The sequence below is a fragment of the Bubalus kerabau genome, chromosome 2 (genome assembly GCF_029407905.1).
Source record: "Bubalus kerabau isolate K-KA32 ecotype Philippines breed swamp buffalo chromosome 2, PCC_UOA_SB_1v2, whole genome shotgun sequence".
Taxonomy (NCBI): Eukaryota; Metazoa; Chordata; class Mammalia; order Artiodactyla; family Bovidae; genus Bubalus; species Bubalus kerabau.
The window spans coordinates 80,072,798-80,649,513 of NC_073625.1; the positions used below are offsets into that span (position 1 = coordinate 80,072,798).

General features: G+C 36.4%; 1 protein-coding gene across 1 annotated transcript; it reads left to right on the forward strand.

The window, feature by feature from the left end:
• Positions 1-111,605: 111,605 nt before the first annotated feature.
• On the forward strand, positions 111,606-397,563 carry CADM2 (cell adhesion molecule 2). Its single transcript, XM_055570073.1, has 10 exons — positions 111,606-111,617; positions 113,461-113,647; positions 208,490-208,642; positions 211,075-211,212; positions 237,685-237,855; positions 262,222-262,312; positions 290,921-291,099; positions 317,189-317,305; positions 395,665-395,790; positions 396,601-397,563. Exons 1-10 carry the CDS (start codon positions 111,606-111,608, stop codon positions 396,717-396,719), a joined length of 1,293 nt encoding a protein of 430 aa, XP_055426048.1. The 3' UTR covers positions 396,720-397,563.
• Positions 397,564-576,716: the final 179,153 nt, after the last annotated feature.

Below are 576,716 nucleotides of genomic sequence, written 5' to 3' on the forward strand. Positions count from 1 at the left end.
ATACAATCTTACAATATTTTGCTTAACTTTAATGAGGTTATAGAAATGACAGGAGAAGATTGACTATTATAGATAGACTTGCCCAAAAGACACACAGGTTGCTAGTGGATGAATTAAAAAATAATCAATAAATAAGGTCAACTGTGTGCAACAGTTTATTTTGTGGGACAGTCTTTTTGTTTGTTTGTTTTGAAACAGCTCTCTCTAGCTTTGGATTCTAATGCCTAATGCAGTTATCAATTTCATGTAAATTGAATTTTCATGTAAAAATTTCTCAATAAGTTTAACTCAGTGATATTTTATATTAGTCAGAACTAGAGAATTATTCATAACATTTGTCCATAATACGTAGTAAAAATTTAGCTCCCCACATTACCATGATCTTTAAAAAAAGTGTTATAATGTTTCCAAACATTTGATATTTTGCACTTAATTTTGGCATTTTAGTTTATAACTTTACCAGTGTTTCCAGTTTTCACTAAGACTAAGTTGATGAATTAAAGCCACATGTCCTAAACTAATTGGCAGTGTATTCACCTGTTCCTAAAAATAATTTTTGTTTAACTTTTAAACAAAAAATTATTTTTTACAATATCTCTTGGCATTCAAGCAGGTTAAAATGTTTTCCATCCTCTTCTATAAATAGCAGTGAAAAATGCAAAGTTTGAACCAGTGACACTGTATTACACTCTTTGAGTGTTTTGCTGCTTTACATACAAGGTTTTCCTTATAGTTTATTTCTCCCTAAGAGACAGCACTTTGTTAATATGGCTGTGTACAATTTTCTGACAAGTGCTGAACCTACGATAACAAAAAATGGTTCTTATTTGTGATATGTCAAATTACTGTTCTGAGAGTAGACCTTTTAGGTTGCATTCAGCCTTTAATTTGACTGAATTTAAATGGCATAAAACGCCTTTTAGTTGGGCCTTGGCTGGCATATCATATATCTCATTTCAATGAAAAACATTCACATGCAAATACGGTTTGTTTGGAGTGAGGACAAATGTGACTATCATGACTGATGAAGGCTTTTGATCACAGTTCTACAAACTGAAACCTTGAAAAAGAAGAGGCTATTTGGACTAGCATCTGCAATCCCATGAATTATTTAGTTCACATTATTCATAAATCTCTTTGAAGAGAAGGTTTTATGAGGTTTTAAGGAGAAGTAGTCATAGTGGTGTTGCCGGTGTCAATGTATGCTGTAACTGCCTGCATGCATATGAACACTTCCTTTAAACATTAGGTGTTCCAGAGACTGTAAAGTGCATTATCCGAGTACTCAAGCCAAGCTGATCTTTTAGAAATGGAATCCAATGCCCAACCCTTCCTTACTCCATCCACCAATGGGTCTATTGGAAGAAAAAGCTGACTTAGCATAATATGGAGCAGTTCACATAGATGATGTGTAGAAGTGAGTGGTGCCCATTAACAGAACGCCCAGTTTCCACTCCTGCTTTGTAGCAGAGCAAGCTAAAAACCTTTCTTCCACTAACACCGTGATTCTCCTTTCCTTAATACTTTTGCATGGATGTAGCTGCCTGGAAAATCCTCTCTCCTCTCTTTTTAGATTTCCAACCAGTTTTCTGTAGCTGATTGTTCTAAGACTTAAACCACTATTAGTAGTTTTATACTAAATCAACTACTAGTAGTTTTATACTTACATTCCTTTCAATGACTCGCTTACATATTTGTTTCCCTGAGGACAAGGATCTTGTATTAATCACATTCTTTGTTTCAGAGCAATAGCATCCCTGTAATTTATAGGACATGCTCAATAAGTGGATGTTAGATTATCTTGAATTACCCTCACACTGTATCTCCTAAACGGAACAACAGATGTGTCTTATATTGCTTCCAGGTTGTGTAAAGGACTATAACTTCAAAATTATTTTAATATTTGAAATATTGTTAATATTGGTTGTGGTTTAAGAAAAGCATCTTATTTAGGGATCTTCCGTTCACTTTCAGCTGGCATAGGGAGCTCATGTTTAGACCTAGTTTTTAGAGAGTGAGTCGAAAGGCTTAGTTGTAATTTGCTCATTTCAGTTTGTAAGCAGTGCTTTAGAGTTTTAAAATTAATGAACAGTTTCAGTTTATACTGTTGAATAAATGTCTCTTCCCCTCTATTCAGAGTGCACCATATTTGATAATCAATGCTACAAAGGAGGTTACACCACATAATCTTTAAAGGTATCATCTATCTCTGAGATTCTCTGCTTCTCTGAAATCATCCTAGGTGGAATTTTAGGCTTAATGGGAGTGGATTCAAATGCAAACAACCTGAATTAATTTACTTACAGTTTGACCATTTTAAAATCCTGTGAACTGATTTTATTTTCTCTTTAAAATATATTTCCCTATAAACTGTTGGGACTGTTCAACATTTTTATTAATATGTACATATAAAACTATTTGTGAAATTATGAAGATAGCATTATGACAGGAATATTTCTTTCCTGGGCAGATGGATTATTGTTCCATAGATAAGAAAAATCAATACATGGGTACTAAAAGTCAGGATCTATGATGTGAGAGGAAAGCTCTGTACTAGGAATTGGAAGATTCAGAACCTTCTAGATTCCCCTCCAAATAGCTAATTAATTCTGAGAAAATCTTGTACTGTCTCTCAGACCTTCATTTCCACATCTACAATTAGGAATTAACAGGCTCTGACCTCAAGAGTTTCTTTGTGAATTCTGTGCAGTTATAGATATGGAAACTTAAAAAAAAACATTAAATTACTTTTATAACTGGGAGATGTGCTAATATCACCTCTACAAAATTTATGATAAAATATTGTATGTAAAGAAAATTTTCTTATTTTAAGAATTCATTTTCAATTTGATTTAATGAAGTTGTTGTTTTAGGTTTCTTATCTTTTCTAACTCACATTTTAAACCCCAGTTGAAAAAAAAAAATATAAACCCCAGTTGGTGTGTTTGAATATATCTGTCATTCAAGGAGATCATATAACATGTCAGTGTTAAAATTATCACTTTTTCATTGTGAACGTGACTATTACAGACTTTGAAGTAAAATGTACCAGCTGTAAAAAAAAAAAACAAAAAACTGTTAATAACCATGATATTCTTTAACTATTAAGTATCTTATTAAATATAAACTGTTTAATATCATTATGATTATCTTGTAGACATATTTAAAACTTTATAACTAGTAATATTTGATATGTAAAATGAGCATATTATCCACCAACTGAGCATTATGTTACAATTCCAAACTAGCAGCTAACCTATCTGTAGCACAGTTTGATGTAATCTTCCCACTTGTTCTTAGTAGCAATGTGGCAGGTACCAGGAAAATGAGGATTCAGAACATATTTCTGTGTACTTGTCTTCATCAAAATGTATTTTGTTCCTCTTTTCAGGGAAAAGGCTCATTTCAAAGGGCAGTAATTTTAAACTGCCTGGAAGTGTGAAAGTGTTAATCACTCAGTCATGTCTGACTCTTTGCAACCCTATGGACTGTAGCCCACCAGGCTTCTCTGTCCATAGAATTCTCCAGGCAAGAATACTGGAGTGGGTAACCATTCCCTTCTCCAGGGGATCTTCCAAACCCAGGGATTGAACTTGGGTCTTCTGCAGGGCAGGCCGATTCTTTCTGATCTGATCCACCTGCTGCTGCTGCTGCTAAGTCGCTGCTCAGTCATGTCCGACTCTGTGCAACCCCATAGACGGCAGCCCACCAGGCTCCCCCATCCCTGGGATTCTCCAGGCAAGAACACTGGAGTGGGTTGCCATTTCCTTCTCCACCTGGGAAGCCCCAAACTACCTGAATCAAAGTATAAAGTAAGAACAGTTTTCTTAAGTGGATCTTGAAATCTAGATCACTGCTTTGTATTTCTAAGCTTTTTTATCTAGTCTTTCTCCTAGCATTTTGCACTACACTAGACATGACTATTCATGACATTCTAAGGTATTTGTAACCTGATTTGCTATCATGGCTCAGTTGTTAAACAATTTGCCTGCAATGCAGGAGATCTGGATTTGATCCCTGGATTGGGAAGATCCCCTGGAGAAGGGAAAGACTATCCACTCCAGTATTCTGGCCTGGAGAATTCCATGGACTGTATAGTCCATGGGGTTGCAAAGATTTGGACATGATTAAGCGACTTTCACTTTCACTTTTGGAGAAAGGAATGACAAGCCACTCCATTATGCTTGCCTGGAGAATTCCATGGACAGAGGAGCCTGGATAGGCTACAGTCTCTGGGGCTGCAAAGAGTTGGACGCAACTGAGCAAGTGATACTTGCTTCTATATGTGAAATACAAAGTAGCTTGATTAGTACATTGTAATTATGCATTTTGTAATTACAGGGTTTTAATTTCTATGTAACCCCCTCTGCCATTTTGCTAAGACATTTAAATAACACTGTTACAACTAACTTTGTCCCAAGATACTCTTTGGGTCAGAGTTAAGCATAAAGTAAAGTTTATCCAAAACTGATATGGAGAAGATCATGCAAAATACATCAAATAGATTTTCTGAAACTGAATTCCTAAGACCATTTTTCCATTTTATCTCCATATGATCCAATTAATACTACCTATCAGCATTTTCCCAACTGAGGCAAACTATGTTTGAAAGATGTTTTCCTCCAAATACTGAAATAATTATCACTATTATACTCCATCCAGAGAGTATTTGTCAGATGAAAGTATGTATAATTCAGATGATATCAGTCTTTTTTTGCAATTAATATTCATGCATATTAAGACTATATTTGACACAGAAGTCTGGACATGTTGAGGTTTTTTTTTATCTGTTTACATAATAATTTTAAAGTAAATTTTAAAATACACTTTCGAAAGTATCTCAAATTCCTGAAGTGGTCTGTATTTATGGTATATTTTGTTTCCATTCTTTGTGTGTCTTAAAATAGAGTTTTGAGACCCTCATCATATCTCTGAGGGTTGTTACCTGTGTCACTCTTATTCTGGTGAATTTCAAAGAAGATGTGGTCAAAGTAGATCCTTAATTGCTCAACATTGGTTATTATGTATTAAATCAAATGTTAACCATATCTTTTGAACCACCATCCTTACTCTAAAGTTCATGTTATAATTAGCATTAGTATATCAAAGTAGAATGATAGTATCTATTAGCCCATCTATTAACCAAGAGAGTAATACCACCTAATGATTTTTCATGCAAAATAAATTATACAGAAAAAGCTTACTATATCAATATGAAGTAAGAGTGTTAAATAAAAGGCAAAAGCAGAGAAACATAGGAAGAGAAGTTACCATTGATATTCTCTGTAGAACACACATGCTGCTGCTGCTGCTGCTGCTGCTGCTAAGTCGCTTCAGTCGTGTCGGACTCTGTGCGACCCCATAGACGGCTGCCCACCAGGCTTCCCCGTCCCTGGGATTCTCCAGGCAAGGATACTGGAGTGGGTTGCCATTTCCTTCTCCAATGCATGAAAGTCAAAAGTGAAAGTGAAGTTGCTCAGTCGTTTCCGACTCTTAGGGACCCCATGGATTGCAGCCTACCAGGCTCCTTCGCGTGGAATTTTCCAGGCAAGAGTACTGGAGCAGGTTGCCATTGCCTTCTCTGAAAACACTCATGAGTGTGTGCCAAATTGCCTCAATCCTGTCCAGCTCTTTTTGACCTTATGCACTGTAGCCCACCTGGTTCTTCTGTCAGTACTGTCAGTAGACAGTATTCTCCAGGCAAGAATACTAGAGTGGGTTGCCCTGCCTTTGTCCAGGGGATTTTCGCAAACCAAGGAATCCAACCTGAATTTCTTTCATCACCTACATTGGCAGGTGGGTTCTTTACCACTAGCACGACCTGGGAAGCCCTCTCCATAAAACCCACTGTGACAAAATATCGACATACCAGTACTTATTTATCAACATAACAGTACCACCTACTTACTGTTCAATCAATAATGAAGTTATCTTGTCACTCATTATGACTGTAAGTTAAGTAGCATCTATGTGTCTGAAAACCTTAATTGTATAATATTACAGTAAAATCTACAAGAGATCTTATCTGAAGAATTTGAAACTGACGTTTCTAAGTGGTCACATTCCCTTCCTTTGCTATAAACAAGTGATGTACAATAGACTTCTAAGTGCTTCTTAATTAGTATGCCTTAGCAATCCACTCCAGGACTATTGCCTGGAAAATCCCATGGACAGAGGAGCCTGGTAAGCTACAGTCCACGGGGTCGCAAATAGTCGGACACGACTGAGCGACTTCACTATATATCACTATAAAATGCATTAGGAATGTATGGTCAGTGTACGTATCCTGGGTCTGAGCTATTGTAGTGTGGACGACTTAATTTTAGGGAATCATGCTTCTTTCTGAAGTATGAGTCAGGATGAGATCATGGGAGCAACAATGTCTGATCCACAACATTCTGGGAGTCGCCTTTCACCTTGCTTGAGCTCCTCATTGGGATGATTCATCAGCGGTTAAAACCAAGTATTTCTTGATCATATGCTTATGCATGGAGAAGCTTGACGGCCAGCCCACTGAAATGATTGCCCTTGGATCCCTTGGAAACTGAACAAGTTACCTGCTCTTATGCTGAGGCTGATTAGATAGATTCTCTTAAATTATTGCTAATAACGTTCTCTTTTTTCACAGCTTTTCCAGAATTAACCCAGTATCTAGTAATTAGGAGTTAGGGTACATTGAGTTCATGTTTACTTCATGACTATTTTCTTGAATGCTATAGGCCAAATCAGTACATGGTGCTGAGTTTCACATCACTCTGTATTTATACACCTTTTCAAAAATATCTCATGAAAACATCTGATTATTTCTGTCATTTTTTTTTCTGTTCCAACCCCTTGACCCATTTCCTGTCACTACTCTGCTGAAGTCCAAGCTGTAAAGTCTTGAGGTCCATGTAAATTCCAAGTGGTATAAATTATCTCCCTTACATCAGTGAATCCCAGTCATTTATGATAATGATTGCAAATCTGCTATCAGTCAATAAATATGTTTTCTTGGATGCTACTTTGGTTCTCTGGTTGAAAACTGTTCTCAACACTAGCACAGAGTCCAGTTATATTTCTAAATAAAGAGTAATAGGTATCAATAATATAATATGAACTGAGTAAACAGTTATATATGCATAGGATTATACAAAGCGATTACATAATATTGTATTCCGTGTACACACACACACATATACACCCAGGACTTCCCTGGTGGCTCAGCTAGTAAAGAACCTGCCTGCCAATATAGTAGACACAAGAGGCACAGGTCTGATCCTTGGGCCAGGAAGATCCCCTGGAGAAGGAAATGGCAACCTGCTCTAGTATTCTTGCCTGGAAAATTCCATAGACTGAGAAGCATGGCAGCTACAGTTCCTGGGGCTACAAAGAGTTGGACACGAATAAGCTCACACACATGCAAACAGATACATACACAGACAAGCACACACACACACACACACACACATAAACACAAACACACATGGAGAGAATGTTTGTGTCCTATTATTTTTCTCATGTCACTGTCTGCCTTGGAATGTGAACTTTTATTGATAGATGCCATAATATTATTGGTTCTACATGAGAATTGAAGAACTTTGATGGCTCCAAAAGTATTCAACATTATACAGTTGCTTTATTATTTTACCATTACTATTTATGGATTAAAAAAAGGATCATTTACTTGAGTTCAGTTCAGTCACTCAGTCATGTCTGACTCTTTGTGATCCCATGGACTGCAGAACGTCAGGCCTTCCTGTCCATCACCAGCTCTCAGAGCTGACTCAAATTTGTGTCCATTGAATCAATGATGCCATACAACCATCTCACCCTCTGTCATCCCCTTATCCTCCTACCTTCAATCTTTCTCAGCATCAGGGTCTTTTCCAGTGAGTCAGTTCTTCACATCAGGTGGCCAAGTATTGGAGTTTCTGCTTCAGCATCAGTCCTTCCAATGAATATTCAGACTGATTTCCTTTAGGATGGACTGTTTGTATCTCCTTGCAGTCCAAGGGACTTTCAAGAGTCTTCTCCAACACCATAGTTCAAAAGCATCGATTTTTCTCAGCTTTCTTTGTAGTCCAACTCTCACATCCATACATGACTACTAGAAAAACCATAGGTTCGACTAGATGGACCTTTGTTGGCAAACTCATGTCTCTGCTTTTTAATATGCTCTCTAGGTTGGTCATAACTTTTCTTCCAAGGAGCAAGCACTTTTTAATTTCATGGCTGCAGTCACCATCTGCAGTGATTTTGAAGCCCAAAAAATATGTAAAACTAGTAAAATAGAATATATTTTTAAATAAATTATTGAGCAGAAAGTCTCTAATTAATACAGTAAATTAGTAGAAAAAACTGAAAATATAATTACAACATCTAGAAAATAAGACATATGACCAATCTCACTGATGTTAAAATTTAGTTTTCTAAGTATCTGTTTATAAAACATTTCTTAAATCTAATAGTTTTCATGTACTTAGCAACAATCTGGGAGAAGGCAATGGCATCCTACTCTAGTACTTCTGCCTAGAAAATCCCATGGATGGAGGAGCCTGGTAGGCTGCAGTCCATGGGGTTGCTAGAGTCAGACACAACTGAGCGACTTCACTTTTACTTTTCACTTTCATGCATTGGAGAAGGAAATGGCAACCCACTCCAGTGTTCTTGCCTGGAGAATCCCAGGGACGGGGAAGCCTGGTGGGCTGACTTCTCTGGGGTCGCACATGACTGAAGTGACTTAGCAGCAGCAGCAACAATCTAAGGAATGTATCCTAAATATACTCATTAAAATTAGCCTCTGAGGATTTGGGTACTAATCGAAGACTAATCTTCAGTGCTATATTTTATTCCAGTTATAGATTTAGGATATTTGTAAAATAGCTTCCTGGTTTAGTAACAGACATAAAATATAACTTCAAAGGATGCCCATGTACTTTATATATTGAGAACCTTTTATTCTGGTATTGCCTCAAAGCTTTCATAATAATATATGACTGATACATCTAACAGTTTGAAGTTATTTCTCAGTATCTTCTAGAGGCATGAGTTTGAGTCCAATTTTTTTTTTTTTTACAAAGTCTTGAAATCCTCTTCCTATATTTATTAAGGTAAAAGTCATAAGCCTCTGGGCAGTATGGAATATAGCAAAAGAAAAAGAAATTTATAAATTGGTAGTGACTCATGAAGTTTAAAGAGATTCTTGACAGCAAAAGAAATAAATATAAGATAAAGTAGTATAAATATTTAATATATAAACTATCAGTGCTAGAATCATCAAAACAGCAGATAAAAAGTCTTAATACAAAATAAGAGTTATTTTGATACATATAATTAATTCAGCATTATAGGCTGAGGAAACATGGAAAAGAAATAATTATATAGATCACTTAATTCTCAAAATACACATGAATAATGTAGTTAGAAGCTTAAAATAAGCTTCTGCTTCATTTCTGTAGAAGCAAAATGGTTATTTCACAGAGGAAATTACTGTGTCCCACATTTTGGAGACTGTTTCATACACCAAAATTATTTTGATGGTGCATGTTTGCCTTGCATATAACTAAAATTTTACTTACATGAGGAAATGATCTCATTCAATACAAATATTGATATATAACCAGTACTGCTCTGTTTTATATATGCTATAGCACGTAATCATATTACAGCAGCACTGATGTCAAGAAATAAAGCTAGATTTTAAACATTTTATTATCAGAAGTTTCAATCATCTACAAAAATAGAAAACATCATAAACATTATGTATGTCAAGATTATATTGAAAGGAAACTCAACAACTGATCTATTTGGATATTTAGAAAAGGTAAACACTTAAATGGAGAAGGAAATTGCAACCCACTCCAGTGTTCTTGCCTGGAGAATCCCATGGACGGAGAAGCCTGGTAGGCTGCAGTCCATGGGGTCGCACAGAGTCGGACACGACTGAAGCGACTTGGCAGCAAACACTTAAAAATAAAGTTATTATAAGACATTAAAATCTTCATTAATGAAATTTCACTTGATGAAAATGAAAGAGGAAAGTGAAAAAATTGGCTTAAAACACAACATTCAGAAAAAGAAAAACTATGACCAACCTTCAGTTCAGTTCAGTTCAGTTCAGTCGCTCAGTTGTATCCGACTCTTTGTGACTCCATGAACTGCAGCACGCCAGGCCTCCCTGTCCATCACCAACTCCCGGAGTCCACCCAAACCCATGTCCATCGAGTCGGTGATGCCATCCAACCATCTCATCCTCTGTCATCCCCTTCTCCTCCTGCCCTCAATCTTTCCCAGCATCAGGGTCTTTTCAAATGAGTCAGCTCTTCGCATGAGCTTCAACATTAGTCCTTCCAATGAACATCCAGGACTGATCTCCTTTAGGTTGGACTGGTTGGATCTCCTGGCCGTCCAAGGGACTCTCAAGAGTCTTCTTCAACACCACAGTTCAAAATCATCAATTCTTCAGGGCTCAGCTTTCTTTATAGTCCAACTCTCACATCTATATGTGACCACTGGAAAAACCATAGCCTTGGCTAGATGGACCTTTGTTGGCAAAGTAATGTCTCTGCTTTTAATATGCTGTCTAGGTTGGTCATAACTTTCCTTCCAAGGAGTAAGTGTCTTTTAATTTCATGGCTGCAATCACCATCTGCAGTGATTTTGGAGCCCAGAAAAATAAAGTCAGCTACTGTTTCCCCATCTATTTGCCATGAAGTGATGGGACCCCATGCCATGATCTTAGTTTTCTGAATGTTGAACTTTAAGCTAACTTTTTCACTCTCCACTTTCACTTTCATCAAGAGGCACTTTAGTTCCTCTTCACTTTCTGCCATAAGGGTGGTGTCATCTGCATATCTGAGGTTATTGATATTTCTCCCGGCAATCTTGATTCTAGCTTGTGTTTCCTCCAGCCCAGCATTTCTTATGATGTACTCTTCATATAAGTTACATAAGCAGAGTGACAATATACAGCCTTGATGAACTCCTTTTCCTATTTGGAACCAGTCTGTTGTTCCATGTCCAGTTCTAACTGTTACTTCCTGACCTGCATACAGGTTTCTCAAGAGGCAGGTTAGGTGGTCTGGTATTCCCATCTCTTTCAGAATTTTCCAGTTTATTGTGATCCATATAGTCAAAGGCTTTGGCATAGTCAATAAATCAGAAATAGATGTTTTCATGGAACTCTTTTGCTTTTTCAATGATCCAGCAGATATTGGTAATTTGATCTCTGGTTCCTCTGCCTTGTCTAAAACCAGCTTGAACATCTGGGAAGTTCACAGTTCACGTATTGCTGAAGCCTGGCTTGGAGAATTTTAAGCATTACTTTACTAGTGTGTGAGATGAATGCAATTGTGCAGTAGTTTGAGCATTCTTCGGGATTGCTTTTCTTTGGGACTGGAATGAAGACTGACCTTTCCCAGTCCTCTGGCCACTGCTGAGTTTTCCAAATTTGCTGGCATATTGAGTGCAGCACTTTCACAGCATCATCTTTCAGGATTTGAAATAGCTCAACTGGAATTCCATCACTTCCACTAGCTTTATTCATAGTGATGCTTCCTAAGGCCCACTTGACTTCATATTCCAGGATGTCTGGCTCCAGGTGAGTGATCACTCCATCGTGACTATCTGGGTCAGCAAGATCTTTTCTGTATAGTTCTTCTGTGTATTCTTGCCACCTCTTCTTAATATCTTCTGCTTCTGTTAGGTCCCTACCATTTCTGTTCTTTATTGAGCCCATCTTTGCGTGAAATATTCCCTTGGTATCTTTAATTTTCTTGAAGAGATCTCTAGTCTTTCCCATTCTATTGTTTTCCTCTATTTCTTTGCACTGATCACTGAGGAAGGCTTTCTTATCTTTCTTTGCTATTCTTTGGAACTCTGCATTCAAATGTGTATATCTTTCCTTTTCTCCTTTGCTTTTCACTTTCCTTCTTTTCACAGCTATTTTTAAGGCCGTATTAAAAAGCAGAGACATGACTTTGCCAACAAAAGTCCATCTAGTCAAAGCTATGGTTTTTCAAGTAGTCATGTATGGATGTGAGAGTTGGACTCTAAAGATAATTGAGCACCAAAGAATTGATGCTTTTGAACTTTGGTGTTGGAGAAGACTCTTGAGAGTCCCTTGGACCACAACGAGATCCAACCAGTCCATCCTAAAGGTAATCAGTCCTGAATATTCATTAGAAGGACTAATGCTAAAGCTGAAACTCCAATACTTTGGCCACCTGATGCAAAGAACCGACTCATTGGAAAAGTCTCTGACTCTGGGAAAGATTGAAGGCAGGAGGAGAAAGGGACGACAGAGAGTGAGATGGTTGGATGGCATCACCAAGAAGATGGACATGTGTTTGCGTAAACTCTGGGAGTTGATGATGGATAGGGAGCCCTGGCGTGCTGCAGTCCATGAGGTCGCAAGGAGTCAGACCTGACTGAGCGACTGAATGAACTGATTGCACTTAAGTATTAACAACAGTTCTTAAATACTTTGAACTATTAAGCATTCAAATAGGGATCCAAAGTAATCTGTACATGTCATTTGTTCGATTTGTCTCTAAAGTTGCCCCTTAAATTGGTATTTTTTATCTCTAATATCTTTCTGCTAAAGGAACAAATACTAAAATATCTTGCACGTGGTTTCCACATTCAAGGTTAGACTAACTGCATTGACTTAATGCGTTTTTTGTTCCTTGTGTGCACTGGACATTGGAAGTTCTATGTAGAGGCACAATTGTATCCAGAGTTGGTTATATTGCAAAAAATATTTCTTAAATGGTATTGGGTACTTCCAAGAGTCTGATAGTCTCCATTTTAATGATGTTAACTTTATGTATTACTATGTATCTGCCTAAAGCTTACATATAAAAACTTTTTAAAGATTGTAGAATGGTGGTTTTTGAGTTATATTATTCCTCTTTATTTACTGACTGGGATAGTAGTGTGAAGAGAAGTTTCCACTCATTAAATATTTGATTACTCTTGAATATATCTCCTTCAACAAGCATTTCTTTCTCAAACATCGTTTTTACACATTTTTCTGCTGTGAAATGTGTGTAGTTATTAAGAAAGAAAAACTTGTGACAGTGATTAGATAAAGTCACGCTTTTTAAAGTTTTCAGATTCTAATGAGTCTTAGAAGAAAATTCTCATGTTTAGATGATGTTAGTTGATAGCTAAGAAAAATTTTATTTTAAATAAATCTCAAGTGATTAGTATAAAAATGTGTTTAACTTTGTTCTGGTTAGTTAGTGAAGAAGGGAGAGATGTGGGTGGTTATCTAGCTCTGAAATGCAATTATTTTAATTTCTATATCTTGAAAAGACTATAATAAGGTGGTAAGTGTCTGATAAATCAGATATAGTACTTTTAATATCAGTGTGATTTCCTCCTTTGTAAAAAGGAATAAAACTCACCTGTTATTGGTTTGCATTACATTGCTATACTATATCTAATGATTGCATTTTGATACAGTGGATTTGGGGGCTTCCCCAGTGGCTCAGCTGATAAGGAACCTACCTGCCAATGCAAAAGATGCAAGAGATGTGGGTTCAGTCCCTGGGTCAGACATATCCTCTGGAGAAAGAAATAGCAACCTGCTGCAGTATTTCTGCAGGGGAAATTCCATGGACAGAGGAGCCTGGCAGGCTGCAGTCTATAGGGTGGCAAAGAGTCGGACACAACTCAGCACATGCACATACACACAGTGGATTTTAAAATATACATGTTCAGCATACTCTTTTGTTTGTAATTTTACTACCAAATAGATCTGTGAGCTAGAAAAAGTCACATCTCTGCTTCCCAGTTTTGTAATATTATGGATCTCTTAGTTTTCACTTGGAAGTAATGCAGTATATTCTCTCTTATTTTTTGTAGTTTGCTCATATGTCTATAAGAGGAACTTTCTTATTTTAAAAATTATACTGTGCAGTGTCTTTCAATGGCAATGGGATTTTGTTTGTTTTGTCTAATTATAGATTAAATCTTGGGCAGGGAAAAAAGTAATGTATCTGAGTATGAAGTTACAGATGTCAAGAACCTCTGTCTCCTTGGAAAGTCAAAGTACTTGCTAAGTTTATTGCTTATCTATTAAGGAACAATTCCCTAACTATAAATTTGTTTATGGAAGGAAGAATAAAAAAAAAAAAAACACTGGGTAAAATACCAAAGTATTTTTTAAAGGCTACATAATATTAGAATAAAAAGATCCATAATATTTTAGTGTTATTTCTGTGAATAAATTCCAGTTATATCTTTGCTATTTACTAAATGTTTTATTGCTAAGTAACCTTTCATAAAACACTTCTAAAGGCAACTCCTAATCTAGTATGTTCTATATTATTCAGACATTGCAAACACTAACAAATATATCACCATTTTGTTATGACATTAATCTTAAAATTAGAGTAGAAATTAAAGAATATGTGACTAGGTCATACAAACTTTGAGGTAAGTAAAATTCATCTAATATCCTTTGGATATGCCCATTGCCCTACTTCTAGTTCCTATGCCTCATTTTGAGAATCACTGTTTTAGATCACCAATTTTCTGCAGAATTATTATTGGTATCTTTCAAATTGACAGTTGATTAATATAATGAACTAATTAATTGGTGACAATCAATTAATTGTATTTTTACTTTTTGATCATCTGTATTGGGGATTTTGAAGATAAACCTCACTAATATAATGCCTAATATTCATTAACTATTCAGCATCCATATGTAAATAGCTGATGTTTCAATCATTATTATCACATGATTTTTCTTTAAAAAATACATACACAAATTTTCACATTATTAATATAATGATTAGCAGTTGCAAATTTAATATTATAACTAATCATCTCTGGAAAACAGTGTGACTGACCATAATGTTATAGTTATAACTTGCTTTTATCATAAGGGTGAAGAAATGTTAATGTTATATCTAAAATTTTCTCTGGTCAAAGTACCTTTACCTCCTTTCTTTTCATTTTAACTGTGAACTACTAAAATTGTATTTTTTAAATAATTTTCAGTCACTTTTGGGTAGTGTGCAATGTGCACTTTACAATTGACTTATAATTGGACTGTGCTGACATTGGAAAATCTTACAAGTATTGAACATGACATTTATGACAGTCTTGCTGTCATCTTGGCTTCTTTTATTGAATATGCAGAGAATTATAATTGGGCTAACAAGCCTGGTAGCCTGGCCCCTTTCCAATTATATTAACCAGCCTAGTCTAATATTAGCTGCCTGAACACACACAGAAACAGACATTGAACTTTTGTTTTTCTTTCCTTTTTATTTTGTTACTTAACCAATAATCCAAGAATAAAACCACCTGTTTTCCTGTAATGTTTGACAACTTTAAATAATTCATCTTGATCCCCCTGGAAATGTAAAGATTGCTTTCTCTATTTTTATGTCACTGATTTTTAATAAAAAGCTGATTTTTTGTGTGTGTGAAAGATTAGTTGTATCTATTAACATATTTGGTACTGTTGCCTCAAAAATTTCTAAAGTCTTTTGGCAATTTTACTTTCAATTTGTGCTAAAAATGTTAAGTGGTGAATTTGAATTTGGTATAAAATTTCTTTTCACATGAACAATTCAATATACTGATACATTGAAATATTTTCTTTGAAATTTAGTCAAATAATATTTTTTCATAATCTAACAGTAAACCCTTCAGCTTTGTGTGATCTTTGAAATAACACAATTTAATTGAAAAGCAAATATTAAAAAAAGTTAAATGAAATAGCTTGTGGTCTAAAAGGTCTGAGAACATCCCAGTGTAGCAGTTATTTGGAGCACTAGATTCTGTACTTTTGTTTGTTTCATTTTGCTGGCTTCCTCTTATTTTAGAGCATATAATATAGTTGCATATTTTTATCCACACTTCCTCTACAGTTCCATCAGCAATATTTAAAGTACTCTTCTTTGTCAGTGGTTAACTGGATAGAAATATTTATACGAAAATAACCTGGGAATCTGTCCAATGGAAGCAAAACACCAGTATGGTATATAAGGGATATGACACAGACTGTGTTTTGCAGCATTGTTATTAGCAGTAAAAACAAGTGAAAAAACCTAAAGGCAACCTGATTTACTATAAATAGGGAAATAGTCCTATACTTCATACACATTATAGGAAAATATACATCTATTAAAATTACTGAATTAGAACTCTGTGTGTTAATCTGGAAAATGTGCAAAAAGCAGACTGCAAAGAATTATGTATAATATGATCTTGTTTTTGGAAACAAAATACACAAAGTATATATGTTATATTTTTTCTTTGTAAGAAAAGCAAAGTGAAAGTCTCTCAGTTGTGTCCAACTCTTTGCAAACCCATGGACTATACAATCTATGGAATTCCCATGGCCAGAGTACTGGAGTACATAGCCTTTCCCTTCTCCAGGGCATCTTCCTAACTCTCTCCTGCATTGCAGGTGTGATTCTTTACCAACTGAGCTATCAGGGAAGCCAAAAATAGCAAGGTTTTTGGCAACTAAGTAAGCATTGAATGAATGCAAGTGGTCTTCCCTTGCTTTTTATCCAAATGTTATGAATTGCATTTTAATTGTTAAATAACATGAAATATATCTAAACTATACTGGTATTTTAATTGAATTATTAACTAAAGTTTAGTTAAAAAGGACAGAGAAAGAAAGATGAACAGTTCTTAAAAAGAATTCTGTGTCTTGCAGCGTTGCTACTTACAATCTGTGGCTCCTATCTAGTTTACTCTTTCTTTTCCAAAGACTTTAATCATATATTAACAAAATATAACCAATTGTCATTTTCTTCATTATAAGTCCTAGTCATCTGAAGTATGTTCATCATGTAATAATAAATGTATCATTTAAGACTTTAATAGTGATAACAAATCTCTTTTTCTTGTTAGACACTATCTAATATACTAATATGCTTGTTCTCTTCTTGTGCAATCTTGCCTTGGTACCAGCGGCTGCTTCAAAGAATAAAGTTAAAGGTGAGCTACTGAGCAACTTTCCATTCTGCATGATTCACCATGTTTGTTTTCTGCTCAGTCTTCTGCATCCTCTTAAATAATAGAGCCAATTCTGTTCATGACAATACCAGTTCTGTGTGTAGATATTTGTAAATTTCTACAAATATATATTAATTATTTAGTTTCTGATACGTGCCTGTGTTTGCATGATTGTGTACTTATTTTCTTGTTTTACTTTCCACTTTATTCCAAGTGGAATAAGCTGCTTTTATGCCCAACATTTTGCCTGTTGACTTTAGTTTCCTTGATAAAATTGTGAATTGGAAAAATACAGCATAAAGTAAAGCTGATGGAAAGTCTCAGAATTGAACATGCCTTTATAGAATTATGTGAAAAGAAAATTTTATCCTTTAAAAATTGAATATTATAAACTCCAATTTTCTATTTATGGCTTTTCTTCTATTTCATAGTTATATTAAGTTTTCATTTGCTAGAATCCTGAAAATACACTTTCATGAGAGAAGATGTGCTTGCCTAATACCAGAATGTCTCCCTGCGAGAAAAAGAATTTTGGCTTGATGTATCGAAGTCTTTATGACTTTTAAATAATTCAAATGTGTGTGTGTATATATATATATACATATACATATAAAATACTATGTCATAAGTTTATAGCTTGTGTGTTTCAATTTTATGTTCTCTAGAACAATCTATACATTTTAAAAATGTTTTCTCCTTCTTATATTCCTAATATATAATATTTTACCTCTTTCATTTATTTTTATTTAGCAACACTGTAATAACTTTATTAGTCATACATTTGTTATTTTAAGTTTTCTCATCCACAGAGTGTGAAAACAAATAATTCAAAAAGTTGTTGCAAGGATTAAGTAAAATATGTAAAATAACTCATAAATTTCCTGATGCTACAAGCATTTAAACAATGCAAGCTTCTTCTGTCTATTCTTTGTGGGGAATTTCTGACTCTTCATCATTCCATATTGCCTTGCCTAATATCTTCCCCTGTGTTCTCAGGAGGAATGACCAGAAGGTTTTGTCTCTTTCTTAGCTTGTTGTAGTCAGACTTTTTTTTTTTTTTTTCTTAATTTTAGTTGGAGGCTAATTATTTTACAATATTGTAGTGGTTTTGCCATACATTGAGGTGAATCAGCCATGGGTGTACATGTGTTCCCCATCCTGAACCCCACCTCCCACCTCCCTCCCATCCCATCCCTCTGGGTCATCCCAGTGCACCAGCCCTGAGCACCCTGTCTCATGCATCAAACCTGGACTGGCAATCTGTTTCACATATGATAATATACATATTTCAATGTATTCTCTCAGATCTTCCCACTCTTTCCTTCTCCCATAGAGTCCAAAGGACTGTTCTATACATCTTTGTCTCTCTTGCTGTCTCATATAAATGGTTATCATTACTATCTTTCTAAATTCCATATATATGCATTAGAATACTGTATTGGTGTTTTTCTTTCTGACTTACTTCACTCTGTATGATAGGCTCCAGTTTCATCCACCTCATTAGAACTGATTCAAATGTGTTCTTTTTAACAGCTAAGAAATATTCCATTGTGTATATGTACCACAGCTTTCTTATCCATTCATCTGCTGATGGACATCTAAGTTGCTTCCATGTCCTGGCTATTATAAACAGTGCTGTGATGAACATCGGGTTACACGTGTCTCTTTCAATTCTGGTTTCCTCGGTTTATGTGCCCAGAAGTGGGACTGCTGGGTCATATGGCAGTTCTATTTCCAGTTTTTTAAGGAATCTCCATACTGTTCTCCATAGTGCCTATACTACTTTGCATTCCAACCAACAGTTTAAGAGGGTTCCCTTGTCTCCACACCCTCTCCAGCATTTGTTGTTTGTACATTTTTGGATAGCAGCCATTCTGACCGGGGTGAGATGGTACCTCATTGTGGTTTTGATTTGCATTTCTCTGATAATGAGTGGTGTTGAGCATCTTTTCATGTGTTTGTAAGCCATCTGTATGTCTTTTTTGGAGAATTGTCTGTTTAGTTCTTTGGCCCACTTTTTGATTGGGTCGTTTATTTTTGTGGAATTGAGCTGCAGGAGTTGCTTGTATATTTTTCAGATTAAATTCTTTGTCAGTTGTTTCATTTGTTATTATTTTCTCCCATTGTGAAGGCTGTCTTTTCACTTTGCTTAGAGTTTCCTTCGTTGTGCAAAAGCTTTTAAGTTTAATTAGGTCCCATTTGTTTATTTTTGTTTGTATTCCCATTACTCTGGGAGGTGGGTCATAGAGGAGCCTGCTGTGATTTATGTCAGAGAGTGTTTTGCCTATGTCTAGGAGTTTTAGTTTCTGGTCTTACATTTAGATCTTTAATCCATTTTGAGTTTATTTTTGTGTATGGTGTTATAAAGTGTTCTTGTTTCATTCTTTTACAAGTGGCTGACCAGTTTTCCCAGCACCACTTGTTAAAGAGATTGTCTTTTCTCCATTGTATATTCTTGTCTCCTTTGTCAAAGATAAGGTGTCCATAGGTGCGTGGATTTATCTCTGGGCTTTCTATTTTGTTCCATTGATCTATATTTCTGTCTTTGTGCCAGTACCATACTGTCTGGATGACTGTAGACTGCAGCTTGTAGTATAGCCTGAAGTCAGGCAGGTTGGTTCCCCCAGTTCCATTCTTCTTTCTCAAGATTGCTTTGGCTATTCACCATTTTTTGTACTTCCATACAAATTGTGAAATTATTTGTTCTAGTTCTATGAAAAATACCGTTGGTAGCTTGATTGGAATTGCATTGAATCTGTAGATTGCTTTGGGTAGTATACTCATTTTTGCTATATTGTTTCTTTTGATCCATGAACATGGTATATTTCTCTGCCTATTTGTTTCCTCTTTGATCTTTCATCAGAGTTTTATAGTTTTCTATATATAGGTCTTTTGTATCTTTAGGTATATTTATTCCTATGTATTTTATTCTTTTCATTGCAATGGTGAATGGAATTGTTTCCTTAATTTCTCTTTCTCTTTTCTCATTGTTATTATATGGGAATGCAAGGGATTTCTGTGTGTTAATTTTATATCCTGCAACTTTACTATATTCATTGATTAGCTCAAGTAATTTTCTGGTGGAGTCTTTAAGGTTTTCTATGTAGAGGATCATGTCATCTGCAAACAGGGAGAGTTTTACTTCTTCTTTTTCAATTTGGATTCCTTTTACTTCTTTTTCTGCTCTGATTGCTATGGCCAAAACTTCCGAAACTATGTTGAATAGTAGTGGTGAGAGTGGGCACCCTTGTCTTGATCCTGACTTTAGGGGATATGCTTTCAATTTTTCACCATTGAGGATATTGTTTGCTGTGGGTTTGTCATAAATAGCTTTTATTATGTTGAGGTATGTCCCTTCTATTCCTGCTTTCTGGAGAGTTTTTATCGAAAATGGATGTTTAATTTTGTCAAAGGCTTTCTCTGCATCTATTGAGATAATCCTATGGTTTATCTTTCAATTTGTTAATGTGGTGTATTACATTGATTGATTTGCAGATATTAAATAATCCTTGCATCCCTGGAATAAAGCCCACTTGGTCATGATGTATGATCTTTATAATATGTTTTGGATTCCGTTTGCTAGAATTTTGTTAAGGACTTTTGCATCTATGTTCATCAGTAATACTGGCCTGTAGTTTTCTGTTTTTGTGGCATCTTTGTCTGGTTTTGGTATTAGGGTGTTGGTGGCCTTATAGAATGAGTTTGGAAGTTTACCTTTTCTGCAATTTTCTGGGAAAGTTTGAGTAGGATATGTGTTAGCTCTTCTCTAAATTTTTGGTAGTTTTCAGCTGTGAAGCCGTCTGGTCCTGGGCTTTTGTTTGCTGGAAGATTTCTCATTACAGTTTCAATTTCTGTGCTTGTGATGGGTCTGTTAAGATTTTCTATGTCTTCCTGGTTCAGTTTTGGAAAGTTGTACTTTTCTAAAGATTTGTCCATTTCTTCCAAGTTGTCCATTTTATTTGCATATAGTTGCTGATAGTAGTCTCTTATGATCCGTTGAATTTCTGTGTTGTCTATTGTGATTTCTCCATTTTCATTTCTAATTTTGTTGATTTGATTCTTCCCCCTTTGTTTCTTGATGAGTCTGGCTAATACTTTGTCAATTTTATTCATCATCTCAAAGGACCAGCTTTTAGCTTTGTTGATTTTTGCTATGGTCTCTTTTGTTTCTTTTGCATTTATTTCTGCCCTAATTTTTAAGATTTATTTTCTTTCACTAACCCTGTGGTTCTTCATTTCTTTCTTTTCTAGTTGCTTTAAATGTAGAGTTAGGTTATTTATTTGACTTTTTTCTTGTTTCCTGAAGTAAGCCTGTATTGTTAGGAACCTTCCCTTAGCACTGCTTTTATAGTGTCTCATAGGTTTGGGGTTGTTTTGTTTTCATTTTCATTCATTTCTATGCATATTTTTATTTCTTTTTTGATTTCTTCAGTGATTTGCTGGTTATTCAGAAGTGAAGCGCATTGTTTAGCTTGCATATGTTGGAATTTTTAGTTTTTTCCTGTAATTGACATCTAATTTTACTGTATTGTGGTCAGAGAAGATGCTTGGAATGATTTCAATTTTTTTGAATTTACCAAGGCTAGATTTATGGCCCAGGATGTGATTTATCCTGGAGAAGGTTCCATGTGCACGTCAGAAAAAGGTGAAATTCATTGTTTTGGGGTGAAATGTCCTATAGATATCAATTAGGTCTAACTGGTCAATTGTATCATTTAAAGTTTGTATTTCCTTGTTAATTTTCTGTTTAGTTGATCTATCCATAGGTGTGAGTGACATATTAAACTCTCCCACTGCTGCTGCTGCTGCTAAGTCGCATCAGTCATGTTCGACTCTGTGTGACCCCATAGACGGCAGCCCAACAGGCTCCTCTGTCCCTGGGATTCTCCAGGCAAGAATACTGGAGCGGGTTGCCATTTCCTTTTCCAATGAATGAAAGTGAAAAGTGAAAGTGAAGTCGCTCAGTCCTGTCCGACTCTTAGAGACCCCATGGACTGCAGCCTACCAGGCTCCTCTGTCCATGGTATTCTCCAGGCAAGAGCACTGGAGTGGGGTGCCATTGCCTTCTCCAATTATTGTGTTATTGTTAATTTCCTCTTTCATACTTGTTAACATTTGCCTTACATATTGCAGTGCGGCTATGTTGCTGTTAATGCTAAGTCGCTTCAGTCGTGTCCGACTCTGTGCGACCACATAGACGGCAGCCCAACAGGCTCCCCCGTCCCTGGGATTCTCCAGGCAAGAACACTGGAGTGGGTTGCCATTTCCTTCTCCAATACATGAAAGTGAAAAGTGAAAGTGAAGTCGCCCAGTCATGTCCAGACTCTCAGCGACCCAATGGACTGCAGCCCACCAAGCTCCTCGATCCATGGGATTTTCCAGGCAGGAATACTGGAATGGGGTGCCATTGCCTTCTCCGGTGGCTATGTTGGGTGCATATATATTTATAATTGTTATATCTTCTTGGATTGATCTTTTGATCATTATGTAGTGTCCTTTGTCTCTTTTCACAGCCTTTATTTTAAAGTCTATTTTATCTGATGTGAGTCTTGCTACTCCTGCTTTCTTTTGGTCTCTATTTTTGTGAAGTATCTTTTTCCAGCCCTTCACTTTTAGTCTGTATGTGTCCCTTATTTTGAGGTGGGTCTTTTGTAGACAGCATATATAGGGGTCTTGTTTTTGTATTCATTCAGCCAGTTTTTGTCTTTTGGTTGGGGCATTCAATCCATTTAAATTTAAGGTAATTATTGATAAGACTCAGCCGTGGCCACAGGACTGGAAAAGATCAGTTTTCGTTCTGATCCCAAAGAAAGGCAGTGCCAAAGAATGCTCAAACTACCGCACAATTGCACTAATCTCACACACTAGTAAAGTAATGCTCAAAATTCTCCAAGCCAGGCTTCAGCAATATGTGAACCGTGAACTTCCTGATGTTCAAGCTGGTTTTAGAAAAGGCAGAGGTACCAGAGATCAAATTACCAACATCCACTGGATCATCGAAAAAGGAAGAGAGTTCCAGAAAAACACCTATTTTTGCTTTATTGACTATGCCAAAGCCTTTGACTGTGTGGATCACAATAAACTGTGGGAAATTCTGAAAGAGATGGGAATACCAGACCACCTGACCTGCCTCTTGAGAAATCTGTATGCAGGTCAGGAAGCAACAGTTAGAACTGAACATGGAACAACAGACTGGTTCCAAAAAGGAAAAGGAGTACGTCAAGGCTGTATATTGTCACCCTGCTTATTTAACTTATATGCAGAGTAAATCATGAGAGACCCAGGCTGGAGGAAGAACAAGCTGGATCAAGATTCCCAGGAGAAATATCAATAACCTCAGATATGCAGATGACACCACTCTTATGGCAGAAAGTGAAGAGGAACTAAAAAGCCTCCCGATGAAAGTGAAAGAGGAGAGTGAAAAAGTTGGCTTAAAGCTAAACATTCAGAAAACCAAGATCATGGCATCTGGTCCCATCACTTCATGGCAAATAGATGGGGAAACAGTGGAAACAGTGTCAGACTTTATTTTTTGGGCTCCAAAATCACTGCAGATGCTGACTACAGCCATGAAATTAAAAGACGCTTATTCCTTGAAAGGAAAATTATGTCCAACCTAGATAGCATATTCAAAAGCAGAGACATTACTTTACCAACAAAGGTCCATCCAGTCAAGGCTATGGTTTCTCCCGTGGTCATGTATGGATATAAGAGTTGGACTGAGAAGAAGGCTGAATGCCGAAGAATTGATGCTTTTGAACTGTGGTGTTGGAGAAGACTCTTGAGAGTCCCTTGGACTGCAAGGAGATCCAACCAGTCCATTCTGAAGGACATCAGCCCTGGGATTTCTTTGGAAGGAATGATGCTAAAGCTGAAACTCCAGTACTTTGGCCACCTCATGCGAAGAGTTGACTCATTGGAAAAGACTCTGATGCTGGGAGGGATTGGGGGCAGGAGGACAAGGGGACGACAGAGGATGAGATAGCTGGATGGCATCACTGACTCGATGGACGTGAGTCTGAGTGAACTCTGGGAGTTGGTGATGGACAGGGAGGCCTGGCGTGCTGTGATTCATGGGGTCACAAAGAGTCAGACAGGACTGAGTGACTGAACTGAACTGAACTGAACTGATGGTCCCACTGCCATTTACTTAGTTGTTTAGGTTCGCCATTTACTTAGTTGTTTAGGTTCGAGTTTATACACCCTTTCTTTGTTTCCTGTCTAGAGAAGATCCTTTGGCATTTGTTGAAGAGCTGGTTTTGTGGTTTTGAATTCTCTCAGCTTTTGCTTGTCTGTAAAGATTTTGATTTCTCCTTTATATTTGAATGAGATCGTTGCTGGGTACAGTAATCTGGGTGGTAGGATTTTCTCTTTCATCACTTTAAGGATGTCCTGCCATTCCCTCTGGCCTGAAGAGTTTCTATTGAAAGATCAACTGTTATCCTTATGAAATCCCCTTGTGTGTTATTTGTTGTTTTTCCCTTGATACTTTTAATATTTTTTCTTTGTGTTTGATCTTTGTTAATTTGATTAACATGTGTCTTAGGGTGTTTTGCCTTGGGTTTATCCTGTTTGGGACTCTCTCTGTTTCTTGGACTTGGGTGACTGTTTCCTTCCTCATTTTTGGGAAGTTTTCAATTACTATCTCCTCAAGTATTTTCTCATGGCCTTTCTTTTTGTCTTCTTCTTCTTGGACTCCTATGATTCGAATGTTGGGGTGTTTAACATTGTCCCAGAGGTCCATGAAGTTTTCCTCATTTCTTTTAATTATTTTTCCTTTTTTCCTCTCTGGTTCATTTATTTCTATCATTCTATCTTCTACCTCACTTATCCTATCTTCTGCCAACATTATTCTACTGTTGGTTCCCTCCAGAGTGCTTTTGATATCATTTATTGCATTATTCATTATTGATTAACTCTTTTTTATTTCTTCTAGATCCTTTTTAAACATTTCTTGCATCTTTTCAATCCTTGTCTCCAGGCTATTTATCTGCAACTCCATTTTTTCTTTTTTTTTTCAAGATTCTGGATCATTCTTACATCAAATTAAAAAAAAAATCATTATTTTGAATTCTTTTTAAGGTAGACTCCCTATCTCCTCCTCTTTGGTTTGGTTTGGTGAGCATTTGTCATGTTATTTACCTGCTGAGTGTTTCTCTGCCTTTTCATCTTGTTTAGATTGCTATATTTGGGGTGGCCTTTCTGTATTCTGGCGCTTTGTGGTTCTTCTTTATTGTGAAGGTTCCTCCCTGTGGGTGGGGTTGGATGAGTGGCTTGTCAAGGTTTCCTGGTTAGGGAAGCTTGTGTTGGTGTTCTGGTGGGTGGAGCTAGATTTCTTCTCTCTAGAGTGCAATGAAGTGTCCAGTAGTGAGTTTTGAGATGTCTATGGGTTTGGTGTGACTTTGTGCAGCCTGTATATTGACGCTCAGGGCTACGTTCTTGTGTTGCTGGAGAATTTGCGTGGTATGTCTTGCTCTGGAACTTGTTGGCCCTTGGGTGGTGCTTGGTTTCAGTGCAGGTATGGAGGCTTTTGGATGATCTCTTATTGATTAGTGTTCCCTGGAATCAGGAGTTCTCTGGTGTTCTCAGGTTTAGGGCTTAGCCTCCTGCCTCTGGTTTTCAGTCTTATTCTTACAATAGCCTCAAGACTTCTCCATCCATACAGCACTGATGATAAAACATCTAGGTTAATGGTGAAAAGATTCTCCACAGTGAGGGACACCCAGAGAGGTTCACAGAGTTACATGGAGAAGAGAAGAGGGAGGAAGGAGATAGAGGTAACCTGGGGGAGAAAAAGGAGAGTCAAAAGGGGGAGATAGTAATCAAGCCAGTAATCACACTCCTAAGTAAAAATGGGTACTGAAGATTGGATTCTTAAAGGTACAAAATTGATAACAACTACCAAAAAGTAAAGATTAAAAATCTAGAGTAGAGGTTAGACTCTCAAAAAACAATATTTAAAAAAAATCACAAAAATTATAAAAAATATATTTGAAGTTTGCTTTAAAAATAGGGTCTTTTTTGTTACAAGGTAATAGTAGGTTATAAAAATGAAAATTAAAGGAGTAATAGAGGACTTAAAAATACAAATAAAACATGTTTTTTTAAAAATGATAATAGTAAAAATATATCTAGGAATTACTCTGGAACTGTTGTGGGCAGTATGGGGTCAGTTCAGTTTCAGATAGTTCCTTGTTCCAGCTTATACTTTTGAAGATCTATAGGCCCCTTCCAGTGTGCTGCTGCTACTGCTGCTAAGTTGCTTCAGTCGTGTCTGACTCTGTGTGACCCCATAGACAGCAGGCCACCAGGCTCCCCTATCCCTGGGATTCTCCAGGCAAGAACACTGGAGTGGTTGCCATTGCCTTCTCCAATGCATGAAAGTGAACATGAAATCATTCAGTCATGTCCGTCCTAGTGACCCCATGGACTGCAGCCCACCAGACCCCTCCATCCATGGGATTTTCCAGGCAAGAGTACTGGAGTGGGTTGCCATTGCCTTCTCCGCCCTTCCAGTGTAGTCAGTGCTAACTACAGGGTTTTAATCTGTTGCACCTGTCACTTCCAAAGTGTTTCCCTCTGTTTATTTTGGCTTCTTCTGTTTGCAGGTCTCTTCAGTGTCTAATTTCTGCCCTGACACAAGGGGGCGAAGGTGATCACTTATTTAGGTTCACTTGTTTAGTCGTGCTGTGGGGAGGGAGGAACACTGCAAACAAATATCACTGGCATATGAGGGGAGTGCTTGCAGTGTCTCAGCAACACTGGGTTTGCCCCCACCCATGGCCTGTGTGCTTTCCCAGTCTACACTGCTCAGTCTCCAGGTTGCTCTGCATGTGAACTGTCTAAAATGGGCCCTGGGTTGCATGCACTTCCCAGGTCTAAGCAGTTCAGGTTCAGGTTCTTGGGTACTCCCCAAAGGTGCAGACTCAGTTGGGCCTGTGTTTTGTGCCCTTCCCAGGTCCGAGCAGCTCAGGCGACCAGGTGCTTGGCGAGCACACTCTCCAGAGGTGGCAGGTGCATCTTATCACCTCCCTGGTCCCAGCTGCTTGGTTTCCTGGGTGGTCACAGTTGCGTCTTCTCCGGTGTGGCCAGTGTCTCTTCTGGGGAGCTGATATCTGGCTGCAACCCTCCCGGCGGATGTCAACCATCCAGAATCCCAGGAAGTCTTGGTTAGCAACCAGAAGCCTGCCTGCAGTTTGGTAGGGAATGCCATCTCTGGGGCCGAATTTGCCACTTTCTGGCTCTGGCTGCAGCTTGCCTGCTTCCCTGCCCCCAGCAGAGGATGGGCCAATTCACAGCCGGCTAGCTCTCCTCCGGTAAGGCTCAGTCCATTGTTCTGTGAGCTGCCGGCAGTGCCTTAGGTTAGGGCTTTTTTGTTGTTGTTGTTGTTAGGGCTTTTAGTGGGATAGTTCTCTCTTTCTCTCTTCTCTTTCCTCTGTCTCCCTCTCTGGCTATCCCACAGTTTGGGTTGCTATCTCACATTAGCTCCCTGAGATTGCTGTCAGGGCATTCAGGCCTGGTCCTTACCCTAAGCAATGTGGCCTGCTCCTCCCTGTTCAGCCCCCGCTTACTGGTGGCCTATGTGAGCTTCTGAGCTACTTCTCTGCTGGGAGTTGCTGTTAGGCATGTAATCTGAGGGTTTTATTTATTTGTTTATTTATACATTTTTCCTTCCCGGTTATGTTGTCCTCTGAGATTCCAAAACTCCCTACAGACCCACCAGTGAGAGGGTTTCCTGGTGCTTGGAAACTTCCCTTTAAAGACTCCCTTCCCAGGACAGGTCTCCATCCCTAACTCTTTTGTCTCTCTTTTTATCTTTTACATTTTGTCCTACCTCCTTCCGAAGACAATGGGCTGCCTTTCTGGGTGCCTGATGTTCTCTGCCAGCGTTTACAATTTGTTGTGGAATTTGCTCAGCGTTCAAATGTTCTTTCAATGAATTTGTCAGGGAGAAAGTGGTCTCACCATCCTATTCCTCTGCCATCTTAGGACCACCCCTCCCATATTCAGATCTACCACAAGGCCACCCATCTGTATTATCCCTTTCTCTCTCTCAGGTTCTAATTTTACAGCTAGTTTTAGTACTGTGCATAGATTTATCTTTGGAGTGTTAACTGATCCCTACTTATAAGGCTAGGGCTTCCCTGTAGCTCAGTTAATGTGCAAATACTATTTTCTTAGGAATGTATCTTTATCTTAACACTAAAAATATAACAGATGAGATGGCAATTTTTTTAACCCACTATTTAATCCTCCACATTTATCCTAGTCTCTTTTGCAATAAATGTACTGAAATTAGCCAATTCTTGATGTAGTAATTTTCTATGGACAAAAGAAATGCATTCACAAAACAAGACATTACTTGATAATGAATATATATTTATGAAATATATTACATAATAAGAGATTAAGATCTACATTTTAGAAATGAAGAGTTAAGAATGATGTAAAATATAGTACATTAATTGTGGAATATAGAATTTGAGTATAAAAGGAGTTAGCAAGATATACATATTGAAGTTGGAGTCCTTGTTCTCGGAGAATGCTTTATGTGAGAAGTGGAGCTTAAACTGATTATTGAAGGAAGGGTAGAATATATACACAAAAAGTAACACATAGAACAGGAAAACAGGAATTTGAAAGCATAAGTAAAGGTATAGAGGCAGGATTGAGTATCATTTATTTCATATAGTGAGGACATCTTTTAAAAGAATAAGACCTGTTTTTATGTGAGTGGAGGAAATTAAATTTGATGATGGAATGATCATGAATTATATCTTCTCATAATAATATCTGTATTCACTTTATAATTCTTAAAAATGATGGACAATAATTACAATATGCAGGAAACCAATTCACCACTGAAAAATTACAGCCATACATTGTAAGTGTCTGCCAAGTCACATTAGGACTCAGACTGACTAGGATTTTGCATTATAAACATATTTAAGTGTTTGTTGCTCAATCGTGTCCAACTCTTTGTGATCCCATGGACTGTAGCCAGCCGGGTTTCTCTGTCCATGGAATTTTCCAGTAAGAATACTGGAGTGGGTTGCCATTCCCTTCTCCAGGGGATATTCTAAATACAGGAATAGAAACTTGGTCTCCTGCATTGTAGGCAGATTCTTTATCATCTGAGCCACTAAGGAAGCCCATTGTGCCCCATTTAGGACATCCACATTGTCACTGCCTTGTCCCACACCTATCCACTTTATCTGAATTTCTCTCTCTCTCTCTTTTTTTTTTTTTTTAATGTCTGTGCTAAATTGCAAGGGGATCTAAGACATAGTTTACCTTGTGTCTGCATTTTTGCATCTACAAGATGTTACAGAGATAAGAAATAACTCTAAAATGAACTATGCCTTGAGAAGAAAATTGAAGTTTTATTTCTAATGATTGCTACAGGTGTGTATTAGGTAGATAACAAAGAGAACTACCCAATGCTCTTACTGTCCAATTTCTATGTCAAAGCAAATGATCTTCAAACAGGAAAAAAAAAAATGTGGATAATAGGAATAAAAATCCAGGATAATACAAGAGTAGGTTACTTAAAAATACTAAATTTCTCCTGATCTACACAGAATATATTCTAGGGCATCTGAGGAAGTTTTGTAGAGGTTTACAGTTCATTCATTCACTCCTATGGAATCATGCAAATGTGGGGAGCTTCTGCAATATTGGACAGAGACATGTGCTCTACTATTTTTTAAGGACAATGGATTATATTTGAGAAAACATAGACTGGTAAATTTGACATTAACTTCCCAATAAAATTATTAAACCCTTTAACCAATAATTTGTGAGTGCTTAGATTAAAAGAATTCACTAGGAGTGAGTTAGCTGTTACTAGTCATGGCATACAAAATTTCCCTAACTTTCCCCATCTCCTTATTTTTGGGGGAGGGCATTAAATATTATACCAGTGTCTGAAGGCAATAGTATCATATTCAAATAGTATACTATTAGAATTTCATCAAAACATGTAGCAACTCATTCCTTATTTTTCAGAAAATGTCATTCTGAAATGGTCAAATCCAATGTTGAGTCCTCAGTCCCCAAAGTAATCATTGTTTTTCTGCTGAATATAACATTTCTTTTTATTTTTCATTTCCTTTGGTTTCAGTGTCTCTGTTAGAGACTTAATTTTCTTTTTAACTCTTCTTTGCTTCTTTTCTTTATTTTTTTTTTCCTTTTTCCTTCTTCTTTTCTATCTTGTTCTGGAATATAGGTTTCATTCAGGTTTTATCTTTGATCCCTGAAGAAATCACTTCTTTCAGTGTTGCAAGTCTCCAGATCCTTTTTTGGAAGGTGGTATTTACTTTCTACAACATTTAAAAAGCAACCATTTTATGCATGATTATGCACCCACAGCTAATCTCTCTCACTGTTGTTGACTGTTAAAAGAAAGACAAATAATTCAGATTCTTCCTCTAGAAACTTAACAACTGAGAAGAAAGAAAGGGGAAAGGGAAAGCCAAAAGGAACAAGAGAAAGGAAGAGAGATGGGAAATAAATTTTGTTATACTTTATAGCCATGAATTGTTTATGTAGACCAAACAAGAAGATGATTTAATTCTGAGAAATAAAAGAAGAATGATGCTGGAATGTAAAAAGAGGTTAAGAAAGTGCCCTTCATGGTGTTTAAGTCCCTTGTTCTAATAGAAGGTTCTATTTGACTCTTGCCCTTTGGGTCTCTGACACATCTCTCTTTTCATTAAAATATTTGGATAGGTTTCTCTTGCTTGTAATCAAAAGACAACTGATTAATATACTTTTTTTCTTTCTCTGTAGTTTTCTGAGTTGATTACAGTTATCACTTTTCAAGAGGTGCTCCTACTACTAAGCTCCTACTGATATTCCTGTCACCCTGTTGAACATTTCTAACTGAGTATTAAAAGCTGAAACTCATTTTTTTTTTGTACATCAGAACACTCATGATTTTATTTTTCTTCCAGTGAGCAAATATTTAACTAATTCTTTAGTTTAAAAGACTGGAAATATCTTTGACTCCTTCATTTTAATGGTACCCATAACCAACTGATTATCAAATTATCCTAATTTTAAGAATTAAATTGTCCTAATTTTACTATGGGAATAGAAGCATTTCCATGGATCCTTCTTTTTCAAAACACTCATTCCTCAAAACTTGCCTGGAGTAGTTCTAACATTTTTGATTGAATTCTCAACACTCCTACCTTCAAATCACAGTAAATTCATATATCACCATTATAATCTATCTACATTCAGATATCAATAAGACCATCAAGGCTTTACCACTTAGAGAGAGAGAAAAAGGTAACAAGAGTATTTTTAATTCTTCAGTATAAAATGATTTTATTTAACTCTATTACAAATGTGTAGACTAAATGTAACAAAATGACTAAACTGTTCCATAATTATGCACAATTTCTAAATGGTTTTAATCTAGTAAACATATTTTTAGTGTCCAGCCTAATTTCTGGGCTTTAGTTTTGATTCAAAACAATGACTTTAATGGGGAATAGCATTTTATGCCATCACTAAGATACTAGCTATTAGCTATTTCAATCAAATAATCATACATTAGTGCTTAAATAAAAATTAACACAATTATTCTGACATTATATAAGCATTTAAAGATAATACAGAAGACTCAGCAATCTAAACCGAGATATATGTGGTCTAGAGAAAAATCAATATTGCAATGTACTGTATTTAAATAATAGCCATACAAATATTACTAAATAAGTGATTTATTTAGTTATGAATATAAAAAGTCTGCTGTTCAACCAAAATATGACATTTAGTGTCCCAGGTTTCCCATCACATTTTTCAAGGGTACATTGAAAGACACATATGAGTTTAAAACTGAGGCATTGCTTTGAACTATTGTTAGATTTTATCTTAAATAAGACAACTATATTTCAGTTTGTACTATATATTAAGAAGCTCCATTTTGCAATCTGAATTGCATAGATCAAATCCTGGTTTTTCAACTTACCTGATTTCAACACCTGAACAATTTGATTACATTCACTCAGCATTCAGTTGTTGTGACATTTATATGTGATTATGTATAAAAAGATATTAACCTATGGAATGGCATATAATAAACACTCAATACATTTTATCTCATTATTGTTATTATCATCATTATTATTTAAATAATGTCTGTAGAGATTGAAAAACCACGTAAAGCCAAGTCCCAACTAAAATGTTTCTTTGGATATTAACTGTATTTTATTTTTATGGTGTCATTCAGATGTTTATATTTATTCTAACATAAAGTAAACATACAATTTAATGTGACGCATCCAGTAAGCATATGCATTTTTCTTTCTTCATATTTAATTAAAATCCAAAGTATATAAATGATATCATTAAAGAATTTCAACTCAATATCAGAAGAAAGAAAAATTGCAAAAACTGTGTCCCAGAGAAGTTTATATAATGTTTCAAATGTAGAAATTACTTGCTTTTATTATCTGTGAAGAAATTGAAGAATAAGGTTCTATATAATTTTTTTGGAAAACATCTAAGCTCGTTTTTCTTGAAGCTTTGTTTGATTTTAATTTAAAAAAATGCAAGGATTTATTCAAACTCTTGTGTAACAGCTACAAAATCTTCATAAAAAATAACTCAAGAAACAGTTATTGAAGCTTATGTTTGTTTATCCCTAAGGGTAATCTAAGGAAATATGTTGGACATGTTAGAAATATATAAGGAAATTTAAAACATGTTATGTTTCTATAACATACACAAGGGTCCCAGGTGGAAGGCTCTGAGATGGTACCTTTTATAAAATTAAGAATGTTTTCATTTTTTTAATAAGTCAATTTTGTTGAAATATAGTAGATTTACAAACATATTAGTTTCTACTGTTTCAGCAAAGTGACTCAGTTGCACATATAAATATATGCATTATTTTTCATGTTTTTTCCATTATGGTTTACCACAGGGTATTGAATAGTCCCCTGTGCTATGCAGTAGGATCCTGTTGTTCAGTTATTCTATATATAATAGTGTCCATCTGCTAATCCCAAAGTCCCAATCATTGCCTCCCACACCTCCCCCACTTAGCAACCACAAGTCTGTTCTCTGCGTCTGTGAGTCTGTTTCTATTTCATAGGTAAGTTCATTTGTGTCACATTTTAGATTCACATATAAGTGATATCATACGGTATTTGCCTCTCTCTGACATACTTCAGTTAGTATGATAATATCTAGGACTATCCAGGCTGCTGGAAATGGCATTATTTCTTTTAATATGGCTGAGGATTATTCAGCTTTGTTTCTATGTCTTGAACTATTGTAAATAATGCTACAATGAATACTGGGGTCCATGTATCTTGTGGAATTAGAGTTTTCTCCAAGTATATGTCCAGGAGTGGGATTGCAGCATCATATGGCAACTCTATTTTTAGTTTTTTGAAGAACCCCCATACTGTTCTCCATAGTCAATGCACCAATTTACATTTCCATCTCCAGTGCAAGTGGATTCCCTTTTCTCTGCACCTTTCCCAGCATTTGTTATTTGTGGACATTTTAGTGGTGGACATTCTGACTGGTGTGAGATGGTACCTCATTGTAGTTTTGATTTGCATTTCTCTAATAATTAGCAATGTTGAGCATTAAGATTCTTTTCTCAATCCATTTCTAGTTTACCTAACTTTATGAAAATTGCTGAAGTCATCACTATATATGATAAATCACTAATGTTTTTAAAGATATAAATTTATTACTGCAATTTTTCTCTAGATAACAACAATAATTATAACTGCAAATACATTTCCTATATGCCAGGCATTACACTAAACATTTGTTATGTCTTTTCTAATTTAGTCCTCCTAAAACTATTTGAGATAGGTGCTTTTATTATGCTCATTTATAAAAGTAAGGAAAATAAAACAAAGGGTTAAGAAATATGTTTAAGCTAACAAAATGATTAAGAGGCAGGGGAACAATTCCAAATCTGACATACTGACTACTGAGTTCAAGCTCTTAATTTTTTAAAACGTCTAAAGATGTCAGGTTAATAAAACAATTCATCTAATCCTATTCATTTGTTTAAGTGCATTTATCTAGGTTCCATCCACCCAGGTAAGGCTGGGGATGGGAATGGCACTAAAGCAGAATAGTGATGAGCTCTTATCAGGGGAGAAAAATGAATCGGACTTACCTTGTTGGGTATATTGGTGTAGAAAATATTCTCCCAATACACTTTTAGTTGTTTTCCATTCTTATTATTCTTTCTTTTGGTTTTCTCATTCATTCACCTCATGTTAACCTCACTTATTTCTTCATGCGAAAGTGAGAAGGTAATTAGTTTTTCAATAAGATGAATAATGTTCTAGGAAAGCTTTAGGCATAACTAATTTAAAATGTTTTACTCAGAAGAGGGTAGCAGGGTTAAAAAGTATATTCATGAAATTTTATTATAAGTCAGTCGGTCAAAATACAGATAATTTTACTTGTTTTTAAACTGAAGCTTTATTTGACCTCGTTTCTGGTTTTTACTTCTCACGGTACAAGGGCTTTGACTATATTTGCTTTGTGGAGTTTCTCGGTATTTTGTTTTTGCTGTTCAGTCGCCCAGTCTGACTCTTTGCTACCCCGTGGACTGCAGCATGCCAGACCTCCCTGTCCCTCACCATCTCCTAGAGTTTGCCCAAGTTCATGTTCATTGCATCAGTAATGCCATCCAGCTATCTCATCCTCTTATGTCCTCTTCTCCTTCTGTTCTTGATCTTTCCCAGCATCAGGGACTTTTCCAATGAGTCATCTGTTCACATCAGATGGCCAAAATACTGCAGCTTCAGCATAAGTCCTTCCAGTGAGTATTCAGAGTTGATTTCCCTTAAGATTGATTGGCTTGATCTTGCTGTCCAAGTGACTTTTAGGATTCTTCTCCAGCACCACAATTCAAAGGCATCAATTCTTTGGTGTTCTGCCTTTCCTTATGGTCCAGTTTTCACAACCATGTGTGACCACTGGGAAGATCATAGCCATAACTACATGGACCTTTGTCAACAAAGTACTTGCTCTGCTTTTCAACATACTGTCTAGGTTTGTCATCACTTTCCTGCCAAGAAGCAATTGTTTTCTGATTTTGGAGCCCAAAAAGAGGAAATCTGCATTCTCAGTATTTACTACTTTATAATTGCCCCTCTTCAGGTTGCACACTACAAACTAGTACGGCTCAGGATGGAAAGAAAATTCTATTTTCAAATTTAAAAGAATGTTATTTTTCACTTGATGTAATGAAGCTTCTTTATCCGCCTCTCCTTTCTTCTTAAAATTCAAATACAGTCTTGAGTTTTCTTGTGGACATGTGGATAAACTTAACTCATTTGTCACCAAAACATGGTACAACTTTGTACAGCAATTACTTTGTGCACCATTACTTTAAGTTTATAGCCTCATTTTCATCATAAATAAATCATTGTAATACTTTTTATTCTATCTAAACACATTTCATCCAAAAGGCAAGATCTGGGACGCTATTCAGTTGGCTCGTGTCATGTTAGTAAAATTGGTATTTACTTATTCTAGAGCTGTTGTATGGTGGTTTAGAAAGTCTGTAATTAAAATCCCAAGGTTTGTGGCTTCTTACAGGTTTCTAAACAGAAACAATCTGTAATAAGGAGAAATACAGTGATCAATGTATAACAGTTAGACATTTGGGGGCATTTTCAGAACAAGTGCTATAAGGCTAACAGCTAAATTACACTAAAAATAAATTCAAGTATATTTTTCAAATCAGTTAGAGTGATTATTATAGGCTTTTAATGGAAAAAAATCCTTTCACTTGACAGCATAGTGTAACATATTTATCAGGAGCAAAGTGTGATGTTAAAGGCTTTGGAGGTTATCAGAATACCTGGGTTTTAGTATCTCCTCTTCTACTTATCTTATACCAGTAAAATAGGGATAAAAATATCAGTATTACCTATGTTATAGAGTTACAACAATCAAAAGAGTATATAAAAGTATCTTTAAAACAACAAATTAATATCCAGATATAAATTTTATTAATTATATAAGGTAATTTTAAATTTTTTTATATTTTAAATTTTGTTAGGGTTTGATTGATTTACAATGTTATGTTAATTTCTGCTGCACAGTAAAATGAATCAACTATACATATATCCACTTTTTTATATTATTTTCTCATATAGGTCATTACAGAGTATTGAGTAGAGTTCCATGTCATCTACAATGGTCCTATAAAATTGTGGTTTAGTCTCTAAGTCATGTCCAACTCTTTGCGACCCCATGGACAGTAGCCCACTTTCCAGGCAAGAATATTGGAGTGGATTACCATTTCCTTCTCCAGAGGATCTTCCCCACCCAGAGATCGAACCTGGGTCTCCTGCATTGCAGGAAGATTCTTTACCAACTGAGCCTCCAGGGAAGCCATGCTATACAATAGGTCCTTATTAATTACCTATTTTATATATAGTAGTGTGTGTATGGGCTTCCCAGGTGGTGCTAGTAGTAAAGAACCCACCTGCAAATGCAAGAGACGTAAGAGACCTGGGTTCAATCCCTGGGTTGGGAAGATCCTCTGAAAGAGGGTACAACAATGCACTCCAGTATTCTTGCCTGGAGAGTCCTGTGTACAGAGGAGCCTGACGGACTATGCTTCATAGGGTGACAAAGAGATGAACATGACTGAAGAGACTTAGCACACACACATATATAATAGAGTGTATATGTAAAGGGCTTCCCAGGTGGCACTAGTGGTAAAGAATTCGCCTGCCAATGCAGGAGACACAACAAACTCAGGTTTGATCCTTGGGGTGGGAAGATCCCATGGAATAGGAAATGGCAACCTGCTCCAGTATTCTTGCCTGGAAAATTCCATAGACAGAGGAGCCTGGCAGGCTATAGTCCATGGAGCCACAAAGAGTCAGACATGACTGAGTGACTGAGCACACACATATGTAAAACTCAATCTTCCAATTTATCTTCCCTGTTTCCCCTCTGGTAACCATGATTGTTTTCCACATTTGTGACTCTACTTTTCTTTTGTAAATAAGTTCATTTGTACCATTTTTTAAGATTCCACATATAAGTGATAATATGTCTTTGTCTGACATACTTCATCCAGTATGAAAGTTCTTTGTTGCTGCTTAGTTGCTAAGTCATGTCTGACTCTTTTGCAACCCCATGGACTATAATAGCCAGCTAAGCTCCTCTGTCCATGAGAATTTCCCAGGCAAGAATTTCCTCCTCCTGAGGATCTTCCCTGACTCAGAGATTGAACCTGCATCTCCTGCATTGGCAGGCAGATTGTTTACCACTGAGCTACCAGGGAAGCCTATGACAATCTCTAGGGTTATCCACGTTCCTGCATTATTTTGTTCTTTGTTAAGGTTGAGTAATATTTCATTGTATGTAACTGCTACATCTCCCTTATCATTCCTCTGTTAATGGACTTTAGGTTGTTTCCATGCCCTGACTGTTATAAATAGTGCTCCAGTGAACATTGTGGTGTACATATCTTTTCAAATTATCGTTTTCCCCAGGGATATGCCCAGGAGTGGGATGGCTTTGGTGTCACAGCGATGGCGACATACCATGGGATCATATGGTAGCTCTATTTTTAGCTTTTTAAGGAACTTCCCTACTGTTCTTCATAAGTACAAAGTGAAGTCGCTCAGTTGTGTCCAACTCTTTGTGATCTCATAGACTGTAGCCTACCAGGCTCCTCCGTCCATGGAATTTTCCTGGCAAGAGTACTGGAGTGGGTTGCCATTTCCTTCCCCAGGGGATTTTCCCAACCCAGGGATTGAACCTGGGTTTCCCACATTGCAGGCAGATGCTTTCCCTGAACTACCAGGGAAAACTACATTCCCACCAATAGTGTAGGAGGAATGCCTTTTCTCCACACCGTCTCTAGAATTTATTGTTTGTAGATTTTTCATGATAGGCAATCTGACCAGTGTGAGATGATACCTTATTGTAGTGTTGCTTCACATTCTTCTAATAATAATAATTTTTAATGCTGAGCACATTTTTACTTACCTTTTGTCCATGTATATGATTTCTTTGGAAAACGCCTATTTAGATCTTCCACACATTTTTTGATTGGAGGGTTTTTTTGTTTGTTTGTTTTCTGATAGTGAGCTGTGTGAGATGTTTGTATGTTTTGGAGATTAATCCCTTTTTGGTCACTTTATTTGCATATATTTTCTCCCATTCTGTGGGTTGTCTTTTCATTTTGTTTAGATTACATCTTCTTTCCTTAAAATAATTCATATCTACATTTTTCATTCTTATAATTGAAATGCTTCACTTATAAATAATTCATGGAGGATAAAACATTATTAAAAAAAAAACTTTTGAAGAATAACATGCTAAAAGTCATACAAGAACCTGTGCATCTTAATTGCATATTCTAGTTATTATTATTTTTTAACATACCGGAATAAACCTACTTATGCATAGATTCTTGAGTATAATTCAACATGAGGTTATTTTAGTAACATTAAAGTAGTAATAAAATGTGTGGCATAAGCTAATTTAGCTCACTACTTATGTACTTTTCCATCCTGGGTAAATAAAAGCCATCTACTATCCCTGGTAGCTCAGACGGTAAAGCATCTGCGTGCAATGTGGGAGACCCAGATTCAATCCCTGGGTTGGGAAGATCCCCTGGAGAAGGAAATGGCAACCCACTCTAATACTCTTGCCTGGAAAATTCCATGGATGGAGGAGCCTGGTAGGCTACAGTCTATGGGATCGCCAAGAGTCGGACACAACTGAGCGACTTTACTTTGTACTTTTGTACTATCAGAGTAGGATTCCAAATTTTTTCCATGTAATCTGTTTTCTTCAAAATGGGATAATCATCTGATGGACATTGGGTTCACTTAATAAACACTCTCTTTAGATACAAGGCAGGAATACTGTTTAACTTGAACAATTACCGAATAGTGCATAATTATCTTCCATCTTAGCCAAAAGTCATCTTGGAAAAGATGGTCAAATCTCTTGGCTGCCTAACCAGAGTATAAGAATCCTACTAATGTATTCTCAATGGCACATGAACTAGTTTCTGATAGCATATTCAAATGGATACTTTGCAATAGGCAAATACCTGTGTATCTGAAAACACCCTAAAAATACAGATATTATTATGTAATCTGATATTTGACTCATTGTAAACTAGAAATTTATCTTCAAATAAAATGTTATGCTTCATGCATGAAATAGTTTCTTCGTTATACAACTAGGGATAAATTTAAATTTAGGTGAAATATAGCTATACAGCTAAAGAGAGATACATTTAAAAACTCCTTAAAAGCCTTTTGGAAAATATTAACAAAAACTTTGAGGTTTTTCACATGCAAATCTTATTTAATACATCTATCATAGCGAAGAGATCATTTCAGCATAATAATTTGACTTCATATTTATTAGAGCAAAATATGTTAATGAATATTTCTTGTATAGCTATTTAAATCATCGTAATTCACTTCAACTAGTTTTTTTTTTTTAATAAAAAGGCAAATTGGGAGAAGTCAAGTTTTAAAAAGTCCTAGCAATTTTTAAGTTGGAGAAGGAAATGGCAACCCACTCCAGTGTTCTTGCTTGGAGAATCCCAGGGACGGGGGAGCCTGGTGGGCTGCCGTCTATGGAGTCGCACAGAGAGTCAGACACAACTGAAGCGACTTGGCAGCAGCAGTAGCAATTTTTAGGAGATTTCTTAAAACAAACACAAATATGCTCACAGCCTAGTAGAGATATACTGAAATAAAACGTATATTCCTTATAAACTGCAATTGTTCTGTTTTAAAATGTAGCAACTGGAAATGTATTTAGTGATGCATTCAATCACATTTAATTATTCTTCTATTCATTTCCAAAATATTTGTTGAATGTGTGTGTAAATTACTAGTTAAAAATAATGATAGCATATTTTATGTATAAAGTAAAATCTAAAATATTAAGACATGTTCAAAAATGAATATATCTGTAGGATTTATTTTCAAAAGATGACACTGATTTTTGCAAAACTTTTCCCCAAAAGGTAAACATCACAATTTTGCCCTAGAGTATTCTATTTATCATTGACTTCCACATAACATAATTGAATGGAAGATTGCATTATCAGTTTACATATTTTGTTATTAAACTTTGACTAGTACTGATTTACATACAAAAGCAATTTTGAAAGAATAGAATCATGTTGTTTTTGTTGTCAAAAAATTCTCTGTGGCCTTAAAAGAAACTATCATCTTGAAATAGGTTGGAATATGGCCACTAAGTTTTAAGATATCAATCATATTACCACTTCTAAAACTGGCAGAGAAATGACTACACTATTGTGGTTTAAACAAATTAGACAGGATTCATTTACTTTTAAAATTATATAACTGCCTCACTTCATCAGTATTTTGTACAAATATATATGACAGATCCAAAATTAACTTGGACATATAATTGAGAAAGAGGATAAAGTAAGGGGAAATAATAAAATGGCTGGAAAATGAATAAGATGACAATAAAATTATTGAAAAAATATATAAAATGTAAGTTGCATTCATTGTGGGGAATACAGTGTCAGAGAATGTTCTTATTTTGAAGATAATAAAACTACTTTAAATTTAAATGTCAAAGCACTTACATTTACAGGTGAGGAAGTACTGAGAATAGGTAAAATCAAACAATTGCCTCAATATGAATAAAAAATTAGATACCTCATAAGAGAATCTATTAGAGGTAATTAAAAAAAAAATGTGACACCCAAGCCTTCATTCAAAACAATTATCAATTAATTTATTTCAGTTATTAAGAATCATGAGCACAGGGCAGATGAGATCTCTGATATGAGATGAAGACATTTAATTCTTACTCTTACAAATAGATTTAGCTTAATCAGATAATTTTACCTTGGAAACAGCGCTGCTACCTATAGATAAATTGTGCTATTCCTACTCACTTTAATTTACGGAACGTTTTACTCTTCCAATAGATAAGCAGTTTGTTGTGGTTGCATGCTTTGTCCCAGTGAGAGCTGTACTAACAAACTGACTAGTTTAGTCCAATAGCTTAAGTCATAAATTAGGTGTAATAAATGTTTTCTGACAATGTGGACATCAAATAATTAACTTTTTTTTTCACTCTAATTCCAAAGGTTTGCTTCCGTGAGTATTTTTTCAGTATACAGTGACTTTCCTTTATATTTGTTGAGGGACTAATTTTGCTCCACTTGGGTTCTTACCATACCAATTTCACTGTCTTTTTATTCTCTCTCTTCATTTTTGCTTCTCCCCTGAAACTATAAGGAATAGGAGGCCCTAATTATCTTGTATTGTCTGGCTGTTTACCAAGGTTTTCTAGTTTTTCCAAATTGCCATAACAATTCACATCACTATGTATGGACAAGTCCCTAGTGTATGCAGTATCTTATGTAATGGAAAAAGACTGAATCACTTTGCTGTACACCAGAAGCGAACACATTATAAATCAATTATACTTGAATTAAAAAAAAAGAAAAAATTTAACAAAAGAGATTTCAGTTCTGTAAGTCAGCTGTCTTCATTCCATTAATTGCTCTTCTCCTGTAGAAGGCATTTGTCCCATGATTCATTTCAGTTCAGTCACTCAGTCGTGTCTGACTATTTGTGACTCCATGGACTGCAGCATGCCAGGCTTCCCTGTCCATCACCAACTCCCGGAGCTTGCTCAAACTCATGTCCATTGAGTCAGTGATGCCATCCAAACCTACCACTAAATACTTGAAGCCAACTGCCTTCTGGCTTTCTTAAGTAGTTCTGTGGTTTCCCAGCTCAGATTAATTCCTCATATCTAATATTGATATGTATGTTTACTTTTATGTCTCTTCTCCAGTGTGGCCCTTGCAGACTGGACATGGATGCCTGAGGCATCCCGCTTGAGATGCCCCTCCTTCCCACAGTAATAACAAGTCCATCCCTTTTCACCTGGGTCCCTCTGGGCATTTTTTCTCAGGCTGTTTCAGAGTAGATCTAACAGCCATTCTGGGGCTTCAGTCTTTTGCCTGGTTCTTTTTCGCCTCCTATTTTCCTGCTCATATTCTCTACCATAATATACCATCTAAGCCAGTTGCAACAGTTTTTTAAAGACTGATTTGATCCAAATGCCTATTTTCATAACTTACAGCAGATATCTGGAGCTGACTAAGTGAGAAATCTATCTTTTACGATCATTTCTCCCTCTGCACTTTCAGGATCAGCGTCATTAAACTTGCAGAGAGCCTCCCGTAGTCTATCTAGGAATTTACCAGGAGTTTCCTTCTCTCCCTATTCTATGTCAATCAGCTTAGCATAGTCTAAAATTTTACTGTGTGCTCACTTGAGTCCTTCAAGAATACATCTGAAAAACAGGCTCTGTTATGGGAACTGCTTGGCTCCCAGTAGGGAGGAAGGCTATTTCATGTTCCCTCTTTCCACTTGCCTTCAAACCATTCATCTCCAAAAGTAGTAGCTTCCCTAAAACTCAAGCTCTTGAGTAAGGAGTCAGCATCTGTCCCAAGACATACAATACATCTCTCCAAGTAAGCTCATAAAATAAAGGTAGTCCCATAAAGGTTTCTCTGCAATTTTTGGATCCTTTAAATAATCTAGACTGCAATTGGGACTGTTTGAATTTCTACCAAGACTGAGGCAACCCTTCCTGGAAGGGTGTCCTAATTCTCAGCCTGTTCAGTTGGGAGCCCCAGATACAGGGGCAAAGTAAGAGAACAGGAGGCAGCTTAATGTTTCATACCCAAATCTTCACCCTTAGGACATAAGTCTGGCATATCTCACAGAGAGAAAGAGCAATTCATATGTCACCTCTACCCATTTCTCTTGTTTTCTACAGAACTGGTCTAATAGTAAAACAGTATTATAATTGAGACCTTTCAACAGGCCAGCATTTCCCATCTTCCAAAGGATACTGTGGCCATTCAGTATCACAGAAGAAGATCAGGTGTGTCTTTTTTAAACTCTGGGGATCAAACATCCCAGTTTTTTAAAATACATTTTAAAGAAGTTGTTCTGGAACTGCTAGCTCCCATCTGTAAGAAAGAAAAAAAGTGTATATGTATGGCAAAACCAATACAATACTGCAAAGTAATTAACCTCCAATTAAAATAAATAATTTTATATTAAAAAAAAAGAAAAAAGTGGCATCCACAGCCATGGCTTCTTTCCACTGGAGTCATCCCTCCCTGCTCTAGATGGGGCGTAGACAGAATTTCCACTGAAGCTTTCCTTCCCTGGTCGAACCTAGTCTGTCCCTTACTGATGCAGGCCCCTTACTCATCCCTCCTGGTTCTACCACCAAGGTGGGGTGGAGATGCACCAGGGATAGACCTGATGGCATCCCAAACTGATTTATTTCCATAATACCAGGACCTTTGTCTGATTTTTGCTCTTCCTCTGATGCCACCTGGAGTGCAACAGAGTAGCCTTCCAGAATGCCTCCCAAGCTTGGACTACTAAGGGAAGCATCCGTGTTCTATGTGCCTGTGCACATTCTTGAGTACAGTCTTGACTGCAATAGAAGCATTGAGTTATAAAGGGATGAGCAACAACCAAGATGTCCTTTCTGAGTGTCACCACACCAGAATGGCAAAAGAGGTGATGGAGAGTTGGCCAGCGAGGAAAGAGTGATTTTTATCCTCAAGCTATTAGGGCCAATCCTTCCAGTTCATTACCACAGATTCCACAAAAGGAATATCTAAGGACTTCAGACAAAAGCCATCAGAGAGCCTCCTCTGGTCCACTAAGAGCTAGAGTTACCAAAGGAACAAGCCCACTGTATTTCCAATCTGGGATTCTCGACCTAGAAACCTTGTGCTTGCTAGCAGCAATTCCATCCATATAGTTTGGAGGCCCAGCTATGACAAGGACTCACTTTTAGGACTCTGGCCCCTGAGGCAGGCAGCCAAGAGAGTGACTTCTAGCCTGAGAGATGTCTCTGGAGCTAGAGCTCCTCCTTGCTCCCAGATGTGCTCTTAGCAAGCCTGGGTTCCCCATGACTACCAAGTTTGGAGTCTAAGTAAAAGTACACAGCAATAGCATGTATCACAAGTCCCTTGGAAGTCTATGATTTGACAGTTTAGATTAGTAGTTCTAATTCCCCATGCAATTATGAAATGGTCAGAGACCAGGAAAAGCTGACTGAGAAAGGAAAGTTTGGTCCATACACTCACCCATTTCTGGCCGCTCCCCTCACAGGGACGTTGGGTGTCTCTTGGCATTGGCAAGCTGATATAAACTCTTGACAAAGCTCCTGTTGTTGGGGCTGCCTTTGGTCATTATGAGGCACCTCAAAACAGCACAGCAGGGCTCAATGCTTGCTTCAAGCAGGGAGTGTCATTCATTCACACAAGCACACTGTAGAATTAGTAAAGTAAAGCAGAAAATGTGTATACTGAGAAAGTAGAGAGGCTAGAGCTCTTGAGTGTTCTTACCTTGTCCTGAAGATCCCAGATGAGCCCCCAAGATGATAGTTTATGGGGAACAGTATGGGATTTGTGATCTCCGAAGAAGGTTTAACTTTGGGACAAGGGACCAGGTTTGATCACTCAAGAGCATTTGTGTAGCCATGTTTTATTAAAGTGCAAAAAGGGACAGAGAAAACTTCTGACAGACATCTGAAGGGGGATGGAGAATGCACTCCCCCCTGCCCTGCTAGTCTTAGTAAGGGAATTACATACTTTGTAAATTGGTTATTACAATAAATCAAAAGATTGTCTCAAGGTTGTAAAGATTTTACTAGACCCAGTTCCATAATATACACTTTAAGATAACAGGATTAGTCAGAAGGTTCTCAAGAAGGAGAAACATGTCCTCAAGCAGGACACATTATTGTTATATAACCCTTACTAAGACTAAGGAATATAGAAAAAAAAAAAATCTATCCTTTCCTCCTCCTTGAGAATTCCAGACCCTTCTCTCCTCCTCCTCCTCCTTCTCCTTGGGGACCCAGGACTTCTTATCAACCTACCTAGGAATTGACTTTCTCAAAACTTTTCCAGAAGAACCCAAATAAGCATCAGTAAATTGTCCAGGGAAAAAATTGTTCTTCCCCTTTGTATAAGTTGACAGAAACTTTGTGTCTTCATATGCCCTTCATATAGCTACTTACTGAGATACCTAATGTCACTTAGTACGACTTAATTGAATGTTGCTATGAGCTTTGTTCAATCCTAATATATAAATTAATAGAGCCATGAGCAAAGAGTTGAAATTCTTCATGCATGTGACCTAAGCATCTTGGAAGTTTAGACTTTTTTTTTTTTTTTTCAGTACAAGATCATTTCAGCCAACACGTACGCTGTTTCTATTTTTAAAATTTCTCCATATGATTGATAAGTGCATTGGTACAAAGTCACCTATTCCTGTCTCAGATAATTTATTTTCTCTTAGAGAAAAAAAAATAAGAGTGACTCTTATTGTTTGATTGCAAAATAACAAATTATCTCACATATGGAAAATTCTCCTACCTCTGCCAGGACCACTTATACTATTCAAACTGAGATTTAAAAATTTACTTGTTACTCCCTTCATTTGAGTTATATTCTTTCACTTACTTAGGAAATACAACTGAAGCTAAAGTATATATAATTTACTTTTCTTGAAAAGTTATCCTGTAGCTCATAAAGACAACTGGAAACCTGTGTTTCATAAATCATTTGAATTTTAAGGAATCGTGTAGAGGATTTCTAAATCAAAACACTTCTTTCTACAAATTATTACTTCCTTAAAAGTTCTTGAGGGATATAAGATATATATTTGTATAATAAGTTGATTATCTATTATGTGTTAAGCACAGGTCTAGCAGGTACGAACACAAAGGGCTTTGTCTACGAATATCTAATACTCTCTCATTTCCTATTACTAGATTATAGAATGCAAGAGCACACACTGATATTTCAAGAATTTTAAAATGAGTATACTGTTATTTTATTTTCCTTGTTAAAGTCTTGGTTTATGGATCTACTAGCATTATGACAGTGTCATCTAGTGGTTCCTACACCAGATCATAGGCACTTGCCTGTATAGGTGTTTTACTTCCAGCCAATGAATTTCACCTGATAAAGCAAGTTATACATGTTATACATACGTATCTTTCTATACACACTAACCTTCCTAGAACCTTGTATTAAAAGCCACTATAAAGAAACATTCTCAATAGGCCACTTGAATAAAATGATCTGATTGCATCTGTCTCTCCATGCTATAAAGCCCATTGCGAACCTTTAAGAATTAGATGAAAATACAAGTTGAATTAGTATTTTTAAATTAAATATCATTAACTTAAATTATAACTGTATTGTAGTTTTTATTGATACTTTATTGATAACATTCAAGAGAGTGTATATGCATTGCATAGTTGCTTTGGTCATGTCTGACTCTTTGCGACCATATAGACTGTAGCCCTCCAGGCTCCTCTGTCCTTAGGGTTCTCCAGGCAAGAATACTGAATTGGGTTTCCATGCAACCTTCTAGGGGATGTTACTAACCCAGGGATTGACCCTGTGTCTCTTATAACTCCTGCATTGGCAGGCAGTTTCTTTATCTCTAGCACCACCTGGGAAGCCCATTCAAGAGAGTGATTACTTAGAACTTTTAATCCTAGTAATTATTTAGGATTAAAACACATAATCTGGGACATTATGAAAACTATTTTTGCAAAACAGATCTGAAATTTATCTTTTCCACATTAAAAAGTACGTAAGTCCCAATACAGTTCTAGAGTTTCAATCAGCAATCCTGTGACACCCTCAAATCCAAAGATAAAGGTCATCTACAGAACATAGATAAAGCTTTGTAATAGGGGCTTGTTAGAGCAGTTCTAAAAGTTCCTGTGCAGCACCATCATTCCACAATGTTTTCTTTAAAAGATAATATATTTTTGCGTGAGATTTCTCTTCTCTGTCTGCTTTTATGTGCCTCGTTAATTTTGTTCTACTTGCTATGTGATTGCATTTTTTTTTTTCCTTCTTGTTCTGAGTATACCAGTTTCTGCAAAGTTATGACCTGAGCAACTCACATTACTCTCTGGGTGGTTTATGTAAATAATAATAATAAAAACCCCTGAAGCTTTATCCCTGTTCCCAGTGGTATCCCACTGACCTCTTTTCAGCTTGAAAAGTTTCTATCTATGGCTGCTTTTTTTTATTTCTTCCCACTGGCAATTTTCAGCCTACTCTGCTTCTTCATCTGATTTCTTGACTCTTTCTTGACTTAAGAATTAATTATTGAAATGTATCAGATGCACTCTGAAAATGTAAGTGTATTTAGTTGGATTTACTAAGAAGCACAGCTTTTCAGCCAACATGATATTGGAACTTTATTTCAAGTAGTGCTTTTCTTCGCACATCACTTTCACAGGCAACAAAAAACATAATGCAGATGATCTACACCATCTCTGAAAAGGTCTGTGTGGTAGAAAGCCATTTGTCTCTATCACTTTAAAGCAGAATGTTTACCTTTGCATTTTAGTGCCTTTTTTTCTCATTGAAACTTTAATAAACACTTTGTATAGAACTACAAGAGACTCACAGAAGCTGTCCATCTATCCTCCAGCCTCCATACCAGCCTGTAGCTAATTTAATCTGTCCAATTCAGATGGTTATTGATCCTGGTATAAAAGGAATCCACACTCTTTCTTGTATTTGGTGGAATATTCTACAAGCCTATTCTCACCAACTCAGACATAAGAATGCATACACTGAATAGTACAACAAGGCAGCTTGAGAGTGAAAGCAGTTTAAACACAAAGATTAAAATCACCTGAAGAGAGATGCAAATGCATTTATTAAAACAGTCTAGGTGTGGGTTTAAGAAGGGAAGGGCTGCTTTAATTTATAAGACATAATTTTAAAAGAATATTAATAAGATAATGTTTTAAAGAGCTTATACTTCATACTTATTTATTAACTTCTAAAGTAATTATTAGGCACATGGCTACCCACTCTAGTATTCTTGCCTGGAGAATCTCACGAAAAGGAGTCTGATGTGGAACCCATGTGGTTGCACAGTCTGATATGAATAAGCACAACCCCCAAGTCAACTGTAGGCCAAGCTCTGTTTCAGGTGTTTCATTTTCACTGGTGTATATCACAAGGGAGAAGAAAATCTCTATCCTTACAGAACATATGTTCTAGTGGAGATGGCGGGTAGACAAGTGACAACACAGCAGAATAAGGAAACAGTATTTGGAGAAGGCAATGGCACCCCACTCCAGTACTTTTGCCTGGAAAATCCCATGGACAGAGGAGCCTGGTAGGCTGCAGTCCATGGGGTCACTAAGAGTTGGACACGACTGAGCAGCTTCACTTTCACTTTTCATTTTCATGCACCGGAGAAGGAAATGGCAACCCACTCCAGTGTTCTTGCCTGGAGAATCCCAGGGACGGGGGAGCCTGGCGGGCTGCCGTCTATGGGGTCGCACAGAGTCGGACACGACTGAAGCGACTTAGCAGCAGCAGTAGCAGCAGCAGCATAATTGTGTTTGCAGGTGATTAGTATATGAAGAAAACAGAGGCAATGAGGTTTAGATATGCCTGGAGGTGGGAGGATTGCTATTTTTTTGAATTAATTTTTATTGAACCACAGCTGCTTTTCAATGCTGTGATAAGCATTGCTATTTTAAAATGAAGTAGTGAGGGGAAGGCTTTATTGAGAAGATGACATCTGAACAAACTGAAGACAGTGAGGGATCAGGCGGTGAGGATATTGAGGGAAGAGGATCATGTGTCAAGGAAAAGACCAGAGCAGAATGGTTCAGGATGTGTTACACTTCCATACTTAAGAGCAAGGAAACTGGTGTGGGTAGAGCAGACTGAGGAAGAGAAAGAAAGTGAGATGTTGAAGGAGTAGAGGACATTAGATTGGCCACTGGACCTGTTCACGAAGGATTTTGGTCTGCTATGGACCAAGCTTATGGTTGGTTTATGGACTCAACTTTTAAACTAAATTTTAATGGGAAAGCATTGGAAGTGAAGAGTGACATGGTCTGCCTTATGTATTTAAAAGATAAGCCTGGTTGCTGTATTGGGGTGGAGATAATAATGTAATATTACAGGAAAGAATTGGTGGTGGCTTTTATCAAGTGTTAGCATGAAGGTGGAGAAGAAATCACAGTTGGTTTAAAAAGATAGCCAGTAAAATGTTCTCATAGTTTGGAGGCAGAATACTAGAGAAATTAAAGAGTCAAGATGTCTACAAGGCTTTGCTCTATGCCAAAGGGAAGATGGCTTTCTGATTTGCTGAGGTGGAACGATTACAAGAAATAATGTACAAATATATATATGGAAAAGTTTTTAGTTGATATCCTATTTTCATAGCTGAGATAAATAGCCAATATATGCTATAGACATTATTCATAGATATATATGTATCTATAATATATATGCATAATATTAATAATTATACAAAATTATATAATATTTCATAATATTAATAATCCAAAATATTTCCCAACTCATAGGGAAATTTATGTTGTTTCCTCTCTCCTCCTTCTTTATACAAAGTGCTTCAATAAAGGTGCTTTAAATATATTCTTATATTTCAATTTTTTATTTCTAGGAGTACCAAGAAGTTAGGCTGCTGGGTTAAATTATACAGCTATTTGTAAAATCTGTTTTTACATTATTCCAAATTACTTTCATATGAGATTGTGAAAATTCACTTTTTTACCAACACATATTCACAAATGCAAGAGTTTCCACTCCCTTGAATCTTAGCTAACATCAGATAGAATCACTTTTTAAAAAGTATTTTGTCTAACTTGATAGCTAAATAATATTACATTCTTGCTTATATAGTATCCTTGTGTACCTGATATAATTAACTGGAATTCTCAAAGCGTTTTTGAACCATCTTTCTGAAAGTAAATAATGATTACTCAACATGTGCTTCTAGCAAATTAAATTTTAAAATATCCTCTTGTTTTTTAAAGTATTTCAAAGAGACAACAATATTTGTTAGAGTGCTAAGAACTTAGTAAGTTTTTTAAAATTTAATATAATATTTACAACTGATATCAGAAGGTTTTATATTCATAGATTAAGAGGTTGAAAGAATGACAAATTATACATTCTGCTCAATTATATATTTATTGTTAGTTTACATTGGCTGATTTTTAAATACAGAATTATTTGTAATAATAATGATAGGAAAATTATGTAAATAATTTTAGATGAAATTCTGTGAAATTAAAATTAGAGAGTTTCCATTAGTAGAAAAAGAAGACTATGAAACTCTTTAGAGATTTTTTTTTTTTTCCTCTATAAAACTCTTCAGGAACATTCCTCTTCTACACTTCAAAGCCTTTCTCTTGTTATACTGTTCTTAATAGGTCTCAATATTGTTAGATTTTAAAATACAAGCATGGAAAAGTTCATTGTATTCTTCTTTTAATCAACTTTATCTCATTTATGTCTAGACAGCCATTAAAAAAAATAAGGACACAGTACTGCCAAAAGAAAATGAAGCAGGCAAAATAGCTTAAATTGTCCTTGTCTCTCCTTTCTAGCCAATTTATTTTTCTACCCAGGTTTCTGTGTTTGTGCAGGAACTCTGTCTGTATCTACTCCAGCTGAATACTCACTTATCTGAGTCTAATAACATCAGGGCTCTAGATGCAAATGGGATGAGGAGACTAGGAGAAAGAGAGATTGTGTTAGTCATACTACATATGGCTCAGTTTTACTTGATCTGAAAAACCTTCTCTGGCTGGTTTACTCAGCCTTTCAGCAGCTGTCCTCAAGCCCTTCCCAATTGGGTGGCTTTCTTTTATTCACTCTCAGCATCCCCTGTCCTTCCTCTCTCATAACACTTACCACAATTGATTGTCTCTATTTATATGTTCCTTTAGCTTCAAAAACTGAAAGAAATGCTACTAGACTCTAATGCAGTGCCTAGTAATCCCTAGGTATTCACTGTATGTCTTCGGAATAAATGACTTATGAGGATATTCAAGTAGCACACATAAATAAATCCAAGCCTAAAATGTGCTATAAATATAAGGCTAAAAGTATCAATAATGAAAACAATAATAGCTAACTCTTATTGAGCACTTACTAAGTGCAGATGCTTTCCTAACCACTTTCAGCTATTATGTCATTTTATTTTTATTACAGCCATAGAAGAAAGAGAATTGCTATGAGCTTCATTGTTATGAAAATAATTTGCATGATAATTGTTCTTCTCCACTTTCCTAGTATAATCTATTTATTTTTCCTACTTATCTTCCTATTATTAAATGCTTTAATGAAGTTCAGATCAATTTTGTTATAAATTGCCAACCTAAAAAGAGTATTACCTGCTCTAAAATAGATACAATTTAAGATATATCTGTATCTTAGAACACTTTGTAGAAAATGACATTAAAAAAAATGTTGGCAGGGAAGTCCATGCAGTAAGTAAAAGAATAGACACATTTTGTGTATTTCTATATGATGCACTGGAAAGAAGGCATGTGACCACAAAGCCACTATCATTAAACTCAGAATGTTTTTATATGCAGATGTTCAGAAATCTAGTTGGGATTAAAATAAAGTAAATGTATCATGATTCCATCATTCTATTTTTTTCAGTTCCAAATGCAAACATTTACTTAAATTATTTCTGTTTGTATAGTTAGAAGGATTTGAAGATATATTTGATATCAGCCTTTTACTGCTGTTGTTAATATTTCTTATTTGTTCTACTTATGGTATTTGTTTTAATATCTAACTGTTCTGTTTTCTATTTATTAATGATCATGAATCAAGTGCAAACCTGTTTCTTTAAGGTGAATTTTTTTTCTCCACACACTACTCTTGTCATCCTCTATTAGATATGATTGTAAGCACTTTTAAAACTATATTCTGAGAAATTTGTTGAACTATCTTATGACACTTTTTGTGTTCCTCTTCCATTTAATATCAAAGTTCAACCTTAATCATACATTTTTATTTTGCTGAAAATGTCTAGTGATTTTCTTGATAACTCCATATATTTCGGGATGTGTTTTCATATTGAGTGAGTTCTTTTTGACTCCTGGGTTAGCATTTTCTGAAACACGAGTGCTGTTTTCTCTGCTACTTAATTTTGTGAGGTCATCCCCTAACCTTTCTAAAATTTTCTACTTGTCCTTCTGTCTTTAATCCTGCGCATGTAAACCTGGGAACAAAGCTAAATTGTTAGAGCATACAGACTGAGCACACACTCTTCCTTTTTTTTTTTTTCATTTTTTGTTTTTGGAGTGTTATTTGTATCACCATTCTATGCTAATTTGGGGGGGTTTTGTTTTGTTCTTAAACTGTTTATTTTATGTTGGAGTATAACAGCGTTGTGTAGCTTCAGATATACAACAAAGTGATTCAGGTATACGTATGCATTGCAGGCCGTGTCTCCTGCACTGGAGCCAGATTCTTTATCATATGAGCTACAGGGAAGTCCCATACATATACACGTATCTGTTATTTTTCAAATCCCTTACCCAATTAAGTTGCTACAGAATATTGAGCAGAGTTCTCTGAAACACTCTTCCTCTTGATTTCTTGCCACATTTGAAACATTTTGTAATTCACTGAAGATTACTTTGAGTTACAGCATTAGGCATTATGGCAAATATATTCAATATTCAATTTTTATGTTCTTAAAATATACTTGTAATACATATGAAAAATAGAATGAGAAACATTTTTATTATTTCTTTTTCCGGTGGTAAAAAGAACTACATCTTTCAGCTAGACAGTTTTATAGTTTAATAAATCTATTTTATTAAGCCTATTTTAAAGTTTTATTAACCTATTTTAAGGTTGAAAAAATGTCAAATGCAGTGGTGCAAGATAATTAGAGTTTTGGACACTGCTCTGATGTGGCTGTGACACGGAGAGAAAAAAAAAATTGGACGATTATTTTATCTCCTAATCTACTAAGCTACTTTCCCCCCATGCTATCAGCATGATTATCTATAGGAGAACAAACATTAAACTTTAAACAACTCATAATTTAATAAGCTGAGTATAAAGTTTATTCATGGCATGTAAACACAGCTCTCTTTCTCAGAAGACTTATTACAAAATTAGATATAAATATTGAATTTGGAGTTCAAAAAAGAGAGAAATTCAATATTAACTAAAATAAGGGCAATACATCTTTTTAAAAAGTAATTAGTAATTCTTGAGAAAGATTAAATTTGGAAATGGTAAACTATGGAGATTCAGTCAGAACTAAGAAACTCCACAGCTGAGGCAAGAAGGGAGTAGTGAGTGGCAGTGAGTGTGAAAAGGCATCTAAATTTCACCCTCACTTTAACCCCTAGCCCTAACATCTAACCCTAATCCTGTCCCTAGTCAATGAACCTAAAACTCAGGGAAGCAGCATGTCTGGGGAGGAAAAGGATGAAATATGCCTGATCATAAAGTGAGCCAGTTGTAAACTGAGCTTCACTTTTCCAAAAGAAAGTAGTTTTCAAATGTTTCAGTATTTTGAACGTTAATCTCTTAAAGATATTCTTGTCATGGTTAGATATGTTCTTGTAGTAGTTACTTATCAGTGTAATAATCCATATATATAAATCAGTATATTTTATAAAATCCATTAATAAATAGTACTTTATGTATAATTCTCCTAGTTCAAAGATGTCAAAGTTCTCAAGTATAATTTACCTTTGATGTCAGAGTCTTGCTGTCACTGAAGCCACCTGAGTCATCTAGCATGATTATCTTAGAGCACATCTTCACATTTATCCAAGTTATTTAAGATATTACAAAACATTTTGATTTGATCCTAACACTGGAAATTTTAGTGCCTGTCTAAAATATCTGTTACTCATAATTTACATAAGGTAATCACTTAATATGGGCTTCCCTTGTGGCTCAGCTGGTAAAGAATCTGTCTGCAATGCAGGAGACCTGGGTTCGATCCCCGGGTTAGGAAGATCCCCTGGAGAAGGGAGATGCTACCCACTTCAGTATTCTGGTCTGAAGAATTCCATGGACTGTACAATCCATGGGGTTGCCAAGAGTTGGACATGACTGAGAAGCTTTCAAAATCACTTAATATATTTCTTAAAGCCACTTTTAAAGAACTGACAACCATTCCTTGCAATTATCATCATAGGCTTATGATTAAGTCCATGTTAAATTCTACTTTCATTGTTCTATTCGTAAAGTTTGTGTCAGGTGATTTCCTTAAGAGTTCAGAATGAGCACTGAATGAGATTATTTGGTAAACATGTAGAGCCTTTACAAGAACTACTATCCACAGTGTGTGAGTGTGAATATTGCTCATTTGTGTTCAACTCTTTGTGACCCCATGGAATTCTCCAGGCCAGAATACTGGAGTGGGTAGGCTTTCCTATCTCCAGGGAATCTTCCCAACCTAGGGATGGAACCCAGGTCTTCTGCACTGCAGGCAGATTCTTTACCAGCTAAGCCACAAGGGAAGCCCAAGAATACTAGAGTGGATAGCCTATCTCTTCTTCAGCAGATCTTCCTGACTCAGGAATGGAACTAGCATCTCCTGCATTGCAGGAGGATTCTTTACCAACTGAGCTATTAAGGAAGCCCACAGTAACTTTTCTTTTTTCTTTTTTTTTAATTGAGGTATAGTTGGATATGGGCTTCCCCAGGGCTCAGTGGTAAAGAATTTGCTTGCCAATGCAGGAGATGCTGGTTCAATTCCTGGGTCAGGAAGATGCCCTGGAGAAAGAAATGGTAACCCTCTCCAGTATTCTTGCTTGAGAAATCCCATGGATAGAGGAGCCTGGTGGTCTACAGTCCATGGGGTCACAAAAGAGTCGTCCATGACTTAGTGACTAAACAACAAAAACAATAATTAGAGGTACAACATTATATATGTCAGGTGTATAACATAATGACTCTCAGTTTTTAAAGTTTACACTCTATTTATAGTTATTATAAAATATTGGCTCTATTTCCTTTATTATACAATACATCCTTGTAGCTTATTTATTTTATACATAGTAGTTTGTACCTCTTAATCTACCCCTATCTTGATCCCACCCAACACCCTCCCCACTGGTAACCACAAGCTTGTTCTTTATTTCTGTGAGTCTGTTAACAGAGGAGTGGATAGTGTGTTGGAAAATCATAAGGGACTTTGTACTACCCCATGGTTGGTAACAGGAAAGTTGTTATCAACCTTCAGTCTTAAAATGAACTAGAGAAGATAATGATTTCCAAGATAAGAAAGAAACAGTACAGGGAGGTCCACCTTTAAAAGTGAGAACTAGCTGGATATGACTCTATTGGAAGTGAGATTCTGACCTCTCTCTCCTTTCTTTGCTCTGATTTCCTGGAAGGGTCCTGTATTTGTCTAACTTAAGTAGAAGCCAGAGCCTAAAAGCCCAACCTGTAAGCCAGCCTCCCAGGGCAGAAACAGGATAAGAATAGAATGTGAGCTAAAGATCTAGGTGTGGATCTCTCACAGGGAAAATTTTAATCCCTCTTCCTCTTTGAATGTGTGTATGTGCCGCTGTATTTCTTTTCCATGGGGATGGTCTTGCTCACTGTCTTCTGTACAATGTCACAAACCTCTGTCCATAGCTCATCAGGCACTCTATAAGATCTAGGCCCTTAAATCTATTTCTCACTTCCACTGTATAATCATAAGGGATTTGATTTAGGTCATAACTGAATGGTCTAGTAGTTTTCCCTACTTTCTTCAATTTAAGTCTGAATTTGGCAATAAGGAGTTCATGATCTGAGCCACAGTCAGCTCCCAGTCTTGTTTTTGCTGAGTGTATAGAGCTTCTCCATCTTTGGCTGCAAAGAATATAATCAATCTGATTTCGGTGTTGACTATCTGGTGATGTCCATGTGTAGTCTTCTCTTGTGTTGTTGAAAGAGGGTGTTTGCTATGACCAGTGCGTTCTCTTGGCAAAACTCTATTAGCCTTTGCCCTGCTTCATTCTGTATTCCAAGGCCAAATTTGCCTGTTACCCCAGGTGTTTCTTGACTTCCTACTTTTGCATTCCAGTCCCCTATAATGAAAAGGACATCTTTATTGTGTGTTAGTTCTAAAAGGTCTTGTAGGTCTTCATAGAACCATTCAACTTCAGCTTCTTTAGCATTACTGGTTGGGGCATAGACTTGGATTACTGTGATATTGAATGGTTTGCCTTGGAAACGAACAGAGATCATTCTTTTCTGAGATTGCATCCAAGTACTGCATTTTGGACTCTTTTGTTGACCATGATGGCTACCCCATTTCTTTTAAGCGATTCCTGCCCACAGTAGTAGATATAATGGTCATCTGAGTTAAATTCACCCATTCCAGTCCATTTTAGTTCGCTGATTCCTAGAATGTCAACGTTCACTCTTGCCATCTCCTGTTTAACCACTTCCGATTTGCCTTGATTCATGGACCTAACATTCCAGGTTCCTATGCAATATTGCTCTTTATAGCATCGGACCTTGCTTCAACCACCAAGCACATCCACAACTGGGTACTGTTTTTGCTTTGGCTCCATCGCTTCATTCTTTCTGGAGTTATTTCTCCACTGATCTTCAGTAGCATATTGGGCACCTACTGACCTGGGGAGTTCCTCTTTCAGTATCCTATCATTTTCCCTTTTCCTACTGTTCATGGGGTTCCAACCAGTCCATTCTAAAGGAGATCAGTCCTGGGTGTTCATTGGAAGGACTGATGCTGAAGCTGCAATACTTTGGCCACCTCATGCGAAGAGTTGACTCATTGGAAAAGACTCTGATGCTGGGAGGGATTGGGGGCAGGAGGAGAAGGGGACGACAGAGGATGAGATGGCTAGATGGCATCACCGACTCAATGGACGTGAGTTTGAGTAAACTCCAGGAGTTGATGATGGACAGGGAGGCTTGGCGTGCTGCAATTCATGCGGTCGCAAAGAGTCGGACATGACTGAACAACTGAACTGACTTATTGACTGACTGATGTGCCTATGTGATAACAAAGTACCTCAGGCTGTTCACAAATTCATTGATAGTTGGGATTTGGATTCTGGCTATATTAAATTTTTGACTACAGAAAGAGAAAAGGGAAAGAATTATCTGGGAAGGTAGCATCCATTCTTTTGCCTCCTGTCTAGTAAGCCACTCTAAAGCATAACCACCTAACTTCAAACACTAATAGCCAGATTGCCCCACCTGTGAAAAGGAAAAGAGTCCTGGATGTTTTATTCTTCAAGAAATCATGTGGTGCAAAAATAATTGCGGTTTTGCATTGCTGAACTTTGCTTGTTTGATATTGGAATACACTCAAATAAAAGTATTTATGTTATGTACAAATTTTTTTGTTATGTACAAATTTAATGCACATATCTCACTTTATGAATTATTTTGCTAATAAGATTACTTGCTGTTTATATTTATTTTATACTATAAAAATGATATTATCAGTTCAGTTCAGTTCAGTCACTCAGTCGTGTCTGACTATTTGTAACCCCTTGATCTACAGCACGCCATGCCTCCCTGTCCATCACCAACTCCCAGAGTTCACCCAAACCCATGTCCATTGACTTGGTGATGCCATCCAACCATCTCATCTTCTGCCATCCCCTTCTCCTCCTGCCTTCAATCTTTCCCAGCATTAGGGTCTTTTCAAAGGAGTCAGCTCTTTGCATCAGGTGGCCAAAGTATTGGAGTTTCAGCTTCAGCATCAGTCCCTCCAGTGAATATTCAAAACTGATTTCCTTTAGGATGGACTGGTTGGATCTCCTTGCAGTCCAAGGGACTCTCAAGAGTCTTCTCCAACACCACAGTTCAAAAGCATCAATTCTTCTGTGCTCAGCTTTCTTTATAGTCCAACTCTCACATCCATACATGACCACTGGAAAAACCATAGCCTTGACTACACGGACCTTTGTTGACTACGTAATGTCTCTTCTTTTTAATATGCTGTCTAGGTTGGTCTTAACTTTCCTTCCAAGGAGTAAGCGTCTTTTAATTTCATGGCTGAAATCACCATCTGCAGTGATTTTGGAGCCCCCCAAAATAAAGTCTGACACTGTTTCCACTGTTTCCCCATCTATTTGCCATTAAGTGATGGGACCCGATGCCATGATCTTAGTTTTCTGAATGTTGAGTTATGCCAACCTTTTCTCTCTCCTCTTTCACTTTCATCAAGAGGCTCTTTGGTTCCTCATCACTTTCTGCCATAAGGTGGTGTCATCTGCTTATCTGAGGTTATTGATATTTCTCACGGCAATCTTGATTCTAGCCTGTGCTTCCTCCAGCCCAGCATTCCTCATGATGTACTCTGCATATAAGTTAAATAAGCAGGGTGACAATATACAGCCTTGATGTAATCCTTTTCCTATTTGAAACCAGTCTGTTGTTCCATGTCCGGTTCTAACTGTTGCTTCCTGACCTCCATACAGGTTTCTCAAGAGGCAGGTCAGGTGGTCTGGTATTCCCATCTCTTTCAGAATTACCCACAGTTTATTGTGATCCACACAGTCAAAGGCTTTGGCAAAGTCAATAAGGCACAAATAGATGTTTTTCTGGAACTCTCTTGCTTTTTGATGATCCAGCGGATGTTGGCAATTTGATCTGTGGTTCCTCTGCCTTTTCTAAAACAGCTTTAACATCTGGAAGTGCACGGTGCATGTATTGCTGAGGCCTAGCTTGGAGAATTTTAAGCATTACTTACTAGCATGTGAGATGAGTGCAATTGTGCGGTAGGTAGCTTGAGCATTCTTTTGCACTGCCTTTACTGATGTTATACAGAAAGCAAATTTGAGCAATTTTTTTAAATTTGAGTTCAAAATGGCAATTGAGACAGTTCAAAACATCAACAATGTATTTGGCCCAAGAACTGTTAACAAATGTACAATGTGGTGGTGGCGCAAGAAATTTTGCAAAGGAGACAAGAGCCTTGAAGATGAGGAGCACAGTGGCTGGCCATTTGAAGTTGACAACAACCAATTGAGAGGATCTTTGAAGCTGATCTTACAACTACATGGGAAATTGAAGAACTCAATGTTGATTATTTTATGGCATTAAGCATTTGAAGCAAATTGGCAAGGTGAAAAACCTTGATAAGTGGATGCCTCATAAACACTGCAATTCAAAAATATTGTCATTTTGAAGTGGCCTCTTCTCTTATTCTATGCAACAACAATCCATTTCTCAATCAGATTGTGACTTGTGACCAAAAAATGGATTTTATATGACAACCAACGAAGACCAGCTCTTCTCTGGGATGGACCGAGAAGCAGCTCCAAAATACTTCCCAAAGCCAAATTTAAACAAAAAAAGACAAAAAAAAAGGGGGGGGGGGTCATGGTCACTGTTTGGTGGTCTTCTGCCAGTCTGATCCATTACAGCTTTCTGAATCCAGGCAAAATTAAATTGATGAGATGCACAAAAACTGCAACTGCAGCCGGCATTTGTCAACAGAATGGACCCAATTCTTCCCCATGACAATGCTTGTTGCACAATCAACGCTTCAAAAGTTGAGTTAATTGGATTACAAAGTTTTGCCTCTTCCACCATATTCACCTGACCTCTCACCAACCGACTACCACTTCTTCAAGCTTCTCGAAAACTTCTTGCAGGGAAAATGCTTCCACAACCAGTAAGAGGCAGAAAATGTTTTCCAAGAGTTTGTAGAATCCAGAAGCATGGGTTTTTATGCTACAATAACAAACAAACTTATTACTCATTGGTAAAAATGTGTTTTGTTGTAATGGTTCTTATTCTGATTAATAAATATGTGCTTGAGCCTAGTTATATTTAAATTTCATGGTCTGAAATCTCAATTACTTTTTCATAGCCTAATAAAGAAAAATTCTTTAAGTTGGTTCAGATGGTAAAGATCTTGCCTGCAATATAGGAAACCCAGGTTTAATCTCCAGGTTGGGAAGATTCCCTGGAGGAGAAAATGACAATCTATTCCAGTATTCTTGCCTGGAGAATCCCATGGACAGAGGAGCCTGGTGGGCTTTAATCCCTGTGGTCACAAAGAGTCAGACAGACTGAGTGACTGAATATACAAATAAAGAGGTTTCATTGTGTAAATATAGAGTTTAGGTAACAAAAATAATTTTCAAAAATAATTTAATTATTCAGTTATCGAATGTGGAAAAAAAATAATGTGGAGAACGCTGGTCAACTAAAGTAGATAAATGAAAAGGATATCAAAGCAGAGGCTGAATAACAAATCAACTTGAAAAAATGAGCAGTGGACTTTCCAGGATTGCCTGTGGTAAATTATTTTTTTACTGAGTGCTGCTGCTGCTGCTACTAAGTTGCTTCAGTCGTGTCAGACCCCGTGCGACCCCATAGACAGCAGCCCACCAGGCTCCCCCTTCCCTGGGATTCTCCAGGCAAGAACACTGGAGTGGGTTGCCATTTACTTCTCTAATGCATGAAAGTGAAAGGTGAAAGTGAAGTCGCTCAGTCGTGTCTGACTCTCAGCGACCCCATGGACTGCAGCCTACCAGGCTCCTCAGTCCATGGAATTCTCCAGGCAAGAGTACTGGAGTGGGGTGCCATTGCCTTCTCCATTTTTACTGAGTAGGTACACATAATAGTTGTGCATAGAGATATTTTTGTCATGCAGCTGTAAAAGTAGGCAAGTCTGCTTCCTATGATTGATGATATTGTTTTTCCTTTTAATATGACAGAATTTGTTAAAAACAAAACAACTGTGCTCCCAGGGATATTGGAAGTTTATGTAAAAGATACACGGTTTGTGTGCGATATTCAACACACAAAAAAAACTTTTAAAATGCTGTGCTTTATTAGAAAAAGGTGTAAGACAATCCTGGCTTTGATGAGGCAAGAGAAAGAGCAAGCTATAAAGAGATGTAAAATGAGATACAAGGAGGAAGAGCTTCCATGCCTTCTTACATTCCACCTTATAGCACTGAGGTAGTTAGCAATCTGAAAGCTCCCAAACCTGTTGTATAAAAATTTTTATTGAGACTTCATTAGGTGGGCACGATCAGTTAAAGACTAGCCACGTGATTGAACCCTTTTAGATGTTTCTTATCCACTGGAGGTGACAAAGTGGGGCTAAAAATTCCAACCCTCTAATCATTCGGCCAGCCCCTCCTTTGAAGAAGTGCCCAGTTAGTTGTTTTATTAGCATAAACTCAAATAGGATTGAAAGAAGTTTGTTTTGAAAAACAAAAGAAATGTATGTCATTCAGGGATTTCAAAATTCCAAGCATTTTTGAAGTTTTTCCGGTAGGTTCCTGGGACAAGGATCTATATCTATATCTATATATATAACTATATCTATATCTATATCTATGTACCACAGCATAAGAAGGAACTTATGGGTTTAGAAGCCTAAAAAATCCAGGCTCAACCTGGCTTTAGACATAACTGTTCACATAAGTGTTCAAACAATACCATTATCATTGTATCTCTCTCTTTAAAATATTTTAATAATTATATTTTTATTTTTGGCTGTTTTGGTTCTTCGTTTCTGTGCAGGCTTATCTCTAACTGTGAGAGATGGGGTTGGTGTCTAGTTACGGTGTGCGTGCCTCTCCTATGGTGGCTTCTTTGGGTGTACGGACTTCAGCAGTTGCAGGTTCTTGGCCAGGTAGCTGTGGCTTCTGGGGTCCAGAGCACAGGCTCAGTCGCTGTGGTGCATGGACTGAGCTGCTCCCCAGCACATGGGGTTTTACTGGACCAGAGATCAACCTGTGGCCCCTGTACTGTCAGGCAGAGTTTTCACCAGTGAGCCATCAGGGAAAGCTTGTATCTCTTTCTTGGCAAATTTTAGCTCTATTTTTTGCTAACTTTACTTTATTCTTACATGATCTCTGACCATAGTAGGGAATGATGGATTCTTATAGTTCCAGGTTACATGGTTGTCTCTCCCAAAGTCAGAAAGTCAAAATGAGATAAAATCAGATTCATGCCTGTGCATGCACTCTCCTCTCTCTTTCTCTCTCTTTTTCCTTATCTCCCCCACACCTTCCCTCCTTCTCTTTGTGTGTTTCTATAAATCTCTGAAGGCAGAAGAAAGAAGGGAAAAACGCTACACCATTCAGGTATGACCAAAATCAAATCCTTTATGGTTATACAGTGGAAGTGACAAATAGATTCATGGGATTAGATCTGATAGACAGAGGGCCTGGAGAGCTATGGACAGAGGTTCCTAACATTGTACAGAAGGCAGTGATGAAAACTATCGCCAAGAAGAAGAAATGCAAAAAGGCAAAATGCTTGCCTGAGGAGGACTTACAAATAGCTGAGAAAAGGAGAGAAGCAAAAGGTAAAGGAGACAAGGAAAGATACATTCATTTCAATGCAGAGTCCCAAAGAACAGCAAGGAGAGAGAAAAAAACCTTCTTCAGTGATCAGTTCAAAGAAATAGGGGAAAACAGTAGAATGGGGAAGACTAGAGTTCTCTTCAAGAAAATTAGAGATACCAAGGGAACATTTCATGCAAGTTCAGTTCAGTTCAGTCGCTCAGTCATGTCCGACTCTCTGCGACCCCATAAATCGCAGCACGCCAGGCCTCCCTGTCCATCACCAACTCCCGGAGTTCACTCAGACTCACGTCCATCGAGTCAGTGATGCCATCCAGCCATCTCATCCTCTGTCATCCCCTTCTCCTTCTTCCCCCAATCTCTCCCAGCATCAGAGTCTTTTCCAAGGAGTCAACTCTTCGCATGAGGTGGCCAAAGTACTGGAGTTTCAGCTTTAGCATCATTCCTTCCAAAGAAATCCCAGGACTGATCTCCTTCAGAATGGACTGGTTGGATCTTCTTGCACTCACATCTATACATGACCACAGGAAAAACCATAGCCTTGACTAGACGGACCTTTGTTGGCAAAGTAATGTCTCTGCTTTTGAATATGCTATCTAGGTTGGTCACAACTTTCCTTCCAAGGAGTAAGCGTCTTTTAATTTCATGGCTGCAGTCACCATCTGCAGTGATTTTGGAGCCCAGAAAAATAAAGTCTGACACTGTTTCCACTGTTTCCCCATCTATTTCCCATGAAGTGATGGGACCAGATGCCATGATCTTAGTTTTCTGAATGTTGAGCCTTAAGCCAACTTTTTCACTCTCCACTTTCACCTTCATCAAGAGGCTTTTTAGTTCCTCTTCACTTTCTGCCATAAGGGTGGTGTCATCTGCATATCTGAGGTTATTGATATTTCTCCCAGCAATCTTGATTTCATGCAAAGATGGGCACAATTAAGAAAAGAAGCTGTTAGATATGGACCTAATAGAAGCAGAAGATATTAAGGAGAGGTGTCAAGTATACACAAAACTATACAAAAAAGGCCTTAATGACCCAGATAACCATGATGATGTGATCACACAACTAGAGCCAGACATCCTACAGTACAAAGTCAAATGGGCCTTAGGAAGCATCATTATGAACACAGCTAGTGGAAGTGATGGAATTCTAGCTGAGTTACTTCAAGTCCCAAAAGATAATGCTGTGAAAGTGCTGCATTCAATATGCCAGCAAATTTGAAAGACTCCGCAGTGGCCACAGGACTGGAAAATGTCAGTTTTCATTCCAATCCCATAGAAAGGCAATGCCAAAGAATGTTCAAACTGCCACACAATTGCACTCATCTCTCATGATGCCAAAGTAATGCTCAAAATTCTCAAAGTTATGCTTCAACAGTTCATGAACTGAGAACCCCCAGGTGTTCAAGATGGATTTAGAAAAGGCAGAGGAACCAGAGATCGAATTGCCAACATCCGTTGGATCACAGAAAAAGCAAGAGAATTCCAGGGAAACATTTACTTCTGCTTCATTGACTACACTAAAATCTTTGACTGTGGGGATCACAACAAACTGGATAATTCTTAAAGAAATGGGAATACCTAACCACCTTACCTGTCTCCTGAGAAATCTGTATGCAGGTCAAGAAGCAACAGATAGAATCAGACATGGAACAGTGAACTGGTTCCAAATAGGGAAAGGAGTGTGTCAAGGCTATATATTGGCACCCTGTTTATTTAACTTTTATGCAGAGTACATTATGTGAATTTCCAGGCAGGATGAAGCACAAGCTGCAATCAAGAAAGAAATATCAATATTAAAAAATATTTTCTGAAAGAAATATCAATAACCTTAGATATGCAGATGACACCATTCTCATGGCAGAAAGCAAAGAGGAATTAAAGAGCCTCTTGATGAAAGTGAAAGAGGGGAGTGAAAAAGCTGGCTTAAAACTAAACATTCAAAACAGAAGATCTTGGCATACGGGCCCATAACTTCATGGCAAATAGATGGGGAAAAAATGAAAACAATGAGAGCCTTTTTTTATTTTTTGGCTCCAAAATCACTGCAGATGGTGACTGCAGCCATGAAATTAAAAGACACTTGCTCCTTTGACCCTAGAGAGCCTATTAAAAAGCAGAGACATTACTTTGTCCACAAAGATCCATATAGTCAAACGTATGGTTTTACCAGTAGTCATGTATGGATGTGAGAGTTTGACCATAAAGAAAGCTGAGCACCAAAGAATTGATGCTTTTGAACTATGGTGTTGGAGAAGACTCTTGAGAGTCCTTTGGACTGCAAGGAGATCAAACCAGTCAATCCTAAAGGAAATCAAATCTGAATATTCAATGGAAGGAGTGATGCTGAAGCTGAAGCTCCAATACTTTGGTCACCTGATGCAAAGAACTGAGTCATTTGAAAAGACCCTGATGCTGAGAAAGTTTGAAGGCAGGAGGAAAAGGGGATAACAGAGGAAGAGATGGTTGAGTGGCATCACCGACTCGATGGACATGAATTTGAGCAAGCCTCAGGAGTTAGTGATAGACATGGAAACCTGGCATGCTGCAGTCCATGGGGTCTCAAAGCATTGGACACGACAGAGTGACAACTCAACTGAACTGAAGGCCGATTTTGGCCACTTCGGGCCATGTGTCTTCTCTAGACTAACTACCACTTCAGAAGAATTGGGATTGTTTGCTTTGGAAGGAATCAGAAACAAATGATTGCCTTCTGACACTCCCAAGCCCTATCTCTTTTGATGAATTTCTGTATCTGAAAGTAAAGGATGCTAGGGAGAATAGAAATTAGTAAATGTCCACTGCAAGTCTTTTGGAAATATTTCCCTGAAGCATCATTTTTAATGAAGAAAATAAGGCAGTAATAAGACACTGAGCAGTATGTAGACCTTGCGGCAATTAAAGAAATAGAGAGTAAAACCTGGAGTATTAGTTAGTCATTAAATATTAGTGAGAATAAATATTTTATAAATATCTCTCAGTTATTTTTATAAAAAGCTACAAAAGCATGTTTTATTGCTTCTAACAGTCTTCTTCTTTCCAGAAATTTTTAAATGTCTTTGTAGAAATAAACGTGTTACTAAGTAGCCACTTCAACTTCAAGATGAAATCAATGTTTTGATTTTAAGCTTTGCTTTAAAATTAGAAAAATAATTTCCCTCAGTCTTTGAAAGGAACTGTTAATTTAGCATGATAATTGAACAAACTGAGACTTATGTTTCAACTCAGCATGTGATGTTTCTTGTTTATAAATTTGTTTTTAAGGATTTTTGAAGGAGCTGATTAATTTTGATAAAATCTTCTCGATCTCTAAAGATAGGAGGGTGAATCTTTCTTTCCATGAGTCCTTCAACTTCTTATTTCAAAATGACATGTATTTAATGACTTGTAACAATTGGGGTGTTTATTTTTTTCTTTTAAAAATAGATTTCAGTGAATTTTTTTAATGTGAAAAACAGCAAGGTATGTAATTATATTCATTATGGTTTGGCAATAAGATAGCAAATGTAATTTCTAAATGACAAGATTGTTACAAGATGCATAATATTTGAAAGCATTTAATGTGGAATAGACATGAATAATTTATTCAACTACATTGATCACAATAATTCTACTTCATATTATATTTATCCAAGTATGATATTTGTAAAAAAGTCATGTGATAATTGCTTGATATTTTGATCTTGACATTATGTCGTACATTTATTTTTCAGATATATAGACACTATATTAAATATGAAAATTACCAGACTAATGTGAAATAGCTGCTATTCTTCCAAATTGTCTTAGCATAGATAGTGAGATTATAAAGTTTTTTAGTCTTCTGTTATTTTGATCCATTTGAACATTATTGAATAGTTCCCTGTGATAGAAAATGGATTTCTGTTTTATTTTTAAATTCTTTAACTCTGTGATTTTAAGAACTTTTTTTAAGGTTATTCCCAAAAGTTAAAAGTGTAAAATATGGGAAAATTTTATATAATTGAATCTCCTGCACATTAGAAAGAGTAGGATATCATGGTTTTAATAAAAATGTCATTTCAGATAAATCATTGATTTAGGTTTGGGTTAAATGAGCTCAAGAGAGGATTATCTTCAGTGGAAATTGCTGAATATTAGCTGCTTATGGCTTCATAAAATATTAAGTAAATGATAGTCTCCACTAATAGAATTTGCCATGTACTTAGACTTAAATACCAGAACAACAATTAGAAGATTAACATTTATATTGTACTTGAAATATTATATGAAAGGAACTAAAGATAAAAGTTTGACTTGTATATGTGTATTTCTTCATCCTTTTCTGTACTCATGCATTCAATTTTTTTTTTTTAATTAAGCAGCTACTACATGAAAGACAAATTGTGCTAAGTCATTGGAGTATAAAAGTAGAGAAACAGTCCATATGTTTCAGGAACTACAGTTGAAGTGGCATAAAGACCTTGATTTTGACTTTATGAAGCAAATAATATGATCAGTGAGATAGATAATTAAATGGATAATTCAAATAAAGTGTGATACATTTTAGAGATTTATAGTCATTGGATGTTATAGAAACAAAAGTAGAGGCATTTTTTATAGACTGGAGTAAGTGCTTGAATAAGAGGAGTAACAATGAGTAAGCTTTGAAATTGACAGAAATTGAGACAAATACCAAAGGAAAGGGCTAAAGAAGACACATGCAATAGGAAAAGTCATAGTGTTGTAGATTCTGGTGACTTTGATTTTTTTTTTTATAATGACATAATTCATTTTTCACTTTCATGTATTGGAGAAGGAAATGGCAACCCACTCCAGTGTTCTTGCCTGGAGAATCCCAGGGATGGGGGAGCCTGGTGGGCTGCCATCTATGGGGTCGCACAGAGTTGGACACGACTGAAGCAACTTAGCAGCAAGTGTATGGAACAGAGAATAGAATGAAAGGAAAAGAGGCTGGAGAGTGAAGGATCATTCAGATACGAATGGAGGATTTTCAATTTAGTCTTCATAATCCATTGTTGTCATTGTTGTTCAGTCTCTAAGTTGTGCCATACTCTTTGTGACCCTATGGACTGCAGCGCACCAGGCTTTTCTGTCCTTCACTATCTCCCAGAGTTTGCTCAAACTCATGTCCATTGAGTCAGTGATGCTATCTAACCATGTCATTGGACTCTTTTCCAATTTTTAGCTCTTGGCATCAGGTAGCCAAAGTACTGGAGCTTTAGATTTAGCACCAACCATTCCAATCAATATTCAAGGTTGATATCGTGACGAGTTTGACCTCATTGTCCAAGGGACTCTCAAGAGTCTTCTCCAGCATCACAACTCGAAAGCATCAATTATTTGTCATTTAGCCGTCTTAATGGCCCAACTCTCATATCCATACATGACTTTCAGAAAAGCCATAGCTCTGACTATATGGACATTTGTTGGAAAAGAGATGTCTTTGCTTTTTAATATGCTCTCTAGGTTTGTCATAGATTTCCTCCCAAGAAGCAAGTCTCTTTTAATTTTGTCACTGCATCAGCATCCACAGTGATTTTGGAGCCCAAGAAAACAAATCTGTCACTACTTCTACTTTTTCCCCTTCTATTTGCCATGAAGTGATGGGACAAAAATGCTATGATTTTAGCTTTTTGAATGTTGAGTTTTAAGCCAGTTTTTTCAAGATTAATTTTTTTTTAATTAGTAAATGACCTATTCAAATTGCTTCCCTGGTGGTTCAGATGGTAAAAAATCTGTTTGCAATGCAGGAGACCCAGGTCTGATCCCCGGGTCAGGAAGATATCCAGGAGAAGGGAATTGCTGCCCACTCCAGTAATTTTGCCTGGAGAATTCCATGGACAGAGGAGCCTGGCAGGCTACATTCCATGGAGTTGCAAAGAGTCAGACACGACTGAACGACTAACACTTTTCAAATTTATGTTTTAAAAGGATTTCTAGGTAATAGAGGCTTGCTTTATCCTAGACCAACCAAATTTAGTAAGTGGAAGTTTTATTTCACCAGGGTGTGGGAAGGATGTAAACTACTGCAGACCAACAGATGGAAAAGTATAAAGTTGAGTTGCTTTATTTGTTTTTTAATTACTACAAATATATTACTGGCTTGGCAGTACTCACTTAGAGACAAAGGAAGGTGGAAAAACAATAATGGACAGGGATATATATGTACATAAACTGAAGCATTTTCTTGGCAGCACAGAGTTCAGTAAATTAGCATCAGGTTGATACTGTCACATAATTTGCTGGTAGGAGTACAACAGAGCAGCTTGTAAGAACAGATGAGCCAGGGCACAAATAAAGCAATGAACATAAATCAGAGAACTTTAATTTAGCATTGGACATCTAGATGGTGGTCAGTGAGCTGATCATTATTACCATACTGCCATGCGCAGAGGAGACTCAAAAAATATTTGTTGATGGTAATTATAAACTCAGAAAGAAACATGACTAGCATTTCCCACCCCCATTTAGGCTGTATTGGTCCAGGAAGCATTTAGATGTTTATTGTGATTAGTCAAAGGTGCTTTGCAGAGAACTGTTTTGATGATTATCTGGACTGTAAGGTACTTCAAAATATCATGTGTTTCATTTGAAAACAGAGGCAAATTTATTTATGCAGTTTATTTTATTTCCAGCAGAATGTCTTATCAGTGCGTGTTTCTGATGATTCAATATTTAGTTTGGTTTTATTTGAAAAAGAGGTTTATGTATTCAGTCCATTGAATTTAAAGATAAATATTGCTAAATATGAGTGAGACTTTCAATGTAGCAATAGTCTCACCTAGGATTAATCTCTTTGACTTTGCCAAATAACTTGCCAATTTAACTTGTCAATCTCACATTAATTCCTCATTTTTTTGCCTGCACTGCAAGTCTTAATGTTCTTGCTTGACTGTTGAAAATTTTACCCATGTGTTTCTTTATTTTCCCAAAAAAATATAAAAATTATAAATATCATTTTAATGCATGATTCTGAGCATGAAAATAGTAGAGTAGAGGTGGATTACAAAAGCTAAAGTAAATCATTTATATATGGTAAACTCAAACCTAATTAAATTTACTTTAATAATAAGAAATAAAGAGCACTATTAAATATGTAGCTCAGGCTATTATTTGGGACAGATTCTCAGTTGCTGTTTGACTTGAAACTCAAACAAAGGCTGATTTCATTTTTTTTTTTTAATCTGGGGAAAAAAATAACAATTGCATCAATTACAATAAATGCTCTGACTTTAATCTTTTTCATTATTATTAGAAATTTTTATCTGAATATAAAGGCACTGTTTGAATTCCTCTTTTATAGTTGTTCATTCCTGCCTAACTCTTTTCTTCATTATCCCAACTTTCCTCAAGTACAACCATTTAAAACTCAAGTAAGGAAAAAAAAAGGAAATATAAAATTTAAACCATTTGATTGTGGTGAAATACAGTATACTAAAATACCACACAACACAGTAAAGTAACTTACACAATTTTATAAGCAGTCGTAATCACTCTTACATGTACATTTAGAAATACTGATCTCTAGAATTTTTCTGGTCTCTATTCTATCATTGTAGATGGAAATTAATTGTGGCATCAAGGAAGGGATAAATAGGTAAGTGGAAGGATTTGTATTCTGTTTATTCATAAGTTCACATAACACTTCTGCTTATATTCCATTAGACATAACTATATCTGCATGTCTATACTTGCAAGAGAATCCCAAAATACGGTGTTTATACTAGGAGTCACATGCCGAGATAAAGCTGGAGAAGGGAAAGCAAATATTGAGAAATGATTAGCAGTCTCTACCACATATATTGCCTTGGGAATATTGTGTCCTCCGACTTTGATGTTTGTTTTCTAGTTTTTAAACAGCAGAATTACAAACTCTTTTTCCCATGGATTTTCTCCAAACTCTATTATAAATATTTCCTATGAGAATAAAAGATTTATGGTAAATAAATGTACATGGTAAATATAAAAACTTTAAAAATAACAGATAGATTTATGAGAAAGGAACCCAAATACTTCTTTTCTGAGTGTGTTACTATTTCATAAAATATTATAAAGACCTTTTGTGATTTATACTAGAGTGTTTTTTATAATTTCATTTTTATAAAAGAATCATCCATGTATAAAGTCAGATTTGTGAGAAATACAAAGTTTTCTGAACTCTCACTGCTCTGAAAGAAATGCTTTTCTAAAAATAAAACATACATGTTGGGAAAATGTTCAAATCAACGTGCTAGTAGTTATGTTCAAAATTCCATTACTGTTAATGAGATTTGCAGGCATAACTTGCACTGCAAGTTTCTTTGAAATTTTTCCCAGCTGTGTCCTTAAAAGATGCCTACTTCTTCTTTTCCTTCTTTTTTAATTCATTTTATCAGAGCAGTTGCTTTTCAGTGTATCCATTTGTCTGTCAGTGGCATTTATCCTACATAAAATGTTGGACTTAAATGTAAAAGAAAAATACAGTGTGTGTCCACTACATGTATATGAGTCACAAACGATTCATTGACATGAACTTTAGCACCTTAGCATAGTTCTGGTATGGAACTACTGCATAATTCATTATAAAAGAACATGAAGCAGTCAGAAGTCAGTATTCATTCAGGGATGCACTAAAATATTAGCAGCACAAGGAAATATGCTTTTTCTATACATAATTTACACAAAACAGCTGATACATTTTATGGTTCCTAATAGAGTTATTTTGGTCCCTTTACAGTTTTTTGGAAATATCTAAAAAGTAATAAATTAAGAGAAAGTATATTAAAACCAATTTTCATGGCATATCTTATTATTTTCTGTTTTGTATGCATTTCCTTGAAGGCATTTAGTAGTGATTAAATTCATATTTCTTAAAAATATTTTTTAAATGTGTGATATAGTCACATGATCTAAAATGCAAAACTGTAAAAGGTATATAGTCTTTAAGATTTGTTAACATGATTTTTAGCTCATCATCTTTTTCTTATACCACATCGACTTGCTACTTCCTAAGAAAGAGAAAATTGATTTATATCATTCACAAGTCCTGCTGGAAATATTTTATATTATCAGAGTTCATGCCTTTGGCCATTATTTTAACTTGATTCTTTACAAAGCAGAAGCAAAAGTAGGAATAAGAATCACCTACAGAAACATTTGCAAAACACATCTTCACCACTACCACCTTCCCAAACTCTGCCTTACTGAGCCACACGTTTTTATCATAATTAGACATTTTGTGTTCTTTTGGTTTGGCACATAAATAGGGCTGGGAACTTATTTTCTAGAAACTCTAAAACATGTTTATATTTTCCTTATAAAAAAATAATTACCATATCCTTAAAAGGCAAAATATATATAATTTTTCTCCAAATGTTAGTAGAAACACAACCAAAGTAAAAGCAATTAGTTCTATGAATAAAAACTGTTAATCCTATAAAACAAAATCTTGCAGGAAAGACATTATGTTAGTAACAGCATAATGAGTCCAGCAACATCATTTTACTATCTTCCATACATATCAGGTTTCTAGTTCTTATGAACTCTGCTCTCAAGGAAATTGACATCTTCAATGCCCTTATGATGATCACTGAAATATAAGTCAAACAATGGACAATAATCTATATGGCCAGATAAGAATCTGAAATGAATGAATGAAATGAAGTCGCTTATCGTGTCCAACTCTTTGTGATCCCATGAATGGTTGTTAAATAAATTAAATATTAGATAAAAGCAATGCACTAAGAATTTAAATTACATATCCTAGTAGAAAGGAACAATAACATTTCCCCAATGGTGGAATTCTCCAGGAAAGGACTCTCAGAGGACTCTGAGATAGAGCTTTGCATGCAAAGGAAGCAGGATTGGCCAGAAGTCAAAGTTGAAATGCAGTCACAGCAAGTCTCAGCTGATCCTTCCAGGGGCATAGAGCTAGGCTGACTTTTAAAAGTTGTCCTTTTTGTAGTCCTTCATGTGCTCGTGGTTGCAGGGTGTGTGTGTGACATCGGTGAGTTAGCTTCTTTTGACTGAAGACAATTCCAATCAAATGACTCAGTTGAGAGTTGCTGAGTATCCAGTTGGTGGGGAACGAGTGCCTCAGGTGTGATGTGGGATCTGGTGTGTGTGTTAGTCTCTCAGTCATGTCCGACTCTTTGTGACTCCATGGACTATAGCCCACCAGACCCTTCTATCCATGGGATTCTCCAGGCAAGAATACTGGAGTAGATTGCCATTTCGTTCTCCAGGGGATCTGGGATCTGGGGGATGCCCATTAGTATCTGTTCTCCCTAGCTTACTTTAAGATAGGGAGATGTTGGGCTTTTCTGGTAGCTCAGATGGTAAAGTATCTGCTTGCACTTCAGGAGACCCAGGTTCAATCCTTGGATTGGGAAGATTCCCTGGAGAAGGGAATGTCTATCCACTACAGTATTCTTGCCTGGAGAATTCCATGAATAGAGGAATCTGGTGGGCCATGAAGTGGCAGTGTCGGACGCCACTGAGCGACTAACACAGGGAGTTGTGAGTGAATAACCTCTGTTTTGAAGAATTACACAGTGAAAGGAGGAAAGCATCTTGATTTGGGTTGGAAAGATTGTTCAAATAACTAGTATATAATTTAAAATTTTAACACTGGAAATCTTTTACATGTGCCAGTGAACCCAGGAACAAGTAATAGATGGTGGAAGAAGATAAGTTGTAGTCCAGTAGGAAACCCAACTTCATAAAGCAGATAGGTAGGAAAGTCTGTAACAAATGAAAAAAGAATCCGGTTAATAAACAAGAGATGCCCTGAAGGCCCTTTACCATTTGGTATCAATTATATATCTTCTTCACTGTTGCTTTTTTGACACCACTCCAAATTTTTTCTTAAGCACTCATTATTTACTGGAATGAACACTAATTTCACAAACAAGATATTTCTCATGCTGCATTTCTACCTCCTTTTCTCCATTTCAAGTCCTCCCATCCTTCAAGTCCTATGTCATTCCACATTTTCTCCCAATCCTTTACTAGAATCCTCCCTTCTTGAAACTCTCCTCCATTTCCTAGTCATTGAGTGCATGTTCCTGTCTCTTTTCCTTATCCTTTCCTCTCATGTCCTTGACTTTGATTTTTTTATTTCTTTCTTTCTATAGATTCATAATCTACACATCAGACTGGAGAATAGCAGTGTCTATCCAAAACTTTTCTTCAAAGAGCTTTACATTTGTTTTCTCTGTCCACACCTCTAGCTTCTTTGCTGATGTTTCTTGGTGATCTTAGTCACTACACCCTTTTTCACAATTATTATCTTTTGCCTTCCATTCTCTACTATGCATTATCTGACTTGTCTTGCAAGAATTCTGTCCTCCTTTATTATATTTTAATAAGCATATTCTATGATTATGTAATTTTGATATAAATAGAGGGAAGTAACAAAAGAATAAAACAATTTTATCATCTAAGGATATCTGTTATCATTATGTTGTTACTGTTGTTTCAGTAGCTAAGTCATGTCCAGCTCTTTAAAACCCCATGGACTGCAGCACACCAGGCTTCCTTGTCCTTCACTATCTCCCAGAGTTTGTCCAAGTTCATGTCCATTGAATTGGTGATGCTATCTAATCATTTCATTCTCTGCTGCCCTTTTCTCCTTTTGCTGTCAATCTTTCCCAGAATCAGGGTCTTTTCCAATGAATTGGCTCTTCTCATCAGGTGGCCAAAGTATTAGAGCTTCAGCTTCAGCATCAGTCCTTCCAGTGAATATTCAGAATTGATTTCCTTTAGGATTGACTGGATTGATCTCCTTGCTGTCCAAGGGTCTCTCAAGAGTCTCCTTCAGCAACATAGTTTGAAAGCATCAGTTCTTCAGTGCTCAGCCATCTTTATGCTCCAACTCTCATATCTGTACATGACTACTGGAAAAATCATAGCTTTAACTATATGGATCTTTGTCAGCAAAGTGCTTTCTTTGCTTTTTAATACACTGTATAATCATTATGTTAGTATGTTTCTTTTCCTCTTTCTGCATTATGTTAAAAATTCAATCCCAATTTTATGCCTAATTTGTATTTTTAGGCTAAATTATTTAATTATTTTTCATATACTAAAAGTGCTTGTGAATGTCATTTTTCTAGAAGAAAATAAAAGTGTTTGGAGATACACTATACAGTATTCCATTCTATTCTGAAATATAATTTAAAATGAAATAATAAGCAATAGGATTGAAAAATTCAGGTAATCAGTTAAAAAGTATTAATGATTATCAGTAATAAATGGAGTCATCAAAAGATAGGAAGTTTGAAACTACAAATAGAAAGACATCATGAATAAGCATTCTGTGTATAAGGAAAAAGTAGATAATTTGTTAAGCAGCTAGATTATAGCTTAAGAGGAACAAAAATGAATGACTTTATATACATAAAATTGAGCATGACAATCTGTGCTCAAAGTCAAATCTTTAGTACCAAGAGGTACTTGTTATACAACCAAACCTAAATTTAGCATTTGAAAGACTTAACTACTCAATGAGGATTGTTTTCCTGTGTGACTTGCTTATTTGGTTCCATATTCCTTATTCATTGAAAGAAGTATCAAAGCACCACAAATAGGGTCACTTCCAGAAAGAAATGTGAAAATGACTCTTGTTCCTCTTAAACAATTTGCAAGCCCAGAAACGATTAATAATAATTCCTTACATTTATATAACAAAAGTGTTATAAAATCACTTTCATATTAATTATCGCCTTTTATGCTCACAACAAAACTGTGAAGCAGGGTATTATAATTATTCTGTTTATAAATGGATAAACCAATGTCAGAGAAGTTAAATGATTTGCTGAAGGTGGCACTGTTAGCAAAGGGCAACCAAACCTTAACCCGATTCATTTTGTTGCTATTGTTGTTGTTGTTGTTATGTTTCTCTACTAATGTTAGGGAGGTGAGCTTTGTTGAGTTGACAAAAAATATCATATTTTTCTAATAAAGAAATTTCAATCTTAAATTCTTTATACCAATTTCCTTCTTGGTTGTTGGTATATGTCCTGGTATATAGGAAATAATATATTACTAAACTCATAAATCGGAGAAGGCAATGGCAACCCATTTCAGTACTCTTGCCTGGAAAATCCCATGGATGGAGGGGCCTGGTGGGCTGCAGCCCATGGGGTCGCTAGGAGTCAGACACGACTGAGCAACTTCACTTTCACTTTTCACTTTCATGCATTGGAGAAGGAAATGGCAACCCACTCCAGTGTTCTTGCCTGGAGAATCCCAGGGAAGGGGGAGCCTGGTGGGCTGCCATCTATGGGGTCGCACAGAGTCGGACACGACTGAAGTGTCAATAAATTTGTTGCAGCTGGTGGGATTATGATGACCTCTTATTTCATCAACTGATGTGTAATCTTCTCTGTAGCAGATGTCACTTCTTCCAGGAGAAAGGGGCAACTTACAACGTGACCTTGTAGCACTTCCACTTTCCCCCAAACCTGAAAGTGGCATTACAGAAACAGTTTTAACACTTGCATGCACAGAAAAGCCTCTGGCCTCATTTCAAAACATATTAGAAGAAGATAGTCCCACTTGCCTTTCCCTCTTTATTCCTGTTGCCTCCAGAAGTCTCACCAAAAATAAAACATATAAGACATCGGTAGTAGATCTCTGTGGTTTAAAAAGTGGTCAAAACAGATGTTATTTTTAGGATCCTAAACTGATATATCTTTTTTAGTCTTTCACATTTAGTTCTTTTATTAAAAATAATTTTATGTAACGCAAGGTGTACAGTCTTAAATTTTTTTATTACATTGATTATAATTTATTATTGTCCAGAGGATTATGCATCTTTTTTTGTTTTCAGTGCTTCTTTCTTGTTTAGCTTCTATGATTATTCATCAGTTAAAATTTATACTTACTCATTTACCATGAGATAGCTCATTAACAAGTGGTTTTCAGGTGATGTGGATATAAATAATCACTGAGGTAAATAAATCTATTTAATATGTCATTTAAACCCTTAAATCCTCATTATTGATAAGTGAAACATAGGATGAGAGCTGTTTAGTATTTGACTAATATGCCATGGTAACTGGTTTCATTCAAGGTCACAAGAGAAAAATTGTGTTTGTGGCTTGCTTTTTCTTCTTCTTCTTTTTTCTTTTCTTGTCTTTTCCTAACTTGGAGAAACCAGCATTTAGCCAAACTTCTTGGCCAAGTTGTTAACATACATCAAAACAATCAATATTAAATTTTAACATGCATATTTTAAAATTATCTTAGTTCCTAGATTGAAAATTATTTCTAGATATCTACATGCTATGGAAACTAGGAGGTTATTTATAAACACATATATAGTATATTGTATATTATATTTAAGTAAATCATCTTCCAGTTTCCATGTATATGTGTATGAGTATATATGTGTATGAATGTGTATATATATACATATAAACTGTTTTTCTGGTCCAGATAATACTGTTATACCATTGATTATTATAAAAGTTATGTAAAAATACTTTACTAGGACAATGCTGTATGTTCTGTGCTTAATCTTTTCTTCTAGATATTTTATACATAAATTTGATATTTCACATGTTATTAAGAACTGCATCTTTATTTCATTTTAATAGACAACAATGCTTGGTTTTGTTTGATTTTCTCCTATTAAAAAAAAAAAAAGCAGTATTTTGTGACATCTACATTGCAATGCCCAGACTACAATGAAAAGAAGAGGGAGAGAGAAAAAAAAAAGTAGCAACTAGCTTTGTTTGATATTTTGCTGTTAGAACATAAAATATTGATGGCTCAATTAAAAATATGAGTTCAATTGAAAAGTACTTGCTCACTGGAAATTTATATGTGATTCATAAAAAAGACAGCTTTTCTACAGCCTCTTTCAATGGGATGTTGTAGAAAGAGGATACTGAACAGGGAAGCTGGGAACTCGGGCTTCAGCCAGCTCTCCCAGTAACTAGTTGTGCCATGGTGGCAATCACTGAGCCTCTGGAGGCCTGAGTGTTCTCATTTGGAATATGACAAAATAAAACTGCACAATCTCTAATGTCACTGCCAGATGAAAACCCAATGTTGTGTGTTTATTTGGAAAAGAGGCTAAGGTTTCAAGTTATCTTCACACTGTTGTACAAACCACTAAAATTGAAGCTCCAAATATAATAATTTTATACAGTAGTAAGATGAAACATGAAGACTGCTTTATGATTGTTGTTCTGGAAATATGTGAAAATCACAGCCAGGTAAAAGTAGCAAGAGTATGGCAGATAATGGGAGACATATCTGGAGTATCTTTTCTAATTCTTTATTTGCTACTGCTACTGCTACTGCTGCTAAGTCATGTCAGTCCTGTCCAACAGTGCAACCCCATAGACGGCAGCCCACCAGGCTCCCCCGCCCCTGGGATTCTCCAGGCAAGAACACTGGAGTGGGTTGCCATTTCCCTCTCCAATGCATGAAAGTGAAAAGTGAAAGTGAAGTTGCTCAGTCGTGTCCTACTCTTAGCGACCTCATGGACTGCAGCCTACCAGGATCCTCCATCCATGGGATTTTCCAGGCAAGAGTACTGGAGTGGGGTGCCATTGCCTTCCCTACTAAATGATATTATTCCCTTCTTGTCGATACTCTCATTCAAAACCAGCAAATGGCTTTCCACTCCTCTAAATCTAGGCATGTTTTTCCATACACTTTGATAATGTGTTGCATAGCAAGGGCAGGGATGCAGTGTTCTTCATTTTGCAATGAAGTAAAGTACTGTTTGGGCTTCAGGTCAGTGATAAATGTGCTCCATTATAGATGTCATTTACAATATGTTCCTCTATGGCTCTGCTAACCCTTTTCTCATACAGAGTAAGACAGTCCTGTTATTTTTATGAATTAGAAAACAATAATTCTTCTAGTGAAGGTGTGTGAGCCCTGAAAGTGAGCACTTTATCAATCTAAATTAGACCCTAAACATTTTGTTCAGTGAAGCATAGATTACAGTTTATTGGTTCAGTAACATTAAATAATTATCATGTTAGAATAATAGCACTTCCTGAACTTCTTAAACTCATTGGTCAGTCCATGAATCAATCCATATCGTTCTTTAGAGAAGTGGGGTAAAAATTAATGCTTATATGGATACAAAAGCAGAATATGTCTTTACTACCTTAAGTTTGAATGAGCTGAAAATATTCTCAAGGGATATTCTAGAATTTAGTATTTTTGTGTTGTCTGGTTAGGGGAAACATAGCTTATAAAGATTATAACTTTATAGCTTATTTAAAAAAACATGGTTTATACAGCACTGTAAGTTATTTGAGTAAAATATATATCTGCCTGAATTTTTCATACTTATATTTTTAGTCTGGCCTCAGGTTTGGATTCTACACTTACATGTTACATGATTTTAAATATTATGTATATTTTTGAAGGAAAGTTTTGGGGAAAATGAAGAAAAGAGGTAGATGAGAATGAACAAAAGAATCAAAAAGGGCTCTTCCTTGTCCAGTAAATATTCAAAAGAATTGGAGAACGGGTCAGAAATTTATGCCATGCTGATAGAATTATGTCCTAAAAGCTTTTTTTTCTCCAAAATGAAATGTCTCTTTCTTCATGTTCCATCTATCTGGATAGTGGATCTATAATGAGCTGAAGAAGGGATTTTGATCTTTCCTAAGAGTGTTTTGTCAATGATCAGAAAGAACTAGTTCAGTTTCTTTCCAAGTTGAACCAGAAAGTCAAAAATCAAGAAAGGTGAAGTTTTTCAGCAAAGGGGTAGTAAATGCACTAAACCTTTACAAGTTGGTATAGTATTGCATTTTATTTTTTGGTATATGTGTAAAATGTATTGATAAAAGGATCTGTGCACCTCTGACAGTATTGGAGGCAAGTGGAAATATCATGCGGAGAGAATGAAGTTGAGGTTAGCAGGATCATTCCTAACCAAAGCATATATAAAACATAAAACAAGTTGGACCAGTTTTAAACCTGTGCTAGTAAAGCATGTATATTCATATGGAAAAAGAGAAATTTCATAGTGTTAACAGAACTTTTTTCTTCACTAAATCTCTTTCCAATCATTTTTGGTTTGGTATTTTGCCTTTGTTAAAATTTTCTTTAATTTATTTAAATCTATATTTAAGTGATATATGTTGAAAGTATGTGTATGCTATCTTTGTCTCATATGAATATGTGTTTATCTAAGGAAAATTAATGGAATACCTAAGTTTTAAAATTTAAACCATGAATGCAGATACAGATTTTCTTTCAGAAACAAAGGACATTGTATATTTCTAATTCAGTTTCCTATCTTGTAGTACTGGTGACTAAGTTGTTACTTAGCAACTAAGTATAGCCCCAGGTATATTTACCTATATTTCCCCCCCTTTGGTGTCCAGTGGACTGGCATTTGTTGTTGTTTAGTCACTAAGCCATGTCTGACTCTTCTGTGATTCCATGGAATGTAGCCCACCAGACTCCTCTGTCCTTGGGATTTTCTAGGCAAGAATACTGGAGTGGGTTGCTAGTTCCTTCTCTAGGCTATCTTCCCAAATGAGAGATTGAACCATGTCTCCTGCATAGGTGGATTCTTTACCACCAAGCCACCAGGGTAGCCAATTTTTGTTTGTTTTTTTTTTTGTTGTTTGTTTGTTTTTTGGTCATACTGCCCAGTATGCAGATCTTAGTTCCCCAACCAGGGATCAAACCCACGTTCCTTTCATTGGAAGCATGACGTCTTAACCTCTGGACCACCAGGGAATGGACCACTGGCATATCCAGTGGATAAATAAGAAACTTAGTTTAAGAGAGGAGGATACTTAGGCAGACCTTAAAGTACAAGGTGCTATTGAATGTCAACAAGTATCTACCTGCATTCCACTTCTATCTTGTCTAGTGTGTGCTTACATGCTTAGTCTATCATGGACTGTAGCCCACAAGGCTTTTCTGTCATTGGGATTTTCCAGGCAAGAATACTGGAGTGGGTTGCCAGTTCCTTCTCAAGGGTATCTTCCTGATGCAGGGATTGAACACACATCTCCTGCATCTCTGGTATTGCAGGTGGATTCTTTACTGTTGAGTCATTGGGGAAGTCATCTTGGTCTAGTCTGGATTCCAGATTTTCATTTTTCTCTTACTTTTTATGAGTGCAGTCTTTATTGTTTGGCAGTTGAGGTCTCCTTTTGATCTATTTTCATCCCCAATTTTATTCATTCTTCATCCCAAATTTTCATCTTTGTTTTTGTTTCCATCTGAACATGTGCTGTTTTCATTGGATGAGTCTCTCATAAATATATTTATTAGGCAATGCTATGACACATAGACCCCAGGTTGTAGGGTGACTTAAACACATATTCAAGGTATTTTTTTTTCTTGTTCAGTTATTGATCTAAGCTGAGTGTTCCTGATCTTAGGTATGGTCCTTCTCAAAAAGGTTGAGAGAAACAGAAGAAACTGGCCACCAAGGGCTTTGTCATCTTCTAAAAAAAAAAAAAAAGAAACCTCTTAGATTGTCATCCCAGTCAGCTTCAAAGAGAAAGGGGAGAAGGAGAGGAGAACACAGCAGAATGCTGTAAGACTTTTTAGTGTATCAAGCCTACAAAATAATTCCATTGGTCACAATTCTTTGCTATTTACCCATTTGGTCACATTTAATTGAAAACTAGGACGGGCAATGCAGTCCTCTATAAGAACAGAAAGGGAGGAAGAACATTAATTTCTCTGCATAAGAAATGACCCTAAGTGCTACTTTTAGTCCACTTAATTCTGCCAAAAAACACCTATATCCCAAATCTATATTTTCAGATGAGAAAAATGATCATTAAAGTCTTTTGTTTCTGTATACAATATAGCAATATATTTTTTAACTTTAAAGGTTAAATATGCTTATGTGTTGATTACTTCAGTTCAGTTCAGTCGCTCAGTCATGTCTGACTTTTTGCGACCCCATGAACCACAGCACGCCAGGCCTCCCTGTCCATCACTAACTCCAGGAGTCTACCTAAACCTGTGTCCATCAGGTCGGTGGTGCCATCCAACAATCTCATCCTCTGTCATCCCTTTCTCCTCCTGCCCTCAACCTTTCCCAACATCAGGGTCTTTTCCAATGAGTCAGCTCTTCGTATCAGGTGGCCAAAATATTGGAGTTTCAGCTTCAACATCAGTCCTTTCAATGAATACCCAGGACTAATTGGCTTTAGGATGGACTGGTTGGATCTCTTTGTAGTCCAAGGGACTCTCAAGAGTCTTCTCCAACACCACAGTTCAAAAGCATCAATTCTTCTGTGCTCAGCTTTCTTTATAGTCCAACTCTCACATCCATACATGACTACTGGAAAAACCATAGCCTTGACTGATGGACCTTTGTTGACAAAGTAATGTCTCTGCTTTTTAATATGCTGTCCAGGTTGGTCATAACTTTCCTTCCAAGGAGTAAGCGTCTTTTAATTTCATGGCTGAAATCACCATCTGCAGTGATTTTGGAGCCCCCCCAAATAAAATCAGCTACTGTTTCCCCATCTATTTGCCATGAAGTGATGGGATCGGATGCCATGATATTAGTTTTCTTAATGTTGAGCTTTAAGCCAGTTTTTTCACTCTCATCTTTCACTTTAAACAAGAGTTTCTTTAGTTCTTCTTCACTTTCTGCCATAAGGGTGGTGTCATCTGCATATCTGAGGTTATTGATTTCTCCCAGCAATCTTGATTCCAGCTTGTGTTTCTTCCAGTCCAGCGTTTCTTATGACGTACTCTGCATATAAGTTAAATAAGCAGGGTGACAATATACAGTCTTGACGTACTCCTTTTCCTATTTGGAACCAGTCTGTTGTTCCATTTCTGGTTCTAACTGTTGCTTCCTGACCTTCATACAGGTTTCCCAAGAGGCAGGTCAGGTGGTCTGGTAGTCCCATCTCCTTCAGAATTGTCCACAGTTTATTGTGATCCACACAGTCAAAGGCTTTGGCATAACTAATAAAGCAGAAATAGGTGTTTTTCTGAAACTCTCTTGCTTTTGGAATTTAGCAATTCACTTTTTGTATCCAACTGTATTGTTTTCAGGTACATTTATGTATGAGATTTGTCCAGTCATATAGAATATCTTTCAGAAAAAGACTGGAGACTGCTGTGTATGGGTTTAATGTCCTTGATTTTCTCATACTTTAAGTTAAATGAATGCTAGGATCCATTTCAATAATGATCATTTTGATACCTAACATTAAAGAAGACGTTTTGTTCATGGTAAGCACTAAAATGATATGTATGAATATGTATCAAATGTGCAAAATACTAAAAGTTGATAAAATGCAGTTTAAGTGATAGCTATATTATTAACATCAATAAACTGGATATTTCCCTTTTAAAGGAATGATGTTATACCTAGCCAAAAAAAAGCATTGCATTAGTTTCTGAGGTGATAATTCTTGTTTTGAAAGTTACCTTGTATTTATGGAACCTGTCTTTGATTATCCTTGGTATGTAGCTTTTGCAGTCTCATTACATTCTTTGTCTGTGTTTATCAGCCTTACACCACTCTTTTTCTTACATCTTTTTACCGTCTCCAAAAAAGAGAAAGAAATTTTTTGTCTCTATTTGAAAATATATCAGAGAATCTATTAATAAGAACAAACTTGATAGACATTGCCTATCAACAAACAAATGTATAGTCTCCTAGTTTAGATGGACAAAAGAAAATATCATTCAGTTGATTTATATGCATATGGATGTTTTAAATTAATGTGAGTAGCCTGAAGACATTTTATACAGTGTCATTCATGGTGAAATTTCTTGTCAAAGAAAGAAGAAATTAATAACAGAAAAGCAACTATTTTCACTAGTTTAAAGAAGATCTTATAAAACATTTATATATGTTCATATGGATACCATATAAAAAACAGCATACACAAAGATTCATTTTAATGTAAAGATACTGAGGAAGTGATTTTCACTTTTAAAAACAGCTCTGATGTATATTTTATTTAATGCCCATTCTTTGTTACCTTCAGTTGCAAAAATAACACCTTTATGAAACATTTGTACCAATCTTTTGAAACCAGACAGGTTCCTGATTTTTTCGTACTATGAAAAAGTAAAGTTTTCTTTAAGACTTCATTTTTAATCTTTATTTTCCTAAGACAATGAAAACTGCTATTCTAATAGATCATCTTATTAAAGTCCGACATAGAATCATGTGATACAGTAACTTTGGATTACATTAGAAACTACTGTCAGGACTAAGAAGACTATGAAAAACCTTGGAAAGTAGCTGAGCTGAATAGTTTAAATGTGATAGTCAGTAGGGCTTCCCTGGTGGCTTTGATGTAAACAGTATGCCTGCAATGAGGAACCCCTGGTTCTATCCCTGGGTCAGGACGGTCCTCTGGAGAAGGGAATGGCGACCTACTCCAGTATTCTTGCCTAGAGAATGCCATGGACAGAGGAGCCTGGCAGGCTACACAGTCCATGGGAGTCACAAAGAGTTGGGCATCATTGAGAGACTAACACCCAAGAGGCCTACCAGCCTTAGTATTATAAATCTTCATGGTATTCAAAAATGATTTAAGAAGCTTCTACTCAATTTTTCTGCATGTTTTGCTAAATTACTACCATTCAATTGAACTTAGAAAATATATTATGTACACACATATAATTTTATACATGCACCTAAGCACAGACACCCCCCCATAACAATGAAGATAAATCCTTCACTATAGAAATTCCACCATGTGATTCTAATAAACCTACATCAAAACTAAGTATAAACAAACTCAAATTTAGAAATAAACAGCATATTTAACAATCATGTACTTATGGAGGCATCTATATAGAGCAGGGCTTCCCTAGTGGCTCAGATGGTAAAGAATATGCCCGCAAAGCAAGAGACACAAGTTCGATCCCTGGGTTGGGAAGAACATCTGGAGAAGGGAATGGCAACCGACTAAAGTATTTTTTCCTGGAGAAGCCCATGGGCAGAGAACCCTGGCAGGCTACAGTCCATGGGGTCGCAAAGAGTTGGACACGACTGAGGGACTAACACATTCACTTTCACACTATATAGAGCAGTAAGGAGGTTAAGTGCCAAATATTGTTGAGACCCATTCACCAAAATTGCTTTGTAAACTTTATAATTATTTCAAATCTTAAAGAGAAGTACCTTTACATTTTTTCAAAACAATTAAAATCATCCTATATAAAAGGTTTTTCACAATATAATAGTATAATGGCATTACTACAGTTGCTATTGGTTCTATTAATTCAAGGAATAATAATATATTAGCACCTGGCTCAGGTCTTGAATATGTAGTTTAAAAAATTTGCCTAGTATTCAACAGAAGGTGATGATTATTTTGTAGCTTTATAAACCTGAAAAATAAAATCCATTCAGAATGTTTATTAAGATAATCATTTTCATTCAGAATTATATAAACTGGTTTTTCTGTTTATCTATGCTGACTTCTGTTCTTTAACACCTAGATATTATTGCTTCCTCCAAATTCGTCTCTGTAATATAGATTCAGTGATACACTAGGTGAATTTGTCTATTACATGATTACTAGAAGTTGGTCTTCCATTATTTCAGTTATATGCAGTCTGATACAATAAACTTACTCACTGACATGCAAAACGAATTATGCTCTCATTTATGAGAAAAGCATGCTCCAACACACAGTTACTATTCATATAAATCCATTCATGTCTCCATGTTATTAGGTACTAAATTACCTTTAAAATAATTCAGTAATTTAAAAAGTAGAAGATTTTTATTAAAGGATTTTTAAAGCAAAAGAAGAAATGTAATTTTAGTACAGGCAACCATTTCTAACATGAATTCACTGATCTAGAAAATTACTTTAATGCACATATCAATATACAAGCCAGTTGCTTATATTTCAGTAATTTAAAAAAAATCTATGAACTCCTTTTTGGCATGTAATGAAAATATATGAGAGATTTTCATAGTAAAATAATAATTATGCATTCATTATTTTATCTCAGTAAAATAAAAATACAAGGTTTTACTTAATTAAAAATTGGTCAATATTTTTAAATGGCAAAAGAATCACTAGATTTACTATAATCATCTTATATTAAAAAAATTAAATATGCTGATAGAAAAATACATCTTCCACTTTTTTATGATAAAAAGATTTGGTAGCCACTTAAGACGTGAAAATAGGGACATTGCAAACTTCAGAACACAGGAGAGAAAGAAAGTCATGGGAAAAATGAGAACAAATGCTCTTTTATTAAATATCTCTACTTGGATTTCTCAAATTCATGTACAATATTAAACTCAAATAATCACTTTTATTTTTAATATTTTATAACTTCATGCCTATCATAATGTTTGTCACACAGTGGACATTGAATAAATTGGTTCTGAATGGAGAGTTGAATAGAAAATTATTTCATAAAAGACCTAGTTTGAAATTTGTATTATGTCATTCTTTGTTTACTTGTAGCTGTTCACATATTATTTATCTTAATTTATATTGATGATGACAATAATATACACCTTTATATTAATTGTACTCTTTAATTATAAAGAAATATATTTTTGTGCATTAGAGAATACTGTTTCAACAAAAATGGTAAATTATTTTTAACAAAATATTTGATTTCTAATATCGTATATAAACTCTTATTGGTAATTGTTTTAACTTTCTGATCATTGTGATTTTATCTATTTAGCTGAAGATTTCCACATTGAAATGTAAATATGAATCACAAATAACTATAGTTGTATAGTAAGTATTTGAAATCCAGACTGTATCTTTGATATGCCTAAAAGTTCTGCTAAATAATATGATTTGATTTGATATGGTCTTTGAATCACAATTTAATTCATTCCTGTTTATTTGTTTTTCTGTTATATACCACGTTATACATTATTTATTCATGTTTCCTTTTAAACCATCTCAAAGTCATTGCTTCTTATATTTCCAAAATGTACATAAATATGCATGTATTTCTTTCTCTTTCATATACTTATGCAAATTTTTCATTTTATATTTCATCATTATCATTTTCATAAGCAAATTTTTATGACATTCTTCTTATAACATTCCAATGTATCCACTGGATACATTGTGTATCCAAACACATCCAAATGTATCCAGTTGCCTGGAACATATTTGCTATATTTTAAACTCATATTTTCATGGTTGGCTCTTCTCTCACCTTTGCTCATATTCCTCTGCTATTCCTTGTATCTTCTAACTCTCTCTCATTTCAATATGACTAATTTAAGATGAAATTTAATTTATGAAATGCCATTCTACAATTTATGTTATTTAGTGTAAGTGTCTAAACTCAGTGTTCAGTAAGAATTTTATCTCAAAGTATCTAACTTATAGGCAAACCAATTTTTAGAATGGTTTTATAAATGCCCCAGTCTGGGTCGAAGCCAGTCTGGGTCATGAAGAAATGCTGAAAAATCTTTGTGAAGCAAACTTTGAAATCAAAGTGGATGAACTCACCAATGTTATATCATATTCATTTTAATATGCACACCCTGTAGTTGCCTACACAGGATTGTGTGTTTCTATCACATATGTAAAGAAAATCAGATAGAAGTTGTACATATGTTAGAATTGTTAGTCAGTGAGAAACTGCATTTCCTTATATTTTCTGTTAGATTTCTGTGTGTGTTTTTTTTTTTTTTTTTTTAAGATTTATTTATTTACTTTTGGCTGTGTTGGGTCTCTCTTGCTGTGTGTAGGCTTTCTATAATTGTAGCAAGCGTGGGGCTTCTCTTGACTGCGACGCATGGGCTGCTCATTGTGGTGCCTCTCTTGTTGAAGAGCAGGGGCTCTAGGCCTGTGAGCTCAGTAGTTGTGGCTCACAGACCTAGTTGCTTCACGGCATGTGGCATCTTCCTAGATCAGGGATTGAACCTGTGTCCGCTGCATTCACAGGTAGACTCTCAACCACTGCACCACTAGGGAAATCCAGATTTCTTTAACTACTCATTTCTTAAGAATGAAAGGAATTAATATAATATCTGGTTAATAATGATTAGGCTGGTAAAGATGTAAATAACAAAGTAACATCTAATGGACTGATAGCATTTGACTCCCACAAGAGACTGAGCAAGTCCTGCCTGCCTGTGAATGTTTGGGAGCTTCCTGTGGAGGCATGGCTCAGCAGTGGCCTGCTGTGGGGACAGGAGCACTGGAAGCAGCCGTCTTGGGAGACACAGCGTGTTGGCATAAGTCCTCTGGGAGAAGGTTACCATTAGCCCTATCATAGAGCCTGCAGAATCCAGGACTGGGCTGCCTAACACCAAACTACAAGGAGGGAGCACAGCCCCATCGATCAGCAGAAACATGAACTGAAGATTTACTGAGCATGGTCTTACCCTCCAGAGCAGGACCCAGTTATCCCCACAGTCAGTCCCACCCATTAGGAGGCTTGCACAAGCCTCTTATCCTTACCCATCAGAAGAGAGACAGAAGAAACAAGAATTACAGGCCTATGGCCTCCAGAATGAAAACCATGATCACAGAAAACAGTGAAAATAATTGCATGGATCACAGCCTTGTATAACTCAGTGAAGCCATGGGCCATGCCATGCAGGGCCACCAAGACAAACAGGTCATGGTGGAAAGTTCTGACAAAATGTGGTCCACTGGAGAAAGCAAAGGCAAACTACTTCAGTATTCTTGCCTTGAGGACCCCATGAATAATATGAAAAGGCAAAAAGATATGAAACTGGAAGATCAGCCTCCCAGGTCAGTTAATGTCCAATATGCTACTGGGAAAGAACAGAGAAATAGCTCCCCAAAGAATGAAGAATCTGAACCAAAGCAGAAATGACATCCAGTTGTGGAAGTATCTGGTGGTGAAAATAATGTCTGATGCTATAAAGAACAGTATTGCATCAGCTCAGTTCAGTTCAGTTCAGTCGCTCAGTCATGTCTGACTCTTTGCGACCCCATGATTTGCAGCACACCAGGCCTCCCTGTCCATCACCAACTCCCGGAGTTCACTGAGACTCACGTCCATCAAGTCAGTGATGCCATCCAGCCATCTCATCCTCTGTCATCCCCTTCTCCTCCTGCCCCCAATCCCTCCCAGCATCAGAGTCTTTTCCAATGAGTCAACTCTTCGCATGAGGTGGCCAAATTACTGGAGTTTCAGCTTTAGCATCGTTCCTTCCAAAGAAATCCCAGGGCTGATCTCCTTTAGAATAGACTTGTTGGATCTCCTTGCAGTCCAAGGGACTTTCAAGAGTCTTCTCCAACACCACAGTTCAAAAGCATCAATTCTTCGGCGCTCAGCCTTCTTCACAGTCCAACTCTCATATCCATACATGACCACAGGAAAAACCATAGCCTTGACTAGATGGACCTTAGTTGGCAAAGTAATGTCTCTGCTTTTGAATATGCTATCTAGGTTGGTCATAACTTTCCTTCCAAGGAATAATTGCATAGGAACCTAAAATATTTGGTCCATGAATCAAGGTGAATTGGATGTGGTCAAACAGGATACAGCAAGAATGAACACTAATATTTTAGGAATCTGTGAACTAAAATGGATGGGAATGGGCAGTTTAATTCAGATAAACATTATATCTACTACTGTGGGCAAAAATCCCTTAGAAAGAATGGTGTAGCTCAGCCCTTATAGTCAACAAAAGAGTCTGAAATGCAGTACTTAGGTACAATCTCAAAAAACAACAGAAGTATATTGGTTTGTTTCCAGGGCAAACAATTCAACATCATAGTCATCACAATAATCCAAGTCTATACCCCAACCACTAATGCTGAAGAAACTGAAGTTGAATGCTTATATAAAGACCTACAAGATTTTCTATAACTAGCAACATCTATAATGAAAAGATATCCTTTTCATTATAGGGGATTGGAGTGCAAAAGTAGGAAGTCAAGAGATACCTGGAGTAACAAGCAAGTTTGGCCTTGGGGTACAAAATGAAGCAGGGCAACGGCTAATAGAGTTCTTCTTGATGCACTGGCCATTGCAAATACTCTTTTCCAAAAACAGGAGATGAATCTACACAAGGACATCACCAGATGGTCAATACTGAAATCAAATTGATTATACCCTTTGCAGCCAAAGATGAAGAAGCTCTATCAAAGTCAGCAAAAACAAGACCTGGAGCTGACTATGGATGGCTCAGATCTTGAACTCCTTATTGGGAAATTCAGACTTAACTGGAAGAAAGTAAAGTAAACTACTAGATCATTCAGGTATGACCTAAATTGAATCCTTTATGATTATACAGTGGAAGTGACAAATAGATTCAAGGAATTACATTTGATATAGTACATGAAGAACTACGGACAGATTCATAACATTGTATAGGAAAGGGTGACCAAAATTACCTCCAAGAAAAAGAAATCCAAGGAGGCAAAGTTCTTGTCTGAGGAGGCTTTACAAATAGCTGAGAAAAAAAGAGAGGTGAAAATCAAAGGATAAAGGCAAAGATATACCCAGCTGAATGCAGAGATACAAAAAATAGCAAGGAGAGATAAGAAAGCCTTCTCAGGTGAGCAATGCAAAGATATAGAGGGAAACAATACCATAGGAAAGACTAGAGATCTCTTCAAGAACATCAGAGATACCAAGGGACTATTTCATGAGAAGATGGGTACAATAAAGGGCAAAAACTGCAAGGATTTAACAGAAGCAGAAAATATTAAGAAGAGGTTGCAAGAATAAACAGAAAAACTGTACAAAAAAAGGCCTTAATTACCTGGATAACCACAATGGTGTCATCATTCACCTAGAGCCAGACATTCTGGAGTGTGAAATCAAGTGGGCCTTTGGAAGCCTTACCAAACAGTGTTAGTGGAGGTGATAGAATTCCAGCTGTGGCTATTTCAAATCCTAAACGATGATCCTGTTAAAGTGCTGCACTCTATACGCCTACAAATTTGAAGCACTCAGCAGTGGCCACAGGACTGAAGGATTTTGATCATTTACCTTGCTTCCATGTGAAATGAGTGCAATTGTATGGCAGTTTGAACATTCTTCGGCATTGCCCTTCTTTGGGATTGGAATAAAAAAGAAGGGCAATGCCGAAGAATGTTCAAACTACCATACAATTGCACTCATTTCACATGGAAGCAAGGTAAATGATTAAAATCCTTCAGGCTAGGTTTCAACAATATGTGATTTGAGAACTTCCAGATGTAAAAGCTGGATTTAGAAAAGGCAGAGGAACCAGAGACCAAATTGTCAACATCTACTGCATCGTAGAAAAAGCAAGAGAATTCCAGAAAGACATCCACTTCTCCTTCATTAACTACACTAGAGATTTTCACTGTGTGGATCACAAAAAATTGTGGGAAATTCTCAAAGAGATAAGAATACCAGACCACCTGACCTGACTCCTGAGGAACCTGTATACAGGTCAATAAGCAACAGTTAAAACCAGACATGGAACAACAGACTAGTTCCAAATTAGGAAAGAAGTACATCAAGGTGGTATATTGTCTCCCTGCTCATTTAACTTATATGCACAGTGCATTTTGTGAAATGCTGGGCTGGATGAATCACAAGCTAGAATCAAGATTGATAGGGAAAATATCAGTAAACTCAGATATGCATACGATACCACCCTAATGGCAAAGAGGAACTAAAGAGCCTCTTGATGAAGATGAAAGAGGAGAATGAAAAAGCTGGCTTAAATTTCAACATTCAAAAAACTAAGATCATGGCATCTGGTCCCATCACTTCATGCCAAATAGATGGGGGAAATTGGAAACTATCAGACTTTATTTTCTTGGCCTCCAAAATCACTGCAGTTACTGAAGCCATGAAAATGAATGACCATTGCTTCTTAAAAGAAAACTTATGACTCACATAAACAGTGTATTAAAAGGCAGAGACATCACTTTGCTGACAAACATCCATATAATCAAAGTTATGTTTTTCCCAGTAGTCATGTACCGATGTGAAAGCTGGACAATAAAAAAAGGCTGAATGCCAAAGAATTGATGCTTTTACATCATTCTGCTGGAGAATACTCAATAGTCCTTTGGACAGCAAGGAGATAAACCGGTCAATCCTAAAGGAAATCAACCCTAAATATTCATTGTAAGGACAGATCTAAAGCTGAAGATCCAATGCTTTGGCTATCTGATTGAAAGAGCCAAATCATTGGAAAAGACTCTGATGCTGGGAATTATTGAAGGCAGGAGGAGAAGGAGATGACAGAGAATAAGGTGGTTGGATGGCGTCACTGACTCAATGGACATGAGTTTGAGCAAACTCCAGGAGATGAGGAAGGAAAAGGAAGCCTAGTGTGCTGCAATCCATTGGGTGACAAAGAGTTGGACACAACTTAGCAACTGAAAAACAACAACATACAATAAAGAAGAAAGGAAATATTTCGTGGCCTTTCACAGCACTTGAGAATGAATGTGGTGTGTGATTAGTTGCTCAGTCATGTCTGACTCTTTGAGACTCCCATGGACTGCAGCCCACCAGCCTCCTCTGTCCATGGGGATTCTCCAAGGGAGAATACTGGAGTGGGTTACCATGACCTCTTCCAGAGTATCTTCCCAACCCAGGGATCAAACCTAGATCTGCATTTCAGGCAGATTCTTTCCCAACTGAGTCACCAAGTAATTTCAAACTAAAGACATTATTTAAGAGAGATTTGCAATGTTAGGTCATGTGTAAATATTCTAATTAATATTTGCTTTCCTGATACTTTGTATTTTTAAGTTCCATTAATTTTATCATGCAAAAAAAAAAATAACAGTGTCACCGTTAGTCTAGCACTTTTGTTGGAAGAGGACTATGCTGTCTAGACTTATAACAATAATTTTCTACTGGTGTAAATATATGGCACCTGTTTTGTAGTGCTTGTCTTGAAGTGGTAGAACAATGGTCCTAAATCCTCTCACTCTTAACAGTCAGTCTGGTGTGTCCAAGCAAACATATGTGAAATATTTATTCTACAGAACAGACAGAAGTCAACTGAGTCTCACTGATGCTATGTAAAATTAATGCTACTAAGTCATATGAAACGTAAACAATAAAAGAACAAAAATCTCTCTCCAAGCTCTATAGTCTTCTGTGCTTGTGTTATGCTTAGTCGCTCAATGGTGTCCAACCCTTTGCAACAAATTGACTGTGGCCCACCAGGCTCCTCTGTCCATGAAGATTTTTCAGGCAAGAATACTGGAGTGGGTTGCCATGCCCTCCCCCAGGGGATCTTCCCAACCCAGGGATTGAACCCAGATCTCCCGCATTGCAGGTGGATTCTTTACCCTCTGACTTTTGTGACATCTATTGTGAAGTTTTTTGAAAAGTTTTGGTTACATTTAATATCTTCATTTGATCATGTCTCATTTACTTCCTAAAACACTGTGTCCTGCTTTCTGTTTGTATTTTTTAAGTTAACCTCTTCATAGGAAGACATACTGGTGGTCAGTCCCCCTGGACAAATGTCTGACTTTTTATAAACTTGATTTTCCTGTGACATATGATATATAAAAATCTCTTTAGTTCTTTTTTTTTTTTTTTTTAACGTTGGGATATATCACTCTTCTTTTGATAATCAACTACTTTAGTCTTCTTATCCAAGAGCTGCTGTTTTGTTCATGTTACCCTGTATCCTTTTCCTTGGGTAGTCTCTTTCCACACTGACCCTGGGTTTGACACTGTGATTTGTTTGGGCCAATGGGATGGTAGCAAATTTAAAGCATGAAGAGACTAGAAAAATGTTTGCTGTACTCAGTCAAGCAAGAGCTATGAAATCAAGCCCAGTCATCATTGGTCACCACTGCTGATAGTCACCCTTCCCTCAGAATTAGAGCCCCCCAAAACAGATAATTGGCAACTATAGAAATGTTAGGAAGCACAGCTTAAATCAAAAGTACCCAGTGGAGCACTATACAAATCACCACTTCATAAAACTGTGAATTAACCTCAAAAGTGGTTATTGATATAAGCTATTATGTTTTGGATTGATTTACTGAAGAGAAAAATTTAACAGATATACTAAGTTCCCTTTTATAACTAAACCTTAATTAGAGGCATCGTTATCTATCCTGTAGTCTATCTGGACATCCAGGGTCTTTCTCAATTTTTTTTCCCTATTTTTCTCCTTCATCTCATAGGTTTTAAAGTTGTGCTACTATTTATAAACCTCAAATTATTTTACTACTTATATGATTGAATATTTTATGAAGTTACATATTTTGATATGCTAACATTATTAAACCTCAATAATTAGAAGTAGAATGATTTGTTTATTTAAATATGGATTTAAATGCCTCTCTCCCTCTTTAGATTATATATTCCACTTTCTCTTTCATAATACACAGCATGTCTGACTGCCTTATACAGTACAGGTATGAGCCTATTATTAATTCTTTTATTTTATTTGTTAGCTAATTAATTCTGAGCCTCTTAAAGTTTTTTGTAGACTCCCTTCTAAAAGATTATATAGAGAATGAAAGTATAGTCTATTTGTTGTTTTTTTTTTTTTTTTCATTATAAAAACCAGAAATTTTGCCATGGTTGTTTCACTCAGATGTGAAATCTCCATCATCTCGATTCCTTGTTTAACCAAAGACTGTTTGGACAGCTTGCAAAGAATTCCTCAGTAAGAAATTGATCTCTATAGTGTCTCTGTCTCATGGCTGTGTTTGCCAGCTTTCTTGCCCAGAATTATTCCCATTCACAAAGCTAAGTATTACCCACAAAATCCTTAAAGGAATTTAAAACTAAGCTTCTGACAATTAGAATAAAAGAGGGAAAAACTGTTAAATGTCTGGCACTCGAAACTTATGAGTAAATATCTTTTCTAACCACACCTTTCATAAATGCTACACACAGGAAGCATTTAAAAACACTGCCAAAATTATTTTAGCTACTTACACTTTGCTATTTTGCTCAAAACAATATGCCCTTTCTAAAGCAATCATGGAAACAGATGAAACAGGCCCTTTGTAGGGCAGCCTCTCAATATGGCTTTTGGAGTTGATTGAATGCATTATAGGACATTGTTAATGCTGACTTTATTGAAGCAACTTCCATCAATTACTATACTAAGTTGTGTGCTTAAACATTTAGTTATTTCTTTTTACTTGCTTTTAATGTGCCTTACTCATAGTAATATTCAATCAACAAGGTTAGAATAAATGAAAAATGAATCAACATTGTTATTTTTCTACTCAAATTTCTTCCATAACATTTTATCCCTTTATCAGCGGGAAATATATCCTGATGTGTTAAAATAAATTGAGGCAGTATATAGTTTTAGAGTCTAAAATATACCTCTACCTCTTTTAAAAAATGTTCTCTCTCTTTATATTAGTGTATTAGTTAGAGAAAACTTGTGTAGGGGCAAAGTAGAACTCTAAATTATAGAATTTGAATATGTGTGATAAAAATCTAAATCATACAAAATTGATGGGCACTCCACTGGGTCAATGTAATTGAGTGTGGGGAGATGGAGGGAGAGATGAGGGACAACTACATGAATTTAATCAAATTGTGTTCTTAAGAAAGTACATTTAAATTAAACTGAATAAGAATTATCCTTAATGAAGAGTCCTAAGCTTAACCCTTCAATTCGTTTTTCTTGGAAATTTTTATGGAAACTGGGCCTATTATTGCTATTTTTAATATGACATCAAAAAATATAAATTAAGTTTAGTAAATTACAAGTTACAATTAGGTGGTTTTTCTATATAGATAAGAAAAATTATTAGAAATCAACAATTTTCTTACCTTATATATTCATATTCTTGGTGTTTTTTTTTTTTTTTTTTGGTTTGAATCTTGAAACAACTAGCATATTCAAGGATTAAATTTATAGGTTTAAGGTAAACACTGTTATGTAAGAATATAAGGGTCTGTAGGGATTTGGTTAAATAGCAAATGCACAGAAATAAGCCATTAAAATGGCTCAATCATCAATTCAAACCACAGATGACTGCTGTTTATGGATAAGAGTGTACCCTACTTTCTCACCAACCCTTCTGCTTCCTATTTGGTCTGCATCCAAATTTCTGCTGTGTTAACATTTGCTCCTGGGAGGAGATGAAGGAAAAAGGTCCATAAGGTTTCCATTGGCCCAGATAGTAGAAACATCTGCTGAATTCACTAGCAGCTTGCTGGTCCAAGTGAGGAGGGAGAGTTGATCCTTATCAATATTTCCTGTGCCCTGGGGCTACACCAGCTTAATCAAGAAAGAATAAGGAAGTGCATTACATGTCAGAATTCCTTCATTAAACAAGCATGATATTTTTTAAAGTAACCATCATGACATTATAAATTACATGTTTAGTAGTAATGAAATTCAAATTTTAACAAATAGCTGCTTATTGGATCACTTTACCATTAATTAGATCATTTTGAGTAATGATGGACTCCATGCTTCAAAACTTTGCTTAGAGAGATTTGACCCTTAAACTGGAGGAGATGGTTATTGTTCTCAGTGAAAAGAAGTATGATGGAATAAACATGTATGATTTTTTTCTTTCATAAGGTCATCTAAATAGATAACTTTAAGATTAGCTGGTCAAAGATTCTAATAATGAGAGTTGGGATTAATGTCCCCAGAGTGAGTTTACTGAATTGTTACTAGATGTAATTGTTAATTTTAACACACATATGCATACACTTGCCATTCTGAAAGTATTTTCATTTAAAACTATAAACTTATTCCCATGTTGCTGCCAATACGCTAGTCCCTTGGAAATTTTTACAATTGCCCGTTGAGTCTGTGCCTCATCCTATTGAGTGACCTACATTTGAAAATATTTGATAAATCATTGCAATTCAAATGATTTATTTAAAATTTTGAAAACATAATATTTTAGATATTTAATGTTGAGCTATCAGATGAATCAGTTAAGACTAATGTATACCAGTGTCATATATATGTGAGTATATGTATATATATAATTTATAAATATATGATATATTTATATATGTGTGTGTATATATATATATATATAATTTATAAATATATGATAGCTTATGGTGAACAATATAAGATTTGTGATCTATGAAGAAGGAGATTTAGCTTCAGGACAAGGGACCAGGCTTCATACACTCAGAATTTTGTGTGGCAGAAGTTTTATTACACTGAAAAATGACAGAAAGCTTCTGACATAGACATCAGAAGGGAGACAGAGAGTTGCCCCACTGTCTGTCTTAACAAGACACTAGTTTTATCAAGCCTTATACACTTTTACCAGACCCACTCCCACAACATACACTTTAAATTAACAAGATTAGAACTAACAATAGAAAGGTCTTACCAGACCCACTCCCACAACATATATCTTAAAATAACAAGATTAGTCAGAAGGTTCTTGTTAAGAAGGAGAAACATGCCCTTGAACAATTATATTGTTTTTATATAATCATTAGTACAGAGCTTAAGGACAAACATACCCTTGAGCAAGATGAGTTGTTTTGCTGTATAATCATTAGCTCTGGGCTTAAAGAAAGTTAGTCTTAAAGACTGCTGTCATAACAACTCAGAGTTTAAGAAAAAAACACCTTATGAGACTAAGACAAAGCAATGTAGAAAAAAACTTTGTCCTTTTCTCCTCTTTGAGAGCTCCAGACCCCTTTCTCCTCCTTAAGGGCCCTGACTCTTTATCAACCTACCTAACAGTTAAGTATTTCATATAGCATATTATATATATGAAGAGAAAGATAGCTACATCTCTAAATCTATCCATCTATTATAACACATATTTTGATTTCATATCTATCAAACATATGACTAGGATTTTGAGATGGTAATCTGTTGTTGCACACATTGTATATAGAATTCATGAAGTATGTTATAGTCTATTTAGCTCCAATCAGATATAGAAAGGAAACAAATAGGAATAGTTTTGAGCATGAATAATATGAAAGTGAAAGTCACTCAGTCATGTCTGACTCTTTGTGACCCCATGGACTATACAGTCCATGGAATTCTTCAGGCCAGAATACTGGAGTGGGTTGCCATTTCCTTTTTCAGGAGATCTTCCTGACCCAGGGATTGAACCTAGGTCTCCCTCATTGTAGGCAGACGCTTTACTATCTGAGCCACAGAAAGGAAACTAATGGGAACAGTTTTGAGCATGAATAATATGAGTACTCCTTTTGAACAGCCTTTACTTCTGAAGACAGGTATACATACATTTTGACCTTTGTTAACTTGATGTTTCAGTCACAATGCCCACTTTCCTAGAACTACATAATTCTTGGTTTCTTATATATATGATAATGCTCATGAGACTCAAGAAGCTATATCTAACATCAGGTTTACCCAAAGGTCACAAGGCAAATGGTACAAGGATGCCAAGAACCAGCAGAGACTTTATGCCCCACTGAAATGCTTCTGCATAGGCAGTCACTCCTTACTAGACTGAATTTGTGTGGGCTTTATCATCTCAAGAAACCTCCAGCTCTGGAATCGCTTCAGCTTTTATGCCTTCTCAGGATTATGCCATCAGTTCCCATTGTTTGATACAAGTTCATCTGATCAATATTGATAATTCATTATTAAATAAATATTCTTGAGAGTGAAATGTGGATGCTTAGTCCAGTACATAGCAACTCATTTATTTTAGACCTAGGATATATCATGAATTCTTTGAATAGCAAAGACAATTCAATGAGAGTCAACTTTCTAGGATTTCCTAAGACTAGAGAAAAGACCAAGAAACATCTGTTAACCTTTTCTTTTCAACATTAGAGTGAAGAGGCTGTCGGTTTTGTTATGGATATATTCCCCATTTATCATTTTGCAACAATCTCTCCAAAACATTGTTCAGAATTAAGGAGTTAGATATTTTAAAATTCCACCTCAATTTATTTTATCAAAGTTTAGTTTTAATAGTTTCTACTGAACACAATTTAATTTACTATTATTTTCTAATTAACAGATTAAAAATGTAGTAACCCCCAGAAAGGGTATAAAAAGATAGTATTAATTTGTTATTTGCCTAATCAAATATATAATTCTTTGAGGTGAGTTATCTGTATAAATCTATACAAAGTATCAAGTTTCATTTAAAGTTTTCCCACAGCAGTTTTCACTTGCTATCATAGGGCAATGTTCCCCTAGATCTAATGTGGCAGTACAAAGGACTTGAACATCAAAGCATGTAAACATGGACAAGATGGGTGAAATCAACATTAATGAAATCTTTGTGCATTCAGAAATGATCAAACAGTGAAAAACACACCCTATTAACCACTGTGTTATTACATTTTTTTTCAAAAGGGAGCTTGTTCCTTAGGGAACATTCCAAGTTGATTCATAAGTTACTGCATATTGATCAACACTTAAATAATTATGGTGATATCATTTTGAACACAGTGTTCTTGTGTTCAAAACTATGCACCCACAATGTTCCAGGCAATTTCTTAAGCTCCTTGGAGAATGAAAAGTGATATGCTTCTACCTCTGTTACGGAGTTTCAATATGTCTCAGGTTAATTAAGTTGGGCATAAAATTTCAGTTATTGGAAAAGAAAACACTTATTTCTATGATATTAGTCAGAACAATTATGCTATAAAGTTTAGAAAATACAGTCTTAATCAGGAGAAAATCTCAAATATTTTGTTTCCTCACTTTTGTTGTCTTTTGGGAACTCATTATTTATTTGATAGCATAGTATTGCTATCCACTCATGGAAATATATTTTTGAAACAAAGAAAACTCTTTTAACTGTAATATTTACATCTGTATATCCCAGATATCTATTGCAGCTTTAAAAACAAACAATGACATGAAAGTCCTTCATTATTAATAAGAGGAACTTCTCAAGGCAATGACATTTTAGGCTGAAAGTAAGAGACAAACTGTCCATCAAAGAGTAGGGATTCTTTGAAAATATGGGCAACAATCTTGTTTTAGTATAAATTCAAGTCAATAAAATATGGATCTTCATTTACTAAAAAGTTATTTACAGTGTAGCATGAAAAATTACCAAGAAGTTGGTTACTTCTACAATGTATCCTCATGAATTCATGGATTCTTTGCTACTTTCTCAGTAAAAAAAAATACTCTTTATTGTCAATTCAACTCTTACAGTGATTCATCTCTGAGATTTAAAACCTTTGATTTAGGGATCATGATTAAGTAGGAGAAAAATCGTATCTTCTGAGAGTATATATATTGAGCCATGGCACTTTCTGCAATGGCTTTCTTCAATGCAATTGAATGTAGAATATGTATCATCTTCTTATCATGATATAAAAACCACTGCATGATTTGTCTTAACCTTCTTTCTACCTCATCTTGAGTCATCTTATCTGTTTCTCCTCATGGTTTGTTTGTTTGTTTCCTGTTAACCAATTTGAAATTTTTGCAAATTGAAATTTCAAATTGACCCTAGCAAACAATTTTAAATTATTGAAGGAATAGCCAACTTTTTCCTGCCTCTGGCTCAGGACCTTTATATCAGCTAATTTACTTTTTGAAATACTGGTTCCCTCTCAGGTATTCTTGTCCTCTAGCACTTTTTAAATGACTGTTTTTTTTTTCTTGCTATTTGGATTGCAGCTGAAATATCAACACTATTTTCCATTTATATATTTGCATTTTCTTTCCTTCCAGCCTTTAGGCTGTAAGCTCGAAAGCTAGAACTTTACGTCATTTTTCGTTTTCACAGTTTGTCCCCAGCGCCTACCACGTGGAGCATTCTCTAGCCACAAAATGTATCTTTGTTGTATAATGTCATGGAAGTATATTTTGTAAGGCCAAATCCATTACAAATGGAAAGATAGGTTTCAGAAAGCAATACGAACAATGTATATGTTTATAATGTAATAAATAATGGTTAACCATGTAAATTTGAAAATTTCACTGGCTTTATTAGGCAATTCATGAATGGGGCAGCATCCCATTAGCAACAAGAAGGACACTCTCAGGGAGTAGTACAAAATGGAAGGTTTTTATAAGAAGAAGTGGCACAAGGAAGTTGTTAGCAAAAGCAATTAAAGGATTATTCTTAGACTAGGCCATCTTCTTTTGGGTCCAAGGGGCCCTGAATGACTTTTATCTGTAAATCATTTCTTATTCTAGGGACTGGCAGGATGGAGAGGGCCCATGTGACAGATTACTTCATTGGTGCTGAGCAGAAGATTTCAAACTGGTTGATTAAGACTTTCTGAGGAAGGTCAAAACTACAATTAGGTTAGGTATTAAATTTGGGTTTAATATCCTTGGGTTTAGCATAGGTGATGATATTTTGGGCCTGTATTTTTTCTGTTGAACAATATGTATATAGTTCATATGCCTAATATAAGCTGATTATACATGATTAAATGACAAATATTTGATATCACATTTTTTCTCACCTGTATCTTGTAACAGTGCCATCTCAAAATTTCTTATCATATCCCATAATCCAAAGTTATAATCTATACATCTATGTCACTCTTTTATATGAGTATCTCTAGACTCATTGGAAAAGACTCTGATGCTGGGAGGGATTGGGGGCAGGAGGAGAAGGGGACGACAGAGGATGAGATGGCTGGATGGCATCACTGACTCGATGGATGTGAGTCTGGATGAACTCCGGGAGTTGGTGATGCACAAGGAGGCCTGGGGTGCTGCAGTCCATGGGGTCGCAAAGAGTCGGACACGACTGAGAGACTGAACTGAACTGATTCAGTACACCAATGCAATTATTTAATACATGAAAAAATATTAAAGTATAGGTAACTTGAAATAGTCAATATTATTTTATGGTTTCAGAGTTTGCATAGATGTGATTCAACCTAAAAGAAAGATGTTGCCAAAATATATCTACTGAATGTGAGTCAAATCATTAATTAGCAACAATATGTTAACAATTAAAGCTGGTATCAGAGAAGGCGATGGCACCCCATTCCAGTACTCTTGCCTGGAAAATCCCATGGACGGAGGAACCTAGTGGGCTGCAGTCCATGGGGTGGAGAACACAAGTCGGACACGACTTCACTTTCACTTTCACTTTTCACTTTCATGCATTGGAGAAGGAAATGGTAACCCACTCCAGTGTTCTTGCCTGGAGAATCCCAGGAACGGGGGAGCCTGGTGGGCTGCTGTCTATGGGGTCGCACAGAGTTGGACACGACTGAAGTGACTTAGCAGCAGCAGCAGCAGAGTTGGTATAATTTTTTTCTTTTGTTTTAATTAGGGAAAACTAGCATGAAAGCAAGAGAGAAGTCAATATTTTCTCAGTTTAGAACTTTTCTCACTATACCTTATTTTGCTAGTTATGTATATTTGAATCTATGCATATTTGAAATTAAGATTTGGTATACTGGCTTTATTTTTTTACCTTTTATTTTTCCATTTGACTTGTTCCTAGAAATGTTACTTGAAATTTAATTTTCCTTGAGATTATAAAATACTTTAAAATGTGCTGCAATTTAAGTTGTTTTTTGTTTTGTTTTTTAAAAATATATCAATCTTCTAAAACCTATTGAATACAACAAAATATATGAATTATTTCTCCCCTTTTTAGTATCAGATTGAAGATATCCCCAGGGATTTAAATTTTAAACAGTTATGTCCCACCCAATCCACTTTTTTTTTTTGTCTCCAGAAGATTGATTATTGTATGTTCAGCATTATATTACTCACCCTGTCTTCAGAAGAGTTTTACCATCTGTGTGTTCCTTTCCAGAATATTTCCTCCAGGTTGACATCTCAATTTAGAATTTAGATATGTGATTGAGCTTCACTGTGAACCAGACTGTGATTGTGGTCATAAATTTCTTTTCTCTGGAAGGCTGCCTCTCAAATGTTCCTCAGTTAGCAAGTAAAGCTAGTCAGTTCTAGGTCTTGCTCATTCACCCTGAAAACAGTATTCTAGAAAGACAAAATGACTTTATGCACACATGATAATTACCATGAAAGCCTGTTTTGACTTTATAGTAAAACCCTCTTATTCTTTTATATTGCCTTACAAAACCTAGAGTTTCCTTTTCATTAAAAAATTATTTCCTTTGGATTTTATTCTCCTACATCATAAACTTGAAGATCTATCTCTATAGGAAGAAAAGAATATAAATGTGAACAACTCTAAACTTCACTTTTTCCTTGAAAAATTGTATGTGCTCATTCAAAAAATTACTGTTTGAATTTTTGGGAAAAAAAATAAAACATGTTAGGGAATGAATTTGGTATGGCTAAATTAATGAAAACAAAATATATTTGAATTTTTTAAAATTAAAATCAATTTTGGTTGTAAAGCCAGATATATTTTTATTTAATTTAGTTTACGAGGTTTATGGTATGTAAGCAACTTTTTGTTTATTATGCATTTTGGCAGGGTAATAAACAGAAAAATAAGCTAAGATATGAAGAACGGAATTTGTATAGATACATGTTAAAAAGGTGTTTGGAAAATTTTTTTTAATTGAATAATGTTTTAAAGCATGATAAAGCAATACAACCACTAAGCAAGAATATAAAGCAGCAATTAAACATGTTTCCCAGAACTTTATAAATATTCTCTGCAGCTCAGACTTTTTTTTTTCACTTAGGATTGTTTAGGGAAAACCTATACTATGTGATATGATGTAGCAATATAAAATTAATGGAAGAAACTAAAGAAGCTTACTTTATATAAAAAGAATAACTATGCTGGAAATATGTATAATACAAAAGGCTGAGGTATACAATCACACAAAAACATTTTTAAAATGCAAAGGAAGGCACATGAAATTTTATTTCATCTGTATTGGAAATTGCTCTAGGACTAGCTTTGATCCTGATAATCAAGAATTAACTCTAAATTATAAATACTGTAATAGATGCAGCAGATGGTAACTAGTCTTGATATGTTAGTAGTTAGGTGGATCACCTACTCACAGTCACAGTGTAGGTCAATTGGTAATCATCCTATGGCTATCCCATAAGTTTTTTGGTCTGCTAAGAGTGTCCAGGAAAGCCTATCATCGTAGTCTGGAAAAGAGAAAGGTGAAATTTCTGCAGGAAAATTATGATTCTTTGGTCAGGAGCTGTAGGAGCCACTGTAAATCTGAAAGAGCCTTTTGTCATGGGTCAGAAGCCAACAAAGGACTAGGGCCAAGCTTTGGGTACACAAGAGTTTCTGCTCCACGAGTTGGGAGCAGAATGGGTCTCTCACAATGGCCATAGTGAACACAGGATCTAGTCTAACAGGATTGTATTTCTGAAGCTTCCAATTTGGCACTGTTACACTCTGATACCAGGATGAAAACGCCCTTCCAACCTTTCCTGGCCTTCCAAGACCCACTGCCCGCCAGCTTTGTTTCTTCCCTGCATTGGTCTGGCAGTTGCAAAGGAACACAGGTCTCCAAAGTACTTCCTGTCTCTATGGAAACTGGCAAGCAGCACCAGACTGATGGCTATGTTCCATAGCGGCTGGGCAGAGAGGTGGCACAGAAGGTGGATACCAGGTGTTACAATCTATAAGGCAAGCTGAATCTGAGAGAATGAAGTAGAGTCAAAGAAAAATAAATTACTTGTGGTAGCCAAGGAAAAGAACATACTTAAACTTTTTTTTAGACAAACCTAAAAGTTAGAATAAATGAGGAAAGAAATAACTAGAGAAGTCTAAGTGTTTGAAAGAACAGAGCAGCATTCCCAAAGTGGAAACATTTTGCACTAAGTTATCAGTCTTAATTTTTCCTCTAATTTCCCTCCTCACATGATGGAGCATTCATTGTACTTCTCCTGAGAATTATAAGCCTACATTAATGACATCTGTGCTTTTCAGATCAATACGCTTTAGTATGCAATATGTGTTTCAGTCCATACAACTACTGAGCTACAACTTTCATTTTAGAAGTTTATTTGTTTAGAATGCCTTCAGTAACTTAGTGGAAGTAATAGCATGCTGTGTGTGCATTTAGATATATTTTTAGACTCTAATTTAAGCAACAAGAATAATCTTGAACTTTCTAAAATTCAGGTTCTTTGTGTAAACACCCAGAACCAGTTGATAGAACAAATGAGGGAGAGAAAGGAGCACAATGCTAAGAATAGTTGAAGGGAAGACCCTAAATAGTAGTAGGCTATCGTTGTATTTCATTTATTTATTTTTTTAATTTTATTTTATTTTTAAACTTTACAATATTGTATTAGTTTTGCCAAATATCGAAATGAATCTGCCACAGGTATACCTGTGTTCCCCATCCTGAACCTTCCTCCCTCCTCCCTCCCCATACCCTCTCTCTGGGTCGTCCCAGTGCACCAGCCCCAAGCATCCAGTATCCTGCATCGAACCTGGACTGGCGACTCGTTTCATATTGAGTTACCTATTTCTGTCTTTTCTTATTGAGGTTGATATTTAAGAACCTTTAACCTATTTGGTATCTACTGACCTATCTGGAATTTGGGCTTTTATAACCAAAATAAGGGAATCTAACATGAGACCTGTATTCTACATTTAAAATAGAGCTCTTGAGAAAATACAAAAATATTTTAAAAGAAAGCAAAGCATTATGTATGTCATTTGATGCAGGTACCAATACCTTGTAGAATTAAGTAAATTTTTAAAAAGAGTTGACAGTTTTTGCTATATATAAATGTATTCCAAAAGGAAGAATCAAAATATGTAGCATTTTTTATCTCATGACAAGTTTGCACTTTTTTATTGAAAAATTGTATCTTAAATTCTCTTCATATCTTGTTGTTTCCATTTACCCTTTTAAGTGTGATTCTTCTTTGACAAAGTCTTGCTCATTTTCAGGAAGGAAAAATAATGAAGTACACAGTTCCTGTTAAATAACCCACAAAATTTGATCATGTACCCTCAAAAATCATTGACTGTAACTCCCTCTCAGATGTGCAGGGCCTCAACCTCTGCCTGTCTGTCTAGATATATCTCAGGTGATTATTGCCCTTAGTAAGCAGGCACTCAGGCACAGTGTGCACTGATCCACTGTTGCGGTCCACATTTAATCTTTAGCACAAGAAAAGAGCTGGAGAAACCCATGGCTTTCACTCATCATCCATTCAAGAGATAGCAAGGCTTGAATAATGCCATTTATGACAGCAGAGCCATGCTTTGGCATCAGTGTCCGAGCATGCATCTTCACCTGTCTGCTCTCTTTCAGCAGTACTGTTGGCTTCAAAGATCTCTCCTCGCTGTTATGTTTATTGCTTCTTTATGCTAATGGCACATCACAGCCTGCCACCAAGGTTGAGGTGCCCATAATCTTGGAATTTGTCTCTTTGTGTTCTGTGCGATAGTGTGCTAAACTCTTGGTGGGCAGACAAGAAGGCATGCGTGCAAGTAAAAGACAACTCAACTAGCTGAGGTCAGCAGGAGTCAAGTTTTAGTTCACTTGATTTTGAACTTGGTAATTCCTAATCTAGACAAAGAAAAGTTTGAACAAATCCTTTCCTAAGTGTATGACAGGTGGAAACATTGAAGGAATAATGGGAACTATTTAAAGACAGGGTCAGGAGAGCTATCTTTTCAAAATATTGACTAATCATTCTTCATTAAAGTGTCTTTCACAGAAATAAATTAGAAAATTATTTACATAGCATTACTGAAAGCATCCTAAATGGTTTTCAACTACTGACATAGTTAGAGAGGAATAAATTCAATAATCTAAGTAAAACTGTCAGTTCAATGAAGGGAGGGATAAATTAGGAGGTTGGTATTAATATATACACACTACTATATATAAAGTTGGTAATGGACAGGAATTTAATATATAACACAAGGAACTCAATACTCTGTAATAACCTACATGGGAAAAGAAACTGGAAAACTATATATATATATACACACACACACACACATACAAGATCTGGAGCTGACTGTGGCTCAGATAATCAGCTCCTTACAGCAAAATTCAGGCTTAAACTGAAGAAAGTAGGGAAACCACTAGGACATTCAGGTACAACTTAAATCAAATCCACTATGATTATACAGTGGAGGCAATGCATAGATTTAAGGGATTAGAGCTGGTAAGCCATGCATGAAGAACTATGGACAGAGGTTTGTAACATTGTTCAGGAGGCAGAGACCAAAACCATCCCAAAGAAAAAGAAATTCAAGAAGGCATAGTTGTCTTAGGAAACTTTACTGATACCTGAGGAAAGAAGAAAAGTGCAAAGCAGGGGAGAAAGGGAAACATATAATCAACTGAATGCAGAGTTCCAGAGAATAGCAAGGAGGGAAAAGAAGGCCTTTTTCAATGAACAATGCCAAGAAATAGAGGGGGAGGGGGGGGGGGGACAGAAGGAAAAGATGAGAGATCTTTTCAAGAAAATTGGATATATCAAAGGAAAATTTCATGCAAAAATGGGCACAATAAAGACAGAAACAATAAAGACCTAACAGAAGCAGAAGAGATCAAGAAGAGATGAAAAGAATACACAGAAGAACTCCACAAAAAAGGTCTTAATGACTCAGATAACCATGATGGTGTGGTCACTCACCTACAGCCAGACATCCTAGAGTGTGAAGTCAAGTGGGCCTTAGGAAGCAATGCTGCCAATAAAGCTAGGAGAGATGATAGAATTCCGCTGAGTTATTTAAAACCCTAAAAGATGATGCTGTGAAAGTGCTGCACTCAATATGTCAGCAAATTTGGAAAACCCAGCAGTGGCCACAGGACTGGAAAAAGTCAATCTCCATCCATTTCCCATGAAGGACAGTAAACGAATGTTAGACTACTGGACAATTGCACTCACTTCCCATGCTAGTAAGGTTATGCTCAAAATCCTTCAAGTTAGAATTCAACAGTACTTGAATTGAAAGCTTCCAGATGTGCAAACGGGATTCTAAAAAGGCAGAGGAACCAAAGATCAAATTGCCAACATCTGTTGGATCATAGATAAGGCAAGGGAATTCCAGAAAGACATCTATTTCTGTTTTACTGACTCTTCTAAAGCCTTTGACTGTGTGGATCACTACAAACCGTGGAAAACTCTTAAAGAAATGGTAGGATCAGACCACCTGGTACTCTCCTGAGAAACCTGTATGCAGGTTATGAAGAAACAATTAGAACCTTACATAGAACAAATGATTGGTTCAAAATCAGGAACAGAGTATGATGGGGGTATATATCGTCACCCTGTTTATTTAACTTATATGCTGAGTGCATCGTGAGAAATGTTGGGTTGGATTCTTCACAAGCTGGAATCAAGATTCCCAGGAGAAATAACAATATCAAATAAACAGATGATATCATTCTAATGGCAGAAAGCGGAGAAGAACTAAAGAGCCTCTTGATGAGAATGGAAGAGGTGAGTGAAAAAGCTGGCTTAAAAGTCAATATTAAAAAACTAAAATCACAGCATCTGATCCCATCACTTCACGGCAAATAAAAGAGGAAAAGGTGGAAGCAGTGACTATTTCTCTTGGGTTCTAAAACAACTGTGGATGGTGACTGCAGGGAAACAATGGAGACACAGACATAGAGAACAGATTTGTGGGACACAGTGGGGGAAGGTGAGGGAGGGACAGATTGAAAGGGTAACGTTGAAACATAAACACTACCGTATGCAGAATAGACAGTGGGAATTTACTGTATGACACAGAGTGGAAAATCCCATGGATGGAGAAGCCTGGTGCAGGCTACAGTCCATGGGGTCGCAAAGAGTCGGACACGACTGAGCGGCTTCACTTTCACTTTTCAATTTCACAGGGAGCTAAAATCTGGTGCTCTGTGAAAACCTAAAGTGGTCGGATGGTGTGGGAAGTGGGAGGGAGTTTCAAGGAGGGGGGCAGTATACATATACCTATTGCCGATTCATCTTGATGTAGAGCAGAAACTAACAATATTATAAAGTAATTAAACTCCAATTAAAAATATAATAAGGAAAAACTAAAAACAAAGATATTATATATATATTTTTATAATAGCTGCTGAGTCAGAATTAAGTTCACTTTATCTTCAAAGTAATTCTAAGGCTAAGCATGTTAGGTTTGAAAACCGAGGGCAAAAGTTTAATACCTGGCTGCTGTACTTTCTAGCCACATGACTATAACACATTGTTGAATGACACTTTGCATCAGATCCCTGTCTTCAAGATTGAGATAATGACAAGGTTACATGGAGATTTAATCTTTGATACTGGAAATGTACTTAGAATAGTGCCTAGCATATTGTGAACGCTCAGTGAAGACTTGCTATATTTTTCATATGTTTACTGCTGGCTTAGTGATGGTTGAGCAAAGATTTAACATGGGAAGGGCACAGAAAACCACTAGGCCATTCAGGTATGAGCTAAATCAAATCCCTTATGATTATACAGTGGAAGTGACAAATAGATTCAAGGTATTAGATCTGATAGGAAGAGTCCTGAAGAACTATGGACAGAGGTTTGTGACATTTTACAGGAGGCAGTGATCAAGACCATCCCCAAGAAAAAGAAATGCAAAAAGCAAAATGGTTGTCTGAGGAGGCCTTAGGAATAGCTGTGAAAAGAAGATAAGCAAAAGGCAAAGGAGAAAAGAAAAGATATATCCATTTCAATGCAGAGTTCCAAAGAATAGCAAGGAGAGATAAGAAAGCCTTCCTCAGTGATCAATGCAAAGAAAAAGAGGAAAACAATAGAATGAGAAAGACTAGTGATCTCTTCAAGAAAATTAGAGGTACCAAGGGAACACTTCATGCAAAGATTGGCTTAATAAAGGACAAAAATGGTATGGATCTGACAGAAGCAGAAGATAAGAAGAGGTGGCAAGAATACACAGGAGAACTGTACAAAAAAGATCTTCTCAACCCAGATAATCATGATGGTGTAATCACTCACCTAGAGCCAGACATCCTGGAATGTGAAGTCAAGTGGGCCTTAGGAAGCATCACCATGAACAAAGCTAGTGGAGGTAATGGAATTCCAGTTGAACTATTTCAAATCCTAAAAGATGATGCTGTGAAAGTGCTGCACTCAATATTCCAGCAAAGTTGGAAAACTCAGCAGTGGCCACGGGACTGGAAAAGGCCAGTTTCATTCCAATCCCAAAGAAAGGCAATGCCAAAGAATTCTCAAACTACTGCACAATTGCACACATCTCACAGGCTAGCAAAGTGATGCTCAAAATTTGCAAAGCCAGGCTTCAACAGTACGTGAACCATGAACTTCCAGATGTTCAAGCTGGATTTAGAAAAGGCAGAAGAACCAGAGATCAAATTGCCAACATGAGTTGGATTATCAAAAAACCAAGAGAGTTCCAGAAAAACATCTGCTTTATTGACTATACCAAAGCCTTTGACTGTGTGGAACACAGCATACTGTGGAAAATTCTTCAAGAGATGGGAATACAAGACCACCTGACCTGCCTCTTGAGAAATCTGTATGCAGGTCAAGAAGCAACAGTTAGAACTGGACATGGAACAACAGACTGGTTCCAAATAGGAAAAGGAGTACGTCAAGGCTGTATATTGTCACTCTGATTATTTAACTTATATGCAGAGTACATCATGAGAAATGCTGGGCTAGATGAAGTACTAGCTGGAATCAAGATTGCTGGGAGAAATATCAATAACCTCAGATATTCAGAGGACACCACCCTTATGGTAGAAAGCAAAGAACTAAAGAGCCTCTTGATGAAAGTGAAAGAGGAGAGTCAAAAAATTGGCTTAAAACTCAACATTCAGAAAACTAAGATCATGGCATCTGGTCCCATCACTTCATGGCAAATAGTTGGGGAAACAGTGGAAACAGTAGCTGACTTTATATTTTTGGGCTCCAAAATCCCTGCAGATTATAACTGCAGCCATGAAATTAAAAGATGCTTGCTCCTTGGAAGAAAAGCTATGACCAATCTAGACAGCTTATTAAAAACCAGAGACATTACTTTGCCAATAAAGATCCATCTAGTCAAGGCTATGGTTTTTCCAGTAGTCATGTATGAATTTGAGAGTTGGACTATAAAGAAAGCTGAGCACCGAAGAATTGATGCTTTTGAACTGTGGTGTTGGAGAAGACTCTTGAGAGTCCCTTGGACTGCAAGGAGATCTAACCAGACCATCCTAAAGCAAATCAGTCCTGAATATTCATTGGAAGGACTGATGCTAAAGCTGAAACTCCAAAGCTTTGCCTATCTGATGCAAAGAACTGACTCATCTGAAAAAGACCCAGATGCTGGGAAAGATTGAAGGTGTGAGGAGAAGGGGACAGCAGAGGATGAGATGGTTGGATGGCATCACTGACTCAATGGACATGAGTTTGAGTAAACTCCAGGAGATGGTGATGAACGGGGAGGACTGGAGTGCTGCAGTCCATGGGGTCGTAAAGAGTTGGACACGACTGAGAGACTGAACTGAACTGAACTGAACCATCTCATCCTCTGTCACCCCTTTCCTCTCCTATCCTCAATCTTTTCAAGAATCAGGGTTTTTTCCATGAGTTCACTCTTCACATCAGGTGGCCAAAATATTTTGAAAAATATATTGAGGATAAATCCTTAGGCTGGTAACACATTAATTTTTCCAATTGGGAAAATTAGTAACGTCTTTAGAAAGGCTCTCTGAGATTGAATTAAGTGACAACTTTTGAACTTTAAGGAAGGAGGGGGTTAAAAGAGAAAAGTAGCAGCAAACTTGATGCTGTCTCCAGGTTATAAACAGAAATAAAAGGCAGTATAAAATCTTTGAGAAGTTTGGCTGCCTAACACATTGGTTTTTGAATTGATTTGGGAAACCACATACCCTAAGGGTATTTAGGATTAGTAAATTCTCAACATGAGTTTGCTCTTTGGGGAGAAACTAAATTATTTAACTTTAGGGATTTTAGGATGCAAGATTCCAGGGAACTGAAGTCATAGTACTTTAAAGTCTGAACCCACGTGAGGAGAAGATGGAGAGGAGCCATCCTGATGGCATACTTGGAAGGATAAGGTATAGGTGTGCTAGAGTCTGTATAGTCCCTGTAATGTAGAACACCCTGAAAAATATTAGTTTCTTTCTTCTGTGGGTATATAAGGAAAGACTGAAATACTTATCAAATAATAATTTCTAAATAAGATAGGATATTGAAAGGAAATTAACAATGGCATCCTCCCTTATTTGATCTGAAGATGTAGTTCAGCTAGGTATGAATTCAACGTTTTTTGCTAAAAGAATATTCTTTTCTTTTTTTTTTTCATTGTTATCTAACTCACATTTAAACAAATAGTGATATGACCCAGCAGCCTTTGTGGAAAAATAAGAATAAAACGTTGAACTTTCAGAACAAACCCCAAATGGTTCATTGACTCCATTTCACCATGGAAAAAAATCACTTAACCTCCCAGTGTCAGTTTACCCATCTGTGAAATGAGAAGGATAATATTTTCTTATGGGGATGTTTTGAAAATTATTTTGCAAATGTAGTGGATGAAATTGTTGCAAGCATCACTGCTCTTTTTCCACGTCTTTGAAGAAGCAGACAGTATTATTTATGTACCAGTTGATAGTCAAATTGTCATCTGGGATGAACTATGTATATTTATTAACAGTTGTGTGCTTTTTATTTCTTAAAGGATCTCCTCCCTTAGACTGCTCAGTTTATGCATTATGTCAATAGCTGGGCACCTGAGCAAAGTATCTTAAAAACAATTTGAACGTCATATTTATGAGCTGCTAGTATGATATCTTTGGTAATTACTCCTTCCTTCTGTTTTAGCTCATGTTTTCTCTGATGCAGTTTTTCACCTCACCTCACTTCACAAGATTGATAGTTCTTCATGTTTCCCTGCTAGAGGTCACCTCTGAGCTGAAGGCAAAACACATCCCATTCTGGCTCCTGTTGACTTTCAAGTCAACTATCAAAGAATTTATTCCAGACATTGCCTAACCTCAATTTAAAAGCTCCACCCTAAAGATTACAGGGAGATATCCTGGGGAGTTGCCTTAGTGACTCAAAGAGGTTGGCATTGAGGAGACAAAGCTACTGATAGCAGATTTTTATACTTGATAGGCTTAATTATATAATGTGGTCACGAACTTCTGTGCTTGTGTCATTTAGGTCTGGAAAGAAATTTTCCCCTTCAGGCTCTTCTCTCTCTTACAGTGCCAATCAACAGGCTTCTTGGTAATAAGAATCCTTATGCCAGTAGCTCCAGTATAACCTCAAAGGGTGCGTGTAGTAATGACAGAATCATTACAAAACTAAAGAAGAAAAGGAAAATATATTTCCTGGGTGCTATTAAGTTATCATAATATTCTTGCATATGTAAATTATCCTTGACTTAATGAACTACCCTGCTCACATAATAGTATTTTAACCTGGCTTTAGACAGTCGTTTTTTACCCATGTTGTTAATTGTTTCCAGACTTGGCAGAGTTCATCTCCAGATCATCTTGCTGAAGTGAAATTTATATATTATGTTTCTATGTGCATGAATTTTAACTATTAGAAGTGCTTTTACTAAGAAATGTTATTACATGAATTAATAATAAATAATAAATTAGTATAACACTTAAGAAGATAGAAAACTTGAATACATTCTAATAATATCCAAATTGCCAATGATCATTTATAGATATTTTTTCCTTGATTGCAAAAGGGATATATATTCATTGGAAAAAAAAAATCAGAAAACTACAGAAAGAAACAAAAAAGAATATTATCTCTATGTCCTGGGCTAGAGTAATCACTTTAAGATTTTGATGGATATTTTATAAGATGAACACTTGTTTTCTCCAACACATTTTGTATTTCTAAAAACAGTTAAGTCTGCAAGAAACCCTGGTGTAAGAGGATTCTTCTTTTTTTAACTTTTTCTATCAGAAGTTGAATCTAACATTCTAATATCCATATTTTATACACTTTATTCAAAATTATAAAAGCTACAAGGGAAGTATTTAATGTATTTCTTCTGCTACTTTAAAGAGTTATATTCATCCAGAATTATTATCTTCAAAAATAGCCAGGTCTAGCAATGGCACCCCACTCCAGTACTTTTGCCTGGAAAATCCCATGGAAGGAGGAGCCTGGTAGGCTGCAGTCCAAGGGGTCGCTAGGAGTCGGACACGACTGAGCGACTTCACTTTCACTTTTCACTTTCATGCATTGGAGAAAGGAAATGGTAACCCACTCCAGTGTTCTTGCCTGGAGAATCCCAGGGATGGAAGAGCCTGGTGGGCTGCTGTCTATGGGGTCGCACAGAATCGGACACAACTGAAGCGACTTAGCAGCAGCAGCAGCAGCAGCACCATATAATTAATGCAAGGCCAAGGGAAATTAATGATAATCATGTTACTGTTTAAATATACATCTTTATGTGTGCCTAGGAGGAGAAGAAGGTTTTCTGGAGCATGTGAAGGAATGTAAAGAAGTCCTAATAGTATATCACACTGTTGTCCTCTATTTAAAGGTTTTCAATTATCTTGCCTTTTTTCTTATGTATAGTTTTGCTGTTGTTGTTTGGTTGGTTTAGATTTTACTTGGAGTGAGAAGTTAAGTTCATGTAACTCTTGGAAAGTTAATCATTTTATAAGTTTCATTTAATCAACCTTTTCTTTAATCCTTTTTTAGGCAGCCAAGGGCAGTTTCCACTCACACAGAATGTAACGGTTGTTGAAGGCGGAACTGCAATTTTGACCTGCAGGGTTGATCAAAATGATAACACCTCCCTCCAGTGGTCAAATCCAGCTCAACAGACTCTGTACTTTGATGACAAGAAAGGTGAATACATTTTCTTTTAAATGTTTTAATCATATTCTAAAATATCCTAATTATAATGAATTTATTTTTCTGAGATGATTCAAATTATTCCTTTTGATTACCAAACTGCTGATGCTTGTATTTAAACATGTTAAATATTAAATACTTTAGTTTGCAAGTCATAAACACTAAAGATAACCTATGTCAACTTTTTAATAAAATAAACAGTTATAATTCTGTTTCAAAAATAGTTTTATATCTTCTCCTAACAATTATTTTCTCTCCAGATACCACATGCTTTTGTTCTCTTTTAGATGTTTTTTGTATAGATTGAATATTTTTTTCCTCACTCCTGGCAATAGGATGTGTTCTTTTTATTTACTTTAATTAAAATATTTAGAAAATACTATGTAACTTTGGAAAGTTTTTTGATTTTATTCTCATGAATTGAGTTTAAAACTAAGAATTGTAAAAATGGTATTATTCAATAATAAGGTTAAGTCACTCCATTTTTCTAAAATAAACTCAAATTAAGAAGCTGTATTTACACACTGAGTTGGACTTAACTGGGCTTTCTAATTGGGTGATAGATTTTGATTAAGTGTTCTTAGAGAAATAAATCACATTACATTTTATAATTCTAGCAAACAACTAAAAGCATATACTTAATGTTTAAGCAGTTGTCCACTGTTATAAGCACTGGGAGAAAATTAGTTCAGGAACTGTAATGAAAATATGGATCTATTGCTTTAGATAAATATAAATATTTATATCCAAATATTCAACATCGCCTTAATATCTTTATTCCTTATGTATGTATGTAGATAATAGTGAAATAATTTGAAATAGGATCCAATAATTGAAGTGTAGTCAAATTAGTTCAGTAAATGTGTCCATTTCACCTAAAATATAAATTCACTATATTTTGTGCATTTCTATACTTTCCCTCTTTGATGTACTTTAAATTTAAAATCAAATACTCTATTTTAACCTTTAGTATATGAAGGATTGGTTAAAAATCTAATTAATTCAACAAATATATTTTGAGAGTTTCTTTGTACAAGGCATGAGAATTAGAGAACAGACATAAAATCCCTGCCCATAGAGGATATACAGTCCAGTGTGGAAGCCAGACAATTAAACAAGCACATGAACAAAATATATTTTAGAGTACATTGACAGGAGACAATTGTTCTCTTTCTCTCTCTCTCTAGATAGCTGGTTAGCTAAAATAGATAATACATACATCTACAGAGGGAGAGGGAGAGAATTAAATTAATATTTAGAAATTGGCACAAGTGATTGTTGAAGCTGGCAAGTCTGAACTCTGCATGGTAGGACAGGAGACTGGAGACTCAGGGAAGAGTTACATTGCAGCTCAATTCTGAAGGCAGTCTGGAGGAAAATCTCTTATTCAGGGAACCTCAGTTATTTTTTGTTTGTTTTTATTTTACTCTGAAGGCCTTATACTGATTGAATGAGGCCCACCTGCATTTTGCAGAGTGATGTGCTTTACTCAAAGTCTACTGATTGCAATGTAATCTCATCTAAAAATACCTTCACAACAATAACCGGACTGGTATTTGACCAAACATCTGGATATTGTGGCCTAATGAGTTGACACATAAACTTAACTATGAGAAAGGGTTAGGAATGCTAGCATTTCTGTAGAACTTTAATATTTATAAAGGGTTTCTATTTTGCTGTCTGAAAGACAGAGCAGTTATCACTAAGGGCCATTTTCACAGAGACATGTAGAAGGGAGGGGTTAAAGTTCTCACAGCGATGTGAGATTTAAAGACAGTATCATGACAAATATTGTGACTTAAATATTGACTAGACTTAAAGCCAATAATGTGATGCCATCTTTATGTTTTGTTTTGAGTGTTTCATGTGTAATCATTCATGTTTAACAGAGACTTCCAGTCATAGAGTTTGTTCTTTTTTTTTTTTTTTTTTTTAGTATTTAGGGATATCTTTAAATGTCTGGAAATGGATTTTTAAACATCTATTTGCTAAACAGTTAATATAGCAATAATAATATAAATTGAATCCTTATTACTATTATTGATTACTTAATTATTCTGATTAAGATGTTTTTATTCCATTGTGAAAAATTTTAATCCTGCTTTATGAGACTGTAAAGTGACTCTTTTTCACAACTTGAGAAATAGCTAAGGGATATCTAATTTGATATTTTTAAGCCTTTTAAAAAATATGTCATTCAAGAATTAACAGTTAATTTTATGGATTAATTAACTGTTTCCAAAAGTCACATGTATAATCCACATAATTTAGTTTATACTTCAGCTATATTCAATGGAAATAAAAGCTGTATAAATAGAAAATAAAACTTAAAGGTTTCTTTTGATTTCATTTTTTCTAGCAAAAATATATTTAAGTTTTATCATACTAATATTATATAAGCTTTATGGTTTGATCATAAATTCCTAGTGCTTTGTGGATGGGAAAGGCACATCTATATATACATGAAAAGAAAGTTCTAGTGTTTATTTCAGTTCTTTATGGTGGTGTTTAAAGGAATTTTTTGTTGTTTTAAATCAAGTGATCTATGTTGCTTTCCAGAATGAAGTTCTATTAGTTAAAAATTCAAATACATAAGTCACCACCATACACAAACATTTAACAGCTTCTTTGTGCTCATGGCAGTAATTGATTACAAGTATTTGTAAATAAATATTTCAGACATATGTGCCCAAATATAAAAAGACTCCAGTTTTAATAAAACCTCTCATTCGCCCAATGATGTAACACAAAAGAAAATGTTTTGGGAGACAAGAGACTGTTAGGGATGCTCATGGAACAATTAAACATATAGTACACTATTTAATTATCAACTTGATTATATGTACATATTTTAACTGGATTTTCCTGGTGGCTCAATGGTAAAGAATCCACCTGCCAGTGCAGAAGATATAGGTTGGTGCCTGTTTCAGAAAAATTTTCTGGAGAAGGAAATGGCAACCCACCCCAGTATTCTTGCCTGGGAAATCTCATGGACAGAAGGGCCTAGTGGATTATAGTCCATGGGGTCACAAAAGAATCAGACACAACTTAATGACTAAATAGCAACAATAACATATTTAAACTAGTATAAAAATATATTAATTTAGCAATATTGCTTTTTTACACCCCTGCATTTAATGAAATAATCTTGTTTAGCAGTACTTTTGAAAAAGTATAAGATACTGTCAATGAGAAATAAGTTTCAATCAACTGTATTTTTTTTAACACTAGGACAGTTTTTTTGCTGTGCATTCATCCTGCAGGATTATAATAATGATTTCCACTATGTAACAACTTATTGTACTGCTTTTTAAGATCTTTGAGAATCATGTGTACAGTGACATCTACAATTGTGAGGTCAAATCCTCAGGCGCAAAACCAAAATCTATATGAAATGTCATTGCCTCCTCTTTTAGTGATTCTATAAAATATTCTCTACAGATTGGCTAAAATAAGCATTGATTCAGAGTATTTCAAGTTAATGCAACTTTGCTGTGGAAAATAGCAACTTGTAATACAGATTTGCAAAGACTTTGTTTCCAGGAAGCTCCTTTTTTTCTGAAGGACAGTCCTGGTGATAAAAACCCATCATGGTATATCTGGGATATTTAGCAATATTCCTATATCTTTACACTGCTACAAAATACACCTGATCATATGAATTGTTGAAGCATTCTTATTTTTCTTTTATATTTGCTTAACAAATTAGATTTATGCTGAAAAAAGCCTCTGTGTGTGCATTTGTGTGTGTATATGTGTGTAGTATAATAGGTTTCTATTTATGTTGTTAGGCTTTTTCTATTTCTGTTGTGGGTTTACCATCAGTTGCAACAGAATAGCAGAAAGTATTGAATAAAGCAACCTTTCATGAATGACAAACTAACATGCCTGTTCCTTCACAAGTCCTTGATTCGGTTCCTTGTAATATTGTAGTGGAAGGGATTCTTGATGGTGATGTCCCTCAAGTGCAAGGGTTTGAAAATAAAAGTGTTTTTTGAAGATTTCGTATCACAATTTCCACATACTGTCTTTTGTCTGCAGACAAATGTGCTAAATTTTGCCAGTCTAAGTGTAGAATGTACATTGGTTAGCGTGACTAGAGTAACCCATATGTCTTGTGCAAGTGAAGGGTTTGAAAATAAAAGTGTTTTTTGAAGATTTCATATCACAATTTCCACATACTGTCTTTTTGTCTGCAGACAAATGTGCTAAATTTTGCCAGTCTAAGTGTAGAATGTACATTGGTTAGCGTGACTAGAGTAACCCATATGTCTTGTGCAAGTGAACAATAGAGAAAATGAAAGCGTCTGTGTCACTGATTGCACCAGCTTCTACAGGTGGCTGCCACTGTTAATGGCTTTATCCATAGTTCTGTTCTTATTTCTGTCTCATATTTTTTTGCCAGTTGTTCTCAGGAGCTTTCCAAACAGTCTTTCAGGCATATGCAGTATCACAGAGTTTTAATTGTGTCTCAAATGATTATAAAATACAGCTGAGGTTGAGAAGCGTTGGGTTTAGCAAGTCAGTTCTCACCAGAGTTCTGTATCCCTGAGCTTTAATTTCTGTACTGACATGGAGTAATGAGAAGGACGGAGGAAAGGGACAGAGGGAGGGAAAGAGGAAGGAGGAAGTGGGCAAGTTAGTCAGAACAACAACACATGTGCTTCTCATTGATATTGCTGTTGCCACTATAAGAACCAAAAGGCATGATAAGTAGCTTTTCCTGCTACACAGGTCTCTGACTCTTCTGGCTGTGGGGTTTGAACAAGGATCTCAAGACAGTGACCCGTTGGTTCAATTAAAACTAGAAAACCCCTCCTTGTTTACTTGGAATTATTAGCTAAAGAAAAGCATGCTGTGAGTGGGCAATTGATGATCTGCTAAAGGAGAATTAAGCTGAACTCCTTTTCTTAGTTTTTCTCAAGGTGGTTGAATGTGAATATTCAGGACTTTCTTCACAAGGGAGATAAATGTCCGGGGGGTAATTGGCTAAGTGAAGCTAATATTACAATATATCTTATTCAGGTAAAATAAACAGGGCAGTGATCTGAGGCTTTTGCTACTTTGAGAACATTTATTATGTGATATGTGAATATTCTATTTATAACTGGAGAAATTGAGTCAAACATTCAAGGAAAATTTGTCTACAGACATTCTGCTAATGACTGGCAGTGAAGGAATTTGAATCCAGGTGAAGCCTATGGTAGTTTTAACTAGAATGCCCCTGAGAACAAAGGTATCCCAGCACCAGGTCACTTTAAGTATAACCCAAGTGGCTTCTGCCATTGATCTTAGCAGCTGCCTTTTAGTTAAGAACAGCAGTTGCTCCCAACTGTTGAAGATGTACATACAGTAAGACCGAGAGATGCAGTATAGTCAGCACTGCCTGGTAGGACTTTCCGCAATGATGGCAGAGTTCTATATCTGAACAGAACAATTCTGTAGCCAGTGTCATGTGTGGATACTTGTCAATTTTAAAATAATTAAAATTTTGTTTTTTTTTAGTCACATTAGCTGTATTTCAAGTACTGAAACACCATGTGTATTTACTATTTTGGAAAGCACATCTCTAGACAATGATTCACTCTTTAGATGCCAAAATAGACCTTGCCTAAGTCCAGCCTTGGCTGCAGAATATGCATTTTTCAACTGAGAAAACCACAAGTCATCATAAAAATGAATCAAATATTAAGTAAATGAAATTTTGCTGTTTAAATTGCACAGATTTAATGGGGACATTAAAAGAAAAGAGACGGGAATACAGACCACCTGAACCTGCCTCTTGAGAAACCTGTATGCAGGTCAGGAAGCAACAGTTAGAACTGGACATGGAACAACAGACTGGTTCCAAATAGGGGAAGTAGTACGTCAAGGCTGTATGTTGTCATCCTGCTTATTTAACCTATATGCAGAGTACATCATGAGAAATGCTGGACTGGGATGAAGCACAAGCTGGAATCAAGATTGCTGAGAGAAATGTCAATAACCTCAGATATGCAGATGAAAACACTCTTATGGCAGAAAGTGAAGAAAAACTAAAGAGCCTCTTGTTGAAAGTGAAAGAAGAGAGTGAAAAAGTTGGCTTAAAACTCAACATTCAGAAAACCAAGATCATGGCATCCGGTCCCATCACTTCATGGGAAATAGATGGGGAAACAGTGGAAACAGTGGCTGACTTTATTTTTTGGACTCCAAAATCCCTGCAGATGGTGATTGCAGCCATGAAATTAAGATGCTTACTCCTTGTAAGAAAAGTTATTACCAACCTTGAAAGCATATTAAAAAGTGGAGACATTACTTTGTCAACAAAGTTCCGTCTAGTCAAGGCTATGGTTTTACCAGGGGTCATGTATGGATGTGAGAGTTGGGCTATAAACAGGGCTGAGGGCTGAAGAATTGATGATTTTGAACTGTGATGTTGGAGAAGACTCTTGAGAGTCTTGGACTGCAAGGCAATCCAACCAGTCCATCCTAAGGGAAATTGATCCTGGGTGTTCTTTGGAAGGACTGATGTTAAAGCTGAAACTCCAGTATTTTGGCCACCTGATGAGAAGAACTGACTCATTTGAAAAGACCCTGATGCTGGGAAAGATTGAAGGCAGGATAAGAAGGGGACAACAGAGGATGAAATGGTTGGATGGCATCACTGACTCAATGGACATGAGTTTGAGTAAACTCTGGGAGTTGGCGATAGACAGGGAGGCCTGGCATGCTGCGGTTCATGGGGTTGCAGTCAGTCAGACACGACTAAGTGACTGAACTGAACTGAATGGGGACATTGTAGCACAGGAGACAGGGAGTCAGATTTGACTTCTAATTCTGCTTCTGACACCAACCAGCAGAGAAATAAGAGGGGTTTATCAGCACCGCCACCAAATTAGATGTATTCGTCTTTGGATCAGAACTGCATCTTTAATATTTTCTCCATCTACTTTGTTTGCACCTGAAAACCAGAAATCATTAACCTATGAAGTAGATAGTTAGTTACAATTACATTTCATGTCTGCATAGTTTTTATATGAAGTTTTTTTTTCTATAACCCTTAAGAGCCTGCACATTTAAATAAAAATAAAAATCAAGAGGAAAATTTACAGGTTCTTATGGATCAGAGGGACTTAAATCAACTGTTGTCACATATTCTGGCCCTCATCTGTTTATTTTTATATGAAGTTTACTGTTCTGTTATAAACAGTATGTAAGCATTTGGAATAGAGTGGGTATAGGGAGATAGAGGGTCCTTCCCTGGCAGCTTAGCTGGTCAAGAATTCGCCTGCAATGCAGGAGACCCCAGTTCGATTCCTGGGTTGGGAAGATACGCTGGAGAAGGGATAGGCTACCCTGCAGTATTCTTGGGCTTCCTTGGTGGCTCAGATGGTAGAGAATCCACCTGCAATGGGGGAGAACTGGGTTTAATCCCTTGGCTTGGAAGATCCCCTGGAGGAGGGCATGGCAACCCACTCCGTATTCTTGCTTGGAGAATCCCCATGGACCAAGGTACCTGGTGGGCTACATGCAAAGAGTCAGAAACAACTGAGCGACTAAGCATAGCACAGAGAGATAGGGAGAGTAGGGAGCTGAGTTCACTGAAACCTTATATTAATACTCTGTGATATTTGGCAATAGAAATAAAAAAAAAATCAATTAGATCATTGTGTCTGTTTCTCTGCAGGTGTGGAGAAAAAAAAACAATTGAAGTAGTACAATCAGATCACTTAATATTTAGGAAAGAACACTTCAATTCCATTTTATTATTGACAGGAAATACTTTGTACAAACACCTCCAGGAGTGCATAGTATAGTATATGCATTTAACAGACATTTCTCTGTGTGCTTGTATGTGTTTTTATATAAAAATGTAAATGCATATCTGTTTGTGATATTTCTTTTTACAGTAGTTTTGCTTTTTTGAATTATACTTCAATGATTCTCAAAAATATCTTGAAAGAAATTTTATTCCTGAATGAGTGAAAATAAATTTTATTAAGGGTATAGCCAAAAAATATGCTGGTGTTAATTTTCTAATTATTCTGCTGATAATTTTACATTAATACTGGGGATGATGGGAGAGGAGTAACATGCATAAGATATCCTAGAACAAGCAGTAATAAAGAGAATAAAAATGAGAGGAACCTAAAATAATGATACAAGTTCTCCTGGCTCCATGCCAACCAGTGCCATCTGAGTGTCTTTCCCCACAACTAGTTTCAATCAATATGACAGCCTTGAAAACAGCAAATATTAAACTCTGTAAAGCAGATATTTAAGTGGTCAATTTTACCCTTCCTTTTGCTTTCTTAATTAAAATCAAATATGATGTATAAGTTATAATAAAGACATGAAATCAGTGATGACAACTTACAGTTGCACAAGGCAATTTTTAAATAACTTCAGCATAATTAACTTTTCTCCTTGGATCTACAATGACCTATTGTAGTGACCTAATGACCTTTTGACCTAATGACCTAATGACTAAATTTTTTTAGTCAATATTCCCATTTTGTTTATGAAGAAACTGAGGTTTACAGATTTGAATGACTCTAGTAGTAAGCACGGAGAAGGCAATGGCACCCCACTCCAGTACTTTTGCCTGGAAAATCCCATGGACAAAGGAGCCTGGTGGGCTGCAGTCCATGGGGTCGCTAAGAGTCAGACACGACTGAGCGACTTCACTTTCACTTTTCACTTTCATGCATTGGAGGAGGAAATGGCAACCCACTCCAGTGTTCTTGCCTGGAGAATCCCAGGGACGGAGGAGCCTGGTGGGCTGCCGCCTATGGGGTCACACAGAGTTGGACACGACTGAAGCGACTTAGCAGCAGCAGCAGCAGTAGTAAGCAACAAAATGATGATAAGACATGAACTTTTTTAAGAGAAGCTTAATTCACTTCATGATATATCATACTATGAGGACTTCATTTTATTGCTTTTTGAATTTTATAATTTTTTACTTTTCTTATGAAATTATCACTTCTTTTAGGTCTTTACTCCAAAGTCATCATCTCAATGATAGATCTGAAGACATCATCTCTCATAGTTAATCATTTTATTTGTATTAGCAGATGTGCTAGCAAATGCATCCATATTAAATTAGTAGGAATCCATTCCCACTAGGAAATAAAGGATACACTTGAGTTAATGAAGTATGGAACACACTGTTTACAGATGTGCAGCCATAATTAAGGAAACTCATCAAGATGATACACCACCCAGGAACCAGCAACAGTGGGAAACCATCCTACTCTTGGGTCTGAAAGGGCGACAGAGAGAACTAAAGCTAAGTTTTGGAAAGAAGGCTTCTGGTTAGAAGCTGAGACTGTTTAGGAAGGAGGGATGTGTGGAAATACATAAATTGACTTCTCTTTCCTCCTACCCTTTGATCTGACTTCCACAGGCTCAGCCCAGTTGGAAAACACAGGTCAAGGGATCCTAGGTAGTTTAGTCTCCCAGAGCAAAGAGCAGAGTAAGTAATGGATCTGAAATGATAAGCAGAAAGTAGCCAGCACAATTTACCAATTATAAATAGATATTTCTCCCTCTCCAATTTTCAGTAAAGATAATTTCCATCAAAAACATGTGCCACTCTATGTTCACAAGTACTTTCCATTGAATTGCTTCATTTTGAGAGAAATAAGTTGCAACAGTGCAGTACCCTCGCAAAACACATTTTTTCAATGCTATATTCCTCAGATTTAACATATATGTTAAAGTGTATGCTATGAGATCTTTTAAAGAAATAACTTGCTTTCACTTAATCTACTAATAATAAAGCCATCACTATAAATTCTCACTAAGCATAAGCAAAATTTCAGTTGTATATTATATGATTACTATCTTCATCTCTCTATACTAAAGTCTCAACATCGTTAAGAAAAACATAAAAATAATCATGTGCATTATCAGTTCAGTTCAGTCACTCATTCGTGTCCAACCCTTTGCAACCCCATGAACCGCAACACTCCAGGCCTCCCTGTCCATCACCAACTCCCGGAGTTTACCCAAATTCATGTCCATCGAGTTGGTGATGCCATCCAACCATCTCATCCTCTGTCATTCCCTTCTCCTCCTGCCCTCAATTTTTCCCAGCATCAGGGTCTTTTCAAATGAGTCAGCTCTTCGCATCAGGTGGCCAAAGTATTGGAGTTTCAGCTTCAACATCAATCCTTCCAATGAACACCCAGGACTGATATCCTTTAGGATGGACTAGTTGGATCTCTTTGCAACTATACACTATAAATTGTATTCATTTTGTGATATCTGTATCAAGATTTTTGACATTCAAAGCCACAAGTATGTATCTGAAAGTGTTCAGCAAATTTTAATTTGAGCATTTTATGATTCAGCATAATTTTCATACTTATTATTACATTTTAGATAAATTAGGTTCCACTAATATTATTAATTTTTACAATACTTTTGTTTTTGACCACTCTTCACAGCTTGTAGAATCTTAATTCCCAGGCCAGGGATTAAATCCATGCCCTCAGTAGTGAAAGCACAGAGTCCTAACCACTGGACAGTCAGGGAATTCTCTGTAATGATTTTATTTTAAAATAAAGAAAAATTTACTGCAAATAAATCAAGTGCCTCTGTGAAATAACTAAATTCCTAAATTAAATCTTTTTAGTTTTTTCACATTGCTGTTCACCAACTTTTTTTTAGCCACACCTCATAAAAATGGAACTATGTGCTACATTTTTCTGTATTTTCCAAGTCTCCTGTAAATGTGTTATCATAGTTTCATAATTTAAAAAATATAGTTAAAAAAAACTCATAAAGAGAAATGTTATTTCTACAACACTGAACTATTTTATTCCACTTTCTGATGATTAACTTGTATATTTACTTAATCTTTCATTCAGCAAATATTTGCTGACTATTTACTGTGTGATAGGCACCGTATTCGGAGAAGGCAATGGCACCCCATTCCAGTACTCTTGCCTGGAGAGTCCCATGGATGGAGGAGCCTGGTGGGCTGCAGTCCATGGGGTCGCTAGGAGTCGGACACGACTGAGCAACTTCGCTTTCACTTTTCACTTTCATGCATTGGAGAAGGAAATGGCAACCCACTCCAGTGTTCTTGCCTGGAGAATCTCAGGGATGGGGGAGCCTAGTGGCTGCCGTCTATGGGGTCGCACAGAGTCAGACACGACTGAAGTGACTTAGCATAGCATAGCATAGGCACCGCGTTAGGTGGTTTGTAGTTATTGTAGCTCATTGATTTTTGAGGAGTCTATTCTACATTGAACAGAGCTACCTGAAAGATACCTTGACCTGATTAAAATTTGATATCCTTTCTCTACTAATCATGTATGCTTCTGGGAACATATTTTATATATATATAATCCTGGTAAGACATACAGAGTCAGCACATAGTCAGCAAACCATCTGGGGAATGCCACTTTTTATGTCATGATAGTAGAAGCGGGATGATGCCTAGAGCTAGACTGGGTGGATAGCCATCACCATTGTGCCATCAATTTCCATCCCCCAAAACACTTTATAAAATGTAAGCAATGACCAACCACTTTCTTGGTAATTGCCTTGATGTCTTTTGTGATATTTTACATCCTCAGTTTTGGGAATCAATAGTCATTAAAGAAAGAAGACTGTTAGGTAAATGTTCTTAATAGGTAAATATCTAAGCATGTGCTGTGCTGTGCGCTTAGTCACTCAGTTGTGTCTGACTCTTTGTGATCCCACAGATCACCCACCAAGCTTATATTTAAAAAAGATTTTCAAGTCACAATTTCAGTTCTATTCTGTGAATATTAGTAAACTGGTGCTGTGTTTCAGGAATTATGCTGGGCACTAGGACTACTAAAATAAATAAAACATGGATTTTGCCCTTAAGGAGCAAGTTGATATATATCATTTATACATTGGAATGGTGGAGTAATAGAGGAAAAGTAAGGGCTTCTGTGGTGATTCAGATGGTAAAGAATCCACCTGCAATGCAGGAAACCTGTCTTCAATTCCTGGGTTGGGAAGATTTCCCGGAGGAAGGCATAGCAACCCACTCTAGTATTTTTGCCTGAAGAATCCCCATGGACAGAGATGCCTGGCAGGCTACAGTCTATGGGGTTGCAAAGAGTCAGACACAACTGAGAGACTAAGCACAGCACACCAAAACAAGCTGTCATATATCATCTATATATTGGAACAGTGGAGTATATAGAGGAAAAGTACTAGGTAAAGCATTTTAGAGATAGACAAATGTAATTCTACTTGTTGCATAATAAGCCTCATTGTAGAGGATCAAGATGCCCAAATAACTGGTAAAAAAAACCATATATTAACCTAGGAAAAAGATGTGACTTGAAAATACATATGATTAAAAACATACTTTTTTGATAAAATTATTTTTTAAAGAAACAACTGTAAATAAACTAGAAATACTATGTGCTATTTGTCTAATTTAGAAAGTAACAATGTGCTGTGCATGGACCTGATTTCCTTGTGATATATTGATATGGTCTCTATGTTAAATAGCTTTTTTATGAGGATTAGCACAGAGACTATGGAGAATTTAAGATATTTGTAAGTTTCAAAATAGCATTAGTGTTATAGCTCCTTAGTAAGTATAAGAAAATCTGAACAGGATCAAAAATAATGTCTGTAATGTATATGTTTAATTTTATTTATGACTACATAATTTTTATTCATACCAATATAATTCTATTTTAAATAAAATGTAGTGTTTAAAGCTTAACTATTTAAAATTTTAGTGCATTTTTTCGTTTTGTATTTTTTTTAATATTTTACATCAGACTTTGAAAGAGTCATACCATTCTATGATGGATCTACATTGCTGAAATAGTGTTTTAATTGAGGCTGATGAAAACTTAGGCCTAGAAGTGTGACATAAATGTCATTCTACTCCAAAACTTAGAGTTCACTGCATTACTCTGTTCTTATTTTAAGTTCCTAGGAGAGAGAAATTAATTGGTTTATCTTATCCTATATTCTTCTACTGTGCTTTAAGGTATAACCAGGGGTGTATGGCCAGTGAGCCCAGGAATCACAATAATTTATATCATTCAATGACAGGCCCATTCAATAACAGGCCTACTCAATAGGTTCAATATATAGAATCTATGCAGAATTCTTTTGTCTTTGTAGCATATTTATATGAAAATAATTGCAGCTTGAAGTACAGAATTAATTAAAAAAAACTCATTTCAGCATTATTACTTGGATTCTTTAGTAAGTGCAGTCTCTTTTTAATCCCAAGGATCTTTTTTGATAAGTAATTTGGAAATGTTGGTCTAAGTACCAAAAAGTAGAAGTAAAAACACACAGTATTTCATTAGTGATGGAAAAGTAAAAGAGTTAGTCACTCAGTCCTATTCAACTCTTTGCAACTCCATGGACTGTAGCCCACCAGGCTCCTCTGTCCATGGAATTCTCCAGGAAGAATACTGAGGTGGGTAGCCATTCCCTTCTCCAGGAGATCTTCCTAATCCAGGAATCAAACCTGGGTTTCCTATATTGATAGTAATACTAATTAAAATACTATTAAATTATGAATTTGTTGTGATTAAAAATTTACTGAGCACGATCTTTTCAATTTATTTACTTGGTTTTCTTCAACTATTTTAGTTATTTCCTATATTTATAAATACTGAATATTTCTCCTGCTCCATGACTCTTCAGGTAACATTTTTCTGCTATTCAAACAAAATAATACAATTTAGAAATACTTTTTTCCTGAATAAATATTTTTAATATATTGTTTGCATTGTGTGAGTATTAAGAGTTATAAATTAGAGTACTCTACTTTCCTTAATTTATTATTTTTTAGTCCCAGCAGGCTCTTGTAAGCAATCCTTGGAAACAGCAGTAGATGAACATTTTGCAGCTCTGTGAAATGTAGGAGGCAGTGTTATTTTAGTACTGGGGTGTGGGTGATTGTAAGAATTAAGTCTTCTGGTTTTACAACTATTTATATTGAGGCTAGTAGGTGGATTCAAGTATAAATGGAAAATGGGAATGGGGAATGATGCTGACTGACTGGTGTGCACATTCTACAGTACTCACTTTTACACTTTAGAAAGAATGGTTGTAATTTAGAAAGAATGATAGTAGTATGAATATAGATGTTATATATTGTGCTTGGATTTCGAAACTTTCTTATATGTACAGCCCACCTTGTCTTTTAATGCTGAAAATTGCACGGTATGAGATTGAATTGGGCTATTTTCTAAATCATGAATTATTATAAAAAATATCTTTTAGGAACCAGAACTGTGTTCTCCTATGGAGATGATAATAGGTTATTAGTCACGTATTTCTTTGTAACTTAAAATCTTACCTCACAAACATTTGCAAACATTATAGATGAGTTGGATGCTTGAGCTTTACATGCCTGGTAGTCAGCCGCATTTGAATCCTAGTTTCATTATGGATTTGTATGTGATCTTGAAACAACCTTGAGGAAATACATAAACCAATCTTGGTTCCAGCTCGTAGGTCTCTTGAGGCCAATGAGTTGTGAGGGGCCACCTGCTTCTATGTCCAGTTGTAATGGCAGAAACTCTTTTCAGAGGTTTTCTTTGTGTGTATTTGTGTGTGGTTTGAGATGTTTGAAAATCGATACTGCAACATCGAACAAAATAAAAAGCCAAACAAAAGTCTGCCAAATGTCATAAGCACTTTCTAACAGGAAATTGAGATCTTAAACACTACTTTCAGACTGAAAGTGACTGTGAATGGGTAAATACCTGAAGCAGGCCTTTTAGTTACTGAGACATAAAGCAGAGACTCTGTATTTAAATAGTAATATTTAGCGTCCACATTTCCTAGGTGTTGTAACTATGTTGAAGGTGAAATGCAATGAAGGTTTCTAATATGGAGGCTGTGTCATTATCCTCAGGGCTTTGGGGAAAAGAATACAAGTAAGGATGAGAGAATGTAGGATAAAAAAGAACTCTCTCCCTGCCCTTCTCAGCTCACTTATGTTATTTTTTTAGTTGATTTGCAATGTTATATTAGTTTCAGATGTACAACATAGTGATTCAGTATTTTTATAGATTATCCTTCATTTAAAGGTATAAAATATTGGCTACTTTCCCTGTACTGTACAATATATCCTGGTAGCTTACTTATTTACATATATATATTTTCTCCATACCTTCTCAAAACCTTTTTATTTAATATATGATTATAGTCAATCAACAATGATGTAATAGTTTCAGGTGGACAGCAAAGGGACTCAGCCATACATATACATGCATCCATTCTCCCACAAACTCCCATCCCATTCAGGCTGCCACATAACATCAGAGTTCCCTATGTAGCTTATTTACCTTACACATAATAGTTTGTGTCTCTGCCTCACTTCTTTTTATGTTGAGTGTGAGCTCTTATGGTGTGAGATTTTTGTAAAGATCTGAAAAGGCTATTTCACCTGCAGAGCTGCCACTGAGTCCATGTGACCAAGAGTAGCATGGAGCTAGTATGAAAACCAGTTCTTGTGCCCCAACACTGGCTGCTACTTGAACTGATGGCTTTGCCTCCTTTTATATACTGATTGGTTTTCTAGCAAATAAAAATGCACATTTCTATTTTGTTTATTACCTCCTTACTAGTTCTAATAGTGGTTTGAACTTCTTTGGGGGTTTCTCATTATAGTAGCCTGTGTTATCTACAAATAACTGCTTCTGAGTTTTCAATAGCTACAGCTCTCCTTTTGTTTCCTGCCTTAGCATATCAGATATAATATGCATCCTTTTAAAATTAGGGAAATAAGAGAAAAAAAATATCAGTACTTTATGTACAACTGTGGGAAGGGAGGCTTTGAGTAAGAAAGGTAAAAGGAGAATGAAAATGATTTTAGCAGCCAAGGTGTAATATGATAGTGACCTGAAATAAAAAGAGAGCCAAGGTAATAGAGAGAAAGAATATATTTGAAAGGTGTTCAAGCAAGGAATTGACTAGGTTTGGTCAACCAAAAATTAATTTCTAGTCTTTCAAACCAGGAGCAAAGGAGTCTAATTTTGAGTAGTCACATGATTGATTATATTACTAATCTACCACCATCTATTTATGTCAGAGGAGGTGTGACAGAGAAAATTAATTTTAATTCTCAGCTTCTAAGGGATACTAAGACTGTCAATTCAAAATAAATTAATAGACATCCATTTAATATGTCTTTACAATTTGACCCTATAGGCACCTTAAGTGTAATTAAGATTCAGCCATTCATTCAATAACACATACTGAGCTACTTTTTGCCAGAAGTTGTTCTAGGCTTTTTGATATAGTAGAGAACAAAACGGGCAAAACTCTGCCCTTGCGTAACTTACATTCAAGTGGGAGAAAAGTGACAATAAGTAAAAGAAGTAAGTACATATGTAGTTTGTCCAAGGGTGATATATTCTAAATTTTATTCTAAAGAATAAAATTTAAGAAAAGGGAGAGAGGAAGTGCCATTTTAAACAAGGTATGAGGGAATGTCTCATAAAGCAAGTAACATCGGAGTAAACACCCAAGAGAGAGTAAAGATCTAGACATGCCAACACTTCTGGGGACAGAGAGTAATGCAGAGGAGCATCTAGAATGGATGCTTTCTGGATATATTTGAAGAATAGCTCAGCCAGAGTGTGCGGATCAGCATAGAATAGAAGAAATGAGGGCAGAAAGATAAGGATACAGGAAGTGTGAGCAAGTGAGGGCATTGAAGGATGGCTTTATCTCTGATTAAAATGAGAAACCACTGAAGGTTGTTGAACAGAGCTAGAAGGTATGAGGTGAGCATATGAACATTTTAACAGTATCACTCTTGCTATTATGGGGAATATAGACTATGGTGATAAGGGATGGGATGAGAAGCAGAGAGACCAGTTAGGAAACTATTGCAAATAAACCAGGTAAAAGATAAAGTTGATTAAAATGAAGAGATAAAAATGAATATGATGAGAATAACTGGAATTCTCTGTGTACTTTTAAAGTATTTTGACTAGCTAGTGGCCAGAATGTGGGGTAGAAGAGTGAAAGAGAAGTCATGTATGACTTCAAGGGTTTTGATGTGAACACATGAAATAATTTGAAAAGGAGATGGGCAGGATTGCAAGGAATAGGGGTGATGACTATATTGAGATAGGTTCTGATTTGGTCCTGTTACATTTGAGCTTATTACACATACAAGAGTGGTTATATAGTAAGCAGTTGGGCATATGAGTTTGGAATCCAGTGACTGATTCAAGTTGAAGATCTTAAACACTGAATATGTATATGTCATCAGAATGGATGGTTTACCAAGAGAGTCTAGGGAAGAGTAGTCCAAGAAATGAACCCTGGAATCCACCACTAATTAACTAACTAAATAACTATATATATATATATATATATTTTTTCTTTTTTTTTTTTTAAGTTTACAAAAAAACTTTCCCTATATTATGGCACAGTATAGCCTATGGAATGATTCTGAAAAGCACATAGTGATAGGACAGAAATTTGATTAAAATTTAATAGTTGCAAGTTAATAGTTGCAAACATTCCAACTTTCATTTACTTCCTTTCATGATTATTTACATTATATACATGCCCAGAAAATAAACTAATGCTATTGTGGTTCTCTGCATATGTCTTGTTTCCATGTTTCTTCACACTTATAAGTATCTTAGGTGAGGTTCTTTATCCTAAGTGTGCCCTTCCCTGTTTTATTCACCCTCAAAATCTTGTACTGTTTAGCCAGGAAAGAAAGCTGTGTCCTGTTTCCCAGGGAGACGGACATCAGTGACCCTGATAGAGAAACAACATCTAGCAGAAGACCCTGGACATCCTCGAATGCTTCTAAGAACACCTGCAATTTACTATGGGATTGAACCATCTACTTCTTACTCTTTGGTTAGCTTAAGTTTCCTCCTATCACTGAAAAAAAAAAAAAAAAAAAACAGTAAGAACAAGAACAACTATAGCAAAGCAAAACATTCCCTCAATACGAATCTTCCCTCAGCCTAATCCAGTGTTCCTATAGGAAGTAGAAAGAAGGGGAGCTGTTTATTTTTGTTGCATACAGAGGGAGTTAGAATATGTTTCCTGAAACTTTCAGAGCAAGGTTCCAGGTGGGGAGCTGGACCACAAGAAATGAACTCTGTCCTGGAGCCCCATCAGTACTTCTGAGTCCTCTGTGGTGAGGGCCTTTTATTTTCCCTAAATCAAGAATAAGTTATACTTTTGTAAAGCACAGTAAAAATAGCTTATTATAAAGTAAAAAAGTTTATTGGAACACGGAAAAAAAAAAAAAAAAAAAAATAAAGTAAAAAAGTAAAGCACACAAAATGAAAGTTCTGACTTTTTATTGTTATGTCTTATAAACATGGCATATGAAAAGAGAACAGAATTGCAAAGTTGTATGTATGCATTGAGTAAGGGGATATTAGGGCAGAGAATTATTATAAGGTTTTTAATTTCCTTTGTAACTCTGTATTCAATGCAAAACAAAAAGTAATAAACAGTAATTGTCCATGTTATCAACCTGTATGCACACTTTGATTGAACATCATATATATCAAGTATTTATTTTACTGTGACATATGCTTCTTTCTTATTAATTTATCTAATCTCCTTGGATTGGTTTTAGAATTTTTTTCAGGGAATAATGCACAGTCTAAACTACTTCCAAGCTTTATATTATCAGAGGTATATATTATCAGCTTTATATTAGTCAGAGTAGAGAAATGAATCTCACAAGAGTATGTTGGCAGGAATGGAAGAAGAGATTTTGAAGCAATCTCAGTGGTCTTAAACCAAAATGAGGCAAATTTTGCTGTATTTTCAAAATTCATTTTCATTTCTTTATTAGTGGCCAGTTCTAGGATTTAGCCTGTAAAGTTATAGTTAAACACATTTTTTATAAAATATATTTCTTTAGGATCTATGAATATATGTGGATCTGTGTGATGGAATATATCATACAATTTAAAGTATTATATCAGTATTGTAGAGTCTGTGATAACTTTTTGTCAATGAATAATATCAAGATTATTATCATATTTTACTGACAACTGTGCTAAGCTTATGAACTGTATCATAAATAATTATATAAAATCTGTTCTTTTAAGCTTTGGGCTTTTACTTTGTCCTTTGACTTTACCTGCCATTACAAAACATATTGCATTTCTTCCTTGTAAAGACTGTTAAGATTATCAAAACACCAAACATATCAGACAAATAATGAAGGATGGCTGTCTAGCTCACACATATAAAATTTAGAAATGGGCTGATTTCTTATCTGGCAGAAACAAGAGTTTTTGTGTTGTTCAAACATTCTTGACAGAAGTTCTCACATCTAAAAACTTTTGTGCCTCAGGGCACAGTAGAGATGTATAATCAACTTCTATCTTGTCTAAGAAAGAGGATAATTTTTCATTTAATGAATTAGCTTTAACATAATTCACAAATTTTTACCACATTGCTAAGAATGTTGGTATTCAGCTGATTTTTCTTTTACTATGTAGCAAGACTTTTTTTGATGACAGAAGAAGTACATTAGTTCATGGTCTGCATTTGCTCTATAATCACAGTGTTCCAAAATGTTTCCCTGCCTTTGTAGCTGCCAGTCTTTTTCTACAGAAAACTTAAGGCACAGAACAAATTTGTTGACAACGATCACACACTCGGAGGTCATGGCAATGTCAAATTGCTGTAAAAGTTTCTAAGCATTTATTCTGAACTTCTGTAGTTATCTCTATGCTGGTAAGTAATAAACAGTTTGTAACTGGCACTTTGAAAAACACTGTTGTGTATGAAATGGAGATAACAGCTACTTTGCAGAGGTGTGGTTAAGATTACCAATCATCTTGGAATAGCACCTATCAAGTAGTAGGCATTTGATTGAAAAGAACTATTAAATCACATTATACCATATACTCCATTTTAAACACATCTAAATTTGCAAAAAAGTCTATCTGAACTTAAAAATGTGGACAGTCTTACAGAGAAATGTATTTGTCTATCTATACCTATGCATCTATATGTAGATATATAAAGATATAGGTAAAATATTGAGTGTCTCCTGTAAGAAAAATGAACAGACTACTAGAGAATGGTGACAGCATATGCAGAACGATTACATCAAATTCGAAGGATCAGAAGAAACTCAAAACAGAAGATGGATTTTGAGATTGGCTTAAAATGATGGCAGAGCAAGCTGCTGCAATTTAAGTCAAAGCTTTCTATGAGTTTTGCTGCTTTCCTCCTTTCCTGCCACATTCTTCTCCATATAGCAGATACTGGGGAAATCATGGGTGGTCTATCTTATCTGAGAGGGTTTGAAAAGTCCCTGGTGGCTTGGTGCTAAAGAGTCTGCCTGACAATGCAGTAGATGCGGGTTCAATCCCTGGGCCAAAAAGATAACTTGGGGAAGGAAATGGCAACCCACTCTAGTATTCTTGCCTGGAAAGTGGCATGGACGGAGGAGCCTGACGGGCTACAGTCCATGGGGTTTCAAAAGAGTTGGACATGACTTAGCAAAAAACTAAAGTCTAAACTATAAAGTACTCATATTGGAGATATTGTTATGTGCATTTTACATATAAAGATACTGAAGCAGAGACAAGTTCAATCACTTGCTTAAATGTGCTATGTAGGCAGTGACACAAGTACACAATTCTTGGCAGTGTGACCTCACTTACAGCCTGTGTGGCCCAGCACATTCCCCAGAGAGTGCGCTCTCCTGGGGAATAAGTGGGACTCGAGAAAGGAAAGGTTGGAGTGAATTTACACAGGGAAAATAATGGGCAAGGGTTTGTTCCAACACAACTCAAGGTGAGTTCATGGTAGACAAGGTAAGCTGTGAAAGATAGCTGAGGGAAGGAGGCATAACTGTCCTAGTGCTGGGACGGTCAAGCTGGCACTGCCACATGTGAGGAAGCAGGGCTACAAATGAAGAGCTAAGAATAAAAGAAGGATGGAGTCTCATTTCATTCCTTGGTTAGGTCTCAAAAGTACATGAAAGTAAAAATCAATTTTAAGTTTAAATTGTTTGAAGTCATGAAACACCTGAAATCATCCCTGAATGTGAGAAGAAAGACTAGATGAGGAAGGAGCAGCTCTGAATCCCTCATATCACACTTCCACTTTGGGTTATTGGCTTGCTGAGTGGAGTGGCAGCCCTTCATATTTGGAGCAAGGCCAAGTAACTCAACTGAGAAGAAGTAAGGACCCAAACTACCCAAATCAGAGAGCAGAAAAAGAAAAGAAAAAGAACTGTGAGGAGCACTGAGAACTTTGAATTTATGTTGGCAATAAGCTGATCAAGTGTATGATTTAGAGGGAGTTGAGGGTAAGAGTCAAAATAACCAATGGTAACTCAGGTCTCAAACTTCTGTGTATGAGATGCTCTAAATAGGAATAAAGACTTTAGAAGAAGATGAATGCAAGGATAAAGAGTTAAATTGATGAAAACAGAGAAAATAATGTTTTTGAAAACCCTTTAAAAGAGAGTAATTTGTATTGAAAATTATGATTTGCATACACGAATGTATTATTGTATAGACTGAAGTATGCTTGGTTTGCGTGTTTAACAATAAAAAACTAATAAGCATTTAAAGTGAAATTACCTTGAGAATATGTGGTAAAATCACAGCAGAAAATGCATGGCATCATCAAAATGTTCGAACTAATAGGGTTTAATAATGAAAGTACCATTACAAAGGTGTGAGAAGGCTTAAGAGAATCAACGAAAGGCCAATGATTCAGGGACCGACAATGTGAGAAGCTACCTCTAAACCTGAAAGGGCATGTGATGTAAACTGTAACCAAAATTGCAGCCATTTACAGAGCCAAAAGAAATACCCTGCCTTGCCCTTCTTCACCCCTGGCATCTCCTGCCATTGCCTTTCTTTGGGTGAACTTACTTGTAAGCCTGAGGACAGAGGCTGAGGACTGGGTATTTGAGGAAGCACATTCCAGAGGGGTCAGTTGCTCAGGTCATGTAGAGTACAGAAGATAAAACTGGTGAAATCAGACATAACCACAATAAGTAGCAAAATTATTCACTGAGTAATCTTAAAAAGGACTATCTGTTGGATTTGGAATATATATTTTATTAATGTTTACTAAGTGAACTTTATCTTTTTTAAAGTCACTTTCTCAGTTACTTTGAAGTATGGTCAGGTATTAAAGCTTATGTTCAATGCTGTAAATGCCTTTTAGGTGTTTTCTTTACTGGTGAGAGAAGTGAACTATATGTAAATGATTTAGAGTATTAGTTATTTTAATTAATAAATGTTGTGTTTCACAATCCGAGTCATAAATCTTTGGAAGTAAAATAATAAAGCTAAGAGATTAGTTTTGTAATTGTATCAAGACAGTATAATTACTGACCTTTTGTATTATCACATACTTTTATAGAAAATCAGTATAATTAAAAAAAAACCCTCATTCTGATATGACTCATTTATTATAAATTTTCCAAGTACAGTATCAATCATTTGGAACAATATACAGTACTAGTGAGTTAATCATGGCATATGTATAAATATTGGCAAGTCTAACTCTTAATATTTTGTGTAAAGTAGCCCCATACTATTTTATGAATAGCCAGATGTAGACTTACTCATAATTTGCACTTACTTCTGTTAAAATAATGACAAATCACATGTTCATAGTTGAATCATTAAAATAACAATAACAAAATTAATGGCTTTCTTGATTGTAGCTTTTATTATAGTATTTTTTCCAAATATTTTTCATATCACTTATATTTCATGATTGGCATATATGCATATAGTAGGGATTGTTTAAATAAGCAGAAATTGTTAAGGAAAGTGTGAAATACTTCCTCTTTCTCTTAATTGCAAGATGAAAAAAATACCCCTACAGGTACCAAATGAGAGTAGAGAAATGAAGGATAGGCTGCAGAGAAGAATAAATACTTCTATTTCGATTGAGGGGAATTTCTGGAAGATTTACAATGATATTGGCTCATTGATTACTCAGATGGCAGAAAGATACTCTCAGTGTGTGCTCCTTTATCCAAATGAAAAAGGCTATTAACCCACCTCAAAATGTGTATCGGAAGTTTTATTCTTTTTGAAGGGAGAGCTCTGTTTAACCCATTTGGAGAATTGTACCTCTACTTGAAAATGAGCTGCCACTTTTAAAGAAGCATCACTACAATTACACATCGTGGAAGTGTGAATTGAGATAGTGTTGTTAAATTCAGATTGCAAGAAAAATGTAGTCAGCAATCATTGAGTTCTTTATGTTCCAGAGATTTTGCAGACTAATTTCACTAAGTTATCCCAATTGACCCCAAAATAGAAGATCACATAAGCAGGCTAGAAAATGCTTCAAGGATTCTGAAAAGCACCACTAATACTGCGTCTTCCAATGACCTTAAAGTGAGATTATTAAGGAAATCGCAGCAGGTTTCATTGAAATCATTCTCTTTCTTGAATAAAATTGAACATTTAAGTAAATGAATAATCATTTTTGATAACATAATATGAAAATATATGACCATGAAATCTTGATGGCCCTCCAGTAGTGCTTGTGGAAATTTCAATCTCTTACAAATGTTATAGTGGCTGGTAACTCAGTAGAAAATTATAATGGCTGTCTAAATTCTAGTGCATTTCATTTCTAGAACATTTCATAAAATATGCATTTGTATTACTTTACCAGGTGGCTATTAGTAATGTATATATACTACATTGGGCAGTGGGCTATGTAGATTCATAGAAAAATATTTTATCTAGTATCAAAAACTTTTACAAGAAAATTATAAACTTTTGAAATTCAAGTGAGTCTCAGTAAACTAGACACTTGGGAGATAATTTTATTTATAGAAAGCTTAATTATTTTCAACCCATTTTATCACTGTAGAAATTCATTTGTCTTATTATATAGGAGTTATTCCAGATGCTACTAAAGGGACAATTGGTTAGGGAGGATCACATGAAATGTTTTACTTTATTAAGAAAACAAAAGACTGAAAATAGAGTTGCTGTGATTGTCAAAGATTTTGTAAAGGCAAAATATCATGGATTAGTACTGATTTACATTTTTGCATTTGACTCACAAAATAAGAGAAATTTTTACTATATTCTCACAAACCTTTTAATATTCACAAATGTTGCACTACTTGTCCTTAAGAATCATAAATCTAAGAAAAACAGGCTAAACAAACAGTGTCCTATATGCCAGTCAAAGATTTCCATGGGACTTTTAATTGGTTAGAGTTTTTAATTAAATGGCCTTGAGAAAACTGGCTATCACACAGAAAAAAAATATACAGGTTAAAAATCATCAATTAATGAGATGAATTGGGATATACCTAAACAGAAAAATGCACTTTCTACCTCTTAATCACATTTATTTCATATTGTGGTTTTGTGATATTTTAATATACTGGGGGCTTCCCTGGTAGCTCAGATGGTAAAGAATCTGCCTGCAGTGTAGGAGACCTGGCTTTGATTCCTGGGTTAGAAAGATCCCTTGGAGAAGGAAATAGCAACCCATTCCAGGATTCTTGCCTGGAGAATCCCATGGACAGAAGAGACTGGTGGGCTACAGTCCATGGAGTCACAAAGAGTTGGACAGGACTGAGCAACTAACACTTTTACTTTTCACTTTCTTTTCCAATTCACTCTGTGTCCATCAACTATTTTTCTGGAAATACTGATATAATTTTTTTCTCATTAGTGCTCACTCCTTTTTTGGTCCTCTAATTCACATCCTGAGTTTGGCTTGTAATTACAGTCCCTGAGGCAATATATGTGTTAGCTGCTCAGTCATGTCTGACTCTTTGTGACCCCATGAGCTCTGTAACCCACCAGTCTCCTCGGTCCATAGGCTTTTCCAGCAAGAATACTAGAGTAGGTAGCCATTCCCTTCTCCAGGGGCATCTTCCCAACTCAGGGATTGAATCCAGGTCTCCCGCATTGCTGTTGGATTCTTTACCATCTGAGCCACGAGGGAAGACTCCTGAGCCAATAGAACATGGTTAGTCTACAGGACACACAGGAAGCAGAATGCTTGCAACAGTGACCTCATTTGAAGGCTGAGTACTACTTGCTCACTTCTCTCCATTCCTTGTATTGGAAAAGAAGCTTGGCCTTGGGTGTATGGTAGTGGAATTAACATTCCCAGATGATCTCTGCACATCACAGATGGTATTGAGTTTTCATAGACAACTGCTTATTTCCAGTTTCCTCAGTTTGAGAATACAGAGACCCAGAGAAGTTAAGTAAGTTGTGAAAAGTAACAGAACTCTTAACAGGCACAGTCAATATATAACCGTATTAGCCAAGAAATTAAAATGAATTTGTTGGATACGCACACAGTGTATGGGTGTGTGAGTGTTGCAGCACACAAGAATGCACGTGTGTGAATGAGGAAATCACAGTGTGCACGTGTGCTAAGTTGTTTCAGTCCTGTCTGACTCTTTGTGACCCTATGGACTGTAGCCCACCAGGCTTCTCTGTCCAAGGGATGCTCCAGGCAAGAATCCTGGAGTAGTTGCCATGCCCTCGTCCAGAGGATTTTCCTGACCCAGGGATCAAACCCGAATCTCACGTCTCCTGCATTGGCAGAAGGGTTACCACTAGCGTCACCTGGGGAATCTTCATCCCACTGAGATGATGCAAATTAAAATCAAAGACAATTTAACTCCTTTGAACCTGCAGTGGACAAAGAAACAAAAGAAAGGAAAAAGAGAAAAGCTTTACTCTGCCTACAGCCCTAGTACTTTTGTTGTAGTTGCCTTTTCTTTTTCCTCATATCCTTGTGATTAATGTGTTGATAGACATATTTTGATAGCTTTTAAAAAGCTACACTTTAAAACTTGAAATGTGTAAGAGGTAGCTACTATAGAACAGTTTCTGCTTCATTTTTTTCCCCTGACTTGTTGGCTTTATCCTGTTAATCATTGTTTACACTGAGCTATAGGGAAATAATCAAAGATTGCCTAAAGTAGAGATTATAGGGGCATTTTTCATTTTGGAAACTTCAAGAAGCTATGCTAGGTACTGTGAACCTGTAGGCAAAGCAGAATCACTAAAATTTTTGTGTGAATTCTGAATGAATTTAGCTTTCCCTGTACATCAAGTGTATTTTAGACATTTATAATGTGTTTTGTTAGTTGTTTTATCTAAGGAACCTTATACACTTTGTGTGTTATTCTTTTCTTAGCACTTAGGAACTTCCAGTTTGATTCCTGAGGGCGGTTGCAGAGACCTTGTTTGTAGACATAGCAAGTGTCATATGTGTATAGATTCCTTACTCACAAAGAAAGACTCAGTATAGACTGATTTTACTACAGCATATTATCTTTGGCATCAACTTCTAACTAGTCAATTTTCCCTTTAATTAGGGTCTTTCATGTTATTCCTTTTATTTCTACTGAATGTCATTGTATTCCTAGTAACTCCTGGATAAAGCAATGCCTGCATTTAAAAACCCTCAGTGAAGAAAATATTTCCCTATACTCTCATACATACAGATATTTTAAATATCATAATTGCCTACAAATTGTCAGTTCTGAATAAAAAGAGTTTTAGTTTTGAGAAGCCAAGTGGAATAAAATTGATATTATTGACTTGTGGTGAAGGGATTGAAGCACACTGATAGTATCTGACCTTTTATCATCATCTTTCAAAGAGCCTTCAGGGGAGAAAGAGAAAACTCCCTTTAAAGAGTATAGTAACTTGCTAGTGAAGTGCATTTTCTCCTAGTGTAGTGAGCTGAGAATAGTCAAAGGAAAAGCCCAGAAGGCATGATTGTAAAAATGACCATTTGCTAATTGTGTAGATGATAATTTATTCCACTGAAGGAAAAGAGAATTTTGTGGTCACATATGGCTTCAGGTTCTGATGCCCTCTACCTTCTGCTGACTGCTAACAATAATTAGAAATTTTTAGAGGCAAACTGATCAAGGCCTAGAAGATCAGGTTGCTTCTTCAAATGTCAATAGCGGAGGTCAGGATTAATTTGTTGCTTTAAAATGTGGAAATTGCTCTCTGTGTTTGAGAGCAGTATGTGGCACCCCTTAACTACATGATAAAAAGGGCCTTGAATTTCACCGTATGTGTGTGACATAAAGGATATCTATTTGGAAAGATTTAATGGGTCTGGAATAGAGGGTAATAGAAATTGAACTGAAGTAATTTTTGTTGTGCACCCAAAGAAAGTGGTCTGGGAAACTTCAAAAAGGATCCCTCCTGCATGTCTGAAGCTGAATAGACATTTACACATTATCTTCCTTTTGCATGAAACTAAGTATCAATCTTTTGACTCCAGAGTTTATACCTGTAAGGATTTTGATATGAGCAAAGTGGCATTGATACAGCTGTGTCAGTGGCTGACCAACTAAAAGCAAGGGAGCAAGTGTAGTTCAGATAACAGGCACACTATTTCAGGTGCCTTCTAATTAACCTTTTGAGAAAGAAACTGAACTTGTTGATCATGATTATCTTTAGAGATACTGTTATCTTCCTCATCCCTGAAAATGAAGGAATGAAAGTTTCAGGTCCATATGGCATAGTTCAATAAACTAAAAAAAAATAAAAAAGTAAATGGCAAAAACAACATACTATTCTCTGAATTGGTTAATAAGAAACATTTTATGGTCTGAGACATGATAAGGAATATGTACAAATCTTCTTTGTTTTAGAATATTCCTCATTCTTCATATAACACAAATACAAATTAACATAGATAATTACATTTGATTTTATGTTTATTTACTTAAATTTGGGGATCTTTGCTTCATTCAGTGATGTGAACTACTGCCATGAAAATAAAGTGAAGATAAACATGCTATTTAACTGAATTATGTAATATTTCCTGCTTCTGAAATAGAAACTCATCTAAGCATTTATAATAGTCTTTATCCTTTAGCCTAAAATTCCACTAGGAAAATAAACTCAGATACAGAAAAATTCCACAGCTTTAATGAAAAATAATTCATGGTGGTAGATTTAAAGTGATAGAATTTGGATGGAGTGAAGAGAGCAAGTGAAAGAAAGACACTTTTGTACACACTGTTTTTTATTTTTATTTTTGCTTTTGTTTTGTCAAATGCATGTCAGCTATGTCTTATCATCATTCTCTGGAACTGACTGACGTGCTTTAGCAATCATTTTTGAGATTCTATACACACGAGACTCTTGGACAAGAACAAGAAGCATTTCTTAAAAATATCTAAGTGAATTCAGACAAACACTAGGCTATTTAACTAAAACATACCCTACTCTCTCGCTGTTCTGTTGGTATATAATTTTATAGGGGGTATTGTTACCATAAATATGACTTCTGAAATTAGACTTTATTAAAAGATAACAATTTAAACATGCTGTTATCCTGTCTTTTATTTAACTGAGATACTGTGATAAAAAAAGATTGAAATAAGTTGTCTTCCTGATGGCTAATTCTTCATATAGTTCCTTCCTCTGGAGCCTTTATAAGCTATATCGTACTGGTATAACATACATGAATATTAATTCATGACTGTTGTTATTAGCATGTGCTAAGTCACCTCAGTTGTGTCTGATTCTTTGAGACCCTATGGACGGTAGCCCACCAGGCTCCTCTGTCCATGGGATTCTCCTGGCAAGAATACTGGAGTTGTTAGCCCTTCCCTTCTCCAGGGGATCTTCCCATCACAGGGATCAAACTCAGGACTCCTGCATTGCAGGAAGATTCTTTACTAACTGCATCACCAGGGAAGCCTGTTCAGTTCAGTTCAGTTCAGTTGCTCAGTCATGTTCGATTCTTTGCGACCCCATGAATCGCAGCACACCAGTCCTCCCTGTCCATCACCAACTCCTGGAGTTTACTCAAACTCATGTGCATCAATTCGGTGATGCCATCCAGCCATCTCATCCTCTGTCGTCCCCTTCTCCTCCTGCCCCCAATCCCTCCCAGCTCTTTTCCAATGAGTCAACTCTTTGCATGAGGTGGCCAATGTATTGGAGTTTCATCTTTAGCATCAGTCCTTTCAATGAACACCCAGGGCTGGTCTCCTTTAGGATGGACTGGTTGGGCCTCCTCACAGTCCAACGGACTCTCAAGAGTCTTCTCCATCACCACAGTTCAAGAGCATCAGTTCTTTGGTGCTCAGCTTTCTTCACAGTCCAACTCTCACATCTATGCATGACCACTGGAAAAACCATAGCCTTGACTAGATGGACCTTTGTTGGCAAAGTAATGTCTCTGCTTTTCAATATGCTATTTAGGTTGGTCATAACTTTCCTTCCAAGGAACAAGCGTCTTTTAATTTCATGGCTGCAATCACCATCTGCAGTGATTTTGGAGCCCAAAAAAATAAAGTCTGACACTGTTTTCACTGTTTCCCCATCTATTTGCCATGAAGTGATAGGACCAGATGCCATGATCTTCGTTTTCTGAATGTTGAGCTTTAAGCCAACTTTTTCACTCTTCTCTTTCACTTTCATCAAAAGGCTGTTTAATTCCTCTTCACTTTCTGCTGTAAGAGTGGTATCATCTGCATATCTGAGGTTACTGATATTTCTCCCGGCAATCTTGATTCCAGCTTGTACTTCTTCAAGCCCAGCGTTTCTCATGATGTACTCTGCATATAAGTTAAATAAGCAGGGTGACAATATACAGCCTTGACGTACTCCTTTTGGTATTTGGAACCAATCTGTTGTTCCATGTCCAGTTCTAACTGTTGCTTCCTGATCTACATATAGGTTTCTCGTTATTAGCATACATAAATCAGATAATATGGTTGGTCATTTAGATAAGCTTCAAGGTTTATTGTCCTTTCTTTTTTGGCAACTGTATTTTCTAATGATTTAATCTATGTGCTTAATCTGAATTTTGAGTGACTGAGGAACCAGTCAGTGAAGCCAAATATCCAGTGTGGGAATCTCATTGCATCACTTAATAACTTTGTGAATTTAAATAATGAACTTGAAATATCTGCGTCTTTAAAAGAAAACAGAAATCAAAGTCTTGATTTCATGGATCAAGGGAATGATTGCATGTAGATCAAGACAAGCTACTTAATCTGCAGGTCTCTACAAAATTGAAAATGTGTGGCCCTCTGTTCGAAATTCATGACCAATTTTAGGTAGCAACAACATGGTTAGCAACCATTGACAGCAGTCTTTTAGCCAAGCATGGAGCCCTTCTATGCTGTGAGACAAAGCTTGGAATTGTGAAGATTAAATGAGTTTATTGGTAAAAAGACATAGACTATTTCCTAGCACATATAAAGCATTCAAAAATATTTTTAATCATTTTCTTCATTTTTTTAATCTTCAGTGCTCTATTTTTTTAAAGTACCTTAATTTTGTTTTTGTTTTGAAATTTTAATGCTATTGTAAGTGAACCAAACTACTATCTCAGAAAATCCAGGCTCTTTCAAATGAAAGCTGTTATTCATCCCAAGGAGATGTAAAGAATAGGAAGAGGTGACAGATAAAGCAGAACTCAGCTTCAGTACAAGGGTTTTTTGGGGGGAGATCTTTACAGGAAAGCAATGTTATCATGGGATGCTGGAGTATAGAAAGATTACTTAGATCAAGAATCTAAGATCCAGGACTATTTTGGGCACAAGCAATGGAAACCCAAGTTGATACAGGTACACAAATCAGAAATATATTGGTAATATAATTTGGAGGATTGCAATGAAGTTAGGCCTCAGAATCAACTGTAACCATGGACTTAAACACCACTTGCTCTCTCTTTCTTAATATTGTTACTTTTTTTCTGCTTATCGCCTCATGTTCTCAAAATAGTCACTGGCTTGAGCATGAAAAAAAAGAGTTCCCAACAACTTTGATGTTTATATCATTTGCCTTCCAATAGCAGAGAGGAATTTATTTCCCATTTTTGCTTTATGGAAAAGGTTTAAGAAAAGAGGTATGATTCTGTTGTATTTGGTCATCTATCCAAGTACTACACACAGGACTGCTAAATTATGGTTGAGTTTTAGGATAATAGCTTTTAAGGTATGAAAAGCATGGATATTGAGAATTGAAGCTGTGTCCAGAGTATGGCAACCATTGTGAAGCCAGACATGCTAATTAAGTTCCAAAAGAAGCTAAAAACTTCTCTGAAGAAAGGAGAAATTAACCTAGAGATTTAAAATAGCAACTGAGTAAAATTTGGAAAAAAAAAAGTGTCAAGTATTGTCATTGTAGGATAGCAGAGAGGAAGGGAAAGTGCTAGGTCAATCAGAGTCTATAGTAATTAAGTTTATCAGAAATTTCAAAAATTCTTATTAGAAACTTATTACTGTTGATAGATTTCTCCAGCTATCCTACTGTCATTGACTCTCCATCTCTGCTGTGCCTCTGTATCACCAGGGGGAGGTTTAAAAAAATTCAGATTTATAGGGCTTACCTCCTGAGATTCCAATATGATTGGTGGAGCACTAGAACTTTAGACATCGCCCTGGAGAGCTTGATGTGCAACCAAGATTGACAACCCCCAGGTATTTGTCTAAATTACTTCTCATTGCCCCTGTATAATGTTTTTATATTTGAAATATATAGAATACCTGTCATAGATTTTTTTTTAAAGCCTTTGTTTTTCACTCAGTTATAATAATAAAATAAGGATGGGGTTATGAAGGTGACTGAGGTGACTTGAATGGTACAAAGGTGAATAAACAATTATTGTTTTTAAAGGACTTATAACCTACAGCTCGAACATAATTGAAAGGCCTCTACAGCAAATCCACTTAGGAATGCTTATTAAAATTTCAGATGCCTTGGACTTAACCTGACCTACTGAATCAGAATCTCTGAGGACAGGCCTCAGACTACGTATTTTACCAAGCTCCTCTCTTGAACATATGTGCATGAAAGTTTAAGAGCCATGGTCTAGTGCCACATGCCTACTCCTCACAGCTATTTTTTTCCTGACCTGTATCTAACAGCTGAGACTGTAGTGCCTTAATTAGCATTGCTGCTCACCTGGTGACTATAACTCATTGTGTAGCACAGTGCCTTGGAGGAATAAAAAAAATCTGCTTTTTTTTTTTGGTTTGACTGGCTGTATCAACCTCTTTTTAGTTGTTGAAATAGTGCAATTTCCCTTCTATTTATTTAAAGATAATTATTCTGGATTATATGGAAATTGTTATTTTTATATACCATTGTCCCAGTTATCATATTTACGGTAATTATTCTAATGGGCTATATATAGTTTTTTCTTTGCACTTAGGCTTGAAAAAAAAGGGCTAATAATGAATGATGATAAACAATAAAAGCCTGTGGTTATTATCCTTTGCCCTTTTTCTGTTTTAAGTTTACAACTATTTCTTTATACTAGCTATTATGTGGTATATGTTATGGAGCTCAATGAATGCACATTGCGATTGGCATACTTACCTCATGTGCGAAATTCAGCTTTCTATGTAATTGACATGAACATTTCTATCTAATTGACAGGAAATGAGACTGAAAGAGTAAAGGCAATCATATTTTATAGCCTCAAATATCAAAGTCAGGATTATTCATTTCATGGTGAGAAGGAAAACATCAAACTCCTATGTCTGTGCATTGCTCATTCAAGAAAATTACTGAATTCAGTTACCATCTCTTAGATTAAGTAAATGGCTATTAACTCTTTACTGATACTATGAAATAGTTCATTCAGTCAAAAAGAACCATTTTATCTTTACCATTTGGGAGTTCCAAGTAATTATAGGTAATAAAAGGGGAGTAATAAAGGATAGCATCATTTCTTTCCCTTTCTTATGACTCATGGAGACATACTAACTAAAATCGGAATTCTATTAGAAATTGTGTGTTTCAACTTTCTATTTGTGCATAATAAACCAGTGCATTTTATGTTTTAGCCTTTTTCTGTAATTACTTGAATTTTATTCCACGTGTGTCCTTTTGTGACAGCGATGTTACTTTAGTTCAATAAATGTTATCAAGCATTCTTTGACTGTTCCTATTGCATCAACCTTAATTAGTTTTTGATTATTCTTAATTTCACAGCATTTTCCTTTTAATAAGTTGCATCAAAATGCTTTCATTTCTGTTGCAGCAAGTTTAATTAGTTTTTGAGTCTTGTTTCTGTTTTCCCTTCCATTTTTACGAAAAAAAAAAAAAAGATGACACCCACTTTCTTTGTTTCTATGAGAATATCCATGACTTACAACTTGGTGCTTGCCAGAAGCCCTCACCTAAGACTTGCAGTACAAAGTGATGGTGACTTAGAGCCTTTTCATTTGCATTAGGAATATTCCCATGTACTTACATATTTATAGTTGCTTCTGATTATTAAAAAAAGTAGTAGACTTGATTTTCTAGTTTAAAAGGACTGCTGCTGCTGCTGCTAAGTCGCTTCAGTCATGTCCGACTCTGTGCAACCCCATAGACGGCAGCCCACCAAGCTTCCCCGTCCCTGGGATTCTCCAGGCAAGAACACTGGAGTGGGTTGCCATTTCCTTCTCCAATGCATGAAAGTGAAAAGGGAAAGTGAAGTTGCTCAGTCGTGTCCGACTCATAGCGACCCCATGGACCACAGCCTACCAGGCTCCTCCGTCCATGGGCCTAAACTTAGTTAAAACAAATCTAGGATTCTCATTGTCCATCAATTTAGCTAAAGTGATTAGTGCTTATGTATTCAGTTATATGACATGAAATATCTGTATTCTTTGTTCAAAAATGTATTATGCATTTTGCCTTGGCAAACCAAACTGTTACTTATAGTATCCATTAGATAAAATAATACCCAGAGGTTCCTCGGTGGCTCAGTGATAAAGAATCCACCTGCCAATGCAGGAGACATGGATTTGATGCCTGGTCCAGGAAGAACCCACATGCTGCAGAGTAAGTCAGTCCATGTGCCACGATTATTGAGCCTGTGCTCTGGAGCCCGGGAGTTGCAACTGCTGAGCCTATCTGCCTCAACTACTGAAGCACATTTTGTCTAGAATCCATGATCCAAAACAAGAGAAGCCAGGTCCGTGAGAATCTCGTGCACCACAGCTAGAGATGAGCCCTCACACCGCAACTAGAGAAAAGACAACATAGCAACAAAGTCCCAAAAATAAACAGCCAAAAATAAATAAATAAAATTATTTTTTAAAATGACACCCAAATTACTTTTTGTAACCGAATGCTAATGAGTCGTGATTTTTTTTTAATGTTTTGAATGTATTTGCTCTTTTTAAATAATATGTATACAAGTATTAGGCTAGTTCAAACATAATTGCTATTTCAGACCATGGATTTTAAATCATTTCAGACCTAGGCTCAAACACATCTTTGTTAACCAAAATAGGAACCATTGCAATCAACACATTTTTGCCAACAAGAAACAAGGTTGTTTATTCCTGTAGCATAAAAATCTATACCTTGGAATTTGACTAACTCTTAGAAGGCATCATCTGCCTCCTGCTGGTCGTGGAAACATTTTCCATGCAAAAAGTTATCAAGATGTTTGAGGAAGTCTTAGTCAGTTGTGAAGATGTCAGATGAATATGGCAGATGAGGCAAAACTCTGTAGCTCAATTCATTCAACCTTTGAAGTGTTGGTTGTGTGCCCTATGGTTGGATGCTGTCATGGAGGAGAATCAGGCCCTTTCTGTTGACCAATGCCAGCTGCAGGTATTGCAGTTTTTGGTGCATCTCATCAATTTGCTGAGACTCTCAGATGTAATGGTTTTGCTGGGATTCAGAAAGCTGTAGTGGATCAGACTGACAGCAGATCACCAAAGGCCATGACTTTTATTTGGCTCAAATTTGGCTTTGAGAACTGCTTTGTATATTCTTCTCAGTCCAGCCACTGACTTGGTCATTGCCAGTTGTCATATAAAATCCACTTTTCATCACACATCATAATCCCATCAAGAAGTGGTTTGTTGTTGCATAGAATAAGAAAAGATGACACTTCAAAATTATGTATATGTATATGTATATGTGTATATATATATATATATATATATATATATATGTATATTTGGTCAACTCATGAGGTACTCAGTTATCAAGCTTTTTCACCTTTCAAATTTGTTTCAAGTGACAAATGACCATAGAATGGTAGACACTGAGTTCTTCAGCTACTCCTCATATAGTTTTAAGAGGATCAGCTTCAGTGATTGCTCTCAGTGGGTCATTGTCAACTTACGATGGCTGACCACTATGTTCCCCATTTTCAAGTCTCTCGTCTCCTTTGCAAAACTTCTTGAACTGCCACTGTACTGTACGTTCATTAGCAGTTCCTGGGCCAAATGCCTTCTTGATGTTGCAAGTTGTCTCCACTGCTTTACGACCCATTTTGAACTCAAATAAGAAAATTGCTCAAATTTGCTTTTTGTCTAACATAATTTCCTTAGTCTTAAATAAACATTTAAAAAACAGCAAGTAATAAATCACTAGGCTTCCCTGGTGGTTCAGCAGTAAAGAATCTGCCTGCAATGCAGGAGCTGCAGGAGACGGGGGTTCAATCCCTGGGTCGAACATTCTTACTATATATATACACACACACATACACATATACAGTTAACTGAAGCTGAAACTCCAATACTTTGGCCACCTGATGCAAAGAGCTGACTCATTTGAAAAGACCCTGATGCTGGGAAAGATTGAGGGCAGGAGGAGAAGTGGATGACAGAGGATGAGATGGTTGGATGGAATCACAGACTCAATGAACATGAGTTTGAGTAAACTGTGGGAGTTGATGATGGACGGGGAGGCCTGGGGGGTGCTGCAGTTCATGCAGTCACAAAGAATCAGGCACAACTGAGCAACTGAACTGCACTGAACTGGAGGAAGACATTATACATTCATACTATATATATTATTAACTCTTTCATATTTTTTATGTGACTTGAATTATGAACTAGGTCACCTCTGAAAATTTAAAATTTTCAAATACTTCTCCCCCCCAAAAAAAAGTAATAAATAAGAGCAAAGTATTTGTGCCACAATCATTCAAATACTATGAACTGTTATGAATTGGTTTGCAATATTCTATATTGCAATCAATATTGTAATAATTTTATCAATAATAATCAGTATAACATAATTATTGTGTTTCAATATAAGAAAAGTAAATGCTCAGAGGATTGATTAAATGGAACATTATATTATGCACTCTTGCTAACATGAAACTCTACAGAGAAACATTTCACAATTGCAAAACAAAAGTTTGAGCTTTGCAGGTAATTGCAACCATTTGGTACATATTTAAATGTGTTTTCCCAAGCGAGGCTAGAATTATTTGTCGGAAGGAGGGAAAGGAGAGTAATATAACAAAATAGAATTACAGAGATGAGGAGCAACAAGTCTAGTACCATATGAATTTAGTTTACCTTGCTTAGAAAATATGAATCCTGGTATTTGAAGGAGCTTAAAGTTCATCTAGACATAACTTCTTTCTATTATTATTATTTTTTTAATTTCTGTATTATTCTTCCAAATGCTCCTTCAAATTTTAGCTACATTTCTATTAGAGAAAACTTCCTATCTTTAAAGGTAATTAGTTCATACTATCTTCAGCTAGTCCTGAAATACTGGTTTTAAGCTAATATCTGTGATGTTTTTACACTTGAGTCCCAACTTTACCCAGTCAACCCATATTGGTAGTAACTGATCTGGCCAGGGAGATACAACTAACTGTTCTAGAGCTGTGTGCTTCAACTTTTTGCAATCTCAGGGACCTACCAGGGACTGTAGCCCACCAGGTTCCTCTGTCTATGGAATTTCTCAGGCAAGAATACTGGAATGGGTTGCCATTTCCTACTCCAGGAGATCTTCCCCACCCAGAGATCAAACCCGTGTTTCCTGTGTCTCTTGCATTAGCAGGCAGATTCTTGACCAATGAGCCACATGGGAAGCCCCCTTTTGCTCTAGTAGGCACTACATAATTAAGGTTCAGAATAGCATGATAATTATTTAGATTAACAAACTTTATTAATAACTACATATCAATAGAGAGATTATATAGCAATAGAGATCTATGCCTATGAAATCTTTCCTTGTTTCCTATTTAGGCAGAGAGTCATAGAATCTGTTACATCTTCCTTTGACCTCAAAATGTTTCTAATCTCCCTAATTTCATTGAAATGCCTTTATTAAGAAGCCCTTATAATAGTGTTCAGAGAAGGCAATGGCACCCCACTCCAGTACTCTTGCTTGGAAAATCCCATGGACGGAGGAGCCTGGTAGGCTGCAATCCATGGGGTCACTAAGAGTCGGACACGACTGAGCGACCTCACTTTCACTTTTCACTTTCATGCATTGGAGAAGGAAATAGCAACCCACTCCAGTGTTCTTGCCTGGAGAATCCCAGGGACGGGGGAGCCTGGTGGGCTGCCATCTATGGGGTTGCACATAGTCGGACACGACTGAAGTGACTTAGCATAGCTTAATAGTGTTAGAAAATTTTCAGGGTATGTGATTTGTAAAATCAACAATTTCTATTTTGTAACTAATTTTAATATATGTTTATTTTCTATAATAAACCCTCTATCACACACACACACACAATACTGATGTTATGTCTTTTACGTGTTTTTTTAAATGTTTAATTGCTTTAATGCACATATTTTTCAATCCTGCAGCTGCTTCAGAGGTTAAAAAAAGTCTACCAAGAAAACATCCTCGATGAACCAGCCTGATTAGTGCCTCTGCGTATTGCTCCAGAGAAAAACAAATTAGCACTAGAAGGAAAATCTGTTCTAGGAAGTCCCACACTGCTGGTGTAATGGCCTATTCCCACAAGAGGATTGAATAGAATAGATCCATTGTGACTTTCCAAATGATCGTGGCTGGCAGCCTCTGGGGATAAGGAACAACAGCTGAGGTGATAGAGAAAATAAAATGTTCTGCTTGAACGCAAGTGATATTTGCCTGCTTTCCCCAACCCTCTTTCAGAAAACCTTGCCCTTTCAGACCAGGACATGGGCTTTTTTTTTTTTTTTTTTTGTCAAAGCTTTGTGGCAAAAGCTAGACTTGGATCAATGAGACTTATCTTATTGGGTCAAATAATTTCCTGTTCATGGTCACTTAAATTCATCTCAAATATAAATTTCTTTCTGAAAGCTCTCCTATATACTAGGCCCCTTTACATGTCTTCTTGGCAAGATAAGGGAGCAAGGAAGCCATGTCTCTATATGCCTTCTTCTCTCAGCAAGTCCCGCTGAGAAAAAGGGAGGATAAAGAGAGGATGTCACATATGTTTTAATTCAACTTCCCTTCTGATAATTGAACTCATCCTATATGTCTCTTTCAGTTGTCATGATTTTGCCCTTACTGTTCGCTTTTTGCAGAAGTCAGGATTCAGATTTTCATAAATTGTTAGAGTAGATACTGTAAACAAAAATTATTTAGCATTGATCTCTATACTTTAAATAGCAGATTAAAAACTATAAAGATATATCATTGTGACCATGCATTCATACAGCAGCTAGTTACAGGTGCTATCTGTAAGAACCCAATGTAAGTGGCTAACTGTCATTGTGTACTAGTAGTACCTGTGTACATTTGCAGAGAAAATGGGAAAAGGAAATCATACAACTATGATGAAATGTTTAGTACAGTCATGGCTCTGGAAACTGCCATGACCTTTAAATAAACAAGAAGCATCTTTTTAAAAATGTATTTTGGAAAAACACATAATAATAACCAAAACATATTGTCCTTTAGATCACATTTATAAAACTGAGAAATCTTATGTTGTGTTGAGATAATTTTTGTTTTTTAGCTGACTTCAGGTATATGAAATCAAAATAATAGCAGAGTCTTTGCCTTCTAACTAAAGTTATCTTGATCTCTTAGGACATGATTGATCTCAATTTCTCTCTCTTTCTCTTTTTCCTCCTCTCTTTTTTCAGTCCTTAGTATAAGTTTATAGGAGGATATATGGTAATTCTTTAAATTGTCATTATGAAGTAAAAGGTTAATTATAACTTTAAAAAATCATCATGTATTATTTTGCTGTTTAAAAAAAAAACATACAATAGAAAGGTTTTTTAAATTTAGATGAGGTTTTCTAATTTTCTAACCATTCCATTTTATCTTGACTTTCAAAGATAATACATATATAGCTTCACTTTTTCTCAACAGTTGAATAAATATGAGGAAAGTACCATCACAGAAGTGGGAGGGAGGGGAGTGTTAACTAACTATAAGCAAGATTATCATTAATAGACATTTAAGCTGGCTTTTTGCCAAAACCCAGCAGTGCATTTGAAGGTCACCTCAATCCTCCTGGTAAACAGCAGAAGCTGAAACTCCAGGAGGAACTCTGATGCAAATGTGCTTTATAATTTTCCAAAAATTAGGCTTGAACAAGAGTTTCTATTAGAAATGTTTTCAGAAAATGGTTCACTTGTATGTGTGTGCCTCAAAAGCAGTTAATTAAAAAAAAGCACCTTTATGTTGTTATTAAATGTAGTCCTGTTCTTGCCCGCTTTCTCATGGATGCATGAATGCATGTTCAATAGTGTCTGACTCTCTGCGACCCATGAAATCTAGCCTGCCAAGTTCTTCTGTCGATGAGATTTCCCAGGCAAGAATACTAGAGCGGGTTGCCATTTCCTTCTCAAGGGGATCTTCCCAACCTAGGGATTGAACCCGTGCCTCTTACATCTCCAGCATTGGCAGGCAGGTTCTTTACCACTAGCGTCACCTGAGAAACCCAGGCCCTATACGTCTGTATTTTTTAAATACAGACTCTGAGTATTGACTTTGTGTTAAAATTAGGTTTTACTGGTGACTCTAAAGCCAAGGTCCTAGTTGTGGGAGTAGGGAGACTGGCTGGACAACCCCAGGTCCTGCCACTGTGTCACTGGAAAGGGGAGATTCTATGTGATGAGGAAATCACAGATCATTTTTCCCTTAGGAGATAAATATGTTAATGGAATAAAACATCATTATGATAGTATTATATATTCTGGAAATCATTAAAATGCCGATATCTTATATATATATATATATATATATATATATATATATATATATATGTTGTTGTTCAGTCACCCAGTGGGGTCTGGCTGTTTGCGACCCCATGGACTGCAGCATGCCAGACTTTCTGTCCTTCACCATATCCCGAAGTTAGCCCAAGTTCATGCACTATTGGCTTTTTCTTGGTTTCTTAATTTTTCAGTCATAATAAAATATAAAAAAAAAGTACATTTTATTTCACTATTTTTTCTAAAAGGTGCTTTTTTTCTTATCGTTTTATTGAGATATAATTGACATATAGCACTGTATAACTTTATATATATATAGCACTGTATAACTTTAAGGTATACAGCATACATGTTTTTACTTACATATACTATCAAATGAATAACACAATATGTTCCGTCAATACCCATCTTCTCATATAGATACAAAATAAAATAAAAAGGAAGAGAATGCTTCTCACGATGAGAACTAAGGATTTACTCTTCTTAACAACTTTCATATATAACTTACAGCTGTGTTAATAGTGTTAATCCTGTTGTACATTCTATCTCTATCTAGTACTTACTTATAACTGGAAGTTTGTTCCTTTTGGCCATCTTTATCTAATGCCCACCCTATACCCCTCAGGCCTCTGGTAAATACAAACCTCATCTCCTTTCCTATGAGTTTTTGTTTGTTTGTTTGTTTTTTGAAGGATAATTGACCTACAACACCATATTAGTCCTGCGCTCAAGAGTTATTTGACATTTTGATGTGTTACAAAGTGATCACCACAGTGAGTCTAGTTACCATATCACCCATACAAGATAGTACATTATTGTTGACTGTTTTCCCCATACTACATTTCATGCCCATGACTCATTTATGTTGTAACTGAAAGTTTGTCACTCTTAGTTTTGCACACCTATTTCACTCATTTAGTAATGTTTTTAAACAATTCCCCCCACCCAGATTGGAATATAAATTTAGAAAATACACAAAACAACTAGAATAAATTATGGATTTTTTTAAAAAACTTTATTTAATGAACAACTTCATCTGCTTACTATTTGCCAGATGTAACTTGTTGTTATTCAGTTGCTAAGTTGTGTCCAACTCTTTGTGATCCCATGGACTACAACAAGTCAGTCTCATCTCTCCATTATCTCCTGGAGTTTGCTGTAATTCATGTCCATTGAGTCAGTGATGCCATCCAACCATCTCATCCTCTGCTGCCCCCTCCTCCTTTAGCCTTCAGTCTTTCCCAGCATTAGAGACCTTTCTAGTGAGTCAACTTTTCACATCCGATGGCCAAAGTATTGAAGCTTCAGCTTCAGCTTCAGCAACAATCCTGCTGACTAATATTCAGAGTTGATTTCTTTTAGGATTGCCTGATTTGATCTGCTTGCTGTCCAAGGGAGTCTCAAGAGTCTTCTCCAGCATCATAATTTGAAAGCATCAATTCTTTGGCACTCAGCTTTCTTGATGGTCCAACTCTCATATGTACTACTGGAAAACCACAACATGACTACTGGAAAACCACAGCTTTGACTATATGGACCTTTCTCAGCAGAGTGATATTGCTGCTTTGAAACATGCTGTTTAGGTTTGTTATAACTTTCCTTCTAAGAAGCAAGCATCTTTTAATTTCATGGCTGCAGTCACTGTTTACAGTCATTTTGGAACCAAAGAAAATAAAATTTTTCACTGCTTCTACTTTTTCCCTTTCTATTTGCCATGGAGTGATTGGACCAGATGCCAAGATCTTAGTTTTTTTGAATGTTGCGCTTCAACATTCAAAGGAGCTTTTACACTCTTTCACCCTCATCAAGAGTCTCTTTAGTTCCTCTTCACTTTCTGCATTAGAGGGCCAAGCATGGTCTGCTTTATTTAGTCCTCATGATGAACCTAGAAATGAGGTCTTTTATTCGACTATGTTACAGATGACAAAACTGAGCCTCAGAGAATTTTAATAACTTTACTAAATTCACATAGTTGATGGTTTGGCAGAGTCGATATATGAATCCAGGCCGTCTACACTTCTCATAGCCTATTTAGTAAAAATGAATCATATGATCCAGAGAGATGAAAGCAGATTGGGGAATATGGTCTCTGCCTCCTAGAGACAATTCCACAGAATTGTAGAAGACCCTGCATTTTAGGAGGGCAGCCAGCCATCTGTGCCACTGTCATGCTACCTAAACATGAGCCAATACTTACTTATGTATAGGGAAATGCTACTGGACAGTTCATTGATTAGATTCAGTCTCAGCAGTATTATGAAAGATCAGTTAAGATTGCATGCTTTCATAGAACCATATGGTTTTAACAATAATCATGCTGTTCTCTATTTGAACAATGACTGTTACCTTGGGAAGTATATACACCACTGATTACTGAATTTGTTAACAATCCATTTTCTGAATAAGTCTAACCCTAAATGAATTTATTTTAATTAAAATCAGCATTCTTGTAAAGCATATTTTGAATTTCAAAATAACCTTTTCCCAAAGAAGTACTTCTGGCTTCAAAATTTGGCAACAGTTACACATTGTTTAAGAGTTGATGAAATATATATCACACTCAGTTAAAATTAAACCCTGTTAAAATAGCTTTCTATATTTTTTATCTGGTCAGCTCACCAGGAGCAGTTTTGACTATCAATAATCACACATAATCCAACCCAGCTGAGGTATTTACTTAGCACTAAGATTTCCAAATTCGGGAAATTATTTGTTGTTTTGTTTGGTTTTGTATTTATGGAACAATTTTTGGCCTTAACAGATATTCCCTGAGGTAAATATGTCCAAATTTAGTACATACTATACTCAAGAGAGTACATACATGCCATACTCAAGAGACAGAGAAGGCGATGGCACCCCACTCCAGTACTCTTGCCTGGAAAATTCCATGGATGGAGGAGCCTGGTAGGCTACAGTCCATGGGGTCGCGAACAGTCGGACAGGACTGAGCGACTTCACGTTCACTTTTCACTTTCATTCATTGGAGAAGGAAATGGCAACCCTCTCCAGTGTTATTGCCTGGAGAATCCCAGGGACGGGGGAGCCTGGTGGGCTGCCGTGTATGGGGTCGCACAGAGTCGGACACGACTGAAGCGATTTAGCAGTAGCAGCAGCATACTCAAGAGAAGGCAATGGCACCCCACTCCAGTACTCTTGCCTGGAAAACCTCATGGATGGAGGAGCCTGGTAGTCTGCAGTCCGTGGGGTCGCTAAGAGTCAGACATGACTGAGAGACTTCACTTTCACTTTTCACTTTCATGCATTGGAGAAGGAAATGGCAACCCACTCCAGTGTTCTTGCCTGGAGAATCCCAGGGATGGGAGAGTGTGGTGGGTTGCCGTCTATGGGGTCGCAACAGAGTCAGACAGGACTGAAGCGACTTAGCAGCAGGAGCATACTCAAGAGAGTACAATAAATTGATTATGAACGTGACTTAGAGATGTTCTCAGGTGTTTTTGCACACAAAGTATCACCAAGAAAACGATTTTATTGATAGATGTTTCAGTTTAGGCCACACTACTCGTCTTGAACATACCTGAATGTGTTTTAATTAATTAATTAATTGTTTATTTACATTGTATTATTTAGTTACTTATTTTTGGCTGTGTGGGGTCTTGATTGCTGTGAGAGCTTCTCTCTTGTTGCAGCAGATGGGGGCTGTGCTCCAGCTGCGGTGCTCAGGCTTCTCATTGCAGTGGCTTCTTTTGTTGTGCAGCACAGGCCCTAGGCTGCTCAGGCATCAGTGGTTGCGGCTCCCAGCCTCTAGAACACAGGTTCAGTAGCTGTGGTGCACAGGTCTATTAGTTCCAAGGAGTGTGGGATCTTCCCAGACCACGGATTGAACCAATTGGTCTTGTGCATTGGCAGGCAGATTCTTTACCACTGAGTCACCAGGGAAGCCCCCTGAAGGTGTTTTAAATTCAGGCATACCATCAAAAGCATTAAGGATGACTGAATCTATAATAAGTAATGAAAACTTCATATATTGTACTGTCCATTAGCTCAATGCTTCCCAAGTGTTTCCCTGTCTTGGCTCAGATAGAAAATGACAAAATTTATATGGCACATAGGGGTAAACAGATAAGGCTGCTCGTGGCTGGAAGTTATGGGTGACAGGCTCTAGCTTACCCATAGCTTCCAACCACAAGCAGCCCTGACTGGGGCTGAGGGGATTATCATCACTGTGTTGGTCAGTCACATTAGAACAGGTGGTATTTCCCAACAAAACTCAGGCAACGTCTAGAACAGTGAGGCTGTGTGACTGCTCTCTGTGTTGGTGATTTGATTGTCATTTTCCTGTCATACGATGCATCAGTCATTGGATACTGCACCCTGTGCCTTGTGTGTACCTTTGAATTATTTCAATTCAAATGTGTGTGTCTTTGAATTATTTCAATTTGCAGAGAGTTGAATAATACTGGGTTATTACTTATTGCATCTTGAAATGCTGAAAGCTCTTTTTCCCGCTTGCCATGTAGCACGTGAACTGCACACACCTCAGACGTTCCCATAGTGTCTTGTGTGGCCTGAAGGTTCATCTTAAATACAAATTTTATTTTAGGGTCCTGAGAAAGCTTTGTGAAAGCAAAGATTCCTTCCAATATGTTCTGCACAAATGTGGCTGCTTGCTGCAAAACACTGGAAACGGAGTGTGGTTATTCTGTTGTGCTCATCTGAGTATCAGAGGTCTCATTCTGGTTGCTGAGGCTTCCAGCACATTGTAACAGAGGGGCATTTAAAATCCTTTGAAGAAAGGATCTTACTTCTAATTTAATCCAATTGAAAGTAGTCCTCTCTTCAAGAAAACTGGATATAGCGGCATTTCCAGTGTAACCCTGGAAATAACTTCCTCCCCTGTAAACTTTTTAATAATTTCAAGCTTTATAGAATACACTAAAACATTTGGGTTGTGTTCACAATAAAATAATGGTTTGGATTATTTTATGGAAAAATTTATAATCGAATGAGCTATTTCATGGTTAAATTTAGAGTCTAGAGGACAGTTGTGACATTTTGTAATTGTTTCTTATGATTAATTGAAATAAGCGTAGGGAGGCAAAGATTCTTCCCAGCTGTGACTTCTCTGTTGGTGTGATTTTTCTTAAATTACACACTGTTGTTCTACTATTTGTCTTTTCATGTAAACTAATTTTACAAATAAGGGGGAAAGTTCAGCCACTTACCATGTCCCCAGATTGTAAAATAATTCATATCTCTTCCTAGCAACTAGAATAGATTTTATGAACAAATCTTGTACCACTTTATAAACTCCAAAGGTAACAAAAATACTCCTATCCTAGTTTATCATTTTTCATGAATTTAATTTCTACTGTAAGCACAGCTTAATATAAATTTCCTGAAATCTATATCCTACCATCAAAGGTTTTATCATTCAGGCAAATGCAAATTTTAAGTTAGATATCACAACCCAGATACATATTAACAGTATCTGTAAAGATATTCAGATTTTACAAAAATAATATTAAAAATCAAATCTGTACCTCTGACTATAAGTGAAGTCTCTCAGTCGTGTTCAACTCTTTGTGACCCCATGGACTGTAGCCTACCAGGCTCTTCTGTCCATGGGATTTTCAGGAAAGAGTACTGGAGTGGGTTGCCATTTCCTTCTCCAGGGGATCTTCCCAGCCCAGGGATCGAACCCAGGTATCCTGCATGGTAGACAGACGCTTTACCATCTGAGCCACCAGGGAAGGCTACCTCTGACTATAGAACTCCAAAACCAACCATCTGGTTTGTATAAATTCATGTTTCCTTATAGTGACGTTACAATTGGTATGAATGGTTTCAAATATGAGCTGATTAGCCAGTTTAAAAAGTAAAAATAAAACAAAAATAATTCTACAAAAGAGGTTTTAAATGATTTGGTTGCTTCTAGTAAAGTATATATTTTCTATAACCAAACCTATTTGTTCATTGCCAGTGTCATTCTATACTGCAGATTATTTCCACCATTACTTCAAAAGTGATCCCTGCATTTCTGAGTATGTGTGTTTATTTATTTTTTTTTTCAATTTTTTATTTATTCATTGTTTTGGTTACATTGTACAGCTTATGGGATCTTAGTTCCCCAACCAAGGATTGAAGTTGGGGCCATAGCAGTAAAAGTGACAAGTCCTAACAACTGGACTGCCAGAGAATTCCCATTTATTTATCTCTTTGTCAGGATTAGGTTAATCTTCCTAAAACATTTTTTTTTTTTTCAGATTATTTCAACTTCTGTAAAATCTCCAAAGCCTTTTAAATTGCCTATTTGCTAAGTACTTCATTCTACTTTTCCAGATTCTTTTATTTTTTAATCATTCAGGGTCTGTTTCACACCATTTTTCAAAGAAGAATCTCCTTTGTTCTCCTTTCCTAGGCTTTAATACCATATGCCTTCAGGGGATAATGGTTATTTTTGCTGTCCACTATTCAAACACCTTTCCTCCAATTTCCATCAAGCCTTAGTCCTTTTCTTATTCCCAGGGTGTAGATTCACTTCTCAGTCATAACTTCTAGGAAAAACTTCTGCACAGGCTTTGTTTGAGTTTCTACAGGAGTGAAAAGTGCCCATTTTTTGGTGTCAGTTCCTAATTTTAAGTGTTGATGGTCATTTGCTCATTGAAAATATATTTATTGATTAAGTCTAATGTTTGAGTACACACGGTTGCAGACAAAACAGTAGTGTTCTCTCCTTTCAACATGTTTACAATCAGTGACAGAGACAAATAATAAATACTTATCACAAGGAAGTGGCAACCCACTCCAGTATTCTTGCCTGGAGAATCCCATGGACAGAGGAGCCTGATGGGCTCTAGTCTATGGAGTCGCAGAGCTGGACATGACTGAAATGGCAGCCCACACATAGAAACCCTCTCACATTAAATACAACTGTAAATTGTGAGACGTGTTATCTTGACAAAGAGTCTACTAATGTAGACTAAGGGAGAATTTGGCACAAGCAAGATTATCTTAAGAAATTACATTTAGCTGAGATCAGAATAAGAAATAGCATTACTAGCTATTATTAGCTAAACTTATAGCATCAGAGTGGCAGAGGGGATAATGAGAATAAACAGAATCAATAGAGATTTTGAAAATAGAATTTATAAATTTTGATGAATATAGGAGATGAAGGGAAGAGAGAAATTGAAAATTTCTAGACTGAGGAACTTAGGTGGCTGGGGTGGTATTTAGTGAGATAATAAAGGATGAAAGAGAAGTGTGTCAAAGGTGGAGGGGAGGTTGAATAAGTTAGTGTCTTGTTTTAGTTGTTTCTTAAGTTTGAGATTCCTGTAATATATATCTCATGGAAGTTTCAGGTAGGTTCATGAGTCTAGATGTATGAACTTATCTGCAATACTCCAGTAACCTTCAGAATAACTGGTATTTCTCTCCATGTGTAATCTTTGCCATCTCCTGTAATAAGTTAGATTTCCATTTCATCTGTCCAGAGTGCATCAAATGCTAACTGTATTTGTTTGCTTATTAAATGCACTATCTATATGTTTGGCCCCTCTAACCTATTTCCTTGAAGATAAAAAATGTTGCCTATAACTGCTACAAGTATATAATGGACACTCAGTAAATGTTTGTTTCATGCATGAGTGAGTGAATAGATAAACAGACTAAAGATTTCAGTGAGTCATGTATATTTGTCTTTTCTTTCTCCAAAAGACTGATAGCTAGATGCAAAGATCTTGTCTTAATCTTCTTCTAGATCTATTACCATGCGTAACACACTAATGGACATTAAATAAATCCCCATTGATTCATAGATATTCAAGTGAGATACACCGGTTCAGTTGAACAGTTCCAGAATCCATCTGCAAAGAAAAGGCCATCTAATTTACTTTTTCGTATTTCATACAAAATATGTAAAGAAAAAGTGTTAATATACAGAGATAAGACAAAGATACAGAAAAGTAAAGGTAATGAACTCTAGGGACTGGCAATGTTAAGGCATAAAGACAAAGAGCAGAAGTTTGTAATAATGTCTGTGCAAAAAATTGCATCTTGTGACATTTTGTTTCAGCTAAAATAATCTAATTACCATTATTCTTTGCACATAAGAACTAAACACTTTGTGCTCTACTTATTTGCTTATAGATGATTTGCACAATGGAGTGCAAATTACTACTCTCCTAGTAGCCCCAGCACATGGCATACAGCAGTCAAGGAATACTTTTTTTTTTCTGACTGAATTAGTGAATGCTTACTGCCAGTAAGCATTCATTTTCAATCTAAAAATTTAGCAAAAATCCTGGATACAGGTAAGAATTATTTTAAAATCCCAACTGGCCAAGTGATTTTAATTTTAAGCAATCTTTCTAAAAAATATTCTTTCTCTGCCAGCATTGTCGTTAGAACATTAGCGGTAATTAAAACCATAAGTGGAAGTTCTAGATGACTGGGCAGCTGAAAAAGAGCAATTAAGCATCATAGGCAGGAAGGAATTTACATTTTCCACATAATCAATTGTATAGGTATTAAAAGAAGCTTTGGAGACCAAGAGGAGCAAAACCCAAAATACACAGACAGAAAGACATAAAAAATAATGATAATGAATAGGAGGCTTATTTTAAGCTTTTTCATTTTTTTAAATATACGATCCAAAATTAAAGGCAATTAAGCAAAATTTATATCAAAGCCTTAATATTATTAAGCTAAAAACATAAGCTAGATAATTCTCTTACCCTTGTGGTTTATGAAATTACTAGAATGACCTGAATAAAATGGCCTTGACACGCATGGTTACTTTTCTTTTATCCCTCTTGTAAACATGTAATACACCCAAAGAGAAAGAAAAGAAAGAAAGAATGAGTTACTTAGAGAAATATGAAATATTTCTTCAATGCAACAGGAACTGGAAACTATGCAGTGAGATTGAAATAAATACTTGTACAACTTTTTTTTAATTATGAGAAAATATACAGTAGTTTTTCTAATATTTAGATATTTTAATAGAACATTTTAAAAAGGAGGTATTAGTAAAACAGGTAAATGCTATTGGTAGTTAGAATAAAATAATGCTTGATATTCTAGTTTTATAAAACAACAGAATATAATTTTCTGAGTCATTGCTCAAAAACTAACTTCTCCAGGAACCAACCTCCTTCTTTAGAGTTGGCAAACTTTAAATAAAATAAATAAATAAATGTAAAAGATCCCATTCAGTGGTGATGTCATTAAAGATCTTAGAACCCAATGAACCTAATGAAGGAAACAGATGCATACATGGGCAGTTGACTGTAGAATTACATAGTTTCTAGGATACAATAGGAAATTATGTTTTATTACAGAAAAACAATGTAAAGCTCTGCATAAAATTTACCTGTTTTTTTTACCTTAGTCATTATATAAGTGTAAAGCAGGAATATCTTCCCAGATGCCATATTTCACCATCGCCCTGAAATTAATTCTAAAATAATACATGTGTATATCATGGCTCTAACTCAGATATCCACCTACAGTCCTGTTTTGTGGGGTTTCTTTGTTGGTTGGTTTGTTGGGCCCCTTCAGTTCAGTTCAGTTCAGTTCAGTCGCCCAGTCATGTCTGACTCTTTGCGACCCCATGGACTGCAGTGCTCCAAGCCTCTCTGTCCACCAGGCCTTTGGCCCCTTAACCACGTGAATATACCTTAGTAACTTCCCAGATTGGCCCAGACTACTATATTTTATGAATGTACTGTGTAGAATTTACCAAGTATTTTGTAGTAAAAGGGGAGAAGTTTATTACACCCATGAGAAACATTTTATCAGATTCCATCAAAAGTCCTTCCCCTTTCATTCTATCATGAGTTTTTTTCCTGATTTCTAACCTACGCTCCCCTCTCACTGGGGCTTCCCAGGAGGCGATGGTGGTAAAGAACCTGCCTGCCAATTCAGGAGACATAAGAGATGCGGCTTCCATCACTAGGTCAGGAAGATCCCCTGGAGGAGGGCATGGCAACGCACTCCAGTATTCTTGCCTGGAGAATTCCATGGACAGAGGAGCCTGGCGGGCTACAGTCCATGAGGTCACAAAAAGTCAGACACGACTGAAGCACCTTAGCATACTTCCCCTCCCATACATCTTCTCCTCCACTATCCAGACTTACACAGTTTTATCTCCTTAATTTCTTTCCTACTCCATTCAAGTTGCTACCCAATGGATAGAATTTAGTGAAATCACCACCTGTAGCTTTCTCAAGCTTGCCCTTGGGTCTCTTTCCACAGCCCAAGCTGCTGCTAACTAAGTCTTAAAGATATGTGCTCTGCTCTTCAGAGGAGTCTGACAAATAAGATATGCACATGTCATTACATGATGATTATGTTTCTCTTCTCTTGTTAATTTAAAATTTCGTATAAATCCAGAGGGTTCTGATTCAGTGATACATGGATATCCAGCCTTCCCTTTTCGAAAGAATGAGGGATTTATTCCAAAGGGATTTGGCAATATTTGCCATTTTTTTCATTCCATAAAGACTTCAAGGAGTTTAAAACAGTTATCATTTTTTCATTTTTAAGGATTTTAATCTTAAGCAATCATACACTACTTAAATGCTGATTAAGAGAGAGATCAGTGCAACACATTACATTAGTTCAAATTTATCCTTTAATTTCCTGCTTCTCTTTTACAATTCTTGGAATTGAAATATATTACATTAATAACAGAAATTATTTTCTCTTTGCTATAGTCTAGTTGTCATTGGTAGTGAGAAAAATATAAAGCTGTGTACTTCCACTTAGGTGAACACTATAAAAATGATATCTTTTTAGATGTAAATTTTTAGCCTGTTATTGCAGCAATATTTTACATTCATTCCTTTCAGAAATCTGTTACTCCATTTTTCTCCAAATATACAGATGATAAACCAATTATTCTATAATTATTATATAGGAAAATAGCACACATTTAGTTAACAACTCTGGAGAAGGCAATGGCACCCCACTCCAGTACTCTTGCCTGGAAAATCCCACGGACAGAGGAGCCTGGTAGGCTGCAGTCCATGGGGTCGCTGGGAGTCGGACATGACTGAGCGACTTCACTTTCACTTTTCACTTTCATGCATTGGAGAAGGAAATGGCAACCCACTCCAGTGTTCTTGCCTGGAGAATCCCAGGGACGGGGGAGCCTGGTGGGCTGCAGTCTATGGGGTCGCACAGAGTCAGACACGACTGAAGCGACTTAGCAGCAGCAGCAGTTAACAACTCTGCTATTAAGTCACTCAGTCATGTCTGACTCTTTGCGACCCTATGGACTGTAGCATGCCGGGCTTCCCTGTTCTTCACCATCTCCTGGAGCTTGCTCAAATTCATGTCCATTGAGTCAGTGATGCCATCCAACCATCTCATCCTCTGTTGTCCCCTTCTCTTTCTGCCTTCAATCTTTCCCAGTATCAGGGCCATTTCCAATAAGTCAGGTCTTCCCATCAGGTGGCCAAAGTATTGGAGCTTCAGCTTCAGCATCAGTCCTTCCAATGAATAGTCAATTGGTTTCCTTTAGGATTAACTTGTTTGATCTCTTTCCTGTTCAAGGGACAGTAAACAGTTTGAAAGCATCAATTCTTCGGTGCTCAGCCTTCTTTATGGTCCAATCCTGAAACGGTAAATGACTACTGGAAAAGTCATAGCTTTGACTAGACGGACCTTTGTATGTAAAGTAACGTCTCTGTTTTTTAATATACTGTCTAGATTTGTCATAGATTTTCTTCCAAGGAGCCAGTGTCTTAATTTCATGGTTGCAGTCACCATCCCCAGTGATTTTGGAGCCCAAGAAAATAAAATGTCACTGTTTCCATTTTTTCCCTATTTGTCATGAAATGATGGGACTGGATGCCATAATCTTAGGTTTTGGTTTTTTGTTTTTGCTTTTGTTTTCTTTAATTTTGAGTTTCAAGCAAGCTTTTTCACTCTCCTCTTTCACCTTCATCAAGAGGCTCTTTAGTTCCTCTTCATTTTCTACCATAAGGGTGGAGTCATCTTCATATCTGAGGTTATTGATATTTCTCCCCACAGTCTTGATTCCAGCTTGTGCTTCATCCAGCCCAGCATTTCTCATGATGTACTCTGCATAGAAGTTAAATAAGCAGGGTGACAATTTACAGCCTTGACCTACTCCTTTTCCAATTTTGAACCAGTCTGTTGTTCCATTTCCAGTTCTAACTTGCTTTTTGACGTGCATACATGTTTCACAGGAGGCAGGTAAGGTGATCTGGTATTCCCATCTCTTTCAGAATTTTCCAATTTGTTGATATCCACTCTGTACTCTTTCATAAAAGATTTATTAGATTTTGGCCAGTTTCTACAAACTTACTGTGAGCATGACTTATTTAACCTAAGGTGATAAAATACTTTCCCTACAGTAATGCTGCTTAGTCGCTTCAGTCATGTCCAACTCTGTGCGACCCCATGGACTGTAGCCTACCGGGCTCCTCCGTCCCTGGGATTCTCCAGGCAAGAACACTGGAGTGGGTTGCCATTTCCTTCTCCAATGCATGAAAGTGGAAAGTGAAAGTGAAGTCACTAAGTCGTGTCTGACTCTTAGCGACCCCATGGGCTGCAGCCTACCAGGCTCCTCCATCCATGGGATTTTCCAGGCAACAGTACTGGAGTGGGGTGCCATTGCCTTCTCCCTTCCTTCAGTAATAGATTACCTCAAACTGTATACCAGCAGTCCCCAGCCCTTCTGGTATTAGGGACCGGTTTTGTGGAAGACAGTTTTTCTACTGACTGGGGTGGGGATTGGTGAGGATAGTTTCTGGATGATTCATTTATTGTGCATCTTATTTCTATTATGATTGCATTGTGATAATGCAGTAATGTGAGCCATGGGAGAGCTATAAATACAAATGTAGCTGCACTCTCTCATCTACTGCTCACCTCCTGCTGTGCAACCCAGTTCCTAACAGGCTGTAGACCAGTACTGGCCTGTGGCCCCAGAGGTTGGGGATCCCTGCTGTATAACCCATTGTTTCCTCAGGGACATCATAACATACTTAAAATTTTCTTTTCTGTTATGGTCTATATCATTCACTCACTACTGGAAATGCAATCAAGGATTACAGGCATCAACATATGCTTAATCATGAATTGTTTGGAAAAGGTTAAATGCAAAACTTAAGATGTTGACTTAGGTTTTCCTCCTTCTATGATGAGATGGGCAAAGCAGTGCCCTGAAGACTTTTTCTGAAGGATGTTGAGGTCAAAGGGCAAAATATAAAGCCAAGCCTGAGAGTCAAGATTCAAACCAAACTATGGTAGAAAAGCTCAGGGAATCTAAGATTAATGTGTTGATGTTTGGTAGAAACCAGCACAATATTGTAAAGCAATTATCCTTCAATTAAAAATAAATTTAAAAAATAAAAAAAGAAGGGGAGGTGTAAAGAACACTTACAGCTGAGTGCTTGGTGCCTAATATAAATTCTTTATTTTCCTTATATCCATATCAGGATCTCTTGTATAGTGAGTGCCTAGTTTACTTAAAGGGAGTAAGAGAACAAATTGGGCTTCCTAGGGGCCCTAGTGGTAAAGAACCCAACTGCAAATGCAGGAGATATAAGAGACATGGATATGATCCCTGGATCAGGAAGATCCCCAGAGGAGAGCAAGGCAATCCACTCCAGTATGCTTGCCTAGAGAATCCCATGGAAAGGGGAGCCTGGTGGGCTACAATCCATAGGTTCACAAACAGTCGGACACGACTGAAGAGCCCTAGCTTGCACAATGCACACAAGGGAACAAGTCAGTGCTAACAAGATGCAGTCAGTTCTTTTAACAATATTTTCATGACTTTGGAGCTTAATAGCATTTTGACACTGTTTTAGAGGCTCCTGGCATCAATGTTTTCTTGATCATTAAAATATTTTAAATTTAATTAAATGTAAGTTTTACTACTGGATGTCATCACCAACTTGATAGACCTGAGTTTGAGTAAGCTCTGGGAGTTGGTGATGGACAGGGAAGCCTCACGTGCTGCAGTCCATGAGGTCGCAAAGAGTAGGACATGACAGAGAGACTAAACTGAACTGATCATCAGAGACTCCTATTAAAGGGAAATAAAAACCCTGTTTACTTACACTTGCATTATCAGCCAAAAAAAAACAAAAATGTCTAATTCATTTCCCTTATTCTGGAAATTGTATTAAACTGATAATTAGAAAAGTATTGACATATTTGTAAAATTCACTCTTTTCATTATAAATGAATTTTTTATTCATTTATCTTTCCATTTTCATTTAACCTAGTCATGAATTAAATTTTGAAAACATATCTTGTTTCTCAGTGTTATTTTTATTAATATTTAAGTGAATATTTTATCTAATGTATCTTGAACTGGATTGCTGTATTATGGATCTATAGACATCTGTGTATTTATAATGAAGTGTAGAAATTGTTGCTGCTGCTGCTGCTGCTAAGTTGCTTCAGTCATGTCTGACTCTGTGTGACCCCAAAGACTGCAGCCCACCAAGCTTCCCCGTCCCTGGGATTCTCCAGGCAAGAACACTGGAGTGGGTTGCCATTTTCTTCTCCAATGCATGCAAGTGAAAAGTCAAAGTGAAGTCGCTCGGTCGTGTCCGACTCTTCGTGACCCCATGGACTGCAGCCTACCAGGCTTCTCTGTCCATGGGATTTTCCAGGCAAGAGTACCGGAGTGGGTTGCCATTGCCTTCTCCAAGAAACTGTTGAATTCTATATAACTGTAAGAGTTTCAGCATATACTAAGACATTATTTACATACTTAATAGAAAGTTCATTCATTCATTCAAAAATATTTCTTGATTATTTGTTGTATTACCATGCTCTCTTCTGGACGCAGGAGTTGTAGAAGTGGAAAGAATAATAAGGTTATTTATTGACCTTATCATTAAATTTCAGTCCTAATCATTTTACTTAGTTTTGTGTTACTAATGAAGAAAAATCTGATTACCCATCGATTTGATATAAACATATTTCATTGAAAAATTATAATCTGCACACTCACAATATCTATGACTTTAGATATGAGGGATGTATCTTTCTAAGAGTGAAATATTCTAGGTTGTGAAATGCTTAATTCCATATGCTTGAGTGCTAATTAATAGGGCCTCCATGTCATGATATTGCAGTTGGCGAAATATGCGGTAAGATAGATTGTTCATTAACACCTCAGGAATTATAACTTTTGTTTGTTCAATTATATTACATTTACCACAATTTTCTTGTTGTAAAATGCCATCGGAATATCCATTATCATTTAGACATAAGCAATTTAATGAAAACATTAATGGGCTTAAATTAGTAAAAGTCAATGGCTTTCCAAAGTAATCTAACACTGCAGAATTACTTTCCAAAATGTACAGAACAGTTTTTTTAGAGTCTCCTATAAAAAATAGAAAAAACAGTGAAACTATATTCAACTCCTATATTTCATTCACATATCTTGCTTGTATACCGCCCTGAGGAAGCCCAGATGGCTGAAATGTAGGCAGGTTTCTGCACCTGCAATGATAATAAACTACTCTGTTATTACCCAGTGTACGTGAGCTGAATAAAGTAACACCTTACTTGCTGCTGTATGCAACTGGCAAGTCAACAGTTTATATTGTATTTTTATAGGATTGGCAAATGTGTCTTGCTGGATTTTGCTGAGTTCACTTTACCCATAGAATGCCAAAGACCACTAAAGCATCTTCACGTTGACACATTAATCATGTGCTGAAGCATGACATGGAGTGTATTATCACCACTATAAAATATAGAAAAGAACAACTAAATGGGCTATTTGATAGGCCAATAAACAAATGGATGCTCCAAAGGAATGACTTGACTGTTATAGTTTTTATCTAATACCAATGAACAAGAAGAATGTGTTTGAAGGTCTCAGCCAAAAAGCTTTCCATTTGCAACATTTTTAGTATAAAAATAGAACCTGCTTATTGTATTGTATTTGAGAGGTACAGAAATGATGAAAAGGAATAAGCATCACCCACAATCCCTTCACTATGATACAACCTCTGTTCACATTTTAGTGTTTTTTTTTTTTTTTAATTTCTTCTTTTTTTACATTTAAACATCACTGGGGATTTATATAGGTTATATTGTACTTTTTTATGTAACAAAACCTTCCCCATGCATTAAACATTCCTGTAAATCCTTATTATGAGGAACCCTCCTTCACCCTCAAACACATTCAACTTGTTAACTCTTAATTTCTTTCTTCCAATCCAAGTTCAATCATAACTTTCTCAGGAGTGATTCTCCTGACTTCCCTTGCTAGAGAAGTTCCTTATAGTAAATGTCCTTAGAGGAAATGAAACATTTTCTTTGTAGTTCTTGTGTCAGTTTTCATGTTATGCTAATTTGTGTGAGTTTTTGAAAAATAAAATCGGAGGGAATTTGGCTGGAATTATGTTAACCTTTAATTAGGAAAGCATTATCATATATATGATATTTATTCTTTCTATTTCAAAAGTGAATTTTCCATTCAACTTTTTTTCTGTTTCCACTTAAGCCATCCATGAATTAAGTTTTGAAGGCTTATCCTATTCCTAAAATATTGTTTGTATATATGAGTGAAACTTTTATTCATTATATCTTGATCTTGTTGGGATTATTATCTTGTGAATCTATTGACATTTGTATATTTATTATGAAATATAGAAACTTGGTTGAATTCTATCTATATTTTAAGAGTTTTTATATAAACTCTTAGATATTAGTTACATACTTGTTATCACCTGACCTACCTCTTGAGAAACCTGTATGCAGGTCAGGAAGCAACAGTTAGAACTGGACATGGAACAACAGACTGGTTCCAAATAGGGGAAGGAGTATGTCAAGGCTGTATATTGTCACCCTATTTATTTAACTTATATGAAGAGTACATGATGAGAGATGCTGGGCTGGAGGAAGCACAAGCTGGAATCAAGATTGCCGGGGGAGAAATATCAATAACCTCAGATATGCAGATGACACCACCCTTATGGCAGAAAGTGAAGAGAAACTAAAGAGCCTCTTGATGAAAGTGAAAGAGGGGAGTGAAAAAGTTGGCTTAAAGCTCAACATGCAGAAAAATAAGATCATGGCATCTGGTCCCATCACTTCATGGGAAATAGATGGGGAAACAGTGGAAACAGTGGCTGACTTTATTTTTCTGGGCTCCAAAATCCCTGCAGATGGTGACTGCAGCCATGAATTTAAAAGACGCTTACTCCTTGGAAAGAAAGTTTTGAATATGCTGTCTAGGTTGACCAACCTAGACAGCATATTCAAAAGCAGAGACATTACTTTGTCAACACAGGTCTGTTTAGTCAGGCTATGGTTTTTCCAGTGGTCATGTACTGATGTGAGAGTTGGACTATAAACAAAGCTGAGTGCCGAAGAATTGATGCTTTTGAACTGTGGTGTTGGAGAAACCTTTGAGAGTCCCTTGGACTGCAAGGAGATCCAACCAGTCCATCCTAAAGGAGATCAGTCTTGGGTGTTCATTGGAAGGGCTGCTATTGAAGCTGAGACTCCAGTACTTTGGCCACCTGATACGAAGAGCTGACTCCTTTGAACAGATCCTGATGCTGGGAAAGATTAAGGGCAGAAGGAGAAGGGGATGACAGAGGATAAGATGGTTGGATGGCATCACTGACTCAATGCACATGGTTTTGGGTGGACTCTGGGAGTTGGTGATGGACAGGGAGGCCTGGTGTGCTGCGATTCATGGGGTCGCAAAGAGTTGGACATGACTGAGTGACTGAACTGAACTGACTTATTAGCAAATTCATTCACTCATTCAAAAATATTTCTTGATTACTTATTGTATACCTTGCATTCTTCTGGATACAGGAGATACACAAAAATATTGTCTCCCATGAGTCTTATATATGACTGAAGATGTCAGGTAATAAGTAATAATTATATGTGCTATGGAGAAGGCAGTGGTAACCCACTCCAGTACTCTTGCCTGGAAAATCCCATGGATGGAGGAGCCTGGTAGGCTGCAGTCCATGGGGTCGCGAAGAGTCAGACACGACTGAGCGACTTCACTTTCACTTTTCACATTCATGCATTGGAGAAGGAAATGGCAACCCACTCCAGTGTTCTTGCCTGGAGAATCCCAGGGACGGGGGAGCCTGGTGGGCTGCCATCTATGGGGTCGCACAGAGTCAGACACGACTGAAGCGACTTAGCAGCAGCAGCAGCAGAAGTATATGTGCTATAATGGTAAAGGTTTTATGGATAAAATAAAGTAGGAAAGGGGAATATATACTTTTGGGGGAATAAAATGGTCAGGGAGGTCCTAAAGGAAGGGAAAGAAGTTGTTTTGTGGCTATCAGGGTAGAAACCATTACAGTATAGGAGAACAGGGAGTGCAGAGCTCTGAGATGGGAACATATATACTGTGTTCTGGAAACAGCAGCAAGGTCAGTGTGACTGGAGCAGAATGAGCAAGAGGGTGTGATGGAAGGTCACTGAAGTAATGGTAGAAAGGAGGCAGATTGTAGAGGGTCCAGTGGGCCACTGTAAGAATTTGGGGTTTTACTTTGAGTAGGACAGGACGCCATTGGAGGTGTCTGAGCATAAGAATGACATAAGCTTGTTTTGGCGGGATCATTCTGGCTGCTGTTTTGAGAATAGACCATAGAGAGTGTATTACTCAGGAGAACCAACAGGAGGTGTTTATTTATTTATTTGTTTGTTTATGTATTTAACATCTTTGAAACTCAGCAGGACTCTGTGGGACCCTTCCAAATACAGAAGCCTTTTCATGTTCCATTTTTCTTTTTGTACGAAAAAGGGTTCAACCTCCCATACTTTCCCTGAGTTCCAAAGAGTCAAACAAGTACTAATTAGAAGAATGAGGGACTGCAGAAAAATAACAGTGCAATGATGGGGCCTGGTACTGGGTCCTCCTTGGGGTATGTGCATAGCAATCTGATATATGATCTCTGAGTTCTTCTATGGGAAATAGGGTCACCACCCAGCTGGAAGATGGTAACTTCAGGCTGAACACAGGTGTAGACTTCAGACTGGTTGGGTCCAGAATACTGATGATTGAGATTCCTGGAACATCACCCCATTAACTCACCACCAAGCATTCAGAAGAAAATCATGCATCTTGTAGCCATACTCCCAAATTTTGTCTAAAAAACCTTTTCCTCATTGGGAAATTCAAGTCTCTTGAGCATATGCCACCTCATTCTCCTTGCATGGCTCTTGCAATAAGTCTCTTTCCATTCCAAACTCTGGTGTTTCAGTTTATTTGGCTTCACTGTGCTTGAGGTACATGAACTTGGGTTTGACAACATCTAGGCTTATGTAAATTGAGATTTATTTTAATCATTACAATTTTTTTGCATATTATTTTAATCTACTCTGTTAATTGTCCCATATGAGTGATACCAGACTTCAATCTTATAGAAAGTAAATAAGAGCCACTGTATAGCAAACTATTCTTTATAGATTATTTTGATTACAAGATGAAATGCAATATACATTAGTTAACCTCGATTTGGTTTTTCAGTGACTGAGAGTATTCTCCTATTCTGGTTTTTTTTTAATATGCATTTTTAACCGAGATTGTTTTTATTTAATTATTGTAAAAACTAGTTTCAGTTTATTGAAAAAATATATTCTGTGTTAAAAGAAAGAAAAGCATTTTAGAGAAGCCAGAAATCAACAATGAATTATTTTTGATGATGAATATAATTTCTCAGTTACTTTGTATTTTAAGTTATTTTAAAAGTACCCAAAATATAGTGAATCATATAACAAATATCAGTGTTTTCCCTATCCAGCATCCAATAAAAATTGTTTTATTCTGTAATTTATTTCACATTTTATATAGAAAAATAAAATATCCCCAAATGAAGTCCCCTGTTTCTTCATTCCTCATCATGTTATTTTTCATTCTCTCCACAAAATAGTCAAAATTCTTTACATGTTTATCATTTCTTTGTGAGTTTTATGTTTTTGCTACATATGTATATATCATAAGCTCTATTACTTTACATTTTTCAAATATCGCAAATAAAAACACATTATATGTATTTTTCTGAAATTTTACTTTCTCATTTTGTTGTTTTTTTTAGATTTATCCACATTAATTTAGGTTTTACATTCATTAATTTTTACTATTTTTATTCCTATAGAGAAAAATACCATATGTGCCTATAATTTGTCCATAAAAATAAAAAAATAAAAACTTTACACTAAAACAGTATTATAAGGAAGGTTCTTATACACGTGAGAAGAATCTCTATAGCATATTTACTTGTATTTGGGAAACGGTTATGTAAAAAGTGAGACTGTCTTCAGCTTTTCTAGATATTCACTAGTTATTTTCTAAAGCATTTATATGAATTTACAGTCTTTCTAGCAAAGTATAAGAAACCAATGATTCTGTACTTTTGTCATTGTTTGCTTATATTTTTAATTCAATATTGCCAATCACAAAAGTGTATAACTGTTAATTTATATTATGTAGTCAACTTAACAATAGTCTCTATGTTTTGTGCTTTGTGTTTTAAGAAAACTGTTACTATCTTGAAGTTACAAAGATATTTTCTACATTTTCTTCTAGAAGAAGTATCTCCCTGCAGGCAGTTTATTACTTATTTGCTCATATCTAATTATGTATGGACACCTTGTCTGCATTAAGTGCTATTTTAGGTACTTAGGCATTGTTTGTGAACATAAGAAAGACTTTGTCTTTTTAGAACTTGAATTCTGCTGGATGGAGACAGAAAATAAAGGAGATAAACAATAGTCTGATGATAATAACACTAAGGGGAAAAAAGACATGGAGAGAGAACGTGAAATGGGAAGGAAGGAATTGAAATCTTGGAAATGGAGACAAGAGAAGTCTTTACTGAAGAGGTGGAATTTAAGTAACGATCTGGAGGGCATGGAGTTACTGTTTCCCAGTAAAGATCTAATGAGAGAGAAGGTAAAGTGGCTGCTGAATGAACAAAGATAAAGTAACAAGACAGAATAAAGCAGAACAAACAATGAGAGCCTTGAATATCAAAAGAAGGACTCCTAAAATTCCTCTAAGTGAAAGTTCTTGAAGTGTTTTGAACAAAAGAGTAACATACTCTTGATTTATGTTTTAATGGAATCCTTCCAGTTGCTGCATTGAGAACAGATGGAAGAGGGAAGGGTAGAATCAGAGATGTGTTTAGTAACCAGCAAAGATATCAGGGTCACTTGGTCCATGGTGAGAAGAGTTAAGGTGAGCAGTGGTGAATCTGGGACATATTTTGAGTATAAAGCTGTTAACATTTGCTGACAGATTTGAAGCTTTGTAAGTGAAAAACAGAGGCAAAGGAACAGCTCTATATATATATATATATATATATATATATATATATATATAATTACTTTTTTTGGTCAAAGCAAACTGTTAACTGGAGTTGTTAACTGAGATGTGGATGACTGAAAGAGCTGATTTGAGGAGGAAATGATTTGAGGAATTCTGCTTTGGATCTATTAATTCTAAGCAGATTTGAGACATTCAGTAGAGGTGTCAAGTTAGTTGAATAAATAGGTTGTAGATTCAGGAAAATAAGTTCAGTTGGGAGATATAAATATGGAAATTGTCAGCATATTAATGGTGTTGAAGTCATGAGACAAGATTAAATCATTTTATATGCAGATTATAGGCATGAACAAACTAGACTGAATTCTACTCAAGAATCAAGTGTGGAGATACTGAAGTAAACAAGATATGAGAAAGTTGTGGGTAAATAACAAGGGAGTGATCTTGGTTGTAGATATATCCCCAGAGATCCAAAATAGCACTTGATAATGGAGATTCGCTGAGTGAGTAAATTAAGAAACTGACTGTTTCTTAAGCTAGGAAGAGGGGAATGAAGAAAATATGTAATGATGAAAGCATGGTAGGATCAAAGGATTTAAGGCTCTGGCTAAATTAAAGGAGTCCCAGAGGGATGTGCTCTCTGGGATGAGGAGCTTCCTTGGTAGCTCAGACAGTAAAGCATCTGCCTGCAATGCGGGAGATCCGAGTTCAATCCCTGGGTTGGAAAGATTCCACTGGAGAAGGAAATGACAACCCACTCCAGTACCCTTGCCTGGAAAATCCCATGGACAGAGGAGCATGGTGGGCTACAGTCCATGGGGTCACAAAAATTTGGACACGACTGAGTGACTTCACTTATCACTTATTATCAAAGGGATACACTGGGGAAGTTATCAAAAAGTAGGATGTATAAAACATATAGAAGGGCTGCACGTATTGCACATTATGGAGAATTGAAGAGCACACCCACAAAGAGGGACTGAGGAGAATGGAGGACGAGTTTTTCAGAAGGGAGGTGATGAGGGAACAATGAGCGTGATAGGAATGATCATCTATGTGATAATTAGAATCACCAGTTCCCTTCTATCTCAAGATTTAAAAGTTTTACCATGAATGTTAATAATTTTATAAGCTACTCTTATGCATTTGAGGATTTTTCCTCCTTTATATTTAGTGATATGGCTAAATACAGTGTTTGATTTTTCTATACTTATAAAGACTTTGCATTATTGAAATAAACCCAAATAGGTAAGGATATATTATCATTTATACATACCCATAGATTCAGTTTGTTAATTTTTCTCTATCTCTTTTTAATATTCTTTACATTTATGTTCATGAGAGATTAGTTTGTAACCTCTTTTTAAAAAGTATTTATTCAGTTTTGGTAAGGAATAGATGTTCTGTTAGACATATGTTGAGGGTTCTCAGTGTAGCCTCTGCTTGTTCAAATACTGTCACTTACATATGTAAATGTCTCTGTTTTTCTGAGCTATTTGCCACTGAATTCCTCAAAAGTAGCTACAAATCCAATAATTCCAGTTTTAAATTTCAGTGACTGTATTCTAGTAGTTTTTAAATTTTTTTTTCACATTGACCTGTATATTATTTTTTCATTTCTGACTGTTTTTGTTTCGTGATTTCTTACTTTTTCTTAATGGAAATTAGAGTTTCATTTACTATTAGCAGCATCTTATACATACTCATTTCATATTGCTTATTCAAATAAGACACTGTATATATGCAATTTTGTTTTGAATATTCTTTGGAAGTGGGGAGTTTTTTTTCCTCAACATCCCCCACCCCACAACTTTTCCATCTCCTGTGTTTACCCTCTCCAGTCTTGAGGTGATATTTTATCTCTTATCCCTGATCTCCCTGGGCCCTCTGCTTAGAACCACTTTTTTTTTTTTTTTTTTAATTAAGGCATTTCAGGGCATGGTGATCTAGTTAGAAAGCCAGCTTGCTCAGTTCTTGATTAAAAGGCTTTGTCTGTATGTTCACAGTCTGAGACCCGCAGGTTATTTGAAGCCGCAGCCCAGATGGTGATGAGTTTTATTTTTAGCTTACTTTAGAGTTGGGGAACCTCACTCCAGGCCTTGGCTTCAAGAATTTTCTATTCCTAGTCCTGTTTGTTTGAGAGCACTTAAATCCCTTTTACTCCAAAGGAGCAAGCTTCAGACCTGAAGCTGAGCTACCCTGCAGCTTCGCTAGCACTCTCCACTTTGTTATATGGTCCTTCTCTGCTTATTTTATTTGTAGGGCCAGCTTCTTTTTTTTGACTGTTATTATGTGCTTGCAATAAATATGTGTGTCAAAATATGAATTCCTGCACCATCTTACCTGGAAACCCTGATGTATTTGAATCAGTTTTTCCTAATGGGTTATATGTTTGCTGGTAAAATATAAAAATGTGATACTAACAAATAACTTCTTAGCTATATTGATGAAAAACAGTTTTGAAAATATTGCAGCAGGATGTTGAAAAGAAGATTGATTTCTGTTGAAAGGAAGATTTATTATAATGATAATAAGAATATAATATTTTTTAGTTGTTATAGAATATCTTTTTCATGATTTTTATTAGGCTGTGAGGTGGACAGAGATGAATCAGGCACATACAAAATATCACTCTTAAGGAACTTAAAGTAAATAAGAGACTATATTAACATAGAATTATAATATAAAAATTGATAAATCACAAATTAAAACTATATTTAAAAAATAAGAGAAATAGAGCATCTTAATGAGATTGGGAAACATAACTTCTGTGCAGAGTTGTTTGATAGAGACAGTTTTTCAAGATAAAGAAGATATGGAATTATCAGTTTTGTAGGGGGACACCCCAGACAGAAGGAGCCGTGAGAACAGGGGACCAGAATAGGACAAGTTTGTAGGTGTTCTGGTAACTACTTACATTTAGCTGAGAAGGCATGGATGAGCAGAATAGGTATGGATAAGCAAAAACCAGAATGTATTTATGTTTGTAGAAATACTCTTTTTCTGGGCCCACCCACCCTGTACACTGAGACTGTCTTCCTTTTGCTGAAGCTGGTTCTCTGATCTTTGTCCTCTTCTGCTTATAGCTGCCAGTCTATGCGTGGCTTATCCCCATGTTCAAAGTTTCCAAAATAGTTTTCTAAACTCATTAGATTCCTATTTAATTACTTGCTCTCCCTGGCTCTGATTTAAGAACTTTTCACTGCATTATTATTCACTTGTTTTCATGTTCCTTTGCAATTATCACTTACATATTTTATATCTGTACGTTTAATCTCCTCCAAATAAATTGCAAGCTCTTAAAAATCACTACAGGCACTTACTACTTCTTTGGAACTTCCTCTATACATATTCAGTGTTTTGAACAAATGTTTTAATTAATTTTGTATTTGGAAGAAACATATACTAGAAGAAAGAATCCACATCTGAGGTATTTGTTTTTGGTTGTTTTTCTCATTTGTCTCTATTTCTCTGTGCTTCCTCACACTAGGACTCTTTTACTCTTTCTCTGCCTGAATATTTAAATATGTATATAAACATATATACACACACATGCATGAGCACAAATATAACATGTTCAAATAGTTATGTCAAGGAGGGATAATATCCAAGCAGGATAATGTATAACTTTTATACATTAACTATATAATTATTATAACTATATAATCAAACTATCAGTTCCTTTATTTCTCTTTTAGGTAAAGACAGCATCTTAGGAAGCTAGAAACATAAGGTGTCCTTAAAACCACCAATACAATACTTTTATATGTATAAAAGGTAACAACTATATGTCTAAGACCGTATTTGTGTCTTTGTGCCATCAATCACCTCCTCCTTCTATTAGTCTCAGATAGAAGATAAACAACAAGACTGACAGTTTTGTGTCCTTTGCCGTTTTCACCATCACAGACAAAGGGTATTATGTCATCATTTAAATCTGTCACATTTGGTGTATTCTTCTATTTGTCTTTAAGACTATTTTCCTCATAATCTTCATAAATTATGAAAACATTTTATTATATATTATTTTGTCAGGGAAATATTTTCCTACAGTATGTTGTTTTCAACCACAGATGAGAGCATTTATGTTGCTGCCAAAGCCTGCAGAATATAGAGGTGTTTTGCTTTAAAGAAATATTTCCTAAATAAATGAAAGCCTAAATAAGATATGGATTTTACTTTTCAAAATTCTATCTTACAATAAAGTTGTAAAAAAGTTCTACATTTCTGTAACATGTAAACCAAACAAAAATTTTAATACTTTTGTCATAAACCCATGAAGTGTTTAGTGCTACAACAAGAAATACTTTTTTAAAATTTAAATTACATTTAATTTATGGGAGGCGGGATATTTCTTTGAATAACGTATATTAGTTCAGAAAATGGATATCTGAGCTGTAATAATGATAAAATGGCAAAGTAGAAAGTATAAGAAGACTTTAATATGATTAATAAGATTATAGTAACTTCCTCTTTTTTTTCTTTCTATTTTCTGGAGTGTCATCTACTTTGGTCCTGCTTCCATATATTACAATGAGATTTTTATGGTGTGTTTATTGCCAAAAAGCAGCCTAAATAAATGAAGTGTCCCTATAATTAGTTAATAACCAATTTCAATAACCATATAATAAAGTACCAAAATATCATTGCTATTTATTCTGTATTTTCTAAAGTTTAATATTTTTAATATAGATGTGTTAGTTGATGGAATGAAAAAATTCAGAAAAGTACAAAGTAGAAGGAAAATAAGTCATCCAAAATTCAAACATTCCATTAGGTACTTTAAAATTTTATTTTATCATAAAATTGTTACCATACTGAACATTTAATTTTGCATTCTTTTCTTTTCAATTAAGTTTATATAATTTCTCTTTGTTAAAGGTCTTCATGTATATAATTTGAAGGCCTTTTCATACACCATCAAAGTTTGTTACCTAATATTGGATATTAAGTTTATTTATACTTTTTTGTTATTATAAATAATGTTATAACGACTAGTTTTTCAGCTTACATCTTGGTTAAAATTGAAATGACTTTCACTTGGATGGAGAGACTAGGTCAATATTCCCCTATAATAGACAACTTGTTCTCTTAATTTTCTTCCTTTCTACAACAAAATATTTTCAAATGGTTTCCTTAAGAAAAGGAAATATATGGTAGTTTACTAAGACCTTGCATATCCAGCATTTTTTTCTATTGCAATGTCACGTGGGAGACAAATTGGTTGGGTTATACAGTTTTTGTTTTATAACCTTTCATTCTCAAAGTTGTAATGAGATTGCTCTTTTGTTTCAGAGATTTAATTACTTGTAGAATAAAAACACAGGTTAATTTTAGCCACAGAAATTATTCTGCAAGTATAGATACAGTTGTCAGTGCTTTATTTTTCTTACTAATTTCTCTCTGCTGGTACAGTCACACATATACACACACCACCAATAACAAAAAAGCTGTATGTGTAATTACCCTTGTTGCTTGTATCGCCTTTTCTTCTGCATTCTGATAGATCTCAAGATGGTCATCTAACATCATTATTTCCATTTTCACTCTATTTATAATAACTCACCTTCTAGAACAGGGGACATAGACATATGGGTTTGATCCCTGGGTCAGAAAGATTCCCTGGAGAAGGGCATGGCAGCTCACCCCAGTATTCTTGCCTGAAGAATCCCATGGACAGAGGAGCCTGGCAGTCTACAGTTCATAGGGTCAGAGAGAGTTGGACATTACTAAATGACTTAGCATCCGTGCATGCATATAATTTGTACTACTGCCTTTGCTTTGGACTTGAATTCTTTTGTATTTTAAATCTATCTTATTGCTTCTCAGCCTTTGGCGAGGAGCAACTGGATTTTAAATCCATCTTCATCTTCATCTTCATTTTTTCATTGTATCCTGTTTTCCTTATATTTCATATTCTTTTCCCCAATAACTTTCTTCCTTTTGTAATGTTTGTGTTTTCTTATAGCCTACGGAGGTTTCTTAACACCTGTCTAATATTTTTTTCTGGTTTCTATAACAAATCCTACAGTAATTCTTTGGCATTATGTCCCTTTCTTTTGATCAATAGTGTTTTTCATTGGAATCATATTATTTTTAACAAACTCACAAATTTCAGAAGTTAAAGGCAATGGAATTTTACTTTTCTCTGAAGTACTCAGTACAAAAGTTTTTTTTTTTTAAATCATCTGTGACCTTTTACTCTGTGAGGACTCAGGGATCCACAATTCTTCAGTTTTGTCGCATTTTCCTTTTCCAGTGCTTTGAAAACATCCACTTCAAAACAGAAGGAATATTACCATATGTAAAATAGATAACCAATGAGAATTTGCTGTATGACTCAGGGAACTCAAACCAGGAATCTGTAACAACCGGGAGGGGCGGGATGGGGAGGGAGGTGGTAGTGAGATTCAAGAAGGAGGTGACAAATGTATACCTATGGCTGATTTATGTTTATGTTTGGCAGAAACTAACACAATTCTGTAAAGCGTTATCCTTCAATTAAAAAAAAAAAAAAGGAATAAAAGAAGCTCTGCCAACTTCTTAAAAGCCTCAGTAATGAAGTGTAATATATCACTTCATTCACATTTCATTGGCTTTGCTGTGCTGTGCTTAGTCACTCATTATGTCTGACTATGACCCCATGGACTGTAGCCCACCAGGCTCCTCTGTCCATGGGGATTCTCTAGGCAAGAATACTGGAGTGGGTTGCCATGCCTTCTTCCAGGGGATCTTCCCAACCCGGGGATCTAACCCAGGTCTCCCATATTGCAGGCAGATTCTTTACTGTCTGAGCCACCAGGGAAGCACCTTTCATTGGCTAAATCTAGTCAAATTGTTTTAATCCAAAATAAGAGGTTGTTGAGACAACACCTGCACTGGGCAACTACCTTCTTGATTTAAATGTGCAAAGGAGAACACTTTCTTTTGGTAGAAAACTAGTCATGTTAGCCTCTGTCATTGGTTCACAGGGAGAGTTCTACCCAGATCCAATGCATGAGGCCATTCAACATCTAAATATTTCTCTCAATTCCCTTCTTATTTTACAGCTGGATGGTAGATAAAGATGTTATCACCTAACACAGTTCTTAGTCTCTAACTTGCTTAATCACAGGTAGCCTTGTTGATCTTAGATGGTATCTCAACTGACCTAATTTATCTGGGATCTCAGTACCACTGCTTTTCCTGGCATAATTATAAAACTCTCCCTGTCTCTATCTTCTTCCTACATTTAACTTGTGAATTCTGAACCTCCTTGTGGCAACCCTGCTACTACCAAGTTGGATGTCAGGATATTGCTTTTAGTTTGCCAAACTGGTTATTATAACATAAGATCTCTAGGACTCAGTGGAAACATAATTCTGGCTGATTAAAAAAGTAGGACTTACTTAGTAATTGAAGACCATTTTGGTGTCTCCAGCAGAGAAATCCCAGAAAGTATTCTCACAGTAAGACTGCTCCAAGTGTGCTGTGGAAGGTAAGGAAATACAGTTTTGTAGCAGATTATATCTAAAACACATATTTTTCTTATTCTCTCCTGCATTGGAAGGCTGTTTCATACTCTCTTCCCTTTTATATGGTACTCATTATCTCAGTGAAAGCTCTCCAAGAGAGAGCCAGGATCTTTTTCACAGGGTAGGCTGGTTGTTGGGCAGCCTCAGTCTCCAAAGCCAAGTCAAGCTCAAAGCTGTAAGTCCAGATCTCAGAGCTTCGTAGGAAAGCTGGGGAGTCAGGAAGTATAGGAGTCTTTGAAGCAGTGCATGTCACACTATGGATCTCCCTCCTGAGAATTAGCAAGAGTAATGTGTGGTTGTACTTTCTCTATGGGTTTCAGAAGGCACCTCCACAGTGTATCTCAATTCAACCCAGCTACAAAGTAGGAGTTCAAGGTTACTGCTGAACTATTGTATTTAATGCAATAAAACACAATGTACTCTTTTATTATAGATTTAACATGATATGTCTAATTTGATGTATACTTTTTCTCATCTTTTCAGTAAGTAGTGGAATGTTACTTGTATGAATTACTGACAAAAAGTCTCTTTCCATACTCACTCCTGAAAGCCTTTTATCAAATTAGCTTTCATCAGTCACTCTTCATGTGCCCTAGGCTTCTCAGCTTCAATCATTTTAGTTGTACAATGGATATTTTTCCTACTTTATTTTAAATTGCCTTATTTATTTTATGATTATTCATATACACATTGTACATACACATTGTATGTGCTTATATAAATTACATGAGCTTATATATACAATATAAATTATTGTGTACATATAAAATTATATATATATGTATATATATATAGTAGACTGTAAACATGTGAAAATTTTCAAAAATGTTAAACTTTAGTTGCAGTGACTAAAGTGAAAGTGAAAGTGAAGTCGCTCAGTCCTGTCCGACTCTTTGCCACCCCATGGACTGTAGCCTATCAGGCTCCTCTGTCCATGGGATTTTCCAGGCAATAGTCCTAGAGTGGATTGCCATTTCCTTCTCCAGGGGATCTTCCCAACCCAGGGATCGAACCCAGGTCTCCTTTGTTGTAGACAGACGCTTTCCCATCTGAGCCACCAGGGAAGTCTATAGTAAGACAAGTTGTATCTTATTTTTTAGCCACAGAATTTACCTACCTTTTGCTAAAATCAATTACAAGCAACATTTGAGTGCCATATATTCTTTACACATTCAGATCAGATCAGATCAGTCGTTCAGTCGTGTCCGACTCTTTGCAACCCCGTAAATCGCAGCACGCCAGGCCTCCCTGTCCATCACCAACTCCCGGAGTTCACCAACACTTACGTCCATCGAGTCAGTGATGACATCCAGACATCTCATCCTCTGTCGTCCCCTTCTCCTCCTACCTCCAATCCCTCCCAGCATCAGAATCTTTTCCAAAGAGTCAACTCTTCTCATGAGGTGGCCAAATTATTGGAGTTTCAGCTTTAGCATCATTCCTTCAGAAGAAATCCCAGGGCTGATCTCCTTCAGAATGGACTAGTTGGATCTACTTGCAGTCCTAGGGACTCTCAAGAGTCCTCTCCAACACCACAGTTCAAAAGCATCAATTCTTTGGCGCTTAGCCTTCTTCACAGTCCAACTCTCACATCCATACATGACCACAGGAAAAACCATAGCCTTGACTGGACGAACCTTTGTTGGCAAAGTAATGTCTCTGCTTTTCAATATGCTATCTAGGTTGGTCATAACTCTCCTTCCAAGGAGTAAGCGTCTTTTAATTTCATGGCTGCAGTTACCATCTGCAGTGATTTTGGAGTCCAGAAAAATAAAGTCTGACACTGTTTCCCCATCTATTTCCCATGAAGTGATGGTACCGATGCCATGATCTTCGTTTCTTGAATGTTGAGCTTTAAGCCAACTTTTTCACTCTCCACTTTCACTTTCATCAAGAGGCTCTCCAGTTCCTCTTCACTTTCTGCCATAAGGGTGGTGTCATCTGCATATCTGAGGTTATTGATATTTCTCCCGGCAATCTTGATTCCAGCTTGTGTTTCTTCCAGTCCAGGGTTTCTCATGATGTACTCTGCATATAAGTTAAATAAACAGGGTGACAATATACAGCCTTGACATACTCTTTTTCCTATTTGGAACCAGTCTGTTGTTCCATGTCCAGTTCTAACTGTTGCTTCCTGACCTGCATACAAATTTCTCAAGAGGCAGATCAGGTGGTCTGGTATTCCCATCCCTTTCAGAATTACCAGACTTCTAAATGTTAGCATATTATTGAATACTAATTAGAGCTTTTCAAAAACCAGTGTTCATAGTGTTCATGGGATTCTCAAGGTGAGACTACTGAAGTTGTTTGCCATTCCCAGTGGACGACATTTTGTCAGAACTCTCCACTATGACCCATCCATCTTGGGTGGCCCTCCATGGCATGGCTCATTGTTTCATTGAGTTAGACAAGGCTGTGGAACATGTGATCAGTTTGTTTAGTTTTCTGTGATTATGGCTCTCACTCTGTCTGCCCTCTAATGGATAAGGGTAAGAGGTTTATGTAAGTTTCCTGATGGGAGTGACTGGCTGGATCTTGTTCTGATGGGTGGGGCCATGCTCAGTAAATCTTTAATCCAGTTTTCTGTTGATGGGCAGGGCTGTGTTGTTTGACCTGAGGCCAAACTATGGTGGGGTTAATGAAGATAATGGCAACCTCTTTCAAAAGGACTTGTGCACACACTGTTGTGTTCAGTGCTCCTGACCCTGCAGCAGACCACTGTCGACCCACACCTCCACAGGAGATGCCTGGACACTCACAGGCAAGTCTGGCTCAGTCTCTTGTGGGGACATGGAGATGCTGTTCCTTTCTCCTGCTGCACACAAGGTATTGTTTGTGCCCTCCAAAAGTCTGTTTCCCCAGTCCTGTGGAAGTTCTGTAATCACATCACACTGGCCTCCAAAGTCAAATTCCCTGGAGGTTTTCAGTCCCTTTGCTGGATCCCCAGGTTGGGAAATCTGTTGTGGGTACTAGAACTTTCTTAACAGAGCAATAATTTCTTTGGTGTAATTGTTCTGCAGTTTGTGGCTTGTCTGACTTAGTCTCTCTGTGGTCTCTTGGTACTGGTGTGCACAACGTTTTGTTTGAGCCCTCCTAGTGTCTCTGGCTGGAGAAGGCAATGGCACCCCACTCCAGTACTCTTCACTGGAAAATGACATGGACGGAGGAGCCTGGTGGACTGCAGTCCATGGGGTCGCTAAAGAGTCAGACACGACTGAGCAACTTCACTTTCACTTTTCACTTTCATGCATTGGAGAAGGAAATGGCAACCCACTCCAGTGTTCTTGCCTGGAGAATTCCAGGGACGGGGGTGCCTGGTGGGCTGCCACCTATGAGGTCGCACAGAATTGGACACGACTGAAGCGACTTAGCAGCAGCAGCAGCAGCAGCAGCAGTGTCTCTGGTGAGTATAGGGCTTGACTCTAAAGGTGATTTTGCCCCTCCGACTGGATGCTGTAAAGAACAATATTGCATAGAAACCTGGAATATTAGGTCCATGAATCAAGGTAAATTAGAAGTGGTCAAACAGAAGATGGCAAGCGTGAACATCAACATTTTAGGAATCAGGGGATGAAAATGGATTGGAATGGGTGAATTTAAGTCAGATAACCATTATATCTGTGGGCAAGAACCCCTTAGAAGAAATGGAGTAGCTCTCATAGTAAACAAAAGAGTCTGAAATCCAGTACTTGGGTACAATCCCCAAAATGACAAAATGATCTCTGTTCATTTCCAAAGCAAACTATTCAATATCACAGCAATCCAAGTCTATGCTTAACCACTAATCCCAAAGAAGCTGAAGTTGAATGGTTCTATGAAGATCTACAAGACCTTCTAAAAAGTGAAAATCACTCAGCTGTCTGACTGTTTGTGATCCCATGGACTATAAAGTTCATGGAATTCTCCAGGCCAGAATACTGGAGATGGTAGCCTTTCCCTTCTCCAGGAGATCTTCCCAACCCAGTGATTGAACCCAGGTCTCCCACACTGAAGACGGATTCTTTACCTGCTGAGTCACAAGGGAAGCTCAAGAATACTGGAGTGGGTAGCCTATCAATTATCCAGTTGATCTTCCTGACCCAAGAATCAAACCGAGGTCTCTTGCATTGCAGGAAGATTCTTTACCAACTGAGCTATCAGGGAAGCCTGATAGCAAGACCTTCTAGAATGAACGCCAAAAAAAAGATGTCCTTTTCAACATAGGAGAAAGAAATGCAAAGTAAGAAATCAAGAGATACCTGGAAACAGGCACATTTGGCCTTGGAGTACAAAATGAAGCAGGGCAAAGGCTAACAGAGCTTTGCCAAGAGAACCCATTGATCACAGCAGACACCCTCTTCCAACAACACAAGAGATGACTCTACAGATGGACATCACCAGATGGTCAATACTGTTATATTGATTTAATTCTTTGCAGTCAAAGATAGAGAAGCTCTAGACAGCCAGGAAAAATAATACCAGGAGCTTACTGAGGCTCAGATCATGTATTCTTTATTGCCAAATTCAGACTTAAATTACAGAATGTAGGGAAATCCACTAGACCACTCAGGTATGACCTAAATCAAATCCCTCATGACTATACAGTGAAAGTGATAAATAGATTCAAGGGACTAGATTTGATAGACAGAATCCCTAAAGATCTATGGACAGACTTTGTGACATTGTACAGGAGGCAGTAATCAAACCATTCCCAAGAAAAAGAAATGCAAAAAGCAAAATTGTTGTATGAGGAGGCCTTACAAATAGCTGAGAAGAGAAGAGAAGCTAAAGGCAAAGGAGAAAAGGAAAAATGTATCCATCTGAATGCAGACTTCCAAATAATAGCAAGGAGAGTTGAGAAAGCCTTTGTCAGTGGTCAATGCAAATAAATGGAGGAAAACAACAGAATGGGAAAGACTAGAGATCTCTTCAAGAAAATTAGAAATACCAAGGGAATATTTCATGCAAAGATGGGCACAATAAAGGACAGAAATGGTGTGGACCTAACAGAAGCAGAAAATATTAAGAAGAGGTGGCAAGAATGCACAAAAGACCTATACAAAAAAGATAATACATCTGTATAACCACGATGGTGTGATCACTCCCCTAGAGCCAGACATCCTGGAGTGTGAAGCCAAGTGGACCTTAGAAAGCATCACTATGAACAAAATTAGTGGAGGTGATGGAATTCCAGCTGAGCTATTTCAAAACTTAAAAGATGCTGCTGCTAAAGTGCTTTACTCAATATCTCAGCAAATTTGAAAAACTCAGCAGTAGCCACAGGATTGGAAAAGGTCAGTTTTCATTCCAATCCCAAATAAAGGCAATGCCAAGGACTGTTCAAACTATTGTGCAAGTGCACTCATCTCACACAGTAGCAAAAATACTCAAAATTATCCAAGCTAGGCTTCAATAGTATGTAAACCAAGAAGTTCCAGATGTTCAAGCTGGATTTATAAAAGGCAGATGAGCCAAAGATCAAATTGCCAACATCTGTTGGATCATAGAGAAAGCACGACAGCTCCAGAAAATTATCTGCTTCTTCTTTATTGACTACACCAAATCCTTTGTGTGGATCACAAAAAAAACTGTAGAAAATTCTTCAAGAGATGCGAATACCAGACCACCTTAGCTACCTCCTGAGAAATCTGTATGCAGGTCAAGAAGCAACAGTTAGAACTGGCCATGGAACAACAGACTGGTTCCAAATTGGGAAAGGAGTACATCAAGGCTGTATATTGTCACCCTGATTATTTAACCTATATGCAGAATACATTATGGGAAATGCCAGGCTGGATGGAACACAAGCTGGAATCAAGACTGCTGGAAGAAATGTCAATAATCTCACATAAGCAGATGACACCACCTTTACAGTAGAAAGCAAAGAGGAACTGAAGAGCCTCTTGATGAAAGTGATATAGGAGAGTGAAAAAGCTGGCTTGAAACTCAACATTCAGAAAACTAAGATCATGGCATCCAGTCCCATCACTTCATGGCAAACAGATGGGGAAACAGTGACAGACTTTATTTTCTTGGGCTCCAAAATCACTGCAGATGGTAACTGCTGCCTTGAAATAAAAAGTTGTTTGTTCTTTGGAAGAAAAGTTATTATCAACCTAGTGAAGAGGAACTAAAAAAGCCTTTTGATGAAAGTGAAAGAGGAGAGCAAAACAGTTGGCTTAAAGCTCAACATTCAGAAAACTAAGATCATGGCATCTGGTCCCATCACTTCATGGAAAATAGATGGGGAAACAGTGGAAACAGTGTCAGATTTTATTTTTTTAGGCTCCAAAATCACTGCAGATGGTGACTGCAGCCACAAAATTAAAAGACGCTTACTCCTTGGAAGGAAAGTTATGACCAACCTAGATAGCATATTCAAAAGCAGAGACATTACTTTGCCAACAAAGGTCTGTCTAGTCAAGGCTATGGTTTTTCCAGAGGTCATGTATGGATGTGAGAGTTGGACTGTAAAGAAAGCTGAGGGCCAAAGAATTGATGCTTTTGAATTGTGGTATTGGAGAAGCCTCTTAAGAGTCCCTTGGACTGCAAGGAGATCCAATCACTCCATTCAAAAGGAGATCAGTCCTGGGTGTTCTTTGGAAGGACTGATGCTAAAGCTGAAACTCCAATACTTTGGCCACCTCATGCGAAGAGTTGATTCATTGGAAAAGACTCTGATGCTGGGAGGGATTGGGGGCAGGCGGAGAAGGGGACGACAGAGGATGAGATGGCTGGATAGCATCACCGATTCGATGGACATGAGTTTGGGTGAACTCTGGGAATTGGTGATGGACAGGGAGGTCTGGCGTGCTGCAATTCATGGGGTTGCAAAGAGTCGGACACTACTGAGAGACTGAACTGAACTGAAACAGTATATTAAAAAACAAAGACATTACTTTGCCAACAAAGGTCCATCTAGTCAAAGCTATGGTTTTTCCAGTTGTCATGTATAAGTGTAAGAGTTGGACCATAAAGAAAGCTGAGTGCCAAATAATTGTTGCTTTTGAACTGTGGTGTTGGAGAAGACTGGAGAAGGCAATGGCACCCCACTCCAGTACTCTTGCCTGGAAAATCCCATGGATGGAGGAGCCCAGTGGGCTGCAGTCCATGGGGTCGCTAAGAGTCAAACATGACTGAGCGACTTCACTTTGACTTTTCACTTTCATGCATTAGAGAAAGAAATGGCAACCCACTCCAGTGTTCTTGCCTGGAGAATCCCATGGACAGAGGAGCTTGGTGGGCTGCCGTCTATGGGGTCGCACAGAGTCGGACACTACTGAAGCAACTTAGCAGCAGCAGCAGCAGTTGGAGAAGACTCTTGAGAGTCAGTTAGACTGCAAGGAGATCAAACCAATCAATCCTAAAGGAAATCAGTCCCGAATATTCATTGGAAGGACTGATGCTGAAACTCCAATATTTTGGCCACCTGTTAGGAAGAACTGACTCATTATAAAAGACCCTGATTCTGGGAAAAATTGAAGGCCAGAGGAGAAGGGGATGACAGAGGATGAGATGGTTGGATGGCATCATTGACTTGATGGACAAGAGTTTGAGCAAGCTCTGTGAGTTGGTGATGGACAGGGAGCCCTGGTGATAGCAAAGTGTTGGACATAACTGAGCACCTGAACTGAATGGGAAAACTAATTTAGATAACTAAAGTAAACAATAATCAAATTATATGATGTAAAAACAGAAAAATCAATGCCTTAATTTAAACATAGAATTTAGGATGTCACTTTTTAATTCTACATAGTAAATTGTGATTTATTTTTTACTAGGCTGAGATTTATTATATCTCCTCTGAATGTTGATTTATATAACAAGACATTTTAAAAACAATATTCATGGTCAATATTTATTGGATGACTTTTCAGAGATAATATTTAATTTCTAAAGATTCACATAAACCTCCTCCACACAAGAAGGGGAAAACAATATCAAGCAGAGAAACTGAGACCTCATGAACAGATGCAAGATCAAAGCTAAGTTCTTAAACTTCCACTAACAAATGTGCTGTAGAAATGAAAACTATTAAACATGTCTCATAGAAATATATAGACTAGTATTAATGAAATATTTATTATATTGATGCTTTTTGTGATTGTGCCTGAATTTCAATATATAAGTGATTTTCTTAAATGTACTAGCAGGTTTCTAGATTTTCAAAGTTCGTGTGCCATAAAATTTATTTCATTAATATTTTCCACAAAAGAAAGGCAAAGCTGAAAATTTAAGCCAAATTTCAGGTTATAGGAGATGAGACTTTGGGATTATTGGAAACATGCACAACATAGTCTTGAGTCATTTTCTCCTCCTATTTTACAAATAGCAATGCAAGGCTTTTGCAGGGTATGGGGTCCTGTAAAGTTGAAAGATGACAAATACTAAAGGCTAGTTTCTGTAAGGAAGGCAAATGTTTCCCATTCCCAATGTACCTTTGTGTATGCATTTCCATAATAGCATGGCATATAATCTTCTTGTCTCTGATATAAATGCTTGATGAGAGTAATGTCACATGGCCACATATGGTGGTTTTATGGTGGGATGTAAAAAGTAAATTTCATATGTCAATGAGGAGACCAATATATTGTAGGCTGTTGGAAAGAATGAGAGCTTACAGAAAGTGTTCAGTTCAAATACCACATAATTTTCTTGTTCTCTGAATCCAGGCAAATAGTGAGCTATATCAAATACTGAAAGATATTTTCTCAACAAAAATAAGAAATAATGTGACAAACACCTAGAGAAATATTGTTTTGCAGAAGCAAACAAAATATTCACAGACTTTTATTTGTAGGAGACAGGGAAACAAGTTTGTATAAGACCTTTGAAAATGTGTATCAGAATTTTGTAGTTGTTAAATTATGATGATTATCTATTACCAATAATCCTTCATACAACTACCCATATTTTATATATGTTAAGTGCAATTGTATGGTATTCATTTTAGGATAAGGCTTCTAGTAAAGCCTTCTGAATAAATGAATAAATGGTCTTTATTTACCAGACTGCAATGTAGTTGAACATATATCAGTATCTGGGCATTTAGTATTAGTAACAAATCACAGTTTATGATTTCAACAACCTCAGATAGGCAGATAAAACCACTTTGATGGCAAATAATGAAGAGGAACTAAAGAACTTCTTGATGATGTTGAAAGAGGAGAGTGAAGAAGCTGAATTAACACTTAACCTTCTGAAAACTAAGATCATGGCATCTGGTCTCAACACTTCATGGCAAATAGATAGAAAAAGTGGAAACAGTGACAGATTAGATTTTCTTGGGCTCCAAAATCACTGCAGATTGTGACTTCAGCCATAAAATTAAAAGACACTTGTTCCTTGGAAGAAAAGCTATGACAAACCTGCTGCTACTACTACTAAGTCGCTTCAGTCATGCCCGACTCTGTGTGACCCCATAGACGGCAGCCCACCAGGCTTCACTGTCCCTGGGATTCTCTAGGCAAGAACACTGGAGTGGGTTGCCATTTCCTTCTCCAATGCATGAAAGTGAAAAGTGAAAGTGAAGTTGCTCAGTCGTGTCCGACTCTAGCGATCCCATGGACTGCAGCCCACCAGGCTCCTCCGTCCATGGGATTTTCCAGGCAAGAGTACTGGAGTGGGGTGACATTGCCTTCTCTGATAACAAACCTAGACAAGTGTATTAAAAAGCAGAGACATCACTTTGCCAACAAAGGTCAGTATAGTCAAAGCTATAGTTTTTCCAGTAGTCATGTATGGATGTGAGAGTTGGACCATAAAGAAGGCTGAGTGCCAAAGAATTGATGTTTTTGAATCATGGTGCTGGAAAAGACTCTTGAGGACAACAAGGAAATCAAACCAGGCAATCCTAAAGGATATCAACCCTGAATATTGTTTGGAAGGACTGATACTGAAGCTCCAATACTTTGGCTACGGGATGCAAAGAGTTGACTCATTGGAAAAGACCCTGATGCTGGGAAAGATTGAAGGCAAGAGGAGAAGTGGGTGACAGCGAATGAAATGGTTGGATGGCATCACTGACTCAATGGACTTCAGTTTGAGCAAGTTCAGGAGATGGTGAAGGACAGGGAGGCCTGGTGTGCTGCACTTCTTTGGGTTGAAAAGACTTGGATACAACTTAGCAACTGAACAACAACAACAGAACAATGAATCATAGTTGATATATTTTTATATATCAACTATTTATAAATTTTTTAAGTTGTGAAGAGAATTCTTAAGACAAAATTGGACTTTGGCACTTATTTGCAGTATTTTTTTTATTGATACGTTAGTACTAGTGATTTATTTGACTTTTTTTCAAATGCTTCATAAACAAAATGATTTTTTGGCATTCAGTTTGAATTTCATAAACTGAGTTTCTATTATGTTCTTATGTCATCTGACAGATGGTATATTATTATCTCCTCAACTTATTATTAATATTTTTTGCAGAACGATACACTATTATTAATAAGAATGAAATACCTCTAATTTTTATCCAGCAAGATGGCATTGGGGAAAAGGAATCATCTGATATAATACATTTTATATATTGCAGTTTTATATACACACACATATAAACACATTTATTATTTGGGATATGGACACAGATAGAAAGACAGAGGCATTCAACTCATCCAAAATGGATTTAGTCATTTAGGATTTCACCATAACCAACTAGACATGTCTGTCCACTCTTTCATAATTTTATGCTGCTCTCCTCTAAATACTTACTTTTGTATTTATTTAATGAGAGTGCTCGGAGAAGGCAATGGCACCCCACTCCAGTACTCTTGCCTGGAAAATCCCATGGACAGAGGAGCCTGGTAGGCTGCAGTCCATGGGGTCGCAAAGAGTCGGACACTACTGAAGCGACTTAGCAGCAGCAGCAGCAATGAGAGTGCTGACATCTAGAAGAAACAAAGCATTTTGAGTGTATGTTTACTAATTTTCTAAAGATGGAATTTTGAAAAATATTTGCTTATTTGAGCAGTTCTTTGTGGAATAATTAACTTATAAATGACAATATTTTCAGCATAGAGGTCAGTCTGATCACAAATACATACTGAGCACAGAGTGTAAATCAGTGTGAAATGATTTAAAAATGCAGATTAGTAATTAATTACTAATTTATTAGTAATTAATAAAATTAAGGTATAACTCACTGAAGGCAACTTAATAATCCACTGAAGCTTTTTAATAGATAAAAGCATACACTGAGTATAATATACCATTGAGTTAGTGATTCCTGGTTACTAAAATCAGAACTTATTTGCCATTGAATAAATATATGAATTCAATTTATGATTGAAAGCATTAACTGTTACTCCTAAGTAAATTTCAAAAATAGATTTCCTAAAATCATTATAAGAGATTTCAAAAGTCACTCAGGACATATTCTCATGCAATGAGAGAAAGACATTTAATCATTCCTGGCAGGAGATCCAATAGCCATTAATTAAACAACTTTTTTGACAGAGCTCATATCTCATAAGTTTGCTCAGTACCAATTGTGAAGAACTCAGTAAATAGAAAGACAGTCTCTATATTAAACCCAAATCAACATCTCAGTAGCTTCTAACATTCAGTAATTTGAACAGCATAAATATGATCTCATATTCAGGTGCCAGTAACCACTTAGTCTATTCAGTGTTTACTTTCTCAGTGAAAATGTTCCCAGAATGAAATATATATATATATATATATTTATATTTATATGTATATGTATATTTTGAAAAATACTTAATTATCTGAGCTATATATATATGCTTTGTAACATGAGCTTCCCTAGTGACAGTAGTTGTAAAGAATCCAGTTGCCAAGCAGGACAGAAAAGAGATGCGAGTTTGATTCCTGGGTCAGGAAATACCCTGGAGGAGGACATGGCAACCCACTCCAGTATTTTTGCCTAGAAAATCCCTAGGAACAGAGGAGCCTGGCACGCTACAGTCTATGGGGTCTCAAAGAGTTGGTCACAACTGAAGCAACTTAGCATGCATGCAGAATATATATATATAGTTTATCATATATGGTTTATAGATTTAGAACTACGTTTATTCTCTATCAAAATGTACTATAAGGATTGGCCAAGAGATGAATTTAGTACATATTGCTAATATATGGGTGAGGTATATGTATCTGTATTTTCTTTTCCAGAAGTTATCTTAGTGAAATTTTATTTGGAATTTTCAAGTAAAGTGTTCACATTTTAGATGATTCCATAATTGTATAGAGCATTTGTAGAGTTTTTCTTTTAAAATTGAAGTGGAGGTGTATTATTAGTTCATTTAAGAAGATATATAGAATTTTATTTCGAATTGATGTCAGAAATGAAATAAACATTGAATATTTTAATTGCCAAATATATATGTATACATATATGTGCCTAATTAATATACATGTATAATTTATATAAACCATGCTGGATAGTTTTTATTCTAAAAACATAATTTAGTAAATAATACACAATAATTCACCTTCCATTTTCTAAAACTAGGAATATGCTTATCACTTTGAAAGTTAACAGAAAATGACTATAGTGTTACTTCTATTGCTATTTCTCCCTTGCTGAATCTAACTAAGGTAGCATTGAGAAGATGTTCATGAAAAATAAATTTATAATTCTTTTTAATAATTTAGTAACTAGGTAGAATTTTTGTACCAAACACACTGAAATTATAACTATTTTAGAGAAAATATATTATCTATTACTTTCTATCATTCCTGGATACACTGATTTTTATACAGATGCACTAACATATATAGATGTAGTGGTACACATAAGCCTGCAGTATCAAGGCAGAAGGTATCAACTGCTCACTAGTATCTCTCCTTTCTATACATACAGCCAGACTGCATATACCAGTCTCCCTTGAAGTATGGCTGTAGGCTTGCACATGGAATGGTGTGTTTGTGCTATCTGTGCTCCCAGGCCTCTGCCATTAAAATTTTGTACACATGCTTCCCCAGGCTCACTTCCACTCAGAAGACATTCACAGTCTCAAGATGGCAATGTTAGCATATGTTACTGATGCTTGTGGAGTGTACCTCGTAATCCACCAATGGCCTTGAGTAGTCCTTTATTGTTACATGTTAAAGAAATGTATGTTGTAAGCAACTGAAATGCAACATTTAATCCATACTGTAAAATTAGTGGGAATAATGATGGCTAGATGGCTATCTAGAGATATAAAAGAAGACAAAAGTGTATTTGCTTTGGTTTTACAAAGTTCTTGCCATATGACATTGTGAAAGTAGGAATAAGACAAACCTAGTGAAAGTGAAAGTTGCTCAGTCGTGTCCAACTCTTTGTGACCCCATGGACTGTACAGTTCATGGAATTCTCCAGGCCAGAATATTGGAGTGGATAGCCTTTCCCTTCTCCAGGGCATCTTCCCAACCTGGAGATCGAACCCAGGTCTCTTGCATTGCAGGCAGATTCTTTTACCAGCTGAGCCACAAGGGAAGCTCAAGACAAGCCTACTTACAATCTTAAAGACATCGAGTAAGTTTTCAGTGTCTGAATCCATAGGTTTAGAAGATTTATAGGCATAGGCCACTATAGAGTTTAGCATGACAATTCAACTGTCTTAGATCATTTTAAATTTCAGTTACTTAAGTCAAATTATATATCTAGGATGTGGTCTTAGAAAAATGAGTTTTGTTTGAATTGTAAAATATCATTTTATTTTTAAAATTTTGATCCCTATTAATGATATTTTGACAATACAAAATGATAAAACTAATCTAAAGATTTAAAAACTAAAAATCAAAATCTCAAACTCCTTTTAAGTCAAATTTTGCAAAATGAAAATATATCATGTCTATGCACTGTGCTGTGCTCAATTGTGTCCAACTCTTTGCAGCCCCATTGACTGTAGCCAGCAAGTTTCCCCTATCTGTGAAATTTTTCAGGCAACAATACTGCAGGGGATTGTTGTTTCCTTCTCCAGGGGATCTTCTGACGTGGGAATCAAACCCTTGTCTCCTGCATTGACAGGTGGATTCTTTACTAATGAGCCATCAGGGAAGCCCAAAGGGTACATATGAGGAATGTACATGAAGTTCAACAATAATCTGAAATGGTATACTGCTGCTGCTAAGTCACTTCAGTCATGTCGGACTCTGTGTGACCCCATAGACAGCAGTCACCAGGCTCCCCCATCCCTGGGATTCTCCAGGCAAGAACACTGGAGTGGGTTGCCATTTCCTTCTCCAATGCAGGAAAGTGAAAAGTGAAAGTGAAGTCGCTCAGTCATGTCTGACTCTTCGCGGTTCCATGGACTGGAGCCTACCAGGCTCCTCCATCCATGGGATTTTCCAGGCAAGAGTACTGGAGTGGGATGCCATTGCCTTCTCCGGAAATGGTATATATCAGCATATAATTAATGGACCATATAATGTTCATTTTTACTCTTTCATTTTGTTCACAGTCGTGTCCAACTCTTTTCAACTTTATGGACTGCAGCACACCTTCACTATCTCCCACAGCATGCACAAACTCATGTCCATTGAGTCGGTGAAGCCATACTGTCTCTTTCTCTGTCATCCCCTTCTCCTCTTGCCTTCAATCTTTCCCAGCATCAGGGTCTTTTCTAATGAGTCGACTCCATATCAGGTGGCCAAAGTATTGCATCTTCAGCTTCATCATCAGTCCTTCCAATGAGTATTCAGGATTGATTTCCTTTAAGGTTGACTGGTTTGATCTCCTTGCAGTCCAAGGGACTCTCAAGAGTCTTCTCCTACACCACTGTTCAAAAGCATCAGTTCTTCAGTGCTCAGCCTTCTTTATGGTCCAACTCTCACATTCATATTCTGCTCTCTCATTAGCTCAACAAATTATTATTAAGCTTCATGCGAATTCCTCCCGTGTGCATGAAGGAAGGGGTGAATGTGTCTGCAGGTGGACAGCATGAAAAATTTTATCAAGAAAGCAATATGTTAGATAGCTTGAGTGAAAAGTCTGATCTGGAGACTTGCAGAGGGAATATATGCCTTTAGGTAAAGAGGAATGTATTTCTCACCATATTTGAACAAAATCTTATGTGTTTCTAAATTGTTAGGCATTTTAAGGAGGGATGGGGAAATGGGCTAGAAAATTAAACATGTTTCTGATATTTAGGGCCTTATGTTACATGGCAAACAGTTTTAAAGTCATCTTACAAAAGAGAAAATTGGGTAGGGATATAGATGTATAGCAGATCCCCCACAGTAGGAAATACTCCAGTATTCTTGCCTGGAAAATCCCATGAATAGAGTAGCCTGGCAGGCTACAATCCATGGGGTCACAAAGAGTTGAATACGACTGACTGCACACATACACACACACACACACACAGATGTATTAAGGATGCAGTCTCTTGTTCAGGGCTTTAGGAATTTAATAGAGTGAAAGAATAGAAAGGTTTCCCTCAGGATATGTCATGAGGAGGACACTGAGGAAAAGGGGCAAGCTTTACGAAGACAAGGAAAGGGAAAGTAGAAATGCCATCGACTCTATATTCATTCCTCAAACATATTAATACATTTTCCATACAAAAGATTATTAATTTGGGGTACATTTTCGTTAGGTATGGCAGTATTTTTGCTTTTTTAAATGTTTCATCATAACAGATTACAAATATAGAGAAGAGAGTAACGAATATTTGTTTTTATACATTTGAAGTAAGTAAAGCTGTGGTTTAAAACTGAAATTCTACCGCTTGGAAGACGTCTTTCAAACAGTGACACAGTTTCCAGATTTATTGCTTGGATTCTGTTCACATTTCTTTTCTAAAACTCCATTTACTATGGTTTCAGTAAAAATCTAGTCCCAGCAGAAACTTGGTATACCAAATATCAGCTCTGGAGCAATGGCTGTTTTTACCAATTTTCCAGGAGATTGATTTAGATTGTTTTATGTTGTATGACTGTAAAAGAACAAAGCAGAAAAGGATTCACTAGCTTGTGATTTATTTCATCTGTACGTTTAACTCCTTTATTTCTGGCAGTCCATAGTACAATTACAATTAACATATACTGAATGTAATCAGTATATGCTTATGCTATTAAGAAATAAAACATTGTGGCTATTAACCAAAAAAAGAAAACTACATAATAAGAGTAAGAATACCTCAATTTCCTTCTTTGTCTTTCCTGTTTACAATTTCTAGAGGCATATTTTGACATTATACATGTCAATACACTAATTTTGAGGTCTGACAAGAGTTAAGCCTTGAATATATGACCCATTTAAAACTTTATTAGAGCTTATTTGACTTATTTTTCTTTTCTGATTTATTAAGATACAGATTTAATATTAAAAAGCAAACAAACAAACAAAAAAACCTTCTGGTATACCAAAAGCCTTGGTATTAAGGCTTGGTCACTGAAGCCTTAATTACTCATCCAATTCTTACCCTTGGGGACAGTAGATATTTCATCTGAAAAAAACAGGGTTGGCAGATTGCCCAAGCCAATTTAGCTAGTGATCAGTTCTAGAGAAATCAGTAGGGTCAAAGCCAGAGTAGGCAGTTAGCACAGGTCTAAGTGGATAATGTGCAGAGAGAACAGGCCTGTTGCAGAAGTTGGGACACAAAGGTGAGTGCTGGTCCAGACAACCTTAACACAACAAAATCAGAATCATGAGAAGGACTGTATTATTAGTCAGCAGACAACAGTGAAGCTTGGTATTGAATCAAAGGCTATACACAGAATTCTTAATATTTCTTCCCCTAGGCAGAACTTGGCTTGCACTGACATATCTAAACTCCCTATAAGAATCAAATGGGGACACCTGGATGGTGAGGACTTGAGCTGAGAACAAGAATGAAGAATGACATTATCTATGGTTCTTGAAATCTCATCACACCAGTGATGTTAAACTTACTCTACAAAATGAAAATTACTGATTGGAAAGTAACATGTTTAAAAATTGTTCTAAGTCTATGCAGTGATAGCTTTGAGTAAAGCCTAGTGTAGGGTGGTATGCTCTTGGAAATATATGCTGGACATTGAGAATTTAAGTAACCAAGTTGACACTTGAAGTGTCTTCATGTGGGACCATGTGTCTCCCAGCTGGACAGGAGGTGGTTGGAAAATATACTATTTTTAAACTCCTATTTCCCTATGACATCTAGCATGGTGTCTGGCATATCATGGATTCTCAACAAAAACTTGTCAGTTGAATCAAATTTGGTAGCATAAACGACACATAGAGTGAGACATTTTATGCTTTGTTTCTCTAAATATATGGACAAGTATGTGTGCTCTTTAATACCCATGCTGGGGAACTCTCCTGGATTTTTATGAGATTAATAAACATCATTTTGATGTAGACTTTTTCTGTTAGTACTTTTTCTATAAGATATAGTGAATTATAATAATAAAAATCATTCAATATATAATACTTAATACTTGGAATTTTCTAAAATGATGTTAATATGTATAATAATAGGACATTATTACATACAAAAGACTGATGACCCACATATTTAATTTAATCCAATAAAACTTAATGGGCATCTATATATACCATGTTATGTATAAAAAACTGTAGATAATATAAATATTTATGAAAATAAATATAAATATAAAGAGATAATCCTGATCTGGTAAAGTTTTAGGTCAGACGGATGAATTAGGAAAAATGCAAACACAATGAAGGCATTATTTGCTGCATTTTAATAGTCTCTTAAAAGTGATTATATAGTAAAATATGCTTTTTATCATTAAGTAAGCACCCTAAAGTTTGATATAAATTATTACTCACTGGGAATCAATTTAAAGATATTTCAAAATGTGACAACCTGGCAAGAAGTTATGTGACCATCTTTATAAATATCATCTTTATAAACATCACCTTTATAAATATCACACTAAAGGAAGGAGCACTATTAATACAAGTATACATAAATTTCTATTTGGTTCTTAAATGAATAATGTCAGACAAATTCAATAGTACTAGTGTTATTAGTTGATTTGGTTTAAAATGAATTAATAAACAATTTATTAGCTATGCCAGTAACCTTTGTCAGAAATCAGTATAAAATTTGTCTAAAATTCTTCATGTGATCATCTTAGGAATTTTTATTTTACTTAGTATGAATCTCAAATATGCGTGTATGACTGATGAACCATTTAGAACCAATGGTATATTGGGAAAATAATTTTTACCCTGCATTAAGTCCTATTTAATGATTCTTACTCATTGGTTACTGCTTCTTATTTGCAGCTAAAATTAAATTCTCCAGAGGTCAGGGTTTTGAACTCTTAAGTCAACTCACCATTGGGTGGCAGGCACCTAATGACTGATGAGGTGTGACCTCAAAGTAGCTGCTTGGCTCATTGGCTCATTTTAATCTCTATGGTGTGTGAGCAACTACCTTTCTTTTATTCTACACACTCATTTGTTCTCTTAATTGTTCCTAGGGTAATGTTTAACTATTTTTTTTCAATGAAATATTTGAGCTTTTATTGTTTAAAAAAGATATTTGGATAACCATGAACATTCTCTGTTCCCAAACTTCAATTTTTTTAAAGATTGAATTCACTTCAACCAACAATATTATATTACAATTCTTTATTCAGGTTCAGTATCAATATATGGAATTTACTATGGAGAAAGTGGGGATTATTTCTAGGTATCTACTACCTTTTGTGTTCATTTGGAAACCATAAGGTAACATGACAATAACTTCATGGATCACTCATTTAGTACTTCAAATAATTGTTCAATGAATGACACTTCGTTAAAAAAAATGTGAAGCATGTTTCTAGTTCTTCTATGCTAAACAGTGTCTAAACATGACATCCTTTTTCTTCTTTTTTTGGGCTTTTTTCCCTTAATGGATCCCATGGAGATTTATCGAAAAGGACTTCTTAATTCATTTCTTTTTTCACTCTGCTGTTATCATAAACAGACAGTTTGGCTCTCGACTTCAATTCAATACTCATTCACTGAAAACCTCCCGTGCAGATAGTAATGGTGCAGAGAGCTGAGATGAGCAAGACAAGGATCCTTCTCACAGGGAATCCTTTGAGTCATATGACATCCCTCTTTGGACTTTAAAAGGTTTCCCTTTATTCTTTCATACTTAAAGTGCTGTGATAAAGTGAACTGCAGATGGCATCCTATTTACAAAATTGAAAAGATAAACGGTGTGGATGTAGGATTTGTTTAAAATGTGCAGTCCAGTGAAAATCTCCTCAGGAAGCTCTTTGTGTTTTTGACAAATGAATTATCAAGGATATTTACATGATAATAAAATATCTTTACTAATTGTGTCACTTTCTTCCTCTTTGAGAATATGTTTTCAGGTTTTGAATATATATTCATATATTCATTTCTCTAAGACATATCCCTTATATTTTTCACTCGATTATTATCTCCACTTAACACTCAGCAAACTGAGGTGCACAACAAGTGAATCACATAAATTCATACAGTAACCCAAAAAGCTTACAATATAGGTATTCACAATATAGGTGTTACAATATAGGTATTCTACTTTTCAGAGCCTAAATTTTAGTCAAGACTGATAGCAATTATAAAGCAACTCAAAACATTATAGGATTTGGTAATCTCAACCAGTTGAGACATTTCAGACAAAATATTTGGTTTCTCATCAGGATTCCAAATACAAAATATTTTAGCATATCATTGCAGATTTGTTTTAAAGTACTTTGTATGTAACATGATATTAAAGTTCTCATCATAATCCAAAGATAGAAATGAATCAGGAATTATTATCCACAGGAAACCTAACCTTATATAACTGCCTAAAGCAGATCTTTTGATACCAAAACCTGTGATTTTAGCCTTGCTCCACACAAATAATTTAAATATGAACATTTAATATCTGTATGTATTGGCTTGTATATGTAATTATACTACATGTATATGTAATAATATTGGAGAAGGAAATGGCAGCCCACTCTAGTATTCTTGCCTGGAAAATTCCATGGATGGAGGAGCCTGGTAGGCTGCAGTCCATGGGGTTGCTAAGAGTCGAATACGACTGAGTGACTTCACTTTCACTTTCCTGCATTGGAGAAGGAAATGGCAACCCACTCCAGTGTTCTTGCCTGGAGACACCCAGGGATGGGGGAGCCTGGTAGGCTGCCATCTGTGGGGTCGCACAGAGTTGGACATGACTGAAGTGACTTAGCCTATGTAATATATCAGCTTGACTTTGATAGTATTATGTAGTTATATAGCTTATATATGCATATATATTATTCAGTTTTATTACATATGTTGGTTAATGTATGCATCACCAGGTCAAGATGCAAAACAGTTCTATCACCACAATGATCCCCTGTGCTCTGGTTTTCTAACCACATTCATGTCCCTTCCACTTTCCTCCACCTCTTACTAAGCTTAACCCTTGGTAAGAATTAATCTTTTCTCCAGCTCTATAATTTTAGTTATTTCAAGACACTATATAAGTAGACTTAATCTTTATTTATATAGTTTTTAAATATATCATTTTGTATATTTTCTTAGTAGTTGCTCTAGGTATTGAAATCCTATACAAATATGACTTATCACAGTCTACCAGTTTTACCACTTCTAATAAAGCATGAAAAAATTACTTCTTTAGATCCCTTTGCCCTACCATTTTTTATTTGCTTTGACTAATCCATCTTTGCATGTTGAACACTGCATCAGTTGATGGCATAATTTTTGCTTACCTATCATATAATTAGGGAAACACAGAAGAGTAGTCTACATTGTATTTCCTTTTTTTTTTTTTTTCTGTCACTTGTTCTTTCTTACTTCTTAATGCTTCAAATTTTTATCTTTTCTGTTTGAAGAACTTTAACTTTTCTTTAAGACAGATCTGCTAGAGGAACATGTTTTTTAGTTTTCCTTCTTCCAAAAATACATTTATTTCCCCCCTGGTTCCTGAATGGTGGTTTCACTGGATAAGAATTTACTATCGATATTTTCTTTCAGCACTTGAAAAATGTGCCACTGCCTCCAACCTCTATAATTTCAAGTGAGAAATATTAACATAATGTCATTTGAGTTGGTTCTTATAGGTAATATGTCTTTCTCTGTGTCTGCTCTTAAGGTTTTATTCATTTTATGTGGATTTCAGAATTTTAATTTAGCTATATCTTGATATGGACTTTTGGTTTATCTTATTTGAATTTACTCTTCCTCTTGATTTTTTTTCCTTTGCCTAAGTTGTGAAGTTTTTGACCATTATTTCTTAAATTATTTCAGCCCCACTCTCTTTCTCATCTTTTGCAACTCATATGGTAACATTGTTGGATACTGTCATTTTTCCCTAAGGTTTCTAAGATTTTGGGGTTTTTTTGTTTGTTTTCCAATCAGTTTTCTCTCTCCTGTTTGCATCAGGTGAATTATATTTCTCTGCCCTTAAGTTCACTGATTATATTCTCTGTTGTCACCATTGTACTATTAATCCAAGCCTGTGAGTTTTTGTTTTGATTATTGTATTTTCGACTTCTATAATTTCCTTTTAGCTCTTTTTTAAATACTTCTTTACTTTGCTGAGATTTTCTATTTTGTGTTGTTACAAGATAATTAGCAATTGCCTGTTAGAATAAATTTACTATGACTTCTTTAAATTCTTTTTGTCAGATAATTTTAACATCCATTTCAACTCAGTGTTAGCATCTGTTGCTTATTTGTTCTCATTAAAGATTTGATTTTCCTAGTATTTGGTGTGACCGGTAATTTTTTTTTTTTTTTTTTAATCAGCTCCTGGACAGTTGGCTATTATGTTAGGAGAATCTGGATACTATTTACATCTTCTGTTCTATATATATTCATCACACAGATCCTAGCTTACATTTGTGGTCTATGGTACCACTGACAATTTAGTTTTCAGAGATTTTGTAGTGCTATTTGGTCAGTTTGAGCTGACCTGGGAGTTGTTTTCCCTGGTAGTTGTACCAGTCTTATCAAAGATCACTTCAATGGGTGGGTAATTGCTTTAGAATTGTTATAGAATTATCCGCTGCCTGTGGTGTCCAACTGAATGCTGATTCTCAATAGGAAAGGGAAGGGCTTCCCTGATGGCCAGCCAAGGGAGAAAGAGATTGCTTTCCATGGGAGCAGTACTTCCGCTTGATTCCCCTTGGAGGTGGCCTCATCTCTCCCAAAGTTCTTGGTGGGAATCCCCTTTAATCTGCGATAAAAGCGAGTCCACCTAGGCCACCTTTTGTTGCTAGATTTCCATTAGGAGAAGCCGAGTCTCAATTGCCTTTTACAGTTGGGTGAAGAGGCCCTGTATGTATTGTTCCTTGGGTCCTAGTTATATATATTATAGGGGACTGGAATGCAAAAGTAGGAAGTCAAGAAACATCTGGAGTAACAGGCAAATTTGGCCTTGGAGTATGGAATGAAGCAGGGCAAAGGCTAATAGTTTTGCCAAGAGAACGCACTGGTCATAGCAAACACTCTCTTCCAACAACATAAGAGAAGATTCTACACATGGACATAACCAGATGGTCAACACTGAAATCAGACTGATTATATTCTTTGCAGCTGAAGATGTAAAAGCTCTATACAGTCAGCAAAAACAAGACCAGGAGCTGACTGTGGCGCAGACCATGAGCTCCTTATTGCCAAATTCAGACTTAAATTGAAGAAAGTGGGGAAAACCACTAGGCCATTCAGTTATGACCTAAATCAAGTCCCTTATGATTATACAGTGGAAGTGAGAAATAGATTTAAGGGACTAGATCTGATAGACAGAGTGCTTGATGAACGATTGGATGGAGGTTCATGACATTGTGCAGGAGAAAGGGATCAAGACCATCCCCAAGAAAAAGAAATGCAAAAAAGCAAAATGGCACTCTGAGGAGGCCTTACAAATAGCTGTGAAAAGAAGGGAAGTGAAAAGCAAAGGCAAAAAGGAAAGATATACCCATTAGAATGCAGAGTTCCAAAGAATAGAAAGGATAGATAAGAAAGCCTTCCTCAGCAATCAATGCAAAGAAAAAGAGGAAAACAATAGAATGGGAAAGACTAGAGATATTGTTAAGAAAATTAGAGATACCAAGGGAACATTTCATGCAAAGATGGGCTCAATAAAGGACAGAAATTTTATGGACCTAACAGAAGCAGAAGACATTAAGAAGAGGTGGCAATAACACACAGAACTGTACAAAAAAGATCTTCACTACCTAGATAATTACAATGGTGTAATCACTGACCTAGAGCCAGACATCCTGGAATGTGAAGTCAAGCGGGCCTTAGGAAGCAACACTATGAGCAAAGCTGTGGAGGTGATGGAATTCCAGTTGAACTATTTCAAATCCTGAAATACGATGCTGTGAAAGTGCTGCACTCAATATGTTAGCAAATTTGGAAAACTTAGCAGTGGCCACAGGACTGGAAAAGATCAGTTTTCATTACAATCCCAAAGAAAGGCAATGCCAAAGAATGCTCAAACTACCGCACATTTGCACTCATCTCACACGCTAGTAAAGTAATGCTCAAAATTCTCCAAGCCAGGCTTCAGCAATACGTCAACTGTGAACTTCCAGATGTTCAAGCAGCTTTTAGAAAAGGCAGAGGAACCAGAGATCAAATTGGCAACATCTGCTGAATCATTGAAAAAGCAAGAGAGTTCCAGAAAAACATCTATTTCTGCTTTATTGACTATGCCAAAGCGTTTGACTGTGTGGATCACAATAAACTGGAAAATTCTGAAAGAGATGGGAATACCAGACCACCTGACCTGCCTCTTGAGAAACCTATATGCAGGTCAGGAAGCAACAGTTAGAACTGGACATGGGACAACAGACTGGTTCCAAATAGGAAAACAAGTACGTCAAGGCTATATATTGTCACTCTGCTTATTTAACCTATATGCAGAGTACATCATGAGAAATGCTGGGCTGGAAGAAGAACAAGCTGGAATCCAGATTGCCGGGAGAAATATCAGTAACCTCAGATATGCAGATGACACCACCCTTATGGCAGAAAGCAAAGAAGAACTAAAGCACCTCTTGATGAAAGTGAAAAAGGAGAGGGGAAAAAGTTGGCTTAAAGCTCAACATTCAGAAAACTAAGATCATGGCATCCGGTCCCATCATTCCAGGGTAAATAGATAGGGAAACAGTGGAAACAGTGGCTGACTTTATTTTTCTGGGCTCCAAAATCACTGCAAATGGTGACTGCAGACATGAAATTAAAAGAAGCTTACTCCCTGGAAGGAAAATTATGACCAACCTAGACAGCATATTAAAAAGCAGAGATTACTTTTCCAACAAATGTCCGTCTAGTCAAGGCTATGATTTTTCCATATGGATGTGAGAGTTGGACTATAAAGAAAGCTGAGCCCCGAAGAATTGATGCTTTTGAACTGTGGTTTGGAGAAGACTCTTAAGAGTCCTTCGGACTGCAAGGAGATCCAACCAGTCCATCCTAAAGGAGATTAGTCCTGGGTGTTCACTGGAAGGACTAATGTTGAAGCTGAAACTCCAAAACTTTGGCCACATGATGCAAAAACCTGACTCATTTGAAAAGACCCACATGATGCTGGGAAAGATTGAGGGCAAGAAGAGAAGGGGAGGACAGAGGATGAGATGATTGGATGGCATCACTGTCTCAGTGGACATGAGTTTGGGTGGACTCTGGGAATTGGTGATGGACAGGGAGGCCTGGCGTGCTGCAGTTCATGGGGTCGCAAAGAGTCGAACACGACTGAACAACTGAAATGAACTGAAGTGAACTGGGTCCTAGTATTCTTAACCAGTCCTGTTTCCTCTTCCTACTTTTCAAATTATTCCCTTAGTCACCTCTTGCTTAGTTACTGATTTTATAGCTGTACTTAGTGGAGAATATAATAATATTTAAACTTTAATGATTTTTCTAGAATGATTTAAAAGGAGCATAAATCCGCAAGTTGCTAAGAGATCTTCTGTGAAAACAAGTGTTCTGTATAAGAAAAGATGATTTGACCCAAAGAATATTTTAAACCCTGGTGGCTCAGACAGTAAAGAATCTGCCTGCAATGTGGGAGACCCGTGTTTGATCCCTGGCTCGGGAAGATCCCCTGGAGAGGGGAATGGCAACTTACTCCAGTATTCTTGCCTGGAAAATCCCAGGGATGTAGGAGTCTGATGGGTTACAGTCCATGGGTCACAAAGAGTCAGATGCAACTGAGAGACAAAAACAACAACAACAACAACAAAACAGATACTACAGCATAGGCAGAAACCAATCAGAGCAAAGACATATCAGGTATCCTCTGGGTGAGCTTCCCTAGTGTCTCAGTGGTAAAGAATCCACCTGCCAATTCAGGAGATGTGGGTTCGATCCCTGGGTCCAGAAGATCCCTTGCAGAAGAAAATGGCAATCCTCTCCAGTACTTTTGCCTGGGAAATCCCGTAGACAAAGGAGCCTGGCAGGCAGCAGTCCGTGGGATCATAAAGAGTCAGACACAACTTAATGATGAAACAACAACAACAACAACCCTCTGGGTCCTTTTCAGCTGAAAGTAAGCTCTGGATTAAAAAAATAGTTTGACAGGTGTCTCTGCTGCAGAGAAACTTTCAATATGCTTAGGTTCATTGTTGGTTTCCTAGAAGGAAATGAGCAGTCATAGCTTTCCCAATTTTGTCTGTGCATAGAAGTTAATGATTTTGTTTATAGCTTTTCTTAGTACTGGTAACTCATGAAAGACTTTGTGAAGGAAAGCCATTTTTATCACCATCAATATCTACCTCATCCAAAGCATCATATATACTAGATCCAATCACTTAATTAAAAAGTTTTTTTCTGAGAACATTAAGGAACACAATTCTTTGATTTAAAAAATCTGATTAAAAATTCAATATATGTAAACATTAGTTTAAAATGTTTCAGGAAACAATATTTCGACATACTCATGGCCAGGAAGTCTTCCCTGATAGCTCAGTTGGTAAAGAATCTGCCTGCAATGCAGGAGACCCCAGTTCGATTGCTGGGTAAGGAAGATCCGCTGGAGAAGGGATAGGCTGCCCACTCCAGTATATTCTTGGGCTTCCCTTGTGGATCAGCTGGTAAAGAATCTGCCTGCAGTGTGGGGGACCTGGGTTCAAGCCCTGGGTTGGGAAGATCCCCTGGAGAAGGGAAAGGCTATCCTCTCCAGTATTCTGGCCTGGCAAATTCCATGTACTGTATAGTCCCATGTTCGTTATGTTGTGCTGAAAATATGTGGTCTTACAGTACTGACTTTGTCTACTGTTGTAATTCACGTTTTCAATATTTTCTTTTTTTCCAGCCTTAAGAGACAATAGAATCGAGCTGGTTCGGGCTTCCTGGCATGAACTGAGTATCAGCGTCAGTGATGTCTCTCTGTCTGATGAAGGACAGTACACCTGTTCTTTATTTACAATGCCTGTCAAAACGTCCAAGGCCTATCTCACTGTCCTGGGTAAGTGCAAGGGACTAACACTATGTGATCACAAGCCAGAGAGATGTGTACAGATACAGCAACATGATTCAATAACAAATCTACACTGTGAGGATTATCAAAAGGCTTTTTAAAAAATCACAGTCATTTCCCCCACTTCGCAAATAGGTTCAAAGAGGTGTAAAGGTCTGTATAACTTCCTAAGAGCACACAGCCATTTTGTTTCTTAGCCAGGGATAGATAACAGGTTTTTTGATTTTTAAGCTAAGTTCCTTTGTGTCAAATCAGCTCTTTAGTGTATGTATGGTGATCCTTTTATAAAGTGATAGAATAATGAGCATAATGAAATCAATGTGTCTATGTGTACTCCTCCATCTTATCATCAGTCACCTGATGGGCTCCTCCTAATATTTTTTGACTTCCAAATATGACCCTTTGTGTATCTAAGTGCATTTAAATGACCCTGACATTTCTATTTGAATTCTTGCTTTTTAACTTTGTACTTTTCTAGATAGCTAAATGAAATGAAATTAAGTTGCTTGTGTACGCAGTTTGCAACTTCTATGTTTTTATTCTCTAAGTATTGGGCCATTTTTCTAAAGGTTATGGTGACATCAGAAAGCAATACATTCATAGCGTTTCTGGGGAAATAAAGTTGCAGCTCAGAGCTCTGTGATTCCACAGACGTCAGTGGCCCAATCAGCTGAAATTGCTGCAGTTCTTTGAAACACACCTGTGTAATGAACAAGTTAGACGAATTTAAAGATTGATTTTTTTTTTTTTTTTGCCTCAGCTTGCCATCCTTTTTTTGATAGATAAAGGCATAACACTGTATTTAAAGTAACTAATGCATGCTGGGTTTTTGTTGTTGTTGAGAATATGAAAGTTAATCCAGCTAGTGAATTTGTTTTATGCATAGGATATGAAATATGCTTCTTTGCAAGTACCACTGGGATGATTGTATAAAAATCTTCACAAGTTTGCCACTAAGGACAAAATATACCCACTAAATGGAGTATTTCAGGATAGCAGATGCCTAAGGTTAATGCATTGCTCTATAGAGAGCCAACTTGAGACCCCAAGAAATAGGCAATTGCCTACTTTCAGTTTATTAAATGGTGATGTAACATAATTTTTTTTAAAGCAGTATGAAGGTGAACAGAAAAAAATAAATAAATAAAGCTAGCCAGCTAATGAAATATGTCGATTGGTCATTTATCTTTATTGTTCTTGTTGTTCTTTTAGTTTGCATTTCTTTTATTGGTGACTTCCAACATTCCTACATTTTATTCTTTTCAAAGTGAATTAAGTAGTACAATAAAGAAGCTTTCAGCCTGCTTTTATTATTGAACACTTTTAGAAGAAATTTTAATAAATCTCTATCATGACAGCAGAATATTATTGTCTCCAAAATGTGTAACGTTCTATTATTTAAGTCATCCATGTCTATCTCTGCATATTAGCCATATGTTTATTCACTGGATGATTTGGACTAGAAAAGGTAATAAGTGGCTAGCATTAACTAGCATTAAAAATAATACAGATCATGTTCCACAAAACTATAATTGTATTTCTAATACAAATGGTATCGAGACATTCTTTCCCTCAGAAGAATCAGAAATATAAGTATAGTTGCAATTACTGATGAATCCCTTTTTCCAAAATGCATTTTCTAGAAAAATGTACACAGAGGAAAACAATATCTTTTAAGCTCTAAGAATTATGAAATCAGGAATGAAAGGTGCTGTTTTGGTTAAATCACAGTTTCCTAAAGAATGAAGAAATATGGTTTGCAGATTTTTTTTTTCCTGATGCAAGCAATCTCCCTTCTTAAATACACACAGTGTATTTAAGTACACTTATGTGTACTTTTATGTACACATATGTGTACATTTATGTACACAGTGGTAAATCTTAAGATACATTGAATATTTGTTTTAAGATTTACAATGAGTATTTTTAATGGTTAATTTTAATTAAAAAAAAACTACTTGGAATTAAGTGCATTTTAAACGCTTTCTGGATAATATACACACATATGCATATTTATACAGACACATACATATGTGTTTGTATGTATGTATGTATGTTGTTGTTGAGTCACTGAGACGTGTCTGACTCTTCTATGACCCCATGGACTGTAGCCCACCAGGCTCCTCCTTCATGGGATTCTCCAGGTAACAGTATTGGAGTGGGTTGCCATTTCTTTCTCCAGTATGTGTGTGTGTGTATATATATATATATATATATATAGATATATATATAATATATATCTATATCTATATTATATATATTATATTTAAGTAACTTATTTTATTATATAGCTGTTTTTTATTATGTTTTATTTTATTTTTCTTGACTGAAGTTATTGTTGAACACCCAGTTTAGCTTGTCATGAAAACAAATCAACATTGGAGATTAATGTTCATTTCATCCATTTGCCTAAATTTCAGGTGTTCCTGAGAAACCTCAAATTAGTGGATTTTCATCCCCAGTTATGGAGGGAGACTTGATGCAGCTGACTTGTAAAACATCTGGTAGTAAACCTGCAGCTGATATAAGATGGTTCAAAAACGACAAAGAGATTAAAGGTAAGGATTGGGGGAAAGTCTCCTAGTCCATATTAATATGTTGAAACTAGCATGAAGTGTTAGATCGACAGAGTTTTACATTTCCTTTTTCAAACGTAGTCAGTTTCTGATTAAGTGTAATTTGAACCAGATTTATCTTAAATTGGGTAATTTTACAAGGTATGTGGATACCATTTCTGTTTGCTCCATTTTCCTCTTATGTAAAACAGTTTTTTTTTTAATTTTATTTTATTTTTAAACTTTACATAACTGTATTAGTTTTGCCAAATATCAAAATGAATCCACCACAGGTATACATGTGTTCCCCATCCTGAACCCTCCTCCCTCCTCCCTCCCCATTCCATCCCTCTGGGTCGTCCCAGTGCACCAGCCCCAAGCATCCAGTATCATGCATCGAACCTGGACTGGCAACTCGTTTCATACATGATATTTTACATGTTTCAATGCCATTCTCCCAAATCTTCCCACCCTCTCCCTCTCCCACAGAGTCCATAAGACTGTTCTATACATCAGTGTCTCTTTTGCTGTCTCGTACACAGGGTTATTGTTACCATCTTTCTAAATTTCTAAATTCCATATATATGCATTAGTATACTGTATTGGTGTTTTTCTTTCTGGCTTACTTCACTCTGTATAATAGGCTCCAGTTTCATCCACCTCATTAGAACTGATTCAGATATATATCTAGTGGGAAAGTTGGAGAAATAAATGAGTTAATATACAAAATCCACATAGGTTTGTGCTTGACAGATCGGATCAGATCAGATCAGGCGCTCAGTCGTGTCCAATTCTTTGCGACCCCATGAATCGCAGCACGCCATAAGTATTTGTTAGATGTGGCCATTTTACAACTCATCTATAGTATTTAGATTACAGACAGAGAAATTCCATGAATTATTTCTTCAACTTGTTGGTTCTGAAAATACAAATTTCTGAGGATAAAACTAAACATTAATAAATTTGTTTTTCAGTAGTTCTCACAGAGGGCAAAAAATGTACTTGTCTCAGTAAAAATGCATAGAAATGTAAATGTTAGCCATAGTTCTGCTCCTTCATACCCTTAAACACACACACACATACACACACTCTTTTAAGGTGGAATAAGTTTATAGAGGAGATGGCTATTAAGGTTAGTAGTAATTTTTCTTTTTTACCCCACATACAAATATCTTGGACCTGAAATCATATGTCTGTTAAAACCCAATTATCAGTTCAGTTCAGTCACTCGGTCGTTTCTGACTCTGTTACTCCATGGACGCCAGGCTTCCCTGTCCATCACCAACTTATGAAGCTTCTTTTTAAATCCAAGTATAAAAGTCATCTGGGCTTCCCTGATAGCTCAGTTGGTAAAGAATCCGTCTACAATGCTGGAGACCCCAGTTGGATTCCTGGGTCAGGAAGATCCACTGGAGATGAGATAGGCTATCCACTCCAGTATTCTTGGGCTTCCCTTGTGGTTCAGTTGTAAAGAATCCGCCTGCAATGCCGGAGACCTGGGTTTGATCCCTGAGTTGGGAAGATCCCCTGGGGAAGGGAAAGGCTACCCTCTCCAGTATTCTGGCTTGAGAATTCCATGAACTGTATAGTTCACGGGTTTGCAAACAGTCGGACATGACCGAGTGACTTTCACTTTAATAAAATCATCTATTATGCTTGTTGAAAATGTTTCCTATTTATATAGCAATATGTATTATTCTCAGGGTAACCTTCTCAGTTCAGTTCAGCCTCAGTCGTGAGGGACTCTTTGTGACCCCATGGACTGCAGCACACCAGGCTTCCTTGTCAACCAACTCCCAGAGCTTGCTCAAACTCATGTCCATTGAATCAGTGATGTCATCTAACCAGCTTATGCTCTGTAGTCCCCTTCTCCTCCTGCCTTCAATCTTTCCCAGTATCAGGGTCTTTTCCAGTGAGTCAGTTCTTCGCATTAGGTGGCCAAAATATTGGAGCTTCAGCTTCAGCATCAGTCCTTTCAATGAATATTCAGGACTGATTTCCTTTAGGATGGATTGGTTTGATCCCCTTACAGTCCAAGGGACTCTCAAAAGTCTTCTCCAACACCACAGTTCCTTCTAGGAGATAGGTTTATGCAAACCATTCTGATTATTTTAACTTGCAATTCATGTATCTTACTTGGACACGGAGGTCTAACAGATAGAATTGTCTATAGTATTGGGTTGGCCTAAAAGCTTAGTCAGGTTTTTCCATAATTCTTGCCTCTTTTCTATTTTAGTTACTCTTTCTCTCTGTATATATATTTTCCCAAAACAATAGGGATAGGAGCTATCTCTAATTTATCCATAATCACTGTCTTGGCTTTAAAACTTTTAGTAAATACATTTTATTGGACTAAATTTAGAGAAATACAAGCACCCAATTCACAAGTCAGATACATCACTTTGCTAAATTAAACTTGCTCTTATAGTCTGCCAGGGCTCAGGACCATTCATTCTAATTCTACCCTTAGGGTTTATTTGTTTAGGTATGCGTGTTAAATGTCTGGTCTTGATTGGAGCTTTTCTAAATGAACCCTCTATACTGCTTCCAGAGTTATCTTAGTATGACAAGGCTCTAATCCAGCCACTTTTTCTGCATAAGCATTTCTTATTGAAAACCCTAACCTGGAGGATACGTTTAAAATCCGATTTCTTTGGCCTATAAGAAAGCTCCAGGCAGTGAATTCTTACAAATCAGATATTTTTCTATGTGATAGACTCAGTTTATGCTAGAATGTTCTTCTTAAATACTTTCCTTTAGTTAAATTATTACCCACATGCATCCTTTTCTGAATTCTGACATTAAATTAGTGAATTAGTCAGCTTCTCCTAATTTATTACCATTTTACTTGTGTTTTAGATAAATATATCCTCAGGGAAATCAGAGACTAACATACTAATCATTAATATTGATTGATTGTTTTTAACATTGTAGCCTTATGAGAAATGCTTGGTATTTTCATAAAAATATTTTTATAAAATATCTTAATTTTTGACAAATTTGGCATCTGCTCTGAATACTGGATTTGCTCATAGACTAAGTAGAGAGAGGACTTTTGTTTATATTTAAAACATGAAATTTTGATCTTATAAGTACCATAGTCCAAAATCATCTGAATCAAGACTAGAGTGAAAATCAAGACAAAAAAGTATAACAGAATCAGCATATGGCTCTAAGCTTGGTTCAGAAGTACTGAAGCTTTCTTTTTCCTATTCTCACCAGTGCATGGCCATTAATAGAGCATTTGTTGTTCCTATACTTGCATTTGTTTATATAGCTTTTTATTTGTTTATGACTCTTCTTTTGCATGCTTAAATAGTTTGTCTACATGATGATACAGTGAACTTCCTGAGTCCTCTAAGCTCTTTTAATAGGAGTATACGCAAATTATGCTGTATGTAGTACTTGATACAGAATGCACATTCATTACTATTGCTTGCTCTCTACCTGGGAAATGAAAATATACTCTAAAATCCATCAGCAGACGTGTCTCCCTAAAAGGAGTGTTCCATCCTTATCTTGCACTCTTGTCTTTTCAAATATCAGAATTTGACTTCCTATTACCATATAGCAGTTTTTACTACAATATCACTTGAGACATTTTATAAAGATGCTCCCTAGTGTAAAGAATGGGAATAGAGAGGCTAATCAAACCTAGCTAAATTCAATTCAATAAGAAATTGTTAAAATATCTCCCAACTAGAATTATGGCACATGAGTGAATATCCAACTAAAGAAAACAAGAACTTTGACCTGGAAATGTTTAAGATGCCTTTGGTATGATAAAACCAGATATGAGGAATATTTTCCTATAAACAGGAATGTGTAACATCATGTACAATAAATCTCAAAGTAGCTATATTGTCAGGGGAAAGGACTATTTTCCATATTTTAACTAAATGTTGACCAGTTCAACATATTGACAACTGTGTTAAATTTCAAATTCTATTTAATAGAGTTGTGAGCATTAAAAGTGACTTCTGATTTCAGGAGGAGTCATTTTTCTATACATTGTTTTGCCATTATTCTCTATCATATGAAATCAATTACCAAGTTTCTAGAGGAAAGTTGTTTCACACTCTTAGCTGATCACATTTTCTTGGCCAGGGTATTTCCATATTAGATTATAGAGCCATGGTCCTCAAACTTTAGCAGGTACTATCACTACCTCCAGGGCCTGTTAAACCTCAGGTTACAGGGGTCTGACCCCAGTTTTTATGATTGAGTAGGTCTGGGTTGGAACCCAAGAATGTATATGTTAAGTAGTGTGTTGAATTTGTGAGTGGTGATGACGCTCCTGTTTGGGGGCCACATTGCTATAGAGAACATAATGTTGAGAAGTATCAGTAACATATAGACGTCTTGCCTCTGTCTTTGAACTTTAGTTTCTCAGCCAGTACATGAGGATTATAAAACTTGCCTCAAGGTGCTATTGTAGGGATTCTATACAAACCAACTTGTATGACAAAATTTGACACTGTATTAAAAACCAGAGACATCACTTTGCCAACAAAGCTCCATATAGTCAAAGCTATAGTTTTTCCAGTAGTCATGTATGGATTTGCAAATTGGACCTTAATGGAGGCTGAGTGCCAAAGAATTGATGCTTTCAAACTATGCTGCTGGAGAAGACTCTTGATAGAAGGGACGTTCCCTCTCCAAGGGAGGACAGCAAGAAGATCAAACCAGGCAATACTAAAGGAAATTAACTCTGAATATTCATTGGAAGGACTAATGTTGAAGCCGAAGCTCTAATACTTTGGCCATCTGATGCAAAGGGCCAACTCATTGGAAAAGACCCTGATGTTGGGAAAGAATAAGGGCAGGAGAACAAGGGGGCAACAGAGGATAAGATGGTTGGATGGCATCACCAACTCAATGGGCATGAGTCTAAGAAAACTCTGGGAGATAGTGAAGGCACAGAGAGACCTGGCATGCTGCAGTCCAGGGGGTCACAGAAAGTTGGACATGACTTAACAACTGAAGAACAATGATATGTATAAAGTATTTTCATAGTATAAGGAATCACTGCATATAGTTTAGATATTATTGTTATTATTGCTATTGTTCTTATTACTACCTTGAGCAAACCATTATTGATGAGCTGTAACAATCCCTGAATTAGTCCTAGAAATATAACCAAAACAGAATTACTCCTTTAAGGTATTCATTTTGGGGGGATGGACATGTAAACATAAAATCTAACAAGTATAGTAAAAAAATTATGAACTGGCTAGTTTTTGTACAAAACAAGAAGCAGAAACAAGCCCTACTTTGTGGTAGAGGTAAAGACAAGTGTTTATTGATGCAATGTTGGTACTCAGTAAATGTTTGTTAAATAAATAAGTGGATCTTAAGGGATGAATGGAATTCACCATATGGTTTGTGGGTAAAAGTAGGTGGTATAGAATTCTAAAGAAAGGAACTGTGTCTTTATGGAGAGTAAAAAGAATTTGATTGTTTGAAGGAACTGAAATTTTCTGTGTGGTACAGACATGAGAGGTAAATGGGAAGATAGGGAACAGTTAAATCATGGATATTTTATTCCAGATTAAGGAGTTTGAAGTTGATTCTGTAGGCAGTGATGAGACATTTTCTGCCATATGCTTTGAACAGTGGAATGAACAAGCATAATTTTCTTCTAACTGTTTTTCCTCCCCATAAGTCTGACTCAGAAATCCTTTGGTGCCTCTGGGCAGCTCTGTATGCAAAACTGCAGGGAGTTTCACTGTAGCTTTTAATCTTCTGTGCAGTTTTGAAATCTGAATATCTGCCATTTAGTATAGGGGAAAAAATGTGTATTGCTTTCCTAAATCTGTCAGCATCCTGAGAATTTATACAAACTTTCCATTCCATGTATAAGTTTAGTAAATTGTAATTTGAGCAGTTGTCATCGTAAAATCTTAAGATTTTCTTTTCCAGCCAACTAGCTTTTTCATGAATGTGTTAGGCAGAATTCTATGAGAACCCTCAGTGACCCACATTTTTGTATAATCTTTTCCCCTGGAGTGTAGAAAGAACTTGTGAATACATGTGATATCACTGCCTTGATCATGTCACCTTACATGGCAGAAGGGATTTTACAGATATAATTATGGGTCCTTTTTGAGTTCATCAAAGGGAGATTATCAAGGGAAGCCCAACATAATGAGGTAAGGCCTTTATAAAAGAATGAAGAATCAGACATTCTCCTCCCGGCCTAGAAGACATCAAATAGTTACGTGTGAACTGACTGTAGGGGCTATGTGACAAAGAACTATGGATGACCTCTGGGAGCTGAAAATTGTTCCTGAATGACAGATGGTAAGAAAATGGAGACCTTGGACATACAGCATCAAGGAAGTAAATTTGCCCACAATCAGTAAGTTTGTAGAGGATTTGAAACTTTGATGGAAATCACAGCCTCAGCCAAAACCATGATTTCAACCTGGTGACACTGGGAAGAGGATCACATTAAGTTCTATCTGGACTCATCATCCATAAATATTGTGAGATAATAATGTTGTTTTACGACACTAAACTCGTCATAATTTATTATGCATCAATAACAGGAAGCTGATATCTAGAAAGGCAGAATGATTTCTCATAGTCGTATATTTGACAAAGACTGAGCTTGAGTATTCTGATTCTAAGACCCAGTACTTGAGTCTGGGAAGAAAGTGGAAGGCTAGAAGAATATTTAAGGGACATTTCAAGTATGAACTAATATAGCCCTAAAATAATGGATGAAATAGAATTTTTTTAAATGGATGGATTTAAGAGAGAAGACAAATTTCAGGTGAACTTGGTGAATGAATCTGGGAGATGCAGCAAGGATCAGAGACAACAAAATTTGGGTGCCTGAGTGATTTTGTTAGTAAATATGTGGAAATAAGGCATTAGGAGAAATTACTTCAGAAATAAATGATAATATGTTTATAATTTGAGGTTGAAATAATTATATAAAATCTAAAACTTAAGCTTAGTAGGCTTTTGGAGTTAGGTGATTTATTATTAAGAAGGGAATTTTTTACAATACAAAGGTCTACCATCTCCCAATACAGGACATTTTTAGTTTTAGTCTTTTTAAATAATCACCCTTTGCTTGTGCAGCACATTCCCAACAAAAACCCTCTCAGGTCATTCTGACGCTGAAAATACTGCTATGCTGTAACCTGCGTATCCATCAAAGTTTAACTTTGTGGGGAGTCAATGAAGCTTGTCAGTTCCTGATAATATTGCCTGCATTCTGTAAGTGTTATTTTACTTATTAAACAACATTTGTTTCAAATGTTGGACCACCAAGTTTAAGCTGATTTCAGCTGTGTTTCCCTGTGTGAACAGGAATTTTGATGTACACTTTAAATGTTAATTAAAAATAATGTCACAGCTCATTTTCAAGTTGGCTACATATAGTGTAGTTGTACTATAAACTACTAAGTAAATAATTTTTCAGCATTTGGAAACATGAGAGTGAATTTCTGAAAGCTGTGTTTTTCAAAAGGTAGCCTCAAAACAACTTAGAATTAGAATCACCTGAGGTACAGTTAGAAAAATGCAGGTTCTTGGTCTCAATGAAGACCTTTAAAATCAGAATTCCTGTTGTCAAGCCCAGAAATGCTAATATTTATGAAGTAACTCTGGCTCAGTTGGTAAAGAATCCGCCTGCAATGCGGGAAACCCGGGTTCAATCCCTGGGTTGGGAAGATCCCCTGGAGAAGAGAAAGGCTATCCACTCCAGTATTCTGGCCTGGAGAATTCCATGGACTATCCATGGGGTCGCAAAGAGTTGGGCATGACTGAGTGGCTTTCACTTCACTTCACTTCTATTGATCCTTAGGCTCACTATAGTTTAAGAATGCCTAAGATTAGAAACCAGCTAGCCAAACATTAATCGATAGTTAAAGAAAGAAAGAGAGGAGACCTAATCCATAAGTTTAGAAAATCATTTGATATTCTGTGTTCTTTAAGTATCTATTCTTAAAAGAAGATTCTCTAAAACTGAATCAAAAATGTACTTTAGTGCTTCAACATTCCCGAGAATAACTGTAAAAGTTCCATTAGCCAATATCTTAGCAATATTCTTTGGCTGGATGATTTTAAAAATTTGTGTTTCTTGCTTTGAACTCTGTGGACTCTACTTTGAGAAATGGTAGGCTAAATATTTAATTTAAATACTCTCTCTGGTATTGTAAAACAAGTTTTGGCCTAATGCTTCATTTAATGTCAGTTGCACAAAACCTTAATTAATTAATTTATTTATTTTATCCACTGGTTGTAAACTCTTTATTATTTTTCCTTTCTTTGTAGTTCTTTTTTTTAATTTTATTTTATTTTTAAACTTTACATAATTGTATTAGTTTTGCCAAATATCAAAATGAATCCACCACAGGTATACATGTGTTCCCCACCCTGAACCCTCCTCCCTCCTCCCTCCCCATACCATCCCTCTGGGTCATCCCAGTGCACCAGCCCCAAGCATCCAGTATCGTGCATCGAACCTGGACTGGCAACTCATTTCATACATGATATTTTACATGTTTCAATGCCATTCTCCCAAATCTTTCCACCCTCTCCCTCTCCCACAGAGTCCATAAGACTGTTCTATACATCAGTGTCTCTTTTGCTGTCTCGTACACAGGGTTATTGTTACCATCTTAAATATTAACATATTATACAGAGATTGTGAATTCCCTGGAGCTAAACACAAAAGAAAATAAAAGGGAAATACCTGTGTCCCCTGAGTTTAAAGCTCCTCTATCATGCAGGATACGGATTAATTAAAAGTGTTGTCATTTAAACTTACAGTGTACACCGTTCAGTTCGTTTCCTTTCTGTTGCTCAGTTGTGTCCAGCTCTTTGCGACCCCATGGACTGCAGCATGCCAGGCGAGATCCCTGTCCATCACCAACTCCCAGAGCTTGCTCAAACTCATGTCCATCAAGTCTGTGATGCCATCCAACCATCTTATCCTCTGTTGTCCCCTTCTCCTCCTGCCTTCAATCTTTCCTAGCATCAGGATCTTTCCCAGTGAGTCAGCTCTTTGCATCAGGTGGCAAAGTATTGGAACTTCAGCTTCAGCAACAGGCCTTCCAATGAATATGCAAGGTTGATTTCCTTTAGGATTGATTGGTTTGATCTCCCTGCTGTTTATGGGACTCTCAAGAGTCTACTCCAACACCACAATTCAAAAACATCAATTCTTTGGTTCTCAGCTTTCATTATAGTCCAACTCTCACATCCATATGTGACTACTGGAAACACAATAGCCTTGACTAGATGGACATTTGTCAGCACAGCAATATCTCTGCTTTTTAATATGCTGTCTAGGTTGGTCATAGCTTTTCTTCCAAGGAGTAAGCATCTTTTAATTTCATGGCTGCAGTCACCACCTGCAGTGATTTTGGAGCCCAAGAAAATAAAGTCTTTCACTGTTTCTATAGATCAATGAATTTTTGAGGGTTTTTTTTGTCTGTTTGTTTAAAGTTACCACTTTGAAAGTGTCCTTACCATTTAAATCTGGGTCATTCTGGACCCCATATTAAATCGGAAAAAGAAATAGCATTTGTAATACCTGTAAGTGAGGCATGTGTGTGTACATACAACTTGGGGTTTTCTAAATGCTGTTGAATATATTAGCTCAAGATTCTCTCAAGATACAATGAGAAACATAAGACATCTTTATGGAAAGAGATAAAACAATTGTTTCATCTGAGTGTGAATAGCTAATGAAAGCAAATGATAACCAACAATCTTTGAGAAACTTTTCCTTTTTAAAGTTTCTTACTTTTTAAAAGCAACTATTGAGACATAATTGACAAAAAGCAATCCACACATATTTTAAGTGTCCATTTTAGTATATTTTCCCCATGATCAAGATAGTGAACACATTCCTCATCTACAAAAGTTTGTTCATACCCATTAATAATTCCTTCCTGCTGATCTTCTTTGTCCACCGTTCCCTCCCCCCCACCACCTCATCTCACTTCCAGGAAATCACTATTCTACTTTATGCGATTATAGATTACGTTCTCTAGAATTTTATATAAATCAAGTCATATAGTATACCCTCTTCTTTGATTTATTTCTCTCAGGATAAATATTCTGAGACTCATCCATATTGCATATAGAAAAGCTTTTGTGTGTTACTCATAGGTATTCCATTGTATGCATCTGTATTACAATTTGTTTATCCGTTTATCTGGTATAGACATTTAGGTTGTTTACAGTTTGGGGCCATTGCAATAAAGCTGCTATGAACATTTAGATATAAGTATTTGTATATAGTTCTACTTTTACTTCTCTTGGGTAAAAGTCTAGGAGTAGAATGGCTGTGTCATACAGTAGACACATGTTTAATTTTTAAAGGCATTTCCAGACTATTTTTCAAAGTGGTTGTACTACTTCATGAAGTTCAAATTCTAAGTTGTATTATTATTATTTTTTTTACTTTTATGAATCATGCTTTGGTATTATATGTAAGATGTTTTTGCCTAATCCAAGATCAGAAAGAATTATTTCCATAAATTTTATATTTTTAGGTTTTATATGTAATTCGAGAGCTTTTACATTTTCAATGCCCTTGTCTTTTACTTCTCTCAGCTATATTATTTCTAGGTCAGTTTCAAGAGATTGACTGATCTCATTATAGATAATATTTTCCTTCTTCTTTGAATGCAGATTTATTTCTGACTGGATTAGGGACATTAAAATGTTCACCTTTTTGGTACTGAATATTCTTCTAATTCTATAAGAATTCTTAAGTTTTGTTCTGGTTAAGTAACTTAGAAAGAGTTTAATGCTTTCAGAAGTGAATGTGTTAGGTGCTCAGTCATATCCCCCTCTTTGTAACTCCATGGACAATAGCCTGCTAGGCTCCTCTGTCCATGGAATTCTCCAAGCAAAAATACTAGAGTGGGTACCCATTCCCTTCTCCAAGGGATCTTCCTGACCCAGGGATAGAACCCAGGTCTCCTGCATTGCAGGTGAATTCTTTACTGTCTGAACCACCAGGGAAGCCCTTTCAGAGGATCCTTTAAATTTCTTAGGAGGGACAGAGCAGCTTTTATTGTAATAATTATTTGAATCCCATTGTTGTTGTTCAGTTGCTAAGTTGTGTCTAACTCTTTGTGACCCCAAGCACTGCAGCACACCAAGATACTCTGTCTTTCACTATTTCCCGGAGTTTGCACAAACTCACATCCATTGAGATGATGATGCCATCCAACCATTTCATCCTCTGTCACCCCTTTCTCCTCATGCCCTCAATCTTTCCCAGCATCAGAGTCTTTTCCAATGGGTTGGCACTTCATATCAGGTGGCCAAAGTATTGGAGCTCCAGCATAAACTCTTCCAAAATCTTCTGAGTGCTCCAGGTACGAAGTATGAGTTTTGATTTTTATTTTTTAATCATGTTAGTTAGAACAGGCACTATTTCTCTGTCCTATGTGACCCTCATGTACCATTTCCTCTAATTTTTTTCTGATAGTTCTTGTCCTAGCTTCAAATGCTTTCCTCACACAGATACACTGATCAATAATTTCTTTGCCAAATACTGTGAGGGACACAGCAGACATCTGGAGTCATCTCTTCATGTAGCTCTTTCCTTTTTGATATTCTGTCCTGTAAATTCTTAGAGGCTTCCCAAGGAGTGACAACCCACTCTGGTTGTCTTGCCTGGAAAATCCCATGGACAGAGGAGCCTGCTAAGCTACAACCCATGGGGTCACAAAAAGTCAGACATGACTGAGTGAGTGAGCACACAACCCTATAACCTTTAGCCCTCTGGGCTTCTTAGACACCCAGATCTATCAGTATAACTCAGGGAGGCTGCCAGGTTATACATAGTTTTCCCTCCACACTTCATTGCCTAGAAAATCTCTCAAGGCATTAAGCAGAGACAAATTTTAAGGTTCATTTCATTTGTTTTCCATCTTCCTGGGGTAACAGTCCATTATTATGATGTTCAATATCTTGGAAACTTGTTTTTTCCAGGTAAGAAGTAAATCCAGCCTTGTTACTCTGCTAGGCTGAAAGGAAATGTTATTTTACCTACGTTATTGAAATGTAGAGAAATAATACTTTTATCTAAATGGTGTTTTAATTTTGTTTGATTGCTTATTTAAGATTATACAGTATAATAACTTTAAGAGGATGAACATGATTAAGTGTAAAATGTATTCATACTCACATTGGCAAAATAGTTTAGATTAATAATTCTGTGAGTTTTAATGTCAGAAGTTACTTTAAATAAAATAGCAACAGAAATTCAGTGCTGGTATATGTTGTTCTGGGAATGGAAAGAGAAGTTCCAGCGTGTATATAATGATATCTTTGACTGGATTTCACTTATTGTTAAGAAGGAGAATTATATCAATATCAAACACTGTTTTATTGCTTATTAATGCTTTTAGTCACTATTTTTAACTTGTGTTAAAGAAAGTGCAACTCTCACTCATCAGTGAATTATCAGCCAACAAGCAGTGTTGAGATACTATAATAACATAAATATTCAGATCTACTAACTGTTTAGCTCACATCTGCTAATGGAGAGACTTAATTACTGTTCACAATCTCCTCAGGTTCTTCTCAAAAGATACTTTATGATTTCTCCATGTGCTAAGGAAGATGCCCCTCCCATTCAAGAGCTTTGGATTTTTCATGAAAATGTAGTTTCTTATGATTTCTGTGCCATATAAGGAGAGATGGTCTCATTACCATCAGCTTTAGCAAATGATCTTCTTGGGACCCAGGAAGATATTTTATGAAGTTTATGAATCAAATCTTTCTAAAAATGATTATTTAATTCTTTGATCAGACAGCATACAAAAGTACACACATCATTTTGCTGGCAAAGGTCAATATAGTCAAAGCTATGATTTTTCCAATAGTCATGCATAGATGTGATAGTTGGACCATAAAGAAGGCTGAGCACTGAAGAATCAATGCTTTCAAACTGTGGTGCTGGAGAAGCTCTTGAGAGTCCCTTGGACAGCAAGGAAATCAACCAGTCAATCCTAAAGAAAATCAACCCTGTATATTCATTGGAAGGCCTGATGCTGAAGTTGAAGTTCCAATACTTTGGCCACCTGATGCAAAGAGCTATCTCATTGGAAAAGATTCTGATGCTAGTAAAGATTGAGGGCAGGGGGACAAGGGAACAAGAGTGGATAAGATGGTTGGATGACATCATTGACTCAATGAACATCAGTCTGAGCAAATTCCAGGGGATATGAAGGACAGGGAAGCCTGGCATGCTGCAATCCATGGGTTCACAAAGAGTTGGATGCAACTGAGTGACCAAACAACAAAGAATAATGGACATCTTTGAGTGTGAGTCAAATGGGCCTTGCTGCTGCTACTGCTAAGTCGCTTCAGTCATGTCCAAATCTGTGTGACCCCATAGATGGCAGCACACCAGGCTCTCCCGTCCCTGGGATTCTCCAGGCAAGAACACTGGAGTGGGTTGCCATTTCCTTCTCCAATGCATGAAAGTCAAAAGTGAAAGTGAAGTCACTCAGTCGTGTCTGACTCTTAGCGACCCCATGGACTGCAGCCTACCAGGCTCCTCTGCCCACGGGATTTTCCAGGCAAGAGTACTGGAGTGGGGTGCCATTGCCTTCTCTGCAAATGGGCCTTAGGAAGCATTAATACCAATGCTAGTGAAGGGGACAGAACTCCAGCTGAGTTATTTAAAATCCTAAAAGATGATACAGTTAAAGTGCTACACTCAATATGTCAGCAAATTTGGAAAAATTAAAAGTGGCCACAAGACTGGAAAAGGTCAGTTTTCATTTCAATCCCAAAGAATACTCAAACTACCCAATAGTTGTGCTCATTTCACAAGCTAGTAAGGTAATGGTCAAAATCCTTCAAGCTAGGTTTCAACGGTACGTGAACTGAGAACTTCCAGATGTATACGGTAGATTTAGAAAAGGCAGAGGAACCAGATATTTAATTGCCAACATTCAATGAATCATGGAGAAAGCAGGGAAGTTCCAGAAAAATATCTACTTCTACTTCATTGACTAGGCTAATGCCTTTGACTGTGTGGATCACAACCAACTGAAAAATTCTCAAAGGGATAGTAATACCAGACCACCTTATCTTTCTCCTGAGAAACCTGTATGCAGGTCAAGAAGCAACAGAACTGCACATTGAACAACTGAAAGGAGTACAGCAAGGTTGTACATTGCCATCCTGCTTATTTAATTTATATGCAGAGTTCATTATGTGAAATGCCAGACTGGATGAATCACAAATAAAAATCAAGACTGCTGAGAGAAACACCAACAAACTCAGATAAGCAGATGATATCACTCTAATGGAAGAAAGTGAAGAGGAACTAAAGAGCCTCTTGATGAGAGTGAAAGAGGAGAATGAAAAGCTGGCTTGAAACTCAACATACAAAAAAATAAGATTATGGCATGCAGTCACATCTCTTCATGGCAAATAGAAGGGGGAAAAGTGGAAGCAGTGAAAGATTTTATTTTCTTGGGCTCCAAAATCACTGCAGTTGGTAACTGCAGCCATGAAATTAAAAGACCCTTGCTCCTTGAAAGAAAAACTATGACAAATCTCAACAGCATATTAAAAAGCGGAGACATTACTTTGCTGACAAAGGCTCATATAGTCAAAGCTATGATTTTTCTAGTAGTCATTTATGGATGTGAGAGTTGGACCAAAAAGAAGGCTGAGGGCCAAAGAATTGATGCTTTTGAATTGGAGCTTCAGCTCCAATACTTCGGCCACCTGATGTGAAGAGCCAATACATTGGAAAAGGCTCTGATGCTGGGAAAGATTGAAGTCAAAAGGAGAAGGGGGGAGGGACAGAGAATGAGATGATTGGATAACATCACTGACTCAATGGACATGAATCAAGCAAACTCTGGGAGATAGTGGAGGACAGAGGAGCCTAGAATCCTGCTGTCCATGTGGTTGAAAAGAGTCAGACACAACTTAGTGACTGAACAATAACAATAGAATAAAGGAAGAGTAAATGAAAAATAGTACTTTATTTATGAATACATGAATTGTATTGAACCTTATGAATGTTCCAGGGTGTAGTTAGAATTTTAAAATAGCGTGTTTCTCAGAAAACAAGATAAAAATAATCAGTGGTAGTAGACAGTAGAGAGAAACTTGTATTCAGAAGGGTGATGTCACATTATAGATGTTTTACTGATGCAAATGACTCATTTTCAAAATAGGTTGATAAGGAGTATGTTACATTTTCTGGATGCTACAAGATCTCATAAACTGAATTTTTGATAGCTAGAAAATTACATAAGTGTTTCAAAGGAGTCATACTTACCTGCTACTTATAGAATTTACTTCAATGGATAGATTTTTAAAAATTTTCTTATAGAGTTTTCTTTAGCTCATGGGCTTTTAAAAATATTTCTCCCATCTTTTATCATCTTTTGGGCCTGCATTAAAACACTATGTTAATAGAAAATAAGAGAAATCTTTCAATCTTCAATAGAAGAAAGGACATTATAATCTGTGCAATTATAGTGCCTACCTTAAGGCATCAGGCTTAGAATTGGGCAATCATTTTTATAACATTTTTCAGTCAGATGGTATTATATTTTTGAGTCAGCCTAAGGATATAGTGCACAAAATATAAAATCTTTTCTTAGAAGAGGTTACAAGTGATAGTTGACTTTTCATGTCTAAACTTTTGTTTAATGGCCCTGAGATTCACTCAACCTACTCTCAAGAGAAAGAGGTTATTATAAGGTTTTTCTGGCCACTGTCAAGTGAAAGGAACACAAGGGAACCTATTTATTACCATAAAGGTTATTCCCTGGATATATAAATAGTTCACTGATTAACTGGCTTCATAGTGACTTAGTTTCTTTGGTCTGTAGGAACACCCTGCTCTCTCCTTTTTCCTCTATTTTGCTCACATTTTCTGTACATCATTAATCATATTCTCTCATTAGATCAGCTAAATCATGGCTTCCCTGAAATTAGCTGTGGTATATATGTGTGCCTGTGTTTGTATACGTGTGTGCTCAAGTATGTGTTTTTACCTCAATTTCTTTAAACTCTTCAGGGTTTTAAATCACAGTGAGATATATGAGAGAGACTCTGAAACAAGCTAGTTAACTACACTGGTTCTGTTTGGGAGTAAAGTTTCATACTTTCTACCCTGGATATTATGCACCTGGGAGTCAGGTACCTCTTCAGGTTTAATTACATCTAACTGGGGGTCAGATATGTCTTCAGGTTTAATCACACCTAATTTAATTAGGCTATAGAGTATGGCAATTTCTAGGTAAGGAATACCTACAAAAGAAATTACATTGGAGAGGGATTTACCATTACAAAGCAAAAATCTGATTATGGAAAACATTATGAAGTCAAATTCACCAAGTACAGACACTATAGAGGGTTACAGATTTATTTTCACATGTTGATATAGCTTTTAGATTTAATTACTATGATTCTGTTAAATACAAAATATTAAGGAGTCTCTAAAAAAATTGTGCTCTGGGATTAAATATTAAACAAATGTTTCTATTTCTCTGTACCCTACCTTCTTCTGAGGTTTTATTTGTGAACACTTGATAGGGTATAAACTAAGCCTAAAGTGCACAAGATAAGTTCCACAAGTTATGCTGAGTATATTAATACCTCAAAGCTCGTGACAAGGCAGTAAGTCAGAAAGAGGGAAATTATGCTAAAATGGCAAACTCTGGTTTTCAGCTCATTACATTAATGGTACAGAAACAATAAGTAATATTCATATTGCTACTGGATATTCAAAGAATGTGCTAATAAAATTAAGATTTTCTTGAGAACCAGCTAATCTGTCTCTTGGGCAGTAGCAATTAAGAACTAATTTCCTAAGTAGCCATTTTTTCTAAAATAGTCTATCTACTATATTTTTTTCAAAAGAGGTATCTGATAGGGTGAAGATCAGGGAGTTTATCTGATTATTATGAATCTTTTTTTTTCTTTTTTTTTAATTTAATTTTATTTTTAAACTTTACATAATTGTATTAGTTTTGCCAAATATCAAAATGAATCCGCCACAGGTTATGAATCTTTAAACTGTTACTTTCTTTGGTATTTTGAACACACTAAAAGTTCTTTCAGTTCAGTTCAGGTCAGTCGCTCAGTCGTGTCCGACTCTTTGCGACCCTGTGAATCGCAGCATGCCAGGCCTCCCTGTCCATCACCAACTCCCGGAGTTCACCCAGACTCACGTCCATTGAGTCAGTGATGCCATCCAGCCATCTTATCCTCTGTCATCCCCTTCTCCTCCTGCTCCCAATCCCTCCCAGCATCAGAGTCTTTTCCAATGAGTCAACTCTTCACATGAGGTGGCCAAAGTACTGGAGTTTCAGCTTTAGCATCATTCCTTCCAAAGAAATCCCAGGGCTGATCTCCTTCAGAATGGACTGGTTGGATCTCCTTGCAGTCCAAGGGACTCTCAAGAGTCTTCTCCAACACCACAGTTCAAAAGCATCAATTCTTCAGTGCTCAGCCTTCTTCACAGTCCAACTCTCACATCCATACATGACCACAGGAAAAACCATAGCCTTGACTGGACGAAACTTTGTTGGCAAAGTAATGTCTCTGCTTTTCAATATGCTATCTAGGTTGGTCATAACTTTCCTTCCAAGGAGTAAGTGTCTTTTAATTTCATGGCTGCAGTCATCATCTGCAGTGATTTTGGAGCCCCCCCCCCAAATAAAGTCTGACACTGTTTCCATTGTTTCCCCATCTATTTCCCATGAAGTGATGGGACCGGATGCCATGACCTTCGTTTTCTGAATGTTGAGCTTTAAGCCAACTTTTTCACTCTCCACTTTCACTTTCATCAGGAGGCTTTTTAGTTGCTCTTCACTTTCTGCCATAAGGGTGGTCTCATTTGCATATCTGAGGTTATTGATATTTCTCCCGGCAATCTTGATTCCAGCTTGTTTCTTCCAGTCCAGCGTTTCTCATGATGTACTCTGCATATCAGTTAAATAAGCAGGGTGACAATAGACAGCCTTGACGTACTCCTTTTCCTATTTGGAACCAGTCTGTTGTTCCATGTCCAGTTCTAACTGTTGCTTCCTGACCTGCATACAGATTTCTCAAGAGGCAGGTCAGGTGGTCTGGTATGCCCATCTCTTTCAGAATTTTCCACAGTTTATTGTGATCCACACAGTCAACGGCTTTGGCATAGTCAATAAAGCAGAAATAGATATTTTTCTGGAACTCTCTTGCTTTTTTGATGATCCAGTGGATGTTGGCAATAGCTACATATCTGTCTCTCCCAACAGACTGGGATTTCTTTCTTTAAGGTTTCACATGCAAAATCTAGCATGTCATCTAACACATGATATGAGCACAAGGTTTTCATATGGAGAATAAGTGAGTCATTTAGGTTAAATTGCTCTCATGTTATTAAATTGTTTAATAACTTTAAAGGAGGTGACTCCTCTACTGAATGCTTTCCTGGACTGAGCAAACCAATTCTTGGTATTCTTGTAAGGTGCACACCACTAAATAGAGAATTAAATAAATATAAATATAGAATTAAATGTAGAAATAAACAATTACTTGGGGGAAAGTGATCTAAGACTATATACCTCAATAATCTTCAAGGAAGATGACTCTGGGGATTTCCCTGGAGATTCAGTGGTAAGGATTTTACCTGTCAGTGCAGGGGGTACAGATTTGACACCTGGTAGGGAGCTAAGCAATGGCACCCCACTCCAGTACTCTTGCTTAGAAAATCCCATGGATGGAGGAGCCTGTTAGGCTGCAATCCATGGGGTTGCTAAGAGTCGGACACGACTGAACAACTTCACTTTCACTTTTCACTTTCATGCATTGGAGAAGGAAATGGCAGCCCACTACAGTGTTCTTGCCTGGAGAATCCCAGGGACGGGGGAGCGTGGTGGGCTGCCATCTATGGGGTCGCAGAGTCAGACACGACTGAAGTGGCTTAGCACAGCACAGCATAGCATAGGGAGCTAAGATCCCACAGGCAGAAAAGCAAAAAGAAATAAAAAAATGAAACAAACCAGAAGCGATATTGTAATAGATTCAAATTAGACTTTAAAAAAATGTTATACATCAAAAAAACTTTAAAAATAAAAATTAAATAAAAATTTAAAGAGAAAAAAACTCTCCTTCCTGATTATTCTTCTAAATGGAGCAGTATTCTTCTTAGTGATGTTCTAAAGTAATCTTAATAGAAATTTTCTATTCAAATATTTAAATTTTCTGAGCCTTCAAGCAATGATTAACTATATCCAATGTTTTTGAGGGAAAGTGACTCATACCTCATATTATAGAAGGATTTGCATAAACACAAAATATACTTATAACATAAAAGGTAATATGAATGAATTGATACATGAATATGATACAACCGCTAAATTATTGCAGAAAAATAAGATGAAAGCTAAAGTGAAATCAATAAGCGATCTTGTTATAAAGGTTTTCACGTTTTCACATTTGCCAATGGTGAATCACAAGCTTTAATTAGTACACTTAAATGGTATAAAAAGAGAGACATGATGAATTAAGTACTATGTTCACAAACCATTTGTATAAGAGATCTGACATTTCATGGTTCCAAGAGTCAAGAGAATTTCTCTCTGAGTTCATATGTTTTAGGCAAAAGTCTATATATTGAAATAATTTGACAATAAGTTCAGTCAGTAAAGAATCTACCTGCAATGCAGGAATCCATTGGGTCCAGAAATCCCCTGGAGAAGGAAATGGCAACCCACTCCAGTACTCTTGCCTGGAAAATCCCACGGACATAGGAGCCTGGAAGGCTACAGTCCATGGGATTGCAAGAGTCGGACATGACTTAGCGACTAAACCACCACCAAGTTATATACAATAAATATCACATAGTGGGTCCTTATAGCACCTCTGAATATATACCTGTGGGGTAACATTTAAGAGGAATTTGATAGACTGTAACATTTGACTCATGTGAATAAAGTTAAAGCAATTTTAGAATATTTAGATAAATAAATTATGCCCCCTTCATCAGTCGTCTGTAAATATCATTTTGCTCATCTGAGCTTTTGAAATCTATTAACAAGAACCAAGCTTCAGTAAAATTCCTTGTCAAGTGAAACAAACATTTTGCATTGCTAGTGAATGATAGAGCCACAGCTTTACAAACCAGGATTATGAGTGGCACCTTCTTATAAAAGTAGACTATTGCAAAAGGGATTTGTAAAAGTTTGATGCATTGTAATTGGAGTTGTATGAAGGAGTGTGTGTGTGTGTGTGTGTGTCTGTGCGTGTTAGTGACTTAGTCATGTCTGACTCTCTGTGACCCCATGGACTGCAGCACACCAGGCTCCTCTGTCCATGGAATTCTCCAGGCAAGAATACTGGAGTGGGTTGCCATTTCCTTCTCCAATGTGAATTTTAATAGTAGTAGTTTAGTTGCTAAGTTGTGTCTGACTCTTGAGACCCCATAGACTGTAGCCTGCCATGTTCCTCTGTCCATGGGATTCTCCAGGCAAGAATACTGGAGTGGGTTGCCATTGCCTTCTCTAGTATTAAGGAATACTCATAGGCATTACTGAAATTTGCTTCAAGAGTTTGTTTTGAGGTCTTCTCCAGTGAACAAATGAAAGTGGTTGCCAGACTTTAAAGTTTTATTATATAAGACATGGCCTCAGTATTTTTGGTCTGGAGAAAGTTTGAAGCAGATATAAAACCAAATGCTTACCTTGAATAGTAAAAAAAATAAATAAAAGATGGTTTGTAAAAAAAAAAAAAAACCTGTTGTACACTTAAGCCATAAGAAAAGAAAAAGTACCAATAATCCCTTCAAGACAAATTAGTTCTAAAATATGCATCTATGTTACTGACTGAGTTAACTAGGCATAGTTACTTTATGTCATTTTTTTTAAGTGATGGAAGAGTTGATTGCCTTCTAAAAATGATGCGTTCACTTTTATAAATTTGGATCTATACAGCTTCTTTTAAACAAGAATTATATAACATACCCATTTGTCCAATATGGTCACTCCAAGTTTTTGGCAATAATAACAAGTTAACTTATTTAACACTCACATTGTTTCTCCTGTATGGCAAGAAGACCTTCTTTCAGCTTACTAACAATGGTGTCATTTAAAGCACCATTAGTAACAGTGTATGGATTCAGAATAAATTTATTGAAATCTCTTGTTGAAACTGTTATTTGATTCTTCAAAAATCACCTACAAACACAGACTCTGAAAATAATAGCAGAGTTCATATTCTACATAAGCATAGAAATTTGGGGTATACACTAAGATCTTACAACTTTGCTGATGACCAAAACATGTAAAGCCCAAATAGTTGAGGAGAAGTCACAAAATATATTACAAAATTCCAAGAGCTTTATCCCAGTTATGAGAAGGTATGATCCTTCTAGTATTGGCAACAAGACAGAACTGTATTTAAATCCCAACCTTGTTCCAAGTGTGGCTTATTGGCTTTGCAATTATTTAAAAGGAAACTGGTCCTCTTCAGGTGCAGGTCTGAAAGAAAGGGCTAACCTAGGGTTCAGGACAAGATTTCCTTTTATAAAAATGGGATTATTTTGTTCTGGATCTGTTTAAGGGGAATCAAAGTCACTAAAGAGCAGAAAGGAAATACATCACAAAAGTTCAGATTACAATGCTCAGGGTGATTGGAACCACTGTGGAGGCAAAGTAACATCTGAAGAAACTTCACATTAGAAGGATATTCCTTCTAAAAGTCTAGTACAAAGGTGGCCAGAAGCTCCAGATACAGAGGCAGGTAACCTAATCGGGCTTCCCAAGTTGTGCTGGTGGTAAAGAACCCACCTGTCCATGCAGGAGACATGGGTTGGATCTCTGGATCAGGAAGATCTCCTGGAGGAGAACGTGGCAACCCCCTCCGATATTCTTGCCTGGAGAATCTCAGGGACAGAGGAGCCTGGGAGGTCAAGGTCCATAGGGTCACAAAGAGTCAGACACAACTGAAGTGACTTAGCATGCATGAAACCTAATATTATAAATCTGGGGGGAAAAAATGGATCTAGAGATATCTCCTGAGATCTGACTTTTTTAAGAGATTTGAATGTAGAAATGTCCAGATGGCCTTTTGTTTCATTCCCTAGATAACTTGACTCAGGTTTTATATTTATTTAATTTTTAAATTTGTATTTAAATATAGCTGATTTACAATGTTGTGTTAGTTTCAAGTTTCAAATATTCAGGGTTGATTTCCTTTAGTATTGACAGGTTTGATCCCCACATAGTCCAAATGATTCTTAAGAGTCTTCTCCAGCACCACAATTCAAAAGCATCAATTCTTTGGCACTCAGCTTTCTTTATGATCCAGCTCTCTGATACAGATACATACTATAAATATTGATAGAAAATCTTTAGACTTCACCATGAAAGTTTGAAGAAAATAACTTTCATTGAGAAGCATCCTTGAGGAATTTTCAGGCAGATATTTAAAAACAGTTCTTTATAGAAGATTTCTAAAGCATGCAGTGTAAACACAGTAGTATAATGAGACATTTTGCAACTGTTAAGTTCCTGTGCTCAACAGTGGCACACACTGAGGCCAAACAAACTGAAATGTCAGAGTTTGGAGCAGAGACATTTTTATTGCATGGTCATGCAAGGACATGAGATGACTCATGTTCTAGAAAGCCTCAAGCTCCCCCAGGATTCAGCAAATGTTAGTCCTTATGTACTCTTGAACGGTGATGTTGGACAAGACTCTTGAGAGTCCATTGAACTGCAAGGAGATCTAACCAGTCAATCTCTAAAGGATATCAATCCTGAATAATCATTGGAAGGACTGACACTGAAGCTGAAGTTCCAATACTTTGGCCATCTGATGTGAAGGGCTGACTCATTAGAAAAGACCCTGATTCTAGGAAAGTTTGAAGGCAGGAGAAGGGGATGACTGAGGATGAGACGGTTGGATGGCATCACTGACTTGATGAACATGAGTTTGAGCAAGCTCTGGGAATTGGTGATGGGCAGGGAAGCCTGGTGTGCTGCAGTCCATGGTTGCAAAGAGTTGGACATGACTGAGCCACTGAACTGAACTGACTGATGTGCTCTGGGTCATCAAATAGTTAACATCTTCCATTTGGTTGAGGGGGGTAGGAGTTTACATCTGTAAAAGAATTCAGAAAATTTGCATCAAATGCTATTATCTAGGTACTTCAGAAGGAGAAGGCAATGGCAACCCACTCCAGTACTCTTGCCTGGAAAATCCCCATGGATGGAGGAGCCTGGTGGGCTGCTGTCCATGGGGTTGCTAAGGGTCGAACACGACTGAGCGACTTCACTTTCACTTTTCATTTTCATGCATTGGAGAAGGAAATGGCAACCTACTCCAGTGTTCTTGCCTGGAGAATCCCAGGGATGGGGGAGCCTGGTGGGCTGCCCTCTATGGGGTCACACAGAGTCGGACATGACTGAGGAAGACTTGCCACCCCACTTCCCCAGTCCCCATGGGATCCTACTGAGTTACACAATCACCACCAATCAAAAGCAATCACATTTCTAATTACTTGAGAGCAAGTGCTCACATGTCCATAATCTCCTTTGGAAAAAGATAGAAGGGTGACTTCAAGGATATAATGGAAAGTAATCCTACAAATTCCTGTGTTTAATGTTTGCCCTTTGCTTCACTGGCCATTGAACCAACACATTATCTAATACATGACATGGCTATCTTCAAAAATGTAAATTAAAAGGAGAAATATATGTTGAAATAGTGAAAGAACATTAAGCTTACAAAGAGTGGCAATAAAAAGAGAGGGAGAAAAGTGAGTAAAGTTAGTTCCAGTATTCACTCACCTTTGGTCATATCACCTACAGTGATGATGCATAGATTATACCCTTGCTCTCGAAAATAATTCTGTTGGCCAACAACAGACTTTTAGACTCTACCTCACTGCTATTGAATCAGAATCTGCATTTTAACAAGATTCAAATATGATTCAGATGCACATTCCATTTTTGAGAAACACTGTTTTAGATCACAAAGCAATGAAGTAATGCTGTGACTTGCCAAAGAAGAAAAAAAATAAAAACTCTTTTAAACAATACAGAACATGAAACAAGAATATATATGGAATCACCAGATTAACTATGCCATATAAAGAAATTTCTATTAATTCTGTACCTATGTAATACTTTATAAGTTACTTTATAAGCTAGGAAGCAAAATGAAAATAAATTGTAAGTGGTATTTCCTGTTTGGTGAGGAGGATGTCAGCAGAAATATGGGCAAAGATATTACAACTAGCTCTTCTCAGTACTTTTTCCTGTTTATCTTATGCCTTCTAGTAACCCTATAAGATGTCACATAAGCTAATATTAAAAGCAACAAATTATACTTTTACTTATTCTGCTTGAATGATGCTCATTAATATTTTATGTTATATACAATTGCTATCAGATTTTATGTGTCCAATTAATATTACATACAATGATATTTTTGTGAAGAAAATAGCTGAAGGAAGCAGATGTGTGGGTTCTTAAAGTGCAGCTGTTATTAAAATTAAAGAATATAAGCAATATTTTGGAATAATTTCTTACATATTGTGTAACATAATTATAAAAGTATTTTGTCAAGAGATCTAAATTTTCTTAAATTTCTACTGCTTGGAGCTTTCAACAAGAAAACATTGGCATAGATTTATAGGCAAGGATACAAAATATAAAAATGAGGCAACATTTTGTATAAATTTATGAGACACTGAAAAGTAAGAGAACCTCATTTTTTTAATATACCAAAGAACTATAATACATCTGTATTATCTTGGCATATTTTGACTAAAAGAAGATTGTTTCATCTTTCACTCTAAAATTTTTTAACTGAAGTTTAATCTAATTTTAAAATGAAAAAATCTCAGAAATGACTTTGGTTAACAAAAATGAGATATTTCATAGTAAACATGTTGATAGAAAGCCTTATACCCTATATGATTAATTTATAGTTAAAAAATAGAGTTGAGATACTATGCTCTTTCTTCCCTTTCCAAATGTTAGAAATTCTTACTCTGAAAAACTGGCGAAATCTCATAAAACTTTTTGTGGTAAAAATTTTAACTTAGATATTTCTGAACAAAATCATAAACAGATATTTTCCAAACAAGACATGGGATGTTTACCTAGGCTTATCCTTTGTTATGGCTTCCCTGGTGGCTCAGACAGTAAAGAACCCGCCTGCAGTGCGGGAGACCTACATCCCATCCCTGTGTTGGGAAGATCCCCTGGAGGAGGGAATGGCAACCCACTCCATTACTCTTACCTGGAGAATCCACATGGGCAGAGGAGCCTGGCAGGCTACAGTCCATGGGGTTGCAAAGAGTTGGACACGACTGAGTGACTAAGTGCATCCTTTATTAATTTTACTTTATTTTTTAAAATCAATAAGATAAAGACATTCTTCTCTGGAAAAAAGTAAAACTCAATGGACCATGCAAATATCTTCCTGTCAAATACATAAAATTCAATATCCTTTTCAAGTCAAGTCTTTGCATAGAGCACAATAGAAAAGCTGAATTTATGTTAATTTGTTATCATTGATATATTTTTAAATAGCTTTAAAATATTTAATACATGCTAGAATCAAATATTTTATGCAAAAGAACTCTTTTCCTAAAAATATCATTGTTCATTGAATTGAAACACTAAGAAATTGGAACAACTTTCTCCCATAACTGTACTTAAGATCTTGTTAAAATGATATTTTAACCTTAGACTATCATTTTGATTTCTAATCCGTTAAAATTACCCTCTTATTATCAGCTACTTTAGATTTGAGAAATTCCAAATTAAATGAAAATATTATTAAATCTCTTTTCCATAGAGAACAAATAATCTCTAAGTGCACTATTTAATGTTGAATCTGAATCAGTGCACAATAAGTTTAAATACTGATATGTGAATTCACATCTTGAGGGAAGTGTTCTCATTCAGGCTGAAACAAATTCTTCAGCTAAGTGAAAACCATTTATCTCAAAAGAAATTTCATTGCAAATATATATATATATAGAGAGAGAGAGATTTGAATATTCAAAATGTTCGCATGAGTGTCCTCCTTCTCTACCAAAGATGACAACTTTCTCATCTTAGGTATTTTATAGCAATTATGTTGACCTCACATTGTTCATGTTAATCATAGCTCAAATACATGGTTCAGAAAAAAAAGATTATCTTTTAATAAGATCTAAATCTAAAGAAAAAAGACTAATATTGTAAAATGGCCTGATTTGTTTAATGGAATATTTAAAAAGGGGCTATGACTTGCCTTTTTATTTCTGCATTTAATTTTTAAAATATGTATCTGAAGTAGTTTTAATTCTGTTTACTTGAAATGGGTTAAATGTCAAACTAACAAATATTTGCTTTTTATAATTGGATAAAGATAACCAGAAAGCACTTCCAGTGGTGTCTTGAGTAAACGAGATCTGTTACATTTCAAAGAGAATTTCACAGAATTTTAAGTTTTATATTTTATTTTCAGATGTAAAATATTTAAAGGAAGAGGATGCAAATCGCAAGACGTTCACAGTCAGCAGCACACTGGATTTCCGAGTGGACAGAAGTGATGATGGCGTGGCGGTCATCTGCAGAGTAGACCATGAATCTCTCAATGCCACTCCTCAGGTGGCCATGCAGGTGCTAGAAATACACTGTAAGTAAATGCTATTCCATAACTCTCTATCGTGGTGGCAAGTCTCCGCATCTACATTTGAAATTATTTTAAAATTACCTGGAAATTACAGCAAGTGTGCAGCAAAATCTACAGCCAAATGAGCTAAAACTAACCTCTGTAATATTAATCACACTCAAAGGAAAGGAGTTCTTGCCCATTCTTGACAAAGTAGAAAAAGAAAGGAGATATCAAAAGGTTAACACTCCTAGTTTTCTTCCAAATGTTGACCAGGAAGATCAGAAATTTGGCAATCAATGAGAGGTGGAAATCTGAGAAAGCCTTGATGAACTTTCTAAATGCAACATTATTATATGCAAATATGACTTCACATCTGTTCTTTTAAAATAGGACATTTTTTTCTATTTTTAAAAATATACTAAGTCTTTATGAACACAGGGACATATCTATTATGTTTTTTTAATCAACATAATTATTGTTCACAAGTGATAAGAACATAAATTGGATGACTCTGGTGAGCCTGGGCAGTACTGAAATGCTTTGCTGGCCTTATCTTAACGTGTATTATCTTTACGTTAGGGCATCAGCATAACAGCCTGATGAACAGTCACTACTCTCTTTACTCAGTTTATGAATAAAATCACTGAAGATTAATCACTTGGCCAAGTTCACACAACTAGCAAATGATCAACTTATGATCATGCCACTTTGGTAGTTAGCAATATCCTTGGGATATAGCAAGTGATCTATAAATATTTATTAAAATGAAGAGGAATGAATTGAAATATATAACAAAGTTGAAAAGTATAGCACAAATAATTATGTTTCTGAATCCTACTACTTGATTTTTTCCAATATTAGAGATTTTTTTTATGGAATTTTTTATCTGTGATAAATTATAGTTTTAGTTTAGGATTTGTGTGCGGAGAAGGCAATGGCACCCTACTCCAGTATTCTTGCCTGGAAAATCCCATGGACGGAGGAGCCTGGTAGGCTGTAGTCCATTGGATCGCTAAGAGTTGGACACCACTGAGTGACTTCACTTTCACTTTTCACTTTCATGCATTGGAGAAGGAAATGGCAACCCACTCCAGTGTTCTTGCCTGGAGAATCCCAGGGACGGCGGAGCCTTGTGGGCTGCCATCTATGGGGTAGCACAGAGCTGGACACGACTGAAGCGACTTAGCAGCAGCAGCAGCAGGATTTGTGTATGTGTGTGTGGTATGAAATTACATTAAATCTTAAATGTTGTCTAGGTACTAGTCTTCTATGTCCCATATTTTGTTTTTGTTTATTTATTTAATAAGAATATATCTACCACCTTCTGTGTTCTGTACTATGTAGGCAATCCATTTATCATTCCTGGTCACCCTTCAAGGGTCACTTAAGTTCTTTCTTGTCAGACTGTCCCTGACTTTCTCAACCTACAGGGATCCTTCTCACTTCTGAACTCCTGAATGCTTTATGGTTTCTACCACAAGCTAAACTTCTCATTATTACCAAACTTATCTTTAATTCCCCTGGTGGATACTGATAATCAACTAGATTTAGGACTTGTGGATATAGGCTTCATCTCATGGTAGGGAGAGACTACTATCTGCCTTTTTAAAATTCTTCGTGTTCTCTGATAGAGGAATGGATAAAGAAGATGTGGTACATACATACAATGGAATATTACTAAACCATTAAAAATGAAATAATACCATTTGCAGCAACATGGATGGACCTCGAGATAGTCACACTGAGTGAAGTAAGTCAGAGAAGGAGAAATATCGTATGACTTCCCTAGTCCATTCTGAAGGAGATCAGCCCTGGGATTTCTTTGGAAGGAATGATGCTAAAGCTGAAACTCCAATACTTTGACCACCTCATGCGAAGAGTTGACTCATTGGAAAAGACTCTGATGCTGGGAGGGATTGAGGGCAGGAGGAGAAGGGGACGACAGAGGATGAGATGGCTGGATGGCATCACTGACTCGATGGACGTGAGTCTCAGTGAACTCCGGGAGTTGGTGATGGACAGGGAGGCCTGGCGTGCTGCGATTCATGGAGTCGCAAAGAGTCGAACATGACTGAGGGACTGATCTGATCTGATATGTAGACTTTAAAAAGAAATGATACAAATGAACTTCTTTCCAAAACAGAAACAGACTCACAGACTTGGAGAATGAAATTATGGTTGCCAGGAGGCAAGGATGGGGGCATAGTTAGGGAAACTGGTATAAACATGTACACACTGCTATATTTAAAATAGATAACCAACAAGGGCCTACTGTATAGCACATGGAACTCTGCTCAATATTATGGATGGGAGGGGAGTTTGGGGGAGAATCAATACATGTATATATGGCTGAGTCCCTTCGCTGTTCACCTGAAACTATCACATTGTTGTTAATTGGCTACACCCCAATACAAAATAAAAAGGTTTTAAAAAAATAAGAATATATCAAGTACCTACTATGAAACAGGTGTTCTTTTGGGCACTGGGGTTACAGAGGTGATCAAAAAAGTACAACTTTAACAAAACAAGTTGAGACTGTCTCCAAGTGTCAAAATCACCATGATCGCAAACAGCAACAAATTCCAGTTCCCTTATAGCATCTGTTCTAGGTAGAAGTGAAGGAAAAGCAAAATAAATACAACATACAGTATAGAATGATACATATTAAGTGTGAGGGAAAAAACAAAGCAGGAAAGTGATGAGGGTAATTAGAATGGAAGTCAAGGACAGCAAATGTGTGTTTGTATTAGTACGTAACATATATAATGCATTTATATATAAATATATAATTTGTCACATATAATATAACATCAAATTATATCATTATATACTATATTATATTATACAGTATTAACACATTATTTAATATAGTATTAGAAATATGCAAATATATTATGATATATAAAATTTATTTATATACAATATATACATAAACATATTTAAATAAATATTTTAACTGAATTAGTATGTTTAAATTTTTAATAAATACATATACATAAAATTAACAGAGAAGGGCGAGTACAAATGTCCTGATATAGGAACGTGTGAGTTGTTTTTATGTTTCTAGAAATAGCAAGGATATCAGTAAGACCAGACTAGAGAGTAAAGTAGAGAGTATCAAGAGAAAAGATCAGAGGAGTATCAGGAGGATGAGATGTTTTTTAATTTGTAACAGAGAGAATATCAATCAGATCACTATTTTAAATTATTGCTCATATTATTTTATTTATTCTTAGTTTCACTTCAGTTCAGTTCAGTCGCTCAATCGTATCCGACTCTTTGCAACCCCATGAATCACAGCATGCCAGGCCTCCCTGTCCATCACCAACTCCCAGAGTTTACCCAGCTCATGTCCATCGAGTTGGTGATGCAATCCAGCCATCTCATTCTCTGTCATCCCCTTTTCCTCCTGCCCCCAATTCCTCCCAGCATCAGGGACTCTTTCAATGAGTCAACTCTTAGCATGAGGTGGCCAAAGTATTGGAGTTTCAGCTTTAGCATCATTCCTTCCAAAGAACACCCAGGACTGATCTCCTTCAGGATGGACTGATTGGATCTCCTTGCAGTCCAAGGGACTCTCAAGAGTCTTCTCCAGAACCACAGTTCAAAAGCATCAATTCTTTAGTGCTCAGCTTTCTTCACAGTCCAACTCTCACATCCATACATAACCACTGGAAAAACCATAGCCTTGACTAGATGGACCTTTGTTGGCAAAGTAATATCTCTGCTTTTGAATATGCTGTCTAGGTTGGTCATAACTTTCCTTCCAAGGAGTAAGCGTCTTTTAATTTCATGGCTGCAATCACCATCTGCAATGACTTTGGAGCCCCCCAAAATAAAGTCTGACACTGTTTCCACTGTTTCCCCATTTATTTCCCATGAAGTGATGGGACCAGATGCCATGATCTTAGTTTTCTGAATGTTGAGCTTAAAAGTTATTAACTTATTAAAAATTTATGACTACTTCCAATAATATTAGGTTCATTAATTTTCTTCCTGTTCTCATTGAAGTGGATTTGAAGAAAAGCATATTTTAGAGCCCAAATTGAGATTATTTCCAAATTTCCAAATTTATTTTCAGTGAGACCTTGTGACAATTACTGAAAGTGCTTGAGCTTTGATTATAAATTAGAGAATATCTGTTAGGACCAAACTAGACAACTGAAGCTTATGGCATTCAGTAAGCCTTAGATAAATACCAGTTCTCTTTTTTCTTAGTTGGTTCAGGCTGTTGTAAAAAAAAAAATGCTGTTGTCTGGGTGGTTTATAAGAAATAGATATTTATTCCCCATAATCCTGAGGACAAAAAATTGAAGATCAAGGAGCAGGCACATTCAGTGTCTGGTGAGGACCCTGACCTTGTCTCATAGTCGACCACTTTCCATTAGGCACGTGGCAGAAGAATCTCTGGGATCTCTTTTGTAAGGATGCTAATCCCAGTCATGAGCATCCAGTCTTTACCTTCTAATAACATCACATTGGGGATTAGGTTTCCACATGTAAACTTTCAGTTCATTTCAGTTCCATTGCTCAGTCTTGTCCAACTCTTTGCGACTCCATGGACTGCAGCACACCAGACTTCCCTGTCCATCACCAACTACAGGAGCTTACTCAAACTCATGTCCATCGAGTAGGTGATGCCATCCAGTCATCTCATCCTCTGTTGTCCCCTTCTCCTCCTGCCTTCAATCTTTCCCAGCATCAAGGTCTTTTCAAATGAGTCAGTTCTTCCCAACGGGTGGCCAAAGTATTGGAGTTTCAGCTTCAGCATCAGTCCTTCCAATGAATATTCAGGACCGATTTCCTTTAGGATGGACTGGTTGGATCTCCTTGCAGTTCAAGGGACTCTCAAGAGTCTTCTCCAACACCATAGTTCAAAAGCATCAATTCTTTGGCACTCAACTTTCTTTACAGTCCAACTTTGACATATATACATGACTACTGGAAAAAGCATAGCTTTGACCAGATGAAACTTTGTCTGTAAAGTAGTCTCTGCTTTTTAATATGCTGTCTAGGTTGGTCATATCTTTTCTTCTAAGGAACAAGCATCTTTTAATTTCATGGCTGCAGTCACCACCTGCAGGGATTTTGGAACCACAAAAATTAAATTCTCTCATTTAGTTTCCATTATTTCCCCATCTATTTGCCATGGTGATGGGACTGGATGCCATGATCTTAGTTTTCTAAATGTTGAGTTTTAAACCAACATTTTCACTCTCCTCTTCCAGTTTCATCAAGTGGCTCTTTAGCTCTTCTTCGCTTTCTGCCATAAGCATGCTGTCATCTGCATATATAGGGTCATTGATATTTCTCCCAGCGATCTTGATTCCAGCTTGTGCTTCATCCAGCCTGGCATTTCTCATGATGTACTCTGCATATAAGTTAAATAAGGAATGTGACAATATACAGCCTTGATGTTCTTTCCTGATTTGGAACCAGTCTGTTGTGCCATGGCCACTTCTAACTGTTGCTTCTTGACCTGCATACAGATTTCTCAGGAGACAGGTCAGGTGGTCTGGTATTAGCATCTCTTTAGGAATTTTCCGTAGTTTGTTGTGATCCACACAGTCAAAGCCTTTGGCGCAGTCGATAAAGCAGAAATAGATATTTTTTCTGGAATTCTTGTGATTTTTCTATGATCCAATGGATGTTGGCCATTTAATCTCTGGTTCCTCTGCCTTTTCTAAATCCAGCTTGAACATCTGGAAGTTCATGGTTCATGTACTGTTGAAGCCTGGCTTGGAGAATTTTGAGCATTTTTGTTAGTGTGTGAGATGAGTGCAATTGTGCAGTTGTTTGAACATTCTCTGGCATTGCCTTTCTTTGAGATTGGAATGGAAACTGACCATTTTGCCTTTTTGTGTTTCTTTTTCTTGGGGATGGTATTGATCACTGCCTCCTGTACAATGTCACGAACCTCCGTATATAGTTCTTCAGGCTCTCTGTCTGTCAAATCTCATCCCTTGAATTCATTTGTCACTTCCATGGTATAATCATAAGGGATTTTATTTAGGTCGTATCTGAATCGTCTACTGGTGTTCCCTACTTTCTTCTCTTTAAGTCTGAATTTTGCACTAAAGAGTTTATTATCTGAGCCACAGGCAGCTCCCAGTCTTATTTTTGCTAACTGTATGGAACTTTGGGGAAACATTAGCATTCATTCTCTAGCTCCTTCATTTTTCTGTGTCTTCTTACTTAATATATCATTCAAAATATGAAATGTTATGTATTCAGTATATCAAGAATATCCTGATCATCAGTATTTAATTTAAATTTTATTTTCACCTTTATACAAGGCCAAATAAGACTGTTTAAAAAAATAATAAAAATTGTCATAAAGAATGTTAAAGATTACCAGCCAGAGATCACCAGAAACCTACCAACACTCTAGCAAAATCATACAGGAGATGATTTGAATCTTTGGTTGTATATAAAAAAGAGTTAGGAGAGATTTGTTAGAGAATTTAGGTTTGTCCTAAATATTCTGAGGATTTCCCTGGTGGCTCAGATGGTAAAGAATCTGCCGGCAATGCAAGAGACCTAGGTTTGATCCCTGAGTTAGGAAGATAACCTCGAGAGGGAAATGGCAACCCACTCCAGAATTCTTGCCTGGAAAATTCCATGGTCAGAGGAGCTTGTTGGGCTACAGTTCATGGGGTCGCAAAGATTCAGACACGAGTGACCAGCAAACAGTTTAAGTATTCTGAAGAGGGTTCTGAATTAGATTCTGTCAGGATTGGGGACAATTCAGTAATGTGTATGCTCATAATTTTTACCTACAAAGCACAAATATTAAAGCAGAACTAGATCTGCTATTTGGAGAAGGAAATGGCAACCCACTCCAGTGGTCTTGCCTGGAGAATCCCAGAGACGGGGGAGCCTAGTGGGCTGCCCTCTATGGGGTCCTACAGAGTCGGACATGACTGAAGCGACTTGCAGCAGCAGCAGCAGACCTGCTATTATAAAGACATGTGGTTAATCATGCTAATTTCTATAATTGCTAAACATATTAGTCTCTGTCCTCTTTTAGAGCTGGTCATAGAATAAACTTGCCTTTTCTTTTTCTACCCCCCAAGCATTGAGTGACTTTATCTGATTGTTGTTTAGATTCTAGAGAATAGTTTATGACTGTTGAGATTATTCCAGGTAGCTGTAAGATGCCAGTTGTTAGCTTCCAAAGTCCTTTTCACTTTCTTGGGGGTCCAAAATGGAATTATTACATAAAAATGCCCAGAAAGTATATACTTTCTGGGCATTTTTAGGTGTTTATCACATTTCAGTGTGCATTATTAAGCAAACTTCATCTTCATGGAGAAACACAATTGAATTGCCTAATTTTTATTAAGTTTTACATGACAAATATTATACTTGATGGCCAATTAAAAATAAAAACTCATCTGTCATGGTTTAATATGTAAATGGTTAGAAGGCAGAGGCCAGATCTATTTAAATTATTTTTTCTAGCATCTCACATACTATCATTCAAGTATGTGAAGTTAATTAAAACTAACTGATGATAATACTGAATGTTCCTTTAGGGATGCAGAACATTCCTCAGGGATGAAATGAAGAATGAAAAGTGAAGAGGGACATTTAATACCAGTTTGTATCAAAATTAAAGCAAACTGATCAAATTGGATGTGGTCTTCCTAAACAACTATGAATAGTGATTAAAGGATCTCAGTAAATACTTCCAGAGACAACAGATCATGACTTAAGGCCACATGTGCAGTATGCATGATGTGGAAATTTTATGGATGCAAGTGGGGGAAAATAGAAAGAAGAATTGAAAAAGTAAAAAGGTGATGAGTCTAGACTTTGTGGGACATAAATTTAGAAATTCCATAAATTTTACAATGTTCCTGATTATGACTAATTGCAAAGACTGGCCTGAATAGAGGAACAGCTTTTGGAATCCTAGAGCAGAAGAGATGCCATTGTTTTCTGTGGCGACTGACAAGAGTAGGTATATATTCCTCACTTGGGAAGTTATGACTACACCTGAAATAAAAATTCTGTGTTATTGTGGAAAGGCAAGTTTGATGAGAAATAAGACATAAGTATTCAACACATAGTGCTAAGGAGCAAAATGAGAACACATTGGACGAGGACTTACGTTCCTAGAGCTAAAGGTTTTAATTCTGTAACACTATGACATAGAGTTTAGTAGGACTCAGCCTATTAAATATGTCACAGCAACATTCATTGCTTTATAAAATATTAATCTTAGGTTTTAATGTCATATGATGGAAAACAATTTAAACTTGAAATTTAAGAAAATATAAACTTTTCACTGTGTACCACAAGTGCTTTCAAATTTCAAATAATAGGTAATAGCATGTGTTACACCTGAGCAGTGGAAAAAGTCACTCTTTTTAAAATGGAAATTCCAATTCATCTTACTATTTTATACAAATCGCTTTAAAACAATAATATTTTATTTTTCTGATTCAAATTTTAGATGAATAGACTGTATGAGTCATATTTTGTTTAATTCTCAGTAAGAATATGTTATCTCCACTAAAAGAACTATGTAAAAGCACAGAAAATAAGAAAATAACTAAACATTCATTTTCTGTGTGTGATATTGACACAATTATGTAAAAATCAACTGTTATTGAAAATGAAAACAACAAGAGACAGATTAGTAGAATATTTCAGAATAATGAGTGTTTTGAGAAAACATTTTAGTACTGTAACACTGAACTGCCAATATGGATAAATAAGAGCCCAGGTTTTAAATGTTATGTGTATATGTGTTGTACAGTATAAATATACATAATCATTGAGCCATGAAATCTTATGCTATCAATAATATTTGTTTAATATTTTTATTGTGGAACAGTGCCATGGTTTGCCTATACAAGAAGTAACTATTCACATATACACAGGCCTCAGCTTTTAAAACAGTACAGAGTTTAAGTTATAGAAGACCTCCCCGCTTGTTTGCCTAAACAAATTCAGTGTGAGAATTTGTGAGAAACCTAGTAAGAAAAAAAAAGAGAGGAAGGGAGGGAGAAAGGGATGGAGGGGGTGACTTAGGAAGATTCAGTGTTGAAATTGTGTGTTTAAATGAGATCAATTAGGTTAATGAGTAAAAATAAGAAACCCATTATGTACTTTTAATAGCCAAAAAGCTCCTGGATTCATTTCCATAATAATGTAAGGAGTTAAATGGTCAAATTACAGTCCTGATCTTTACCTTCTTGAGGCTTTTATTTCCATTCTAGTTAACATGCAAATAAATAATACAATTAATCCTTTTTCTTTTGAACATGTTATATTAAAATTTTGTATTTCTAAAGAGTTTCCTTTCTTATTTTGGTCTTTTAGAGAGAATTACTTTGTTCCTAGAGGAGCTGAAGTCTTGACTGTATATATCTACTATTTTCTGGGACCATCTCTTGTACTTGATCAGTTCTACTTTGATTCTACTTGTTTAAATAAAATAGAATAAAAAATAAAACTCTTTATAGTAGGAGACATTGAATACAGATAAGCTTGGAAGCTTTGATTACTTTTTGTTTGTAACTTTATTTCTGAGGAGAGCATGGCAACCTACTCCAGTATTCTTGTCTGGAAAAGACCATGGACAGAGGAACCTGGTGGGCTACAGTTCATGGGGTTGTAAAGAGTCAGACATGACTGAAGTGACTTAGCATGCATGCAGCATGAACCCAACTTCATTTCCACTGTAGAGATACATGAAACAGAATAGAAATGTTTTCAAATGTAGGCAGAGATTCTTCATTAACTGTAGACTTTGGCATTTGTCCTTTTTCATTTGCAAAGTAATTAATTCCCACCAATTCAATCCTTCCTACACAAACCTATATATACCTTTAACCCAGAACAGTTTAAGTTGTCCCGTGTTAGTTGTATCAATTATGCTTCCACTACATTTCTATTTATTATAGAGAGTGCTTGATTAAATGTTTCAGGCTATATAAGTTCGTTAGACATAAAGGTGAATGTTACAAGTTGCATTTTAAAGTAACATCTCTCACTCATCTGGCATCTTAATCTGTAAAATGTTGGTTTTCTAATTATCTTATCTACCACAAATTTTCTATAGTACAGAAGCACAGTTATAAATGGAGAACTGTCAAAGGTGAAATGAAAATTATCTTTAGGTTAAATTTTCCACATAAAGTAAAGTTATTTTGATTAACAAAATGCCAATTGATGCATGAAAGTGCTTTGGAAGTATGTTTAATGGAACCCAAAATATTTCATAAAACTCATAAAACATGCACATGCTAGAATCATGAAATGATCTATGTGTGTGTATGTGTGTCACTTAGAAAAAAATATATTTAATTATATTATTAAAATTGGCCTAATGTACAACCCCTATTTTTCAACTTTTTCAGGGAAAATGCATTCATTTAGTATGTCACCTATAGTAATGTATTACCGGCACATGCTGCTCATGAGTTAATTTTTTATATATATGTAATGGGAATGTTTTATTTAGTTCCTGCAATACCAAAATGTTATAAGTAATTGGATCACCAGATATTTTAAGTGATCTAAGTGCAGAAATTCAAAGTGTTACTGTAAAATTTATATTATTAATGGAATTAACATTTCTTATGTTATTAAAGCCCAGTGAAGAAGAATGTATATATTTGTAAGTAGAGATTCCATAATTTAAAAACATAACAAATTCATAGGTCAAAATAATATAGCCTGAAGTGGTCTTTCTTGGATCAAGCTTATCATAAAATACGTATGTATAAAACTTTTTATAAGTTTTAACATTATTTTAAGCATACAAATTAATTTCATAAAAATATGTCAAAAAGGGTCCCCAAATGATATGATTCAGGTATAATATAGATGTTGGTGTATCTTTTGAAGATAACTTTAAGTCATTTTAATAGAGAATAAAAATTGGATAATAAAATGAGACAAATGATTTGGGCAAGTAAAACCTAATATTGAGAAAATAAATATAAATCATTACTACCTTGTATTTTAAACTTTCAATTTAATAATTAATTCCATTTTATCAAACTCTTTTCCTTTACCTTTTTCTTTTTTTATTAATTATGGCTGATTTGGGTTTCCCTGGTGGCTTAGATGGTAAAGAATCCACCTGCACTGTGAGTTTGATTCCTGGGTTGGGAAGATCCCCTGGAGAAGGGCATGCGACCCACTCCTGTATTCTTGCCTGGAGAATCCCCATGGACAGAGGATCCGGCAGGCTACAGTCCATGGGGTGGCAAAGAGTTGTGGACACGACTGAGCAACTAAGCATAGCATGGTTGATTTATCATGTTGTGTTCATTTCTGTTGTACAGCAAAATGATTCAGTTATACATATATACATATATATATATTCTTTTCCATATTTTTTATTAGGATTTATATAGGATATTGAATATAGTTCTCTGTGCTGTACAATAGGTTCTCATAGTTTATTCATTCTCTATATGATAGCTTGCATCTGATAATTCCAAACTCCCTATTCATCCCTTCCTTAGCCCCCATTCCCTTGGCAACCACATATCTGTTCTCTATGTCTGTGTCTGTTCCTGTTTTGCAGATAAGTTCATTTGTGTTGTATTTTGGATCCATACATAAGTGTTATCAACTGGGAGATTGGGATTGACATATATACACTGTTGTGTGTAAAATAGATTATCTAGTGGGAAGCTGCTGTACCGCACAGAGAGCTCAAGTCAGTGCTCTGTGATGACCTAGATAGATGGAATGGGGGAGTGGGGGTGGGGTCCACTAGAGAGGGGATGCATGTATACATATAGCCAATTCACTTCATTTTAAAGCAGAAACACAACATTGCAAAGCAATTATTCATTGAAAAAAATAGATATGTCTATTTTTAAAAGATAAAGGCTTATTTTTTTAAGAGACTGCCTATTCAAGGTCCCAGTACTTTCAGATTATGCTAGCCCTATTTTCTGAATGAACTATAATACACACAGAGATATTTCTTAGAGAAAAACATACAGTTAGAAAACTAGTATAATCTATTGATATATTCAGCTTTATTGTATTAGCTGTTAATATATCAACAGAGATGGTTTTCACTCTCTGGGTTCACAGACTTTTGTTTTTTCTTTTAAATCAATAGGCTTTATTCTTTAAAGCAGATTTTGTTTAACAGAAAGATTGATTGAAAAGCAAAGTTCTCATATACACTGGTATCCCACCTCCTCACAGTTTCTCCTATTATTAAGATTTTGCATTATTATAGTACAATTTTTACAGCTGATGAACTAATATTAATAGATTATTGTTAACTAAAATTTATAATTTACTTTATTGTTCATTCTTTATGTTGTATAGTTCTTGACCAATGTATAATGCCATGTCGCCATATTTACAATATCATAGAAAATAATTTCACTGTCCTTAAAACCCTGTGCTTTATTTCTTGATTGCTCTTTTGCTCCCCCAGATTCCCTGATAATCATTGATATTTTAATTGACAGTGGTTTTGCTTTTTTCTAGGATTTAACTTAGTTGGAATTATATAGGATATAACTTTTTCAGACTGTCCTCTTTCATTTAGCAATATGCATTTAAGATTCCAATATATCTTCTTGTGACTTGATAGCACATTTCTTCTTACTGCTGAATAATATTTCACTGTCTGTATGTACCAGTGTTTCTTTATCCATTTGCCTACTAAAGGATATCTTGAAAAAGTGAAAGTGAAGTCGCTCAGTCATGTCCGACTCTTTGTGACCCCATGGACTAAAGCCTACCAGGTTTCTCTGTCCATGGGATTTTCCAGGCAAGGATACTGTAGTGGATTGCTATTTCCTTCTCCAGGAGATCTTCCCAACCCAGGGATTGGTTACTTCTAATTTCTGGCAATCATGAAAATAACTACTACATATATTCATAAGTAACATAAACATAAATTTTCAACCCCTTTGAGTAAAGTTATTTGAATTTTAATTAAAACACATTTTAGTGAAAGAGAAATAAATTAAGTGAATATAAAAAGTAATAAGTTTACCTTGTACTACATACATGATATTATGGGAAGGCATGCTTAGTTTTCAGGAAGCTGCAAACTATTACCTAAAGTAGTTGAACCATTTTGCATTCCCATCAGCAGTGAATGAGAGTTCCTGTTACTCTAACTATTCATCAGCATTTGGTGGTGTCACTCTTTTGGATTTTGTCCACTCTGTATAGTGTGTGGGTTTCCCAGATGATTCTGTGGGTGAAAGAATCCACCTGAAATGCAGGAGATGTCAGTTCAATTTCTGGGTCAGGAAGATCCCTTGGAGGAGGGCACAGCAACCCACTCCAGTATTCTTGCCTGAAGAATCCCATGGACACGAGGAGACATGCAGGCTAGAGTCCACAGGGTCCCAAAGAGTTAAACACAACTGACTAGACTGAGCACACACACACACAGGCAAATAATGTGTAGTGGTATCTCATTGTTGTTTAAATTTGCAATTCCATAATGACATTTGATGCTGAGCACCTTTTCATATGCTTATTTTCCTTTTGTGTATATATTTGTTGAGGTGTCTGCTTAGATCTTTGATGATTTTTTGTTTTTTAATTGGGTTGTTTTGTCTTTCTTTTTATTGAGTTTTAAGAGTTTTTTGTACATCTTGGAAAGCAGTCATGTGTCACATCTTTTCAAAAAATCATTGTTAAAAATAGAAAATCCTTTCCACTGGATCAATATCTTTACTTTGATTCAAATACTGAATCACTCAAATAAAATAGGGGGTATCTTTACTTCTCAAGTTCACAACAATTTAAAATTTTTTGCATAATAATTTAAAAGCTAATCTTTTGTCCATTAATCTGTCTCTTGAAAGTAACTGTGCTTCTTTATAAATGAGACCTGGTAGCTCAGCTGGTAAAAATCCACCTGCAATTCAGGAGAACCTGGTTCAATTCCTGGGTTGGCAAGATCCCCTGGAGAAGGGATAGGCCACCCACTCTGGTATTCTTGGGCTTCCCTTGTGGCTCAGATGGTAAATAATCTGCCTGCAATGCTGGAGTTCTGGGTTCAATGCCTGGGTTGGGAAGATTCCCTGGAGGAGGGCAAGGCAATCCATTCCAGTATTCTCGCCTGGAGAATCCCCATGGACAGAGGAACCTGGCAGGCTACAATCCAAGGGGTTGCAAAGAGTGGGACACAACTGAGCAACTATGCACACACACATAAACCTAGAATCTTTCAGATAAGTAAAATAAGTAATACTTTAAAAATGTGTGTTTTAAAACATCTTTAATTTTAAAGACAAATGCTAAGTATAATATTTTTTTCCTATAAAAAAAAGCTTAGGGAGGAAACATTACCCTTTAAAGTATCTGCATATTTTGCTTGTCAATAACTACTGAAAAATAATTTGTAGATGAATGACTCTATCCCTATATTTTATATACTCGTGCAAAACTTCCTCACTTGATTGCATTTTGAAAGAAGTAAGAAATAACTCATTCATATATTCATCTAACCTTTAAAGAACTCTTCCAACGTAGCAAGCATTTTGTTAGGATCTGACAACACACAATCGACTAGGTTAAGGTCTTAGATTTTGATGTTCAAAATGTGATGAATGAAGAAGACATGTGAAAAAATACATATTTTACTAAGTACAGTGTTTTATGATAGCAATATATATCCTGAAATAATTTAAATCTAATTATTTACTGTTCCCTGTTATTCATCTGTATGTATATATAGTAACATATGGTAAACATTACATATTATATGCAATAAATATTATATTACTATATGCATAAATTTATGGTTAATAAATATGATATTGTTAGAGTTGGCTTAGTTCGATGGTTCTAAGACATCTTAAAAACAACATGGAAATTTTTACTTTGCAAAAATCTGAGTTTAACATATAGTATAAAGCAAGTGTGAATTAATAATGGTAATAATAATACATTTCTACTAACTCCCCGTTTTTTTAATGTTTAATTGGTATAGTACAATACATTATATCAGTAATTTAAAAACAGAACATCATCCACATCCACAAAGTATTGAAGAAAACGATAAAGTATGTCTGTTTTGTGAAGATGTGGAGCAGAATGAAATGCAGCTCACATTGCACCTAGACTGGAAAATAGAGAGATTATTTCCACAGCAAGCATGGAATTACTGTACAAGTAAACTTTGTTTAAAATACGGGGAGGGAAGAGGGAGGAGGGTTCAGGATGGGGAACACGTGTATACCTGTGGCGGATTCATGTTGATATATGGCAAAACCAATACAATAAAGCAAAAAAAATAAAAAAATAAAAAATAAAAAAAATATATTTCCTATCTTTTTGTAATTAAAAAGTACAACCAAGAAGAAAATCTACAAATAACTTATGTATGCTGCTGCTGCTAAGTCATGTCAGTCGTGTCCGACTCTGTGCGACCCCATAGATGGCAGCCCGCCAGGCTCCCCCATCCTTGGGATTCTCCAGGCAAGAACACTGGAGTGGGTTGCCATTTCCTTCTCCAGTGCATGAATGTGAAAAATGAAAGTGAAGTCGCTCAGTGGTGCCTGACTCTTAGCGACCCCATGGACTGCAGCCTACCAGGCTCCTCCCTCCCTGGGATTTTCCTGGCAAGAGTACCGGAGTGGGGTGCCATTGCCTTATCTGAACCTAAATATGGACAGGGGCAAAAAAAAAAAATGCTTTTTTTTTTTCTTGGTCGCACCATGCAGCATGTGGTATTTTAGTTCCTGTGACCAGGATAAACACATGTGCCCTGCAGTGGAAGCATGTAGTCCTAACCATTGGACCACCAATAAAATCACTGTAATTCTTTATACTAACTTGGCAAAGACATGCATTGAAAGGCTTGGACTACTAGTCATATCTGGATTATAAAAAAGATAATGGCATAATATATGCATAAGTTTGAATACTATTTTAGAATATTACTATTTATTGTGCATTGTGCTGCTACTGAAAATTTCCCATTTCTTTTAATATATAAATAACAGAAAAATATGTTTACATTGGGGTTGCAATTATTAAATATCTTGAATAAATCCTGGAAACATGATTCTTAAAATTAAATCAGTTTTTGAGATGACTACAGTTTTTGTTTTGTTTTGTTTTGTTTTGGTCTTTTTTGTTGGCTAACAGATTTCTGAGTATGAATAGGAGTTCTAAACTAATTTAAAGATATTTCTAGAGTGTTATTGATAATTTTCTAACAGTATTTAATCAGCTTCTTATGGACATAATAAAGTGAGCAACGAAAATATAATAGGAATCGTAATGATAGAGAGATTTGTTATTAAGTAAAAATCTCATTAAAGCCCAAGTGATTTCGTGTCTTTAAAAAAGAATATTTAAGAGTCAGTTTTGGGATAGTAATCACATTATTGTAGTTTTGGTGTGGTAAAATGTAATTTGGAGTACCTAGAAAACTTGGAATGTTTAAACTGAAATAGAGAGATTTCATGGAATTATAAACTAGAATTTTGACTGATTCTATAAAAAAAAAAAATAACTCCATAATTGAGAGTCAAAGTCTTGTCAAAGTCAGATGAGGAGAGAAAAGTCATTTACTTATGTGGTATATACATTAAAAACAAATTGTCATTTGTATAATCATGGAAAGTTGTTATCTAATATTATCTAATGTAGAAAATTTATACCAGGAAAATAATCAGCAGTAGACAATTAAATTAAATATGTGCTAAGAATAAAAACCAATCTAAGTTTTGTGACATGAACATTTAAGATTAATTCTACATATAAATGCAGACCTCAATAACGTTTCAATTAATCACTTTGTTAATATTTTAAACAATGTATTAAAGTGATAAGGAAATAAATTTAATGTGTTTCTTCATTTAATAATTTATTTATTAAGCACAGATTCTGTATAAAGCACTATGCTAGACACTGAGGATACAGCAATGCCTTTTAAAAATTGCACATGTGTGAAATAGAGAAAATGCAACAGAGATATCTGACCTAATATAAGGGTAATAAATGTTTGTCCATAGTAAATGATGTTTGGGTTAAGGTTTAAAGAGTTCAAAAGGCAAACAATCCTCCCCAAATGAAGCATTTCACACAATTTATATAAAGTTAAGATGAAACATATTCATTAAAGTACATGGAAGAAAATATAATTACCTGGAATTCAAAGAATGAATTGAGTGTTACAAGGTATGAGAGTAAAAACCTATGTAGATCAGGAGAGGACTTAAAGGTCATGCTGGTTATTTTGCTTTTATTCTTTTTTTTTTTTTTTTTTTAATTTTATTTTATTTATTTTTTTTTTTTAAATTTTATTTTATTTTTAAACTTTACATAACTGTTTCTTAAGAGTGAAGACTTAACACAAAAATTGATATCATCAGGTATATGTTTGAGAAAACAATTTTGTTTAGTTCTAGAAGTACAATTTAGAGGTATAAAAAGTTGACACAGGAGGAGACCATTCACTGTTATGGTAGACTAGATGAAAGAAAGGTTGTGGAGCTATAAAAATTAAATGAGTAAATTTCAAAATTAATTAAGAGATAGGTTAACCAGACAATGGGGTCCCAAAGAGTAAGGCATGACTGAGCACCTAAGCACAGCACAGCACATTATACGACTTGATTTTGCTAACTTATAGATTATTTAGTGATCTTCCTAAAAGTTTCATAAAAATACTTGCTAAACATATTATCTGCTTTTACATTTGCCTATAATTCATATTCTGTATTTTGGATCTAGAGGGAATGCTGAACCATGTTTCAGGGGACTGTTCAGTTCAGTTCAGTTCAGTCGCTCAGTCTGTCCGACTCTTTGCAACCCATGAATCCCAGTACACCAGGCCTGCCTGTCCATCACCAACTCCCGGAGTTCACTCAGAGTCACGTCCATTGAGTCAGTGATGCCATCCAGCCATCTCATCCTCTGTCGTCCCCTTCTCTTCCTGCCCCCAATCCCTCCCAGCATCAGAGTCTTTTCCAATGAGTCAACTCTTCGCATAAGGTGGCCAAAGTACTGGAGTTTCAGCTTTAGCATCATTCCTTCCAAAGAATACCCAGGACTGATCTCTTTTAGAATGGACTGGTTGGATATTCTTGCAGGCCAAGGTACTCTCAAGAGTCTTCTCTAACACCACAGTTCAAAAGCATCAATTCTTTGGTGCTCAGCTTTTTTCACAGTCCAACTTCACACCCATGCATGACTACTGGAAAAACCATAGCCTTGACTAGACGGACCTTTGTTGGCAAAGTAATGTCTCTGCTTTTGAATATACTGTCTAGGTTGATCATAACTTTCCTTCCAAGGAATAAGGATCTTTTAATGCCATGGCTGCAAACACCATCTGCAGGGATTTTGGAGCCCAGAAAAATAAAGTCTGACACTGTTTCCACTGTTTCCCCATCTATTTCCCATGAAGTGATGGGACTGGATGCCATGATCTTCGTTTTCTGAATGTTGAGCTTTAAGCCAACTTTTTCCCTCTCCTCTTTCACTTTCATCAAGAAGCTTTTGAGTTCCTCTTCACTTTCTGCCATAAGGGTGGTGTCATCTGCATATCTGAGTTTATTGATATTTCTCCTGACAATCTTGATTCCAGCTTGTGTTTCTTCCAGCCCAGCATTTCTCATGATGTACTCTGATGTCTCCAAAGAGACAACTCTTTGCATGAGGTGGCCAAAGTACTGGAGTTTCAGCTTTAGCATCATTCCTTCCAAAGAAATCCCAGGGCTGATCTCCTTCAGAATGGACTGATTGGATCTCCTTGCAGTCCTAGGGACTCTCAAGAGTCTTCTCCAACACCACAGTTCAAAAGCATCAATTCTTCAGTGCTCAGCCTCCTTCACAGTCCAACTCTCACATCCATACATGACCACAGGAAAAACCATAGCCTTGACTAGATGAACCTTTGTTGGCAAAGTAATGTCTCTGCTTTTGAATATGCTATCTAGGTTGGTCATAACTTTCCTTCCAAGGAGTAAGTGTCTTTTAATTTCATGGCTGCAGTCACCATCTGCAGTGATTTTGGAGCCCGGAAAAATAAAGTCTGACACTGTTTTCACTGTTTCCCCGTCTATGTCCCATAAAGTGAAGGGACCAGATGCCATGATCTTCGTTTTCTGAATGTTGAGCTTTAAGCCAACTTTTTCACTCTCCACTTTCACTTTCATTAAGGGGTTTTTTAGTTCCTCTTGACTTTCTGCCATAAGGGTGGTGTCACCTGCATATCTGAGGTTATTGATATTTCTCCCGGCAATCTTGATTCCAGCTTGTGTTTCTTCCAGCCCAGCGTTTCTCATGATGTACTCTGCATATGAGTTAAATAAGCAGGGTGACAATATACAGCCTTGACGTACTTCTTTTCCTATTCGGAACCAGTCTGTTATTCCTTGTCCAGTTCTAACTGTTGCTTCCTGACCTGCATACAGATTTCTCAAGAGGCAGGTCAGTTGGTCTGGTATTCCCATCTCTTTCAGAATTTTCCACAATTTATTGTGTGTATGTTATACAAATTCTCACCTCTAATAAACTGTGCTGTGCTGTGCTTAGTCGTGTCCAAATCTTTGTGATTGCATGGACTGAAGTCCACCAGGCTCCTCTGTCCATGGGCATTCTCCAGACAAGAATACTAGAGTAGGTTGCCTTGCCCTCCTCCAGGGGATCTTCCCAAATCAGGGATTAAACTGAGGTCTCCCACATTGCAGGTGGATTCTTTACCATCTGAGCCACCAAGGAAGCCCCGAAATACTGGTTGGGTAGCTCTCCAGGGGATCTTCCCAACCCAGGAATTGACCCAGGGTCTCCTGCATTGCAGGAAGATTCTTTGCCAGCTGAGCTGCCAGGGAAATGCCTCTAATAAATTACTTAGAATTAAGAGAAATGAAATTATATTCTGTTTTCCTCTCGTCTAGCAGCTCCTTGCTACTATGTATTTTACCTCATAGAGGAAGATACTGGGAGGACACCCATATCCTTTTGATACACACCATTCCTGTGCACTGTGTAGACCAGGGGTGCCAGGAAACTAACACCCCCAGAAATCCTGAAACAATCTCTAATGAGTATTGGTCAATATTCCCTAAATACTCCTCTCCCTTATCCATCAAGTGGGATGACTTTGCAGCATGCCCAAATCTGTCTGAGTTCCACAGCAGGACTGAATGCCAAGTGCCTACGGTGTAGTCGGCTCAATAACACACGCTTGATCTACTTCCTTCTATTCCTGTCTTTCCAATGCACCCTGAGGTCATTCCCCATAAAATAAATATCTCAGAGTATGTTTATAAGGATTTTATATTTGTCAGGATTCTACAGAGAAACAGTACACATTCTGAAATGTGTAGGCTGAATTGGTGAGTTAGAGACCCAGAAGAGCTGATGACTTAGTTCTGATTTTGGGTGGCCTTGGCATGCAGTGGCTTGAAGAAGGGCTTCAGTTCCCAGCCAGATATTGAGGTTGGATCACAATGATAAGAGCACAGAACCCTAGCCAATAGACTAGTAGTCAGTGACAAGGCCCTGACCCTTTGACTTAGCAGAAAAAAGAATTCCCAAGAAGAGGAAAAGTAGTGAAATAAGTGAAATATTTATTAGGAGGAAAAAGAGTACAGGTGTGTGGATAGACAAATGGTGGACTCAGAGAGACAGTTGTACCTTCATGGTGGTTTCAGTCACTTTATGGGGCCTTTTTTTCCAGGTTTCCTTTTCCAGTTATTTTGATTTGCCTGGTTGTGAGTCTGCATTTTGTATACCTTAGGAACCTCCCATTTATGGATGCTCCTCTCTTAGCCAAGATGGATTGTAATGAAGAGGCTTATGGGTAGTTGACATCACTATGAGGTGATACCTCCTCCCTTTTTGACCTCCAAGGAGCTTTTCTTCACTTGTGTAGTCATGGAAGTCACCTTGACTTTGAGAATGAGAAATATATCATCTTTTTTCTCCTACTTAGGCAGGGCCCAGCCTCCTCCATCATCCTGCATTTACAGAGTTTCTGCTATTATAAATTTCTGTCCACAAGGGAGAAACTGTTCTGCCTGGATCCCACCTATCTCCTGCCTCAATTCCAGTGTGAGTCCAAAGGTCTAGAGAAACCAGAAGAGATGATGCTATAGTTCTAGTCTGAGAGTCAGTAGGCTCAAGTCCCAGGAAGAGCAGCTATTTCACCTTGACCTGCAGAAAGAAAAAGACTGATGTGCAAGCTCAAATGCTGTCAGGAAGAATTATCTCCTATTTGTGGGAGGGTCACCCTTAAACCTCATCATTTAAAAAACTAAGATAATGGCATCCAGTTCCATCACTTCATGGCAAATAGATGGGGAAGCAATGGAAACAGTGAAAGATTTTATTTTCTTGGGCTCCAAAATCACTGCAGTTAGTGACTACAGCCAGGAATTTAAAAGATGCTTGCTCCTTGGAAGAAAAGCTATGACCAACCTAGACAGCATATTAAAAAGCAGAGATATGACTGTGCTGACAAAGGTCCATCTAGTCAAAGCTGTGGTTTTTCTATCAGTCATGTACAGGTGTGAGAGTTGGACCATAAAGAAGGCTGAGCACTGAAGAATTGATGCTTTTAAATTGTGGTGCTAGAGAAGACTGTTGAGAGTCTCTTGGAATGTAAGGAGATCAAACCAGTTAGTCCTAAAGGAAATCAACCATGAATATTCATTGGAAGGACTGATGCTAAAGTTGAAACTCCAGTACTTTTGCCACCAAAGTATGTGGTGGCCAAATACTTTGTGAAGAGCGAACTCATTGGAAAAGACCTTGATTCTGGAAAAGATTGAGAGCAAGAGGAGAAGCAGGCAACAGAGGATGAGATATTTGGATGGCATCATGGACTCAATCCAGTGGATGTAACTTTGAGCAAACTCTGGGAGATAGTGGAGGACAGGAAAGCCTGATGTGGTGCAGTCCATGGGGGTCACAAAGTGCCAGACCTAACTAAGCGACTGAACAACAATAGCCTTTTTGTTCTATTCAGGCCTTAATTTTATCAGATAAGCTTCACCCATATTATGGAGAGAAATCTGCTTTACTCAGTCTACTGATTGAAATGTTAATTGCTTCCCAAAACACTCACTAGAACACTCAGAATAATGAATGTTTGGTCAAATATCTGGATACAGCATGGTGCAGTCAAGTAGATATGTAAAATTAATTATCACAGATACACACAGAGGTACACTTTGCCAACAAACGTCTTTTAGTCAAAGCCATGGTTTTTCCAGTAGTCATGTATTGATATGAGAGTTGGACAATAAAGAAGGCTGAGCACCAAAGAAGTTATGTTTTTGTACTGTGGTGTTGGAGAAGATTCTTGAGAGTCCCCTGGACTGCAAGGAAATCAAATCTGTTAATCCTAAAGGAAATCAATCCTGAATATTTTTGGAAGGATTGATGATGAAGCTGAAGCTCCAGTATTTTGGCCACCTGATGTGAAGAGTTGACTCATTAGAAAAGACCCCGATGCTGGGAAAGATTCAAGGCAGAAGGAAAAGGAGAAGGGGAAGACAGAGGATGAGATCAGTTCAATTTAGTCACTCAGTCATGTCCGATTCTTTGTGATCCCATGGGCTGCAGAACGCCAGGCTTCCCTGTCCATCACCAACTCCCGGAGCTTACTCAAACTCATGTCCATCAAGTTGGTGATGCCATCCAACCATCTCATCCTCTGCTGTCCCCTTCTTCTCCTGCCTACAATCTTTCACAGCATCAGGGTCTTTTCAAATGAATCAGCTCTTCGCATCAGGTGGCCAAAGTATTGGAGTTTCAGCTTCAGCATCAATGCTTTCGATGAATGCTCAGGACTGATTTCCTCTAGGATGGACTGGTTTGAACTTCTTGCAGTCCCAGGGACTCTCAAGAGTCTTCTCCAACACCACAGTTCAAAAGCATCAATTCTTCGGCGCTCAGCTTTCTTTAGGGTCCAACTCTCACATCCATACATGACCACTGGAAAAGCCATAGCCTTGACTAGATGGACCTTTGTCTGTAATGTCTCTGCTTTTTAATATACTGTCCAGGCTGTTCATAGCTTTTCTTCCAAGGAGCAAGCATTTTTTAGTTTCATGGCTGCAGTCACCATCCGCAGTGATTTTGGAACCCAAGAAAATAAAGTCTGTCACTGTTTCCATTGTTTCTCCCTTTATTTGCCAAGGAGTGATGGGACCAGATGTCATGTTCTTTGTTTTTTGAATGTTGAGTTTTAAGTCAGCCTTTTCACTCTCCTCTTTCACTTTCCTCTTTCTTTTTATAATTTCAGTTCGTTGTTCTCTAAGGACAAATCTGAATAATACTTTCCTGAATAAGATAAATAACCTAAAAAGTACCCAATTGATTGATACTTATTTAATTGCCATCAAAGTCAGAGTATGGATATAACCTAAGGATAGTTCACAACTAAGGGAAGGGTGAGAATAGCTGTGAGTCCATGGAGCATTCATAGCTTACTTTGTTTATTGTTAAGGATATGGAAACAAAAGGAGAGAGTTCCATGCTGACTGGGAGCCACACAAAGCTAGGGCCAGCAATGTCTCATAAAGAAATGAGCCTGATTGATTCCATAATGTAATTATGATGTAAAAACAGTGACTGATTGATTAAAGGACATTACATGACATAACTCAGTGGGTATGAATTTGAACAAGCTCTGAGAGTTGATGATGGACCAAGGCTGGCATGTTGCAGTCCATGTGGTCGCTAAGAGTCAGACACTACTGAGTGACTGAAATGACTGACATGACATAAAAGTTATAAATATAAAGTCTCAAGGTATTTTTGTATCTTCTTCCACCAAGGATGATTTTATTGTTAAATGGAAATAACTTTCTAACAATTATGTTATAGCATATACAACAAAATTTTAATTTTTATTAATGTTTTAAATAACTATTTCAGATACTTTATTAACTGTACTTTAAAGCAAACAGTGTGTGGTAAGGGCTGCATCACTGCATTTTCAAAAAGATTCTGCATAATTTTTGTGAGACAGTGGTCTCAAGTTCTTTTAGGGTTTCTTATTGTGAGTCCTTGGTATTCCTGCAACAATGAGAGTGTTGTTATTCAAATGCACATAAATGCATTCAGTCCATAATAATAGTATTCATAGCCATCTATAATAGTTGAAGAAACAATTGTATGAAATGCTTGATATTCATCTGAACTATTTTGCAATTTCACTTTTAAATTCAGATTTCAGAAATAATACAGCAATGGCCCTTATAAGATACTCAGATATTTTTGTAAGCTTTTCCTGGACAGGACGGTAGCTTCTTAAACTTCAAACCCTATTTCACTAAGAGACCTTTTATAAATATATACAATTATAAGAAATGTTTTGAACATACACCCTGATGCACAGTTATTAAATATATAGCTTTACATGTGTTTAATGACCTTTCTTAATATTCTTTTTTTTTCTAGATACACCATCAGTTAAGATTATACCATCTACTCCTTTTCCACAAGAAGGACAGCCTTTAATTTTGACTTGTGAATCCAAAGGAAAACCACTGTAAGTGATATAATGAGCAATAAATTTTTTTACTTTTTATTCTATCTTTCTTTGATTGCAGGCTTTAACTGCAGAAATCCACAATTTGTGTCTTTTCTTGCTGGGCAAAATGATCTCAGAAAAAAAAAGCCGCCTGAACCATGTCTTCATTAAGTGTCTGTGGAAGATTGGTCTTGTATTTTATCATTTATTGAAATTTCTGGGAAGATTTCCAACTGAGATTTCTTTCCCCTTTTTTCCCCCCACTATTTCAACTTGAAAGGAGTATAGACTTCATCAATCACTGTTTTTACATCACCAGATTGAAAGAAGTTACATATGCTGAACTTAATTCTCTCATGAAAAGCTCTGAAAATATTGAATCCTCAAAATATGTCCATGTTTTAGTTACATGGAAAATCATTTTCATAGAGAAATCAAATCTACACTTTTAATGTAACCCCATGAGGCATAATTTGTTGATGTGTTATAATTGGAGGTAATGTGAATGAAAGGGTCACAGACTGAACATTTTCAATTAAAAAGAGATTTCATTGTTAGAATAATGAGTTCTAACATCACTTTGACTCTAAAATTTTATGTTTGACATTCATGTTTATAAACAGTTAACTCTTGGAAATATATCAATAGAAAATATATTAATAGAAAATTAAAGTATGGAATATCAAATAAGGATTATTTCTTTGGAAAGTGCTTTGATCACTCTGTGGTAACACTCTACTTGGAACTGAAAGTCATTTGTTTGATCTTTTAAGATATTTCCATTGATTTGCATTTCTGTTTAAATTTTAATAGGAGTAATTTAATTGTTCTCTGTATGTAACTATAGGCTTCCCAGGTGGTAAAGAATCCACCTGCCAATACAGGAGATGCTGGTTCCATCACTGATTCAGAAAGATCCCTTGGAGAAGGAAATGGCTAACCACTCCAGGGTTCTTGCCTGGGAAATCCCATGGACAGAGAAGCCTAGCAGGCTACTATCCATGACTCTTAAAGAGTCAAAAACAACTTAGCGACTAAACAACAACAAGAAACATATATAACTGTATGGGATAGTTTTTGTGCAAATCAAACTTATTTACTAAAAATTTGTTTCGAATAACATTTATATTTAAGTGTAGATTTCATAGTAACACATGTAGAACTTTTCTAAAGTAATTTTAATACAGAAGCCTCAAATTTCAGCTTCCTGAATTTTATTGTCTTATACTTTTTAACACACTATGTGAAATCATGCTTTTGTTGTCACAGAATTAATATTTTAGAACTGTTCTGTCTTCCAGTAATTATTTTCTAAAGATTAAAAATATACTGACTTAAAGAACATTTTGCAAATTTATCTATTTTTTATTTTAAGAAACATTTAAGGCATTTTAAGTCTTGAAAGAGAGGAGTTTTTTTTCAAAGTAGCTTTACTCTATATATCCTGTGCATTTCACTTTCATAGTTCCTACCACTGATAAGCTTAAATTGCTTATAGAAAACACTTTTTAACTATCAACTATTTCAACTAACAACTATTTCAACTAAAAGTCACATTTAGATAGTGTGCTATCTAAATGTGACTGCCTTTCAGTATTACAGTTACAGCAGAGCTTTTAGCTATAAGTTCAGCACTTTAGGGGCTTCCCTCATAGCTCAGTTGGTAAAGAATCCGCCTGCAATGCAGGAGACCTGGGTTTGATCTCTGGGTTGTCATGATCCGCTGGAGAAGGGGAAGGCTACCCACTCCAGTATTCTGGCCTGGAGAATTCCATGGACTCTAAGAGTTGGACTTGACTGTGACTTTCACTTAATCACTCAGTACTTTAACTAAGAAAGAAATGTAATCAACTCTAGTCTGCTTTAGACATAACGAAATCCAATTTCTTTACTGCCAGTTCTGTATTTCTCATACCAGAGCTTCTTTCCTAACTTTTCCTTCCATTTCCTCTCTTGTTCCTTTTGATTATTTTTTCCCATCTCTCCCCCCTCCCTTCTCCCTGTCTCTCTCTTTTGCTTCTGTTTCTCCTGTAACCTCAGAGGTCAGCATTTGAAGATATGATAAAGAAATATGATCAGGATCAGGGCATAGCAAAGGAGTTTGACTTTTACCTTCTCTCCATAGTTCTGCCCCAAAGTACATATGTGTACATGTAGAATATGTGTACAACTTAGGCAATTAAATGAGGTGAAGATGGGAAGTATAATATATAGAATGTTTGGGAATTAATACATTCCTGCTCAAATAGCATCTAGTTACCTGTCAATGGTTTTCTCTTTAATTCTATATCCACTTTCACTATCTTTTTTTTTTCTTTTTGGTGAATACTTATGTTGTGATCTATGTAGTTAGCTACGTGAGTAATCCATTTTCCTCAGCTCAGATATGGTTGAATAAAAGTGCCTTATTGTGGGTCTCTGTTTCAGTTACCTGGAAATAAGCTTGGATATGCAATAATCCTTTGTACTGCAGATGAATGAAAAACAATAATCTCATATATTTATTTTATTTAAAAATAAAAAGGCCCCAGAATTATAAGAAATAGAAAATATCATCTTTCTCAGAAAGATCCTGATTAATATCACTTTGCTATCACTAATGGAAATAAGAAGGCTTCTCATTTTACAGAAAGGAAAACTAAAGCTCAGTGTTAACCAATTTTCCCAATCCATCCAGATTTTAAATGGATGAGTCAGGATTTAAACTTAGTTCAATCATTGCCCAAAGATTACATTTCTTCAGCTATTTTCTGCTATTTCAATTTCTGAGTCTAAATTGTCACATATTAGTCAAAGTCACTTTTGAAAAATTAGGATCAGCCCTACTATAATGAGCAGCACTGACGTTGAAGCTCTGGATGCTTGAAGGTGAAGAACTGGCTCATCTCAAGACACATTTCACTGTTGCTATTTTTTTTGTATCAGGCTTTCTTCTGTATTTGTGCCCATCCTGGAAACTTGCCAAATTCCTACCAAGCTGACCATTTCTAGCATAGTTTACAGTCATATAAAAAATTATCTAATTAGTATAGTATCTTCTGAGCAATTAGCTCCTAAGCTCCGTATGGGTTAAAATGATTATTATATTCAGTCTTTATCATTATAGATCATACTGTTTTATTCTATATGCTATGGCCCAAAAGTAAATGTACATTGACTTATTCACTTGTATTATATTCTTATTCCCAACTCTCTTTTACCATCTTCTTTCCTTGTAGACCTTCAGGCCATTGACATTAAAGGTATAGCCAAATTCTCTGACTCCTTTTTGCCTTTAGACCACTACTTCTCTTGAGTCCTAATTATGTTAAAATCCACTCTTCTGCATTTTCAAAGTAACTATCATTTCCAACAAATGAAGATATTAGCATCTTTAAAGACAGTCCCATTGCTAGCCTCTCTAGTTTACATTCCATCTCCAACAATGCCAGATGAGGCAGATAGGACCAAAAAAAAAAAAAAAAAGAAACAGAGAATACTATTTCTGATTATGAAGAAAACAAGTCTCACTAGAGCAAATAGAATAGAAAGCAAACTGAAATGGATTAATCAGAGAGTTATTATAGTCAAAACTATGGTTTTTCTAGTAGTTACGTATGTATTTAAGAGCTGGACTATAAAGAAGGCTAAGTGCCAAAGAAGAACTGATGCTTTAGAATTGTGGTGCTGGAGAAGACTCTTGAGAGTCCCTAGGACTGCAAGGAGATCAAACCAGTCAATCCTAAAGGAAACGAACTCTGAATATTTACTGGAAGGATTGTTGCTAAAGCTCCAAAATTGGCCACCTGATGCGAAGAGCCGACTCACAGGAAAAGATTCTGATGCTGGGAAAGACTGCAGGCAAAAGGAGGAGGGGGCAGCAGAGGATTAGGTGGTTAGCTAGCATTAGCAACTCAGTTGTGATGAATCTGAGCAAACTGCGGAAAATCGTGAAAACAGAGGAGCCTGTTATGTTGCAGCCCATGGGGTCACATAGAGACAGATACAACTTAGTGACAGAACAATAACAGCAACAATCAGGGAGTTAGGTGATGGGAAGGCAAAGAAAATGAGAAGACAACCCATTTTAGAAAACGAATCATGAAAATTGAAAAGGGCTGAGAAAAGAACGCCGCATCAAACAAAAGTTTTAAAATAAAAATAATAGTAGAGAGGCTGTTCATATTTTAAGATAGGATCGAAAGAGCCTGTAAAGAGTATGAGTAAAAATGAAGTTGTAATATCACATTTACCCAAGAGTCAGGTTAGAATTTCCTATTTTATTCTGTTAATCACAAAGGTCTCCATTACACCTGATTCCTCATTCTGTTATCTTGGATTCACTGAGAAGCAACATTGTGCCTTAGCTTCTAAGCTTCTAATTGACTCCTGAAGTACCTAATTTCTGTTATTATTACCATTTATCTGATCCCCCTTTAATGAGCAGGTGAGAATCAGGAGTGGATAATAAATCTATGATTTCTTCACATTTTGTTGCTGACTTCAATGATTTCTTTAACCCATGAACAAATCTTTATTGTTTCTTAAAAATATTTGACCAATATATGATTTCCTAAAGAAGGAATCAATTAATGGCTATCAGGCAAGTTGATAGACAAAAAACACACCACTGCTTTTTGTATAAGTCACAAAACAATGGTGCGACTCATCTCATACTAAAACTCATGTTCCTAACCTGGCCTCCTGTATGCTAATGCTGTTTTCTTTGTTCTAAATGTGAGGGCCCCAGTGACTGTTTATGAACAATCATGCCTTATTTGCCTGCTTTGGACTGAAGCCTTTGCTATTTTCCTGTGGAACAGCTGCATAACTTGGGCCAGGATCAAATTGTTCCACTTGACATTACTATAGAGGCATTCTATTCTTTCTTTAAAAGAGAGATTACTGTACATGTCTGTCTTTTATTTTAATTTTAGTTTAAAGTGAGGACCAAGCTAATGCCAGCTACTTTTCTTTCAAGTCCCTAGAGTTTTTGCAACCTCTTCTTTCCTTGGCTGAATTCCCAGACAGCTTTCAGGCAGCACTGTTCTCCATTTATAGAAGTACAGGTGGAAAAAAAGCTGTTATATTATATCAAAATTATGACTTTAAATGGTGTGGGGTTGCCCTCTACATGCTATAGCTAAAGAATCATCATTCATTTTAATCAAATGTCTAAAAGACTCTAATAAGTAGGCCAAATAAATGTATATTTGGTATTTATTCTATAAAAGAAAATAATTATAAGTATTGATAAATTTTTCCATATCTCCAGCATTCTGTTTATGTTGTATTTATTGTTTTTCCTCTGGTAACCATGATTTTTTTATGTTCTTGGTATGACTGTAGTATATGTAATTGCATTGCACATACCATTGCTATTCTGTACAAGAGGAAAGATTTTAATCCTTAAGAAGACAGATCACATGTTATAGTGAGGTGTTTTAAGGGAATGCTTAGAGGAACACATCCATTTTCAAAATGATCTAGAATTTAAGAAGGAATCTGTTAAGAAGGTACTGGTGCATTGTCCTGTTAGCATAACAGAGATTTAAAAATGTGATGTACATTAAGGCAAAACAGTTTTATATCATCTGTTTTTTTTTTTTCCCTTCAGTCTAATTTGTACCTTTTTACAAATCACAGATTATTTCCTGTCAACTAATCCAATCACAGCCCAAAGAAATAAGGAAAACAACCAGGAGTTAAAGAAAGCAATTTATGCAAAATGAAATGTTCTACCCCAAAACAGAACAAAATTTGAATTTGTCAACTGAAAAACAGTGCAGAAGGCTGCAAATAATAAAATAGTTTATTTGGGATCTTAGAAATTGCAATTCAGTAGACAGAGATTCTGGTTAAACCAAAAGAGTGTTCAGGTGAAAAGAAAGAATCAGGGGCTTCTAAAGCCAAAAAGCCACGAGGCTGTTAAAAGTTGCCTGGTGAGAACTGTAATTGATTCTGATGTGAATCAGGAAATAATTGTACTTAAACACGTATTATTTTAGGATAGTTGAATAAGTAGATAGGCTGCTACAAGTTATTTTAGGATATGGATCCAATAATTATCCTGAGTTTCTAGCTGATGGTCTGTATACATTAACTAGGACAATAACAGATCAAAAGGTTAGATCCCATTCAGGCTGAGATATGTAAAAGCCACACTTCTTAATAGCCTCCTGGCTCCACTTTAGGGAGCTCTGTCAGCAATACAGGCTCCATTTTGATTTTTCTTCCCCAAATTTTGAGAAAAAGAATATGATCTATAGTGATAACAATTTAATATGATTTGACCTAATGCCTAATAGATGTTGAATACACAATAATTGTCTCTCTCCTCCCATCTGTACTATAGAAAGCCTACTAAATAATCATCTAGGTCTATGTTTATGTTCAGATATAATGCCTAAGTTATCATGCTCTGGGGCAGAAAAAGCTGTGTGAGTGGTAGAAAGAGAAATAGAAGTAACTTTGAATTATAAATCTGTAGATATCTGTGGCCAGAGTGGTCTTGAAAAAGTCACATAATCAAATCAATTTTTTTTAGTTAATAAACTTTACTTTTTAGGTTCACAGTGAAATTGAGTGGCAAGTGCAGATTTCCCATGTGACCTTCATCCCCACTCATGGACAACCTGTCCTCCTATTGACATCCCTCATGGCAGCGGTACATTTATTATAGTGAATCCATATAAACCTATCATTTTTACCCCAAAGCCCATAGTTTGCCAATGTAAATACACCAAGTATGACATCCCTCATGGCAGCGGTACATTTATTATAGTGAATCCATATAAACCTATCATTTTTACCCCAAAGCCCATAGTTTGCCAATGTAAATACACCAAGTATTTTTTATTCTCTAAAATTAGAAAATAAAACCTTATAAACAAATTGCACATATATTTTCATATTTAAAGCACTTTCAGCCTCCAAGTAATTTCATAATAAGTAATAGCCATGAGGATGAGAAGTTATTATTTTGTCAAAAATACATAGTGTACCTCACCAACTTTTAAACTTAGAAGTCTTAATTATGTATTTAATACATATGCTGATACTGGGCTACTATGGCAACCCTGGGAACAGAGTTATTATCTCACACTTCTTCCATGGTTCTGATATTCAAGGTAATAAGCAGAATAAACACATCCTAGGATGATGATCTGTGACTTTTCAAAGCATGTTTGAACAGCAAAGGAATCCAAACTAAAGTCATGGCAAAACTGGCAGGCAGCATGGCAGTTTTGTTGAGGTTTAATAATAGTAATAATGATAATAATAATGAGCTATAGAGAAGAAAGACAGAGGCATGAATAGTTGTTAAGGAGTAAAATGTGGCTAGAAATGAGAAAGTCCTGGGACACAGAATAGCCCCTCCATACTGTTATGGTAGAAAAAACACTTAGAAAAATTGGAAAGGACTAGAATGAGTAGAGAATGAGTTCTGGTTCCCCAAAGTGGAAAAGTCTATGCTATGAAGAAGTTCAGCTGGGATGAAAGAGATTAACCAGTTAGCTAGTTTGAGAGAAAGCTAAAGAGATCTGGAAGGTTTTAAGAAACCAAGACTAAATGAATAATATGGTTCATGAGTGGTTGATAATCCAGGGTTTACGATGTATAAAGCCTCCTTCTAGTATAAGTTTCCCAGTTCCCTTATGCTAGTCTTATTTTAACCACAAAATTATCCTGTTGTAAAAGATTTACAAAGACCCTTAGACTGCTTTCATTTTATAGATAAGGACAGTGAGCCTTGTGGAGGCTATATGACCTTTTCTAGTCACACAGTAAATAAATGATAGAATGGGGATTACAAAAACACATTTAAAAAATTTTAACATTACTGATGGTTACATTTTCTTATTTTCACAGTATTTTCACTTCTGTCATGCTGGCTTTTCAGGATAACCCAGTGAAGTTGACAAGAATGAGAAAGTTCTTATAAACTTTAGGAATGCCTATGTTTTAGTTAATTACAGAAGATTAGCAGTTATGAATGAAACCTGCATTGGCATATCCAAATATTATATAAAGAATTTCTACATATATCTAAATAGTTCTGCCTAGATTTTATGATTATATACATAGTAAGTCCATTATCAAATATGTTTGTTTTTAAAAAGCTAACTATATTACGCTCTTAATTTTATATATTTGAAATGATTAGGCCTGCACATCGTAACTACAAAACAATACCAATGCAAAGATAATACCAATATATTGGACTACAATGCACAGCCTCAGGGGTTGACTACAATAAGCAGGAAGCTCAAAGAGAACACTCCCCCAAAGTGAGTCTTTCTTGCTAAAAGCAATGCTTAATATGTCACCAAAATAATTGGTGTAATAAACATAATGAGGAACTCATTTACAAACTCACAGTCAGCCCTTCAGTGATAAATGTTACAGAGCACTTAAATCGTTTTTTTTTTTTTTCTTCCCCACTTTGTGTCCTGATATCTAGAGAGATATAAACTTGTCTCAATTAATTAATTAAAAATTAAAGGCAGTATAATCAGTTTTTTTCTAAAGTGTTTTAAAGAAATAATACTGGGTAATTAGTTCTAAGTGCTCATAATTTAAATATATATATATCCATGTGCTGTCCTTTTCACATGAGTTACTTTTCTGAGGCCCATATGGTCTTTTGCTTCCATCTCATGGCTTCAAAATTTAATCACACATTGACGCTCTGGAAACACACAAGTGGTTATCTTGGAAATGAGACCGAATATATTTGGTTTTGTTTTTGAAACAAGAAGCTGACTCCTGGTAATCTCCACTGCTGTTATTTAGGCTGGGCATCTGTGGTGTGCTGGGCACTCAATCATTTTCAATTAAATGAGCCTATGTCTCATGAAAGTCGCACAAGAGCTGCAGAATCATGATTATAGATCCATAGAGGAAATGTACTTTTGAACATTTCCAGGTAAGCAATTTTCTTGCAACAAAAACCCAATTATTTTGAGGGATTATGTAAATGTTCAGTGGAAAACTCCAACACTAAAGCATCCTTACTACTTTTAACACATGTATACCTGTGGCGGATTCATTTTGATATTTGGCAAAACTAATACAGTTATGTAAAGTTTAAAAAAAAAAAAAAAGACCACATTGTGGAGTGATGTTGTCATTTACTTGATTAGATTTTTGAGCTCATGGACTTTAAAATCTGTTTTTTTGATATATTAATTATGAGATTGCATCTAAGCATTTTACCCTTTATTTAAAGCTCTGTAAACACTGCCTTTGTGTTTATATAAAACAGTCATCAAAATGGTAATTGTAGAAAAAAATGTAGAAACAAAAATCACTCTTAATGTATAAAAGTTGAAATATTATACTTCATCCTTGATTAAAAAGCATGTTAACCCATTACTCAACAAGTGCCATTCAATAAGAATTGCTTTTTCTTTTTGCATTTTTCCCCATAATATTATTTGTGTCATAAAGCTAGAGTTATTAATAATATCCTTCTGGTGATCACCAGTTAGCTTACTCTGAAATGCATTACTTTGTGCTTGTGGTAAATCTCTTGACTATAATTTCTGCAAATAAATGTAGAGAGCAAAATGTGAATTAACTCAGAATCACTGAATATATTTAGTATTATTTCAATTAATGGTGCAACTGAGAAAATTTTTATAATGTTAAAAGCCATTTATTTGAATGACCTAAAGAAATTTTCTTGCTGTATATGTGTTTTAACACAGTATGGTATATAGTGACTCACTTTTCTAAATATAACTTTAATCATTCAGGAACCTCTGAAGTTCAAAATTTGAAAAAAATTTAAACAGCAAGTTCCCAAACTGTAGAAAATATGAACATGTACAAATGCCTCCAATTAGAATGAGGAGAATCTGTCAGTGATTGTTGATAGCCTTGAAAGCTGAACTCTTTCAAATACAAAGTACCAGAAATCTCTGGGAAAGTTTAAGAAAAGGAGAAAGCAGAGAGAGAGACAAAATAAAAAAGGCAGGATAAAAGGACAGACTCTTGTGACTTGTGATCAGCAGATTTTCCTAAAATGGTGAGCTGTGATGGACTTCAGCACTACCACTCAAAATTACAGTACACAGATGAACATAGGTGACCACAAAGAAACAAGATTAAAACGATAATAGGTTTCCAGTTTAGGGACAAAGGGGCTTTCCCAGGTGCCTCTAGTGGTACAAAATCCACCTGCCAATGCAGGAGATGCAAGAAATGATGGTTGCAGGGACAGAAGAGCCTGGTGGGCTACAGTCCATGGGGTTGCAGAGACATGACTGAGCAACTGAGTATATTGCGTACTGCACATAGGCACAAAAAGACCAAGAGACCATAGGAACTCACAGTAGGTCACAAATTCGAACTTTCAAATAGTGACATATTAATGAGTCATCAGATTAATTTTAACCACCACCCCCCACTTTTAAATTCTGACAGGCGTACACTTGAAACTAACAGAACATTGTGAATTAAATATACTTCAGATTTAAAAACTGGATTGCATTATGTCCGACTCTTTCCAATCCCATGGATTGTAGCCTGCCAGGCTTCTTTGTCCATGGAACTTTCCAGGCAAAAATACTGGAGTGGGTTGCCATTTCCTACTCCAGGGGATCTTCTCGACTCAGGGAATGAACTCATGGATCTTATATTTCCTGCATTGGCAGGTGGATTCTTTACCACTGGTGCCACCAGGGAAGCCTAAAAATCCTTTTTAAAAGCCAAAAATACAATGGAAAAATAATATTGGGCTGGCCAAAAAGTTTGTTTGGGTTTTTCCATAAGCTATTACAGAAAAATATGAATGAAATCGAATAGGAAAAGAACAAGCTTTTATTTCTTGTACATATGCTTATGCATCATGTAAAGTTGTAAAATATATTTTTTCCTGTAGGATTTGAAAAATGTTACATTAACCCCAACTGTGGTGAAACTAGGTTTTGGGGACAATCAGGAAAAGAACAAGCTAAATCCTGAGCATTTTAGTTCCTCTAAAACTATCAGTACACAAAAATGTGTGTTCTAACTGAAGAGATCTTAGCTCCAAAAAACCAACTGAATGGCACTAAGTATGTTATGATTAATAATGCAGAAAAATTTCATCCTTTGAGAAGGATTTCATTCAAATGATTAAAATATACTTGCAAATGTTTTCATCTTAAATTTCAATTATCCCCAGCATTTACTTACATGGAGGATTTAATTCCCCAGTTACCAGATAAATGATGTGCACTTTTACTTTTCCAAGACCATTGGTTTTAATATTAGCAAAGAAATAAGTCATGGAGCAGAAGCAGTTCTGTAATGGTGACACAGTGTTTAACATAAGTATTAGATCTCATAAGGGTAATTAGCACAATTTTATAGTAGTGAAAGTAACGGATTGTAAAGTAACTCTTATATGGAAAATAGGACCCTCTCATGGCAACATGCCCTTTAATCTGAATGATTTTCACACATCTGACTGAATAGAATGCTTATAGATACATTTCATAGGGTATCAAATTGATTTTATACTATACACAGGTTGAGAAAGTGACAGATTCTGAGAAACTCAGACTCATAAGTTCTTGATTTAAACAACATGAAAATGTTCCAAAGTCTGTCTTAGTCAAAGGAAGTTTCTAGGAATTACTAAGTTTCAAAGACATTGACTATTTTCTTAAGAAAATATTTTTTTTAAATATCATAGTGATTTTAAGCTTAATATACATACACAGAGGTTCTTATTATTGTTTGGATGAGGGAATGAATGTTTACTCAAGATTTCTTGATCTTTTAACCAGGAATTAATATTCTGTGTTTACCAAAGCGGGGGAAAAAATGTTAAGTGTAGACAAGGGATTGGTAATTGTTTTGCTTTAGCACAAAGTCCTTGAGAGATTAGCTTAAGCATTTATCACAATTTTGAATATTTTTCCTTCAGTGCTAAAATCTGTCATTTCTTTAGGATCATAGCAATTTTATCTTTTCTGGGGATACTCTTTTATTTGTTGTGCCACAAATTGTCTGGAATTATACAGTTTCTATTGTGAATTCTCTGTTTCTCAAAAGTGTTACAATAATAATCAGTGAACACTACCTTATCAGTAAAAAGTGGTCCAGGATTTCACAAGCACTCTAAAAAAATGCCATTATTTTCAAGTTGTCTAAAGAGCACTTACCTCTTGCATATAGGTTATTTTCTATTTCTACTGCAAGCGTCTAAACTTGTAGGCAAGAAGTACCTTAAAAAATCAGAAATAAGTAGCATATGCTCAGATTAATCAGGATGGAAGAAATCCGTTTTATATCTTCTCTTGAGATTTTAAGTCTAATGATGAAGTTAACATTGATGATATTGTCCCATCTACATTGAATCTTTAATGTAATGATATTCCTCCTACTTGATACTATATTAGTACAATCATTGATTTCCAGAATTTACATGAGTAGATACATTCAGAATCAGACTTTCAACTTGCAATTTAATGAAACAATCAGGCTGGATTTTCTGCTTCAAACCGACTTCATTCATCACCACATTAAACACCTTTGACCCTATCAGGCAGAAATACTGATGATTTTTGAAAGGGAACTTCATTGTTGAGTCTTTCAACAGGAATCACTGGGATTCTCAAACTGCAATAGAAGGGAAAAATTGCTTTTCATAGAAAAGAATTTTTCAACTATGGGAAATATGTTTATTCTGAGCAAGAATTAAGGGTTATAGCAGGGATATAACAAGAGATTGAAGAAAACACCCAAAGATGTCTAAAATCAAAAAGAGTAGAGACCAATGAAGAAGAAAGCTACAGAACCCTTTTACTCTCTCTCTTTCTCTCATGCACGCACAAATACACAAGGACATATTTATTAAATGAGATGCAAATAACTTCAACAAGCTAGAAGTACAATGGAAATTTACATATTTTAAGGAGAAGCAGTTAAAGAATTTTCTTTAACTGTGTAATTTCAAGTCATTTTTTTTTCATTTTTTTCCCTCTTTGCTTACTGTACTATTCCAGCCCTAAATATTTGAAATGTTAGGACAGAGCCAGCTTAACAGTTGATGATACCAGCTGTATCAAAATATAGATTTTGCAAAAATAAATATTTAAAATATTATGTTAAAGAGTTAGAAGAGGCCGAAATGTGTAGATATAATCATATTTTAGTCATTTATGATAATTCTTGAAGCATATTTCCACATATCAGAAAAACAAAACTATTTTTTTAGTCATGAAATTCTCAAAGACCCAGTAATGAAATTTATTTTGCTTTAAAATCGCCTTTCATTGCTCTTTGTGTGCATTCTTCCATGATAATTTCAAGAACAGTATTTTTAAAACAAGCCATTCACCTTCTCACTCATTTTTTTTTTTAAATTAGTTTAGATATTCTGACAGAGAAGATAGAAAAGTTGGTTTCATTAGGGCTGATAATTAACCAGTTAACTACCATGGATGGGAAAGGAAAAAAAGTATTAATAGCATAGTAATACTAATGAAAGACAGAGGTAAAATTAGGAAGGGATCAGAAAATAAAGGTAAATGGTGGGCTCAGTAGTTAGGATTGGAGGCTTTGATGATGAACTGAATAGTGAGCTGAAAAGATGGGAGATTGAGATTGAAAAAAACTGAAATATATAAGGAAGTGAAGGAATGATAATGACAAAGTTTAGTGCAGGGTTATGGCTGAGTAGTGCTAACAAAAGATTATTGGAAATGAGAAGTTTGGGGAACTGAGAGGTCAAGATATTGGATGTGATATAACTGTAAATATGTAGGTCAATTAATATTTAAAGAAATTCTTTTTCATTCCTATGACATCAGTTTCTTTTGACTTCTCTCAGACATACTGGATTTCATTCTCGCTTTTCTCATTTCCTAAATAAAAGTATTCTAATGTATCTGGTAAATCTGTTCTTTTGTGTTCTTTTCTCAGCTTGGACACTTGCTTGGCTCCAATCTCTCTATAAAAAACTCCAGTCCTGCCCTATGCTTGAATTTCCAATTTCTCATTCCCTTATTGCTGGATGGATATGCATTTCTTAACTTTCTTCTAGCACTGAATTTAGCTTTTCTCATTTGGTGCTAGTGATAAAGAATCCTCTTGCCAAAGCAGGAGACATAAGAGACCCAGGTTCAATCCTTGGGCCAGGAAGATACCCTAGAAAAGGAAATGGCAACCCACCCTAATACTCATGGGTGGAAAATTCCATGGGCAAAGGAGTCTGGCAGGATGCAGTCCATGTGTCCACAAAGTCAGACAGGATTTATGACTAAACAACAAAACAACAAATGAAATTATCAACTTTTCCATTCTGCTGTACCTGTTTAGTTTCCAATCTGGTTTGTTTGGCTAGTTTGTCTTTTATTTGATTAGTTGGGTGGTCTTGCATTATTATTTTTTTCCTATTTAGGACTAGAACTGTACTTATGATATAGGTTAGACTCTATGAAGAGAGTTTCTCCTCTCTTTTCATTCAGTTGTTTAGTTACTCAGTTGTGTCTGACTCTTTGAGACCCCAAGGACTGCAGAACACCAGGCTGCCCTGTCCACACCAACTCCCAGAGCTTGTTCAAACTCATGTCTATGAAGTCAGTGATAGCATCCAACCATCTCATTCTCTGTCATCCCCTTCTCCTGTCTTCATCTTTCCCAGCATCAGGGTTTTTCCAATGAGCCGATTCTTTGCATCATGTGGCCAAAGTATTGGAGCTTCAGCTTCAGCATCAGTCCTTCCAATGAATATTCAGGACTGATTTCCTTGAGGATTGACTGGTTAGATCTCCTTGCAGTCCAAGGGACTCTCAAGAGTCTTCTCCAACACCACAGTTCAAACCATCGATTCTTTGGCACTCAGCTTTCTTTATGATCCAACTCTCACATTCATATATGACTACTGGAAAAACCACAGCTTTGACTAGATGGACCTTCGTCAGCAAAGTAAAGTCTCTGCTTTTTAATATGCTGTCTAGGTTGGTCATAGCTTTTTTCCTAAGGAGCAGGCATCTTTTAATTTTATGGCTGCAATCACCATCTGCAGTGATTTTGGAGCCCCCCAAAATAAAGTCTGTCACTGTTTTCCCATCTATTTGTCATGAAATGATGGGACTGGATGCCATGATCTCAGTTTTTTGAATGTTGAGTTTTACGTCAGCTTTTTCACTCTCCTCTTTCACTTTCATCACGAAGCTCTTCAGTTCCTCTTTGCTTTCTGCCATAAGGGTGGTGTCATCTGCATATCTACGGTTATTGCTATTTCTCCTGGCAATCTTGATTCCAGCTTGTGCTAGATCCAGCCCAGAATTTCACATGATGCACTCTGCATATAAGTTAAATAAGTAGGCTGACTATATACAACCTCGACATACTCCTTTCCCCATTTGAAACCAATCCATTGTTTCATGTCTGGTTCTAACTGTTGCTTCTTGACCTGCATACAGCTTTCTCAGGAGGCAGGTCAGGTGGTCTAGTATTCCCATCTCCTTAGGAATTTTCCACAGTTTGTTGTGATCCACAAAGTCAAAGGCTTTGGCATAGTTAATAAAGCAGAAATAGATGTTTCTGGAACTCTCTTGCTTTTTTGATGATTGACTGGATGTAGGCAATTTGATCTCTGGTTCCTCTCCCTTTTCTAAATCCAGCTTGAACATCTGGAAGTTCATGGTTCACATCCTGTTGAATCCTGGCTTGAAGAATTTTGAGTATTACTCTGCTGGCATATGAAATGAGTACAATTGTGCAGTAGTTTGAACATTCTTTGGCATTGCCTTTCTTTGGGATTGGAATGAAAACTGATCTTTTCCAGTCCTGTGGCCACTGCTGAGTTTTTCATATTTGCTGACATATTGAGTGCAGCACTTTAATAGCATTATCTTTTAGGTCTTGAAATAGCTCAGCTGAAATCCCATCACCTCCACTAGCTTTGTTTTTAGTGATGCTCCCTAAAGCCCACTTAACATCAGATTACTGGATATCTGGCTCTAGGTGAGTGATCACACTATTGTGGTTATCTGGGTCATTAACATCTTTTTTGTATAGTTCTTCTGTGTATTCTTGCCACCTTTTCTTAATATCTTCTGCTTCTGTTAGATCCATTCTGTTTCTGTCCTTTATTGTGCCCATCTTTGCATGAAATGCTTCCTTGGTATGTCTAATTTTCTTGAAGAGATCTCTAGTCTTTCTTATTCTATTGTTTTCCTCTATTTCTTTGCATTGATCATTGAGGAAGGCTTTCTTATCTCTCTTTGCTATTCTTTGGGACTCTGCATTCAGATGGATATATCTTTCCTTTTCTCATTTGCTGTTAGCTTCTCTTCTCTTCTCAGCTATTTGTAAGGCCTCCTCAGACAACCATTTTGCTTTTTTGCATTTCTTTTTCTTGGGGATGCTTTTGATCACCGCCTCCTGTGTAATGTCAGGAACCTCTTTCTATAGTTCTTCAGGCACTCTGTCTATCAAATCTAATCCCTTGAATCTATTTCTCACTTCCACTGTATAATTGTAAGGGATTTGATTTAGGTCATACCTGATTGGTCTAGTGGTTTTCCCTACTTTCTTCAATTTAAGTCTGATTTTGCAATAAAGCATTCATGATCTGAGCCACAGTCAGCTCCTGGTCTTATTGTTTCTGACTGTATAGAGCTTCTCCATCTTCAGCTGCAAAGAATATAATCAATCAGAATTCAGTATTGACCATCTGGTGATGTCCATGTGTAAAGTCATCTCTTGTGCTGTTAGAAGAGGTTGTTTGCTATGACCAGTGCGTTCTCATGGCAAAATTATGTTAGCCTTTGCACTGCTTCATTTTGTACTCCTAGGCCAAACTTGCCTGTTTCTCCAGGTGTCTCTTGACTTCCTACTTTTGCTTTCCAGTCCCCTATGATGTAAAGGGCATCTTTTTTTTTGGTGTTAGTTCTAGAAGGTCTTGTAAGTCTTCATAGAACTGTTCAACTTCAGCTTCTTCAGCATTAGTGGTTGGGGCATAGATTTGGATTTCTCTTATATTGCATGGTTTGCCTTGGAAATGAACGGAGCTCATTCTGTCATTTATGAGATTGCACCCAAGTACTGCATTTGGACTCTTCTCTTGACTTTGAGGGCTACTCCATTTCTTCTAAGGGATTCTTACCCACAGTAGTAGGTATAATGGTCATCTGAATTAAATTCACCCTTTCCAATCCATTTTAGTTCACTGATTCCTCACATGTCTTTTCATTTACACCATATATTTTCTGGTTCCAAAAAGTTATGTTTATTTTCCCAAGGGCTCTCCTATTTTATCCTATTATTGTGTTTTCCTTTATTATTATTCCAAAATTATGTAAAATTTTGTTTTCTATCTTCAGAACTCTGTATACTGTCTCTTCATTGAATTTTTCTTTTTCTGATATTTCACACTGGTATATTTAAATAAATTAATAATTTTATCAGATATATTATTTGATAACATAGATATCTCCTATCAGAAATATTTACTTCTTAAAAGCCTTAACAAAGTATTTTTATTTTTCATGAATATCTGGATTTTTCTACATGATACCCAAAGACAGGGTTGAGTGCCAAGCTAACTAATATACCATTCTAAATGTATTGTGTTTTTAACCTGCACATTTCTCTTCCAAACTTTTCAGTTTCTTTGCCTTTTTTCACCCTTCTCTTTATGATCAGAATTTTCTCTACCACATTTTATTTTGTCTCTCATATTAGTGGCTCTATCAGTCTTCTGGTCTAATACTAAAATAATACTTTTTCATGTTTAGCTTTATATCCTATTAACTTTGTCTTGGATTAAGCTTCTTAGCATATTTGATCCTATCCCTTAATATCAACTTATATCTTGGCTTTTGATTTTATTACTTCCAACTCAGTCATTACATCAAGCACTTTTAATTTTGCCCTTTCTAAATTTGTTATCTTAGCCAATAACAGTATCACCTATTAACTCTATACTCTTTCCTGGAATTCACCATATTTAAATTCATCTCTTCAACAATATGGCCCCTGGAAGGCAAGTATCCTAACTAGGATTCTGACTGCTCTTGAGTTGGCATCTTCCATTTTTAAAACTTAAAAATCCTACTATAATTTAAGACATGAAGCAAGAGGTATATCTTACTATGCCCTGCCAAATACTATGCTTGATTATATATATCTTATATAAACTACTGAAATGTAAATCATAGAGAACAGATATTATTTTATTTTCCTTATATCCCTCATAATTCCTGGTTCAAAACTTGCACTGATTTGTTTATGGATCCTTATTAGATAATAATTGTGCAAACTTATGAAGTAACTAGTCAAGAATATGTAGGCATATTTTAATTAACAACAAAAATATTCATTGATTTCTTATGTGTGTTAAGATATAAGTGTAAGAGTAGGACATTTTCTGGTAATTAAACCCTTCGAGACTCATTGAAGATTACTATAAGCATGTCTGAAGTTTTGTTTTGCCTTAAGCAAAACCATATCTATGAAGACAGACACATAAGTCTTTCATGGATTATGTTTTTGAAATGAACCTCAATTGTGACAAGTAAAACATTCAAAGTTAAGTTGGCTAATAGTAAAAGTTATTTGATGTTTTAAGAATTGCTCCCTTGAAAAGTATAAAATCAATATCAGAAAAAAAAAAAGAAAACAAATTTCATTATGATTAAGTTGCACAACAATCAAATCTGAGGAAAAATCACAGCTTGATGTATTCTCCAAAGGCCTAGATCTATATTTTTACAATAATTAAGAATATGCCTTTGCACGAGTACCCCAATGTTCATTGCAGCACTGTTTATAATAGCCAGGACATGGAAGCAACCTAGATGTCCATCAGCAGATGAATGGATAAGAAAGCTGTGGTACATATACACAATGGAGTATTATTCAGCCGTTAAAAAGAATACATTTGAATCAGTTCTAATGAGGTGGATGAAACTGGAGCCTATTATACAGAGTGAAGTAAGCCAGAAAGAAAAACACCAATACAGTATACTAACGCATATGTATGGAATTTAGAAAGATGGTAACAATAACCCTGTGTACGAGACAGCAAAAGAGACACTGATGTATAGAACAGTCTTATGGACTCTGTGGGAGAGGGAGAGGGTGGGAAGATTTGGGAGAATGGCATTGAAACATGTAAAATATCATGTATGAAATGAGTTTCCAGTCCAGGTTCGATGCACGATACTGGATGCTTGGGGCTGGTGCACTGGGACGACCCAGAGGGATGGAATGGGGAGGGAGGAGGGAGGAGGGTTCAGGATGGGGAACACATGTATACCTGTGGCGGATTCATTTTGATATTTGGCAAAACTAATACAGTTATGTAAAGTTTAAAAATAAAATAAAATTAAAAAAAAATAGAATCAAAAAAAAAAAAAGAAAAAAAAAAAGACTGTGAACATTAAAAAAAAAAATAAAAAAAGAATATGCCTTTGAATAAATATAAAAAGTTACTTACAAACTATGTTCAGAAACACCTTGTTTGATCCTCAGTAATAAAATAACTCTATGTATCTTTAAATTTGAAATGATCAGCATAATGAATAACTCCATAAGTAACCCTTTTCAATTTCTTAGTTTATATACCATGTCCTTTGCCTCCAACTGAGACTCACTATAACATTATAGTTTGAAGCAGTTTCACAGCTTCAAGAAAGGCTACTCCTTGAACTTCCTTTGTGTTTATATTTTAATTTTTAAAAAAGGATGAAGCAACCCCAGCTTCTAACTGTTTTCATATTTTCTTTTTGTCTTTCTCTTCACTTGGTTGATATAGTTTGACTGAGGTTTATGAATGTAATCACCATGTACCCAACAGAGATTATCTGGGCTAGATTTTTCTCAGAATACTCCCTATAGGAATCCAATAAAATTAAAACTAAACTTGAACCCAATTTTGAACCCACTTGTTGATTAATTTGCATTTAATTTCTCTCCTTCCAGTTCTCTAAAAATTTGATAGCATGAATACTGTGGTTTTAAAAACAGACTCTGTGGTATAATTTCTTGATTAAAAAGTTTATTTAAAGCAGAAAAAAAGAATCAAGATGTTTATATAACTCTCACTACCTTCTTTTGCATTAGGGTAAAAATATGATAACAATTAGAGGGTAATTAGGCTTAAAAAAAGTCCACATTATTGAAGCTTCAATCACATTTACTGCCACCTGTGGAATTTCTAAACTGAAATAAAAGCATCAGTCATCTTCATGTGCCATAAAAGTGCATAAGGTCCCAAGTTATTAACTATGCATTTATGTTTTGTCTCATGTTAAAGGAAGTGCAAGATGTATATAATTATAATATGCAATTTCTTTCCTTTTCTTTGAACCAGAACAAGATATTTACTTGAATGCTATTACAGTGACTTTTGTTTGTTTGTTTGTTTTTGCTTTCATCTAGAAAAAGTTAATTTTCATAGGATTAATTTTAAAATTAGAACCCAACATGCATTGTGCTTTTGGAGGAAAAGTCACTGCAGAATTCAAGGGGGATATAGCCATTTGGGAAAAAGAAGATACTAGAGCATATATCCATTCCAAAATCGGAAGATATTTTACTTTTTATTTTCACTTTTTTTTACTTTATTTCCACTTTTTAAATTTTTCTTTGTTTTTTATTTTACTGGGTCTTCATTGCTGTGTGGGCTTTCTCTAGTTGTGGTGACTGCAGAGAATCACCTTTTAGTTGCAATGTGTGGGACTCCTGTTGCAGAACATGGGGTTTAGGGTGCACAGACTTCAGAAGCCGTGGCACATGGGCTCAGTAGTTGTGGCTCCTGGGCTCTAGAGAACAAGCACAATAGTCGTGGTGCAGGGTGATTAGCTGCTCTGCTCCATAGCATATGGAATCTTCCTGGATCAGAAATTGAACCCATGTATCTGCACTGGCCTGCAGACTCTTTACCACTGAGTTACCAAGGAAGACTCCACCTTCCGTCCAGATTTGTAAGGATATTAAAATTCTTTCCTTAGAAGATCTGTATTGTGGGATGGATATTTCTATAACTGAACTGCTTATTCTTTATTCTTTTTGAGCATTAAAAGGAAAAATGGGAGCTTTGAAAGCAAAACTCATCAATAGACTCAGCAATAGGTGTTCTCATCCATACCTAAGGAGTGAATGAGTCCATGTACTGTGGGAGAGTTAGAGGGATTGTTACTGTGGCCTTTACAGAATAAATATCTGAATGACTACCTCAAGAGTTTGGGTGGATATTAGTAATCATGTTTATATCAAGGTCAAATATTAAATAAACCAGTAGTCTGAGAAAGTTGTGGCAATTCCTTCCAACACTAATCTATAAATAAGGAATTGTTAAAGATATGAGATTCTCCTATTCAGTTCAGTTCTTTTCAGTCACTCAGTCATGTCTGACTCCTTGCGACCCCATGAATTGCAGCATGCCAGACCTCCCTGTCCATCACCAACTCCTAAAGTTCAGCCAAACTCATGTGCATAGAGTCGGTGATGCCATCCAGTGATCTTATCCTTTGTCGTCCCCTTCTCCTCCTGCCCCCAATCCCTCCGAGCATCAGGGTCTTTTCCAATGAGTCAACTCTTCTCATGAGGTGGCCAAAGTATTGGAGTTTCAGCCTCAGCATCAGTCTTTCCAATAAATACCCAGGACTGATCTTCTTTAGGAGGGACTGGTTGGATCTCCTCGCAGTCCAAGGGACTCTCAAGAGTCTTCTCCAACACCACAGTTCAAAAGCATCAATTCTTCAGCGCTCAGCTTTCTTCACAGTCCAACTCTCACATCCATACATAACAACTGGGAAAACCATGGCCTTGACTAAACGGACCTTTGTTGGCAAAGTAATGTCTCTGCTTTTGAATATGCTATCTAGGTTGGTCATAACTTTCCTTCCAAGGAGTAAGTGTCTTTTAATTTTATGCTGCAATCACCATCTGCAATGATTTTGGAGCCCAGAAAAATAAAGTCTGACATCGTTTCCACTGTTTCCCCATCTATTTCCCATGAAGTGATGGGACCAGATGCCATGATCTTTGTTTTCTGAATGTTGAGCTTTAAGCCAACTTTTTCACTCTCCTCTTTCACTTTCATCAAGAGGCTTTTTAGTTCCTCTTCACTTTCTGCCATAAGGGTGGTGTCATCTGCATATCTCAGGTTATTGATATTTCTCCCGACAATCTTAGATATCTACAAAACAAAATAGTGAATTAATAAAAGATTTTTTAAAGTCTGTTGAGGTAAAAGCAAGTTAATAAGACTTTAGAATACAATATAGTAAATATACAATCATATTTGGTTCCTTTTTTTAAAACTAATTTTCTTGCTATTTTTCTTCTTGCCCTAGGAAGAAACTGCTACACAGCTATCTTTAGGGATAGAAGAAAAACAAACATCTTTTCAGCCTTATAGATTTGGTAGACAGAACATAGATCTAGCTTTATCTCATATGAAATTTTTCAACTTTTAATTGAAAGTTAATTGCTTTGAAAGGGGCAACCCTCCGGATTGAGGATGTTAATAGTCTTGCTGTGGAGTTATACGTGTGGAGTTACACAGTGTTATCTGATGCCTGATGCTGTGTTGCCGTCCTGTGACTCCTGGTGTCTGCCTCCTACTCTTTCTCAGCTTTATCCCAGAGTAACTGTAGACTGGAACCACTTTTTAAATGATCTTCTTTGGTCGCCTGAACAGCAGGGAAGATTTTTATTCCTTTGCAGCAAGAAACTCAATCATTTCTAGGTTCCAATTAGAGAAAGCCTAGGGGTTCTTTTTATTAAGATGAAACACAAATTGTATCAAGACTTGCTAAACCACTTAATATTTTTATGGTGATATTAAGTAGCTTGAGCATTTTAAGTACTAATTCGAATATGCGTAGGCTATTTTTAATTGATGCATAAACTCTAACCTCCATTTTGTTAAAATTTCATTTTATGGTGTTAACTTTTTTTTTGCCACCTTGAAGATTTATGATACAGTGTATGATAGAGAATCCTGCAATGTTCGGTGTCAGCAGTGACTTATACTGCTAGAATCTCCTGGAACTATTTGTCCAGGTGTTGTTCATTATTTCTTAAATGGGAGAATTATCTTTTTTAGAAGAAAACTTTTAAATAGTAACAATGAATAATTTTTCTAGATCTTTATTTTATACACAAATTTAAAATATATATCTAAATTTAATTACATATTTACAAGCTGATATGTTTAAGATGTGATTTCAAGCTTACAAACACTAACAGAGAAAAAATTATGACAGTTTGTATTTGGGGAGTATAATTTACTTATGGAAATGCATAGGTATGTGTGTACAATTATCAGTGTGGTTAAAAATTCCAACTTATACATTAAGAAAGCATTGCCTCTTAATATAAAATACTTCTGTTGAATAGTATTTTAAAGATTAATTTTCTAAAATTCAAATTATCCTTAATGTAGCCGTTATTTTAATGTTGGTCTTATGTGGCTTTGTAGAAAGGACACAGTTTATAATTATTTGTTATATGCAGTAAGTCATAATTTTATTGTGCCAGCTTTTTTCTTCAAAGAATGTTAAGGATGAGAATGGTTCAAGATTTTCCCGTCCATCAGTTTTAAAATAAGAATTAGCAAATTAAAATAGCAACAATAAAATGTGGGATATATGAAGAAAGTTGAGAAGTATTCAGGTTTGATTTATTAAAGATGCTATCATAATAAGTTATCTATATAACTGGATGATGACATAAATTAGTGTATTATTCTAACGTTTTTGGAGAACAAGTTTTTACTAAGACTAAGTGATTTTTCATCACATTGATGATTTGCTTATTTTAATACAATTTACAATATTTATTATTAATTGTTTCACAGCTTTTGTCATTTTTGTGAAAGTTTACAGAATAAAAAAATATTCTTCATCTTAGAAAAGCTGCCAGGGTCATAGGCACCACTATCAAGACCTCAGTTCAGTTCAGTTGCTCAGTAGTGTCCAACTCTTTGCAACCCCATGAATCACAGCACGCCAGGCCTCCCTGTCCATCACCAACTCCTGGAGTTCACTCAAACTCATGTCCATCGAGTTGGTGATGCCATCCAGCCATCTCATCCTCCATCGTCCCCTTCTCCTCCTGCCCCCAATCCCTCCCAGCATCAGAGTCTTTCCCAATGAGTCAACTCTTCGCATCAGATGGCCAAAGTACTGGAGTTTCAGCTTTAGCATCATTCCTTCCAAAGAACACCCAGGGCTGATCTCCTTTAGGATGTACTGGTTGGGTCTCCTTGCAGTCCAAGGGACTCTCAAGAGTCTTCTCCAACACCACAGTTCAAAAGCATCAATTCTTCGGTGCTCAGCCTTCTTCACAGTCCAACTCTCACATCCATACATGACCACTGGAAAAACCATAGCCTTGACTAGATGGACCTTTGTTGGCAAAGTAATGTCTCTGCTTTTGAATATGCTGTCTAGGTTGGTCATAACTTTCCTTCCAAGGAGTAAGCGTCTTTTAATTTCATGGCTGCAGTCACCATCTGCAGTGATTTTGGAGCCCAAAAAAATAAAGTCTGACACTGTTTCCACTCTTTCCCCATCTATTTGCCATGAAGTGATGGGACCAGATGCCATGATCTTCGTTTTCTGAATACTGAGTTCTATTAATAAATATATTCACAACAACAAAACAGAAGTTCAGTTTTTCACCAAAATAAACAAATAATTAAAGCTTTTTCAAAAATAATTTCCAATGGTAAGATAAAATTATGTTTAAAGTTGAAAATTTTGACATAGAAGAACTAGGAAAATATTCATCATGTTAGAATACAAGGGGTAGTGGACAAAGCATTGACTGTGCAGTCAGACCAGGGTTTGAATGCATCTCTGATGTTCTATATTAGTATCTGCATTACATTTTTTAAAAACCTTGTTCTTATGAGGATTATAGAAACTACGTAAAGTAACTAGGATAACTACCATTATCAAACACAGTGATCAATACTAATAATTATTTCTATTGTTAGTAATTATGTAAGAATGAAATCTTTGAAGACAAATTCGTGATTCATTTATCTTTTCTTCCCTAAAAGCAGGTTTTGAGAATTCTTTGCAAGTATTTGATTAAAGGATAACTGTCCATTTCTATGAGTTCAGGTTTTTTAGGTTCCACACATAAATGAAGTCATATAGTAGCTGTCTTTCTCTGTCTGACTTTTTTACTTAGCATAATGCCCTCAAGTTTCATCCATATTGTTACAAGGGTCAGAATTTCTTTCTTTATGAATGACTGAATAATATTCCATTACATTTGTAATTTATTTTCTTTCTTTTTGTAACTACTCAAGTATCTTTTATTTTGCATTTAGGGCCCTCCCTGTCCCCTGTACTTTCTTTATTCATTCATTTGTCAGTGGATAGTTAGGTTGGGTCTATGACTTGGCTATTGTGAATAGTGCTAAAATGAATATGAGTACAGATATCTCTTTAAAATAGTGATTTCTTTTCCTTTGGATATATACCAACAAGTAGAATCACTGGATTATCTGGTAGTTCTATCTTTAATTTTTGATGAATCTCCTGTGTTGTTGCTTAGTCACTAAGTGTTGTCCATCTTCTTTTGCAATCCCATGAACTATAGCCCACCAGGCTCCTCTGCACCTGGGATTTCCCAGGCAAGAATACTGGAGTGGTTTGCCACTTCCTTCTCCAGGAGATCTTTCTGACCAGGGACTGAACCCACATCTCCTGCATTGGCAGGCAGATTCTTTACCACTGAACCACCAGGGAAGCCCCTGAGGAACCACCTTACTATTTTTTATAGTGGCTGCACCAATTTATATTCCCACTAATGATGTAGGAGGATTTCCTTCTCCCATATCCTCCTCAACAGTTATTATTTCTTGTCTTTATGAAGATAGCCATGTAAGTATTATCTCATTCAGGCTTTGATTTGCATTTCCCTGGTTATTAATGATGATGCACATTTCTTCATGTACTTGTTGTCCATTTGTATGTTTTCATTGGAAAAATATCTCCCGATTCTCTATTTTTAATCAGGTCATTTTTTGTTATTGACTTGAGTAAGTTATTTTTTTTATTTTGGATATTTACTTTTTATCTTATTTACCTACACATAATAGTTGCAAATAACTTCCCTCTTTCCATAGGTTGCTTTTCACTTTTTAAGTGGTTTATTTTGCTATTCTGAAGCTTTTTAATTTAGAGTGTTCCCATATGTTTATTTATTTATTTATTTTATTTTGTTGCCATTGCTTTTGGTGTTAAATCCAAAAAAAAATCATCACCAAGATCAATGTCAAGGAGCTTCTTTCCTGTTTTAGGTTTCCAGTTTTACATTCAAGTGTTTAACACATTTTCAGTTGACTTTTATAATGCAAAAGAGAGGCCCAGTTTTATTCTTTTGCATGTGGCTATTCAGTTTTTCCAGCCGCATTTACTGAAGAGACTGCCTTTTTTGCATAGTATATTCCTGCTTCCTTTGTAAAAAATTAAATGCCTATATATGCGTGACTTTATTTTTGAGTTTTCTATTCCATTGATCTATGGGTCTGTATTTTTGCCAATATCATACTGTTTTAATTACTATATCTTTGAAATATCATTTGAAATCAGGAAGTGTGAAACCTCCAGCTTTTTTCCCCTTTCTCAAGATTACTTGCCTGCTGCTACAGCTAAGTCGCTTCAGTCGTGTCCGACTCTGTGTAACCCCATAGACGGCAGCCCACCAGGCTCCCCCGTCCCTGGGATTCTCCAGGCAAGAACACTGGAGTGGGTTGCCATTTCCTTCTCCAATGCATGAAAGTAAAAAGTGAAAGTGAAGCCGCTCGGTCGTGTCCGACCCTCAGCGACCCCATGGACTGCAGCCTTCCAGGCTCCTCCATCCATGGGATTTTCCAGGCAAGAGTACTGGAGTGGGATGCCATTGCCTTCTCCGGATTGCTTGCCTATTTGGGGCTTTTCGTTGTTCCATACATATTTTAGGATTGTTTGTCATTTTTATATGAAAAGTTTCCATTAGAATTTTGATAAAGATTACATTAAATTTGCAGATTGCTTAGGGTACAATGAACTTTTAATATTAATTCTTTCAATCTATGAGCGTAGATTATTTTTCTATTTATTTGTCCTCTTCAGTTTCTTTCATTAATATCTTATAGTTTTCAGTGTATAGATCTTTCACTTTCTTGGTCAGGTTTTCTTTGTAAGTATTTTATTCTTTTTGATGCAATTGTAAAATAGGTTGTTTTCTTAATTTCTGTTTCCAATGTTTCATTGATAGTGTTTATAAATTTAATTGATTTTTGTATATTCATTTTGTATCTTGTAACTTTAAATTCATTTATTAGTTTTAGCAGTTCTTTCAGTGGAATTTTTACAGTTTCCTATGTTTAGTTGCTAAGTCATGTCTAAGTCTTTGTGACCCCATGTAGCCCACCAGACTCCTCTGTGCATGGGATTCTCCAGGCAAGAATACTGAAATGGGTTATATTTCCTTCTCTAATATATGTTCTCATGTCATCTGCAAATGAAGACAGTTTTACTTCTTCATTTCCAACTTGGTTGTCTTTTATTTATTTTCCTGCTTAAGTGCTATGGCTAGGAATCCCAGTACAATGTTGAATAAAAGTGGCTGGAGGCAGGGTAGGGGTCGGGGAAATGGGTGAAGATGGTTTAAAGGTACAAAATTTCAATTGTAAGATAAGTTCTGAGTATATAATGTATAGTATGCTGACTGTAATTAATAATATTTGATCATAAAAGGTATTAAGAGAGTAGATCTTAAAAGTTCTCATCAAAAGAAAAAAATTATAACTATGTGAGGTGATGGGTATTAAGTAAATTTATGTGGCAATCACATTTCAACATTTATATATATATCAAATCATTATTCTGTGTACCTTAAACTAGTTCAATGTTATGTGTCAATTATATCTCAATAAAACTAAGGGAAATAAAAAGAGTACTTTCAGGAATAAAAGCCTCTAGGGACATGAGAAAACAAGAAAGGTAAGAGGGAGAAGTTTCAGGTGGTTTCAGGCAAAGTTGTGCCATTATGGCAGCCCCAAATGCAAAGGTATAATTCCAGGTACTTCTGTGGAAGTCTGCTCCAATAGCCCAAAGGCAGTCTTCCAGAAGCCAGTAGGTATGAACGATTTAGCCACAGAATCCGGTCCCAGGACCTGTAGTCTATTGGTGACTACTCTAATGACTCCATTAATTAGTTCTTAATATATCTCTTTTGTTAAGGAGAAAATAATTAAATTATAATTGTTATATCTCCAAATCTTCTGAGTGAGTGTATTATGGTTCTTTTAGTGTCTTATAGAAGTTAGTAGGGCTTCCCTGGTGGCTCAGATGGTAAAGAATCTGCCTGCAATGTGGGACACCTGGGTTCTATCCCTGGGTTGGGAAGATCCCTGGAGAAGAGCATGGCAACCCACTCCAGGGTTCTTGCCTGGAAAATCCCATGCACAGAGAAGCCTGGTGTGCCACAGTCCATGGGGTCACAAAGAGTCAACACGACTGAGTGACTAAGTACAGCATAGCACAGAAATTAGCAAGCACATTGCTATCCACAAAATGGGTGTTAAATAGAAACTGTTTGATTTATTTGAGTCACATGTAACATTTCGTATATATATATTTTTTTATTATTTTTTTTGTCTATATGTATGTTTAAATCCAATAGGCCAGAACCTGTTTTGTGGACAAAGGATGGTGGAGAATTACCAGATCCTGACCGAATGGTTGTGAGTGGTAGGGAGCTAAACATTCTTTTCCTCAACAAAACGGATAATGGTACATACCGATGTGAAGCTACAAATACTATTGGCCAAAGCAGTGCAGAGTACGTTCTCATTGTACATGGTGAGTACCTTTTTGACATTATTATGCATGTAAGAATGAATGACCTGAAAAACTGCTAAAATATATAAAAATCTTTATAATAATAAACACATTTAAACAGGTTTTCATTTTCTTTCAGAAGAACTTCTCATAAGTATAAATATCTCCAAGATTCACAATTAATATGTTTTGAATCAAAATAATAACATAAAATTAAAGCATATATTAGGAAATAAAAACAGTTTTGTTAATGATTTTTTAGTTGTAAATATACTGTGTATTGTTTGATGGTGACTAGTAAATCATATTAATGGTTTTCTTTATGCTTTACAAATAAATGCTTTTAATAATAAATCAGAATCATGAAAACTTTCCTTAAGTTAATTTTGGAAATTATCATAAAAGCGTATTTTATAATCACTATTAGTAGTTTTACAAAGAATGATAGTAGGTCATCGAGATGCAGCAAAGACAGAGGTATACAGTACTAATGACACCTGCATGGTAATTTAAAACGCCCACAAACATTTTTTTTTCTCCTCTCATTAGTCTCATATTTTGAGTAAATATAGGCAAAATTGCAAAAAGACATGCCAATTCCCAAGATTAGAGAGAATTTCTATTTTCTGTAAACTCCAAAAGTCAGGACAGATTTTTCATGAAATAGCTTTAACATATTGTTAAATGAAGATGAACTTTTATGAAATTGGTAAATATCACAATAAATGAAGTTAGTTATGTTTCTTTATTTCAAGACTTCTCAGAGTTTATTTACAGGGTACAATGTGAACCTCAAAGAGAAAAAAAGCATTATAGAATGTAAGATTTTTCTCATATATTTCACCAAGAAAACATTTTCTAAAACTAATATGTTCTACATAATGTTACAGTATTTGAATGAGTGTTGTGTAAAATCTATACAAAGCTGTAATAAATCTAGTGGATCTTAGAAGTTACAGAGTACATTTATTTGAAATGTTACTCATGAATATAAGTATAAAATAACTGTAAGAAACATGGATTAATTCTATAAGTTTCCAAAAAGAGGAATTTGGGGGTAAGTTCTAATTCTTTGTAAAGTGATTTAATTTTAGGGGGAAAATAACCCCGTTTGTTTTTCCAAAGATACTTATGTTGTTATGATACAGGCCAAAATAATATATTAAATCAATTTATAAAACTGTCTTATTTTTGAATTGCTTTAGTGTCTACCATTTCTCAGCTGTTAGCAACAATTTGCTCTTGAAGTTAAACAACGGCTTGTGCTGAATAGACTTTCCACATATAAACATGTTGAAAACAGGAGAGCTGAGAGAGTAATTTATGGTATCGCATGAATTGTGCAAATTTCAGTTCTGGGGAAAGTTCAGCCTGATCAAGTTAGACTGATAAATTGGAATTAAATGTGGTAACCCCCTGTAGACAAACCCTGCCAGGCTCACTGCCAGAGAGAATATAACAACCCTGAGTGTGTCAAGAAGATAAGTTAGATCCTTAGAGCAGGATCCAGGAGTCACTTACAGTTACTGCTGACCTGGATGTTTAGATACCACAGTCATGGAAGTGAAGTCTGATTCACCCTCAACTTCAAGTGCTTGTCTCACCTCACAATTTTTGGGAAACTGAGGGATGTTGCATAGCACGTCACATTGTGTTGAAAGCGATATGACATAAAAATATAGACAATTAGAAGGGAAGTGACAGAAGAAATAATATACTTTGATGAAAAATATGTCATTCATTTTTTTTTAAGTAATTCGAGTGGGGGAAAATTCATATGTTTTCTCAGTGTTTGCAAGCTAGCCAGCAGTATGATTTCTTAAAGAGCCAAGCTACCTTTAGGTAGTTGGCAGTTGACATATTTCTAATAAATATTTCTCTGAGCACTTTGTAAGAAGTCATTTTTGGCTTTGCTTTTTGAACTACAGTTCATGAAAAGCACCCCATAGATTAGTGCTATTCACGCTGCTAGATAAATGCTGTGAAGTTCAACACTGGTTTACCTAGGATTATTGACACAAGTAATGAGAGGCTCGATGAAACAGTGAAACCACATTACACTGTGTTTTAAAAGGGCTCCAATTGGGTTCATTACAAAATAAAGTTTTGTTTTTTTCTCTCCTTTCACACAGGGTATAATGCCTCATTAGTCACTGGTTGTATAAATATAAAAAGCTACTCTCTTCTATTAATGGTTTGGCTGTTTCAAAACCCGACTCAATGATGAAATTTGAGTGGCATTTCGATCTATAATGAATGCTGTATGCATTTCGGATTGGAGTGATAAGTGATCGTTTGTGAGAACTTTACCCTTTTATCTTTTACACCAAGTTTGATTTTGCATTAGCTGTGATAATTTAATATAGCTCTAGCACAGAAGGGCCTTTCATGAGCTGAGACCATCTTTGACTCTACCACAGTTACCTAAGTTCTCTTGATTCTTAACTTGATGAAGGTTGGGGCACTTTGCTGTGAAATCATCTGCTATCTAGTGCCATCCTAATAGATTTTATTCTTTGGGTGTCAGTGCAAGAGCATTGCTTAAATGTTTTCACATTTAATTGTTAACAGCACTGATGTTTTGTGTCATCAACACTGGAGGGTCCCCACCCCCCTCACTCCTTATAATGACCCCTTTGGAAATTAAAGCATTAGAACTACAGACAATAATTTGAAACTACCAGTCTGAATCTCATTCTCAGTGAAAGGCCTAACAAAATTCAGTATACAAATACCTGTAAGATAAAACATTGTACTTTTGAAACATTTGTACTGTAGAGATCCCATTAGGAAAAAAAAAAATAGCATTTTTCATTAACAAGCTCAGCAGTGGAAACATTAATCTGTTAAATTGTTAGCCATTGTTATACTATGAATTCCTGTGACCACAATAGTTTTGTGTTTTCTGCTGCTATGTAAAAATATTGAAGTTAGTCTCATATTGTTATTGTTATCATGCTATTTATTTCTTTTGAATGGTTAATTATGCCCATATTAATGGTCCCATATAAATGGTATGTTGTTCTATTGCTGTTCTTGCTATTTGAAGAACTCAGATCAACAGAAATATTTCTTCAGTAACCAAATAAATATTTAGCATTTATCCACTGAGTGCAAATTCACTATAGGAACAAAAGTGAATAGCACTCAAGGAGTTTAAACATGGAAAATAAGCATTCAAGTGAGTATAGTACAAAAATCAAAGAGCTCTAGGAGGATGAATATACAATAGTGTAAATGTCAGGGTTTGTGACAACATGGCTCAAGTGTCTGGAATTAAAAAAAAAAACAAAGTAACATTAGTACTCCTGGATTATTCATAAACAAATGGCATACAACACAAATAGAACTGTCTACCAGTGCCAGTCACATAGATATAATAAATCAGAGTTTTACTATTATAATATTGCTAGTGGAACCAGAAATCAAATTGCCAACATCCACTGGATCCCAAAAAGCAAGAAAATTACAGAAAAACATCTACTTCTGCTTTACGGATTACACCAAAGCCTTTGAGTGTGTAGATCACAACAAACTGTGTGTGGAAAATTTTTCAAGATGGGAATACCAGACCACCTTACCTGCCTCCTGAGAAATCTGTATGCAGGTCAAGAAGCAACAGTTAGAACCGGACATGGAACAACATACTGGTTCCAAATCGGGAAAGGAATACGTCAAGGCTATATATTGTCACCCTGTTTATTTAACTTATATGCAGAGTACATCATGAGAAATATCAGACTGATTGAAGCCAAGACTGGAATCAAGATTTCCAGGAAAAATATCAATAACCTCATATACTCAGATGACATCGCCCTTATGGCAGAAAGTGAAAGGAACTGAAAAGCCTCTTGATGAAAGTGAAAGAGGAGTGTGGCTTAAAACTCAATATTCAGAAAACTAAGATCATGCCATCTGGTCCCATCACTTCATGGCAAATAGACGGGGAAACCATGGAAACAATGACCAACTTTATTTTGGGGGTTCCAAAATCCCTGCAGATGGTTACTGCAGCCGTGAAATTAAAAGACACTTGCTCCTTGGAAGAAAAGCTATGATCAACCTAGATAGCTTATTAAAAAGCAGAGACATTACTTTGCTGATAAATGTCCATCTAGTCAAAGCTATAGTTTTTCCAGTAGTCATGTGTGGATATGAGAGTTGAACTATAAAGAAAGCTGAGTACCGAAGAATTGATGCTTTTGAAACTGTGGTGTTGGAGAAGACTCTTGAGAGTCCCTTGGGCTGCAAGGAGATCCAACCAGTCCATCCTAAAGGAAATCAGCTCCTGAATATTCATTAGAAGGACTGATGCTGAAGCTGAAACTCCAATCCTTTGGTCATCTGATGCGAAGAACTGACTTATTGGAAAAGACCCTGATGCTGGGAAAGATTGAAGGCAGGAGGAGAAGGGGATGACAGAGGATGAAATGATTGGATGGCATCACCGACTGGATGGACATCAGTTTGAGTTAGCTCCAGCAGTTGCTGATGGACAGGGGAGCCTGGCATGCTGCAGTCCATGGGGTTGCAAAGAGTTGGACACAACTGAGCAACTGAACTGACTGACTGACTGAGTAGTCTTATGATACCAAAAGCAATCTCAATCCAATCCTCTGGTATAAAATTTACCCAAGAGTTGTATTCAGTTTGCCGTCCATTATCTTCCCTGAGTGGTACCCAGAACATAAATTAAATTATCTCTATTAAAGAATGAGGAAATTCTATATTCTTATTAACTAAGCAATAGAGAAGATCATAAAAACATCAACACTACAGCAAATTAGTAATATAGAGAGAGCAGAGTGGAAGTTATAACTACTCTTGTTCCTCTGATGCAACATCAAATTCAGAGAGTATAGATAAAATATTCTCTCCCCAAAGAGAGACTACCCAGACCTGCATCTTTTTGTATAGATACAGAGATCATAGAAGATACCTATTCATCACATAAAGAACTGCTGCCAAGAATTGCAGTTGATTAGATACCAGTCTTATTTTGTGCTTGGAAGCAATTTAAATTCTTATATTTATTTGTCATCCACTGATTTAAAAATATTCTTTTGGAAGTGTCAGAAATATGCAGTACCTGGCACAGTTTGAAAGAATATCTCTGAAGAGTGAAAAACACAAATTACCCTTCCAAGTCCTAAACTTCTTCCTCCTTAACTATTCCAATGCCTTTGACCTCCCTGCACATTCATACTAGAGAAATGCATAAACCAGCATCTTAGAATACAAATGGAAGATGGACAGAGATGTTGGAACTCTTTTACTATCATCTCTAGTCTCAAAACCCTTCCCAGAATTCGGGAAGAAATACAGTAATATAAGTAGGGAAAAAACCAACATGAGTAACTTATTTCTTCTTCAGCCTGTAGCTGCACTAACTATGGCAGGTCCACACTGTAGAGGGGAGTAACAGGGATTCCAGTCTGAGTTTCAGTGGAGAACCCACTCCACCTGGGACCCAACTCAGTGCTGTCTCATATAGTCGTGGCAGAGTCGAGATGCACTGTTCCAGAAAGTTTTTCATGATATTCTCCATCTGTCTTTGAATTTACTTTTCACATTACCATAATCACTCTTATATGAAATTTAAAACTATTTTGCCACTGTTTTTGTTCCATCACTTCATTGTTTATTGACTTATGTAAATAAACTTTTATAACAATTCATCACTTCTTCATTATCTTAACTCTTGCTATTCTTATTTTGAGTAAAATTGCCCACCTTGCACCTTTCCACATTTTTAGTTTTCTCTATATGTACGTATTTTGCTTTTTCTAGCAAATTTCATCTTTATGACAAGTAAAACTCTCCATAACTAGTATTATCATAGTAGAAAGTGAAATAGTGTAAAAAGCTTGTTTATGTAATCTCAACAAGTTTACTGACAGTTGCTGGCTTTGTATCCCTAAAACATCACTTGACAGGTACAGTTTGTTTTACATATTTGTTCATGTATCTATTGAAATAAATACTGGTGAAAAATGTGATATTGATTTCTTGTTTGTTTCCAGGATAATTTACCTCAGAATAACACATATATAGAATAAGATCTATCACATTTTATCATTAGCTAGTAAGAACAATTATAACAAAGTGTTTCAAGTTTTTAATTTTTATAGTAAGAGACAATATTACTGCTAGAAATGTCTATGTGTTTTGGTTTAGTGAAAAGCATCAAGCTATTAAACATGCCTTTACAACTTAGAAAAATCAATATAACTGCTATTTTCATTTCACTCTGCTTTTATTGTTAATAATAAATGTCAGAAATGCAGAGAGACAGAAAGTTGTACACCAAGATTTTGCAGGTTTTTGCATCAAGACAAACTTTGAAGCTATGTTGTTTATTTAGATATCTGTTTCTTTCAGAGACTATAGGTAAATGCAAGTTCACTTACCATTTTAGGTGCTAATTCTTCCTTTCAGTCAATTTGTTTATCATGGGAGAGAGACAAATTGAGTCATGGAGCGTAGCCTTTCTTTCATTTTAACAAACATTTCAAAGCCATCTGTTATCTCCTTCAAATATTTAAAAAATGTGAAAAGTATATATTCAATTGCTTAAGAGTTATTAGTGCCTGATCCTAAAGTTAGCAAAATAAATAATACATATATAGATGCATGCAGTACTAATTATGAAACAGATTAGGACTACTATAAAGTAATATCCTAAATTTGTTTTTAAATTTGTCTTACTCTAGAACTGAACAAGTATACATACTTTCCCAGTCTTATGCTTCACATATTCCTGCTATGATTATCAATGTTTTGAGAGCTAATAAGAACTCTCATCAATTATAATTAAAATGCACCTCAGTTCTTCATAGTAAATATGTAGCTAGACTAAAAAGTCGGCAGTCACACCTACATTTACTGTTATAATTATCCAGCAACAAAACATTTGGAAACATTGAGAATCTGCACGATTTTTTTTTAAACTTAACTGTGCTGTTAGGAAAGGTGATACAGATCAGAATGAAAGTAAGAGAGTGAATCTTTGAGCTCAGATGAGTGGGTGGGGAGCAGGAAAGAGAAGACTGGATTATGGACAGATGTACAGCCTAGCTAACATTCAAAAGGAATTCAGCTAAAATCTGTTTCCTCATATAGAAACAGACCTGCCAGTTGGTAAATTAATTCTGTGTGCTCATAATGAGCATTTTCCTTTGGAGAAGTTTTCTTTAGAAGTATAGATGGAAAAATATACAGTGTAGGAAGCAAAGGGTAGAAAAGACATCCATATGGAACAACAAGCAGTGCACTAATGGAAGAGCCCTATGGTTGCTGCTCTCATCTTCAGTTGAGAGTTTCCAGACAGTAAACTAGTCGGACGACTCTTAAAACAGTACCTTCTTTAATCGCTGAGATAAAACATAGCATCTCTGGACATGAATAAGCAGGGAGAGCTGTGATGCCTGTGGGAAAGGCATACCTCTGACTGGATGAATATGCTGTTGAACTCTACAGAGAGAAGTGGAATGGATCAAATAGTGGAGACAAGGGCACTGCTTTCATTATCAAGCTTTTTGAAAGGTGAATTTGTGCAAGCATACTCAACATGGAGCTGAGGCTAAATTCCATCTCTTTAAGATGAACATAAAGTGAATAAAGTTTCACTTTTCAAGACAAAAATTCGTTCAGAGATACCACTCTGCAGTATCAATAAATGTGTCTATGGTACCTAGATGGGTCACTGACTAAACTGTCCATGAGGAAAACCCTCATTCCTGTCTGAAGGGATGAAAGACTTCACCACCCAACAAATGCAACATTTAAAATATTCTCTCTTGCACTCTTTATATATGATTTTTTCCATCTACTGCAGTAAGGTAAGCCAAACAGAGTATTATACCTGTGGCATGTAGGCTTTCTAGATTTTTTTTATGTGCAAAAAAGCCTAGATTATAGCTTTATAAAATGCATGGAACTCTTCTCCCTGAGTATATATGCATTCAATCATTAGCAAATTCAAGCAGTATTCAGTGGCCCATGGGGGACATTTTTGGCATTCCTTTTTAGAAGCAATGGTATTTTAAACTAGAGGAAGGTATTACATAAAACCTGCTTTATAGCCTCTTACAAAAATGTAGTTTTTACAAATATTGTAACAACAGATCATGTACTTATTCCAGAATCTAAGAATTATCCTGTAATTTTCTGTCTCCCTTTCCAATTCAACAGCATATCCTGCTGACACTATTTCCTGACCATCTTCCGAGTATGTCTCCTTTCCACCATCCTCTCTCGCCTAGACTATTGTAACATTGCTAATGGGTTCCTTGCTTCCCCTGCCCCAATCTAGTTCTCACATGGATGCAATATATAAATATTTTATATTCATAGTCTTCAGTCTTACCCTATTTAAATTTTGCCAAAAGCATTTCATCACACTTAGTATAAAATCCAAACCTTATTATAGCTTATCAGTCCCTGATTTACTTGTTATTGTTGTTCAGTTGCTAAGTCGTATCTGATTATCTGTGATCCTATGGACTGCAGCACACCATGTTACCCTGTCCTTCACTGTCTCCTGGAGCTTGCTCAAATTCATGTCCACTGAGTTGATGATGCTATGTAACCATCTCATCCTCTGCTGTCACCTTCTCCTTTCACCTTCAATCCTTCCTAGCATCAGGATCTTTTCCAATGAGTCAGCTCTTTTCATCAGGTGGCCAAAGTATTGGGATTTCAGCTTCAGCATCAGTTCTTTCAATGAATATCCAGGGTTGATTTCCTTTAGAATTGACTAGTTTGATCTCCTTGCAGTCCAAGGGACTCTCAAGAATCTTCCCCAGCACCACAATTCAAAAGCATCAATTCTTCAGTGCTCAGCCTTCTTTATGGTCCAACTCTCACATCCATACATGACTGCTGGAAAAACCATATCTTTGACTAGATGGACCTTTGCTGGCAAAGTGATGTCTCTGCTTTTTAATAACTGTGAAGGTTTTTCATAGCTTTCCTTCCAAGAAGCAAGAGTCTTTCAATTTCATTGCTGCAGTCACTGTCTGAAGTGATTTTGAAGCCCAAGAAAATAAACTCTGTCACTGCTTCCACTTTTTCCCCTTCTATTTGCCATGAAATGATGGGACCAGTTGCCATGATCTTGGATCTTTGAATGTTGAGTTTCAGGCCATTTTTTTTTACTCTCTTCTTTCACCCATATCAAGAGTCTCCTTATTTCCTTCCTCTTTATTTTCTGCCATAAGAGTGGTATCATCTGAATATCTGAGGTTGTTGATATTTTTTCTGGCAATCTTGATTTCAGCTTGCGATTACATACATCAAAAGGATTCTATTATTAATATACTTGCACAAAAAGTATTTAGTAAATAGCTCTTTTTAGTTTTGTTAAATTATAGGAAAATGGTATAATAATAATATTTTTGAAACATTCCCCAAATCACCTTTAATTTTCATTTAAATAAGCTTCTATATTGCAACATTAAATATTATATTTGAATGCATTTTATTCAGTTCAGTTCAGTTCAGTCACTCAATCTGTCCAATTCTTTGTGACCCCATGAATCCCAGTATGCCAGGCCTCCCTGTCCATCACCAACTCCCAGAGTTTACCCAAACTCATGTCGTTGAATCGGTAATACCATCCAACTATCTCATCCTCTATTGTCCCCTTCTTCTCCTGCCCTCAATCTTTTCAAGTGTCAGGGTCTTTTCAAATTAGTCAGGTCTTCACATCAGGTGGCCAAAGTATTGGAGTTTCAGCTTCAGCATCAGTCCTTCCAATGAACACCCAGGACTGATCTCCTTTAGGATGGACTGGTTGGATCTCCTTGCAGTCCAAGGGACTCTCAAGAGTCTTCTTCAACAACACAGTTCAAAAGCATCAATTCTTTGGCACTCAGCTTTCTTTATATTCCAATTCTCACATCCATACATGACTACTGGAAAAGCCATAGCCTTGACTAGACGGATCTTCATTGACAAAGTAATGTCTCTGCTTTTTAATATGCTGTTTAGGTTGGTCATAACTTTCCTTCCAAGGAGTAAGCGTCTTTTAATTTCATGGCTGCAGTCACCATCTGCAGTGATTTTGAAGCCCCCCAAAATAAAGTCAGCCACTGTTTCCACTGTTTCCCCATCTATTTCCCATGAAGTGATGGGACCAGATGCCATGATCTTCATTTTCTGAATTTTGAGCTTTAAGCCAACTTTCACTCTTTTCTTTCACTTTCATCAAGAGGCTTTTTAGTTCCTCTTCACTTTCTGCTATAAGGGTGGTGTCATCTGCATATCTGAGGTTATTGATATTTCTCCTGACCATCTTGATTCCAGCTTGTCCTTCTTCCAGCCCAGCATTTCTCATGATGTATTCTGCATGTAAGTTAAATAAGCAGGGGTACAATATACAGCCTTGATGTAACCCTTTTCCTATTTGGAACTGGTCTGTTGTTCCATGATCACTTCTAACTGCTGCTTCCTGACCTGCATATAGGTTTCTCAAGAGGCAGGTCAGGTGGTCTGGTATGCCCATCTCTTTCAGAATTTTTCACAGTTTATTGTGATCCACACAGTCAAAGGCTTTAGCATAGCCAAGAAAGCAGAAATAGATGTTTTTCTGGAACTCTCTTGCTTTTTTGATCCAGCGGATGTTGCCAAAATTTGATCTCTGGTTCCTCTGCCTTTTCTAAAATCAGCTTGAACATCTGGAAGTTCACAGTTCACGTATTGCTGAAGCCTGGCTTGGAGAATTTTGAGCATTACTTTACTAACGTGTGCTGCTGCTGCTGCTGCTGCTGCTAAATCGCTTCAGTCGTGTCCAATTCTGTGCGACCCCATAGACGGCAGCCCACCAGGTTCTGCCGTCCCTGGGATCAGCTTGTGAGATGAGTGTAATTTGCGTAGTTTGAGCATTCTTTGTCATTGACTTTCTTTGGGAATGGAATAAAAACTGACCTTTTCCAGTCCTGTGGCCACTGCTGAGTTTTCCAACTCATTCATTTTATTACCCGTAAGCATTGATCAGACAACAAATAGGTATGTGAAAATTAGAATTCATCAAAATAAATGCTGCGAAATAAACTCCAATTTAATGACAACATTTTTCGACTTATACAAGTTAGTAACATAGTAGAGTAGCACAACTTAGTTACACCTTAAGGATATTTGGTTCAAGATCCAGAACCCATAGTTATTCTTTCATGGAATCTGTGTATTAAATAGGAAGAGGAATCAAGATAAAATTAGAAATATTTCTACATGGTGAGAAATATGTATAGTAACGTGTGTGTGTGTGTGTGTGTGTGTGTGTTAGTTGCTCAGTTTTGTCTGACTCTTTGTGACCTCATGGACTGTAGTCTGCCAGTCTCCTCTGTCCATGGGATTCTACAGGCAAGACTACTGCTGTGGGTTGTCATTCCCTTCTCCAAGGGATCTTCCTGACCCAGGGATCAAACCTGGGTCTCCTGCATTGCAGGCAGATTCTTTGCCACCTGAGCCAACAGAGGTGCAGCTCTGTGTGTGTGTGTGTGTATATATATATACACACACACATACATATATATACTATATAATATATATAACTTAGTATGAGTTACAGAAATGCTTTGCATAATAGCAAATGAACATTTCTAAACAGGACCAAGCAGAGAAAGTTTGAGAGATTTTAGTCATAAGCATAACATATTTAAATACAAGAGTCTTGATGTGAAGAGTGATTTTTGTCTCCTGAAAGTTCACTTATTTTAGCATTTCTTAGTATTCCATTCATGTTATCATTAATTTTTCAAAGCGCACATAAGATTATCTTGAAGTTGGGAGAGATATGATTTACAATATGAAGCTAACTTATATGCAGAATACATCATGAGAAATGCTGGGCTGGAGGAAGCACAAGCTGGAATCAAGATTTCTGGGAAAAATATCAATAACCTCAGATATGCAGATGACACCATCCTTATGGCAGAAAGTGAAGAAGAACTAAAGAACCTTTGATGAAAGTGAAAGAGGAGAGTGAAAAAGTTGGCTTAAAGCTCAACATTCACAAAACTAAGATCATGGCATCTGGTCCCATCACTTCATGGCAAATAGATGGGGAAACAGTAGCTGACTTTATTTTTTGGGGCTCCAAAATCACTGCAGATGGTGATTGCAGCCATGAAATTAGAAGATGCTTACTCCTTGGAAGGAAAGTTATGACCAACCTAGACAGCATATTAAAAAGCAGAGACATTACTTTATCAACAAAGGTCCATCTAGTCAAGGCTATGGTTTTCCAATGCTCATGTATGGATGTGAGAGTTGGACTATAAAGAAAGCTGAGTGCAGAAGGATGGATGTTTTTGAACTGTGTTGTTGAAGAAGACTCTTGAGAGTCCCTTGGACTGCAAGGACATCCAACCAATCCATCCTAAAGGAGATTAGTCCTGGGTTTTCATTGGAAGGACTGATGCTGAGGCTGAAACTTAAATACTTTGGCCACCTGAGACGAAGAGCTGACTCACTGGAGAAGAACCTGATGCTGGGAAAGATTGAGGGCAAGAGGAGAAGGGGAGGACAGAGGATGAGATGATTGGATGGCATCACCGACTCGATGGACATGGATTTGGGTGGACTCCGGGAGTTGGTGATGGACAGGGAGGCCTGGCAGGTTGTGGTTCATGAGGTCACAAAGAGTTGGACATGACTCAGTGATTGAACTGAACTGAACTTCTTTGTATTTTTAAATCTGTACCATCTTTAGAGACTGAATGAATCTCCTAAAGTCATACACAATTTTTTCACATCTACAAATTTCCTGAGTTAATATGTTTGCTTTTAGAAAATCAACTGTTACTCATCACTAATAAAGAAACTTGGTCCAAAATGATTTATATAAAAGACCAGATCTGAACTCTCTTTTTTGGGTGAAGAAGCACAGGTGTGAAGGGATTAAACTGTAGGCAAAATGTCTCTATTATTTTATCACAGAAACTAAATGAAAAATCAAAACATCTTGATTTTTCAAGCACTACGTTTTTACATCACACCACTCCTTGTTGTATATTTATATTTGATTTAAGTTTTTTCTTCTAATGGGAAGCATTACTAGTCTCCCAAAGGAAACTGACATCCTGGAGAAGGAAATGGCAACCCACTCCAGTATTCTTGCCTGGAAAATCCCATGGACAAAGAGGCTTTATGGGCTATAGTTTATGGGGCCGCAAAGAGTTGGACACAACTGAGCGACTGAGCACAAAGTACTTTTAGGAAAGAACTCCCAGTATGGAAATAGGTGGGGCTAAATAATATAGAAACATACATTTCAAAGGAATTTTCCCTCCATTTTAAATTTCACTTTCCTTTGTCAGTTTGAAATGTAAAAGAATATTTTTAAAGAAAAAAAGTATACTTTTTTTCAATAACAGACTGATATTATTCATCAACTTTTCTTATAATTACATAAGACTTTTGGTTGCCACCTACAGTTTAAAATTGCAGTAGTTTTCATTTTTCAGCCTTTTTTTTTTTTAATTGTATAAGGATTTCATTCAGTATGTGAGGCCAGTTGAAGCTATCAGAGGAATGAAAAGGGATGCATTCAAATCTAATTTTTGAAAGGGTTCTTTTTTATGAAGCAGATGAGATTACCGTATGGCTCTGGAGGAGGAGACAAGCTCTGGCTTGTTGAGGCCTTGTCAACCTGATGTTTGTCATTTAAGTAAGAGCCTTGGTGCTGTTATCCATTCTTATGCTATAATCCAAATAGGCTGTTACAAGTAGCTGAACATAATTGGAACAATAAATGTCTTCTGCACAGGCGAAAAAAGCAGATACAGTAAACTTTTCCTCTTATAGTTGCTTCCAATGGCACGGTAATTATTGGTAAAGTTTAAGATGCCTTATTATTTTTAAAATTAGGGAATGTGAATAATTTCTATCAGAAAGATACTTGTTATATTAATATGTCGAGTTCTGGCCAACAATATTCCACTAATGATCTTCCATATCTCCAATAATAAATCTTGGTTTGGATTCACTCTTGATTATCCCAGGACCACCTAGGGGAGTTAGTGACAGAAAGTAGAAAGGAAGTAGACACATGGAATCCAGACTAAATGGTAGCAGTTTTTCTCCCTATTGAATACTAGTCCTTGGAGAGGAAACAAGCAGCTTGGGCTTCTGGGACTCTTTAGACTTAATTTTGCTTCGAAAATCCAATCTGAATGGGCCAGAATGCCATTTTTAAAAAGAGAAACTGCCACAAAACAAAACAGGTTGACAAGTTAGAAATTATTGTACACTGCATTTGTAGAGAACAGAATATACCTTTAACCTGAAAAGCTCGTTATTGGGAAAAAGGTGCTGTAATACTCTGGAGTTTATTGTATACAGTGCTTGTTGGAAGTGATTTCATTTTGACAAGGTTATACAGGATCTGTTGTGCTCTAATAAGCTCCAATAACAAAATACAGTTGCATTTTTTGAATTCCTTCATTAGGATGTGAAAAAGGACCCTTTTTCTATTATTTTGAATTGAGTATGATGATTTAGAGCTCTGACACTTTTAAAAACATTGAAAAACTGCATTTGGAATGTAATATTCTTCAGTATGCTGAATTTTATTTTTTTAGACTGGAAGATTCTTAGCAGAAATTCCTAAAAATTACTTCATGAATGGTAAAAAGAGGAGGAGGGGTAATTTTTTGCAGAGATTCACCATGTATAAGGCTCAATTACTGATCCATGTCTTTAAAATTGATGCCATTTCTTATGTACTGACAACATTGCTATTACCACCAAAAGATGCATTATTTATAAATTATCAGTCAAATTCAAAGCCTAGAGCTAAGTACCCTAAGGAAGCACTGAAATATACCATGGATTTGATACCTATTTCCTCTGTTATCTTATCATCTTTTATACTCATAAATAAAAACAAAAAACTAGTAATGCATTAATTGCCAAGTAAATGTGATAGCTTCCCAGATTTCAACCACTAATTTCATGAAGAGCTATGGTATGTATTCTGTTTACTGTGAACTTTATTATTAATAAGAGAATAGTTGAGTGTATTAGTGACTATGTTAATTAAAAGAAATTTAAAATTTTACCTTAATATTACTCATGTATTTTGATAGATGTTCTCCACTAAAGGAAAGATAGAGAGAGCTATATAGCTCTTGAGAGGCACATAACTCTGGGTGGGGTCACAATAGTGTGGTCATGATTGTAAACAACATTGTTATGGCAATACACCAGGGTCCTGTGTCCATGGGATTTTTCAGGCAAGAATACTGGAGTGGGTTGCCATGCCCTCCTCCAAGGGATCTTCCCAAACCAGGAGTGAACCCAGGTCTTCCTCATTGCAGGCAGATTCTTTACCATTTGAGCCACTAGGGAAGCCCATAATTTTATGGTAGAGGGGTATAGGTAACAAAATGCAGGAACATTAGATAAACTCAGAAAGCATGAAAAGTGTTCAGAAAAAGGAAATCAGTTGGGGTTTAGTTGATCACGGAAGTCTTTACACAGCAGGTAGGAATAAAGCTGAAAGTTGAGAGTAACATTTCACTAGGCACATCAAAAAAAGGAAGGCTACTTTAAGATGAAAGTGAAGTTGCTCAGTCGTGTCGGACTGTTTGCGACCCCAGAGACTGTAGCCTACCAGGCTCCTCTGTCCATGGGATTTTCCAGGCAATAGTACTGGAGTGGATTTCCATTTCCTTCTCCAGGGGATATTCCCGACCCAGGGCTGAAACCCGGCTCTCCCGCATTGTAGACAGACGCTTTACCGTCTGAGCCACCAGGGAAGTCCTAACTTTAAGATAAGACTGGGTGATACTGATGGGTTGGATCAGAGTAAATTTGTACCAAGGCAAAGTTATATTTTTAAAAGCAAGAACATGCTGATTTCTAAAGATTGAGCTTACAGTTTATTAGAAACATAGGTACATAAATATATGTGTCATGGCAATATTTAAAATAAGCATGTGTAGAGGTGCACGTAAGTGCTTGAAAGCACATTGAGGGAAGATATTAAACATGAAAGAGAAAAGTAATGTGAAACAGGATGTGACTCTGAGAACATGCAACAAAGAGAACAGAAAGAGCTGAGTCTACAATTTGGGGAAATGACTTGTGTCAGGGCAGATGTCTTGTATTCCAGACTTTGGCTTTTCTGTTTAAGCTAACTGGCATTATAAGAAATAAAGAAAAGAAGCCAAGCATACATGTGCTGGCTTGTATATAACTCTAGCCCCTGTTGTTCCAGAAAACTTTAACACTGAGGCAACTCAAGTGGGTATAGTTTGGAGTTCACATGAGAATCATAGAGGTTAAGCAGGAGACATGATGGACTGATGAAGTGTCAAAGCAAAGTTTAGCCATGGTCCCCGGGAACACAGATTTTAGTTTCCTGATTCACTAGCTTTGTTGTATGAGTAGAAATTGTGTTTCTGCAAGTGAATAGATTCTTATAGAAGTAACCCACAGTATTTACACTGCATTTTTTTGTACTCAGTATTCACTCACATGAATAACTTTTGCAGCCAACTCAGACTTTGTCTTCATAATACACAATTGTGCAATTGACTAGATTTGGGGTTTTGTCTGACATTATTGAAATATTCCTGAATTTTCCTTATATGTTAGGGTAACACATTATATATGTTATAAGTAAGATGAAAATTGTAATTTATTTTAATTTACCTCTTATATGTAGGTAAAACTATAGGCAAATATTTTCATGCCTTGGATCTTTATTTTTCTCAGCTCCCCATCAATACAAATTCTCAAATTTTTGCTTTAAAGGAAATTCCTGATTTTATTATGGCTACTATAGTTTTCTAAAACAATAACATGTTACTAATAAATAATAAATAATGAATCATGGACCTCTATGAATTCATTTAAATATCTTATTTAAACCACAAAATTATTTTAGCAAGTTTTATCCATATTAGTATATGGTAAATGAGTAGATCCCTAAGATTTAATCTGCTAGGAAAAGATTTAAACACTTAATCACAATTTTAGAGAAATCGGTGTTACACATTTATATATAGTGTGATAACAATTTTTAGCTACTTGAAGCTATTATTGTTTCACATTCAAATTTCTTACTAACTAAAAGATGTTTTATTATTTCTGATTTTGAAGAACTTTATTGGAATTTCTCTTTTTGGTTTTAAATTATATCTATATACTAATTTCTCTGATCAGATCTAAACAAAAATAAACAAAATCTAATTATTTTCACTTTGTTCATTTCTGAAGATACCCTTTTTCATCCACTACATATTTTATCAGTTATTAGCTCATCATTTACATGTTACTATCTAGAAAATATATTATATAATACAGTAAATTTCTTTTGTAAATTATAAATGCTGAACTTCTTAGCCATTTTTTTTCCCCCAGGCAAATTCAACAATATTTAATTAGATTAACATGCTCTCCAAGGAAAATGACAATGAAAAATTTGAGCCAGTCTTTGTATTGTAGAAAACAGAGATGAAATATCATGTAGTTAATTGACTAATCTATTAGATAGCTGCCATTTCTGAATGTTAATATCCATAAATTACACACAATTGATTTTTTCTGTTTTTTATTTATAGCTATTTTTGTGTCCATTTAAATACTATTTAATCATAGGATGTGAACATGTAAGGCAAAATCATCTAAACTGATGTCATATTTAGCAGATTACTTATAATATTAATATGACTGCAGATTATGTGGCTTTATGAACAGAATTAATAAATTGATGTTGAACCAGGATTAAGTTACTTTTATTATATATGGGCACATTTGTAATTCTTCTGCATATGAATCAGTATATTTTTATTCTACACAGTGTATTTTTTTCAACAAAGAGAGATAAAAAATGAATGTGTTGTAGAAAAGGAGAAAGTGATCTTCATTTTTTATCCTGTGCTATATTTGGTTGAGTATGCTTTATATTAATAGCATAATGGTTTTAAAATATACAAGATTCTAGATACCTCAAAAATAAGGTTAATGACAATTACTTGTGTTTCCAATTTTGTATTTCCTTATGGAAATATAGCTTCATTCTCATTGAAGTGAAGTGAAGTGAAGTCGCTCAGTTGTGCCCGACTCTTTGCGACCCCATACACTATAGCTTACAAGGCTCCTCTGTCCATGGAATTTTCCAGGCAAGAGTACTGGAGTGGGTTGCCATTTCCTTCTCCAAGGGATCTTCCCGAACCCAGGTCTCCCGCATTGCAGGCAGACGCTTTACCGTCTGAGCCACCAGGGAAGCCCCCTCATTCTCATTATCAATGTTTAAATAAAAGGCCAAAACCTTTAAAATTATTGCTGAATGATGCCAAATGTTGGTGCTCACTTGTAGGGGAAAAAACTAGAGAGGCAGGTGTTTGGACTTAGTAAGACAGCTCAGAATTTTACTAATTTCTGCTTTGACAGGAGTTATAGTCAGGCAGATAAAATAAATCATCTCAAGATGGAAATGTTAGAGAAATTTGTCTCTCCAGTATACTTATATATTTAAGAAAATTCTCTCTATAATATAGCATATGTATGTGTAATTTTCAAGGCAAGGAAACTATCTCAAAGTCTTCTCATCCATTAAGTGGGGATAGTAATAGATAACTCACAATTTTGCTTTGATCATTTACCGCTGATCACAATGAGTTACTCAGTGGTCCCTCCTAGCCTTTCCCTTTCTTGGAAAGTCTCAAATCAGGTGAAAATGGAGAGAGTTCCTAAGAAGATGGGGCATACATGAAACTCAGGTCAGGCTCACACAGCTTTCAGAGTAGCAGAATATGTAGGCAAAGACTCAGTTTGTTTTGTTGTTTGTTGTTGTTGTTGCTTGGTCACTAAGTCTTGTGAGACTCTTTGTGGCCCCATGGACTATAACCCACCAGGCTCCTCCGTCTGTGGAATTTTCCAGGGGAGAATTGTGGAGTGGATTGCCATTTTATTCTCCAGGGGATCTTCTTGACCCAGGATTCAAACCTGCATCTCCTGCATTGGCAGGTGGATTCTTTACCACTGAATCACCAGAGAAGTTCTCATTTTGTTAGCAAGGATATTTACTGAAAGAAGTTTTAAGTTGTAGTAGTTTTAATTGTCTTGAAAATGTGTGCTTCAGAAAATAAAAAGTTTCTGTATGTAGTAAGGACAGAGAACTATTTGTGATCAGAAGTAATGAAATATTTTAGTTTTATATTAACTAGTCAAAAAGTGGACTTTTCTAGATCCCCTAAAATAAATTATGTGCTTATAATGCTATGAACAAATTCATTTAGTAAAATTTTACTGACCTTCTAAATTGTGCAAGGTACCAAAAGTAAAGCAGGCAAAATTCTTCCATTCAACGCTTCATTGCCCAGTGGTGAAACTGACATGAGTAAAATCATAGCAATAGAATGTTTAGGTACAAGAAATATCACTCTATTCTCTTGGTCTTTCTGAGAATTCTAACTAATTCCAGCTAATCTTACATGGTTGAGTTGTAGTTGATTCTGATTAATCTCCTGGCATTGAATATTAAGACTAAATGTTTGATATTTCACAATAAAGTTGAAATAATTTAATGGACAATGTGATGAGAAGAAAGAACAGAATGAAGAAGCTCTCAATTTTTTCTTTTTTTCAAAAACAAAAATGTTTCCAAACATGTAAGCTGAAATAATGTTCAGACAGTTCAGTTCAGTTGCTCAGTCATGTCCGACTCTTTGCGACCCCATGAATCCCAGCACACCAGGCCTCCCTGTCCATCACTAACTCCCAAATTTCACTCAAACCCATGTGCATCGACTCGGTGATGCCATCCAGCCATCTCATCCTAGTCATCCTCTTCTCTTCCTGCCCCCAATCCCTCCCAGCATCAGAGTCTTTTCCAAAGAGACAACTCTTTGCATGAGGTGGCCAAAGTATAGGAGTTTCAGCTTTAGCATCAGTCCTCCAATGAACACCCAGAACTGATCTCCTTTAGAATGGACTGGCCGAATCTCCTTACAGTCCAAAGGACTCTCAAGAGTCTTCTCCAACACCACAGTGCAAAAGCATAAATTCTTTGGTGCTCAGCTTTCTTCACAGTCCAACTCTCACATCCATACATGACCACTAGAAAAACCATAGCTTTGACGAGATGGGCCTTTGTTGGCAAAGTAATGTCTCAGCATTTGAATATGTTAGTTAGGTTGGTCATAACTTTCCTTCCAAGGAGTAAGCATCTTTTAATTTCATGTCTGCAATCACCATCTGCAGTGATTTTGGAGCCCCAAAAAATAAAGTCAGCTACTGTTTCCACTGTTTCCCCATCTATTTGCCATGAAGTGAGGGACCAGATGCCATGATCTTTGTTGTCTGAATGTTGAACTTTAAGCCAACTTTTTCACTCTCCTCTTTCACTTTCAACAAGAGGCTTTTTACTTCCTCTTCATTTTCTGCCATAAGGGTGGTGTCATCTGCATATCTGAGGTTATTGATATTTCTCCTGGCAATCTTCATTCCAACTTGTGCTTCTTCCAGCCCAGCGTTTCTCATGATGTACTCTGCAGATAAGTTAAATAAGCAGGGTGACAAAATACAGCCTTGACGTACTCCTTTTCCTATTTGGAACCAGTCTGTTGTTCCATGTCCGGTTTTAACTGTTGCTTCCTTACCTGCATACAGATTTCTCAAGAGGCAGGTCAGGTGGTCTGGTATTCCCATCTCTTTCAGAATTTTCCACAGTTTATTGTGATCCACACAGTCAAACACTTTGGCATAGTCAATAAAGCAGAAATATACATTCTCTGGAACTCTCTTGCTTTTTTGATGATCCAGCAGATGTTGGCAATTTGATCTCTGGTTCCTCTGCCTTTTCTAAAACCAGCTTGAACATCTGGAAGTTCACGGTTCACATATTGCTGAAGCCTGGCTTGGAGAATTTTGAGCATTACTTTACTAGTGTGTGAGATGAGTGCAACTGTGCGGTAGATTGAGCATTCTTTGGCAATGCTTTTCTTTGGGATTCCTGTGGCCACTGCTGAGTTTTCCAAATTTGCTGGCATATTGAGTGCAGCGCTTTCACAGCATCATGTTTCAGGATTTGAAATAGCTCAACTGGAATTCCGTCACCTCCACTAGCTTTGTTCGTAGTGATGCTTTCTAAGGCCCACTTGACTTCACATTCCAGGATGTCTGGCTCTAGGTGAGTGATCACACCATCGTGATTATCTTGGTCATGAAGATCTTTTTTGTATGGTTCTTCTGTGTATTCTCGCCACCTCTTCTTAGTATCTTCTGCTTCTGTTAGGTCCATACCATTTCTGTCCTTTATTGAGCCCATCTTTGCATGAAATGTTTCCTTGGTATCTCTAATTTTCTTGAAGAGATCTCTAGTCTTTCCCATTCTGTTATTTTCCTCTATTTCTTTGCATTGATCGCTGAGGAAGGCTTTCTTATCTCTCCTTGCTATTCTGTGGCACTCTGCATTCAGATGCTTATATCTTTCTTTTTCTCCTTTGCTTTTCACTTCTCTTCTTTTCACAGATATTTGTAAGGCCTCATCAGACAGCCATTTTGCTTTTTTGCATTTTTTTTTCCATGGGGATGGTCTTGATCCGTGTCTCCTGTACAATGTCACGAACCTCTGTCCATAATTCATCAGGCACTCTGTCGATCAGATCTAGTCCCTTAAATTTATTTCTCATTTCCACTGTATAATCATAAGGGATTTAATTTAGGTCATACCTGAATGGTCTAGTGGTTTTCCCCACTTTCTTCAATTAAGTCTGAATTTGGCAATAAGGAGTTCATGATTTGAGCCACAGTCAGCTCCTGATCTTGTTTTTGCTGACTGTATAGAGCTTTTCCATCTTTGGCTGCAAAGAATATAATCAATCTGATTTCAGTGTTGATCATCTGGTGATGTCCTTGTGTAGAGTCTTCTCTTGTATAGTTGGAAGAGGGTGTTTGCTATGACCAGTGCATTCTCTTGGCAAAACTCTATTAGCCTTTGCCCTGCTTCATTCCGTATTCCAAGGCCAAATTTGCCTGTTACTCCAGGTGTTTCTTGACTTCCTAATTTTGCATTCCAGTCCCCTATAATGAAAAGGACATCTTTTTTGGATGTTAGTTGTAAAAGCTCTTGTAGGTCTTCATAGAACCGTTCAACTTCAGCTTCTTCAGCATTACTGGTTGGGGCATAGGCTTGGGTTACTGTGATATTGAGTGGTTTGCCTTGGAAATGAACAGAGATCATTCTGTAGTTTTTGAGATTGCATCTAAGTACTGCATTTTGGACTCTTTTGTTGACCATGATGGCTACTCCATTTCTTCTAAGGGATTCCCGCTCACAGTAGTAGATATAATTGTCATCTGAGTTAAATTCACCCATTTCAGTCCATTTTAGTTCACTGATTCCTAGAATGTCGACATTCAGTCTTGCATCTCCTGTTTGACCACTTCCAACTTGCCTTGATTCATGGACCTAACATTCCAGGTTCCTATACAATATTGCTTTTTATATCATCGGACCTCGCTTCTATCACCAGTCACATCCACAACTGGGTATTGTTTTTGCTTTGGGTCCATCCCTTCATTCTTTCTGGAGTTATTTCTCCACTGATCTCTAGTACATATTGGGCACTTACCGACCTGGGGAATTCCTCTTTCAGTAACCCATTATTTTGCCTTTTCATACAGTTCAATAATGAAATAATGTTACTAGTGATTAAAAATATGTAAGAGTGACTGGGAGAGATTTGTTATTTGACAAGTCATTTTCTTGACCCAGCTGTCATATGAGCCAAGGTGCTTCCCATCAATTGCTTTCATCCAGTTTCTTTTTAGGTGTATATGAAGTCAGATATGCAGATGACACCACCCTTATGACAGAAAGTGAAGAGGAACTAAAAAGTTTCTTGATGAAAGTGAAAGTGGAGAGTGAAAATGTTGGCTTAAAGCTAAACATTCAGAAAACTAAGATCATGGCATTTGGTCCCATCACTTCATGGGAAATAGATGGGGAAGCAGTGGAAACAGTTCCAGACTTTATTTTTTGAGGGCTCCAAAATCACTGCAGATGGTGATTGCAGCCATGAAATTAAAAGACGCTTACTCCTTGGAAGGAAAGTTATGGCCAATCTAGATAACATATTCAAAAGCAGAGATATTACTTTGCCAACAAAGGTCCATCTAATCAAGGCTATGGTTTTTCCAGTGGTCATGTATGGATGTGAAAGTTGGACTGTGAAGAAAGCTGAGTGCTGAAGAATTGATGCTTTTGAACTGTGGTGTTGAAGAAGACTCTTTTTTTTTTTTAAGTCAAATGAAGTGAAAAGTAGACCTATCATTAAGAATATCTAAAATTTATCTTGCCCTTTCATTTTTTATTTTTTTAATTTTTTTAAATTTTATTTTATTTTTAAACTTTACATAATTGTATTAGTTTTGCCAAACATCAAAATGAATCCGCAGACTCTTGAGAGTCCCTTGGACTGCAAGAAGATCCAACCAGTCCATTCTAAAGGAGATCAGTTCTGGGTATTCATTGGAAGGACTGATGCTAAAGCTGAAACTGCAATACTTTGGCCACCTCATGCGAAAAGTTGACTCATTGGAAAAGACTCTGATGCTGGGAGGGATTGGGGGCATGAGGAGAAGGGGACGACAGAGGATGAGATGGCTGGATGACATCACCGACTTGATGGACATGAGTTTGAGTGAACTCTGGGAGTTAGTGATGGACAGGGAGGCCTGGCGTGCTGCTGTTCATGGAGTCACAAACAGTTAGACATGACTGAGCGACTGAACTGAACTGAACTGAAGTCAAGGGGAGAAGATGAGAGAAAATGATGATCAGATAAGCAAGAGTCAGATTGTGAGTCTATAATGGCTAGTGGTGGACATTGTAAAAGACTCTAGGGCAGGTCTCTTAAAGTAGATTAGCAATTATTAAAACTATCCACTGTTTTTATATTTTTTGAATATTAACATGGGGGTGGAAGCCCCTAAATATCATGCATCTCCCCATGGAAAATAGAATATTGCTTAGTTTATAAAAGAATGCTCATGAAAATATACAGATTGTCTCCAAAACAAATCAGAGTTAGTTATTGCTCATCTTTGTTAATACACAGTAAGGTAAAGAAATCTAAACAATGTGAGATTTCTTGCTAAACAAATAAATAAATAAAAACACCAAATCCTGTTATTTCCATCTGAGAATCAAATGATATTGATGATTTTGAAAAAACTGCTTTTCAGAGCCAATGCAATTTTCTTCACTCCAGTGCATGATAGCAAATAATCCAATATTTTATAATCTGTGATAGTTTGGTAATATCAAGTTTTTTCCACTGAGTTTTAAGGGACTAATATTATTGTATATTCCTATATTTGATAGCCCTGGAAGATATTTCCCTTTACACTAATTAAATACGTATATTTGGAGATCCTAATGAGCAAATGATTTTGCTAACTCACAAAAGTGTATTATTTTCTAATTTTAATATTTGTAAAAGTTCAAATTACACTCTTTTTTTTTTTAATTTAGAAAATGTCTTTCATTTATCTCCAGCATGCCTACCCTATTTAGGAAGGCTTATAATGAAAATAAGAAGGTATAACAGAAATTATTAAACAAGAGATGACCGTGTATGTATACATAGTATTTATTCATTCATAATGTTGTTAAAGTCAATTCTACTTTATGATCATAGTAATTGCACTCCAGGCAATACCCATGTTCTCTAGTGACTAATGTAGCACCACTGGATTTTCAGAAGGTTATTTTCTTAATTTGACTGGCCAGGAAGTATTTTCCCTGTTGAAAAACAGGTGTAAACATCACTACCAAAGATAAAAGAGTTATCTCATGCTGTTTTCTGATGTCTCCAGCTTAGACAATTCAGCAGGTTAAAGTCTGAGGATTGAGTAGGGCTATTTATCAGAAGTAAGGAACTAGAAAAATTTTGGTGTGACTCACAGACTTTAACTGAGGGAATGACAGGAAGCCTTTTAATAGCAAAATAATCTGTCAAATGTTCTGAATATATAGAGGCTGTGTAACAAACATGTGAAATCAAACCCCAGCACAGTAATTACATGTAATTTGTGAACTGTTTCTCATTTCCTCACTGTGTAAATTATATGCCTATACATCTGAGACAAGAGTTGACTCTCCGGATCTTACTGAAATTCTCATTGCTTGACACTGGCTATATTGTTTCAGTGTTTATGCTGCTTTTCCAAATTTCAGCTGCTTTTGAGTGAAAGGAAGGAAAATCTTGTAAACTCTGAGCTATTTTTTTAAGTTTATTATGTCCTCTGTCTTGAATCTACTGTCAACTTTTGCCAGCTTTGACTATTTATGGACTAAGGGTTGACTATTATGGTTCAAATCTATGTTCAATAACTTCTCCTAGGTATGCCAAATAATATGAATCATAAACATTTCAGATATTGAGTTCCATGCTAGTTGACCCAATACTTGTTAAAGACTCCTATGTACTGAAAAATTGTTAGAAGGCGTTACCAGCTAATCAGGGTAAGAATTGCAAGATTCTAAGCTGTACATTAACACCATTTGTGAGAAAAGGAAAAGCAAAATAATAGTAATAATAATAACAGTTGGCTTCTTTTTTGTGTCTAAAGATTGCTTTCACCCTATTTCCTATCATTGTTTGCCTAAAAATATCAAAAAGTATTTAACATGCATATACTCATCCATCGTTAATGTTTCTTTAATCTTATATGGTGGTGTTATTTGTGTATATTTTCTGTTGTGTTGTTTCTTTGTTTACTTCTTTGACAAAGCATGTCAATTTTTGTTTTACCTATCTGTATTTTGCTACTGCATGTCAAACATTTTAAATGACTCAGTGAACAAATGAATTCTTGTCATTTTAAATTTCACTCAAAATATTGCAAGCAATCTGCTTATCCTCAAACATTGCTCCAGGTTTTGGCTTCGTGTAAGAGCATGAAAAATAAGTGAACAAAAAATGACAAGAACTGCGTGGTACAAGGAGCTTTGTACCAGATAATCTGTTTAAGCCTGTTAAATTTAAACCTAAAGACGATATATGTATTTATAATTGGAATCATTTATGTTTCTGTTTTGTTTGCATGATATGATTTTGGTTTATATTTTGTTTTTTCCACTCACCAGATGTTCCCAACACCTTGCTTCCCACTATCCTCCCCTCCCTAACCACTGCAACAGTCCCAGCCTCTGTAGCCATAACAACCTGCCCAACCACATCTGCAACAACCAGCAACGTAAGAGGTACAGTATGCTTCTCTGTTATGGCCTAGAAAACACGTTAAATACAAATCTGCAGGGCTTACTGTTTTTTAGAGTAGAAGAACTGAGATGCAATTTTACTTAATTATAAGGAATAATTAAATCAAGTCAGTTACTGTCAGTTAGGGTTATTGTAATAAAATATGAGACAAGATGGTATATTTTCATTTTTCTTAGTGTCATATGATTCATGAAAATGTTCAGAATAGAGGTAAAACAAATATGGAGCTCTGAAACACTGACAATTTAAAATGTGAACATGGGAGCTTTTTTTTTTTTTTGTACTTTACCTTATAAAAACCAGCAAAGAAATAAGATGTTCAAAAATGCAGAGGTAGTTTTTGCTGTTTTATGACCCTACTTTAGTGTTAATGATTTTTTATTTCTCCGCAACTAGGTTAAAAAGCCTGCGGTGTTGAGTTTGTTCTAAAATTAGCATGACGGGTCATTATAAGTTATTTACCACATAGAACTTTTAGGTAAATATTTAATATATCATCCTAAAGTGATTAGCTGAGTGGAGCTATTTCTTGTAATTAGAGAGTGTTCCAGAAGCAAATGTTCTAGGCTTACCCAGGATGACAGGAATTGATGGTTGGCTCTAGGAATAATTTCTGGTGTCTGATTACTAATAAGATGTTTTTCTGAAGCACAGCAAGCAAAAAGATATTGAAGCAATTCTTAAGGGCAAAAAAAGAAAAAAAAAAAAGAAATCATTATGTCATGGTTCAAAAACATAAAAAAATATTTCTGAGTAGTTAAGTGGTTGTTAGATAATGAAGAAATGAAAAGTGTTTTGAGATTTTTGAGCACATTATAGAAATACATGTTTTAAACTTTATTTCTATGTTCAGAGACAATGTGTCCTATTTAAGTCTGTCATTTACTCTTATACATGCTTATACATGTTTTATGTCATGTTGGCTGTACTAATATGTGTTAAATGTAGCAATTTAATTTGAGCTCATAAGGACTTTACAAAAATATATATCTAAAGTTTCATCAGGGATACACTTAACATTGTTTTCACTTGTAAAGATTATTCAATTAAACTTCTTGTGTTTCTTAGAATTTTTATTAATTCTCAGTATTATGTTGAGTTTCTGCTAGCTTTTACTTAGTGTTTGTAGTATTTTTTCTCTTCTTCCAGAAAAATATTTTAGTATCTGGTAAGTGTTCATTAGGTTTATTCTGTTATGCAGGGCACAAGATTGATAGCTAAAACTTGATGGTGATAACAATAAAATCATTAAAAATATCTAGTCTTACTAAAAAAAAAACCTTGTATTTGATTTAAATCTAAAAGTAGAACAGCTTAAAGATCATTCTTATAACAATGTGTATGAAACAGGTGGAAAAACAATAAAAATGAAGAAAAAAACACTTTATGATAATATATGGAATGTAAAATATCTTATGTTCTACTTTGCTTTACTTATTGTTTGTCTAAAGATTTTTACAAACAGTAATTCAGATGAAATGTAGCTATTGCTTACCCACAAAATCTCCATGGTAATGTTATGTTCTAAGTGTACAAAGAAATCACTTTGATGGAAAAGGGTATGTTGGTTTAATTTTTTTAAAAAGATCTACTTATAACAAAAAAAGCCTAATTAATTTCTTCTTCAATAAGTATTTATCAAATACCTGTGTGTTTTTTTTTTAACTTTACAATATTGTATTGGTTTTGCCAAACATCAACTTGAATATACACGTGTATACAGGTATACACGTGTCCCCCATCCTGAACGCTCCTCCCTCCTCCCTCCCTGTACCATTCCTCTGGGTCGTCCCAGCGCACCAGCCCCAAGCATCCTGTATCATGCATAGAACCTGGACTGGCGACTTGTTTCATATATGATATTATACATGTTTCAATGCCATTCTCCCAAATCATCCCACCCTCTCCCTCTCCCACAGAGTCCAAAAGACTGTTCTATACACCTGTTATGGAGAAGGCAATGGCACCCCACTCCAATACTTTTGCCTAGAAAATACCATGGACGGAGGAGCCTGTTAGGCTGCAGTCCGTGGGGTCGCTAGAGTCGGACACGACTGAGCGACTTCACTTTCACTTTCACTTTTCACTTTCATGCATTGGAGAAGGAAATGGCAACCCACTCCGGTGTTCTTGCCTGGAGAATCCCAGGGACTGGAAGCCTGGTAGGCTGCCGTCTATGGGGTCGCACCGAGTCGGACACGACTGAAGCGACTTAGCAGCAGTAGCAGCAGCAGCATACACCTGTTATATATATTATAGAAACAGCTCTATGCCAGGGCTAAAATTATGGATATTAAACATATAAGTTTAAAAATAAAATAAAATTAAAAAAATAAAAAATAAAAAAAATAAAAACACTAGTAAATTAATGCATTTCCCCCCAAATAATCAGTGCCTGGGCTTAATTACTTAAGGCATTCATATCTTTTGTGAGTATATATACATTAGGCGAAAATAAGAGAAAATATTTTATTTCAAAGTGAAGTGCTTAACAACAATTTTTTATATTTATGCACATGTATCTTAAGTGAATCTTACTGGTTCCATTTTAATCAGCCTGCTAAAATGAAATCAGTTTTCTGCTTTTTCAAGTAAATTCATTTTTTAAAGATTTCCTAAGATGTTTTGTAAACTTTACACCATGAAATTTAAAAATTATAAAAAAAAATATTTTTCCTTTCAAGGAACACATGAATAAATAAACCTCAAAGAAGACACACACACACACACCATTCCCTCTTTCTTTACTTAACAGTTGAAACGTCATTTTTCAAATGGCATCAAGATATGTGAAAAGAAAACATTTTATGTGTTAGGCAATTCATAGCGTCTATTTTATACAGAAAAAAATAGTAACACTGACATCAAATGTTAGTATAATGTCTATTTTCCCTTGCTAACTTCAGCAAACACCTGGGAACTGAAGAAAGTCACTAAGCATGATTAATGTTCTAGTCCATATTTGAGGGACTTGGGAATTCTGTCAATATATAAATATTTTATGATTTTTGTACTCTGTCGCTTAGAAGTTATATGATATTCACTCAGCCGTGTATTACCTATTAAATTAGAGCTTTCAGATGCAATTATATTTTAGTGGAATTCATTTATTTATAAAATGACAAAAGATGTTACAAAATTATCATTTAAAAGATATCATAATAAAAATACGTTGTCTAAGAAAAGCTAAGGACTAAATATTTCCAGCTTGTCAATTTTTTTAAAGTTTATCTGCTTCATCCCTGTCTCTCATTCAGTAATCTTAAGTAAACTAACTATATTGAATCTTATTAGCTTTAAATATCATTTCTTCAGATTTCATAAATGTAACATTTATCTCTATCTGTACAGACATATTTAATAAGTTACCACAAATAAATCACCATTCATATCTCCATTTCTACTCTTTCACCACCCCTGCCATTGCTGAGTTTTCTTCTATATGATAAACATCCAGTTTAAAAATGAAGAATCATAGCTGCAGCTATATTAAAAATCAAGATAAAATAGAACAAAATAAGCTACTCAAATTGTCAGTTATAACCTTGAGAATTTGCACATCTCTTCAGTTTGTACATGAAATGCATCCTTATGTGCAGGAAGAAGAGCTTCAACCATAGGGAAGAAAGCTGGCAATTAGCAATATCTTGTTACAAATAAGTGTGCTAAAAGAGAGAAAGGAGCAAACTTTACCAAACATGGGAAAGACAGAGAATAAGTGAGTCCAGGAGACATCTTTAGGTGTGAGCTGTAGTTCTTCTGTTTACACAGTCTTTGGTCATAGATGTTGAACCAAATTTAGCACCTGCATTTTCATCAGAAAAATGAGAAACATTCAATTCTCAGATTGTCTTGAGGACTGGATAATATCTAGAATTCTGGCAACATAATCAGCACTCAATGTATGACAATTATTGCTTAGTTCTTTTAAGTAAAATGAATATATTCATGTTTGCATCATGCAATTAATGAAATTGTGTATTTTTCCTATAGTAATTTTAGTTTTGACAAAATTATTTGGTGTTAGTGCATCGATTGCATTTTAATTTCAAACATACTTTTAATTATGTCAAAATCAAATAATAAAATGGCACTAGAACATATGGAACTTACCTATCTTTGAATATAGCAATTAACAAATTGTCTATGAAGTTCATAATATTTTTGATTTATATTATATATCTAAAATCTGAACATTTTATAGATCTCTCAAACATTTTTCATTACAAAACATCATTGCTATAGCACATTTTCTGCTTATAGAACTTGCTACTTTTTAAGGCTAGTGGCCTGATTAATCCTATCAACTAATTTAGAAGATATATACCTCTATATCTGTATCTGTATCTATCTACCCATCCATCTATCCATATATACTTTTTTACGAATTTGGGGTTTTCTTATCACGTTAATAAATTTTTAACAAGATAAACTTTGATGAGTTAAATATGATCATTTATAAAATGCTTCCAAATGACCTGATGTGATTTCTAGAATTAATATTATTTTTGCATGGTATGCTTACTTTGAAAACATTTTTACATTTTTATAATAATTTCTTTATTTATTCACTTATTTTTAGCTGTGCTGTATCTTCCTTGCCATGCAGGCTTTTCTCTAGTTCCAGCAAGCAGGCCTACACTTTAGTTGCAGTACAAGAGCTTTTTATTGCTGTGGCTTCTCTTCCCTGGTGGCTCAGACAGTAAAGCGTCTGTCTACAATGCGGGAGACCCAGGTTTGAGCCCTGGGTTGGGAAGATCCCCTGGAGAAGGAAATGGCAATCCACTCCAGTACTATTGCCTGGAAAATCCCATGGACAGAGGAGCCTGGTAGGCTCCAGTCTATGGGGTCGCAAAGAGTCCGACACGACTGAGCAACTTCACTTTTTCACTTTCTCTTGTTGCAGAGCATGGGCTCTAGGGCATGTGAACTTCTGTAGTTGCAGTGGGCTCAGTCATTGCAGTTCCCAGGCTATAGAGCACAGGCTCAGTAGTTGTGGCACATGGGCTTGGTGCTCCACAACCTGTCGGATCTTCCTGGATCAGGGATGGAACCTGTGTCTCCTGTATTGGCAGTCAGAATCCTCACTATTGAGCCACCAGGGAAGCCCTAAAATTTTTTATCATATAGTATATTTTCAATTTTATATAAACTATCTCATAATCTAGGAATCTTTAACAGCACCCTCATTTACAGATCATGATATAAAGATATTGAAAATTCAGGAAACATGTATGAGACATACTGAGATAAATCAGTGATTATGTCTATTTATCATGATTTTTAAAAGTAGAATTCAAAATTGAAGTCTTTGTGCTTACCAAGACAGAAAAACTCCTAAATGCCTACTTATCTGTCTCTGCCTCTACAAGACTGTAAGTAAACTACAGGTGCAGAAATGTAATGACATATATGGAGAAAAGGTATAAAATACCTAATATACTCCCTGTCCTGTTCAAATACTTCATGCATTTCAATGTTTTAGATAGGAAAAAAAAATCCTAAAAGTGATGATGACATCGTTTATACAATCCATGTGAAAATCCAAATGAATTATTGGTTCAAGTATTGATTTATTTTACATCAGACTTAAAAATGGAAAAATAATTTTTTGTTAATAAAATTGTACAATTTTGCTTATAATCACAACCAATTTGTTAACTATAACGAGGTAATTGGAGTGGACCTTACTTTAGAATGGGCTTCCTTGGTGGCTCAGAGGTTAAAGCATCTGCCTGCAATGCGGGAGACATGGGTTTGATCCCTGGGTTTGATCCCTGGGTTGGGGGAAGATATCCCTGGAGAAGGCAATGGCAACCCACTCCAGTATTGTTGCCTGGAGAATCCCATGGATGGAGGAACCTGGTGGGCTACAGTCCATGGGGTCTCAAAGAGTCGGACACGACTGAGCGACCTCACGTTCACTTTCTTTACCTCAGAATGGCACTGCAAATTTTTTTCTCTAAAAATACATTTTTTAAAAAAATTTACCAAATCAACTATTATCAGATTATCTACAATCAGAAAACTATGACCAATATCAAAAAATTTAGAGATGAGGTACTGTTTTGGTCCCAGCCTATTGATAGTGATGCTTTTGGCTATGACTGCTTGAGACACTTGGCTCAGCTCCTGTTGCTTTTAAGAGCAGCTACAGGCATTTCCTGCACTGAGGCCGATAGGGCTGGACCAGCCCTTGTTATTAATATGGTCATTGGATGCACTTCAGCAAAAAAAACCAACAGGGAATGTTGAGGAACAAAATTACTACTCACAGATCCTAAAGGACCACCTAGAGAAGTGACAGTTAGAAAGAGAGAAAGCACACAGACTTGGTCTCTGGCTTTATTAGAGTTCAAAGGTGGGGTGTCTAGAGTTTTGTGGACTCACATCATTATTGTTAAATTTGAATTGTAAGAATGGGAATTAGGCATAGGAAGGGAGAGCCAGTTTTTCAAGGTGATCAGTTGTCTGGGTTACCCAGGACTTTCTAAAAATAAGAAGTTCACAGGTGGGGCAGCCTAGTTCCTTACCTGGTTGTTTTGCTAGGCTGACAATACATTTATTCAAGATGGATTTCTTTTGAAGTGTATATCACTGCAATCAAAATCTCAGTTTCAAGCATTAACTTAATATAGGGCTTCTCTGGTGGCTCAGAAGGTAAAGATTCTGCCTGCAATGTGGAATACCTGGGTTCGATCCCTGGCTTGGGAAGAACTCCTGGAGAAGGGCATGGCAACCCACTCCAGTATTCTTGCCTGGGAAATCCAGTGGTAAGAGAAGCCTGGCGGACTACAGTCCATGGGATTGAGAAGAGTCAGACATGACTGAGACTAAGCACACAGCACAACTTAATATAAATTCTTCACAATTAAATTACACATTAATTTAGTTAAGTCTGACAATGTAATATCAAGAAAAATATTTTAGATTATTGAGGTAGAATTGAATGAATTTTAGCATACATCTGCAGTGATTATAGCTCCACTCTAGAATAAAAGGCTGATAATTTTCAGTCCATATGCTGCCCTTATAATTTAAAAATCATACAAAACTTGACTATTTAAATGTTTATAAATCTCGGAACATTGTTTGGCTATTAAATATAATCCTATTAAGTGTAATCCCAAAATATTGCCATTTGAAAGATCTCCCTTCTCTAAAGATTTCTTGAAGCAATCTTAGTGACTTGTGGGAAAAAAAATCATATGCATGAAGCTAAGCCGTGTTCAATGAAAATAAATTGCTGAAGTATTTACTTTGTGCCAGTATAGAGAAATTGAGATGAACTGTAACATTCAACTCATATTTAATGTGGGCATTTTTAATGAACTATAATTGCCTAAAATGTTGTTTGTGACATAATAGTTTTGTATGCAGATTCCTTTACTTCAATTGTTGTTTCATTTCTCTGGTTTCAAAATAAAATATGCAAACATAAAATAAACACAAATTGCATACCTGAGCACATCAAACCACTGTCTGAAGCATCTATTTAACTATGTCAAGTTAAAAAGCAATAATGATCTGACTTATGCTTCTAAAGTCTATTTCCTTTATGTCAAAAAAATCTAGTCTATATTTTGTTTTTATTAGGTTTCATTAATGTGTGCCCTCCTCCTTCTTTTGGCATAGATACTTAAAAAATAGAATACAAAGAGATAAAGAAACATTTTTCAGAATACAAGAAAAAAGAATCCTAGCACTGAGAAAGAATGAGTGGAGTAAAATCATTAAAGCTCTGATTTGTCAGAATAAATGCATTCAAATAGAGAATTTGCAATGGTAAAATATATCATCTTGACACAGTTAAATCCCTAAGTGTGCAAATCAAGAAATTGTTTATGAGCTTGTATTATGAGTGTTTAGCTATTAAAAATGTTTCTGATTTTATTGGTGGTAATAAAACACAATTTCCATGGTGTTGTGAGCTTTTAAAAATTAAGTGTCAATATGTTGGGCTTTTCTAAACTTGGAAAAAATTAAGTAATAGTTCAGTCTCCAGATGGTCCATATAGAGGGACCTGCTTATCTGCAAAAAGACAGGGTTCCACATTTAGACAGCTGCTGCTGCTGCTGCATCGCTTCAGTCGTGTCTGACTCTGTGTGACCCCATAGATGGCAGCCCATCAGGCTCCTCTGTCCCTGGCATTCTCCAGGCAAGAATACTGGAGTGGGTTGCCATTTCCTTCTCCAATGCATGCATACATGCTAAGTCGCTAAGTCGCTTCAGTTGTGTCCAACTCTGTGCGACCCTATGGGCAGCAGCCCACCAGGCTCCTCAGTCCACAGGATTCTCTATGCAAGAATACCTGAGTGGGTTGCTATTTCTTCTCCAAGTGAAGTCGCTCAGTCGTGTCTGACTCTTTGCGACCTCATGTACTGTAGCCTACCGGACTCCTCCGTGCATGGGATTTTCCAGGCAAGAATACTGGAGTGGGTTGCCATTTCCTTCACCAGGGAAACTTCCGGACTCAGGGATCGAACCTGGGTCTCCCGCATTGTAGGCAGACGCTTTACCGTCTGAGCCACGAGGGAAGCCCATTCCAAGTAGCTAAATTTCCATTAATCTTTTCCAAAACGATAATTATTATATAAAGTTGACTCTATTTCAAAATTAAATATGTGAAAGATAGTTCTTAATGGAAATAAGATATTTAAAGTGCTTCTTGCTTGAAAAGAATAAGCACAGTATGTACTTTGGAAAGAATAAGCACAATGTACGCTCACTGTCAATCTTGTTACAAGTACTATATTGATAATACTGAAGGTAGTGACTATAGGCCAGACATGGGTGGGAGCGTTGACTCGGGGTCCTGGTCTCTTTGTCAGCTACCACCCACACATTGGAATAGCGAAAGTGTTTCAGATTAGGTTGTTCCAAGAGAGCCCAAGATGCTAAAGCTATTCTTTCTATTCTAATAGATCTTCCTTGGAATAAGAATCCCTTGTTATGTATAACCATTTCTGAAACTAAATGGAGCATTTGCCTTGGACTTGTATGAAGTTGAACTCTGGCAAAGTTTGAAAATCTTTAAATATTTTCTTATTCTTTATGGCAGTGAGGAAATATTTGAAGAAACTAGTATTCATATTTTTTTTTCCCATACCACCTAGTAAGGGAAGCAGAACACTTACGCTCTACTCTATTTTCCAAGAGCATTCTTATGGCTTGTACAATTTAAAACATCAAACATTTTTAAGAGTTTCATTTTAAGCTTATTTATTTCTTTGGCTTTCATCAATTTAAACAGAAATCTTTGTACCATTAGTTTATATTTCTTTTAAATAAACAGTTCTATTAATATTGTTTCTACTTCTATGACTATGGGAGTGTCTTAACTGATTTTATGGTAATCTAGATTTAATATAATTTAATAATGTATACATTTCCTGCAAAACAACCTCTAAGAAAGAAAATGTTCCATAGTAGAATATGTGCCATTTTCTTGAATTCATTTTATATAATATGCAAGTACATATAAATATTAATTTTAAAATTTCCATAATTATTATATTCCAGAAAGCACATCACATAAAATATTAAGACTAAATGAGTTACTTATTATTAGGAGGATAATTTGCCTTTTATTTTAAAATTTTGCCTACATATATGAATAAATGTATTTCCAGAACATCTCTGAAATTATTTTTAAAATCATTAATAAACTAAACTGGTTGTATCTTTCTTACTAGCCAATGAATTAAATTTATGAGCTGTGCCTTTGAAGCTGAAAAGATTGCCGGCATTGCCCTTGCTTCTTTGACACTCCACATGAAACACAGTTAATAACCTCCTGTGTAAGCTTGGAGAAACACCGAATTGATACTAATTATACCAACTTTGGGATAGAAGGTGACCTTGACTTCAGCTGGAACTTTCTGCCAGGACAGTAAATAAGAGCAAATGCCACAAAGCATGATTTCTAAAAAGGGTCTAATGCAATCTATTAAAATATAAGTTCATGAAATTGCAATAAGTACTGGGATAATTGTAATATTTTAAAACATCTCTTGCTTCAATAATAAGTAGTTTCTTATTTCTTTAGATTTCCAATAATCTCCCATTAGTTTTCTGTACTCATTTAAATTAAGCTATGGCCAGAAAATTAAAAGCTACTTGATGCAAAGTATATGTAAGGTGATTGCAGGGCAAGGAGACAGATTTTTCCAAATAACTTCTCAAATACATACATAATATTTATACAATTTTAGTATCAGAATTGTTTATGCTGAAGTTGTGATAACACTGACTCTTAATTAAAGGAATGTTTTTATAAAATTATTAAGAAAAATGACTAAGAAAAAGCAATTGTCCCAGTTAGGTGCACAGGTTTAAATTATTACAGGAAACCTGTCAAGACCAATGATATGTAGCAGTTTCACATAAAAATCTGAGTTCATAGTGTTAAAAGAGAGTCAATAAAGTTACTATAAATGCTAAGAGATGAGTAAGAACAGAAATTAAACTTTCTTCACCAATACTGTTTAAAGAATTACATTAGTGTAAAAGGAATTCTGTTCAAAATGTTCAATAGAATAAATGGGAATACCAATTTAAAACCAGTTATTTTTCACTTTAGAAAAAGAGATGAACTCAAATATTCCCAGGCCCTTTTATTTTACCCATTAGTAAGCAAGGAATGTCAATCAATGAAAGTTTAAGTAGGAAAGGAGAAATGAATTTTGAATTAACATGAAGAACTGCATTAGATTCCCTGAGAAACATTTTTTTTTCCTTCAAAAGCATTTGAACCATTTTTGATGTGTAAAACCAAGATTTTGTAGTAAAGAAGCAAGGTGATCTTCAAGGATAGTCTGTGTCAAACTAGGAAAATTATGATGGTCTTAATAATTTTATTTCCCTTGAAGCTATGTTTCCTAAATACTGATTATAAGATTATTATTTTTTACTCATTTAGATTGTGTGTGGCTCAGGATATCAGCAGGAACTGACGGCAGTCCTGAAAGGTAGCTAAAGGGTTTTAAACGAGGACACTTTCTCAGAAATATAGGCAGAATTTGGAGAACTCATAAAGGAGAAGAGCAATCAAACCTGTAATAGCAAAATGCTGTTAACCAGCCCTGGGCCTGAAAGACCAAAGAAGTGAACAGGTTATCCTGGTCAGAGAAGAACTGGAGCCAGAAAAGGGGCTGTGTTTGCAAAGAGAGGTAGTCAAAGGATACAGCACAGGGATAAATTTCAGATCTCCCTCTCTTCTCCTGCTTTCTAGTAACTTTCCATTAATTGAATGCTTCTGAAATATCAGAGATTAAGTAACTTAAGTGGAGCAGTGCAGGGAAGTCAGATTTCTAGAGCACAGTTGAAGGCAAAAAAAAAAAAAAAAAAAAAAAAGAATGAAGGATGGACTTGGAGACCAAATATAGCATAAAGAGTGGAAACATATTTAGAACCATCTAATTTGCTTAGAATAATTTATCTAATTTGTCCACTAAGGGTGATTAAATGTCGGATTTTATTTTAGGTCTGGATTTCTCTCACAGGCATGCACAGTACAAGTATATAATAGAAAACAAGTGATGGAGCTAGAAATGATGGTAAAACAGCAGCCTTCCCAATTCACTTTAATATGTGATTTTCCTCTCCAAGCTAAAGTTAGAAAGAGACAACACTTTAGATGATAGAGGGCAGATTATGAAGCTTGATAGAGTTGGCTTTGTTATTAGACACAAAGAAATCTAAAAATAGATATGTATTATTTAAATAACTTACTTCAAAAGAGAAAATCATTTTTAATCTTGATGTAAAGAGTATCCATTTAATTCATTGAGTAAGTAGCGAGAGATTCCTCATTTGAAATATTCTCAAATTTATGTGTATGGATGCAGACTATTTCTTTTGTTTGAATTAAGAACCTTGAAAACATTAGTTGCAAGAGGAAAAGTTCTAAAAACGAGCTAGCCATAAATTAATAATAAGCTGATACAGATATGTCTTATTAGCTTTCTATTTAAGGTATTTTCGTGTCACAGAGACAAATAATTTTCTGTCCTGAGATAATAGCTTTTCAGAATAGAAAATCATTTTCTTGAGAGAAGAATTTAGAAAGAATGATCACAGTTTTTAATATATAATGCTATGTATCTCCCTTTGATGTCTTTAAAGTATGTGTACATTATTAATTTAGTTAGGTTGGTAGATTGGAAACATGTAAAATAAAAACAATTCAGCTTGTTTTTACTCTAAACTATACTTGTTCCCCCAGGCTATAGCTGTGTCCCTTGGCATTTTACCACAAACAGGCCAGAACGTTTAGTTCAGAGTAGGCTATTAGACTAGTTTTTCAAAAGGACCAAGAATGACAGTCTAATTTTTCTGGTATTTCTAGTTATTCTATCACCATGTTTTGAGAGTTAGTTGGCTGGCAATCAAGCACTGCATCTCAAAATGCTGATTTAGGGAACCAAAAATGAATCTTCATATATGCCATTGCCTTCTCCCTAGATATATGTATATATCTATATATATATATATATATATATATATAGATATAGATATATAAAATTTCTTACTCTTACAACTTAAATCCAGATATATTCCATCTTAATTCCAAGTTGGAAAAAAATGATATGTACATGAGAAGGAAGTTCTAAGGGCTCATTTTGCTACTTCATATTCATACTTCTGGGCTTCACGGGTGGTGCAATGGTAAAGAATCCTCCTGCCAATGCAGGAGACACAAGAGATGCAGTTCAATCTCTGGGTCTGGAGCTATAGCCTATGGGGTTGCAAAGAGTCAGACTTGACTGAGCACACATTTTCATATTTCTAATTTCTCCATTCAGTTTGGTAATATATCAGTGTAGGATTTTTCCTTGATAATTCATCAATGTGGGGTTTTTAAAGTGATGATTTTACCTAAAAAAATAAAAAATAAAAAAAAAATAAAAATAAAGTGATGATTTTAAAGCAATGATTCTTTACTACAAACTGAAAATAGTGCACCACCCAATATTGATTACTAGGTTAACAAAATATGCCACATCTGGACTCGATATGAGATGGTAAAAGTAACTTCTGAGCACAGAATATTTTTCTGTCCCCCTTACTTGACCTCTGGACATGTGATCTCAGGCAAGTAAATTCATTTCTTCTTACCCTAGTGGGCACTGTGAATTCTAAGGTGTTTCTCAAGTTTGGGTCCTCCACCAGGATTTCAGAAACCAGTACAATTTCTGGTATTTTAAAATGAGAACTTGCAGATAAAATCCCTTTTCCATTTGAAATAGTGTCAGTAATGTACTTAACATAATTCTTCTCTTCCAACTTATTTCTGTTTGAATGTTTTGAAAAGCTAAAAGATTAGAGATGAATTATCAGACTCTGACCTTAGTTCAGAAAACTAAGATAATGGCACTTGGTCCCAGAACTTCATGGCAAATAGATGGGGAAACAGTGGAAACAATGACTGACTTTGTTTTTCTGGGCTCCAAAATCACTGCAGATGGTGATTGCAGCCATGAAATTAAAAGACGCTTTCTCCTTGAAACAAAAATTATGACCAACCTAGACAACATGTTAAAAAGCAGAGACATTGCTTTGTCCACAAAGGTCCGTCTAGTCAAGGCTATTGTTTTTCCAGTGGTCATGTATGGATGTGAGAGTTGGACTATAAAGAAAGCTGAGTGTGGAAGAATTGATGCTTTTGAACTGTAGTGTTGGAGAAGACTCTTGAGAGTCTCTTGGACTGCAAGGAGATCCAACCAGTTCATCCTAAAGGAGAGCAGTCCTGGGTGTTCATTGGAAGGACTGATGTTGAAGCTGAAACTCCAGTACTTTGGCCACCTGATGCAAAGAGATGACTCATTTAATAAGACCCTGATTCTGGAAAAGATTGAGGGCAGGAGGAGAAGGAGATGACACAGGATGAGATGGTTAGATGGCTTCACCGACTCAATGGACATGGGTTTGGGTGGACTCCAGGAGTTGGTGATAAACAGGGAGGCCTGGCGTGCTGTAATTCATGGGGTCGCAGAGTCGGACATGACTGAGCAACTGAACTGGACTGAACTGACCTCAGTATTTGGTATTTGGCCACTGTTTCCTAGCCATATGCTTATCTCTACTTCCATTACTTTAATTTGCACACTCATTTCCCTCCAATAGTTTCTCAGAAACTTTATATATACACCTGAACTTTGTCCTATCTGTAAATCTTCTAACGTCATGGTATATTAGTAAAATAAATATTGAGTTCTAGCTGTAATGTCCATAAAACTAATGTATATGGTCCATTTTTACAGTTCTTCAACTGATTTCAGGTCTCTCATGATCAATTACTTTGTAGCCAAAATCCACAGCTTAGACAAACTTTCTGATGCTCTTTTCTATTATGATTTGACATCCATGTTCATTGAATTAAAATGATTATTGAAAAATGATGAAAATAATGGCTTCTGGACTCCCATTATCTGGGCTCTTTTTTCCACTTTGCTGTCCCAGGTATGTGGCCTTCCTTAAACTCTCTGTGCCTCTATTTCCCAATCTAAAAGGGATGGTAAATTATAATATTATCAACCTTATAATGTAGTTTTTAAAATTAAATATGTTTATATACACGACTGAGTGACTTCACTTTCACTTTTTACTTTCATGCATTGGAGAAGAAAATGGCAACCCACTCCAGTGTTTTTGCCTGGAGAATCCCAGGGACGGGGGAGCCTGGTGGGCTGCCGTCTATGGGGTCACACAGAGTCGGACATGACTGAAGCGACTTAGCAGCAGCAGCAGCAGCATACACTTAATGTATTTCAAAAGTGCTTTACTCATAACGAGTACTCAGTAAGTGTTATAGTTTATAATGTTTATTATCAACTTTCTTCCAATTAACCAACTAAACAATATAGGGCAAAAATGGCTGAATCTTTGTGAATAGCAATGAGATTAACTAAGGCGATTGCTAAGTGAAGGCTATAATGTATGGTCGATAGATCATCCTTTACACCATGTAAATCCTCTTCAAAATCTAAAACTTAAGGATTTGTCATATGATTAAAGTGAATAAGATAAAGCAGAGTCCCACTGTAATTGTTTATTATTCAGTTCAACCTATCAATTGTCAAATCAGAAACATTTTTTAAATAAAAGTAATTTAATTTATAATTAGCTTTCTAACAACATATTAACAGGCATTTAAATGTTCTTCGGTAGCAGAAACATCTATGTTGGATCCTGGTCCATGGTATGTGAGTTATACCTTAAGTTCCAATTTCCTTATCTCTAAAATGATTACATTATTTACTCATAAGGTTATTGAGTTATTGATTTTCTGATATTGTTACAATATGGATGATTTGCTAAATATGGAGGATGTATCATTACAATATATGTTGAAGTTATATACTATTACTCATTTTTAGAATTCAGACTTGTTAATTTCAAATGATACCATTTTCATGTTAAAATATTTTATTACCATAATTAGTATAACTTAATATTCATCTTTGATATATTGACCTAATGAAGCCACTTAGCATAAAACAGCCCATTAATGAACTCAGTTGATTAAAATATATTTAACCTCCTCCATTAAATTAAAGAACTCTATAAAATGTTTGGGAAATTACCTAAACACATTCAAGATTTAGCAGACTTACTTCTCACTGATTACTTAAATTTCAATTTTTTCTTATCTTCCTAGTAATTCTAAAACATTTTTCTATGTTTCTCACTTTAAACAAGTTTATCACAGATAAATTAGTTTAAAAACTGTTAAACAAAATTAAGGAAAAGATTGCTCTTTATTTCAGATGCTTGAGACAAACTGCTACATTTTATAAATATTATCCTAGAAAAATTTAAAAAAATATATATATGTTTAATATTTATTAAAAATTGTTTTTTTTTTAATTTTTAAACTTAACATAACTGTATTAGATTTGCCAAATATCAAAATGAATCCGCCACAGGTATACATGTGTTCCCCATCCTGAACCCTCCTCCCACCTCCCTCCCCATTCCATCCCTCTGGGTCGTCCCAGTGCACCAGCCCCAAGCATCCAGTATCGTGCATCGAACCTGGACTGGCAACTCATTTCATACATGATATTTTACATGTTTCAATGCCATTCTCCCAAATCTTCCCACCCTCTCCCTCTCCCACAGAGTCCATAAGACTGTTCTATCCATCAGTGTCTCTTTTGCTGTCTCGTACACAGGGTTATTGTTACCATCTTTCTAAATTCCATATATATGCGTTAGTATACTGTATTGGTGTTTTTCTTTCTGGCTTACTTCACTCTGTATAATAGGCTCCAGTTTCATCCACCTCATTAGAACTGATTCAAATGTATTCTTTTTAATGGCTGAATAATACTCCATTGTGTATATGTACCACAGCTTTCTTATCCATTCATCTGCTGATGGACATCTAGGTTGCTTCCATGTCCTGGCTATTATAAACAGTGCTGCGATGAACATTGGGGTACTCGTGTCTCTTTCCCTTCTGGTTTTCTCAGTGTGTATGCCCAGCAGTGGGATTGCTGGAAAATCAGGTGATCGGCTTCGAAACACTGCTCTTTCCTCTTTCTTCCGTTTCCTTCCTTTTATTTTTTTTATTTTTTTTTTTTTTTAAGAAAAACGCTGTTATCAGTTCGGACGTAGGCAGCAACCCAGGACTGGGGGGTTGAGACCCTCCTCCTCTCAAGGGAGCACAAAAAAAAAAAAAGAAAAGAAAAAAAAAAGCCCCTCCCCTACAGAACCCACAACGAGAATCCTCAGCCTCGTAAAATGCAAAAATGTCTAAGAATATTTATATATGTACCATTTTTTATAAATAAAGCTGGTCAAACGCAAAAAAAAAAAAATTGTTTATGTGAAACCATTTTGCATTTTCTTCATCACTTTTATATTATTACTATCTTACTATGTGAATGATTCTAATTCCACATCTCTTTTGATTTTTTGACCTTCTTCATGTAAAAGGACAAATTTTCTTTGAAACACCTATACCTGTGTAGAATTCTTGTTACTATTCTTTCAGAATACACAGATAACAGACATGCTCAGTCGGTTCAATACTGACCAAATCTTTGCAACCCTATGGCCTGTACCTTGTCAGGCTCCTCTGTCCGTGGGATTCTCCAGGCAAGAATACTGGAGTGGGTTGCCATTCCCTTCTTCAGGGGACTTTCCCAGCCCAGGACTGAACATGTCTTGTGTCTCTTGCATTGGCAGCGGGTTCTATACCACTAGTGCCGCCATACTCTGAGATAAAATTCTTCTTCATAAAATTTAGCAAATACACTTTATATGTTAGTTTCTGTACATCCCTACCTCAACCTGACAGGACCTCATTTTTAAATCTGAACAAAACATTATTGGGTTTAGTTATTTTACTGGCTTTTCCTGAATATCAGTTTTAGCAATGTATTAGTTAAAACAAGGTAAAGGATTTCTTCTGAAAATCCTGTCCTTACACTGTTGATCATTCCCACTATTCTTAATCTCTCCTTTACCCCATCCTAGTCCCTTTTTATCATCAAAGTGAAGCTGTAATTGTTTTATCTTTCTTCCATAAATGACCTCTCTAGAGTCTATCTAAGGCCTAGGCTGTCAACGTTCTTCTCTCAGTGCAATTTGACTTTAAAATGAAAGTGTTCTTTGAAATTACACCTAACAGCTTAAGTGTTCAAAAACTGAAGGGAAAATCTTTCAAAGTTTGATCAATGAGACACAAAGAAGATAAAACAACATAAATATAATTACCTGAATAAAGAATTAATTTAAGCCTCCAGGATGAACCCTCAGTGAACACTCATTGTATTATTTGCATAACTAAAACTTGATTTTGTTATTAGAACCATTAAATTTAACATCTTCTTGACTATATAGCCACAATCTGTAAACCAGGAGTCATAATTATAAATGTGAGAACTGTCTATTACGATAAAGTATTGCAAATATATCTTTCTCATCACTGTTCTATTTTTTTAAACCTTATTTCAAACTGCCATTAGCCAGGAATCAATAATTAATATTTTTAATTGGGCAAAGAAAAACATTAATATTCTAAGAAAATCCCCAATAAAATACATTAGTTTTTTTTTTTAATGGGATATTTTTGTTTTTAATTTAGTCAATTGAACTTTTGCCTCCATAGTATTTGGTTAATATGTTATCTATGTAATATTGAAGTTATGATTTAATAATTTAAAATGGAGTGAAGGTGATGTTTTCACACTCCTTAAGCCATTCATCATTAGTTTTGTTTTTTGCTTTACATGTACTTTTAAAAATAGTCATTAAAGTCCATGATCTGGTCTTTATTTGATCAGTAGGAAAACTAGTATATCAATGAATCCAGGGAAATCAAGCCCTTAGAAAAAAACAAATATATAATTTTTCATCAATTCATTCTTTATATATTTGTTCGAACCTTTATTTTACAATAAGCATTCAGTAATGATAAGGAGTATACGAGGTCTACCTTTCACTGAAAAAAAAACACATAACTTGAAAGAAGAGAAAGGTGAAATGAGTATTAAATGAAGAGGCTTCTTAACCTAGTGATCTCACCAGATATAGACAGGATAAGCATAATTAAAATAATTATGAAATTGTAGTACAGAAGCATACATGTGTAATTCTTGCAGGTGATACATACATGTTTCACTTCTGTTTTGAGATACTCCTGTTTTAATAGAGATAAAACCAATAGAATGACAATTTAGATTTTGTTATTTCTGCAGCTAATTTTCTAAATTTTGACACTTTTTAATGACATTTCTGGCAAGTGCAATTTGACCTTCTCTGAGAACCTAGGGAATAAGGCTTCCTCACTTCCTCCAACAATGCTTTTATGTGGAAGATATGTGTCTTCAAATGCAATTAAGCTTTGGAAATGTAAAAGATGAAGGGAAGAGTAGAATGTGCAAAGCAACATTTTAGATACATTTTAGATGCAGTGTTACACACTCAATTTGGCTAGCATTAAGCATAAAAAGGAAGCACTGATGAAAGATAAGTCTTCAGATATTAATCCATGCATTTATTGAGTCAATAAGTAGTTATTCTATGACCAGGAAGGAGCAAATTATAGGAAATTTTGTAGGTCATACTTAAAAGTTTAGAGTTTACTCAAGAGGTTATGAGCAATAATTTAAAATGAAGAAAGTTTAGATTAGACTTTTGAAAGATCAGTCTGAAGGGTGTGATGGTAGGTCATTGAGGAAGACAGAAAAGGCAGGAAGCCATTGAAGAAATCCAGGTAATTACAAATGAGGACTTGGAGAAGAGCAGGTACCAAAGGCATGGAGGAGAGGGAAAGGCCAAGAGATTTGGGAAAGTAAATCTGGTAGATTTTGTAAGTGATGAGGTAAAAAATTTTATGTAAAAGGGTAGGAAATAACAAAATGGCTCCCAGGATTTCAACTTGGATTCCAGGGTATTTGGTGTACTTTATCAGAGTAAAGAATAAAAGATAGGTGTTTTAGGGGGAAATGAGACATGTTCCATTTTAATGTTGCATGAGATGTTCCATGAGAAATGTTCTCATTTAAATGAGATATGTTCCATGTTTTTACATTTAAACATGTAATTTTAAAAATACCTTTCCAAGAGCTAAGTGAAGTTGTTTAATTACTAACTAGAACATAGGATATAAATTATCCAGGATAGAAATACAGATTTTAGACAGACTTTTCTATAGGTGAAGTGTAAGCTTTTGATTAAATATACCTTTTATTAAAATTATATTTTATTAAAAGTGTAAATTAAAAAAGAGAAGAATGCTAAAGTCTATACTCTGATACTTAAAAAGCAAAATGAACAACAACAAAAAAGGATCTAAAGATTATGTTAAGAAATACAAAGATGCAAAGTTGTGGCCAGAGTGGTGAGATGATGTCTGGTGAGCCTAGGGTGTGAAGTTCTTAGGACTATGAGGGAGGTCCATAGTGCCAAATGACTCAGAGAAGCCAAGTGTGATAGCACATGAAGTGGGTTTTTGTTTTTCTTTTGATTTACTGGGAGAGTTTGATGAATTTTGAAAAAGCACTTTTAATGAAATGGTTGCATAAAAGTCAGATAATAGAATTTGAGAAGTGAATGGGAGGTAAAAGGTAGAGAAATTCAGTGTAATCTATCAAGAGGGTTGTCTGAGAAGAAAAGTAGAGATACAAAGCAGATAGAAGGCAGAATAAAGTCAATTACCATTTTTGAAGAATAATATAAATATAGCACTTCTTTTTAATGGTTAAGAATAAGCTATGAAAAAAAGAGAAGTTGAAAAAAATTTTTTTAAACAGATAAGCAGATAAAATAAATCCCCAAATATTGAAAATATCATGATTTTATATATTTGTAGATCTATCTATAAAATCTAACATTATTTTAAAATATTATATACTTTATATAAGTTATATCTGACTGTAAGCATTAGTGTTGGTCACATAAGACCCTCTGTACAATGAGACTGAGGAAAGAAGATAATAATAATGGGCAGATACCAGTTTGCCAGCAATGGGAAGTATTTTTAGGAAAAGTGGAAAATAGAGATCTTACTTAATGGCCTGTGTTTTATCTATAAAATAGGAGAGACAATTTTCCAAGATGGATAAAAAAAATTGCATAGAAGGGATCTTTAAGAAAGCAGTGAAGTTTTGAAATGAATGCCTTAGAAATTAAAAAATATATATACATTGAGAGGAACACATTGCAGTTTCTGGGAAACATGTCTTCCTTCTTTCCACAAATAATTATCATCTATTCCTATCAGACACTATGCTAAACTTTGGGGACTGAATAAAAACAAGGTAAAGAGTCAATGTCTTTTTTTTTTTTTTTTTTTTTTTCTGGCCACACTGCATGGCTTGTGGGATCTCAGTTCCCAAACCAGGGATTGAACCCATGTCACAACACTGAAAGCCCAGAATCCTCACCACTAGGCTACCAAAAAAGTCTCTGTAAATGCCTTCATAAATGCTATTTAAAAGATGTACAGCACTTTCTTGCTTTGCTCCAAGAAGTCCTCATAGGTAATCTTCCTCAGGAAGTGATATTTGCTGGATATGAAGGATTTGTGCAAGACGTGATGTTGAGGAATGAAAAGACAAGGATGAAGAAGAGTATTTCGAGAACAGAATGTAGCCAGTACACAAGTCCTGAAGTGAAGAGGAAGGTAGCTATTCAAAAAAATCCAGAAAGGGTACCAGTGGGACTGGAATACAGATTGTCAAAGAACAGAATGAAAGTAAGTGGTAGTTAGTTGGGTTAGATCCTGCAGAGCCTTAAACTTATTTTTAGGATTTGAGCTTGTATCCTAAGAAAAACAGAAGGAAATAAAAAATGAAGAAAGAAGTAGGAAGGGAAGGGAGGATAGGAGGGAAAGAAGAAGGAAAAAAGAAACTAACGAGTTTTAGGCAAAAAATAATATTGATACTATAACCAGATATATATATATATATATATATATATATATATATATTTCTGGCTATAGGGGAACAAATTTATGAGATGGGCAAGAGAGGACAGTGGGAGAAAGGTTAAGGACCTATTCTAATGAGAGGTGACAGTGGTTGAGACAAGGCTGTTAGAACTACTGACAGAAAGGTGGAATAATTTAACATGTAAATCTGCAGTTTTTCTAATTCTTTGGTTCCATGGACTAAAGAACAAGATGTCACAAGCTAGGTTACCAAACATATACGTTTTTAGAGAAACACTATTAACAGATGGTGGAAATATTTACTGAGATAAGAAACATTGGTGATAGAAGTAGAATTGTGAGCTTGTTTTAAGTATATTAAGCTTGTATATTTGATATCTCTAAGTAGAGGCATAATATTGAACACATGATTAAATATACAGATTTGGAACTCAGAGTAGTTATCAGGTGTATGTGCATGCATGCTCTCGCTTTAGTCATGTCTGAGTCTTTGCAACCCCATGGACTGTGGCCCAGCAGGGGATTCTCTAGGGAGCAATACTGGAGTGGGTTTCTATGCCTTCCTCCAGCGGATCTTCCCCACCCAGGAATTGAACCTGTCTCTCTTACATCTCCTGCATTAACGGGTGGGTTCTTTACCACTAGCACCACCTGGGAAACCCACTGGGTGTATAGAATCAGTTAAAGCTGAGCTTGGGATCATATAGAAAGAGTATATAATGAGCAGAAAATTCAGTGTTCAACTGAGATTGGATTCCACGAACTTGTAGTTGTTCAAAATTACAATTTTTTTATTGTTATTCTTGGATTTCTGAATAAGCCATGTTTTTTTTTTTTGTTTTTTTTTTATTTTATTTTATTTTAAATTTTATTTTATTTTTAAACTTAACATAACTGTATTAGATTAATGAATGTACAGATTCTTTATTGAAGAAGCAAAGGCACTGAGATTATGCAAGCAAAGTAAAAGGAAGAGATCAAGGGTTCTAAAGAGTGATGATTTTTAATAAAAAGTAGAATAATGGACTAAACAAACAGATGGGCTTAATAAGAGGAGTAGAGAGTGAAAATAAAGGAGTAAAATATCTCAAAATTAAGAGCTTGTTGGCAAATAAAGACTATTAGAATTAAAAATCTGAAGTGGAAAACATCTAGGTATTTCAGAGGGTGGCCATGTAAATGGTTTTCCCAGCTGCTATTCAATCAGAATGAGAAAGGTTTTGAAGCAATGAAATAAAAGTTAGATTAGAATTTAATATTTAATACTAGGATATGCAAGTCTGGAGCTATGATTTTGTAAGCCATTGGTATAGAGCTGTGGACTTCTGGATGTCTCTTTCAGTTGGATATGGGAATTTCCCAAGGTCATTATAGGATTTTGATTAGAAAAGTAAATTGTGAACTTGATAGAAAAATTGTTCGAGAAAATTGGAAGTTTTATCAGTGAGTTAGGAAGAGATATGAGTGGATGGCAGCATGAGTCACCAAGAAGGAGAGAAAGAATCTAAAATATTGATGGACCTTGAATTGCTTATTTAATCCAGGACACTTTTATCTTAATGGAAATGTATCTGGGACAATTAATTATTAATCACGTAAGCATGGATACAAAGATATAAAAAACATAAAGAGTCAATTTCGTTAGCCTCTATTTGCCTGATGTGCTGCTTCCACAATTTATACCTTTTGAATAAACAAGTTCTTGAGTCCCCAAGAATTCATGGTACATTTATGAATTAACATAGAAGAGTCTATTCTTTGGGCTCTTCTTACATTTTGACACCGCACTATTTGTTAACACACATTTTTCACAGAGTAGAAAGATGTATTAATTTTATGCTTTCCTTAAGTACAATCATTATTCCATTGTACTTCCTGGAGGTGATACACAAGTCACCTTGATTCAACTTCACTCTCCTACTTGGAGATCACCCTTCAGAACTACATGATCTCCATGCTCTCTTAAGACTACAAATCAGATTCTCCTGGGGAACTTTCTAAAATTAAATTTTAACTTTATTTTTAATATATAGACCTATGGTTGACTCATAAAAATTGTGATTTTTAAAACTATCTGGAGCAGAAAGATTTAATGGCAACCCATTCCAGTACTCTTGCCTGGAAGATCCCATAGGCGGAGGAGCCTAGTAGGCTGTAGTCCATGGGGTCGCGAAGAGTCGGACAGGACTGAGCGACTTCACTTTCCCTTTTCACCTTCATGCATTGGAGAAGGAAATGGCAACCCACTCCAGTGTCCTTGCCTGGAGAATCCCAGGGATGGGGGAGCCTGGTGGGCTGCCGTCTATGGGGTCGCACAGAGTCGGACACAACTGAAGTGACTTAGCAGCAGCAGCAGTTCAAAGTTGGTTCATAAATGGGATACTTTAAAATAATGTTTCAGTGTTCTCATTTTATTCTCAAAGTTTAGGTGTCCATTAAATTTAATACAATATTGTAAAGTAATTAGCCTCCAGTTAAAATAAGTAAATTCATATTAAAAAATTTTATAGATGCCTTGTTCTCCCCTCCATCTACTACCTACAGCAGGTTTCTACTTGCTTGTCATCAAATGCATAATGCTATCATTGTTTAGTGCAAGAAAATTGAAATGTTATTTGAAAACAAAAGGTTTAAAGCAATATATTAGTCCTTTATTTATTTATCCTATCTCAGACCATTGTAAAAAGACATTCTTCCATTTAAAGAATGTTTGTGTAGCCAACAGCTTTGGAAGATAGAGACAATATCTCCCTCTTGGCAGACAGCTGGTTTCCTGGCCAGCTCAGTCGAGATGATGTCTGCTTGAGGGCAAATGGCAGATGTGGGGCAGTCTTCTTCCAGGCCATTACAAAAGACTGGGGGTATCTTACCTCAGCTGATAAATTCATGCTGTGTGCCAGAGCACCCAGGAATCCACTGCTCACTGCAGCCATGGCACTTAGAGTAGAAGAGAAATCAGGGCAAGCTGCAGTGCTTGCAAGCTGCTGAATGACAATCCATTCCTTTGTCTCTAACCCCAGAGCCTCAGATCTTCTGCCAGCATCTATGAGGCTGTGACGAGTTAACTTGTTAGCTTGTGAGAAGGATAAAATCTGAGAACATACATAGTTCTCGGTACAACCGTAATTAAAAAGTAAGAACACTACCTTGTAGAATTTTTGTGACTGTAATATTAGTATGAGTATACTGAAATAATAAATGTAAAGTGTTTAGCATAATGCCTGTTATATGTGGAATAATATCAAAACACCTTATCGACTAATAATACTGGTATTAATAGCTGCAGAACTACCTCCACTCTCTGAATCACTCACAGATACATGGCAAAAACACACTAAAATTTCATGTCTTAAGTAATGAACCCTAACTTAAAACTCTCTTGTCACATTATATTGGGACAAACTCCAGTAACTACTAAGACCAGTCCGGTAAAGTAAGTTAGTAGGAACTGTGTCAGAGTGAGGAGAAAAACTGTCTTCAGGAGGGAGCAGCCTGTGTTCTGCTGATTGTTGCTATGCAGGAAAACTGTAAGTCAAGTGTTGTCAAATTATCTGACTTTAAAAGATAGTCCATAATCTTACAGTGTACAATCTTTATGGATAAATTTACTTTCATGTATATTTTCAGCCCATGGGTTCAAAATAAAATATGTCTATGGGCCAGATGCAGACCATGTAACCTTTTCTCTAGCAAGAATCAAACTCATAGAAGAAGATGAGATCTGTTGTTACCAGAGGCAGGGGTGAGGTGGAAGGGAAAACGGATGAAGGTAGTCAAAAGGTACGAACTTCCAGCTGTAAATAAAGAAGCCCTAGGGATATAATATACAACATGATAAATAAAATTAATACTGCTTGGGCTTCCCTGGTTGCTCAGATGGTAAAGAATCCGCCTGCAATGAAGGAGGCCTGGGGTCAATCCCTGGGTTGGGAAAATCCCTTGTAGAAGGGAACAGCTACCCACTCCAGTTTTCTGGTCTGGAGAATTCCGTGGACTGAATAGTCCATGGGGTCGCAAAGAGTTGGACACGACTGAGCGACTCTCTCACTCCATTATTCATAAAACTTGAGAGTAAACCTTGAGTTTTTCTCACAAGGAAAAATTGTATATTCTTTTCTAGTTCTTTAATATTTTACCTATATAAGATGAAGGGTGGTCCTTAATCTTACTGTGATCCTCTTTTCATGATGTACATAAGTCAAACTATTATGCTGTACACTTTTAATTTATATAGTGCATGCTCAGTCGCTCAGTTGTATCTGATTCTTTGCAGCCCCATGGACTATAACCCACCAGGCTTCTCTGTCCCTGGGATTTTCCAGGCCAGAATAGTGGAGCGGGTTGCTATTTCCTACTCCAGGCGATCTTCCCTACTCAAGAACTGAACCCAATCTCTAGAATCTCCTGTACTGGCAACAGGATTATTTTCATCTCTGAGCCACCTGGGAAGCTCCAAATTTACATAGTGCTATATGTCAATTATATCTTAATAAAACTGGAAGAAGAAAAAAAAAAGAATTACAAAGGGGTATCCAAATTCTCTTATAATTGCACTAGATAGGAAGGAAGATTATAGTTAGTGAATGATAGAATTGATGGAGAATCTTGCAAAAGAGAAAACAGAACAAAAAAGAAATAAAAACCCAAAATGTTCCTTTATATTTTTTTAAATGTCAAAATAAGTAAGATTCTGGAAAAAAAAATGGCATATGATTTACACATTGCTATTTACATGGTACTTGCTTTTTATCACAGCAGATACTGAAGCCCCAGATTCACAAAGTAATGGTACCACAGAGAGGAATGTGGAGCGATCTAATATTGAAACCCTGATCTATCACTGGCTACTAGTTCATGTGGTGTTCAACAAATACTGCTCTGACTCTCTGACAAATGTAAAATGTTCCACAGTGTTCTTGTGAGGTCACCGTGGTGCCATGGGGTGCTTCAGCTCACAGTTAGGAAACGAAACCACGGCACTATGCCATACTCCAATGTACAGAGAGCAAGGGATGCAAGATGAATGCCGTGCTTCATGAAGAGTTAAATCTTTATCTAACATTTGCCTGGAGTTGAGTCTTCAGGTTAATTTTATCCTATTCATAAAATAAGCCTAGTCTAATTCTTAGCAAAATAATAATAAACATAGAGAAAAAAAAATCCTTGCTGTTGGCTATTTCTGCAGTGCCACCTTTTCCCCCCTGATTCCAAATTTTTTTCTTCTCTCTCATATTCCACAAAACATTTAGAGACATCTTCATAAAATGTAAATTTATGCAAAACCCATCACCAACGCCCTTGGACTGACATAATCCCTCTCGGGGCATTTTCTACCCCACAGGAATGCCCTCCACTGACCAGAATAGACCACCTTTCCTGGTCCTTGAGATGCAGAAGGATTTTAACTTTCTTCCAAAAGCCCCTCTCATGCCTAAGCCACATGCTTTCCTCTGCAAAGAACATCCTTCTTCTTCTATCTTGCTAACTCCTAATAAAAGCAGGAATCATTTCTTGCTCCATCTACTGTCACCTTTTCTCCCAGCACCACAATCAGGACACTACCTGGTATATTCATAGTAACAGGACTCTATAGCTTTTTTAAAGCTTTTGCTTTTAATAACTTGTTATTAATGATTGGTTCAGTACCAAATCATGTAGTCTTCCCAGAAGTATTTCAGTATCCAAATTTTGCAAATTTTTAACACTACTCTCTGGTTAACTAACATAAGGAATTAATGTGGGATGTTGCTTTGTCAAAATGTGTCCCCTGAAGTGGTCTGTCACAAGCCTTAGTGCATTGACACAAAAATTTTCATCTATGATGACAGAATTGTCAGTGTGTTGGCAGGAATCAGAGGAAAGGTTCTGAGTTTAGAAGTATATACCTCATCCCATTACATGGGGTATCCTTTCCCCACCAACAAGGAAACTGCCTGACCTGATAAAGTTGTGAAGAAGCACTTGACCTGTTGAATATTTGATTTTTATTTTAGAGAGTAATGAATAAGAAAAGGGTGAGATTTTAGAATCTTGAACACAAGTGTATCTTTAGTCTTGAAAGTTTTTTCCACTAGGAGTAAGCTGCCAATTGTAACAAGTGAGGATTTGCTAGAGATTCAGGTGACCTCTACCTGGAGGCTACCTTAAACCTATTGAAATCATGAGCGGAATGTTTTGAGGACCATTCTGCTTTAGGAATTCCTATGGTGGTAACTTTCCACCACAGTGAGTTTTACTAATTTGAGAATATGAACAGACCCCTTCGCTCTGCTTCTCCTGTCCTCCTGCTACACGCTTTATCCCCTAAATCTTTTTATCTTTGTCAGAGCAGAGGAACAGGCTGAGCTTCACAACTTCCCATATTCCAGCAATTTAATAGTATTTATTTAAACTATGCCTGTATTCAAAAACTTAATATAATGCATATTGCAAATAATAACAACAGTTATACTAGATAATAAAAATAATAATAAGTGAGGATGTACTTGGGTAGGGGGGAATAAAGGAAAGGAAGAATAAAGTGACACTCAGAGTAATGTTAACAGGCTGCTCTTTCTATGATCCAAGGGCTTCCCTGCTGGCTCAGATGGTAAAGAATCTGCCTGCAATTCAAGAGACCCAGGTTCAATCCCTGGGTGGGAAAGATCCCCTGGAGAAAGGAATAGCAACCCACGCCAGTATTTTTGCCTGGAGAATTCCATGGACAGAGGAGTCTGGTGGGCTAAGGTCACAAAGAGCTGGACACAGCTGAGTGACTAACACTTTCATTAACACTTTTCGTCCTCAGAGTTCTACATACTGTTAAATCATGGAATAAAAACTTAAACCGAGTCTCCTAGTGGCAAGCAAAGAAACAAATCTAGTTACACAGTTTGTTCTATTGCATCAGGCTGTGAAGTACAAGACTTAACTCTTATTGCCTAATCCACACTTTCCTTTACCCAAGCAAATGACACTTTCCTGAAAGAGCAAATGAAAGAGAATTTAGCAGATTATCAGCTTTGGCTAATGAGTTGAACCTCTCCATCTTACACACTCCAAAAGTGTATAATGCTATCAAACTCAAGGAAATGTTTAAGTTGCTACAAAGAATTTTTGTCTCCTCTAAGACTTTGAAATTTCATGTCCTGTTCAATAAGTGTGGGAAAAATAATGAAAGACCTTGACATTTTTATACCAACTGCAAAAAAAAAAAGATATTTTTATCTTACATTTTAAGTGAATAATGTCTTGCTCTTTCTACTGAACATCTCCTGCAAATTAATCTCAGACAGAGCTAAGAGGAAAATGTGAGCTGTAGCTCAAGAAAGCAGAAACAGATTTTTTTCTGACATGGCCTTATGATTTGTAACTTGAAAGTTCCAGTTCATCATATCATGAAATTCCAGCTAACCATGGCATTCTGGATGCTTGGGGCTGGTGCACTGGGACGACCCAGAGGGATGGAATGGGGAGGGAGGAGGGAAGAGGGTTCAGGATGGGGAACACATGTATACCTGTGGCGGATTCATTTTGATATTTGGCAAATCTAATACAGTTATGTAAAGTTTAAAAATAAAATAAAATTAAAAAAAAAAAAATAAAACATCATGTGTAAGATAATTTTGGACTTGAGATTCAATTTTGTTTTTCCCAATTGAGGATATTTCAAAAGGTAGTATGCCAAAATATAAAAATTAGTATCTTTCCTAGTCCAGGGAAACTTACTTTGTAGGCTGGGAACAAAAGAGGTTGGGCAGCTTTTTCTCACATTCATATCAGAAGTGAAACAAATGGGGTGTTAGTTTTCTCTTCAATTACGTATCCATTGAGAAGGAAAATAGGACACCAAATCTTTAGTTTAGAGAGTACATTTGAACATTATGGATATCTGATTACAAACTGTGAAAAAATGTCAACCATCGTTGAATCATTATACTAGATTATGTGATTTTGAAACATGAACTGGAGTTCTCATCATTACATTCTCTCTTTAAAAATGTAATTTTCAAACAAAAAATACTAATCTTATGTGATGCTTAATCCAATGCTTGGGTGAGGTGGAAGAAGTCAGTGTGTAATCTGTGCAAACTAAAATGACAATTTCAAAAATCCTTAGTAACCCAAGATGATTTAAAGGGCTAAATTTTAATTTGCCATCTTGATCCATAATAATTAAAAAGCAAACAGGTTCATTTTGGTGTTTTTCTAGTTCAAGGACAATTTGGCTCTAAACTGACCCAGATGAATTTTATGTAATTTGATTAATAAGGTTATCTTCTCACAAATTTATGAGGATTATACCTTGAAAATACTATTAATTTTAATCTTTTATTTCAGTTTTCAATTATATGGAGTATCATCTACCAATGTTAAATTACCTAGAATCTTCTCAATACATAAATGCATTTGAAATAAAATGTCCCTTATTTTTCCCAAATATTCTCTTCTGCATGAGAAAAACAACCATTAGTACAGCAATACAGGGTATTTGGCAGTAATGGTTTTCACTGTAGATATATATGTAATGATGTTTATTACATATTAAAGGATGAAAGCTTGAATTCTAGCAGTTTAAGAAAAGCAGACCTGATGCTATATTATTTGTATTCTTCCTTGTATTTGAATAATCAAAAGGAAAGTGGTGTGTCTGCTGTAGACATTCGCCTCATTGAGAACATTACCTGCACACATGGATAGCAGAAAACATTTGTTTCTCAAGACCCTGATCTTCAATTATCTCAGAACTTTAGGGCAGAAAACCTGTTTTTAAGGCTTTGACAAATTTATTTCATTAGTTTTCTTACTATTTTTTTTTCTTTGACATAAGAAGTTAATTGTATTTTTGGAGCTTGTGCACTCTACTTCTGATAGGTTGTTAATTGTATTTTTTTAAAGGGAAGATTTAAATGATATTTTGTTAAAACTCCAAATTATGTTTATGTGACTTATTTTGATAAGGTTTAGCCTACTTTGGCATTTTCATCATAGGAAGTAGTTGACAATATAACTATTTAATTACAAAAGCTGGTGCTCCTTTTTCACAACATAAAAGCTAATATTTTTTCTTCAAGAGCTGTTCAGAAACCTTTTTTTTTTATTGTCACATGAAGATTCTGAGACAAGTTCTTAATTGGATTTTATTTATATTACTTTTGAATTTTACATTTTCTCATTTATATTTTATATTTAGGTAGTGCCCTAAGTGATGGACTTGTTACTTGTTGGTTATCTTGGTAAAACATTGCTTGAGACTTGTGAACTTTGCTCCTCCTTTTAATACCACCTGGAAAATTTCTCATTAACCACTGCTCTATATAATCTTTTCAACCCTTTAATTTGAATTCAGGTAGCAACAATACATGAAATAAAGATGGTCACTTCAAATTGACAGTAGTAGGAAGAAGAGGAGCTTCCCAAGTGGTGCAGTGGTAAAGAATCCTCCTGCCAGTGCAGGAGATGTAAGACACAGGTTCAATCCCTGGGTCAGGAAGATCCCCAGAAGTAGAAAATGGCAACCTGCTCCAGTATTCTTGTTAGGAAAATTTAATGGACAGAAGAGCCTGGTGGGCTACCATTCATGGGGTTACAAAGAGTGGGACACAATTGTGCAACTGAGCACACATAAACATGGATTGCGAAGATAATTATCTAGAAATTGTGTATGTTGTATTACTTGTTGTAGAAACATACATTTGACCTTGACAGGCCAAATAATATTAACTATATACATAAGCTGAATAATAGCAAAAATATAATTGATCTGAGAGACATATATCAAATTATGCCTTAACAATAAGGGGTATTTTTTACATATGACTAAACTTATTTTTTAATCAATTCCCTATTGAGTAGCAAAGAAAACAGCAATCAGTAAAAGATAATGTAAAAGCAGTATTATACATTATTTTCTCGGTCATGAATTCAATAATCCCAGAATATAATGACAATGAAAGAAAATATTTAAGTGGCAATATAAACAAAATTTAGAAATAAACTCATGAGTCAAACATAAAAAACCTTTGATTAAAATCTAACTTGAAAACAGAAAATCTATAAAATACATAAGGACTGTCTGAAATGTTATTCATAGGAAAAATCATAGTACTGAACATGATTGGGAGAGAGAAAGAAAGGGAGGGAGGAAGGGAGGAAGAAAGGGGAAATAAAAACAAGCAGATATAAATCTTAAAAAATGTTTATAACCAGAATATTTTAATATAAAAATCTAGAAGAGAGGAAATAAAGATAAAAGCAGAAATTAACTAATTAGAAAGCAAACTACGGAATTGGTAAGGTCAGCAAAGAAATCAGTAAAGCTTTCAGATGCCTAATTAATCTTTCCTAGAAAAAAAGAAAAGATCAACAACATATAAAATTAATCGAGAGTAAAGATTTCCAATAAATAAGAGATTAAAATAATTAAAAGTCATACCATAACTCTAGGCATAAGGATTTGAAAACCTATATGTAATAGATATGTTTCTGCTGCTGCTGCTGCTAAGTCACTTCAGTCATGGCCAACTCTGTGCGACCCCATAGACGGCAGCCCACCAGGCTCCCCCGTCCCTGGGATTCTCCAGGCAAGAACACTGGAGTGGGTTGCCATTTCCTTTTCCAATGCATGAAAGTGAAAAGTGAAAGTGAAGTCGCTCAATCATGTCTGACTCTTAGCGACCCCATGGACAGTAGCCTACCAGGCTCCTCCATCCATGGGATTTTCCAGGCAAGAGTACTGGAGTGGGGTGCCATTGCCTTCTCCGAAGATATGTTTCTAGGAAGATATAATTTATAAAAATATATTTATAAATAGGCAAAATTACAGATACTGTGTAAGGATATGCTTTGTATCACATCTCTGCTAACTATATCATATCTTAAATAGATGCTATTTTAAAACAGATCCCAAACGTAGAGGAAAAAGCAAAGTTTTCCATTCTTTTTTATATAATGACATCAAAACATCACTAGTTAAAAGTCATAAAGATATAGCAGGGGGAAAAAGAACATGGGAAGTTACTTTGTTTAATTGGATGATAACTGCTTTACAGTGGTGTGTTAGTTTCTGCTATACTACAGCGTAAATCAACTATAAGTAAATAGATATCCCCTCCTTCTTGAGCCTCCCTCCCATTCACCCCCATCCCACCCCTCTAGGTCATCACAGCACACAGAGCTGAGCCCCCTGTGCTATACAGCAGCTTCTCACTAGCTATTGTACACAAGGTAGTGTGTACATGTCAATGCTGCTCTTTCAGTTCTTCCCATCCTCTCCTTCCTCCATTGTGTCTATCATGGAAATCACTTTTAACTTACAAATACTGATGGAAAAATCCTAAATGAAATACTAGCAAATACAATACAATAACATGTTAAAAAAATCATGCTTTATCAAAATTAGTTTATTACCAATAATTAAACTATGGTTTAATATTAAGAAATCTGTATTTATATAATTATAAATTATTTATATAATTTTATATATAATTTATTTATGTATAATTAACCACATTAATAGGTATAGTGAGAGATTTTGAAAAGTGGAAGATTACAAACTCAAATTCAAAATTTAATAGCTTAGAAAACATAGCAAAAAATTTCCAGCCTTTTAATTGTAACAAAATCACTACATAAAAGCTTAGAAAAAAATATTAATGCCCTATACATTTTAGAGGAAGTCAAATGTAGAATATAGCTACCAGTTGTAACACCCACTTCTTTCCCTGAAGCCTAAAAGCTAGCATGTTTTGTTAATCACAACCTACCAAATTATCATTCTCATCAGCCTGGAGCTACAAAAGTGAAGAGACGTAAAAAACTTAAATTTACCCTTTTATTGTCCCTTCAAATAATTTCTAAAATCTTAACATTCTGAATTGTCCTGCCATTTATGATAATATTAACACTTAGGAGAATCATTATGTTTTATTCTTATTTAATGATGATTAATACGTCTTTACTATATAATCAAGATAAAATAATAAAGTTCCTCCAAACTGTTCTTTTTTATAATAAAGAAAACAGAAATTACCAAGGATGCAATTAGGGATTTAAATAAATTTAAATGTAACAAAAGGATTTATTTTAAAACTTTCATCCATATCTACTGAAGAGACAAAGTTGGAATGGGAATATTTAGATAGAAAAAAAGTTACAGTTTTTTCAGAATAAAATTAATTCAAAAGAAATGTACAGTAATTCTTTTCTAACCACAGTATATCAAACACTATTTTGATTACTTTCAGCTGAACTACAGGCCTCTTTATTTCCCCTAAAGTTAGGGTGGGCTCACATCACTCTAAATAGGCTGAAAGAGAAATTGTTTTGCAAACCTGTACCTAAATAAGACTTCAGTTTGGAGTAACATATAAGAAGAACAATTTTAGAATAACATAAGTAAAACACAACCAAGAAAAGATATCCATTTGTGTCCTCAGGTTCTTATGATTTGATCAAATGTATATCATTCCCTATTCCTATTCTAAATATGCTTTGCTAATTTAACTACATGACATCTCAACATTGTCTTTTGATTTCTCAAAGAAAAGTTGTAAAATTTTTTTTTGCTGTTGTTCAGTCTCTAAGTAGATTCCAACTCTTTGCAACCAAATGTACTATAGCACGCCAGGCTTCCCTGTTCCCCACTATCTCCTGGAATTTACTCAAACTCATGTCCATTGAGTCGGTGATGCTATCTAACAATCTTATTTTCTGCCGCCCCCCATCTCCTTTTGCCTTCAATCTTTTCCAGCATCAGAGTCTTTTCCAATCAGTTGGCTCTCCACATCATGTGGTCAAAGTATTAGAACTCCAGAGACAATCCTTTCAATGACTATTCATGGTTGATTTCCTTTAGGATTGACTGGTTTGATCTCCTGCTGCCCAAGGGACTCTCAGGAGTCTTCTCCAACACAACAGTTTAAAGCATCAATTCTTCTACTCTCAGACTTCATGGTCCACCTCTCACATTCTCACATGACTATGCGGACATTTGTCGGCAAAGTGATGTCTCTGCTTTTTAACACATTGTCTATGTTTATCACAGATTTTCTTCCAAGGAGCAAGAATCTTTTACTTCCATGGCTGCAATCAGTCTGCAGTGGGTAAAGAATCTGCCTGCAATGCAGGAGAGCCAGGAGACTGGAGTTCAATCCCTGGGTCAAAAAGATACCCTAAAAGAGGAAATGGTATATATATATATATATATATATATATATACACTCTCTTGTGAGAGACAGTATTCATCATGTGGCCAAGTCTCTTACATTATTAGAGAAAATCCCATAATTCAAGAAGACAATTATCCTGGATGGGTTTTTCGCTCTTTTTTAATACCCTTGAGAGAATTCCTTGCATTTCTGCTTCACTTCTGAAAGAAATGTAGTGGCTATCTTCCAGGATTACGGTTCTTCTAAAAGTTTGTTCACCACTTATAAAGAACAGTGTTTATCTAAAAGCTGTTAGGTTTTAGAACTACCAACTCTTCTTTAATTTCAGCCCCAATTTCAAAGTTTTTCTGAAATAGGAATCTGTATTAAGGACAATGAAGAATTCAAAGTGAAAGTTGCTCAGTTCTGTCTGACTCGTTGTGACCCCATGGACTACACAGTCCATGGAATTCTCTAGGCCAGAAGACTAGAGTGGGTAGCCTTTCCCTTCTCCAGGGGATCTTCCCAACCCAGGGATCGAACCCAGGTCTCCCATATTGCAGGCAGATTCTTTACCAGCTGAGACAACAGGGAAGCCCAAGAATACTGGAGTGGGTAGCCTATCCCTTCTCCAAAGGTTCTTCCTGACCCAGGAATCCAACTGGGGTCTCCTGCAATGCAAGCTGATTCTTTATCAGCTGAGCTACCAGGGAAACTAGTCTAATTTAATTCTTTTCTTCCATTAATTTCTTACTAAGTCTTAGGTGACCCAAAGAGGTAAATTCATAGGCATGCCCCATATTCTAATTCTGTCTTGTCCATTCTTCTGTTTCAATTGTTGCTGCTGCTGCTAAGTTGCTTCAGTCATGTCCAACTCTGTGCGACCCCATAGACACCAGCCCACCAGGCTCCCCTGTCCCTGGGATTCTCCAGGCAAGAACACTGGAGTGGGTTGCCATTTCCTTCTCCAAAGCATGAAAGTGAAAAGTGAAAGTGAAGTCACTCAGTCGTGTCCGACTGTTTGCAACCCCATGGACTGCAGCCTACCAGGCTCCGCCATCCATGGGATTTTCCAAGCAAGAGGACTGGAGTGGGGTGCCATTATCTTCTCCATCTGTTTCAATTGAAATTTGCCCTAATTTTTCTCACCAGCCCTAACTCTACTTGCAGCTTGCCAATGTAAACTTCACACAGCTTGATAAACTAAATCACATTAGTATGTGAATGGGACATTTTTCACCTTAGAATCTTCTTTTTCCCAAATAGCATCAGTAAGTTGCAGCCTTTGGGGAGCAATGCCCTATTTTCATTACCTGGTTGAACCTATGGTGTTAGATTAGCCCCTTTAACAGGTCTAAACCTTACTGTATAAATTCCGACCTACTTTTTACTTACAGTAGGACAGACCACGTCTCTAACTTTATCACTTCAATGCATATTCATATTCTGAAATTTATTATTTTTTACTTATCCTGGCTTAGAGCATAATTAATTTTAATTTCTACTGCTGGAATATACATTGGATTTTCATATTGGACAGAAGTTGAAATAAAGGAAAATTACATTCCTTCCAAAAGATACTTTATAAAACATTATAGAACTGAACACATCTACAGGTAAATTATCTGAGACCAGAGTCTACGTAAATTAGAACATTATTAGTGATTGGGAGCAATTATGCTCAGAAATTAATACATTGACACCACAATTGTCCATGTTATGTGATAATAAATCTGTAATAGCACAAATCAAAATTGGCTTGATTAGATACCAGCAAAACTTGGATCATGTTAAGCACTTTTGCAAATATTTCTCTCAATAAGCATATCTGGGCTTGCTTCAGCAATATCGCAAAATTGACTATATACTTAGGAGTCATTATAAAAATAAATGATGCCCTATTAGTGTCAGTATTCTTAACACTGGTCAGCACATTAGTCTCCACTAGGAGCTTAAGCAAGCATACTCACCTAAATTTTATCTTTATTTTAAGATGGTTATACAAATGATTGTACTATATCTTCCTTCAGTCTTCATCTGATAAACTCTTCCTTCATCTTTAAGAGCAGATTGTGGGATAATAATGACAGGAAATATAGGAAACTAATTTGCTTATTTGGGGCATGGCAGGTAGATGTCAGATCTTAAGTTTATTCATCATCAGTTTAAGTAATTCATCATCAAAATTAAAAAAATAAAATATAACATATAATTTATATTGCATAACTATTATATGACAAGATTTTGTTTATTTCCCTCAGTTTTTTGTTTTTTTTTTAATATCTCAGCCTTGTAGTAACAGTGGAACTAAACATCAGAAGTACAGGAATAAATGTTTACTTATTCAGGAGGAGTTTAGGGACTAAAAATAAAGGAGACAAGATAATTTAAACAGACAAATGCAATATAATGTAGCATAAAACAAGCTTGAAAATATTTATTAGCAAACCAAAACAGTGATTATTTTTGAAAGATATGCATATCTCATGTAAAATAAAATAACAATGATAGTGATAATCAAATAACTATTAGTTCAGTTCAGTCGCTCTGCCATGTCTGACTCTTTGCAACCCCATGGATTATAGCACACCAGGCTTCCCTGTCCATCAGCAATTCTGGAGCTTGCTCAAACTCATGTCCATTAAGTCGGTGATGTCATCCACCATCTCATCCTCTGTCATCCCCTTCTCCTCCTGCCTTCACTCTTTCCCAGCATCAGGGTCTTTTCCAGTAAGTCAGTTCTTCGCATCAGGTGGTCAAAGTATTGGAGTTTCAGCTTTAGCATCAGTCCTTCCAATGAATATTCAGGATTGATTTCCTTTAGAATTGTCTGGTTTGATCTCCTTGTGGTCCCAGGGACTCTCAAGAGCCTTCTCCAACGCTACAGTTCACAACCATCAATTCTTTTGTTTCAGCTTTCTTTATAGTCCAACTCTCACATCCACACGACTACTGGAAAAATAATATCTTTGACTAGATAGACCTTTGTCTGTAAAGTAATATCTCTGCTTTTTAATATGCTGTCTAGATTGACCATAGCTTTTCTTCCAAGGAGCAAGCATCTTTTAATTTCATGGCTGCAGTCACCATCTGCACTGATTTTGGAGCCCAAGAAAATAAAGTCTCTCACTGTTTCCATTGTTTCCCCATCTGTTTGCCATGAAATGACAGGACCAGATGCCATGATCTTAGTTTTTTGAATGTTGAGTTTTAAGCCAGATTTTTCACTCTCCTCTTTTGCCTTCATCAAGAGACTCTTCAGTTCCTCTTTGCTTTCTGCCATTAAGGTGGTGTCATCTGCATATCTGAGGTTATTAATATTTCTGCTGGAAATCTTGATTCCAGCTTATGCTTCATCTAGTCTGGCATTTCGCATGATGTACTCATATAGAAGTTAAATAAGCACAGTGACAATATACAGACTTGACGTACTCCTTTCCCAATTTGGAACCAGTCCGTTGTTCCATGTCTGGTTCTAACTTTTGCTTCTTGACCTGTATACAGATTTCTCAGGAAGCACGTAAGATGGTCTGGTATTCCCATCTCTTGAAGAATATTCCACGGTTTGCTGTGATCCATACAATCAAAGGCTTTGGTGTAGTCAATAAAGCAGAAGAAGATGTTTCTCTGAACTTCTGTTTTTTTCTATGATCCAGCGGATGTTGGCAATTTAATCTCTATTTCCTCTGCCTTTTCTAAATCCAGTTTAAACATCTGGAAGCTCTTGGTTCATATACTTTTGAAGCCTGGCTTGGAGAATTTTGAGGATAATTTTGCTAGCATATGAGATAAATGCAATTGTGCGGTGCAATTGAACATTCTTTGGTATTGCCTTTCCTTTGGGATTGGAATGAAACCTGACCTTTCCCAGTCCTGTGGCCACTGCTGAGCTTTCCAAACTTGCTGGCATATCAAGTGCAGCACTTTCACAGCATCATCTTTTAGGATTTGAAATAGCTCATCTGGAATTCCATCACCTCCACTAGCTTTGTTCATTGTGATGTTTCTTAAGGCCCATTTGCCTTTGCAATCTAGGATGTCTGGCTCTAGATGAGTGATCACATCATCATGGTTATCTGTGTCATTGATTTCTTTTTGCAGATAACAATTGCCATCATTAACTGAGTATTTATTATGTATCAGTGAGTGTTCTGTTTTATAAGATTAGAAATATTTTCCAAGAAGTTAAGAATTAACGTCAAGTTCTTTCAACAAGACCAAGACTGTGATTCAAATCCAGGTCTGCCTAATTCCCGAATTTATTTGCTTTTCATTACTTTGCATTTTTTTGTCTGATATTTAAACGTGTAAGAATGAGAACTAGAGCAGAATTTTGTTGTAGGAAAAAAAAAAAAAAAAAAAAACAGACCAAGAGCTGGGACACCTGAAATTTTAGCCACAATCATATTATTTCCTTGCTGTATCTCTGTAGGTAAGTCATGCTTTTCATTGAGCTTGATAAATTAGAGATAGTCATACTTGCACCCACTGTTTCATTTTTCTTTTTTCTTTTGTATTCAGACCAATAGAAACCATGGTGTAAACAATAAAGTCCTACAGAAATTGAGGTCTTCCACAACTTCAGCTAAAATCACTCTCCTACAGACATATTTTCCTTGGCATTTTTTTTTTTTTTTTACTTTACAATATTGTATTGGTTTTGCCATACATCAACATGAATCCACCACGGGTGTACACATGTTCCCCATCCTGAGCCCCCCTCCCACCTCCCTCCCCATACCATCCCTCTGGGTCATCCCAGTGCACCAGCCCTGCATATCCTGTATCATGCATCGAACCTGGACTGGCGTTTGGCTTCACATATGATATTATACATGTTTCAATGCTATTCTCCCAAATCATCCCACCCTCGCCCTCTCCCACACAGTCCATAAGACTGTACTATACATCTGTGTTTCCTTGGCAATTTATTGACCATTCCATGCTTTATTGGGTTATGCTACTAGGTATGTCTTTTCCTTGTCTTGCCATCTAGAACATTTCTACTTATGCTTCAAAACCCTCTGAAGATGTCAGTATCTCTAATATACCTCTTCTGTTCTCATACTGTGTGTTTTCATAGCACCAGTTAAAAGAGAGAATTAGAGCACTTAACAACTCTGTACTGTTGTGATTGCTCTTGGTCTGCCAGATTCTGCCACTAGACTATGTATCTTTAGTGACTTAATGCATCCTTAGTGGTAGAAAAAAAATGCTTCTTAAATTTGTGTTGATGTGGAATCAAAATATTAAAATTATAAACATTATTTCAAATATATGCATTCTTACAATTAATGGTTATGCAAGGACCTAGTCTCAGAGCTTGTAAACAATGAGAATATCTTGCAAGAGAAGAAAATGGCCCCTGACTTATTCTTCTCAACAGAATTAGATTTGTAATCCTCAAAAATACAAGCCAAAGTAAGACCAGAATTCTGACTCTCTTTTCTGAAACAAACAAAAATAATGAATTAATAATAATTAAAAGGATTGTGTTGTTGTTACTGTTTGTTGTTTAATCACTAAGTCCTGTCTGACTCTTTTGCAACACCAAAGAATGTAGCCCACCAGGTTCCTCTGTCCATGGGATTTCCCAGGCAAGTGAGTTGCCACTTCCTATTTCAGAAAGTGAAAGTGAAGTTGCTCAGTCATGCCGGACTCTTTGCGACTCCATGGATAGTAGCCTGCACCAAGCTCCTCCGTCCATGGGATTTTCAAGGCAAGAGTACTGGAGTGGATTGCCATTTCCTTCTCCAGGCAACCTTCCCTGGAGGGGGGTTCAGGTTCCCAGGGATCGAACCCAGGTCTCTCACATTGTAGACAGACACTTTACCGTCTGAGCCACACAATCCAGGGATCAAACTTGTGTCTCTTGCATCTCCCGCATGGGCAAGAAAATTCTTTACCACTGAGCCACCAGGGAAACCCAGAAGGATTGATCATCATTCATTTCTAAATGTGTTAAGAAATTTTTCAGTTTGGAAGTCTAATGTAGTGCATTCACATTGCTCCTCACATTTCACTCTTTTTTTTCAAAGCTAGTTTATTCTCAGATTTTCTTGAACAACACAGATATTTATATGCAGTATACTTCTTTCTGTTGAGTTTAAAATATCTTCCTAGTAATGCATATCACATATTGGAGTGGAAGAATATATCCCATGATATGTGATTTATAATTGAAGGCAAAATGAGAAAACAAAACAAAAAGAAACCTCACACCCACAGCAGAGAGATGATAATTTCTCATCTATCTTTTCTGTGTGTTTATCATAAATCATTTTAGGACACACCTTTTCAATGCATAGCTGCTCTTAATTAGATCCATGTTGTCATAGGAAGTAGGATTCTCCTGTTGAGTGTGGCCACCAGCAGCAAAACATCCATTTGCCTATAATTGATTTTCAGGTTTATTTAAAATGCTCCATGAAGCGTAGCATATTGAAATGACTCATCATGTTTATTGGAATATCTTGAGGATAAAAGTTATCTTTGAATGATATTAGCATATTAAATGTAGTATAAAAAGATAGTTCTTAAAAAATTATTTTAAAATAGTTTTGCTATTCATCTTTTAATTTTTTCCACAATTTTTAAACTGCTTCTCTTCATGAGAATATGAGTCGTCAATTCCAAATGCATCAGGGGGAGGGTGTACATGAACTAGTAGGCTAGCCTTTAAGAATAGATAAGAAAATGACAGTTGACTTGTTCTCTTATAAGCATCCCACTGCAGTTCAGTAAATATCCATATTATCTTATTATTGCCTAAAGATTCTAAAGACCTGGGATACAAATTATACCATCTAACTTACTTTAGAAAATTCTGATATCTCTTTTCTTTGAGAAAGAACTCACAATCTATTTTGAAAAGTTAACATCTAACTGCCTGGTTATAATCCAATGAATTGTCTTTCCTAGAGATACTGAGTAACACACAGTTGAATTTCATTTCATTAACTTCATATAAAAGTGTGTATTTTACATTCTGTTTTCAGCAGAAAAATAAGATTTTATAATTGACTTATATAAATGATTGTAGAGAAGCAACATATGGAACTACATATGGAGAATACAGGGTGATGGCATTATTTGAGTTAACATAACCCCTTTGTGTAAAATTATATGCTTACTACAAAGGTAGACTCATGTATTCATTTAACTTTATTTGAGTTGTCAATATTATGAACAATAGAAAATGAGTAAGATATTGTTAATTACTTTCAAATAGCTTCCAATCTAGTAAAGAGAACTGTGGCTAGAAATTGCTATAACAATTATTTTAAACTATCAAGAGACATAAGATAAAAGTGTTGGCAAATTTCATCATGCAAAAGAGGTTCAGCTATTTTCCAAAAATTGTTTCTCAAACTATATTTTCTTCTTTTATCCTTCTTTTCTTAAAAGAAAGCAAGCCAGGGCAATGAGGCTTACAACCTGCATATTTTACTTCTTCCTATTTCATTGTATATCTTAAACTCCTGGTACTTGCAAATCTATTAAATAGTTGGAAAACAACTGCTACGAAGGAAAGAACATGAGGTTTGAAGCCTAACAGAGATGGATTGAAATCTCTACTTTTAGGTTGTAGCTGAATGAGTAAATCATGCAATTTTGTTAATTGTCTGTATGCTCCTTTGTAAATTGGGGTAATAATACCTCACTTAACCTGTATTAAATTATAGAATGCATCTATAGTACCTAGATTACTGTTCTACTTGCTATATTAACAGCTGTTCTTATAGCTTGAGTTCTAGTCCGGGGAAAAAGGATTAATAGAGTGCTTACAACTACAGTGGGAACTAACTCTAGATAGATTAGGATACAATGGAATGTGGGATCCATGGTGAAAACCATGAAAAAAGAACTAGAAGGTGAAATCCCCCTTATGCTAGCTTCACTGGAAAATAAAAGCTTTGATACTGAGAAGAGGGGAAATAAGCCTGCAGAATATGAGTTCAAGAACATTCTTTTTTTTTTTTTTAAACTTTACAATATTGTATTGGTTTTGCCAAATATCGAAATGAATCCGAGGAACATTCTTGTGATAGGTCTTAAATGCCATGCCAAGAAGAGAGATATTTAACATCCTAGGCAATGGAGAACTATTGAATTTTTTTGGATGGTGAAGTGACATGATCATAATTTTGCTTTAAGCACATTAAAATTATACTTGGCCTTTGAACAAAAGAGAGTGAGAAAAGTCTAGAGGCTGAAAGACAGTTTAAGACATGTTTGTCCAAGTCAAAGAAAAGGAGGGCATAACAGAAAGTGGATAATAACAGAAAGGAGGAAGTTGATAATATGGGAATTGGAAGAATTTAATGTTATTATTTCCAGAGAACAAAGGAAAATGAATATATATATATATATATATATATATATAGAGAGAGAGAGAGAGAGAGAGAGAGAGAGAGAGAGAAGTAGGAGAGATTTTGTATTGTAAGATAATAGGATTTATTTTGGGAAAGTATTTAAATAGTGCCTGACATTTTTTTCTGAGCACGTTCATCTCTTTTCTTGGGCCAAGGACAATGGGATCAGGGGAAAGGTTCTTTGTCTCAACTTATCAACTGATCAATGAGAAAACAAAGGTTAAGAAGATAACTGACTTGGCCTTGTTCCCACAGCTAGTAACAAAGACTTTAAATTTCTGGCTCCTAGACCACAACTCTATTCACTACTCTGGACTATATATTAACATTTCAGGGAACATCTCAAGAGAAAATGGTTAGCATTATACTGACATTTGGGACTTCTATTTGTACATTGGTGAGGCAAATTATTATGTGAGTCACCAACACAGACTCTGCAGCCATAAGGATGACATTGTCAAGAGAACAGGTAATAAAGGAGAAATAGTTTAATCCCTGAGGAATATGAATTCTTAGAAAGTAGGTGGAGGAGAAACACAAAAGAAATTCAATCTGCTTGACAAAAGGTAATTTAAAATAAGGCAGATATCTGTAGGTTAAGGAAGGAGAAAACTTTGAAAAGAAAATAAAATAGAGTGGTTTAGTGGAAAAGGTTTAGGAAATACCACTTATTTGGGGCAAGTTATTTGAAAAAGATGTTTGAGAGGATGCTTTCATTTCTCTAACGGGAGATGAAAGCAAAATTAAGGTTCTACTGTAATAGCCTGAAACCTGGAAATAGAGAATGGCTATGCTGGGATATAGTAACAGCTGTTTGGATTTTGGTGTTTTTGCTGGTCAGTTGCTAAATTGTGTCTGACTCTTTGCTGTCCCATGGACTGCAGCACACCAGGTTCTTCCATTATCTCCTGGGGTTTGCTCAAATTCATGTTCATTAAGTCAATGATGCTATCTAACTGTTCTCATGCTCTGCCACCCCCTTCTCCTTTTGCCTTTAATCTTTCCCAGCATCAGGGTCTTTTCCAGTAAGTTGACTCTGCACATAAGATGTGCAAAGTATTGGAGCTTCTGCTTCAGTACAGTCATTCCAATGAATATTCAGGGTTGATTTCCTTTTGGATTGACTGGTTTGATCTCTTTGCTTTCCAAGGGACCCTCAAGAGTCTTCTCCAAAACCACAGTTCAAAAGCATCAGTTCTTCAACACTCAGCCATCCTTATGGTCCAGCTCTCATAGCCATGTATGATTACTGGAGAAAGCGTAACTTGGTCTATCCAAATCTTTGTTGGAAAATATTGTCTCTGCTTTTTAATATGCTGTCTAGGTTTGTCACAGCTTTTCTTCCAAGGATCAAGCATCTTTTAATTTCATGGGTATAGTCACCATATGCAGTGATTTGAGAGCCCAAGAAATTAAAATCTATCACTGCTTCAACTTTTTCTACTTTATTTGCCATGAAGTGATGGGACAAGATGCCATGATCTTAGTTTTTTAATACTGAGTTTCAAGCTAGCTTTTTCATTCTCCTCTTTCAGCCTCATCAAAAGTCTCTTTAGTTCCCTTTCACTTTCTGCCATTAGAGTGGTATAATCTGTACATCTGAGATTGTTGATATTTCTCTTGGCAATCTTAATTCTAGTTTATGATTCATCCAGCCCGGCATTTCATATGATGTGGTATGCACATAAGTTAAATAAGCAGGGTGACAATATAAAGTCTTGTCACATGCCTTTCCCAATTTTGAACCAGTCAGTTGTTTTACGTCCAGATCTGTTGCTTCCTGACTGATATACAGGTTTCTTTGGAGACAGTAAGGCGTCTGGTACTCCCCTCTTTAAGGACTTTCCACAGTTTGCTGTGATCCACACAGCCGGAGGCTTTATTGTTATCAATAAAGCAGAAGTAGATATTTTTCTGGAACTCCCTTGCCTTCTCCATGATCCAGCGAAAGTTGGCAATTTGATCTCTGGTTCCTTTTCCTCTTTGAAACCCAGCTTGTACACCTCAAAGTTTTTGGTTCACATACTGTTGAAGCCTAGCTTGAAAGGTTTTGAGTACAACTTAGCTAGCATGTGATATGAACACAACTCTATGATAGTTTGAACTTTCTTTCTCATTGCCATTCTTTGGGATTGGAATGATAACTGACCATTTTTAGTCCTGTGGTCACTGCTGAATTTTTCAAATCTGCTGAAATATTGAGTGCAGCACTTTAACAGCATCATCTTTTAGGATTTGAAATAGCTCAGCTGGAATTCTGTCACCTCTTAGCTTTTTTAGGAAATCATAATATTATATGAGAATTATGTGTGTGTGAGGTGGTGCGGGGGAGGAGATTCATTGACAAGAAGAGTGTGTGCATGAGAGTTAAGCTGCTTCAATCATGTCCAACTCTTTGTGACTCTATGGACCATAGTCCGCCTGGCTCTTCTGTCCATGGCATTCTCCAGGCAAGAATACTGGGGTAGGTTGCTGTGTCCTCCTTCAAGGGAATCTTCCTGACCCAGGGATTGATCCTGCATCTCTTACATCTTCTGCATTTGCAAGTGGCTTCTTTACCACTAGCGTCACTTTGGAAGCCCCAACAGGAATAAACTTAAACAATGTATTAACTTAGATATTTTCTATTCTCTATATGTGAAAAAATAATCTTTCTTCTATTGTTACTAGATTTGACTAAATGCATAGTTTTGGGGTGAATATTGATTAAAGTTCACAAATGAAGTGAGCAGCATATAGACACTGTGACAGTTCTCAAAGAAATCTCAGATATGCATTTCATCTAATTTGAGATAGAGAAGGCCATTTTTTTCCTGGCTAAAACTGTTGGTAATTTGTCTTCAAGTTATCAAACAGGTACATAAAGTTTAAAAACAGCTGGTGTTTCAAAAAGGACATCCATGTTATGGCTAGAACAGACATTAAGCATTTAGTAAACAATGCTATAAAATATAAACTAGGCTTTTAAAGGATAAAAGGTTCTTCCTTGTCTTAACAATTGATACAATAAAATGTAACAGACAGCAATAACTAAAAGGAAACTTTTTAATGCATTTCAGATATGCCTTTCTTTATGTAGCTATAAAGTATATTAATAGCTTTAAAGAAATTAAACTCAATGAACTATATATATATATATATATATATATATATATATATACACAACCTTGCAGTAAGAGCAGAAGATGGAATTGCTTCAACTCTTTCCTTGTAACTATAAATGATAAGAATTTGTTATCATATAATTAATATGATAATTTAGATGTGACTGAAGGATGATATTATGATTGATTGCTGGTTTGGAACTACACATTGATATTAAGCTTACATGCAGTTGATTTTACATTTCAAGCTTAGAATTTGTAGGAACTGAACAATTAAACCTATTCAAATATTTTGTGAACCATTTGTTCAGAGCTAACTATGATATATATGATATATATATGAGATAGAGACTTTTTTCACTCAAAACACTTTAAAACCAACTCTGCCTTTCTCATTATCTGCATATTCCCTCATCTCTTATTTTCCTGAAAATACTGAGGTTCTTTTAAAAAAAGATTTATTTTCTTTATATTTAAGGTCATATTACATCAATCTTTTTATTTCATCTTATCTCTGCTTTAAAACTAAAAACCTCTTCCCCTCCAAAATCCCTCTTTTAATGACTCCTTCATTCCTTAAATCCTGTGGCCATCTCATTTTTCTCTCCACTCTCACAGTGAACAAAGTTAGTAGAGGTGATGGTATTCCAGCTGAGCTATTTCAAGTCCTAAAAGATGATGCTGTGAAAGTGCTGTACTCAATATGCCAACAAACTTGGAAAACTCAGCAGTGGCCATAGGGCTGGAAAAGGCCAGTTTTCATTCCAATCCCAAAGAAAGGCAATGCCAAAGAATGTTCAAAGTACTGCACAATTGCACTCATCTCACACACTGGCAAAGTAATGCTCAAAATTCTCCAAGCTAGGATCCAACAGTACGTGAACCAAGAACTCCCAGATGTTAAAGCTGGATTTAGAAAAGTCAGAAGAAACATAAATCAAGTTGCCAACATCTGTTGGATCATAGAAAAAGCAAGAGAGTTCCAGAAAAATATCTACTTATGTGTCAGTGACTACTCTAAAGGCTTTGACTGTGTGGATCACAACAATCTGTGGAAAATTCTTCTTGAGAATACCAGATCACCTTACCTGCCTCCTATAAATATGTATGCAGGTCAAGAAACAACTGTGAGAACCAGACATGGAACAATGGACTGGTTCCAAATTGGGAAAGGAGTGCGTCAAGGCTGTATATTGTCATCCTGCTTATTTAACTTATATGCTCAGCACATCATGAGAAATGCTGGACTGGATTTAGCACAAGCTGTAATCAAGATTGCTGGGAGAAATATCAATAACCTCAGATATGCAGATGATCCTACCCTTATGGCAGAAAGCAAAGAGGAACTGAAGAGACTCTTGATGAAGCTGAAAAATGAAGATCATAGCATCCGGTACCATCACTTCATGGCAAATAGATGGGGAAACAATGGAAAAAGTGAGAGACTATATTTTTGGGGCATCCAAAATCCCTGCAGATGGTGACAGCAGCCATGAAATTAAAATATGGTTGCTCCTTGGAAGAAAAGCTATGACCAACCTAGACAGCATATGAAAAAGCAGAGACATTACTTTCATGACAAAGGTTTGTCTAGTCAAAGCTATGGTTTTTCCAGTAGTCATGTATGGATGTCAGAGTTGGACCATAAAGAAAGCTGAGCACTGAAGAATTGATGCTTTTGAACTGTGGTGTTGGAGAAGACTCTTGAGAGTCCCCTGAACTGCATGAAGATCCAACCAGTCCATCCTAAAGGAAGTCAGTCCTGAATATTCCTTGGAAAGACTGATGGTGAAGCTGAAGCTCCAATATTTTGGCCACATGATGGGAAGAACTGACTTATTGGAAAAGACCCTGATGCTGAGAAAGATTGAAGGCAGGAGGAGAAGGGGATGACAGAGGATTAAATGGTTAGATGACATCATTGGCTCGATGGATATGAGTTTGAGCAAGCTCCAAGAGTTGATGACAGCCCAGGAAGGCTGGTGTGCTGTAGTACTTGGGGTCGCAAAGAGTGGGACACAACTGAGTGGCTGAACTGAAACTCAGGGGTACGTGACAGATATGGGGACCATTCCACAAAAGCATCTCACCCATCAGAGTAATCCAGGACTCCTATGGTCCCAGATTTTATGATGCTTATCTTACAATACTTACCAAACTTTTCTCTCCCAGTGTCTAACGCGATTAAGTGACTGAACAGCAGCAAGACAATATGTAAAAACTTTCCGAAGTTTGTACACATGTTTCAGATTGCTCTTTGGATTTGTTGTTCAGTCACATCAGGTGGCCAAAGTATTAGAGCTTCAGCTTCAGCATTAGTCCTGAGTATTAGCATGAGTATTTATGATTGATTCTTTGTTATGGACTGATTTGATGTCCTTGCTGTCCAAGTGACTCTCAAGAGTCTTCTCCAGCACCACAATTCGAAAGCATCAATTCTTCACACTCTGCCTTCTTCATAGTCCAACTCTTATATCTGTACATGAGTACTAGAAAGATGAAAACCTTGATGGTCTTTTTAATTACTGCCTTGTCATGTCAATGAAGGTATGAGCCATGCCACTCAGGGCCACCCAAGATGGGTCATAGTAGAGAGTTCTGGCAAAATGTGGTCCACTGGAGGAGGGAATGGCAAGCCAGTCCAGTATTCCTATGAACTGTATAAAGAAAAACTCGATACATTGTGTCTATATCCACTGAAAATTTGTCACCCTCTCATTTTAGCTTCCTTATAATCAACTTTGCATCACTATTTCTCATCCCCAGTTCTCTAAAGAATCCACTGGGCTTTTTATAGTTAATATCTTTGACCATTCATTTGATAACTTTTGACAAGCACTTTCATTTTGTACCATTTTTCTGGATAGTATTCTAAGCATCTTCCTGGATTTCTTACTAAGATTCAATCACTGTATTCAAATGTCTTCTTATTCCCTCTCACTAAATCTCTTCTGCTGATCTCTCTTTTGTCTCTCCTTTAGTTTCAACATCATGACAATAAAACATCTTTTTCTTTAGTCTAAATCTCTCTCCATTGTGTTTAACAATCACATCTCTGGTTAAACAGTCTCCAGAACTCAAAGCATGGCCAAAATTGATGTCAAATTATTTCTCTATCAGTTCAATCCAATTTATAAATTCCTTTTCTAGTTTTGTGACCATGGAAAGTTATGTCTATATCCTTATCTGTAAAATGGGAATACAATAGTACCTACTCATAAACTACTGTCAGGATTAAAGGAGTCACTGCATAGATCAATTATGGACATAGTAGAGAAGGTACTATATTTTTAACAATTGCCTTTTGCTTTCTTTGCCACTGGTTCAAATATGCAATATTCAGTTCTTTCTAGGATCAACCTTCACCATTCTTTGCCAAAGTCCTAGTTATTATTCTTTTCTTCATTATTTCTTTACTATTTTTATTATTTATACTCTTAATTTATCTCTATGCTTTTAGCTATTGCCCCTTTCTACATGAACTGCCTAGGTTATCTTTTTATGTTTCTTATATATTTAATAGACAAATCTTAAGTTGATGAGAGTTATTGTCTTTCAATAATATTGCCTATACATTTTAGGTACAATTAGATATTTGTTACTTTTCATTATCTCTGCTGCTGCTGCTGCTAAGTCACTTCAGTCGTGTCCGACTCTGTGTGATCCCACAGACGGCAGCCACCAGGCTCCCCCGTCCCTGGGATTCTCCAGGCAAGAACACTGGAGTGGGTTGCCATTTCCTTCTCCAATTCATGAAAGTGAAAAGTGAAAGGGAAATCGCTCAGTCGTGTCCGACTCTTAGCGACCCCATGGACTGCAGCCTACCAGGCTCCTCCGCCCATGGGATTTTCCAGGCAAAAGTACTGGAGTGGGGTGCCATTGCCTTCTCCTCATTATCTCTAACAAGTAGTTAACATAATGGTTTAATGTCGGTCTGCCATATCCACCTTTGCTACTTTTGTTAAACACAAATATGTAACCATACTGATGACACATAACATGAAAATATAAGTACAAGTAGAAAAGTTGGCAGTGTTTATTGCAGGCTATATTTATTACCCCACTCCAGTACTCTTGCCTGGAGAATCCCATGGACGGAGGAGCCTGGTGGGCTTCAGTCCATGGGGTTGCTAGGAGTTGGACACGACTGAGCGACTTCACTTTCATTTTCACTTTCATGCATTGGAGAAGGAAATGGCAATCCACTCCAGTGTTCTTGCCTGGAGAATCCCAGGGACAGGGGAGCCTGGTGGGCTGCCGTCTCTGGGGTCGCACAGAGTCAGACACGACTGAAGTGACTTAGCAGCAGCAGCAGCAGTCATGGGTGTGTCATGGGAAAATTTAATCATGGTTTTTCTCCATGTGATATTTAACACTTCAGAGGTGACAGCAATGCCTTTTAGACAGAGAGAGACAGCACTATAATGAGAGAAGAATGAAAATATGATTAGGGACTTTTTTTTTTTTGGAAAAATAAAGGTACCAAAAATGAATTGAATAAGGCATTGAGAGATGGAATTTCTGTAGTTAGATTCTGTAAAAAGACATGCATAATATATAAGCACATCTCAAAAGGCTAGATTTTAAATGAACAGTGAACAATTATGAAGTTCTTAGAAATGTATTTTACTTATTTCTTTTTGAGATTTAAAAAATTACATTCTTTATTGGAATACCTTTAAGCATAAAACTAAAGTAAAATATACCATATGCCAAACATACACTTCCAGAGACTACTAGAAAGTAATAACTTAGGGCTAAGATTTCTATTAGGTTGAAGAGTTTTTTCCTGTTGTGAATAAAAAGAAAGTTCATTTTCAGAAAAATAAACCTTATGTTGTTTTCGTAACTTCTTAACATGTGTTAAATCTACTGAGTGAAGTCTTTTAGCTACCAGGGACTTGTAGGAAATGAGAAGTATCAAGAGAGCCTGGAACTCTGGGAATAAGGAGCTTCAGTTGGCCTCTTAGGAGTTATCAGAGAAACCCTATGCCCAAGGTGATATATAGCATATTTTTGTGCTTGTTGTTGAAGCTCTTGCTGACACAAAGATAGTTTATTCTGACTCAAAACCTACCTAAACCTAGTTTCTCTGGACCTTGCCCTTTGAACTAACTAATTCTCATGTGAGATACCTCCTTTGAAACTTATTGTACTTTACCATAGCCTGTTTTCAATTATAGTTGCTTTCACTACCTCCTCAGCATAACATTCTCCTTCTAAATCTTCTCAATAATAAATTTCTTACAATTCTAAATTCTGTGACTTTTTTCAAAGCTAGAGTAAGAAAGTAGAGCAACGTGAGTGAGCACTTTTCATATTTCAACTTAAGTAGCAAAATTTAATTGGTGCCTTCCTTCCTCTACCACCACCCTCCTCTGCCCCTCCCTAGTTACATGACGCAGAAGTAATTTATTTACACTTGAGGGAAGCTGAATACAGCACTCTTAAGCAATTTACCTAAAGGTAGTGTTAACCACTCAGTCGTTTCTGACTCTTTTTGACCCTGTGGACTACATGTACATGCAGGCTTGCCAGGCTCCTCTGTCCATGGAATTCTCCAGGCCAAGAGTAGTGTAGTGGGTTGCCATTTCCTTCTCCAGGGGAACTTCCCAACCCAAGGATGAAACTTGGGGTTCCTGCATTGCAGGCAGATTTTTTTACCTAAAAGTATGTGGTTAGTAAATTGCCTAGGTGACATTTCAGTCCATGCCTATTTGATATTTCCATCATACTCTCCTGCCTCTAGTGACAGATATTTGGAAATTAGTATTAGAATGAACATTTAGAAGGAAAATATGGAAGGTAGAACAGCAGTGTGGAAATTGCTCTCTGCTCTCCTCCATAACTGTCAGTGCTTCCATAAGTTCCTGTTAGTCTTTCTATCACTGTTTGGAGATAATGTAAGTGTGCTTTCATGCACAGCAAATGCAAACTTATTATTTCCATAGGAAGTCATTTTGGGCAAGGGGGAGCATACCTAATAAGTTTGGGTGCAGCTGACTTGTTCTACCAGTCTTCCTAGAACTCAAAGATAATTATATTGGTCTTTAATCTCTAGAACCTCCCCTTTCTTTTTTCATTCATAAAGGTAGAGATCCCAAAGGCTCCTTTCTAGTTTCCAGGGATTCTTAGTTATTAAGAGTTATAAATGTACTCGTAATCCAGTTCTCAACTACCCTGGAATATGTCACCATGTGCTACTAAACTGGGCTATAAACTCAGATATTCCTTGAAACTGCCTTCTCATTTTGTTTCCATAGAAATTGTCTTTGTTGTACCTTCCCATCTATCAGAAATGGAGTGGGAAGACCCAGTCCAGTATTCTGGCCTGAAGAATTCCTTGGACTGTATAGTCCACTGGGTCACAGAGTAGGACATGACTGAGGGACTTTCACTCACTCACTCATACAGTAAATACTATTTTTGTCCTCAGTTTACACTAAAGGAGACTCAGAGGCAGAAAACTTGAATTTGTCCTATGTCACAGATTAAAAGTGTCAAAGTTAGATTCTAACTCAGAAAGTTTAAGGCTAGAACCCACATTCTCCACTCTTATGCTTTTCTTCCCAGCCTCATTTTCTTCCTCAAAGTTCAAGTTAAGGCAAAGAATGCAATTCAGTTCAGTTCAGTAAATACTCATTAAGGCCAATTATATTAAAATTTTAAAATCCAGTTTTATATAATTCCATTCTATGGTTTATATACCTAGTTAACCTAGGTTATGTAGTTTTTCTTTCCTCCTTTAGCTTTCCTATACACACCCTAGTTAATATTTTGTTTGTATCTGATCTCTATAAGCATATTTTCTCAAATTTAGTAGTATTTTCAATTGTGATCTTTTATTCTTAAAATATGTAACCTGTATGCCATCTGTATAAATTAAGCACTAAGGACCTTAGTAGCTGATAGTTTATTGTACTATTTTTTCTTATCCTTCATAGACCTTCTGCATCTATTAAGCAAATTTACGTAGATAATTGGTTCTGGACTACCACAGATTTGGCCCCATAGGGAATATTTGGAAATGTCTTGGGAGACTTTTTTATTATAACCACTTGGGAAATACTTGTATCTATTGAGTAGAGGCCAAGGATACTGCCAGCCATTCTATGATGACAGACTAACACTCCACAATAAAAAATGACCCACCTCAAAATAAGTCAGATTGGAAAATCCTGAGTCCTAGACTATTCCTGAGGCCTTTAACATTAGCATAAGAACTAGGAATGGGCTCTTTTTTTTTTTTAATCTCAGGCAAATATCTGTGGTTTGATTTTCTATATTTATACCCTACTCTAGAATACCCCCACCCCAAATCCCCTCACCATTTCTAATGTTTATCAGTATTTTTAACTAGAAACCAATATACTAGGTTTTCTTCCTTTAAAACAGAAACATCGCAGCACTGTTTATAATAGCCAGGACATGGAAGCAACCTAGATGTCCATCAGCAGATGAATGGATAAGAAAGCAGTGGTACATATACAGAATGGAGTATTACTCAGCCATTAAAAAGAATACATTTGCATCAGTTCTAATGAGGTGCGTGAAACTGGAGCCTATTGTACAGAGTGAAGTAAGCCAGAAAGAAAAACACCAATACAGTATACTCCTAATGCATATATATGGAATTTAGAAAGACGGTAACAATAACCCTGTATACGAGACAGCAAAAGAGACACTGATGTATAGAACAGTCTTTTGGACTCTGTGGGAGAGGGAGAGGGTGGGATGATTTGGGAGAATGGCATTGAAATACGTATAATATCATATATGGAATGAGTCGTCAGTCCAGGTTGGATGCACGATACTGGACGCTTGGGGCTGGTGCACTGGGACGACCCAGAGGGGTGGTATGGGGAGGGAGGAGGGAGGAGGGTTCAGGATGGGGAACACATATATACCTGTGGCGGATTCATTTCGATATTTGGCAAAACCAATACAATAGTGTAAAATTAAAAAAAAAAAAAAAAAAAACAGAAACATGTTGTTAACAGTGACTGACACAACATCTGTGAAATTTTCAACCAAAAATTTGCTTAGCCCAATGCTTTTACTATGCTACTGCCGTTGTTTGCTAAAGTAGATATCCAGACTTCATTCATTTATCAAAATTTCAGCATCTTATAATGCAACCAAATATTTATCTAGTGTCTTAACTTTCAGTCTCTTTAGATATAGTCTTCTGTCATCAAGAACAAGTTTCTGGCTGCTATGATATTGAGTTTGCCTTTTTCAAATAGTTTGAGCACAATTGTTGTTTAATAAAATAAACATGGCTCTATTATTTCTTAATATCTTCCTTAACAAGTGTAAGATTAGACATCTTAGAAACTCCCATTGGGCAGCACTTAAGAAGTGAATAATATTTCTGTCTGCCTAAGTCAAGTAGTCCCAAATGTAAGTAATTTACAGGAAGGCATTAGGGACTGTTACAATAGACATATTGCAATATGTCACTGGAAATCAGCATCTCCCCACATGTTTGATCAACAGCCAGATGGAAGCTTTTATCACATTTATTTAATCTGAAATACACATGGTAATTACACTGGACCTTTGATTCAGGCCTTGTTAGTGTCTCAAGAGAAGTTAGGAAATGAGTTTGTCAGTTGCAAACTGATGTAGTCACGGCCCTCTGGGTAGAATAACATCTATCACTGTCTAGAGTATTGCTACAAATCACATTGTACCTCAAGGAAGTAAGATAAAGTAAGAGCTTTGTTAACATAAGTAACATGAGGAAAGGACTCCTGACAGTCCAGAATATCACTTTTCCACCTTTCACTCATGTTACTCCAATTCGTCTACCTCCATTGAGTAGTAAGTAGTAAGAATACAATGTAATATAAACTATATGGGCAATGTCTTAACAAAAAAATTAAAGCACAAACCAAGGCATGTTGAAGTAAAATGCGCTCACATTTCTAACCCCAAGCACAGGATCCTGAATATGTATAACACTAAAATTTAGTGGACATAAATGTATATGAGGTTTCCTTAGTATTGCTATAGGAAAAGGAAGATTTCCCAAAACCCACTTCTCAGAATTTTTTAGCTAAGACAATTCTAGACAGAAAATCTTTAATCCTAAATGAGTTAATCCTGACTCTTCTACTTCAGTATATTTACATAGCACAAAAACATGAATAAGTAACACTGAACCATGTCACTATGAATAAAAAACATTGAACTATATAACTTTAAAAAGTAGATGTAGGTTACTGGAGGGTGGGAGTAATGGAAGACTTAAGATTAACATTACATTTTTCTTTATATTTGGAAATTCATATTATGGTTATGTTATTTTATCTTGAAAGTCAGTAAAAGGAATTTTAAAAAAGAAATACACAAACAGTCTTTCAAAAGTCTTCACAGAAAATATGGCACTTTCTAATAAGTTTCTGATGTTTTTCAAGGGAAAAAATGTAATTAAGACTTTGAAATTCATAAAGAAATGATTATTAAAAAATAATGTTTCTATTTATATATGATATAGCTAATTAAAATGAGAACTAGCTAATTAAATCATATGTACATTCTGAAATGAATTAAAAGATTGTATAGCTTGATCAAAACTCTATTAATGGTTATTACTATTGTCCTAATAAACTTTCATAGGAGTTTTTAATTCTAATTAAAATGCTAACTAAAAAACAAAATCATCTTATCAGCAATTTATCTTTCTTTTTTTTCATTGTTCACCAATATGGTATACACCACAGGTATTTTGTGATCCTCTCACATCCCAGTTTAAAATGTCTTTAAGTTTGGTCACTCATTTCTATTGAAATCACTACTATCATCTCAAATTAGGGTAGATCTTGAAAATTATCAATTATATAAACAAGACTAACACATACTGACTCTGTGCTGGGCACTATACTAAGAACTTTCCAAGTCAAAACCTGTTTCACTTTCACAATATTTCTATAATACAAGACAGATGATCAGTAAAGATAACAGTTAAAGAAGAGTAAACCAAGTTTCAGTGAGAATAAAGTAGGTAAGTTGTTCAAGATCATTCAATCCATACTTGACTGAATCCAGTTTGAGCTTCTCTGACTGTAAGAGAATATGTAATTGAAATAGTGATTCATTTAGTGTCATATTTTTATTGTATCTTTGGTAAAGAACTCTCTTAAGACTCATTTTTTCCCCTTTTTTATACTTACAGTAACATAAAATCTTACAGGTAATATATACTGAAAATTCTTTTCATATATAAAGTTAAAAAGCATTGATGAGTCAGTGAACAAAATGAAGAAACAAATATTGACATTCTGTTGTTGGGCAGTCTGCAGCCTTACCAGATGACCTTGAGAAAATAACTTAGTTCTTTGCTGTTTCTTGATATCTTGCTGTTTTCTTGTTGTCTTGGAAGGCAGTTTGAATCTTGGTGAATGACAAATTCTGGTAAAACAATGCAGAATAAATTATTTTATATGGAGATGACAGGAAGAAGGAAATGAAACAGCATTCTACTTATTATAGAAACAAACAATTATGCTAAATTTGGAAGAATAATTATGGCTACATTAGATTTATAGTCACATTAGAATATATTTTAGGTTATATATTTCTTATTAGGTTATATGTTTAATGATAGTGAAGAGCCTAATTTCTTCCTCTAAATTTTATGGGTATTGCTTAAGTAGAGGAAAGATAGAAACTTCTGTCATTAAAATTCTAAGAAATTCTTATGTATTAGGTACCACTTTGAAAATAGTTTAGAAATCTACTCTTATGAACTTGACATAATTTATAACATAAAGTACAGATATTTTAATGTTTCCATCTAAATTTTTCTTCTGCTTAGTTTAAATGACCTCAGCGAATTCATCTCAGAGCTTTCAGCGAGGTTTTCATTTGTATGCTTGGACCACAAGTGCTGTGAAATAATTGTTACAATGAATAATTACATTTTATGCATAACAGGGATTTAGACCCAGTATTTTTAACAATAATGTAGGACAAAATTTACATATAATCATACTTCATATTTTCTTGCCTGGAGAATCCCAGAGACAGGGGAGCCTCATGGGCTGCCGTCTGTGGGCTCGCCCAGAGTCGGACGCGACTGAAGTGACTTAGAAGCAGCAGTAGCAGCATACTTCATATTAACTTGTAAGAGCAGAATTATTTTATAGGCATATCTGCTACTCATTAATATTTAAGTTAATTTTCTCTAAAGAATCTGTTAGTTTAGTTAGTTTTGTTTTGCACACTTGTTTCTTAAAATAAAAAAAAAATCATGATCCATTAATTCATAAAATTGCAAATTTCATGTATGCTTAAACTGAAGGCATTATCATAACTTAAGCATGGTATATTTTTTATTCATTTTTTTTATTCACTTTGGGAACAGTGGAGCTTATTTCTTATCCATAAACATGAAAACAACTATTTCTTCCATTACATCAGTGTCTAGATCTGCAAGCTAACAATCTGATTATGAAATTATTAATGATAGTAAGGATAGAGCAACTTCTAACAGTTATAAGGTATATAAATTATGTACAATGGAGCCAGATCTCTGAGAGTTAACTACACTGAAGTTTTACAGTAATATTTTTCTCAAAATTCATTTTAGAAGAAATTACTAAGTTTGATATAGCCCTCATTCAATTTTTTCTCTTTAAGTAAGTCTACTTACTCAATAGATCCAATAATAATGTGACATTCTGAATTGCTTTCTATAATATAGCATTTGAGATATATTTGAGTATTTTTTTTAACTGTAACTCACCAATTAAATTAAGAAACTGAATTTTTCTTCTAAATAAATAGAATGAACTCTAAACATATTTTTCTATATTACCTTTTGGATCTAAGTAGTTTATTTGTAATCTTGCTAAATTTAGCCACCATTTACAACTCTGGCCATTTTGGAAAATAAATTCTGAATTATGGGATGAGGATAAAACTCATTTGACATTTTTCTTCCAGTTTCTCATGAAATGATCACAGAAGAGAACATAACAGCAACCGTGGAACCTCTAGAAAGGAATCCCTTTGAAACATGGGAAATGTGTTTACAATAGAATTTCTGTTTAGATAACCATAAGTCAGGCAGACAATTTCCAGTACTTATTAGTCACTATATATCCTCTTGATAGCACTTCTCCTCCGGTGAAGATACTTTCATACAAGTCTATTTCAGCTTGCATTAAGTTCTGTTTTCCATTGGGAGCTTATTACCAAAGTTATAATGAAAAGAGCATTTATCTATAAGTCTACTATATTTAGTATAAGACTAGGAACTATATGGTAAGATTGACTTGTGAACAAAATTAATTCATATTTTACAAATTTAAAGTAATGTTGTTTTTAATAAATATTAATGATAACTATTGTCTTTTATGGGACAGGTATTTACTAAGAACTAGTGTTACCTCATAAAATTCACACAAAAGTTCTATGTGATTCATACTACTGTTACATTTGAATGTACCTTATATATGGAGCAGAGAGAGGTTTGGTAATATATTAGTCACACAGAGAGTGTATAAAGGACCAATAAGGAGAGATTTACTATCTATTTGAACATGATTTAGTATATTAAAAAAATAAGGTAAGATTCCAATAAGCTTAAGATTTTAACATTTAGAATATGCACAAGCCTTTCTCAGTGTTATGTGAGGGTCCTTCCTAAATGGTGCATATAGAGGACTAGTTTATATTCTTCTGAATATATATTCATTTTTCTAACCAAGAAACTGGTTCAATGACCATTTATAATGGGTTTAAAATGCACACAGTCAATATGACTATTTTAATTGTCACTAGAATGATCAATCAAAAATTATAACATGAGGTGTTTTGGCTGGACTGACTATTGATATTGACATACACATTTTAGAGCCGTTGGTTCTAAAGGGAAATTATTTAGTAGCAATGATATTATGTTTCCAGTGTATTGGCCCATAAAAATAAACATGTTAAAACATGTTTAATCCATCATTTTATAGATTTATTATTCCATCCCAATTATTCTTGCATATGGATAGATATCAAAAACAATTGGCACAGAATAAACTTTTTAGAATATCATTGAACATTATATTCTCACTGTCAAATATTTATTCTTTATATTTTTGTAAGTATTAAAAAAAATAAACTTGTCATATTAGGGTTGTTTCCTCTGGAAGCATATTTCACATATTATCAGCAGGTCAGCTGCCTTTTTTGTTGTTGTTAGTTTAGTTTAAGAAGAAATGTAATCGCCAAGATTTTACTTTCCTGCAGAAATCATTGCATATAATTTATTTAACCTCTAGTCTGCTTAAAAATAGGCTTCACAGGTGACTCAGTGGGTAAAGAATCTGCCTTCAATGCAGGAGACTTAAGAGACATGGGTTCAATCCCTGGGTCAGGAAGATCCCATGGAGGAGGATATGGCAACCCATTCCAGTATTCTTTCCTGGAGAATCTAATGGACAGAGGAGCCTGGCAGAATGAAGTCCATAAGCTTACAAAGAGCAGGACACAGCTGAAGCAACTTGGCATGCATGAAAAATACTTTGTCATCCTCTTAGATTTGCAGATTGTGTATGTGTTAGTCGCTCAGTTGTGTCCGACTCTTTGCAACCCCATGGACTGTAGCCCACCAGGCTCCTTTGTCCATGAGATTCTCCAGGCAGAGTACATTGTCAAAATAGAAATATACCAATGTCATATACTAGTCATTTGTCTTCCCTCTTAATGGTTGCTCCTATTTACTCACCTCACGCATACAGGCTGACACTAATGGTATGCAAAGAGTTAAGTATTGTTGAGAATGAAGGTAGAACAGTTTCAAGTTAGAAAGATATAGGCAGCAAAATAAAAACAAAACACCAGTTTCTTCAGATCACATAAAGATAAAAGAAATTGGACACTGTAAGCAAATTTGAGTACATTTTTTCCTGAAAAAGAATAAAACCACAAAATACAAGCTTTTTTTTTTTTTTTTTACAGCCTATAACCTTATTTATTACAGTCTCTAACCTCATTATTTTACTCATATATGTGAAAGTGAAAGTTGCTTATTCATGACCAACTCTTTGGGACCCCATGGACTATACAGTCTGTGGAATTATCCGGGCCAGAATACTGGAGTGGTTAGCCTTTCCCTTCTCCAGGGGATCTTCCCAACCCAGGGATCGAATCCTTGTCTCCCACATTGCAGGCAGATTTTTTACCAGCTGAGCCACCAGGGATGCCCAAGAATACTGGAGTGGGTAGCCTATCCTTTCTCCAGTGGATCTTCCCAACCGAGTAATCAAACCTGGGTCTCATGCATTGCAGGCAGATTCTTTACCAACTGAGCTACCCACTCACCTAGAGCCAGACATCCTGGAATGTGAAATCAAGTGGGCCATAGAAAGCATCACTACGAACAAAGCTAGTGGAGGTGATGGAATCCCAGTTGAGCTATTTCAAATCCTAAAAAATGATGCTGTGAAAGTGCTGCACTCAATATGCCAGCAAATTTGGAAAACTCAGCAGTGGCCACAGGACTGGAAAAGCTCAGTTTTCATTCCAATCCCAAAGAAAGGCAATGCCAAAGAATGCTCAAACTACTGCACAATTGCAGTCATCTCACACGCTAGTAAAGTAATGCTCAAAATTCTCCAAGCCAGGCTTCAGCAATACTTGAGCCATGAACTTCCAGATATTCAAGCTGGTTTTAGGAAAGGCAGAGGAACCAGAGATCAAATTGCCAACATTTTCTGGATCATTGAAAAAGCAAGAGAGTTCCAGAAAAATATCTATTTCTGCTTTATTGACTATGCCAAAGCCTTTGACTGTGTGGATCACAATAAACTGGGGAAAATTCTGAAAGAGATGAGAATACCAGACCACCTGACCTGCCTCTTGAGAAACCTATATGCAAGTCAGGAAGCAACAGTTAGAACTGGACATGGAAGAACAGACTGGTTCCAAATAGGAAAAGGAGTACGTCAAGGCTGTATATTGTCACCCTGCTTATTTAACTTATATGCAGAGTACATCATGAGAAATGCTGGGCTGGAGGAAGCACAAGCTGGAATCAAAAATATCAATAACCTCAGATATGCAGATTACACCACCCTTATGGCAAGAAAGTGAAGAGGAACTAAAAACCCTCTTGATGAAAGTGAAAAAGGAGAGTGGAAAATTTGGCTTAAAGCTCAACATTCAGAAAACTAAGATCATGGCATCTGATCCCATCACTTCATGGGAAATAGATGGGGAAACATTGGAAACTGTGTCAGACTTTATTTTGGGGGGCTCCAAAATCACTGCAGATAGTGATTGCAGCCATGAAATTAAAAGACACTTACTCCTTGGAAGGAAAGTTATGACCAACCTAGATAGCATATTGAAAAGCAGAGACATTACTTTGCCAACAAAAGTCTGTGTAGTCATGACTATAGTTTTTCCAGTGGTCATGTATGGATGTGAGAGTTGGACTGTGAAGAAAGCTGAGTGCCAAAGAATTGATGCTTTTGAACTGTGGTTCTGGAAAAGAGTCTTGAGAGTCCCTTGGACTACAAGGAGATCCAACCAGTCCATCCTAAAGGAGATCAGTCCTGGGTGTTCATTGGAAGGACTGATGCTGAGGCTGAAACTCCAATACTTTGGCCACCTCATGCGAAGAGTTGACTCATTGGAAAAGACCCTGATGCTGGGAGGGATTGGGGGCAGGAGGAGAAGGGGACGACAGAGGATGAGATGGCTGGGTGGCATCACCGCCTCAATGTACATGAGTTGAGTGAACTCTGGTAGTTGGTGATGGACAGGAAGGCCTGGTGTGCTGTGATTCATGGGGTCGCAAAGAATCGGACACGACTGAATAACTGAACTGAACTGAACTGAGCTACCCACTTATTAGGTGTGACTTATATGTACAGATTCCATGTTAGCTGATTTTATTAGTGACTCTTTGAAGAAGGCAGAGCAGGTGTATATACTTATAAGCGTAAAAACTGAAACTCTTAGAAGGTCAAACTTATGGTTCTGAGTCTGATACTATTTCAGATCTTCTTTGATCTTAAAGAGAAATTATTGTCTTATTAAGATAAGTTATACTCTGTATCACATGCCTATTGGATAATATAACAGACTTTTACAAGCAGCAAATAACTCCATGTGTACCTCAAAACTTACATTGTTCCCACTTTGATCACTTGCATAACCTTGAAAACCATTCCTCTCCTTCACCTCCATATATTCTCACTCCTTCTGGCAAGTTCTTTCCCTTTTTGTATGTCAGTGCTAAAAGAAGTGAAGCATTTAGTGAAGGGCCTACTAGCTACATTACTCTTTTGACTGAGAGTCCTCTCTGGATTGCTAAAATTCTTCAGAGTTGAGAATGTTCCTCTTTCAATGTAGTCAAGAAAATATTATTTTGGGTTCACCAGAGAAAAAAGACTGGCAAAGTGAAGAGAATTATGCTAGAACCTTTTATCCAAAAATATTATCGCATATGGAGAAAGTTTCTGCTTAAATTTTTAATTCAAGGATAGATGAGTTATTTTACTCAAGTAGATATTTTGTTCAGGCCTAGCACAGTATTAACTATTTATAAATAGCAGCTAATAAAATCAGTTGTTATGTAATTGGGAAACCTGTAAGTCATGACGAATGAGGACTGGATCTTGAGGGGGTAACCCTCAGAAGAGGAAATCTATTGCTTAATGTGTGAAATTACTCTAGGATATAACAACACCTCACTTCTGTACCTCTGACAGTCACACTTCACTTGCTGAAACATCTTATAAATCGATTATATCTCTAAGCTAAACAACCTTGAAACACCAAATTCAAAATGAAGCAAACAAACAAAACAGTGACTTTATAATTATGGTCAAAATTTTCTGATGAGAAAGTCTCTGGGCTACCAATACATAGAAACATGTGATGGTATTTGTTGTTTATGAACTTTGTATACAAAGAAATTTATAGCACAATAAACTTTTATGAGGTGAAAGGCTAAGTGTTGGGCTTGCTGGGATTTTTTTTTCCTTATTATTGAAAACCTGTTATATGATGTAGCATTAATTTAGAACTCTTGAATTTAGAGTCTGAGTACACATTGTTTATAGTTTAAAAAAAAAGTACGTATAAATCATTATACACACACAGAACAATATATTTTCATGTTTTATAACCTTCAGAGTTTTGTCTTAAGTGTTTCTGTCAGAAACAGTAACTATACATAAAATTTAAAAATAATAGATGAACTTTGAGTGAATATGATGATTTATTTTTTGCCAGGGAATTTCCCAATGTCATATACTGCCAAAGGACAGTATATTTTTTTCTTCATAAATTATGTATAACTATTTTTAATGTTTTACTATAGTGACCCTCTTTCTGAAGCATTACTATTTTATTTAAAGTGGGGAAAGTAGAATCTTAAGTGCATGACAATATTCTAGTTTATGTTAGAATCAAATTATACAATCTATATCCAAATTATCTAGATTTGTATCTAGGTACAAATCTAGATTGGTTATTATTGCTAAGCACTAATCTCTAAAATATTTAGATAGTATTTAAACAAATAATTTAATACCATGAGAGTGGCCATCTATTGATCAGCAGAACAAACTGGTGTCTAAAGATCTCAGTTTTCTCTGGAATTCAGTGTAAATATTGAATATTATCCACTCTTCACTCAATTTGCTTGGTTTCAAGAACTGTGTGAAAGTGCCGTTCCAGCTATATTGTGAATGCTGTTGTTGTTGTTCAGTCACTCAGGTGTGTCCAACTCTTTGTGACCCCATGGGCTGCAGCAAGCCAGTCTTCCCTAGAAGACTTCTCCTAGAGTTTGCTTAAGCTCATGTCCTTGAGTTGATGAAGCCATCTAACCATCTCATCCTCTGTCATCCCATCTTCCTGCCATCAATCTTTCCCAACATCAGGGAAATTTTCAGGGAGTTGGTTCTTCACATTAGGTGGCCAAAGGATTGGAGCTTCAGCATTAGTCCTTCCAATGAATATTCAGGGTTGATTTCCTTTAGGAGTGACTGGTTTGATCTCTTTGCTATCCAAGGGACTCTCAAGAATCTTCTCCAACTCCACAATTCAAAAGCATCAATTCTTTGTTGCTTAGCTTTCTTTATGGTCCAATTCTCACATCCATACATGACTACTGGAAAAAGCATAGCTTTGACTATACAGAGCTTTGTCAGCAAAGTTATGTCTCCGCTTTTTAATCTGCTGTCTAGATTTGTCATAGCTTTTCTTCCAAGGAGCGAGTGTCTTTTAATTTCATGGCTGCAGGCACCATCTGCAGTGATTTTGGAGTCCAGTAAAATAAAGTCTGTCATTGTTTCCATTTTTTTCTCTATCTATTAGCCATGAAGTGATGGGACTGGATGCCGTAATCTTGGTTTTTTGAAATGCTGAGTTTTAAGCCAGCTTTTTCACTCTCCGCTTTCACCTTCATCAAGGGTCTCTTCAGTTCCTCTTTGCTTTTGTAAGACCCAAATTTTATCTTCAAGAAGCCTTATATCTTTTGGGGAAGATAAAACTAAAGCAAGTGAATTAATTCAAGATAAAAAGCTTCTGAATGAAGTAATTCATGGCTGATTGGCATAGAGACTCCTCACTGTTGTTTGGATTTCACATTCCCAAAGGGAAAGAAGAATGTCTCACTGAATGAAGAACTAGCACCAGCAGGAAGGTCATTTAGCATGTTGGGCATTGAATTCCTCTTCATGACAGAAGAAAAGAGAATGAAATTATGTGAAAATATACATTGCCTGGAAAAATTACTTCAACAAACTCTTATTTGCAAAATAGGAGTCATCTGACACATCTTAAAAACTAATTTTCATAATAATTTCAAAAAACTCTTTAAAATTTAATCCCAAAACTTGCTTAGGCAAACTGTTCCAGAGTTTATCAATCTTTATATTAACAATAACTGTGAGTCTCTAAGTCAACATTTTACATGAATTGGATAATATAAGCCATTTGCAATACAGAACCTGGCACAGATTAAATATTCAATAAATTATTCTCTCATTTAGTCGTCCCTTGTCAGACTCCCATAAGATTCATTTTATCCCATGCTCTCATGTTAAATATTCTACTATTCCTATCCCCCCCATCTTTCAAACATTCAGATGCTTAGAATGCTTCACCATTACTGCATAGAGTAAAAGTCCTAATAGAATCTTTTTAAAAACCAAAAAAAGAAACATGTAGTTTTCTACACAGAAGTTTATACTTTCCAACTTCTTCTCCCTCATTTAACTAGCGTTTAGATAGTGCTTATATTACAATGTTTCAGATATCCTTCTAAGCCTTTCATGAAAGCTAGCATATATATATATATTTTTTTTCTAGTCTTTGACAATCCTAGAAAATAAGAAGTATTCACAATCTAATGATGAGGTTAAGAAAATTGCCCAGAGTCAACCTGATAGTAGAAAGTTCTCTGAGGTTTGGTGTAAATGATTTGTAAGTCCAGAATTTTGTGAGCAATATCTTCTACTTGAAAAAATTTCACTGACTTCTCTGTTTCATTTACCACTTTCTATTTGTTTACAACATAGTACAACAGAGTGTCACCCCAATTCTGATTTCATCTGATATTCTTGACATCTCTCACTGCATCTTAACCACTATGAAACTGGTGTGTGAGCAGAGACAGGGCAAGGTTTGTAATGTAACTCACTGCAGCACCTAATACAATGCAAAAACTGAATTACTTGTAGGTCACATAAAGGAACTGATCTGTGCAGTCTTAGGTGTTCTACTTGTCTGTAGGCCATTGGCTGGGGATGAATATATACGTCCAGAATTCCCCAAATCTATTTTCCATCACCTTAAATTTTCACATAATTCAACTGAGCTAATACATGAAAAACAGCATACTATAGTTTCTGTATTAGTACAGGCTCTAACAAAATACCAGAGATATATTTATAAATTTATAAATATATATATATATGTATATATATATATATATATATACACACACACACACACATGTGTATTTAGGGTTTCCCAGGTGGCTCAGTGGTAAAGAATCTGCCTGCCAATGCAGGAGATGCAGATGTTGGTCTGATCCCTGTGCCTCGAAGATCCCCTGGAGGAGGAAATGGCAACCTACTCCGGTGTTCTTGCCTGGGATATCCCATGGACAGAGGAGCCTGGTGGGCTATAGTCCATGGGGTCAACAAAAGTAGGACATGACTGAGTGATCGAGCACACATAAACTCCAAAACAAACATAAAATATCAACAAAAGTGGTTTATATTGTGAGATATACGTGAGAGTTGGACCATAAAGAAAGCTGAGTGCCAAAGAATTGATGCTTTTGAACTGTGGTGTTGGAGAAGACTCTTGAGAGTTCCTGGACTGCAAGGAGATCCAACCACTCAATTCTAAAGGAAATCAGTCCTGAATACTCATTGGAAGGACTGATACTGAAGCTGAATCTCCAATATTTTGGCCACTTGATGGGAAGAACTGACTCTTTGGAAAAGACCCTGATGCTGGGAAAGACTGAAGGCTAGAGGAGAAGTGAACAACAGAGGATGAGATGGTTGGATAGCATCACCGACTTGATGGGCATGAATTTGAGCAAGCTCCAGGAGATGATGAAGGACAGGGAAGCCTGATGTAGTGCAGTCCATGGGGTCGCAAAGAGTTGGACATGACTGAGTGACTGAAATGAGCTGAAGTGGCTTTATTGTTCAAGTGACTCTTATAATATATTACAGTATTATATTTTGTTTAAATTTATTCTACTCTGCTTTTGTCTAAGTCTTGACATTCCATGGCTCTGGTGGTTGTTACTAGGAAACTAGATTTGTGACTTTTGCAAAAGAGGCATTTGCTTCTCCTCACTAATTTATCCTATTCTGGTCATTCTAGCTTTTCCAACCCTATTTTTCAATATTTAATTAAATACCGCTCCTGCACTCTGACATTTAAACAATTTTGTAGTTAGTTTTTATTAGATTTTAGTAAAAAAAATGACTTAACGTGCTTGTTATAGTGTATGTCCTTAAAGATTTATCAGCTTAAAAAATTATAACTGATAATCCAAGTTTGGCTTTGAAAATATTTATTTTACTATATAAGGATGATCGTTTTCTTTTAAAAATGATCTCAGAACCTAATTTTAAAATACTTACATAAAAGTTTCATTTCATTACCATTTTTAAAATGAAAAATCATGTATAATAAAATATGTTTTGTAAAATAAGCCTAATACTTGAATTAAAAAATGTTCAGTGTTTTTAATTTCTCCTTGCTTGACCTTGGAAACTTAGGTATTCTTTCTTTAGTGTTTTTACTTCTTATTTATAGGAATAAAACATGACAGACTAGACGCATGATGGTAGAAAACCCCAGCAATGATTTTAGAGATATAATTAAATACTTTAGTGCATGCTGTGTATGCTAAGTCACTTCAGTTGTGTCCTGTTCCTTGTGACGCTGTGGACTGTACCCTGCAAGGCTCTTCTGTCCATAGGATACTCTGGGCAAGAATACTTGAGTGGGTTACCAAGCCCTCCTCCAAGGAATCTTCTCAACCTGAGGATCAAACCAGCATCTCTTAAGTCTCCTGCATAGGCAAATGGGTTCTTTACCACTAGACCTACCTGGGAATACCCACATTAGTACTTCTCCATATTATGATTGTCAAATAAAACTATACTTTAGGTTATTTTCTACTCTTCTAAATGTCAGAAATTACTAATCACAATATTGTTATTTAATATGATTTTCTCTTTGGAATCCTCTATTGAAAGTCCAGTAACCCTAACTGAAAGATTTTATGCTCAAAAAGTTTTTGTTTGTTTTTGGGTTTTTTTTTTTTTTTTGGTTCTACTGAGCAGCTTGTGGGATTTTAGTTCCCAACCAAGGATCAAACTAGTACCCCCTGCAGTGGAATCATGAAGTCCTAACCACTGGACCACCAGGGATTTACTCCTCAGAAAGTTTTAATTCTACAATATTCACGTTATGTGCATTGTCTCAAGAAGAAAAGATTTCTAATATATTGCCAAATCTACTAGAATTTACTGACTCCCATGTTAACAGGCTAACTCCAGCAAGTCTTAAGGTCAATGCTTGATGATGAATAATGGTCTTTAAAGACACAGGATATTTTTATCTGAATAATAATACAGACTCTGCAACCTATACAGAAACTTCAGAAGGTTATACTTCATCTTTTTATTGCTATGACAGTAGGAGAGGGATGAGAGAAAGGATGTATGAGAGATCCCCACTGAGACTTAGTCATTTATGTTATATATTATCTCTGCTTTGTTCAAGAGATATTTATCTGGACCTCAGTCTCAATCACTTGTTTCAGTTGCTAAAAATAGAAATTAAGGATAGACTTTGAGTTCTAACAGTTATGGGGGAAAAATAAAGAGCATAACCAAAAGTGTTAGCTTGAAAACTACATTTACAAGTAGACATGCAAAGTAGCAGTCTCTATAACTATACTAGCTTTGAAATCTTAAAAATCCTAGGACTATATGTTGACTTATTTTGTTTATGAGATGAGGCTAAAGGTTGAAATCTTTCTTTTACAGATTATAAAAATATATGCAGAACACTTATCAGTAGGGTCAAATATATATAAATATTATGACTTTTCTGCCTTATTTCTATTAAATAAATGCATGTGAAAATATTTAATAATGAACATAATAAATTTTAATTGATCTAAAATGAATTCTAATCTATCAAGTTTTTTTGTATAAATTGTATAAAAAAGGGGTGATGGGTTACATGTTATCTGAAACTTTACAATGAAAGTGAAGATTTTAACCAAAAGTGTAGAAAATCAATGAAATCTTTCACCAAGAATGATCTACATCTCAAGGCTCTTTCTTCAAACCATTCACTACAGATGTCATATGATTCATCTATCACTTACAAAAATCTCTTTTGTAGCAGCAGTGGTCCACAGCATTACAACTGAGAAGGAATGAACACCAGCCTCAGGAAAGACAATCCCTCTTCTGAACATGTCAATATTAAGAGTGAAAATAATAAAAGAAAATGCAATGATGTGTAAACAGATAAAATTCAATCTGCATCCCATGAAAAATGAGTGCAATAAGAGAAATAATACATGCTCACCAAGAAAATCATTTTCCCAGATATTTAAATAGAATTATTATACTAAAACGAGGAAAATATTGTCAAACTACCACTTTTTCTTGTCAATCATATAAAACTGGTTGAAATATTTACTAAGTAAGAACAAAGTGATGTTAAATAGATGGTGTAGTTAAACTAAAGTCAGTCAATAACAAAATACTTTAGGAAGAAATAAGGAAAAATTGTGATAGAAAGTAAAATCACCTAAACAGATAATAAGCCTGGAAAACATGATGAAGTAAAACGTAAAATTAGTAAAATGATTTTTAAACTAGGAAAGAGAGAAAGAAATACATGCAACATAAAATATGGAGTTTCTCAGTTCAGTTGTCTCCAACTCTTTACAACCCCATGAATCGCAGCATGCCAGGCCTCACCAACTCCTGGAGTTTACCAAACTCATGTCCATCGAGTCGGTGATGCCATCCAGCCATCTTATCCTCTGTCATCCCCTTCTCCTCCTGCCCCCAATCCCTCCCAGCTTCAGGGTCTTTTCTAATGAGTCAACTCTTCGCATGAGGTGGCCAAAGTACTGGAGTTTCAGCTTCAGCATCATTCCTTCCAAAGAAATCCCAGGGCTGATCTCCTTCAGAATGGACTGGTTGGATCTCCTTGCAGTCCAAGGGACTCTCAAGAGTCTTCTCCAACAGCACAGTTCAAAAATATCAATTCTTCGGCACTCAGCTTTCTTCACAGTCCAACTCTCACATCCATACATGACCACAGGAAAAACCATAGCCTTGACTAGACTCACCTTTGTTGGCAAAGTAATGTCTCTGCTTTTGAATATGCTATCTAGGTTGGTACAGAATGGGAAAGACTAGGGATCTCTTCAAGAAAATCAGAGATACAAAAGGAACATTTCATGCAAAGATTGGCTCGATAAAGGACAGAAATGGTATGGACCTAACAGAAGCAGAAGATATTAAGAAGAGATGGCAAGAATACACAGAAGAACTATACAAAAAAGATCTTCACAACCCAGATAATCACGATGGTGTGATCACTCACCTAGAGTCAGACATCCTGGAATGTGAAGTCAAGTGGGCCTTAGAAAGCATCACTACGAACAAAGCTAGTGGAGGTGATGGAATTCCAGTGGAGCTATTCCAAATCCTGAAAGATGATGCTGTGGAAGTGCTGCACTCAATATGCCAGCAAATTTGGAAAACTCAGCAGTGGCCACAGGACTGGAAAAGCTCAGTTTTCATTCCAATCCCAAAGAAAGGCAATGCCAAAGAATGCTCAAACTACCTCACAACTTCACTCATCTCACACGCTAGTAAAGTAATGCTCAAAATTCTCCACCAGGCTTCAGCAATATGTGAACCGTGAATTTCCTGATGTTCAAGCTGGTTTTAGACAAGGTAGAGGAACCAGAGATCAAATTGCCAACATCTGCTGGATCATTGAAAAAGCAAGAGAGTTCCAGAAAAGCATCTATTTCTGCTTTATTGACTATGCCAAAGCCTTTGACTCTGTGGATCACAATAAACTGTGGAAAATTCTGAAAGAGATGGGAATACCAGACCACCTGATCTGCCTCTTGAGAAATTTGTATGCAGGTCAGGAAGTAGCAGTTAGAACTGGACATGGAACAACAGACTGGTTCCAAATAGGAAAAGGAGTACATCAAGGATGTATATTGTCACCCTGTTTATTTAACTTATACGCAGAGTACATCATGAGAAACGCTGGACTGGAAGAAACACAAGCTGGAATCAAGATTGCTGGGAGAAATATCAATAACCTCAGATATGCAGATGACACCACCCTTATGGCATTAAGTGAAGAAGAACTAAAATGCCTCTTGATAAAAGTGAAAGAGGAGAGTGCAAAGTTGGCTTAAAGCTCAACATTCAGAAAACGAAGATCACAGCATCTGGTCCCATCACTTCATGGGAAATAGACGGGGAAACAGCGGAAACAGTGTCAGACTTTATTTTTCTGGGCTCCAAAATCACTACAAATGGTGACTGCGGCCATGAAATTAAAAGACGCTTACTCCTTGGAAGGAAAGTTACAACCAACCTAGATAGCATATTCAAAAGCAGAGACATTACTCTGCCAACAAAGGTTCGTCTAGTCAAGGCTATGGTTTTTCCTGTGGTCCTGTATGAATGTGAGAGTTGGACCGTGAAGAAGGCTGAGTGCCGAAGAATTGATGCTTTTGAACCGTGGTGTTGGGGAAGACTCTTGAGAGTCCCTTGGACTGCAAGGAGATCCAACCAGTCCATTCTGAAGGAGATCAGCCCTGGGATTTCTTTGGAAGGAATGATGCTGAAGCTGAAACTCCAGTACTTTGGCCACCTCATGCGAAGAGTTGACTCATTGGAAAAAACTCTGATGCTGGGAGGGACTGGGGGCAAGAGGAGAAGGGGATGACAGAGGATGAGATGGCTGGATGGCATCACTGACTCGATGGACGTGAGTCTGGGTAAACTCCAGGAGTTGGTGATGGACAGGAAGGCCTGGCGTGCTGCGATTCATGGGGTCGAAAAGAGTCGGACACTACTGAACAACTGATCTGATCTGATCTGATCTATGTTGGTCATAACTTTCCTTCCAAGGAGTAAGCGTCTTTTAATCATGGCTGCAATCCCCATCTGCAGTGATTTTGGAGCCCAGAAAAATAAAGTCTGACACTGGTTCCCCATCTATTTCCCATGAAGTGATGGGACCAGATGCCATGATCTTCATTTTCTGAATGTTGAACTTTAAGTCTACTCTCCCCTTTCACTTTCATCAAGAGGCTCTTTAGTTCCTCTTCACTTTCTGCCATAAGGGTGCTGTCATCTGCATATCTGAGGTTATTGATATTTCTCCCAGCAATCTTGATTCCAGCTCGTGCTTCTTCCAGCCCAGCGTTTCTCATGATGTACTCTGCATAGAAGTTAAATAAGAAGGGTGACAATATACATCCTTGATGTACTCCTTTTCCTATTTGGAACCAGTCTGTTGTTCCATGTCCAGTTCTAACTGCTGCTTCCTGACCTGCATATAGGTTTCTCAAGAGGCAGATCAGGTGGTCTGGTATTCCCATCTCTTGAAGAATTTCCCATAGTTTATTGTGATCCACAGAGTCAAAGGCTTTGGCATAGTCAATAAAGCAGAAATAGATATTTTTCTGCAACTCTCTTCCTTTTTCCACCATCCAGCGGATGTTGGCAATTTGATCTCTCGTTCCTCTGCTTTTACTAAATCCAGCTTGAACATCTGGAAGTTCACGGTTCACGTATTACTGAAGCCTGGCTTGTCGAATTTTGAGGATGACTTTATTAGCATGTGAGATGAGTTCAATTGTATGGTAGTTTGAGCATTCTTTGGCATTGCTGGAGTTTCTACCAGTGTGTAATTCAATTTTCCAAGAAAGGAAATGGAAAGAGCAGTTGTTAATCAAAAATAGAGTAGAAAAAATTTCATAAGTCAAAAGCAAATGATCTTAACTGATTTTAATAAAAAGATGTGTTTGCAAGCAAAGCAAAATTCTGACTAGAGACAAACTACAAAATATATTCAGCTAAAACATCCAAATATAATGGAGCAAAACCCAAATATTGCAACAGCAATAATGTGAAAAATGCAGGTCACTTAATTTCAGATTTATCTTGGAGGAGAAGGAAGCAAGACAAATGCAAATGATTTCAGAATTATTTAGTACGAAAGGGAGTCAAAACAAATTGTCAAAATATTGACAATTTATTTTTCATTATTATTAATTCAAAGAGTTAAAAACCAGGGAATCTTTAGCCAGTTCAGTGTTATTGACAATATAATAATTCTCAGATATTCAAGAATCAAAGATGCTGTCATCATGAAATTTTCTTTTGACAAGATGTGTGGTTTATATGATTAAGGGTTGATGATATGAATATCTTTCTTTATCTAATTTTAGATCAATGGAAACTGTAAAAGTAACTCTAGATATTGACATAAATAAAGAGAGTAAACAATGTCAAAAGGAGGATTGCGGCTAGTCTATTTAAATTTTTGATGCATTTCTGAGATCATCAGAATCAGAATGTAATTGTCATTATTGTTCACAAAGTACTAACTAAATCAGTAGAAAAATAGTGTTTAAAACTAAGTTTGATGGTGAGGAAATAAAAATTAAAAATATAATCTCTACAAATGCTAGATATAATGCTTTAGAAAATAGAGTAAAAAACCATGAATGGAATAAAAAGAAGGCTTGAGTTTAATTAAAAAGTAGTAACATTTAAAAATATTAAAATCTTTCGAAATACTGAAAACATTATTTTTAATGAGAAATAACATTAACAGAAATATGTAGGTCCTGTATCAGAAAACTATACAATTTACTAAAAGACACTACTAAAGACTTAAATAATTGAAGAATCATACCATGAACCTGGAAAATGCACTATATAAAAGGAAAAATGAAAGTGAAAGTGAAAATGTTAGTTTCTCAGTTATGTCCAACTCTTTGCGACTTCATGGACTGTAGCCCACCAGGCTCCTCTGTTCATGAGAGTTCCCAGGCAAGAATATTGGAGTGGGTTGGCATTTCCTCCTCCAGGGGATCTTCCTGACCTAAGGAGTGAACCTGGGTCTCCTGCATAGCAGGCAGATTCTTTACCAATTGAGTTACCAGGGAAGCCCATATAAAAGAAATCTACCTGTAAATCAGTACAATTCCAATAAGCAATCTCTTGTATTTTTGTTTCTTGCAAAAATATTCTGACCTGAGACTTCTTCTCCAGGACAGCAAAATGATTTTTAAAAATCTACAGTATTAGCATAGGATTGCACATATAGATTTCTCACATAAAATAGACAAGAATATGCAGAAACACATAAAATAGGTAGACATTTAGTTTATGGTAAGTGACAAAAATATTGATGAAAGAAATAATATGGGATACAACTGTCTGTCACAGAAGAATTAAAGTCATATTGTATGCTTCAGCCTCAAATCACAGACCAAAATACATTTTAGATAGATTAAAATAAAATAATAAAAGTGTTAGATGATAACAGCAATTCTTATGTGTATAATATTATCATGACAAAAGCATTTCAAATCAGGATCCAGAAGTCAGACCTCATAATACAAAACTTTGGTAGATTTGATTACATAAAATTGTAAGATGTACCTATGGATGAAAAGACCATAAAATGAAGGTATATAAAAATAAGCTGCTTAAAAGGTTCATCTTTTTTGTGGAGAGAGCCATTAAAACAGAAATTTTGAATGGAAAATAGATTTCAAAAATAGTACAAAATTAATGCAGTAATGTGGGATATATATATATATATTTAGACACATTTATGTTAGCTTATAATTTAATAATCCTAAATATTTAGCACTTCAATATAATATTAGACAATTTTTTCTTTAATTATAGTATGTGTATGTGTGTGCTCAATTGTGTCTGACTCTTTGTGACCCCATGAACTCTGTAGCCCACCAGGCTCCTCTATCCATCGGATTGTCCAGACAAAAATACTGGAGTGGGTTGATATTCCCTCCTCCAAGAGATCTTCCCAACCCAGGAATTGAACCCACATGTCTTGCGTATTCTGCATTGATGGCAGATTCTTTACCACTGCACCTCCTTGAGTATCTGCTGTTAATACTATACGGGAATTCATGTGGCGTTGATGGAGGATGAATTTATACAATTTTTCTGCAATGTCATTTGGCAGTGTTTATCAAAATTCTTTTAAAATGTTTACATTCTGTGATCTAGCAATACCACTTCTCAGAACTTACCTTCAGGAAAGAAGACTGGTACAGATGCACTAGCAAGAGTGCTCTCAGCTCCCAAAAAGGTGCTCAGTTCTGAGAGATATTCAGCAAATAAAATGGACATAATTTCTGACTACTTATATGCAGATGACACCACCCTTATGGCAGAAAGTGAAGAAGAACTACAGAGCCTCTTGATGAAAGTGAAAGAGAAGAGTGAAAAAGTTGGCTTTAAGCTGAACATTGAGAAAACTAAGATCATGGCATCCGGTCCCATCACTTCATGGCAGATAGATGGGGAAACAGTGAAACCAGTGGCTGACTTTATTTTTCTGGGCTCCAAAATCACTGCAAGTGGTGATTGCAGCCATGAAATTAAAAGACACTTACTCCTTGGAAGGAAAGTTATGAACAACCTAGACAGCATATTAAAAAGCAGAGACATTACTTTGCCAACAAAGGTCCATCTAGTCAAGGCTATGGTTTTTCCAGTGGTCATGTGAGATTTGGACTATAAAGAGAGCTTAACACTGAAGAATTGATGCTTTTGAACTGTACTATTGGAGAAGACTCTTGAGAGTCCCTTGGACTGCAAGGAGATCCAACCAGTCCATCCTAAAGGAGACCAGTCCTGGGTGTTCATTGGAAGGAGTGATGTTGAAGCTGAAACTCCAATACTTTGGCCACCTCATGCGAAGAGCTGACTCATTGGAAAAGACCATGGTGCTGGGAAAGATTGAGGGCAGGAGGTTAAGGGGACGACAGAGGATGAGATGGTTGGATGGCATCATCGACTGGATGGACATGGGTTTGGGTGGACTCTGGGAATTGGTGATGGACAGAGAGGCCTGGCGTGCTGCGGTTCATGGGGTCATCAAGAATAGGACACGACTGAGCAACTGAACTGAACTGTATTTGGGAACTTGAACAGGAGGTGGAATTTAAAACTGATTCTGATATATCTAAGCTAGGAATAGGGTATTCAGAGGCATGGCAGATTTATTTTTTGCTCCTGTGTATAATAGAAAGCTAAATTAACAATAGCTGCTGTGACAATTTTACTTTTTTCCATATTCAGTGTTTGAAAATAAAGCTTTTCTTTTTCCCCTCAAGCAGTCTGATGATCCCCATGTTATTAGTTGGGCAACAATTTTCTTCCAGGTGGAGATTCAGTGACCTATGGCCTGACTTATTCTTGTGGTTCTCTTAATTTCAACTCGTACCTCCTGCTATCACTCTGGATGGTTACATGTGGGAGACTTTTATTAGCTGGGCCTTCTTTCACCTGTCTAGAACACAAATCGTATGGTTCCACATGCAACTGCCAGTGAAGTTGGTAACTGTCTAGCTCTGTGCACTGAAAAATAAAGGAAGCAAATTTGTTATCAGCTAGAAATATCTGCCCATAATAGCCTCTGATCACCAAATATTTTTTACCTTCTTTTTGTCACATAAACCATTGCCCTACCCCATCCAAAGAGATAACCTAGAGTCCCATCAAACTAGTGTACCTAACTCAATGACCAAGGTCCTCAAATATACATAATTATCTTCATCATCTCCAGATGCATTAGCTCAAGGAAAAATGAACCAAAACACAAGTTTCAATGCTCTTTTCCATCCCATGTACAAAATACAGTGATAGAATAGAGTCAGGAAAAACCCTGTGCTGTGCTTAGTTGCTCCGTTGTGTCCGACTCTGCAACCCCATGGACTGTAGCCCCACCAGGCTCCTCTGTCCATGGGGATTCTCCAGCCAAGAATACTGGAGTGGGTTGCCACGCCCTCCTCCAGGGGAACTTTCCAACCCAGGGATCAAACCAGGGTCTCTTGCATTGCAGGCGGATTCCTTACCAGCTAAGCTACCAGAAAAGCTCCAGGAAAAGCCCTCCTTAATATAAATGCTCTCTTTTGGAAGAAGAGGAATAATGGGAAACACCAAGTAGTCACTGATCCATAATAATTATGAAAATATTTCAGACTGGCATGAAAAGTTCCCTTTGCATTGGCAACAGTTATAGTCCCTAAAGAAACTAGCTTCTCTTCTGATCATTCTTTTTGCCTTCCTCCAAGTCTATATTACAGGAAGTTCAGCCTTGTCAGTCATGCTCTGTGGCCACACTGGAAGTGGGTGTTTGGTCATATGCTCTCATGGGGACTACACAGGTCTTATAGGCCACTTCTTGTTTTCACCACGTTTGGTAGTCTAGAAGTTTTTGATGTTTCAATAATCAGACTTTTCTTTCTTTTTATTTATTTTCTAACTAGGTATATGCTTCTTTGGCACAGTAGTTCCATTAAAAACAAAGTAGACTCCTAATCTATTTGTCAGATTCCTGTACCTATAACCATATTTCAAGACTTTTTGAAAGCGGAATTGCCAGACCTAATTTATTTATTTCCTGTCTCCCTCTGAAACTCTCTTGTAGATTGTAGACTGTACGCAGCTCTCCTGAAGCTATGCACACAAAGGACCCTGGATGGTAGGCAGTATACACAATCTGACCTTTGCCACAGAGCTGAGCCTTAGTATATTTTGTTGCTTAAAACTTCATTTAGTTTTATCTCTTATTATGCAACTTTTATAAATAGTTGATTTTCCAAACTTTTAAGTACTCACATCTGAGCTTCCTTTGATCTTTTTATTTCTGCTTGAAAACTGGCCATCCTCTACTAGGCTCAGCTCTCTCCTTTAATATCTTAACAAAAGCAGAACGTAAAAGTATATCAGAATCTAATCTTTCCAACCACTGCCCTTAAAGCTACAAGTGCAACAGACATTTAATCCTCAATGTTGAGTATTCATCTTCCTCCTTCAATCGATAATACAACAGAGTTTGTAACACCCCCCTCTCCTTAAAAAATGATCTTTCCTTTAATCAATTATTGTTTGCTCGCCAGGATCTCTTCCTACCCCACTTTTCTCTCCTTCTCAATCTTCTCTGCTGGAAGCAACTTCTGTCAGACTTTAAATATGGGAACTTTTCAGGTCTCAGTTTTTAGACTTTTTCTCCTCTCTATCTAGACTCTCTCCCTTAGGGAGTTCATCAGTTTCCTCAGCTTTAAATGATATTTGTATAATGTATTTGCATACAATAATAATATTTGTATAATTTGTATAATATTTGTATATTTGTATAATTGTTATAATCTCTAATCCCAGCCTTTCCTATGCATTATAGCTGTGTTTGTCGCATTTAAAAATACACATACTTTCAGGTGGAGAAGAGGAGAAAGAAAAGGCATATAACTAAACAAAATCATATATGTGTATTTGTTTACTGTCTCTCTCTTAAAATGTAAACTCAGTGGCAATGGTAATTTATGTGTCAAATTTTATATCCCCAATATCTGTTGACTAGATGATTGGTGTAATACACGTTAAAAAAACTTTATTTTAATGTGCTACTTTCCAAAACAACTCATTCTAATGCAGATATGTACTCTATGTCTAAAATCACATGAACTAAAGCAATATTTTTTCTCTTTTTTCAAGACCCCAATGCTCTGGCTGGCCAGGCTGGCCCTGATCATGCGCTTATAGGAGGGATTGTGGCTGTAGTTGTATTTGTCACGCTGTGTTCTATATTTTTGCTTGGACGATATCTGGCAAGACATAAAGGTAGGTTATATATAATAACGCATTCTTAAATTTCACAAAAAAATTCTAAAGACTAGCTTCATCATGAAATATTATTCTTTCTGTGTGTGTGTATGTGTGATGAGGGTTGAAATTGAGAGATCTGAATACTAAATTATTTCAGAGAATTCTTAATTATTTTACTCAACATTAAAGTTGGACTGGATTAGCAAAATAATACTAAGCCAATAGCCAGAAGTCACAGAGTGAATCATTGGTTTAGGAAAAAAAAAAAAGAAATATGGGAGCGAGTTTGTAGTATATGTCTAGGACTGAAATTCAACTCTAATATTAATCATTTGGTAATGTTCCTGTTTGTAAGTTTATGCACACATATGTGGCCATATTAATAAGGAAAATATGTGATTTTTTTGCAATGGGTTAGGTAGAAAACTATTGGTATAATCTTCTTTTAAATGGAGTTACCAAAATGAATGTTGACACATTTGATGTGATCATTATCAACATCTGAACAAAGGGCCCTGATTGCTACAGATGAGTGGATCACATGGTCTGTAGCCATCATTAAATAAATCAAAGTACTCATTACCCATGCCAGTTTGGCAGTTGCCTCTAGTTAACCTGCACACAGCTTCATCTGCAACATATACCTGAAAACCGAAAGAAAGTATACAACTTTAGAAGGGTGAATTGTATGGTTTCTTACACCTCAGAATATGTTTCAACATATAAGAAATCTGGCGTAAGTTTCTTCCTAAATGAAGGTGACTTTAACAGTGGTTGTTTTACCACTCTGACAAAACTAACATGGTTTTCTTCCAACACCCACAGGAACATATTTAACAAATGAAGCTAAAGGAGCTGAAGATGCACCAGATGCTGACACAGCCATTATCAATGCTGAGGGCAGCCAAGTCAATGCTGAAGAAAAAAAAGAATATTTCATTTAAAATGCAGGCCAAGATTCTGAATTTTATGTACCAGGCTGGCTGCTGGAGAAAACTGGCTATCATCTTTCAGAATTCATTTCTACCATCTTCTGCTACCTTTATTAACTTCCATACCGTACTGCTATCCGTAGCCAGTGTATGCCAACAATCAGCTGTCGAAAGCATCATCCTTTAATTACCGTACCATCCATAATGCAGGACATTTATTACCGCGTAAATTCCACACCATTGCTCTTTTAACATACAGTGCTTGAATATACAGCCTTAACAATGTTAATCATCTCCTTGAATCATGATATTGAATTGTTTTTGTACATTGGAAAAAAAAAGTATGCAGAGCTTTCCCCACTCCCTCATTTTTGGCTCCCTTTAAATCAAAGACCTTGTAAATCTGCCACTGGACAGCTTTCACAAGGAACAGGATTAGGTACAGACCTAACATGCTTAAGTTCAATTCGGATGTTAGAGGTTTATGATGTTTTCTACATGTCTATCTTCAAAGGCATGTTTTGGAAGCATATGCCCTAAAAAACACAAACTGAAATAAACTATTGAAGAATAGATTCTGGAATATTTGAGATTATACTGATAAAGCTGTATCAATTTGCTATTTAAAAATATAGTATTTGATACAGGAGCCATGAATATGGATTACAGTCATGACATGCTGTCTTATATAATTATATAGATCCCACCATTAGCTTATTTTAGCTTCATCTACCAATAAATCGTTACAAATATTTTACCATTTTGGGAATCACAAAGACTTCATTCATTTCTCTAATTTGATTCTGTAATTTATTTGCTCCATAAAGACTCACCTGCCTAAACAAAATTGAAATATCCATAGGGCACAATTTTGAAACATTTTAGTATCTGTATATAGTGCATATAATAAATCCAATTAAACATTATTTGATACATATTTAACTTTTTTGGCTGTAGGTAATCAGTCATGAGTAAGCATTTTCTAATGTCCATTATATCCCTTTAGATATTACTTAAACCAATATTATAAGTAGATAACATGTATTAGTATTTTTGTCTGTATGTCCTAGCACTGTTCAACAACAAATTTTTCTAGTTCTTGTTAATTTTTGTTATACAATGGAAGCACAATGTTATAAGGAAAGGTAATTTTAAGCTAACAACCAGTGCACAGCCTCAGGTTTTAAATTACAACCACAGTTGAATAATAATCTAAAATAAACTCTTAGTTTGCTAAAAATTTACAAATTTTAATTTGGCAGTTCCAGAGCTGCTTACCTATGTTGGTTTGCCAAAAAAGAAGTGTTTGAGATATGTTTTCTGTATAAATGAACTAATTCTTTATATTAAATTCCTGTCTATGCATTTTGTGAGGTATAAACATATGAAACAGTGAGTGATAGAGAATTTCTGCCATAATTTTAACTCCAAGGTGAAAGTCTCTTTCTCTGGATTACTTCTGAAATTTCGATGTATTTAACCATTAAGAAATGCTGTATTCTTAAATATGACACAGAGTCAATCTGAAGTCATATTATTTCTCCTAGTAAAATACAATACTGCTAGATTAGTTGTCATTAGATTTATTGATACTCTATGCTAAAGATTAAAAATCCAGTTAGATAAAAATTATTTTCCCATTGACAAGAATTGCACCTTTAGGAAGAAAAAGAATATGACAATATGGTAGCTATACTTGTGATGTCTGAAAGCATGATGGCCTATGGTTTTAAGAATAATATCTTGGAATTTATTTTTGGGAAATGAGAATGGTTGAGTATGACATCATGTATTAATATCAAATGAAAGACAAGGGTGCTGTATCTTAGATTATTTATCAGAAAAGTATAAATCTTTTAAGGATAACGTTAGACTCTTAATTTTTTTTTGATTGTTGAAGCATTTATCTTGTTGATTTCTTACAAAAGAAAAAGGACGATGTCAGTTAAGCAGCACTTTTTCAGAATATACAGAACATAAATAATATGATGTGGTTGAGTGTTAACATAATAAATCATATACAGTATGACAATTTTAAGGAAATAAGTCTGCATTGATGTGATTGCATGCTTGTTTTTACAGTTCACTCCATACCATCTGTGGAAAAAAATGCAATAATATGTTAATATAGTATGGTAGTTTGAGAGAACCAGGTAGGTGCTACTAGACACATTGAAACTAGAATAGGTTTATAAACTGTTCATATCTTTCAATGCATAATCTTTAGAAAGACTCCACAAAGCAAAATTCATTCTGTTAGTACAAAATGGAAAGGTTCTTATTACAGAAGTAAGTTGTATAAACTGCATCATCAATTACTATTTAAAGCCTAATTTCAGGATGCATTTACAAAATTGATACTCTCCATTGATGCTGTATTTACATCCCTCTTCATTTCATCTGTATTCTACTTGGCTCCAACTGCTAAACTGTTGCCTAAATAACTCAGTCATTATTTATAGCACTATAAAATTAGAAATCCAAAATTGGTTACAATTCAAGACTTTGACTCTTTTAACCCTTGACAGTAATATAAAAACTCATTGGAAGCCTTTAAAAGAAACTAACTTGTGTATTATGATTTGTGAGCTCTAATCAAATATTTTGACAGTTAAAATAGATATGAATTAGATATCATTTCAGTTACTGAAAGTAAATAGCAATGGAGTTATATTTTCCTATCTTAAAAAATTATTTAATTTCCACCAATGAAAGAAATTGTAAAAATTATGTTCATTTCTACAAAAATCAGAAAAAATGAAATAAATATATACATGAACCATTTCAATGGCCATGACTGAAATGTGCACATTTTATGCCCAGAGAGCCAAATTCGGTCAGTGCTTAGTGAGCACCACAGCCACAGAGTGTAATGAAAGGAGTGCACACAGACACACACCCCGGTAGAATATGGAACATTATTATTTACCAAAAGTAGCTATTCTCTGCCAGTGTACTGTTTACAGTGTAAATTGTCCTCCATCAAAAAAGTGTAAACAGCATTCTTTTTTTTTTTTTTTGGTTTCCATATTTGAATGTCCTAGATAAAACAATTATCAAAATTAGGGAGGAAAGGAAACTTTGTGAGTGCAAGAGCAAAGATAGAGAGCATGAACAGAATAGTGTGTGTATGTGTGTGTGTGTGTGTATGAGAGAGAGAGAGAGATTTCAACTTGTTTTCTTTTACCAGAGAATCCAAGAAGCAGTTTAAGGAACCTGATATTGAAGTTTAATCTAGAAACTGGATGATCTCTTGTTGGTTCAAGATGCTTAATCTTGCATTGAAACCCCACAATTAAAGAAACAAATAGAGAAAGAAAACTAACTTTCCTAAATATGGCAAAGAAGCTAACACCTCATTTATTTTTATTTCTTTGTAAAAATATAAATATCTCAATTAAAAGGACAGGCTCACTTGTAATTATGTACTCATGATTGTAATGGCATTGAGACTCCATATAGGCCCATGTACAGCAGCTGTTTGATGGTGATGGTTCTTCCATGTAACATAGCAGTTATCGTGTAATTTAGTGCCACTTATTGCAAAGTGTTACCAAGGGGAACATCTAAAATACTTTTTTTGGATATAAGGATAATTGAATTATAAATGTGAAATTTCATGTTACTTTTTTTAAATGTGGAGAAACTGCAAAACCTCATATCTTATTGCAAATTCCCCATCACATTTCTAATTACTTAGTGCCCTCTAAAAATGCCCACTGTAATCCCCCTTTGCAAATGGTGGTCTGTGATGAATATACAAAACAAAGCAAACAGAAAACAACTGGCAACTACAGAAGAAATAAATAAAACACCTAATGAGAATTACGGAGTAATGCTTTTTATTAAGTGGCACAAAGTACACACTAAAAACTATGCAAATATAGGTAACTACAGTGTACGTACATGTAAGTATCTTGTACTTGCTGTGTATGGATGTTGGAAACCCATGTAATTATAATATGCATTTTGAATATTGGGAAAGAGGAAATCTTAGTGTAGATAATAGAACTTGTTTTGAAATATACACTGGCAATATTGAAATACACTCAGTGCAATATCTGCAATTCTATTGCTGGATACTTAATGCAAAGGGATTTTAAAGAATTTTTCAACAAGATCTAAGAGGTTGCTAATCTTCACCTCATTAGTTAAAACTACAACTGATATAACAACACGTCAAGTTTTTCTTGCTTAATCATTAACATTGCACAATATAATTATCTGGCCTAGTTTTTAGTGTTACTGGAGAGAAAGAAATAACCTGAGTTTTCAGCTTTGATTCAGAGCTAATTGAATTTGGAGTTCTTTTACTTTCTTTGAGTATATGTGTGTTTTAATGGGTTGTGGGACTTTTATTACAAGTACAAATCTACTCAAAGAATATAGGTTACCTTTAACAGTTAGAATCACTATATCTTAATGGAAATTTCTTATGTATTTTATTTTTCAATTCATTCTTCTCTTTCTCTCTCTATTTCAATCCAAACATGCCCTTTGCACTTCACTTATACCCTTCCAAAGGCAATGGATTGAAGGTAGCAAGATTATAAAGAGAGCTAAAGGGGACAACATGTAAAAATGGGTTCTAAACTCATCAGCATTTTTATGTATTGAGATTATTAATATTGAATGCAATAGTTATTGGATAGAGCTGGTAAATTCTCTGCCATGCATACTTACAATAATCCTTCTACCTCTCACTTTTAACATGGGCTATGATACTTCGATATAAATAGAAGAAATAATTATTTACAAGATATCCCAGGAAGCACTCTTTTGGGACTATCCTAACAGTCCACTCCCCACCCCCTGGGACATCTCAAAAGCCAACTTTACTTTTAGTGTAACTCAGTGGCGTATGGATCTGCATTTGTTTTCCCTTTTCTGTCATTAACTTTTCCTATAAGCAAACTATAACAACTTTAAAAGGATAGTTCCTCTCATTCCTATTTGCTATTTCAATGTGATATAATTGTGCTGATTAAAAAAACTAAGTGGCAACACTTTGCAATCCAACTTGACATTTCATTTACTATTTAGGATGAAACAATTTCTTATAAATTAATACTATGCTTTTAAGTAAAAATTATATATGTAATTTTATTTTCCCAAGAAGTGTTATTGTGTAAGATAAATATTTAAGTATTTAAAATGGCCTCCTTATTAACAAATAATCCAAGAATAATGAATGCAAAGTATTGCCACAAAGACCCACTTTATTTTGTCTGCATAGAAATAATATGAATTCTTCAAATCATATAATTTAATTATTCTGAAAAGAAATGGCATTTTAAAAGCAGATTTTTCTTTAGGAAAAAAATGATACAAAAATAATCTCAAAGTATGATGCTTAAAGTAAGATTTTTCTATGTTATGTGGTTATGTTATAGATAATATTTGCTGTATTTTCTACCATCATATATATATATGTAAACATATATATATATATATATATATATTTCACAAGAAATGTATGGTTCTTTTGGAGAGAATGGGCCCAAATGTGAAAACGATGTAAAGCAAAACCACTATTTTCCCCTATGAATATACTGTATATTTCAAAAGAAGAAACTTAAAAGATATTTGAAGATTGCAGGGGCAAAAGAAAAACGTACCAGGGCTCAGCACTTAAGCACTTTTCCCACATCCAGGGTCGGAACAGCAGTGATTCCTACATGAACTTTTAAGTGCGGTATGAAATGCCACATTACACTTATCTTACACACAGTACTGTCAAACCTCAAATGTTTTCTTTCTTCAGATACTTTTCCTTGTACATGAAACTAGTAGACACTTTCTCTTTATATTTGCTGATAGTGAAAGTTATATGCAATAAAATATTTGGTGGTTGAAAGTAGTGTTCACCAGTTGGTTAAAAAAACCATGAAATGTAAACTGAATTGTTATCTCTTTATCCTTTTTGCTTTTCTCTGTGTTTCTAATGTATGGAATGAGTCTCATAAATAGAAAGAAAAATAAGTTAGAAAATTTTCAAAACTAGTACTCTTTCTCCTTACAAGTGTATAAAACTAATCTCTTTATGAATTTATTTAACTGTACCTGCTGTACTTGTAGATTCAATGATGGAGTTAAGTAGTAACCCAAGGGTTTATGACTTCGGGATTACTGACATGTTTTTTTTTTTTTTCATACTCTGTTCACATCAATATTTGTGAATTGTTTGTTTAGCTTTTCATTCAACCAAAAAAATTCCCTCAACAAAGCTCCATGTTTATCATAAATATTTCAACATAACTAACATCAGAACAAGTCTGCCATGTTAAAAAGAATTTAAAGACTTATCTCTGAAAATGGTACCCAGAAATGCAGGTGTTCCCAGTAACATAGCTTCAAAAATAAAATGTTCTATTTATGTGACATGAAATTCATAGCTTTTGGAAGGGTATATTTATGACAGCATAAAAATAAATTCTGTGCTGTAAAGAAGATGCACTGAAATAAAACATATTGCACAGAAGATAGAGAAACACAATTATTGAATCTACTGTTATCATTAACATTTTCAAAAACCAAAATGCATATTGTAATATTAGGTACATGACACTTGCATGTTGATATGCCTATATACTTACAAGTATTCAATGTGTACTTAGTGGCGCTTAAAATATGTCATGTACTACTCTTATAAACATTCTTACAGGGTTCCCATTTGCACTTCATCTTTCAGTAAAGTCTTGTCAGAAAAAAATTGTCTGATACATATGGAAAAATAAAATTTGAATTTTAGCTATCTGTTGGACATTACTGAATTGTCTATTCATTTAGTTCATTTTCTTAGGCTTGTTAACAGAAAGGTAGAAATTTCTTTTATCCCACTGACAGATTATAAAATATACCATGAAACATATTTCTTTATGCCAACACATTATTTTGCATAACTTTCTTCAACTGCATACATTATCCATTCATTTTATACTTCCTCAGTGATGCCCATTTTCTTTGTAAGTTTCTAAACGGAAGTTTTAAAAAGTTAAGCAGTAGTAAAATAAATGTTATATTATTTGTACAACATATAATTGTTACTCTTTGGAATGTGTGAACCTTGTAACATGCTGACTAAGGATTAAAAAAATGTTGCCGAGTTAAGGAAATTTACTTGAGATTGCCAACATTCCAAAATTCTGTAAAGATAATTTTACAATCACTTCCATGTGTTTACTAATGTTGACTAGGAACAGAAGCAAAAATACTTACACCCTTTTAATTTTCACACTCTAACCAGTATTATATATTTCAACTACCTAAGATAATGCAATTAATAACATATTCATCCTAAGCTTATGCCAATAAGAATTTGAGATAAGCTTTTAAATTTATGGAGGATTTTCTTTGTGTCTTTGGAAGTTCACTTACCATAAGGTATTTTATAATCTACTTTAAATAACAGATTTTGTTATACAGGGTAAGCCAAAGGCTGTACAAGAATTAGTGTCTGGGTCTGATATTTGTGTTAGACCATGAAATATTCCATTAAAATTTATCTGTAAATACAAGGCAAGATTTTGTATCTGGTTTATTTTATGAAATAGCATTTACTTATTTTAATTAATTTTTCCTAGCAAAAGAAGCCCTGTGATACATGTTAGCAAATTTGATACTGTGTGTAAAAGCAGGTTCAGCACCACAAGAAAATGACATCTGAAATAGTACATTCATAGACACAATTCTTTATTTCTTTTAAAGTTACCAAAAATGCCCACTTTTCTTCAGCTCTACCACCAAAAACATATATGACATCCACATTTCCAGATAAATCAATTCCATCAATTTTCATAATAGCAAGTGTTATTTCAGTCAAAATATTCTTTGGTATTTTTTAAATCAAGGGAACATACTGAAAAACTTTAATTAATAATTTCAAGGCAATTTTAGGCTTTGAGAGGGATTTTCATAATGTGATAATCCCAGGATGATGTTAAAAATAAATGTACATTCTATTAAAACAAGAATTTCCAGGAAATAGTTTTAAAAGGTTTTCAAACCATACTGTTTTGTGAAATTTAATAATTAAATTTTCCTTCCAAGTAATGACCACATTCTTTGCTTTGGTATTGCTATGTTAGAGGAAGAAGTGGGAGAATTCTAATCAAAAAAGTAATTATAAATTGTCTTATGACTTAATCAAACTGAAAAACAAGTAGCCTATTTTTTAACCGTTGTTCATAGTCTCAAATTCAATGGGTATTTCTATAGAGATTTTCTATTTGACTTTTTAATAGGTCTGATTAATATTAAATCTTTACTATGCTAGAAAATTTAAGAAATTAACTCATCTTCTGAACAGTGTCTGTAAGAATGACCAGGGTCAATACATTATTAAAAGACCTAAAACATGTGTCCTGCACATACTTTTAATACTTTAATTCATTTTGTTTTTACTAAACTGGATCCTTAGACAAATGGAGGGTGCCTATAATATGAACACATGGCAGATTTATGGAATACATATTCAGGTAGATTCGAGTTGGTATATAATAATAATGTAGTGCAGGTTTTTTTAAACTAATATGATATTTCTGGAAAGCAACATAATATTCCTGAAATGTGGTAATCATTCACTCTACTATTTGAAAATATATTTAGTAAAATGGGTGTAACATGAATATATGAAAGTATATCAGGAAATTATTTCAATGTGTTGGGAGAAAAAAATAATTAGAAGTCAACTGGAAAATTTCTAAAGGTAAGGTTTGTGCATTTGGTAATATTACCAAATGAGAACATGCCCTAATACCCTTCTGCCAGAGATCAGAGAAATTTCCTGAAAAGGTTTCGCAAAGGGTCAGCAATCTCATAAACTCCTCAGCTCAATGACAAGGTGTTTTGGAGATCTAAGGACTCCTATTTTACCTACATAATCCACCAATGACCTCTTCATTTGCTTCAAAGTCTTCCCAGGTGGCTCAGTTGTAAAGAATCCATCTGCTATTGTAGGAGATACAGGAGATGGATGGTTTGCTCCCTGGCTTGGGAAGATACCCTGTAGGAGGAAATGGCAACTCACTCTATATTCTTGCTTGGAAAATCTCATGGACAGAGAAGCCTGGTGGGCTACAGTCCACGGGGTTACAAAGAGTCAGACATGATTAAGTGACTGAGCACACACACAAGCCTATCAAAGTTGCACCTCTTGCTATAAATTATTCATTCTTGCGCTTCAGACTATTTCCTGCTCTTAAGCACCAAATAACACATATATTGTCTCATGTGACACTGAAGTATCTTCTATGCCCTGTAAGTAGATAGAAGGCCTTAGTACTTTTAATCATATTTTGCTTACAGATTTTGCTGCTAATCTGGTGGAGTCATGTAAAATCAGGCATACACAGAGTATTTTGTATAGAGATTAGGGAACATTTTAAGTCTAACTGTAGTAGAGCCTGGCCAATCACAGTCCTTAGCATGAGGCGATCGTTGTGCATGTTTACTCCATGCCTTCTTACCAAGCAAAGGTTACCAGGTACCATTAGTGCTCCTGCTCAGCCATTGGTCAGCGCTGCTGTGGGCTCCTCCCCCAAGCAACCTTCAGTGAACAACCTTTAGTGAGGGCATTCAGAGAAATGTTGGCAAAGTGGTGATCATCAGGCTGAGAGTGAGTAAAGAGGCAGATCCCGACCTTCTCCCAAGGCCCTTTACCTCATCTGGCCTTGGGGCCAGAAGGTGACCTGGGAGGCCCAGGGAACAGGCTGTGCAGGGATCTAGGGCCACACACTGGACAGGACCAGGCCTTGAAGCAGCTGTGAACCTCTCCCCTACCCTCACCTCTGCAACTTGATAGTTGCAGCCTGTGAGACCTGGCTCCCTCCCTGCCCACCATTTGGGCCACCGAAGGAGCCTGAGGGTTGGCACCTGGTTCCCTCAGCCATGGCAACTGACTACAATATTCTTGTCTGGGATAATCCCATGGACAGAGTCTGGCAGGCTACAGTCCATGGGCTTCCCAAGAGTCAGACACAACGTGCTCAGTCACTTTCATCATGTCCAACTCTTTGTGATCCCATGGACTGTAGCCACCAGGCTCCTCTGTCCATGGGATTCTCCAGGCAAGAATATTGGAATGGGTTGCCATGTCTTCCTGCAGGGAATCTTCCTGACCCAGGCAGCAAACTCACATCTTTTGCATCTCCTGCATTACAGGAAGATTCTTTACCCCTGAGCCACCAAGGAAGCCGCTACCTGACTATGACCTGACCTCAAGAACAAAAGTTCTGACACTCAGAAATTTGTGACAACTAACCATCACCCCCCACCCCCCGCCCCAACCTTCCTCTTTCCTAGAAAAGGGCTTTGCTGAAAGCTTTCTGAGAGCTTGGGGTTTTTAAGGCATGAAACACCCATCCCCTTGTGTATCTCTGCAATAAACCTTTCTCTGTTCCAAACCCTGACATTTTGGTGTTATTTCACCTCTCTGTGCATTCGGTACAGGGACTTGAATTTTAGTAACATAACCTTGAAGCACAGACTAAGATTTAAGCACAGACTGCTTTAACCTTGTAATGTCCATAGCTGTAGAAACACTCCTCATTCATGTTTGTCTTTCTTACACCTAGCCACTACCTGTGATCTGGGGGCTAAAGCACTGGAGTATCCCCCTGTTAAAAATAAGATATATATATATATATAAAATTTCCTGTGCAAATATCACCGCCTCCCTCCCATGCACACACTTCTTTCTGGCAAGAAACTCTTGGAATATCCAGAAGTAATGGGTCTTTTGGTATGTTCTGTGAAATGACTGATGGTTGAGGGCTCCCAAATGGTCTCGTCTTGGAAGCTGGTTGCCAGGGGAACCAATTAAGTGATTATAGTTTTGAAACTTTTAGTCCCAACCACTAAGTTCCAGACACAGGAGAGGGGTTGGAGGCTGAGTCAATCACTAATGATCAACTATCTAATTTACTATGCCTATGTAATGAAGCCACTATTTAAAAATCCATAAAGTATGGAATTCAGAGAGCTTTCAGGTTGGTGAACATGTGGAGGTGGTGGGAGGGTACAGAGCTTGGAGAAGCCATACAAACTCTGTTCTCATTTGCTCATATCTTGCCGTATGCATCACTTTCATCTGGCTGTCCCTAAGTATATCCTTTTGTAATAAAATTGTAATAAACTGATATTCTGGTATGCAAACTGTTTTACTGAGTTCTGTGAACCATTCTAGCACAAGACCCAAGCTGAGGAGGGGTTTATGGGGACCTCTGATTTGCAGCCAAGTCATTCAGAAGCTGCAGGTAAACTGGAGGCTCACTCCTTGCAATTGGCATCTGAAGTCAGGGGCAGTCTTATGAGAATGAGCTCTTAACGTATGGGGTTTTATGCAAACTCCAGGTGGTGAGTGTCAGAATTGAGCTAAACTGTAGAATATGCAGCTAGTGTCAGAGAATCGAATGGTGTGGGAATCTCTTCCTCCACCCCTGCCCAGATTTGTATTACAGAAGTATTTAGTGACAGTCTTGTTGCTTTTCTCTTTACCCACATATGATTCTTTAGATCCAAATATCTTATGCTTCCCCAGAGACATAGAAGGAATATAATTTTCCCACAGAAGATAATTTTGAAAAAAAAAATATCCAAACTAGCAGCACATTTTACAAAAGAGTAGATGCAGCCATAAGAAGTCACATACATGCTTATTTAGTGCAAGAACCAGATTAAGAGCATATATCTTTTTTTTTTTGCTACTGGGAATACATTCTTCTTTCCCCCACATTGTTTGTAGAATATTACTGTGCTTAGTCACTCAGCCATGTCTGACTCTTTGCAACCTCATGAACTGTAGCCCACCAGGATCCTCTATCCATGGGGATGCTCCAGGCAAGAATACTGGAGTGGGTTTCCGTGCCTTCCTGGAATCTTCCCAACCCTGGGATTGAACCCAGGTCTCCCATATTGCAGGCAGATTCTTATCAACTGAGCCACCAGGGAAGCACTTAAAACAGTGTCCCCCTTTCAGACCATATGTCTGCATGGAAGTGCTGTGCTGTGTGCTGAGAACATTTACTAAAAGTGTTCATCTGTCAGAGATAATTTATATATTGCTGGAATCTTAGTGACACCATTGTTAAACTTGTAAGATTTTGAGCTTCTCTTGGTATCCTTACAAATGAATGATTAAAATACAGTGTGATATAAATTGCATATAATGAGATTGCAGACAATAAGTAGGAACCAAACCAGAGAACATAATAATTGATGGTAGTAAGAACCCAATGATTTTCTACTAAGAGAGGCATTGGATACTCCAGGATGGTCTAAAGCTACTGGGAAGTGCACAATGAAGATAAGAACATCTTCCCAATTTATTGTACAAATTGTTTCAGAGCTCTGAAGGCAAAAGTACTAAATACCACTGGAAATTTTTGTATCATAGGTAATCAAAGCCCAACATTACAGAAACAACAAACTCCATTTATTGAGAAAATAGTCACATTTAGTCACATATACAAATATGAATATGTTCAAATCCAGACTTATTTAGTTAGCAATCTACTTACATTTTAATCTCAGGCAATACTACTAGTAGTTTTCATTGGAAGGACTTGTTCACTGAAGCTGTATTGCAATGCTTTCCTTCACGGCTGGTTTTATGGGTGGTGACCAGTAGTGGAGTTTGACCCAGGACTTCCAGCTCCAATGGAGCCCCGTACTTAAGGTTTAATGGCCTGCAGTGGCCACCTTGAAGTTCTTCATAATCTTAACTTAGAATCTGTGAAGTCCAATGGAGTGATGGAGCATGTGTGTGGAGCCTGGAGCTTTGGTTCCTGTGTGACTCTGCCTCTCACCACTGCTTTGCCTCCTCTGACAGTTTCTCAACTGCCCACTTCCCAACACATGCCCAGTGACCACTAAAGGCCATGCCAGGCAGGGCCCCAGGCACAGACATTGGGAGATTAGGGTCAGGATGTCCTTGCCCATATGGGGGATTGGAGTGTTGGCTGTGAGGATCTACACTGACGCTTTGAATGTCTGCATGCCAAACAACATTAAATGGCAAACAAAGACCAGTCTTACAGGTTAAGAGAAAGAGTGTAAAAAAAAGTTGTTTTTTTTTTTTTTTCCTTCTAAGTTTTGAACAAATCATGTCAAATCACATTTACATTTTGCAGTTGGTTCAGTCACTCAGTCACGTCCGACTCTTTGCAACCCAATGGACTACAGCACTCCAGGCCTCCCTGTCCATCACCAACTCATAGATCTTACTCAAATTCATGTCCATAGAGTCGCTGATGCCATCCAACCATCTCATCCTGTCTCTCGCCCCCTTTTCCTTCTGCCTTCAATCTTCCCCAGCATCAGGTTCAAATGAGTCAGGTCTTCGCATCAGGTGGCCAAAGTATTGGAGTTTTGGCTTCAGCATCCATCCTTCCAATGAATATATGGGATTAATCTCCTTTGGGATAGACTGGTTGGATCTCCGTGCAGTCCAAGGGACTCTCAAGTGTCTTCTCCAACACCACAGTTCAAATGCATCAGTTCTTTGGCACTCAGCTTTTTTTTATGGTCCAACTGTCACATCCATACATGACCACTGGAAAAACCATAGCCTTGACTAGACGGACCTTTGTTGACGAAGTAATGCCTCTGCTTTTTAACATGTTGTCTAGGTTGGTCATAATTTTTGTTTCAAGGAGCAAGCATCTTTTAATTTCATGGCGGCAATCACCATCTGCAGTGATTTTGGAGCCCAAGAAAATAGTCTCTCACTGTTTCCATTGTTTCCCATTTATTTGCCATGAAGTAATGGGACCAGATGCCATGATTTTAGTTTTCTGAATGCTGACCTTTAAGTCAACTTTTTCACTTTCCTCTTTCACTCTCATCAAAAAGTTCTTTAGTTCTTCTTTGCTTTCTGCCATAAGGATGATGTCATCTGCATATCTGAGGTTATTGATATTTCTCCCAGCAATCTTGATTCCAGCTTGTGCTTCATCCAGCCCCTTCACGCATTCATCATTGATCTTGTTGAAATGCAAATTGGATTTCACTTATTCCCTCTGATTGCAGCACTTTAATAATTTCTACTATTGTCAGATAAAATTTTATACAAAAATCTTTCTAATTTAACCTGCTACTAGAGCCAATTTAGATACCTTCCATTCCCTCTAATTCTTCCCCTTTATCTAGTTTCCTTGGAAATCTTGCATTCCATGAATACATCATGTTCTTCAGTTTTCCCCCATTTATTCAAAAGAATTTTTAATCCCTAGAAGATATCAGGCCATTCCTCTGAGCTGAAGGTGCAATAGTGAGCAAACCACTCAACCTTCCTTAATAGAATATATACTCTAAGAAGGAAAACAGAAACTAGCCAAATACTCACAGAAATTAATATATAATTTCTAACTAATAAATAGTATATATAAATTCTTTATAGGATAAAACTAGAAGGGCTTACCTGGTGAGGTGCTGTGATCTGACGAAGAGAACCTTGAGATTATACTTGGAGTAACTTGAAGGTGTTAGCCAGGTGAATGTAAGAGGAACATAATTGAGGCAAAGAAAACAGAAAATATGAGGGGCTGAGGCAGAGTTTTTTGGGAAAAATGTGTTTTAAAATGGCAAAGTAGAATTACTTGATCTTTCATCAATATTGTATCTTTCCCTGGCATGTTTTCTTGCCATATCAGCATTACATGTTTGAAATGAAGTGAAAGTCACTCAGTCATGTCCAAATCCTTGTGACCCCATGGGCTGTAACCTATCAGGCTCCTCTGTCCATGATATTTCACAGGCAAGAATACTGGAGTGGGTTGCCTTTCCTACTCAAGGGGAGCTTCTTAACTCAAGGATTGAACTTGGGTTTCCTGCATTATAGGCAGACTCTTTACCATCTGAGCCACTAGGGAAGCCCATCTAAAGTGAAGTGAAAGTTGTTCAGTTGTATTCAACTCTTTGCGACCCCATGGGCCCCATTTCATGTTTAATCACCACCAACTATATGCATTTCTTTTCCTAAGGGATGGTCTTGATCCCTGTCTCCTGTACAATGTCACAAACCTCCATCCATAGTTCATCAGGCACTCTGTCTGTCAGATCTAGCCCCTTAAATCTATTTCTCACTTTCACTGTATAGTCATAAGCGATTTAATTTAGGTCATACCTGAATGGTCTAGTGGTTTTCTCCACTTTCTTCAATTTCAGTCTGAATTTGGCAATAAGGAGTTTATGATCTGAGCCACAGTCAGCTCCCAGTCTTGTTTTTGCTAACTGTATAGAGCTTCTCCATCTTTGGCTGCTAAGAATATAATCAATCTGATTTCAGAGTTGGCCATCTGGTGATGTCCATGTGTAGAGTCTTCTCTGTGTTGTTGGAAGAGGGTGTTTGCTATGTGATCTCTTGGCAAAACTTTATTAGCCTTTTCCCTGCTTCATTCTGTACTCCAAGGCCAAATTTGCCTGTTACTCAAGGTGTTTTTGACTTCCTACTTTTGCATTCCAGGCCACTAAAATAAAAAGGACATCTTTTTTGGGGTGTTAGTTCTAAAAAGTCTTGTAGGTCTTCATAGAACCGTTCAACTTCAGCTTCTTCAGCGTTACTGGTCAGGGCATAGACTTGGATTACTGTGATATTGAATGGTTTGCTGTGGAAATAAACAGAGCTCATTCTGTCATTTTTGAGATTTCATCCAAGTACTGCATTTCAGACTCTTGTTGACTATGATGGGTACTCCATTTCTTAGAACGGATTCTTGCCCAAAGTAGTAGATATAATGGTCATCTGAGTTAAATTTACCCATTCCAGGCCATTTTAGTTCGCTGATTCCTAAAATGTCAACACTCACTCTTGCCATCTCCTGTTTGACCACTTCCAGTTTGCCTTGATTCATGCACCTAACATTCCAGGTTTCTATGCAGTATTGCTCTTTATAGCATTGGACTTGCTTCCATCACCAGTCACACCCACAACTGGGTGTCATTTTTGCTTTGGCTCCATCTCTTCATTCTTTCTGGGGTTATTTCTCCACTGATCTCCAGTAGCATATTGGGCACATAACGACCTGGGGAGCTCATATTTCAGTGTCCTATATTTTGGTAATTTCAAACTGTTCATGGGGTTTTTAAGGCAAGAATATTGAAGTGGTTTGCCATTCCCTTCTCCAGTGGACCACATTTTGTCAAAACTCTCCACCATGACCCTTCCATCTTGGCTGACCCTATATGGCATGGCTCACAGTTTCATTGAGTTAGACAAGGCTGTGGTTTACATAAGCAAAATGGCTGTCTGAGGAGGCCTTACAAATAGCTGTGAAAGGAGAGAAGTGAAAAGCAAAGCAGAAAAGGACAGATATAGTCATTTGAATGCAGAGTTCCAAAGAACACCAAGGAGAGATAAGAAAGCCTTCCTCAGCGATCAATGCAAAGAAATAGAGGAAAAAAACAGAATGGGAAAGACTAGAGATCTCTTCAAGAAAATTAGAGATACCAAGGGAATATTTCTTGCAAAGATGGGCTCAGTAAAGGACAGAAATGGTATGAACCCAACAAAAGCAGAAGATATAAAGAGGTGGCAAGAATACACCGAGCAACTGCACAAAAAAGATCCTCATGATCCAGATAATCATGATGATGTGACCACTCACCTAGAGCCAGACATCCTGGAATGTGAAGTCAATTGGGCCTTAGGAAGCATCAATATGAACAAAGCTAGTAGAAGTAATGGAATTCCAGTTGAGCTATTTCAAATCCTAAAGGATGATGCTGTGAAAGTGCTGCACTCAACATGTCAGCAAATTTGGAAAACAGTAGTGGCCACAGGACTGGAAGAGGTCAGTTTTCATTCCAATCCCAAAGAAAGGCAATGCCAAAGAATGCTCAATCTATTACACAATTGTGCTCATTTCACACACTAGTAAAGTAACGCTCAAAATTCTCCAAGCCAGGCTTCAGCAATATGTGATCCGTGAACTTCCAGATATTCAAGCTGGTTTTAGAAAAGGCAAAGGAACCAGAGATCAACTTTCCAACATCTGCTGGATCATTGAAAAAGCAAGAGAGTTCCAGAAAAACATATTTCTGCTTTACTGACTATGCCAAAGCCTTTGACTGTGTGGATCACAATAAACTGTGGAACATTCTGAAAGAGATGGGAATAGCAGACCACCTTACCTGCCTCTTGAGAAATCTGTATACAGGTCAGGAAGCAACAGTTAGAACTGGACATGGAACAACAGACTGGTTCCAAATAGGAAAAGGAGTACGTCAAGGCTATATATTGTCACCCTGCTTATTTAACTTACATGCAGAGTACATCATGAGAAACGCTGGGCTGGAGGAAGCATAAGCTGGAATCAAGATTGCTGGGAGAAATATCAAAAACTTCAGATATGCAGATGACACCACCCTTTTGGCAGAAAGTGAAGAACTAAAGAGCCCTTTGATGAGAGTGAAGGAGGAGAGTGACAAAGTTGGCTTATAGCTCAGTATTCAAAAAACTAAAATCATAGCATCTGGTCTCATTATTTCATGACAAATAGATGGGGAAACAATGGAAACAGTGGTAGACTTTATTTTTGGGGGCTCCAAAATCACTGCAGATGTGACTGGAGCCATGAAATTAAAAGATGTCTACTCCTTGAAAGGAAAGTTATGACCAACCTATTGGTCCGCATATTAAAAAGCCTAGACATTATTTTGCCAACAAAGGTCCATCTAGTCAAAGATATGGTTTTTCCAGTAGTTATACATGGATGTGAGAGTTGGACTATAAAGAAATCTGAGAGCTGAAGAACTGATGCTTTTGAACTCTGGTGTTGGAAAGACTCGTGACAGTCCATTGGACTGCAAGGAGATTCAACCAGTCCATCCTAAAGGAGATCAGTCCTGAATGTTCATTGGAACATTGATGCTGAAGCTGAAATTCCAACACTTTGGCCACCTGATGCAAAGAACTGACTCATTTGGAAAGACCCTGATGTTGGGAAAGATGGAAGGCAGGAGGAGAAGGAGACAACAGAGGATGAGATGTTTGGATGGCATCACTGACTCAGTGGACATGTGTTTGAGTAAACTCTTGGAGGTGGTGATGGGCAGGGAGGCCTGGCATGCTGCAGTCCATGGGATTGCAGAGCCGGACATGACTGAGCAACTGAACTGATATGCAATTAATCGTACTGTATAATGTATGTAAAACATAAAAAGAAATGCAATAGACTGGGTAGAGCCACAGAAACAAAAATGACTGTATATTTTTTAAATTTGTTAGTGACACAGGTGAGAAGGCAAACAAGGGTGGTAAGAGAACCCAGGATTAGCAACACTGGGAAGCTTCTATCTCTCCCAGGCTGGAGAGATACTAAAAAGCCCCAAGGCCAGCACCTTTTGCCATGAGTTCTACAGCTGTTGTGAAGCTCTGACACAGAATAGGGTAACTGTGAATTAAAGGGGAGTCTGTCTGATGGGTTCTCAAGTCAAAGAGGAAACTAAGGTGTCCCAGAAAAGGAGTGGGAACAGCATATCATCCCCCCGCCTCACACACACCCTTCTCTGCCATTTAGCCTTTCATTTGAGCCTTCCAGGTGACATCTGCAAACCAGAGAGAAAGGAAGCTTGAAAACCAGAATTTGGTGGTGGGGGCAGGGGGACACTTAGCACAAGTTTTCTAAGAGCAAAGCGTGGGTTTACCAATACCAAATACTTCCTATATTTATAAAACTTACCATCTAGTCAAGGAAATTCATTCCTTGATAGTGATGAGTAGATACACCAAAGATGCAAATAATTTGCATGCTGCAGACCATGGGGTTGCAAAGGGCCAGACACCACTGACTGACTGAACTAAACTGATCTGGACTGATAATGCTTGTGTTAGTGCACAGGAGATTTAAATCAACATGCACATAATAAGGAAAAAAATTAGCTCTAAATTATATATTGAGAGGTGCTTAAGGTTCAATATTATAAATATTTGATTTCTGTGCTTTTAAATTATTTCATTATTTTGAGTATCCAACATATTAGTGTATGTTGAACCCATTTTTACTTATTTGAAGTTATCCTCAATCAGTTTAAGGAATGAATTTTACTGAATGTCTATTATGTGCTGAGGATTTTTCAGTTACTACCATATGAACTCTTGGACTGCAAGGAGATCCAATCATTCCATCCTAGGGGAGATCATTCCTGGGTGTTTATCAGAAGGACTGATGTTGAAGCTGAAACTCCAATACTTTGGCCACCTGATGAGAAGAGCTGACTCATTTGAAAAGACCCTGATGCTGGGAAAGATTGAGGGTAGGAGGAGAAGGGGATGACAGAGGATGAGATGGTTGGATGGCATCACCGATTCAATGGACATGAGTTTGGGTGAACTCTGGGAGTTGGTGATGGACAGGCAAGCCTGGTGTGCTGTGGTTTATGGGGTTGCAAAGAGTCGGACAAGACTGAGCAACTGAACTGAACTGAACCATATGAACATGACAAAATCTAATCTATGTTCCTGAGAAGCAGAAGTGGTAGATTATAAAGATACTCATGATACACGATTATTGAACACTGCAACAGAAGCTTAAAGAAAACAGGTAAAACACTGGCTGGCCCTTAGAGACAAAGTAAAAGCATACAAGGACAAGAGGATAGTAAAATATTTTGAAGCTCAGGGAGGAGTACTGGCAAACACAGAGGCCAATGAGACCTTGACATATTTTAGCAACAGATCCGTTTGAGTCTGGTGTTTATGGCATTTCTTTGCAGTAGTTGTAAAAAATGAAACTGATGAGGGAGGTTGGATTTTATTTGCCTATAAAGGGGGGTGCATTTCATCCTGTAAGACATGTTGTAAGCCTTTATTTTTGTCTTCATTTTTTTTTTTTTTTAGTTGTGGAAAATTTTACTTTTCTTAACAGAGTCCAATGTTGAAATCTAATGGGCAGGATAATGAGATTGTAACTTTTGTGAATTGACTTGAAGAAGTCTATCTTCCCTTTTTACTAGTCTTTGCTTTGCCAACCAGAACTAACTAAACTCTTCAATCATGGGATGTATAGAAAATGATTGCTAGACATTAGTCAACAAATGTATTTAAATAGATAAATGACTTTTTTTTTTTTTAACAAAGAAAACTCTTATGGCAGCAAAGAAGAGAAAAGAAAAGAGGTAGAGATCCATTCATTACTTTGTTTACTGATCCTCAGCTTTTTTCTATGTGCTAAGCAAGGGGAACACCAGGTAACTAAGATCCGATTTCTCCTTTCTATATGTTAAGGAAGGAGACACAGGTAAACAGACAGTCCCAATTCATGGTACTAAGGGCTATGTTTGAGCTAAGTTCAGTGTGAATCTTACTTCATCCTGAGAAACCAGAAAGACCTCTGGGGAAAGTAAAATCTAGATGGAGATGAAGAGAGTGAGTGGGCATTCCTCTGGTAGAGAGAGAGGTAAGAGAAGGGAGAACATTTCAGGTTGATGGAGCAGCATATTCAAGGACAGAAATAAAGGCATTAAGAAAAATGTGGAGATTTGGGGAAATGATATTCAGTAAACCTATACAAAGAAGATTGGAGAGATGAATTCAGAAAAGTAAGCAAAAGCCAAATCAGGAATTTTTGTAAGCCTCATTAAACATTATCTACTTTACCCTTGGATAAATCCTTTGTCATCAAAGTAGCTCAAGTATTTGGAGATAGCAAGAGTCTACTAATAGACTACTAATGACAGAGCCTTGCACATCTACAGAGGGATTCCAACATTTTAGAAGCAATAATATTTGAGTTTTTGCAATAATATTTGTTGTTTTTGCATATCAACACATCATAGGAGACAATCTAAAGTGAAACTAGCTCCACCCAAAGTACAGATGGAGAAACGTGGTTAATATTCTCATCCTTCCTCTCTCTGATTCTATTTGCCTAACCGTTCATGAAGATACTTTTAGCTTCATACTATTAGTCCATTTACTGTGATCACTTTTATTTATTGAGGTCCTCTTTAGTGTTAGTCACTCAGTCCTGTCTGACTGTTTGCGACCCCATGGACTGTAGCCTGCTAGGCTCTTCTGTCTGTGGAATTCTCCAGGTAAGAATACTGGAGTGGGTTGCCATTTCCTTTTCTAAGTGTTCTTCCTGACCCAAGAATGGGACCCAGGTCTCCAGAGTTACAGGCAGATTCTTTATAGTCTGAGCCACTATGGAAGCTGCCTTTTAGGTCCTCTATTCTTTGTCAAAAACCAAAAGTTAACTTAAAAGGAACTTTTGTTATCTTTGCTCAAAACTGATAATATTCTTATTAATCGTTAATTCACTTCTCTGTTCTTCGTTGATGCAACTGAAAACGTCAGAAAGTGCTAAATGTATTACATACGATAGGAAGTGTTCAAGCCCAGGAGAGTAGCATATACTGAGGTTCCTGGGGAAAAGCAGAAATTCTGGATATCTTAAAATCCAGTCTGTATTCAAGAAATATTTATTGAATGATGAATGGTCCATTCACATTATTTTCTGTATTTCTGAAGGATGGTACATTCATTTACTCATTTAACAAGAGTTTATTAAATGCTTCCTGTAATCCAGACACTCCTCTAGGCACTAATTACATATTTATATATAGGATTATATTTAAATTAGATTTTTGTTTTGTTGTGTGTGGTTAATTATGTAATTTAAAGACCACTTTATAGAGAAATGTTGTGGGACCAACAAAATAATGACATTAGAGGCGTGAAGGTTTGAGGTGTGGGTGCCTAGAGGGTTTGGGTTGCCCAGGGGCCTGGATCCCTGCCCCGACGTGGTCATCCATCTGTCCTATTTGGAGGTCCAGAGCAGAGCTAGGGGTTAGATGCAGAGCTGGATGTTCTCATGTGGTGAGGGGTTGTAGACAGGCTTGGAGAGTTCAGGGAGAGTAGGCGAGAGTAGACCTGCGTGGAGCACTTGGTATTTTAAGTACCAGGTGTAGGAGAAGTCCGGCCAGGGAAGCACCGACTCCTCAAACCATAGACTGGCTCAGGGACTTCCGCTCCCGCCCCCAGAACACTGCCAGAGAACAAAGCTGGTCCCGACTGAGCTTCACTGGAGTCCCTCCACACCTCTGCCGCTTCCCCCGCCCTCCTCCGCCCGAGCTGACCGCCGCAGGTCCAGGTGCACCAGGAGGAGTGGGTGACCCTTGATTTCCCCGGGAGCGGTCTACCCTCCTCACCAGATCCCCACGGACCAAGAGTCCCCGTTTGCACCTACTCGCTGAACTTCCCCTTGACTGGTTAGTTTCTTTTGACTTGTGAGTACCAAGACACTTGGAAAAGGCTAGGAAATTGACAGATACTGGCTTTAAACAGAGTAAAGCATAACTATGGTACACAAATTGTACGGAGAAGGAAGGGAATACATAAGACATTAAATTTAATAGGGGCTTCCCTGATAGCACAGTTGGTAAAGAATCCGTGTGCAATGAGGAGCCCCCAGTTCGATTCCTGAGTCAGGAAGATCCCCTGAAGAAGGGATAGGCTACCCACTCCAGTATTCTGGCCTAAAAAATTCCATGGGCCATGGGGGGTCACAGAAAGTCAGACAGTACTGAGCAACTTTCATTAAATTTAATACAATGTGGTAGTATCAATGGCTTATAACTATAACCCTGGATCCCTGGATTGGGAAGGAGAGGAAATGAGATGGAAAAGAAAGTTGGTTCTGTGCAGGATATAGGATGCTTGGGGCTGGTGCACTGGGATGACCTAGAGGGATGGAATGCGAAGGGAGTTTGGAGGGGGGTTCAGGATGGGGAACATGTGTACACCCCTGGCGGATTCATGTTGATATATGGCAAAACCAATACAATTAAGTAATTAGCCTCCAATTAAAAAAAAAAAAAAAGAAGGTTGGGTATTTGGAATTCTGAGTTATGGGAGTTCCCAGCTGTTGATAATGATAAAATCTACAATGGAATCCTCAGAAGAGTGTGCAGGAGGTAAGGTGGAGGGTAAAAATCACTGAAGATGGGATACAATGTTGTCCGTGTGGGGGTTGGAAAAGAATTTCCAGACATAAGGCAGCATGCAAGGAAAATAGAGTTAATCAGAGCCATATTTTGACACTGTTTTTCTGTGTCTTGGCTATTGTAAATAAGGCTGCAATGAATATGGGGGTACATATATATTTTCAAGCTAGTGTTTTTGGTTTCTTTGGATAAATACCCAGAAGTGGAATTGCTGGATCATATAGTAGTTCTGTTTTTAATTTTTAAGAAACTTTTACACTTTTCCACAGCTGCTATATTAATTTGCATTGCCACCAACAGGGTGTGAATGTCTCTTAACTCCATATCTTCCTCTCCTTACTTCTCAACTTTTTGATGATAGCCATTCTGGCAGGTGTGAGGAGATAACTCATTGTGTTTTTGATTTGCCTTTCCCTAATGATTAGTGATGTTGAATCTTTTTTCATATACCCATTGGCCATCTGTCTGTCTTCTTTGGAAAAATGTCTACTCACCTATTCTGCCCATTTTTAAAATCAGAATTGGTTGCTTTTTTGTTACTGACTTGTATGAATTTATTATATATTTTTCATAGTAACCCCTCATCATATACATGATTTGCAAATGTTTTCCATTCTGTAGGTTGCCTTTTTATTTTGTTGAAGGTTTCTTTTGCTGAAAGCTTTTTAGTTAGATGTAGTCCTTTATTTTGGCTTTTGTTGCCTTTGCTTTTTGTGTTAAATCCAGAAAATTATCACTAAGTTGTATATCAAGGAGGTTATCACCCTGTGTTTCCTTCTAGGAGTTTTATGGTTTTAGGTCTAATGTTCAAGCTTCAGTCCCTTTCGAGTTAAATCCTGTGTATGTATAGTTACCAGTCTTCATCGTGCCATTCTATGTGTCTCTCTAGTTTCTCAGCATCATTTATTGAAGAGACTGTAACTTTCTCCATTGATATTCTTAACTCCTTTGCCATAAATTAATTGGCCATGTATCTGTGGACTTTTTTGGGCTCTCTATTCTGTTACTTTGATTTATGTTTCTGTTTCTACCCTAATACTATACTATTTTGATTATTAAAGGTTTATGATGTATTTTGAAATCAGGTTGTGATTCATCTAGCTATTTTTCTTTCTAGAGATTGTTTCAACTATTTGGGATCTTTTGTTGTTTCATTGTTGTTGTTTAGTTGTTAAATCGTGTCTGACTCTTTGTGACCCAATGGACTGCAGCACTCTGTCCTTCACTATCTCCAGGAATTTGCTCAAATTCATGTCCGTTGAGTCAGTGATGCTATCTAACCATCACATCCTCAGCCACCCACTTCTCCTTTTGCCTTCAGTCTTTCCCATAGGTCTTCCCTGGTGGCTCAGATGGTAAAGAATTCACCTGCAATGTGGGAAACTGGGTTCGATTTATAGGTTGGGAAGATCCTCTGGAGGAGGGCATGACAACCCACTCCAGTATTCTTGTCTGAAAAATCCCCATGGACGGAGAAGCCTGGTGGTCTATGGTCCATGGGGTTGCAAAGAGTCAGACATGACTGAGAGACTACGCATTTCCCAGCATCAGGGGCCATTTTCTATGGAAAATGATAATGGGATTTTGATAGGGATTCAGTCAGTTCAGTTGTTCAGTCGTGTCTGACTCTTTGGGACCCCATGGACTGCAGCCCTCCAGGCTTCCTTGTACATCACTAGCTCCCGGAGCCTACTCAGACTCATGTCCATCATGTCTGTAATGCCATCCAAAATCTCATCCTCTGTCATTCCCTTCTCCCCTTGCCTTCAATCTTTCCCAGAATCAGGGTCTTTTCAAATGAGTTGGTTCTTCAAATCAAATGGCCAAAGTATTAGAGTTTCAGCTTCATCATCAGTCCTTCCAATCCATATTCAGGACTGATTTCCTTTAGAATGGACTTACTGGATCTCCTTGCAGTCCAATGGACTCTCAAGAAGGAAAGGAGTAAGGAAAGGAAAGTACTAAGAGAAGAAATAGAGGAACTATTCTCTTGCAGTCCAAGGGATTCTGAAGAGTGTTCTCTAATATGAGAGTTTATTTTATCTTTTTTTTAATTTTATTTTATTTTTAAACTTTACAAAATTGTATTAGTTTTGCCAAATATCAAAATGAATCCGCCACAGGTATACATGTGTTCCCCATCCTGAACCCTCCTCCCTCCTCCCTCCCCATACCATCCCTCTGGGTCGTCCCAGTGCACCAGCCCCAAGCATCCAGTATCGTGCATCGAACCTGGACTGGCAACTCGTTTCATACATGATATTTTACATGTTTCAATGCCATTCTCCCAAATCTTCCCACCCTCTCCCTCTCCCACAGAGTCCATAAGACTGTTCTATATATCAGTGTCTCTTTTGCTGTCTCGTACACAGGGGTATTGTTACCATCTTTCTAAATTCCATATATATGCGTTAGTATACTGTATTGGTGTTTTTCATTCTGGCTTACTTCACTTTGTATAATAGGCTCCAGTTTCATCCACCTCATTAGAACTGATTCAAATGTATTCTTTTTAATGGCTGAATAATACTCCATTGTGTATATGTACCACAGCTTTCTTATCCATTCATCTGCTGATGGACATCTAGGTTGCTTCCATGTCCTGGCTATTATAAACAGTGCTGCGATGAATATTGGGGTACACGTGTCTCTTTCCCTTCTGGTTTCCTCAGTGTGTATGCCCAGCAGTGGGATTGCTGGATCATAAGGCAGTTCTATTTCGAGTTTTTTAAGGAATCTCCACACTGCTCTCCATAGTGGCTGTACTAGTTTGCATTCCCACCAACAGTGTAAGAGGGTTCCCTTTTCTCCACACCCTCTCCAGCATTTATTACTTGTAGACTTTTGGATCGCAGCCATTCTGACTGGTGTGAAATGGTACCTCATAGTGGTTTTGATTTGCATTTCTCTGATAATGAGTGATGTTGAGCATCTTTTCATGTGTCTGTTAGCCATCTGTATGTCTTCTTTGGAGAAATGTCTATTTAGTTCTTTGGCCCATTTTTTGATTGGGTCATTTATTTTTCTGGAGTTGAGCTGTAGGAGTTGCTTGTGTATTCTCGAGATTAGTTGTTTGTCAGTTGCTTCATTTGCTATTATCTTCTCCCATTCTGAAGGCTGTCTTTTCACCTTGCTAATAGTTTCCTTTGATGTGCAGAAGCTTTTAAGGTTAATTAGGTCCCATTTGTTTATTTTTGCTTTTATTTCCAATATTCTGGGAGGTGGGTCATAGAGGATCCTGCTGTGATGTATGTCAGAGAGTGTTTTGCCTATGTTCTCCTCTAGGAGTTTTATAGTTTCTGGTCTTACGTTGAGATCTTTAATCCATTTTGAGTTTATTTTTGTGTATGGTGTTATAAAGTGTTCTAGTTTCATTCTTTTACAAGTGGTTGACCAGATTTCCCAGAACCACTTGTTAAAGAGATTGTCTTTATTTTTTTTTTCCCCCCCAAGGAACATATGTAAATTTTATGAATTAGATTAACAGCTTGATGAGGGCATCATTTTTTTTTTTTTTTCTTTAATGATCTTTATTTTGCCAGTCCAGGTTCGATGCATGATACTGGATGCTTGGGGCTGGTACACTGGGACGACCCAGAGGGATGGAATGGGGAGGGAGGAGGGAGGGGGGTTCGGGATGGGGAACACATGTATACCTGTGGCGGATTCATTTTGATATTTGGCAAAACTAATACAGTTATGTAAAGTCTAAAAATAAAATAAAATTAAAGAAAAATAATGGATAAAGAGATTGTCTTTAATCCATTGTATATTCTTGCCTCCTTTGTCAAAGATAAGGTGTCCATAGGTGCGTGGATTTATCTCTGGGCTTTCTATGTTGTTCCATTGATCTATATTTCTGTCTTTGTGCCAGTACCATACTGTCTTGATAACTGTGGCTTTGTAGTAGAGCCTGAAGTCAGGTAGGTTGATTCCTCCAGTTCCATTCTTCTTTCTCAAGATCGCTTTGGCTATTCGAGGTTTTTTGTATTTCCATACAAATTGTGAAATTATTTGTTCTAGCTCTGTGAAGAATACTGTTGGTAGCTTGATACGGATTGCATTGAATCTATAAATTGCTTTGGGTAGTATACTCATTTTCAATTCCTAAGTATTTTATTCTTTCCATTGCAATGGTGAATGGAATTGTTTCCTTAATTTCTCTTTCTGTTTTCTCATTAGTAGTGTATAGGAATGCAAGGGATTTCTGGGTGTTGATTTTATATCCTGCAACTTTACTATAGTCATTGATTAGTTCTAGTAATTTTCTGGTGGAGTCTTTAGGGTTTTCTATGTAGAGGATCATGTCATCTGCAAACAGTGAGAGCTTTACTTCTTCTTTTCCAATTTGGATTCCTTTTATTTCTTTTCCTGCTCTGATTGCTGTGGCCAAAACTTCCAAAACTATGTTGAATAGTAATGGTGAAAGTGGGCACCCTTTTCTTGTTCCTGACTTTAGAGGAAATGCTTTCAATTTTTCACCATTGAGGATAATGTTTGCTATGGGTTTGTCATATATAGCTTTTATTATGTTGAGGTATGTTCCTTCTATTCCTGCTTTCTGGAGAGTTTTGATCATAAATGGATGTTGAATTTTGTCAAAGGCTTTCTCTGCATCTATTGAGATAATCATATGGTTTTTATTTTTCAATTTGTTAATGTGGTGTATTACATTGATTGATTTGCGGATATTGAAGAATCCTTGCATCCCTGGGATAAAGCCCACTTGGTCATGGGGTATGATCTTTTTAATGTGTTGTTGGATTCTGATTGTTAGAATTTTGTTAAGGATTTTTGCATCTATGTTCATCAGTGATATTGGCCTGTAGTTTTCTTTTTTTGTGGGATCTTTGTCAGGTTTTGGTATTAGGGTGATGGTGGCCTCATAGAATGAGTTTGGAAGTTTACCATCCTCTGCAATTTTCTGGAAGAGTTTGAGCAGGATAGGTGTTAGCTCTTCTCTAAATTTTTGGTAGAATTCAGCTGTGAAGCCGTCTGGACCTGGGCTTTTATTTGCTGGAAGATTTTTGATTACTGTTTCAATTTCCATGCTTGTGATGGGTCTGTTAAGATTTTCTATTTCTTCCTGGTCGAGTTTTGGAAAGTTGTACTTTTCTAAGAATTTGTCCATTTCTTCCACGTTGTCCATTGTATTGGCATATAATTGTTGATAGTACTCTCTTATGATCCTGTGTATTTGTGTGTTGTCTGTTGTGATCTCTCCATTTTCATTTCTAATTTTATTGATTTGATTTTTCTCCCTTTGTTTCTTGATGAGTCTGGCTAATGGTTTGTCAATTTTATTTATCCTTTCAAGAAACCAGCTTTTGGTTTTGTTGATTTTTGCTATGGTCTCTTTTGTTTCTTTTGCATTAATTTCTGCTCTAAGTTTTAAGATTTCTTTCCTTCTACTAACCCTGGGGTTCTTTATTTCTTCCTTTTCTAGTTGCTTTAGGTGTAGAGTTAGGTTATTTATTTGACTTTTTCCTTGTTTCTTGAGGTGTGCCTGTATTGCTATGAACTTTCCCCTTAGGACAGCTTTTACTGTGTCCCACAGGTTTTGGGTTGTTGTGTTTTCATTTTCATTCATTCCTATGCAAATTTTGATTTCTTTTTTGATTTCTTCTGTGATTTGTTGGTTATTCAGCAGCGTGTTGTTCAGCCCCCATATGTTAGAATTTTTAATAGTTTTTCTCCTGTAATTGAGATCTAATCTTACTGCATTGTGGTCAGAAAAGATGCTTGGAATGATTTCTATTTTTTTGAATTTACCAAGGCTAGCTTTATGGCCCAGGATGTGATCTATCCTGGAGAAGCTTCCATGTGCGCTTGAGAAGAAGGTGAAATTCATTGTTTTGGGATGAAATGTCCTATAGATATCAGTTAGGTCTAACTGGTCTATTGTATCTTTTAGAGTTTGTGTTTCCTTGTTAATTTTCTGTTTAGTTGATCTATCCATAGGTGTGAGTGGGGTATTAAAGTCTCCCACTCTTATTGTGTTATTGTTAATTTCTCCTTTCATACTTGTTAGCATTTGTCTTACATACTGCGGTGCTCCCGTGTTGGGTGCATATATATTTATAATTATTATATCTTCTTCTTGGATTGATCCTTTGATCATTATGTAGTGACCTTCTTGTCTCTTTTCACAGCCTTTGTTTTAAAGTCTATTTTATCTGATATAAGTATTGCTACTCCTGCTTTCTTTTGGTCCCTATTTGCATGGAAAATCTTTTTCCAGCCCTTCATTTTCAGTCTGTATGTGTCCCCTGTTTTGAGGTGGGTGTCTTGTAGACAACATATGTAGGGGTCTTGTTTTTGTATCCATTCAGCCAGTCTTTGTCTTTTGGTTGGGGCATTCAACCCATTTACGTTTAAGGTAATTACTGATAAGTATGATCCCGTTGCCATTTACTTTATTGTTTTGGGTTCAAATTTATACACCGTTTTTGTGTTTCCTGTCTAGAGAATATCCTTTAGTATTTGTTGGAGAGCTGGTTTGGTGGTGCTGAATTCTCTCAGCTTTTGCTTGTCTGAAAAGCTTTTGATTTCTCCTTTATACTTGAATGAGATCCTTGCTGGGTACAATAATCTGGGCTGTAGGTTATTTTCTTTCATCATTTTAAGTATGTCTTGCCATTCCCTCCTGGCTTGAAGAGTTTCTATTGAAAGATCAGCTGTTATGCTTATGGGTATTCCCTTGTGTGTTATTTGTTGTTTTTCCCTTGCTGCTTTTAATATTTGTTCTTTGTGTTTGATCTTTGTTAATTTGATTAATATGTGTCTTGGGGTGTTTCGCCTTGGGTTTGTCCTGTTTGGGACTCTCTGGGTTTCTTGGACTTGGGTGATTATTTCCTTCCCCATTTTAGGGAAGTTTTCAACTATTATCTCCTCAAGTATTTTCTCATGGTCTTTCTTTTTGTCTTCTTCTTCTGGGACCCCTATGATTCAAATGTTGTAGCGTTTAATATTGTCCTGGAAGTCTCTGAGATTGTCCTCATTTATTTTAATTCATTTTTCTTTTATCCTCTCTGATTCATTTATTTCTACCATTCTATCTTCTAATTCACTAATCCTATCTTCTGCCTCTGTTATTCTACTGTTTGTTGCCTCCAGAGTGTTTTTAATTTCACTTATTGCATTATTCATTATATATTGACTCTTTTTTATTTCTTCTAAGTCCTTGTTAAACCTTTCTTGCATCTTCTCAATCCTTGCTTCCAGGCTATTTATCTGTGATTCCATTTTAATTTCAAGATTTTGTATCAATTTCACTATCATTATTCGGAATTCTTTATCAGGTAGATTCCCTATCTCTTCCTCTTTTGTTTGGTTTGGTGGGCATTTATCCTGTTCCTTTATCTACTGGGTATTCCTCTGTCTCTTCATCTTGTTTAAATTGCTGAGTTTGGGGTGTCCTTTCTGTATTCTGGCAGTTTGTGGAGTTCTCTTTATTGTGGCGTTTCCTCGCTGTGTGTGGGTTTGTACAGGTGGCTTGTCAAGGTTTCCTGGTTAGGGAAGCTTGTGTCGATGTTCTGGTGGATGGAGCTGTATTTCTTCTCTCTGGAGTGTAATGTAATGTCCAGTAATGAGTTATGAGATGTCTATGGTTTTGGGGTGACTTTGGGCAGCCTGTGTCTTGGAGCTCAGGGCTGTGTTCCTTTGTTGCTGGAGAATTTGCTTGGTATGTCTTGCCCTGGAACTTGTTGGCCCTTGTGTGGTGCTTGGTTTCAGTGTCGGTATGGAGGCATTTGATAAGCTCCTGTCAATTAATGTTCCTTGGAGTCAGGAGTTCCCTGGAGTCAGGGTTTGGAGTTAAGCCTCCTACTTTCAGTTATCGGTTTTATTTTTACAGTAGTTTCAAAACTTCTCCTTCTATACAGCACCATTGATAAAACATCTACGTTAAAGATGAGAAGTTTCTCTACTGTGAGGGTCACTCAGAGAGGTTCACAGCATTACATGGAGAAGAGAAGAGGGAGGAGGGAGTTAGAGGTGACCCAAATGAGATGAGGTGGAATCAATAGTGGAGAGAGTGGGCTAGCCAGTAGTCACTTCCTTATGTGCACTCCACAACTGGACCGCTCAGAGATGTTTACGGAGTTATACCGAGAAGAGAAGGAGGAAGGAGGCAGAGGTGGCCAGAAGGATAAAAGGGGGAAATGAAAAGGAGGGAGACAGATCCAGCCAGTAATCAGTTCCCTAAGTGTTCTCCACCATCTGGAACACACAGAAATTCACAGAGTTGGGTAGAGTAGAGAGGGGTTAGGGAGGAGAGACAGGTGACCTGGTGGAGAAAACGGAGAGTCCAAAGGGAGAGAGAGCAGTCAAGCCAGTAATCTCTCTCCCTAGTGAAAAATGGGTCCTGAAGATTGGGTTCTTAAAGGTACAAAATTGGTAACAAATACATAAAAGCAAAAATTAAAAATCTAGAGTAGAGTTTGGAATTTCAAAAATACGATGTTAATGAAAAGAAGAAGGAAAAGAAAGAGAAAAAACAAACAAAGAAAAACAAACAAGGTTGCGAAAATTATAAAGAAACTACAGGTACAATATGTAATATGACAGTTTAAAAGCATCAATTCTTCAGCTCTCAGCTTTCTTTATAGTCCAAATCTCACATCCACACATGACTACTGGAAAAACCATAGCTTTGACTAGATGGACATTTGTTGATCAAGTAATGTCTCTGCTTTTTAATACACTGTCTAGGTTGGTCACAGCTTTTCTTCCAAGGAGCGAGCATCTTTTAATTTCATGGCTGCAGTCACCATCTGCAGTGATTTTGGAGCCCCCAAAAATAAAGTCTCTCACTGTTTCCATTGTTTCACCATCTATTTCCCATGAAGAGATGGGACCGGATGCCTGATCTTAGTTTCTGAATGTTGAGTTTTAAGCCAACTTTTTCACTCTCCTCTTTCATTTACATCAAGAGGCTCTTTAGTTCTTCCTGGCTTTCTGCTATAAAGGTGATGTCATCTGAATATCTGAGGTTATTGATATTTCTCCCAGCAATCTTGATTCCAGCTTGTGCTTCATCTAGCCCAGCATGTCACATGATGTACTCTGCATATAAGTTAAATAAGTAGAATGACAATATACAGCCTTGACATACTTCTTTCCCGATTTGGAACCAGTCTGTTGTTCCATGTCCAGTTCTAACTGTTGATAGGGATTATATTGAATCTATAGATTGCCCTGGGTACTTTTAATTCCCAAAATGGACATTTTAATAATAAGTCATCTAATCCATAGACCTGAAATATCTTCTTTTTAAATTTATGTCTTTTTCAATTTCTTTCATCAGTGATTTACAGTTTTCAGTGTATAGGTTTTACCACCTTGGTTTAAATTATTTTAGGTACTTTATTCTTTTTGATTAAAATTTAAATGATTACCCCATTGTTCATCGCAGCACTGTTTATAATAGCCAGGACATGGAAGCAACCTAGATGTCCATCAGCAGATGAATGGATAAGAAAGCTGTGGTACATATACACAATGGAGTATTACTCAGCCATTAAAAAGAATACATTTGAATCAGTTCTAATGAGGTGGATGAAACTTGAGCCTATTATACAGAGTGAAATAAGTCAGAAAGAAAAACACCAATACAGTATACTAACGCATATATATGGAATTTAGAATGATGGTAACAATAACCCTGTATGCGAGACAGCAAAAGAGTCACTGATGCATAGAACAGTCTTTTGGACTCTGTGGGAGAGGGATAGGGTGGGAAGATTTGGGAGAATGGCATTGAAACATGTATAATATCATATATGGAACGAGTCGCCAGTCCAGGTTCAATGCATGATACTGGGTGCTTGGGGCTGGTGCACTGGGACGACCCAGAGGGATGGTATGGGGAGGGAGGAGGGTTCAGGATGGGGAACACATGTATACCTGTGGTGAATTCATGTTGATATATGGCAAAACCAATACAATATTGTAAAGTTAAATAATAAAATAAAATTAAAAAAATAAACAAACAAAAAAATGTAAATGATTGCTTTCTTAATTTCTTTTTCAGATTATTTTTTGTTATTAGTGTCTAGATATACAGCATATTTGTGTGTAATGATTTTGTATCCTGTGATGTTAATAGTTTGTTAGCTCTAACAGCTTTTTAATGGATTTTTTAGGGTTCGTTATATATAATATCAGGCCATCTGCAAATAGTGACAGTTTTCCTTTTTTTTATTTGGATATCTTTTTATTTCTTTCTTAACTATATTGCTCTGGCTAGGAATTCCAATTCTATGTTGCATAAAAATGGTAACAGTAGACTTTCTTGTCTTTTTCCTGATCTTAAGAGCTTCAGCTTTTCACTTGTCTAGTACAATGTTAGTTGCAGGCTTATCATACTTGATCTTTATTATGTTGAGATACATACCATCTATAGCCTCTTTGTTGAGAGTTGTTATCATAAATGAATTTTAAATTTTCTCAAATCCTTTTTCTGCATCTATTGATAAGTTCCTCTGATTTTGGGGCTTTGTTTCATTAATGTGAGTCCCTGGAATAATCCCACTTGATCATGTCCTGTGATCCTCTTAATGTATTGTTGAATCTGGTTTGCTAATCTTTTGTTGAGAAATGTTGCATTTATTTTCATCAGAGATGTATATATGTTAGTTGTTCAGTGGTATTTTACTCTTTGCAACTCTATAGACTGTAGTGCTCCAAGTTCCTCTGTCCATGCAATTCTGAAGGCAAAAACACTGGAGTGGGTAGCCAAACCCAGGGATTGAACCTGGGTCTCCTGTATTATAGGCAGATTTTTTACTATCTAAGCCACCAAGGAAGGAGACATGGCCTGTAATTTTCTCTTTTGTAATGTCTTTGGTTTTGGTTTCAGGGTAATGGTGACCCTGTAGAATGAATTTGGGAGTGTCCCATGGCACCCCACTCCAGTACTCTTGCCTGGAAAATCCCATGGATGGAGGAGCCTGGTGGGCTGCAGTCCATGGGGTCGCTGAGAGTTGGACACGACTGAGCGACTTCACTTTCACTTTTCACTTGCATGCATTGGAGAAGGAAATGGCAACCCACTCCAGTGTTCTTGCCTGGAGAATCCCAGGGACGGGGGAGCCTGGTGGGCTGCCGTCTATGGGGTCGCGCAGAGTCAGACATGACTGAAGCAACTTAGCAGCAGCAGCATCTTCTTCAGTTTTTTGCAATAAATTGGGAAGGCTAGGTATTAGCTCTTCTTTATATGTTTGGTAAAATCCCCTGTGATGCTGTCCTATCCTGGCCCTGATAATTTTTGGCATGTTGTTTGTATTTTCATTTGTCTCAAGGCATATTTTGATACTTTTGATTTCTTCTTTGACTCATTGATTGTTCACTACCATGTTATTTAATCTCCACATATTTGCAAATTTTTTAGTTTTCTTGTAATTAATTACTAGTTATTATCATTGAGGTCAGAAAATATACTTTGTATGATATTGACCTTCTTAAATTTATTAAAACTTGATTTGTGGCCTAAAATATATGATCTGTCCTAGAGAATGTCCCATGCATGCTTGAAAACAGTGTGTATTCTGTTGCTTTTAGATGAATGTTCTGTATGTCTGTTAAGTCTGTCTGGCCAAACATGTCCTAGAAAGTCAATGTTTCTTTATGGATTTCTGTATGGATGATTTATCCATTGATGAAAGTTTAGTATTAAAGTCCCCTGCTGCTGCTGCTGCTTCTAAGTCGCTTCAGTCGTGTCCGACTCTGTGCGACCCCATACACGGCAGCCCATCAGGCTCCACCGTCCCTGGAATTCTCCAGGCAAGAACACTGGAGTGGGTTACCATTTCCTTCTCCAATGCAGGAAAGTGAAAAGTGAAAGTGAAGTTGCTCAGTCGTGTCCAACTCTTAGTGACCCCATGGATTGCAGCCCACCAGGCTCCTCTGTCCATGGGATTTTCCAAGCAAGAGTACTGGAGTGGGGTGCCATTGCCTTCTCTGAAAGTCCCCTACTATTATTTTTATTTAGTTGCTAAGTCTATGAATATCATGAATGACTCTTTGACACCTCATGGACTGTAGCCCAGAAGGCTCCTCTGTCCGTGGGGTTTTCTAGGCAAGAATACTAGAGTGGGTGGCCATTTCCTTCTCTAGGGCATCTTCTTGATCCAGGGATCGAACCTGAGGTTCCTGCTTGGCAGGTGAATTCTTTACCACTGAGTGACCAGGGAAGCACCCCCATGATTGTTATAGCACTGCTATCACTTTAGTATTTCTCCCTTTAGAACTGTTAATATTTGTTATACAAATACATCTCTCTCTCTCTTTATATATATATATATATATATATATATATATATATGCTCCTAGGTTGAGTTCATAAATATTTACAAATTTTATATCATCTTGCTTGATTGACCTCTTTATTATTATATTATGTTGCTGTTCAGTTGCTCAGCTGTGTCTGACTCTTTGAGACCCCATGGACTGTACTACACCAGGTTTCCCTTGTCCTTCACCATCTCCTGGAGCTTGCTCAAACTCATGTCCATTGAGTCAGTGATGCCATCCAACCATCTCATCCTCTGTCATCACCTTCTCCTGCCTTCAATCTTTCCCAGTATCAGGGTCTTTTCCAGTGATTCGACTCTTCATATCCGGTGGTTGAAGTATTGAAGCTTCAGCTTCATCAGTCCTTCTAATGAATATTCAAGGTTGATCTCTTTTACAATTGACTGGCTTGATCTCCTTGCAGTCCAAGGGACTCTGAAGAGTCTTCTCCAACACCATAGTTCCAAAGCATCAACTTTTTGGCACTCGGCCTTTTTTATGGTTCAACTCTGACATCCATACCTGACTACAGGAAAAGCCATAGCTTTGATTATACAGACCTTTGTTGACAAAGTAATGTCTCTGCTTTTTAATATGCTGTCTAGGTTGGTCATAGTTTTTCTTCCAAGGAGCAAGCGTCTTTTAATTTCATGGCTGCAGTCACCAACTGCAGTGATTTTGGAGCCCAAGAAAATAGTCTTTCACTGTTTCCATTGTTTCCCCATCTATTTTTCATGGAATTACAGGACCAGATGCCATGATCTTAGTTTTTTGATCATTATATAATGACCTCTTTATCTCTTATTCCAGTTTTTGCCTGAAAGTCTATTTTGTCTGATATATGTATAGCTACTCCAGCCAGTTTTTGATTTTCATTTGCATGGAATATCTTTTTCCATTCCTTCACTTCCAGTCCATGTGTCCTTACTTCTGAAGTGAGTCTGTTGTAGACAGCATATAGACATGTCTTTTGAAAAAAACAAAAAAAATCCATTCTGTGACTTTATGTCTTTTCATTGGAGAAACAGTCAATTTGTATTTAAGATAATTACTCATAGATATGTAGTGATTGCCATTTTGTTGTTTTCTAGCTCTTCTGTAGTTCCTCTATTTCTTCTCTTACTCCTTTCCTTTCTGGTTTGATGATTTTTGTCATGATATTCTTAGACTGTGTATATACTCTAGTTATTTGTTTTGTCATTACCTGGAGGTTTTCAGGGAACAACTTATATTTATAACAAGCTAATTTAAGTCCATAACAATATACGTTTGAGTACATTCAAAAGTATTACATTTAATTATACAAAGTCAGACATATATGATACATATATTATGATTCCATAGTGACAGACAGCAATCAATACTTTTGCAGGGATGAGGTTGGGGAGGAACATTTTTAAGTCATTAAAATATTCTATATTGCTGTGGTCCCCAACCTTTTTAGCACTAGGGACCAGTTTCATGGAAGAGAAGTTTTCTATGGACTGGGGTGGTGGGATGGTTTGTGGATGATTCACATGGATTACATTTACCATGTACTTTATTTCTATTATTACTACATTAGCTCCATTTCAGATCACCAGGTATTAGATTCTGGAGGTTGGGGACCTCTACTATACTATAACTTTTTATACTTATATGCTTGCATTTGTCAGTAATTTCAAATCATACATGTAAAATTGGTGAACTTTCTTATGTATAAATTGTATCTCAAAGAAGCTAATAAAAATATCAGTGATAGCATAGAATATATGACAGGTCATACTGGGATGATTTATATCCATGTGGGAAAATACAATTTTCCTATATCATATCATGTTCAAAAATGAATTTTAAGTAGATTAAAGAATAAGAGATAATATACTGGGGAAAATAATCCAGAGTACTTTTGTTTTATGCCAAAAATTTTAATGAAAAAGTTGGAGGGCAAAGTGAAAGTGAGAATTATGGAAATGTGATAAAAAATATGAAGAGAATGTGACAAATATATCACTATCATTTCTTATGTCAAGTATTAATAAATAGATATATATCATAATGTTTCTTATGCATTATTTTGCAACATATGATAAATCTACATATAAGAGTTTTAAAAAAGAATAAAAGGAGGCAAATGTGCAAGCAGATAGAAAATTTGAAAGCAGCAGTAACAGTTATTAAGCATAGGCCCATTCATAGCCAAAGATAATTATTAGTAATTTAGGCTCAAAGATTGATCTTTCTTGAAGCACAATAAATAATTATAGAGCCCTATCCTACTACAAGTAACTGCAGTTTTCAGCAGATGTCTGAAAGCAAAACAGATTTTCTGGGACAAACTGTAGTTTTCAGCTGTCACCAGAGCAATATTTGCAGTCAGATATCACATTTTCTTTCATGGACAAATGGTATCTGTGGTCCTTCCTTTTGAATCTGGGAAGGGGCTTGAGACTGCTCCAAACCAAAGAGTATCATGGAAGCCCTACTATGTAAATTCTGAGCCAAAGGCATTTCAGGCCACAACTTCCTCTTGGCCACTCTTGGTGCACATGCTTGAAGCTTGAGTCTCCATGTAACAACTCTTAACTACCTTGAAAATGCTATGTTGGAAAATTACATAGAAGTAAAGAAAGACATCTAAGGACTCCTGGCATTTCTCATGCTAGGGCAAGACTTCCTGCCAGAAGAATCCTAGCCAAGGTACTGGCATGTGAGTAAATGAGATTTCAGGTGATTCCAGACTATAGGCTTCAAGCTTCCCCAGCTCAAGTTCTGCTGAGGCACCAGCCCAGTCCCCAGATCAGTGAACAAAATAATTGTCATTTTACACGACTGAGTTTAAGGGTTTTGTATGCACCATTAGATATCTATAACATTTATCTAAAAATATAAAGTGGATTGAAAATGTAAATGAAAATACAATCATCAAGTGGGGAAAGACAGTAAATTTGTTTTTAACATGACTTTCATGAAGGAGTGAGCATTTCATGTCTGTGTCTTCAGACAAGATGTAGAATGCAGAATAGAAGCTTAGATAAAACATCTAGAGGGCTTGAGAATTTGGAAGACGTTAGCTGAAAAGTGATCTCTCTGATGAAGGTATATGTACTTCACCTTTGTGCTTCCAAGAATCTGGTAACTCCTGATTCAGAGTATCTGAAAAAAATGAAAAGGGTAAGGAGTCAAGATCTGGGACAGCTCTGTCTATTCAATTATTTGAGGAAAACAGTATCATTCCTGGAGCATACCCAGTGGAATTCTTTCAAGAATTGACTAATGGTCACCTCTCACTGTTGCATAACCAGGGTACACGGCTATCATGTAACTGGACAAAATGCAACTATAAACCAACTATGCTTCTATTAGTAAAGAAGAAAGAAAAAATAGATATTGAATAGTTAATACATTGTCTGCCAAATTTGGTGAGAGGAATACTAAAGTCTAGAACTCCTGGAAACATAAGAAGCCCAAAAGAGAACAGGGCAGTCACAAGTCTTCCAGCTCCAACCAAGTTCTGATGATTCTGTTTGAAATTCTGAATCCAGTGTGCTGGCCAGCTCGAGATAAGAGGAATTCAGATAATTCCTGGGTATCTGTTTGCCTGAAATTGAAAAGGTCCAAAAACACCAGGCCGACTCCCTGTGAGCCTTCTAGTTATCCCAGGGTTGCATCCTGCCACGGTGGAGATGCTCATAAGAAAATGACAGCAGTTAAAGTTTAAGATGCCAAATTCTTAATCTGTCCATTACTCTTAACTCAATACTCCACTTCCTTATTTACACTAAATGTTAAACTTTTGCAAAGAACTTGTCTATGTAGAGGGTTTCAGATTTGTAAAAATAAATATAATGATCCTTGGCAAAGATTATGGAAAATAAAATGTGAAAATGAACTTAGAATACAAAAGATATTTTTGAGCATATAGAAACCTGCTAAAAAGATTACTAGCTTAATAGATTATTAGAGATTTGGATTACACAGTTGCTGTTATAGTAAGTAAACTGAAGTAATGAAACATCTCAGTGAAACAAAAGAGCATAGTAAAATACAAGAATTGGAGGAAAAGTGAGATAATGCAAAGAAATGAAACGTTATGTGACAGAATTAATATCTACTTATAAAGGAGAAAAGTGTCATTATAGAAGTAAAAGTTATATTGGGCATAAAAATTATCATCTTAAAATAGGGAAATGGGCTTTCCTGGTGGCACAAATGGTAAAGAATCCACCTGCAGTGTGGGAGACCTGGGTTCCATCCCTGGGTTGGGAAGATCCCCTGGAGGAGTGTATGACAACCCACTCCAGTATTCTTGTTTGGAGAATCCCCATGGACAGAGTAGCCTGGTGAGCTGCAGTCCATGGGGTTGCAATGAGTCAGACACAACTGAGCAACTAAGCCAAAGCCAAAATAGGGAGATAAAAGAGAGAAATTTAGGCCAAGTTAAATGTAAAAGCATGTAAAAGGTTTTAAAAGAAAATAATAACTGTATGATAGAGAAGATTTTCTAATGTACACATTATTGCTGACACTTTTAAAGAGACAAAACAAGTGGAATAGGATACATAAAAGCAGAAACAAATGGAAAAGTTTTCCAAAGGGACAGTTTAAAAAACTTGCGTGAAGTAACTGAAAACTTGATGCTTCCAGCTAAAATCAGGTCAATTAACACGTGTACTTTAAGAAAATAATAAAGAATCTTATGGCATTCAGGAAGAAGATTCAGTTTTTCTGTAAACTAGAATAAATAAGGCTGGCTTGAGAGCCCAGTTGTAACAAGATACAAATCAGAAAAGGAAGTAGCATTGATTCAAAATCATCAGGAAAGTAAAATGTTTTTTTAAGAATTTTAGATCAAGATAAACTCTTAATCAAATATGGAAGCAATAGAGAAATTTGTAAATTCAGGAAATAGGATGCTAATAAGTCAATTTAGACAGCGAGCTTTAGCAAAGATGAATGGGGCAACTTGATAAAATTAGTGAATTTTCGTCTTTATAAAAGCCAATTTAACTATGCAACTCTAATAATTAGGGTGACAGACTTTGAAAGGAGAAAAATGGGAAGCATAGTGGTGATATGTAAATAATTATATGAACCAAAGCCTTGGCTCTGCTTCTTACCAGCTCTGTGACCATGGTTTGACCCTTGTGCTGCTGCTTCACATCTGTATGAAGTTGGGTCATAGTGGTTCAACCACCTATGGTTGTAGCATCATTAGACTAAAATGAGTCAGTATTTGCAGAGTTCCCTGGTGACTCAGAGGTTAAAGCGTCTGCCTGGAATGCAGGAGACCTGGGTTTGATTCCTGGATCAGAAGATAACCTGGAGAAGGCAATGGCAACCCACTCCATTACTCTTACATGGAGAATCCCATGGAGGAAGGAGCCTAGTGGGCTGCAGTTCATGGGATCGGGAAGAGTTGGACACGAATGAGCGACTTTACTCACTAGATCAGTGCTTGGCATGTTTTATCCCCCAGAAAAGTAACCTTTAACAAAAATTACAGAATAATGGTTATGAGTTTGGTCTTTAAGATTGCCTTTGTTCAAATCTGAGCTCCACGCCCAGTTCTTTCTAAAGAGAGTCTAAAATTTCAATTTTACCTTCTCTTACCCTCTTGGAGTCTCTGAAAGAGAAATACACTTAAACTCCTCCACCAATATGAATATACTATTTATCCCCAGTTTGGAATAAATAAAGTGCCTACAGTAATTCTTTTGTAAACTGCATGCATGTATAAGGGCATTCTGGTTTAATAATATAGAGATCTTTGTTCTGTATTACATTGAAAGCTCTCCTTCCAAGCCATTTACAATGTTCACTGTATCATTCAAGATCATGTAATGTTCTTCTGGATATACTATAATTTATTTTACTGAGACCCTTATTAAAAAAACTGAGAGCTTCAGTTTTTATTTGTCATTTTAAAGAATGTTGTGAATAAGAATCTTGTAATGAAATCTTTAAGTCCATCCATTCATATTTTTTTGAATAAATTATTAGAATTGTCTCAAAGGTATTGCTTGACTGTTGATAATTATTTTAAAAATATTATTCATAAAAGTTATAGTAACTTTTGTTTACCTTAACACAGAGTCTCTGTTTATACCTCTGCCAACACCAATATCAGCATTCACATTTAACCAGAATCATTACTTGATTTTGCATATCATCTGTTAATAATGGGACTATATAGAATACATGTCAAGACATTGGATTTGAGAATTGGAATCTTTTATATTCAAATCCTGGACTTGCCAATTTCTGGCAATGTGCCCTTATGCAAGTTAACCTCACTAAGACTCAATTTCTCTATCTGTGAAATAGGAAAATTACAGTGCCTTGCTGTATTTTTAGAGTATCACTGATATTCTATATAGGGTTGCTTGTACATAGTACATGATTCATAATTGTACCTAATGTAAATATATCTTAGTGTGTGTGGATGTGTATATGAGTGTGTGTCTTATTTGTAGATAAACAGCATCTTCATGTTTTTTACACTTTTTATTGAGATATGTGTCATAATCCTCTTTTCTTTATTTATTTTTTTTTTCTTAAAGAACTAGTAAATCAAACTGACATTCAAGAGATTGGCCTGCTCCCTGCCAGCTTTTGGTTTGCTATGACTTCTTCCTGGTGGCTCCCAGAAAGACTGCCTTGGAAAACCTCTGATTGTCAAATAATGGTTGTCATTTCTACCTCTGATTGTCAAATAATGGTTGTCATTTCTACATCTGAGCCTAGCCTGCCCTTTTCTCCATTTCTCACAGGCCACTATCCCTGCTTCCTCCGTAAATTCTGCTTTCTCCTGGAGGGCAACTATGTGTGGCCTTGCTGTCTTCTTTCTCTGGTCCCATCTGTACTGTGACTAATGGAAATTAATCCACGATCCTAGAAGGCGTATGTTATTATTTCTTAGTGTAGAGTTCAGATGCAGGTTTCTTTCTTCGAGGATTGGTTCATGATGAACTTCTATACCTGTTCATACCTTACTCAAAGTTAAACCAGGAAACATATCCAGACAATCAGTGTTTATAAATATTGGTTTTGTCAACTCATTTATGTCCTTTCCTCCCCAGGGAAACAGTTAATTTGGAATGAATCCTTCAGATGTTTTTGGCTAGCTTCCAAATGTTTAAAAATAGATAAAATTTGTGAAAGCATGTTTAATTTTGTGTCATATTGGAGTGCAATTATATGTCCTCTGTTTAACTGAGCACTCTATTTAATGTAAACATTTTATTACTTTTGTTTTTCATTAACAGAACTAGAAAAGAATGTTGTTTTGTTAGAGATTTAGTTCTCCATCCAAAAGTATTTCCAACTGAGGGAACAGTATACTGTGAAACAAAATGTGGTTTTTAACAAATTGCTAATTAAGATCGGTTATTCTGTATTTTTGTGCTGAGTGGGAGACACAAATACTGAAACCTTATTTAAATATCACAACTATGATAAAAATAATATAAATTACTTCTGTTTATATATTTTTTATTTTATTGTTTTAGAGGCTATATATGCTTTATATAAAAAGGAAAAAAATCTTTAAATGTAAGAAAAATATAAAATCTGAGGTTTGGAGAAGGTGTATATATAATGGAATTTCTTTTTCACCTCTAAAAGCCTAAGCAGAGTCCTGCTTATCAATTCAAATGTTTGTCAAAGCTAACTCTTTATCATAATCCATTTGTATCTGAATGGAACAAGTAAAACCTATTGTCTGCAAGTACACTACTGTTACCCATTATTTTTGGTTATTTTTATTCCAACGTGAACTTATAAAAACACATAATATAGTTAAGTTTCTCTGTTGGGCTTCCCTAGTGGCTCAGACAGTAATCTTCCTGTGATGCAGGAGACCCAGGTTCAATCCTTGGGTCAGGAAGATCCCCTGGAGAAGGGATTGGCAGCCTATTCCAATATTCTTGCCTGGAGGTTTTCATGGACAGAGGACCCTGGTGGGCTACAGTGCATGGCATTGTAAAGAATCAAGCATGACTGAGTGACTAAGTACACACACACTGAAAAGGAAAGTTTACTATGTTCTGGCATTATTTTTAGTTCCTAGTAACTTGACCTTCTTCATGAGCTCAAAGTATCCCACCATCTCTCCATCCTCCAAGCAAACCCTTTCCTTTTGTTTGGTTGTTACTAAATCAGTTGAAACATTTTACAGATTTTCTATCTATAAGTTTGGTCTATCGGCCAATTGCAGTAGTATTATCCAGGAGCTTTTAAACATGCAGTATCGAATTCTGCATATCAGATTTAATGAATCAAAAGATACTCAGCCAGAAGAACTGCTTGAATTGCAGCATGTACCTGGTAGGTGTCAAGAGAGTAGCCTGACATTGGATTATTATTATTATTTTTTAAATTTCTCCCATCCCTACCCTCTGCTTCTGGTAACCACCAATCTGTTCTTTGTATCTATGAGCTTGTTTTGTTTTGGGTTTTTTTTTAAGTTCCACATGTAAAAGAGATGATGTGGTATTTGTCTTTCTCTATCTGACTTACTTCACTTAATAAAATGCTCGTGATCCACCCATGTTGTCACAAATAGCAGGATTTGATTTTTTATGGCTGAATAACATTACATTGTGTGTATTTATATATACCTTGCTATATATATAAATAAACACATGCAGACACACCACAGTTTCTTTATCCATTCATCCATTGATAGACACTTGGGTTATTTCCATATCTTATTGTAAGTAATGTTGCAATGAACATGGTAGAGCCTATATTTTTTTGAGTTAGTGTTTTTATTTTCTTCAAGACTTCCCTGGTGGCTCAGATGGTAAAGCTTCTATCTACAATGCAAGAGACCTGGGTTCGATCCCTGGGTGGAGAAAATCCTCTGGAGAAGGAAATGGCAACCCACTTCATCATTTTTGCCTGGAAAAATCACACGGGAGGAGCCTGGTAGGCCACAGGCCATGGGGTCGCAAAGAGTCAGACATGACTAAGCAACTTGACTTCACTTTACTTCACTTTTATTTTCCACAGGTAAATACCCAGGAGTGGAATTGCTGAATCATATGATAGTTCTATTTTTAGTTGTTTGAGGAACCTCCTTACTTTTTTCATAGTGGCTGCACCAGTTTCCATTCTTACCAGCAGTGCACCAGAGTGTCCTTTTCTCTACATTTTTGCCAGCACATACTTCTTTCTGATACATTCTTGCCAGCACATACTTCTTTTTGATAGTAGCCATAGGTGTGAGGTGATATAGTTTTGATTTGCATTTCACTGATGATTACTAATGTTGAGCAGCTTTTCAAAATCTATTGGCCCTCTGTTTGTCTTCTTTGGAAAAACTCTATTCAGTTTGTATGCTCATTTTCAAATTGAATCATTTGGATTTTTGCTATTGAGTTGTTAGAATTCCTTATACAAAGAAACCTTGACTTAATTGCATATTGATTTATTGTACTTCATAGATATTATATTTTTTACAAATTGAAGGTGTGTGGCAACCTTGCATTGTCAGACATAGTTATCATATTTTAGCAATAAAGTATTTTTAATTGATATGTACATTGCTTTTTTATACATATTGCTATTGCACACTTAATAGACTAAACTATAGTGTAAACATAGCTTTAGTGTACATCAGGAAAGGAAACCATCAATAAAATAAAGCAAAAACCTACTGAATGGGAGAAAATATTTGCAAATCATATATCTGAGAAGTTGCTAATTTCAAAAATATACAGGTTTACCTTAGAGATAGTGCAGATTCATTTCCAGGCCACCACAATAAAGCAAATACTGCACTAAAGCGAGTCACATATATTTAATTGAATACACATGCATGGGTTTATTTCTGGGCTCTGTATTCTGTCCTAGTGATCTGTGTGTCTGTTTTTATGTCAATGACATATTGTTTTAAATACCATAGCATTGTAATATCATTTAAAATTAGGGAGTATGATTCCTGTAGCTGCCTTGTTCTTTTTCGAGATTGCTTTGACCATTCAGGGTTTTCGTGGTTCCATACAAATTTGATGGAGATTAAAATGAATCTGTAGTTTATTTTGGGTGGTATGGATATTTTAACTATGTTAATTTGTTCAATCAATAAACATTAAATATCTTTCCATTAATTTGGATCTTCTTCAATTTGTTTCATTAATTTAGACTTCAATAGTTTTTAATATATAGGTCTTTTACCTCCTTGATTAAATTTATTCCTAGCTATTTTGCAGGGTTGGATTCTGTAATTATAAATGGGATTGTTTTCTTTGTTTCTCTTTCTGATATTTTGTTATTGTTGAAGAGAAACTCAATTTTTCTTTGTATGTTGATTTTATATCCTACCTATAACTTTAAAAAATTAGCTTATTCTAATATGTTTAATTTTTTTAAAGGAGTCTGTAAGGGTCTCTCTGTATATAATATCATGTCATCTACAGGTAGTGACAGTTGTACTTCTTGCTTTCCAATTTGGATTTCTTTTAACTTTTGTTTCTCTCACCTAATTGCTCTGGATAGGTTTTCAAATAGTATATTGAATAAAAATGGTGCTCTACTCTGTATTTTCTTTCTTCTAATCTGCATTTTAGTGTCATGATCAAATGCACATTGAAGGTCAAATCAATTTCAGTTCAGTTCAGTCGCTCAGTCCTGTCCAACTCTTTGTGACCCCATGAACCACAGCACTACAGGCCTCCCTGTCCATCACCCACTCCCAGAGCCTACCCAAACTCAGATTCATTGAGTTGGTGGTGCCATACAACCACCTCATCCTCTATCGTCCCCTTCTCCTCCTGCCCTCAATCTTTCCCAACGTCAGGGTCTTTTCAAATGAGTCAGCTCTTCGCATCCGGTGGCCAAAGTGTTGGAGTTTCAGTTTCAGCATCAGTCCTTCCAATGAACACCCAAGACTGATCTCCTTTAGGATGGACTGGTTGGATCTCCTTGAGGTCCAAGGGACACTCAAGAGGCTTCTCCAACACCACAGTTTAAAAGCATCAATTCTTTGGTGCTCAGCTTTCTTTATACTCCAACTCTCACATCCATACATGACTACTGGAAAAACCATAGCCTTGAGTAGATGGACTTTGTTGACAAAGTAATGTCTTTGCTTTTTAATCTGCTGTCTAGATTGGTCATAACTTTCCTTCCAAGGAGTAAGTGCCTTTCAATTTCATTGCTGCAATCACCATCTGCAGTGATTTTGGAGCCCCCCAAAATAAAGTTAACCCCTGTTTCCACTGTTTCCCCAGCTATTTGCCATGATTGATGGGACGGATGCCATGATCTTAGTTTTCTGAATGTTGAACTTTAAGCCTACTTTTTCACTCTCGTCTTTCACTTTCATCAAGAGGCTCTTTAGTTCTTCACTTTATTCCATAAGGGTGGTGTCATCTGCATATCTGAGGTTATTGATATTTTTCCTGGCAATCTTGATTACAGCTTGTGCTTCTTCCAGCCCAATGTTTCTCATGATGTACTCTGCATATAAGTTAAATAAGCAGGGTGACAATATACAGCCTTGAGGTACTCCTTATCCTATTTGGAACCAGTCTGTTGCTCCATGTCCAGTTCTAACTCTTGCTTCCTGACCAGCATACAGGTTTTTCAAGAGGCAGGTCAGGTGGTCTGGTATTGCCATCTCTTTCAGAATTTTCCACAGTTTGTTGTGATCCGCACAGTCAAAGGCTTTGGCATAGTCAATAAAGCAGAACTATGTTTTTCTGGAACCCTCTTGCTTTTTTGATGATCCACTGGATATTGGCAATTTAATCTCTGGTTTCCCTGCCTTTTCAAAATTCAGCTTAAACATCTAGAAGTTCTCATTTCATGCACTATTGAAGCGTAGCTTGGAGAATTTTGAGCATTAGTTTGTTAGCATGTGAAATAAGTGCAGCTGTGCGGTAGTTTGAACATTTTTTTGCATTGCCCTTCTTTGGGACTTGAATGAAAAGTGACCTTTTCCAATCCTGTGGCCACTGCTGAGTTTTCCAAACTTGCTGGCATATTGAGTGCAGCACTTTCACAGCATCATCTTTTAGGATTTGAAATAGCTCAACTGGAATTCTATCACCTCTACTAGCTTTGCTCATAGTGATGCTTCCTAAGGCCCACTTGACTTCACATTCCAGGATGTCTGGCTCTAGGTGAGTGATCACACCATTGTGATTATCTGGGTCATGAAGATCTTTTTTATATAGTTCTTCTGTGTATTCTTGCCACCTCTTCTTAATATCTTCTGCTTCTGTTAGGTCCATACCATTTCTGTCCTTTATTGAGCCCATCTTTCCAAGAAATATTCCCTTGGTATCTCTTATTTTCTTGAAGAGATCTCTAGTCTTTCCCATTCTATTATTTTCTTCTATTTCTTTGCCTTGATTGCTGAGGAAGGCTTTCTTATCTCTCCTTGCTATTCGTTGGAACTCTGCATTCAGATGGGAATATCTTTCCTTTTCCCCTTTGCTTTTCACTTCTCTTCCTTTCACAGCTATTTGTAAGGCCTCCTCAGATGGCCATTTTGCTTTTTTGCATTTCTTTTTTTTGCGGATGGTCTTGATCCCTGTCTCCTGTACAATGTCACAAACCTCTGTCCATAGTTCATCAGGCAAATCAAGTTACCAATATCTAATTATTATCAGCTGTTTTGTTTTTATAACTTCTCGATTCATTTATATCCCACCCAATATTGAGTTTGGTTTGTGAAAATTTATGAAAAATTCTGTAATAATCAAACAGTTTTTTCACAGGTCACCTCTTCTTCTAGCCTTTTTTTTCATGTCCTTCAATGTTAGCCAGTGTTTCTTTCTGAAGTTTTCTGATACTTTTATAGTAGTTATGGGACTTCTGTATCTCCTCTTGAAACTATGCTGCTTTTGTCCCCATCTCCTCATTCTCTTCTTTCTAATACCAACCATAGGAACACTCCAATATTATGGATTTTGTCTTCATTTTTTTTTATACTCCATGATAAAATTACATTCATTCTTAAAAGTTGAATAATTACTTTGAAGAGCATGATTTCCAAATCTTTATTTCTGCTTTACATTTATATCTTGATATCTCTTTTATCTTAAACAGTTTGATGAACATTCTATACTGGACATCCTCAAGGTCAGTGAGTTAAAACTGAATTTAAAGCATTTCTTCCCAAGTGAAGTATTTTTTCTCTTTTGTCTTTTGGCTAAAATGTCATGTTTTATTTCTCAATACATTGTAAATTCCTTACAGTTGTTAATCATTTTAATCTCTTTACCAACTTACAATGTGAAGGCAGGATATAAAACAATTACCATATAACTTCCATGAGTATCCAAGTTCTAGCATTCAAATGCCAGTTTAGTTCTATTTTACCAAAGTGGATCTTTGGTATATCTGACGAGATTGTGTGCATTTGGATTATAATAATAGCATAGCAAAAGTTTCAGTTCAGTTCAGTTGCTCAGTCGTGTCCGATTCTTTGTGACCCCATGAATCGAAGCATGTCAGGCCTCCCTGTCCATCACCAACTCCCAGAGTTCACTCAGACTCACGTCTATCGAGTCAGTGATGCCATCCAGCCATCTCATCCTCTGTCGTCCCCTTCTCCTCCTGCCCCCAATCCCTCCCAGCATCAGAGTCTTTTCCAGTGAGTCAACTCTTCACATGAGGTGGCCAAAGTACTGGAGTTTCAGCTTCACCATCATTCCTTCTAAAGAAATCCCAGGGCTGATCTTCAGAATGGACTGGTTGGATCTCCTTGCAGTTCAAGGGACTCTCAAGAGTCTTCTCCAACACCACAGTTCAAAAGCGTCAATTTTTCAGCGCTCAGCTTTCTTCACAGTCATTAGTCATTTAGTTGAACTAAAATCACTCTCTAAAATGAACAATATGGAGAATGCCAAATAACTGTCTCAAGTACTTATGCATTACATGTTCCTGAATTTCCATGGCTATTCATCTCTCAAACTACATATCTCTACATCTATTAAAAACTCCTGGAATAAGCCAATATAATTACAATAGTATCATTTTTGAGGAGTTAATTGAAGTGTTTGCCAAAATTTATAGATGTAATCTCTATACACTATTTGTGGTACAGGTCTTTTTATTTATTGTACTGTTGTTTCCATGTTTATTCATCTTGCTAATTGCTACATTTACAACATCTGTGTTGATACACTTGGACTTCTTTTTCAGGTTGTCATGCAATCTACTGAGAAATTTTGGTTTCTTTAATGGCTCAAATTAGAAGTAAATTTAAAATCCAATAACTATTTCTGTACATTTTCTATTAAAATATATGCTTATTATTACAGATACAATGCCTGTCTTACACATTGAAGGACCTAAAATGCCATGGAGGCTGAGATCAGTGAAAAAAGAGAACATGTTTTGAACTTGACTTAAAAATTTGTGCTCTGATTGTCTTTGTAGTCTAGTTAAGTAACTTAAACTTTCTTTACTCATAAAAAGTAATTATACATACTTTTGGGTATGTTAAAGAATAAATAATGCTATTTTACCTTGGTTAGTAGCCCAGGGTTTGAGGATTAGTTAGATCTCAGTGGAAAACCTGGTTCTAATAGCTATCACCCATACAATCTTGTGTAGGTTACACTTCAATATCTGCAGGGTGAAATAGTGATAAGACATTTTGGCTCATATGGTTATCAAAACTATTAAACAAGTTAATGTATGTTAAACACCACAAATTTTTCTCTTATATTCTTTTTTAAAATTTATTTATTTTAATTGGAAGGTAATTACTTTACAATATTGTGATTTTTTTTTCCAGACATTAGCATGAATTGGCCATAGGTATACATGTTTCACCCCATCCTGAATGCCCCTTCCAATTCCCTCTCTACCTTATCCCTCTAGGTTGTCCCAGAACACTGATTTTAGGTGCCCTGCTTCATGCATGGAATTTGCACTGGTCATCTGTTTTGCATATGGTAATGTATATGTTTCAATGCTTTTCTCTCAAATCATCCCACCCTTGCCTTCTCCCACTGAGTCCAAAAGTCTATTGTTTATGTCTCTGTCTCCTTTGCTGCCCTGCATGTAGGATCGTTGGTATTATCTTTCTAAATTCCATATATATGCACTAATATACAGTATTTGCCTTTCTCTTTCTGACTTACTTCACTCTGTATAATAGACTCCAGGTTCATCCACTTCATTATTAGTGAGGTCATTAGTGAAGTCGCTCAGTCGCGTCCAACTCTTTGCATGCCCATCGACTGTAGCCTACCAGGCTCCTCTGTCCATGGGATTTTCCAGGCAGTACTGGAGTGGGTTGCCATTTCCTTCTCCAGAGGATCTTCCTGGCCCAGGGATCGAATCTAGGTCTCCCTCATTGTAGGCTTTACTGTCTGAGCCATCAGGGAAGTCCTAATCCACCTCGTTAGAACTGACTCAAACGCATTCCTTCTTATGCTGCTGCTGATGCTAAGTTGCTTCAGTCATGTCCGACTCTGTGCGACCCCATAGATGGCAGCCCACCAGGCCCTGCTGTCCCTGGGATTCTCCAGGCAAGAACACTGGAGTGGGTTGCCATTTCCTTCCCCAATACATGAAAGTGAAAAGTGAAAGTGAAGTCGCTCAGTTGTGTCCGACTCTTCGCGACCCCATGGACTGCAGCCTAACAGACTCCTCCGTCCATGAGATTTTCCAGGTGAGAGTATTGGAGTGGGTTGCCATTGCCTTCTCCAATTCCTTCTTATAGTGGTGTAATATACCATCATGTCTATATACCACAACTTCCGTATACATTCAGATACAGTGGACATCTAGGTTGCTTCCATTTATAAATAGTGCTTCAGTAAACATTGGGATAAATGTGCCTCTTTCATTTCTGGTTTCCTCAGGGTATATGCCTAGCAGTGGGATTACTGGGTCATATGGCATTTCTATTCCCAGTTTTTTAAGGAATTTCCACACTGTTCTCTATAATGGCTGTACCAGCTTGTATTTCCACAATAGTTTAAGAGGGTTCTCTTTTCTCCACACCCTTTATAGCATTTATTGCTTGTAGACTTTTTGATGATGGCCATTCTGAAGGTGTGAGATGATACTTATTGTGGTTTTAATTTGTATTTCTCTAATTATAAGTGATGTTGAACATCTTTTCATTGTTTATTAGCCATCTGTATGTCTTCAGATATATGTCTGCTTGGTTTTTTTGCCCACTTTTTGATTGGGTTCTTCATTTTTCTGGTATTGAGCTGCATGAGCTGCTTGTATATTTTGGAGATTAATTCTTTGTCAGTTGTTTCATTTGTAATTATTTTCTCCCGTTCTGAGAACTGTCTTTTTACCTTGCTTGTGGTTTCCTTCGTGTGCAAAACCTTTTAAGTTTAATTAGGTCCCATTTGTTTCTTTTTATTTCCATTTCTATGGGAGGTAGATCATAGAGGACCTTTATGTGATATATGGGCAGAGAGTGTTCTGCCTATGTTTTCCTCTAAGAGTTTTATAGTTTCTGGTCTTACATTTAGGTCTTTAATCCATTTTGAATTTATTTTTGTGTATGATATTAGAAAATGGTCTAGTTTCATTCTTTTACAAATCCTAGCATCACTTGTTGAAGAGATTGTCTTTTCTCCATAAAAATTTTTGCCTCCTTTATTAAAGATAAGATGTCCATAGGTATGTGCATTTCACCCGAGACTTTCTCTTTTGTTCTGTTGATCTATTTTCTGTCTTTGTACCAGTACCATGCTCTCTTGATGACTGTAACCTTGTAGTATAGTCTGAAGTTGGGGAGGTTTATTCCTCCTGTTCCATTCTTCTTTCTGAAGATGATTTGGCTATTTGGGATCTTTTGTGTTTCCATACAAATTGCAAATTAATTGTTCTAGTTCTATGAAAAATACTGTTGGTAGTTTGATAAAAATTGCATTGAATCTATAGATTGCTTTGGGTAATATACTCATTTTCACTATATTGATTCTTCCAATCCAAGGACATAGTATATTTGTCCATCTATTTTTGTCATCTTTGATTTCTTTCATCAGTGTTTTATAGTTTTCCATATACAGGTCTTTTGTTTCTTTTGGTAAATTTATCCCCAAATAGTTTATTCTTTTTCATTGCAATGGTAAATGGGATTGTTTCCTTCATTTATATTTCTGATTTTTCATTGTTAGCCCATAGGAATGCAAGGAATATCTTTGTATTAGTTTTATATCCTGTGACTTTAGTACATTCATTGATTAACTCTGGTAATTTTCTGGTGGCATCTTTAGGGTTTTCTATGTAGATGATCATGTCATCTGCAAACAGTGAGAGTTTTACTTTTTTTCCAATTTGAATTTCTTTTATTTCTTTTTCTTCTCTGATTGCTGTGGTTAGGACATCCAAAACTATGTTGAATAGTAGTGGTGTGAGTGGGTACCCTTGTTTTGTTCCTGATTTTAGAAGAAATGCTTTCAATTTTTTGCCCTTGAGGATAATGTTTGCTGTGGGTTTGTTTCATATGGCTTTTATTATGTTGAGGTGTATTCCATCTATGCCTACTTTCTGGAGAGTTTTTAATCATAAATAGGGGTTGAATTTTCTCAAAGGTTTTTTCTGCAATTATTGAAATTCTTAAATAGCATCTATAATTATATTCACTTCTAAAGAAGGTCAGTGTATATTCATTTTTTCACCTTAATTTCATCTAACAATTTCCTTATACTTGTTGTGCTGTACAGATTAGGTTCAGGAGCTCTGGTTTCATGTCTTACTCTGATGACTTCTGGCTGTGTGTCAATACTATTTCTGAACATTATCTTTTATTTGTAGAATTGAGATCATAATGCTTAGATGATATAAAGTATGTAAAAGTGCTGTGGCAACTCTAAAATTATATAAAGAATGTCAGTTATTATTAAAATAAATTGATATTTCTTTTTTTATCAATAAAGTCCTCATAAACTTAAAAAAATAAAATAAATTGAAATAATAATTGGTCATCTACTAATTCATTAAACAAATATTGAATATATAAAAAATTCTGGATGATATAACCATATTCACTGGAGCTGCAATAGTGTGCTGTATTCATGGTAGAGTAGGCACAACAAAAATAAAGGATAACTTTCCATTGAGTACAACCAGAATTCAGTTGCTTGAATTCAAATGAAAATATTGCAATTAGAGGTTGATTGTTCTGCTTTCAGTAATTATCTCCTGTTTTGCCTATATGATAGTTAATTTGATGTGACAATTTGACTTGGGTATAGGATGCCCAAATACTTGGCAAAAGATTATTCTAGATCTGACTGAAGGAGTTTATAGATGATACAAATCATTTCAACTGACTGAGTAAAACATGTTGCCTTCCTTGATATTGGGGGGGACTCATTCTATCAGTTAAAGATTGGAATAAAATAAAAAGGCTAAGTAAGATGGAGCTCCTCTTGTCTGACTGAATAAGCTGGGACATTGGTCTTTTCCAGCTTTCAGACACACTGGAGCACTGGTTCTCCTTGGGTCTTGAGCCTGCTGGGTTTTTGGCATCCTAAGCTCCATAATCACATATTATTACAAAGAATTGCCTCATACAATTATGGAGCCTATCAAGTCCCAAGATCTGCAGCCAACAGTCTAGACATGCAGGAAAACCAGCGGTATATCTTCTAGTCCAAAAGCCAGCAATATGTACACACACACACACACACACTGGTTCTGTTTCCCTGGAAAACCTAGCTTAGTACACCCCATTTTTAATCTAGTCTTCTATTTTGTCTTTTGTTTAATTCCCTACCTTTCTCTATATGGTTAGATCTGTTAAATAACCCAATCAAAATAAATGGTTTCATAGCTAAATCAGAGAGAACTATTTTACTTGGCAGGTAGGGGACTATAGAAGAATGTGAGAAAAAAAATGTTGTGTGTACCAGTTAGTATGTTTGTCCAAATTTTTTTTCTAAAAAAATGCCTGGAAGCCCTATGCCATTCTCAACTCTACTGGTATCTTGTAATTTTTCCTTTCATCTATACCTGTCCAGGAAGTGATGACCTTTTATCTTTAACTTCAAAAGACATATTCTTAACTTAGCTCTCTCCCTGAGTAAAAATTACACAGAATCTGCTCAACTACCACTGATGTGAGAAACACTGATGCAAAAGCTGTTAGCTCTTATTCATATCCTTTTATTATTATGTTTGTTTTCATGGTTCAAAAGATGCCAAATGCAAAGTTTACAGCAGTGGCTGATAGAGAGTTTCTTTGCCATCAGCGAAACAGTTCAAGTGAGTTGTAAAATCTGCATGGTCACGTTTAATTCAGAGAAAGTTTCACTTAACTCCCAGCAGCAATGATTAATTTCATTAGGGGGAAAAATGCCACCAAGTTAGTCTGTCAGTAACAATGTCTAATTTCACTGAAATGCTTTAAAAATTATGAGATATAAAGCTTGGTTCTGTGTGAATTCTCAAATAGTGTACTAACAGTTAACTGCATATGAGGTAGGTAAGGATATATAGTTGTGTATCAGAATATATGGTCTAGACTTAACCATTAAGCCACATTTTCAAAGAAGTCTTCCTGTGGGGCTAATATCTATAGGAATGCATTTAACACACTTTTTTTCCCTTAAATAATACATGATATTTTTGAGCATGAACTGTGCTTAGGGTTTAGAATTACTATCAAAAAATTAGAAACAATTATATAAAACTGAAGGTAGGAGAAAACAAATAAGAGAGAGAAAGGAAGCTTTGTGAAAAGGTGTACTTCATTTGTACTTTATTCCTACAGTGTTAATCATTAATCGTGTGTGTGTTCATTACACAGAGAAAAGAACACTGGGCTGAAAATGTCTGAGTGCCCTATGTCACTAGAAATGAGAGCTTTGGCTGGACAATATCAATATCTCTGGTAGCTCTAGAATTTTAATTGTCTTTCAATATGTAAAACTTTATTAATACAGAAATATCAGTCTTTGAATTTCCTTACTTAGACTGCTGAAATGGACAAAAAGTTTATTCTTGAAAGAAAACAAGGATATAAAATACAGAACAACTATATGTTGGCTCAATATTTGTTAATAGGTCATCATTTCATTAATAAACACATTTTTACATGAGCTGACATAATGTTATTTGCAGATGCTAAAATCCTATTTGATTATCAGACATTATTACATTTAAAAATCAGAGAAATATTTTAAAGCTTTATAGATTCAAAGATTAAGTAATAATGTATCTCTCTTCCAGGATCTTATATTAAATTTGGGTTCCAATTTTACTAATTGTGGTTAGCTAACTTGGAAGAAAGAGTGAGAGATAAATGGTCAGTTCTTTTTCCATTCCAAATTTTAAGAAAATATTTCATAAAAGAATTTTTGTGTAATTCTAAAAATTTATGTTAATGTATGCCTGTCACATATGTATATACATTTGCATTAAAATAGGAACTGTGATGGATTAGGGATAAAAAAGCAGGGATTTTAGATTTCAGAAACAAATATGTGTTGCTTGTGCTTGATGATGCAAAACTTGGAGGTGTGAGTCCTCCAAAAATTTTTTTCTTTTTAAAGACTGCTTTGGTTATTTAAGTTTTCTTGCATTTTCATATGGTTTTTAGCATTATCTTGGTAATTTAGGGGAAAAAGTGTTAGCTAGTATTTTGAAAGGAATACATTGAATCTGTAGATCAACTTGAGGATATTGCCGTCTTAATACTGTATGAACAGGCTGTCTTGTCTTTTTTAGAAAAAAAAATACTTAAAATGATTTGTTTCCATTTTAAATGTTTATATAAGAAAAAGTTACATTTATTTTCACCCACAACAGGTATTCTGTGCCTACGATAGAATTACTGACAACAATAAAGTGGACAACAAATCTTTCTTCTTCACCTTGTAGGATAAGGCACATGCCCTCTGAAATAAAAATTAAAGAATGGCAAAAAGATACATCTCACCTTCAGGGTTCACTTTATGGACAGAAAACTCAGGGGCCTAAGTCTTGGGACTTGAAGAGAGTCCTAACACCTTCAGGTGGTATTCCAAGGGAGCAGGGAGAAAATCATCTAGTTGAGTCTTTCTCTTTCTTTCCATGAGCCAAGGAATCCAGGAGACAGTAAAGACATTTTCATTTCTGGACACTGAGCATAACCTTCTTGCTTTCAAATAAGAGTCTTCTCAGCAGCAAGTATTCTGTGCTTATATAAGATAGGAACACATCTTTTATTATACTTTTGTAGCTTTCCTAGCATTTTCACATAGTGGATCACATATTTGGGGGTTTCAAAGACTAGTAAACTTACAGAAAGAAAAAAAAATCCACAATGTCAAAAGAGTATCCAAATTTATATTTTATCAAATAAGGATATTTGAGAGATAAAAGTGTTATTATATACCATCACCATCACTTACAAAAGGACATGATCACAGCAAAGTAGTAAGGAGCAGAGGCTGCGCTTTGCTGGAGCAGCCATGAAGAGATACCCCATGTCCAAGGTAAGAGAAATCCAAGTAAGACAGTAGGTGTTGCAAGAGGGCATTAGAGGGCAGACACACTAAAGCTATAACCACAGAAAACTAGCCAATCTGATCACATGGACCACAGTCTTGTCTAAATCAATGAAACTAAGCCATGTCGTGTGGGGCCACCCAAGACGGGAGGGTCATGGTAGAGAGGTCTGACAGAATGTGGTCCACTGGAAAAGGGAATGACGAACCACTTCAGTATTCTTGCCTTGGGAACCCCATGAACAGTATGAAAAGGCAAAATGATAGGATACTTAAAGGGGAACTCCAAGGATCGGTAGGTGCCCAATATGCTGCTGGAGATTAGTGGAGAAATAACTCCAAAAAGAATTAAGGGATGGAGCCAAAGCAAAAACAATACCCAGTTGTGGATGTGACCAGTGATAGAAGCAATGTCCGATGGTGTAAAGAGCAATATTGCATAGGAACCTGGAATGTTAGGTCCATGAATCAAGGCAAATTGGAAGTGGTCAAACAGGAGATGGCAAGAGTGAACATTGACACTCTAGGAATCAGCAAACTAAAATGGACTGGAATGTGTGAATTTAACTCAGATGACCATTGTATCTACTACTGTGGGCAGGAATCCCTCAGAAAAAATGGAGTAGACATCATGGTCAACAAAAGAGTTTGAAATGCAGTACTTGGATGAAATCTCAAAAATGACAGAATGATCTCTGTTTGTTTCCAAGGCAAACCATTCAACATCACGGTAATCCAAGCTTAGGCCCTGATCAGTAACGCTGAAGAAGCTGAAGTTGAATGGTTCTATGAAAACCTACAAGATCTTTTACAACTAACACCCAAAAAAGATGTCCTTTTCATTATAGGGGACTGGAATGCAAAAGTAGGAAGTCAAGAAACACCTGGAGTAAAAGGCAAATTTGGCCTTGGAATACGGAATGAAGCAGGGCAAAGGCTAAGTTTTGCCAAGAGAACGCACTGGTCATAACAAACATCCGCTTCCAACAACACAAGAGAAGACTCTACACATGGACATCACCAGATGGTCAACACTAAAATCAGATTGATTATATTCTTAGCAGCCAAAGATGGAGAAGCTCTATACAGTCAGCAAAAATAAGACCAGGAGCTTACTGTGGCTCAGATCAAGAACTCCTTATTGCCAAATTCAGACTGAAATTGAAGAAAGTGGGGAAAACCACTAGGCCATTCAGGTATGACCTAAATCAAATCCCTTATGATTATACAGTGGAAGTGAGAAAAAGATTTAAGGGACTAGATCTGATAGACAGAGTGCCTGATGAACTATGGACGGAGCTTTGTGACATTGTACAGGAGACAGGGATCAAGACCATCCCCATGAAAAAGAAATGCAAAAAAGCAAAATGGCTGTCTGGGGAGGCCTTACAAATAGCTGTGAAAGAAGAGAAGCAAAATGCAAAGGAGAAAAGGAAAGATATTCCTATCTGAATGCAGAATTCCAAAGAATAGCAAGGAGAGATAAAAAACAAAACAAAACAAAAACACCTTCCTCAGTGATCAATGCAAAGAAATAGAGGAAAATAACAGAATGGGAAAGACTAGAGATCTCTTCAATAAATTAAAGATACCAAGGGAATATTTCATGCAAAGATGGGCTTGATAAAAGACAGAAATGGTATGGACCTAACAGAAGCAGAAGATATTAAGAACAGGTGGCAAGAATACACAGAAGGCTGTACAAAAAAGAGCTTCATGACCCAGATAATTACGATGGTGTGATCACTCACCTAGAGCCAGACATCCTGGAATGTGAAGTCAAGTGGGCCTTAGGAAGCATCACTACGAACAAAGCTAGTGGAGGTGATGGAATTCCAGTGGAGCTATTTCAAATCCTGAAAGATGATGCTGGGAAAGTGCTGCACTCAATATGCCAGCAAGTTTGGAAAACTCAGCAGTGGCCACAGGACTGGGAAAGATCAGTTTTCATTCCAATCCCAAAGAAAGACAATGCCAAAGAATGCTCAAACTACTGCACAATTGCACTCATCTCACACACTAGTAAAGTAATGCTCAAAATTCTCCAAGCCAGGCTTCAGCAATATGTGAACTGTGAAATTCCAGATGTTCAAGGTGGTTTTAGACAAGGCAGAGGAACCAGAGATCAAATTGCCAACATCTTCTGGATCATTGAAAAAGCAAGAGAGTTCTGGAAAAACATCTATTTCTGCTTTATTGACTACAGCAAAGCATTTGACTGTGTAGATCACAACAAACTGTTGAAAATTCTGAAAGAGATGGGAATACCAGACCACCTGACCTGCCTCTTGAGGAACCTATATGCAAGTCAGGAAGCAACAGTTAGAACTGGACATGGAACAACAAACTGGTTCCAAATAGGAAAAAGAGGACGTCAAGGCTATATATTGTCACCCTGCTCATTTAACTTATATGCAGAGTACATCATGAGAAACGCTGGGCTGGAAGAAGCACAAGCTGGAATCAAGATTGCCGGGAGAAATCTCAATAACCTCAGATATGTAAATGACACCACCCTTATGGCAGAAAGTGAAGAGGAACTAAAAAGCCTCTTGAGGAAAGTGAAAGAGGAGAGTGAAAAAGTTGGCTTAAAGCTCAACTTTCGGAAAACAAAGATCATGGCATCCGGTCCCATCACTTCATGGGAAATAGATGGGGAAACAGTGGAAACAGTGTCAGACTTTATTTTTTGGGGCTCCAAAATCACTGCAGATGGTGATTGCAGCCATGAAATTAAAAGACGCTTACTCCTTGGAAGAAAAGTTATGACCAACCTAGATACTGTATTAAAAAGCAGAGACATTACTTTGCCAACAAAGGTTTGTCTAGTTAAGGCTATGGTTTTTCCAGTGGTCATGTATGAATGTGAGAGTTGGACTGTGAAGAAGGCTGAGTGCCGAAGAATTGATGCTTTTGAACTGTGGTGTTGGAGAAGAGTCTTGAGAGTTCCTTGGACTGCAAGGAGATCCAAGCAATCCATCCTAAAGGAGATCAGTCCTGGGTACTCATGGAAGTACTGATGCTGAATGTGAAACTCCAATAGTTTGGCCACCTCATGCGAAGTGTTGAGTCATTTGAAAAGACCCTGATGCTGGAAGGAGTTGAGGGCAGGAGAAGGGGATGTCACAGGATGAGATGGCTGTATGGCAACACTGACTGGATGGACATGAGTTTGAGTGAACTCCGGGAGTTGGTGATGGGCAGGGTGGCCTGGAGTGTTGTGGTTCATGGGGTTGCAAAGAGTTGGACAGGACTGAGCAACTAACTGAACTGAAAATAATACCAAATGACCTTTTTTTAAACTGAGATTTGGCTGTTTAATTCCTTTCAATTTTTAAATAAATGCCTCTGAGATGGTTACCAGTCATTAGTAATTTCCAGAGTTCTCAGGAAGTTTATTTTGACAGTTTTCCTGGATGCTCTTTTTGCTTTTATGGATAAGTGAATTTTCAGAGTCCTTTACTCTGTCATTTTGGGCCATTTTTCTGTTTTGTAGTTTCTGTTTTAAAATTCACCACATTTCTTGGCTCAAGAATATAGATAAGTAGCTACTAAAGTACAGTGGAAAAAATCAGAGTTGAGATTGACCTTGAGCATGAAGGAGAGGATATTGAATGGAAAGGAGGACTGACAGAGATGTCTGAGAGTGAAGTTCATATATATCTTGACAGAAGTTTTGGTGACACACCTGTAAGCTATGTCAGAAAATTAATGAGTGGACATTTAAAATTTGCACTTTGTGTATGTAGGTTTTTTCAAATTAAAAAACTATAAATAAATACTGAATTCTAATAATGCTGCATGTTCTAAAGTATCTAGAGGAAAATTCACTGATTTCTGCAATTATTTACTTGAAATATGTCCAGAATAAAATGTACCCTTGGATTGATAGAGGAATTGGTGTGTGTGTGCATGCACATGCTCAGTGGCTTAGTCATGTCTGACTCTTTGCAACCGCATGGACTGTAGGACCAGGCTCCTCTGTCTATGGAATTTTCCAGGCAAGAATACTGGAGTGGGTTTCCATTTCCCACTCCAAGGGATCTTCCTGACCCACAGATCAAATCCATATATCTTGTGTCTCCTGCATTGGCAGGCAGATTCTTTACACTGAGCCACCTGGGAAGCCCCAACGGAATTGATATGTGTGTGAAAAAGAAAGTCAAGTGAAATTTAATCATAAACAGATATTCACTGTAAAATTTTTTAAAAATCTTTAATTTTGAAAAATAAATAGTAAAATGTTAGGGTAAACACTTAAAATAGAAGATAGACAATAGGTTTGAAACATATTTTGTTTGTCTAATAATGTCCCAATATAAATGACTATTATTTTTTTCAGAGTTAAAAATGTTTGCAATGTTGATAGAAATCTAAAAAGATAGAAGGCACTTCTTTCCAGAATATAGCTATAATCTTCCAGAAATTTATATCTCCTAAACTGTGAGGAGAGAAATTAGTGTCAGTTACAGCTCTACATAGGTAACACTTTAGAGGTTTTTCCCTATAATAAAATAAAAATATGAAACATGACTTTCCATTTTTCAGTACAATTTCTGTAAAAATAAGAGAAGTAGTAGCTGAATCAGATATAAAACTTTTATGAGACCAGTGAATACAATGGTTTAGTTCAAACCTCTTAAAAATAAAATAGGCTCATAGGAATCCCGTGAGGTGAAAATTGTACATGCCAGCATTTGCAATCCAGTTAGTGTATATGGGGACCACCTTTATTTTCCCAGCAACTTTATTAGCTAATAGTTTAAAATTTACTGTAAAGTATGTTTTGTCATCCAACCTAGATTGTTTGCCTTTCTTTTGCAGAACTGCTTGGTTGTCATTTAATGTGATTGCATGATAGAAAGCCTGGCTATACACGGTAAAAATGTTAACAGCAGTCCCACCACAGCAGAATCCATTACATAATTGGAAGAGCAGCGTAGTGCCTTTGGAGTTGAGAGGAAGAAATTGAATAGCTGGCTCATCATGCTGTTTAACAAAGCAGGAATCAGGACTGTAGGCAATAACACACTGACATCACAGGTCACCCAACTGTGTGGATCGCTATACCTAAGAGAGCAGATAGAACCCAGATACACGGGGCTGTTTGAGTGCTTTTTAATCACATTAGGAGATGTCTGTACTGTGTTTATCTTGCTCTCTTTTATGGACAAATAGAAATTCTTAGCACAATAAATATGCTGACTCTCTGGCTATAGAAGTAAAAAAGAGAAAGAACTTTGTGATAACCAGAAAAGACATTTTAATACTTAGTTTCTAATGTGGAACCAGGCACATAATAATGATCCAGGCAATGTTTGCTGATTAAATAAAGGCATGAATGAATTAATGAATTTTTTAACATATCTTTATGAAATGAGTGCTATTTGCAAGGATTTGTTCTGGATTGCTTTCAGAGCACAAATATTCATGGTCTCAAGAAACCTACAAATTGCCACGGAAGATGAATTATTACAAATATTTATACCACAAGGCAGAAAATCATGAGAGCTATGTAAGGGATAAAATTTGAGAGCTACTGGAATATAGAGGAAGGTAGAGTCATCTTAGAAGACTTTGTGAATTCAGTTGCATTTGGAAGGGTACTATGATATTAATGCAGTACTTGGATGCAATCTCAAAAATGACAGAATGATCTCTATTCGTTTCCAAAGCAAACCATTCAATATCATGGTAATCCAAGTCTATGCCCTGACCAGTAACACTGAAGAAGCTGAAGTTGAACAGTTCTACGAAGACCTACAAGACCTACTAGAACTAACACCCCAAAAAGATATCCTTTTCATTATAGGGTACTGGAATGCAAAAGTAGGAAGTCAAGAAACACCTGGAGTAAAAGGCAAATTTGGCCTTGGAGTACAGAATGAAGCAGGGCAAAGGCTAATAGAGTTTTGCCAAGAGAAGGCACTGGTCATAACAAACACCCTCTTCCAACAACACAAGAGAAGACTATACACATCGACATCACCAGATAGTCAACACCAAAATCAGACTGATTATATTCTTTGCAGCCAAAGATGGAGAAGCTCTATACAGTCAGCAAAAACAAGACCAGGAGCTTACTGTGGCTCAGATCATGAACTCCTTATTGCCAAATTCAGACTGAAATTGAAGAAAGTGTAGAAAACCTCTAGATCATTCAGGTATGACCTAAATCAAAGCCCTTATGATTATACAGTGGAAGTAAGAAATAGATTTAAGGGACTAGATCTGATAGACAGAGTGCCTGATGAACTATGGATGGAGGTTTGTGACATTTTACAGGAGACAGGAATCAAGATCATCCCCAACAAAAAGAAAAGAAAAGTAAAATGGCTGTCTGAGGATGCCTTACAAATAGCTGTGAAAAGAAGGGACGTGAAATGCAAAGGAGGAAAGGAAAGTTATAAGCATCTGAATGCATAGTTCCAAAGAATAGCAAGGAGAGATAAGAAAGCCTTCCTCAGCGATCAATGCAAAGAAATAGAGGAAAATAACAGAATGGGAAAGACTAGAGATCTCTTCAATAAATTAGAGATACCAAGGGAATATTTCATGCAAAGATGGGCTCAATAAAGGAAAAAAATGGTATGGACCTAACAGAAGCAGAAGATAATAAGAAGAGGTGGCAAGAATACACAGGAGAACTGCACAAAAAAGATCTTCACGACCCAGATAATCACGATGGTGTGATCACTCACCTAGAGCCAGATATCCTGGGATGTGAAGTCAAGTGGGCCTTAGGAAGCATCACTACAAACACAGCTAGTGGAGGAGATAGAATTCCAGTTGAGCTATTTCAAATCCTGAAAGATGATGCTGGGAAAGTGCTGCACTCAATATGCCAGCAAATTTGGAAAACTCAGCAGTGGCCACAGGACTGGAAAAGGTCAGTTTTCATTTCAATCCCAAAGAAAGGCAATACCAAAGAATGCTCAAACTACTGCACAATTGCCCTCATCTCACACGCTAGTAAAGTAATGCTCAAAATTCTCCAAGCCAGGCTTCAGCAATACGTGAACCGTGAACTTCCAGGTGTTCAAGCAGGATTTAGAAAAGTCAGAGAAACCAGAGATCAAATTGCCAACACCCGGTGGATCATCGAAAAAGCAAGAGAGTTCCGGAAAAATATCTATTTCTGCTTTACTGACTATACCAAAGCCTTTGACTGTGTGGATCACAACAAACTGTGGAAAATTCTGAAAGAGATGGTAATACCAGACCACCTGATCTGCCTCTTGAGAGACCTGTATGCAGGTCAAGAAGCAACAGTTAGAACTGGACATGGAATAACAGACTCGTTCCAAATAGGAAAAAGAGTACGTCAAGGCTGTATATTGTCACCCTGCTTATTTAACTTATATGCAGAGTACATCATGAGAAACGCTGGGCTGGAAGAAGCACAAGCTGGAATCAAGATTGCCGGGAGAAATATCAATAACCTCAGATATGCAGATGACACCACCCTTATGGCAAAAAGTGAAAAAGAACTAAAGAGCCTCTTGATGATAGTGAAAGAGGAGAGTGAAAAAGTTGGCTTAAAGCTCAACATTCAGAAAACTAAGATCATGGCATCCGGTCCCATCAATCATGGCAAATAGATGGGGAAACAGTGGAAACAGTGTCAGACTTTATTTTCTGGGGCTCCAAAATCACTGCAGATGGTGACTGCAGCCATGAAATTAAAAGACACACCTTGGAAGAAAAGTTATGACCAATCTAGATGGCATATTAAAAAGCAGAGACATTAATTTGCCAACAAAGGTCTGCCTAGTCAAGGCTATGGTTTTTCCAGTGGTCATGTATGGATGTGAGAGTTGGACTATAAAGAAAGCTGAGTGCAGAAAAATTGACACTTTTGAATTGTGGTGTTGGAGAAGCCTCTTGAGTGTCCCTTGGACCTCAAGGAGATCCAACCAGTCCATCCTAAAGGAGATCAGTCCTGGGTGTTCATTGGAAGGACTGACATTGAAGCTGAAACTCCAACACTTTGGCCACCTGATGTGAAGAGCTGACTCATTCGAAAAGACCCTGATGCTGGGAAAGATTGAGGGAAGGAGGAGAAGGGGACGACAGAGGATGAGATGGTTTCACGGCATCACCAACTCGATGGACATGGGGTTGGGTGGACTCCTGGAGTTGGTGATTGACAGGGAGGCTTGGCGTGCTGTGGTTCATGGGGTTGTTAAGGGTCAGACACGATTGAGTGACTAAAATGATCTGAACTGAAGATATAAATAGGAGAAATTAGGATGAGTAATTTAAGGAATTACAGGTAAATTTACATGTAAGAATGATAATTGAATAGACATTAAATATACTTTTCTTTTTATCAACTGTATATAATTTACAGATAATTCATAAAAGTCTATAGTTCAATGAGGTTTGACACATTTATGTAGTTTTATAACCACAACCACATTTCCATCACTTATTGGCAAATTCTCTCATGTTCTACATTAATATCCTATTGCAGTTGAAACAAACAACCACAAAAGTAGTGGCTTAAATCAACACACATGTATTCATTTACCCTTCTAGATACTAGAATTTCAAAATGAGTCTTACGGAAATGAAGTATTGATAGAGCTTTCTCGTTGTAAAGGCTCGAGGGGAAAATCCCTTCCTTTTCTTTGCTTCTTACAGTTTCTAGAAGTGTCTAGAAGTTTCCTTGGCTTGTGGTTATTCCACCCCAATCTTTAATTGTTACATTGGTTTTCTTCCTGTAACTCTTCCTGTGCCTGTCCTTGTGACTTCTTCTGCATCTCTTCACCACAGTTACAAAAGACCCACCTGGATAAAGTCTGGGATAATATTCCTGTCTCAGGGTCCTTAAATTAAACACATCTGCAAAGTTCCTCTTACCACATGGGGTGAGGGGCATTTTTGAGCTTACCACATGCACTTTTGATTCTGTCTTTTGCCTGAACACTTGGCCCTGGAAAAACTGATCTACTTTTTATCACTATAGTTTTACCTTTTTTGAAAATCATATAAATGGAATTGTACAGCATCCAGCAATCTATTGTTTCTGTATTCTTTTACTTGGCATGATACTTTTGAGATTCACCCATAGAGTTGAGGTTAAGAGAATTATTTTATCTTTTTATTGTGGAATACTTATCATTGCATGAGTATCTCACAGTTTTACTCATTAACCAGATGGCTGTCTTTTGGGTTTTTCCCTGGTTTTGACTTCTATGAATAAAACAGGTATGAATATTTGGTTATAAGTACTGTTGTTTTGAAATGTATTTTCTTTCTCTTGATTAAGAACATAAATGTTCATAGGATGACTGCCGTATAGTAAGGGTATGTTAACTTCATCAAATGAAACTCCTCAGGTGTCTCCAACTCTTTGCGATCCTATAGACTGTAGCTTTCCAGGTTCCTCTGTCCATGGAATTCTCCAGGCCAGACTACTGGAGTGGATAGCCGTTTCCTTCTCCAGGGGATCTTCCCAACCCAGGCATCAAACCCAGCTGTCCCGCATTGCAGGGAGAGTCTTTACTGTCTGAGCCACCAGGAAAGCCCATTAAACTATTCTGCAGTGCGCATGTGACATTTTGTCTTTTCAGCAATGTGTAATTCAGTTGATCCCTATGTTTGCTTCATAGCAGTGTAAACAATACCATGGATCTTATTTAGAAATGTCATCTCACTAGCCTCCCAGGGCAGTAGGTGAGAGCATGACTTTTGAGGGTCTAGTAGAACCAGGAACTAGATGGAATCAGGAAGTGATGCAGCTCTCAATTTTCCATTTTCCAGACATGCATGGTGCCCTGCCTATGAGTGCCTGTTTTAGTTTATAACCCACTTTTCCCTGGTTCTCCATGAATATGGTGAAAGATCTATCCCCCAAACCTGCCAAGACTTTCCCCACTCCTGCTTCCCTCCATACATGTGTAGCTCATTCCATATCTGTCACCTGTAGTTTTTACTCATTTCATGCAGAGATGAGCAAAATAAAGGGCAGAAATTGCTTGGACCTAATGGAAGCAAAAGATATTAAGAAGAGGTGGCAAGAATACACAGAAGAACTGTACAAAAAAGATCTTCATGACCCAGATAATCATGATGGTGTGATCACTCACCTAGAGCCAGACATCCTGGAATGTGAAGTCAAGTGGGCCTTAGGAAGCATCACTACGTACAAAGCTAGTGGAGGTGATGGAATTCCAGTTGAGCTATTTCAAATCTTAAAGGATAATACTGTGAAAGTGCTGCAATCAATATATGAGAAAATTTGGAAAACTCAGAAGTGGCCACAGGACTGGAAAAAGGTCAGTTTTCATTCCAATCCCAAAGAAAGGCAATGCCAAAGAATGCTCAAATTACCACACAATTGCACTCTTCTCACATGTTAGCACAGTAATGCTCAAAATTATCCAATACAGGCTTCAACAGTATGTGAACCATGAACTTTCAGATGCTCAAGCTGGTTTCAGAAAAGGCAGGGGAACTAGAGATCAAATTGCTAATGTCTGGTGGATCATCGAAAAAGCAATAGAGTTCCAAAAAAACATCAATTTCTGCTTTTTTGACTATGCCACAGCCTTTGACTGTGTGGATCACAACAAAGTGTGGAAAATTCTTCAAGTGATGGGAATACCAGACCACTTGACCTGCCTCCTGAAATATCTGTATGCAGGTCAAGAAGCAACAGATAGAACTGGACATGAAACAACAGACTGGTTCCAAATTGAGAAAGGAGTACATCAAGGCTGTATTTTGTCACCCTGCTTATTTAACTTATATGCAGAGTATATCATGAGAAATGCTGGACTGGATGATTCACAAGCTGGAATCAAGATTGCCGGGATAAATATCAATAACCTCAGCTATGCAGATGACACCACCCTTAAATCAGAAAACAAAGAAAAAGTAAAGAGCCTTTTGATGAAATTGAGAATGGAGAATGAAAAGTTGGCTTAAAACTCAACATTCAGAAAACTAAGATCATGGCATCTGGTCTCATCATTTCATGGCAAATAGATGGGGAAACAGTGGAAACAGTGACAGACTTTGTTTTGGGGGGCTCTACAATCTGCAGATGGTTGTTTGCAGCCATGAAATTAAAAGATGCTTACTCCTTGGCAGAAAAGTTATGACCAACCTAGACAGCAGATTAAAAAGCAGAGACATTAGTTTGCCAACAAAAGTCCCTCTGGTCAAAGCTACGGTTTTTCCAGTAGTCATGTATGGATGTGAGAGCTGGACTATAAAGAAAGCTGAGTGCTGAAGAATTGATGCTTTTGAACTGTGGTGTTGGAGAAGACTCTTGCGAGTCCCTTGGACTGCAAGGAGATCCAACCAGTCCATCCTAAAGGAAATCAGCCCTGAATACTCATTGAAAGGACTGATGCTTAAACTGAAACTCCAATACTTTGGCCACCTATGAGAAGAAGTGACTCATTGGAAAAGACCCTGATGCTGGGAGAGATTGAAGGCAGAGGAGAAGGGGACAGCAGAGGATCAGGTGGTTGAATGGCATCACCGACTCAGTGGACATGAGTCTGAGTAAACCCCAGGATTTGTAGATGGACAGGGAGGCCTGGCGTGCTGCTTCCATGGGGTCACAAAGAGTCGGACACAACTGAGCTACTGAACAGAATATGCAGATAATCTGAGTAGCTCCACTGCTGTTTGGTTTCCTTTCCTCGCCCCTTCAACTCTGCAGAATTGTGGAATATAAAAAGGCTGCTGAGGCACCTTACTGTGGAGTGCTCAGTTTTAAGTGATAAGTGAGCAGTGAGTGGTTGCAACTCTGAGAGAAAGAGAAACACTATCAGAGAATGTGTGTCTCCAACAGAAATAAGCAAGACCAGGAAGATGGATACGCTATTTAATTATTAACCAGTAAATTAATAATTTTTTACTCTCCTGTAGGAACTGGGTTAGCTTTGCTTTGTTGGCACTTCCTCTAAATGCTTTCAGAAATACAGACAGGTTATTTTAGGCTTTGGTACCATGCAGAAATTTCAAATAGTACATTGCTGTGTTATTTTGAAGAGATCATCAAAATTTGATTCTGGTCATTTTGAACTTTTGAGTTTTAATATTAAATGAGATTGAATTGAGCTTAAAACAATAGCGAATCAAGTGTTCCTTCTACTTGATGGATATAATTACCAAAGTTATCTTAGAGGGAGCTTTTGATAATGTTAGTAACCCTCTTGTAATGTAGTTAATACTCTAGCTAGGAAAAGAATAGCACAAAATAACATAATAAATAAAATTAACATAATAAATTCTTATCAGCATGAGGCTTGAGGGTTTTAGGTGGGGCTTAAACAAAATCAACCTGTAGGTAGTTGAGATTGGAAACTACAATACTTAATATTGGTGAGATGTTACAGAAGCATAGAGCATTTAAACAACAAGGATGGTGGACTTTGGAAATAACTTATGAATAAATAAAAAGTGTAACTCTAGATATTTTTACTTGAATAGCCTCTATTTTTAAGTAATATCCAAGGCTTCAGTAAGTTCTCTGTATACATATATGAAAAAACATCACCTCAAAAGACTTTGTAAAAATTATTTTTCAAATAAGGTAATCATACATAGATCAACTTCTGTGGAGCAATACTATCCAGAGACACATTCATATACTGTAGGTATAAACTTGGAATTTCAAAAGTTGATCAATACATACTACTTTAATAATCTCCCTATGCATAAAGGGACAAGAGGTTGCAAATTTCAATGGTAAAACTTCTGTTATAGAATCCACATTAGCGTTTTCACTGTAAGTCTATTGACTATTTCAGAGTAAAATGTTAGGATACCTTATTTTATTTTATTTTTTTTTTTTTCTTTTTTTTTTTTTTTATTTTATTTATTTATTTTTTTTTAATTTTATTTTATTTTTAAACTTTACATAACTGTATTAGATTTGCCAAATATCAAAATGAATCCGCCACAGGTTTACATGTGTTCCCCATCCTGAACCCTCCTCCCTCCTCCCTCCCCATTCCATCCCTCTGGGTCGTCCCAGTGCACCAGCCCCAAGCATCCAGTATCGTGCATCGAACCTGGACTGGCAACTCATTTCATACATGATATTTTACATGTTTCAATGCCATTCTCCCAAATCTTCCCACCCTCTCCCTCTCCCACAGAGTCCATAAGACTGTTCTATACATCAGTGTCTCTTTTGCTGTCTCGTATTCAGGGTTATTGTTACCATCTTTCTAAATTCCATATATATGCGTTAGTATACTGTATTGGTGTTTTTCTTTCTGGCTTACTTCACTCTGTATAATAGGCTCCAGTTTCATCCAGCTGTGGTACATATACACAATGGAGTATTATTCAGCCATTAAAAAGAATACATTTGAATCAGTTCTAATGAGGATACCTTATTTTAAAAAGTAGATGTATCTGAATACCAAAAGTGTCATCAGAGGTGGGGTTAATGTCAGAGACATTTCTTTCGTGCTGGCCTCAGTGAGGGCCTTAGCTGCTTTAGAGGGACGTTTTCTCCTCATTTGATACAGTGACACCTTTATGTGATTTTTAACATATCACAATAGGAAATCCTCTTGCATATTATGTATTGGTGATTTTTGTCAACTGAAATTAAGATGACCAGTGTGACAGCTTTGATTTTCAGTTTTATTTGGGGACTTAGGACTATAACCCAGGAGAAAGCCTCCCAGACAGCTCTGAGGAATTGCTCTGAAGAGCCCAGGAGAAGGTCAGCATACCGATAGCATATACTTGATTTCAGAGAAGCAGTACAAACATCAAACGCATCTTGATAGACAGTAACTACTAGTCAAGGGCACAGATACTTTAGTTAATGATTTTAGTACTTTTCTAAGTATGATGAGATGCAAGAAATTGGGTTCATAAAAATTTATCCTCCAAATATCCAATGGCCTATTTACCAGTTTCCCAGAGCACAGAGTGCCTCATTCCTGATCTCTGCCCTGAACTTCTTTCAGAGAGTGTTGAAGGTCAGCGACCGAAGTGGCTAATGACTCAACCTTTCTAGAGCCAGATAGCAAGTGACACTCTTGAGATGGCAGTTTGACAATACATTTTTTCTCATAAGTGCTGATTGCTGTATCTTTGATAACACTATACATAGCATGCAGTACCAAGAAGGGAAGTCAATCAGGCTCTTCACACAGGGTTTTCACGGTTGGATAAGTGAATGAATGAGTGAACAGCCCTCCACCATTGGGGAGAGCAGTTCCAATAGGAAACTATCATTATATATGACAACTAAAATACACTTAGATATAAGAGGAGAACTTGAAACATATGCATTGTGAAATGGGCTTTTGACATGTATCCTTTTCTACATGATTGCCTGAATAGGACTTAATACCATGGAGCACTCCCAAGCTTTCACTGTAGGAGAACCTCTGCATCATTGTGGCAGCAGCCAACCACACATACTAACAGATGAAACTGTTTGTGTCTCCTGCAGCAGTAGGGTTGGGGACATCCAATAGATTTCTCATTTCTAAATTTTTTTTTTTCTTTCCAAGGTTTATTAATGTTTGAGGCTCAACGTGATGATAAGATACATCAAAACTGCGTCTATTATATTTAAATCGTTGGCTGACTTCACTCCTAGTTCATGTGCTACTTTAAGAGAACCAGCCAAAAAGCAATCTCACCTTTTAGAACAGTTAAGTAAAGGGTGCGTGATTATACAAGCTACTCAGTCAGAGGAGCCGGGATTAGAACACCTGTCTGGCTTTTAGGAACTTTTCTCTCTGTTGTTATGGAATGCAGGTGCTGGCTATAGCAAATCTCCTAAGTGAATGTCACGTTCACTTTAAAGGGGAGAGAGGCCATGGGCAGGAAAGAGGGAGAGGAGATGGTGCTCCCCCTTCCAGTGAAACTCATTTATTGGCATTGGTTTGTTGGCAAGGGGAAGGAAAGCTCAAGAGGGAGGGAAATCTATGTGTACTTACAGCTGATTCATGTTGTACGGCAGCAACCAACACAAAATTGTAAAGCAATCATACTCCAATTAAAAATAAGTTAAAAAAAAGACTGTTATCTAGGGTGCATCAGTTGGAAAAAGTCAGATGAACAATTCATTTTAGCATGGTTGGTCCATGGATTTTGGAAGTTGGTAATGGCAATTCAGAAAACTAAGATCATGGCATCCAGTCCCATCACTTCATGGCAAATAGATGGGGAAACAGTAGCTGACTTTATTTTTTTGGGCTCCAAAATCACCGCAGGTGGTGACTGCAGCCATGAAATTAAAAGATGCTTACTCCTTGGAAGAAAAGTTATGACCAACCTAGACAGCATATTAAAAAGCAGAGACATTACTTTGTCAACAAAGGTCCATCTAGTCAAGGCTATGGTTTTTCCAGTGGTCATGTATGGATGTGAGAGTTGGACTATAAAGAAAGCTGAGTGCCGAAGAATTGATGCTTCTGAACTGTGGTGTTGGAGAAGACTCTTGAAAGTCCCTTGGACTGCAAGGAGATCCAACCAGTCCATCCTAAAGGAAAGCAGTCTTGGGTGTTTACTGGAATGTTGAATGTTGGATGTTGGATGTTGAAGCTGAAACACCAACACTTTGGCCACCTGTGTGAAGAGCTGACTCATTTTAAAATACCCTGATGCTGGGAAAGATTGATGGCAGGAGGAAAAGGAGATGACAGAGGATGAGATGGTTGGATGGCATCATTAACTCAATGGACATGAGTTTGGGTGAACTCCAGGAGTTGGTGATGGACAGGGAGGACTGGTGTGCTGTGGTTCATGGGGTTGCAAAGAGTCGGACATGACTGAGTGACTGAATTGAACTGAACTGAATGGTAATTTGTAGTGCAAGCACTAGGTGATTAGTTGCTTCAAACGGAAGTGGGTGATGGTTTCATAGGTAATTAGCAGGGAAATACTTAGTGGAGTTGTAGGGACTGCAGTTAAACCAGTCACTAGAATCTTGAAATTATGTTTTTCAGGTTTTACATTTACAGAAATTCTCAGTCCACATGCTTAATGCTATTGCTTGTTTTAATCAACTTTCTCAATAAAACAGAGTACATAGCTCACTTATTTCAGAGAGTTCTAAGGTTTCTTGGAGAGAGAAATACAACAGGTACAACCAGTCACACTAATTAATGAGAAAATCCATGGAAGTTTGCTGGAAATATTGCACTATGTAGTCAAAACAACTGTTTTGTATTCAGTGTGAACTTGGTGAAATATTCTGTGCTGGGGGCTATAAAAAGATGACACAAAATCTCAATGATCACAAGAAGGATTTACATTTACTAGGGAGGCTAGGATATGGGTAAAAATAACTGTGATGCAAAGCATTTGAATTAGTAAATTAAATTACCATTATAGCTAGAATAAATATTTTTAGTAATAGGGAAAATTAATGAAATGAAAACTCAGTTGTTCAAAGTTAAGGAAGCAAAACTGATTATTAAGGCATTTCAGCAACATGATGATTAGTAGGATGATTCAGTTTTGCACCGACCAATTTGACCTTACAGAAATTAAAATCTCAGGCTCCTAACAAGACAAAATATCAGATGAGAAAAGAGCAATTATCAGTGTACGCCCAGTCTCTGGCAACTCTAATGTTTATATAAAAAGTGCATTTTCTAATCCAGTGCAGGGGTGTTTTGTCAGTGATACTTAAAGGCATTACAAAGCACCAACTACAGTACTTTAAAAAGTTGTGCCTTGGTTGACAGGCATCTCACTGAAAATTATAGAAACAAATTTCCATTGTTTGAAAACATGCTCATTAGTATAGGGTAAACACAGGGCTATTGGTGACATTGTGACATACTGTCTTCATTGTATCATCAGTTTCTCTGATACCTGTATCCTTGACCAATTTTAATATCACATAGATTGTGCTCAGGAATGTTTGTGTGTGTGTGTGTGCGCGCACACGCATGTGTGTATGTTTGTATAGTTAAAGAATAATTAAAGAAAACAATTTAGGTGATTCAATTTTTAATACTTAAAGAAGTTCTTCCATTTGAGAACTGCAACATGGGACAAAAGACAGGAAGCTTTTATAGGATAAAGAATAATAAAGAGGAAAAAACATCTGACTGGCTAGGGTCCGTCAACCTTGTTTGAGGTGAGACAATACAGGGAAATTAGTATAGAGCCCAGAGCTGCCTTGCTGCTGCTGCTGCTAAGTCGCTTCAGTCATGTCCGACTCTGTGCGACCCCATAGAAGGCAGCCCACCAGGCTCTGCCGTCCCTGGGATTCTCTAGGCAAGAACTCTGGAGCGGGTTGCCATTGCCTTCTCCATTGTATGAAAGTGAAAAGTGAAAGTGAAGTCGCTCAGTCGTGTCTGACTCTTAGCGACCCCATGGACTGCAGCCTACCAGGCTCTTCCATCCATGGGATTTTCTAGGCAAGAGCTGCCTTAGTGTTGGGGAATTGACCGACTGGACAGACTGCATTTCTGGTCAGGTAGATCATTTACAAAGAGAGGAAAGTTATCTAAGATTTCGTTTGCTGACATGCACTACCCCCTACCAGGAGTAACTTCATCTTGGGACTGGAGAGTTATTTCAAGAGTTGCATATATAGTAGCTTAGTGGATGATATTTAAAGAAAACCTGTCTGAAGAAAGAAACTGGGTTCTGTAAGCAACCAACCTAGATAGCATATTAAAAAGCAGAGACATTGCTTTACCAACAAAGGTCCATCTAGTCAAGGCTATGGTTTTTCCAGTGGTCATGTATGGATGTGAGAGTTGGACTGTGAAGAAAGCTGAGTGCCCAAGAACTGATGCTTTTGAACTTTGGTACTGGAGAAGACTCTTGAGAGTCCCTTGGACTGCAAGGAGATCCAACCAGTCCATCCTAAAGGAGATCCATCCTGGGTGTTCATTGGAAGGACTGATACTAAAGCTGAAACTCCAATACTTTGGCCACCTCGTGCAAAGAGCTGACTCATTGGAAAAACTCTGATGCTGGGAGGGATTGAGGACAGGAGAAGGGGATGACAGAGATGGCTGGATGGCATCACCAACTCGATGGACATGAGTTTGTGTGAACTCCGGGAGTTGGTGATGAACAGGGAGGCCTGGCGTGCTGCGATTCATGGGGTCGCAAAGAGTCGGACACGACTAAGTGACTGATCTGAACTGACGCACCAAAAGTCATTTTTTTTTCCGGTCTCTAAGAATATATGATCTAAACAAACTTGTAATTTACAGAATGACTGACTATACAATTTTGATTTCTTCCATTGTAATTAGTATCTTATTGCTGTCAAATAGGTGACCACAAAAATCAGTGGCTTAAAGTGATACAAACTCATTATTTTGCATTTTGGAAATGAGACTTTGGGTTCCATGGGGCTAAAATAAAGGTTTGGGCATGTGCTTCATTTCTTTTGGAGGCTGTGTTGGTGAATCTACTTCCAAGCTCATTCATTTGTTGGCAGAACTCCGTTGCATGTGGTGTTAGGACTGAGGCCCCTGTTTTCTTATTTGCTGTCAGGGGTCATTCTTATCTTCTAGAGGCTTCCCCCATTCCCTGGTTCATGGCCCCCTTCTTCCATTATCAAGCCAGGAAAGGAGAGTTGAGTCTTTCTTGGCTTCTGACTTATCTCTCCTCTGCCTGTCTTTTGCCACATCACTCTGCTTACAGTTGAGAAATTTTTCTGCTTTTAAGGTTCAAGTGATTGGATTTGCCCACCTGGACAATTCAGGCTGCTCTCCCTATTTTAGAGTCAGTTGATTAGTAACCTCATTCCATCAGCAAGGTCCCTTCTCAGCAGTACATTGCCAAGATTAGTGTTTGCTTAAATAACCAGGGAGTCTTACAGAAACCTTTCTGTAACTTTGCTGCCACAGTCATTTATCATTTATCTGGTGATTTTTAGAAATAAATTTAAGATATAATTTAAATGCCACCACTTAATTCATTGTGCTGATACATGTAAAAATCAATTTCATGATAAACTGATTATAAATATCTTTTTCCATGAAGAACTAATCATTCCTGAAACTTATCTTATTAATATTTGAAAATAATGGCCTTTAGAAACAATGAAATTCCATTTGAGCCCAGGTGTTCATGAGAAAATAATATATTCTTATCATTCTAATATAATATAGTATTAATATATTATAATTATATTATTATATAATAATAAATAAAATATAATTATATTTTCTTAAATTATAAATACGTTATTCCTGATTCTACTCCATGAAAATAGTATTTAGGCAAAGTCCCTTTTTTGGTTCACGCTACAAACTTTGACAAACACATACATCAGCTTTACACTTTGTCCAGTTTGAGAAAGTCACAGAAATTCCTTATGTAAGTGGCATTGCATGCCAGGTTGTTTCAGTCGTGTCCAACTCTTTGTGACCCTGTGGACTGTAGCCCATCGGGCTCCTCTGTCCATGGGATTCTCCAGGCAAGAATACTAGAGTGGTTGACATTCCCTCCTTCAGGAGATCTTCCAGACCATGAGATTAATCTCATGTCTCTTGCATTTCCTGCATCAGCAGGCGGATTCTTTACCACTAGTGCCACCTGCAATGCCCAGGAACTTTTACTGAACTTACTGATTATTTTACCTGAATACATTCTAAACTTCAAAATGTTAAATGATTTGTTCAAGGTCAAATGATTGGTACTTCAGAACATTTACTTGTGTATCTTGTACTTACTTATGTATCAAAATATTTCTTGGTATAGCTCACATGTTAAAATAGAAAATGTAATTTTTTAATTTAATATTCACCTGCTCACAGAATTATTGTTAGTCTTATTACCTTTTGAAAAAAATTCAAACTTTCTATTATTATCTTATTTGCTTATAGTCACTTCTTTCTGTTGCTTGGATACTGTTCAAACTTAGTAAATATAAATATATTTTTCAGTCATAAAGTTTAATAAAATGTTCAGCACTGAATGAGACTAAATCTAACAAAGATCAATTAAAACCTCTACAAGTGGCCATGTAACTAGCTATGTAATCTGTTAGAGTGATAAATTTAATGTTTTACTTCAGCTACTCATGAGTTTGGAATGGGATTTCCCTGGTGCTCAGACGGTAAAGAGTCTGCCTATAATGCGGGAGACCCAGGTTCGATCCCTGGGTCAGAAGGATCCTCTGCAGAAGGAAATGGCAACCCACTCCAGTACTCTTGCCTGGAAAATCCCATGGATGGAGGAGCCTGGTAGGCTAAAGTCCATGGGATCGCAAAGAGGTGGACATGACTGAGCATCTTCACTTCACTTCAATGGTTAAAGAACTCCCTGGCCAATGCAGGAGACAGGGGTTCGATTCCTGGGTCAGGGAGATCCCCTGGAGAAGGAGATGGAAACCCACTCCAGTATTCTTGCCTGGGAAATCCCATGGACTGAGGAGCCTAGCAGATTATATCCCATGGGGTCTCAAAAGAGTTAGACACTTAGCAACTAAACAGCAGCAACTACAAATGTTAAAATTAAATAGAAGAATCATTCATAGCCTTTCACACATTCATTAAATATGTTAATGCAGTTTTATAAAATGTTTCTTTTTCTTAAAATGCCACAATTGTGTGTGTGTGTATGTTTTGTTTTGTTTTTACTAGAATGTGGCTTATGAGATTTTCTATGAAGCCATTTGGTATTTCATCTGCATCTTTTAAAAAATTAACTGTGATCATGATCTTTCCAGTATTTTTGACTTTTAGCTCTAATTTATTTTAGATATTACAAGCTTGTATATTCAAATTGCTTGCAATTTTTATTTTTTCTTTAAAAATTAAAATCACATTACTTCACATCCTTTTCTAGTTCATTCATCCATTTATCTGGTATATATTGGGCAACTGTGTTGTGTTGAAGCCAAAAATGAGAAGAATGACATTCCTGCCTTTGTAACATGTACATTCTAATGGGGAGAGAAATAATAAGCTGATAAAAAAAAAATGCTTGCAGTTTCAGAGAGCTTAAGTGCTATGTACAAAATAAAGCAGAATTAACAGCAAGAAATGCAAGGGTGACAGGTTTGCTCTTTTATAGAGGAAGCTGGGGAGAGGGTAGAGGAGTCAAGGGAAGAACGCAGGGAAGAGCTTCTCAGGCAGCAGGTTGACAGTTGGAAGTCCCCAGTTGGGAGTGAGCTTGGAGGCATGAAGGAACAAGCAGCGTGGGTCGCTGGGCAGCAAAGGTGATAGAATGCAAAAGGAAGAGCACACTCAGCCAGACACTTCATTTGCTGGAGAGCAAATGAGGGCTCCAAATCATTTATCTGAATACTTAAAAGTTATACACCAACCTATGCTCAGGGCCTGACCAGCATTCCCACCTCATGATCCTTTCTGCCTCTTTGTCCAGGCCTGGAGCCCACAAGCCTGATTGAGAGTGCTGATGGGTGGAGGCTGATCGGGGGAGAAATTGGGGCAGCACCCGGACTCTTGAGTGACTAGACTCACCTGGACCCAAGCAAAGCTGACCTGGCCCAACTTCCCAGAGAGACAAAATAGGGCAGGTTTTCCTTGCCATTTTTCTGACATGGAGTTTCTAGACTGCTTAAAAAGCTTTTCCTAAATGCCTCGCTCCAGGAAAGGCACCAGTTATCTGGAGTACCTGGCATCTTGGATGACTTGGGAGACCCTTGGCTTTAACAGTGGTATGCTTTGTATTCCTCTGTCTTGCATCTTTGTCTGGTGTATCATTCCCAGTCCTGTTTGACAGTTAACTGAAGTTGCAAAAAATATTCTAAAGAGATTAAAAAAAAAAAGTCTTGGGTTTTGATGTTTGTGAAGTACATCACTCACTAACATGCAGGAAGAAGGTCAAGAGGTCGTACTGGGACCTGCCTTGTAGCGATTTTAAGGCTGCATTGAATATTCAAATATTAATCTTCATTAAATAGGATGCATTTGGAGCAATGAATCTAGACTTAGATTGAAAGTCTGTTTTCTAGGGTTTCTCTAATCAAAATGTTTCCTCATTGTGTGTTGGCAAATTGCATGTTTCCTTTCTAGCAATCTCCACTTCATTTACAGTGAGTTGTTTCATTGTATCTTTGGTGATTATAGGCTCTGAATTCCTTATAGGTGGGACTTCATCTGTGAATATTTTCTTTTAATTTTGAAGAGGTATAAAACTTAGAAAAATGTTAGAACATGGCACAAAGAAAACTCTTCATTTTCCCCATCAGGGAGGTAGGTTGTCAAAATCAAGCTCCATCAATTCTAGATATAACATTGCCCTATGTGATCACAAAATAACAATCACATTCATGAAATTAACATTTATGCAGTACAGCTATTGATACTCAGAAGGACACATGAAATTGAGCTATGTAGAAGTTGCAGTTATGAGATCATTGATTCACACTGGAGTTAGCAGCTAAGGAGGACAAGACTATTGAATGAGAATGGAAGGTTTGTATTGAAATCACTTATGGATAGATAATTAGGATAGAGATAAAATCATGGAGAAACCAAGAGAGATGATCTAGGAAACTTGTGGAGTAGTTGGTAACATAATATAATAACACGAGATTCAGGGATGAATGTATTGTCCTTAGGGAAAAGAAAGTTCTAAAAGTCTAGAAAGAAGTATCATAGAGAGCTCCCTCAAGTCCACTCCCAGAGGAACAGGGCTGTGCAGAGAAGATACAGACACTGCTTGACAGGCTCACAGGGAAAGCAAGGCCTTCTGGATAAAGTTGGAGTATCTTGAACAAAAAGGCAAGAGTGATGATTCTTTTCTTCCTTAATTAAATTACTGCAATCTCAATTGTACTTTAAAATTATATCTTATTCAGTACTTGTTGCTTTTGGTATTGAAAAGTTTTAAGATATCTAGATTGCCTTATTTTTAGGAGTTTTCTGAAGTGAAGAGAAAGAGGGAGAAAGGGGGAAAGATGAGAGTGGGAGAGGCAGATGGAGTTTCTTTATGGAGACAGTACTAAAAAGAAGAACTAACTGCATTTTATTCAAAGTTATTAAGCTCACTATATATTTGGGACATTAAGTCACCCTTGATTTTTTTTTCTCACTTTAACTTCAGATTGTCAATCAAGTCCTGTATTTTCTACCTCAAATATATTCAGTCAGCTTCTCTCCAGCTCTCACCTGCCACCACTGTATTCTAACCAGCTTCATCAGCTGCATCCTTACTACTCTTCCTGAATCCAGGTTTAACAATTTCATCTTATTCTTCACATATGAGGCAGCTGAATAAAAACACATCAAATTATGTCACTTCTTAGACTTAAACCCTTCAACTGCTTCTCACTCTCCTTAGGATAAATTTAAACTCTAACATAGAGAGTAAATTATTACATGAAATGTCTGCCGCTTCTCCAGTGTCATTTCTTGCCTTTTCTCCATAGCCTCCAACAATTCAGCCACATGGACTTCCTGTCAGCTTTTAATGTATTCCAAACTCTCCACAGTACAGAAATTATCACCCATTTTTTTCTTCTCTGTTCCTTTCTCTCTCCAACACACACACATACATGCCTGTCCTCCTCCTGTTCATGGCTAATTCTTTGGCAAACTTCTACGTCCTTTTATATATGTTGCACTATTTAAGAGGTCTTTGCTTACTATTCCTTGAGTTACTGGTTTGTCCTCTACTTCTGCATTCAGTCTGTTTTCTTTTAACCTATCCATCCACACACATGTACACAAATGTGCACACATTTGTTACGTGAAGTATTATCTACTTCTTGTAAATAAGTTAAGCTGACAAAAGGCAGAATCCATGTCTATTTCATTAATTAGCAAATACCTCATGTCACATACCTGGTACTTAGTAAATGGTTATTGAATGATTGAGTGAATTTAGTCACCTGGGTAGGTGGTGATTAGGAAGAGAAAGAATTTTCAAAATGAAGCAGTACTTGGTATCAGTTCAGTTCAGTTCAGTTGCTCAGTCATGTCCAACTCTTTGTGACCCCATGAATTGCAGCACGCCAGGCCTCCCTGTCCATCACCAACTCCTGGAGTTTACTCAGACTCATGTCCATCGAGTCAGTGATGCCATCCAGCCATCTCATCCTCTGTCATCCCCTTCTCCTCCTGCCCCCAATCCTTCCCAGCATCAGAGTCTTTTCCAGTGAGTCAACACTTCACATCAGGTGGCCAAAGTACTGGAGTTTCAGCTTCAACATCAGTCCTTCCAATGAACACCCAGGACTGATTTCCTTTAGGATGGACTGGTTGGATCTCCTTGCAGTCCAAGGGACTCTCAAGAGTCTTCCCCAACACCACAGTTCAAAAGCATCAATTCTTCGGCACTCAGCCTTCTTCACAGTCCAACTCTCACATCCATACATGACCACAGCAAAAACCATAGCCTTGACTAGACGGACCTTTGTTGGCAAAGTAATGTCTCTGCTTTTGAATATGCTATCTAGGTTGGACATAACTTTCCTTCCAAGGAGTAAGCATCTTACTTGGTATAATGGAAGCAAAAACAGAACAAAACTATGAGACTATTAGGTAGATTTGGTTACTACTATAATGGAATAGAAATAGAAATATGTCTGTTCATTTACTTACTTGCTAAATTTGAAAGAATACTTATTGAACCCTTCCTGACCATGCTTAAAGCATGTTAATGAGTAAATTTTGAACCTTTGTCTCATAGTGTCATGAATTTTTTTCTGAGACTGAGAAATATTAAAAATATTCATCAGAAATAGGTAAGTTTAAATGTCTTATCCTAGATTTATAGCTTTGAGATTTGAAATCTGAAATCTAGAAGTAGATAAGTCACTATTAATCTGCACACAGAGAAATGATAAAATTTTATGACAACTAATATTCATTAGCCTGGAGAAGGTAATGGCAACCCACTCCAGTGTTCTTGCCTGGAGAATCCCAGGGATGGGGGAGCCTGGTGGGCTGCCATCTATGGGGTCACACAGAGTCGGACACAACTGAAGTGACTTAACAGCAGCAGCAGCAGCAGCAATATTCATTAGCCAGGAATCCATCGAATCAAACAAAGTGAGTTATGATATCACATATATACAGTTGCATGTGTACCTAGTAGCAAGATACATCGGTCATGATTATTCATTAAAAATGCTTGTTAATTTCAGAAGAAAATGAATGATTGCATGGTTATTGAATGGCTATCCTAAATGATTAGAAATCTGGAGAAGCTGGCTTAGTCTTATTCAAGCTTCTCAGATTCCTAAGACCTTGAGAATCAGCCAGAGTCACAAGCGGAATATCAAGCTCTCACCACTGGTGGGCTGGCTCCTGCACACTTGCCTGCTGCCTCACCCTGGGCTTAGCTCCACCTCCAGTCTCCTAGGAACACCTCTGCTTGGTTTTGTTCACCTTTGCTAAATTTGGTCTCAAGCTGGTTTTTCCTTGAAAGACCTACTTGCTTCCCTTTTAACTATTTAAGTAAAGGAAGAGGGTTCTTGACTCGATGAGGCAGCATAACTCATGCTTACCCTGCAGAGACAGAGTATGCAGAAACTGGTAACCTTCAAACTAGAATTGTTCAGTGCATATATTATTATCTCAGCATTTTTGATCTTTAAAGTTGTAATTACTGAATAACTTATTTGCGTTGTCACCGATGGTTTCATGGGCATGGAAATATATAGCTAGTATTTATTGGGATTGGACCCTCACCATTAAATTTCCAAGACTGCAGCTGCCAAGATACCAAATCCTCTGGCTGTATTGATTGCTCCTCCCCATGGAAATCCACAGTGAAATATCTGCTAATCTTACACTTTCCTCAACAAATATTCAGAGTGGCTAACACATGCCTAATTTTAAAAATCCCCTAATTGATGAAGGTCATTGGTCAATGATCCAGTCTTGTAAAGTACTAATTGTTCATAGTATAAGAAAGCAAAAGCTCTGTAGTAATAATAGCCTAAGTTGGACACAAGGGTCTAGCTTTTATGATAGCCAAATGGATAGGAAAGATTATAATGGCACCTAAGCATCTGCTAAAACTAACTGTATCAATGATCTGTGAACCAAGCCATGCTTTTGTGATGGACTGTTACCACTTCAGAGATGTAATTATGGACTATACGGTCAAACATTTACTTTTTTAAAAGAACACCTAAGTATAAAATTATGCATTGCCATATATCATTTTAGGATGTTATTAAGTAGAACCATATCTCCTTCAAATGTAAAAATTAAATGGAACAGGTATAACTCAAAAAGCATTTACCATGTAGTTCTTTTCTGTAGCCTGAGAAGTTACACTTTCCACAGAATTTTCAGTTTGCAATTATTGCTTCTTAATAAAGCATAACAAGTAATTGTTTCAGGTCTGAAGGAACCACATAATAGGCATAAATCAGATAAATGCTCTTTTACCCTGGGGCCCTCTTCAGGGGATATCTATCGATGGAGATCTTTGACAATGGACACACTCCAGTAGCTCATGAATCTTATCTGCTAAATATAGTAGGCAACAGAGTCAAAGATCAATAAAAAGATTAATGGTTTTAATTACCCCTCTGTAACCAGTTGTGGGTAAAATTTTACTTGCTGCTTGCACTGAGGGTAACACACCACAGTCAACTTTCCAGTAAAGCTAATTTGACTTTCTGCTTGGTAAATTGCCCATTGACAATCCTGTAATGAGTCTGCTCTGTGTGTGACTGAATACTGAGCATGCTTCCGCTTTCTAAAATCAGGGGGAAAAGGCCATAAAACTGATGAATGACACATAAACAATTTCCTTGTGAAAAATACTAGGAAATAAGACAATTTCCAGGCAAAAGTTCCCCTGCTTAAGCTGTGTGGAGCAAGCAAAAGAGTACCAAATGACTGTTGTATTTATGGAGCTGTGTGAGCAATTCTAATAAATACTGACAAACGTCTTCTGAAGATATATAGAGGAACTGGCAAATTATTTTCTTTTTGATAAAAAGACAAAGACAACAACTTCGATCTGTATGATATGATTATGATAATTGATGTTTAGAGAGAAAACTACTTCATAGCCCATATATGTATTGAAAGTGAAAAGTGAAAGTGAAGTTGCTCAGTCGTGTCCGACTCTTTGCAACCCCATGGACTGTAGCCTACCAGGCTCCTCAGTCCATGGAATTTTCCAGGCAAGGGTACTGGAGTGGGTTGCCATTTCCTTTTCCAGGGGATCTTCCCAACCCAGGGATCAACCCGGGTCTTCCTCACTGCAGGCAGATGCTTTACCGTGTGAGCCACCAAGGAAGCTAAATCTATATTCAAGGGTAAGTGTAGGGATCCGAAAGGTCTCTAGCAGTTGTTTTTAACTTATGCTCTGGGTGTGTCATCAGCTTATAATAATTCCTGGATTAGCAGCTTCTGTATAAGGAATCAAGATACTTCATCATAATATAAAAATTCCATCAAGGAGAGTGAATAGAATCACAGGTATAAATTTGTCATTTTATAACTTCAATTTTGGTGGTACAAAGGGCAAATATTTCTTTTTTTAAGTCATCTTAAAACTATTTTATTACATTTGTATGACTATAATTTTGTTAGCTGTACACTTTCCAACATCATTAGAATGTTTTCAATATAGCACTAAATTAGGGGATGAAAATCAAAGCTTAGTAAGCTGTTGAATACAAATGCTTAGGAATGTCTATGCTGGGGGTGTGAGTTTAGAAGCCTCCACAAACCAAAAGTATTGAGAGTCCAGGGAATTAAGCAAATGCATAAACGTGATTTTTTAAAAATACAGTGTTAAAGAAAAATAAACATTCTGTAGAGCAATTCTGTTATTACCAAACTGGACTATCTTGGTTATTTGTTCAGTGAACCTACCAGCAGCATATGACACAAGTATAAAACCTGTGAAACTGTTCTTTATTTCTGAGGACAAGAAACTAGTATCTAGAGAGTTATCATCTCTGAAAGCAAAAGTTTATGAGAAGTTTGGAGTGCAAGATGTTTATGAGAATTCAAGTCTCATGAAAGGAAGAGAGAGGAAGGATTAGTCAGGGGAATATGTCAAATTATTATATAGGTGCAATAAAACTTAGTCAAACTGTTGGGGAGATGAGCAACAGGTATTTTCTGTCAAAGTCATCCAGCTTTTTCTCCCTGGTTTTACTCAGTCACCAAATCTATGCTATCTGGGAAAGTGATGACCTTGATCTAGGTCTGTAGCTGAGACAGACTTTGGAGGACCTAACCTGACAGTGATCTCCTGGCTGTGCTTCTTACAGGTGGGCTGCACGTCCTTACTTGGTGGAGGATCTAGAAAACACAACCCTACAGCCCACATACTAAATCAGGATCTCCCTGGCAGTCCAGTGATTAATACTGGAGTGCACTTCAATGCAGGGGGTGTGGGTTCGATCCTGGTCTGGGAACTAAGACACCACCCCATGTGCTGCCCAGATTTACTTCTCCCCGGTGTTCAGGGAACAGTGCCATCAGGATTCTTGTGGCTCTTTCATCCTGAAAGGAGACTTAAGAGAGGGAGGTGATTGAAACAGTACAGTTCTCACTGGGATAGTTGTATTTGGCACCACAATTGATTTTCTTTGTGTGCTTCACATTATGCATTCTAGATTCCCCCATAACCTCAACCACCAAATCTGTCTGCTTTAATCTTCCTGGGTGATTCTCAACTGTGAGTCTTCTGAGCCCCTTGTCGCCATGCCTTTCTCAAGATAGGTTGCTCTACCTGTTTGTTCAGAGTCATATTAAGCAAGAGCACCAAAAAAGCTCACATGTGTTTCTTCCTGCTTCCATTGTTGTAGGAGCAGCCCTGCCTCCTGCTAATCATCAGAGTCAATTTCAGTACTCTGCAAAGATGGTGATCCTTTTTTTTTTTTTTTAATTTCCTGGTCTCTGGAAGCAGGAAACATAAAATACCTACATAGCAGTAGTTTTATTTCTGCTTACTTTATATTCATTTACTGTGACCTTTGGCAAAACTTTGCCTCTATGGGAGACTAGGACCTCTAACACCTGAGCCCAGAGTTGTGGGAACATGAAACATATCCTCTGATAGGGAGACACTGGGAATCACAAGTGAGACAATTCATGTCTTTCTGCTTGATTCCAGACTGGAGGGGCCCTCCTATTGGGAACCTAGTGCCATTTAAAGGATTTTTAATGAATGAGTACACAGCATCTCGGAGAAGAGTACCTCATCCTCACACTGTATTGCCTTCATGATAACTCTTTAGCTGTGTCATCAGCTGGCCATTTTACTGTTCTGTCAGACCAGCAGCTTCTGGGTAGCCTATGTGTTCATGGACCTTCTCTAGAACCAACTTTGCTATAAGGTGGATCCCTGGTCTCTTTGATGTTATATGAAATCCCATACCATTGGAACAAATGCTCTTTGATCCCTGGGAATTTTGACAGATGCCTAGGGAGTAGGCAAACTCCTACCTGAATTGCATGGCTGTTCAGTTCACAATAATATCAGGGCCGTCCAGGACCGAAGAGTCAATTTATCACAATTTGGCCATTTGATCTTCTCAAGAAATAGGGTCTAAACAGTAGTAATAATTTGTGTTATAAAAAAATGACTCCTGTTATTTTTGACACAAGTCAAAAATAACGTGTTTTGGCCCATTGTAGTATCAAGAAGAGGAAGAACTATGATTATAATTTTATACTTTATTATGAATGCATGTTAATATTTATTGATACCACTTAAATAGCAAATAAAGTGCAAGCTTTTTAAATTGATTTAAAAAATGGAGTGAGAAGAGAAACTAACACAAGAAAGTAGGAAAAAGACTACAAGAACATGAGTAAAATATAAAGCATAAGACAGTAGAAATAATCATAAATAGAGCAACAATCACAATTCATGTAAATGGAATAAGCTTTCCATGCCCACTGATTCATCAGTGAAGCTTGTAAATGGAATAATATTTTCATGTAAAAATATGACAATAAATAGTCTAGATGAGAACACACATACACCCACAAAGAAACTATGTGCTGTTTACAAAAAACATATATGAAAGTGAAAGTGTTAGTCTCTTAGTCATATCTGACTCTTTGTGACCCCATGGATTGTAGCCTGCCAGGCTCCTCTGTCCACGGGAATTCTCCAGGCAAGAATACTAGAATGGTTAGCCATTCCCTTCTCCAGGGGATCTTCCCAACGCAAGGATCAAACCTGAGTCTCCTGAATTGTAGACAGATTCTTTGTGAGCAACCAGGGAAGCAATTGAAGGCACATAAATATTGAAAGGTGAAGAATAACAAACAATATTTCATGAACAATATTAAAAGAATGCTTATATAACTATTATGAATATACTATATAGTTTAAGTAAAAATGGGTAAAAATAATAAAATGTATATTTCCTGAGAAATATTTGCAGTATTAAACATATATGAAATAGTTTCAATATACATAAATTAGATATTGGCAGAACTAACCAGATATTCCCAGTGGGAGAAATCAGCAGCACACCATCAAGTAGAATTGCATTTTTCCAAAAAACTAAGATAGTCTTTGTGAGCATACAAAGAAAATTATAACAGAATACATACATATTGTGAATAAAAGTGAAAGAAAAAAGAAACATATTCAAGGCCAAAATCTTAAATTTTCAAGGAAAAATGAATTTAAAAATGTTTAAATAATCCAAATATTTAAGAACTTTAAAAAAATACTATATCAAGATTTCCCTGGCAGGCCAGTGGTTAATACTCTGCACTTGCAATGCAGGGGACATGGGTTCAATTCCTGGTCTGGAGACTAAGATCACACATGTCATGGCCCTGTGCAGCCAAAAAACCGTGAAAAGCAAAACTAAATCAATCACTTGGAGAATTTAATTTCATAGTTACTTTCTAAGATGAATAATAAAAAAATCATATAACATAATTTTATTCCAATGTTAGCAAAGCTTTGAGAAAAAAATCTGACAATTTTTGATCTAAGCATTGAATTAAATAAGTAATAAAAGGAATCATAGAATAACCTTCGATAATATGAAAGATATGCATGAATGAATAGTCAAAGCTAATGAGATATGAAAGTAATGTAAAGCAAAGAAAAATAAGACAGCTAAAAATTGGTTCTAAAACTAATTTAATTGAAAACCTTAAGAATATCTTAAAAAATAGGCCATAAATAAACAATATTAGAATTATGTTACATAAATATGTTTATATTTGCATAAATATATATTAAGCAGAGCTTCTACAGTTAATAGTTTATTAAAAACTACATTTTAAATTTGAAACTTAGATTAAATAGAATTATTCCTTTAAAAGTCAATCTTTGCTCAAAAAAAAAAAAAAATAGAAAACCTCTATAAAAATACTGCTTAATACAATTAAAACTGTTGAATAAAGTATATTTTTTTTACTTCAAATTATTTTAAAAGACTATCAGGCCAAGATGATTTTATAAATAATTTCTAACAAAAATCAGTAAATATAATTTCAAACTTTAAAAAAATGAAAAAAGGAACTCTTTCAAACTTTATGTGATCACCATTGCTTTAATATAAAAACTGACAAAGGCATGAAAACTAGTCTATTCTCATTGAATACAGATGCAAATACATTTATAATAACAAAGTAAAATACAGCATGTAATAAAGCATAGCCTGACCAAGTTGGGTTTACTTCTGCTAGTGAAGGGTTGGTTTTTAATTTAAAGAAATTGACATTATAATTAGCCACATCAATACATAAAATGAGCAAAAAGGGATGGTCATTTCAACAGATGTAGTAAAATCATTAAATGAAATTCAGGATTCATTCCTTAATAAGTTCTTAGCTTAATCATAATAGGAGACTTCTAATTGTTAAATGCCACAGTGTAGAAAAAACATCAGCTTTAATATTGAAGGTTAAGACTTAGTTTCAGATTAGATAAATGATACCTGCTATCACTCTATAAGAAAAACTAGAAAGTTTGAAATAAAGTGCTCATTAGTTGTTAATTACATGACTAGGTATGTTTAGCTCAGTTTAGTTGATCAGTCGTGTCTGACTATTTGTGCCCCCATGGACTGCAGCACGACAGGCCTCCGTGTCCATCACCAATTCCCAGAGTTTACTCAAACTCATGTCCATTGAGTTGGTGATGCCATCCAACTATCTCATTCTCTGTCATCCCCTTTTTCTCCCACCTTTGATCTTTCCCAGCATCAGGGGCTTTTCCAATGAGTCAGTTCTTCCCATCAGGTGCACAGAGTATTGGAGCTTCGGCTTTAGCATCAGTCCTTTCAATGAATATTCAGGACTGATTTCCTTTAGGATGGACTGGTTGGATCTCCTTGCAGTCCAAGGGACTCTCAAGAGTCTTCTCCAACACCACAGTTCAAAAGCATCAATTCTTCAGTGCTCAGCTTTCTTCACAGTCCAACTCTCACATCCATACATGACTACTGGAAAACCATAGCTTTGACTAGACGGGTTTTTTGGCAAAGCAATGTCTCTGCTTTTTAATATGCTGTCTAGGTTGGTCATAACTTTTCTTCCTAGGAACAAGCGTTTTTTTTTTTTTCATGGCTGAAGTCATCATCTGCAGTGATTTTGGAGCCCCAAAATAAAGTCTCTCACTGCATTGTTTCCCTTTCTATTTGCCATGAAGTGATGGGACTGGATACCATGATCTTTGATTTTTTAAATATTGAATTTAAGTCAACTTTTTCACTCTCCTCCTTCATTCTCATCAAGAAACTCTTTAATTCTTTTTCACTTTCTTCCATAAGGATGGTGTCATCTGAATATCTGAGGTTATTGATATTTCTTCTGGCAATCTTGATTCCAGCTTGTGCTTCATCCAGCCTGGCATTTCACATGATGTAGTCTGCATATAAGTTAAATAAGCAGGATGACAACATACAGCCTTGACATACTCCTTTCTCGATTTGGAACCAGTCTGTTGTTTCATTTCCAGTTCTAACTGTTGCTTTTCTCAGGAGACAAGCCAGATGGTCTGGTATTCCATCTCTTTAAGAATTTTCCAGAGTTTGTTGTGATCCACACAGTCAAAGGCTTTGGCGTAGTCAATAAACAGAAATAGATGTTTTTCTGGAACTCTTTTGTTTTTTCCATGATCCAGCAGATGTTGGCAATTTGATCTCTGGTTCCTCTGCCTTTTCTAAATCCACCTTGAACATCTGAATTTCATGGTTCATGTACTGTTGAAGCCTGGCTTGGAGAACTTTGAGCATTAGTTTGCTAGTGTGTGAGATAAGCACAACTGTGCAGTAGTTTGAGCATTCTTTGGCATTGCCTCTCTTTGGGATTGGAATGAAAACTGACCTTTTGCAGTCCTGTGGCCACTGCTGAGTTTTCCAAATTTGCTGGCATATTAAGTGCAGCACTTTCACAGCATCATCCTTTAGGATTTGAAATAGCTCAATTGGAATTCCATCACCTCTTCTAGCTTTGTTTGTAGTAATGCTTCCTAAGGCCCACTTGACTTCACATTCCAGGATGTCTGGAGTGAACATACCATCTTGGTTATCTGGGTCATGAAGATCTTTTTGTATAGTTCTTCTGTGTATTTTTGCCACCTCTTCTTAATATCTTCTGCTTCTGTTAGGTGAGAACCAGGTTTGTATCAAAACATAAATTTCAGTTTACTTTCAGAATGAGTAAAAAGATCTTAGGAAAGTTCAATATGGATAAGTCAATTGTATTCATTTTTGCATATCCTCAGGAGAATATTTGAAGGTACATTTAAAAAATGTCATTTGTAAAAATAACCAACCATAAAAGAAAGGATCTTAGATGAAATCCAGCAAAAGCTCTATTGAAAAAGAATTATTATTAAGTCTTCACCAAAAGAAATAAATATATGGTATCCAACCTCTGAAAAGGAACTCAATGAGCCCTTGCTCTTGATAAACGTGTGTGTTGTAATCCCTTCCCTCATATACCAGGGAAGGTCTGTGTGACCAATGCGTATGGTAACATGCCATTATGTTTCCTCCAGGTTTATAACATAAAAGACCTCAGTTTCTCTCTTGGATGATCTTTGTTTTCCCTCTGGGATCCTTGATTCCAGAGGAAGTCAGCAGAAATATTTATGACTAGCCCTAAGAAGAACTAAAGAGCTTCTTGATGAAAGTGAAAGAGGAGAGTGAAAAAGCTGGCTTAATCTCAACATTCAAAAAATGAAGATCATGGCATCCAGTCCCATCACTTCAATCCAGATAGATGGGGAAACAATGCAAACAGTGAAAGACTATTTCTTGGACTCCAAAATCACTGCAGATGATGACTGCAGACATTAAATGAAAAGACACTTGCTCCTTTGAAGAAAAGCTATGACAAACCTAGACAGCATATTAAAAAGCAGAGGCATTACTTTGCCAATAAAGGTCCATCTAGTCAAAGCTATGGTTTTTCTAGTAGTCAGGTATGGATGTGAGAGTTGGACTATAAAGAAAGCTGAGTGCTGAAGAACTGATGCTTTTGAACTGTGGTGTTGGAGAAGACTCCTGAGAGTCCTTTGGACTGCAAGGAGATCCAACCAGTCCATCCTAAAGGAAATCAGTCCTGAATATTCATTGGAACGACTGATGCTGAAGCTGAAGCTCCAATACTCTGTTCACCTGATGGGAAGAACTGACTCATTGGAAAAGACCCCGATGCTGTGAAAGACTGAAGGCAGGAGGAAAAGGGGATGACAGACAGAAGATGAAATGGTTGGATGGCATCACCCACTCGATGGACATGAGTTTGAGTAAGCCCTGGGAGTTAGTGGTGGAGAGGGAAGCCTGGTGTGCTACAGTCCATGCAGTTCCACAGATTTGGACATGACTGAGAAAACGGTTGGATACATAGGGCTTTTTGGTGGCTCAGTGGTATGGAAGCTGCCTGTCAATGCAGGAGACATAGGTTTGACTCTTGGGTTGGGAAGATCCCCTGGAGAAGGAAATGGAAACCTACTCCAGTAGTCTTTGCTTGGGAGATTCCATGGACAGAGGAGCCTGGCAGGCTACAGTCCAAATGACTTAGCAGCTAAACAACAACAATGGATACATAAGGAAATAAAATATCTAGCCAACAGCTAGTTAAGAACGGAGGCCCACCATCAACCACATAAGTGATCCTAGAAGCAAATTTTCTCGCCACAGTCAAGTTTTCAGGTAGTTTCTGTTCTGGCTGATAGCTTAAATAAAGCCTAGTAAGAGGCTCTGAGTCAGAAACAGCAGCTAAGCCTCTCTTGATTCCTGATCTTCAGAAACTATATGAACTAATTATAAGATTTGTTGCTTTAAGATGCTGAATTTTTAGGTGTGTTGACTGGGCTTGATCATGCATATGTGGGCAACTGGTAGTTAAGTTTCTCATTTCTGTGTCTGGAACTAGGCTTTCTATTGACATGAATGATGGAATTAATTGTGCCTCTTGCCTCTTATCATGTGGTTGACTAGCCTTGGTTTGTCCATATAGTGGTGGTAACAAGTTTCCAAGGAATACCACTTGCACAAAGAGAAGTCAGGACTTATCATGCAAGCATTTTGCAAGCTTCTGTTTGCTTCATGTTTTTGAAACAGCAGTGCATTAGGGTTCTCAAGAGAAATAGCACCAATGCTCTCTGTGTGAGTCTGTATGTGTCTGTTGATTGATTGACTGGAATTGATTCATGAAATTATGGAGGCTGGCAGGGCAGATCTGCAGAGTGGGCCAGCAGGCTGAAGACCCAGGGGAAAACTTATGTTGCAGCTTACATTTGATATCTCCCTACTGTAGAATTCTCTCTTGCTCAGGGGAGGTCAGTCTTTCATTCTCTTCAGATTTTCAACTTGGATGAGACCCACTTCCCTTATAGAGGATAATCTGTTTACTCAAAAACCACTTATTTAAATGTTACTGTCATCCAAAAACACTCTCACAGAAACATCCAAAATAATGTTTGACCACATTTCTGAGTACCATGCCTCAGCCAGGATGACACAAATTTACTGCTACAGTCAAATAGGCAAAACAAAAAAAAAAAAAAAAGAAGAAGAAAACTTGATATAGTGAAGGGCAAATTCTTCCTTTTCATGAGAAGAATTAAAAGTCACATTGCAAAAAAGTACACTGTATAGGAATAGGAAGATGTATGGATATTTTGGGGTGATATACCATAAAATAGTAAATGATTCAGTACTATAGTAATGTCTGTAAGGTAAAGCAGATGGGTGAGCAGAGAAGATGCCTATGTGTACTGGTCATGTTTTACCATATATCTGAGTGGTAAATATATGAGTAATTATTACACTTTATACCTTAAGTCTTCATATATGAGTAATTATTATATTTTATACCTTAAGTGTTCATAGCTATGAGTATTCATATATAAATATTCATATACATCCATGTTTTTATATTATGACTTATAATAAATGTATATCTGGCACAGAACTCCTAAAACCACTTGAATTTCATAAATGATGAGATAAAGGCATCTTTTATTAATGAGGTGACTTTTGGAAACTGCCTAGGAAACCTAAGGGTTGGTTGTCAGGGAAACCAGCCACAAAATAAGAGGGTAAAACTTTCAGTCCTCTCTTGGCCACCTTCAGGGTGGATAGAGGACCTGCAGAGTATATCAATTGACCATGGTCAATAATTACTCAATTATGCCTATGTAATTAAACCTCCATAGAATGTAAAAGAACAGGATTTGGAGAACTTCTGGGCTGGTGAAGATTTGAGGAGACTGGTGAATTGGAAGAAGGCATGGCAGCTCTGTGCACTTCCCTCACACGTTACTCTATGCATCTCTTCCATCTGTGTGTTCTGAGTTATATCCTTTTATAATAAACTGATAATCTACTAAGTAAAATGTTTCTCTGAGTTCTGTGAGTGTTCTAGCAAATTAATCAAACCCAAGGGAGGTGATCTTTGAAACTTCCAATTTCTCTCTGGTTGGACAAAAGCACAGATGGCAACCTGGACTTGTAGTTGGCATCTGAAGCTATTGGGCTTCCCTCGTGGCTCTACTGGTAAGGAATCCACCTGCAGTATGGGAGACCTGGGTTTAATCCATGGGTTAGGAAGATCCTATGGAGAAGGGAAAGGCTACCCACTTCAGTATTCTGGCCTGGAGAATTCCATGGACTATAGCCATGGGGTCACAAAGAGTCAGACATTACTTGAATGACTTTCACTTTCACTTTTCTGAAGCTTTGAGGGGAGGTGGTCTTATATGACTGAACCTTTAACCTTTGGGGTCTGATAGCATCTCCAAGTGGAGGAGATCAGAATTTATCCAGTTAACCTATAGGACACCCAAGAAGTATCTGATAATTTCTTGGTAGTGTGGAGAAAAAATCCTTCATATAAGAATTACTGATAAAGATTGTACATATACACATACGTATACAATTTAAAATCAAAATGTCATCATCTATATCACCCTTTCATCATACTGTAGAAAAGTTTGATTCTTAGACTAAGCTATTTCAGCTTAAGCTAGTTCAGAATTTGCCACTATGAAGGTAAATCCTGCATTTACAGCACACGCATTTTTTATACTATTAGAGTTTACATCATATGCAGAGATCTTTGTTTTCAAGTCGCATGATTCCACCTCAGTATTTAGAAATAGGTAACTTCAATAAAGAAAAAAACATACATGTGTGCACATAGTATTATTCTATCTTTTCTTTTTTAAAGTTTTGTTTATGAAATATTGGAGATAATATCTGCACAAAGGCACCATCTTTCCTAATCAGATGGGTGGCTCAAAATAGGCACAGTTTAAAATAAAGACTTAGTACTCAGAAATTTTATTTGAACCAGGTGGAAGTGTATAAAACCCAAATTGAATGTAGGTAGACTGTGTGACTGCAGAAGGAAATGGCAACCCACTCCAGTGTTCTTGCCTGGAGAATCCCAGAGACAGAGGAGCCTGCTGGGCTGCCATCTATGTGGTCGCACAGAATTGGACACGACTGAAGTGACTTAGCAGCAACAGTAGCAGCAGCAGACTGTGTGTCATTGATATGGGGATACTTAAGACATAGAGCACTAGATTTTTTCTTTTGAGGTAATTGGTGTGCTCCAAAATGTGATTGGATTACCAGAGAACATGCTTATTTTAATAACTAGAGAGTACATGCCATTATGAATAAAACTAGTTGATAGTGAGATGCTAAGTTTCAAGACTTACAGAAAGACTTAAGCAAATCACTCAGCTTTCAGGGCTGTGATTCCCCTATTTCTAAAATCAAATTTATGATCTGATATTTCTCAGAGTACATGGATTATGATTTTTCATTCATATGAAAAGATTGGCTTTCCAACTTTTGTTGGAAAAAAGTTTTTTTTGTGATAGGCTGCCTTATCACTCATTTCTAATCAGGAAAAGATTTTCATTGTAAATAGCAAGATATTTTACTTCTAATTTTCTAGCATTTAAAACTCAAATGATACTTAGGAAACTTTCTGTAGTTGTAGATAAGTTACCACTCCTTGGAATCTGTCATTGACTTATTTTTCACACATGCTGTCTCTTCTAAAGCAGTGAGAATTTTTCCAATTCCATGATTCTTTTCATGAAAGGTAGATATAAAGGAAACCAAGGCGTGCACCTATTTGTGTTTTTCATATCATAGTGAGAATTTTATGGTATACATTTTTGTTGGGTAGATGAAAATTGCATACCATTCTTATATTTGCTGGGCAATCAGTTAAAACTCTGTTTTGGACTATAATGTTGAGTTTACAATTTATTCCATCTTAGCTAGACAAGACTTTTTTTTTTTTAATCTGGGAAGGAAATACATCCTTAAAAAAAAATTTAAGTGTATTTTCTTCAGAGAGGAAAATCAAAGTCAGCACTGAGATGCTATTGCCCCAGGGATATTGAAATATGTTTTGGATAAAGAGAAGAATATAGACAATTAAATACTATGAAATTCAACATGAGTTCTGAACTCATAACCTTCTTAAGTGTTTGGAATGAGAGGTAGTATTATATAATAGGGAAGAACCTAGACACCATAGCCAGAGTGGAGTGCCAGGTAGGGCTTAAAATAGTGCCTCATATATAACAACCAACCATGCATGTGTTTGCCAAACTGATGTCCAAATGGACTCAAACTTTACTGTGATATGTAAAGCAAAAATACTGAAAGACAGGCAAGCACATGCTTACCAGTCTGTATGAAACATTTATTTTGGTGTATTTTGCTTTAATATTTACAGTCAAAAATACTCCAAGGAACAGAATAGGCATAAATATGCCACATGAAGGTAATGCCATGTCATCACCCTGGTTGTAACAGCTGGCATAGTCTGCAATACACTCACCTTACCTGATAATGACTGATTCCTATGCAAAGAGGAAGTTTTTATGTTCCTTTTTCATTATTTTATACTACCTAGAAAAAAAATTCAACATAATAGACTTATCTGCTAAATAAACCATTTTGAACCCAGACTTAATGACAAAGATGAACATCTGCTTGAGAAACATTTCTAGAGTAATCTCAGGGGTTGGTGACCAAGGCCAAACTTGGAAAGACAGTATGTGTTTTCTGAACTCTGCCACTCACATGATTTAAAATGATGGAATCATCCACTGAGGAACTACAGTTTTTAATATTTATTGGACATGTATCAGGTTCTGTGTAACATTCCGGAATTCTTGAGGGGGATATCACTGCCGATTCATGTTTAAGGAAGACTACACAGGGGAGAACAAGGCTGGATAGGGCTTTATGGGGTACAATCTTCAGCCCCACATATATTAAGTTCAGGTCGCATAGTATCTGGTTTATATAACCCTAGAACTTTGTGTGGATAATTTGAGTTGATTATAATGTTGTTCTTTTAGTGATATAAATAAAAGTATAAAATAATTCACTTGAATGATAAATTACCTTAACAAGTAGGATTTAAGGTGAGGGCAGTGACTAATGAGCTTGAATCTATGTTGAGACCCAAGCAGAGAATGCCATTATGCCTTTGTTCTGAGGAATCTGTCCTAGAAAGTTAATAAAAATAAAGGCTGTAGTAATTTAACCTATTGCTTTTCCAAAGGCTATTCTGATGAAAAGACTGGATCTGTCCTTTTGTAATAACAGTTCTGTTGAAAGAGTAAAAAATATATTTATAAGCTATGCCTTGTACCCAAAGGATAATAACTAGTGAAAGAACAAGAATTTTCATCAATAACTGATAGCTCTGGACTAGTAAAATATCAGTTTGAACTAAGATGATTTTTTTTAAGTTTATTTAAAAGTAGACTAATTTTTAAAATAATTTTTGTATAGTTGAATTAAGGGTATATATACATTTTTCTCCATGTTTTTTCAAATATTTGTATTTTCAAAATTTTCTACCACAAATATATTACTTTATAAATAAAATGAACATGATTTATAAATTACATATGAAATATCTGTTAATGTAACTTAGAATTTTTCTTGTGTAATGAACACATATGTAGTACAACCAGATTTTGTATCAAAGACTCATGGAAAAAAACTTTTTCAGGAGTCTACCGGCAAAGTACAACACAAGCTTTGGGCTGCTACTCCTTGTACCTAAGCTAGTTCTTTTGTTATAAACTCAATAACCTGTGTAATTATAGCCTAAAGGTTTGACTAAATATATTGCTGTGTATGTGTACATGAGATTTGGAGATAGAAATGTGTAAAAGACAAAGTAAAAAATAAGGGAGGCAAAGGACTGTCTTAGCTTGAGTTCCCTGGAGGCAGAGGCTGAGACAAAGACTTGGGTGAGGGAGATTTATGGAGGGAGGAAGTACTCTCAGAGATGGAGTGGTGGAAGCAGGACAGGGCAGAGTAATAATAGCATGGCAAAGATGTGCTCTGATCTGGAGGCTAGCTTCTGTTTCATCTGATAGGAGACTTTGAAGTACGAATTACATCAGAGTTGGTCTCAACTTGAACTGTTCATGTGATAGCCTGTGTCAATCAGTCCTAAGCCTCAGACTGCCTCCCTTCTGCAAGAGATTTCTTCAGATCAGGGGACACCAGGAACCTTTGGCAGCCAATAATCAACAGCTGGATGATTAGTGTACCCGCTCAATTAAGGAAATATTAGTGGGCCACTAACATGACTCACTATAAGACATTTCATATTTGAAAAATCTAACCTTTGGTTTTATTAAAAAAAAAAAAACAAAACAAAACAGGAAAATAGAATTTTATAGAGAAAATGACATGGACTTCTCACCCACATCTGGATAACGAATTCCAAAACCATCACTTAGCACATCATTAAACTTGGCTAAATGTGTTTCCCCAATTATAAGATGTCAATATCAATTAGGTGTGTTTCTAAAATATCTTGGAAAGTGCTTGAAACATCCTATGTGCTCAGGAAGTGGTAATTACTTGCCTTGTGACACCAATCATTTGTGTTAACCTTGTTTATTTCTTAAAATTATGTTTTTTAGAGTGATGGAGAGTTTAAGTTCTTCTATGCACATTATCATAATCGAACTTTATAAAGATCTTCTGTGGTCAGTAGGTCATGTATTATTATCTTTTATAGATCAGGAATTGCAGATTCAGAGAAGGAATATGGAACATAAACTGTAGTAGTTAGCCACTGCTGGAGAACAAACTACTGCTAAGTGTAATAACCTAAAACACCTCACATTTATTATTATTATTATTTTTTATTTTTGTGAATCAGGATTCAGAGCCTGGCATTACTGGGTTCACTGATTGATGGTCTTTAACAAGACTGAAATAAAAATGTTTGCCCGGCTCTCTGACAAGGGTATAGTCGCAGTAGTGGGGGGGCTGTAAACATCTGAAGATTCTAATGGGGCATGTTTCACTTCCAAGTTCATTCAGTGGCTGTTGGCAGGATTTTGTCTCGCATAGTCTGGTGGACTAAAAGCCCCAGTTTTTTATTGTATGGATCTCTCCAACATTACATATTTTCTCATCAAAGGGAGCAAGCAAGGACATGAGAGAACAAGAGGACCAATAAAAAGTACTGACCAGAGAGAAAACGTGGTCTCTTTCTAACCCAATCAATGAAATAACATGTGTCATTTTTATTGTATTCTGTTTCTAAAAAGCAAGACACACTTTACTCTTTTCAGCCCACCCTCAATGGGAGGTGCTTGTACAAGGGTATAATTACAAGAGACTTAGATCATCATGACCCATGTCAGAACTGCCAGGACAAAACCTGAAGTCTTGTTATTGTTGTCTATTATGTCAGAAACTGGGCTAATAACATACAGCATAATCCACAGAACAACCTTGATAGACATTTTTTTCTCTTTTTGCCTTTGACAAAAGGACAGTTGTGACTAAAAGATTTTACATGGTCATGTTACTACTAAGTAGCAAATCTGTACTCAGATTGTAATAATTCCAATGGACTATGAAGTGAAGTGAAGTGAAGTCGCTCAGTCGTGCCTGACTCTTGTGACCCCATGGACTGTAGCCTACCAGGCTCCTCCCTCAATGGGATTCTCCAGGCAAGAGTAGTGGAGTGGGTTGCCATTTCCTTCTCCAGGGGATCTTCCCGACCCAGAGATCGAACCCGGGTCTCCCACATTCCAGGCAGATGCTTTAACCTCTGAGCCACCAGGGAGGCCCTAGAGACTATGAGTGATTGATTTCTCTACTAAATGTCAAAAATGGCATCTGATCCTTTCCTTTGCCTTGCAGAGTGGCTTGTTCTACAAAGTTAGCATTCAAAAACTAGTTGTTGAATGAAGATATGCTAATGAGAGAGGTATTCTCTTTTATTTTCTTCATTAATCTTGTTGAAATTCCAAAATAAAATTTTCCAGACATGTGCAGAAAGTGGATAAAATAAATACAATTCTGCTTGATGAATTGTATTTTCAATGTCCCTTCTAAGTCTTTCGCATGTGATGGAGATCTTTTCCCCTTGCAAACTGAGTTGAATTCTGCCCAATATGTCAATGCTTATGATTGCTTTATTATGCAGGCTTATGCCACTCATAGCTTATCAGATTTTAAATTACCATATAAATTTCCATAGTTAGACAATATAGGAGACATCAGTTTAAAAAGCATCTAATCTTATTTTCAAATTTAGATAAGAAACAATCAACACTTTAGAATGAAAGCAATACCCCTAAGCTGGAAAGTGAGAACCTAACAATATTATCTAGACTAATCACCATTAGTGATCACAATCATAATACTTGCAAAATAGAAACACTGGTTTAATTAATTGTAACACCTGCAGGGTGAGGAGATCCAGAATCTGCTGCTTTATGGGGAAGTAGGGGCTGGCAGAACACATCCCAGGTTTCATTGAACAAGTCTATAAATTAACATACATGATAAATGGAATGCAAATTCCATTCTAATTGTGAATTCCATTCCCTTGTCTATTCTTACGGTTAACAAATGAATTTTTCCTTTATTTTTACCTATCCTTCTCAATAAACTTTTCCATAATTTCAAATTCAGTCTTTTCATCAACATACTCATTTCACCACAGGTGGCCAGGTAGGATTATTCATTAACATCTAAGACAGCAACAAGGCAAAATAAATTAAACTACAAAGTAAATTTTATGTTCCATTTGGAATTTTATTATTGGCTAATTCCAGATTCTGTTCCCCAGGCTTGATTCTATTTGACTGCACACAGGGCTTTCTATACTACTATCTAGATGGTCAACTACTTAAAGTAGGGGATGAATCACATTCATTTGTTTTACTCTTGTAACATATATCTTGTATCTAAGTCAGGATTCAACATATTAAAACACAGTCTGTCATAAATAAAAGCTTGACATTGTTAAACTTGCAGCATCCCAGTAATGTAGTAAGTGAATCCAATTAATAACAAGGACATAACAAAAGGACTTTGAAAATTCAGATGTTATTATAAAATATAGTCAAAGGTAAATGGCATTACACAGTATAAAACTATGCTTAAATAAAAGGCTAATGTACAAAAATTCTTTTTGCATGAATTCAACTAATATTTCTATGAGTTTCTCTGTAGCTTGAAGAATTGTTAATTATTCAGTTACAATGTCTAATGAACATTTTAAAATATTCACCCTTACTAATAATTAAAGAAATGAGAATTAAGATGATAAAATTTTATTTTCACCCATAAAATTAACATGTTAATGGCAACAATGCTGTGCTAAATGATGTAATCACTTATATGCGCACTCACACACACCACACATACATACTTCCAGCTAAAAATAACTCAAGTGCTCAGAAATATAGGAATGAAAAAAATTATTTCAGTAGCAATAAACATAAAATAGACTTTACAAATGCTGTATACAATAGCATATTAAATCAAATATAACCAAATTGAATGAGAGATACCCAAGGCAATGAACCAATATTGAGAGAAATTAAAGAAGACTTAAATAAATGGAAAAATGTATGATGATCATGGTTTGAAATAGAGATAGAAAAAGACAAAGGGAATGAAGAAAACTTGGTAACCATATTATCCTTAAGTTGATTGATAGATTCACTGAAATTCCAATGAATACCTACACAGATTTGTGTGGGTATGTGTTTGTGTGGAAGTTGACAAGCTGATTCTAAAAAAAAAAAAAAAAAAAAAAAAAATTCATAGGGAAATGTAATTGCCAAGGCATTCTAAAACACAATGAGTGGGATTTACTTTATAATGGATAACGACTTAATGTAAACCTTGACAGGCAAGAATACACTAATAAATCAATGGAAAAAAATAGAGTGCAGAAACAGTCATGAACATATGTATTTAAGCAAAGGGAAAATATTATATGCTCTTATGGTGAATAGAAACCACTGAAACAAAGATTATTAGTTACATGTGTGCATGCTAAGTCGCTTTAGTCATGTCCCACCCTTTGCGACCCTATGCACTTTAACCTGCCAGCCTCCTCTGTCCCTGGTATTCTCCAGGCAAAAATACTGGAGTGGCTTGCCATGCCTTCTTCCATGGGATCTTCCTGACCCAGAGACCAGGGATCGTGTGGCTCCTGCATTTCAGGCAGATTCTTTACTGCTGAGCCACCAGAAGAAAGAAAGAAAAAGTCGCTCAGTCGTGTCCGAATCTTTGCGACCCCATGGACTATACAGTCCATGGAATTCTCCAGGCCAGAATACTGGAGTGAGTAGGCTTTCCCTTCTCCAGGGGATCTTCCCAACCAGGGGTGGAACCCAGTTCTCCCTCATTGCAGGCAGATTCTTTACCAGCTGAGCCACCAGAGAAGCCCATTAATTACATGAGGGAAAGCTTAGGACACGTTTGTAAAAAAAAGGCAAAATTTAAAAAGTTTACCAATGTGGTTTTAGCTACTTAATTTTCATGATTATTAGAAGAAAACTATCAAAATATCAGATATCATATCTAGATGGTATGGTAAATTTTTTTGTCTTCTCATATCTTTATAACTTTATAAATGATGTGTAATAATCAGAAATAACTTTAATATTAGAAAATAGAAGTACCAGGTAAGAGAGACTCTTTAGACAATGTTACATTAAAAATTATTCATATAAAGTTACTAAATTTAGATATAATTATTTTAATTTTTCCTCTAAAATTTTAGAAAGTGCGAGAACTTAGAAGCAAACATTCAGATATTTTAGAGACGCATTTTGAATCTACATGTCAATAATTAAGACTTTAATGAATGTTGCTTGGTAAGTACAATAGAAAGAAAAGACTGAAATGCAGGTGACAGGGACCAGCTGACTATATTTCCAGTTTAAATATCATTCTCCTCGAAGGAAAAAGTGTACAGAGATAACAGTGGAAAAATTCAGCTTCTACACTGCCCTTTAAGTCTTGGCACGTGTCTTTGTTAGGAAAGTGTGGCTATTGCGGTTTTACAGAAAGTACCCTTAGAAAACATTTATTTTAAGCTAAGTTAAAGATGTTAATTTTTTTTTGGAATTTTTATAATGCTATGCTTAAACACGTCATCTGAAAGGAAAATATAAAGTGATTCTTATTAAAAGTAATCAATGTCTCTATTGCTTATAACTGAAGTTCAAGTTATTATTTATTTAAATTGATCATTTTTATTCATATATCTAAATGCTGTAACCTTGGAAATAAGTAGTAATCAGGGGGACATTGGAAAGGAAATAAGAAAGAGAAAGAAAACATGATTTTGCATTTCTAGGTAAGGTGTGTAGGCCCAGGGTTGCTTTAAGGAAACACTCCTCCCCGACTGTCAACACTGCTGACCGGGCTGTCCGCAAACCCTACTACCTGAGATGGGCATGTTACTCACGTTTGCAAAATCAATTATTCTACCACCTTCCTCTGATCAAACAACTGGTTCAGGATGAAGGATGAAAGAGTTGGACAAACACAGCTACTCTCAGTTGTGTTTGGTTTTCAGAAATTTATACAACTCGAGGGGAGAAAAGATACTTCCTCTTTATATTAAGTCTAGAGCTTCTGACATTGATCTTTGTACCCTGTAAGCAATCGCCTTAAGGGACCACACAGAGGATAGTATAAATGAAAGAATCCTGATAACATAGATAGAAACCTGTATCTAGACATTTCTGAATTCTCAGTGGTATGTACTACTAAATCTGACATTAAAGTAGTTTAAACTGGTTTTGTCAACTGAAACAGAGTCCCACATTCAGAATTATAAAACTGTCAAGTTCCTCAGCCAAGTATTATGATATCTCAAGAAGAAAAAAAAAAATCTGCCATTTTATAGTCTAGAATTTCTTCCATGTAATGAAACTAACAGATAAAAATAGGTGGGAAAATGTGGATTCACAGTAACTCCTTGTTTATGTAAGATATAAAAATCATTGGGCAAAATGTATGGACTATGAAAGTTCAGGAGCAGTTAGTCTTATCACAATGCCGTCTTTATTAAGAGTCCCAGTCTGAACATATATCTGTTGTCTACTGGCACAGTCCCTCTCAGAGCTCTGCTTAAGATTGTTGTTGCTGTTGCTCAGGTGTGTCTGACTCTGCATCCTCATGGATTGCACTATGCCAGGCTTCCATGTCTTTCACTATCTTCCAGAGTTTGTGAAAACTCAAGTCCATTAAGTCTATGATGCCATCCAACCATCTCATCCTCTGTCATCCCCTTCTCCTCCTGCCTTCAACCTTTCCCAGATTCAGGATCTTTTCCAAAGAATCGGCTCTTCGCATCAGGTGGCCAAAGTACTGGAGCTTGAGCATCTGTCCTTCCAATGAATATCCAGGGTTGATTTCCTTTAGGATTGACTGGTTTGATCTCCTTGCTGACTAAAGGACTCTCAAGAGTCTTCTCTGGTACCACAGTTCAAAAGCATAAATTCTTCAGTGTTCAGCCTTCTTTATGGTCCAACTCTCACATCTGTATATGACTACTGGGAAAACCATAGCTTTGACTATAAGAACCTTTTTTGGCAAAAAGATGTCTCTGCTTTTTAATTTGCTTTCTAGGTTTGTCATAACTTTTCTTCCAAGGAGCAAGCACCTTGTAATTTTATGGCCGAGGTCACAATCTACAGTGATTTTGGAGACCAAGAAAATAAAGTCTGTCACAGTTTCCATTGTTTCCCTATCTATTTGACATGAAGTGATGGTAGCACATGCTGTGATCTTAGTTTTTTGAATGTTGAGTTTTAAGCCAGCTTTATTACTCTCCTCTTTCATCAATAAGCTCTTTAGCTCCTCTTCACTTTCTGCCAGAAGGGTGGTGTCATCTGCATATCTGAGGTTATTAATATGTGTCCTGGAAATCTTGATTCTGACTTGCGCTTCATCCTGCCCAGCATTTCATATGACGTACTCTGAATAGAAGGTAAATAAGCAGGGTGACAATATACAGCCTTGACATACTCCTTCCGCAATTTGGAACCAGTCTGTTGTCCCATGTCCAGTTCTAACTGTTGCTTCTTGACATTCATGCATGTTTTTCAGGAGGCAGGTCAGGTGGTCTGGAATTCCCATCTCTTTAAGAATTTTACACAGTTTGTTGTGATCCACACAATTTAGAGTAGTCAATGAAGCAGAAGTAGATATTTTTCTGGAACTCACTTGCTCTTTCTATGATCCAACAGATGCTGGCAATTTGATCTCTGGTTCCTCTGCCTTTTCTAAATTGAGCTTGCCTTTTCTAATTTGAGTTTGCCTTTTCTAAATCCAGCTTGTACATCTGGAAATTCTCAGTTCACATACTGCTGAAAACTAGCTTGAAGGATTCTGAGCATTACCTTGCTAGTATGTGAGATGAGTGCAATTGTGTGATAGTTTTTACATTCTTTGGCATTGCCCTTCTTTGGGATTGGAATAAAAACTGACCTTTTCCAGCCCTGTGGCCACTGCTGAGTTTTCTATATTTCCTGGCATATTGAGTACAGCACTTTCACAGCATCATCTTCCAGGATTTGAAATAGCTCAACTGGAATTCTGTCACCTCCACTAGCTTAGTTCATAGTCATACTTCTTAAGGTTCACTGACTTCACACTCTAGGATATCTGGCTATAGGTGAGGTATCACACCAGTGCAGTTATCTGGCCCATTAAGACTTTTTTGTATAGTTCTCTGTGTATTGTTGCCACCTCTTCTTAATGTCTTCTGCTTCTGTTAGATCCATACCATTTCTGTCCTTTATTGTGCCCATCTTTGCATGAAATGTTCCCTTGGTATCTCTAATTTTCTTGAAGAGATCTCTAGTCTTTCCCATTCCATCGTTTTCTTCTGTTTCTTTGTGTTGATCACTTAAGAAAATTTATCTCTCCTTGCAGTTCTTTGGAACTCTGCATTCCAAAGATGCAGAGTTGGGTATACCTTTCTTTTTCTCCTCTGCCTTTTGTTTCTCTTCTTTTCTCAGCTATTTTTAAGTCCTCCTGAGACAACCATTTTGCCATGTTGAATTTCTTGGGATGTTTTTGGTCACTGGCTCCGATACCATGTTACAAACCTCCGTCCATAGTTCTTTAAGCACTCTATCAGATCTAATCCCTTGAATCTATTTGTCTCTTCCACTGTATACTCATAAGGGCATTTGCTTTATGTCATACCTGAAGGGCCCTTAAGTTGGATATAGCTAAAATACCAATTACCTCACCTCTTACTACTATTTACTTCATTTGCATATGGATTCTTTTATTATAATCCTGGTAATGCTAAGTGGGAGGGCTCCAAAATCACTTCAGATGGTGATTGCAGCCATGAAATTAAAAGATGCTAACTCCTTGGAAGGAAAGTTATGACCAACCTAGAGAGCATATTAAAAAGCAGAGACATTGAGGTAAGGTAAGGTAAGTCACTTCAGTCATGTCCGACTCTGTGTGACCCCATAGACGGCAGCCCACCAGGCTCCCCCGTCCCCAGGATTCTCCAGGCAAGAACACTGGAGTGGGTTGCCACTTCCTTCTCCAATGCATAAAAGTGAAAAGTGAAAGGGAAGTCGCTCAGTCGTGTCCAACTCCTAGCAACCTCATGGACTGCAGCCCACCAGGCTCCTCTGTCCATGGGATTTTCCAGGCAAGAGTACTGGAGTGGGGTGCCATTGCCTTCTCCAAGCAGAGACATTACTTGCCAACAAAGGTCCGTCTAGTCAAGGCTATGGTTTATCCAGTAGTCATGTGTGTATGTGAGAGTTGGGCTGTGAAGAAAGCTGAGTGCCAAAGAATTGATGCTTTTGAACTGTGGTGTTGGAGAAGACTCTTGAGAGTCCCTTGGACTCCAAGGAGATCCAACCAGTCCATCCTAAAGATCAGTCCTGGGTGTTCATTGGAAGGACTGATGTTGAAGCTGAAACTCCAATAATTTGGCCACCTCATGCGAAGAGTTGACTCATTGGAAAAGATCCTGATGCTGGGAGAGATTGGGGGCAGGAGGAGAAGGGGACGAGAGAGGATGAGATGGCTGGATGGCATCACTGACTCAATGGACATAAGTTTGGGTAAACTCCGGGAGTTGGAGTTAGACAGGAAGGCCTGGCATGCTGTGATTCATGGAGTCGCAAAGAGTTGGACACGACTGAACAACTGAACTGAACTAACTGACTGAATGCTATGTGAGGTCCTCATAACCAGACAACCAAGAGTAGCATTTAAATAGTATTCTTGGCTGCTCTCACTTGTCGAAAAAGTAAGGAAATGAAATTTCCTCCTTATCCTGTTTCTGCTAGAAAGTTATTGAAAGAACCTCCTCTTAATTTTTCTGATCAGGATGATTTGGTATAGCAACAAAAGACTCATGACAACTTACTTCTCTTAGCCTTAGGTCTTTACATACATATAGCATAACAATTAAGAGCAGGGATGCTGGGGTGAAACTTTAAGGTTAGAATATATTGGCCTTACAAATTGCTAGCTGTGTGCTTTGGGGGGAAATAACAAAATTATATCATGCCTCAGTTTTCTCATCTCTAGGAAGGGGAAAATAAGAGGGCCTAAATCATACTGATTTTTCAAGTGAACTTAATGTTTTTAGAACAGTTTTAGATTTATATAGAAATGGCAACCCACTCCAGTATTTTTGCCTGGAGAATCCCAGGGATGGAGGAGCCTGCTGGGTGTCATCTATGGGGTTGCACAGAGTCGGACACGACTGATGCAACTTAGCAGCAGCAGCAAGACTACAGTACAAAAAGTTCCTGTATACCCACACTGTTTCCCCTATTATTAGCACCTTACAGTGTATTTGGTACAGTAAATAACCCAGTATTGTTATGTCATCAAGTTATGTCAGTTCAGTTCAGTTGCTCAGTCGTGTCCCACTCTTTACGACCCCATGAATCGCAGCACACCAGGCCTCCCTGTCGATCACCAACTCCCAGAATTCACTCAAACTCAAGTCCGTCGAGTCGGTGATGCCATCGAGCCATCTCATCCTCTCTAGTCCCCTTCTCCTGCCCCCAATTCCTCCCAGCATCAGAGTCTTTTCCAAAGAGTCAACTCTTCGCATGAGGTGGTCAAAGTACTGGAGTTTCAGCTTTAGCATCATTCCTTCCAAAGAACACCCAGGGCTGAATCTCCTTCAGAATGGACTGGCTGGATCTCCTTGCAGTCCAAGGGACTCTCAAGAGTCTTCTCCAACACCACAGTTCAAAATCATCAATTCTTCAGCACTCAGCCTTCTTCACAGTCCAACTCTCACATCCATACATGACTTCTGGAAAAACCATAGCCTTGACTAGACGGACCTTTGTTGGCAAAGTAATGTCTCTGCTTTTCAATATGCTATCTAGGTGGTCATAACTTTTCTTCCAAGAAGTAAGTGTCTTTTAATTTCATGCCTGAAGTCACCATCTTAAGTGACTTTGGAGCCCCCCAAAATAAAGTCTGACACTGTTTCCACTTTTTCCACATCTATTTCCCATGAAGTGATGGGATCAGATGCCACAATCTTTGTTTTCTGAATGTTGAGCTTTAAGCCAACTTTTTCGCTCTCCTCTTTCACTTTCATCAAGAGGCTTTTGAGTTCCTCTTCATTTTCTGCTATAAGGGTGGTGTCATCTGCACACCTGAGGTTATTGATATTTCTCCCGGCAATCCTGATTCCAGCTTGTGCTTCTTCCAGCCCAGCGTTTCTCATGGTGTACTCTGCATATAAGTTAAATAAGGAGGGTGACAATATACAGCCTTGACGTACTCCTTTTCCTATTTGGAACCAGTCTGTTGCTCCATGTCCACTTCTAACTGTTGCTTTCTGACCTGTATAACTAAAGGCAATACTTTATTTAGATTTCCTAAGTATTTACCTAGTATTCTTTTGTTGTTCAGTCGCCTAGTTGTGTCCAACTGTTTGTGACCCATTGGACTGCAACATGCCAGGCTTCCCTGTCCTTCATCTCCTGGCTGTAGCTCAAACTTGTGTTCATTGAGTTGGTGATGCCATTCAACTATCTCATCTTCTGTTGTCCCTTTCTCCTGCCTTCAGTCTTCCCCAACGTCAGGGTCTTTTCCAATGAGTCAGTTTTTTGCATCAGGTAGCCAAATTATTGAAGCTTCAGCCTCAGCATCAGTCCCTCCCATGAATATCCAGGATTGATTTCCTCTAGATTGACTGGTTTGATCTCCTGGCAGTCCAAGAGACTCTCAAGAGTCTTCTCCAACACCCTAGTTTGAAAGCATCAATTCTTTGGTGCTCAGCCTTCTTTATAGTCCAACTCTCACATCTATACATGACTACTGGAAAAACCATAGCTTTGACTGTATAGACCTAGTAATCCTATTATTTACCTAACAATTTTTTTTCAGTTCTAGGATTGCATTGAGGTTACCACATTGCAGTTTTGTGATATCTCCTTAGACTCCTCTTGACTATATATGTTTTCTTCATTTTGCTGGAGAAAATGCTCCATTAATCTTCTTAGGATGCATAAAATGCAATTTTTACAAATGTTAAATTTATGAAATTGCTCTTATTTTACCTCCCTACTTTTTGAACAGTCTGGTAGGGGACAGGGTTTGTGTTTAAAATTTACTTTTATCTCAGATTTTAGAGGCATTTATCCCAAGGGGTTATTTGGATTGCATTGACTCTATAGCTCAGTTTAGAGGAAATGGATGTTTTAATAACATTGAATTGTCTAATCCAAGAACTCAGTGTATCTCATGTATTTATATCCTCTTTTTGCAAAGCAAGGTTTTGAAGTTTTCAGTTTAGAGGACACATTCCTTTCATTAAATTAATTGTAATTAATTTAGTTTGGGAGGCTATTGTGAATAGTAGTTTTATTTCATTTTCCAAATTTTGTTGCTAGTATATAGATAAATTGTAATGATTTTGTCAAGATTAAATAATTATACTTCAGTATTTAATCTAAACCTTTATTGTTATAATAATACTTTATTATTGTTACTATCATCATTATTATGACTGTGTCTTTGGTGGTATACATACATTTGACTTCAGTGATCTTATAATTCTCAATCTAATGTAGTAGAATATGTTCTTCATTTTGAGATTTATGTGAAGTGGAAGAGAAAAAATATTTTTGAAACTTCATCTTATATTAGAGAAATTGAAGGACACTGAGGCACAGAGAAGTTAATAAACTAGACCAGGATCACTTAGGTGGTAGGTAGTGAAAACGAGGGCTTCCCTTATAGTGCAAATGGTAAAGAATCTGTCTGTCATTGCAGGAGAGGCAAGAGATACATGTTAGATCCCTGGGTTGGGAAGATCCTCTGGAGGAGGAAATGGCAATCAACTCCAGTATTCTTGCCTTGGAAATCCCATGGACAGAGGAGCCTGGCGGGCTATAGTTCATGGGATCAAAAAGAGTCAGACATGACTGAGCATGAACAAACTAGACACACTAGTAAAAGTGAATTTACATACAGGTATTTAAATAAAGTGGAGAAGGCAATGGCACCCCACTCCAGTACTCTTGCCTGGAAAGTCCCATGGATGGAGGAGCCTGGATAAAGAGCTCATGTTCTCAATTATTATGCTATATGACATCTAAATGTTACATAAATAAAATATATTACTTATAAGTTTATTTATCAAAAAATGAACTTAGTTATACCAATGCATGTTGTATTCTCTAAGATGAATTTCTAAATTGGTGAAGAGAATTTTTTAATCACAGAAGTGTTATAATTATCAAATTAATACTGTAACTGTTTCTGTAGCACATTGGTTGGGAAGTGGTCCTTTAAATGAAATTTGATAAGAGGTGGCCTTTACATACGCTTTTTTCTGATAGAGAAGATTTGCGGAACCTCGTAAATCAAACTTTACAAAGTTTTTGATTAACTGTATGATAATATAATGATAGATAACTCTTCATATGTAAAGATTAACTCCAATAAACACCAAGGCTAACTTCCTAAGTAGTAACTTAAGATAGCTCCATTTGATAAGTCACAGAATTAGAAATAGGATCATTTGAATAAATGTATCTAATTAATTATATTGGTTGCTAAACATATCCTTTTCATCTTTATGTTCTGGAAGTGGGAAAACAGAGACAGGCCCAGAGCAAAACTCCATTTATCACCTGACATCCAAACCACGGAGTGTTCTGAATGCCCAGAGATTATCTCATTTCAGATCCAGCTTCCAGTAACCCCATTTATTTTCTCTAATTCAGTTACATGGTAAATGACTTCAAGTCTCTTAAGAAAAGTATATGGGATTTACATACATGTCAGGGACTCCTAGTGTACAGATTGCAGAAGGCAATGGCAACCCACTCCAGTACCCTTGCCTGGAAAATCCCATGGATGGAGGAGCCTGGTAGGCTGCAGTCCATGGGGTCAAGAAGAGTTGGACACGACTGAGCGACTTCACTTTCACTTTTCACTTTCATGCATTGGAGAAGGAAATGGCAACACACTCCAGTGTTCTTGCCTGCAGAATCCCAGGGACGGGGGAGCCTGGTGGGCTGCCGTCTATGGGGTCGCACAGAGTCAGACACGACTGAAGTGACTTAGCAGCAGCAGCAGCAGCAGTGTACAGATTGACTAGGGTCTGGGCATAGGGTGAAAATCTGTGACCATTATGGTGACTTATATTAGGCTTTTGTTCACCAGACCTCTGATTTCTGTTTGCTTTGTTTTTGTTTTAATTAAACATGTTAAGTAGGGTTTTGAGTCAATTGGCTATCAATCTCAGTTCTAGGCATATCAACATCAGTAAGCAACTACAAGAGATGTCTCATGGTCATATCACTATAACCACTGTTTAGTCTCTACAGCATTATAATAACCAGCTCCACCATCCCAAGACTCCTACTGAGATCAAAGAGCTGTTTCTAAGTATGGATCATCCTCTATGATTCCTGCCTGCAGTATATAGCATTTCCAGGATGAAAAGCCTTACAGTGGATGAGCTCCATGTATTTCTCAATAACTTAGTGAAGAAGTGATTAAAATTTTAAAACTGTTTATTTAGCAACCTTTCAAACATTTACAACACTTGAAATTATATTTGAACACTGTTTGTAAATCTCTTTCTGTTAACATCCCCAATTCAGTCATTATCCTTCTGGCACATAAGAATTTCTGCATAGCACCAGACTGTAATTTCTGCATAGTGCCAAAGTCCTCTGAACGTCAGTAAACATAAACCCTTCCCTTTTAAGTTCCCACAGAATTACTACATCTAGTTACATTACTTCTAAAGGATGCAAAAATGCATCATCAATGAAGTACTTAGTGTTGTGTGTGCATATAAAATATAGATATATAACCCTACTTCTGCAATTCTACAAGATAGCAAACTATGAAAACAATCTTTTTTTTTTTCTTTTAGTTTGGCATCAAATCACATTTGGCAACAAAACATGACCTACACCAATTTAGCATTGACAGTCTTATTTATCCCACTTTGTGGGATAAATATTGAGAAACAATATGTTACAGAGTATGGCTGGAGATATTATATAAAATATGATATGTGCAAAATCCATTGAGTCCATGAGTTTCTTATAAGGGATTGTAGACTTGTATTTTGTTTCTCTGGATTTACTTTCATCATGTTTTCCTACTTTCTATTCCCTTTCACCTACACTAAAAGGTATATATACTTAATGGTATCATCTGCTATGAATTCTTGTGAAATAAAATTGATGTTATTGATCTTGAAACTTTTATTGGTTGACTGATTTGATTCCAAAAGACACAGAATAATAAATTTGTTCTTAAACTTACTAAATTATATTTGTTTTAAAGAGCAATGAATATAATTAATTTGCTGAAATTGAATCATATTTTGTTCTTTCAGACATTTAAAACATAATTTCAGTACTTTGTTTTTTATCTTATGCTTATTTTTAAAACATTTTTGTATGATTTGCTTTAGAGCATTTATAAAAATATAGATCATGTCTTTTTCTGTTTTGTGTGTGTGTGAGGAATCAGTATTTTGAAGGCATAAGCTCTATTATTTTTAAATAATTTTAATTTTTACAAGTATTTATCTTCCTGCTCAAATTGATAACAAATGCAGTATGTAACATGATAAGCCAATAATGAGAAAATATGCCAAATTTGAATGTATTTATATATCTCAATATTATTTCCTCCACATTAAGAGTTTTGTTTTCATTGGAAATTATATTTTTCATATTGGAGCAAAGCCAATTGTACTAGCATCTTTTAAAAATAGTAGTCCCAGAATTTTGTTTCTAAGGCATTTGATTCCCCTTACTAGACCAATTGAGCTTCCCAGGTGGCTCAGTGGTAAAGAATCTGCCTGCCAATGCAGGAGACACAGGAGGTGTGCTTTGGATCCCTGGATTGAGAAGATCCCTTGGAGAAGGGAATGGCAACCCATTCCAGTATTCTTGCCTGGAAACTTCCATAAACAGAGGAACCTGGTGGGTTATAGTCCTGGGGGTCACACAGCGTCAGAAATGACTGTGAGCATGTATACGCTAAGCCAGTTCCTAGACTTTAAATGGAAAAGGAATGGAAAGAAATGTATTCCCTCTCTTTTGAAAACATCCCCTCTGATTCTTGTTCTTTCCCCAAGACTTTGTATTTCCCCTTGTTTGTTTGTTTGTTTTTAATTTTATTGTATTTCCCCTTGAACAATTGCAGGCAGCAGTGTCCCTGCTGTGGTCACTTCCAAGGGCTGGCATGTCAGTTCCTCCTGTGGATAGTACTAGTAATGAGTGTGAATATCACCTGGTGCTCTCTGCATCACCTCCGCCCCTGCTTTCTGAGGCACTGAAATACACCCTACCCTTTGTTCTGTCTCCTCGCTCTGCTTCCTGCTCCTGCCAGCCGTGACGGTGTGAAGCCCCTCTTCCTTGAGGTTATGCTTTTCGCTCACCTGGGAAATCCTGCTCACAACTTGTGAAAGCTCATATAGGCCATGTGATGTTTTCTCTTGCATCTGTCTCACAGACAGGAAAATAGCAGAATTGACCCCGTAGCATGACACCTTGAAGTGAAACCTGCCAGAGGTCAGTAGTTGCTCTTGTTTGTCCCAGGGCTTCCCTTCACATGAGGAGTGTGGACCTTGAAGGACCATCACGCTTCCTTCTCTGGAGGGAGACCTGGAGTGACCTAGAGGAAGAAGTTCAAGCTTCTGTATATGTTTGTGTTTTGGCAAATCCTGTACCCCTCCCCCATCCCATCCAGTATGTAGTAAATGATGAGGTGATGGACTTCCAGTCTATTCTCATGCTATCTTTCCCCCCAAACCTTTTTAATTAATTCATATATCTATGCAAACCCTGCAAATCACTCATTTTTTCCCAGGGATGGAGACTTCCATCTAGTGCAGGGGCTTATAATGTGGACAAATTAAAGCACATCCTTTGCCATGTCCTCATAGCTCTATCACCCTGTGCTTTGTTGTAAAGCAGCCATTTCATTCTAGACACAGCAGTGCTTTGTTTCACAAGATCTCTGAGTTTTGTTTGCTTTCAATCTCTGACTTATAATTACTCTTTTCACGTGAGTATGTGTGTTCTATTAAAAACAGGCATCGAATAAAAAATTTTGTTTCAAAAACTGTACTCAAACACATCTACTTCCTGACTACTGTTGTTCACCTTATACCATTTGTTCTCAAGCTAGTAAAACATGCAGAGCAGCACTGAGCACACAGCACATTAAGCGTTCATTTGGGTTCACAGGTGAAAATGGGACTGTGTGGGGTCAAGTGAACAGTTCCCACAGCTCTGGCTGTCCAGTGTTCAGGACCTGTCAGCTGATGCGCCCCCACTGGACTCACTTACATTAGGTCTGCAACACTTCACCAGATTAGAGAGATGCTAACTATCTTGAATTTCAGGTGGAGTGACGCTCTCCCTACAAAGTGGATGCTGAACAAGGAGCAGTTTGTGACCTAGATTTCAGAGTGAGGGGCCTCCTTACTAACTCCAATCTATTAACAGCACCTGTGGGGGTAAATCCAGCCGAGAAACACCTGAGGCTCAAACATGGGATACGTTGAGACATTTATATCCAAGATTGTATTTTAAAAGATCTTTTATAGAAAAGAATTAGAGGTGAACATACTAGGCTCTGAACAGGAGAGGGACCATTAGCATCTTCAAAGGACATCAGCCCTGATAGAAGAAAACACAGAATTAAATATTCTCACCAGGATTTTCTAAAATGTCACCTTTCGGTGAGAATGCAACCAAACAGGGAAAATTTACTTTTATGTTTTCTCTCTAATTTGGGAAGCAAAGAAGAGGTAAAAAAGAAAAGGGTTGGCTCATTTTCCAGTCACAGCAGACTTTGCTACTTCTCTGAGAACAGGATGTGGAAGGCAGGAGGCTGTGTAATAAATCTAGGCCTGCTCTGTGGGCCAAGAGACCATATTGCTATGTTAAAAGTTCTGGGGGCATAATCCCATAATTCAGTGGTTTCACTCCAATGCATGTTCCAATTCTTTTCCCACTGAGCTCATTTACAGTCCCAAACAGTTTCTTCCTGTCACTTCCCATTTGTGTCGCCAATGTCCATGTTTTTTCTCTCCTTTAGAGATCGTCCCTGTCACAACCCATCTTACTTCTGACCCATTGTCATCTTTCCTAGAGCTGTTCCAAGCCCTTTTTTCTGCTGTCTCCCTCAGTTGCCGTCACCTAAAGGTTAATGAGGCAGACCTTCTCTTGGTGAAAAATGCTCTGTGGGCTTTCTATTGCTTGGAAATGAGGACTGTCCTCTTCCTGGGTTTATGGCATACCTCACTTTCAGAAGTTGTGAGCCTTTTAAGCTTTTTCTTTAGTGATCCTCATTTCTTTCTGCTGCTTTACTGTAGCGGAGCTGGTGGTGGGCTGTGAGCTTGTGTAAACAGAACTAAGAGGTTGGAAGGAAAACCGGAGCTATAGTTGCTCCATATCATAGTCATTTAACATGCTGTTAAGGCACATTTTAAGAAATAGCCAGTATCATAGATTTTATCCAACTGTTTCCTTGAGTTTGAAATCCAAGTTCTGACTTTTCCTCTGTCAGGCTTTTAATGAAACCATTAAACTTGTCCTGTTTTGACTGTGAATGTAGGATAATAGTTGTTAATATACACACTCTCTAGAAGCTTATTAAGACTTATAAAGTAATTTTACTCAAGATAGTTTGCTATAATCCAAACTGATCAATTATATTTATGATAAAAAAGAATAATACTGAATACTCATTCAAAAAGCAGACGTGCTGTGTGCTAAGTCGCTTCAGTCATGTACAACTCTTTGTGACCGCATGGACTGTACCCACCAGGCACCTCTGTCCATGGGATTCTTCAGGCAAGAATACTGGAGTGGGTTGCCATGTCCTCCTTTAGGGGATCTTCCCAATCCAGAGATCAAACCGACGTTTCATGCATTGGCAGGCAGGTTTTTTATCACTAGTGCCACCTGGGAAACCCCCAAAAGCAGACATTATAGGTAGAGAAGAAATTAAAACTCCTTTAAAAACTTTCTGTAATGGGTATCATTTCCGGACATAGATTTCACCACTAAGTAATTAAGTGTGTGAGTATGGTATATACACATATATAAGTAAATAGTATCAAAAATGTAATGTGTCCTAACATTTTTAGAATACAGTACAGAATTTATATACTATTTACTATAATTTTTTTCTTCTGCCATTAATATTAGCATTCTAGAGAGCTTGTCCTGCATATCCAACATTATGTTCAAAACTAAGCTATATACATTTCATTTACACAGATATCCCGATGGTTTATTTTAAGGCTTCTATGTGTATAGATTAAGGGTATGGATCTCAAAACTATATTTTCAGCATTTAAATCCTTGCTTATCCACTTATTAGCTGTATTACCTTTGTAAGCTGCTCAACTTCTCTGTGCCTCAGTCTTCTTTTCTCACTTTAAAACAATGAGGATGAAAGTAATAACTACCAGGTAGGGTTGTTTTGCAATTTAAATGTGTTAAATGTTTCAATGCATTAGAACACTAAGTCTAGTATTTACAGAGAGTAAGTATTTGTTGTTGTTTAGTCTTTCAGTTGTGTCCGACTCTTTACAATCCCATGGACTGTAACCCACCAGCCTCCTCTGTCCATGGGACTGGGAATTCTGGATTGGATTGACATTTCCTACTCCAGGGGATCTTCCCAACCCAGGGATCATGTCTCTTATGTCTCCTGCACTTGCAGGCAGATTATTTACCACCAAGCCACTGGGGAAGCCCAGAGTAAGTGTTTAGTACATGTTAACTACTATCATGTTTAGGATTACATCTTTCTCTAAGGAAAGCCTAATAATATTTCTCAAGGTCTCATTTCTTTTCTTTTTTATAATTTATTTATTTTTATTTGAAGGATAATTGCTTTACAAAATTTTGTTGTTTTCTGTCAAACTGCAACATGAATCAGTCATAAGTATACATATATCCCCTCCTTTTTGAACCTTCCTCCCATCTCCCTCCCCATCCCACCCCTCTAAGTTGATACAGAGCTCCTGTCTGAGTTTCCTGAGGCATGCAGCAAATTCTCATTAGCTATCTATTTTCATTTCTTTAGCTGCTGCATAAGGCAGAATATTTTCTTATGCTTCATATTTACTTAAACACCACATTTACTATTATTATTTATTATGACATAAATGTCATAGATTTGAAAAAATATTAAATTTCTCTTAGTCTTTTTAAAGTAGGATATTTAAATCTTATGTGCATGCTAAGTCAACTCAGTCATGTCTGACTCTTTGTGACCCCATGGACAGCCCACCAGGCTCCTCTCTCCATGGGATTCTCCAGGCAAGAATACTGGAGTGGGTTACCATGCCTTCTTCCAAGGTATGTACCTGACCAAAGGATCAAACCCACATCTCTTACATCTTCTGAATTGGCAGGTGCATTCTTTACCACTAGCGCCAGCTGGGAAAAGCAAATCTTATATAATCCTTCCAGATATCTTTCTGCAAGCCCATCACTATCTTCTGATGGTAAAATTTCTCCAGATGTTATGGGATAGTAATTGTAGTTTGGATAATTAACAAATAGTGATTATGTATTTACCTGCAAAGTAGAGAATCAGAGTGGAGAGTTGGGGCACCCTGAAAGGATGTCATCACCCCGAAAGGTGTTTATGAATATGTTCTATGATCTGTGTGTTTTTTTTTAAGTAGATTAATAATTTTGGAAAGTTGGTTTATAAAATGCCATTGGGGCTTCAGAAAAGTTCTGTAATAGCAAGAGGCCAAGAGGGAAGGAATTTCATTTTCCTATAATAGCTTTTGTTTATTCACATCTCTACCCCTGCCTTTTCAAATCTTTTTTAAAATAAGCCTTAGGAAAAAAAAAAAAAAGCACCAAATAGAAATAGGCTCTTTAATTCTACCTTTTTATAATTCTGAAGCTACCACTGACCCTCCTCAATATGGTCTTCCTTTTTAACATTAATTACCTTGTTATCTGAGAGATGCAGCAGCCCTCCGCTGTCTGCTTAGGAAGAGTGCCAGCAGGGCAACAGTTGGAAGTGAATTACTGTGATTGTTTGGGGCTTTAGAAAGCCCTCTCTGCTGTCTATTCTTCTTAGATTCCTGGTGGAGTCACTTGGGTATGTTTTCTAATTCAGTATTCCTGTGTCCACTGTCCAGTAAACGTATGTTTATGCTGTATGTATATAACCAATTATACTGTGGCTAGGGGCAATGTCTCTTCTGGATTCTTCACAAGCCAATGATTAGAAAACCTGGTGTAGGACTCCTGGGCATGCCCTCAGTCAAGAGGTTGGGGGAAGGTTTAGTCCATTTGCTTACAGGTTTTGGTCATTCAGATGATTGGTTATGACCACTAGGGTAAGCAGGCATCTCACTTTGTGATCCTCAATACTAATGCTTTCCTACTCAGCAGAGACTAGCACTTATTAGCAAAAAAATATTAAGATTCAGAAGCATAATACGGATACTGAAATGAACACACACAGTCTGTTTATGTTGTTTGATTATTTTGACTGCATCCATTTGTCACTTCAGCTTAAGGCCAGTTTGGCCAATTTGATTAAATTGACTGGTTCTTTCACTGAAGTGACCAGTCAATGCTAACAAATTGGTTGTGTTTATAGAAACTCATTAGGTTTTATCTCTGGTATTGTGTCTGCAATAGATATGGAATCAAGAATTTGACACAGGCTTTGCTTTTAGCTCTTATGGCAAGGAGTGTGGAGAACAGATCATGACTGGAATTTTATATATTTGAGATGGGAAAAATAAACCATTATTGATTTAGGCTACAAGCTAGCCCAAGTTATTAATTATCAAGGCATTCATATTTGTGATTACATTGTGCATTCTTGAAAGGTGTTTCTTTTTTGTTTTGTTTTGTTTTAATAAGCACTTGGTGTTACTCTTCTTGCTCTGAGCTCCTGGGTAGTCAGTTAATGTGTGACAGGGAAGAAAAGTACTATCCATGGCAAGTGTCATGCAAATTCTCTCTTGGAAGAGAAGAAACTGCTTTCTTGCCAAAAGCAGCAGTGCTGACCATCAACACGATTCTGGTATTTGAGTTTCATTTATTTCAGACTTCTTATTTGCTATCCCAAGGGCCACATATCTTCAAGGCTTCTGCATGTCAGCTGTGTAATTGCTGTAATAATAATCTGGTATAAAAGTCAGTAGCTTTTTACTACCCAGCAAAATAATTTTCTGACATTTCTGTGTTGTGTCCAAGCAACAGTTTTAGCTACTAGCTACATTAATCACAAGGAATAATTTATAGGAATAAATTAGTGGATGAGTCTTAAAACCATCTTTTTGTGCTATTTCATTTTCAAAGTAAAATATACTTGTCTCACTGCTTGTTGCCAGGCACAATAAGGCATGCTCTGAGCCCAGAAATGCAATCAGCACCTCTGGAAGAATCCATGGTGTATCTATTAGGAATCTTGGACTGCAAACAAGGGAAACTGAAGCTAACTAAGCAGAGGAAAATTTCATGCAGTAATTTATGGAGCTCACAAGGATAATTGGATGCTGAGAAAGCAGGGCAGAACCTGGATTCCAGGTAGCAGCACATAATGGGCAGTTTCTTTAGGTCACCATTGCGTGAATGAATCTGTGAGCAGCTTTTCTAACCTTTTTCCAATCTTGATTGGCCAGGTCATCAGAAAGGATCCACTAGGGAAAATGTTCCCAGGACAATATTGGAATGGTTACAGACAGAACACGAAATGGATTATGGAAAACACACATAATAAATGTCCTCTCTGTAGGGACATAGGAGAGTGGAAAGTTTCAGTGTCATCAGTCTCCAAATGGAGATAGAGATCTCTGGCATTCTGTCACATAAAAACTGTTATTTCTCACAGAAACAAAAACAAAACAAGATGAATTGTTCTTAGGTGGGCCATGATAACTTTGCTCTTTACTTTAACAGTGAGCTAACTATTTTAAGAAAAAAAAATATAGTTTTTCTTGCGGAGAGGGATTTTTGTTTGTGTTGCTTATTGTCATATTCACTGTTTAATATAGTACCTGGAACATGTAAATTATTTTTAAGTATTTTTCAGTACTTGCAATAAGCAACCCTTTTAATAATGTTTCTTAGTTATTTTTTGATAGACTTGGCTTCTTAAAAAATTAAGAAGAAACTACCTTTGTGTATGAAAAACTGAAGTTTTAATTGGATTTATCATAGCCAACAATCTTCGTCTCAGGAGAGAAATTCCAACTCTCAGAACATGCTTTCTTGGAAGTTCAACCTCTACTGAGTTTCAGTTATAAGTGAGAGCAAGACCATTCAACCATCCATCTTCATATGATTGAATATGTTCATGTTTAGAGAAGCATGCAGTAATATGTGATACTGCCTAGGCATTGCATCAATAGCTTCTATCTCTTAGGGTCTTGAACATTCCATCTCATTGAGAAAAAAGAAGATTCTAGCCCAAAGAAGGGACATATTATTAAACTGCTAACTCTCAAATATCCAGAATAGTTTGTTGAAAAAAAAAAATGGCCAAACCTCTTCTAGTATTAGTACATATTAATAGAAAGGTAGCATGAGTGTGGCACTTTCACTGATCTTGGGGTATTAAGTAGGAGGCTAATGAAAAAGATAAACATGAATCCAGGTATTGGCTTAGGCTGTCAGATGGATGTTGGAGTTATTTACTATGATAGGGATTATGCAAAGGGCAGGATCAAGGAAGGAGCTGATTACAGGCAGGGTGACTGACCATCCCTTACTTTTTAATAAGTAGTCATTGTCAAGGATTCTGATTTCTGTGACAATTCGGACTTTATCGCAAATGTCCAATTAGAGTACCTGTGTTTGTTTATGGCTGTTCCAAGTCTTAGATACCCTGTTTCTGCTGGGATTTGTCCTATTTCTTTTTCAGGGTGAAGTGTTGGTAGTGAGGCAGATCTCATCAAAACCCCCGTGCTTCAGCAGCGCTCCAGTGCTGCTTCCATCACACCAGGATATCACAATGCCCTAGTTTAGAATTCACTAATTTAATAATACATTTGGCAGGTCTACATCATATTTTTTTTATTTAGGTATGGAAATTACTCACAAACAAATGCTTGGCATGGGTTGGAAAAGTGTTTAATATTAAAGCAGTTGTAATTAGAGAAATACAAAATTTACAGAGGAAAAAAAGTCTTAACTAGAATCTGAAGCTTCATTTTCAGAACATGGTCTAGAATCAATCTGTTTGTAAAAACACGACCTTTTTTTTCAGTATAAATACATTTTTACTGTAGTTATTTTTTTTTTCTCATTCTGTTTTTCAAATCAATTGTTGATGTCTATAGGGCATACTTGGCTTCAAAGAACATGAGAGACAAGTTTTTTCATTCTTTGCTGTATTCACTAAAAAAGAAAAGTTTATTCAAAATGAAGTTTCAGTGACCTATTTGTGTGTGGGTGTTTATTTCAGAGAGGCCTTCTCTAAAATCACCACATACATTATTCTAATATTGAATGGTCATTTTTCTATGTGTTGAAGTAAGAATTTAATCTATTTGTTAGTGCTTATTGTTTCTACCTACCCAAGACTGAACTAGTTACAGTAAAAGAATCAACAAAGAAATCAGACTTAACTCTGGCCTTGGAACAAATCATAGGTCTCTAGTTGCTGAATCCTTCAACCCAGTACCCTCCACTAATGAAAAGTTTTCACAGTGGTGACATGGTGGCAAGATCTGGGTTTTCTTCACCTCTATCCTGAGTCATTCTGTTTTTGTCGGAGTGTAGCTGCTGCCCTGGTGCTCGGTAGTAAAGAATCCACCTGGCAATGCAGAGACTCGGTTTTGATTGCTGGATCTGGAAAATCCCCTGGAAAAGGAAATGGCAACCCATTCCAGTATTCTTGCCTGGGAAATCTCATTGATAGAGGAGCTTGGAGGGCTACAATTCATAGGGTCTCAAAAGAGTCAGACATGACTTAGTGACTAAACAAAACATAGTTGCTTTTCAATCTTGTATTAATGGAGTAATAAGTTAATGGAGTAACAGTGGAATAATAAATGACTCCATTTTTATTACATTTTTTATTTTTATTACAATCAAAATTAGCTATTGAAAACTAAGGGATGAGGAATGAGTCCATTTAGATTCTTACAGGTAGAGCAACCACAAAATTTCTCTCAGAAACCTTGAGAGTAAAAACAGACAATATTAAAAACTTAAAAAAAAAAAAAAAAAAAAAACTAGTCATAAGCCAGGATTATTCCAGGTAGCTCAGTGGCAAAGTATCCACCTGATAGTGCAGGAGACATAGGTTCGATCCCTGGGTGGGGTAGATGCCCTGGTGAAGGAAATGGCAACCCACTCCCAGGGACAGAGGAGCCTAGTGGGCTGTCATCTATGGGGTCGCACAGAGTCGGACATGACTGAAGCGACTTAGCAGCAGCAGCAGCAGCAGCAGCTAGTATTCTTGCCTTGGAAATACTATGGACAAGAGGAGCCTGGTGGGATGCAATCCATGGGGTTGCAAGGAGTTGGACCAGACTGAGCACACACACACCCAGCACTCTAAGAAAACTAGTATGTATGTGGACCTGACTTGTAGGTGATATGTTTTTGAACCAATTGGCTAAGTATTTTTGACAGCCTAATACAGATCACTGTACTTAACCATCATGTTGATATTGTTCAAACTAAAATAAGTGAGTAATGAGTAAGTAAAATGATAAATATCTAGAATTTATAAAAGCAAAGACCTACGAAGTGGGCAGTATAATACAAGTTCCTTCAAATATGCAATGTTTTATTAAACTGTTGTTAATTCACCAACCCAAACATCTGTTAGGATGTTACTAGGTCACCTCTATGTAAACATGCACATACTAGGAAGGACTCTTTATTTTGTAATTTTAGTAACTGTAGTCTTTATCCAAATATCTGAGAAATCTTGGTGTAGAGAGAAGTACCCTGAAGCAAACACTGACTTTCTCACTTGTGATTATATTAATCATGACAAATCAAAAGCAAAGAACAGTGACCACTATGAGATATTTTTGGTAAACTATGGTTTATGCTCTGGAGACTATTCACATAATACCTGCCTTCTGCTGCCTGAATGGTCTCTGCCTCTGACATAACCACTCCAGTGCAGGCATCCTAACCCCTATCAATAAATTTTGGTTATCTTCAGCCAAAATGATGTCATGGCCCTGCTTCCTCATGCAGAGCTTATGTTTATTTTCCAAGCTTTGATTTCCTTGGGTGAGCAGAACGTTCTCCCTGAATAATACAAAGACTAGCAGAATTTTATTGCCAAATGCTGGATCTTTGTTCAGGGACTCAAAATTTTACCTTTAAAGATTATATAATGCCAACAAAAATTTAATTAAAGCCAAGGTTTTTCTCATGATCTTAATCTGAAATTATAGAAGAAAATTAGGAAATCAAATCATAATAAATATACATTTAAAAACTTATTCTAAATGTATTTTTAAAACAATGGGATTTTAGGAGAATGTATTAACAAAAATATTTTAGTAAATCTGTTTAATTTGAAAAGCCTAAGAAAGTAAATTTACTTACTTGGAATTCAAAATTAAAAATCTAGGCATTAGGTTCAAATCTCAGTTATCTGTCATAAGTCTTACGAGCAGGTTTGGATGAGACAATATTTGAGAAGTGAGCCTATTACCTCCCTGAAGAGTACCTATAAAGAAGACATTCAACTTTTATTCAATATAAATGATTCAAATTTAATCCCAGGAATACTATCAGGGTCCTTTGAGCTCAAACTTTTGGGGCTTCTCTTTAAGAAATTCTATCTACTGTGAGAATAGATGTTACATGAATTTTCTTTTTAAAAGATTTCTCTATAAAGATAATTTACATTTTTAATAAAATAATAACCATTTTATCTTGCTGTTTCCCCAAGGGTCCATTGGGGTCTTTTATAAAATAATAAGATTTATTATGGAAACTCAGTGATCTACTTTTCCCATATATTCTGTGCACAAGTTCCTTTCAGGAATATACAAGTGACCTGGAAAGGGACAAAGGGAGAGCACCAGAGATGGTGCCCGCTGGGCTCCCTGACCTCTGGAGAGGATTGAAGTTGGCCCCCACATGCGTGGGTGCTCAGTCACTAAGTTTACCCAACTCTTTTGTGATGCCATTGGAGAAGGCAATGGCACCCCACTCCAGTACTCTTGCCTGGAAAATCCCATGGACGGAGGAGCCTGGTAGGCTGAAGTCCATGGGGTCACTAAGAGTCGGACACGACTGAGCGACTTCACTTTCACTTTTCTCTTTCATGCATTGGAGAAGGAAATGGCAACCCACTCCAGTATTCTTGCCTGGAGAATCCCAGGGACAGGGGAGCCTGGTGGGCTGCCGTCTATGGGGTCGCACAGAGTCGGACACGACTGAAGCGACTTAGCATTAGTATTAGCATTTGTGATGCCATGGATTTCTCAGACAAGAATACTGTAGTGGGTTGCCATTTCCTCCTCCAGGGGAATCTTTCTGACCCAGGGTTTGAACCCACATCTCCTGCATTACAGGTGGATTCCTTACCACTGAACCACCTGGGAAGCCCAAAGTTGGCCCCTAGGTTTGTGTTAAATAAGGAACCTGGCCTTCAGGCTGCAGCATTTAAGATAGGCAAACAAGCCTCCTTTCTGGGAAGGACTGGGGGATGGGAATTTCAGTCTACTGCGTCTACTCTAACCCCTGAGAGGATAGCCAGATGAGTCCTCTAGAGCCCTTTAAGCACTGTTTCTTTGTTTGCTATAAGCCTGTAGACACACACTCTTTGGCCTTCAGAGCTAATAAAGCTAGGTTTTTGAGGGACTGTCTCTTAGGAGGAAGCCTGGTAAGTTGTTAACTCCAAATCCTTCACTCCTCAACAAGAAATTGGAAGTTGTGAGTGCCTTACAGTTGAGTGTTGGCAAAATGAAGGTGAAATTTATGGTGATGTTGTGTCTTTGTCTCTCCTACCAGTATTGATAGGCTTTTTGGTATGTACTTTCCTGGACATGTAGGAGTCACTCAGATAGTTTCAGGATTTCTTTTGGAGGACATTGTTCCATGTACCTTAGTATGTCTATGGGAGAAGGTGAGTTGAGAAGTCTCCTATGTTGCCATCTTGGACTGGACACTGCCAAGTTATTCTAATAAAGACTATAGTATAATATCACCTTGGAGAAGGCAATGGCACCCCACTCCAGTACTCTTGCCTGGAAAATACTATGGACGGAGAGGCCTGGTAGACTGCAGTCCGTGGGGTTGCGAAGAGTCGGATGTGACTTAGAGACTTCACTTTCACTTTTCACTTTCATACATTGGAGAAGGAAATGGCAACCCACTCCAGTGTTCTTGCCTGGAGAATCCCAGGGACAGGGGAGCCTGGTAGGCTGCCGTCTATGGGGTCGCACAGAGTTGGACACGACTGAAGCGGCTTAGCAGCAGCATAATATCACCTGGTAGGATGATATAATAGTGAAACAAATAACAAACTTTTAATCATTTGTCAGTTTTTCTTACTGCATTGCTTAAAATGTTGTCTCGTTCTTCAAAAAGCTTTAAGAGAAGTGTACTGCCACATTCTATGTAACATTTTTGTTTACCGTTTTCATTAAGCAGAGTTAAGATTTTTTTAAATTTTTTTTTAAAATTTCATCTATACTGGCAATGAGTAGAATACAGACATTTCCAAATTATTAGGCAAATGAGAAAACAATAGCACAGTCATGTAACACCACTCAAGATTCTAATGATGATGGTGAAGTTGAATAGAAATGTCAGAAGTATCTTCAGATGACCATAAATTACATGGTTCTTCTCAGAAATTAGTGAACAATATTGAACAAGTGAACCATTATTTCCAAGAACAAAAAAGGAAATATGAGGTCCTTAAGCAGTCCTTCCTTCAACAGAAGGCATTTCATCATGTATATTTTATCATAATGGCATGAGACGTACTTTTTTCTTTAAAAAACATGTGAGAAATATTTTTTATTATGTTTGTTTACTGAAAGGTACTTGGTATATTTCACAAGTGGACAAAAGCTGAAGCCTAGAAGGCATACAAAGATTATCAAAGGGGCATTATTGAAATGGAAAATAATTCATTGACTTCTTTAATTTGTATTCATAAATCTAAACGGGTTCCCTGATAGCTCAGTTGGTAAAGAATCCACCTGCAATGCAGGAGACCCCAGTTCAATTCCTGGGTTGGGAAGATCCCCTGGAGAAGGGATAGGCTACCCACTCCAGTATTATTGGGCTTCCCTTGTGGCTCAGCTGGTAAAGAATCTGCCCTCAATGCGGGAGACCTGGGTTCGATCCTGGAGTTGGGAAGATCCCCTGGAGAAGGAAAAGACTACCCACTCCAGTATTCTGTCCCAGAGAATTCCATGGATTGTATAGTCCAGGGGGTTGTAAAGAGCTGGACCCCACTGGGTGACTTTCATTTTCATAAATCTAAAAATAAAATGTTTTATGGTTTGGAACGTAGATGATGGACATACTCTTTTTAAAAAAATTAGGGTAGTCAAAATATTCAAAAATTTTATGTTTTGGTGATATAAGTGCAAGAAAAAGAACAAAAGCAATAACAAACTGGAACCCATAAGAGATGTGCTTGAAACATGGAATCAGTATTTACAAGATGGATATGTTTCAGGTCCATGCATAAAAAGTTGATGAGTGGTTAGATACATTCAAAGAATGTTGTCCATTTTGGGTGCAATTTTTTTTTTAATGAGGAATACAATTTATAGTGTATTATGTTTAAAATCTTATTAAAATTTCTAATAGCTGTTTTGTCACTGTATCTTTATTCTTACATTTATAATGAATTTACAAAATGGCATAAATGTATCTATTAAAAAAACAACTAATTAGACTCAGAGGGTAAGTGATAAGGACAAATTTTTCTGGCATACTGAAGTTAATCTGTTTTAATGAGGCCCAGAATGCTTGAGCATGGATGTTTTTGATGAGAATACATCTCTGTAATTTTAAACCTCCTGCCTTTTATCTCCTCTCCCAAATAATATAAAATGGAGAGACATGATTATAGTGTTAACAGACTATAGATTGTGTTACCTATGAAATTTTGATAATTATGATGATATAAACGGGTGTTCACATTACAGAATTCCTAGCTTAAAGTACATAAGTAATTCCTCCTTGTTGAATTAATTGAGTAATTATTGGAATATTTAAATTTTTTAATGTCATTGTGGGTATGACAGTAAATAGCCTAAAATGTTTGGTATCACTATATGTATATATAGTATAACCTGAGATATGTGTAAATAGCAGTATTTGAGTTGTCTTCCATATGAACTAAAGCATAACTTGCTTTACACAGTCTACAGAACTCAGCCCTATTATTACCCTTACAACAAGAACAGCCTTTGAAAGAAACTGTTTAGATAAGGGGGTGCTAAAACATTTTGGCAGAATTTGCCATGAAATGAGCACAAGAAACTGCATTTTTAATTTTTACACTATCATAATGAGCCAGGTGAACAAATCAATCCTTCCAAGCAGCATATTCCATGTCATCTGTAAAAAGGAGGATGCTGAAATCATCTCTAGATTCCCTTCCATCCCAGAAAACCTAGACATCAATGACTTAACGGCCCTCTGACCATCCAGGACTTCTATATGGATTTACAGTCTCTTCTAACTTGGCTCTGAATTGAAAGGTACTTTGTAATTACAGAAATTCCTAGAGGTGATTGTATTGTACAACTTGAGTGCTTTCTTCTCTCATTATTGCTCTAGCCAAATCCCTTTCATCTTGCTTTATATGAAATGACAGATTAATGTATTTCCCTTGGGCCATATAATATGAAATTAGAGCCAAATTAGGATGATTCACTACTGTTAACTCTGGTGCTTAAAATAATTTTCAGCATACAATAGGAGCATAATAAGTATTGCTCAAATGAGTACATGAATTAATAAACCTAATAACAGATTATAATGCCTTAATTTATCTTGTTTTTGTTTCTTCTGCCAAACCAACAGAAGAAAAAAGAAAGTTCCGTAAATTGAGGCAGTGCAGTAAAATATCAACTTCTGGGGACATCTGACAACTTATAAATATTATTCTTTTCCCCCTACAAACTAAATCTATTTCTCATGCTTGCTTGCTTGCTTGCTTTCATACCCACACACAAACAATCGGATTTTCTTGATTTCTGACTCCAATAGAATCAGGTCAGCAGTGAGATAGAAGCAATAAATCTCTTTATCTCTGTTGACTTTTATGGAACTGACATCTCTTAAAATATTTTTCTTGACTTTGGTGCTTTTTTTTACCGACTGATTAGGCAGTAGGGCATGGCAGTCAATCGAATCTCCCAAAATCTAATATTAAAAGCAGAAAAGAAAAGACCTGAGGGGCAACAGAATAAGTGAAGAGGACCAAAGAACATCCAATAATTCCTTTCCAAAAAATCAGAAATTGCATTTAAGTGTTAGCCTTTCTGTCTACCCAAGTTACTGTCTTTGTGGCTCTGACATTCTCTGTTTTCTATCATCAAGGCAGCATTCTACTGTCTTATGTTAGCAATAGACTCAGCTCCTGAAAATTGATTGATGATAAATGTATGTATCTAATGCCAAGTAAGAAGTAAAACTTTTCTCCATTGTGATAGAATAGACAAGTTATCTAAGATAATGGAATGTGCAAAATGAAAGCACAAGCTCAGGGAAATACAAATAGTATTTTGGGATACAGTTTTTGATTTGGGCATATTGGCATTTGCAAGAATCAATAATGAGTAAGAGCTTGAGGCATTAAACTGCAGAAGAGCATCACAAGTACTGTCTTCTTCAACTTGTAGCAAGTATGGATATAGATGACACCAAGGGCACCAATTGAATAGTATCCAGATGCTTGGAGACATAATTAAATTTAAAAAAGCCACACAGAGATTTTTTGCAAAGCATCATGTAACTTAGCCAACTCTTCATAAGTAATTTCCAAAGTAACTTTATTTAAATTCCCTGGACTATATGAGAAAGAAAATCAAAAATAAACAAACAATGAAAACTTGTATGCTCTTCCCACAAGGAGATAAACATTTTTCCTATCTTAAGAGATAGTCAATATTTGTACAACGATATAAATACTGCAGGGTTTAAGGAAGTCTGATGACTTCATCTTGGAGGCTGATGTCTAAGAGCTTCTAATTTCTTATCATTTTCATGTAGTTCTTTACTCTTCAGCTCATAGAGAGAGCTTAAGTTGGAGGTTGTCACAACAATTAATAGCTTCTTGTTTATTTGCCTACAAGGCCTAAAAAGTCTTGGAAAACAACCATTTAATTTCACTTTTTGTATTTTTTTTTCTTTTTTACTATAACAGCTTTCCAAAAATATCCAGTAGCTAACATGAAGAGATATGATCAAGAAACAGTTGTAGGACGAAAAAAATCAGTCTTCTATATTTGTTATTTTCATTATATAAAGGTTTTAAATATTGTAAACTTTGCCTAGCTTTAAATTCAAGCTAAAGAACTAGAAAAGTTAGTCTTTCAAAAGATAAACAAACAAACAAATATATATATATATATATATTTTTTTTTTCTCACTATTAAAATGCTTTAATGGTGGTGGCTGTACAGCACGTGATGTCAAGACAGGAAAGAACACACACACAGTGAGACAGACTATCAGAGCGGGCTGTGAGTGAATAAAGAGTTCCCACGTCCTCTGCCTTCCGGCTCCGGTGGTTCTTTTATATGTACGGACTTCCCTGGTGGCTCAGACGGTAAAGCGTCTGCATACAATGTGGGAGACCCGGGTTCGATCCCTGGGTTGGGAAGATCTTCTGGAGAAGGAAATGGCAACCCACTCCAGTATTCTTGCCAGGAAAATCCCATGGATGAAGGAGCCTGGTAGGCTACTGACTATGGGGTCTCAAAGAGGCAGACACGACTGAGAGGCTTCAATGTCAAATTTTTTTTCCCCCCTCCCACAAGTCCTGGATTTCCCTGGCAGCACAGTGGTTAAGAGGCTGAGCCGCCATTGCAAGGGGCCCAGGTTCAATCCCTGGTCAGGGAACTAAGATCCCATATGCTGCAAAGCATGACAAAACAAAAAATCACAAGTTTCTACATTTGTCAATCCACTCATTCGTAGGTAGTCATAGGAATGGGTTTAGCTGATAGACTTTCCCCTTCTGAGATCTCATCATAGAAGATAAAAAATTTTGATATTTGATAATTCTAGCACTGGGGCTTCCCAGGGGGCACAGTGGTTAAAGAATCTACCAGCCAGTGCAGGACGTGCAAGAGGCACGGATTCAATCCCTGGGTCTGGAAGATCCCATGGAGTAGGAAATAGCAACCCACTCCAGTACTTTTGCCTAGAAAATTCCATGAACAGAGGATCCTGGAGGGCTACAGTCCATGGGTCAGAGTCAGATATGACTGAGTGGCTGGGCACACACACACACAATTCAAACACTAAAAAAAAATATCATGATGCAAATTATGTGTTCCTTCTTTGTGTATGAGCCACTTACCTTTGGACCAATTTTGTGATATGGTTCTATGACTGGTATAGACATTGGTAAAAGAAAAATTCTTTCTAGAAAACTGTTAAGATGGAAGCGGTCCAGCTGGACATATTTAGGTGTATTTTTGCCCTGCTTACTGCTCAGTGATACTTCAGGGTGCAATTTAAGTCATTTCAAACATTCCAGCATGTACTGCATTCTAAGTTGCCTTGGCATAGATGCAAGCCTCTACATACACCAGTAACCTGCAGCCAAGTTTTTAATCTCATAGATCTTGAAATGGAAGAAGAGATTTGGAATGGAGAACTTTCACTGTCTCTGCCTGTTCCCCAAACTACTAGATTATTTAGAAGTTGGAGCACTAAAACAATAGTTAAGCATAAAACTATAATTAAAAAGGCTATTTGGGCAATTGCTGCCTTGTTTTTGTCCCATTTCCTTACTTTTAAATTGTGATTAAGAAATGAGATTAAAAAGAGGCAGCATGCAAAATTTTGAACTACTCAATATTTGGTTGCAGTTCACCAGCTGAAACACAGAAATCTATACAATTATTTGAAAATTAATAATGTTAAAGTTTGTTTATTCAGTTGCTACTTTTTGGGTTTTTTTTGTTCTTTCCTTGCAATTTTCTATTACTATCTTATTTAGTAAATTATTTGCGTAGAATGACTTACAATAAAAAAAGTGATAGTAAATATGGATTAGCATCATACTATATACTCTATCACCATATTTTGGTATTTATTTGCTTCATAATTGAAAACTCATATGAGAAATAATGTTAGCACATGCCAGAAAATGAACTATGATCTTGGGGGAACAAGATGTGTACCCTTCAAATGTTAGATATCAGTTTAAGTTGCAATGTCAAGTTAAGTTACTTGAACTCATATTACAGATGTTAATGTTAAGGTATGGGTAACAAAATTACATATGCTTTCAAGGTTGTTTTGAGCACTGGGTAATATAAGTATCAAAGCATGTTCAAGAAACATTAATCCAGTGAAAATAGATTTAAAGTTATTTTAACTACTTTATTATTAATACTTGTTCCTAGTAGAAATAGAATTTGATGAGATTTCATAATGCTAAAATGTTCCTTACCATCTAGTGTACAGCACACATCATCAAGGTGAATACCCAGCTTCCTTTTCTGATAGATGAACTATGTTATATCAGGTTCTTCCCCTAACATTGCTCATGATTGTTGTTAATTTTTAGCCTGGTGGCAATTAAGAATCCTGGTTTTCTCACCATCTGCAGAAGAGTTATTCATTAGGCAGGACACCATGAGGAACAGATAAGTGTCTAAGGATAGATAATTGAAAGTCACTGCAATTCCCTTTAAATACTTTGACCACCTGTCAGGCTCTTTGGCAATACAAAATCATTTTTCTGTCAATTTTCAGTTTTCCAATATCTCAGGAAATTGAGAGAATATCAACCTCTTTAATTGTTGAAAAAGAAGTCTCAGAACATCAGCGCTTTCTGTTTCTCAAGGCAAATGATTAGTTTGCTAAATATAAATAAAAATTCAATTTGCCTGACACTTCGAAATATCTTAAAGTAAATATGCAAATGGAAAATCTCCTTTGCCAGAGTTGCATTATAATTAGAGTGAGCTTTAAAAAAAGAGAAGCAGTGAAGTTAAAGTCTTTTTAATAACTTCTTTTTCTTCTGGTCCCCTCCTATCCCTATCAGCCTTTGCTTTCTTTTCTCTCTTTCAACCTTTCTCCCTTTGAAGTTCACAGATTTTAAAGGTACTATTGTTCTCTCTCATCTTTCCTTTCCTGCAGTTTCTTTCTGTTACCCTTTTGTTAGATGTCTACGGAAAATTGTATTTGCGGGTAACCGTTGAGTGGTTTTTGGATCCAAGGATGTACTTTAGTTTCCTTAGTCTGGTGATCTGAGAAGTGGGCTTGAAAACCCGGTAAGTGAATATTGATTAACTTTGGTTGGTAGTGATTTTTGTCAGAGTCACTTTAGAATATAATCCAAGTATATATTATCCCACTACAACCTTTTATAATAATGTCTTCATTCTTCAATTTAGAATTAAGTATAAAATCAAAGCATAGAAACCTTAAACTTTTAATTGCAAATCAGAGCCTACCATTTTCCTCAGAAATTGTACTATGCCTGTTCTCTTTTCCAGCTTCCCTTACCTTAAGGCCATTGGATCTTTCACTTAGTCATCGAATGCATCCAGTATGTTCTCTGTACATTCACAACAGAGGGGAGCCCTAGGTTTGGGCAGAGCAGTGCTGTGTGGTGGTGCGCCCCATCAATCTAGACCACGTGCTTCATCAGCCATCGATCGTATTAACCACAGTACTGCTATTTCATTACTAATCTTGTGGCCAACTATACTTCCAGATATACCCATCCTGTAACATTCACAACCAATTTTTAAATATAAGACTCAATTTCCAACATTCCTACTAAACTTAATCTTTTTTTCTTTGGACTGAACATTCTTCCCTGTTGAGGTAATTTTTATCTGATTCTTTCATTTATCATCTCTCTCAACTGTATGCCATTCAAAATTTGATAAGCTTACTTTCTGAGTCCTACCCTAGTCATTAGCATTTTTGTACAGAATAAGAGCAAAGACAGAATCTTTCATCAAATTAGAAGAAAATTCTAGTCAAGTTGACATTAGACAATATCCTCTATGTATTCTTCTACCAGTTATAAATTTATTTCTGATCTTCCAGAATGTTAAGAAAGTCATGTCAAGTATATCAACAAAATTAAAATATTCTATGTGTTAGTTTCCAAATCAGTAATATCAGTAAAGTGCCTAAAACCTAAATCAATGTACATGTAATTCTTTAATAAATCCTTTTTGATTTCAAGTTATCTTAATTTTAATTTTAAAATGCCTATAAGCTGCTTGTTTAATAATTCTTTCCTTTTCCAGCATTTTATGTGACTATTAGTTTAATCACTTCCACATTAGAGATGTTTAACAGTCTATTAAGGCCAAATTTTACATGGAAATAAATCTATTTCATAATGTAAATCATCAAGGAAAAGGAATACATATCATAATGTTTTCCTAAAATGTATCTATGTTAATATCTATGTCTATGTTAAGTGAGGATGAGCAAACAAAGTTATCAGAATGCAATGGGTATTTTACAAAATTATGTGTTCATTCCCCTCTTCACAGAATGATTAAAACAGTCAAATGTCTACTGTGTATTCAGTGTTGTACAGTAGAGAAACTGAAGTAAAAGTTTGGCTTTTTTATATCCAGTACCCTTAAAGGACATGAAATCTAGATAATGAGACAAAAATAACAAATTAGTAATAAGAATGCATATATAAATTAATGTTTTACATTCTTACTATTCAGTTGGACATAGATGAAAGCTACAGCAGAGAGGAGAAAATAGCAGATTGGTATAGTCATTTAAAATCATATCTGTGCACTTTACCTCACTTGATCAGAAGGTTTTATTGGTAGATAATTCATAACTGTGGTATAATGTCTAAAATTAAAAATGTATTTATGTGCTGCCTTGACAACTGGAGGGCCTCAAAAGGCCTTTCTGTAAGTTTCCCTACCCACAATGCTACTGCACAAATATGGTTCTCTAGCCAAATAACCCTGCTCATTAAAGGGACCAAACATATTTCTTGCTTATAGCTGAGTATCAGGTTTCTGTTCCCTGCCAGTCCACAGAAGTATTCAAACAAGCCAATTGTATCCTTGCTTTTGTACTGGAGGCACCTCACCTTCATGAATCTACAAAACTCATGTTCCAGACCACAGCATCTGGTTGTTCACTCTGTCCCTGAGTGCAACACCCGTGGGGGCTATGAGTAGCATGTGGGGGTCATCTTCTCCAGGCTGTATCTGTGACTAATAAACTACCCTTGATCTCATTTGTCCCGAGCTGGGTGTTGTATGTTCAGCCATTACCATAACCTTAGGAAAAGAAAAATCCTTTATAATTGGATGAATAGGTGGTGTTTAAAACACTAAACCAGATATTGAAGAATTAGCCTATGAATAATGAAGGCATTAACTTAAATGGAAAATGAAAAGTAAGAAAAAATTCTGAATTAAAAAAAAAATGGGGATAGGCATGGCCATGGTGTGTTCATGGCGTAAGATGAAGACTGTTCTGGCTAGAGTAGAAGGTGTTTTTGAGGAATAAAATATTTAATTAGAGATCATGGGCCATGAGAATTATTAAAAGGAACTGGATACAATATGGTTTAAATTAATGAGTCATTTCAAAAGGAAGTACCCTGATGAAAGCCATATTTGAGGAACATTAGAAATATGGAAGCCAGAAAGTTATAAAATTTCAGGGTTATTAGAAATTCTAGGGACTTCCCTGGTGGCTCAGACAGTAAAAATCTGCCCCCAATGCAGGAGAACTGGGTTCAATCCTTAGGTCGGGAAAATCCCTTGGAGAAGGGAATGGCAACCCACACCAGTATTCTTGCCTGGAGAATTTCATGGATAGAGGAGTCTGTCAGGCTACCCTCCATGGGTCGCAAAGAGGCAGACATGACGGAGCTTTCAAGGAACTTTCACTTTCAAGGAACAAAACATTGAAATGTTAGGTTTCCCAGATGGCACAGTGGTAAAGAATCCACCTGCCAATGCAGGAGATGCAAGAGATTTTAGTTCTGTGTCCCTTTCAAAGCTTGGGTCTCCTCTCCCAGATTCTTGCCATGTGATTATCCAGTATAAGTTGAAGTTTGAACATGTGTCTTTCCTGCCTCCCATGCCGTCTTTGGGTACCTCTACCTTGTGGAAAGTAGTAACTTGAATTTGATGCTTGTACATGTTTGTCCTATTATGATTGCTGAGATCCAAAAAAACAAGTTTAATTACACTCGCATGGGAATAGAAACTTTTCTGTACTGCAGTTAGGACTCAAACAAGCTAACTGGATTGCCTAACATAATTGGAGCAGAGTGCTGCAAAGTGGAATTTGAATTCAGATTTTCCAGTTAGTAGTCTTTTCATTATACTACTGTTGTCATTGACAAAGGCAGGTAAGTGAAAACATGTATCTATGGATTATTTTACCTTTTGCAATTGGAAAAGCATGACCTAATTTTGTGATAAGAAGCATAGAATGAAATGACTATATATATTGGCTTTTTTTTTACATACATTGACTCAGATTTTCTCATGTTTAAGGATTACTGAATTTTAACATCTTGAAAGTGTGTAAGAATAATAAAAGTAATTACTGCCTGTTTTTTAAGTGTAATTAGTTAAAGTTTCTGTCATTTTGTTTCAAAGGACTATATATGCTAATTCTTTCAAAAGGGATATTCTTCTCCATAGGGAGTTTTCTGGTAATCATGACTCTGTAAAGCACCTTTGCATTAGTCAAATCCGCACAGGAAATGTGGATTCAGACGCTTTCAAATAGTTTAGATTCCCAAACTACAGAAGCTGATGCCATATAATTGTTTTGAGATTACAACTAGCATAATTATTTTAAAAATCCAACTCAAAACTCAGGAGCTATAGCTTTTTTATGTGAGAGGAATTGATGGCTCTGCGTTTTGTGTTCTATTTTCTGTTAGTGTCATTCTGGTGTTGATAAATGCAGACATTGTTATAAATTGGGTAGCCCTGGCATACGAAAAGGCATCTACCTTTTTTGTTTTCATTTGAAAGATTACAATATAAGTTGAAGCATCAACTATATTGTGGTATGTATTCAAGTGTAATTCATCTGATTTCTTTCTGTCTAAACTGGAATCGTAAAGTTGAATATCACATTAAGGTCTGCATTAGTTATTCAGGTGCTAGGATTTTTTTTAACACAGAAATGCCCTGGAGCATTAAATCTTTTTTTATATTCATCTTAGTAACTAGAAAAAGAACTTTGTAGTGGTTGCTTGAAAATGAAAACTGCTGGGAACTGAGGGAGAGGAGATGTATGCAGTTCTTTGTCCTGAGTCTCAGCTTGTGGGGCATACAATTCTTCCACGAAGAATGAGTTCTGTGGGGTTTTTATACCTTTATTATAGAAAATAGAAGTTTGAACTTGGGGATATTTTCCCCTTTTTTATGACATTGTAATGTTCTGGACAGATAAATTCCAAACTCTAAGGAGCAATCTAAAACCTTTGAAACATAAAGACTGAAAGTAACAATATGTTACAAACAAAAGGAGCTTTGTAAACTCTACAGTAAGAAGTCACTTCATCACATTACCTTTCAAATTTCTCTTCAAAGCAGGCAAAACTTCCCAGTCTGAGTATATTGTTAATAAAATACAGCACCAATTCCCATGACAATTTATTGAACTACACTCACCTTCTGTTATTACCAAAAGACTTTTGAAGAAACCTCAAGCCCAGGTGCAGCATGCCTGTGGGTTTAGGGGGGTGGGAACTGGAATAAAGGGAAACTTGTGGGAACTAAATGAAAGCTCTGAGCAAGGACATGATTTATCTCACTCATAAGTTAATAGTTTCCATGAGCAAATTATAAATCTGACAGGACATATTGAGGTGTCCACTCAGTCCAACATATTGTACCATTCCTATGATTGTTTATTTCTACTGATGTTTAAGGAAGTTTTCACTTTTCTCTTGGCAGATAAGAGAACTAATCATTAATCTGGAGGTAACAGACATATTATCACAGAGTTGGGAAGGAGGCCATTTTCAGAGATACTCTGGCTCTTCAACTTCTGATAACTTTAGGAATGGCTAGGGAGCTTCTTCAGTAACCTAACATAAGTTCAAATGATGCTTGCTGTTGTTTTGGTGAAGATAAAACTTATAGTGAATATATAGTGAATACCAGCAATGGAGCTCAAGCAGGAAGGGAGGGCAGAGATGATAATTCCAGGTAACAGTCCTTGATCTGACTTATTAGGAATAGAAAACACCCTTTTTCGAATTCCCAGATATTATGTAGGATTATGTTAACCTACTTATAGTTACAGGATCACAATGACTTTAGATCCAGTTGCTCTAGTGGTAAAGAATCTGCCTGAAAATGCAGGAGACACAAGAGACTTGGTTTTGATTCTTGGGTTGGGAGGATCCCTGGAGTAGGAAATGGCAACCCACTCCAGTATTCTTGGCTGGAAAATCCCATGGACAGAGAAGCCTGGTGGACTACAGTCCATGGGGTCACACAGAATTGGCCATAACTGAGCAACTAAACACACACACACACACCCAGAAGTATGAGAATAGAATTGGGAAAAGCAGTCAGGAGGCTACTGCAGGAGCCACTTGAAAGAATGTGGTGGCATGAGTCAGAAGGGTTGCTGTAGACATGTAGTCAGATGCATAGATTTAGAGTGAATGTAAAGATACATTTAGCATGTTTGTCTGATGGATCACTGTGTGATGTGAGGGCAAGAAAGGGGACAAAGGTGACTCTAAATTTTATTTCTTTAATCTGAGCAATAGGTAAATGGAGGAATTTTATGTGTGATTTTAGACCATTGGAGGAGAAGTAGATTGAGGAAAAGAAAACAGATATTTGGTTTCAGATATGTGAAGTTTGAAATGCCAAATTAGATATCCAAGAGGAGATGTGAGCAAATGGAAATATAAATATGATATCTGGTGACAGGTAGAGAACAGAGAAACATTTAAGTGTATCAGTGGGAAGATATTTAAAGTCATAAGCATGAATAACAACAGGAGTGAGTATAGATAATGAGAGCAGTTCCTGGAGTATGCTTTATGGTATAAAGTTTGTGATAAATACCTTATCCTGTGAGTCAAAAACCCGGCCGTGAAAGTCTGTGCCACAACCATGAACACTGACTTATACATTTCCCCAGTGCCAGGCGGATGGTCCTATTACTCCTACCCCCTAACTATCAGAGATGGGTTTTATTTTCTTAACTGAATAAAATTCTATTCAACAGGCTGTTCAAAACTTTACAAAATGAGCTGGCTTTTGCTCAAGTAAAGCCTCCTAAGCAGAAGTTAACTCTTCATTAGTTGAAAGATTTGGGAGTCCAGTTACACAATTTCTGAGACATGACATAGTGAACAAACTCAACAGCCTTCAGACACTTGATGTCTCTCCTGCCCAGTGAAATGGGATAGGAGCTGCTGGATGTCATTTCATTGTTCCCAGTTCTTCCTGAGAAGGTTGGGAAAGAGTAGAGAAATGAGAAACAGTGTGTCTTCCATCACAATTGATATAAGCAGAAATAAGGCATATCACATAATGAGTGTTCTTTCTGCCCTTTCGAGTTCATGGCTGAGACCCTTATAACAAAAGACAGATTAATGAGAGAAAAATAAACAGAAGTTTCTCTGTACCTCATGTATGCATGAAAGATCTTCAGGGAGAAATGAATAACTCTTCAAGGTTGTTTAGAATTCAGTATGAAATGCCATATTAATATGAAAATACTTTTTAATGCTAGAATCTATGACTTTTAGGAAATATGAATGGGTATTTAGAAGAAACGATGGAAGATGTGATAGATAGCCTGTGACAAAGTTTGTCTGGTTGGTGTGATTTCCTCTCCTGTGATGAGTCCATCTTCTGTGGTTGATAACATTCCTGGATAGGGGATGTATGCCAACTGAGCTCCTTTGGAGGCTATGTCTTTTGAGAGACAAGGGGAATTTAGAGAAAGCCTCTCTCTGCATTTGTTGTTCATCAGGTGCCAATAGCTCACACACACACAGACGAAAATCAATATACTGAAGCAGCATATTTTGGGATTCCATGTCCAGCTATGCCTCAGTGGTTATGAGTTGCCCTTTATCTGCAGCCTCTGAATGGCTTTACCTGTATGCCCCATAGAGAAATACAGAAAGCCTCTGTTAGCATCACAGTTGGTCCTGACACTTACCCAGTGTTCTGTATTGTAGCTGTTTGGCCTTCAGCTTCTCTTCTCCCAGAGGGAAGTGTTTTGAGCTTCTGACCATGAAACATAAGGATTATTTACTTCAAGACATTTGACACGTTCCTATTGCAGGGTATGTTTTGTGGTCATGCACTTCTGTTGTTCCAAGGACTGGGATTCCTAGTAAATTTTTCTGGTTCTCAGTTGCTGTATAGCAAAAACCTAATTGCTTAAAATGCTAACTACTGTATTAAATCCTGCAAATATGTGGTTAAGGAATCTGGAAAGGCTTGACTAAGTGATTCTTTTGCTCCATGTGGTATCAACAGGTGTCATGGGATTAACCTGGAAAGTCACAGGTAACCGAGATGACCTGACAAGACTTCCAGGGACCTTGAGAGAGGATAATTTTCAGGGACATAAATTGTTGGAGGCCAGAGGATAGAGTATGTAGGGAGTCATTTAATATCACTTCCAATGATCCCTACCTCTAGTATTTCTGCAGCAAGGACCTTACATGAAAGAGGTATTGCTTCTTTTCCCCCCAACTTTGTCCTTTTTGTTTGTTTTCGCCCACCCTACAGACTCTCCCTTGATCATTTTCTATCCACACCTGTCCTTCTATCCTAAAATGTGCACACTCACTAAGACCTCTGCTGCTGCTGCTGCTAAGTCGCTTCAGTTGTGTCCGACTCTGTGAGAGCCCATAGACGACAGCCCACCAAGCTCCTCTGTCCCTGGGATTCTCCAGGCAAGAATACTGGTGTGGGTTGCCATTTCCTTCTCTGCACTAAGACCTCTTCCTTCCCCCAACTCTGACCATTTGAATGTCTACATCCATACCTCAAGGTTTTTCTCTTTTGATCTGTGTTCTCTTGGATCTTTCCATCATTCTAATCTCACCAAAATCATTGCCTCTTTAAAGAGCTGTCTTTGTATTCAAGCTGAAGTACTTACCTTAATAAAATAAATTTCTTAAAATGGGGACTAAAGCTATACTGAAGTGAATTGAAAAGAGAATGGAAAAGCAAGAATTAAAATTTTACACGTGAAGAAAAATTGAGCAAAGCGGAGATCAATGTGTTGGTGGTGGTGACAAGGTTATTGGCATGATTCCTATGAACATTCTGTATCCCTCCTTCAGGAGAAAGCCTTGACCATTTTATCCACCTCCATATGGTGTAAGCGAATTCAGCCTTAGATGTATATTTTCATCTGAATTATTTTCTTTGGTTGAATTTATTGGTCTTTGTTTCCCAACATCTGTTTCTTCTCTTCTATTCTTTAATAATAGATGAAGAATAATGGGAAGTATCCAGGAACTGACACTGATTAGAAATATACCTGACAGTGAGACTCCAAATTCAGTTTCAATATAATCTAAATGTCTCTATTTGAAGAAGTTACTTACCTGTAAAATAATATTTTACAAACTCTCGTAGTGTCCTTTAATTTCCCCAATTCCATGTGAATATTTGAAGACCACAGTTTACTTACAGCCACTCTGAATAATTTGCATTTTTAGTTGTGAAATATGGGCATAGATAAACAATTATCCAACCTTCCAGGGAGCTTTTTAATTTAATTATTAGAAATCTACTCACTTATTCTTTGTCTTCAACAGAAAAATAATTAATAGATTTTATATTTTCCACATAGATTTTAATTTTCTGCAAATAAGTTGACATTCTATCTAGGTTAACATCACAGGCATATCAAAATGCATTAAATCAAATAAAATGAAATGAGAACATATTCTCTTTTTAAATAAATACTATATATTTAATATTTTATTGTGTATAAACCTCTAACTTCCTACATCTAGAATAGCATAAAAAAACCTGCCATTTTAGTTTCATATAAAAGTTCAACTAAAAAGTTAACCATATGTTCAATTAAGAAACTTATCCCTACTTATGAGTTTCATAACAAAAAATGATTTTCTCCTGTGAGGAACAGAGACAGACTTTTGTGAAAATGCAGTTTGAAATTTTTTGGCAAACTGCAATTTGAATTTTCCATCAGCATTTCAAAAATAAGTTTGTCAGTATGACAAAAGGAAAACAATGCAGCCGCCTACTTTTCCTGACACCTGCTGTGCTTCCCAAATGATGATTCTGGCATTTGTGCTTTGCTATAGCAAAGAAAAGAAATAAAACTAGGGTTCAGATAAGGTCCAATTCTGTGATACAGTCTGTAACTTCTGAATGACCAACACAAGGCTGAAACACATCTACTTTAATATTTGGGCATCTAGCTCATAATTTCTCCCCTGAACTCGATGGTGCTAGGTGGATGGTACATTTTTAAATCAACTATTTTTTTTTTATTATATTTATGAACACACAGAGAAATGTGCTCTTGTGAATTCTAAAGAAACTGTTTAGGTGCATTAAAAAACAGAAATCAAAAAGTCTTGCTTTTAGAGTAAACCTTGATGATGTTATCTCCATGGCAACTTAATCATTAAAAAAAACAATTGGAGTATAATTGCTTTACAATGTTGTGTTCAGTTCAGTTCAGCTCAGTCGCTCAGTTGTGTCTGACTCTTTGTGACCCCATGAACCGCAGCACGCCAGGCCTCCCTGTCCATCACCAACTCCCGGAGTTTACCCAAACCCATGTCCATCGAGTTGGTGATGCCATCCAGCCATCTCATCCTCTGTCGTCCCCTTCTCCTCCTGCCCTCAATCTTTCCCAGCATCAGGGTCTTTTCAAATGAGTCAGTTCTTCGCATCAGGTGGCCAAAGTACTGGAGTTTCAGCTTCAACATCAGTCCTTCCAATGAACACCCAGAACTGATATCCTTTTGGACTGTGAAAAAAGCTGAGCATGGAAGAACTTATGCTTTTGAACTGTGGTGTTGGAGAAGACTCTTGAGAGTCCCTTGGACTGCAAGGAGATCCAACTAGTCCATTCTGAAGGAGATCAGCCCTGGGATTTCTTTGGAAGGAATGATGCTAAAGCTGAAACTCCAGTACTTTGGCCACCTCATGCAAAGAGTTGATTCTTGGAAAAGACTCTGATGCTGGGAGGGATTGGGGGCAGGAGGAGAAGGGGATGATAGAGAATGAGATGGCTGGATGGCATCACTGACTCGATGGACCTGAGTCTGAGTGAACTCTGGGAGTTGGTGATGGACAGGGAGGCCTGGTGTGCTGCCATTCATGGGGTCACAAAGAGCTGGACACGACTGAGCGACTGAACTGAACTGAACTGATCTCTTTAGAATGGACTGGTTGGATCTCCTTGCAGTCCAAGGGACTCGCAAGAGTCTTCTCTAACACCACAGTTCAAAAGCATCAATTCTTCGGCACTCAGCTTTCTTTATAGTCCAACTCTAACATTGTGTTAGTTGCTGCTATGTAACAAAGGAAACTAGCTATATGTATACATATATCCCCTCCCTCTTGAAACTCTCCCATACCCCCCTGCTTCCATCCCATCCCTCTAGGTCCTCACCATATTGAGCTGAGCTCCCTGTGCTATACAGCAGCTTTCCACTAGCTATCTATTCCACACATGGTAGATTATATATGGCAGTGCCACTCTCCCATTTCATCCCACCCTCTCCTTCCCTTCTAGATTCCATATATATGCATTAATATATGATATCTGTTTTTCTTATTTTCTTCATTCTGTATGACAGAGTTCAGGTCCGTCAAATCACTTTTTATATACTAGTGCCACAGCAGGCTTATCATTCAATAATATATATGATAAAGGTAAAACGTGCCTTTAAAATGTGAGTGTCTAGTTATACTACCTAACTTCACCAATGTAGAAGTGAAAGCTTGCATAATTTTAGTAATTTTTGGGGGGCCACACAGTTTTCCTGGAACAATATCAAATCTGACTTTTGGCCATTTTGTGTATTACATTTCAAGACCAATTGCCCATTAGAAACCCAAGTTATTTTTCAAAATCTAAGGCCACCAGTAGCTTGCGTTCTATTTCAGTCTCTGAGTGTGATATGTAGGTAACTAGGGGAATGGCTATTTACTGAAGACTTGCCTCATTTGGTCACTGTAGGTCACAGAATGTTAATCAGTGGAACAGATACTTGTTTAGATAAGTTGGATCCAGATTAAGGTGGGTAGCATCCTTAGGATATGTTATACGTGGCATGGAATTCTCATATCATCATTTGGGAACTGATACTTTCTTGTTCCTACAGCTTTTACTCAGAGCACGTGTTGCTGCTAAGGAACCAAAACCTCAGTAGGACATCTTAGTGTGTCATAAGATACATTTTATGCATGTGTGTGTTTACTTTTTCTGAATACCAGAATGTCTACAAAGAAAAGTGTTTAACATTTCAGACAACTTCCTATTGACCAAAAACTGCAGGTATTCAAACCTTATTTCATACAGACTAGAAGATAACATTTCCTTTTTCATTGTTTTTTCTATATTAATAAAAATTCAGTACTATTTCTGGTCCAGTATTTTATGTTTTCCCAGATTCCGGGCAGAAAATATATCAAGGCATATTGTAAATAGTGCTGCAATGAACATTAGGGTGCATCTATCTTTTCGAATTACAGTTTTCTCTGGATATATGCCCAGGAGTGAGATTGCTGGATCATATGGTAGCTCTATTTTTAGCTTTTTAAGGATACTCCATGCTGTTCTGCACAGTGGCTGTACCAGTTTACATCCTTACCTACAGTGTGGGAGGATTTCTTTTTCTCCACATCCTCTCCAGCACTTATTGTTTGTAGATTTTTTTGATGGTGGCCATTCTGATGGTGTGAGGCGATACCTCATGTAGTTTTGATTTGACTGTCTTTAATAATTAGTGATGTTAGCATTGGTTCTATAGAATTAATAGTTTTTAAACTAACAGTATCTCCCCCTTTCCTCTTCTCTCCTTTTCTCTCTCTATAAAACAGTGTTTTTATTTAAGAGCACAGTTTTAAAATTAGAGAACTGTAGGCTTGGGTCCTGTGTCTGCTAGGTTCTAGTTTGATAATTTACTCGTTACTTTTACTTTCTAAATTCTTCATTTCCTAATCTTTAAAATTATAATGCGTTTATTTTCACTTGTAAACATTAAATATAAAAACTATTAAGTTCATTATATTAATAATTATATCAATATATTTGTAGATAAAACTATTAATTTCATTAAATATAAAACTATTAATGTAGTATCCAAGACATATGTCTGTTTATAATCATTATTAATTAATCAATAAGATTTCATTATTGCATGAATCAATGAAATAACTGAGTAAATAAATAATACATGAACTGAATATCTGTGTCCCCCCTAAATTCCTATGTTGAAACCCTAATCCACAATATTATATTTGGAGGTGGGGCCGTTAGGAGGTAATTACAGGGGTAGAAACTTTATGAATAGAATTAATGTCCTTATTAGAAGTGACCCAAAGAGATCATCTCTCTTTCATCTAAGGACACATCAAAATCTGTGAGAAATAAGATTCTGTTGTTTAAGACACTGTGTATGCAGTTATAGCAGCCAAAACAGAGTAACACAGAAATATTGGGATAATTATGGGATGCTCACAGAAAGAAAGAAAAACCTAGGGAAGCAAGCATAGGAATCATGAGATCCATGAGTCTCCCTGATATTTTCCAGTAGCTTCAAAACAGTCTCTTTGGAGTGTTTCATCTGCCTCTTGCTCATTTGTTATTCTCAAGATTTTAATTTCTGGAAGGGAGTATGAGTGGCCCAACTGGGTCAGGTGTGCTCTGCAAGGATGAAGGGAGGAGCCTGCAGAGTGATCGATCTTTGACAGCCATTTCTATGAAGAACACAGGGAAAGTGAAAATTCTTCCACAAAGGAAAAGAGGAAGACTGATTTTCAAAGAAAATGGATGAGTGAGAATGGCTGGAAAATATCTAACAAATTCATACTATATTTATCCCTAGTATGTTTAAAATATAAATAGAAAGTCATAGACATAAATATTTTTCGCATAGATACAATTTTAAAATGTCTCTACTTTGCGTAACTGTACATTGTGCACACGTGCATGCATGCATTCACTATCCTGTTTCTGCAGAGTGATAGCCTGAAGACCAAATGACAAGTACTTGGTCTTGAGTGACTCCCCTCTCTCCTGTTATGTCATAATATGATGTGATAGTCTATTAACTGAACATAAAAGTACGTTTATCTACCTCTAATGCACTTTATATACATTAGCAGGAGAAAGATCACTGGAAAGGTAAGACTACTAAGATATATGATTAAACATGTATATGGGATCTAGTATGGAAATAAAACCCAAATTGTACTTGATTTTCTTCTACATGGTATGGATTGTGGGTCAATACATCTATTAAACAACCATCCAGTGTAAGACTCCTCCAGAGCCTAGAGAAATCAACCAAGAAAGCAACCAACAAACTTCATTTTCCAGATAACCTCATGACTAGGTTTTTGGAAGTTAGTTAATTTTCACCAATCTCTGCATTTATGTCAATTGTCAGGTATAAGATTTGGAAGGTTAGTTGAGGTGGATAATGTCTTTCTTCTGCTCTTTCCGTGTATGGTACCTACCCTCGTGGAGGTAATGTGTTTTAAGGTGTCAGCCTGCAAGTGTGAGGCTTGTGTGCTCATTGATTAATTGATTACCCATGCAGATTAAGTAACCAACATGACTATAAGACAAATAGTTGCAGAGGTAATAGGGGTTTTCAATATTCTAAAGTAGAGTGAAGGCACCTATGTTCCTGAAGATAACCATCCCAAATGCTGCTTCTTGATTTCCCAGCCTCACTGATGGTGGCATATGGCAGCTCTCTGGGTCAGATCTATAGTACCGTTCTTACCTTTCCATTGATGGGTTGAACCAGATTTCCTTTCATGAGTGACTGAAAGCCTTGACCATCTTTCCTGTTTTGCTTTGCAGTAATGTAACCATAATTTTGGACATAGTACAGAAAAGAAAGTGTCCCAATCACTTGAACTTCAGCTGTGCTTTTCTAGGCTCCTATTTTATAGTGGCTATATTATTGTCCTTATTTTACTGTTTTATTACTATGAATATTCTATCAAACACTGAAACATTCTTTTGTCCTCCTGTTTAGTGGCATGAGCAATGCTTAGATTCCAAATTAGTGAAACTATTGTTGGATCCCCTAATAGAAAGTATGTTATCCCTTGAGTGGAATAGTCTTAAAGTCCATAGAACCTGATCTCTTGGTGAAAAAATTAGAAATATTATAAAGGTATATATTTGAGTACAAACTTGAAGTCACTAACCATTCCAACTGTTGGTTCTGGGACCCATGCATTTTACCTACAGGAGAAACTGCAACATTAATTGGCATCTTATTTCAATCACATCCTACAAGTCAGTATGTCATGACATCATTCATAAAACTGTCTCTGGATGATAAAGTAGATGGTACTAGAGAATCCCAAAGGCATCAGTCTGTTGCCGTACTTTTGCTGTCAAATAAGGGGTATGAGTAAGTCAGTACTATGTAAGATAGTGTGTGATGGATAGTATACCATTTGTGCATGCTTAGTCACTCCGTCGTGTCTGACTTTTTGTGACATTTATGGACTGTACCCTGCCAGGCTCCTCTGTTCATAGAATTTTCTAGGCAAGAATATTGGAGTGAATTGCCATTTCCTCCTCCAGGGGATCTTCCCTACCCAGGGATTGAACCCTCATCTCCTGTGTCTTCTATGTTGCAGGCAGATTCTTTACCTGTTGAGCCACAGGGGAAGCCCACAGTATACAATGCATGTGGCAAATCTATTTGTTGAAGTGCTGGCAGTTATTTGAAGGGAAGGGAGGCACATTCATTTCTACAATAAAGTCTATTCCAGGGAAGGGAAAGTATAACTTTTAATATAAAATGGGCTCAGTGTAATAACTTGCTTCTGGATTGACTTCTTGAAGACATCAAGTTAAATGGGAATCAGTTTGATTTATTTGTTGTTAGTTTGTTTATTTTCATTGCTGGAAACATACAATCTAGACCACATTAGTCAAATAAGATTTAGTGGGTAGAAATCCAGTGACAGCCTCTATTCTGACATATTGGGCATTTTTATGAGTCCATTTTTATATCTGTAGATCATTCTTGCACTGGGCTAGATGGCAAGGGTACTGATTTTCATCTACAGAATAGATCATTATATCTACTTGATTGCTAAAAGCCTATAATATAGAGAGAGTTTTCTGATGGGCTTTTACAAGGAACATGGGCATCCTTATTGTTTGAGAGTATTCTGAAGAGATACATTTCATGTTTACCCCTTCCTCCGGTGGGCAAAATGAGGTCCTATACATCAGTAACTTGTTTATAATCTGTTTTTGTTTATCTATTTTTTAAAGCTATTTATTTATTGTTAAATTTTTGGCTGTGCTCAGTCTTCATTGCTACAAGTGGGTTTTCCTTAGTTGCAGCAAGCAGGAGTTGCTCTCTAATTGGAGTACGGGCTTCTCTTTGTGATGGGTTCTCTTTGTGAAGGAGCATGGGCTCTAGGGTGTGTGGGCTTCAGTTGTTGCAGCTCATGGGCTCTAGAGCACAAGGTGAGTAGTTGTGGCACATGGGCTTAATTGCCCTGAGGCACATGGAGTCTTCCCAGAATAAGAGTCAATCCATGTCCCATGCTGGCAGGTTGATTCTTAGCCACTGGACCACCAGGGAAGCCCTGATATATATATATATATATATATATTTTTTAAGATAAATACCTTGGTTTATACTTACTTTACAGAAATATAGTTTTTGGTAGGTTAATTTTTTTCTCAAAATGCTACAATATAAATTTTAATTCTTTTAGCTTACACTTTTTTTTTGTCTTGTTGTTTTTCTTTTTTCCTGTTATTATTTTTTTTAATTTTAGTTCTTATCATTATTGGAGTATAATTGTTTTGCAATGGTGTGTTAGTTTCTGCTGTATAAAAAAGTGAATCAGCTGTGTGTATATATATATATATATCCCCTCCCTCTTGAGTCTCCCATACAGTTCTGGGGCTTGCTATTGTAAACTCAGTATTCATATCCAAGATGTTCAGGAGATTGAGCATTTGTAATGGATAGGTAGCTTGGATCTCTCAGAGCATGAATCAGGCCACATATGTTTTTGAGATTCTTTCTCACCTGAAACTTAAACATGTAGGAACCATTAACTACAAAGGCTAACTCTGTGAGAAAGAATGAAATTTCAGCATAATCTCACCCACTTATGCCTCATTCACCTCCATGGAGATAAATTTCCTGATAACTTTGTATTATTCATAGTCATACTAAGTTTCTTAGAGATATTTCCTTTGCAAGCTGGACAGTAATTTTAGGGAGGAAAAATAAGATCAACTACTGAAATTTTTCTCATAGGTTTAAAAAAATATGCAAAAGTAACTCACACACACACACACAAAAACAAGTGCATACTCACTGTGATATATAGTTAAAAAATAACAATACAAAAAGATCTATTTGAAGGTTTTATAGAATTTGTTTGTAACACATTTTAATGAAATATCAATAAAATTGATATGACTGAATAGATTTCTATTTCATTTGGAAAATGTAAAAAACAAATATTCAGTGTGAATTTTTTATGAATTTAATAACTCTCAATCAGAACATAATCCACGTTCTTGGTTCATACCAATTGCCAACTTGATATAAAATTTGTTTTATTTGATTTTATTTGATTTACAATATTAGTTTTAGATGCACAACTTCAGATTCTTTTCCATTATTATAGGTTATTAAAGATATTGACTATATTTCCCTGTGCTATACAATAAATCCTTGATTACTTCTTTTATACATGGTAGTATGTATCTGTAATCCCATATTCCTAATTTATCCCTCTCACTCCTCCATCCCTTTTCCCCTTTGGTAACCATAAGTTTCTTTTCTATGTCTGGGAGTTTGTTCCTGTTTAGCAGATAAGTTCATTTCTGTCTTTTTTAAGATTCCATATAAGGGATAATATGCAATATTTGTATTTCTCTGCCTGATTTACTTCATTTAGTATGATAATCTCTAGGTCCATCATGTTGCTGCAAATGACAGTATTTCAGTCTTTTGTATGGCTCAGTAATATTCCATTGTATATATGTAACACATATTCTTTATCCATCCATCTATTGCTTCCATGGTCTTCACTGTGGTAAATACAGCTGCTATGAAAATTGGAGTGCATGTATCTTTTTGAATTAGAGTTTCTGTCTTTTTTGTATATATGACCAATTTTACACAGGCTTTAAATGTAGTATTTAAATTCTCCCTTTATTCTTAAAAATCTGTATCTCCTATAGAGGACAACTATTTTTGCCACCTAATCAATAAAAGAAATAACATGTAAAATCAATATGTACCTATTCCTTGAGGAAGCATTCCAGCAGATTTCATAAGACCTTTGTGTAAGAGGATTCTGTAAATATCATGTATAAGTTTGTGGGCTTCCCTGGTGGCTCAGGTGGTAAGGAATCTGCCTGCAAAGCAGGAGACCTGGATTCAATCCCTGGGTCAGGAAGATCCCTTGGATAAGGGAATGGCATAAGGACAGAAATGGTAGGGACCTAACAGAAGCAGAAGATATTAAGAAGAGGTGGAAATAATACACAGAAGAACTGTACAAAAAAGATTTTCACAACCCAGATAATCACAAAGATGTTATCACTCACACACACCTAGAGCTGGACATCCTGGAATGTGAAGTCAGGTGGGCCTTAGGAAGCATCACTACGAACAAAGCTAATGAAGGCGATGGAATTCCAGTTGAACTATTTCAAAACTAAAAGATGATGCTGTGAAAGTGCTGCACTCAATATGTCAGCAATTTTGGAAAACTCAGCAGTGGCCACAGGACCGGAAAAGGTCAGTTTTCATTCCAATCCCAAAGAAAGGTAATACCAAAGAATGCTCAAACTACTGCACAATTGCACTCATCTCACACGCTAGTAAAGTAATGCTCAAAATTCTCCAAGCCAGGCTTCAGCAATATGGGAACAGTGAAATTCCAGATGTTCAAGCTGGTTTTAGAAAAGGCAGAGGAACCAGAGATCAAATTGCCAACATCTGCTGGATCTTGGAAAAAGCAAGAAAGTTCCAGAAAAACATCTATTTCTGCTTTATTGACTATGACAAAGCCTTTGACTGTGTGGATCACAATAAACTGTGGAAAATTCTGAAAGAGATGGGCATACCAGACCACCTGACCTGCCTCTTGAGAAACCTGTATTCAGGTCAGGAAGCGACAACTGGAACTGCACATGGAACAACAGACTGTTTCCAAACAGGAAAAAGAGTACATCAAGACTGTATATTGTCACCCTGCTTATTTAACTCATATGCAGAGTACATCATGAGAAACACTGGGCTGGTGGAAGCACAAGCTGGCATCAAGATTGCCAAGAGAAATATCAATAACCTCAGATATGCAGATGACACCACCCTTATGGCATTAAGTGAAGAAGAACTAAAATGCCTCTTGATAAAAGTGAAAGAGGAGAGTGCAAAGTTGGCTTAAAGCTCAACATTCAGAAAACTAAGATCATGGCATCTGGTCCCATCACTTCATGGCAAATAGATCGGGAAACAGTGGAAACAGTGGCTGACTTTATTTTTGGGGGCTCCAAAATCACTGCAGATGGTGATTGCAGCCATGAAATTATAAGACACGTGCTCCTTGGAAGGAAAGTTATGACCAATCTAGACAGCATATTAAAAAGCAGAGAAATTACTTTGCCAACAAAGGTCCATCTAGTCAAGGCTATGGTTTTTCCAGTCGTCATGTATGGATATGAGAGTTGGACTCTAAAGAAAGCTGAGCACAGAAGAATTGATGCTCTTGAACTGTGGTGTTGGAGAAGACTCTTGAGAGTCCCTTGGACTGCAAGGAGATCCAACCAGTCCATCCTAAAGGAGATCAGTCCTGGGTGTTCATTGGAGGGACTGATTTTGAAGCTGAAACTCCAATACTTTGGCCACCTGATGCGGAGAGCTTACTCGTTTGAAAAGATCCTAATGCTGGGAAAGATTGAGGGCAGGAGGAGAAGGGGACAGCAGAAAATGAGATGGTTGGATGGCATCACCGACTCATTGGACAGGGGTTTGGGTGGACTCCTAGTGTTGGTAGTTGACAGGGAGGCCTGGTGTGCTGTGGTTCATGGGGTTATAAAGAGTCAGACATGACTGAGCGACTGAACTGAACTGAACCCACTCGAATATTCTTGTCTGGAGAATTCCATGGACAGAGGACCATGGTGATCTACAGTTCATGGGGATCACAAAGAGCTGGATACTACTGAGGAACTAACACTTTTATAAGTGTTGTTTGAGGGTTGTATAAACTGAAGCATAACTTAAATTTCTTGAGCTCTTTGTCTGAAGCCATCACTGTGACTTTATTTTCCTCATACATTTGAAGTGCATTTTTTTTAGTGGTCCAATGTGCCCCTAATGGACAATAAATTGTCTTTTATATCATTCCAATCAGATCTCCTGGAGTTAACAGAGAAGGGGGAAACCTAAAAATGAACACTAATTTGTCCACACTTCGATACATGAGGTTTACTTCTCTCATTCTCTGCAACAATGCAAATTTGGCTATTGTCTTATATGATGGGTAGTTAGGTAATTTCCAACTAATAAGGTAGCACTTGTCACCATAAATTAAATGGATAGAATGAGTCGTTAAGATATATCAAATAAAGTATATGCAGTTCTTTTTGTGAATGGTGTTAAGATTGAGGTTTAGCACGCAGAAAACACTGCAGACTCTTTAACTTCTAATTGAGAAGACTTCTGATAGGGGACTGAGTAAATTCTGAATACACCCCCACTTCCACCAAGCTTCATATCTTAAGCTTCAAACACAGAACAATAAAGATATATTATTTTCAATGAAAAGACATAGCTGAAAAGAGAAAAATAGTAATGTTCAGTTACTAAAAGGGACTTCCTAGCTGTGGCAGTAAAATGGAAGTTGAAGCTGTATGACTCACTGAGGTACTGGGGCCAGTACAGACCTGAGAGCCTGAGGTGTTAATGTACTTGAGGGATTCAGAGTTGTCATTTTAAACCCTGCTATGAGCAGAGCTGTACCTGATTTAACTTAATAAAGTCAGTAGCTCAGAAAGCAGTGCATACTTACTGAAACTTCCAACTGCAGGTTAAATTGTACCGATGGGAAAAATTGGACCCAGCTATGGCTGTTAGGGAAAGCGAGTCCCAGTTTCACAATACCTGTGCAGCTGGGCTGAGATTCTCTTGGTCAGATGGGAAGGTTTTGTAACTCATCCGTGTGGAAGAAGCTTTTAGTGGTTTTTTAAAGCTTTATTTCTATTTCTTAATTTTAAGCCAAACAAGCACTGGTAAACAATGTGAAGGGACTATCTGAGACAAGAGTACCACTCAGGATACAATGAGGACAGTGACCCACACTGAGTAGAGTAAGCTGTGCATCTGCTCATAAACCAGCGTTGCAGAGCAGATTTCCTGCCTGCTCTGTACAACAATGCAACACCACCTCATTCTCTCCCTTCCACCATGTGTTATTTTTCTGGTTTGTCATTTATTTCCACCTGACAAATTGCACATTTATACATTTCTTATCTCTCTTCCCTCATTAAAATACAAGCTTCATACATCAGGGTTATTGCTGATTTTGTATGTTTTTATCTAAGCAGAATCCAGAAACTTCCTGGCATCCAATATGTATTTAGTAATTATTTGAAATTATCAAATGAAAGTTTGAACATAATTATATAATAAATATGACAAACATTGCCCAGAAATACAAACATGAGTTTTAGAATTGTTTGAATCAAGAAAGAAAGAAAGAAAGAAAACGTGTAGCTCTCTCTGTCTTCCTATATGTAACTTACTGTGCATTATTCAGTAACAAGAAAGTGGAAAGATTTGGAGAATAGGTAGCAAAAGGAACTAAAAAATATGTAAAGTATATATAAAATGAAATAGACTTTTTATTGGCCATTTTTGAGCATTAATCATCAACTCTATGTTCTCATATTGAGAAGTGAAAGTAATAAAAAGAAGCACAAGATTTTCAGGACAGTGAAAATACTTGGTATGATTTTATAATGTTGGATACATGTCATTATGTGTGCTGTGCTTGGTCACTCAGTCGTGTCTGACTTTTTGGGACCCCATGGACTATAGCCTTCCAGGTTCCTCTGCCAATGGGGATTCTCCAGGCAAGAATACTGGAGTGGGTTGCCATGCCCTCCTCTAGAACATTTGTCCAATGCCATAAAATGTACAGTACAAGGAGCAAATAACCTCCTGATCTTCTTCTCATTTATTGTTAACTTAAAACAGCTCTGAGAAAGAGGAGAGTGAAAAAGTTGGCTTAAAGCTCAACATTCAGAAAACAAAAATCATGGCATCTGGTCCCATTACTTCATGGGAAATAGATGGGGAACCAATGGAAACAGTGTCAGACTTTATTTTTTTGGGCTCCAAAATCACTGCAGATGATGACTGCAGCCATGAAATTAAAAGATGCTTACTTCTTGGAAGGAAAGTTATGACCAACCTAGAGAGCATATTAAAAAGCAGAGACATTACCTTGCCAACAAAGGTCTGTCTAGTCAAGGCTATGGTTTTTCCAGTAGTCATGTATGGATGTGAGAGTTGGACTGTGAAGAAAGCTGAGCACTGAAGAATTGATGCTTTTGAACTGTGGTGTTGGAAAAGACTCTTGAGAGTCCCTTGGACTGCAAGGAGATCCAACCAGTCCATTAAAGATGGTAACAATAACCCTGTATACGAGACAGCAAAAGAGACACTAATGTATAGAACAGTCTTCTGGACTCTGCAGGTGAGGGAGAGGGTGGGATGATTTGGGAGAATGGCATTGAAACATGAATAATATCATATATGAAACGAGTCGCCAGTCCTGGTTCGATGAACGATACTGGATGCTTGGGGCTGGTGCACTGGGACGACTCAGAGGGATGGTATGGGGAGGGAGGAGGGAGGAGGGTTCAGGATGGAGAACATGTGTATACCTGTGGCGGATTCATGTTGATGTATGGCAAAACCAATACAATATTGTAAAGTTATAAAATAAAATAAAATATATAAAAAAAATAATAAAGGAGATCATCCGTGGGTGTTCTTTGGAAAGAATGATGCTAAAGCTGAAACTCTAGTACTTTGGCCACCTCATGCGAAAAATTGACTCATTGGAAAAGACTCTGATGCTGGGAGGGATGGGGCAGGAGGAGAAGGGGATGACAGAGGATGAGATGGCTGGATGGCATCACCAACTAGATGGACTTGAGTTTGAGTGAACTCTGGGAGATGGTGATGGACAGAGAGGCCTGGTGTGCTTCGATTCATGGGGTCACAAAGAGTCGGACACGACTGAGCGACTGTACTGAACTAAAACAGCTCTAAAATACTATACATATATAAAAGAACAGGTGAGAAGTTTTTCTATGGGAAAAAAATTACTTGGGTTCTAATATCCAGATTCATATTAAAACTTGCTAAGGGCAGAGGATGGAGAAGGCAATGGCACCCCACTCCAGTACTTTTGCCTGGAAAATCGCATGGACGGAGGAGCCTGGTAGGCTGCAGTCCATGGAGTCGCGAAGAGTTGGACATGACTAAGCAACTTCACTCTCACTTTTCACTTTTATGCATTGGAGAAGGAAATGGCAACCCACTCCAGTGTTCTTGCCTGGTGAATCCCAGGAATGGCGGAGCCTGGTGGGCTGCCGTCTATGGGGTCTCACAGAATCGGACACGACTGAAGCGACTTAGTAGTAGTAGTAGTAGTAGTAAGGGCAGAGGATGTATATTTATTGGTAATATCCAGCTTTGAAATCAGCTCATCTATTGATGAAGCCCACATTTAAATTAATTTATCAAGCACCTATCTGGGTAGAAGTCTACCAACCCCACCTCAGGGATTGATTAAAACAGTATGTGAAATAGTTCAAGATAGTAGAATATATAAAGAAAATTTCAAAGTTTAAGCAATCAAGATCTTTTCCTATTGAAATGTTATACTCTACTGCAGGAATCAAGAACATTAGCAGAAACAATATGGTATTAAAGCATATCAAAATACCAAGAGGAACATGAATGTATTAATTATCATAGGGCTTTCTAGTTGGTGCATTGGTAAAGAATCTGGCTGCCAATGGAGGAGATGCAAGACACGCCGATTTGATTCCTGGGTAGGGAAGATCGCTTGGAGTAGGAAATGACAACCCACTCCAGTATTCTTGCCTGGGAAATTCCTAGCAGGCCACAGTCCACAGCATTGCAGTCAGATACAACTGAACACACATACATACACACACACAAAATTGTCATTGTGGCTCATGCCTACGTTGTACCTGACTCTGAAAAAGTGACTGATCAGGATGTCATGTCTTTCAACTCTCTCACAGGGCTATCACTCTCTATTTCTCTGGTTTGATCATCTAAACTATAGCAATTAAGAATATGTCATCATTTTGTCAGAAGACAATTTACTAGTGTCTTTCTTTTCAGTGAATGCATTTGCTCAGTTTAGATGAGCAATGCAGTTAAAACAATGCAGTTAATCACAACATAAATAGCTTTTGTAGAATTGCTCAAGATAAGATCTGGTAGGATACAGGGTTTAAAAGATGTTTTATTTTTTCACTATAAAATTAAGTTTAATCACAATTCACATGGTATTTGAGTTAATATTCATATTATATCCATATTCATTATTGATTCAAAAATGTGTTTAATTACAGTGATTTTCTATGTCCCCTCCTTTTTTCATTTGTTTAATTTTAAGATCTGTTTGATGTGATTGTAACTAAGAATGATGTCTCTGGCTACATTTGTATCTGAAGATCTTCTTCCTACCCCTTCATCAGCTAAGAGCATTTTCATTGTAAAAATGTGTAACCCCTTAGTTTTTCTAGTTATTCTTTTACATAAGACTTACTTGGAGTATATCCATTCTTACTTCAAATTAGGAATCACAGTCAATTTATCATTAATTGTCTTCCTATACAATATTATGAATGCCTGAAACACGGTGCAGGGTGGTCTCTCATAAAGTTCTCTGTTTACTGTGAATTCTGAACCTGGAGTTTCACACAATAAAATGGTGAATTTCAGAGCGTGATCTAAGGTTAACAGTACCAGATTCATCCAGTGAGATTGCTGAAAATGTCATATCTGGAGTCTCATTATTGCCCTACTGATATGGAGTCTCTGGGGATGGAGAGACTACAGTGATGTTAATGCACACTGTAGTTTAAGAACCTATGATTCCAAGAACTCTAGAATCTTCACACATAGAAGAATAAATGAGAAGGGAATAAACATTTGAAATATGCTTTGAAATTTTTGATTTTTAAAGATATCTATAGAAGAAAAGGAGTGATAAGAAAGCCTTCCTCAGTGATCAATGCAAAGAAATAGAGGAAAACAATAGAATGGGAAAGACTAGAGATCTAAAGAAAATTAGATATACCAGGGAAATATTTCATGCAAAGATGTGCTCAATAAAGGACAGAAATGGTATGGACCTAACAGAAGCAGAAAATATTATGAAGAAGTGGCAAGAATACACAGAAGAACTGTACAAAAAAGATTTTCATGACCCAGATAATCATGATGGTGTGATCACTCACACTCACCTAGGCCAGACATCCTGGAACGTGAAGTCAAGTGGGCCTTAGGAAGCAACACTAGCAACAAAGCTAGTGGAAGTGATGGAATTCCAGTTGAGCTATCTCAAATCCTAAAAGATGATGTTATGAAAGTGCTGCACTCAATATTTCAGCAAATTTGGAAAACTCGGCAGTAGCCACAGGACTGGAAAAGGTCATTTTTCATTCCAATCCCAAAGAAGGCAATACCAAAGAATGCTCAAACTACCGCACAATTGCACTCGTTTCATATGCGACCAAAGTAATGCTCGAAATACTCCAACCCAGGCTTCAGCAATACCTGCACCGTGAACTTCCAGATGTTCAAACTGGTTTTAGAAAAGGCAGAGGAACCAGAGATCAAATTACCAACCTCCTCTGGATCATTGAAAAAGCAAGAGAGTTTCAGAAAAAAAAAACATCTATTTCTGGTTTATTGACTATGCCAAAGCCTTTGACTGCGTGGATCCCAATAAACTGTGGAAAATTCTGAAAGAGATGGGAATACCAGACCACCTGACCTGCCTCTTGAGAAACCTGTATGCAGGTCAGGAAGCAACAGTTAGAACTGTACATGGAACAACGGACTGTTTCCAAATAGGAAAAGGAGTACGTCAAGGCTGTATATTGTCATCCTGCTTATTTAACTCATATGCAGAGTACATCATGAGGAATGCTGGGCTGGTGTAAGCACAAGCTGGAATCAAGATTGCCAGGAGAAATATCAATAACCTCAGATATGCAGATGACACCACCCTTATGGCAGAAAGTGAAGAACTAAAGAGCTTCTTGATGAAAGTGAAAGAGGAGAGTGAAAAAGTTGGCTAAAGCTTAACATTCAGAAATCTAAGATCATGGCATCGGTCCCATCACTTCATAGCAAATAGATGGGAAAACAGTGGGAACAGTGGCTGACTTTATTTTGGGGGGCTCTAAAATCACTGCAGATGGTGATTGCAGCCATAAAATTAAAAGATGCTTGCCCTTTGGAAGGAAAGTTATGACCAATCTAGAAAGCATATTAAAAAGCAGAGACATTACTTTGTCCACAAAGGTCCATCTAGTCAAGGCTATGATTTTTCCAGTCATCATGTATGGATATGAGAGTTGGACTCTAAAGAAAGCTGAGCACAGAAGAATTGATGCTCTTGAACTGTGGTGGGAGGAGAAGGGGACAACAGAGAATGAGATGGTTGGATGGCATCACCAACTCAATGGACATGAGTTTGGGTGGACTCCAGGAGTTGGTGATGGACAGGGAAGCCTATTGTCCTGTGGTTCATTGGGTCGCAGAATTGGACACGATTGAGTGATTGAACTGAACTGATAGAAGAAAAACTGAGTAACAAGGTATCTGTTCACAGCCTAGCATAGCGGGATAATAGTTCAAGTCTCAACCAGTTATATAGGTACTACCAAATGCAAGCTGAAATTCACCAGTTCTTATGACAAGGGAACTCTTATGTTAAGGTGCTGCTGCTGCTAAGTTGCTTCAGTCGTGTCCAACTCTGTGCTACTCCATAGACGGCAACCCACCAGGGTCTCCCGTCCCTGGGATTCTCCAGGCAAGAACACTGGAGTGGGTTGCCATTTCCTTCTCCAGTGAATGAAAGTGAAAAGTGAAAGTGAAGTTGCTCAGTCGTGTCTGACTCTTAGCGACCCCACGGACTACAGGCTACCAGGCTCCTCCATCCATGGGATTTTCCAGGCAAAAGTACTGGAGTGGGTTGCCATTGCCTTCTCCGTATGTTAAGGCAAACAGATCATAATTGATTCAGTAAAGAACCTGAATATTATATGTTCTGTAAGCTTGGTATAACAGAGATGCATTTTGATTTATGAAACCTCTAAATACAAGCAATATCACTAAGAATAGGTTGTCAGTCGCTAAGTCGTGTCCATCTCTTTGAGATCCCATGGACTACAACAGACCAAGCTGCCCTGTCCTTCAGTATCTCTTAGAGCTTGCTCAAACTCATGTCCACTGAGTAGGTGATTACATCCATCCATCTTATCCTCTGTCACCTCCTTCTTCTGCCCTCAATCTTTCCTAGTATCAAGTTCTTTTTCAATGAATCGGCTCTTTGCTTCAGCTGGCCAAAGTATTGGAGCCTCAGCATCAGTTCTTTCAGTGAATATTCAAGGCTGATTTTCTTTAGGATTGGTTTGTTTGATCTCCTTAGTGTCCAAGGGACTCTTAAAAGTCTTCTCCAGCACCACAGTTCAAGCACATCAATTCTTCAGTGCTCAGCCTTCTTTATGGTCCAAGTCTCACATCAACACATGATTACTGGAAAAACTATAGCTTTGAGCATATGGACCTTGGGCTTCCCTGATGGCTCAGATGGTCAACAATCTGCCTGCAATGCAGGGGACACACAGGAGATGCAGGTTCAATCTCTGGGCTGAGAAGATCCCCATGAGAAGGAAATGGTAATTTCCTCCAATATTCTTTCCTGGAGAGTCCCATAGACAGAGGAGCCTGGCAGGCTACAGTCCATGGGGTCACAAACAGTTGGACATGAGTGAATGACTAATACAAACACAGGGACCTTTGTTGCCAAAGTGATGTGTCTGCTTTTTATTATGCTGTCTAGGTGTGTCATGGATTCCCTGGTGGCTGAGATGGTAAAGAATCTGCCAGCAATGCAGGAGACCCAGGTTCTATCCCTGGGTTAGAAAGATTCTGTGGAGAAGGGAAAGGCTACCCACTCCAGTATTCTTGGCCTGGAGGATTCCATGGATAGAAGAACCTGGTGGGCCACATCCATGGAGTCAGACATGACTGAGATATTGAGAATAGGAGGCATTTTTAAATCACAGATGGTAATTAATGACCAGTAAATATTTGACCAGTAAAGAAATATTTCAAAATACATGACTCTCACACATGATAAACCTTAAATATGTATGAAGACTAGTCATTCATCGATGAAACAAAGTTTGTAGTAAAGTTTAGAGCTTTTAAATTTTACACATTTTATTGATTAGATAGATTTTTGAAAAGTGATGTGGTGGAATTAAAACCATCCAAATGTGGCATAGAAAATGGAAGGAGATTATTATTCACTCATGACTGAAGGAATCCCATAAATTATGATAATTGAAAGTGGCTTTGAAATATGTCTTGGGAGTTTAACTTTCTCCTAGGGAAATTAAAGCCTTATTTGTTCACATAGAGCTATAGGGCATGGAATCTAGTCTTATTAATTGTGACATTATTTATTAAATGCATTTTTTTTCATAAACATTATGTGATAGAGGTAGTGAAATGTATAGTTTATCTTAGCTACATAGGGTTTTCCTAATGTCAAGAAGGATTATTCTGAGGATGTGTCTGTGGTCATAGCCAAACCAAATACATGGAAGATATGAGTACAAACTGTAAATGCATATATTATTTCTTGAAAGCCTGCCAATGTTCAATTTAAAATATTTACTGTTCAAACATGGAAAGCTAAATTCCACCAATGAGGTTGGATTTTGGAAAAAAGAAAAATATAATATGGTGCTGCCTCAGAATGTGACTTTTCAGGAAACTCAGCAAATTTTCTCTCTCTCTGCTAAGAATCAACATAACGTTGACTGTAACAAAAATTAAGGAAATCCATCATCTTTCTCCTTCTTTTCTTTTTAATATCCTTTTATAATTTATAAGTAGCAAGAACTATGTTTGGGTAATATTTTGAATCAGCTTTAGCATTGAGCTCAGTAAGTTAATAAATATGTAAATAAATCAAAGGCAGGAAAAAGGAAAACGTATGAGATTTGAACAATTACTTCACTCTTCAACTTTTTTGTCTACTATCTACCATGTACTAAGCTAAGCATTGGGGCAAAGAAATAAGACACAATTCCTGCAACCAATGATCACCTTCTAACTATGACAAAAGATAGTTACAGCTAGGGGAATATTAGAGGAAAAGTTGTATAAGAAGAGACAGTTCAGGTAAAATTCAAAGGACAAATAGGAACTAATGAAATACAGTGAGGTAGTGCATTCCAATGAGGGCAATAAAATGAATGTAAACACTTTTGCATATAAATTATGGCACATTTATGAGAATTCTGCTTTAGATATAATCTAAGAATAGTCCTAGTACCTACCAAGATGAACCAATACCATTAGAATTTTCTATGTTCCTGGGAAAAAAATTAAAACTAAAGAAATCTGATTGTACAATAATAGAAAAGCATATGTTTACTATGTTAATTTTTATATTCAGTAAATATATTTACTAAAATATTAGAAATATTTAATTAGAAGCCATGGTCAAGATTTTATTAACTAGATTGTTAAATTCTAAAAGAGGAATCTGGTGCCACACACTACTAAGTTTACTTAGGATAAATATTTTATTTCTCTTATTATAAGTTTATTCTGAGAGCATTTTAAGAGGAAAAATTATGGAGAGCAAAGCATTATTTTAGCTTTTGTTTTATTATATATATATATATATATATAGAGAGAGAGAGAGAGAGAGAGCATGCTCTCTATAAAATACTGCTTGTCTAATATATGAATCAAATAAGTTTTTGAACATAAATAGATACATGTTTAATGAATAGAATATGAGAGTTTCCACAGATGTCTAAAATGTGTCATGCAAAATAGGAAAAAGTCGTCTAAAGCAGTTACTAAACAGAAAGTGGAAAATGAAAATCTAGTCAAAGGTGGAAATAAGACTATAGGTAAATAGAAGAAATATATATGATCTGCAAAATTTGCAAATATGTGTAAGGATATTGTAAGGGTAATTAAGGGTGACTAGCCTGGAGAAGGCAATGGCACCCCACTCCAGTACTCTTTCCTAGAAAATCCCATGGACAGAGGAGCCTGGTTGGCTCCAGTCCATGGGGTCACTAAGAGTAGGGCACGACTGAGCGACTTCACTTTCACTTTTCACTTTCATGCATTGAAGAAGGAAATGGCAACCCACTCCAGTATTCTTGCCTGGGGAATCCCAGGGACAGAGGAGCTGGGTGGGCTGCTGTCTCTGGGGTTGCACAGAGTCGACACGACTGAAGCGACTTAGCAGTAGCCTGGGAAATCCCGATGGACGGCGGAGCCTGGTAGGCTACAGTCCATGGGGTTGCGAAGAGTCGGACACGACTGAGCGACTTAACTTTCACATTTCATTTTCATGCACTGGAGAAGGAAATGGCAACCCACTCCAGTATTCTTGCCTGGAGAATCCCAGGGAAGGGAGCCTGGTGGGCTGCCGTCTATGGGGTTGCGCAGAGTTGGACACAACTGGTGTGACTTACCAGCAGCAGCAGCTTCAGAGTTACATTATCAAAATTGTTCATAACCTTTCTATTTAATATTCTTAATTTTGCAGACCTGAACAATTATTTTATGATATATATATAAATAAAATTGATATATCATTTTTTATAGAAGATATAATAACCATTTATATCAGATATATGTTTATATCAAGTATACTTCCCTGGTGGCTCAGGCAGTAAAGAATCTGCCTGCAATGCGGGAGACCCGGATTTGATCTCTGGGTTAGAAAGATCCCCTGGAGAAGGGCATGGTAACCCACTCCAGTACTCTTGCCTGGAGAATTCCATGGACAGAGGAGCCTGGCAGGCTACAGTCGATGGGGTCACAAAGAGTCAAACACTACTGAGCAACTAACACTTCACTTCAATTCTTTTTTTTTTTTCTTTTTTTTTTTATATAGAATGCATGAAGCATGATCAAATTTCTTTATGTGAACAACTAGATAGTCATATTATACCAAACTTATAACAAGTAATTAACAGATATACAATAAGGCTGATATCCTGTTACTTAAGATGTTAAGTTTATTCTTTCCCTTTTCCTAAAAGTGCCTTCCACAAGCAATGGGTTTCATTTGTGAAGACAATATTTCAATGATGGAGCTTTATTCTATTCACAAGAATAGATGCTTGTATGATCTTAAAATATAGTCAGTCTCATAGCTGGGTTGCATTTGTTTTTATGACCAGGAGGTATCAGAATATCTCCTATTTTGAGAAAAAGTTTACAGGAGTATGTCAAAAACACAGAAAGAAAATAAAATAGCAGCTAAGGTATTGCCCTGCATAGTATCAGCATGTGTGTGACAGTAAATTGTATTCATTGTCTTGAATTACATTTCAGCTGTCCCTTGTAACACCTTCATTATTGTCACTAGCATTTAAAAATATTAAATTTATCTAAAAGACCAATTTGAGCCTCTTAAGGTAACCTCTATTTCTATCATTTTTTCAAGTTAATATCAACACTTTAACAAACTTATCCTTTACTTATAAAGATGCAGTTTATTTTCTTTTAGTCTCTCAGTTAAACAACATGATTATATTCTGTACGTTCATTAAATACACCTTTACTCCTTTTTCCTTTGAAGAAGAAAGTGCTTTCACAAACTGTCCTATGTAAGATTTGAGTTTAAACCCAATTGAAAATTAGATTAAACAACCAAATAGCTAAAATTAACTCACTCTTCAGCATTCTGGATTTATCCTGAGTTAGAAACAAATGAAGACATGAGTGTAATGATGAAAGAAATTTCACTGAATTTATATAGTTGTGTGTTTCCAAGTGAACATTGTGGGAATATTTTAAATGCTTGTTTTTGGTCATGTAAAGGAAAATATGTATTAATTTACGTATTTAGCTATTAAATATGTATGTAATATGTGTTAATTTACATATTTAGCTATAAATATGTATTAATTTATATATTTAGTTAGTCAAGAACATTCAACTTTAAAAATGCATATGTTTTTGTGTCTGAAGAAATATGTTAAAGGGTAAAAATCAACAAAATATTTAAAATACTACCCTTAACATTTCAATGTATAATTATTTAAAGAATTACTTATTATATGTATATGAAAATAGACTATTGAAATAAAATGAAAAAGATAAAATTACCACATATCTTATTTCCTTTTTTAATTTAAAGTAGTTTTAATTCCTATTTAATTCCTTTAAGATTTAAAGAAAATGAGAAGAATGAACTCTAATTTTGGGGTACATCCTCTACTTGTTAGAGACTATGCTGAAACTTATGAAATAAACTGTCATTAAATATGTAAAATTATCAAATGTAGTAGACACAGTTATTCCTATTTGAAAACAGTGAGGCTCAGAGTTATATGTCTTCAAAGACACATAGTTGGTAAGTGATGAGTTAAGATATAATATAAGATATAATGGCTTTTACCACTTCTATACGATATAGTTTTGGAAGTTCTAGCCAGAGTGATTAGGCAATGGAGGAAGGGAGGAGTTAAGTAATTAAGAACACCAAAGAAAGGAGAAAGTACAATTTTCTCTGCAGACAACATGAAATTGCATGTAGAAAGTGCTAACAATTACACACACACAAAAGTTTCAGTGAATAAATAAATTCAGCAGCATTTCAGAATAAAAATTCCATTCAGAAAATAAGATATGTTTTAATACACTAACAGTGAACAATTCAAAAAGGAAATTGAGAAAACAATCCATTTACAAAAGCATCAAAAAGAATAAAACACTTAGGGATAACTTAGCCAAGGGAGTTCTACTGGTACACTGAAACTACAAAATGCTGCTGAAAGAAACTAGTCATAAACAAATGGGAAGACATCTGTGTTTATGGACTGACATAGCATTGTTAAAATGTTAATATTATGTCTGTGGAACAAATGATATGGTTAAGATGTAAATACCATCAGAAGCAACCTACAGATTCAATGCAATCCCTTTCAAAGTTCAAATAATATTTTTTTGAGGAAATATAAAAAAAAAAAAAATTCCTGAATTCCATGCCTTGAAGGACTGAAAATAGACAAAATAATCCTGAAAAAGAACAAAGTTGAAGGACTCACATGATCTGATCATAAGACTTACTTAGAATCTGCTGTACTCAAAAAAGATTGTGGATTTGTTGATTTTTGCTATGATCTCTTTTGTTTCTTTTGCATTTACTTCTGCTCTAAGTTTTAAGATTTCTTTCCTTCTACTAACCCTGGGGTTCTTCATTTCTTCCTTTTCTAGTTGCTTTAGGTGTAGAGTTAGGTTATTTATTTGACTTTTTTCTTGTTTCTTGAGGTGTGCCTATATTGCTATGAACTTTCCCCTTAGGACTGCTTTTACCGTGTCCCACAGGTTTTGGGTTGTTGTGTCTTCATTTTCATTCATTTCTATGCAAATTTAGATTTCCTTTCTGATTTCTTCTGTGATTTGTTGGTTATTCAGCAGCGTGTTGTTCAGCCTCCATATGTTGGAATTTTTAATAGTTTTTCTACTGTAATTGAGATCTAATCTTACTGCACTGTGGTCAGAAAAGATGCTTGGAATGATTTCTATTTTTTTGAATTTACCAAGGCTAGCTTTATGGCCCAGGATGTGATCTATCCTGGAGAAGGTTCCATGTGCGCTTGAGAAAAAGGTGAAATTCATTGTTTTGGGATGAAATGTCCTATAGATATCAATTAGGTCTAACTGGTCTATTCTATCGTTTAAAGTTTGTGTTTCCTTGTTAATTTTCTGTTTAGTTGATCTATCCATAGGTGTGAGTGGGGTATTAAAGTCTCCCACTAAAAGCTGGTTTTTGTAAGGATAAATAAAATTGACAAACCATTAGCCAGACTCATCAAGAAACAAAGGGAGAAAAATCAAATCAATAAAATTAGAAATGAAAATGGAGAGATCACAACAGACAACACAGAAATACAAACGATCATAAGAAACTACTATCAACAATTATATGCCAATACAATGGACAACGTGGAAGAAATGGACAAATTCTTAGAAAAGTACAACTTTCCAAAACTCGACCAGGAAGAAATAGAAAATCTTAACAGACCCATCACAAGCACGGACATTGAAACTGTAATCAAAAATCTTCCAGCAAACAAAAGCCCACGTCCAGACGGCTTCACAGCTGAATTCTACCAAAAATTTAGAGAAGAGCTAACACCTATCCTGCTCAAACTCTTCCAGAAAATTGCAGAGGATGGTAAACTTCCAAACTCGTTCTATGAGGCCACCATCACCCTAATACCAAAACCTGACAAAGATCCCACAAAAAAAGAAAACTATAGGCCAATATCACTGATGAACATAGATGCAAAAATCCTTAACAAAATTCTAGCAATCCGAATCCAACAACACATTAAAAAGATCATACACCATGACCAAGTGGGCTTTATCCCAGGGATGCAAGGATTCTTCAATATCCGCAAATCAATCAATGTAATACACCATATTAACAAATTGAAAAATAAAAACCATATGATTATCTCAATAGATGCAGAGAAAGCCTTTGACAAAATTCAACATCCATTTATGATCAAAACTCTCCAGAAAGCAGGAATAGAAGGAACATACCTCAACATAATAAAAGCTATATATGACACACCCACAGCAAACATTATCCTCAATGGTGAAAAATTGAAAGCATTTCCTCTAAAGTCAGGAACAAGACAAGGGTGCCCACTTTCACCATTACTATTCAACATAGTTTTGGAAGTTTTGGCCACAGCAATCAGAGCAGAAAAAGAAATACAAGGAATCCAAATTGGAAAAGAAGAAGTAAAGCTCTCACTGTTTGCAGATGACATGATCCTGTACATAGAAAACCCTAAAGACTCCACCAGAAAATTACTAGAACTAATCAATGACTATAGTAAAGTTGCAGGATATAAAATCAACACAAAAAAATCCTTTGCATTCCTATACACTACTAATGAGAAAACAGAAAGAGAAATTAAGGAAACAATTCCATTCACCATTGCAATGGAAAGAATAAAATACTTAGGAATATATCTACCTAAAGAAACTAAAGACCTATATATAGAAAACTATAAAACACTGGTGAAAGAAATCAAAGAGGACATTAATAGATGGAGAATTATACCATGTTCATGGATTGGAAGAATCAATATAGTGAAAATGAGTATACTACCCAAAGCAATTTATAGATTCAATGCAATCCCTATCAAGCTACCAACAGTATTCTTCACAGAGCTAGAACAAATAATTTCACAATTTGTATGGAAATACAAAAAACCTCAAATAGCCAAAGCGATCTTGAGAAAGAAGAATGGAACTGGAGGAATCAACCTACCTGACTTCAGGCTCTATTACAAAGCCACGGTTATCAAGACAGTATGGTACTGGCACAAAGACAGAAATATAGATCAATGGAACAACATAGAAAGCCCAGAGATAAATCCACGCACATATGGACACCTTATCTTTGACAAAGGAGGCAAGAATATACAATAGATTAAAGACAATCTCTTTAACAAGTGGTGCTGGGAAATCTGGTCAACCACTTGTAAAAGAATGAAACTAGAACACATTCTAACACCATACACAAAAATAAACTCAAAATGGATTAAAGATCTAAACGTAAGACCAGAAACTATAAAACTCCTAGAGGAGAACATAGGCAAAACACTCTCTGACATACATCACAGCAGGATCCTCTATGACCCACCTCCCAGAATATTGGAAATAAAAGCAAAAATAAACAAATGGGACCTAATTAAACTTAAAAGCTTCTGCACATCAAAGGAAACTATTAGCAAGGTGAAAAGACAGTTTTCAGAATGGGAGAAGATAATAGCAAATGAAGCAACTGACAAACAACTAATCTCGAGAATATACAAGCAACTCCTACAGCTCAACTCCAGAAAAATAAATGACCCAATCAAAAAATGGGCCAAAGAACTAAATAGACATTTCTCCAAAGAAGACATACAGATGGCTAACAGACACATGAAAAGATGCTCAACATCACTCATTATCAGAGAAATGCAAATCAAAACCACTATGAGGTACCATCTCACGCCAGTCAGAATGGCTGCGATCCAAAAGTCTACAAGTAATAAATGCTGGACAGGGTGTGGTGAAAAGGGAACCCTCTTGCACTGTTGGTGGGAATGCAAACTAGTACAGCCACTATGGAGAAGTGTGGAGATTCCTTAAAAAACTGGAAATAGAACTGCCTTATGATCCAGCAATCCCACTGCTGGGCATACACACTGAGGAAACCAGAAGGGAAAGAGACACGTGTACCCCAATGTTCATTGCAGCACTGTTTATAATAGCCAGGACATAGAAGCAACCTAGATGTCCATCAGCAGATGAATGGATAGGAAAGCTGTGATACATATACACTATGGAGTATTACTCAGCCATTAAAAAGAATACATTTGAATCAGTTCTAATGAGGTGGATGAAACTGGAGCCTATTATACAGAGTGAAGTAAGCCAGAAAGAAAAACACCAATACAGTATACTAACGCATATATATGGAATTTAGAAAGATGGTAACAATACCCCTGTGTACGAGACAGCAAAAGAGACACTGATGTATAGAACAGTCTTATGGACTCTGTGGGAGAGGGAGAGGGTGGGAAGATTTGGGAGAATGGCATCGAAACATGTAAAATATCATGTATGAAACGAGTTGCCAGTCCAGGTTCGATGCACGATACTGGATGCTTGGGGCTGGTGCACTGGGACGACCCAGAGGGATGGTATTGGGAGGGAGGAGGGAGGAGGGTTCAGGATGGGGAACACATGTATACCTGTGGCGGATTCATTTTGATATTTGCCAAAACTAATACAATTATGTAAAGTTTAAAAATAAAATAAAATTTAAAAAAATTGTGGAATTGGCATAAAGGAAGATATATAGACAATGGGACAGAAAAGAGAACTGAAAAAGTAAACTTATATATGTGATCAAATATGTCCAACAAAGTATCAATACCATTCAACAGGGAAAGGTCAGTTTTTCAACAAATGGTCCTGGGAAAACTGGATACCCCTATCGAAAAGAATAGTTATGAATTCTTATCTCACGTCATATATAAAATTAACCCCAAACAGGTCAAAGACCTAAACATAAAAGCGAAATCATAAGTATCTAGCATCTGTGCACTCAGGCGTGTCTGACTGCTTGAAACCCCTTGGGCTGAGCCCACCAGCCTCCTCTGCCCATGGAATTTTCCAGGCAAGAAATACCGGAGTAGGTTGCCATTTCTTTCTCCAGGGAGTCTTCCTGATCTAGGGATCAAACTCGTGTCTCTTGTGTCTCCTACATTGGCAGGATAATTCTTTATCGCTTGTGCCATCTGGGAGGCCCTAAAACAAAAGAGCTAAACATTAAAAGAAAACATAGGGTGAAAGATTCATTAGATTTGGTAGTGATTTATTGAATGTGACATTAAAAGCATAGGCATCAAAAGAAAAAATAAATGAATTTTAAAAAATGAAAAACTTGTATCAAAGGGCATTGGAATGAAAAGGTAACCCACAAATTTGGAGAAAATATTTCCAAATAATATATCTAACAAAGGATTAATATCCAGAAAATATTAAAATTATAACTTCTAAAACTCAAACAAAAGAAATGGGAAGCATTGAAAAATGGGCAAAAGACTTGAACAGACATTTCTTCAAAGAAGATTTACAATAACAAATATACACAAGAAAAAAGGAACATTACTAATCAATATCACTAATCACTAGCAAAATGCAAATCTCAACCTAAATGAGAGGCCACTTCATACTCATTATAATGGCTATTATCAAAACAAATCCTGGGAAATAATACTGTATGAAAAGACCTGAGGCAATTGGTACCCTTATACATTGCTGGTGGGAATTTAAAGTGATGAAAGTCCTGTGGAAAATGGTATGGTATTTCTTCAAAAAAATTAAACGGAATGACCATAGGACCTAGCAATTCCAAGTATAGGTATAAACCCTAAAGCGATTCAAAGAGTTGAATGCAATTGTCAAACAGATATTTGCACACCATATTCATAGCAGTATTTCCCACAATATTGAATAGGTGAGACTAACCCAAATGTTCACTGAAGGTTGATTGGATAAACAATATGTGGCATATACATACAATGGAATATAATTCAGCCTTTGTGAAGAATGAAATTTTGATATATGCTACTACACGGATGAAACTTAAAAACATTATGCTGACTGAAATAGGCCAGAGATAAAAGAATGGATGTTGTATGATTCTACTTGTATGTTGTAATTGTTGTTCAGTCACTCAGTCATGTCCAATTCTTTGCAACCCCATGGATTGCAGCACTCCAGGCATCCCTGTCCCTCACCATCTCCCAGAGTTTGCTCAAACTCATGTCCATTGAGTCAGTCATGCCATCCAACCATCTCATCCTCTGTCGTCCCCTTCTCCTCCTGTCTTCAATATTCCCAGCATCAGGATCTTTTCTAATGAGTTAGCACTTCCCAGCAGCTGGCCAAAATATTGGAGCTTCAACTTCAGCATCAGCCCTTTTAATGAAAATTCAGGATTGGTTTCCTTCAGAATTGACTGTTTTGATCTTTGTGCAGTCCAAGGGACTCTATAAAGAGTCTTGTCCAACACCACAGTTCAAAAGCATCAACTCTTCAGTGCTCAGCATTCTTTATGGTCCAACTCTCACATCCATACACGACTCCTGGAAAAACCAAAGCTTTGACTATACGGACATTTGTCAGCAAAGTAATGTCTCTGTTTTTAGTAGGCTGTCTAGGTTTTTATAGCTTTTCTTCCTAGGAGCAAGAGTCTTTTAATTTCATGGCTGCAGTCACCATCTCCAGTAATTTGTAAACCAAGAAAATAAAGTCTGTCACTGTTTACATTGTTTCCCCATTATTTGCCATAAAGTAATGGGAGTGGATGCCATGATCTTCATTTTTTGAATGTTGAGTTTTCAGATAGCTTTTTCACTCTTATCTTTCACTTTCATCAAGATACTCTTTCTGACTCTCCACTTTCTACCATAAAGGTGATGTCATCTGCATATCTGAGGTTATTGATATTTCTCCTGGCAATCTTGATTCCAACTTGTGCTTCATCCAGCCCGTATCTCACATGATAAACTCTGTTAGGTTAAATAAGCAGGGTGACAATATACAGCTTTGACATACTGTTTTACCGATTTGAAACCAGTCCGTTGTTCCATGTTTGGTTCTAACTGTTGCTTCTTGACCTGCATAGATTTCTCAGGAAGCGCAGATCAGGTAGTCTGGTATTCCCATCTCCTTAGGAATTTTCCAGAGTTTGTTGTGATTCATGCAATCAAAGGCTTCAGTATAGTCAATGAAGCAGAAGTAGATGTTTTTCTGAAATTCTCTTGCTTTCTCTATGATCCAACTAATGTTGGCAATTTCATTTCTGGGCCCTCTGCCTTTTCTAAATCCAGCCTGTACATCTGGAAGTTTTTGGTTCATGTACTGTTTTGAAGCCTAGCTTGTTGTATGTTGAGCATTACTTTGCTAGCATGTGAAATGAGTGCAATTGTGTGGTAGTTTGAACATTCTTTAGCATTGCCTTTCTTTGGGATTGGAATGAAAATTGAAGTTTTCCAATCCTGTGGCCACTGCTGAGTTTTCCAAATTTGCTGACATATTGAGTGCAGCACTCTCATAGCAATATCTTTTAGGATTTGAGATAGCTCAGCTGGAATTCCATCACCTCCACTAGCATTGTTCATAGTGATGCTTTCAAAGGCCCACTTGACTTTACACTCTAAGATATCTGGCTGTAGGTGAGTGATCACACCATCATGGTTATCTGGGTCACTAAGGTATTTTTTGTACAGTTCATCTGTGTATTCTTGCCACCTCTTCTTAATATCTTATGTTTCTGTTAGGTCCATGATGTCTCTGTCCTTTATTGTGCCCATCTTTGCATGAAATGTTCCCTTGGTATCTCTGATTTTCTTGAAGAGCTCTCTAGTCTTTCCCATTCTATTGTTTTCCTCTAGTTCTTTTCATTGCTCACTTAGGAAGGCTTTCTTGTCTCTCCTTGCTGTTCTTTGGAACTCTGGATTCAGATGGATATATCTTTCCTTTTCTCTTTTGCCTTTTGCTTCTCTTCTTTTCTCAGCTATTTGTAACGCCTCCTGAGACAACCATTTTGCCTTTTTGTATTTCTTTTTCTTGGGGATGTTTTTTGTTATCTCTGGCTCCTGTACAATGCTACAAAACACTGTCCATAGTTCTTCAGGCACTCTATCAAATCTGATCCCTTGAGTCTATTTGCCACTTCTAATGTATACTCGTAAGGGGTTTGATTTAGGTCTTACGTGAATGGCCTAGTGGTTTTCCCTACTTTCTTCAATTTAAGTCTGAATTTGGCAGTATGGTGTTCATGATCTTAGCCACAGTCAGCTCCCAGTCTTGTTTTTGCTGACTACATAGAGCTTTTCCATCTTCAGCTGCAAAGAATATAATCAATCTGATTTCAGTATTGACCATCTGGTGATGTCCATGTGTAGAATCTTTTCTTGTGTTGTTGGAAGAGGGTATTTGGTCTGACCAGTGTGTTCTCTTGGAAAAACTCTGTTAGTCTAAAATTCTCTTTGTCCTGCTTCATTTTGTACTGCAAGGTCAAACTTGCCTGTTACTCCAGGTATCTCTTGACTTCCTATTTTTTCATTTTAGTCCCCTATGATAAAAAGGACATCTTTTTTTGGTGTTAGTTCTAGAAGGTCTTGTACCTCTTCATAGAACCATTCAACTTCAGTTTTTTTGGCATTAGTGGTTGGGGCACAGACTTGGAATACTGTGATATTGAATGATTTGCCTTGGAAATGAACAGAGATCATTCTGTCTACTTATATGTGGTTAATAAAACAACCCATAGAGATATAGAGGCTTTTCTGGAGGCTTAGTAGTAAAGAATGCTCCTGCAATGCAGGAGATGCAGATTGGGCCCCTTGGTTGAGAGGATCTCCTGGAGAAGAAAATGACAGCCCACTCTCTTGTCTGTAAAATCTCATGGACAGAGGGGCCTGGCAGACTACAGTCCATGGGGTTGCAAAGAGTCAAATAAAATTAGTGTCTAAACCATCACCACCATAGAGACATAGAATAGTATTGGAAACCATACAAGAGGCAGAAGAATAGGGAGTCATTTAATGAGTACAGTTTCAGTTTGGGATGATAAAAGTTATGCAAATTAGTAGTGATGATTGTTGCACAACAATGTGAATATACTTAATGCCGCCTAACTGTACACTTAGAAATGGTTAAATTGGTAAACTTTATGTTATGAATATTTCTCACAATATTTAAGAAAAAGGAAAAATATCTATCTAGATCACTGAATACTTGCAGTTAGGACCAAAAAAAGGAAGGGTTTTTGTAAATATTTGTGGTTATATCACAGTTGACCAGTTACTTTCTTGGTCCTTTATGTAGATTTTTTTCATATAAATACATATTAATCTATACTACATACTTTGACTGATTTCAAGGTCTTGAAGTTCCCACTTTGACTTAAAATTGTAGTATATGTAAGTAGCAGATGCAAAGTTTAAAAAGATGCCTCTCTGGCTCCAAAATTCAGGCCTTGAAAATATACTTTTGACAGTATTACAGGAATGTATTTCCTACATTCAACAATAAAAGTGTTTTATCTACTTAATTTTAATTTTGCAGATAAATAGTTTATAGTCATAATGAATTAGTGCTATCATGACCAACTAAATTTTCACAAGCAAAACAAGGATCACAGTTTTTTTATTACTGTCAGTTTTATTTCAATTATGTCTACCTAATAATTATAGAAAACTTATCATGTGCTAAATTATAACACACATAATAAATGTATTTAGTTGAATATTTTAAAGATTATTGTTATTATAACAGACATAAGAATACTGCAAGATAAGTTTGTCCCTCTATGTTTTCTGGAAGCATATACAGTAATCCCAAACATAGAAAGTTACAGAGAAAAGTATTTATGGTTAAATGCATTGTTCTAATAAATGTGCAGTATACTGAATTTACCAATTGAATACTTGAGCATGATTAAGCAAAGTCTGTCCTGTCACTAGTAATAAATAAATATATCATTAAATTATAGTTGATTGAGAAATATATGTTTAATAATTTTATAATATAATACAGCTTCCCTGGTGGCTTGAACAGTAAATGTTTTATATTTAATAATATAAAACAGTTCCCTTGGTGGCTCAAATGATAAAGAATCTGCCTGCAATTCAGGAGACCACTGTTCAATTTCTGGGTCAGGAAGATGCTCTGGAGAAGGAAATGGCAACCCACTCCAGTATTCTTGCCTGGAAAATTCCATGGGTAGAGGAACCTGGCAGGCTAGAGTTCATGGGGTCACAAAGAGTCAAACACGATTGAGTGACTAACACTTTCACTCACATTGATGAACATGGATTTCTAAGTGGAGATGTTAGAACATAATCCATATATGTAAATATGTGTGGACCTATATATTTTCATCATAAATCATGTTCCAAATAAGAAATTTCATCTGAATACCCTATTTTCTTAGAAGAGTATGTCAAAATACTATATCAAGGAAAAGAAGAAATTTCTTAAATGTAATCACCTAGGTTGTGTTTTAAGAAACAGTTTAAAAGAAAGAATGTCTATCTTGACTAAGGTCTTTTATTTTCAAATGTGTTTGATTCTCTCTCAAATTGGAACAGAAGGGTATTTGTAATACATTTTAATTTTTTTACCCAAGGGGTTATGTAGTAATAAGAATTATGTTTCCTTTTGAAAATAAGTAAAAATTTCTGTATTAAGTTCTTGAATGTTCCATACAAAGCTATATGCTTTTTAAAATGTTTCAAATGCACTTACATAAATATAACTGAATATGCATTCTCACATAAAACCTGCTGAAAAACAACTTTAGGATGAATTTTAATGAATTATATTTAGTAAAACCATCATCAACAAATCAATAATACAGAATTAGCCTTCACTTTCATTTGAAATTTTAGTTAAGAATCAAAACAAAAGAGACTTCCCTGGTAGTCCAGAGGAGAAGGGAAAGGCTGCTGACTCCAGTATTCTGGCCTGGAGAATTCCATGGACTGTATAGTTCACGGGGTCATAAAGAGTTGGACACGACTGAGCAATTTTCATTTTCACTTGGTGGTCCAGTGGTTAGAGTTCCACATTTCCATAGTGGGGAACACAAGTATCCCTGGTCAGGGAACTAAGATTCCTACATGCCACAAGGTATAGCAAATAATAAAATACTATTTTTTAAATTAAATAGAATCAAAACAAAATAAAAGAACATTAAAAATTTTCCCAATGAGATGCATCTGTGGCCATTCTTGTTCTGTAATCTCATCCTGCTGGAGACTAGGTCTTCATCCAAATGCTAAATTTTCTTAGCGTTTTGCTGGTTATTAAACATCATTGTTTCATTTTGTTTAAAGGATTTAAATAACAGGAGGGATTAAGATGACACTAAAATCAATAAGAACAACAAGCAGAAACTTAATTTAGATATAGAACCTAATTTGACAGGCTGGATTACAAGAAAGGTATTAGATAGCATAATAAATTAGTTCTTCTTTAGCAGAGAGGTACTCCTTGGAAGAAAAGTTATGACCAACCTAGATAGCATATTGAAAAGCAGAGATATTACATTGCCAACAAAGGTCCGTCTAGTCAAGGCTATGGTTTTTCCAGTGGTCATGTATGGATGCGAGAGTTGGACTGTGAAGAAAGCTGAGCGTCGAAGAATTGAAGCTTTTGAACTGTGGTGTTGGAGAAGACTCTTGAGAGTCCCTTGGACTGCAAAGAGATCCAACCAGTCCATTCTAAAGGAGATCAGTCCTGGGTGTCCTTTGGAAGGAATGATGCTAAAGCTGAAACTCCAGTACTTTGGCCACCTCATGAGAAGAGTTAACTTCATTGGAAAAGACTGTGATGCTGGGAGGGATTGGGGGCAGGAGGAGAAGGGGACGACAGAGGATGAGATGGCTGAATGGCATCACCGACTCAATGGACATGAGTTTGAGTAAACTCCGGGAGTTGGTAATGGACAGGGAGGCCTGGCCTGCTGCGATTCATGGGGTCGCTAAGAGTTGGACACGACTGAGCGACTGAAATGAACTGAACTGAACGGAACTCCTAAAATATTGATACTGTGAAGTGTTTTTCTAATGGGCATAAAATAAAATCATTTTACTAGATAATGATTTTATTTTATTTTTTAACTATCCACGTATAGAATTGAAATTCTTTTATCTGGAATTTGGGAGTAAAAATAAAATAAAAATCTATATATTTTCTAAGAAGCAGAGTATATAAAATGGAGAAAAGAACAAAGAACGTGGTAAACATAAGGACATCATTGTGATTTGGGGAACAGTGAAGACAAAGTGGGATGTAGAAGAGTAATGGAGAGTTGCTGTTTGACAGACATTAATGTTTTAATATACAAGATGAATGAGTTCTAGAGATCTGCTATACAACATTGTGTCCATAGTTAACATACTATATTATGCGTTTAAAAAATGTGTTAAGAGAACAGATATCATGTTAAGTGCTCTTACAACAACAATAATGATAATAATCATAGAAGTAGTAGCTAATGAGTGATACACGTGGATGAATAAAGTAACCTATTAATGGCCAAAAAAGAGATGAGCAGCACATGAAAAGTAAATGAGACAGATGGTACAATATATAGGACAAGGAGGGAAATAAAAGTTTGCTCATATACTGATGATGTTATTTAACTGCCGAACTTTAAACTACTAAGGTATATGGCATGGTATTTGAGCAAATATGATGAACAGTTTATAGCGGTAATATGTCAAAGACATAAATAGAATGGGAATGCTCTGTTAAATAGTAAATGATCCCATTCTTGAGTGTATATTAATTCTTTTTCTCAATTGCATCATATTTTCCCTTTTGTAAATGCTGTCACTATCATTACCAGGGACAGTACTACCTGCAGAAGAATGAATTATGTTCTTTTTAACAATATATTATTTTTAGATTACTATGTAAAAGATTTTCTATGATTAAAGCTACTCAAGGTATGCCTATTATATGCTTATATTTACATAAATTCACACAGATGGTCAGATTGATTTTTTTTTTTAATTGTGTGTTGCAAGTCCTAGTCAAAGTCTTTGTACATGCTATCAGCCTTGGGAATAGAAGGTTAGACAGAAGTATTAATACAGTGTTGAACTCTTGGCAAGTTCTTCATTCATTTTAAACATTATTAGAGTTTTTAGTCATTAATTTTGTAACAGAGGAAATTGATCCCTGTTCAAGGTATAATAGAGAGCTTCAAGATTTTGATAACTCTGTTTGATGACATTTCTTAAAGTCAATGACATTAAAGGATCAGGATGTGTGAAATGTACGTGTAGATGATGTCTAGTGATGCTGTGCATCTCTGTCAATTTCGGTCAGAGGCAAATAATAGGACATGGGAAAATTGCTGTAATCCTTCCTAAGGTTGTGCTGTGGCTCTTTTACAGGTCTGCATGAACAGTTGGGCACTTTCTCAGTTCATCATTCATGAGTTGTTTCACCAGCCCTGTCAACAGTTATTCCTCTAAGGAGCAATCATCCGCATCGTGCAATCCTCTAGGACTACAAAGTCATCCTGCAAATAGCAGTTAGATTGACGCTGCTTACTTGAGTCTCAAAATGGCATTATGGTGTGATATAACCCTGAGTTGCCAGATGGAAATAGGGTCCAGTAGTAATTGGGAAGCTCCAATGTTTGGAATAGTTGTATTCTCTAGTTTAAGCACTTGCCTTATGCTTTTCCCTATGTTTTTTGAATATTAATAGTTATCATGAGGCATAAAAGATATACATCTTAATGAGCATAACTAAATAGGCATTCTAATGTTCTTGAACTGACAAGCTAGAGACTGAGATGGGCTCTACACAGATGACAATTTTTTTTTTTTAATGGGAATATAATAGCCTCTGGAGATAGTGATCAGGACAGATAGATGTTTCTTCAGGTCTACTTAGACACTAGAGATTTATGATATGAATCTATTAGAATATATTTCATTAGCTCTTTAAATGTGGAACAAAGAAGTGACCTTGATTTGAAAGTTTTAAAAAGCACATCAATGTGAAATAGATGATTTGGACATTTTGCTGAGACTCAGGAAACTTTTGTTTGGGAAGAAGCATTCTTTTTGCTTCTAACTCAGTAGTCAGAATCAGCAACTTTGACCAAGTGACATAAGATATTAATGTGGGGATTATAATTTGAAGCTGAAATTTAACTGAAAAGCAGTCTCAACCTGTCTTGCTGTTTCTCTTTCTCTCCATTTATGTGTACATTCTATTAATCTTAAATAAATCTATAATTCTTACAAATAAATGAACTGTCACCTGTTACTAATGGCACAATATAATATCATTTTCCTAACCATTGTTTTCTGAATATAGCTCAGTAATAGATCTCTGTGATTAAAAAAAAAAAGCAGCTATAATTGATACCAGGTTTTGTTTTGCTTTTGGAAATATAAGAACAATCATGTATTATTTGATCCATAAAAATGCATGTAACAAATTTGTATGTTAAAAGTAGAATAAAACAGATATCATTGAAACCACAAACATTACTGCTACCTTACTTTTCCCCATTTCATTGTCACTGTAGTGAGAATAAATCAGTAAGAATTAATTCTCACTGTATTGAGAATTAATCTTTTGAATTTTTTGTTAAATTTGGAATTTTGCTCATATGCTATAGGTATGTAATTATTATATGCATGAATTCTTATATAAGTACATTAATTTTATTTACTTTGAGATTTTTAAAAGTGTTTTAATACTTTAAAAAGTTTTTGATATTTTCATTTACCATTCAACATTGTATTTCTAAATTTTATCCATGTTACACCTATGGAATTTTTAAAATTTGCTGCCATTGTTATATAATATTATTTCAATATAAATACATTGATTTATTTATATATTTTCCTATATTTTGGGGCAATTTACATTTTTGTTGATATAATGTTATTTTGAATATTCTTATATGTGTTTTCTATGGCATATTTGCAAAAGTTTAATCTAGAAGTGGAGTATCTGGTTTTTAATATTTGTACACATCATTTTATAAGATCATGCCAAATTTGCTTCCAATATAATTGCATCAGGATTTTCCACTAGAAAATATACACAGTTCCCTATGTTCTATATTCCCAGCATTTTTGGTATTGTCAGACATCGCTAGTCTTATGAATACAAAAGTTTCTTACTTTAGTTCTTAATTTTGCATATTCCTAATTAGTAATGAGGATCTTTCATTCGCTTTTCTTATTTGGTTCATGTTCTAAATAAACTCTTCTTCAGTTTGAATAGTATTTGTATGCCAAAGTCAATACAAAATTATTTTTTCTTTTAAAGGTTTTGAAGGTTTTGTTTTCCTTAAGTCTTTATTTGAAGTTGATTGCTATAGATCTCATGACCTAATTTCATTTTTTTTATATATGAATAACTAATTGTCCCAGAACCATTAATTAACTAGTCTCTTCTTTCCTCAATTATTTATTAATGACTGCCATGTGTCTTCTGTCATATATTTCATGTTCTCCAATTAATGGGTGTGTTAAACCTAGTTTGTCTATTCCTGTTTCAGGACCACATTAATTTAAATATATTAGTTTTCTAATAAACCCTGGTATTTGATAAAGATCATCCAAACTCACTCTTCGTTTTCAGGAACCTTTCAGTTACTCTTGGGCCTTGTAATTCCATACAGATTTTACAAAAATTCTGATAAAAATGTTATAACAATTTAAATAGATTGATATTGAGAAAAATGTGTGTTCTCTGTTTATGCCTCATAATGAACTTTGTAATTTTCTGTGAAAATATCTTCCTGTATTTTAGATTGACAGAGATGACATTTTAATCACCATTGCAAATGATATCTGATGTATCAATATTCTGTTTGATTGTGTTCTGTCAATATTTTAGTTTTTAAAAAATGCAATAAATATTTTTACATTAATGCTACACTCAGCAACTTTCTTAATGCCTCTTTCAATTTTAATATTTTTATGAATATTTTTGTAGCTTCTACACAATTATATCATATTTGAATAATACCAATTCATTTCTTTCCTTCTAATCCTTATAAAGTTATTTTTTTCTTATCTTATTGCATTGGGAATGTTTTTCAATACAAAGTTAAAAAATTGTGTTGTTATCCTTATGTTGCCTATGATTTTAAATAGAACACTTTTAAGCTTTCAGTATTAAAAATTCTTTTCCTATGGGTTATTTTTTATTAAGTTAAAGATGATTCTAGCTTACTAATAGTTCTTTTCATGGATAAAATTTGAATTAATAATGATATGCCTGTATTTATTGAATTACCCATTTGTAATCAAATTTATAGATTTTTAGTGATACACCACCCTTGCAATTATGGAT

What these genes read in the sequence shown, in the direction of transcription:
- CADM2 (XM_055570073.1), top strand. An exon ending in GTACTTTGATGACAAGAAAG is followed by an intron (nt 113,648 to 208,489) that starts GTGAATACATTT and finishes CTTTTTTTCCAG; the next exon opens with CCTTAAGAGACAATAGAATC. An exon ending in AAACGACAAAGAGATTAAAG is followed by an intron (nt 211,213 to 237,684) that starts GTAAGGATTGGG and finishes TTTTATTTTCAG; the next exon opens with ATGTAAAATATTTAAAGGAA.